Source organism: Talpa occidentalis, unplaced genomic scaffold (genome assembly GCF_014898055.3).
Source record: "Talpa occidentalis isolate TD23 unplaced genomic scaffold, MPIMG_talOcc4v2.1 talOcc4.2, whole genome shotgun sequence".
NCBI lineage: Eukaryota > Metazoa > Chordata > Mammalia > Eulipotyphla > Talpidae > Talpa > Talpa occidentalis.
The window spans coordinates 120,659,826-121,236,541 of NW_023602073.1; the positions used below are offsets into that span (position 1 = coordinate 120,659,826).

The 576,716-nt window shown below is 35.3% G+C and overlaps 2 protein-coding genes, 1 long non-coding RNA gene and 1 pseudogene across 13 annotated transcripts; 2 read left to right on the forward strand and 2 right to left on the reverse strand.

Annotated features, from left to right (window-relative positions):
• Nucleotides 1-20,730: 20,730 nt before the first annotated feature.
• Nucleotides 20,731-89,534, forward strand: CLVS2 (clavesin 2). 8 transcript variants are annotated; one of them, XR_008552768.1, is made up of 7 exons: nucleotides 20,804-21,647; nucleotides 33,187-33,361; nucleotides 70,511-70,621; nucleotides 75,183-75,403; nucleotides 84,209-84,376; nucleotides 87,158-87,352; nucleotides 87,778-88,176. XR_008552768.1 is itself a non-coding variant. In XM_037520344.1 (6 exons), the coding sequence occupies exons 1-5, from the start codon at nucleotides 21,259-21,261 to the stop codon at nucleotides 84,294-84,296; spliced, it is 984 nt and encodes a 327-aa protein (XP_037376241.1). In that variant the 5' UTR covers nucleotides 20,804-21,258; the 3' UTR covers nucleotides 84,297-84,326; nucleotides 89,516-89,534. The 8 variants fall into 8 exon arrangements, 5 of the variants coding, with proteins under 5 accessions (XP_037376238.1, XP_037376241.1, XP_037376239.1 ...); XR_008552769.1 differs by having other exon boundaries at nucleotides 84,209-84,326; XR_005126930.2 differs by lacking the exon at nucleotides 87,158-87,352 and having other exon boundaries at nucleotides 87,767-88,176.
• LOC129146235 (uncharacterized) lies at nucleotides 54,606-83,938 on the reverse strand. Its single transcript, XR_008552770.1, has 3 exons — nucleotides 83,714-83,938; nucleotides 73,793-73,936; nucleotides 54,606-55,008 (listed from the first exon to the last, which is right to left on the reverse strand). It is a non-coding gene; the product is annotated as an uncharacterized LOC129146235 (long non-coding RNA).
• Nucleotides 85,233-85,330, forward strand: LOC119253665 (U2 spliceosomal RNA; annotated as a pseudogene).
• An 86,552-nt stretch (nucleotides 89,535-176,086) lies between the features above and the next one.
• On the reverse strand, nucleotides 176,087-482,946 carry TRDN (triadin). Of its 4 annotated transcripts, XM_054697794.1 has the most exons (37): nucleotides 482,474-482,946; nucleotides 434,888-435,097; nucleotides 414,533-414,694; nucleotides 413,444-413,476; nucleotides 396,598-396,657; nucleotides 386,491-386,550; nucleotides 384,170-384,229; nucleotides 381,968-382,147; nucleotides 376,838-376,897; nucleotides 354,059-354,136; nucleotides 332,099-332,158; nucleotides 331,231-331,290; nucleotides 288,327-288,380; nucleotides 285,220-285,249; nucleotides 279,746-279,778; nucleotides 278,995-279,015; nucleotides 275,636-275,668; nucleotides 275,487-275,513; nucleotides 272,557-272,583; nucleotides 266,198-266,245; nucleotides 263,633-263,677; nucleotides 247,620-247,670; nucleotides 241,238-241,288; nucleotides 229,395-229,433; nucleotides 210,920-210,946; nucleotides 210,493-210,522; nucleotides 207,408-207,437; nucleotides 205,649-205,675; nucleotides 202,830-202,877; nucleotides 199,453-199,497; nucleotides 197,613-197,633; nucleotides 195,871-195,897; nucleotides 195,125-195,163; nucleotides 194,721-194,756; nucleotides 186,180-186,221; nucleotides 184,421-184,459; nucleotides 176,087-181,635 (listed from the first exon to the last, which is right to left on the reverse strand). In XM_054697794.1, the coding sequence occupies exons 1-37, from the start codon at nucleotides 482,493-482,495 to the stop codon at nucleotides 181,496-181,498; spliced, it is 2,055 nt and encodes a 684-aa protein (XP_054553769.1). In that variant the 5' UTR covers nucleotides 482,496-482,946; the 3' UTR covers nucleotides 176,087-181,495. The 4 variants fall into 4 exon arrangements, with proteins under 4 accessions (XP_054553769.1, XP_054553770.1, XP_054553771.1 ...); XM_054697795.1 differs by lacking the exon at nucleotides 272,557-272,583; XM_054697796.1 differs by lacking the exons at nucleotides 176,087-181,635; nucleotides 184,421-184,459; nucleotides 186,180-186,221; ... (12 more) ...; nucleotides 247,620-247,670; nucleotides 263,633-263,677 and adding an exon at nucleotides 268,761-268,812 and having other exon boundaries at nucleotides 266,206-266,245; nucleotides 482,474-482,943.
• Nucleotides 482,947-576,716: the final 93,770 nt, after the last annotated feature.

Below are 576,716 nucleotides of genomic sequence, written 5' to 3' on the forward strand. Positions count from 1 at the left end.
TATTTCCCTCGATGAGTTAAAAGAAAATGATTTTTTTGGACTGGTTAAATTTAATTCAGTTCACTTAGACACAGAAATATTGATTCTTGTCTCTCTGAAGAGTACAATATTTTTGTGACTGTGAGGAATGCCAGAATGACAAAGCCGTGGGCACTGCCCTTTAAGAGCTTGCAATGCTGTCAAAGAAAAAAAACATACAAAAAAGGTCTCCAACTAGACAGAATAAAGCAAGTGCTTTAATAGAACTAGAAATAAACAAGAACAGAGATGGGGACAATTAAATTTAAAGAAAGGGAGAGTGGGAAAGAAACAAATGCTGATCTAGTAGCTTGCAATTTGTCTCCAAAACCAAAAAAATCAAACGTGTTCTTGCCCTGAGAGACATAAAAAAAAAGTTGTATGAAACAAAGCATGAAGACTAAATAAATCAACATAGGACTTTCCTTTCTCCTATTCATCCACAAACACAAACTCAAAGGGAGGTTGATCATATGTGTAATATTTATATTTGATAATAGAAAAAAAATAAAAATAAGAGAAAGGGTTATGATCAGCAATTTTTCTAAATATATTCTTTAATAGGGTAGGATTAAATAGTTTCTGTTTTAAAAAGTGGCCTACAATTGTGGTAAATTTTTCCTTCAAAGCAGTTACTCTCATGGTTTGTCTAAGGCTTGCTGAAATCACAGTACCCAACCAGCCTTCCCAGGCACCATGGCGTTGCTCTTGTTTCATTACATTGCAAAAACTCAATTGTCTGTATAAGCCATAAAAGGTTTACAACAGCTAATAAATGGAACTGATGAGATTTAAGGCATTTGCTCTCACCATGCTAGTGTTTTGTAACAAACTGTGGAGAACCAGAGAATTATTATTTTTTTTTTTTCAAACTGCTGTTGGGGACTCTTTGAGTGTATGCTAGCAGCAATGGGAGGACCTGTTGTGAAACTCACATTGCTGTGAAGGGAGCATGAGGCATACAGAGATGCCAAACGCTTTATGGGCATGTACTTTATGCGTTTGCCCCTGAGGAACATAAGGCTCTAGCAACAGTGGAAGAAGAGGTTTCTTCCACCCATCACTTAACTTTCCCCTTGCTACAGTTTTCCTTCTCTATGGAGAACCCCTGGATCTCCCTTGGGCCAGCATTGCCCAGTGTTACCTCTGCAGTTACCACTTCAGTTCAGCTGGTAGCTAAGTGGAATGGGGCATATGTGAAGGTTTTCCTGGTGTTTCCTTGACTACACAAATTTTGGGATTTCTCCTGAGCTTTCGTAAACTCTAATACAGCACTGTGTAGCATATGGAGTGTCTCTCTCCCCAACCATCTTTTATAGCTCTGCTCTCCTAGTCAGTGAGGGGAGATCATGCTTATTATACAGATAGAGTCAATTGATTTCCATTCAGTGCGAGTCATGTTTGCTTTAATTGGTACATAATCAATGTCCATTCTACTAATACAGTCAGCATGCTGTTTTGATGAATTGCTTTTAATTTTGCTCTGACAGCTTGTACATAGATTGTCAAAGGTGACATTACCTTGTTCATCTAAAACTGGAAATTCTGGAGTTATATAGACATGGCAGTGCACTGACATTAAATCATATTTATTTGAAGCAGTATAATACTAATGCTTTAAATCCCCCTTGCTGCCTTCTGTATTGCTCTAATCAAAGAATGTAATGTATGAAATGGTGCTAAAAACCACCAAGTCCGAGAAACAGGCTATTCAATTGTTTAGTGAATTTCTATCTAAGGGTGAAGCATAATGATTAGAATTGAATTACTAAGAGCAGATTTAAAAGTGGGTTTCAAGCACCATTTATAGTTGAAACAGACTGTTTTCCACTTAAATTATATTTGAGAATTAAGTTTGTATTCAGAACAAAACCACAAAAACAAATTGATTTATCAGGAGAGTATGAATGAAAGATATGTGGGTCAAAACTTGATAGCTTATCAACATAGATAGATAGTTAAAGGTCTATCTATCTATCTATGTTGATAAGCCACCAAGGTAGATTCCTTTACTCTATTTTATGCAACTGAAGAGAAATAAATCATATTGCTAGTTAAGTAGTCTGGGAAACATTTGTACTTTATAAAAATTCCACCTACATTTAATGTTATATTTTGAGTAGAGGACTTTAAATTTGAAGAATTGTTATAATCATCTAACTACATATTTTATAAATGGAGAAAAAGTAGTCAATAAATCTTAAATATCCTAACCCAATTACAGAGCAAATAAGAAATATAGACTAATATATAGTCCCTTTGCTCCTAAAAATGCAATTTTACCAAATAATTAATAGTTATTTATTATCTGTTTTAAAATACTGCTATTATAACATTTTATTTGAGCTTTTTGAATTCCCTGAGAAATCTAGTATAGTCTCTAAACCAAAAAACCAAATGGTGTTGTTCTTTAATTCAACATATATTTATCACATCCCTCTAGGACAAAAATAACTTTACAAAGTTACACACACACAGGGAATAAGATAATAGAGGAGAAAGTAGGCAGTTACACTGAAGCATGAAATATAATACAATAAGGTCACCATACAGTGTTATGAGTACAGAGTAGAGGTGTGCATCAATCTTGGGCAAAGAGGGGTGGATCACACAATATGGTTTAATTCAAGTTGAAGCATGAGTGATTGGCAGTTGTAACTGCCACAATGAAGGAGGATGGAAGAATTATGCCCCCGGATTAGGGAGCAGAGTGTGAAAAGGCTCAGAAGCAAGACTGTGGTACCTTTGTTTTCAAGCATGTACTAGGAGATTGATTTTGCTGAAGCTGAGTCAATGGCAAGAAAAATGAGCAGAGAAGTAAGCAAGGGTTGGATAATTCTTGGACTTTAAACTGAGGCAGAGGTATGTTGAAAGGTCTTAAGCAGGAGATACAGAGTTCACTCCAATTGAAGAGCAGGTACTGGCACCACAATAGCCAGGGGGACTGTCTTTCTATGTGGCTTTCCTGCTCTTAATCATACAATGGCAGTGGCTAATATTCCCCTTAGGACAATGTCTCTCTCTTTTTTTTTTATAAAGGTTTTTTTTTTGTTTTTTTGTTTTTTTGTTTTTGGATTTATTTATACACACACTGGGAACAGTCAGAAGCACGGGAGGGTGAGAGAATTCACCAGAGCCAGAGCAGGGAGCAGAGCAGGCAGAAGGACCGAGGTATACTGCTGAGTGGAGCAGTGGGCGGCAGGAGAGGTCTGTGCGCCATGTGGGACCCTCCTCCTGTGGCCGGGGAGCAGCCAGGGATCGAACCAGCGCTGCAGAGGCTGCGGGCAGCTTCGCAACCCAGCGCTCAACCATTGCGCGACCCGGGAAGATGACACATTTTTCAACTCTGTTTTTTTTTAACCCTGATGACACATTTCAGCCACAGTGGAACTGAAAGTTTCATGCTAAGAATATTGACTGCTAAGATTACTTCTTGCCTGGTATACTATTTTCTTTTTCTTTTTTTACTTTTTTTTTTTAAATAAATGCATCGTCTTTCTTTTCTTTTTTTTTCCCAAATATTTATTTATTTATGCATATAAGAACAGGTGAGAGGATTCACCAGAGACAGACTTGGGAACAGAACAGGCTGATTGAATAAAACACACTGCTGAAGGGAGCAGTGAGTGAGTCAGGAGAGGTCTGCTGCGCCATGTGGGTTGCTGCCTGGCTGGGGATGGGAACTGAACTCTTGCTGCAGTGGCTGACGATTGCTTGATAGCGCTGTCTTTAACCCCTGTGCCACCAACGACATCCACTCTTTTCTTTTTCTTTGAACAGCCAACAACTATTCATACTTTAGGTTTCAGCTCAAGTGTCACCTCCTCCGTGAAGACTCCCTTAAATCACAGTCCCACTCTACATTGGTTTTCATCTACTCTGTGTCTTTAAGACCCCTGTATTATCATTGACATCCTGTAGTATGATTGCATTTTTCAAACGCTTGTGTTTTTGAAAAGATTGTAAATAATATGTGTGATATCATATAAACTAAAAATAGTAAACTTATTCCAAGGAAAACAGAAGTTGTGATCATAAAATCACTCACTTTTCTCCCCATTCATTATAAACTCTGCTCAGTAAGTGCTTATTGAACAAACAAATTTATATAAAGATGGACAATGAGAGGCATAGGAGGTCATTACAGATGTGATGTAGGGTCTGACCAAAAGAAGGACAATGGAATTGGATGGAAGTGGGTGGATTTTAAAGCTATGAAGAAGGGAAAGGGAAGAATGGCTTGACCAGAGATCAGTTGTGTAGCATGATATAGCAGAATATTGGCTGAATATTGGTTTCTGGTTGTGAAATAACTTGATGATATTATCTGTCACTGAAATAGAGAGGATAGAGTCAGAGTACTTTTGGGAGGTCAAGATGAAGACTTCAGTTTTATGCACATTGCATTTTTAGGTCTGAAGGATCTATAAGTGGAAATATGCTGCAGACTGTGGTATGGGTCTGGAGCTCTTCAGGATTATTTGACTAGAGAAATGTGGCCTTGGGGTTTAAAAAACAGACTCATTGGCATGGGAGTGTCAGAGAGATATACATAATAAATAGGAAAGAGCTGAAAATGCAACCCTAAGGTGCACAAATATTTTAGAAATATGAGATAAATAATGACACTACAAGGATGCAATGAGTTAATAATAATAGTTAACATCTGCTGTGAGTTTACCAAGTATCATAGATACTGCCAAATGCTGAATCATTTAATCAGTCTGACAACACAATGAAGTCTATTATATTCCTATTTCTCACTTTCTCTTTCATATTTTATAGCTATCAAAGTAATGTATGCTTATACAAAATGCACAATGATATAAATACATAATTTAAAAGGCAACTGTACTATGTAATCTGTTCGACATTAAACTTTAGTGTATATTCCCTTGTGTTTCCCTACCCTCTACATATATGCATGTGTGGCTATTGTGTGTGTGGCTATTGATAATCCTTTTATTTTATAGGATTATGCTACTTTTGTGCAACTTGATCTTTGCAGATGGTCATAACTAACTTATGCTATATTTTAAAATAGCTGTCTGATATTCTATTGTATTGATACAAAAAGTAGTTTAAGTAATGCTACAATGAGCAGCCTTTACAGTAAAGAAAATTAGACTTCTACATAAAATTAGGCTTAGAGTAAAATTGTCAAGGGAAAAATAGCTAATAAGTGATGGAAATAGGATGCAGAAAAAAGCCAACTAACTTTAAGTTCACATTACATAGAAGATGAAAATGGGAATAGTAACACTTGTAAATGTTACAGCCACTAACTTATGAAGAATATAATTTAAATAGAGTAAGTTAGAGGGCATAGTCAAAGATGAGTGGAAAATAACTAATAGAATAGTATGACTTTTTAAACAGTTTTTTTCAAAAAGTTTTGAAGGAGAGGTAAGAGATAAAATGAAGTCATGGGTATTATGAGGTTGAAGAAACCTATAAGCAATAATATTTTCTAAATCCAAAGCCCTTTGATAGCTTATCAAAGTATTTTCCTTTGATTTGTTAGTGGATGAATATAGGATCAACAAATAAGATAATTATGTACCGAAAGACTAAAGTCAGACTTTATCAATCTGAATCACATACCTTGACCTAATACATAACATTCCGTAAAGTATATATATGATTGAAGCAATTCTGATTTCTTCTCCTCTCTAAAAATCCTATCATGAAGCATTTAAGACACAAAAATAAGTAGAATATCATAAGGAAACCTTTATACCCATTTTACATCCTAAAAATTAAAATCATGCCAAATACTTAATGCCCAGGTCAGTCCTTTTTGAGTTTATCCTCTTTGCCTTCTCCTGAAGAATCACTAATATTAAGAATTTGGCTGCTCCCCTAAGCAGTGTGTTCCAGTAGATCTGCCTGTTCTGCTCCCCACTCTCTGTGGTGAATCCTCTCACCCCTCTCTACCCTCCACAACTTTGGCTTACAGCCCAGTTCTTGTATGCATAAATAAATCTTTTTAAAAAAGAATTTGATAAATCCTCTGTTGCAGGTAATTTTTTTCTAAGGATACCTTCTCTTTTTGTCATTTTAATGGAAGTAATATGACAACTGATAAGGATTAGTATAATATCAATCTACTTCTTGATACTATAAGAATGCTGTTTAAGATATATATTGAAAGTGAAAATCAAAATCAACAAAAAACTATGAACCAGAGACACTTTTTGGGGGTGGGGGGCGGGAGGGGAAGGATTGGGGTCAGAATGGGGCGTTTGCAATTGTATGGGGGAATATAAAAATAAAATTTAATATTAAAAAAAAATGTGTAAAAAAAAAAATCCTAAAATAAGACATATGAAAAAAAAAAAAAAAGAAAAGTTTAAGATATATATTTATACAAGCAGTAAAATGAATCTAGATGGTGATTTAAGCTATACCAGCTAAATTAATTTTTCTATAAACCAGTCTGGGCATTATTGTAAAAGATGAAGTTTACCAGACTATCTAAAGCTTTTGCTTTGAATGATGCTCCTAATTTCATGCCATTTCCTTGTTCTCATGTTGTCTAATCTAATATTTTATACTCAAAATGGTTTTTTTCTGGGTTAAGTCTCTGAAGCACCAGTATTTCAGTGAATTATGCAGCTTATTTAGTGGAAAAGACATGCTGTTTATAAAAGTGAGTCTAACACAGCACAAGTCAAGGCACTGGGCTCGTGGTGAGAATGGGAGGAGGGGAAAGTGGGACATTACTCTGCAAGCACATCACCAGCTATTAAACAAGTTCATTGCTTCTCTACATGGCACTCCTCATCCATTCAGCAATTTAAATCCTGGTCACACTAAAATCACTGTGCCACGGGAGTACAGCTAACTGTTTCCTATCAGACATGAGTGTTTGGTCTGCTTAGAGATAGCTTTAATGGTTTTTAGTGTTTAAACAAAGTGAAATATTTCAATTTTTTAGTAATAGAGATGTTCTGAAGGGTCTATTTCTTTTCTTTTTCTTCTTTTTTAAAAGATTTATTTATTTATACAAGAACTGGGGTACAGGTCAGAGGCGTGGGAGGGTGAGAGAATTCACCAGAGAGAGAGAGGGGAGCAGAACAGGCAGACAGACCAGAGACAATGCTGAGGGGAGCAGCGGGAGAGAAAGGAGAGGTCTGCTGCGCCATGTGGGTATCTCCCTGGCTGGCCCGGGAATCTAACCCAAACTGCAGAGGCTGCAGACAGCTTCACAGTGCAGCGCTCAATCTGCTGCGCCACCAGGGAGGCCCTATTTCTTTTCTTTTTTTTTTAATATGCATACAAGAACTGGGGTACAGGCTAGAGGTACAGAGGGTGAGAAGATTCACCAGAGACACAATGGGGAACAGAACAGGTGGATTGTCTGAAATACACTGCTAAGGGGAGCAGCAGAAGAGATAAGAGAGGTCTGCTGTGCCATGTGGGTAGCTCCCTGGCCAGGGATAGAACTCTTGCTGCACTGGCTGTAAATAGCTTCATAGTGCTGAGACTTAACCCCTTGTGCCACCAGGGAGGCCCCTATTTCTTTTCTTTGGAAAAAATAATCTTCAGTTCCGTAATAACAAAATATCAGTCAGATCAACATTTGCATTCATAGCTGCTCCTCTGAGAGGTTTGTGTTAGGTGCTGGGAGACCATTAAACAAGATTTTGTCCTTTTCTTCAAGAAGCGCAAAGATCTTGTGGATATAGGCAGACACAGTTCTGTCTGCTGCTTCCATGTCCTTTAAACTGCAGCATATTTGAAAGGCTGGCATTACATTTTAAGGTACATTTAACTCAAACATCTATGAGTTTGTGTGAAGTTCTAGCTCTTTGATTCCTGGTTTCCCTTGCATGAGAAAGAGAAATATCTGAGAGTCTGCCCTACTGTCATTACCAAGGCAATCACAAAAGATAGACCACACATACCAAGTGACCACCTTTCCAGGCTGCAGACACCCTTAGTGAGTTCCTGTGGAGAGTCTCTTCCAATCCATTTCTCATGCTCCCCATCACGGCCACCCCATGTCCTGCGGACTTGATCACCTGACCTGATGGGTGACTGGTTTTGCTCACCAGCTATGTCCCTCATTTCTTTCCTCCATCCATTTCTGGAATTAATAAATCAGATTTTCATTGTCACATTTCTGCTACTTACCGCACTCTGTAGATAATAGACTTTTCAATTAGAGCTGCCTGATAGAATATCTCTTGCTAGATTTGAATTTAATTAAAAAATTTACTGTAAGTATGTCTCAAGTATTTCATATGGTTTATTTATGCTAACAAAATTTTATTTGTTTTATGTGAAATCAATTTATTTGAGCATTTTTCCCTCAAATCACCTGATCTTACTTTCAGTGGGCATTTGTTGGCCCAGCCCCTCTTGACCACTGCACTTTTGGCCCCTGGATAGTAGTCAGGCTCATCTGTCCACACAGCCCCTTGCAGCTCCCCCTGCTAGGAAGCAGGGCCCCATCTTTGATTTGAGCTTCACCCTGAGGCTGTGAGTAGGTAGTAATGGTGGCACTAGAAGAAGAGAGGTGATGACAATAGGGGATTAGTGAATAAATTCCTTCACATGCAGCAGGTGTTATTTTGAAGATTGGACTAAAATTATTTTTTCTTTAGTTGTTTTTATATTTTAGGAATTCTTAGAGTCTTATAAAGTCACTTATTCATTGATTAATTTTGAAATCATGACACTGGTACTTCAGTTCTGCTCCACAATGAATATATTCAAAACTCTCTAGATATTTCCTTGTAACTTACATTCAAGGAAACTTGTGACTATTTTTAGATTCATTTTTTTGTAGCTTCTAGAAGATTACAGGATTAGAAGATAGAAGTAGGATATTATTTTCAGCGATTAGTTCTAAGGCAGTAGACAATTTGAAAACTCTACGTGGGGAAAATTGTTACTAACAATGTTTTCCTATTATAATATTATTATGTTTTGTCTCATTGTGGGAGTCATTCAAATATTTTTCATAGTAACTTGATAGCCTATGCTGTAAATTTGCTAGGGGATTGGGAAGTCTTTCTAGTAATATATCTGTCATCTTTGCAAACAATATGAGAGAAGACAGTAGGTGCCTTAGTGGTGGGTGTGGTATGGTAACATACATCTGAAGAGTGTGATCCTATAGCTCTGAATCATATACACTGATGTAATCCAATGTTACCTCAATTTAAAAAAGAAAGACAAAGACAAGTGATAGTTTGAGCCAACTGCCACTTTTACAGGACAGATTATTCTAACCTGCTCATTATGGATGCGTTTACAGTTGGTGGTCAACACTAAGATCGCCAGCATTACTTGAAATGTGACAAGAAACTTGCACAATCTAGTGAGTGGAAAACCAAAGACCTGGCCTTTTGGGGGTATATTCTCCTTTGAATTATAATTTTGGTGGATTTAGGAACATGATGGTTAAATAAAGGAGGAAAGATCTGGCCAAAAAAATCTTCTCTCTGAAAGGCTGCTGGGCTCCAGGTGTTGTCTCCAGATGGGGCAATACATTTCCTCCACCCTTTGTCAGAAAAGACACACTCTTGATGCACTCTGGAAGCAGTAAGTTCTGGGGTGTGGCTGCATGTTCAGGTAATCCAGATCCATCCTTCAGTCCTTCGACATCAGAAAATTCATCGTGAGCTTCTGGAAAATTTGTCAGTTAGTGACTGCTGGTGTCCACTTTCAGATATAATGCAATGTTCTAGCCACAGGAGATAAAACAACAAGTAAAGCAGAATTACAAACTAATAATCAGTACATAAGGATCTGGGACATGTGTCAGAGCTCATCTGCTTTCAAGTGTTCTGCTTGGGTCACATATAAACTAAAAGGTGAAAGATTTATATGATGTGATGAGAAAACAGTGTACTGGGCCACATATAAAGAAACTCTGAAGTGTTGAGACTTAAGAAGTGTACATATACCAGAGCTAAGGCCAGCTTCTAGTGCACCATCTTCTAGGGAATTTGGTAGCTAATATGACTGAGGTAGGCACAGGGAGCAGCACACTTAGAGTTCCAGAAGTTGGAGGTAGATCACAGAATCTTAGATTGGAAGGATGAGAGAAAATATAAATGTCAATTACTAGAGTATTAACTAGTAGCCAAGCAGGTATTTTGGTGGACTTTATAGTGTATAAAGAATCTAGAACATGTGAGAGTTGAGTATGCTCTCAACTCCCCTTGTAGCCTTACACAGTCTGCTTCATATTTTAAGATACCTTGCTTGGGTCCTAATCACATTTGAATTTGGAACTTCTCGTTTATACCTTACTTTTGTTTTGATTAATTGGGGAAGCTGGGAAGGATTATAATCATCAGAAGTAGTCAACATTGGATTTAGCTGTGAGGAGCTGGGTCAATTAGAGGCAGAGAAAGTGAGAGAGCTGCTGACATTGCTAAAGAGAAAATTGCATCAAAAGCACTGTTATCAAAGATGTCTAATTATTCAAACACAGAAACTAGCTAAGCTTCACTTCAGTTGAAGTTCTTAATTACAGGGAGCCAACAGACATGCTTTGTAATGATCAGGTGTGAGGTGTGTCACATAGCATTGTTATCACTAAGTCTTAAAGTACTAACTTTTGGAAATTATTTACCTTCACACATGTAACTGAGAGTAGGATTCCAGGCTGTATTCTTATAACTCACTCTTTTTTCTCATTTTTTTTTTTGAATGGAGAACACTTGATAAGCAAGCTTTCCAGAGACTTCCCAAAATCCAGACTTATCTATGAGTTCATGGGGTGATATCTAAAATAGGTTGAGAAATCCTGTTTGTGGTGGTTGAGAAAAACTGAGCCACTCTAAGATGCTAAAAGGATACCTTACAGGATCAAGTTGAAAAGTCATAGTATCTCCAGTAATAGTTATTTCCCTGAAAAATTGTTCGAATTTATAAATATGTGGCTATCTTAAATTAGAAAACTTGACTTGAGCAAATTAGCCCTAAAAATGAGACGTTTGCAATATTAGTCTCTAGTAGTTCAGATAATACACTGCAGAGTTAAAAACACTGTTGAGTTAAAAATGAAACAAAGTTCTAGCACAGGGCCTAAATCATAATTGGTTCTCAATAAATACTTGCTGAAAGAGCTAATAAATTAATAAGGCGCTGAAACGCCATTTGTATCTTTGAACAACATTTTCTTCAAATATCATGTCAGGATCAATCCATAAATTACAAGAATGATTTTCAAAACACTCTTTGTATCACTAAGAATGTCATATTAATAACCCATTAACATATATCCGGTTGACTGTTTCAAGGCTTTCTTCTACTATATAATCCTCTTTAGCAAATTAGAAGACAAATAATTTGGGAAAGGTTTGTGGATGCCTGTAACTGTGAACTTGGAGTGAACCACTGGAAATTGAAGGGAAACACTTTCAAAGGATGATTTATTTGAACTGTGAAAGAAATCCTAGGAAACCAACATAGAGCATATAGATGCAGATCTTAAAGACAACTGCTTTCATTAGTTCAAAATATTCCATATGTATATTATGTGAACTATTTCTACTTAGAAGAAATTGACCTATAGAAGGAACACCGGAGATGTCTTTTTTCCTATAGAAAGACATGAGTTGTCTTTATTTTTTTTTTTTAATTTCAGAAATTACACTTCTCTCAATTTGTTTTCATTGGCCTATTTGAGCAATGAATGTATGCTGAGATCATGACTACAAGACCGGACAAACATGCATGTGGTTTCCATGTACTTGTGGAGAAAATTTACTCCTAACATCTATGAAGTTTAGCTAATTATTTTCCATTAAAGCAATCACAGGTCCTTTTAGAGGGCCATGAACAGATATGATGCATGATGGTATTGTCAATATTTTTAGAAGAAAATCTTTCCTGAAAAAAGAAAAGAAATACCAGTTTGAGCAGTTGGTATGAAAATATGTTACAACTGAAATTATATGCCTCAAAACAAGAGCAATGAGGGAGAACTGAATTTATTCTTTTCTACTGATGAGACATCTCCACCAGGGAGACATTTAGTCACAGGCATGTTCCCGGCCAATGATAAGCTGGGATACAACTGCACTTATCTGAGAAATGGCACTCAGGGAAATTCCGAAGAGTAGTTTTCCACATGTTTATCTACTAAAGTATCTTCACCCTCATAGACTCTACTATTGTGTATCAGAGGACTCATCTTATGCGGTAGCTAATGTTATTTATACCAAATTGTTGCCCGGGGAGTGAGCACATGGCTAATGATTGTATTAAAGTAGCTAAGACTCAAGTACATCCATGCAGGACTTCATCACTCTTTTTACACACACACATGCACACACACCCCACAACCCTTTTATCCCTTTTATAGCTTTTTCCCTTGGGATGGTTTTTTTGTGATTAGTTTCATCTATTTATATTGGGAACAATTTACAATGGAATTAAGTAATCCAGGTAAATTATATCTTTTAGGAAACTGAAGTGTAACTTTTATTAAAAGTGGAGTGTAACTTTGAAAATGAAATAAAAAAATTAATAGAGATCTGTGATATGGAATGACATTAAAGTAGTTATGTATGGTATGTATAATAATGTTATATCAAATTTGTTGACTACTAAATCTTAATATAATTACCACCTTGATTACATTTACTCCTCAGAAAGATAGAAGAACAATGAAATCACCTCCCCGAACTCTCATAGGGTTTCTAGGAAGTGTTTGTATCATCAGGAAAATTACTTTCAATTTCTTATTGGTTTCTGTGAAGGTGTGATATTGCAGGTAACACAATAATACTAAAATGAAATGAGAATTTGTCAGTTACATTTGCAACACCCAATCTGTGCAGTGCTTTTAAAGGCATTATCCTCGTTTTAATTTTTTACTTAGCTGATTACAACATAGGTAAAAAAATGAAAAAAGAAAATAAATCTACATAAACATCTGGAACAAAGCATTTTGCCTAATAAATACCATGATGGAGATTATGGAACTATTACTGTGACAATGGAGATTGTCATTCTATTATTTTAATGTTCACGTAATGATCCCTTTTGTTGGGGAGACTTGTGGTTATGAATTATATAATTGTGGAAGGCAGAAAACTAAAGTCTTCTTTGGTGCATTTAGCTAGACTAGGTACACCAGTCTTTGGGGTCAGAAGGTTATATAAAACTTATTGACGTGGGTGTGGCTATAAAAGAGCATCATGAATGATCCTTGTGGGATTGAGATGTTCTGTTTCTTGAATTTATTCCTGTCAGTATCCTGATTGTGACATGCTACTCTTTGGAGAAGCTGGGCTAACGGTGCATATGATCACTCTGTATTGTTTCATAATTCTGCATGTGAATCTGAAATTATCTCAAGTTATTTATTAAAAACAATTTTAATTTAATTTTGAACTTATAAGCCTTTTCCTATAATTTAGGGATCAGCTGTCATTTTTCTGAAAGTTATTTACATATGATAAAATAAATAAGACTTTAGAGAGAAATACTAAGGGAAAACTTAGAAATAAGCTTTAATGCTTAAGTAACTTTTTTTCAATGAATGTGATATCTACTAGTAGTAAATTAATAATGCAGAAATAGTTCTTGCTGGCAAAATAATTCCATATGTCTTTTAATTATAAATTATAGATATAAATTATGACCTCTTAAAAATTGTCTATCGTTAATAAGAAAATTTTGAAACTGGTTTAAATTATTTTGAGTCTCTTAAGGAAAAAAAAAAAACAGTTTAGGTATTTTAGAGATCAGTATCCCTGCTTGAGATGTTTAGAAGTGATAATCAACAAAATTGAAACTTCCTTTAAGATAACAGAGGGCCAATAATGTAGGATCAGAGGGAAGTAAGAGGAAGGAATTATAATATTTGAGGGCACTTTTTCCTAGGGAAATTTTATGGTCGAAGAGAGAACTTTGTGTCTGAAAGACACACCAGTACTTTTGATACCTCTGAAAGTCTATAGAGTATTAGTGTTCAGAACCCAACAAAGGGAAGCATATTTGCCCATATAGAGATCCCCACCAAATTCCAAATAATAGCATTCCTTGAAATAAGATTAAGTTGATCTGCATATTTAGTGTCCAGTTATTTATAAATGGTAAGTTTCCAGGTGAATAATGGAAATCAATATAAACATTCTCCGGAGGGAGTTAATATCATACAGACTTAATTTATTCCTATAAATAATTTTTAAGTGCAATGGCCAAGATAAAATTGAAAAAAAAATAGAAAGTCAAAACATTACTACAATAAAGTGAAAATCAACAGAGACAACAGATAAAATAATAGATAAAAGGGTAGATCCACTGGGTTTTCAAAGACTTTAAAATCACTATGTTTATCATGTATAAGGAGATAAAACCGAGATTTATAATAACAAATTAACTGACATATGTATGTGTGCATATTAAGTAGAAGTTGCAGAAATAGAAGATACAAAATTAACATTTCAAAGAGTTAGCTAGAGACAGAACAGCAGATTAAAATATATTGAAGAGTAATTTAATAAACTAAAAACAGTTTGGACAGAATATCCAGAGGGAAATGATGAAAAAAAATGATAAAAACGTAGATGACAAAATAAGATAGAAAAAGGAAACAGAGTAATTGGAATTCCAGAAGCAAAAACAAAATGGAGCAGAAGCAATATATATTTTTTTCAAAGATTTATTTATCTATGCATACAAGAATGGGGTTACAGGCCAGAGGTGTGGGGGGTGGGGGGATGAGAGGACTCACCAGAGACAGAGTTGGGAACAGAACAGGCAGATTGACTGAAATACACTGCTGAGGGGAGCAATGGGTGAGTCAGGAGAGGTCTGCTGTGCCATGTGGGTTGCTCCCTGGCCCAGGATCGAACTTGTGCTACAGTGGCTGAGGTTAGCTTCATAGTCTCTGTCTCAACCCCTTGCACCACCAGGGAGGCCCAGCAATATTTGAAGACACTGTGACTTAGATAACACACACGAGCCATCAATTTGAGTCAAGAAGTTCTAAAAACTTCAAGTAGGTTTAAAAAATATATAACAAATAATAAAAGAATGATAAAAGAGAACAGTGATAAAAAGATCAAAATGAAATTTCTAAATGAAAGACAGGGAAAATAAAGTTGGTTAGAGAAAAATAGAAATTACTTTCAAAGAAATAATGAAAAAAATTCAAGGTGAACTTTATAACAGAAATAATCCAAGGCAGAAAGAAAATGAAATAAAATATTTAAAGTACTGAAAGAAAATACCTTTGTATTGCTAATCTATAATCTTACACCTAGGAAAACATTGCTTTGAAAGTGGAAGTTAAATTATTTGATTTTCAGACCAATTACACAAGTAATGTTAAATCCTCAAGTCTATACTTAAGGATATATTAAAGGGTAAAAGAAAACAATTCTGTCTTCAGGTAAAAAAACATTCCTCCATGGAAGTTCAGAACTATAAAAAGGAATACAGAACAATGAAAAATGACAAATATGTGCATAAATCCAGAGCACCAATTTTCAAACATTAGTGTAAATTGTAATTACCTAAAATGCTGATTAGAAAACACTCTGAGGCCCCATATAAGGATTTTTGTTTCAGTATGTCAGAGGTGGGAATTCCTAGCAAGATCTTAGGTGATGCTAATGCAGCTGGCCTGAGGCCTATACTTAGAGAACCACTGAGGAATATTGGTTATATAAAATAATGATGCATTGTGGAGTTTAATGCTTATATGGAATTAAATCCATGCATATATAGATAATTATTTTGTGACAATGGTAATCTTTTTGTTCAATAGAAAAAAGTCTTTTCAATAGTCTCAATAAATGGTGCTGAGTCAACTGGATATTAAAATAGGAAAGAATAATGAATGATTATATCCATTTAAGTTAAAATATAGGAAAAACTAAGTAATAGTGCACAGTTACTTAGATTGTAAAATTGTAAAGCGACTGCTTTCAATATGAAGACTGTGTGACTTCCTTTTTTGGGAAGGTGAGGCTGTTAGGGGGAAAAGGATGTCCTAAAGCTAATTCCATACAGGCTTTGTGGACTCCACCCCCACTCCAGACCAAAGGCATCAGGACATTGGGAGAGACAAATCCCATCACCACCAAAGGGAAGGTTGCTGGAACCTGAGGGTGGGGTTAAGCAGCCAGGTTTGGAATAAAACTAGACACGTGGGGGGAATTCCCTTATTTGGCTGTCCGCCAGCTTGCAGTGCTCAGCCGGCTCTGGAGTGGGTGAGGACCCACAGCCAGGCAACCCGTTTTTATATCGGGGCTGCTCTGTAACAAGGCTACTGGTTGTGGTGGGGAGAGGAGAACTTTCTGGGTACAGAAAAGGTTCTAGTCCTTCACCTGGGTGGATGTTTACACAGGTGTTTTCTTTGTAATGTATTGGCATTGTTTTGTATCCCTTTCTGTAGGCATATTTTAACAATCAATAGGAAAAATTCTTAAAAATTATTATCTTCATTTAAAATACTGTATTAAATTTAACTGTCCTTTTAGATTGCTTGAAAACACCCCAAATCCTTGACCTAATTATTTTCCAATATTTCACAATTAATCATTTTGTTTCATTAATTTACTTCCATATTTTAGTTCCTACATTACTTTGCATTAATTTGGCAGAGAAAATAAATATTGAATGAGAAGTAAATGCTCTGATGTCATCTAAATAATCACCTTGTTTCATCTTAGATGACTCTGCATATTTATTTTGGTTTCAGAACTGACTCCAAATGTAAAAGTAGAGTAAAATCACTGAAGGGAGGACTTTTAAATAAGCTGAGAAAAATTCTTTTATGTTTCTAACTGACCCACTTTATCAACCATATTGCATGATAAAGGTTATTTATATCATATATTTATATAGTAAAATGAACCTTATTTCAAGCAAAATTCTATTGCCTATTTTTTTAGCCTTACTTTTGAGATAACTGGTTGATAGCACTGTATAATATTTAGAGGAATAGGTTTATGCTTCCTAATAATGTACATCACCACACCCCACCTACCCTAAAGACCTGTATCCCTTTATGATATCCCACTCGCCCCCCCTTTGTTCCCACACTCTCCCCCACTAGTAGCCTCATTTCTGCAGTTATATTTTTAGACTTTGTTTTGGTTTAGTTTTGTCAGTTTCCTTGTTTTGTTTACATTCTACATATGCATGAGATCATATTATAGATAATTAAAATATCACCACTAAATATAGGTCAAACCACTTTATGGACAACTTTTATATTTATAAATTTATTTCTAAAAAATATAGTCTAATATTTCTGTCTCAGAGAAAGAAATTAAGCAGTTGGTTTTTAAATACATTGAATGATCTGAGATTTAACCTTACTTGCAAGCTAGCAAGTTAGTTGGCCACAGTTTCATGAAGGCTGGTAGAAAACCCAAAATTCCTGGGTTAGAGATAAAGTACTTTATCATTCAGGCACAGGAAGCAGTTTTATTATACACATCAGCGCAATTTGCTCTGGTTTCCTGAGTCCCAATTCCCACAGATCTAAGAGAAGAGGGTCAGGTGATATTTGCACACATAGTTGGTAACTGTATAGGAAAGTGACTCTGAGTTCACAGAACTCAAATAAGCCTGCCTGCCCTTTGCTCAGGAGAGAGACATTCTCTTTCCCCAAAGCTTAAAGTAAATCTACCTTTCTTTCAGATGGAGTTACTTCCATCTCTAGTTTCCAGGACCCTTCTGTTACAGGACAGGGAGAGGGGCACTCCAAAACCCCTAAACCTGCTGATTTTTGCCATCAGCTGCCACTAGGTATACTCTAGTGCTTAATACCTTTAACAGAAAAAAACATCAATACAATCAGTGTGCAATATAGAAAAGGGGAAGAATGGAGAAGAATATAGTTTCCAAATCAAGCACCCAAAGTTACCCATCCATTCCCTCATGGGTAAATACCCAGCCAAACAGAGTTGGCCCAAAGCCAGGCTCTCTGAGGCCTGAAAGCCCATCACAGGTCTAAGGCACCTCCTGGTGGGAACCCATAGGAAAGAGGCAGAAACAGCCAGACAAGTCTGGAAGGAAAAGAGCAAAATCAAAATCAAGATCAACACTGCCATTGTTAACCTCCCCATGGGCCAGACCAAGACCAAAACCTAAGTGCAGCTTCTTCATATGTCTCTCAGCTCCATGTGCCTCCTCCAGGTCTCCTTCTGGCTCTCCATCCTGCTTCCTTCCTTCCTCAGTCTCCTCTCCAGTTTTTTCTCCTCCCTTCTCAGTTTCACCCTCCCTTGGATGGGGCAGGGAACCTGGAACCTCCCCTTTTCCTGGGGGCCACCCAGTTACAAGGTTGTTCCAAAAGGGGAGCTTATACTGAAACATAAGAAATTCATGGAAAATTGTGTGTCAATATTGGTGATGGTTGATACTCCTTTGTACAATTGATAGGAGACAACTTTTTCTCCATTTCTCCATTATCATATTGCATCTCAGAACGCTCTCAGTAATCACATGAAGTGTTAGAAGACCTTAAATATATATATATATATATATATTTACATAGATTTGTACACACACTTATCTGTGTGGTTTCTTTTCTTTTCTCTCCCATTTAAATGTAAATTCCTTGAGAATTACTGTGAGAGATTTATTCTCTCATTCTGAGTCCTACATCACTTTGCATTAGTTAAATTAATAAAATAGCTTAGGTTGGCCAGTCTCTTTCTTTTGTCAACACCATTACTAGAAGAACAACAAAAAACATGTGCCTGTAATTGGAGGAATCTAATATTCAGTAGTCCCCATGGATGACTTTTTTTTTTTTAATCTTTAAGACCATCTATCCATAGAATCTGGGACAATGCCCCACAGTTAAATAAACGTAGAGCTGAGTTGTCTTGAACACAGGACCCCATCTTCAGTTTGTACCCAAGAACTGCCCTTAGTGACATGCTCAATAATACATGCAGCACTGTGCGAATAGAAAAATTTCTTTCCCTCAAACCCATAAACAAGTCATTTTCAGCTTAAAGACGCATCTTCATTTGTGATGGATAACTCTAGTATACAGTTGTGTAAAAACGCGTAAAGGTGGGATGTGTCTTCTGGAATAATGGCCTTATTGTCAGATGAGAAGTGAGTCAAGCAGTGCCTATTTTTTCCCTTTTCTGAAAACTGTTTTGTTTGTTTATTTGGCTGTTTACTTCTTTTATTTTTTTTTTTTTTGGCTGCCTTGCTCATTTTATCCCCTTCAATAAGTATTTAGCAGCCACAGTGTATACTTGAAATACTATTTATATAAGTTCCTCCGGAGGCTTAATCATGAACGCAAGGCTTTGAAACCACCCTGGTCTTTTTTTTTTTTTTTTTCTTCCTAAATTAAACATTTCTGCCAACAAATGCGCAAAGTACAAAATGTTTCCGTCCTCCTTCCACATCAAATTACCTCCTACAGGAACCAGAAAATTGTGTCAATGTGAATTACCATCTCCAACAGCTCCTTGCCAGGCGCTCAGGGGTCAACCTACAAAGGGCGAGAGAGGGGCGTGGAGGGGGGGGGGCTGCGAGGGGACCTGCCCCACCTGGCTGGGCGATGCCCTCCCGCGTCGCCCGCCGGGGCGTGCGGACCAGAAGCTGGAGGAGCTCGGCTCGGGGGGGATGCTTGAATGCCAGGATTTTGCATCCTACTCAAACGAGTCGGGGAGCAAGCAGCGGAGTGCGTGCGCGAGCTGAGTGAGTGCTTACGTCGCAGCGAGATCGGTGCTGGGATAATTAGAGAGGAGTTGGGCTGAGCGGAGTCTTTGAGCAGCGACAGCTGAGCAGCAGCCGCAGCCGCCCCGAGGGGCGCGCGCCACACCGATCCCCCCGGCGCGCACCGGGAGGGGCCCGCGCCCCGCACCCGCCACCCCGCCGCGCGCAGGCCGCAGCCGCTCGGGACCAACAAAAGCGGCAGCCGCCCGCGGGGCCTTCTGTATCCTGGAGGTGGAGTTCTGCGCCCCCACTCCTCGGCTCCCCAGGCGGGACTGGCCGGGCCGGGCGAAGACCGGTGACCGCGGTGGCCGCGGGGCGCGCCCCCCGCCCGTGCAGCTGGGAGAGGCGGCGGGCTGCGGGCGGACGATGTGGCCGCGGCCGCTCCTCGGCGCCTCTTCTGCCCGGGCTCCCGCTGTCACCCCGCTTCTCTGCCCGCTCCATCCCGCCGAGAGGAGTTGATGCAGCTGTAGCTGCCTTCGCCGCTGAAGCCGCGGCTGATGGATGCCAGGGAGTGCCGCATTGCTTAGCGTCCCCGCCTCCGGGTCTGCTGGTAAGAGCCGGCTGCTCTTTCTTCTCTCTTGCTTTGGGGTTTTATAGAAAAGGTAGAGAATATTTAATTTTATCTTCCACTCCTTTTCTCTCCCCCCCACCCCAACCCCTCCATCCCTCTGCCCCCCCAGCCTCAGCTTTTGAAAGGTACCTACCGGGAGCGATGGCCCCCACCCCCACCCCTCCCCGAGGCAAGTCCGCTGAAATGAAGGGCTTCAGGGAGGCAGAAGTTGGGGGTGGGGTTGGGGGGAGCCCACGCCGGTACCAACGCCACCAGAAACCCTGCTGGTGCCTTATGAGATCACGGTGTATCTAAGAGGGGTGGTGGGAAGCTGCACTATCTGCAGCATCTCCACCTAATTGGATCATGATCATTTAAAATCAAATCTCACAAATGTCTTTTTAAAATGGCATTTTTGAATAAGCAGAAGGAAACATAGCTCCTTTCTTCCCTCTTTTTCTCTTTTTCTTTCTGGCAAAGACTTGTCTCCCCGCCCTGGAGCTCAGCGCTGAAGAGCCTCCTCATTATTAATCAGAATTCTCATCGTTATCCTTGGCAGGCGCAGCCTCCAGCGGGGACCGCAGAAGCATCACAGTGCAGGGGTGAGATGTGCGTGGGGCTTGTTTTTGTTACATCTTGGAAGAGAAGAGGACTGTACCAGGATCAGCATCTTCCGTGCTGGGTGGGATTCGGAGTGGTTTGTTAGAAGGGAGAAGGACTAAGAAGTGGAGTGCTGGGCCCGCCAGAGGTCCACATCCCTTTAAAGCAAAAGGAAGAGGGAGCCACATCTGGATGTTGTTTTTTAGGGAACAGGGAAGAAGTTTCTATCCTTCATAGAAAACCTGTGGGGAAGCAGGAGCAACAGGGTAATTGATTGGACACCCAGAGAAATAATTTCCTGTGAAGAAGAGGAAGCAGGCGGCAGCTGGAGTGTGGTGGTGGCCAGGGCTAGGTTTGTTGTGGGACAGTCAGCAAGGTCAGCAAGAGGAAGGGAAGCCTGAGGAACAGGCAGAACAATGACTCATTTACAAGCTGGTCTCTCTCCTGAGACCCTGGAAAAAGCTCGCTTGGAGCTCAATGAGAACCCAGACACCCTCCACCAGGACATCCAGGAGGTGAGGGATATGGTCATCACCAGGCCGGACATTGGCTTTCTGCGCACGGACGATGCCTTCATCTTGCGCTTCTTGAGGGCCAGGAAGTTTCATCACTTTGAGGCCTTCCGTCTCTTGGCCCAATACTTTGAGTATAGGCAGCAGAACCTGGACATGTTCAAAAGCTTCAAGGCCACTGACCCTGGCATCAAACAGGCCCTGAAGGATGGCTTTCCCGGGGGCCTGGCCAATCTGGACCACTATGGCAGGAAGATTTTAGTGCTTTTCGCTGCCAACTGGGATCAGAGCAGGTAAATCCTACATCCAAACTTGTGCTAGGGAGTCTTTTACTCTCCCATTTCCCAGAATTGACCCCAAGTACCTGTCAGACTTTTACAGCTTTGATGTTGTTTAATTGGGCTAGTAAAAAAAGAGAAAATGGAAACAATAAATGAGTTTGGGGTAGGCTGGGGGTGGGGGAAGGTGGGCAAAAGGCTTTTATTTTGTCCTTTGAAACTATTTCTTCATTAGCACCCAGTTTCTACTGCAGCTTTAAGTGCTTCCAGAACCATATTATCATGGTGCAATCTAAATCATCCAACTTCTAAATAAGGTGTTTTTGCTTCACCTCCTGGATAAGTTTCCTGTGTATGGAGAAATGAGTGTGAGAATGAAGATTCTTTCTCCTCTCTCCTAAAGGAATTCTTGAATTAATTTCATCATTATAGCATCATCATCATCATTATCATCATCATCTCTCATTAGCATTAAGGTTTTGTTCTTTCTTTAAAAAAAAAAAAATAGGCTGCCCTTCAACCAAGATCAAGTATTTGTATTGCTTGGAAGCTTTTCTGCTGGGTGATGTGTAGATGAAGGAATAATCCGATATGTGTCACTTCAGTGGAAAGGAAGAGTTGTAGCCTCTCTTGCTGAGTGTGCCTACTGACACTGAAAATCAAGGCTGACTGGTGTGCTTGTTCTACACCTGTCACTAATCTAAAGACTATGTTTCTTGTCTGATGTGTTTCTTGTCATCTTTTGGAATAAAATGGAAAATGTTCAGATGTATCAGTTGGTACACCTTTTGAACTCTTTCTTTTTAATGGAGGGTAAATAATACTCTTATTTCATCTACACTATAATATAAAAATACAGACAGTGATTCTTCTGCCATCTCCATCAGCATTATTTTCTTTGACTGAAAGGTAGAGGAAATTGAATAGACTCTTTGGTAAGGTAGTTTCAATTAAGTACAAAGTTAAATTTATTTTATGGAACTTAAAAATGCTGCCAGAACTGTGAATCATAAGAAGCTGGTTCTTAAAGCTTTGGTGTGTGTGTGTGTGTGTATCTATATATATTTTAAAGATTTATCTATGCATACAAGAACTGGGGTACAGACCAGACGGGTGGGGGTGAGGGGATTCACCAGAGACAGAGTGGGGAACAGAACAGACAGATTGACTAAAATACACTGCTGAGGGGAACAGCAGGCGAGTCAAGAGAAGTCCTGCTGCGCCATGTTGGTAGCTCCCTGGCCGGGGATCGAACTCTTGCTGCAGTGGCTGAGGATAGCATCATAGGTTGCGTCTTAACCCCTTGCGCCACCAGGGAGGCCCAGCTTTGGTATTATTTTTTGTTCTGTGAATGGTGACTTTCAATACATATGGTGAAAACCATCGCTGGAGCAATTATAAAAGACTTTTGCAGTTACTGAGCACTCATAGATTTCCAAATAGGTTTCTCAGAGACAGGATCTTAGAATATAAATTAATATTTAACAGCTTTCTCATTTCAATTTGTTACCTTTTCTCTATAATTCTAGATAGAATTGAGAGTACTCTGGTTAATTTTAGGTAAAATAAAGGCAAACTGTTACTGAAGAAACATGAAGCTAAGAAACTCAATGAAAGAGTTAGCTGCTAAGGGGAATGGAGTTCTGTTACTTTAGTTCATTGTAGAGGTTACTCTTTGTTAGACAGAAAAGTTTAAAGGACTATGAAAATGCCATCTTTTTAAGCAATTTTTCTTTAAAAAGTTTTGTACCTGAGAAATACATTGTAGCATCATGCAAACCAATGATTGTGTATTAACAAAATTGAAAAAAGATATTCAAGAAAGAACTTAATATTAAATATGTCAGATTGGAACTTTATTATTGACCTACAGTGAAATAGGGACTGTGGAAATTTGATATTTTAATATGGCTATAAATCTGTTAAAGATACCATTAGCAAGGCAGGTTGTATTCAGAGAAAAATGCATATACATTAGACATACTATTATTTATTTATGTAAATATCTATTATTTACACTGTACATTTTATATAGGAATCATGAACCTAATTAAGATGAACATCACTTATAGTTCTCATGTAGATGGGAAGGTTATTATTTTGGATTTAGTAAAGAAACTTTTTATTGACTATTAAATGCTTTCATATAAAAATAGTATAAAGAATGCTAATAATCAAAATGTATCTCTGAAGATCACAGTGAGAGGATTTATTAACTAGTATGTAGAACTCATTTTATTACACCTCCACAATATCTTAAATATTGGAACTTTTGTGAATGTAAAATTAAAAATGAGAAGCTATGTCTTGTGAAAATACCCATCAAGACCCATAGACAATTGAGAATTCTATTTCAATGTTTGGAAATGAATAGGTATAATCAAGGCTTTAGAGTACTTCCAAGGTCAAAAGTTATAAAAGCTATTTAGAGATTACTTAGCTGAATTTCCTCCTTGTATAATTGAAAAAAGTTTTTTCCCTTCTCCTTGCCTGCTTTCTATCTCACATCTGTGTGTACGCAATGGCAAGGATGAGTGGATAAACAAATCTATCCTCTTGGCATCCTCTGTAAACTTTATATCATTGGGATATGTGCATAAGGACGGTCTGCTTGCCCTGAAACATGCAGGACAGCTGCTTTTCTGGCTGTACTTACTAGATGTCCCTAACCCTTCTGCAGTTGTCCTGAATCCCTTTCTTCCACTCTGCAACCTCAAGGTTTGTGTGAATTCACTCCTACAGAAGTTTGCAACCTTCTTTAGATGGTTACTTCACTATTGCTCTGTTAGGTGGATGTATGCCATGTGCTAATCCTTCCCCCACTTCTAGCCCCTCCTCTGTTCTGAGCCGGTGTTTTTGCACCTTCGGCTAGTCCAAGACAACCTGCATCTCTTGGAATGACTGCACAATCTGAATATAATTCTGACCACACTCCTTGAATTGTTTAGTGAATTAAGTAAATTTCAATAACTTTTTAAAAATAATTTTTTAATAGTTGCATCACTTTAAAGGAATGAATGGCATTGTTTTAAAGAAACACTAGGTAGGGATTATCCAGGGAAATTCCAGAAATGAAGTACAAGAAAATTCCTCTCTTTAATTGGAAAATTAAACTTCCCAGAGAGCAAAGCAAAAGTTTTTAATGCATATTTAAAAACATTACAAAGATTCTTGAAATAATTGATCTGTATTGCAAAATAGACTTGTCTTTGCTATTATATTATCATATTTATAACAGCACCTCAGTTAGAGTTAATGCTTTTTAAATATTTGAGTTGAATTGCATTATACAGTACAAAAAATTTGAAGTAGGAGATTATCAAAAGTATACTTTCTCCTGTAGTAAATTTGTAGGACAGTTCTCTTTCTTCCCTAGGAGACTGGAAACAATAAATGAGTGTGAGAGATGGTGACTATAAATAAAGTCGTATCTCTACAGCAGTGTAGTGCAGGTCAGTTTTAGGTTATTTTTAAAGAATTGGACCATTTCCAGTGTCTTTACAGGAAACATGGAATCTTCAGAAAGATCTAAGTAAAATCATATTTTACAATGTACACATCTTCTAATAATTAAAGAAAACTAATCAAAATACTGGAATGTCAAAATGACTTTCACTGTGATTTCTGGATCTTTAAAAATAATGAAACAGACTCATGATTTAGTACATCGATTGTACTTGGAAAACTGTCATGCGACTTTATCTCTTTTGGATTAACTAACAACATTTCTGAAAATAAAAGAAAATTTCACAAATTTAAAAAGATTTGGATTGTTACATTGCAATTACGCACACAGTAGCCCTCCATGCATTCATTACAAGTTGTATTCCTTTCCTGATTGTTAATGTCCTGCTTCGGACTCAGAAGATAACCTTTAAATTTCCATGTGATTTCACCAGCAGAATGTGAGGATAATGTACCATAAAGAATGTGATGACACTGTCATAAAAAAAGGAAGTTTGGAATGAGAGTAGATCTTAGGCTAGACCCTAGGGCATGGAAACAGGTGTCTGAGAAGATGAAATCCACTGGCCCATAATTTTGGGTAATATTCATTAGTAAATGGTGTCACCTGAAACATAATGAAGACATTCGCTCTAATAGTTGGCCTATAAATTTTCAGCTACCTTGCAAGTAGTATTGTACTTCTTAGACTTATAAAGTAGTTCTCTACAGCAAACAATCATTTATCTGGAATCTGATTAATAACTTAGAAGATAATTAGATCCACTAAACTAAAATGATTCATAAAATAATGGCAATTCAAGAAGTATTGAACATCACTCTATGTTTGACTTGTCACGATAGATAATGTTTATTGTTTACAGTATTGAAGTTTTGGAAGTAGAAAAAATGACTGACTGTACATTGTTATGATCCTCTAATTATTTGTGAATTTGCCTAAAAACTAAAAACTATTCTCTTTAGGTTGTTTTTATTCTGTGATTTTTTTCATAAAAAAGAAAATATATAAATAACCAGTTATTAGCAGTTATTAGCAGCTTCAGTTTGAATTATGGTATGCGCCCACTGATTAAACTTCAAAAGGAAAGAACGTTATGATAGTGGTAATTTAAAATTTAAGAAACAGCCACAGACTATACAGGTTTGCTTTAACCCCAACCACATTGTTTTATTCTTCTCTGGAAGTGAACTTAAATGAAGTAAAATAAAATGAAATAAAATGACTAGGGATAGATTAGAACAGTTAAGGGCAATTAAGAAGGTAATTAGGGAGAAAGTCACATGTGATAATCTTAGAAACTAAAAGACAAGAGAAATAGAATATTTTTGCAAGACTTGTCTTTATTTATTGAAATACTAATTTTTTTTTTCCCAAAAGTTTGCTTTATGGTGATGTCATATATAGTGGTAGGGTCAGAACTTACTGTCTTCAAAATACAGAGGCATTGCAATGCTGTGTTTTAGGCAAATTCTGAGGCAAATTAAATCAAAACTAGAAAATGGCAGATGTGGATTTGATGGCATTCTGTCCTAGCAGAGCTTCTGTACTGCTGCTTGAGAGGGAGGTTCTCTTAACAACTACTCTGGAAACTGCATCTTATTCAAAATTATGCCCTTGGTTCATACAATGGAAAATGGAAGAGAAATGTTAGTGGAATATTGAAACAAATCTATGAAAAAATAGGACAGTCTTTAAAAACTGGGGCAATTATGCAATAATTAGTGAAATAATCCTGAAATAATAGCAAAGGCCAAGAGTGCCAGCCTTTAGTAGATGTTCATTGGTCTGGCCTGAGCCAGGCTATTTTCATATTTCAAATATGGAACTTTAAACAAAGTTGAAGAGAAGCAAAGGATTTGAGGTTACTATAGTGCACTGAAAGTATGCCTCAGAAGTAATATTTATGGATATTTTAAACATGAGCCAACAATTAGCAAATGAGCAAATTGTTCTTGGTAAATTAATACATCTTCATTCTGGGAAAAATATTGAACTCTTCTATGTCACTGAGGTTAGGAACATATATTTCATTAAAATCATAGTGAGATATTGACATGAGGAAATTATTGACATGTGCTGTGTTGGGTTCTTATAACTTCAAAAAATATACTGAGCAAATAGTATTTAATTTAAATCAGTTTTTTCAAAGTGTGTTTTAGTCAACCATTTGCAACATATTTTAATACATACATATATGCATAGAAATTTAGTAGATGCTAAGGGCAAATGAAAGACACATTCTTTTTTTTTTTAAGATTTATTTATTTATTTATACAAGCACTGGATATAGTCAGAAGCGCAGGAGGGTGAGAGAATTCACCAGAGCCAGAGCGGGGAACAGAACAGGCAGACTGATGAAATACACTGCTGAGGGGAGCAGCGGGCGTGGCAGGAGAGGTCTGTGCACCATGCCATGTGGGACCCTCGCGGGCAGCTGGGGATCGAACCGGCGCTGCAGAGGCTGCAGGCAGCTTCACAGCCCAGCGCTCAATCACTGCGCCACCAGGGGAGGCCCAAAAGACACATTCTTGTACCATCAAGGGACATACAAACTATCTGGGAAGAAAAAACATGTAAAGCTAAATAATAACTAGAAAGATGGTAAGCAATTGATGCGAGCATTATTTGTCAGTACCTAAAATTCTGGACAGGAGTGCTACTCAAAGTATGTAGAGAGAACATCTCCTACTTGGTTAACTGAGTTCAACCTTTTGTTGAACTTTTGTTTTGTTAAAACAAAACATGTCTTCTGACATGTATCTTAAAAACCTTTTGTTTTCCATTTCAGTTAATTAGTTGATTCATTCATTTAAAATATTTTTATACCATGTGTTATGGGTCAGGCACTCTTCTGAGCACTTACAAACAATAATTTAATCTTTTTCACAATCATGAGGTAGTTCTTATTAATCTCATTTTGCAGATGAAGAAACTGAGGTGCAAAGCAGTTATATATTTCAACTAGTATTCAACTAGTATTAGTCAAATCTTTTTTCTGTGTATAGCTGCCAACATAAACCTAGGAAAATAATTAGATATAATTATATCAAAAAAGCAAAACTCTGCTAATTAAAAAAATTAATGTGTGGTTTAGAAATTCTTTTTTCAAAGCTTTGTTTTTTAAGATTTATTTATTTATGCATACAAGAGCTGGGGTACAGGCCAGAGCTGTGGGGGGTGAGAGGATTCACCAGAGACAGAGTGGGGAACAGAACAGGCAGATTGACCAAAGTACACTGCTGAGGGGAGAAGCAGGTGAATCAGGAGAGGTCTGCTGAGCCACGTGGGTTACTCCCTGACTGGCTGGGGAATTGGACTCATGCTGTAATGGCTGGGGACAGCTTCATAGGTTGTGTCTTAACCCCTTGTGCCACCAGGGAGACCCTAGAAATTCTTTATTAAACAACAAAATTTAGACAATTAAGAACAGAAAGTTAAGTTCATTGAATATCCTTCTGAAGGAAGCAGATGCATGTTTATATAGAGTATTATACCCAGAAAGGAGTTGCCTTTCTAATATGTTTATATTTTTCCAGCATAATTTTATTTGATTTTATTTTAATGGTATTAGGAGTATATTTTTAACCTTTTTTTCAAAGAAAGATATTTTTTGGTCTAGATGTTTCATTTCCAGTGATTCTTTTGTTTTCACATACTTATATTCTCAAAGAACTAAAATAAAAGCAAGATTTAGATGCTTCATTTTCTATACTCAGTGATACATGCCAGACAGATAAATATATTGCAGTTCATATTTTCTCCAGGGCTTGTAGATGTCGCTTCTTCCCATCCCAAATCTTAAGTGTGTCTTGTTGCTTTTCCTGCCTCTGTCCCCCTCATGGCACCAGGCTGGAGCTTGCTCTGGAAACTGGCATGCTTCCAGGTTAGTGTTGCCTTACTGATGTGTCTTCTGACATGTATTATGCCACTAAGCCATGGAAAAGCAGATAAACTCTGTTCAAGGTGTAGGCACTGTAAGGAGTGAACTGATTTACGTGGAGTCAGAAAGACTGACTGCTCCCCTCTTTATTCCCATAGTGATTCTGGGCAAACTGAATTCTCTGAGACCCTGTGTTTACAACTCTAAAATTCTCTGAGACCTCACTTTGCCCTCATTTCCAAAAATTAAAGCACAAAAGCCAGCACAGAGACTTTGGGCTTATTTTGAGAGTGCAATAATGCATTTGGTATTGCTTTGGAAATCTTAAACTATTACCCAGATACTATTATTATTAGCAGTCACTCATATAAAACACCAAGTTGTCAACTTTAGTACTAACAATACACCGAAGCATTAACAAAGGTACTTCTTTGCCTTTGTCTCTCCCCCTGGCACTTTTCTAACTGAAAGTACTTCAGACATTAGAATACGTGGCTTAATGAAAACAGAGAGTTGGGGGCAACCTTAATGAAGAATTTAATAATGGCTGACTGATTTAGTGACGGAGGGAAATTGCTTGCTGTTGTACTGCTCAATGTGATGACAAGATGCTAGGTTTTTTTTTTTATGTTTAATTATTAAAATTATATTGATCAAATTATACTTATAGATTTACATTTGAATATCATCTTGCTGAATTCCAGTAAGTACAGATTCATGAAGCATATGCTATGTTATTATTTTTTTGAATTTAAATTTTATTTTTATATTTCCCATACAATTACAACCCCCTTATTTTGACCCCAAGATGCTAGTTTTTTCCTGTCAAGCTGAAAGAAAAGGTTGGAGAGTAGGTAGGAAATAACCTGTTTGAGATTTAGCTTGGTCTTCATCCTATTTGCAAACTGTGGTTGAGGATGAGCTCTGTGAACCCTAGGAAAGCAGCACAGGCTAGGCAGTCCCCCAAAACCTTGCATGGCCAGACAGGAGATGGAGCTTTCCTGCTCTTGTTCACACAGATAGGAAACAGAAGACGAACATGGGTCCAAGTCTTCTTCATACTGTTCTTGCATAGTATGGCAGCTTTGATCGCACTCAGGAACAATGGTCTACACAGCCTGGTGTCCCAGTTGTAAAATTCCTTATGAGTGTCATTATTTCTTCTTACTACATGCTATATTCATCCTCTCCAAGTTGACTTCAGAATCAGGCTTTACTTAATGCTATTCTGGGAAGCACAATCAGGAGTCAAGAGCTGCATTAATGTGCTAGTTTGTTATTTATGGCTTTCTTCCAATATACGAGAGTAGAATTGCAATGAAGGGGCTCCAGAGATTGGGGTATAAACTGTAAATGTGAACATGTTGAATATTTATTGTGGTGACTTTTGATTTGTCAATTTTAACAGTTAAAAATGATTTCAAAGAAAAGAATGATAGTAGGATTCCTGGAGAGGTAAAATTCACAAAATGCTCCATTTCTTTGGAAGATATTATACAGACTTTGGCAAGTCTCATGTAGTAATGTTCTGTTTAGGAAAGGCCTGCTGAGCTGCTAATGGTAAGAATGTGACATGTTTGACAACAGAGGACTGAGTGTCAAGAGTGCTTTTGCCTTGCCCTTTGAACGCAGTTAGCTAGGAAGCTTTGTTCTTTCCATTAACTTACAAATTAATATGATTTATATAAAGATCATTGAATTCTCTTTTTTTTTAGGAATATATTAAATAAAAACCTTGATTAGATTTGCTTTGAACACTTTGCAAACCTGCTCTTTTTCCTTGCTGATCCTGGGATTTGCCTTATTTTATCTCCTTTGGAGTAATATGTATATGAATTTCTCTCTTCAATTGGGCAGTTTAAGAAAATTATACTTATAGTGTGTTGTTTAAAACAAATTGCCTCTTGTTTTCAGCCCCTGCTGGTGTGTCATGATTTATTCTTACTACATACAATGTATCATCCATCCTTCCTAAGCTGATTTCAGATGCAAGCTTTGCTAAATGTTACTTTGGTGACAATGCTACTTAGCATCATTATGGTGACATAAGAAAGATCATAGTGAGGGAAATTTGATGCTGGACTTTTAAAATTTTCTTTACCATAATATTATGAATTTTGAAATCAAAAAGTATTTTTATGAAGGGGATCTAGGTTTTATCCAGAAACCTAGCCTTTCTCATCTAGCTTTCCATTCTGTAGGTTTATAGGTTTTGGTCATAACACTGTTAAGTCATTATATTTAAAAAGACATAGTCCAGTCACATAATGACAGATAAAGAAAGATATTCAGCCATACAAATCTCATAGTTTTAAAAACAAATAATAGAGCTCTATAAAAGTTTTAATATCTGTATATTCAGGAGGTATTATAGGTCTAGATCTATAAAATAACCTTTGTACAAAAGTTTGAAAATAATGTCTTCATCCTTGTCTTTTACAATAAGTGATAGGCTGTCCTTCATGTCATCATTGACATTTTAAGTAAAGTGTACAATTATTCTTTGGTTTTGATCATGCCCTGCTAGTGTGCTGGCTATGGTTGCTATTAAAATAAAGTATACTGTGTCTTTCCTAAGCAACATAAACTAGAGACCTGCTGTATACCTGCCATTGTGCAGATACTTTCTCTTTAAATTGTGTCTTGACTTCCTTCCCTGCCTTCCCCCTCCCCCACCTGCCTTGCCATTGCAGAGAGATGGAATGTGATATTCATAGGTCCTTTTTTATTCATCTATGAGTACTTGACCTCAGAATCATAAACCAATGATATGTCCAGGCCACACAGCTAATGAGGGGTGGAGAAGTGATTCCACCTTGAGATTTTCTGACAACATGCCCTCTGCTTGGTTAATGCTGGGATCCTGAAGAGATTCTATTTCATACTACTGATTTTACAGATGAAGAAAAGGGGCCCGGAGAAAGTGAGAAATCACCCTGTTTCACTATTAATTGTTCCTTTCTTTCTGAACTACTACACTTAATCTAGTTACCTCCAAATATTTTTATATATGAAAGTAAAACTCTCCTTTACATGTTCTCACCATCTCACCTGTCTTCCTGGTGAGTCCATCACGTCCATTAAATGCTGAAGATTTCTACTCCTAACCCACCACCCTCCACATCCCTCCTTTTCCCTAAAGTTGGTTTTTTTTCCTAGCTTTTCCTGAAAGTCTCCACTTGAATATCTGAGAATAAAACGTGAAATTCAGGCTACTCAGAAATTAATATCGTTGAAACATTTCATAACTTTGCTAATTCCTCTTAAATATTCCAAACTCTACATTACAGCCATCCCTACAGTATCCTCTTTTTGCATTACTGACTTTAATTAAAGATTTTATCATTTACTCAGGCTCTGAAACTAGAAACTGTCATCTTTTACTCTTCCTTCAGTTTTAGTCTCCATATCTAATTATCACATTTTAACACTTGTACCTCTGAAATAATTCTCAAATTTCTCTTCTTTGTTCTAACTTCCATGGCCTTTGTCAAGGCAGTGTCTTTTTCTACAATCCATGTTTATATATCCTAGTCTAATTCCATATTATAGGACCCTAAAGTGCATGTATAGGTTTCTGTAGTGTGTCAGGCACTGCGCTAAGCTGCAAGGCAGAAAAGGAAATTTGGATAAACTGCATTTGAATAAGCAGGTAGGTTTTCCCTTTCATTTCCATTGCCTTCCTTTTCTTCTGTCTGTTGTACTTTTCCTTTTCTCTTTTATCTTTATGATACAAACTCAATACAAGTCATTAAAATCTATTGACACTGTAACCACCACTGTTTACATACAATGGTTTTGTTTATTCATGAGACAACATTAAATTTCAGTTTTGAACTATGAAGAAAGGAAATTCAGTATTATTGAGAACATTCATCAGCTATTTGAAAGTCCTATGTCTAGTTTTTAGAATAGATGAAATGAAATTTTAGAAAATCATTGGTTTAGAGGTAAAGGAAATGTTTGTAAAATATGAAACAAACTGTACCTACATGAACATTGTGGTTAAATTCTGTTGTTTCCTTAGAGTGCATGTAAGTATACCTCTGCTGCGCATACCTTCTCTCCATAGGTATTTTGATAAAATCATCTCAATATACTGGTGGTATTTCAAAGGGAATTTTTAGTGTGCTTAAAAACTTGCTATAGTTTTTTTTTGCAAAAGTGGTTGTCCCAGATTTAATGCAATACTTTCCTGTTGCTGATAGGTACACACTGGTGGATATTTTGCGTGCCATCTTACTTTCTTTGGAAGCCATGATTGAAGATCCTGAGCTTCAAGTGAATGGATTTGTTTTGATCATAGACTGGAGTAACTTCACCTTCAAACAAGCCTCTAAACTTACACCAAGCATGCTTCGATTGGCTATCGAAGGCCTTCAGGTAATGATTTTTAAGTTTCCAATTCCTTGGCCTCCCTTGTTTATGTCTCCTATCTAATGTGTTCCAAAACAAAATGTCTTACTTAAAGAATAAAAATGAAATTATTTTGATAGTTTGATGCAAGAAACAAACCACTAACTGATCAAAGGATTATACAGAAAAGCTGAAGGAGACAGACCTTTTCAAACTCCCACCTTTAAAAGGTCTATCTCCTTAAGCTTTAGATAGATAGATAGATAGATAGATAGATAGATAGATAGATAGATATAGATATATATAGATATATGTGAGTCCTTGAGATTTTTGTTACAGTTTTTATTTATTTATGCATACAAAAACTGAGGTACAGGCCAGAGGTGTTGGGGGGGAGGGAGAGGATTCACCAGAGACAGTGGGGAGCAGAACAGGCAGATCTACTGAAATACACTGCTGAGGGGAGCAGCAGGTGAGAAAGGAGAGGTCTGCTGCTCCATGTGGGTAGCTCCCTGCCTGGCTGGGGATTGAACTCATGGTGCAGAGGCTGCTGATTGCTTTACAGTGCTGTGTTCAATCCCTTGTGCCACCAGGGAGGCCCAATTACTTGAGATTTTTATCTGGATAATAAGGACTTTTGGATTTTTATTATTAGTTATTTAGGCACTTTTTGGTTTGTTTTCCCTTCCTGTGTATTCTGTTTAATTACCTAAATACTTGCTTTATTATTCCATTTAACTTGGTGAATTTGGAATCTGATCAGCAATTTCTTCATGTTCTCTAAAAAACTGGTGGGAAGTCAATCAATCATTAGTTTTTTTTGGTCTCTAAAATATGGAATCACTCCAAATTAAAGTGTGTGTGTGTGTGTGTGTGTGTGTGTGTGTAAAATAGCAGTCATGTGGAATTTTTATGGGAATTCTACATCTTTTGGTGAATGACATTTAACTGGTTGGAATTTATATAATGAAAAATCAGTTATCATTTAGTGACATGTCATAAAAATACTACTTCCTTAACTTTTAGAATGTCCTACTGCTTTCTTTCTTTGCTTAGTGCTACTTTGCATATAATAATTATGGAATAAATCTTAAGTTTTTAAAATATTTGCAAGTTAAGTCTTGAGTGATATCAGTTAGCATTTATTCTCATATATTTTAAAAGTTTTCAAGTCAATAGTTAATTCATGTAACTTTTTATCACTGAAAATATCACTTGTTTTAAAATTGCTAATTATATCTTCGTCATTCATTTGGCCAGGGTATTAAACTTTTTTTAAGTTGAATAGTTCATGTTATCTAGATCTGTGCATCATAGTGATTTCTGACTGTATCTAGAGGTACCTAAATTGATGGTGGCTAACCACCTGAAAATTGGTCACTTTCCAAACAGTAAAGCATTTAACCAAATTGATGTCATAGTTTGAATTTTGCCTTTGGAGTGATAAAACACTATGATCCCTTTTCTCTCTCAGCCTCTCCCATCACAGGTTTTCTGCTCTTGGTGAGTCAGCCTTGTCCTTGTTTTATCTTGAACAACGCCATTTTTTTTTTTTTTTAACTCCACAGAGACAGTTACTAAGGGTTAGGAGAGGGCATTGGATGACACATTTAGAAATGTGTGTATCAGATACAACCAGTTCCAATTCTGCCCCATTGCCAGCAGTGTATAAAGGGTTCTGCACTTAGTAAATAAAATTTGTTACCGCCAATCATGTTACTTAACACACAATGGTAACCTGGCCTTTTAGAATTGTTGTCCCTGTTTAACCTTCATCTTTCTCTTTGCTCTAGGCATAGGTTAAGCTTTCAGTGGCATGCAGGACTGGAGAATGCACTTTATTCCTTTTTTTAAAAAAAAGATTTGTTTATTTATGCACACAAGAACTGGGTAACAGGCCAGAGATGCGGTGTAGGGGGTGCGGGGAGGGGGGAGATGAGAGGATTCACCAGAGACAAAGTGGGGAGCAGAACAGGCAGACTGACTGAAATATATTGCTGAAGGGAGAAGCGGGCGAGACAGGAGAGGTCTGCTGCACCATGTGGGTTGCTCCCTGGCTGGCCTGGGATCGAACTCATGCTGCAGAGACTCTGGACAGTTTCACAGTGCTATGCTTAACCCCCTGCACCACTAGGGAAGCCCTGTACTTTATTCCTAAGAAATTTAAACACCACCTCAAGGATAGACTCTGTGTTTTGTCATTTGCCAGCTCATACACACTATGAAAACTTCTGGCAGTAATGTGAAAAGTCACTGCAGGAGAAAAAATGGACAACTCAGACATTTGCCAAGGCGAATATCAGAAGTTCTTAAGTACTAAATGCCAGCACAACAAACACTAGTTAGATTATACCTCTGTGCTTGTGTCCAGAGTGGGAGATGACCTCCGATCAGCTGGAACCTGTGCTGACTTCACACAGAGCTGCCTTGTCTTTATGCCCCACATATGTCTCAGTCCCCTCCCTTTCTCCCAGGATCCACATTGAGTAAACGGGCTAATTCCTTTTGGTTGCCAACTGGGAAGCCACTTAAAAGAATGAAACTTTTCTTGGTTATTAGTTAATAAATTTGACGTTACTTACTTTTGAAATCACATTTTTTTCCAGCTCATGATGACCTTTTAAATGCTTTAGATCTATGTTTATATCTGTATCCTTGTGTGTCTACATCTGTACGTAAAACCAATGACAATTGCGGATATTTAAGAGGTGCTAAAATGTTCCGTTATGACATGCTTGGTTTCATACTTAGTCTTACATGGAACTAACATTTTCTGACTTTTCTAGTCAAGTCTCTGTTGTGCTTTGCCTTTACTATGTGAGAAATATTTCTGTTTCATTCACAGCATGAATAAACATTTTTTGAGGTGAACATAAAACTATAGAATGTGTGAAGTAAAGATATATGCATAATTTTAAGTTGCTAAAAACACCTCCATCCATTACCATGCCACCACTACTACCACAGTAATAAGCCCCTTTTAGTGAGCTCAGTCAGGGAAATTATGAGGGGAGAATATTTTTAATAACACAGATATGAGATAATTTTATGTAAATGCCACAATTCTGTTAAAATGCGTTGCTTTTATTTAGGTAAACAGAAATATTCTAGGAAGTGGAATCAAAAATAAAAATGGCTATGAGTAGGTCTGTTTTAGAGAGAAAACCTTCTTTAATGATTTGTATAATTATTAAGATATAATTATGTAGTGAAGAGGTCCCATTTCTCTTCCTCCTGAGGTGACATATTTTTGTCCATGCACTCACATCTACTCCCTTTTTCCTCAAGCAAAGAAGTGTTTGAGTGACATGGCTAAAGAGAGCACCTGCTACCTTGGATAAAAGCACACAGAACATTACTACAAGATCCCATGACTTTATTATGGGATAAAGTCAATAGAGACATAATGTGGAAGGGTTGAAATACGACCTCCAGACAGACAGACATGGGTTTGGATGGCAACCCTGCTTCATTTCAAATACTTGACCAAATCACTTGAATTGTTTGAAACTCACTGTATTCCTTTATATCAATTTTAAAGTATTATTTTAGAAATGATGCATCTTGCACTTACCTGGTGATGTGAATGATTAAAGTAATTGACATGGACATGCCCTTGACTTCTCTGGGCTCTTCAGACATAGGAAATTTGGGGCAGGAAAATGATGGAGTGCTCCTCTGCTTTGGGAATCTCTCTCAGGTAGAAGAATGAACTTGGATGGATGGAGGGAGGGGTTAGATCTAGAAAAGCCCCAAACTGTCATACAGGCAAGTATATAGATCCCATTTGCTTGGGCAGGAAATGGAACGTCAGGGAGTTTCAGACATTTCCTCAAATTTTTCTTGACATCAAAGCTTGAGTCAAGGTGGTCTGTATCCAAGGATCATTGTCTTGCCTGAGTCCGTTCCTAAGCTTCGAGGGCTGTGACTAAGAAAAAGTGGGTAGACACAGCTTAGAATTTCCCTCCCTCATGCTGAAATTCTCACAGTTTTTATAGAGGAGAAATTTGTTTATTGGGATAGCATAATTCTAGCCAAAGGAGTCAAGAACATTGGGGCTGTGATATTGCACTTTTTTTGAAACCAAGTGGCAGAATGATTTTCTCAGTGAGTGACCTCTTTGAGTGACTGACAACTTTCCAGTAGCCTGGATGGAGGCCAAAGAGAATTTTTATCAACACAATCACAGATTGATGAACGATTATGATATTGGTCCAAAGCAATTCTGTATGTTTTCTCTGTGAAGAATCTTCAAATGTTTCTTAAAAAATGAAATGCATTAGGTATCTCTCCCAACATAATGCAGTTCCATAATGGATAAGAGGCAGCACCATATATTTTTGTAAAAATAAAGTTTTCACACTTTAGCAGGAAAAAGAGAAAGATAAAATTGTCTTGCTGCTTACAAGAAGTTAATTGATTAGGGTCGTCATAGTAATGGGAAACATGTTAGACAATCAATACAAGATTAAGAGGATGTGACTTGCAGACTCTAAGATACCTGCCTGGGAAGCCAATTAAAACATGAAATCTTTGCAAACACATGGAACAGCCTAGATTGTTTGAATTTACAGTGAAATATCCCTTTGAATATTTTCTGATCATTGTTGCTGTATTTTGTAAATACTTAGAAAATATTGCCATTCTTAAAACTTAGTATTAATGAAAAAACTCAAACTTTTAAAAATCCAGACTCCCTTATTTATGAATTAAAAAAAATATATATCCTAAACATATCTCTGTTATTTGCTGCCCTTTGGATATCTGTTATCTGTTATCTCTGTGCTGCTATGTCTTTGTGCTTTGCTTTTATGGTTTCACAGGAATCTCAAAACTACAGCTGCTAAACAGTACATAATGTAGTCAAGACATGGCTTGTTGGCAAAGGGGTTCACTGTAACAAGGAACTGAATAGCCCTTTGAATTGCTACGTAAGACTCAGATGTAGGACCATCACAAAATGCCTACATCAGTGCCAGAGAGTGTTAGAGCCCTTAATAAATAGGGCTTGTGTAAGAATAAATAATATGTAATCAATTCAAAGTACTTAATGCTGCCCTTTCTTTTGACTCAAGTGTCCAGTGTTACCAGCAGTCACCAATCTGCTAGCTCTGAGAAGGCTGGTCATTCATGTGGAAGACAGAAAGTGCTGCTGCTACAAATTCTGGCACTGATTCTTTGGAAGCACAGTCCTACCGAGGGGATCTTGCCAAAAACATGCTAATGACTTTGAACATCTCTGTCCAAAGCTAGTGGGTAAGGAGCTCCATGAACTCCAGAGTAGCAATAATTTATTCAAGCCTCCAAATCCTACCTGCAATTTCTGCCATCTTTGAAATTTTGTGTGTGTGTGTGTGTGTGTGTGTGTGTGTGTGTAGGATGGTTAAGGCAGTATTAAAAAGGGACTCAGTGAGAAACTGAGTAAATTAGGGGTTCATAATTAAACAAAGTCTGTTCTTTGCAACAGTATTCTTTACAATGGTTGTTCACCTGTCAATAGTGTTCAGGTATATAATGCTTTGGACTATAGCAGAAACATCTTGCATACAAGCTACCTTGTAAACTTAACACAGCATTTTGGTACATTGATGGGAGGAGGTTAAAACAATGCCATCTTCTAAAAAAATGAACATAAGCTCATGAACTGTATTCATTCAGACAGTCTGAAGGTGGAAGCTTTTACTTCCACATTTTGTATGCACAGGCAGAACCATATTGAGAAACAGTGACAAGGCCAGTATGTAAAAAAAAGTGACATTTTATTCATCACATGCAAAGCTGTCTGAGCTAAGTGTGCTTCCGTTCAGTTGTTACTTAACCTAAAACCAAATGAGTAAAAACTCTAAACTTGCTTTTAATTCATGTGAGAGTGTGGTGGTTTGGCTGAGAGGTTTAGTCCCCAGAAGGAATCTTTTAGTCCCCAGGTTGGGAATCTATTTAAAAGCTAACAATAGGCATGTAAAAGCTATATATAATATTCAGTTCAGCAAGGAGACTAAAAATTATATAATCTTTGATAATGGGCTAGATTAATTCTGTACCTATATATACATATATGTATGTATATGTATATGTATATATCAGTGTATATATATCACTATATTTATTATATTAAAATTGCTATTTACATCCTTTAATTGGCAGCTAAATATTGAAAATGTCCAGTTGTAAAAAGTGGGTGTAGGGCCTCCCCTGGTGGCGCAGGGGTTGAGCGCTGGGTTGCCAAGCTGCCTGCAGCCTCTGCAGCACCAGTTCGATCCCCAGCGGCCGGAGAGGGTCCCACATGATGCACAGCATTCTCCTGCCATGTCCGCTGCTCCCCTCAGCAGTGTATTTTGTCAGTCTATCTGTTCTGTTCCCCACTCTGGCTCTGGTGAATTCTCTCACTCTCCTGAACTTCTGACTGTACCCAGTGCTTGTATAAATAAATAAATAAATACATAAATCTTTAAAAAAAAAAAGTGGGTGTAAACCATGACAAAAAATGAAGACATGAGTACTGCAGATTTACCTGCATACTTATTGAATTAGAGATCATCAATAATTATCAATAAAATTTAATACTTCTACATTTTCAACCACTGGAAAATAGAGTAGTTATCATACTGTCTCAATAAACTAAAGCAACAAAAAGGAAAGGAGCAAATAACAGTCTTTTGATTTGAGTCTTTGAGAATGATAAATGAGTAGAAAAAGTATTTACCTATAATGAGAAACTGAACAAACCTTTTGAGCTGTTCTGCTGGCTGTATTTAGACATGTCCTTAAGTAGAGAACAGAAAGATAAGTCACTGCAAGTTCTCTTTTTCTTTTTTAGTAGCAATGTAAGTGCATCTTGATATATCCTTTTCTCCCAGTGGAAATTCATTTTCTTTCACTCTTCATACCGAAACTGCACAATGTGAACATCTATTTAAACATTTGAACATCCATTTTTAAACATTAATTTAAATGCAGTGGAATATTTAAGAAAACTTTTAAAAACCTTGGAAAAAAACCAAGGATTTTCTGCCATTTGTGACTATATGGATGAATTTGGGAGACATGTTTTCTTCCTAATTGCTACTGGTAAGTTAAATAAGCCAGGCACAGAAAGACTAATACTGCATGATATTACATGTGGAATCTGAAGAAGTCACGTTTATAGTAATAGGAAGTATATATAATAGTGGTTATCAGGGACTGAGATGTGGGGGAAAGGCAAAGAGGCTATTTAAAGATAGAAACCTTTACTTATTATATCAATAAGTTTCAGAGAACCAAATATACAGAGTACTTTTGATTAGTGGATCATGCCTCTCTTTAGTGAGTCAGTGAGTTAATTTCTTTTACTTCGTTGCCATGGCATTTTATTCACATGACTGTAAATTTTATACATGTGACTTCCAAGGTCACTTTGCTCAGTTGCAGTCCATTTCGTCCATGAAGTGCAAAAGTATATAAGAATCACGTATGATATATAGTTTCTTATGTACAAAATCCAAATGGAATGTACTTTGTTTCCTTTGACATTCCTTTGGCAAGAACTCAGTCAAATGGGCTTTCATGAGTACAAAGGAGTAGAAGGGATGTAGTGTAAATGTGATTCTAGGAAGAAGAGAAATGGTGGTGATCTTACACTCACATTCACAGTGCTGAGTCCTTAAAATAAATGTGATGACTCTTCAGTCAGCTCTTTATAGCATGTTTTGCTTATGTTCTCTGAAAGGAAGAGGTGATAATTAGATAGTGTTTAAGGAAGTTTAATTCCTACATTAAAATACAATGGAATAAATACATCTTTACTACAATGGATACTGTGTATGGACTACAATCTCCATACCTGATTAGTTTTGCCTAGAAACGGGGCTAGGCAATTTCTGTTGCTGGGTCATTGTAACTATATCCCTATAACAAATATAACACAGTTGTGATCCAGTCAATTCAACTCTCATGAATTGTTCTGATTCTCCCAAGAAGATAAAATTTCCCAATGTCTTCAATTTAAAAAGAGAAATGGGTCAACTGTTCCTCTGCAGTTTTATTATTATTTTTATTTTTCTCTGTAGTTTTTACTGTATCCAAGACAACTTTAGTAATGTTGCTGCTTGACCTTTAAGTTAGAAATTCTTTGAATTGGGGATTTAAATTTCACAAAATAAGAATACAACTATTCCTTTTTCTTTTGGCAAGGCATGGCCTAACGTAAGAAACTTCCAGAAAATAATATTAGTTGCTAAAAAAAAAAAAAAAAACAAAAGAACTTCACTATGACGTCTTATTGCATGACTATGGAGAATAGAGTTACTGTCTTATGTTGGGGTGTGGAATCCATAAGTACTCACCATATTAATCAAGTGCTTTAAAAACCTTTTGAAGTTTTACCTATTGTTTAGTCATATAGTGGAGAAAACTGTTAAGGTCAACTTAATTTTAATCAGTACAGAAATGCATAAATAAAAGTAAAAGTTATATTACAGCATCTACTTTTAAAATCATATTGTTTACTGTGCAGAATCCACATCATTCTTGAAGCTATTCCAGAAGCTCTTTTCTTCATATTGTATTATTTTCTTCTGTCTACAATAGAACTGTTAATCTACAAATTTAAATTTTTTCACTCATGTTATATTAGCTGTGTCTTGGATTTTTTTTAAGTCTTTGAATTCTTTTTTTGTTTACTCCTTTTTTCTTTGTTAGACTCAATCTATTTTTTTAACTTGAATAGTAATGGGAAGGTAAAATTGTAGAATATATTCTCTAAAATGTGTTTCTTCTGTTGTCACATTGGTTGATAATTTTGATGGATATAGAAATATAAATTCAAAATAATTTTTGTTAGGTATCCACTATTTTAGATTAAAAAAACTGGCTTCAAATGAGTATTTCTTACTTTGTAGGTACATGTACATTGTCTATAAAATAATTTAGAATCTTTTTTGTTAGCTGAGTAATATCCCATTGTGTATATATACCACATCTTTTTGATCCAATCATCTGTTTTGAGGCATTTAGGTTGTTTCCATATCTTGGTTATTGTTTATTGCAATAAATATAGGAGTGCAGGTTTCCTTTAGAATTAGTGTTTTTGTATTTTTAAAAAAGATTTATTTATTTATACAAGAACTGGGGTACAGGCCAGATGTGTGGGAGGGTGAGAGGATTCATCTGAGACAGAGTGGGGAACAGAACAGGCAAATTGACCAAAAAACACTGCTGAGGGGAGCAGTGGGTGAGACTGGGGAGGTCTGCCATGCCATGTGGGTTGCTCCACGGTCAGTGGGGATCGAACCAGCACTGCAGAGGCTGCGGACAGCTTCACAGCGCTGTGCTCAACCACCTGCACCATCAAGGAGGCCCTGTTTTTGTATTCTTTGGGTAGTTCCTAGGAGTGGACTAGATGGGTCATATGGTAGATCTATTTTTAGTGTTCTGAGGAACCTCCACACAGCTTTGCATAGTGGCTGGACCAGTTCACATTTCCACCAGCAGTGTTAGAGGCTTCTTTTTTTCTTAGCATACTGTGATATAAATCAACATTACCTCAATAAATATAACTTAAGAAAGTATTTTAGAATCTGTCTTTATCTTATGCATTTACAGACATGTGTCTGGGAACAAATATTTTTATGTGTTCACCGGACTAACTAATATTTAATAAGAAAGTAAAATTATTATTTTCTTTCCAAAAGGAATTTTTGCCTTCAATTAAATTAATTATTAATGCTTTATTTCACCTTCAGGTAGACAAAATGTGTCTCATCCCTCAAAAAGACTAATTCACAAAAGGACTTATTTTAGTGTACAAAAATCTGTATTATGTCTTTCTCAAAAGATGTACCTAAATATTTCAGGGGATAATAGTAGTTCCTGGGAGATCAGTATAAATAGATCTGAGCTTAGACTCTGAAGTTTAATAAGCCAGGCTTATTTGCAATTGGGTAGTGATTCAGGCAGATATGTGACTTTATCACCTGGTTTCAAAGACGCACAGCAATACCTTCAGTCATCCCATTATCTATCTAAAATTGCTAAGAGAAGCACATTTTACCCACATACAACAATTATGGTTTGCTGCAGGGTTGGTAAATAAACTACTTTCAGTAGTTACTGAGGTGTCCTTTCTCTACATAGGGTAGATGATCACCATCATAATGGTTTACTACTATATACTAAACTTAGAGAGGTAATATAGATAGTGAAAAAAAAAGGTAAAATCACTCTGTTGTAAATTATAAGGCTGTTTTCTGGTTTCATAAATATGTAAATCTGAAAAGGGCCTCAACTCAAAGAACTTTAGTGTTATGTAGAAATCATCCAAATAGATTGAGTAAATTTGGCAGTACCACGGAGAGCTCCTAGAAAGTCCATCCCTGTGATTTGTCTTTGCTTTGAAATTTTCTGTTTTTCTCTATTCATTAAGGTTACTGAGGTGAACCCCTCTCTACTCCCAATCTCCTAGAATAGGGGCATTCCCCACAGAAATAGAGATTCCCTCCATTACCCTTGAGTCTCATAGTGTATGTGTTTGAGTCAAGGTATAATTTCCTGTGGCTCAAGATTCTCCTTTTAAGAACTTTTCTTTCACTAGCTTCTGCTTTTGGAATTGTTTACTGGAAGTTCATGTGTCAGCATTAGTATTAGAATTATCATATCCCTTTCCTTTGTCTTGCAGTCCTCTCGTAATGCTATTTATAACCTAGTTTTACAAGCTCAAGAATTCTTAAGCTGGACAGACAGTGAAAGAAGTAACATTGATTTTTATTTCATCATGAAGTCATGTAAGGGTAGAAAGAGATTGTCTGTTTTAATCCAAGTGAGCTTCTAGGAAATCATGTTTTTATTATCTGTTTTCTTCATAAAGAATTGTTTGGAGAATAATTATAAAGAATTCAGTCTCCTCCTGACAATTGCTAGAGTAGATCAAAATTTAGAATCAAACATTCCTGGGCTTAAATCTTGCCTCTGTCACATCCAGATTTCAATTTTAGATAGACTATATAACTGTCCTTAGTCTTTGTTATCACTTCTAAAAAAACGGGATTAATACTTTTCACCTTGTATTATTTTGAGGATTAAACAAGATGACACATCTAAAAGAGATTGTATGATATCTAGTCAGTGAAAGCACTTGGTTAATATCATCCTTGCTTATGTACTTCTTTCTTATTCTATGCACAAGAGAATATAAGTAAACTTATGTAATAAGATTACTTCTCTATAAAAAATACAATTGTTATATAATTCCTCAGTCTAACTTGGCACATCATACCAAACTTATCAACTGAAGTTTTGTGTTATGTGTGTAGAAAGTCACTCCTCCCCATTATCTGCAAATGATGCACCTTTTTAAAACTCTAGGAAATTTTCTCTTAGAAGTTTATAACCTTCCATTTGTTCTTCCAGATAGTAAGATATTGGTCAACTATGATTATAATAAATGTAATAAATATTGGTGCTTGATAACACATGGCATTTACTGATTTATTCCCAGGATACATAACTCTCTGGATTTTCACTCTTGGGCATGTCACAAATATTTTCTGTTAAAGCCAAGTGAAGATATAGTCATGGTTAATATACATACTTTTATTATCATGGCCACTATATATACACCTCTCCTTAATGTTCTGAATAAAATGGTGAACTCTTCAAAGGCAAACCAGCACTCAATACAGCTAGATAACTCACCAGGTGTCTGGTAAGAGGATCATGCCAGGTTCTAAGTGGACTAAAAACATATTGTAAAATTTCAACTTCTAAATCTTTCACTTGTTGTAAAATAGGATAAGATGCTATTGGCATAGCATATACAAAAGAGGGTGCAGTATCTCAGTTATTTGAGAAATTCAGAGGACGATGGGAAAAGAAGCTAATGTAACAGAAAAAGTCAATGAACAGAGTTACTGAGCAATAAAGATGATAAGATTCAGAAATAGTATTTGCCAAATAGTGGCATTTAAACAACAAATGTTAGTTGGGTGCTATTATTTTGAAAGGCAGAGTTGGAGTGGCAGTCATAAGGACCTGTAAGCTATGGATGTGGTTTTTATTTCATCATGAAGTCATGATTTATTCATCATGAAGTCATGAAATTGTGTTCTTATGAGAAGCATAAATGAGAAGGCAATGAGTATTGCTTAAAGTATTCAAACCAAAGAAATCAAAATAAATGAGCACAGCAATCCCAGTATGAAGTTAGAAAGCCATGCCTTATTTCTCGATTGAGTCAGTTCTAAGACTCAGAATCCACATACTAAAGGAACATATAATTCCCATGAAGAAGGACCCTAAAGCACTGAATTGCTTGTGTGACAGATTATATTTCAATGATGAGGAGTAATGTTTGCAAAGTGTGTATAGTAATATGGGCAATGGTTATGTAGAAAGTTAAATGAAATTTGTGGTGTAAACTGATTTACAATTTGATCATATGTATTTTAATAATATATTTTTAAAAAGGAGAATAAAATACATTAGGAAGTAAGCAATGATTATCCGAGAGTTGTAAGATTATGATGAAATTTTCTTTTTTTCCACTTCTGCATTTTACACATTTTATCATTGGGAACATAGTATAATTTTATCAAAGAAAATTTTATTCAAAAACCTATATATACAGTAAGAAATAAAGCAAATTATTTAACTGGTAAATGTACCATGTGCCATGTCAAAAAGGTAAGCTTCTATTTTAAAATAATATTGTAGTTTTATGAGTAATTTAACAGATTCAGCCATCTGCAGCTGTTCATCTTAAAAATATCTATAGCTGTGATGGATTAGTTTTGGGGAGCTCATGGAAATTTATAGCAAGATCCAGGATAGCAGGGTCAGTGGAAATATAAATATGCTTTGTAGTAAGAGATCAGACATGCTTTAAAAAGCATGTTTTATGAGGACACTAGGCTGAATATGATTCATAATATTATGCTGATATACCCAGCATATAGTTACCAATTTTTGGTAGACAGGAAAAAAGGAAATTAAATTCAAACAGCTATCAATAATCTTATTTTTAAATAGTTTGATGCAAATCCTAATAAGATTACAGATAAATTAAGAGACAAAAAGTGGATAAAATTGCACTTTACAAAGAAAAGTGTGCTTTTGAAAATACATGTTATTTCTATCCATCATTTATATAGCTTATATTGCTAAACATTCAGTAAATGAAAAAAATTATAGATAAAAATTGTTTGATAATTCAAAGTAGGGAGTTATGGTACACAGACTAAAATGCTAGAAAGGTTTATGAAACAGTTGAAAATTGAGCTAAATCTTCAAGAATGACATTATTTGGGTATGCATTGAGATGTAGTAGGGAGGGAAACAGCAGAGCTGAGATGTATAGAGGTGAAAATTCATATATTTGCATTTTGAATATATAATGAGTCTAGGCAGTCTGATATGAAGGGTTGATATATGGTAGGCAAGAAAGATGAACTGAAGAGATGTGATAGGCTACAATCAAAATGGAATGGACTTTGCAGCTAATTTTTTAGTGAAAAATGGAGAATCAGTGAGTACCTTGGGTGGAAGAACAAATCATATACATGGTCAATAGAAAAATTAATGCGATATCATTTATCTGTTCATGATTTCCTCCTCCATGTATTGAATAGAGTAATTTTATTTTTTTTAAAGATTTATTTATTTATTTATACAAGCACTGGGTATAGTCAGAAGCGCAGGAGGGTGAGAGAATTCGCCAGAGCCAGAGAGGGGAACAGAACAGGCAGACTGACGAAATACACTGCTGAGGGGAGCAGCAGGCACAGCAAGAGAGGTCTGTCACGCCATGTGGGACCCTTGCCTGTGGCCGGGGATCAAACCAGCTTTGCAGCCCATTGTTCAACCACTGTGCCACCAGGGGAGGCCCTGAATAGGGTAATTTTAAATAAAGTTGGAAAAATGGAAATTTAGGAGAGTTTTATATAGCAGTCCAAGCTAGAGATGCTGAAAGTACAGACAGATAAGTGAAGTAATGAATGAGGGGGTAATTTTTGTCTGTTACCTTTCCATTTACATTTTATTCTGTCCTCATTTAAATCTTTGTTACTGCATAACTTGGTCTTCTCAAAGAAAAAATCAGTGGTCCTGCCTCCAGTCTGACCCTGTCTAACCCTGAGCAACTTGTAGATGAGTTGTTTTTCTAAAATATGATCTTACCACCAAACATTCTCCCCCACCCCATGTCTTTGCTCATATAGTTCCCTTTTATAGGGCTATGATTGCCATGTATGCCTGGTGCTCATCAGGCTTATCTAAAATGAAACAAGTCAGGGGTTTTGGTGAGGCAACATCTTGAGACCTAAATTATAATGCTTTTAAAAGATATTCTTGAGAGGGCCTCCCTGGTGGCACAAGGGGTTAAGATGTAACCTATGCTAACCTATGCTAAGCTATCCGCAGTCTCTGCAGCATGAGTTCAATCCCTGGCCAGGGAGCTACCCACATGACACAGCAGATCACTCCTGATTCACCCGCTGCTCCCCTTAGCAGTGTATTTCAGTGGATCTGCCTGTTCTGTTCCCCAATCAGTCTCCGGTGAATCCTCTCATCCCCCCACTCCTCTGGCCTGTACTACAGTTCTTGTATGCATAAATAAATATTTAAAAAAATACATTTAAAGATATTCTTGAGAAAAAAATTGAATAATTTGTTATTTGTGGTAAAATATTTTAGGAAAATAGTTTTTGAAAGTTTATATTTACATTTATTCAAGATCTAATGATATATTGCATTTAATACTATTATTGTAGCATGCATTTATGGAGAAGTATATTATTTTATGACTTCTTAATAAAATTAATTTTTATAAAATTTGATTTAATGTTGGTAAATTATAAATATTTCACACTTAAATTTTTAAGGGGTACAGATTCACAATTGAATACTTCATTATTTTATAGACTTTATAGACTAATAATTATGCATAAGTGAAAAGTGATTATTAAAGTATCAAAGAACATCTTAGTGTAATCTTTCTCATTTAATAGGAATGTTATTTCTTTGCATTTTATGTGATACTTCATTGGGCTTTTTTTCATTCTATACACATATAATTTGGTTTTAACAGGTACACAACACAGGAGCACATGTTATGTTAGATGCTTTACTTAAAAGCTTAGCATAGGCAGGTCTAGAGTTTTAGAATCTTGGTACTTGAAAAAAACTTAGAAATCACACAGGTCATTTTACATAAACATTACTTCTGTGGTAGTCCTAGGAGGCAATTATGCAATTTCTACTTAAACATGTTCAGTGCATTTCCTTACAAATACCCCAAAGCGCTTATTAAATTCAGCTAAAATCTGACCCTGAACCTTGAACTCATTGATACTTATGAAAACTTTTAAATACAGGATTGTTGACACTCTATGTAATACACTGTCTTGTACATAACAATATCAGGAAAACATAGATTGTGCCTTTAAATATTTGAGGCTATCTGATATTTTTCATTTTCTAATGTTTGTCTGCAAATACATATGGCCTGTTCCTTCATCCCTTTCTCTCATGACTTAGTTTCTCAATAGTGTATCAGTATGTTTGCCTTCTTTTAAATTAAAAAAAAAATTGTCAGTTTATCCCTAAGTAGAAAAATAATTACTCCACATGTGTTTTGATCAGTGTGATAAGTATTCCCCACTATTAGAAAAGTTTAATACTTAATAGCTAAAGGTGAAGTTAACCTAAAATCACAAGTGCTGTCTGTAAATGTACAAATAACTTACCAAAGGAAAAGAAAGGAAAGGAAAATTATATCTTACTTAGGGAAAGAATTAAGAAAAAAGATATGCATTAAAAAGGAAAGGCCTATGAGGATTTTGAAAGAAAAGAAATGAATGGATAAAAGCATTTTAAGCTGAGGACTACTTGAGGGGAAGAAACAGTGAATATATATACATGATACATTTGGGTATTAGCAACTGAGTTAATTTATTATATTTTACCATTCATGTAGAAATAAGGTTGCATAAGTTAGTTGACACTTAATAGCAGAAGGGCATGAACACCACTCTACTGTTTGAATTTTTTCTGTGACCATGTTAAGTTTTTGCCTTGACAGAATAAATATATTTTAATGGATAAATCTAGTGGGCCTGTGATAAAGGATGGAAACAGAAGGAAGCATTGTTATCTTACAATGCGCTGTTGGTTCACTTTAAGCTAGTCTACCATGTGTCTAACAAACACTGCCTGATGATGGAATTCATAGATAGCAAGGAACCTGTGCATTAAAACACAGATTGATGAGGCAGTTTTTGTCAAAAGTACAGTGAGAATAGTTGTCATGAATCATCTCCATGGAGAATGACTGTTAAGCTTGAAGATGCATCATTCTCTCTTAATAAAATGCTCATAACTTCTGAACACTGGATATTTAGCAAATCATACAGACAGAGCAGAGTTCCAGCTCTGTCAGAGATCTGCAAATGACGGCTGTCAAAACAGGCAGGACATTATAATTTGTCAGCATCACATCATGTTTCTTTGAAATAGACTTTTAAATAGACTGTTAATAAAAGTGTGTAAATTTAGTTCTTTTCTTCATCAGTTCTGTCTGTGCCTGATCTTTGATCCCATTTCTGGTCCTGTGGAGCTATTATAGAAACATGTAAGAGATTAGATTCTTGAATTCCTTGGGTAATGTTTTATCTTCAATGGAGTCCCAGTTATCCACAAGCTTTATCTTTTATTCTGCTTTAATGTTCTCAGTCTTCTAGCAGTGAGAAGCAGGAATGAGTCATTTTGAAGTCAAGCTTTATGTCACCTAAAGGTATATAAGTTCAGACTCATGACTGAATGCTTGAAGATTTGCTCACTCCCTGCTGACTAAGCATAAAGGTCACCTTATCTTCAGCAACATCTTCCTCTCATCTGCTTACCTTTATCCTTCTCCATAGCTTTAAACTGGACTTTGGCACACAGGTAATATCCGAGTGGAACCAAACTGTGCAGATGCAAATGTCAGCTCATAGTTTCTTCTTTTTGTTAATACCTGAAACTAAAATTAGCTCCACTGAGCTATGTGGAGTAAATATTAGGAACTTAAAATTAAATATTACTTTATTTGCTATGCATTGGATGGGGCCAAAATAAGAAGAATCTTATTTCTGCCTGAAGTGTTATTCAGCTCATCACAGAGCAGAGGAAGGAAGAATTTCTGTCATGTTTAGGCTTGCTGTTGGGTCATCTCTGTTTTCACAAGCAAATGTCAGTTCTACCTCTAGCTCACATAGCTGCTAAAGAATCTGAACTTTTTTTTTTTAAATTTATTTATTTATGCATACAAGAGCTAGGGTACAGGCCAGAGATGGGGGTGTTGAGAGGATTCACCAGAGACACAGTGGGGAACAGAACAGGCAGACTGACTGAAATGCACTGCTAAGGGGAGCAGAGGGCGAGACAGGAGAGGTCTGCTTCACCATGTGGTTTCTCCCTGGCCGGCCAGGGATTGAACTCGTGCTGCAGAGGCTCTGGATTGCTTCATAGTGCTGTGGATTGCTTCATAGTGCTCCCTTGTGCCACCAGGGAGGCCTGATGAACTTTTAAATGACATTTTCAAGAAGATTGTCAGAGAGTACCACTCCAAACTCTGTTGCTAAATTACACTGGATATATATACAGTCTACAAGTAGCACACTTTTTATTGCACTAGCTTCATTACTGGGTCTCTTGATCTTATTCTTCATTCTTTGATACTTGTGTCCTGAAAAAAAATATTATATCAAGTATGATATTTACTTCATCATTAAAAAAATAGGATTTAAGAGTTTATAATTAAAAGCAAAATTACTCTTCCCATGATTAATGCCAACTTCTTGTGGCCATACCTTCATGACATTCTTTCTGCCCTTTAGATATGTACCTTTTGCTCATTGTGGTGTATCCTTTTAGTGTTGGCATAATTTTTGCTGTTTTAAAGGAAATATTTCAAAATAATAGTATTTGTCTCACAAAGGTAGAAGTTTTAAAATGACAAACTGATTTTTTTAATGTAGAGACTATATGTTTATTAGTAAGATTATAAGAGAAGTATAAATTCAAACTTTTCTCAGTTCTGTATAGATTAAAATAAAAATTCTGAGGGAGATGTAAATGGTTAGTGCAATAATAAAAATGTTCATAAAGATTTTAGATAAAGATTAAATTTAGAGGGCCTATAAAAATAAGACTATGCTATAATTTATTTGAATAACATTTAAAAGACATTACAAGTTTAGTGTAAATTATGTGAAATGACAAACTGATTTTTTAAGCTTTTTCTATTTCCTTAAAAATCTTTTATTGATCTTTCAGAGAGCAACAGATTATATAAAATGTATTTAATTGATATTCTGAAAAAAGTTAATTTTGTTCTTATTTCCTTAAATTATATAGCAGTAATAATATTAGATAAATGTTAGAATGGAGTACTGTTAGAAGAATAGACGAAGGTCAATGGAGCAGAATAGAAAATTCAGAGAGACTAACACAAACATACCCAACTGCTTTTTGACATAAGTACCAGTACAATTACTCCCAGAAGTATAAGTTTTCAACAACTAACACTGGGAGTAATTGGACATCTGTAGGCAAAAAAAAAAAAAAAAAAAAAAAAAAACAATTTAAACCTCAAACCTTATGAAAATATTAACGCAAAATGGGTTTGGATTGCAAAATTAAATCTAAACACAAAGGTAGAAAAGTTTTGGAAAAATAGAAGAAAATCTTTGAGATCTATGGCTAGGTAGATATGTCTTTTACTTGATGTCAAAAGTACTATCTATAAATAAAAATTTAATAAACTTCATCACATATAAGAAGATCTGCTTTGGGGAATCACCTATTGAAAGAATGAAAAGCTCGAACTGGGAGAAAATATTTACAAACCACATATGTGAAAAAACCCACACTTTAATCTAGTACATACAATTAACCTTCAAAAAGTTAACAATAAATTTTCATTCCAATAATAAAATGAGCTATACACAAGAGCATGTATTTCACCAAGGAGGGTATATAGATGACACATAAGTACATGAAAAGATCTTTGCTATTAGGGCAATGCAAATAAAGGCCAACAAAATCTCACTGCATACTTATTAGAAAGGTTAAAGTAACAGATAATCTACTAAAGTGGCCAAAACATGGAGAAACTAGATCTCATGTCCAATGCTGGTAGGAAGGTAAAATGGTCTAGCCACTCTGCAAAACAGTTGGCAGTTTTCTATAAATAAAACATGTGGCTGTATGACCTAGCAATTGCACTCTGAAGCATTTCATTATGGAGAAATGAAAACTTTCAGCTATACAAACTTATATTAATACAAAAAATACATGAATATTCATAACAGCTCTGTTGACCAAAAACTGGAAACATCCCTAATATTGTAAAAAGAGTGAATGGTTAAAACTGTGATACACTGATACCGTGGTATACTAAATAGCAAATGAAGAGGAAAATTTTTGATATATATCAAGGTCATTTTGCTAAATAAGAAAGAGCAGTCTCAAATGTTATGTACTGTATGATTCTACTTATAAGCAATTCTCAAAATATCAAAATTGTAGAAATGGGCAGCAGATTAATGGTTACTAGAGATTAGGGTTTGGTGTCAGATGAGTAAGGTGTGACTTTGATGAGGTAGCATGAGAAAACCCTTTTGTATCTTGAATGTGGTGCTGGTTACATACAGCTGCATAGATGACCAAATTGCATGGAAGGGCATATAATCACACAACTGAGTGTTTGCAAAACTGGTCCCATCAACATACGCTATGTAGATTATACCAAGGTCAATTTCCTGGTTTTGATGCTTTATTTTGGTAAAGTATCCCCTATGGGAGGCAGTGTGGAACATAGGTTTGATTGTGTGTGTGTGTGTGTGATCATATATATATATATTATATATACATATATCTGTATATATGAGATATATAGGGCAAAAATAACATTAGAGTGATAAATGTAAAAGTCTTCAAATCTACCTCTTTGTTAACATTTGCATGTAAAGGAACTTGAATGATTTTACTTAAATGTGGGACTACTTTTTAAGTTAGTATATAAACCTGAAAGTGAAACTTTCTATCAGATATAAGCATACATGAACATGAACATAGATATGACCCACATTGAAAGAATAAAGTGTGTGGTAACAAAGGGGAATATCATAAAAATCTGATCTAATGACAGACTATGTGGATGGGTTCAGGAAAGCATTTGAAATCAAGATTTTGTAGAGAGGTGTAATTCTCTGTGTTTTGACTTCAAAGTTTCTCTAATCCAACTAAACTGCAGGTCACAATTGAACCACTGTCAGTTCTAAAGAATAAAGTGTGAGATTTAAAAAATTATGCAGGCCAAAATAACAACCTACATGTCACCTACTTCATTGTTTAAAATGACATATGTTGTCCTAGTCAGTTTCATGTTATGTCAAATAGATCATTTCTACCATTGTGTTCACTTAGATTTCAAGGATGGGTGAAGAGCAAGGGGTTTCATCAGATTTTACTTTTATTCAGTAATTGGAAGGAAGCTGGTTAACTAGGGAACCCTCTTAACCGCACAAGCAAACACACCTATACACAGCAGTAGTTGGAAGCAACATTTATTTATTCAGAAAAGCTGTGCTCGCTCCCTTGAGGATTTTTTGCAACTAGTGATGTGACTGCACTGGATTTATAAATATATATACATATATATATATATGTCACGACCAAGATTATGAAAAGAAAGGCTGCATATGTGTGTGGTTACCCTGATGTGAATGTTTGGACATATAGACATGATTTTATATCTTGTTCATGCAAATTGGCAGACCAAAGACCAGTATGAAATCTCCAGTTTTCTGGCAAGTTTCAAGTGTGAGTGTAGACACTGAGTGCATAATAGTGCTATGGAGAGATAGTAGTGCTTCTCAATTGACGTTTCTACTACAGTGAAGTGCGTGGTGGTTCAACAACTAGTTGAAACTTACTTCTTACTAAGGAGCTGTGTTTGTAGGAGGACTATGAAGGGAAACGTGGGGAATAGCTTCGGATGGTTATAACTTGTCAACATAGTCGCAGAGGATAAAAGCAGAAGGAAGAAGAATTCTTTTACAGAAGCTGCATTCATTACCTGGCAGTTTAATTAGAATCTTCTCAAATTGACCAAAATTATTAGTAGCTATAAAATGTTATAATAAACACAAGGAAATCACAGCAAACTCTTTGAAGCATTGACTTAAAAGTTCTTTTGTTTTGTATTAAGAGGTATACATTTCTAGTTTTGGACTTCAGAAAATGGGTGATCACCCCAAACTGAACCATTACTGAACCGTTACTTCTTTCCACTTGGAAAACTAAAAGGTAAAAGAAAGTTAATATTCCCATATTTGATTGGTGGAGGCATCATCCTTTTTGCCATCAGCCTCGTAGGAGACTTTTGAGTGGACTTCCTCAGGTAGAGGGGCTGCTTTTGCCCTAAGCTTTATTTCACTCTTGTTCATGTGTGTTTCTTTGAAGGACACGTGCCTGAACATCTTTAGATTCTCTCAAGTTATCTTTATAATCCACTGACTTACAATCCATATGGATACCACACAGTCTTGGAAGGAAGTGGTGGAGCTAAAATTATTCTGGCAAACATTTGGAAAAATCACTCTTGCTTCAGTGACCACTTGTCTCCAACTCCTGAGGCAAACCAGCTTTATGATAGTGGTCTAGAAATTAAATTAAGGAGAAAAATGTATATTGTCATTGCCTTATACATATTGCTGCATCATTTAAAAATACCTTTCAATATATTCATGAATCTTAATTGTTTGCTTTGTTTCTGTTTTTTACCTTTTTACTTCAGTGTGAGTTATCCAAGCTTGGAGACAACTCTGCACGGATGGCCTGCTTGAAATTAAACATATCACGCTTCTCAAATACCATATTTTTCTTATTTCAGTTTCTGGTACAATTAGTGGTCTCTCAAATACCAAGATTAAAATATAGCAACCTGCTTTCCACATTCTCTCATCATCCCTCTATCTATATCCCATCTGTTGGCAAGTCGAGTTGCCACTGTTCCTCATCTCTCCATTATCTGTACCTGGTTGTCCTTTTATCGTTAATACCTTGCCTAATAGGACTCCTTTCAGGCTTCAGTTACCTGCACAGTGCTAATAGCTTTCATCATGTCTTCATCTTCACTTTTCCCCTATTTGAAATCACATACAGTAAGACATCTTAGAGGCTTTATCAAATAAACAGAGCAGATAAAACCATAAAAATCACTTTTAACAAAAATTCTCAGTAACATGAACCATGACTCCATGGTGGATGCACGTTCATGACTATTCTTCTTGCCTTATCTCCATCAGTTTCCAAGTTTTAATCCAGCCCTGCCCTCACCCCTAACCCTTCGCACCTTATCCCTGCTTCCCAGTAAGTGGGGCTACCACAAGGGGACTTGGTGGGTGTCTGTGTCACTCCTTCCTTGGTCTTTGAAAAACAAATAAACAAGTGAACTAAATTAAAACTTCAGTTGCTTTTGACTTTTAACCTGAGATAAATTGTGAGTATTAAAGTGATTGTCAAATTTCTATAACAAACTATGTACCCCCAGAAGATGGGACTCTCCTCTCAAGAAGAATACCTAGTTCTAAGATGCTTGCAACCTTTCCTGCAACACAACTTGGATGGTTCAGGTATATTCCAAAACTGTCTCTTCAACTGTGGTGCTAGGACTTACTCACTTTCATCTCCAAACAGTCCTTGCACCTGTATCCTACAGGTGACCCCATCTTCCCATGTCTGGACCCGCTGCTCTTCCCTGGGACACCCCTTCTACTTGTGCCATTGCCTCTTATGTAACTACCAGATTTTCATTGAGACCCTAAGATCTATTCCCAACCCTAACTCTTTTGGGAATTATTTCCTCATCATTCCAACTTTTTTCTGCAATCTGATACTTTCTCTCCGCTAAACTTTATAACAAATTCTGGAAATTGTCTTTCCTTGTTTCATGTTAAGTATTTCTTTATTAGACTATAAACTCCTTCAAGGTAAAAACTATGCTTCATTTACTTTTCCTTTACATTTTCTAAACTTTGATAGTTTCAGTAAATATTGTTCACTTAAATTCTTGCTTAGAGTACTATACTATTGTTTTTTTGTGATTTTTATATTCATGGAGTTTTTGCTTTATACAAATTTATAAGAATATCCATGTATGTGCACATATTTCTGTCCATGCTTATTTCAGAACATTTGGATACACACACACACACACACACAGAGAACAAAATAAAAATCTATTATTTTATTACATAATTAAGCTAACATCTTGATGTATTTTTCTAAGTTTTATCTTTATCTTTTTCAAATACATTATTTTTTCCTTACTTTATTAGTATTATGTTTTGATTATTTTCCATCATTAAGAATTCTTTGAAAAAGCCATTTTAATGGTGCATTAATATTCCATGTTGTAAATGATCTTTCATTCACTTTTGTTGAAGTAAATTTAAATTGATTCTAGTTTTTCCTCATTACAAAATGTAAATGCAGCAAACATTGTACGCAAAAATTTGCTCTACTTCATGATAATTTGCCTATAATTTATTTCTAGATCCAACATTAGGAGATAAACAGAATATGTTTTGAAATTCTTTCAGGGATTTTTTACTACTCAGTATGTCACTACAGAATCTGGTGGTTCTTGTCTGCCAGACCCTTGCAGCATTGGATTTCAAATTAAAAAAGAATCATGGGGGCCTCCTTGGTGGCACAAGGGTTAAGCACACCACTGTGAAGCTATCTGCAGCCTGTGAATCACGAGTTCCCTGAGTTCGATTCCTGGCCAGCCAGGGAGCAATCCACATGGCACAGCAGACCTCTCCTGTCTTGCCCACTGCTCCCCTCAGCAGTGTATTTCAGTCAATCTGCCTGTTCTGTTTCCCTCTCTGTCTCTAGTGAATCCTCTCATGCCCTTCTCCCCCACCTCTGGCCTGTACCCTAGTTCTTGTACGCATGAATAAATAAATCTTTAAAAAAATAAATTAAAAAAATAAGAAAGATTCATGGCTGGTTTCACATTCCTGGTGTAGGCAGGATTGTCCCAAAACATTCTCTTAAAGTCTTCTAATTCTTCTTTCAATTTGCTTTTTTCAGTTCATCTAGCTGGAGTTCTGCCGCTTAACTTCCCTTTGGCAATTCTGAATATAAGAACGTCAGCACTTCTGAATGTGTCTTACTAAAGTAGTTTCAAGTCAAGTGGGAGACTGAATCTATAATTGATACACTGACTGGGCTGATAGTGAGGACTTTCTGCTGCAGCTGACAGAGATTAGAGTTATGAGATATAGGTTATTTTCATAGAAAAGTATGACTCATTTTATTTTGATTAGAAATGGCACAATTATTTTTTACTCGTTATGCATTCAGTTTTAATAAAAGAGCCTGATTTAAGAATATTATTAGAGGGCCTCCCCTGGTGGTGCAGCGGTTGAGCGCTGGGCTGCAAAGCTGCCCGCAGCCTCTGCAGCACCGGTTCGATCCCTGGCCACCGGGTGAGGGTCCCACATGGCGGGCAGACCTCTCCTGCCACCCGCTGCTCCCCTCAGCAGTGTATTTCGTCACTCTGCCTGTTCTGTTCCCTGCTCTGGCTCTGTGAATTCTCTCACCCTCCCGCGTTTCTGACTGTACTCAGTGCTTGTATAAAAATAAATAAATAAATCTTAAAAAAAAAAAATTATGAGATACCATTTTTATAAAGTGGTAGTTTTTGCTTTGGGCTCTGTCCTGCTGTTATTCTTGATTGAAATTGGTACTTACGGATGGGGGAGAAGTGTGAGAATGGTTTTGTGTCATGATCTCCAAGCTGTCTCACCCACTGTGAGTACAGGACACACACCAGTGGTGGTTATTAAATAAGCCTGCGTCTTCATGTTAAGACTCTGTAGCTGTGATTTTCTTCAATCTGTTGCCAACTTTTCTCTGACAGAAACAGTAAGATGGGGAAAATACCACACTTTCTCATGAAAGGGGGATCTTCTTGCCTATTCAATTATCTGATGACTAAACATGTTAGTAATTAACTTCCAGTGTTATTTTACCTTAGGAAATATGTTCAGCTAGAATTCTTTCAAGGAGAAATAATGTATGTAATATCCCACTTTAAGTTGTTTATATTTTAATGTACTCAAGTCTAAGACATCCCCCTTCATATGAAAAGTTGATGCCACTGAATCAAATATGCAATTTGAGAGTTTTATGCAGGTATAGGGATTTATCCATTGTAATGCATCAGCATTGTGTTTGCAAGGTGTGGAGAGTTGTGTTTGAAGCTCAGTCAGTGAGTACCAAGTGATCAGCCAAGGACACAGGAAAACAATAGCAAAATAATGACTTGTCTGGAAATAGAGGCTGAGATTTTGATAGATTAGTCAGTTCTACCCCACAAGTTTCAGAGACCCTGATCACATAGTCATAGAGTATTTTAGTATGCTTTCTTTTCATAATTAGCCCTTTGATCTATTTGGCAATTCTTTATGTGGCTGGGATGGAGAGAAAGGGATAGATGCTGACAGAGAGGACATTTATTTATCAATGAAACCCAAAGTAAGGATGCTAATAAAATACTTCAATACATATGTTCAAGACCTGGAGTTGGGAGAATGAAATAACATTGTGTTTTTTTTCTGTGGAATCATATATAACTGCTATTTACAAATGATAATTTTGTGGTGAAAGAAAACACGCTTTTCTTTTTGGATTTAAATCAGCCAACTCTACTGTTACTTAAGATTTCAAAAACAATTAAAAATTTGCAAAGGATGCTTTATATTAAGATTACAACACTGATAAGAATATAACAGAAGTTTAATTTTTACACAACCTGAAGATAATCATGCTCCATCTTGGATAATAAAAATGTAACTCCTTGCATTTACCTGGATTTATAGTTTCATACTGGAGGGTGCATTCCTGCCCAACACAGTGTTGTCTTCTGAGTTACCTGAGAAGATTCCTCCCCATCCTCTTGAATGGAAATTGAGAGACTCTCTCAGTCCAAACAATAAATGCTAATGTATAATCAGCAAAGTATTGCAGTAAATCCCCTGTGTTTTATCAGATTTGGGATCTCTAGAGTGCTAACTTCCATGAAGCAGGAAGATTTCACATACAACTTAAGCAAAATGTATATTTCCACAATATGAATTTATTGGAGGGAGTCCACATTGTAATAATATAAGCATACCATTCCGTGGCAGCAAAAGGGGAAAGGTAAAGAATATCCTGGCGACTTTCCTGAAGTCTGGCACACTGAGTGGTCAGGACTAGTCCTGAGAGCAGCTGGTATTCATTCATCTATAGGGAGGGAAGTTGCTACTTCCTGGTTGTTCTAATACATGGTAAAGGCTTCAGGACCAAAGATGTGGTGTTCATAAGTATGTCCAGTTCCTCAAATTTGGAGCCTGTGTTTATGCTACTTTCAGAGCCATCTTACCAGGACTATCTGTTAATTTTTATTTAGGCCTGTTCTCTCCACCCAATTTTTTAAAACATCTGTTGTAACTCTTTAGCATGCTGTTTATCAATGTCTGCATAAATAAGTGCTTTTTAGTTTTTTTTTTAAGGATATGTCTATGCATACAAGAACTGGGGTGTAGGCCAGAGTGAGAGGATTCACCAGAGAGAATGGGGAGCAGAACAGGCAGATCTACTGAAATGCATTGTTGAGGGGAGCAGTGGGCAAGACTGGAGAAGTCTGCTGCACCATGTGGGTTGCTCCCTGGCCAGCTGGGGATAGAACTCATGCTGCAGTGCCTGGTGATAGCTTGAGAGCTCTGTGTCTTTAATCCCTGCACCACCAGGGAGGCCCAACAAGTGCTTTTTAATTGAAAACTTAAGTTACTTTATTTTAGTTGCCTCTGCTTTCCATCAATCAGTCATGACAAATGTCAATACATATAACATCCTGATCAGTCAAAATCATTACACTATCAATAGATCTGAAAACATGATGTGAGACCCGCTCTCCCCACAGCACATGCCCACCCATAATTTAAAGGAAATGATTTTTTAATACTGCAGAAGCCTATGCAAGTTTCTGTCATTTGCATTGGGAAGGCTTTCTTTCATGCAGCCTTTAAAGGAGAGTACTAGGCAACCCCCACTACACTTGGACATCCCAGAGGACACCCTCAGACAAAACTGAGAAAGGGCAAAGCTAGCACATTTCCATAATGGGTACTGAATTTCACAAAAGGAGAGTGACAGGGCAGGTTTATTTGGATTCACAGTGTCACAAGGTCTTGTTGAGTCAAATATTAATGTACATAGGATGGGGGAAATGGATTTTTTTAATAGAAATATCAAAAATGAGATGTATTTGCCTTTGGGTAGAACACATTGACAGCCCTTAAGAGAAATACATGTTGACATATTTGTATTCATGACAGACACTTTAAACAAAAGCTATCATTTAGCCAAAGATCTTAAAACAGACATGTATAGTATGCAATGCAAGTTTAAGACCATTTATTTTCAAATTGAACTTAAAACTATATTTGAGCACATATTGAATTCAGGATTTTACCATTTGGAAAGGCAAAATCATTTATAAGTATACCCATATCTCAAAAATTTTGCATTCTAGAAAAATTTTACAATTCTGCAATTCTACCTTTAATGGGAGTTAATGTATTATTTTAATCACTTTTTAAATGAGCCATCATGGTAAATCCATGTTTCTTTAAACACTTACTAAAATTAGCACATTATTTTCTGAGGAATCATCAGAACATTTAACTGAGAAAATTTAAATCTATGATTTATATGTATTTTGTTTAGAGATTGCTCATCAAATAGAAAGTTTTGCTAAGTGCTTATTTTGACATACAGTGTGATATGTCTTTGAAGACTGACTTGTTTCCTGAAACAAGAATTGACTGTTCATTTTTTAGCCATTATTTTTTTTCTATTTTCTCTGACACTAATCTCCTAAGTGTTATTTACACTGCTTGTAGAAAATGTGAATCATTATTGTTTCCTGCATATCAGAACAATTTCTTTTGGTGAACTTTTGCTTCTACACAGTTCTTTGCTTCTAACTAAGTGCCTTTATGGTATGTTTACCTGGAGAGCATGCGATTATAATGCAATGTTTGAAGTTAAGAGGATGGAGGTGGACTGTTCTCCTGTGGGTATACAATCCCAGTTTAATCTATTGTCTGTGTACCAGGGTCAAGATCCTTTGTTTTCACTCTATTTGGATTCATTTACATATGGCCCATTACTATGAGACAGGCACAGAAAAGAACATTCCAATTAACTGGTAATTAAATACTTTCCTGGCTGTCTCCTTTCAGTTTGGCAGAAAACACTAGTTAGAATGTTTTGGTAAAAAGACTTTGTTTCCCTTATGAAAGTAATTGGATGACTTGCCTGGATCTGTCTGTCCACTACAGATGAGACTAAGTACATGAGATCACAACTAGAGTTCCATTCTTTTCAGTTCCAGAAAATGCAAAGGATGCTGCTGGTGGGAATTGGAGCAGACCTTTAGAACTAGGACTAAAACAGGGATCTTAAACGAGAAGATGGGTAGGGTATGTATACAAACAAATAGCTAATATGATATTCTGAAAGATAAATATGAACTCTACAAATACTATTATATCACCTAGAAAGTATATCCTCAAAGTACATCCTCCTCAAAGACATATTTAGGAAAACACAGTGTGGTTAGCATGGCAAAACAAATCAATCTTAAAACATTTAAGCACATCTGAAGGAAACTAATATTGATGCTACCCAAGGAACCAGCAGTATCTACTGCCATAGTAACCTCTACTTGTTATACCTAAGCACACTTTCAGAGGGTGATATTACATTAGTTGTATACCTATGAGGCATGATAAAAAAACCCTATTATCATAATTCTAGACTGTTAGAATTTCATGTCATCTAAATAAAATATAACTGAAATAAACTGAAAGCGCACTCCAAGATCCTTAGAGCCTTGCTTTGTCTCTTTTTGGTAAAGTCATGACTGACTTTTTTATTATTATTGTTTTAGTTCAGAATTTCTACAATAATTATATTTTGTATTTACACTCAAAGCATCATAAAAGAGAATACAATATTTTTGATTCTAGTATGGCTTTAGGGACAGTTATGTTGTGAAGTGCTTCGGTTTAGCACTGTACATACTTTGCCATGTAGTGCTTTAGTAATTGAAACGGAGTGCTTCAAGGAGAAAGGTAAATACTGGATGGTGTTAATTATATGTGGACTATAGAGAAACCAAAACAAAGGGTCAGACAATGACAAACTTTAAAACCAACCCTTGAAAGCTGACAGATCTGAGGCATACAGAGGGAGAGGGGGGTGAGTGAAAACAGGGTAGGGAGAAAGCAGGAGGGACTGTGGAGGAGGAACAAGGGTGCCTCTGTGGTGAGTGCCATAGTGACTACACCTAAGGGGGAAATCTTATACTTCCAAAACACTAAGCCAATGACTTCAATAGGAAAAGAAAGAAAGTGCAAGAAAGGGAGAAAGGAAAACAAAATCTAAAAGATTTAATTATGAATGGGTGAGCTACACATGCAATTTTGGCCTAAATTCACACCGAGGACTCTTCTAATACATTTGCTATGTTTAGGAACTCTACACAGTCTTGTTCGTGACACATGACCAAAGTTGCGGATTTAAAACTCGCAGAAAAGTTCTTTTCTCACATTTTTAACTTTAAATTGTACTGAATGCACCAGAAATTGTGCTAATTTATGTTGTTTTCAAATCTGACATCTATGTTATAATAGCATTATCTTAACACACAATTTTTATATTTCATCAAAATCAATGAAAGGATTTGAATAATATGTGGTTATCATTCAAATTCTCCAATTTTTCTGTCTTGAATAGCTGGAATAACATTTAGGGAAGTGTATATTTGCTAGAAATACATGAACAACTCACTGACATATACTTGATACATATAAATACATTTACTCATCTGCAGAGTTCCTATAGTGCTAATGTGTGTACTATCTATTGTGCTTATTGCCAATGAGGGGCAGGTAGAGACTTTGCTTTGACCTCATTTTGCAGTTGTTTTCACTTAGAGTCAAATTTAAGGAAACCCACCTGTTCCATCCCAGAGGTATGTCCAAATCCAACCTCTACCAAAGAAAAAATATTTGAGTATATGGTTGGCAGAGGTTTGGAGAGATGCTGAATTCCACTAAAGCCTTAAAAGGCTGTTTCCATTAGCTGAAGCATGCAGGCAAATTAATTCTTTGCATCAAACATAAAGTGATCCACTCAAGGAAAGAAACGAATGGATGCAGGTAACTTAGCAAAAGCCTTTAGGTGGTTGAAATTCGATTAATTTTCTTTAGGACATCTTGGCTGTACTCTCACTAATTGCAAGGCACTTCTTATTTCATTGTCTTCAGTAAATAGCCTTGTGACCAGCATTATTATTTTGTATTCTATAGTGTTACTGCAGCCAAATAACTGCCCATTAAACCACATAATAAAATCTCCTCCATGTTCATTTCCATGTGTGTAAGATAGGGGTTGATGTTTAATAGGGTAGCCCTGTGTCAAAGAGTCGTGCTTAACCATTAGCCTTAGCTGGGATAACATAGTAGTGATTAACCATTAGCCTTCTTATTAAATGTTTTTCTATATATTCAGATAAAGACATTATGCTCAAAGAAGATATAGTTTAAATAGTAGATGTCAGAATCTATGCTGTTCAACAAACATTTTTTTAGCTGTGTTCTGGAATGCGTATGTGTATACACACACAGAGAGACATGTTCAGACTGCTAGGAGTAAAAGATGAATCATGTATAGTCTCCCTCAGAATTCAATACATGACACAGGAATCTCTGGATATCTCAAGTAAAAGTTTATTTAACAAGGAAGTCACTGTTTAAAATCTGATTGGAATAGCTGGAGGAATGCAAGTTAGGGGAGCATTGTGTCTGGTTTCTTTGTTACACTATTGTATAATCCATTTAGAAGTCAAGAAACTACTGTCTCCATCCTCTTGCTACTGCTGTCTCACTAGCCAAGAGGCACCTAGAAAGTGGAAGGTAGGGTCCAGACACAGCTGTAAATAATCTCTTCTCTAGAGTTTGCTTAGCAGCTGTCACTGCATTAGGAAGGTAACTGCTATCTCCATTTAGTCCTTTAAATCTTACTCAAGGGCCTCTCACCGACACACCTCTCTTATTCAGAATTCTAATGGTAACATTCACATGTTTTACCCTTCCATTTCTTGCCATATTTGATGGGACATGAAGTGGGACGGAAATAGATGCTGGGCCCCAGCATCAGTAGGTCATATAGAACATATAACCTCTGCACTCAAAGAACTCACAGCTTAGTAGTAGAGACAGATGAAGAGACACTTTCAAGGTCATATGTACTGACAGGCTGTAAGGACAGGAATGGGCACAGTGCAGGTTTTCTGATCCCATGAAGACCGGGTAGAGGAGGAGTCAGAGTCCTCAGTGGGTTTTTTGCAGGTCTTTTATTGGGATTCACCAGGCATATGGCAGGCGGGTACTGGGGGGCCGGGAGGCTGGCAGTCCTCCTAGCCCCCAGCAAATCCTCACTCTATCTGGGCTCTCCGGCGTTCTCTGCTTCTGCTGCTACTTCTCTGCTTCTCTCTCGGCTTCTTTTTCGGCTTCTGCTGCTTCTTGGCTTCTCTTCGGCTGCTGCTGGCGTCCCCGTGACGCCGCCCTTAAAAGCCCAGTCTCAGCCTAGGTGAAGCCCATCTACCAATGCCCACACCCTACTCCAGGTGCCCGCCATCAGGCATGCATTCAGGACCGCAAGGATCCATCATCTCTCTGATGGCGGGAGGGCAGAAAAGCCTGACATTTTCTTTACCCTACACGGGCTTAAGGTACTATGTTAGTGATGGCAAAAGGTGAGACTTCATGGGAAAACAGGGGTAAAGAGTGAAAGAATGTTCAAAAAGCACCTCCTTAACATGAATAGTAAGGAGCTAGGAAGAAGAGTTCTTAGGAAAAGGGAGGAGTGGCCATGCTAGCAATAGGGGAGAGAACAAATTCAACAAGCTCTAAAATAGCACATGAACGTGAACAGACACGAAGGGGATGGAGAGAAGTGACCTAGTGCTAAGCAGAGGAGAGAGGTAATGGGTGTTGGCTTTTACTGTGATCAAATTGGCATCATGTGGAGGGTGAATATGAAAATATGAGACTATACAGTGGTGAGGAATAAGTATTACAGAATTTAGTGTGTAATTGGACAGGAGAGGATCAGACTTCTGGTTTCCAATTTCGTATGTAAGAAGCTTGAAAGTCACCTTGCCACTCTGTCCTCACAATATGTAAAACCTGAGCAGATGGAATAATTAACCACCCTTCTATTCGTAGGAGAGGCGAAGACATAGGATAAACTTTTATCACCAGAATTGGAAAGATAGATAAATACTGAGAGTGTTAGCTTTCTGAAACAGATATTTAGGAATGCAAATTGCCTCAACTGTAATTGATGAATTGATGGAGGTTCATTGAAGACAAAACATGAGTGTTAAAAAGTCTGGTGGTTGTCCAGTCATCTTTCACATATTTGTGAGCTTTACCTCCAGGAGTTTGGCTAGGTTCTTACAGTAAGTATTCGATATCCTTTTGCATTTTCATTAGAAAGGGAAAAAGAATCATTCTGTAGCATGTTAGAGCACCTTGTTCTTAATAAGATATCCATCCCCTCAGGAAACAATTATTGATGTGGAAATCTAGGGAATACCCAGCTCTAGCCCTCTATATGGGAGAAGGCAAATACTGAACACCAGGCTACTTTGAACCGTCCTGCCTCATGTAAGGGGAGAAAAACAAACTCAGAAAACATATGGGTTAATAGACCAGAGGCATGAGCTCAGTAAAAGACTGAGACCTAATCATAGGATGTTTTTTATCCCCCAAACCGCCACATCACTTAAGGCCAATTTATAGCAGTTCCTTTTATTTGGTCCATCATGTCCAGCTATCAGGACAAATTATAAGGCATGATTAAAAAAAGGGGCAGCTTCTCTCAGAACACACACACACACACACACACACACACACACAATTTGAGAGACAAGAGTAAGCATCAGAACCAGACATGGCTGGATTGTTGGCATTATCAAACTAGGAGATTTTAAACAACTGTGATTAATATGCTAGGGGGTATAATGGATAAAGTAGACAGCATGCAAAAACAGATGCACAATAAACAGACAGAAATCCTTAAAAAAGAATCTAAAAGAAATGCTGGCGATCAAAAACACTGTAAAAGAAACGAACATTGGACCCGATGGGCTTATTAGTAAACTGCCTATAGAAAGATTCTCTAAATTTGAGAAACCTCCAAAACCGAAAGGTAAAGAAAACAAAAGACACGATCAAAACACAAACAGAGCATGGTGTCCAAGGACTGTGGGACGACGCCAAAAGGTAAACCATACACAAAATGTAATACCACAAGAAGAAAGCATGGATGGAAATGAGTGTTTTCTCTCGCAGGGGAAGGGGTAATCAAGGATTAGTCCTTGTTTCGGACTTGGAGATCTGAGAGGATAGAGGTGCCATTAAATCAGAATTTCAATCTAGATCTATTTTATATTTGTTTCTCTTTCACCCTGTCTCAACTATGATTTGGTATTCGTCAAGTCATTCTGTAACCAAAGATGTGTCTCAAAAATGCCCTGACATCGTGGGTAAGTTATGTTTGTGTGAACACATTCATCCTTGTAGGGGGCAGGACAGACCACAGAGCAGGTTTTCTATGATCCAGCAGACTGGTAAAGGAGGAGTCAGAGTCCTCAGTGGTTTTTGCAGGTCTTTCATTGGGATTACCCGGTACACAGCAGGCAGGGGTACTGCGGGGCCGGGAGGCTGGCAGGCCTCCCAGCCTCCAGCAAGTCTTCACTCTATCTGGGCTCTCCGGCATTTTCTGCTTCTCTCTCGGCTTCTGCTGCTGCTTTCTCGGCTTCTCTTTCGGCTTCTGCTGGCGTCCTCGTGACGCCGCCCTTAAAAGCCCAGTGTCAGCCCAGGTGAATCCCATCTACCTATGCCGACACCCAATTCCAGGTGCCCGCCATTAGGCATGCATTCAGGACTGCAGGGTTCCGTCATTTATCCTGATGGAGTGAAGGCAGAAAAGCCTGACATTTTTCCTTATGCTACAATCCTTCAGGATAGAAGCATGGGTTCCATGTCATTCTCAAAGTTTAAAAGCTTGGAGTTAAGACTTTTGGCACAACAATCTGAGAGCTGGTGTTCATTCAATTTTGTTTGAGAGATCAAATGCTCAGTCAAGAGCATATTTTAAAAGCATAGTGAGTGGTTCTGCTTTAGTTAGTGCAGTTAAAAATTCTTAAAGATCGTCCATGAAACATTAAGCTGTTGTATAAATCATAACAGAATTATTTCCAAATGTTTTGTCGAACTCAGGAGAATATGAGACATGTCCCTGGAGTCAATCACACAGACTATTGAAAAGAGACAGGAGAATAAATAAAGCTTGGGTGGTTCTGGAGACAAGCATTGACTGCAGGACCTAGAGCTTTAGAGTAGGCAGGACGGGAGACTTGGCCCGCCCATGCTGAGGGGAGTGGGACACTGAACGTGAAATCCTGCATTCCTCCAGGGGCCAAACCCTTAGTAAAGGCTGCGCTAGGGAAACCCTGTGTGCTAAGAAAGCTTTAAGGAAACCTCTGTGCCATTGCCGTATTCAAGTAGAAAAATGGTGATTAATACCGATTAATATTGGTATTAAAAATGATAACAATAATAGCTTTCCTGGGTAATTTGAGGCCTTAATTGTTTTTTATGTATCTGAGATTTGACTATGCACTGAACAGTCAGGAAAGAAAATACCTAACATAGGAAATTATATTAAAGCTAAACCAGTTTGATAACATCTAATTGGAACTGACACAGATCTTACCTGGATAAGGACATTCTCAAGCCAGGACCTCCAGGAATCACAGTGATTAACATTAGTCATATGTTGAGATTATCATAAACAAGACCATGAACAAAATCAGTTGGCAGAAATTCAGGCCCTCAAAGACTCAGAAACACAAAACCTACCAATAAAATGCTTATATTATGAAACAATGTTATTCATGATGAAATTAAGCAAAGCGAACAAAGACAAAAAAACTAGCAAGTTAAAGCCACTTGATAATTTTATAACCACCTGATGAGCAAAAATTAGAGATTAGTAATACCAAGTGTGGTCTGTGGAACAGCTGAAGTTTTTTTCATCAATGGGGGAAGGAGGGAAAAATTGGTTCTATCACTGTTACCAATTTTGTAAAATTGAAGTATAGAAACTATGAATTAAAGGTAACACTTTTCAATAAATATCCTGCAAATAGACTTGAAAATGCACAAGTGAAGTCTGCAAGAAGCAATGCTGATAATAGCAAAATAAACAAAAATGTAAAAAACAATGTACATGAACATGAGAAAAATTTAATTGTGGTGTACTATATAATAAACATGAGAAAAATTATGATGTTCTGTATATAAATCACATACTATATAGCAGTGACAGTGAGCTATAATTGCATACATTGTGTATAAACCTCACATAAAATGAACCTCAAAAACAATGGTATGTAACAACAGAAGAATTCATACATTGTGATGATATTTTTTTAAGTGCTTAAAAAACTGAACAGTATATTTTAGGCTTATACACACACATAGAAAAATAAAAATAACTATAAAATATAAATGATATGTTTAGAAAGATAAATAAAATATTTATATACTTGGTATTTTTATAATATAAAAAATAAACAAGGGAATTATAATAAAAAATTAAAATATGAGGGAGGGTGAGGGATTCTAAATACAGTGAATTTCAAAGTTACCAACCACATTCTATTTCTTAAGCAGAGTGGAGGATGTGTTCTCTTTATTTTATATATGCTGTTTCTTTATGGATAAAATATAACTTAAAAACATACAATATCTGCATTTCTACCTGATTTATTTCTATTTTTGAAATCACTTATTGATTAATGAAAACAATATATAAAAGAAGACACAGCGTAAAGAAGACACATTATACCTTTAACTATTCTACCTTTAACTATTCTACCTTTTAAAGTTCTCTTTTTTTTTTTTATAATGTCTTGTCTCAGAGAGAGAATATTTTTTCAAAAAAAAGTTCTCTCTTCTGAAAACAAGTATACAAAACCCTAATTAATTACTAATGCTCATTATTGTCTTCAAAAAACCAAGATGACTTAATAGGCTATGCCATATTTGTTTTTTTACCAGAGATTCTCATTCAAGATAAATTAAAATATATAACCAGTGATTTTAGTTCTTTTTCTTTTCTGTTCCAGTTCATGCTGTAAGTAGAATTAAGCAGAATGATGGTAGTATGATGGCACTTAAGAGATACTTCTAGTTTTTTGAAAGAAGAGTTTGTAGCTCCGTGTAGAATTTTGAACTAGTGGGAAGACTCAAGTTCATTTATGTGGAATCATGTCAGACTCACATATTGGTGAATATATAAAAACACTTCTTTATATCACTTCATATAAAATTTGTGTAAGGTTTTAAACCTTCTTTAACAGGTATATAGAACAGCCTTGTTTTATAATAGTCTCATTTTTTTTTCCAGTGGAGTGAACACTAGAATTTCATTTTGCTTATGCACATTTCCTTTTTAATTGTTGAAATAAGAAAAAATATCTATAGTAATGTTGACAAAATAAGGTAACGTGAATAAAATGAGTTGTGATACCTGATAGTACTCACATTGTACATAAATACTGTGAAATTTAGTGAAACATTTTAAATACCCTTTAATATAAACATAATTTAAATGAAACCCTTATATAACAGAGATTCATTACTTGACAACTCTGATGTCTTCTGTTTCTTGCCTTATAATGACTGCTATCAGTTTGAGACTTAAAATATGCTGCTCTTGAAAATGCTGGAAATGTTACTAACAACATATGCTTGAGGAGAATTTGCTTTATTACATATTGCTTCAGTTTCCATATGAAAGTTACAATTTTTAATGCAGTAAAATTCTTCTATCTCCTTAAGGATACAGATAATCTCATTTAAGTTTAGAATAACAAATTTGATACCGTATGAGCTCCCCTAAGCATTCTCAATATATTAAAAAGTGTGCTTTGATTTCTTTCCCTCTGTGTTACTCTAGGATAGCTTCCCAGCACGATTTGGAGGAATTCATTTTGTCAATCAACCATGGTATATCCATGCCCTATATACTGTTATTCGACCTTTCCTAAAGGAGAAGACTAGGAAAAGGGTAAGTTTCTTTTTCTCTGTTTTATGTCCTTTCTTTTTCTCCATTCACTAAATTATGATACATAATATGTGTATAATATTGGTGATGGTAAAATGTGCTTATATGTTGCACATAAATATGAAAATAATTCTTAATTTATAAAGACACTGTGATTAACTCTGAGCAGTGCATTTGTGAAAGAAGTATTTAAAAGCCAATTCTTTGCTGCCTACAGATGGGGAGAACATTATAGTATATTCTATGTGTATTAAAGTCTCAATTAAAAAAGTTTTTGTATATTATTTTGGTAAACTTTTACTTCAGCTGAGAATTGGAAAAAGACCTTGACTTGACAAAAGTTATAATTTAAAATTGCATTTGTGATATCTGATATAATTTTGTAGTAATTGATACAATCAATCCTACATTTCAGAAAGAATGCTGTGTGGAAAATGTAGTATTTCTTTATGTTGCAAATCACTTTGTAAGATTCAGCTTTATGTGACAATGAGGATATTCAGAATGCTACAAAATAGGAATTTTTCTGAGAATAAGATAATTTATAAGAAGTATTTATCACAGTGCAAGCATGGCAAATACTGAACACATTTATAATTATTATCAATAATATACATTAAAATACATTTAATGCACATAATTTTATTTTATACTCCCAGTGCTCTGAAAAATAGACTTAGTATTTCAAAGCTGAGGAAATTAAGTCCTAGGATAAAAAAGTAACTTGCTTACTCATTTACACAGCTGTAATGCTGTAGAGCTAATATATGAATCCAAATATTCTAACTCCATATTTAGAGCTATTTTTACCACTTTGCTGTGACCGATTTTCAAATGATTAGTTTCACATTAAAATATACTTACTTCTATATTTATATAGAAGATGATTGTCAATGTTTCTCGACAAATGAAAAGGCATGTCAGGTATTTCAGTGCCATAGAAGCCTGGTTGTGTGAAAGTCATTGTTAAGTGTGTGTTTGTATGAGCCATTAGTGAAGAGAGGGTTTTCTATATATGAATTTGTTGCAAATGTTCCAGTAGTTTAGGAAGAAGAATTAAGTTAAAAAGTATAATTTCTATATTAGGAGTTTTTTCTACTACCCAGAATCAAATTAATTTACATTTAAGCTTACAGAAAAGTGTCTTAAAGGGCCTGTGTTATTGTCATATATAAAAAGAAATACCCATTCGTTCTTTATCCCTGTAAAATCCTTGAAAGTTGCTAAGTCATGAGAGCAACATCATGTTATGTCAATCAGGTGAACTTTGCAAATCATGTAAGGATGGGACTGGTTGCCAGTGGAACCAACAGTATGGTGGCAAGGTTGAAATTCCTACTCCCATCCCATCTACAGGGAGGAGAGAGGGTTGGAGATTGAGTTCAGTCTCTGCTGCTAATTATCTAATCAATCATTTCTATATAATAAAACCTACATAAAACCCCAGAAGAGATGGTTAGGAGAGCTTCTGGGTTTGTGAACATGGGAAATTAGGGAGAATGCCTCACCTCAAAAAGTCATGGAAGTTCCATGCTGCCCTTTTCCTACACCTTGCCCTTTGCATCTTTTCTATCGGGCTATCGCTGAATTATATCTTGTTCAAATGCTGTAAATCAGTTGTCTGAACACTGGTAAAAGTTAAGGAGTAGCTATGAATCTCCTTTGCAAACAAGAAATACCTGGTAATTCATTTTCTTAAATTAAATCTCATTTTGAGTCTTTAGTGGCAACTGGAATGTCAACTTTAGTTGTTTTGGGAAGCCCTTCTTATAATTTCCCCACTATCTGCAACCTTTCTTGTAGAACCAAACTTCCACTTCTCCATGGCCCCTCTTGACATCCTTATTTTCCAGCTTGAAAATAGGGATGACCTGATTTTGTGAATCCGGTTTTGGTCTTGTTAAATTTGAAGTGTCCATTGACCAATTGGTGGGGGTGTGAAGTAGAAAGTAGAAATACCAGTAGGGAGTTCAAAGGTGAGATCAGAATTCAAGGCATACATTTTCTGTGAATGGGCAATATTTGAAGACACAAAACTGTACAAGATCACCAAGGACTGGGTATAGAGAAGAAAGTAAATGTCAGTACTGAAGCATGTAGCACTCTGACATCGAGACGTTGGAGAGATGAGGAATAGTCAGAAAAATAGATTTTTTTAAAAATCTATCAATATAGAAAAAACTAAAGAGATCCTGGGAGAAAATATTTCAATGAGGAGAGTCATATACTATATCCAATGTGTTTAGAGTTCAAGAAAAATAAAGATGATAAATTGGACATGCACTCAGTGGTGAAAAGAATCTTGCTAAGAGCTAATTCCATGCTATGGTGCAAGGCAAAACCTATTTGGATTGGATTATGGAAAAATAGGATGAGTGTATTTGGACATAGAATATAAATAATTTGTTTGATGAGTTTCACAGTAAAGGAAGGAGAGCAATAAGATATTAATTGGAGGTAGCAGTGGGACCAAGAGGTTTTATGTTTCTGTATAGAGGTGGGGAAAGAGTAAAGTTGACATGATTGTTCTCTGAAGGGAAAGACCCAGCACACAGAGAGGAAATTTGATGTGAGAGGTAAGAAAGAATTGCTTGGATAATATAACTGAGTAGGAATGAGAAGAGAAAGACTAGTGCATTGCAAGAGAGGTTAGCCTTTGTAGAACTAATCTTTCCATTGTACTAGCAATAGAAAAGCAGATGGACACAGATGCTGGTGGGTGGATCTCATCTGGTTACCTTATTTTTTCAGTAAAATAGGAAGCAAGCCCAAACCTGAGAGTGATGTTGAGGGAGGAGGTAACAAAATGTTAGTGAAGAGAAGTAGTATGTTAAAATTACATTTACTTCTTTAAGGATTTATTACTATAACTCTTTCATAACAAAAGAAGTTTTTTATATGAAAAAAGTACCCAATATGTGAAGATTGTTTGTAAAATAAAGGTCACAGGAGCTAGAGCTTAAACTTTCCCATGAAAAATCTTAGAGCATATGTGTGTGTGTGTTTGTGTATGTGTGTATGTGTACACACATGTGCATGTACACTTGCCTTCCTGGGCTATTGTACTCTGCAAATAGGAGAGGGAAATTGCAAATCCCAGTGTATATGAGGGAAGGTGACATCCATCTCTTCTCTAGACTCTGTGTCTTACGTTCTAGGAAGCCTGTGCTTTACCTGTTTTGGCCAGTGACCTCATCTTCTCTGCTTTTACTCTTCCTTAATTTGTTGAAATTATTTGTTCATTGGTGATTCCCATTTCTCTCATTTTGCTTGATGTTGTATACTTTCTTTATTTTCCCATATTCACCTCAGTATTTTCTGAAAATACACAAAGCAAAGATGAGTGTGATAACCTGTTCATTCTTGACCTAATTATGAAATTATTTTAGGTCACTTATAAACTGTAATCCCTAAATAAATATTAGGTAAGTTTATATGAGATAACTAAGCTTCATCAGAAAAGTGTGACCTTGAGTTTTGAGATTGAAATGAAAGAAGAAAGAGATGGTAATTTATGGAAAAACAAATCAAATATATACCATTAATAATTCCTTTATTTAATTTTTTTAATTTTGAAAAATATTTATTTTTATGTAAGAACTGGGGTACAGGTCAGAGGCATGGGAGGGTGAAAGGATTCACCAGAGACAGAGTGGGGAGCAGAACAGGCAGACGGACTGAAAGCACTGCTAAGGGGAGCAGTGGACGAGACAGGAGAGGTCTACTGCGCCATGTGGCAATCTCCCTGGCTAGCCGGAATTGAATCCACGCTGCAGAGGCTGCAGACAGCATCACAGTGCTGCACTCAACCCACTGTGCCACTGGGGAGGCCCAATAATTCCCTAGTTTTTAAAAAAACTATATAGATAATATTAATATTTATATATATACAACTTTTTATTTTCAACGCATTATTCCATTTTATATTGAATGATAATCATAGGCAACCATGTAAATTTCTAGTACAGAAAGAAGATGCTGGCAACATTATAAAACATAAGTTATTTAGGACATGATCCTTCATCTAACCTGTCATTATGATGATGCTAATCTACTTTTATTGTTATCACACACTCTGCATTGTGAAATAGGAACTTAGTGATATGGTATTCTTATTTTTGTTGATGATAAAGAAAAGCTATATTGGTGACATATTTTGGCCTTAATAACTTGGATGGTTCTGTAGATGATGAATCCCTTATGAGAAGGATCTGCTTTGACAGCATTCACCATACACATCATCAGCTTAAAAACTAACACCAGGATTATGTTTACATCATCATTCACATCATGACCCCAATTATAAAATAGGAAACCAATAATTCTCTCCAGCCTAGTAGCTTTGCAACCTTCTAGAAAATACTCAAAATCCTTGAGCCTCAAGATTTCATACAAAATACTAGGATAGACATACTTACCTGTTTCACAGAGTGGATGAAGGACTTAAATGTTTTAACAGACCTGAAAATCTCTTGCTTTTGCTCTTCCTATTCTCTTCCCTCCCCTAAGGATGGTATTTATACTTTTCCCAGTGTTTTCTCTGCCTGTTTTCTTGCATCTGTAGATATTTTTGCATGGAAATAATCTGAACAGCCTACACCAACTAATTCATCCTGAGATCCTGCCCTCTGAATTTGGGGGAATGCTACCCCCTTATGACATGGGAACATGGGCCAGAACACTGCTAGACCACGAATATGATGATGACAGTGAATACAACGTGGACTCCTACAGCATGCCTGTGAAGGAAGTAGAAAAGGAACTGTCCCCCAAGTCCATGAAGAGGTATGTTGGAGCTGCTTGGGAAGTGGATTGAAGTCAGAATGGGGGCACCCTAAGACTTCACACATATTTTTTCTGAAATAGATATTTGGAGGAATTTTTTTTTCTTCAATAATAAATTTTATTTTTATATTCCCCATACAATTGCAACCCCCCCTTTCTGATCCCAATCCCTCCCCTCCCGCCCCCCACCCCCAAAAGTGTCTCTGTTTCATAGTTTTTTGTTGATTCTGATTTTCACTTTCTTATAGTTATTCATTTTCCTGGTCCCTTATTTAAGTTTTCTAGATTCCTGCTATGAGTGAGACCATCCGGTATTTTTCTTTTTCTTTTTGGCTTATTTCGCTGAGCGTGATCCCTTCCAGCGCCATCCATGTTGCTGCAAATTGCATGTGCTTATCTTTTTTGAATGCTGAGTAATATTCATTGGTGTATATTTACCACATCTTCTTGATCCAGTCATCTATTTTTGGGCATTTGGTTTGTTTCCAAAGCTTAGCTATTGTAAACAGTGCTGCTATAAACATAGGGGTGCAGGTGTTCTTTGGAATTGATGTTTCTGTGTCCTTTGGGTAGATACCTAGGAGTGGAATGGCTGGATCATATGGAAGCTCTATGTTTAGTAGGTCCAGAAATCTCCACACAGCTCTCCATAGTGGTTGGACCAGTTTGCACTCCTACCAACAGTGCAGAAGAGTTCCTTTTTTCCACACCCTCGCCAACATTTGTTGTTGCTAGTTTTTTTAATATGTGCCATTCTCACTGGTGTAAGATGGTATCTCATGGTAGTTTTGATTTGCATTTCCCTGATGACAAGTGATGTTGAACATTTTTTCATATGCCTGTTGGCCATTTGCATTTCCTCTTCAGAGAAGTTTCTTTTTAGCTCTTCTGCCCATTTTTTTAATGGATTATTTTCTTTGTTGTTGTTGAGTCTCATCAGCTCTTTGCAGATTTTTGTGATCAGTGCTTTATCATTAGTGTTGTGTGCAAAAATGTTCTCCCAGTTGGTGGGGTTTCTCTTTGTTTTTGTTATTGTCTCTTTCGCTGTGCAGAAGCTCTTTAATTTGATGTAGTCCCAGCTGTTTATCTTTGCCTTCACTATCACTGCTTTGGGTGATGTGTCTGTAAAGATGTCTTTGATGTGCAAATCACATAGTGTTTCGCCTATATTTCCTTCTATATATTTTATGGTTTCAGGTCTTATGTCTAGTTCTTTAATCCATTTTGAGTTGATTTTCGTGTATGGTGTGAGGTAGTGGTCAAGCTTCATTCTTTTGCATGTAGTGACCCAGTTTTCCCAGCACCATTTATTGAACAAACTTTCTTTGCTCCAATGCATAGTCTTTGCTCCTTTGTCAAAGATTAGTTGACCATAAATCTGTGGGTTTATTTCTGGATTTTCTATTTGATTCCATTGGTCTGTATGTCTGTTCTTGTTCCAATACCATGCAGTTTTGATGATTATGGCTTTGTAGTAGAGTTTGAAGTCTGTGAGTGTGATGCCTCCATTCCCTTCTTTTTTTTTCAGGAGAGCTTTGGCTATTCGGGGTTTTTTGTGATTCCATATGAATTTCATCAATAATTGTTCTATTTCTTTGAAGAATGACATTGAAATTTTGATTGGAATAGCATTGAATCTGTATATTGCTTTTGGTAGGATGGCCATTTTAATAATGTTTATTCTTCCAATCCATGAGCACGGGATGTCTTTCCATTTCTTTGTGTCCTCTTCTATCTCTTTTAACAGTGTTTTATAGTTTTCTTTGTATAGGTCCTTTACCTCTTTTGTTAGATTTATTCCCAAATATTTGATTTTTTTTTTTGTTTCAATAATAAAAGGGATTTTTTTTTTATTTCTTCTTCTTCAGATTTATTGTTTGTGTATAGGAAGGCTACTGACTTTTGCGTGTTGATTTTGTATCCTGCCACTTTACTGAACTGATTGATTAGTTGAATTAGTTTTTCTGTGGAGTTTTTGGGGTTCTCTATGTATATTATCATATCATCTGCAAATAGTGATAGTTTGACTTCTTCTTTTCCTATTTGGATTTCTTGGATGTCTTTCTCTTGTCTTATTGCTCTGGCTAGGACTTCCAGTATTATATTGAAAAGCAGTGGTGAGAGTGGACATCCTTGTCTTGTTCCAGATCTTAATGGAATTGCTTTCAGCTTTTCACCATTGAGAATGATACTGGCTGCTGGCTTGTCATAGATGGCCTTTATGATGTTGAGGTATGTTCCTTGTATCCCAAGAATTTCAAGGGCTTTTATCATGAATGGGTGTTGCACTTTGTCGAAAGCTTTCTCAGCATCTATTGATATTATCATATGGTTTTTATATTTCTTTTTGTTGATGTGTTGGATAACGTTGATTGATTTTCGGATGTTAAACCATCCTTGTGTCCCTGGAATGAATCCTACTTGGTCATGGTGAATTATCTTATGGATACATTGTTGGATTCTGATAGCTAAAATTTTATTGAGGATTTTTGCATCAGTGTTCATTAGGGAGATTGGCCTGTAGTTTTCCTTTTTTGTGTTGTCCTTGTTCGGTTTTGGTATTAGTGTAATGTTGGCTTCATAGAACGTGTTTGGTATTGTCCCTTCCTTCTCAATTTTTTGGAAGAGTTTGTGAAGGATAGGCACTAATTCGTCTCTGAATGTTTGGTAGAATTCATTTGTAAATCCATCAGGTCCTGGGCTTTTGTTTTTGGGGAGGTTTTTGATTACCATTTCAATTTCGCTAATTGTAATTGGTCTGTTTAGGTGTTCTATTTCTTCTTGATATTTGGAGGAATTTTAAAGCTTTACTTGTCCCCTGATTTCAATGTCTAGGAATTGTGAATCAAAGAGAATCATTTTAAGAAACCCCAACTCAGATTTTATTTCTACTTCACAAATAGACTAACAGGACCCCTAGAAGCCACCAAATCCAGTGATTTTGTAAACTGTATATTAAAGGCTCTGGTAGCATGTCTGAACTCAAGAAGGTAGGGTGAGAACAGCACCATGTCCATTGTGACAAAAACAACTCTATCCAAACAGCAATTTATTGGATTTTTATATAAGTTTTCTTTCAAAGAAAGATCCATGGCAAGTATATACACGAACACATGTTCATATTCTTCAAACACTATATTAAAAGCTTCAGTTCACTTTTGAGTATCTCTGCCAAATTTCAGTTTAAACGTCTTGCCAGTCCAAAGACAAGACGTTCTTATTTCCCTATAGCTTTGATTTTTAAAATCCTCATTGTACAGTTAGAAACTGATTCCCTGCTTTGACTCTCATGGTATTTTATGACTGTTTTCTTTCAATCAATGTATATCTATTGAATGCATGCTCTGTAATAGACACTTTTCTAGGTGTTTCAGATTCAATGTGGATAAACATGCTTTTAACCCTAGTCTGGTGGTGATGGAGGGCAGTGGGAGTTGCTAGACATGCACAGTTGGATAAATGGTTGAGTCTGAATTCTGTAGCAAATCAAAAAATACTCTCCAGCCCAGTGCTCATTTGGAGAAACAGATGAGCCACAGCTCCTGCAAGTGTTTCCTAATCTATGACTAGCACAAGGAAGACTCAAAGCATCTTAGATGAAATCCCAAACACTCTCTTGCATCCTTCTCTGAAAGGACTTTATTGTCTTCTGTCATTGATCTGACTCCTATAGTGACACTTCTGTGCTTTGAGCCTGGCCTCTTTATTCTGCTGTTGCTGTTGCTATTTTTCTTTGTGTGTGTGATGTCTTCCTCTGCCCTAGCTGCTCCTTGTCTTAGAACAGGGCATCTTACCTTGAGTTCTAGGCATTCCTAATCAAAGGGGCTCATGGATGGATTTTTAAAGCATCCTGCTAGTGCTAGAAGCTGCTTCTAAAATTGGGTGTATGAATGTATATACATTTTTTAATTTTCTAAGACAAAAATGGTTAAAAGTTATTTGCCTAAGAAGAATAACTCCCATTTAGCAAAAATCATAATCCTGATTGCAATAGTTGTTACCATCTATCCTTTACTACGTCCTATCATGAGTTAAACCTTACTGCCTATTTCAATGCTGAATTCCCAAAGTCACATAATCTATGTGTTGTGAAATAGGGTACCAGTCTGTGAGGTAAAGAGTCTTTGATGCATTTGACATAAACCTTATCTGTGACAGCAGAACACAGATTGCCCTCACTCTGGTGCTGAGCTATATAAGGATTGGAGACGGCTGTCATAGATGCTCGCTAGTCTTCTCTTTTGCCAGTTAAAAGAGCTTCAGTCACTGAAGCTGTCACATGTCCTTCAGCGACTCCTAGACATGCTCATTAGTGTGTTAGTGTGGTCCTCTCCTCTGAGCACATTTGTCTGCATGCCTTTTACAACCTTAGCCACACCCAGCACCTGCACTCCCCAACATCCTAACTGCTGTCTTTGACTCTAGTCTTATCCCACTCTTGTACCCCCCTTATTATCTACATGGCAATACAAAATATCTCTTCAAAAAGATAAATCAGATTATTTCACTTCTCTGCCTTACCTTGGTTTAATTCTGTTGATTAAACAAAGAGTAAAATCAATTTTGTATCATGACTGATACTATAGAAGCCGAGCCTGCCTACCTCTTTCCCTTAAATGTATTTAACTTTATTTCCTCCTTAAATTTTAGACACATCACTCTTAATTCTCCTTCAGCCTCTTCAGCTTGTTTCTATCTAAGAAACTTTATGCATGTCACTGCTTCCTGAAATGTTCTTTTCCTGCACCTTCAAATGACCCCAATCAAAAGTCACCACCACAAGAGGCTTTTCAGGTTTTTCTCAATCACCAGGTCTAAATCAGCCTTACATCCTCCTCATTCTAGTCAGGCCTCATCAATCACTTCCTTTACTTTCTTTGTAGCACTTCTCTGTCTGTCAAATGTCTGATTTTATTTAATTTTATATCTCTCTTCCCTAATGCAAGCTTCGGGGGACTTGAGTGGTTTTGTCTTCCCTGCTCACCTCCGAATCCCCTCTGCCTGGAGTAGGGTCTGGTACACAGAGGGTATCAGTTGGATGAGTGAAGGAGTGTCCCGGGAGTGTCCATTTTTGAACAGGTGATATCTGAGACCTTCATTTAGCTTCCAGAAATTTGTCCACAAGAAACCTTGCTGGCTCCCTTTGGTTGCTATTGCCATGATCACTATTACTGTCGTTTGGCAGACAAGGCACATTGTGGAATAACTGAACTCCCTAAAACTAGCAAGTCTCTTTATTTATAGATCCATCTACCCTCGTAATGCTCTACTACTGAGTTTAGATTTTTCCTGCAAGCACAATATTTTAATCAGCACCATCTTGTTAGATTTGGCCTAGTCTATCCACCTTTTGAAGTCTTTTTGGATCCTGAGTTTCTTCTCCAATTAATTAGGCCATTTTGTTTCCTGCAGAGCTGACTCGCAGCAAATTGACCTGTCAACCCCAAGTTTGTTGCTTCAGACATGAACTGATTATAATTTCAGACATCTCCTCTTTGGTGTGCGTTTGTATCATATGAACCTTTTGTGGTTCTATTTGAAAACCTCTGAAGAATGAGACTAAGAAATCTGTTTCACTTGACTCATCTCTGTGCCAGGGAATGGCAGTTTCGCATCAGGGATAGTAGAAAATTTTTCCTCACTTGCAGCTTGACCCCCTTCTCTATTTTGTTTCCTTTTTTAGTTTAATATCAATCATATATTGATAGGGAAAAAATTGTTCATCAAAGAGCTCTGGATAATTCTTTGGTTGAATTTAACTCAATGTTCAGGATGAAGACTGTCTCCCTGTATAAATTTGTGGAAGGATAACAGAGTCATGTACAGAGATCCAAAGTTCACTAGTTTGTATCTTCCACCTTCTACCCTCCCCCCCAAATTCAGGGTAGTGTCTGACACCTAATAGTTGTAGTGAGTAACAATATTAAATTTATTATGGTAATGCGAGTTTCTGATTTTATTAAATAATATTAAACATCTGTTGTTGCTACGTGACAAACCCTATCTAATGCTTTGTATATAATGACTCCTTTGCTTCTCTAAACAACTAATAAGGTAGTACTATCTCCATCTTACTGATGAGGAGACCAGATACAGAGAAGGTAAGACCCTTTCACATGTCACACAGCTACGAAGTAGCAATGCTAATATGGGAGCATAGACAACAGTATTCCATAAGTCATCTCCTTACTGTCACCATTTACTATCTGCCAGATTTTGTGCTGGAATTTATTGTATTCGATCCTCACACATCTGTGTGATGTAGGTGTTATTTTCCTCATTTTACAGACAAGGAACAAATCGTAAGAAGTTTAAATAGCCTTCTCACGATCACAGTACTTATAAATAGCAAAACTAGAATTGAAATATATATATTTTTGTCCAAAATCTAGATTCTTAAAAGAACACTATGGTGTAGCTTAATATTGTGGATATTTAATAAATTAATTAATACTTGATAACTAAATTGAAATTATTTGTTTTCATGAACTATAAAACCTACGCATTATAAAGACAGTGTGGAGACTGCTGAGATGTAGTTTGAGTTAATTCCCCCAATGGCAGCTGAAACAGACTGATTCATGTACAGCTATGATCCTGCACAAATAACTCAATTACTTTGTGTAAGGGGGAAAAATCTTTACCTAAATAGCAGTACTCTTGAAGGAAGTAAATACCAAAAGAAAAAGAAAATCTTAACCAGAACTTGTTTCTGCTTGGTTTGTTTGATTAAATAATTGTGCTACATATTGAGCCAGCATTCATCATCCAACAATTCTGATATCTATAGTACATGATAAAAGCCAGCTAGAAACTTAATTTCAGATTGAATAGTACCCTGAAATTTAACATATCTCATTAAAGTTGCCATATCTTTTGCTATATCTTTTAATAATTTTTAGAATTAAATAACATGAGATTTTAAAAGATTTTTGTGTGATTATTTTAATAAAATATTGTGATATATTTATATTGTGTACCTTGTGATGTCTGAAGAGTTTTGCTTTGTACTTAGTAAATACTATTAGGATATACCTCAACATTTATGTAATAGATTTATGGATATTTTTTCATACATTCTCTGTGAAGGATTGTTTTCTCCATTATCTTCATTTTAAATGTTTAATACCAAACGTCTTTCAATATTGGAAGTATAATAGGATAGAAGCTAAGACATTGAGATCCTACTGTGTTCTGTGATACATATCGTGTGATACATATCGTGATACATATGCAAAGAGACAAACTGACAAAGTCCCTGCTTAAGGAATTTATATTCCAGTTGTCAAGTTCACACTTTAGTGTAAGACTTTAGATGAATCTGTCTGTCTTAGCAAGAATTCATTTTGAAAAACTAATTTTCTTAGTTGAGTCTTACCTAAAACCAATGATAATGTTTTAATTACTAAGTAATTTGTGCAATTTTCAACTTTGTTAAATGTGTTTTCTTCATGTACTTTTTCCTAAGATAATTATTTACTATTGCATTTAAAGTAATGTAAAATCTTTCTTCTCTTTCTCTGTCCCCTTTCTTTCCCTCCCCTCCCTCGTTTTCTCTTCTGTCTCTTCCTTATCCTCTTTCTCCTTTTCTTTATTCTCTCTCTCTCTCTCTCTCTCTCTCTCACACACACACACACACTCACACTCAACTTAGTCTCCTTCCAGATGTAGGTGTCTAATACCTATTGTGATAAAATCGTGAAAATGACATAGGAATTGAAACCTTCCTATTCTAATGCCCCTTTTTATTACCTTTTCAGAAAAAAATTACATTTATTTCAATAAAGGAGTCAATCTATCAGTTAATCCTGTAATTATTTTTGCTTGGTAATTAGTTGCTGTTCTTTTTCATTGCATATGCAGTTGTATTTTAGCTTATAGTCTCTTTTTGAAAGTTAATGAGGTCTGCTAAGAGGCATATTGCCACAGCATTAGCCAATTGGCTGGAATACAGCAGCAGGGGAAAAATTCATTACTGAGGAGAATTTTAAAAGGGCAGCTGCTTCTTTAATGCCATAGCTATTAAGATGGCAGCTTCCTTCTATAACAGTAGCATGTTTCATTGACTTTCTTTCTTCCCAGTTTTATGTTGTTTCCTAATGATGAATTGAGATATAATTCCCACCTGATATCAAAGGCATATGTAAGCAGTTTTCAAATTATTTGCTTTCCTAATCATAAACAGAACTAGGGTGCTGCTTAAAGAAGATGGATTTTTCCTTATTTAAAGTTATAAATCATTTTACAAAACTTTGAAGACTAAGATTGATTGTATTCATATGTTCTAGTGGGAAATATAACAAAACTCACATTCAAATGTTGACTTCTTCCTGTGATCATTAAAAATAAAAATAGTGGTTAAAATTCACATTCATATTGAATCTGTTTCCTAGAGTCCTTCGGGACAGTTATCAAGGCTCCTGTCATTTCTATTTCATTTCTTGTAACAATATTTCACTATATTATTTTACATTTGGAGGTGTTCTGTTGGAATACATAGGTCCTATACTAAAAATTCTCAATCTCAAAGAAAAGAATTTTGTTTGATGGTGAAGAGAACTTGAGCTTATTATCGCCTATTTAGAATCCTTTGCTGCTCATTATTCTATTTAAAGGCCAGAGGGGATTGTCTCCTCACTCTGATGCAAAACACCACATAAATGTTTTCTCTAATGTGCAGCATTTTCAGTTCATAAATTCCTTGATGAAGATAATCCACATCCATGAGAGAAGTAATAGTGGAGAAAAGATAGAGAATGTGATTATTTGGTCATAACTCACTGACATTGGCTTTATCATTTCCAGATCTCAATCAGTAGTGGATCCTACAGTACTAAAACGCATGGATAAAAATGAGGAAGAAAACATGCAACCTTTGCTCTCTCTGGACTGATCACTTCTCCCCATGGATTAGAAATGGAAGGTACTTGTGTTCAGCAACAGGGACAGCACTGTGGAGGAATTACCAGCTGGGTATTTACTTAATCATGTTAATGTAGCATAGTATATAATAAGGCATCAGGCTTTCCGATTAGCCTGAACCATGGGTGCCCTGCTCTGGGTTAACAAAAAAAGTCAATAATTTATTCTGTAAGTGCCAAGTTCTTTGTAAATACAGTGTAATCTTCATGTCAACTTTGTAAATTTTGGTAGTAACTTAAACTGCAAAAGATTGGCTCATAAGTTCACGCCAGTGTTATGAACTATAAGAAAACACAGAAAAGACACATGAAGAGTCCACGCTCATTAAATGCAGCCGTTTCCTATGAAGCCATATTTCAGCTATCATAGTGATTGTTTCCTTGTTTTCCTCTGAGACTCTGTCATGTTCAAATGTACTTTTAATGGGCACAGGGAACTAGATGATTCTAGGAAATTATCATGATAAATGTATTTTCTGTCTAGTGACTTTCATTTCACAGAAAATGTGTCCTAGCAACTATCAGACTATCACCGGCCTTGCATTTTTGAAACAAAGAATGACAGATAAGTTAGCAAACTGAACACTTGAACTCTTTCATGGTGTTTGAATCCTAGAGTTTTCTGTAAAGATGTGTTCCCTCTATTAAGATGTGTAATTCTGAAAGAGAGCAGATTCTTTTTAAACTGCTGTCTTCACAGTGGGAATTCAAGTCCCTATTATATCTCTATTAGAGGTACTTGAAGAGCATTAAAAACAAAAATAAACTCCTTGATCAAAAGAAAAAGAACTAACATGTGAATAGTATTTGACAGCTAAATTTGAGCATAAAATTTGCCATTTACAGATTAGGGGCTAATTTCTAATTCTTGTGTACTGGTTAAAAAAAAAATATATATATATATATATATCGCTTCTCGGCCTTTTGGCTAAGATCAAGTGTAAATATATATATATATATATATATATATATATGTTCACACACATATATTTTTACTGAACTCAACTAAATCCTTGATGTAACAGGCTTATAAAATAAATTATACATATTCATTGGTCTTAGAATATTACTTGAGCTACTAACTCTGGAAAACCATTTCCACTAAAGTTAATGAAAATGAGCTGCAGTGAAACAGAACTTCAGTGAACCTATTTAAGGGAATTCCATTTAAATTTGTAATATAATCTTGACCGTACTATTTTAGAGAAATGTATTTTTCCTTCAAAAAAGCAACAAGACTCAGCATAACATAGGTAGTATCAGGTGACCAAGAGTAATAGCAGTTTTTCTCAAATTCAAGTTAACTATTCTAATGATTCTGTATATTCACATTTTCTTTTCAGAAACAATTGAAAAAACATATTGACTCCAGGAGATATACTGAAAACAGCTGAGGCATCTGAGATAGCATATTATAATTTAATTCTAGATTTGGAATCTTTCTATTATTTAGAGGTTTTATTTCATAAAAATTCTATAGTTAGAACAAACTTTTAAAGTAGTACTTTAAATTTCAAATTCCAATGTGTAAAAGCAAGATTTTTATCACCTTTTTCAGAGTGATAAATTTTGAGATTGAGAATTTTAAATTAAAATACCCTTTTGAAAGATAAGTATCTTAAGGATCTCTTGGAAACCAACAGAAATAAAGGTGTGCAGCAACCTTTACACACATTTTAGCTAAAGTGTCAATTATTTCAGTCATAATTCTGTACCTAAAAACCTTAAAATCAAGACCACTATACCACTCTGGAGTATACCTCCATGCTGCCTGGTGTTAGTAAAAATGTGAATTAACTAATGTGAATTAAAGATCCCTTCAGAATGCCAACCTCCAGTCAATGATTGTCATGAAAATTTAAAGATTGAATGAATTAAGGACAAAAAGCTGTAGCAACTCTTATACTAGTTGCTTAACCATTAGTGTTTTTGATTTTTTGGTTTTGTTTTTTTGCCTGCCTGACATCCATTTGAGAGTCATGGGCTTCATAATATAATATGTAAGTGAGTGTTAGGCAAAATGCACTGGAAAATATAGAAACAGGCTAGTTATTGAAGAGCAGTCAAATGTTCTCAGTAATTTTTCTTGGTATGCTTAATTTATTGACAATTCTCAAAATTCTATCTGCAGATGTCAGCCAGAAGAGTCTATTTCTTTCCCACATCAAAGTTTGGTTTCATATATAAAAATAACTAGAAGGCATATTTTATATATACACACCTATCTAATTATAAGTGTCACTCACACTATCTTTGCATTGGCATTGCTGTTCTTCAAATAAACAATTATAAGTTGGCTGGATTGTGTAAAATATTGTTAAATGAATGAACAAATTACAACAATGATGGCTTTTCAAATCGCTCTCTCTAGTTCCATCTGTGAGTAAACTCATTTTCTAGTAGTGTTTTTGTAGCTGCTTAGTCAAGGAATATTTGATCTTTGTAAAATTTTTTTCTAATTAGCATCAGCTGACTAGCACCATTTAGGAATTCTTTTTCTTCTGATTTTTTTTTTTTTGTATCATGAAGCTATGTTTTTGTCACATAACTTACTAAATTAGTAATCCTTTGTTCTTTCAAACTAATTCTTTGTGATAGTACACCCCCCCCTCTTTCTCTCACACACACACATGCACACACACTAAAATATTTGCCGTGTTTACTACTCTAGTTTGAGATTCATGCTTTGCTTTTTCATTTCTCTTGTAACTTTAAATTTGTAGATATCAAAGGAATAACATTTGATTTGGAATAGGCCAGTGGTCCATTTATTTCTCTCATCCTTCCTGCTCTATCTACTATTTCTTATCTTTTCTTTCTTTCATTGTTTCAGGGGCAGCTGCTTCCAAAGCTGGTTTAAAAATAAATAACTTCTTATATGTTGTCAGTAATATTTGCACACATTTTTGACTGATATTTTAAAAGGAAGATATTATCATGAAAATATACTCAAAGAAATACGAAGAAGTGCCTCTTTAAAAATGGAATAAAAGAGTGAATATGGATTCTATTTGTACTCTTTCAAAAAGTAAATACATGCACCTATTTTATAAGGGTATAATGTAGATACCATTTGAAGAAGGATATTTGAGACTTTGCGCTGAGCATTTCCATACAGTAATAAGTCTTTATTGTATCAGTTCAATTCAATAACTTAAACACATGTTATTGATTACCTGGCACTATGCTAAAACTATATACACATATTAAATACAGTTTTGCAAGCAAGTTTTTGAAGTGGGTATGCATGATTTCTTTTATTTCAATAGTAGTTTGTGTAAGTATAGACAGAGGCATTGCTTCAGTTGTTTCACATAAAACGCTTGGTTACTTTGCAGTACCAAAAATTCATCCATTCATAAGCAGGAAAGCTAAGCAGCTAAGTTCTTTAATATTGTTAACTAGGTCATATTGTTAAATTAAACATTTGAAGTTTCTGCAGTGTCCCTGCAGGAACAGACATCATTCTAATGCATCAAGAAAATGGAGTTGTTTTGGACTTCCAGCAACATGTTTATTATGCTTCAAAAAAAGAAAACAAGAGTCCTAGCACTGCGTCTTCAGGAACAGATTTTTCTACTAGCAACCTAAAGGTTTATGGACTTACTTGTGGTCCTTTAAAGAAGTTACGTTAAAAATACCTGCTGAGAGGCCATACACACTTTTGTTGTTTATTTAAAGGTCTAATTGATCTAGTTGGTTAATAAGATCTCTTTGCTTCATATTGTGTATATATTTATAAATGATTACTTGAAAATTTGACATCAGTCATGAGAAATGATTTTCAACACACAAAATAAAATGAGCTGTACTCTGGGATAGTATTTGAGCTTTCAGATGTGGTATCTACTTTTTTTTTTATGTCAATGAGCTGATAGGTATATCTTCCATTTTATATGTGCTATTTAGGTACATAACCTAAAAAGACAGTGGTACAGTTTAAATATATGAGACCATTAGATCATGTTAGATGGGTTAGTGGGTTAGCTCCCTGGCTGGGGATCAAACTCATGTTGCAGTGGCTAGAGATAGCTTGATGGCACTGAGACTTAACTCCTTGCGCCATCAGGGAGGCCAAAACTGTGTTTTTTTTTTTCCCCCAAAGAAAGGAGTACAAATGATATTTAGAAATATAAAACTACTTAAAAACTAAGTAAGAATAAGACTTAAATATAATAAATGTATTTTCATAGTAAATAGTGGGAATGTTATAATTTAAGAGCTGTTTGGTGTTTGGTCAACATTTGCAATAGGTTAAAGTTTCAATACAAATATTTTTGTCCTTGATAACAATGCATTTATTCTGTCAAAATTATTTTTTGTAGTGAAAGATTTAAGATAAAAGCTGAAATAAATTTTACAGAACTTTTAAAATTAATTGAACCAATCTTCAACTATTTTGAAAAATGGAATGGATTATAATTGGTTTTATTTACAACAGAGATTTAAAACATTGTCTTGTATCTAATCCAGTTTTTTAATTTTCATATTTGTTTAAAATGGAAATAAAACTCAAGAAACTAGGTGCTTTTATTTTCAAAAGTGTACAGAGGGAAAAATAAGATGCTTAAAAGGAAATTGTAAGTGGCAGAGCATAACTTTTAGAGAGTGTACATTTCTGCTGAAAGAACATTTATTTTGCATATGGTCAATGTTAAACTTGGTAGTGCTGAATCTGTTGCATCTGTGAAGTGAACATTTCTGAAAAGCCATCTAAAATAGGACAACAATAATTTCATTTGAGAGAAATAATTAGCTATTTAGGTTGGAATACTAAAATTTTCTGATATATGTTTTATGTAGCTTAATGGGGAATAAACAGTCATTTTATTAAAGTGACATTTTCAGTATTCTATAATTTCTAGACAAAGTTTCAAAGGGTGGTGTGAATAAAGAAGTAAACTAATTTTTAAATTGCATATAGTAATGGAAATGATTGGTAAATAGAATAACTAATATTTTCATTTTTTACTGTAAAGTTATTCGATTAGACAAGTGACTAAATTCAGAATTTAATCACAAAAAGCATTGCTTTAAGTATATCCTATTAAAAATAGTCCCAGTTTAAAATATTATGTAAAATAAAAATATTCATTCTAACTTGAGAAATAATGCTTACTTAATAAAATATGTTTCCCTCTTTTACCCAAACTATGGAAAAAACATCATCTAATGGGGGTGTGGGGGGAAGGAGCAAGAGCCCCTGTACTCCTGAACATCACCTTCTAGTGGAGAAAACATACCAAAAAAACCTGGTGAGCAAAGTTTTATATACTGTTGGGTGATGGTGTCCACACAATAAAGACATATTTGTGTCATTTATGTGACCTCTGACACTCTGTTATCTTATCTGTGAAACAGGGTGATAATTGTACTAACAATATGAGTTATATTTTGATTGTATGCTCTTGATAATCTGGCACCTTCCTATTTATGAAAAAATGCAATACAATCTCCCTATATCCATGCTGTTTGGGATGTCTTATTAGGGTCCTCTGGTCTTCCTCCTTTCTGTTGAATGCTGTCAGTGGTTGCCAGGAGTTCTCCTGCAGACGCTCTTACCTGCCTTTTTGGGATATCCAGAGGTACCAGCTCCTGCTCAGTTTCTTTCAATAAGATAAATTTCACACTGCTTCGTTTCTAAAATATAAACAGAAATATAACTGAAAATAAACATTGATTTCCATCGGAAAAGAAGACAAAAAACAGCTACAGATAATTTCTGATATGTTACATGACTTAATCTTTCCATTTGATGCATTATTTTCCCTTTACCCACAGGCAGGACCACAAGCCATGGTTTTCATGGGCGGGGATGGATGTGTTCTATGTCCCACACTTGAGGGGAGCTCTTACCACTTTGGTTCCACATGTTCTAATTTACATAGTATTAAAAAGGGTCATTTCTCTTTATGTGAAAGATAATGACAAGATTGCTTTTTATACAGTGGTCATATTTTAAAGTAACTTGAGAAACTCAGCACTGGAAAGTCTCAAAGCATAAGCAGAGGTGAAGACACCACAAATATTGATTACAACTCATGCAGGAGGAACCATGAATAAAAATTTCTCTCCGGATTTAAAGGGAAAAACCAACAAATGACTTCTGCCTTAAGGAAACATGGAATTTTTCTACTTTTATTTATGCAGCAAATCACTAAAGAAGGCTGGATGCCATGCTAATTAATGAAGAGAAAAACCAAGTGTCCTTTCATATACTGATTTTTACAAAGGAACATTTCAGGTTATCAACAGTTGATTTATTAAATTTATGAAGGAAAAAGCTTAATCTATTATGATCATAATAAAGTGTCCTGCTTCTAAAGTTAGAGTATACACATCTGTCAGGTTGCTAATTTTTGTGCATGGTTTATGAAATCTTTAAAAATTTCTTTCCCTCAATGATTATATACAGATGGTCTTAACTTAGGATGGGTTGTCTTACAATTTTTCAACTTCACAATGGTGAGAAAGTGATGCACGTTCAGCACACACAGTACTTTGAATTTTGAAATGTGATCTTTCCTGGTCTGCCTACATGCAATGCAGTACTTCCTGGTGTGCTGGGCAGTGTGCTGAGCTGCTGCTCCTCCTAGTCAGTGCTCTGATTTTCTCATCACATCTAAGGTAAGTCTGGCTAAGCCAGGATATTCATAGTTTAGGGGTATTCTATGTGTTTTTTGGCACAAGATCTTTTCAATTTGCAATGAATTTCTATCAGCATAATGCCATATTAAGTCAAAGACAATCTGTATTGAAGATTTCAGCCAGTCTCATAAAAAAGGATTTTCTCACAATTTGTTGAATGGTGTTTGAAAGCATTTTTCTACCACAAATAATTTTACTTATTTTGCCATAGTTATTCTTTAGTCATTTAATGGACATTATGAACCTGTTTTAAACAAATTATTCTCATAACAGTACAAAACACTTTATAATTTAAGGCTTTTATAAGAAACTAGAAATAAGTAAGCATGCATTTTTTAACTTGGAATAGTTATGAAGCTATTTGGCAATTATTCAATATATTTGATTAAGAGTGGCAAACATAATTATTAACACCTAAATAAATCAGCAACTAACTTTTCTAATTATCCCCTACCCTTTATTATCACATACTCCAACCAAAAATTATCTCTTTTCTTACTTTCTTGGAGAATAATGTTACCATTGAAAGATTCTTTAGAAATTAAATAATCCAACTTGCTCCTTTTATTAGTATATGTATGAAGACTTACATAGTCTGTCTTGCTAAAAGTCACAAAACTAATTAAGGGAAATGCTGGTACTAGAACCAAGTTTTAATCAGTCTGGTGATATTGTTGCTTTTAATAACTTCTCCCTTGCTCTCCTAATTCTTTTTCTATTAAACTATGATATCTGCATGATTCCATTTTATTTCTCCATTCCACACTGTGTGTGGAATTCTCCACCAGTATTCTATTAAGTAAACACCTACTAACACAGAGGAACAATACTCAGGGATCCTCAGATTAGAAACATTATACATATTCACTTTTCCCACCCTTAGGATCCTAGCAATCAACAGATCTGTGATGAGGCCAGACCTACCAGAAAACAAAACTTTATCAGGCCTATGTCTAAATCAAAAGTGGCCACTCAATGAAGTCAACAATTTTGTGTTTAGAAGCATTTGTTCTCTGATTTCAGGAAAAATGTTTTCTCACCGCTCATATCACATTGCCTTGTAAATATTTTTGATTTGGGCAATGGGAGGGGGAGTTGCTCAACTTAATTTAGCTTATGACTTTCTTTCCATGTTTGTTTGTTGATGACTTAAAGCAAATAAAAGGTCAGGATGTTGGAGACTTTTGTGCTCATTATGGCTGCCAATCAACTCTGGTCTTTAGTGGAACCCTGGGAGAGAGCTTCCGGCAGGTTTATTCCATCATTTCCCCTATTATATTAAACTTATGATGTGCTTCTCTCATAGGACTTACTGTAAGAATTTTATGGGCTGCAATGTTTAACAGATTGGATCTTTGCAAATCTTGAAAAAGTGGAGAGATGTGTGGATCTTACTAAATTGGTTAATCTAAGTCTACAATGATATTTAATTCACTTCACAAGAGTGGAGTAAAAAGCTGTGCATCAGATTTTATCTGCGTTTATCTCAGCATTCTAAAGTTGGAAATAAAAGGTGGCTTGGAAAGTGGTGGGAAAGGGTAGCTTTGAAATTATGTGCTACTATTACTTTACTGCTGTTTTATGACTTTCAAAATAATACATTGCATCAGATCCATAGTGAAAATTTGTTACACAGTCATATTTTCTTAATGCATTAAAAAAGCCATATTTATGATGCTATTGTATTATAAGTTGAGAGTAATCTATTTTACTTTATCTTTTTATTTCACTTTGCCCTGAGGTGTTTCTATCTCAGGGCTGGGGAGGCCTCGACCTACTTTGAAATGGGAAGAAGACATGAAATGAGATGAAAAGATGACTGTGTGGAGGACAAGGGAGAGGAGGCAAATTATCTACTTTAAATATAATTTTTTGGGAAAGATTTATGATTAAAATAAGTATACCTCTATAAATGTTATCATTATTTATAATAAATACCAAACATATTAAAATTTCAGAATAAAAAAGGACAATATAAAAGGATAACTAGAAAGCATGAAAGAATGTGTTTATAATTTTGTAGTAATGGCCTTTATGACTCAACTTAGAAAATATTTTTTAAAAGGAATACATCTGAATTAATGAAATTTAAAAATTTCTCCATGGGAAAAAATCATGAGTGATATCAAATGACAAATGGGGAAAATTTCAATTCATATCACATAGAGCCAAGTGTTCTAATACATTAGAGGATCTTTAGAAATTAAGGAAAAGAAAACCTAATAAAAAATGGGTAACTGATAAGAACAGATGGCTAACAATATATATAAGTATATAGAAACTGAAAATATGGAAAGATGCTATAGCATATTTGAAATGAGAAAAATAGTATCCAAACTTTCAAAGTAGGCAATAGTTTGATAGTACACTCTCTGGAGGAGGCTGTAGGGAAATAAATTTACATTGATTTTTCGGAGGAATGACAATTTGGTAATATCTATCAAAACTACAAAAGGAAGTTTACTTTAACCCAGTCACTGCATGTCAAACATTTTTTTTTTTAAGATTTACTTATTTATGCAGACAAGGACTGGGGTACAGTCCAGAGGTGTGGGGGCTGAGAGAATTCACCAGAGACAGAGTGGGGAACAGGACAGGCAGATCTACTGAAATGCAATGCTGAGGGGAGCAGCGGGGAGATAGGAGAGGTTTGCTGCACCATGTGGGTCACCTCCCTGGCAGGGATCGAATTCATGCTGTAGTGGCTGTGGATAGCTTCATAGTGCTGTGTCTTAACCCTTTGCGCCAAAAGGGAGGCCCTGCATGGTCAAACATGTGGTACACATGAGCAGTATTTTATAGGATAGATATAATTATACACCCAAAGATACAGATTTCCAAGTATATGCATAGAATATTGTTTGCAAGAACAACAACAACAACAAAAAAAAAAAACTGAAGAAAACTTAAAAATGTTGAAAAATATATGACATGTCCATAGAAAAGATACTGCACAGATGTGATATATCCTGCTATGAAAATCTATGTACTAAAATAGAAAAATCTGTAAGATATATTGGTCAGAAAAGATACAGAATATTGTATGGGATATGTATAACCTAAAAGGTCAGGAGGGGAATAAAAATAACTGTATTTGTTTGTATATTAAGGAATGAAGAACAATATAAAGGGATTAATAATGTTGGTTGTTCATTGGGGAAATTAGAAATTATGTGGATTGGGAAAGGGTGGGAAAGAATTTTTTGCTTATCACCTTTCTACATTTTTTATTGTTGAATTTTATAAATGTATTAGTGAAATACCAAATAAAAAACTTAAGAATTTAATTATCTTATACCATTTTGACAGTGCAAGCAGTTAAATTGTTTGTAGTATATATTTAGAGAATAAGAGAAGTACCCGGATATCTCCCTACCACTCAGCCTAAGATATAAATCATTACCAATCATTTTAAACCCTCATGTCTCTATATGTCCTCTGGTTTCCTCCTTGATGATAACTATCTCAAATTATATTGATTATTTACTTTCTCTATTTTTGTGTATATCTCTGAAAAGTATTGCTTTGCAGAGAGTTAATGTAATATTTGATTATCTTTTCTTTAAATAGTTGGCAGAACTCAGTTAAAAATTTCTGGGACTGGTATTTTCCTTATGGAAATATTTAATTAGTATCATATCCTCAATGATTTGGAGATTATTGTGATTTTTCAGTTTCTAGTTGGGCAGTTGATTATTATATTTCTGTTCCTAAGAATTTGATTATTTTCAATGAAGTTTTCTATTTTATTTGCATATATTTAATAATAAGCTCTACTTTCTAAAAAAATGTACTACTTTGTGTTCATCTCCTTTTCTACTAAATATATATTTAATATGTCTTAATATTGCCACTGATCTTTATATAGATAAGTTGAAACTATTATACTTTTGCTTCCTAGTTTACCTTATTATTTTTTATTTGCCTCTCTGTGATAAATTTTTTGGATTTTGTTTTAAATTTAAATTCTTAATTTGGGTTATAAAATTAATTTTAACTCATTTTCTAATTTAAAAAAATTTGAAAACTATGGATTTTCCTTATAGGAAAGTTTTTTTTTCCAAAATATTTACAGTTTTGCCTTCCACATTTAATCCATGACCATGATGTTGTATATAGGAAATTGTGAGATCAAATATTACCCCTCTTGCCCCATCAAGCCTTAGTCATACTGGTCATACTGACTTCACTCATTGTTGTGTGTTGCAAATACTCTGTTCTTGTATAGGATCCCTGCTTTATCTTCTGTACCTTCAGTAACTATTCAAACGAAAGCTTAGGTGAAACAATCAACAAAAGATTCCAGGTCAATGACTGATTAAATAAACTGTCATATACCTACGTAATGGGATTCTATGCAGATATTTTATGTATTAATAGATTTATTTTATTTATTGGTGTAACATTGGCTTATGACACTCTATGATTTAGGGGAATAGGTGCATTCCTCCTCAGATGGATGTTACCACCCCACCCCCACAGTTCTAGGCCATATTAGGCATCCTTCACCTCCTGTCCCCATCCCCACTCTCCCTCCCCCTCTAGTAGCCTCAATTCTGCAGTCATATTTCTAGGGTTTATTTTTGTTCAGTTTTGTCAGTGCCTTTGTGCATGGGCATAATAAAGTACTATGAGAGAAGAAATTGTGAGAAAGCTAGTCTCTGATGACTTACTGTTCATGCACAAGTGAATTTACTTAATATACATACGGTCTGCATTGAGTGGAGAGTGGGCACCCTGAAGAGGTCTTGCTTTCTTCTTTCACAACACAGATCTGTTGAAGGAAAAGAAAGACATAACATGAAAAGTATTTACATGTTTACTTATATTCTCCATTAATTTTAGAAAATCTCTTACGTTGACTCTGCTTATCTGATCTGATCATATTACTCATTTTTTGGAGATGAAATAGTAAACAAAAATATTGAAGGGCCTCCTTGGTGGCGCAAGGGTTGGGACACAACCTATTAAGTTGTCCGCAGCCACTGCAGCAAGAGTTCGATCCCTGGCTAGGGAGCAACACACATGGTGCTGCAGACATCTCCTGACTCGCCCTCTGCTCCCCTCAGCAGTGTATTTCAGTCCATCTGCCTGTTCTGCTCCCCACTCTTTGGTGAATCTTCTCACTTCCTGTACCTCTGACTTACACCCCAGTTTTTGTATGCATAAATAAATAAATCTTTTTAAAAAATGCTGAGCAGGGTTTTAGGAACACTAATAATTGAAGCAAACATTTACCTGGTTGATTATTAACTATATGGCATCTATCATTTCCCAAGGGCAAATGGGAACAGGTTTAAAAAGCAAGCGAAATATAAATGGAGAGATAAAGAACTAAGTAAAATGAATTTGGATTGATTTTTAAAATTTTTCCTGGATGAATTTATTGGAATGAGAAGTGATAAATTACATAGATTGAGTTGTTTGATTTTCTCAAAGGCTAGATAAGTGATATTAAGGGTAGATTAGCTGAGAAAGAACCTAGAGAGAGGGTCTATATGGGACACCAAAACATTAACAGAAATTGGAAAAATTTAAATTGTCCTTGTTCCTATGCTGCCTAAGTGTTGAGTATGAGGAACCTTTCTTGTTAAGACAGTATTGCAGTTGAATACTATGTTTTTTTGCAGTTTGTATGACAGTAGCTATTTGGCAGCCATTCACAATTGAAATACTGAAAATAAATAATTCATGATGCAATGCTGTTTATAGGAAATTAATCTGAATTGTAAACCGTTTGCTGTATGTCCCAAATGATTTCTGAATAGAAAGAAATGCATATATAAAAATGTTGCAAAGAACACAGAAACTATGGAACAGAGGATTTTTTATTTTTTTAGACGATAAATTTCGACTTTCCCAATTCAAGTGTTTTTATATACAATATTTGATATATTTGATATACAACATTTATAAATAGAAAACCTGGATAATTTATAGCAACAAAATAACTAGAATGATCACAACATTTTAGAATCATTTAAAATGCATAACTGAACAAGCAAGAAAACAAAAAGCAATCAAGATAAGAAAGTAAAATTATTGAAGTACTTGCATGATACTGGGTAGTATGTTTGTGGGATGGAGGAATGGGATATGAATGATGGAGATTTTTATTCTACTACTTCAGTTTTAAAATTTTAATATGGAGTGGGATCCAGGAAACTGATGATGAATAGAAAATAAGATCTTGGGCCTCCCTGGTGGTGCAGCGGCTGAGCGCTGGGCTATGAAGCTGCCCTCAGCCTCTACAGCACTGGTTTGATCCCCGGCAACTGGCGAAGGTCCCACATGGCATGCAGACCTCTCCTGCCGTGCCCGCTGCTCCCCTCAGCAGTGTATTTCATCAGTCTGCCTGTTCTGCTCCCCGCTCTGGCTCTGGTGAATTCTCTCACCCTTCCGCACTTCTGACTTTACCCAGTGCTTGTATAAATAAATAAATCTTAAAAAAAAAAAAAAGGAAACAAGATCTTGCACTAATCCCTCCTCCCCACAACACCACCAACCCCAGAGCTATATTCTCATTAAAAGCATAGAACATCTAATATTCTAGGGAACCACATTATATTCTACTTTAGAAACCTTCTAGGTATCAGTCGAGGGCCTGATAAAATAAATTGTCGCCCATGAGAATTCATAACTATGTAGATTTAGGGTTCCAATTTATACTTACATGAGTGGTCTAGAAAGGCATAATCATAAATAACATTTAGATTAAATATTAAATAGCTATACTGGAGTGCTTGGCAGAAGCAAAAGCACAACTGTTAAGGAAGGACATGCCAAACTTGTAATTGTTAGAACTTCCACATAAGAAGAAAACTCAAGAATGAACTCATAATACAAAATTTAAAATCCATGAGGAATGTATTTATCATGAGCAAGAATTATTAGATAAACAGTAGAAAGGATATAAAAACTTTTTACATACATGGAGCCTTGCTCCAATAGGACTAGTGTCCTACAAAGAGGAAATGGTGTCAGAGAAGGGCCATTTGGGGACACTGAAAGGAGTTCGTAGAACAATGAGAGCAGCACTAGGAGAAAACAGACCTACCAATATCTTGACATTGGATTTCCAATATCCAGAGCTGTGAGAGAATAAATTACTGTTCTTTAATTCACCCCGTCTGTGGTATTTTGTCATGACAGCCTGAATAAACTAGTAATTATTATAGAATGTGAGGTTGGTAGCCTAGAAATCAAAGTAGGAAAGTCAATTCACCTGTGAAATGGAAGGGGTCAAAAGAATAGCAAATAGTAATGCCAGTGTTGGCAGTATTGGATTGGTTATGATAAAGATTTCTAAGATTTATCAAAATAGATCTTGGCTTATTCAATCATCAGCTAATTGCCAATATGACTAAAAACACCTCCATGTGCAAGTAAAAACAGATAATGTTTCAGTTATTGTACGAATGGGAACTATCTTTATATTGTGTTTTACACTGGACTTGTACTATTACTAATACAATATCCTGTGAATTCTGACGTATTAGTAAATACTCAATATTTTAGTGCCTAACTACCTAATTTTATATCTGTTAATACTTATATAAATCACAAACAATAGCAAAAGACAAGAAACACAAACAAAAATTTATACCAGGTTTTAGGTAAGCTTTGGGTCAATTAAATTCAATAAGTTATTGTTTGTATTTTTAAAATATTTTTGTTTTCCACTACTGCCTCTTCTAGGATACGATGTGATTTTTAAAAAATTCCTTTTGATAAATGGATTGTTTTGAACTAAAAGGGAAGACATGACTTAAGGGTTATGCTGAGGACATTTAAGCTAAAGTGGTAGCTAAAAAAAAGATGGTAGTAACAAATAAACGAACACTGAATGATTATGAAACAGGCAATAACTGTAATACATTAATAATATCTATCAGTTTTTCAACACTTGTCCTGCACCTGTTTCTATGTTATGTCTTTTATATACTGGATTCCATTTAATCCTCAAATCCATTTCCTAAGAGACGAACTAAAATTAGCGGCTGAGGAGTTTCTCAGATGAGAAAACTCTAATTTAGTGGCATCCAATAATCTGCCCAAAGATAGATAGTTCATGTCAGGATCTGAATCCAGTTCTGTCTGATTCATAAACCTAAGTCAGAACTGGATTCAGATCCTAAGTCTTTTACCACCGCAACATAGGGCAGACATCTTTAAAGAATTCAACATGCCAATGTGAAGTTTTATATTTTTAATCTCCATGTGCCAATAGGAGTCAAAAGAAGACAAAGCTGAATACTGACTCTGTTTTGCCCCTTATTGTTTGAGGACACTTTGTGCTCCACTCAAGTTAGCTGATGACTCAGCTGACATCTCCATCACTCACCAATTAGAGCAGAGCAGCAGAACTCCTAGTAGCTCAAGTTGGCACTCCAGGTAGCCGTCACCATTCAGATTTATTCTCTGGGACTGCATAATCAGATTTGGGAAGTCTGGAAGGAGGTCAGCCTTTCTATTCAGCAGGAGTGGGCTGAAATTTAGATGTAAATAGAAGAGAAAGTCAGCTGTGGCAGTGGAAAATAACTATGTAGCCCTGGACTGCCGATTTAGCATAAATGCTGCAATGATTCATCTCTGAGTTGATAAACATGTTTTCTAAAGTGAAAGGCAGACAGGATGCAGTTCCCAGTAGAAAGGCCTCATTACTGAAAGGATTATAGAGAAAAGTTCCTCAGCCCACGCCTCCACCACGCTGGAATGGATTGGTGCTAGGGGCACAGTTTTTCTTTCAATGAGTTATAGGAAAGGAGGAACTCTAGCAGTTTATTTACCACAGAATAATTTCAGGTGGGAATCTAGTTTTACTTCTCTTATGGTTCCTATAGTGACACAGCTCCAGTGTCATATTCAGGGCTTATGCGGTATCAGTAGACAAGGAAATGCTTTGTGACTTACTGACATGGCCACCAACATATTCTCCGTTCTCAGAGGATCACAAAAAGAACTAGTGACTCATTGTTCAGGACCTACATGCAGAGAGAAATTAGGCACATGGGGCTTCCCTGGTGGTGCAAGGGGTTAAGACGCAGCACTATGAAGCTATCCACAGCCACTGCAGCGTGAGTTCAATCCCTGACCAGGGAGCTACCCACATGGCGCAGCAGACCTCTCCTGTTTCGGCTGCTGCTCCCCTCATCAGTCTACTTCGGTCAATCTGCCTGTTCTGTTCCCCACTCTGTCTCTGGTGAATCCTTTCACCCCCGCCACCTCTGGCCTGCACTCCAGCTCTTGTATGCATAAATAATTGCATCTTAAAAAAAAAAAATTAGGCACTTAACCAAGTAATCACAGGGAAACTATCACACTTAATTACTTACACAAGTTTACTTTATAGGTTATTGATGCTAGGATAACCCAAGTTCACTACCACTAGTGCCCCTAGGCTTTAATGGATTGTATTATAATTCAGAAAGAATCTTGTGTTCATAGGTCAACAAACTTACAAAGCCTATTTGAAAGGGAAAACTGGTAATAGGTATATGAAAGGAGATCAATTACACTTGAAAATAAAGAGCAGAATATTTTCCAGAAGATCAAAGTATAGTGTGCATTGAGGGACTCCACAGGGGATGACAAGGATTCAGGAAAATTAAACATGTTAAAAACATTTTAAAAATGTTTTGTTCTTGGATGTTTTAGCTTTTAGATTTTGAGACATGAAGTTCTATTGCTTATGTGTCAGCTAAATGCCTTTTCATTACCCAGCAGTGTCAGACAGATTGAAAGTGAATAATTAAATAAATAAATGCACACTTTAATTTTGGACTCTCCAAATAGTGTAATACATTTAGGTATTTGGCTATAGACCTAGGACTTAGAAGAATGGTCCGGATCAAATATAAATCTCATTTATATGCATGATTTAAAAGGAATAGAAGATATCAACATTTAATCTATGTTGAGAAATTCAAATACGCAGATTACCTTAATAGGAGCCCTACAAAATTCTAAAAATTAAAGGTCTGATAGTAGAGAAGGAGTTGGCAATTGTCACTAAAAGGGACAGCCTGAAAAGGGGAAGGGAAACTAGTAAAATGTACTGTTAAAGAAGAAAAGAAAAGGAGTCATTTCAAGATCAGGAAGTTGTTGATCATTAACTGAATTATGCTGAAAAGTCAAACAAACTTTCTGGTGAGTAAACCAATTAGGTGGTATTGGACTCATGTGTTAAAGCAATGTCTTAAAGTGGTAGGGCCATAAACCAGAATGGTTTTGGTTTAAATTAAACCAAAAATTAAAGAGTGAAATGAAAGTAAAGAAAAAAAAAAAAGTGGAAAAGCCTTTAAGAGGTTTGTAGTCAGAATCATCTAGGGCTGTGATTTTCTCATTTGGGTGTGATGATAAAGGAAAGAACAAGACAATTAGTAGTATCGATACAAAAATCACTGTCTAACTAAAGTGTGGGGAAAGACACTGTAAGGGTCAGGAATGACCTCTGAGCAGGTTTTCTAGGATCCTATGCAGACCGGGTAAAGGAGGAGTCAGAGTCCTTAATGGCTTTTTGCAGGTCTTTTTATTGGGATTTACCCGGTACACGGCAGGCAGAGGTGCTGGGGAGCCGGAAGGCTGGTAGGCCTCCCAGGCCCCAGCAAGTCTTCACTCTATCTGGGTTCTCCAGCCTTCTCTCAGCTTCTGCTTCTCTTGCTTCTCTCTTGGCTTCTCTTAGGCTTCTGTTCGTTCTTGGCTTCCACTGGCATCCCCGTGACGCCATGCTTAAAAGCCCAGTCTCAGCCTAGGTGAATCCCATCTACCTATGCCCACACCCTATTCCAGATGTCCGCCATCAGGCATGCATTCAGGACTTCAAGGATCCATCATCTATCCTGATGGCAGGAGGGCAGAAAAGCCTGACATTTTTCCTTACCCTACAGACACTAAAAGAAAAAATGTCTGATAGATTTAGTAATAATAGTAGGGTTAATGTGTGAGTGATCCATCTTCTAGTCTAATATGTATTTTTTATTTTTCTGGAGTCCAGGATTTCACTCTAAGTTTTGACTGAAGGGTCTCCCTGGTGACACAGGGGTTAAGTTTCAGTGCTGTCATACTATTGCCGCTATGGCCTGAGTTCCACCCTGGGCCAGGGCACTGAACCTCATGGTGCAGCAGACCTCTCCTGTCTTGCCTGCTGCTCCCCTCAGCAGTATATTTCAGTAGATCTGCCTGTTCTGCTCCCCACTCTGTCTCTGGTGAATCCTCTCACCTCCCACACCTGTGGCCTAGACACCAGTTCTTTATGCATAAATAAATAAAAATAAATCTTTAATAATAAATAGGTTTTGACTAAAAATCATTTTTATTTAAGTCCAACAGATTTTTGCATGTTGCATTATAATAAATCTGAATATTTGCTCATATTGTAACTAGTGGCTGAAGCCAAAGACTCTTATAGGTGGTGGTCCCTGGAGGGGGTGCTGGTGAGAATGAATAGCCCCAGAGAAAATGCAAACAAAATATCAGTGGGAGTTGGGGTGGAGACTCTGATAAGAAATATAAGGGACCGCAGAGGCAGCCTGTAGGGCATATTGAAGTGATCAGTTTTTTCCACCCTCTTGCCATTAGCATCTATTTTTGACACCTGTGGTCTTACACGCATGCCTGCTGGCGGGCATAAGTGGGTGCACCTGGAGTAGGTGTGGGCGTGCATAAATGGGCACACCTGAGCGGAGAAACTGAGCCTCTAAGTGTGGACACAGAGGGTGGGAGGCGGCAGAGAGTAGCGGGAACCAGTGGAGAGACAAGAAAGAGTCAAGATTCGGAGGGGGCTGGGACACCTGCCGGGCTCCTGGCCCCCCTGCCTGCCCTGAACCTGGTAGGCTCACTACAAGTGGTGTAGAAAGATCCTTAAAAGCCTGAAAAAAAACACTGAGGGCTCCAGGACTCCTCCTTTACCCATCTGTCAGGATCCGCGGAGAACCTGCCTTGTGCCTTGCTGGTGCTACAGAGCCCCTAGGATTGATTGAGTGTTGGGGATTCAGCATTCAGGATTTCAGCATTTTCAGATTTCAGGGATTCTGGGGTTAGTGATTTCTGCCCCGGCCATGCCAATCTTTCAGAAGGCTGGTGTGGGCTCTGAGGAACGTGGAGAGGCTTCCAGCAGCCAACCTCAGAGAGGAAAAGTTCCGAGGCTTTGCAGTAGCTGAGCAACTGAAACTGTTCGGGGTTTTGCTGTTGTTAGAGCCTGGCAGGAAAGGGGAAGACCTGGAGCCAGGTGCCTCGCTGAGCTGCGTGAGTGTGGCCGTTTGTCCGTTCGTTTAGCTGCTACAGCTGCTGTTTTGAGTGTTGCTTTTCTGGTGCTGAGCTGGGCATCTCGGCAGCTCCGTGAACATGTCCTGTTGTGAAATCTGCAGTCTTCATAAATTGGATCCTGGCCTATTGTCTGGCTGTTACGTGCGCCAGGTCCTCAGTGGCGAGAAGACACCATCTCAGGAGCGATTTTGTGTTTAGGACTTGAAAATGCTGGCCGCTGCTTCCGGTGAGGTGAATGGCCATTTTGGCCTCAGTAACTCTTTGTTTTCCCTCGGTTTGTTAAATAATTCCCGTTATTGTTGTTCTCTGAGCCTGAGTGGTCTTGCAGTTGTACATGTGGGTGAAAAAACTCATATGATGACCAGTAAACTATTAGTTTTAGTGCCCCTTGCTGCCCTGTATCAATCAATTTCTTATGGGTATTTATAGCCATGAATGAAATGATTTGGCCTATGAGAAATGAAAGAGATAAAGACCATGCTTCTGTTATTCAAGTTGGTACTCAATAATCATTAAGTGAAAAAATAGCTTTTAGTAATAACATTATTATTTAAAAAATTATAACTGTAAATGCCCTTTTAAATTTTTTATTTTATCCAAATTACGGGGAAATCAGAATACTAATATGTACAAACAAAACAATCTAGGTAACTTGTGTGTTTATTTTTGACCTGTTACTCTAAAACAAGATTATTGTAGGGCTAGATGCCTTTGGCCTGCTTTGTGAATCACTAATTGCTGTGTGTTTGGTTGCTTTGTAGTTTATATAGATACATAAAAGCAAAGGGCCTGCGGAACCCACATTACTACTTCCTTTGGACATAGTTTCACTTCAATCCACAAATACATATCAGGCATTCATCTAATATATTATGGGCCTAATCTATTTGCTAGTGTTGTAGAAATTCTGGCCTTTACCCAGGCAGAGGAAGAACAAGCAGTACTTCAGGAGTGGTGAGGTCAGGAAAAGCTTTATTACTCCTGCATGAGGTCCCAGAACTGGGTAGCCCGGTAAGGTCTGAGCACAGGTTGAAAGACAAAGGGTTCCTTTTATACATAACTGTCTTCATATCTGTTACATTTATAGCATCGTTTTTTCAGCAGGAACAACCATTTGCTGCAAAGTCCCCAGATAAGGGGTGGAGGGGAGAACCAGCAAAGGGGAAAAGAGGCAGAGGCAAACCAGCTTCCACTGGCTACCCACCCTTCTGAAATGCAACTTTGTTTACATAGGAGAGCTGAGGCCTTGGCCTTGAATCTTTAAAGGGAAAGAGCTGTAAGTAAGTAAACTTATTGATTATGCCTGCTTTGGTGTGTTCATTGCACCTGGGCTGGAAGGTCTGTTGGAATCTTTGTTATATTCATTTGCTGAATAATCTATTTTCTCATCACTAGGAGGATAGGGATATGAATAAGGAGCAGATTTTATCCTGGTCTTTACAACTCAGTAAGGTAGAACAAGCACAAGGGAGTATAATGCAACATGAAAAGTATAAGAGTTAGAAAGTAAAAGGAGAGGACTAATGAGCAAGCAAGAAGCAATTTTGTTTTCTGAATAAGACTAGAATTGTGACTGAAATCAGATTAAAGAGACCTGAGGAAATAAGATAATGTTTGCGCTGGTTTTTGAAGACAGAAAATAATTTTCTAGGTAGAGCAGTAAAGAAACACTTTGTAGTTCTGGAGTAAATCATGGGCAAAGTCACAGCAACAGGCCTGTGGTGATACATTTTAGGACTAGTTGCCCAGCAGGAATGACTGGAGTGAAGTTTGGGTGGGGCAGGGGTCGGGGTGGCTGTGGAGGCTTCCTGGAAAGGTGACATGTGATTAGATTGTGGGGTAAATGGCAGGTAGCAGTGGTCCAGGGGAGGGAGGGGAGGCACTGTGGCCCATGTTGCAATGGAAAATGAAAAGCAAGCAGAGACTTTTAAACCAAGATTTGAGTTTTAAATGCAGTAAATCATTTCAATTCAATTTTCATCCTTTCATTAAATTCTTTTACATTTTTTCTCCTAAAAAAAACACCTGCTTCTCATAAGACTACATTTTAATCAGAAGAACACTTATTTGGCAGTACTCTCAAAGTAGAAGACTAAACATGGGAAATTTGGAAAGTAATTTATAAAACCAGGAATTAAACAATGAAAGATCATAGTCCTGTCTTTTGCCTCTTGGCTGGCATATCTATGCACAAAGAATCATAGTTGACACTTAATTTTATTGTTAATAACATCAAGATTCTTTTACAGACAATTCCTCTCATAATTTTATCCTGCTCACCAGACAAATCTCATTGTTTTTTCGCTTCTTTATATTGTTCCTTCACTTAGGTCAGTTATGATTAGATACAGGACCTTGGATTCACAATACTTTCTTCCATCCATACTTTTTCATGGTCCAATTGTTACTTAAATTAGTCTTTGTTTTAACTTAAGATTTCCTAGTTAGCCAAGATTCAGCTCAGATAAATTCTGCCCTGGTAAGCCTTTTTTTTTTTTTTTTGGTAAATTTTGAATTGGTTTAGATTTACCTTTTGTGCCCCATTGTCCTCTGGTATATATCTTGATAATACCCCATTTTCCATTGTATTGAACTTGCTTAACTTTTTTCCACATGAAACAGCAAGCTTTTGCTGTTTCTACTATCTCCTACTTCTATATTCCTGATGTCACATAATTAGAAAATCCTCATATGTTTGCTAAAGCAAATGAAACAGAGTGGACTATGTGAAATGTGTTAATTGAACTTGAAACTGAGATTTATAAAAAATAAGATAAAGGACTTTACAATCTGTATGATTCTAAGCTAGTAAATAAGAGTTCATTCTTTGAGGCTTTTTGAATATTTGATTCTAAGGTCCAAATCAAATCTCCATGTAGACCATTCGTTGCTTCATTATATTCTATTATCGTTAAAGTAATCACGGTTTCTTCATCTTGGCAGAGAAATTAAATAGTAGAAGGGTGGGCCAGTGGACAATAGTACAAGAACAGGCCAGTATATAATGGAGTAAATATCAATAACTAAATATCAGTGAATACCATTAAGTCAGCAACACCTAACAAAGTTTACATGTTAGGCTCAGTTGTAAGGAGGTCGTTAGCCTACAAATGACCGATTTTTTTTATTTCCAAAACCCCACCAGACTCTTAAAAGTTGGGTGTAGGTAAATGCCTGTAGGAGCCTAAGATAAATGTCATTGTTACTCCATGTCATTTTTTTCCCTCTCCAACTTAGCTAAGCAGTGGTTATTTTATATAGGAAATGGTGAAAATTAACAACAAATAGTTTTTTTCAATTGATTCACATTGGAAAGGGATAAATTCTAGTTCCTCCAGCAGAAACAGAGTTTTCTCAACAGAAATACTGTGATTGACTTGGATTTAAGTTAGAGACTGAAGTAACCTGGATTTTGGCGCTTGCCTGTCCCTCTGTATGAACCTTGCCTCCCATCACCAACTCATATGAATTCTGCCTCCTTAATGTTTCTCAGGTCTATTCAATTTACTATATAAATCCTTCCTCAACCTGAGGAAGATTGTGGATTATTTTAATAACCTTTTAATTGGTTTCTGTATTTAAACTGTTCTTTTAAATCACAAAAAAATGGAGTGTACCAATTCCCAAATTAAAATCCTTCCAAGGAAGTCTTCTGAAAGTTTTTGTATTAGATGTAAATAGTGGACCACAAAATCTTGCATGTTCTGGAGCCAGTAGCTCCTGGCAACTTTCCTCACATATACACATGCCTTTACCACTGTCATCCAGTATCTAGGCCACAGGGCCTTTGTGTAAATTGTTTCTTTCCATCTTTAATGCTCTCTTCATCTGTGAGATTAGAACATATGGATTTTCTATTGCTGTGTACAAACTATCACAAATTTAACAACTCAAAATAACACAGTTTCCAAGGTTTAGGAGACTAGGTGAAGTTTAGCTGACTTGACTTTGTACCTGACAAGGTTGCAATGAAGGTGTCCTATAAGGTTAGGACATGGTTTCATCTAAGGCTCAGAGTGCACTTCCAAACTCATTAGTTATTGCCTATATTCAGTTCCTTGCAGCCATAGAACTGAGACTCTTAGCTTCTAGAAGTTACCCACCTTTTCTTACTACATGGTCCTCATCATAGCATGCTGTGTGCTTTTTAAGACCAGTATGGTGTTAAGTCCCTCAACTAGGGACCTTCTCAGAAAGTGCTCATTAGTGTAAGTGCAGTCAGGAAAAACTCCTTTTGACTATTTATTTATACAAGCACTGGGTACAGTCAGAAGTGCGGGAGGGTGAGAGAATTCACCAGAGCCAGAGTGGGGAGCAGAACAGGCAGAAGGACCGAAATACACTGCTGAGGGGAGCAGCGGGTGAGTCAGGAGAGGTCTGCTGTGCCATGTGGGTAGCTCCCTGGCCGGGGATCAAACTTGTGCTGCAGTGGCTGCAGATAGCTTCATAGGTTGCTTCTTAACCCCTGTACCACCAGGGAGGCTGTCAAGGTCTTTAATTGTAAGTCAAACATCCCCTTAATTTTGACATATGACCAAACTTAAGAGTCTAATATTGTATCCTATTGAGAGACTTCACCTACGTCCAAGAGAGGGAGTGTCAGGATGTAACTATTTAGAGACTATTTTAGAATTTGGCCTACCACACTCTGATGTGTGATTTCATTTAGGCCAAATTTCCATGATCCTAAAACTTAACCAAAGCTGTAATCAAATCAGGAATCATATGCTTAAATGTATACAGAGCTTGGCAGGCTTTGTTAATGAACAAAGTGATAATAGCAAGTGGTAAAGAATGTAGTGAATTAGACAGACTCTTGCCATCTAAAGAACTAAACTCTTCGGGCCTCCCTGGTGGCGCAGCGGTTGAGTGCTGGGCTGCGAAGCTGCCCACAGCCTTTGCAGTTTCGGTTCTAACCCCGGCCACCAGAGGAGGGTCCCAGATGGCGCGCAGACCTCTCCTGCCACCCGCTGCTCCCCTCAGCAGTGTGCTTTGGTTCTTCTGCCTGCTCTGCTCTCCCCTCTGGCTCTGGTGAATCCTCTCACCCTCCCACGCTTCTGACTGTACCCAGTGCTTGTATAAATAAATAAATAAATAAATCTTAAAAAAAAAAAACTCAACTCTTCTCAGCTCTAGCCAAACATTTCTTTGTACTAAGTCATAGCTGATTTGCTCAGAGCAGCCTGGAATACAGATTTGTGTATGTATATGTCTGAGTAGGAAATCTAATTTATAAATGTCACTAACTAATTCAATAATCAAAACACTCTCCAGGCCAATATGCTGCAGAAAAAATAAATGTATTTACAGTTAGGATTTGTCCTCATGCTATTACTTTGCAAATTTTATCTTAAATGATTATTTCTGCTATTATTAAAAAATGCATTTGACTTCTCTAAACCATAAATGCATGAGGATCTGGATCATGTCTCAGTCATATATTTGAGCACCTGCTATAGTGCATGACACATAATAGATGACCGATACATATTTGTGAATTCTCTAAACAAGGTAAACATGGGTTAAAATTTTGACTCACCAATCTTTGACAAACTGCCTAGTATTTCTGAATATCTTGACTTATTTATAAAATGGGGTTACTCAGCGTGAGGATTAAGTAGCATAAGAAATAAAAAGTGCTTAAAACAGGGGCTGGACATTGTAGGACAGTTTCCCTTGCTTATGGTTTATGGATATCAGTACCATCTATTACCGTCTTATATAGTTTCCATGTTTAGAGTGGTGGGTCAATTTGATCAAATTCAAATATAATGTAGAAAGCATGTTTTTAGCACAAATACATAGAAGACATATATATATATATACATATTTATCTGAATATATGTATATTCAGATATGTCTGCATCAACATCTGTATCTACATTGATCTATATTTATCTATATCTAGAAATTCATTAATCAAAGGTTGATGTGTTTGGGTTAAGGGATGAAAAAATTGATAAGTGTAAATCATGAGTCCTCCCAAGTCAGGGAGAGTAGGGAGCAGGGGAAGATATTTTGTCACACAGATTGAGGGCAAAATGAATTTTATGTAGTACCTTCTTTTCTGTCTCCCACAAAGAAGTATGGAAAAGGAGTTTCTCCCTATTACCAGTAAATATTTTAAAAGGAAATAAAATTCAGTTTGTTCCTGAATGTCTTACCCCATGAATGCTAATAGGAAGGGAATTTCTATTGAGCATGAGTTAAATTTTGGATTTTAATACTATGCTTTCTCCAGGAATGTTTATTATAAATAATAAACATTATTTATAAGCAGACAATTATAGATAGCTTATAATTAATTATTAAAGGGTCAATTAAATGAAGAATAATATTCTTTAAAACAATAAGTACTTTTAGTTAATCAGATAAACCCACATAAGCAAAGAAAAGTAAGTCATAGGAAACAACCCTGCAGAAGAACATTCCGGCATTTTAGAACCAACCAATGTTATTGTCCTTATTTCATTTTTAATGCTTCTATAACACATTAAAAATAATGTGTTATACCTCAGAAGGAGATGAGACTGTGCTTAAGGGAATTTAATCCAATTAGTATTACATTGCTGACCTTTAGTAAAGAAGACACCAAATGAATTCAAGATTAGGATGGAAATAGAAAGGTTATACATTGCATATATTCTAAAGTTTCAAATTGTCAAAAATTTTATCATGATTATAAACAAGCACTTTATAAGATTTTATAATCTGAATTGTTTCTGTTTGTAGGGCATCATTTCAATCAGTTAAATACAGTCAAATGAATCTGAACCATGTAACAAAATTAACAAATGCATTTGGTAAACTACATTATTTTAAATGTATTAATGAAATCTATGTTGATCTCTCCTACTGTCTGAAAAAGCAGTTAAAACCTAAAAAAAAAGTATTAACTTCAACAGTCATCCAATTGGCATTATTATAAAACTTGTGAAATTATTTTATTAATCACCTGATAAGACATTATCTTCATATTCATTAAAGTTATTATGCTGCTGTTGAACATATTTTTAAATCAAATTTTACATGTAGGTGTAATAAAACAAATCTGAGTACAAAATAGAACCAAATAAATTTCTTATTTTTCTTTTTCTCAAGGTCATGACAATTCAATTTTTACTTTGTGAGAGTACTGCACTATAACTAGATCATGAAGAATAATTTTTAGTACACAAGAGAGAGACTTGTAATGAAGAGATACGGAGATTAACACTGGACCTTATTTTCCATAGTAATATGTTTCCAAAATTATGTGCACACAGAACTAAGTAGAAAATGATTTATGCACTTAATTGGCACCTAAATTTTTGCAATTGAATGATATTGCCCAGGGATTGTTTATATCTGCCCTGTTCCAACTGAGATGCCCAAATTTGCCCTATATAAGAGGATGTATCTATGATGGCCATTGCATGACTCACAATGAGGTTTGGAATATATCTTTGGCTGCTCTAAACTATGTGTTATTTTACAATCAAACTTAAGAGGTAAGCCTCTGAAGTTATATCTGTGGGGTAAGCTATCTGGCCCTCATTTTCAGTTTGAAAATCTGGCACCGTCCATTCCAGTGCCTTTGGATGGGACTCCACTTTTAACATCTTTTCCATGCATGCTTTAGATCCTGGCATCTATTGTCTACTCAAGGGCTTTACTCCAGCAGTATATTCTTGCATCATTGTCTCCTCTTTACTGCATCATTCACATTAACAAACATTTATGTTATCCTTTTCCCCACCTTTAAAACAAGCAAAAATACTCTTCGACCTCAATTTCTTTCCAGCTACTACCCAATTGTTTTCCCTTCTTTATCGATACATGAATATGAAACGGTTCTCTTTAGAATTTCAATAATAATTACAAATATTTATTTTTAGGATATCCCATCAGGTATTACCACCATAGTGCACCCACCACTAGCCCTTAGGCTACCAGCATAGGCCATTGGGCTTCCTTACCTCCCACCCTAGGCTTCAGTTCTGTAGTTAGCTATCAAAGGTTACTTTTTTCAGTTTGTCTTTATTTGACTGTTAAGTTAGTTACTTTATATTCCACATATTAGGACACCATCGGGTTTTTATCTTTCTCCATCAGAGTTATTTCTCATAGTATTATCCTTTCACGCTCCGTCCATGTTGCCACAAATGACATCAGTTTAGCATTTTTGATTTCTGAGTAGTATTACATTTTATATATGTACCACATATTCTTGATACACTCATGTGTTCTGGGGAACTTAGGTTGTTTCCATAGTTTAGTTGTAGTAAATAGTGCTTCAATAAACATGAGAGCCAAGTTTCTTTTCAAATTAGTGCTTCTGAGTTTTTTTTTGACATGCCTAGGAATAGAGTTATTGGGTTGAATGGCAGTAGAAAGAAGCTCAGAGTCTTTGATGTTTTGAGCGGAAGGGACACAGAGAAGCTCAGAGGGAAAATTTAAGTCAAGTCAGAAGTGAATATGATAACTTTTTAATCTAAAATTGGACTGTCTGTATGTCTCCACAAGACCCCAAGTAAAGAAAACCTCCTGTGAGTTTCTCTTTCTTTGACTGTCTCAGAAAAATGAATACCCCACAATGCATTATTTCAGAAGCAGAGCAGAGATACCTATGGCCTGTGTAGAGAGGATGGTTTACAGGTTACCTCTTCTCTAGACATGAACATGTTATTTTGTTTTACTTCAACCTGTTACTTTGTTTAATATTTTGAGATCCCTCCATACTACTTTTCATAAGGGCTGGTCTGGTTTGCATTCCCACCAGCAGTGGACCGTTCATAAAACCATACTAGATTTCTTTCCTCAAACATATCTTTTTACATGACTTGTCATCCAAAACTGCTCTTCATCTTTCACCTCTTCTTGAACTTTCCACTTTGTAATTTTCTCACTCTCCACTCCAAAACTGAAGAGCAAAAACTGCTAAGGCCCCTATAGCTCTTCAGCAATTTCTATCACCAGATACCACATTGACTCAGTCTTATTGTGTGTGTATTAGTAAAATTCTAGATTTGTTTTTTTCTCTCAACCTAATAAAGACATCATTCCATTATTTCCTAGTTTCCATTATTTCTGTTGAAAGACCCATTATAATTCTTATTGTTTCTCTTTAAAATAATCCACATGCTACTCTGAAGGATTTTTTTTCCCCCTTGACTTTGGTCTTAAGCAGCTTTACTCTGATTCTTTGAAGTATAGGTTCTTTTGTTTTTTTTCAATATGCTGTCAGTTTTGAAAAACGTTAGCTAATTTCTTTTTTAAAGATGATTCACCTGCCCTGTATTCTTTAATTTTATGACTCATTGGCATGTGTCTTATATTTTCACGAAATCTCACTATCTCTTAGGAATTTCTCGCTCTCTCTCAAATATGTTTCATTGCTTCCTCTTCATGCTTCAGTTTGAATATTTTCTGTTGAATTATTTTCCTATTTAGTAATTTATAACTAATGAGCTAAACCCCTCTCTTAATTTAATTTCTTATTTGTAATTTTTTCTTTTGAGAATTCCACTGCATATTTTTTATAGATACTGTTTCTTATGAAATTTTCTATTCTTCAGTTACTTGAATATATTGATCACATCTATTAAAGTTTATTTTAAAGTGTCTGATATCTCTGAATATTTATCACTTGTGGTCCTTCTTCTATTGTCTAGCCTTACTACTCATTTCTTGGTTTCATTAATTGCCAGTGATCAGTGATCATATATTGAGTGATTAGCATTTTTAGATAATTCCCAAATGATTTATTTTACTTTTTTTACATGTTCAAAGTGTATTTCTTTTTTTTAATTTAAATACTTTTTTTTTTTTGAAATGTCTTTTAAGTCAGAAAATTAGGGCAAATTACCCTAATCCAATTTTGAAGTGATTACATTCGGAACTATTTGTTTTGGCAAATATTTGATCTATTTCCAGTCTCTCTTATTCCTATTGTTCATTCTTTCAGGCAATGATACTGGTAGTTCAAGTTTTGTATTTTCCTCTCGAGAAAACATTATATTAAAAATGTTTCAAACAACTTAGAAGAATGGTGATAGAAGAATGTTTCATATTGATCAATTGGGGTTGGTTGTAATGACTATGAATACCTTCTTTGAAGTGATAGTGAAAGCAAAGAGTAGTGTTAGCTAAAGAGCCAAGAGGTGTACTAAATCAAATAGTGTTTGTTTATGGTCTTCTGAGGATGACTAAGAGTCTGATGTTTTGAGCAGAAGGGGAAAGACACAGAGAAGCTCAGAGGAAATTTTAAGTACAGGTCAGAAGTGAATATATCTTTTTTATCTAAAATTGGACTATCTCGGGGGCTCCCCTGGTGGCGCAGGCGGTTGAGCGCAGTGTTGTGAAGCTGTCCACAGCCTCTGCGGCGTGGGTTTGAGAATCCCACATGACGGGACAGACCTCTCCTGTCTCGCCTGCTGCTCCTCTCAGCAGTGTGTTTCGTCAGTCTGCTTGTTCTGTTCTTTACTCTCTCTCTGGTGAGTCCTCTCACCCTCCCGTGCATCTGGCCTGTACCCTGGTTCTTGTATAAATAAATAAATAAATCTTTAAAAAAATAAATAAAATTGAACTATCTCTATGTCTCCCCAGACACCAAGTAAAGAAAACCTCCTGTGAGTTTCTCTTTCTTTGACTGTCTCAGAAAAATGAATATCCCACAATGCATTATTTCAGAAGCAGAGCAGAGATACCTATGGCCTGTGTAGAGAGGCTCATTTACAGGTTACCACTTCTCTAGAGGTGAACCTGTTATTGTTTTACTTCCTAGAAGCACACAAGTGTGTGTGTGTGTGCATGTATGTGTTTTGTCTACTCAGGGTAGAAAGTAAGCTGAATATATGGAAAATGATAGTACTAATCTTGGTTTTATTATTGTAAGGTATCTTTGCTGTAGGATTTCAGTGATATTATAAACATTCCCAAAGAAATACATATATAAGAACTCATGATGTTAACATACACTTCAGGAAAGGTCTTTTTTGTTTTGTTTTGTTTTGAATTGCAGATTCTTTTGGTCAACAAGAGTCTTTGTAATAATCCTGGGAGATGTTACTATTGAACAGTTGACATTTTAAATTGATATTATCTTGCTTTCTCAATTAGTGACAGTTAAGAAAGCCTGTCCTACTGGGACTAGAAAGAAGTATGGGGCCCTGGAGGGGTGCGGGTCCCGCACAATTATTAGAAAGGAGGGGGGAAGTGGCAAAGATAACTTGATCTATTTCACAATGTTGCTTTGGGCTGGCTCTGATAAATGTCTGTTACTGACACACTGTAATTCTTCAAACTTAAACACTACAGTTTTATAGAAAGACCATCATGCAGCTAAAAAGACACGACACCTGTGTTTCCATGGTAGAGATGGAGAACATATCCTGTCCTTTCTTCTGTAAAGGATTAGAACCCACCTTCCCCAACCCCTTGATTTTCATATTCCTGGGGCTTCTGACAAGGACATGATTCCCTGGAAAACACTATGCTGCCAAGAACTTGTCATATTTTCTCTACATTTCGGGTAAGAAAATAGGATAAATATTGAAGTGCTTAAGATTGACAACACTTGTCTTGAATCAGTAAATACAACCTGTCCTGTAATTGACTAAATATTTCCCTCTTATTTGATCTCAATATTTTTCTCTAATTTGACTCAATTTCTTTGCATAATCTTACCCTAAGAATTAAAACCTGCATGACTTCTATAAATTCTTAATATGATAAATCATACATAATAATATATAGACAATGAGATATCTAAATAAGTAAAATAAATATAAAACAGAATATGCCACATTGCCCTTTAACAAAAATTATGCTATATTATGGCACATCTAAAATTCTTTGAACTTTTTCATAATTTAAACTTCTGGAAGATTAACTTTAAAAAAATTATGTTGCCTTTCACTGCTGTTTGGTTATCGAGCTAAAAGTCAATTAGTAATTGAAACTGTATATCTAAACAATTGGCATTCCTGGATGTAACCGTTAACTGATTTCCACCACCACTCTTCTCATCATTTTACTTAGCTCTGTGAGCACCAACACTTTAAATACTTATGTGACATATTACTTGACTGTGGTAGAGACCTATGGTATAGGTCATATATCATATACTTTAAAGATTAATAATATGAGGGCCAGAGAATTTGCATAAATTGTCTAAAGTCACATAATAAAGAGAGCTAAATGTCTAATTTAGATTTCTCTAATGCCAAATCTCATGCTTTTTAACTATACTGTCCTTTATACTGCATTATTTAAATGAGTTTCAAATAACTCCTTTGCTTTTGTACTTACAAGGGATTGCACAGAAAAAAAAAATCAAAATAATGTGAATTAATATGAAAACTTTGTATCATAACCATAAAGAGGTGAAAGGATATGATTAAAATGTATTATCTTGGGCCTCCCTGGTGGTGCAGTGGTTGAGTGCTGGGCTGCGAAGCTGCCTGCAGCCTCTGCAGTGCAGGTTCGATCCCCAGCTGCCAGCAAGGGTCCCATGTGGCACGCAGACCTCTCCTGCTGTGCCCACTGTTCCCCTCAGCAGTGTATTTCATCAGTCTGCCTGCTCTGTTACCTGCTCTGTCTCTGGTGAATTCTCTTACCCTCCTGCGCTCTGACTGTACACAGTGCTTGTATAAATAATCTTAAATAAAAAAAAAGTAAGAAAAAGAAAATGTATTATCTTAACTAGAATTTTTTTTCTTTTTGATAGAATGAGCTAATTGTCACATTTATTTTCTTAGGAAAATAAAAGTAGGTGTTACTTTGTAAAGTGATATATTTTCACCTGTGAGGTTGTCTCTTTCTTCTCTTCAGCACACTAATTATTTCTATTTAATTTTACCAGGGAAAGCAATTTCATCCTCTATAATTAAAGTTGAATATTTTTCTCAAGGTGCAAATTTCTTATTAATGAGCAATTATTCTGCTTGATTTGCTTAATAAACTGAAATCTATACTTTTAAATTAGTTAAAATAACCTGATTGCAATCCTAGCAGAAGGTCAGGGTTTTAAAATCCACTTTAACAACCTCTTTTAAGCAATGTATTTATATCATTTACATGTCAATGTAATTATTGATACCTTCATGGCTTGGGTCTACTGAGTTCTTTCTACCTTTCTGCTATTCCAATTATCCTTTTTCAATTATTTATTTTTCTTTTTGGATAACTTCATTTAGCCATGCTTTAAGATGAGTCTGAAGGCAACACACTCTTAAGTTTCGCTTCAACTCAAAACATCATGATTCCTCTATCATTTGTGAAAGATGCTAGCCAGACAGGATTCTCAACTGACAGTACTTTATTGCAACACTTGTAGTATATTGTAACACATCCTTCTGACTCCATGCTGAGAAATTCACTGTCATTCAAGGTTGGTATTTTCCAATAGGTGATTTCTTGTTTCTCTGTTTTCAAAACTTCTTTGACTCTAAGATTTTAGAAGTTTAATTTGGAAGTGTCTTAACAAGAATTTCTTTGGTTTTATCCCTTTTTTCCAGATTATCTCAGATTCTTAAATTTGCAGGTTTATATGTCTTCTAGAACTTGGAAAGTTTTCAGTCATTATTTTCTTCCAAGTGTCTTGCAATCCTACTTTCTTCTTCTGACTTTGACATAAATGTTAGATTATCTTTTATGGTCTCAAAGGAGTCTGAGGATGTATTTTTTCCCCAGTCTATTTTCTTTCTACTGTTGGGTACTTCTCTTTTTCTATCTTCTAATTCACTGATTCTTTTGTCTTTTCCATTGTGCTGTTGTTAGTTACTCAAATTTATATTTGGTTAAACCAATTTTCAGTTATATAAATTCTATTTAGTTCTTTATATCATATTTCTTGGCTGAAGTTTTCTATTTATTTATTTCAAGTGTTTGTAATTGCTTATGATATATTTTATCACTATTTTAAATTATTTGTCACAAAATTCCAACATGTTGGAAAACCTGGAGTGGATGTGTTGTTAGAATATGCAGATATGACCAGATGAATGAAGATGCACAGGATACTAAACAGAGGTCACAAAGCAAGCACCCTTGTGTCCAAGCTCCCACTTTAGAGAAGTGAAAACCCCAGAACCAATTGGATGAAGGTGAAATTTCAATACACACACAGAGAGAAGGGATGGAAGAAGTGCTGTGAACTGCGGACACTGCTGTCCTTCCTCCCAGAACATGAGTTAGGAGACAGAGAGCAGAGTAGCAAGCCCCTATTACAAGTAAGGTCAGCGGCTCTTTCTGGGATCAACTTATAGTGGCTGTTTTAGAAGGTGCCCCAGGAAAAGCAAAGTAAGTACATGCTATTATGGAAGTCCTAACCTAACCTCCCAGGTCCTTATCTAAATGCCCAGATTTGTGATGTGAGCAGGGTTGTCTTAATGTAAAATGCCAAGGCAGCAACTGAAAATAGCTATTTGCTCATCCCACTCTGTCATCTCTGTTAGCATTTATGAATTGTCTTTTGTAATTCAGTTTGAGATCTTCCTGCCTCTTGGTCTGAGGAGTAACTTTTTATTATTGAAATCTGGACATATTTTCTATGATTTCGTGAACTCTCAATCTTATTTAAATTTTATATTTTAGTGTTCTTACTGACACCACTCTGGCAGGGAAGGGATACATTGTTTATAATGTACTGTGTCTTTTACATATCTTGTCATAGAAGTTTGAAATTTTCATGTAATCATATTTGCTAACCTTTTTTCTTTATATTTTATGGTTGTATTTGCATACATTTTTATTTACTAGGAAAGTATTTGTTTTTTCATCTTCAGGTTTTCAATTTCTTTTGTGTGACTTGGTACAGTTGAAGGTAGTATGAGGTTGGGATGTAATACAGTCATACTGCAGAAGTCAGTTTTCCCAGCATCATTTATTAAATGATGAATAGATATTTTTCTCCAAAGTTGTCTGTTTTGAATGAACTTTTACTTCTATGTTGTTATGTTTCCTGATGCCCTATCCAGTTTTTTTTAGCTTTTTTTTTTACCCTATTTTGATATTACACTGTTTTATTGAAAACAACTTTATAATAAATCTTAGCAATCATAATATTGGGTAATCTTTCTTATTCTACTCCCTTGAAATTGCCTTGGATATTCTTAGCAATTTATTCTTTCATAAGACTTTTAGAATTATTTGTAAAATTCCAGGAAAATAAAAAATGCTTGAGTGATGAATTTGAGGATAACTGACATATGCTATTTATCTCTATTATTAGATTGGTATTATTTCTGTCAGTAAAATTGATGACATTTTCCAAAGGCTGCCATTCTTGATTTTTGTTAAGATTAACTCATAAGGGGCCTGCCCGGTGGCGCAGAGGGTTGAGCACAGCGCTGTGAAGCTGTCCATAGCCTCTGTAGCACAGGTTCGGTTCCCGGCTGGCCAGGGAGATTCCCACATAGTGCGGCAGACCTCTTCTGTCTCGCCCACTGCTCCCCTCAGCAGTGCCTTCGGTGTGTCTGCCTGTTCTGCTCCCTGCTCTGTCTCAGGTGAATCCTCTCACCCTCCTGAACATCTGGCCTGTATCCCAGCTATTGTATAAATAAAAAAATAAATGAAAAAAAAAATATTTAAAAAAGATTAACTCATAGGTACCTTTGAGTTTCAGTTGTGAACTGAACATAGAATTTTAAAATAACTTTACCTAATTGTTACTATTATATAAGAATGTTTTATATGTCAAGTTTTTAACTAAGAATATAAAACTATGATAGTTCTTACAGTTTTGTATATAGTTCTTAGATTTTCTGAGATCATGTATTTATGAAAATTTGTTTTAAAATTTCACATCCATATGTCCTTATTTCCCTTACTTTATTACTTTAGAAAATTCCTCTAGTTTTATGTGATTAAGAAAGGATAAATTCAGGGCCTCCCCTAGTGGCGCAGCTGTTGAGCGCTGGGCTTTGAAGCAGCCCGTCAGCCTCTGCAGCACCAGTTCGATCCCTGGCCACTGGCAAGGGTCCCACATGGCACACAGACCTCTCCTGCCACCCACTGCTCCCCTCAGCAGTGTACTTTGGTCCTTCTGCCTGTTCTGTTCCCCGCACTGGCTCTGGTGAATTCTCTCACCCTCTTACACTTCTAACTGTACCCAGTGCTTGTATAGATAAATAAATCTTTAAAAAAAAAAAAAAAAAGGATGAATTCAGTCATCCCTTTTCCTGTTATCCCTCTTTAAGGGTGTTCTGACTTTCCAAGAAGGGTCATGGTTATCCTTTGTGTTTGTTCTTTTTATAGGTACTTTTTATTTCTTATTTTCAATGATTCATTTTAAGAAAGTAATGGTATTGAGTTTTATTTCACAGTGTACTGCATTTTTCCCTACTATTGAAATGAGCATTGGATCTTTTTTATATGTGCTGATATATTGTATTTGATTACATAATATATCTTAAAATACAAACATAGCAAGCTAAATTATTCTGTTGTTGATAGTGGTAATGTGTGTGTGTGTGTGTTTTAATTCGGTTCTTTAATTGCTCTGTAAGGTTTTCTGTTATTTTGCTTGTTCCCTAATATGCAACCTTATTTCCTTGTCTGATTATATCATATACTAAACCCTTTTTTGAGCATTTGTATAAATTATTAGCCCTACTATATTATTTTTCTCCATAGACGGCTTTTTTTTTTTTTCCATTTACTACTTCTTGTGGACATTAGCAATCTGGGACCATCATAATCCGATTTCAAGACGAGCTTATCTGGGCGGTATAGCTGACTCAAAGCTGAACTGTCATCCCTGAGAAGTTTGCTTAGCTTCCAGTTAATTTTTAACTCAGGGTGCAGTCTTACAATTTTAAAATAATATCTAAGTTCTTTAAGAAATGTTGATTTATTAAAAAAAAATTCCTTTAGAGGCAATGAAGCTCATGATTTACACTATTGTTTCTTTTCCTTTTTGTAATTTTGTACATTTAATACTTGCCTTTCCTTTACAAAACATAACTTTTGATTTCAGGAAACAAAATGTTTTTAAAATGACATAAATAGTTTAGAAATGTCAGTATGCAATTAATTGGAAAGATCATCTGCATCCTTTCGAGTATAAAATTAATACAGATAGGAAAAGCATTACTTCAATTAGAAAGATAAACTTTAATAGCTTAAACAGTCATAGTAATACATGCTGCAAAATTTGCTTTTTGATACACTGTTGAGAAAATCATTGAACTATTCATATCTAGTGAAAGTTACTTATGAACAATGTTATCAAACTTTAATATCCACACACAGAGCCCCTTGCATCTTACATGTTTTATGGAGAAGTTTTGCATACTTTCATTTAACAGAATTTTGTGGTAATTATTAAATGTTGATATTAATGATCCAATTACATTTACTAACCTTTGTACTAACTTCTTTGCTCACTATTACTGCTACACAAAATACCTTTTTCTAGATTAATGTCCCTTACTGGCATTAATCTCTTCAGTCAGAACTTTTAGACAGTAAATCCAAAACTTATTTATATGCAATTTTCTTGACATTTCTTTAAATTGACAGAATATCGAAGTAATGGTTTACTTTGCTTCAACGCTTTGAGCTAATATTTCAAAGTCTGCTGTCTTTGTTTGCTGATTAGAACTCTGTCAGTACCTGTTGTCCTTTTATAATTTATCAGTGTCTTATGTAATTATTTCTGGTAGCACTTAAGATATTTTTCTTATTATATTTGTAGCTCATGCTATGTATCTTGATTTGAAACCAGTAATTTGCTTTGATGTGATAGTGTGTGAATTTTAATTAATGCTGGAAAGTTCTCATCTTTTTTTTGAAAGATACTGCACTGACACTGCATTCTTTCTGTTCTGACAAGAACAGTTCAATTAAACGTCCATGTTTATTAATTGCTTTTTCCATAATTTTACCTCTTTTCTTTCCTGATCTGTTTTCATCTCTTTCAGTCTACCTTTTAAGGCATCTCTTACTCTCTACTTTAAAAAAAGTATATATCTATATTTAGAATTTCAGATTGATTTTAATTTGAAAAATGCATATTTTTGTTTTAAATATTTTTCCATAGTCTAATATATCTGAAGTGAATTTTGCCGTAGTTTTTAGATCCTCAAATTTGTTTTATTATATGCTGCAAAATTTTTGTTCATGAATTGGTGTAACAGGAGTTTTCTTCAGTTGTGTGCTACATTGTGGAAATCTCACATGAGGACCCTAGGGAACTTATGAGTTCACAAATAGTTTTATACTAGTTTGTTTAGAATTTGCATATTTTGTGTTAAATTCATATTTGGATTCACTTTAATGATTTTTTTAAGCCCGCGTGGAAGATATTTTGTCCATGTTTTTTTATCTATGGCAGTACTTTGCAATCATTTTGAATAATTTATCACTTCCTACCTCATAATGGACCTGAAACTTTTAATTATTACCTATGTACTAGTATTAAAGCCTATAACATTTATCACATCTGATGACCACTTGTTGCTCTACTGTTGGTCTCCTCTCTACTTCAGCATCTGTTGATGTTTCTTTTTGCCCTAGACCTAGATTACTTACAGATCAATAATGCTTGATGTCTATATATGTACTTATAGTGGGAATTGGTCAGTTGGATGGAAGTGGTCACTTTTTAATGAACAAAATTATTTTGCTCATTTATTCATTCATCATTTTTTAAAAATCATGTTTTATGATAGATCCTGAAACTAAAGAAAATTTCCTAGTCTGGAAATGTAGGTGCTATAAAAGAAGATGTAAGAGGTTTGTATACAGCAGGGTTGAGTGAGGCACACTGAAAATTATGACAGGACATATTTTCTAAAATAAGTAAAGAAAAGATTTGACATAGACACTGATAGGTTGTTTTCTGGGTATGTTGCATTTGAGACTTTTGGCATATTTTAATGTTATTTTATTGTATTGTTTTTTATTGAGTTGATACTGGATTATAACACTGTCAGATTCAGAGGCAATGGTTCTCCTTTCTTCAGTGTCCTTAGTCCTTCACCATAGTTCATTGTAGCCTCTTCCAACTGTGCTCCCCACCAACAGCCTCCCTCTCCAGTACTCAATTCTACAGTCAGATTTGTTGGGACTATTTGATTTAGGTTAGTCTATTTCGAAACTCACTGTTAAATTTATTTTTTATTAATAATAATAATATACATGTATACATTATAAATATTTATTTGAAAGCAAAGAATATGAACAGAAGAAAATTAGTAACCCATGATCAGAACCACAAATAGTCATTCTGAATATTACATTAATTTTCTTGCTCTTTATGACCATATCTCTAGTTTCTGAATGCTGAGACTCATAAGAATGGATCATCAGATAATATTTCCTCTTACATTTTATAGCAAATTAGCCCTGGAATTTACCCATCAAGATTTTGATCTGACAGATGTAGCTGTGGGCCTTGAGAGGCTGTTTATACATCTCTATCAGTGAATCTGATGTATAACTAGTTGGGTCATGACTTCCCTAAAGAGTGTGTGATTCAAGTTGTAGTTTTTAAAATTCATTACAGGAGTTTATAGCAGCAATTTTATCTTAATGGGTTTCTTGGATCAATGGGATATAGGTATTCAATCAATATTCACATGTTACAGATGTATGGCAAAGCACTGAGGATTCAGGGGTAGAAAATGCAAATAAGGCTCACTGTTTTCAAGTAGCTAATGCACACCCATATATTACATATGTTGAAAAGACTATGATGAAAATGCGTAGTATTGTGCATAGGATGACAGACAGGACTTTGGTGGATGGGTCAAAAAGCATTTATTGGTAAATCTACTTGTAGGAATTATGCCTCTTGCCCTTTTAGTTTCTCCTCCCTTGAGGTTTTGACTTCATAATCTGGTTCTTAGTATTTCCATGGACATTGTATTCCATTATATATGGTGATAATATGAGACAAGTAAATAAAAAGGAGTGAACAACTTAGAAGCTAAATTGATCAACATAGTGGAGTGTGGAAAAGGTAGTAAAAGCTAAGGAGTGATCCATGTGCATAGTAGTAATAAAAATGTAAAGGCCTGAAGAGTATCTACAGTATATATAAAATACAAAAGGAAATTTGTGTTATGTAATTGAATGAGCTTTAATAATTTTTAGTCATATGCATAATAAATCAGCCCCTTTAAATTAGATTTCCTTATTTGAATATGCATCTAAAAATATATCATTCTTAGATACAAAGATACATAGTAATGTTTTGTGGGGTTATATATTTGAAGGGACTTCTCTGGAATGTTACAACTAACATAGTAAGTTACCTCATATTAAAATATTGGGAGCAATGTACAGTGGAGCAGAGATTAATCAGGCTTGACCCACAGCGGCCACTGAAATGTATATGACTATAAAAATGACTAAAGCCAGAAAATTGTTAGTTCTAGGAAAATGCACTGTTCATGGCTAGATATCAGGAGGGTCAAATCTATGCAGCCCTGTAAAAGTTTGCTAAATTAAGAACCAAAATACTTGCTTCTACATAAGCTAAAAAATAATTTTGCTCTTCCTGCATTCAGCCTGCTTCCCAATATTGACATTCCTTCTGATACTGTAGTCTTTTATGCAGAGAAGAAGCTTACCTCTTATTTGTTTACATGATTTTAGATTTTTACTCAGATTTACAGGCCAAATTTAGGGATTTGGCTCTGCCAGAACTAGCTATTTGTTAGCAATATCATAGTGTAATAAGTATCATGTATGTCAGGATTTTGAATTGGGCTGAGGGATATTGATGGTGTGGGATGGATAGCCTTAGACTCAGAGAGGTACCTATATGTGAATTTGCAAGTGAGTACCTGCCTTCAAGGTTATTATATGAATTAGAGGCAACAAGGTAGACATCAATAACTGCCTGTTTTGGAATAAATACTAAGCTAGTCAATAACTACGATTTGGGTGTTAAATCCCTAATCATAGTCAGTGTCTAAGGGACCATAGTCAGTGTCTAAGGGAATCATAGTCAGTGTCTGAGGGACAGAAGACGCACAGATTCATAAGCAGTTCAGCAGAGGCACAGATTCATAAGCATGGTCTAAGGGACCATGCTCTCTTTCAATAGGCTAACTTCCAAGGGACAGAAGAGGCACAGATTCATAAGCAGTTCAGTTAATGTTGTCTCTTTACATGTTTCAGTCAGCAAATAATAAGCTCAGCTACATCGGTAGCACTCAGAGGCCCTTCAACTGTTCTTGTTTCTGAAAGCCATCAGGGCTTAAGAATAAGAGAAGGTAATATAATCAGTCACTGAGTAATAAGATTCCCTCTTTGAAATTTAGCCGTCAGATATGCTTAGGCGAGCCAGCATTTACTGATGGTTGCCCTCAAATAAAGATCATGGTTAATTGGCAAGTGAGGTCTGATGTAGGACTGAGGGGCACCCAGGAGTCGTTCAGGGATCCCCTTTAAAGCTTAAAAGGGTCCAACCACAAAGGCAAAGGAAGCATAAGCTTAGTGTGAGAGATCTTTAACAGAATTAGTGTACATAGCAAGAGGGAAGAATATTCTGAGTTCTCCAATTAATCACCCAAAATTACACATCCCCTTGTGGGCAAAGCCTCAGCCATACAGAGCCCAAAGAGTGGTGCTGAGGCCTGAAATCTTGCCACAAGTCTAAGGCACTTTTCTAGTACCAAAACATAGGAGAGGATTTCTGAAGCAGGTCCCAGAAAACTGGGACAAAAGGAGATACCACATCAAAATAACTGCCATTGTCAGCCTCCCCACCACTCATGTATCTCTTCCCAGTATCTCTACTTGTCTCTCCTCCGCTTGTCTCCTTCCCAGCAAAACCAGGGTGCAAGTCAGGCAGCAAAAGCATGAGCTTTCTCCTCCCAATCCCACCTGTTTTCCATCTCATAGCATCACCTGGCTGCTCAGCTCTGTCCCCAGTGAAGTTGGGCTGGGAATAGGAAACTTCCTCTAACCGGAGAGGAGGTTGGAAAATTGGCTGGAGACTGTTGGTAGAGATTTGTTCCTAGTGTAGCACAAAATAACTACCACAAAGACTAATGGGGTAAGGGGAAGGAGATGACTTAGAGATTCAGGAGTGCTAAACCAAGGTGTTGCTGACTGATAGAAATCATTGAAAATGGGGAGAGCCAACACTGACATCTTTGTCCCCAAGAAAATGTACCCTTTTCCTGTATGACAAAGATTTGATCACTGATTATTCAGCTTCTTCCCTTTCGACCATTTCCAAACTGAATATGATTATATTTGTTACTTTGGCGACATTGTGGAGTTTTCAATGCTGCAAATTGAAAGAAATGGGAAAAAAAGATTATAATATGTAAAGAAAACAGAATGCTTTGGCTTTAGCAATTAAAATAATATGTAGAATATAGTGCTTAAAAAGAGCAAAGAGAAAAGGAGAAATTAATGCCCATTAAGGTGAGTCCAAGAGATTTTCCATGAGAAATACAGTGGCAAAGCAAGGTGTTTGTGAGAACTGCTGGAAGAAGAGAATGTGTAATTGTGGCAGATTACGCTTTCCAAAGATGGTTGCAATTCTTGCATCTCACATGCCTTTCTGAAAGGTGAACTTGATATTTTTTCTTCTTTTCTTTTATTTTTTTACATTTTTTATTTTTTTATTCCCCATGCATTTGCACCCCCCTTATTTTAACCCCAATCCCTTCATTTCCCCGCCCACCCCCATAGTTGTTTGTTGGTTTTGATTTTTTCTGTCTTATATTCTTTTTCCTGGTCCCTTATTAGGTTTCAAACAGAGGTGGAGACAGGTTCACTCCCTGGAAATGTGGACCAGCTTGTGATTGCTGTCTGACCAGTAGAGTTCCAAAGAAGGGGTGCTGTGAGCCTTCTGAGACTAGTTCAGAAAGGACAGGGCAGCTTCCTTTGCTTTCTTTTGAAATGTTTGATCAGGACCCAACAGCTGTCTTTCAGAAACTGGCTAACATGTAATGAGAAACTTAAGTACATGGAACTTGGTGCCCCAGTCGAAAGCCTAAGCTAGACCCAGTCACTCTAGTCCAGGTATCAGATACAAGAATGAACAAGTTTCTAATCCAAAGCCCACCAAGTATCAAGCCAGTATGGAGCAGAAAGAAGCCATTCTTACTTCACTCATTCTGAGTTCCTGTCTCGCAAACATTTTTATAAAACGGATGCTTTCATGCAACTAATCTTGAGGTGATTTATTTTATAACAATAGATAACAGGAACAATGATGCTATACATTTGTTTTCTTTTAATGATCTTGAAGAGATTTAGCAAACACCTTAAATTACATTTGCCTGTTGAACAGTGCTTTTTGAAAGTTCTGTAGCTTGAAATAAGGAGAGGGTTTCCTAACAAGCACAGTGGAGATTAGCAATTAGTGGATGGTCTCCTTAAACTGGAACCAGAAGGGCAGATTAGCAAACAAGGAGGTACCCCTCCTGGTGGGAGGTGGGGAATTAAAGTTTTATTGCTTGGAGACTGCACCATCCAAACTGGATGAAATGAACTTCATTTTAGTTCAATTCAACTAGCATTTATTTAATGAGCATGTAAAAAGCATTCTTCAAATACGCTAATCTTGATATTAGCCATTTTTCAAAGTATGGTCCTTAAAGGGGCACCATTAAGTTTTTAAAACATTAATTTCTATAAAGATAATTTGATAACCATGCAGATATCCTTTTGATGCAAAAAACTCATTATCAAAGCCTGTAACACAATACTGTTAGAAGAATTATGGTAATGTCTCAGAAAACTAAAAATGTGAACCTTCCCTTTTACGCATTAAAGTGTAATTTCTGAAAGTTTGAGAAAGCATTTTGTATTTTTCTGTGAGTGCTAGAATTATTGAACTATATAGAATATTAGCAATTATTTTTTTAGGTATTTCATTGATTTTATAGGCTCGTGTCATTTTTTCTAAGTTGTTATTTATACTCTCTAGTAGTCGGTCTATTGTTAACATAGCTTACGTCTGCAAGACACAGAGCAGGTTCTCCATGGATCCTGGTAGAACAGTAAAGAGCTAAAATGTTTTGAGCTAAAATGCAGTTGTTCTCAAGAATGATCCCTGATATCACTTTAATTCCCCACCTCCTGCCACACCCCTCCTTATTTGCTAATGTGCCCTTCTGCTTCCAGTTTAGGGAGACCATCCACTAATTGTTTGCTAATCTCCCCTGTGCTTGTTAGGAAACCCTCCCTCTCCTTATTTCAAGCTACAGAACTTTCAATAAGCACTGTTCAACAGGCAAATGTAATTTAAGGTGTTTGCTAAATCTCTTCAAGATCACTAAAAGATAACAAATGTATGGAATCATTGTTCCTGTTATCTATTGTTACAAATCACCTCAAGATTAGTTGCATAAAAAGCACCCTTTTTATAAAAATGTTTGCAGGTTTGTGGGATAGGAACTCAGAATGAGTGAAGGATGGCTTCTTTCTGCTCCATACTGGCTTGATTCTTGGTGGGCTTTGGATTAGAAACTTGTTCATTCTTGTATCTGATACCTGGACTAGAGTGACTGGGTCTAGCTGAGGCTGTCGACTGGGGCACCAAGTTGCAGCCTTTCCATGTACTTAGGTTTCTCAATAGAATCAGCATCCCGTGAGAACTTGTTAGACATGCAAATTCTATCTTGCCTCACTCCATCCCTACAATTTAGACACTCCGGGAAGGGAACCACAATCTACCTTTTAACATGCCCACCAGATGCTAGTATTTTCTGCTAGTATGTGTAAGGTTGAGGCCTCGGCAGCGATGAGGCAGAGGGAGGAACTTGAAACTGGGGCCACCTGCATCCCAGGAGCCGGCTCCACCCAGCTTGCACAGCGCCTCATAAGCAGCCATGACAACAATAAGCTCCAAGAGAGAACAACTTCTTTGAAAAGCAACTTCACTCCACCTCCTACCAAGGCCAGGCCCCCCGTCCTATAAAAGATTACCCTCATCCTCTGAGGGGTGCGACTTCTCTGAGCTCTGTGGGAGTCAGTGAACTTCACCAGGGCACAATAAACGTTTTGCCTCTGAGAAATTTAGCCTGGCTTTCCTTTTCTTTACCACGCCAGCCCTTTCAGTATGGGAATCAGGGCTCTAGTGCTTCTCAAATTTAAGCTGCATAAAATCACTTAAAATCTTGTTAAATACAAACTTGCACAAGTGGGACTAGGATGGAGTCTGATTCTGCATTTCTAACAAGTTCCCTCATAATGTGGATGATCTGAAATATTCTGAGGAGCCAGACTACAAGCAAAACTGTTTATTAAGAGCCTACCTATCACACACTATCCACTCTTCATGTTCCCGAGTGTCCAACACAACAGAATTTAATCCAGAGAATTTAATCCAGAGCCGAGTGATTCTTTCAAACCACACATAATTTTACATGAATCTCCGTCTTTGGGAAAACAATTGGAGAATTTTTAGTATCTATTAAGAATTATAGTAAGAGTGAAGGCCCGGCTCTCCCACACACACTGGACTCTCAGGGCACTGGCTTAGGAGATGGGGGGCTGGGAGACTGGCTGGATTACCAGCCCCCCACTGAATCTTTTTTAGATTTATTTATTCATTCATTCATTCAAGCACTGGGTACAGTCGGAAGCGCGGGAGGGTAAGTGAATTCACCAGAGCTAGAGTGGGGAGAACAGGCAGACTGAGGAAATACACTGCTGAGAGGAGCAGCGGGTGGGCAGGAGAGGTCTGTGTGCCATGTTGGACCCTCCTCCAGTGGCCGGGGAGCAGCCGGGGATCAAACTGGGGCCACAGAGGCTGTGGGCAGCTTCGCAACCCAGCGCTCAACCGCTAAGCCACTGGGGAGGCCCTGAATCTTTTTTAAAGATCTATAGAAAAACTGAGGTACAGAGGTGCGGATGGGTGAGAGGATGAGACAGAGCAGGGAGAAGAACAAGCAGACAGACAGAAAACACTGCTGAGGGGAGCAGCGGGGGAGACAGGAGAAGTCTGCCGAGCCATGTGGATATCTCCCTGGCCGGCCAGGAATGAAACCAGCGCTGCAGATGCTGCGGACAGCTTCATAGCACTGTGCTCAATCTCTTGCACCACCAGATAGGATTCCCCCCCAACACACAATGAATCTTTACTCTTCTTTGGTCTCTCTTCCTGTCTCAGCCATTGCTTATCCTCCGTAGTATCCGCTGTGTGGTCCTCTGCTGCACCCAGACCTCTGTGATGCCCCGTATAAATCCTCCTGTTAGCTCAGGTGAGGCCACTCATGCATCCACAGCCACACTTCAGGTGGCCACCCTCACCTATGCCTGACCCAGCCCATGCCCAATTACCTCCTGATTTCAAGGCCACAGGTATTGCCATAGACCAACTGTGGGAAAAAAACCTGTGGGCCTCCCCTGGTGGCACAGCGGTTGAGCGGTGGGCTACGAGACTGCCCACAGCCTCTGCAGCGCCGATTTGTTCCCCGGCCAACGGCAAGGGTCCCACAAAAAAAAAAAAAAAAAAAAAGCCTGAGCATTTGCCTGTTCTGTTCCCCACTGTCTCTGGTGAACCCTCTCACCCCTCACAACTCTGTCCTGTACCCCAGTTCTTGTATAAATAAATCTAAGAAAAAAACCCTGAGCAATCTTCATTTACCCTGCAATCCACCCCTCAGGGTTTTTTGCTGTGCACTACACATAAGTTTCCCTTGGCAAATATCAACACTGCAAACTTTACCTGCAAAATTAAACAGAGTGCAACTGAATATAGCAGTACAATAGAATGCAAGTAAGCCCAGGCAGAACAGAACTTGGGGGCAAAAAGACAAGATGGTTATTGGGGCCAGCAGATGATCCACAAGCCTGTTGTTCAAGGCACAGCTCCTTTGATGGGGGAACCACAGTTCACTCACGGCACCTGTGATCACACGCCAGGGACCATCAGGCTTCCTGGCCTCTCCCACTCTTGTCTCAGCCACGTGCCATACACTGCGTCCACCCCCAGGATTGGCAACACTCTATATACTCTTTGGGGGTAATCACCCAATCCCCAGGGGTTCTCACTGCTTCACTCCAATACTTGGCTTTCATAGCCACAAGATCCCTGCACTAAGGCCAACCCCTTGCACATGCACATGGGTCCAGGCCTGTGGATACAAGCTCCACATGCAGCCTCTCTCTACTCCCCTTCTGCTGTGGGCTCCACAAGCCACGTTCCTCACCTGTCCCCCGAGGACAGCTTCCTCAGTTCCTCACCATTGTTTGAAAGTGAACAGGGCATCACTCACACGTGATTTTAAGAGGCTCACCTGCCATCATTAACATCCTCGACTGCTTAGCAGCTCAGGGCTGCCTGACCGTGGCACCAGGTTTTTTGCTTTATCTAAATTGACTTGTTTGATATATCTCCTCCACCTGGCTGCAGAGAACCTCATACAAGGCTGCTTTAGGCCACTGAGGCCCATTGGCCACCCCTTGATTCTCATTTCCTGGTGTGTGCAAGTGACCCCTGTCCATCCCCAGGGTCCCATAAACAATATCAACCACCAAAGTTCTCCTACCTTCTGGCTGAATTGTTAATCCATCAGCCTTTTCCTTTGCATCAGCACTGGGCAGAATGTGAATGACCAATCATGGTCCTCTTCCATCTCCAGGGACTCTGCTGCCTCAGGGGTCATGGGCTGCTCCTTGCAGTCCACTTCCTCCTCCACAGGTCTTGTCCTGCAGCTCCTGGACCTTGTCCATGTCCTGTGCTCCTGTAGCATCCTTAGGTCTTCTCGAAACTCCTGGACTTTGGCCTCTACCTGCGTTGGTGCCTCCAGCGTTGTCCTAGAATCCACTTGCAGGGCTATGGGGGAACACTCAACCCCCAGCCCTGTCTTTGAGCAGGCATCATGTCTATTCAATGGCTCCCCACTGAGTGCAGAATCCTCTCCCTTCACTGGAACTCATCCACCTCATGCCGCTTCTCGGAAGGTGTCCACACAAAGGAGGTTTCCACCAAGCACTACATGCTCACAGCCTGCCACCCCTCCATTCCTCCCGGGATTTTCAGAGGGCTCCATATCCATCTGCGTTGAACCATGCTGCCAACCTACACCACTTGTGCGCAGGCGGCAGGGCAGGGCAGGCCTTAGTGGCTCTTGTTGCCCTTAGTGGCTTTTCCAGTCTTTTAATGACCTCTCTACACCATTTGTAGTGAGGCAGCAAGGTTCAGGGTAGGCAGCGGTGCTGGGGTGCCATGGGGCGGAGAGGCTGGCAGCCTTCAGGACAGTGGTGAATCTTTACTCTCAGGGCTCTCTGGGGCATTCTTGGGAAGGCTCTACCACACCCCGCCGGAAAGTCTTCTGCTGGTCCCAGTCTTCTGTGACGCCACCCTTATATGTTCAGTTCCTTGGCTCAGATACGCCCACTCACGCAAGCCCACACCATATTCCAGGTGTCCACCATTGAGCATGCGCACCCTGAGCCTGCGTGCCCAAGCACCGCCTGCATTCAAGGCCACAGGTGATAGCCATAGAGGCTAATGGTGCAAAAGCTTGAGCAATCTTCATTACCCTACACCATAAAACCTGCAGAAGCTAGCTTTCATTGTCTCAGGAAGGAGGTTGTCATCTATGTCTAATGGAGCCTTGATTGAGGAAGATTTTTCTGATCATAATCCTAAATTGAACTTTATTCTTCCAGAAACTCAAAGGGCATTTGGCATGTCAAGGTGAATTCTGAAAGTCTATAAAAATCAGGGCTTCATAAATAAAATTTCCCCATAGCATGCTCAAAGAGTAAATGGTATATTACCACATTTTAATATATCCCAATGGGTACATTATAAACTAAATATGAAATCATCCCATTCTGCCTGACAACATCAAGATAAATTGAGAGTCAATCTTATTTGACTTTGGAGGCTGTTAAATAAAGTTCTTTCTTCAAATGAAAGCATACTTCTTATCTGTATGACAAAGTCAAGTCTATGGAATATAAGCTCCTTTGGAATCAAAGTTAGAGAAATTAAAAAAAAAAAAACTCCTTTGTCAAGTAAATCTAGTTCTTTTCTCCAAAGTTTGTATAAAGCAAGGTATAGCAACTCTTTGAAAGCAAGCTTAAAGCCATGACTTCGGGGCAGCTCAAAATCTTGTTCTTCATTTGGCACACAGTAGTAGTCATTTTTTTTTTTTTTACCTAGAAATGAATTGAATTTCCTATAGAATTAAATTTTGAGGTCCATACAATATCTCAATCCAACAAGAGTATCAACTAATACAGGTGCCAAGATATTTTCCCTCAATAAAAAATAAATAAATTCCTCTTTTACAGCAGTCAGCAAACTACAAGCACCTGATTGACTATCAGTCCATAAATAAAGATCTACTTACAATGCAGTAGGAACCCAGAAGGCCCCTAAAATCTCACTGTTAATGCATGCAATTTGGAAGAAAAGAGAATGAGGATCTTGGGCTCATAGAGACCAGTGTTGAGCAATTTGATGTAAGAATGTTCCAGCCCTTGAGGTCAGAGAGTGGCACTAAAATCTCCCAAGATTGGGACTAGCAAAATGAAGATCCAAGGTCACTTGTGCATTCACAAATATTTCATGCATTTATTCACAGATATTTTTGAGCACCTACTAGGTATCTATGCTGTGCTGAGTTGGAGAAACAGACACCTTGTAAACAAAGAAGCAAATAAAATGGTTGAAGTAATAAAAATGCATTTAAAAAAAAAAACTGGTCTTTACCTATTGACCCCTGGTTTTTATTTATTTACTTTTTAAAGATTTATTTATTTATTTATACAAGCACTGGGTACAGTAAGAAGCACGGGAGGGTGAGAGAATTCACCAGAGCAGCTGGGGATCGAACCGGCGCCGTAGAGTCTGCGGGCAGCTTCACAACCTAGTGTTCAACTGCTGCACCACCGGGGAGGCCCTAAAAATGCATTTTTATGTGGTGGATAAAGGACAAGAAGCAGCTGAATATAAAATGTCATGGAAAATGCACTCTTAAATACATGGAAAATGCATTATATATTTTATTTTTATTTTTTTAATAATTTTTAAAAAGATTTATTTATTTATACAAGAAATAGGGTACAGGTCAGAGACATAGGAGGGTGAGAGAATTCACCAGAGAGAGCAGGGAGCAGAAAAGGCAGACGGACCGAAGACATTGCTGAGGGGAGCAGAGGGTGAGGCAGGAGAGGTCTGCCAAGCCATGTATTATACATTTTAAATTATAATAAAAGCTATAATTTTCAAAAGTATAACATTAAGTGCATAAATACTCAAGAGAATATGCAAAGCACTTAAACATTTTGAAAATTTTATTTATTTTCAAAAGATTTATTTTTATTTATTTATGCATAAAAGAACTGGGTGTAGGCCAGAGGTGTGGGAGAGTGGGGAGCAGAATAGGCAGATCTACTGAAATACATTGCTGAGGGGAGCAGTGTGCAAGACAGGAGAGATCTGCTGGGCCATGTGGGTCAGCTCCCTGGTCAGGGATCAAACTCATGCCACAGTGGCTAGTGATAGATTGATAGTGCTGAGACTTTAACCCCGTGCCACCAGGGAGGCCCACATTTTGAAAAATATAAATGATGAAAACCATTTGTTAATGCAGTAAGTTTTAAAAAATGGTTGAAAACTATAATAACTTATGATAGGTTATATAAGAATACAGTCCCTTGATTATTTTCTTCTTGTGAGGGATGTCACACATGATTTCAACTTTTTTTCCACCTAAGTTTTGATTACTATGCTGGAGGCAAAGAGTCCTCCCCATGTTTTCCCACTATATTATTACCAAATACCACCAAGCTGGGTGCTGGAAAACACTAGTAAGGAAGATGAGCCTGTTTCAGTAACCTCTCTATGGTGATCTCCCACTTCATTTACCTCTCAGAATTTGTTAATTATTATAGTTGATAGCAGCTATGTGTAAAGAGACACAGTAACAATGAGTGACTAGTGCAGTTTGGAGGCTAAACTTGAGTTATCAACTTATTCCACTGATTTTTTCATTGTCTAATGCTCAGCTCATAACAAACTTTAAGTTAAACAATAGCACATATTGAGCAAAAATAAACATTTAAGTTGTTTTATGGCATGAGTTTCAAGGAGAAAATTAGAAAATTTTAGTATTAGGTACTTTCTCTAGTTTTAATTATGAATCATACATGTAACTCAATATTGTATAACACTTTCTACTTTTCCCCCCATTTTAAAGAAAATTCCTAGTTTTTGTTTATTGAGCCAGCATAATTATTAAAATTCCTGTTACTCTTGAAAAGGTTCCAAATTAAATCATAAAAAATATGGTCATCCTAAGCCTAGGGCAAATGTATGCTCTCTCAACACATATTTTTTAAAAATTTCAGTTAGAGTCATGTCATACAGAAGAAGAAGCATTAATATGACCTTATGATGAGACATCAAATTTTATCTGTTATGGTAGCCCACTTTACAGACCCAGTCTCCTTAGAACAAATTTTAAGAAAGAAAATGTATCATCACTTTGATAATCAATGGAAATTAATGATGACAGAATACTGAACCATTATAACCTAAGTGATAACATCCTTATATAAAAAGAAATTTCTAAATCAGATGGTTCATTTGTACATGAGCTCAAATATCATCTAAACGAAGATTTTATTTTCTTTTACAACAAGAGCTTACTAGTTACGTATTAATATCCGATGAAGCTTAAGAACTTCCTTAATTATATCTTACACATAAACTTTTACATGAGATGCTGCCAAACCAAGTCAGACTACTTGTGATTATCAAGTTGACTTTCTTAAATGTTTTTAACAACTTTATAATCAGGAAGTTATAGCCATTTTACTGAGTGATTATAGACCTCTCTCTTACTGCCAATTGAATTATCAGCTAAGGAATTCTTCATGCAATTATGTACAAGTTTCAGTATTCTGTCTGTGGAATAGTGAATACACATTTGTGGCATTGCTTTGGAGGGATTTTTTTTTTTTCCTGTTAGATGTCAAAAATGTTTAAATCATCTTAAGGAAAGCTTTCACTATTATACTTCAAACATCTCTTTTCCACAGCAGCTTCATCCTGTTAGGTCTTTCCTTCATGGTTATAAAATTCACACTCTAGTATGTGGTGTAATGAATAACAATAGACTCAAAATCAAAAGAAAAATGAGGCATAGTTTTAAATATTCCACAAATTAGATCCCTCTGAAATAAGGTGGTATACAGTTTACCCCAAGAAAAATAATCTAGAGAAAATGTCTGGAAAATAGAAAGGTGATCTTGTTCCTTCCTTTTTGTTCCACAAAGAAAAGAAAGCAATTTTAGTGTTATGAAGTTAATAGCAACAGTTCAAATAATGGTGAAATAACAGACGAGTTACTGTGACAACATGGCAGGATTGCAGGGGTCTTTACAGTCAGTAAGTAATTTTTTACAAATTCTTAAGCAGAAGGTCAGCATTCACAATTTAATTTTTGAGCAAAAGCTGAAGCTCACAGGCACAGAGCAATGTTATAGTGGGATTTCAACCCATTGCAACCAATGTTATAATTCTTATTCCTGTACTGGGCTCACTGGATATCCACAGTGAGGCTTTATGCTCATTCTCTCTCCAGCACCAAGTAGAATAAACCTACTTTTTGCACATCAGAATTTTGCAACTAAATGTCTAAATTCTTTGCAAAATATCAAAGCTTTCTATTTAAGTTTCAAAGTCCCCTTTGTTTATTTAGGTTTCTATGTCTCCCAGGAGTGCTGTCCAAAAAGTTAGTTTTTAAAAGATTACACAGTTGTGGTAAAGCTAGGAGTCAGAAAAATCAAGTCATCGTAATTTTTTATTCAGCCTCACAAGGGAGTGATACAGTTAAGGATCTTAGACCATATTGATTAGAAAAAGAGACAAAAGGATGAGATTCTGCTATTTATTTGTAAAAGGAGGCATTTTTCCTTCTTCTAATTAAGGGAATAATTTACATAAATTTTATAACTAAAGCTTTTCTTCCATTGACCGATTTTTTAATGGAAGTATGTAATTAAATGTTGTATATTGTAAAAGTGATGTCTGAAATAAATAATGCATTCATGGTTTGAGAATTTGCTTAATAAATCCTATGTGATATGTGCAAACTTTTATCCTTATAGTTGCCTATTTTTCTTTTGTATTGCTCTCTTCCTTACTTCTCACTCCCATCTTTGGCATCTGTTCTTTTACACAAGTCATCTTATTTCTTTATGGCTGGAGTCATTCCTTAGTCATAGGAGGGGTTAGCAAGTTCCATCTAATGTTTGAGACATCCTTGAAGTGTGAACTTTCCTAATCAAAGTAGGTTGATGAGAGCCAAGTTCCCCAAGGAGTAAAGACCACATGGCATCTCTTCTTTTTGAAGTTTTCCCTGATTTCACCAGTTTCTTTTAGGTGCTCATTCTCAAAGCATCTCAAGACATATTCTTATTATGTTTTATATAATATTGGAATAGTTCGCTTGCTCATTCCTCTTCCCGTTATACCTATGATCCATAAAAGTAAAGATGTATATATTTTCTTTTTTGTATATTTTATTTATTAGAATATTTGAAATCCCACTATCTTTGCCAACACATAGTAGATCCCTATAAATAGTTTCTAAGTAAATGAAAATATTGATTAATTAATTAGCTAATTAATAAGCTACTAGAGATGGAATCTCCTTTCTCTTTTGATATATATAATTAGGTACCAGTTGCAACGATTATTGACAATTTTATTTGTTCATTCACATCTTAAGGTATAACATTTATTAGTACATTTCTAATAAAATATATTTATTGAGTGTCTGAACTATTTTAGGTACAGAGGAAGAAAGAAGAGTCAACAAAACAGGTCAAAATCTATATATTCTTGGGCCCAAGAAGTGATATGTAAAAAAGAAAATCAGAATAATAATGTAGAGAATGACACAATATATGTTTTGGATTATGAGTTAAGAGGAAGTGTTACTGAGAAGATAATCACTTGAGCAGCATCTGAAATAAAGGGGCAAACTGTGTGAACATTTGGGGAAAGAGAGGTCTTAACTTTTATTCAAAGAAAGGTAAGGAATCATTATAGAAGTATGGTCCAAATGCCACTGTGATGTAACTTCCACTTAAAAGGACTCTTCTGAAATCTGTGAACCATAGACGATAGATTAATATAGATTAATAGATAGAACAATAGATTCAGGAAAAACCTGTAGATGTCTACTGAAGTCCTTCAGAAGAGATTTGATTTGATGGTGGCTTGGAGTAAGGTATCAGTGATGGGGGTAGCAAAGTGCCAAATTTAAAGTATACTTTGAGAATAGAGTCAGCATAAGGGACTGGATATACATAATGAAATTAAGTGAAGAGTAATTGATGCCTCTTAATCCCCCCTCCCCCAAGCAATTACAAAAATGGAAGATGCACTCACTGTGATAGTAAGTGCCGAATAAATATGATTTTGGCTACTTTCTGGTTAGGTTTGAGATGCCTGTTAGATAGCATGATAAAGATGTTGTAGGAAATTGACTATGATGCTGGAGTTAAAGTCTAAAAATCTTGCCTGAAGATATAATTCCCAGTATCATCAGTATACTGATGTTATTATAACAGATCATCACATAAGAAATGAGTATGCACAGAGGAAAAAGTCAAAGCACTGACGACTGACTGAAGTCATATATATGACATTGTTTCTCCCTTAGGCATTTATCACCATTAAATGCACTGTTTTGTCTTTGGATCATTTTGTTTCATTTCTTGGCATTACTCCCTTCTAATTATTTTTAACCTCAGTTTAAATCTAATTTCCTCATGGAAACCTTTCTTGACCTTTTAGAGCTCAAGCATCACTTCTATAAATTCCAGTACCAGTCTCGTTATTACTTAGCTTTGTATAATACATATCACATTTATATAATTTGATAAATGGTATGGCGCATGAATCCCAAGGTCAATCAAGTGTTGTATTTGTCTTATTTTTAGTGTACTCAGTTCAGTCTATTGTAAACATTAATAGTTTCTCAATATCTTATGTGTTAAGCTCTTCTGAGTTGTTAGCCAGAAGCCAATCTTTTCTGACTTTTGAGTAAATGGTGCATTGTGACACGAGATTACCATCAAATAGCAGTAATGTAGAACTAATGTTTTAATCTTTAACAGTAACTGCAGTCTTTGCATTCACATTTCCACACTATTGCCATTTAATTCCATTGCTATCCACTGATTGAACAGTGCAATTACATGGAGTGTTAATTATCTGCTAATAGGAGGAATAATGATAAAATTGCACAGTACATTCATGTAATAACACTCAAATTACTGTTTTATCTTCCTTCCCAATTTACAACCAAGTTTAGTGATGCTGATCCAATTTTTCACAACACATTAGCAAATAATGTTGGTAACAAATTGTATTCAAATTCTGAATTAAACAATATGTTGGAATTCTGCAAAATCAATACACAAAAGTCAGTTACATTTACTTACAATAAGAATCTGAAAAGAAAATTAATACAATATCACTTTTATTATTTTCAAAAAGAATGAAATTCTTCAAAGTTAATAAGGAAAAAAAAAGACTTTGTTAATGAAAACTGCCAAACACTTCTGAAAGAAATTAGAGTAGACAAATGAATGAAGACATCCTATGTTCATGGACTGGAAGACTTAATATTGTTAACGTACCAATATTATTCTATGTCAACTACATACTTCATGTAATCATTATCGAATTTCAGTAACTGTTTTTTGTAAAATAGATAAACTCATAAATTTCACATGTAATTTAAGGGATCCTGAATAGCTAAAATATTTTTTTTAAAAGAAGATTAATAACTCATATTTCTTGATTTCAAAATGTACTACAAAGTTATAGAAGTGAAAAATATGGTATAGGCATAAAAACAAATGAATAGACCAGTGTACAGAAATAAAAATTGACATATATGGAGAAAAGTTTTTGACAAATGTGCCAAGACCAAGCAAGTAGCAGAAAAGGACAGTCTTATGGCACCAGAGAAACTACATGCAAAAACAAAAAGCAGAAAAAAAACCAAAATTAAATACCCACCCTTATCAAGTACCATATAAAAACAAAGTCAAAATAGATCCATGACCTAAATACAAAGCTTAAAACTATAAAATTCTTAGAAGATATTGTAGAACAAAAATTTCATAATATTGAACTGGCAATAATTTCTTGAATATACACATAAGGCACAGGAAACAACAAAAAATGTAGACAAATCGAAATTTGTAATTTTTTTTTAAATTGTAAATCAATACACAATATCAGAATAAAAATACAACCCATAGAATGGGAGAAAATATTTCTATATTTTATTATTCACAATGCATGGAGAACTGCAAAGACTCTACAAAAATAATCAAATTCATAAATGGGCAGAGGACCACTGAATAGACAGTCTCTAAAGAAGATAACAAATGGCCAATAAGCACATAAAAAAATGCTGAGTGTTACCAGTAATTAGGGAACTGCAAATCAAAACTACAATGAAATTCAATCTCATATAAAGTGGCTACTATAAAACACAATAACAACAAACAGAAAATAAATGTTGATAAGGTTGTGGGTTGTTCATTGTCGGTAGAAATGTAGCACAAGGGCTATGGAAGAGAGTATAATCATTCCTCTAAAAATTTAAAATAGAATTATCACTTTATAACAGCAATCTGACTTCTTGCTATGTATTCAAAATAACTAAAGTCAAGGACTCAAAGGGATATTTGTATATTCATATTCATAGCAGCATTGTTTACAATAGCTAAAATGTGGGAGCAACTCAGTGTCCATAGATGTATGGATGAATGGATAAACAAAGTGAGTTATACATTCATTAGGTTATTATTCAGTCTAAAAAAAAAAAACTGCAGAAATTCTGACATGTGCTATAACTTAGACAAATCTTGAGGACATTATACTAAGTGAAATAAGTCAGTTACAAAAAAAGTGTATAATCCCATTTATATGAGGTACATACAACAGTCAAATCATGGAGACAGAAAAAAGATCGGTGGTTTCCATAGGTGGGGGGTGGCATTGGGGAGGTCCTATTTAGTGGTTATAGAGTTTTACTTTACAAAATGAAGAGTTCAGGAGACAGATGGTATTAATGATTTCACAGCAAATAGAATGCATTCAATACCATTGACCTATACACTTTAAAATGGTTAAGATAGTAAAGTTCATGTTATGTGTGTTTACCACAGTAAAAACCTAGAAAAAATTCATAATGGACTTGCATTTGGGCATTATTTGGAAGCAAGGATATTTTAGTTTTACATTTCAAAAAGGTTTTAAAAACATTAAACTGGAAAGCTTTCCTAAGGGCTTGGCGTTGGATAGGATGTGGTATGTGCAGGGAGAAAAAAAGTAAAACAAAACACAAATCCAAAATTACTGAGCTGTTAGTTAATGCTGTGTAGATGGAGTTTTCAGCTTGGAAAGTAATGAAATTAAATTAGTTGCTGGGCATTCATCTATACTGACTCTTCTAATGTTTCTCTGGTCCATCTTATTTTAACAATACATATTATTTATATTTCTTCTCCTACATTTTGAAATTCTAGAAAATGAACTTCCTTATAGTCAGTAGTATGTAAAAATACAATATACCTCATGCTATTAAACGCTAAGCAATCCAAGTATGGTCCTTATAAGTTCCTATAACAGGATAGCTTTATGTTTTTCTTTCTTTCTTTCTTTTTTAATAGCATATTGGCTTTCTTTAGATATATCTCTTACCGGGCCTCCCGTGGTGGCACAGGCAGTTGAGCGCCACACTGTGAAGCTGTATGCAGCCTCTGCAGTGCCGGTTCGATCCCGGTGGGCTGGCCAGTGAGGGTCCCACATGGCACACCAGACCTCTCCTGTTGTGCCCACTGCTCCCCTTAGCAGTGTATTTCATCAGTCTGCCTGTTCTGTTCCCCACTCTGTCTCTGGTGAATCCTCTCACCCTCCTGCACATTTGGTCTGTTCCCCAGTTCTTCCATAAAATAAATAAATAAATCTTTAAAAAATGAAAAAGAAATGTCTTTTATCACCCACTACTTAAGGATAAACATTCAGCATGTCAGATTGGATTCGGGGTCCATCATAATGTGAATTTTGCTCTAATCTTTTGTAGAGTAAGGTAAAAGTATCAGGCTTTTCTGCCCTCCCACCATTAGGATAGATGGCGGAATCCTGTGGTCCTGAATGCATGCCTGATGGGGGACACCTGGAGTAGGGTGTGGGCATATGTACATGGGATTCACCTGGGCTAAGACTGGGCTTTTTAAGGGCGGCGTCACAAGGATGCCAGCAGAAGCAGAATAAAGCAAAAAAGCAGAACAAACAGAAGAGGAGCAGAAGCAGAGACCACCAGAAAACGCTGGAGAGCCCAGAGTGAAGACTTTCACTCTGTGAAGTCTGGCAGTCCTCCCAGACCCCTGGCACCCCTTGCCAGCTGTGTACCTGGTAAATCCGAATAAAAGCATGCAAAAGCCGCTGAGGGCTCCAGGACTCTCTCCTCCTTTACCTGGTCTGCTGGATTAGAGATCCTACACTGTGCCCATTCCTGCCACTGCATCTTTACTTTCACTTTTCTCTCTATGCTACTTACTTCACCACACAAGGTTAGGTGCATCCAGTTTTCACATACACTGTTCTTAAACCTTTCTCTGTGCTTTTCAATTGCTAATTTACGTACCTAGAATTCCTTTAAGTTCAAATTTCCAAGTCCTCCAGGATGAACATTATGAAGTTAATTCCATACATTTCCTTTTGTGTCTGTATCTTTAGTCAGTACATTACTGCTTGTTATTTTGAGGACTATTTTTCCATCCATGCACATTTATTCACCTCTCCAATTCAATAAAAAAAAAATTCTAATTATCTTTCATGAGCAAGATGTTTATAGGCACTTTGAAAATGCGATGACATCTTTGCCCACATCTGCCCTTGACCGATGAGTATAACCTCAACTGGATAAACTGGAGATTAAGCACTCTTCCACCAAGCTGATAATTGCTGGACAAGGTGATATGAATTCCCAAAAAAAAATTCTCCCTAAATTGGGACAATGTGTAAACAATTTGCATTCTAGAGTTTTCCCACTTAGCTGCCCATCAACAGGTCAAAGCTGCCCTGTTCTTGGGATCCCTTTTTGCTTGGTTCTTCTCCCTTATTACTTACAGGTTCTCACTAAAGCAAACTTCCTCGATAAATCAAGTACCCTCAAGTCCCTCTTTCAGGCTCTCCTTTAAGATAAAAGAATACTGATTCTGGATAATCCTGGGAAAGTATTACTTTGCAACCCCTTTTATTGTGTTTCTGAGCCCTAAGTGGGGAGTGGTGCTAAAAACTAAACTGAAACTATATGGTCTTGAGAATGCTGAAGACTTTTAGTATGTTTTTGCTTTTATTTAATTACCTTTTTCTTTTTTTTTTTAAAGATTTATTGATTTATGATTACAAGAACTGGGGTACAGGTTAGAGGTGCGGGAGGGTGAGAGGATTCACCAGAGACAGAGCAGGGAGCAGAACAGGCAGATGGACCAAATACACTGCTGAGGGGAGCAGCTGGCGAGGCAGGAGAGGTCTGCCGTGCCATGTGGGGGTCTCCCTGGCTGGCGGGGAATCAAACTGGGGCTCCAGAGGCTGCGGACAGCTTCGCAGTGTGGCACTCAACTGCTGTGCCACCAGGGAGGCCCTGAAAATGTTTCTGAGACTGAGTTTCTTCACCTTTAAAGGATCATAATAATGTTTGCTCCACTTACGTGATCAGGTTGATTGGAGACTAAATGAGATAATGTGAAAACACCTTATAAACTCTAAAGTACTGTCAAATGTTATGTAGTTATCATATGTGAAAAGAGAAATGAAGCGAGCAGGACCTGAATCTCTACTGAAACTACAGCTATGCCTAAACATCATGAAAATAGCTCAGAGTTGAAGATAACCTATTTCCAAGACCTGGAACTTCAAAAATGGTACTTTATTTCAAAGGCTAAGGATACCAGCCTTTCAAACACCACTTACATTGGGTTCATCCTGATGTCTCTGAGTCTTGTATTTCCTGTTTTGGAAAACCCACTAGTAAAGTCAACATAGAAATGAATATAAAGGGAATTGTAATATAAGAAAAAATGATAAAATATTAAAGTATGTAATGTGTTTGCCCAAAGGCAGGAGAGATTAAATATGTAAAATCTAAGCCTGCCGTAAATTTCAACTTTACTTTGCAGCATCACAAATCAATAGCTCTGGTATGTATTATGCATTTTCTTCTGTACCCTTTCAAAAATATTAGAGTGATTTATCACCTAATGGTCAATATTACCTAAGAAGCAAAAGAAATTCATCACTGATTTACAGTAAAATATCAGAACTAATACTAAGTGACTTTGTGGAGTTGTCTAGTCTTTCCACTACTTTCCGGCAGAAAATGCCTGAGTGTATTCAAAGTACAAGTACTTGTTTACTTACTAGTACTTATTACGAAGTATTTATTTACTTACTAGTATTTCCATACCTAGTTTGAAATACTTCCTCAGATGTGTACTCCATGGGCTTCCCATGTCATTTATCTCATATTCTAACTTCATTAAAAATGTAAGGATTGGGCCTCCCTGGTGGCGCAGCGGGTTGAGTGCCATGCTGTGAAGCTGTCTGCAGCCTCTGCAGTGCTATTTCAATTCCGGCCAGCCAGGTAGAAACCCACATGGCACAGCAGACCTTTCCTGTCTTGCCTGCTGCTCCTCTCAGCAGTGTATTTCGGTCAGTCCACCTATTCTGTTCCCCACTCTGTTTCTGGTGAATCCTCTCTCCCTCCTGCGCATCTTGCCTGTACCCCGGTTCTTGTACACATGAATAAATTAATGTTTAAAAAAAGTAAGGATTTTCCTTGATTATGTCAGTCTTCTTTGCTTGAATTTAAAATTTTTGACTATTAATAAATTGGTAAGTTGGTGTAATAGCGACTGAAGTTGCTTAATATGTTCACATAATTACCAATAATTTTGTTACATATGTCATATAGTCAACCTTTATATGGTATAGTTTTTTATGCTTAGTGTTTAATGTTCACATAATATATAGTTGAAAATCAAAATATAGTCATGAAGAGAGAAATAATGGGCAATAAATCAATCACAAAATATCGGAAATCAGTTTGATAAAAAAATCTTTAAATGAATTTAAGGCTTAATAATATCTAATATATTTTTGTGTTATTTAACACACACACATCACACGTTAGCAGATTGTGAGCCCCTTCAAGTTGAGGACTTAAGTTATTAATTTTTGTATTTTTTCTGCCCAACTACGCTTGGCACAGAGCAGTTGTCATATGGATATAAAAGAAGGAATTTTGGAATTTGTAGAAAATCTTGTTACATAATAGGCTTGCAATCAGCACTTAATTTCGTTTGAATGTTGATATTCCTTCCACCTGATCTCAACTGAATATGACAATAGATTTTCCTTTTGACAGTGACTGTTCTAGAAACCAGTAAGTTATGAAGGAGACGCCACTGGGATTTTTCTTTTGGGAAAGATTTTTCATTCCTAATGAAAGAAATAGCCAAGAGTATAGAATGCTGGCTTTTTCCTTCATGCTTGGGAAAATGACGTGTGAAAATGTGAAACTTAACAATGATGCAGTCCGAAGACAAGACTGCCCTGATATCTGTGGGTGACGGGATAGCAAGCAGAAAACATCTGGGTATTGGGAGACTGGGTTATAATTGAATGGCAAAGAAAGTAGAGATTGTAAATTGTTACAGAGAGATATAGAGACTCATTCCCTTGGACTCATTTGCTCACATTTTGTGGATAATACAATGCAGGTATGCTCTCCTCTCCTTTGCAGATAGGGTTTGTTTCTCCTCCAGGGTAAAAGATGAGGCTACTCTCTCTCTCTCCAGAGGGAAGGCAGAGAATGCACCTGCCGTGCTATGTAATTCTGAGAGTCATAACTTCAAGGCTTCTTTCCTGAGATGCAAACCCTCGTTGAGCTTGTGTGACAGCAGGTATCATTGCATCACCTAGTGAGGAAGGGGCCAGGGGACCCAAGCAAGATGCTCTGTGAGTGAGTACAGTATTCTCCGCCCCAAGTCCTCTTATTTCCTCTCAGAACAAGCAAATACATACTGACATAGGTCTGTTAGATGATTGCTCACACCAGGCCTTTTAGATGATTGCTGTGTTTGGTCTATCAATCTCAGAGCCTCTTCTGTTGTGAAAAAAAGTTTGATGTCATTATTTTTTTAAAGATTTATTTATGCATGCAGGAACTGGGGTGCAGACCAGAGGTGCTGGGGTGAGAGGATTCATCAGAGACAGAGCGGGGAACAGAACTGGCAGATCAACTGAAATATACTGCTGAGGGGAGCAGTGGGCGAGACAGGAAAGGTCTGCTGCACCATGTGGGAAGCTCCCTGCCAGGGATCGAACCCAAGCTACAGAGGCTGAGGACAGCTTCATAGTGCTGCGCGTAACCCTCTGCGCCACCAGGGAGGCTCAGATGTCATTATTTGTAAACACATTTTAAGGCAGTTGTTCTGGAGCTTTCAGTGAAGGTATCCTAACTGAAACAGAATTAATCAATTTCTCTCTCAGAGTCATATGGAATAGCCGTTTTTTACTTGAACTCTTCCTGTGATTACTTTAAAAGGACTATCTAATGTATGCATGGTTTCATAGTTAGAAATTCATAAAAATTCAGCCAGATTGTAGCCTTTGTTCATCCTATCCATAGCACAATGTTTAAAAGTATAAGATTTGTCTTCAAACAGATGCAGGATTTTATTCTAATTCTAGAATTTGGTGGTTGTATGATATTTAATCTCTGTTTTAAGTTTCAATGTCACTTTTTGTGAGGTTAGCAAAACAATACTTACATCATAGGGTTTTGTAAGGATTAAATAAAAAAAATCATCTAAAGTGCTTAGCAGATGCTTGGCATAGAAAAAGCACTTAAAAGAGGTAATCTCAATGAGTGAAGTAGCAGTTCCAGCACCACTGCAGTCCCTGAGAACAGTGTACCTATTTATCAGCTCGATGTATTTTTCAAACTAGCAATGCTTAACCCCCACCCCAGTCATTCCCACAAGTGGAGATTTTAAGTTAATCCTTCAGGTGATAATATTTGCCAGCAGAAGTCTTAATACTGATGGAAGTATGTTATATAGCTCAGATATTACAGGCAGAAGAAAAGGCAGATCATCAGGCATTTGTTACCTATTTATATCTAGATCTTCAGCATGGTGCCAAAAACCATGCTCCTATCAGGTCATTCTTGTCATGTCTATTCTTCTCCCCATATCTTTCCCATTTGATTTGATTTCTTGACAGTTTAGTCTTCCTGTAACCTGTGTATGCATTCTTGTTTGTTAACATCCTTTCAATATATAGTGGACAGAACCAAAACTAGTAAGTTCTCTCTACATAGCATAAACAGTAAAGATCACAAATCCTAGTCAAACTGGCTCATGTTATGACTGTATCCAAGTTTTTTTCTTTAAGTCCAAGATCCCATAATGCACATTAGGAATAAATGCAGGAAGTTACTTTTATTTTCATTATGATTAACTTATTATTTTTAATTCATTATTCCATCTTATTGATATATCTTGCTGTGTCTGTTAATTCTTCAAAATACATTCCTGATTATATAAATAATTTGTGTGTGGTAGTAAATTCGTGGGATGTAAAATGTTCATTTTTTCCCCTTTAGGACACAGTAATAAATCTCACCTTACCTGACTACATCTTTCCATATATTGTATGCTCATAGATTTATGCAATTGACTTAATAGGTTTTGTAAGTTTATTAATGTCTCTTTTTAAAATACAGTTTTAAATATTTTCTGCCATTAAATATAGCAATATTCCTGCTTTGTGTTATAATCATTTCTTACTTTAAAGGCAAACCATCTTTATTAGTTTCAAAATTAATTTAAAAGAGTAAGGCAAGTATAGTGACTTGTAATACCCATTAGAACCCTCTCTTTTAGGTTGACTTCATTCTATTAATCAGTGTTGTTTGAACTCAGGTGTGCTTTTACATAATTAAGTTATTTTTCAATATGTACAATTCCATCATATCCACAAGAAAGATCTCATTTAATCAATGATTCATTGATTTACTTAATTTATCAAAATAGATCTTGAGGAAAACCTAAGTATTTATAAAGTCAAGCATTATACTCAGGTCCACAGATACAAGTTGAATAAAAAGCATTTTATATATTGAAAATAATCTTGACTATACAACCTCCTAGAAGGAAAGATAAATAAACATGTCCTTGCTGTACTAAATGCTGAAAGTACAAAACACTATGGGGATCAAAAAGGAAGAATATTATTATTCCTGAGGGAGTTAGGAAAGGCTCCGTGTTAGAGATACTTTGATCATCTTTCAGACTAAATTTGGGATATAGTAAATGATTCTGCACTACTATTATGTTTGATGCCAATGAAAATCAAAATTATAATGAAACTTAAAGATTAAATGTTCTCTTATTTTTATTATAATTCTTACCCTAAGAATAATTGCCCCCAAATCAAATTTGATTCATATGTATATATTTGAATGTATCTCTGCAAGCCTTGGTCAACTGGCAAGCATCTCTAATATCAAATAGCAAGCACTAGGTGGCCAGATCAACTATGATTGGCTGAAATGTCGGGGTCTGTGGTTTTGGGGAGGCTTGAAAAGAATGCCTGAGTCCTTGTAGTTGGTGCAGAAGGGCTAAATGATAGTAACATGGAGATATCATTTTACAAAGCCTGGACTTTTATTTTGACAGAGTGAAGGATATGGGGGGTGTCTGATTACTTGTGTAGATATTGATCACCCTCTATAGGGGAGAAAATTATGCTAATTCATGCAGAACTCTATTATTAACATCATAGATTTTCTGATTCCCTAGAGATGAGATACAGCAACAAGCAAGAATTTTGTTAAGGAGTTTCTGAGACAATATGACCACTGCCAAGCTGACATGTTTCTCCCTTACCCCACCATTGTAGTGATAGATAGCATAAAAATTATTTTCATTCAAAGATGATCACCAGAATTTACATAGTAAAAGGATTTTGAAAAAGTATTTTTTAAAAAGTTGGAAATTAACCTTACCACTTGAGCAAATTGAGGAACTCTCTGTACACCATACAAATGTTCTGAATCTTCTTTGCAGTAGTGATGGTTTTAGGTGGCTACATATCTCCTTATTGCATGGTTTTTCTAGGTTAGACAGGGGTGCCAGCTTAGAGGCCAATCATTTTCTGAATATGCTCATAAATTCGAATGAGTGCACAGTCCTACACATATATGTGGTTAACTGGTGGTTGTAAAAGTTAACCAAAGAAATAAAATTAGTGTATTATAGATAGACAGACAGATAGATGATAGTTAGATTCATACACATATAAGATGGAGATGAGAGATATGTGAAGGTATTAATTATAAAACATGACTCGTATAACTGTAGGGGCTAGCTAAACAAGCTTGAAATCTATACTTGATCAGGGAAAGGAGTGTGGACCTCTTGGTCATATATTGACGTTTCCTTCCTAGATAGAATTTCTTTTCCAGAGCAGCCTTATCTCTGCTCTTAAGTCCTTTGAGTGAATTGAATCAATCAGGTCTATCAAGATTACCTATGATGAGGGCCTCCCCAGTGGCTCAGCGGTTGAGCGCTGGGTTGTGAAGCTGCCCGCAGTCTCTGCAGCGCCGGTTCAATTCCCGGCCCCTGGGAGAGGGTCCCACATGGCACGCAGACCTCTCCTGACGCCTGCTGTGCCCCTCAGCAGTATACATTGTCACTTCGCCTATTCTTCTCTCTGCTCTGGCTCTGGTGAATTCTCTCACCCTCCCATGCTTCTGACTGTACCCAGTGCTTGTATAAATAAATAAATAAATCTTTAAAAAAAAAAAAGATCACCTATGATGATATCCTTTTTTTAAGTGAACAGATTGTGGAAATTAATTTTATATATGAAACAAATTGACAGTATCACTTAGATCAGCATTTGTTGAGTAACTGTGGACTATAAGTAATTTGACACACAGCAAAGAAATTCACAGAACCTTTAGCTTCTCAAGAATATGTCCAAACTTTGCAAACACCATCTGAACATCTAATTCCCCAGATTTTCCTTTCAAATTCCTTTTCAGTTCATTCCTGGCCTCCACTATCTTAGATAGCCACTACCATGGTGCTAAACAATTATCTCTTATTTCTTTCTAAAAACATTCTGCTAAAAGGCTTTCACAATGACAAACTCCAATTTGGATCAAATAAATAGCTAAATGGGTCATCCAGAAATCAGTACCCAGGCAAAATAAAGACGATTTTTTGGGAATGTGACTTTGAAGAAATTGCAACTCAATTCTGTCCCTTTTGGCAACTGTCAGGCTGCTGGTTTTCACCATGATTGTTAACTGCTGACTTTTAAGGTGACTGGATTTGATGAGTAGGGATTGGAACAGGTCACATCAAACTCTGCAAAGTAGTTGGCTTTACTGCAGCTGTTTGTTCTAAATAACTCCCTGGGTCCATGACAGCCTTTGGTTCCTTTCTAGATTCCTGAAAAACATGATTCTCATCATTTTTACTAGTTTTTGGAAAGTATTTTCATAAAATCTAAAATATTTTCTGTTCAAATGGTTGCAATCATTTTGCCTCTATTTAACATCCTTTACAATGAGTTACCCCCTCACTAGAATTCTCAAATTCTTTTGTTTATGCTCCAAGTAGGAAATTAATACTAAATTATAAATTAGCACCAATACCCATAACATAAATATACATATAAAATAGAAACAATATTCCCATGAAAATATTTTTATATTTTTATGATACTATATTGGATTTTATTCAATTAAGAGACACTAAAGGAGACACTTTGAATTAAGTTTAGACCTATGAACTCTGAAAATACTGGTTAATTTAATAAGTTGGTTTAAGTACTTCAGTGATATGTAATATGAAAAACTCCAATAGTTGATTAATGAAAATTCAACTCATTTCTGAAATCCGATGTACAAAATATAAAATGTTTTATGGTTTAAACACATTTTCAGGGACATTCAAAATAGCACCAGAAACCTGTAACTTTATGTTATATGAAAATAGATTAAAAATTCTTTGAAACATTGCCATAAAGGTTATATATAAACTCTATGATGTTTTGTTCATCAGCAAATATTTTCTGATTTATTTTTCTGATACATGCATAGAATAGATGTATTCTATGCTAGGATATATAGAGAATAGATGCATTCTATATCTATAGAATATATATATGAATAGAAAATGTACTGTCCCATATGATGAGTGATTCATTTACATTATTTTACACGATTCTTATAGCACAATGTGGTAGATAATAGTGAAAACTTTCTCTTCAGGAAAGTTACATTTAGATTGATTAAGTTACTTGTCCAGTGCCACACAGCTAATATGAGACAGAATTAGGGTCTAAAGCTACACTGTCTGATGCACTGCACCATATCGCCTTGGCGTTCAATGGTTGCATTATAATTAAAAAAAGGGAAAACTCCCTGAGGAAAGATTCTAAAATCATAAAATCTAAAATACTTTTTGCTCAAATGGTTGCAATCTTTTTCCCTCTAGTTAACATTCCTTTACAATGAGTTACCCCATCACTAGAATTCACAAATTATTTTATTTGTGCTCCAAATAAAAATTTAATACTAAGTTATCAATTAGCACAAACTCTTCTAGAGTTTTTCTGTGTGGTTGTTTTTTGTTAAAATATTTGCAGCTCAGGGCCTCCCTGGTGGTGCAAGGGGTTAAGCACCGCACTATGGAGCAATCCACAGCCTTTGCAGCACGAGTTTGATCCCCGGCTGGCAAGGGAGCAACCTACATGGCACAGCAGACCTCTTCTGACTCGCCCGCTGCTCCCCTCAGCAATGTTCTTTGGTCAATCTGCCTGTTCTGTTCCTCACTCTGTCTCTGGTGAATCCTCTCACCCCCCACATCTCTGGCTTACACCCCAGTTTTGTATGCACAAATAAATAAATCTTAAAAAAAATATTTGCAGCTCAGATGCAATTCCAAATGCACATTTAGGCAAACAGAACCTGCTCAATGTCACTATAATATATCTCACTGCTTAGCACTGTCATGGGAACCGAAGCACATGCCAATGCTGTTAAATACATTTATTTGAAGAGCACACCTGGTCTCTTATCATTTGTAGGAATAGGAGAGAAAACAACAGTGTTTTGAAAAGGAAAGAGTTGTAACCTTCCCCTTTGGGAAAGGCGACTAAGCTTGTTGTGAGGAGAAGGTGTCAGATTGGGGATTCCAGGGGGCAAGAAGTTCTTTTGATATTCATGTTTTCTGGGAGAGGTGACAACAGATCAGCTGCAGACAAAATAATTGAATTTAGACTGGCTTTCCTGTGAAAGGATTAAATATCATCACAGATAGACAATACTACTCTGTCATTAGGGAGAGACCATTTAGGTGTTTCAACAAGTAGGGGACCCAGGGAGACAAGAGTTGGGTTTAGACCTAGTTCTCATGATTAACAACTTGGAAAAGTAGCACATGTGTGCTAATCTCCATTGTGGTTAAATGTACAATGATAATAACTATGCTATCTCCCATAGCTAATGAAATGAGATAAATAAAAACACAAGGCAGCAGATACTGCACAAAAGATAAATGTTAATATATTTCAGATGAATATTTGCAAATAAGTGTTAATATATTTCTACTTCTTCCATTGCTATACATATTGATTTGAATGCTAGATTTTAGAGTAGTAAATAATTTACAAGCTGGAAGTAAGCTTTTATTCTATAATATACTTTTTTCATTCCATTTAAAATTTTATAAGATTGCATCAAATGCATGCTTGCTTTATAGTTTGGGAAGGTAAAGTAAATGATAAAACTAGAGAGTTTTTAATTCTACTTATTTTTACAACAAATAAATTAAAATTGGTTAAAAGTCGTTGGACTCTGTATGGCAAAGGACACTTGTGAGCAGTTAATGATCAATTTTGTTGTGTGATTAAAACCTAATTTTTTTTAAAATTATTTATTTTTACATCATTGTTCATTTTTAAACAATATTTGTTTCCCCCCTACCCCCCAGGTGTAGTCCCCATAGAGTTTCCTTCACCAATATACCCGTGCACCATCACCTCAGTCCCCTGTGCTCCTCCCTCCCTCCCTCTGATTCCTCTCCCTCCCCCTCCCCTGCAGGATGTCTCTGGTTTATAATTGTTTTTGTTTTGTTGTGTTTTGTATTGTTATTATTTTTTTTGCACTGATGTCTTACTTGGTTCCCCTATATTCCTCCTGCAAGTGAAACCATCCATTATTTTTCTTCTTCCTTCTGGCTTATTTCACTGGGCATAATTCCTTCTTGCTGCATTCATGTTGCTGTGAATGGCATGAGTTTATCTTTTTTGATTGCTGAGTAACATTCCATTGTGTATATATACCACATCTTGATTCAGCCATCTATTTTTGGACATTTGGGCTGTTTCCAGGTTTTACTTATTATAAATAGTGCTGCAATAATCCTAATTCTTATTATAGTTCTAACAAACACTTTCATTGGGAGTTTTAAAATATATTAGGGTATTTCTAAAGCTTGTTTCTACATCTATACATTGAAGATGATGACGGTTATTTTTCCTGTCTCAAAGAAATTCATATGTAGCCTATAAAGTAAGTCAAAAAGTGCCTTGACTGAATCTTGGAGCTGTTCTCTCATTAATCAAAGAACATTTTTCTTGATTATTTAAAAATATTGCTTTTTTTAACTTGTCTGCCATTTTTTGATTGGATTATTTGGTGCTGTTTTCTTCTATTTTATTTTGCTGAGTTGTATGAGTTCTTTATAGATCTTGGATTTTAGCCCCTTGCCGGATATATGATGTGCAAAATTTTTCTCCTATTTGGTCTCACTTCATTTTATTTTTTTTTTCATTTAAAAAATAACCTTTGTTGTTTAGTGTCATTTAGTGTCAGTTGGAAATCACAGAAATAAGGCAGAATAGTTTCTTTCACTGTGCAGAAACTTTTATGTTTGATGTAGTACAACTGTTTATTTTTGCTTTTTTTTCCCTTTGTTATTATGTCCCAATTCCCAAAGATGTCACTGAAGTTAATGTCTAGTAGTGTTTTTCCTTAGTTTTCTTCCATATATTTTATGGTTTAAGGGATTTAATCCATTCTGCGTCAATTTTTGTTTATGGTGTGAAATAGTGGTCTAGTTTTTTTTTTTTTTTTTCATGTGGATATCCAATTTTCCCAACACCATTTGTTGAAGAGACTTTCTCTTCATTGATGAACATTCATATATCTTACAACACATTTTCTTTTCCCTACAGATTTGAAAAATTTGTAATATTTATGTAGAATTTCAACTATCTAATTTTTCTAGGGTTAGTCTGTAAGCATAGTATTAAAATCAAAGTTCTGCACCTTTAAATCATGTCTTTATCTGTTATTTTTAGTAATAATAATCATAATCATAATAAAACTAATAAATAATACCTTATCCTCATGAGAACTTACTGTTGGAAGTTCTATATCTCTGTTTTGTAAACCAGATGCAAACATGTTATTTTACTCATAGTCACACAATTAGTATATCTGGTGGACCCATGATTCAATCCCAGATCCCAAAATTTATAACCTTAACCATTATCTAAACTGCCTTTATGTTCAAAGTTTTGAAGCAATTTCTTTTGGATTATCTCTATGGCATCTAAAAATTGGAATTACTATTTACAGATTCTGTTATCTGAGTTGGATAGTACAGAAGGAAGAAATGACTCTAGGAATTAGTGATAAAATAATATGAGTTGCCTATATACAATAGCTTTATATGTGTCCCCTACCCCCTTTCACCCTGATGTGTATTAACACGAGAGTTATCCCCTACCTTCCTTGCTTTTACACACATTTATCTGATTCTTTACCATTTATTTTTCTCTCCCTTTGTAATTTATGTGTCAGATTTATTATTTAAATGTGAGCATGGCATGGGTAGGTAGGATTGAGAAAAAACACTGTGTAGTTTATTCTGGAACCTCTTCCTCTAGCAAGGGTGGCTTTATACCAGCTCTGCTGCCTCATTACAGGATTACTTTGGTCTTCTCTGGCCTCAAGATATTCCCAGTGAATTCCTAAAATCAATCAAGTCGTGGGCTAGCTAGCTGTGCAAAAGATTATGTTACTGAAGTCAACATTTTAGATTATCTTCTTCAAAGATTTAAGAATGTCTAGAATCACAACTAAAGAACAGTTCTTTTAATGTTGCAATGACTTTTCCTGGAGCATAGATTTATCTCCTTATAGAAACCATATTTGTATGGGGCCTCCTTGGTGGCACAAGGGGTTAAGCATCAGCACTATGAAGCAATTCACAGCTACTGCAGCAGGACTTTGATCCCTAACCAGGGAGTTTACCCACATGGAGCAGCAGATGTCTTGTTGTTGTGCCTGCTGCTCCCCTCAGCAGCGTATTTCTATCAGTCCACCTGTTCGGCTCCCCACTCTGTCTCTGGTGTATCCTCTCACTTCCCACACCTCTGGTCTGTACCCCAGTTCTTGTATGCGTAAAAAAAAAACCTTTAAAAACACCCAGAGACCATATTTGTATGATTTGTGTCAGATGACAACCAGTAGTTCTTAGAGAAACAGTTATAAGCAAAGTAGTTTTTTCCCTGAAGAAAAATTTTGGATGGAGAAACTGGTAGATGCTTGAAATTGTGTCTTGGGGGGAAAAAACAATCCAGTGAAAAAGTTATAAGGACAAGTGTTATAAAAAAGCAATATTTTCCTGAAAAAATAATTTCAGTGTTATTTAATTTGTGTGAAAATATTGTCACAAATGGACACTTGGAAACTGAGAAATAAAAATATATCAGAGACAATATGTAGAAGAAACTACTTTGAAAAGATTAACATTTTAAATGTTACAATTAAGCATCCTTGTATTCAAGGAAATAGATCTTTGCTCCTTTAGGGTTTGCAGTGTGAGCGTGTGTGTGTGTGTGTGTGTGTGTGTGTGTGTGTGTGTGTGTTGGCTGAGAAAAAATATATATGTGTCTCTCTCACAATATTAAACTTAATACTTGTTTATTATGAATATTCCTACATGATCACAGAACTTAAAACCCACTGTGGTTTCTGAAAACATCTTGGTATAATGAATCATGTTAGAAGCATTGTGGGTGAGGGAAGTACAGGCAATTAATTATACTATCACAAATTATAGCGGTAACATGAGAAAGTTTTACACACATCCCAGAAATTGCTTGTCTTTAGTTGAGTATCTATTTATCTCCCAGTGAGGCAATTAAATATTTGTCTAAGGTCGCACATGGTTCAAAATCTTTGGGTCAGTGGTGTTTATGTGAGCCTTCTTTAATTGATAAAACTAACTGCATGTGATGTTTTCCTGAGAGGACAATAACACTACTGAATAGAGTGTAAAAAAAGCACCAAAATATTAACTCTCATTTATGCTAGATAAATCTTGTCTCCTTATGAATCTAAGGTTTGTCTTTAAAAATATATTTAAATGAACTACACAACCATGTGTAAAATAGGATGAGTTTTTTGTTTCATTAATATTCTTATATCAAATAGATAACAGGTTTGAAAATTAAGTGTCTGACCCACATCAGTGCTCATGAAGTTCACCACCTCTCCATTTTAAAGGAATTTGAGGTCTTACTCGTTTTTCTTCTAATCATATTATGGGCACAGCAGAGAAACCAGTTTAGCTTTATAATAAACACCTTAGTGTTTCCTAAATTGCAACTTAAGCACAGAACTTGGGTTTTATAATTTAAATATTTGTGGGATTTCATTGACTGGGAGAAAAATTTTGTGCACAACACTAACGATAAAGGACTGATCACAAAAATCTACAAAGAACTGAAGAGACTCAACAAAAACAAAGTAAATAATCCAGTCAAAAATGGGCAGAAGAGCTAAGAAGGAACTTCTCCAAAGAGGAAATACAAATGGCCAACAGACATATGAAAAACTGTTCAGCGTTACTTGTAATCAGGGAAATGCAAATCAAAACTACAATGAGATACCATCTTACACCAGTGAGAATGGCACATATTAAAAACACTAGCTACAACAAATGTTGGTGAGGTTGTGGAGAAAAAGGAACTCTCCTGCACTGCTGGTGGGAGTGCAAACTGGTTCAACCACTATGGAGAGCGGTGTGGAGATTCCTCAACCTGCTAAGATGGAGCTTCCATATGATCCAGCAATTCCACTCCTAGTTATTTACCCAAAGGACACAGAATCATTAATTCAAAAGGGTACCTGCACCCCTATGTATATAGCAGCACTATTTACAATAGCTAAGCTATAGAAACAACCTAAATGTCCAAAAATAGATGACTGGATCAAGAAGATGTGATACATACACACCATGGAATATTACTCAGCATTCAAAAAAGATAAACTCATGTAATTTGCAGCAACATGGATGGAGCTGGAAGGGATCATGCTCAGTGAAATAAGCCAGAAAGAAAAATAAAAATACCAGATGGTCTCACTCATAGCAGGAATTTAGAAAACCTAAATAAGGGACCAGGAAAAAGACTAATTGTAATAAAGTAAAAATCAAAATCAACAAGTAACTATAAACCAGAGACACACTATGTGGGGGTGGGGGAGAGGAGGAGGGAGTAGATAAGGGGGTCAAATAAGGGGGGTGGGAATTGTATGGGGAATATAACCAAGATGAAAATGCATACATTGTGCAAAAATGAAAAAGATGTAAAAAATATATAAAATAAAATATTTGTGGGATTTCAATTATAGTTATATAAAACAATTGTGATCAATGAAATGTTGGGTAGAACAAACCTAACTAGGTTTTGTCATGTGATTTATTAGAGATTTAACAATAATTATAATGACAGTAATTTTAACTTATTGCGTGTATTATATTTGCTGGCACTGTTCTAATCCTTTACATGCTCATCCCAAATAACTGCAAGAAATGAGTGCTTTACTATCCTTATTGTTATACATGAGTTTCTGAAGTATAGAAAGACAAGTGACTTGCTCAAAGTGTCATAGCTAGTAAGAGCCCAAACCTGGATTCTAGCAGGAAATAAGACATAAGAGCCTAGACCCCTAAGTGAATATCAGGTGATACTCTGGAAATTTCCTTGGAAATTTTGGAAATTTGGACATTTGAACAAAAAAAGGAAATAGCTTTATTGTGCTAGTGTGAATTGTGACTCTCAGAAAGGGTACTTTGTCTTTAACTGCAGGATTCATTCCTCGTTGAATATCTGGAAGGCAGTGGCAGGGAAGTCAAAAGGGAAAAGTATAGCTTTTAGAAATATATGTGTTCTTTTTTTTTTTTTTTTAAAGATTTATTTATTTATTTATACAAGCACTGGGTACAGTCAGAAGCGCGGGAGGGTGAGAGAATTCACCAGAGCCAGAGCGGGGAGCAGAGCAGGCAGAAGGACCGAGGTACACTGCTGAGGGGAGCAGCGGGTGGCAGGAGAGGTCTGCGCGCCATGTGGGACCCTCCTCCTGTGTCCGGGGAGCAGCCAGGGATCGAACCGGCGCCGCAGAGGCCGCGGGCAGCTTCGCAACCCAGTGCTCAACCGCTGCGCCACCGGGGAGGCCCAATACATGTGTTCTTCAAAAATATATGGAATCATTCCATATAAATCATGAAATTAAATATGTAATTCTATTTATACTAGGATCATAGTATATATGTCTATGAAGGTAGAGAGGAAATAGTATGGGAGCACTGGTAAATTTAGTTGATAGCAACATTCCTATCTGGACCTCTCCTCTGCCTGCTATTCTGCAGGGCCAAGGGCCTTTAGTCAACTGACTCACTGGCATCTGAGGAGATAACTTCCTGCCATGAACTCTTCAGAGTTCTAAGAAAGCAGCAAGGAACGTGGCTGAAAATGTCTCTACCTTCATGGAGATCACATTCTAGCAGAATTAGACATAACAAACTAATAGCAGCAATTCGTTCATGTTTCAATAGAAAGTGTTAATTATATGGGCACTGATGATATGTAAACAACACCAAAACAAGTTTCTTATTTTCCAGTATGGAAATTTCTTGGTGGCAATATAATTTTGAAAGGCCTTCTATTTTTTATATCTTGCTCCTTCATTGTTTGCTTTTTTTTTTTTGTCTTCCCACAATTTCTTCTTGCATTTTTTTCAGAATACTTAGATGTTAGCTACTTCTGAAGTACAAAAAGGACAAAGAACTTGCTCAAAGCAGCACAAACTCAGCTGAGTTCTCATATCTACACCTATATGTGAATTGTTTCTCTAACATAAAATGGCTACACACCTGACAGGATGACTAAAGAGATTTGTGTGGTGTGGCATAGGAAAGAAAATGCCTAGATAAGCTGGTGGTAATAAACAAGGTGGCAGAGAACAAACAGACTTCCAATAAGATAAAAATAATAAAATAAAAATTAACTCAATTGTTGGATTATAGGAAGACTGGGATGAGGGATAAACATTTTATATTGTAAAATGTATTCTAAGATACTCTGCAAAACTGGCGAGTTAGAAAATCAGATGGCTCCTTGGCTGCAGTGGTGACAACCTAGGAAGAATCAATGTTTCTTTTTGTGTGACCCTGGTAACCATTAGGGAGGCAGACTGACAAAACAGTCAACACCACATGGCTCCTAGCAGCGATGTTCCTAATCACTGAATTGTCTCAAGGAGAAACACTTATAAAGGAGATTGCTCCCAAGATCCCATCAACCCATCTGTTCTCTGAGTGTGGATGACAGGTCCCATGAATTCAGTTATACTGATTGGCATCTCTAAATCTGTGGTCGAGTTCAGTGAGTTAGTTCTACTATAATGAAACTTAAGGCTGTGCTTTAAATATTTGTATACATGTACATTATACATGTAGGATGTATATTATATATATGTATGTATACACTCATAGTAGACTGATATGTGTGTACCCTGTGTGTGTATTCAAAATTACATTATTATAATTAAGCAACTTGTATATATGAAAGTAGGAAATATTGGGTTATGGACAATAGTTGTAGTTTTAGTTTCCTGCCAAAAAAAAATATTGTTTCTCTGAAAATCCTGAGTCACACAGATATGTAGTAGCATATGATAATATTTTTTAGCAGTTTACTCTGCTACCTTATAATCTTCTCTTTAAAATGAATTTGGAAGCTTTAAAAATGAGTAATAGGAAATATTTGTTTCAACATTTAACATTATTAATGCTTGCTTATAGTCATTCACAAGGTGGGTAAATTGAATATAATGGCTCAATTGCCTGGTAAAACGTAGAATTGGGCTATTAGTCTCCAACGTAATATAGCATATACACTGTTGATTTATAATAATGCACACCTGAAACAGGCAATGATGCAGTGCTACTTCTATGAAAATAATAAAAACATCAAAATATCTTTCAAGAAGCATCCAAAACATGCAATAATAACTAAAGCTATTAATATCATCCTGTGGGATATTTTTGCACATGACTGTAGCTGATCCAGCAGGCCATGATAAAAAAATGTGCTATGTAGATGGTTCTGATTCTTCTTAGTATTTAGGTGACAGAGGCTTAAATGTACTATCATAAGTGTCTTCAGTAACAAGAGGAACTACAAACCTTTAAATAAATAAACCTCAACTGCAAAAACAAAAAGAAACTTTAATGATTATTTAATATTTGTCAGTACTACGATGAATGTTTAGGTGCATTTTAATCTTAAGCACAGTCAAAGTGACTTTTATCATTATCCACATGTTCAGAAATTAAGAATGAAGTTGAGCATTTTGCTTAGTAACACAGCTAGTAGGTGGTATAAACCAGTTCCTGGTATAAACCAGTTCCTGAACTTGAGCCCTGACTGCTGACAAATTGCTGTATCCGTTAGCATATTGATTTTATCAAATATATTCAATTCAATTATATACATGCATTTAATCCTATTATATTTTAAATTTTGAGATATTACTTTTAAATTAAATTTGAATTTGATATATGTTCTATCTCTAAAGTATATCTCCTTTCCTATAACTAATGTGGTTAAATAGCAGCATCTAGCATAGTTGTGTGTGTGTGTGTGTGTGTGTGTGTGTGTGTAATTTTCACCCTTACATTTAGAATGAATGGCTCAGTGATATTTTCATTCAAGACACTTTGTGTTTGTATAACATTCCTGGAAATATAAATTAAAAGATGAACTAGACATATATAAGTCCTGCAAAATCTTTCAGTTCAGTAATAGAGATGGATGAGCATAAAACAAATATGAAGAAAGGTTTAAGAGAAAGCATGAATAAAATGCTGTAGCATTTTAGAAAATAAAGAGTTTTTTTAAAGATTTATTTATTTATGCATACATGAATTGGGGTACAGGCCAGAGGTACGGGGAGCGGGCAGTGAGAGGATTCACCAGAGACAGAGTGGGGAACAGAATAGACAGAATGACTGAAATACACTGCTGAGGGGAGCAGTGGACAAGACAGGAGAGGTCTGCTGTGCTATGTGGGTAGCTCCCTGCCTGGCCCGGGATCAATCTAGTGCTGCAGAGGCTGAGGATAGCTTCACAGTGCTGTGCTTATCCCTTGTGCCTGCCACCAGGGAGGCGAAAGAGATTATTTTTGTTGGAGAGAGTTAGAGAAGATTTGATAGGGAAAGGGGATATCTGAGTTCAAGTTTAATAGAGTATATTTACAGAGGCAAAGGTAGTAGTCCCTTTATATGCAGTGGTAGCAGAAAGAATAATGTGGAGGCTGAAAATTATGACTCTTTTATGGGTATACGTAAGTTAACAACAGCCATCATTCACTGAGTACTTATGTGACATAGACTGTGCTGTGCACTATATATTTTCTATTTCTAAACTTCACAATAATCTTGTAAGATAAATATTAAAAAATATGAAAAGTAGAGCTCAGGGTGCTTAAGAAATATCCCCGTGGTAATAGCTTCTCTGTAACAGTCTGAATTCAAATTGCCTTGCAGTACTACAATGTTTCCCCAAAATCACAAAAAGTAATTTCACTTATTGAGAATAAGATTGTTGAAGGGTAATAATGAAACAAAATTTTGAAAAGTTAAATATTGGGTCCAAGAAATAGGAGCAAATATTTATATGCCAGGAATTGTTATGAGCTCTCTTCATTTAATAGTTACAATATTATGAAGTAGATATTATGATTAATTCCATTTCCAGATGAGAAATATGAAGCATAATGAAACAAGTAAATGTCCCAAGGCATTGGAGTCAGTATGCAAACCCATGAGTAAAACATTAGAGTTTTGCCCCTTACCACTAGAATTTGTTACCTCCCTGATGACGGAGGATAGAGAATGTTGAAAAGGTTGGGTAAGGGATTTTAACTTCCTTTTGAAATAACAAGAAGCCAATGAAAACATTTGGTAAGAAAAGTGACAAAATCAGAGCTTTTATGCTTTTTATGCTTCAGATAAATTACCTTGATGGAAATATTTGCTTTAGATCAGAGAGGGAAGAGATCAGTCAAGAGTTTTTTTCTTTTTTTTTTTTTCATATCTAGGTGCTATTGAATCAGGGTATGAAACATATTATTATATGGAGGGGGCAAATACTCAGGTAGAGATAATTCCAAAGTCAAACAAAGCAAAGCAAATGTTTCAATTTATTAGATGTGAGGACCAAAGCACTAGGAGACATGTCTAATCAAGATGACATTAGAGAGATGGCAGTAATATTAAATAGCTTGTCAAGATTGATTTTTGCTTCTAAAATGGAGTGGCATATGAAGGTTCTAGAAAATGGTGTTTCCTTGGCTAAGAACTTCTATATCAGGATATCTTTAATGGCCTGTACTATTGCTTAAGGGTGAAGAGGAGAAATGTTTAATGTTACTGTAAGATTTCCATGCACAAGTTCTAGTAGTAAATGTAGACTCTGTCAGCTACTCTAGTTCCTGTCAATTAATAACCTGTAAATGATCCACAGCAATGTTTGTTCATCATAAAAACATTTTGAGATATAACTAGGAGCATTATCATAGTCATTCCCTAGGAACTTAAAAATGACTTTGTCCTTTATGTATAAGAGCCTCCAAATTAACTAATTACCTAGAATGATACTCCAAATTTAGCAGTATCACTGGGTCAAGAATCAACATACCATGAACTGGTAGATATCTGGAATGTGCTACAAGCTTTGTTGTAGTTTTCACCAAAGTCAACATTCAATACAATCTACCAGACCAAATTTTGAAAATAAACATTTTTATGTAAGTAATTCATATGTGCACTGTATGAAACATAAGCAAGATAAAGACAACAAACATTTGGATTAATAACATACTTTTCATGTAATATAGTCTTTCTTGAAATATAACTCATATTAACGTCTATTGACCTTAAATTCTCCAAATAGTTTCTCTTCTGGATTCCTCCTACAGTTTCAGTTGAAAACACTAAAAATTGGAGGTCCCATGATTTTATCAGTCTGTGAAAATTCTCACTATATATGAAATAAGAAAATGTGTAGGATCTGCAGAAATAAAAGGCTCGGAATCTAAATTAGATAGTTCCTCTTCAAACAGGTGGATAAATGATTAGAGATGTGTATGCACAGGTATTGCACACTTAATGGTAGTCAGCTCTTAATAACCTTGGGTAGGATTGAGATTTGTGAAGATTTTCACTTAGCAGGAAATAAAAGAGCAATTTCAATAAAAAACCAATTTTTTTTTGAATGCCATTTATGTGTCTTGTTAGGAACCAATTTTTGACTTCGCCAATTCTGACTTTTCAGTTGGCTTTATAACACCACAATGTCATGACAAAGATTTTAAATGGTAGAGGACAGTTAAATCAATTATTTAAGGATGACAGTGCCTCTGCCACACTACAAACTTCCAATATCGCACAAATAAAATAAATCTTAAAAATGAGACTGTAATTAGAGTTATTACCTACCTTTTCCTAAGAATCAATCAAAAATAATACAGCCTCACCCTGTATAGTTTTTGGCCACAAGTTCTATTTATATGAATTTTTTGTCTTCAGAAACTCCTCTAGATTTTTCTGATCTCCTTTTCCCTGATTTTCTATGATTTTTAGAACTGTCATCTGTCCACCAAGAATTCTTCCAGGTATTCACTTCCTTTTTTTTTTTTTTTTTCAGTTTTTCCCTGAGAACTGTTTCTTCCCTGCTTAGTAACTATACCAGTATTCTGGAATCTTCTCAAGGGTGTCAATTTTTTCTCCTACATGCTCTGTACCACAGATCTTAAGTGCAGACTAAGTATAATGATGATTTGTTTTTTACTTTTTCAAGGCTCTCATATATTTTGATGCATAGGCCACCAGGAGACATTTTCTGCTACCATTCCACCAACCTTTCTGACAATCTTTCTTATTAATTATAAATTTGGGCCTCTGGGTGACTTTTTTATCCTGTAATTCTGGATTAATTTTTAAAATGGAGGCTATTACACATATAAAGCTATTATCTTGTATATGATGTATAGAATATTATATTTGAATCACTATGTATATCTATACACATCTACTCTCTCATTCCATTTAGGCATCTTTCTTTAAGGTCATTACTCATAACTACCATATTACATTCTAACTTGTGATTTTAAGGATCCTGTGATAAGAATTCCACTGAGATTTTCAGTTACCTTACTTTAGTACCTACTTTGACAAACCATTTTTCCCCCCCATCAAGACCTCCCATTTATTGCTAGTACTAATTCTAGCTCTCCCTCACTACACTTTTATCATTACTTTTTTCCATTTCTTTGCATTAGGTTCTATTTATTCAGCCATTCAAAAAACATGTCTGGAGTGTGTGATATGTGTCTGAAACTACTTAGCATTGATCAACCTGGGTAAAATTCATAACTTCCTGAAGCCCATGCCTTAGTAATAATAGTCCATTACTAGAATAATTTTCCTGTCTCTGTTTATTCCTTTCTCCATTTTTATTTATCTATTGACAGAGAAGGTGAGAGGGAGGAGAGAAAGAGAGACAAGAGGGTGAGGAGTGAGAGAGAGAAAGACAAAGACAGATACAGAGAGACAAGCAAAGAGAAAGAGAGGCAGAGAGAGAAAGTGAGAAAGAGAAAGCCCTTAATCTAAAAGGATCTGAGGAAAAGAGAAATATTACATTGACCGTTTTTCTTCATTTAATTTCTACATTTATATTGCTGCCTAGTGAAAATTAGATGTCACAGATAAGTCAGAACAATATCAAAATTATAATTCATTGAGGCAAAATCATGTTCAGTGACAACATAACAATAAAAAATAAATATTAATTTAATAAGACAGCATGAAACATATTAGATATAAGAGCAGAATTTTTAGTGACTTAGGCAGACTTTTTAACAGATGACTGTAACCACAGAAACCACAGAGATGATGCTATGTGGACCAAAGTGGAAAAGCCTTTCCACTTCCAGGAGCCCAGAAACCACGACAGAATGAATGTACTCAAGATATCAAGACCACAAGGTTAAAATTGATATAACTTAGTAGGATGTCTGTTTACTTAACTATTTCACACAAACACAAAACGGTGTTTTAAATTTCCAGCACTATAATTTTACAATTGTAAACCTGAGGAATAAATACTATATAAAAAATAAAATAGGCAAGATGTCTTAGAAGAAAGTGCTATGGAAAAATATATTCATGGGGCTTCCCCCATGGCGCAGTGGTTGAGCACTGGGCTGTGAAGCTGCCCGGCCTCTGCAGCACCAGTTTGACTCCCGGCCAGCCTGCAAGGGTCCCACATGGTGCTCAGACCTCTCCTGTCTTGCCCGCTGCTCCCCTCAGCAGTGTATTTCGTCACTCTGCCTGTTCTGTTCCCCGTTCTGTCTCTGGTGAATTCTCTCACCCTCCCGCACTTCTGACTGTACCCAGTGCTTGTATAAATAAATAAATAAATGAATCTTTAAAAAAAAAAAACTACATGAAAAATATTAAGAAAAGAAAAATATATTCATGAATTATTTCTGCTCCACATATGACATTAATGAGAATGAAAAAATTAGCCACCAAGAACTCTTGAAAATTCAGATTCATTTATCTTGGGTTTATGAATATGATGCAGAAATCAACTAAAAAAGAGAAAGTCAAGTATACAATATAACTATAAAATATGCTGGGCTGATAAATTTTTAGTACTTGAGCCTTTTAAATTATTTTCATTATATAAACAACTATATTTTAAGTCACTTATTTAACATGTAGAACAAGAGTGATTGAGAAAATGAACTCTGCATGCCACGTTTCCTGCTGACCCAGCTGGTAAGAACTTTTTATCTGAATTTCTGAGCAGACAAAAATAAATGAATTTAAAAGTGCTAAGAACAAGTAAAAGCAGGATTGAGATACTCAAAACAGGACTATAGTTATGTACAAAACACAAGCCACACATCTATATTCTTGGTAAGGATGATTCATAAATTTAATCATAAGTTTTCTAGCAGTGAAAGTGAGGTAAAACATACTAGCTTGGTGACCAAAAGATAAAAGCTGTATCTTGTTTCAGAGAAATTTAACTATCACTACATGAGGTCTAAAGAAGTGTCACATGGGAATTATCATAAAGATATTATATAAGCTAACATAAAAACCTTAGCATCATCTTTATGTTAGAAAATCTCTCCATATTTCATGTCAAGGAAAGTAGAAATCATATTAAATAAGTTTTTTCCTTGACCTGCTTCAAAAATCTTAATATACTGGAAGCCACTTAAATCATCCAGCAAGTGAGCAAATATAAGGTGATTGTGAAACATGTGTCCTTAAAATCATCATATTTCACAGCTGAGACAGATGTCACAGCTCTGTGATGACTGCAGCAATGTGAGCACAGGCTCTGGATTTTATTATGAAAATAAAATCTCATAACAACGACAATTGCTGCTGGTGAGAACGCCTTTTGTTTTAGTCCTATTTCAAGAGTGACACAACCTAGTGTGTCAAATTTAGAGACTCAACAAAAATCATTGAACACAGCAGGGTTCACTATTTTGTTGCTTTATAGTAGAATGAAATGAAAGAACCCACTGTTGAGCTCTCCCTAGCAGGATCCAGGTGCTCTTTCTGCTTATGGGTCCAGTCACTACGCCCCTGCCATTTTCCCTGCCTTCCTCCCTGTGTCTCACTCCACCTCTGCCTCCCTCCCTCCTTTCCCCTCTTTCCTCCTTCCATTGCACATCACTCTATAGCATGTTTTGAATACTTAGCTTGTGCCAAATCTTTGGAAAAGCAAGCAATTAGACTAACATGTGTTGCAAGCTAAAAACACAATTACATTTTGTGAAAGGATGGGAAGTGGGATTTTCAGCTTTTTCTGGGGCCATCAAGGAAGACATAACAGATGCAACTTCAAGGATAAATAATGGCTCAGCAAAGGAATCAGATGGAAGAAGAAACAGCATATGATAGCTCTAGAGGTTTGAAAGAGCACATGATGTTCTGGGGACTGCAAATATTTTTGGTGCCTAGAGAACAGAGGCATATGCATGATTGCAAATGATGAAGCATCATTTACATATTACTGACCTTCAGAATTGGTTTGTTCATAATGGAGGGTGATTAAAATGCTTAACAGGGTATTGACATAATTTGTGTTTTCATGAAGGGAGCAAGGTGTAAGGGAATTAGAAAGATCAAGTTTGGAGGAAAAGAATTTAGATACAATTACAAACAAATATAGAAATGGTCTATGGACAGAGACAGATTTCTGGCTTTAAAATCAACACTGGGGCCTCCCCGGTGGCGCAGTGGTTGAGCGCTGGGTTGTGAAGCCACCCGCAGCCTCTGCAGCGCCGGTTCGATCCCCGGCTGCTCCCCGGCCACCTGAGGAGGGTCCCACATGGCGCGCAGACCTCTCCTGCCACCCGCTGCTCCCCTCAGCAGTGTACTTCGGTCCTTCTGCCTGCTCTGCTCCCAGCTCTGGCTCCGGTGAATTCTCTCACCCTCCTGTGCTTCTGACTGTACCCAGTGCTTATAAATAAATAAATAATTCTTTAAAAAAAAAAAATCAACACTGCACAGTTTTTCTTCTGTAGACTCAATTGAGTCTATTAAATCAAATAATGTAAAACTCAAGTCTTCGAGCTATTCAGTTAAAACATAATAAATAGGGAGGGTCTCCCTGGTGGCATAGGGGTTAAATCTCATGAGTTCAAACCCTGGCCAGGGAGCTAACCCACATGGCACAGGAGATCTCTCCTCTCTCACTGCCCTTAGTGGTGTATTTTAGTAGTTTTGCCTGTTCTGCTCCCCACTCTGTCTCTGGTGAATCCTCTTTCCCCCACCTCCATATCTCTAGCCTAATGCCCAGTTCTTCTATGCACAAATTTTTTTTTAAAAAAATTACACTTAAAAAATAATAAATAGCGTAGTACTATAAGACAACAGAGTTATCTAATTAGTATAGTTCATAAGTATGTTTGGGAAGCTAACATTTACATAAATGACACCTTAGTGGGTTTGCTTTTATTCATTTTAAGTTAATTCAGCTCTGCTTGAGGGAATACAGAATATTGTATTCCCAGGAACAATTTCATTGATATTAGTTAAAGAAATAAACAAAGACATAGTTATCGACAACAATCAAGAATTATAAAAGGAACATCTTCTAGAATCAAAAGCAATTATTTTTTGTCTGTTTCAGTTAAGTCTATATGGAATATTATTTTTTTAAAGATTTATTTATTTATGCATACAAGAGCTGGGGTAAATTAAAGGCCAGAGATGTGGGGCAGGGTGGGGGGCGTGGGCACGGTGCAGGTGAGAGGATTCACCAGAGACTGAGCGGGGAACAGAACAGGCTGACTGACTGAAATACACTGCCAAAGGGAGCAGTGGGAGAGACAGGAGAGGTCTGTCTCGCCATGTGTATTGCTCCCTGGCTGGCTGGGGATCAAACATGCTGCAGAGGCTATGGATTGCTTCATAGTGTGGTGCTTAACCCCTTGGGCCAACAGGGAGGCCCCTATGTTGAATGTTATTAATAGATGTCATTTCATGAGCACAAGTTCTCATTCTGAGGAATCATTTGCTTTGTATTTCTCAGTTTGTTTGTTTTTTTTTTGTTTTTTCTTTAAAATGTCATCAAATTATATGTTCTCACAATCCTGGATCTTTCTGATATTTTTTCCTTTCTCTAGAATTTCCTTCTCTTGCTTTGGCTTCTACCTTTCCACAACCACACCTTCTTTTATTACATATCCTCAATCCTTCCTCTTACTTCAGTCAGAATTTAGAACATAATCCTCTAGATTCCCACAACAGAGTATATTTGACCATTTCATAGGATTTATATTATTAAGTTTGCTTACAGATCTGTGTCTCCTCTTTGAATTCAGATACTAAAGAGAAGGAACTATAGCTTACTCATTAGGTCATCCTTAGCTCCTACCACCATGCTTTGGATCTGTCATGTAATTTTGTTCATTAAATCTTTGTAGAACAGATGTAAAGCTGTTGCCTAGAATTGTTATTGGCAGATCAAAACTGTAACATATAATCTCTGAATTTTATTCCCTGGGGTGACTTAAAAATAATATAGGAAATGTATAATGGTATCTTTAAAAGAAGGTGTTTTATAGATAAATCCATTAGAATAGCTATTTTGGGATATAATTGTCATAATAAAGTCACCAGCTAAGGTTATAATGGTGTAGTCGTATAGTTCTTTAATTGGCAGATAGGCTGAATCACAATTCTCTAATTAAGCCAGCTTTCATTTAGGAAAGTTGACTTTAACCAGTCAACCATTAATTCTTTTGATGGGAACTTTCTGGCACAGATGAAGTTTTCTCCAAAGAAGGGTGAAAAACCAGACCTTATCTCTTGTATGCTGATAATGATTTTTCTTAAGTTCAGAATGGTTGCAGAATAATTGGATGTGTTTGCTAATTTAATTTAAGTAAACCACTTATCTGCCTCATCATTAGCATAATAGAGTTTCCCCACAGCTCTGTAGAAATTGAACTAAATGGGGGGAAAAGGTGTTTTTAGGAGATGGCATCAGAAGCAATTAATTGCAAGGGAGCAGAAAATTACACATGCTGATTAAATTACCCTTTCTTTAAAAAACATCAATAGGAAAATGCTTCCTTTTGGCACCTGCTTGTTAGAAAGGGCAACCCAGACCAAAGAATGTAGCATCTTTTGAAGTTAAAAGAAAAGGAAAGCTAAGGCACAATACAGAGACTTATGATTGAAAACAAAGATGGATGGGGAGTCATTGAAATCAAGGAATTCTTAAATAGATTGGAAATATTGCCTATAACCTAACTCTAAAGATGATCACTGTACATTACTAGAAAAGTCAAAGTCCTAGTAAGAATCTGTTACACGAAGACATTTTCAAGTCCTTAATTCTTTGGTCAATAATCTATGAGGCCCTGTTAAGATGTGTTTTGCTGATTTCTCTCCACTTTCCTCTAGCTTTTACATCAAAAGACTATCTACTGTCAAAGCTTAAACTCTCTCCTGCAATATATTGGGAAGGTTTGCTAGAATCTGTCATCTGGTTCCATGTGACAAGTTTATATCAGAAGAAGCTGAATATGGACAGTTTTTGCATGATTAGTTCTAGAATACAGGTAATTTGCCTTCATAAAATAACTCATTCTTGGACTTCATTTTGGCAGAGTTTTTAATTCTTTAGCTACGTTGGAAAAAACACACATAATCTCCAAAAGGAAACGTTCTTACCATTTTCTTCTTTCAAGTCCCTAAAAGTCACGATTAAAATTGTTGATGGGAGAGCCAGAAAAGGAAGGTAGGTTTGGAAAATAGAAGAGGAAGCTATGAGGACAGAGGAGTGGGCAACATAAGGAAAGTCTTGAAAACAAGGGGCCTGAAACTACATCTGTGATATGGTTATCCCAGTGTTACAGTTAATTCATACATCACATTGCATCAGACCAGGTAACACAAAGAGGTTTTGCTAGAGTATCTAAAAATGTTGAAAAAGTCTGTAATGTAGGGGCATTATCTATGATAGTTGAAGTCTTGATTCTTTCTAAAGATAGTTTGAATTATGGCGCTGAGATGTGGACCCCATCTCTAACAGCATCTCTAACATGAAAACTTTGGGTTCTTTACCTTCTAAGGTGAATGGAGAAACAATGCCATTATTTCCTTTCACAATTTTGGTAGGACTCATCTTTGCTGTATAATTTTAGCAAGGGACATAAAAGTGATCTGAAATGCATACAAGTATAATGTTTATAATGTTCCTTAAAAGTAGGGCATTTGCTATTTACTAAATAATGATTGTCTATTTTAAGTAACCTTCAAATGTAAGGTTATTGAAACTTTCAAAAAATATGCAGACAAATATATAAGTCCAGGCTTAGGATTATAATTTATTTGAAAGGAAAAACAATATAGGGCAGATAATCAATGTCGAAGCATAGACTAAAAAGGTATATAAAAGACTGTTTTAGGGTCTCAATGGGTTGGAGAAAACAAAGGTTTTCATAGATTAGAAGTTGTGCCAATTAAAGACAAGTGAGAAAATATAACTATTTGGAAATAGACGGAAAAAAGGGGTGGAGGGACTGAAACTCCAGCAGGCAATGAAAAATAGAGGTCAAACACAGAGTTGAACTTGAGTGTAGAGGATTATACAAAAAAGAAGTCCAAATCTATTTCTTGAGTATTTGTATATGGAGTCACATAAATAATTACACAGATTACAGAAATGATTGCACTGATTTAGGAAAAGTTATAATGAGAATGAACTTCTTATGAAATGTGGTAATTAGTATTTAGACTCTCCCCACCTGCTTAACTTGTTAACATGCCTTCTCCCTACCCCCGCCAAAAAAGTGAAGTGCTCAAATATTAAAACTATGTAATTGTGAATTTTAAAATATTCAGGAATATCTTTATAAATATATGTATCTGATTTGAAAATAAGAACTTCTTGACCATTTAACTGCTAATTCTCTTGACAGTATGCAATAATAGCTAAATGATTTCAACTGGTCCTCTATTATTAAGTTAAGGACTTCAGAATCTACTTCCAGAGAAATCTGCTTATATCCTTTTTAGGAAAAAAAATATTTATTTATTTATTTTTGTGTAGAAGAACTGTGGTGTAGGCCAGAGGTAGTTGGGGGGGGAGTGAGAGGAATCACCATAGACAGACTGGGGAGCAGAATAGGCAGATCTACTGAAATGCACTGCTGAGGGGAGCAGTAGGCAAGACAGAAGAGGTCTGCTGCACCATGTGGGTAGCTCCCTGGCTGGGGATGGAACTCAGGCCCAAGAGGTGGGTTATGGCAGTAATAGCACTGAGATTTAACCCCTAGGTCATCAGGGAGGCCCTGGACTTATTTTCTTCTAAGACAACAAATTCTGAGCTAGCAAGCATGTAAAGGAAACTTGCACACAACCTGGGAAAACATGACTTCATTCTAACATGAAAAAGCAAAAAAAAAAAAATTTTATGGAATCAAACTTTTCTTGAGTCTATCAGACAACTGTGGTCAACCTGCAAAAACCAGCATGAAATACACTAAAGTACCACCAAGCACAGAGTGGATACATTAGTTGGCTTATAGAGGCAGAGGAGGAAGCCAGATACTTACACCAGAAGAAAAGCAAATATCAGCTAAAATTTTAAAAAATTGCTGCCACTGATGAGTGAATGCATATGCACTACCCTGACAGTACATGAAACATGGAAGCCACAAACAAGGGAAATTCACTTTCCTCACAGGCTCTTACTGACGACCTTACCTGGCACTCTTGAGAAAATTCAGGGCAAGCAGAGACTGAACAAGGCCCCTCTCAGCAGTGCAGGGCTGGAGCAGAGAAAGCAGGAAAGTTATAGGGTCCCACTGTTCTTTCTGTCACAAAATATGGGTTCTGATGTGCTGCTCACTCATGGGCACCTGTGACCTATTTGCTATCTGCAAATCACAGCAGAGCGTTCCTTGACTACTGATGGAGAATAGCCCATACCACCTGGCAGGCCTGGGAGTGCTGAGGCCGCTGTTGACCGGATTACATAACTATCTCCATGGCGGGCTCAGGATAACTCTGCCTGTGATAACATGAGCACATATATTTTGCTAATGCAAATGTCTCGATCTATGTTCAAGATGTCTCTTTCTCTGTTCCCCGTAACATTTTGTCCCCTTTGCCTCCCGTACCTTATTCTTCATACCACTGTCACATGATCAGTTCTTACTAGCCTATATGCTTTCAGTAAAAGACACAAGATCTTCTGCTCAAGTTGCACAGTCTTGCCTTACAAATCTCCTCCATGACTGTTGTGTCCCTTATCGCATCCCCAGCGCAAAGCAGCCACAATGTTTCTGCAGCAACAACTAAAGAATAAAAAATGTAAGATACAGAACGAAGAGGTGAAAACTCCATGATGGTCTCAGGTGTCTTCCAGGACAAAGATGAAGACAGTGTAGCTTGGGAATTTATAAAAATTTAAAATATTTTACCCCGGAGGAGGGGGATATTGCAGAGAAAGCCTCACCAAGAGGCCTAGGAAAATAATGAGAAATCAGCATCCCCTTTGACTCCTTGCAGGCTAGCAAGCTCCAAGTAATGATCATCATGTGTCTCCGTGGGGGAAGTGTAAGGGCATAAAAAAAGTACAAGCACGGGGCAAAGATTAACTATAAAGGTGTAGCATGAAGATCAGGATAAACCTTCTGGAAATCAATCACTTCATTAAGCAAAATGCAACAGAAGAATTTAAGATTGATGGTAAACTGAAAGTAAGCAAGGAAGCAACAAAACCCAAGTGTTGTTCTACTGTTGACTAGGTTGGCTCAACTAAGCCCGGAAGCCAACAACTTGTTGGAATAAGAGTAATGCCCATTTCCAGGTGAAACTATTGTTATCTCCATATTTAACACACTATGCTGAATATCAATCAAAATTGGAGGACACACAATAAAGAAAAGCACTGTTAAGAATCAAAACAATGAACAGAATCAGACTCCAAGATGAACAAAATACTGGGAAAAACAGGGATTTTATATTAAATCTGATTAATAGGATAAAGACTGGTGAAAAGGTGGACAATGTGAATAACCAATAAACAGAAGAGAGATGAAAATAGCAACAGAGACAAGGAAACTATAAGAAACAGCCAAATCATAATACTTGAAATTAAAAAAATGTGTAACAGACAGAAATAGTAATTGAAATATAAGTATGCCTTGGAAGTCTCATCAGCAGATTCACAAAGCTGGAAAAAGAACTAATATACCTGTGGATATGACAACAGAAATTATGCAAACTAACATACAGAAAGAAAAAGTAGGGGAAAAAGGAAACTCAGGACAGAACATCTAAGGACTGTTAACAATATCAAAGGTCTAACACACATGCAATTCTCCAGAACAAGAAGAGAGAGAAAATAAGAGGAATAATTATCTTTTAAGAGAGATAATGGTGTTATGGAAAGCTATCTGCCTGGGTAGAAAGGACAAATTGCACTCTAAGGTCAAGCAGGTACAGGTTTATTGCCTATCACACCAGCGGGCACCAGACTGGAGGGGTCTCCAGAATCTGAGGCGCTGAGTATACACAAAAACTTCTTTTTATACAGTTACTTTCACATAGGTTACATGGGTAGTTTACAAAGGAAAACAGACTTGCTTACCGTATTTACTGGCTATTTTGTTTTTTTTCCCCTTTCAGTGGCTAAAACCATATTATTACAAATAATGAAAGACTACAAAATAATCAAACCACAACTCAGAAAGTTCAGAGAATGGCAAGGCAGATGAATACCTAAAAACATGCCTGGGACACACATTATTCAAATGTTGAAACGAGCAGTAAAGAGGAAATCTTAAAGGCACCCAGAGAAAAAAGTCACATTTCATTGAGGAAAAAAAAGAATTACGGCAGTTTTCTTTTCATTAATTTTAAAAGACAGAAGAATAAGTATGCAAAAGCTTTCAGTCCAGAATTGTGTATCCAATAAAAATAAATTGAACAATTAAAAAACTTTTAAAGAAAGCCAAGGTAAATGAATATACGGTATACTTTTTCTTTTTAATTTCTTTGGAAAATGACTGTTTCAAGTAAGAAAGCTGTCAAATATTTTTGTGTATAGTGGATGTAAGTAAAGGAAAACAAGTAAAAATAATATAATATGTGGGATGGAAAATAATATGTGGAATTCTAAGTATACCATTTTAAGTATGTCCCTAGGCATACAGTGGAAAATACTCTTTGAAGGAAAACTATGATCAATCAAAGATATTTAGTGTAAATCCATTGAAAACTACTAAAATAATAAATAAAAAGAAAATAAATAATAAACAAATAGCTACTTAGCTATTTAAAAAAAAGATGATTTCTTGCCATTCGTTACAACTTAGATGCAACTGGAGGAGATAATGCTAAGCAAAATAAAGCAGAAAGAGAAAGACCATACCAGTCGTTTCTCTAGAAACAAAATAGTCAGACATCAAACCAAAACCAAACCTTAAAAAAACTGTAAATGTGTTTAAGTGATAAGCTTTAAATAACCTATAAATATAAGAAAAACCTCAAAGGAAATAAATTATTTTGAGACCCATAAAAACAAAATATGCCTTATGAAATTCACTGGATTTTAAAGCAATCCTTGGAGTGAAATTAAAATTACATATACAGGTATACCTCAGAGGTATAGAAAGTTCATTTCTAGACCCACACAATGAGCAAATATCACAATAAAGCAAGTCACATAAATTTTCTTATTTTCCATATCCAAAATATAACACTTATGTTTTGGCTAAAATTATGTATTAGCTTGGTTTAAGTTATGCTCTGCATATAAAAATTCTGTTTACACTGTAGTCTATGAAATATGCAGTAACATTATTTCATAAAAAAAGACTTTATTGCTAAAATATGTTAACCATCATCTGAGTAATTGAAAAAATGGCAAATATTGAAAAAAGGTTGAAAATCAATAATCTAATCATCTAGATCATGACTAAGAAAAACACAAATTAAGAGTAGACTATATTTTTACAGTTTAAATACAAAAATTCCTGAAATAGAGGATTCCTAGACCAAGATGCTAGTATAGAAGGTTCTTGAAACTCTTTCTTCCTAAGGACACAGGAAGATAGTGTTTCCCATGGAGCAACTCTCTCCAAGAGAAATCCAAAATCCAAAACCTAGTTCATAACTCCTACATTTCAGATGAGAGAGAGAGAAAACAGAGACACACTCTTGCAATAAACCCTATTGTAGCACAGTGTCCAGAGAGAACCCCAATTCACAGATTCCCCCAGAGAAGAGACCTGTTTCTAATAGATAGCTTAGTAAAAATTGAGATGTAAAAATTAACACCTAAATCATAGTGTTGTTAATCAATGTTACCTCAATAAAAAATAACATAATTTTTAAAAAAGAAAGAAAAAAAATCTGAGAGGTAAAATAGCAATGAAAATAAAATTTATATTTTAAGAATAAAAGATTTATAATGCTAATATGTAGATAATTCCCTTTTTTTAAAAAAAAGTAAAAATCCAATTAGCAAAAGTTAACAAAGCTTAAGCAGACTTTACATAAAAAATGACATCCAAATGACTAATAAATATAAGTCTCAACATCATTAGTCATCAGAGAAATCCAATTTATAAAGATAATGATGTATGACTACATACCCACTAGAAGTTAAAATTAACAAAACTGACAATAGCAAGTCTTGACAAGGATTTGAAGCAGCTAAAACTTTTGTACAATTTCTGCAGTGTAAATTATTACCAGTTAGGAAATTGTCTGGAATTATGCACATACTCTATAAGTCAGCAATTAATCTCTGAGATATAAAGCCCATCACCCATCCATTCACACATATATGCCGTAAAATAAACTATCAAAAACGTTTTAACAGTGCTTCTTTTAATAGACAAAATCGGAGATAGTCCAAATTTCCACCCACAGTGGAATATGTAAGGAAATTCTTTGTTGTATACATGTACATGAATATTATAAGACCATGAAAACAAACTACTTCTATATGCAACAAAATAACACTCACATGTGTAGTGTTAATTACACAGAATGGAAACTGGGTACAAAAATAAACCATTCATGAATTCATTTATATGAATATCAGAGCAGTCAAAACAATTCTTTGGTGATAAACATTGAATAATAGTTATCCAGTGGGTACTGTTGGGGTGAAACATGAATGAGGCTTCTGGGAAAGTTGTTAATACTCTTTATCAATGCTCTTTATCTTGATTTAAGTGTTAGTTTCATAGATGCATTTAATTCTACACTTGAGATGTGTGCAGAGATCTATCTATCTACTGTATCTGCTAATTCAATAGGCAAATTCCCCTGACCTGGTATAACAAATAATGAGGGATACCTTGAAAAGTGAAGAAAGACAGGTACAGGAAGATGTTTGTAGTACATAATATTTGTGTCAAAAAAAAATTAAGAAAACGAGACTATACATTTGTTTCTTTTTACATTTACATATGATAAATACATATAATTCTTGTAATTAATGTCAGGAAGTAGGGAACTGAGCAACAATGATAGGGTGAAATGACACAATCCACATATACCTTTAATACCATTCTGACTTTGAACAAGGTTAATAAATTCCCAATTTTAAAAATATCTTTTATACATAAAGGTTCCATAGATGAAAATAGCTCTTTGTTACATTGACTGCACCTCCCATTCAGACCATCCCAATTTTGTTTGTGATGGCATAGGGTATTCAGAAATGTAGAAATGATTTGTTATTGAGTTCTGCATGAGAGAAGGTGGCAGGGAGGTGTGCAACTTCCATAAGCAAAGATTTACACTAAATGTTTTGGGTTGTTAGTATTTGTTTTGACACTGCTTTCACTAATTTACATTGCTGAAATGCCTCCCTACATTTTAATGAATGTTCAACTCTTCAGCAGCATCTTGGGGTATGTCACTTCATGTTCCTTCCATCTCTGCCATCCATTCAGAGTAGCACTTTTCCACAGACATCTTACAGCCCTGTATGTTCTGATTCAGTGGTTTGATGGATATTCTGCTGTCATTGATTTATAGCAACTGCATGAAAATGACAAAAAGCAGCGACTTTTTTTTAAAAGCAAAATTGTTTTTGCTAGAGGCAATGTTCCCATTTTTGTGCTTGGCTCATGCAGGTCTGACTTCCATTTGCTGCTTTGGCTCATGCCGTTTAGTAACACTAGGTCTTGAGTGCAGAGCATATCTTGACCATGAAATAACAGAAGCAGAAGGGAACTTGAAAGGTCTTAACAATAATTTCACTTTACAAATTGTTTTCCCAAAGAAAGGCAAGCTCTCTGTGCTGCAGGAAGTTTTATTTTCATTTAGAGAGGAAGAAATGTGGGACAGAAGAGATAAAAGATCAGGGTTACTCCTAGAAAGAGAGCATGATTTGGGATTTGAGGACCCCTAGATCATTGGGCTCTTCACCACATACTTGTTCTGAAAACATATCTGGCTGGGCAACTCTGCTTAGTGCCATCGAGGTATACTCTTGACCTCCTATTAAGCCTTTTAAGAGAGCTTTGAATGTGGTGAGGAAAAAAATAAAATAGCACTCACTACTGACTCAATGTAAGCTGTTAGTTTTTGTGAACAGTTTAATATGGGGCATTGACTTGGAAATTGACTATCTTGTGAAGAGATGTGGTCCGGATAGAACACTACTTTGCAGGAAACAGAATTTCCTTCTTTGCTATTACTACTTTTCAATGATATGTTTCTCACTGAATTTGTTGATTCAAATGGTAACAAATTAATCAGTTTCATCGTTGACTCTGATCTTTCCTTTAAAGTCTGCAAGTGTTTTAGAATTTACTTCGTTAACCCTTGTCTTTGAATGAGTTGTGATTAATTTAAAGAAAATTGTTTTGCTTTTTTCTTATTTGGGACAAATGTTTAGGATATTTCAATTAAATAAAAAGGAAAATAAAGCCATTTAGTTTTATAACAAAGGAAAGCATATATACAAGAATATTAAGTGTTGCATGGATATATATGAGTAATGGGGGATAGTTACAAGACACCAGTATTGCAGTCCTCAAAGGAGCAGAGCAGTAAGTGTCATTAGGAAGCTAGCTCCTGAAGGACTGTGCTGAATTTCCAAGTCTTAATGAATTACAGCTTACAAAGGGAAGCTGATGATGGTGAAAACATCAGATGGAGTCACATCAGGTAGGTGCTGGGCACTGCATTAGAAAGAGAAGATTTGAATTCCCAGTCTAGTACTGTTACAAACTAGCCTGTGACCTAAACTCTTAAAATTTATTTCCTTTATTTCTAAAGCAAATGATTATGACTTACTTTTAAGGTCATAATCACACCTCCTGTAGGAAAAAACAACAACAACAAAGCTTTCCATATAGAGTTAATTAAAAAAAATGAATTTTGAGATGCAGGCTAAATTAATCAAGGTTTGTAATGACACCCTGAGGAGGTAGTCAAGGGCATTTGCTATATTGCCATGATTCTAGGCCTGGTTTTGATACACTTAGTGACTTTAGGCAAATTTATGCATTTCTGTAGAAAATAAATTCATTTTCTGTGCATGCTAGTTGGGATAGCTGGTCTCTGAGTTTTCCATCTATAATAATATCTGTTATCTCTTCACTTTTTTTCCCAGCAAAAAACCTCAAGTAAATAACCCGAATCCCCAAACACATAGATGTAGTTTCCAAAGTATTTCTTGGAAGAGATTGATAGGAATATACCAGAATGAATCAATAAACAGGTATTATTCATGGAAATTGCCTGAAAAAGACCTATCCCATTCGAACAGTGATTTATCTGACTTTATAAAAACTAAACATAAGTCTAAACCTCAGGTAAAATCATTTATTTTCTATGGACCATTATCTAGTAAGAAAAAAATGAAGGATAGGGGAGAGTAGAGGGTTAGGATGGGTAGTTCTACCAATTGGACTAAATGGAGAGTTAATTATTAAATGTTTGCATATTCATGATGAATATGACTTGAGTTATGAGTGAACTATTAAAAACAAAGATTTTACCCAACCAATTATCTTTTCTTTCTACAATGTAAAGCACAAACTTGAAAGGACGAGGAATACTTTATTTGATGAAACATACAGACAGATGAGTTTAGCTAATATTTTTAAAGTACTATCATTATTGTAACTCTAAGCAGATAAATCGTCATAATTCTTATTAATGTTGTTTACACTATAATTGGTTTGTCTAAATTCTAATTACAATAAATTATCATGTTTTACTTTTTATTAGTTTTCATAATGAGAGTGAAAGAAAGAACATTATAATATAGAAAAGCACTCAGAGGGAAAATTAGTGCCATGTCCAAAAGTATTATTTCAGAAATTTATTTCAATGTGATATTCACATTAAGGTATCTTGTCAGTCCCCATAGTACCTCCGTGAATTATTAAGTTGTTTGTCTTGAAATCCCTAGTGATACGTGGGGAAAGAGCATAGTGTTTTTAGAAATTTTCCACAGCCACACATTATGTTGAAATGAGACTGGGAATAGAGTTTACCTTTGATATTTTCCTTCTACAGTCCAGTGCCAAACACCAGGCCCTAGAAAGAGTAAGTTCTTAATAAGTAATCATTCAATGAAGGAATTAATGGATAAACCATTCTGTTCTATGAAATGTAAAAACAATCATATTTTCTCTTTATTCCTTCATTGATTAAATTGTACATGCTGGAGGGGCAGTCGTGAAATAAATTTTATTCACTTTGCTGCCCACAAGTTTCCATTGTCACTTGGAGGGGCTTCAGAAGATAACATCATCTGGTCAGCTACACCCTTCTCAGCCCCCACCCCCCACAAGGAGTATCATTAATTTTGGTTCATTGTATTGTCGGCTTTTGTATGTCAGTTAGGTCTGTCAGCATTTGGCCAAGGCCAACTTCTTTAACAAGTCACTGAAAATTCATGATTAAAAATGAACATTACTATTGTTCTAGTCTTGTGATTTTTTATTTTTAGTAAAACAATCTTCTATATTTTGGACCTAATGAACTTAGTTGCAGTCCTTGGAAATAAATAACTTGGTTAATATGGACTCTGGCTGTCAGACAGTGCTGAAGATAATTATAATGCCAGAAAGGATAATTCAATTTATTTCCTGAGTTAATCTGTCATAAGTTGAGTTGCAACTGTAAACATGATAAAAGTCACAGTGGCATGACTTTGAGACTTGATAAAAATGCAGTAAAGAACACAAATGTTTACATCACTCAGAGACTCAAGGAGGAAAAAACCATAACAGTCATTCCCAGTGATGCATCATTAAGTAAGTTAAAAAATATTCTTTTCATTGGTACTGATAACCAATTACCAAAAACACAAGTAAGACATCTCATGAAGCACGTATGGTCAAAATGTCTTTAACTTTGATAGCATTCATATTTTACCCTTATAAGACAAAAATATATTTAACTTCAAGGAACAATTCTCTTAATAAGATAGGAAAATATTTTTGCATCTGCCACCCAAATTTAGTGACTGATCTAAAATTTCACCCAGGTGACATTTTCATTATGTCAGAGTCTGGAGAAATCTGAATATTCTACATCTCATTTGCTTATAATCAAACAAATGATTCACCAAACATGTCTAATTGGATGGTGTGTTTCCACTAGAGTGAATGTCCTCATTGTAATTCAAGACAGATCTTAGAGATAAGATCAATCAAACATTTCTATTCCATGTTGTACTGTCTAAAGTCCAGAGATATTTTGGACTCTAGGAGGATTACAAGGAACATAAAGCATTCTTTGGTGTGGTTGTTGCCCATTCTTAGAGCATAGTCATAATTCAGATAGAAATAGACATAAGTAGAATTAAACTATTAAGCATTGACTCAGTGGTTAGATGGAATTTAGATAGCCACACGATGCAGAAGAGTAGCTTTTACATAAACTCCTCTATCCTTTAAGCTGAAAGCATCATCTGTGTTTTTATTTAAAAATAAATATGCAACTGAAGCCAGGAATTCATTTTGGAATTTCTGTCAATTACATTTAAAAGACCATTATGGAGCAAACTTCAATTTGTTCACGACCCTATAGTGAGTGGAAATAGGGAAATGTAAGCAGCCATGCCCAACAAACATGAGGAACAGGTCCTTGAGCACCAGACCCTTCCACATGTCTGTTTATCATTCCATCCCTCTGCCCACCTTTTCTTGCTATACCAGGCAGGAGAGAAAATAATTTCAAAGAAATTTCCTGAAATACATGATTTTCATGGCCTATTTTCATAGTCTTAAAGGATTCATCAGGGCCATGTGTGCGTCTATTGTCCTTGTTGCTTTTCAGTGGGAGAACCATGTTGGCCAGAGGTCTCTCCAGGGCGCTGGGCAGGACTGACAGGGAACTGAAATCCATAGCCGTTGTAGCCATCCAAGTAGACACATTGGAAGAAGCTGATGGGGTCTAGGGAATAGAACATGATGGTTAGTTGAAACATACAGAATATGAGTGGGGACAGAAGTAAAGGGCAGTGAGGAGGCCTGTAGAGCAGATATAGACATGGGCTCTGCGGCAAGATTCCTCATGTGAAAAATCAGGACAATACCCTCATAGAAATGTTGTGGAAAATAAACAAATTAAGGGCCTCTCTGGTGGTGTAAGGGGTTTAGCACAGTACTATGAAGCTGTGTGCAACCTCTGTAGCAAGAATCCAAACCTGGCTGGCCTGGGAACTAGCCACAGGGCGCAGCAGACCTCTCCTGTCTTGCCTGCTGCTCCCCTCAGCAGTGTATTTCAGTCAGTCTGCCTGTTCTGTCCACCGCTCTGTCTCTGGTGAATCCTCTCACCCACTGCACCTCTGGCCTGCACCCCAGTTCTTGTATGCATAAATAAATAAATCTTAAAAAAAACAAATTGAAATATGTGAAGCATTTAAAATCCTTCCTAGTACATAATAAGATTTGTAATAAATGATATTTTAAAATAGCCTTGCATAGAAATTTAAAGTGCTTAACTCATGGAACTGTATTGATATACACAGCTTTAGAAAATCTGTTATATAGTATCAGGTCTCAAAACATAGATTTATCAATATGCAAAGTAACTTTTTTATTAATACCACAGGGAGTCTGTGTTTCCTGAAGTTTGAAGTGGTCCATTTGCCCTTACTCTAGAAGCAAGCACGCCCTTGATGCCACAGTTACTCTCTGAGGCAGGGCTTCCAGGTCACCACTTTGTGGTTGGAACAGAAAGCAACAGAGAAAGGAGTTACAGCCTTGGGGGAGGCAGTGTAGACAGTGGACACAATATGAGCTCTGGACCCAGTACACCTATGTTCCCAGGTAGCGGCTTTGCTAAGAGATGGTGAATTTTAAGTTTTTTCATAATCAAGCACTCCTATTGACTGTTCATTTTTCTATCCTATCCATTTGCATTCTATCAATTAACCAGTATTTGCTGTATGAGGAAAGAGAGTTGGAATTGAAGCTAGTGGTATGCACCAGATGGGGAGAATGACCAAATCTCTATGTGCCTAAGGGCTTGTGAAGGGGAATAAAGCAGTGCATGGGTAAAAAGGAGTAGAGGCCAGCAACAGGGTTATACTGATTTCATAAACCTGGATATCAGCTGTCTTCAATTACTGGGTTTTCAGTGATGAAAATAGTTTGGAGAAATCTTGAATTTAGCTTTGCTCCTTTCCACTTCATCTCATCCAGAATCATTTCATATATTGTTATAAACTCAAAGAGAGGCAATAACACAACCATTTCAACCCCCAAAATTCTGGGCACATGGGGATTATACAGGCTACAGAGAGGGGTGGTAATAAACATGGGCCTGCATTAAGGGGAATTGGCAACAACAGTACTGAAAGCAGAAGAACCCATCAATGACGAGCTAACATCCTGCAGAAACTTCCCAGATGTGGACATCTCTCTGCCATTTATTTGCTCAATGTCTAATAAGCTATTTAAAAAAAACACATTATATTCATGGATTTTAAAATGTATATAAGAGGTTTGAGAATATCAGACTATAAAACTATAATGCAAACATTCAGACCCCAAAATTCTGGAAGCATGGAGATTGGACATCTTATATTAAGGTGAGCAAAGAAAATAATGGTTTGCTATAGTGACTCCCCCAAATTTCAAGTGTTTATGTGACAGTCAGAAATTTTTACTAGTAGGTTCATGACTAGAAAAGTCTTGTGTAAATCAAAAAACATGCTCCTATTGACTTTATCGATTTTGCAACAATATCTAGAAGTATTATTAAGACTGATTATTTCCCTATATTTATGAAAGCCTACAATGGGTATAAAAAGTTTTATAAAGGGCTACAATGAGTATTTTTCTCATCTGTGGCAGTAATCCCATCATCTAAAGCAGGACTTGAAACACAGTAGGCACTTAATCATTGTTGAATCAAGCACTAGTGCAGAGTAGGAGACATTTGCTATTGGAGAAGGCACTGGAGCAATTTCCTTGCAGAAATACATTTATGAAGTATTGCAGAACCCAGAAAACATTGACATTATTTCTGATAAATATCTATTTTTGCTTTAAAAGCATTATGGGAAACAAACTTCAGTTACGCCTATTTCAAACTGTTCCCTTTAGTCTGTCCAGCAATGATTTTTATGCACATGTGAATCCAAACTTCATTGCTTTACTATCTAAAGAAAAATGTCTAATTTTAAAGTACTGGAATAATGAGAATCTTGAATATTGAATTTTGTAACTGCATATGAATATTGATCACATTCTAAAATCAACGATACCAAAGATTGAATATTAAGAGCCTGTCACATATTCAGAAAAATCAAAAAGAACTGACAATTTTAGAAGACAGCTTCTTAGCAATTGAATTGCTTAGACCTATCTCTACATTTTTTTTTGAAAAAGTTCGACATTTCACTTCAACTGTCCTATTATAAAAGAGACAGTAACACACATTTAAACATAGATTCAGTTAGAGAGCTCAGGATTAGAGCTGCGTAGAATGATTTGCAATAAATGCCATTTCAGTCATTACTTTGTAATTCCTCCAAATACATGCCACTTGGTATACACAAAAAGTGATGAACTTCTCTTTGAAATATAAATGACTTACTTTAATGTTATTCTTCATGTCTATACTAAAAGTGTTTTTCTTCTAATACTGGTTTTAAGAATGCCTAAAGTTTCAGTTTTTATGTGTAATCTTTGGTAGAGAATTACTAACCAGTTTTTCTCTAATTACTTACTTTTTTGCTTCTTTGTGGAAGATACATCTTCAGCAACTTCTAGTGGATACAAAATATGAAAGTGAATATCTTGTACATTCAGAGCTATTATGCAAATATGGATGAGTCTAAAAAGGCCCAAACAGATGTACAATATGAAATAAACTTTATCTAATTATAATACACTCTAGGTTTCTATTCAGATTCTGGTGATTCTTTGACAATAATATTTAACAGGTAGGGTCCAGTAATAGAGAATCCAATGTCAGAAAATAATGTGGCATGCTGCTAGCCGATGTTCAGATAGCAACATTGGTCCTGGTATATTGTGTGTTGATGGCTGAGGGTTGTCTAACACACATTCCTTTATTAGAAGATGTTTTTTAATGTTCAGAGTCATAATATGTAGAGGGTGGAGACTGGATAGAAGATGAACATTTTAATAAAGGTAAATTTAATCAAATTTGTGAGACACAGGTTTTAGTGAACATTCTTGCCATTAAAGAACAGCATCAAACTGGCAGTCTGCTGTCCTTTCTTTTTTTATTTGACTCAAGGACCTTTTGCTATAGTGATGAACACCATGAGTCTATCTGGTGATAGATAATTTGAAGCTATTCATCTGAACCTTTTCCTCCAGGTTAGAAGTTCCTAACTGGTGGCATAGATGGAATTTCAGGGAGTTTCCTATAAAACAGTGAAATGCTAAAAGGTGCGAGTTTATGTGTGTATGTATCTGTGTGTGTGCATGTGTTTCATTGACAGCTATGTGTTGATTTCATCAAATTCTAATTGAATCCAAGGACCATCTTACTCAAACTGTAGTCAAGTAACAGCAGTTGCTGCATCATTTGAGAGATTGTTATAAATGCAGATTCTTAGGTCCCACCCAGTATTATTTCATTTTAACAACATTTTCATGTGATTAATTTTTAAAATAAATTTGAGAAGTCAGAAACATATTAAGAAAATCATTCTTCTTAAGAGTTCAATTATTATAAAAATTCTAAAGCCAGTATTCAGAAACATATCTTAACACCAGAGTGAATCATTTCACAAGACTCAGGTACTTATTCTTATGTCTTTTCTCAAAACACTATTCTCCTCACTGTCAATTAGTTTTGTGGGCACTGCCACAAAACTTCTATTTTGATGGCACAAACAAACAATTCTGAGGCACAGTCTTAGTGTTGACAGAGATGTTTGGAGCCTAAAAACCTGGGAACACAATTGGGAAAAAAATTCATCAATTTATTTGAAACTCTTAAAATACAAATGAAGAAATTTAGTCCTGGAAAGAATAGCTCAAGATCATGCAACTGTTTGCAGCAGATTTTCCTGAGGTTTGATGCTCCCTCCCTTTCTCTCTCCCTTGCTTTCTATATGCTGTTGCTGCTAGTGTAGCTAAGCTACCTCATTTTTCTTAATAAAAATGTCATTTTCATTTTTGAACATCCATGTTTTCTTCCTCCTGTCAAATAATGTCCCCTTTAATCCTCAGTGAAATGATAACTTTGAAATACTACTCTTGTAAGCAGATTGGCCAATAAATGCATCTAATAATTACTTGTAAATAAATCAATATCAAACTACTGCCTTCAGTATATGAAGATAAATATTTTTCCAAATAATGTAAAAAAGTTGTTTGTTTAAAAAATTGTCTACCATGTAGACATTGCTTAGGAAAAATAGGGCTAGATCAAGAATAGCTAAATAAAACAGTCAAAACATTACAAAATTGATAGAAAACAATTAAATGAACCAAAGATAATAAGCTCACCTTTAGCTTTCATTGATGCTGGTACACCTTCAAAATCTTCTCCTAGAGCATAAAGAAAGGATGTATCAATCCACGGTCCATTTTCTATATTTCCCAAAGATTAATTATTGTATTTAATGTCCTTGTGATGTATTGCATTGTACTGCACTGCATTGCATTATGTTAAGAGTCACAGGATCTCTTAATCTATAAACTCAACATCTGGTGTCTTAGGAACAAGAACTTTCTGACAAATCAGACAACTTCTCTGACTTGGAGAGAAGGCAGAGAGAAACAGATGCCAAGTCAGGTCTGTGCTCAGCAGTCCAGCAAAGGCTGATTAAGGAAAGGAGGACTTGAGTGAATCTCCCCAAAATGCGCCTCCTCCTCTGATGCCAAAAACTCCTTTCAAAACCACTATCACCTTTGGAAAAAAGAAATTCAAGGAAAATAAATTCAAAAATCACAGTGAGACTCAGAGAAAAATATCTACTCATATATTTTTACAAAGACAATTAAAAGTTTTACCAAAGCACAAATATGTAAAATATGACTCTCAAGTAAACTATGAAAATTGTTTGGTGTTTTGTACATTCAACTTAATGAATATGCATAGAGGGAAATGTGAAAGAACTACTAAGTCAGGCATAATTTTAACAATATAATCCAATAATCTTCAAATATTCAAGTCAACATTTTAGCACTTGTAATGACCTGAGAGAGGGTGGATTTTATTTCTTCAAATTTTGTATACCATTTGTTCACTGATAAATAGTAAAGAAGAAAAATATGTTAGTATGCAAATTTTCTCTATTGGAAAGAAAAGTGACCTTAAGACATGTTATTACGTAAAAGAATAACATGGAGAAAAGAAAGAAAATTACCAGTACTTTTTATTGTAAAATGATAAAGTTGCTGATTAGTTCTTTAAAAAACATCATATACAAATTTAACTCAATTAAATTTTGGTTTTCAAATGTCCATGGTCTTAAACTGCCTGATTAATAACTATAAAATGGTATAAATGGTTACCTGATATTTTGAAATAACTTACTATCTGTACTTTAAAAATTATGTCAGAGGGGAGCCTCTCTGGTGGCGCAAGGGGTTAAGCATCAGAACTCTGAAGCAATCTGCAGCCACTGCAGCATAAGTTCGATACCCACCCAGGGAGGTGACCCACATGGTGCAGCAGACCTCTTCTGTCTTGCTCACTGCTCCCCTCAGCGGTGTAGTTCAGCCAATCTGCCTGTTCTGTTCCCCCCTCTCTCTCTGGTGAATACTCATCCCCACACACCTCTGGCCTGTACCCCAGCTTTCATATGCATAAATAAATAAATCTTTTTTAAAAATTATGTCAGAGTTTTTAAAGGAGCAAATGATAAGTATAGTTTAGCTATGTGGTAATAATCTGCTAGCTTCATGAAGAATATTCACAAAATGATGCAAGTTCCTCATACATAAGGACTACACATTTTACTTTTATAGATTATAACAGGCTCAAATCTAATACAGCTATTCTCTGTAGCTATTTGTTACCCATGGAGAAATAAGTATGAGTAGAATAAAAACATTATCTTCTGTTTCTCAAATTCTGTATTCTAACCCACCATGAATAAGTTATAAGTGATATACATTGGCAAAAACTGAGTCACATGTCAATAGCTCTGGCTAACCAGAAAGAGAACAAAGCTCAAGAAGGTAGACCTCAAGTCTAAGGCAGTTGCTCTAGAGATACAATTTCTATGTAAGAAACTTACCAACAACAGAAATTTACTGTACTGGGGATAATTTACTATGATTGTCTCTACTTAGAAGACAGAAAGGAATAACACATTATCTGTTTACTCATAACTTATACATTGAGTGGGAAGTAGTTTGGATGCTACAAATTCTTGACTCTGGAAAGTTACAATGATTTCCACAAAAGAAGAATCATTACATGTTAATGGAATTTTAAGGAGTGACTGGTCCATTTGGCAGGGACATCCAAGAAAACATTTTATGAAGGAAGTTATACTTTGAAATACACTATGTATACAACATATACACTATGTATATGTTGACCAAAGAACATGACAAGTTTAAAGTGAAGGCAAATACATGAAGAAAAAATAGATACAGCAGAGAGTCCTTTGTTATCTGCCCTTGATAGAAAAGGGTGGAAGGTGTTCAAGGAACACCAGGAATGTTGAGCAGGCAGGAGGTCAACTTCTGGAAAGTTTGGATAGAGTCATTATATGGATGGTCTTATACATCAGACTGAGCAGTCTTCGGTTAATGGCATAGTCAGTGTTTCCCAAGAGAGAAATGATATTTTATTTTAGTTATTTATTTTTATTTACTTATTTTTTTAAGAGTTATTTATTTATTTATACAAGCACTGGGTACAGTCAGAAGCACGGGAGGGTGAGAGAATTTCGTCAGAACCAGAGCGGGAGCAGTACAGGCAGAGTGACGAAGTACACTGCTGAGGGGAGCAGTGGGCAGCAGGAGAGGTCTGAGCGCCATGTGAGACCCTTGCCTGGCAGCCAGGGATTGAACCAGCGCTGCAGAGGCTGCGGGCAGCTTCGCAACCCAGCGCTCAACTCCTGCGCCACCGGGGAGACCCGAGAGAAATAATATTTTAGATTTACTTTGAAAAATATGATTAAAACATGAGCAAAAGGATTCAGATTCTCAATTCAGAGAAACTGAGCCTTAATTGAGTCTTTGAACATAGTATCAGGGAATGTTTAGGTTACATAGAGTTAAAACCTGAAAATGTGTTGGGGAATTGGTAGGAGACATGGCAGAAGTGTGATTGTAAAAGAAAGTGGAGTAAAAGTGCAGCAACTCAGACTGCATAAGTGACAAGGAAATCTTATACAAGAGAATAGCTTGCAGGCAGAGGGAGAGGAGTATTTCTTAGAGAGCTGGAGATGCATCATTGAGGAAGCAAGCCATAGGGGAGAAGAGATGGAATCAAGGAAAACATAAATTGGCAAGAAAAATGCTTCTTCATCTGAAACTGGGGAGGGAGTGTTGGGTAAAAGAATGAAAAGAATTAAAACAGATGTGCCTTGGAAAGAAGGAAAATTTTAAAGAATCCACATTGATAGCACAAATTGTTAATTTTATTTTTCTTATTTTTAAACATAAAATTTCCTGTGTAGTGCCTGATCTGTTCTGTGTACTCTTAGCAACCATGATAAATAAATAAGAACTGCTTAAATAATACATGTGTGTGTGCCAACAGTTACTGCATGTTTATTTCAACAAGCAATCTATTCTGATTTGTGCACTTTCAAGAAATACTCCTAAGTAAACATCTGAATCCTTAGGCACAGACACAAAAGTAACTTAGCATGGTTTTGTGTATTCTGCCTCCTTCCTCCTTATGTAATTCACTGTATCTCTTTGTGTCTGAAGACATCCAAAAAGTTCAAATTATATTCTCAATTGATTTGCTGAATTATGTGTAGACAGTTGATAGAATGTGACATTCTAAAGTTTACATTTTTTAAAAGACATCTTAAGAATCAATGGTGGGGCCTCTGTGGTGGTGCAGGAGGTTGAGCATCAGCACTGTGAAGCTGTCCGCAGCCTCTGCAGCGCTGGTTCAATCCCCTCCACACAGTGAGGCACTTTTACTCCACTTTCTTTTACAATCACACTTCTGCCATGTCTCCTACCAATCCCCTCCCACATGGGTTCAATCCTACATGGCGCAGCAGATCTCTCCTGTCTCACCTGCTGTTCCCCTCAGCAGTGTATTTCATCAGTCTGCCTGTTCTCTTCCCTATTCTGTCTCTGGTGAATCCTCTCACCTTCCCACACATCTGGCCTGTACCCCGATTCTTGTATGGATAAATAAATCTTAAAAAAAGTCAATGTATTTTATTTTTTTAAAGATTTATTTATTTATGCATACAAGAGCTGGGGTACAGGCCAGAGATATGGGGGGGTGTTTGTGTGTGAGAGGATTCACCAGAGACAGAGTGGGGAAGAGAACAGGCAGACTGACTGAAATACACTGTTGAGGGGAGGAGCCAGTGAGACAGGAAAGGTCTGCTGCGCCATGTGGGTTGTTCCCTGACCAGCTGTGGATCAAACTCATGCTGCAGAGGCTGCGGATTGCTTCATAGTGTGATTCTTAACCCCTTGCACCACCAGGGAGGCCCCTCAATGTATTTTAGATCTCAGGTGTGAGAGGCTCCTTCTATACATGAATTTATTCAAAATGATCGTGCTTTCTAAAGAAAATTAACTGCTACATGAAGCAACAGCCACCAGATTCTTGAAATTGGCCCCAGGGAGTAATAAAGTATGCAGGGACAGTTCACATTTGGAACTGTGCAGAGAGTGAAGCTGAGGATGATCAATAAATGCACGCAGTCCTTTCTGGAGCATCTGTCCTGTCACTCTGAAGATAAGACATGATTGTCTGGAGGGCAAAGTCAGAACAACTTAACATCATGGGTAAATGAATGACGCCACATTGCCGGCTCTACAGACAAATAATGAACAGTGATAAACATTTCAACATATGTACCTTGTACACACTTTCTGTGTTCTAGAAACACAACTGATCAGAGGGCCTGTGCACAGCAGTTGGTACCAGAGTTTAAAGACTTAAGTTAAAGGTAACTGTACCAAATACTCTTATTTTTCTAAGAACAAAATTCCCATGAATTTAATCCACCTTGTTCTAAAAGTGGGATTGTTTTAAATCCACCCCCAAATAAATGGTAACCCAGGTCATCTAAACTAATTTCCCTATTATCAGCCACTACCCTGTGATTTCTTCTGTATTTCTACTATGGATTTTGTGTTAATTTTTTTTTTTTAACAAAAACTTCACTAATGTTAGTATTTATCAACATTCACTATAATTCGGGACTTCCAACAATATTCCAGCCCAGCAAAGGACTGTCAGTGAAACAAAGAGGCCAGTCATTAGTAAAGGACTCTTTGCAGATGCTTTCATGGTGTGTGTGGTGAGGTGACATACACCTGAGGAGGTGCAGGTCTGTTCCCCTACATGATATACAGAGTTGTAAACCAATGTTACTACAATAAAGAAGAAAAGAAAAACTAAGATTGTTGGACTGAAGTCAGCCATTTTATATAAAAGCTTTAATCAATATACTACAAGAAGGAAGACGTTTTCCCCTTTCAAACTTGTGAGCATTTATGTATTAACTGAGGATGGTTTTGTTTTAAAGAACATTAAACTTAGAATTCTATGATAAGGGACTAGTTTAGTCTCAATAATACTTAGATTTATATAATTACCTGGAAGTAAGAGATTCAATATTTTACTTTTTAATTTAGAAAAGTAAGGCATGAATCTTGATTTAAAAAAAAAGGTTTTGTAGATGGCTTTAAAAAATGGACACTGATATTTCTAACAATGTGATAGACAACAGTGACAATTATAAAAATTATACCTTTTGTTGCAGTGTGAGACTCAGAAGAGAAAAGTAATCTCTAAAAGGATCCCTCCTGCCCCAAAAGGAGAAAACTTACCCTGTTGATAAATTAGGGGGTGAAATCATCCTGCGATCAAGTGCTTATATTGAAACTAAAACTCATACACTAGGTGTACAAGGAGAAAAGTGGGGGTGTGGAGGCTGAGATTCTTTGCCTCGTCAGGGATGATGGGATGAAAATATAATTATCCAGGGGATTCTGAGAGGAGAATTGTGATATAGCATTTAAATCTTTTCCAATTCTCCTATGAAAAATCACTAGAGAGTAAAACCCATGGGTATATTTATGATAAAAATGAGACGTATGTTAAAATACATGTGGATTGAAACACGCTAACAATAAAAACCCTACCAGACATCAGTGTCTGCAGAGAAGGAAGCAGAGGGAATTATGCGGTATTGAATTGTAAACAAATGTTACCTTCAATAAAGGAAAAAAAAAGGTGCTACTGGAAGAAGCACAATGGCAAAATAAAGTCAGGAATGAAAAAGAACTGGTAAGTAATAACACTAAAAAAAAAATGTAAGTAAGTACAAGCATATGATAGAAATAATAATGCTAATAAAATCTGACATTTATTTTTGTAAAGGTTAGAACTAAAAATATTTAACAAAATTAGCATACAAATCAAAACAAGATGTCATGAAATTAAAATATTTTAACATTCTTCTCTTATTTAGAAAAGACTGTTTTACAGTAATTTTATTAAGTGTGCATACTGAAAGTTGAAGAGTAATCATTGAAGAAGTAGAAATAGAGTATACTGTTTCCAGTTGATTAGAGGGTGGGAAACAGATTAATAAAAACACATTAAAAAAAACCCTCAATTTATGAAAGACAAGAATCAAAGAAGTATTAAGAAAGAATGAGAAATATGAAGAAAAAGTGAGCTAATAAAAACTAGACATAAAATATTATTAGTCACAAAAAATATAAATCCAAACTCAATAGATTAAAAATAAAGTCATAGTACAGAAAATTTTGACCTTCTGATAATTTTGAAAATTTTCAGTGCAGGGACATGTAATCAGTGAAAAATAGGTTATGCTTTTATTTATAACAAAGAGTATCCTTTAGCTATGTATAGTTACCTTCTTTTAATCAGTAAAAAAATAGGTTACGCTTTACTTTATGACAAAGAGTATTCTTTAGCTATATAAAGTTATCTTCTTTTAAAAGGAGTTTTTAACTTAAGCTATACCCAACATCTACTTTAGGAGAAAAAAAAAAAACTATTAACATCTATGTGCATAAATGTCTTATTTAATTTCACCTTATGCATATTTAAATTTTCAGATACAATTAAGGTGGCTTAATTCTGATATCAAAAATACTTCCTAAACTTTAATATTGATCCAAATTGCACATTAAATTTGCTATATTTGTTCAAGAGGAAAAAGTCCAGAATCAAACAATGAATGTGTATATTTTAAAAATTAAAAGATTTTAAAAAACATATCAGAAGTAAAAGCGATAAAGGTAGTAAAAGTTATAAAGGAAGTTATCTTAAAAATGGAGATCCTGGCTAGTCCTCTGCTGGGTTTGTTTGACATTTCATTAAAAAGTAATTAACTATTATAAAAGATTAAATTTTATCAGTACAACCTTAAACATTAAATTCATTACCTTTGATATCAAAATTAGATTTCAGAGACTTTATAATGATCCCAAACCTATGACTATGCATATAATTTTGCTGAGATGCTAATGGCAAAATGTTCACTATTCACAACCTGAGAAAAATACTATAGAAAGATGCCAAGTTAAATTTCCACATAGAATGACCTCAACAAATGTTCTTCTGACATCACTCCTTTTAAAATACTTATTTTTGAGGGCCAAACTAACCTAGTTTTATTTAGATGTTAATTATCAGACAATAAGAAAAAAATACAGGATCCTATAATATCATTTTCCTAATTACTTCAGCACCAATTGTTACAATGTTATGTCTCAGCTTTGTCAAGGGCCTTGCAATTTCTCTAGGTCCAAGTCTTCCTTTGCCACAATTGTATTTCTCAAGTTTCAAAAAAGTCAAATATTAGTATTTGAAAGAAATTACTGCATTATTTAAAATTCAAGAATGTGCTTATTTTTTCTTAATTATTAAGTTAATATATACCAACATAGCAACTGAATATTCACAAAGCTATTACTTTTCATCACATTGTACCATTGAAGATTTTCTTCACTTATTAGGATTGTTTATAAGAAAAATATAAAGTAAAATAAGAATTTTTATGCAAAAAAATTAAATAAAAAAGGCAAAAATTTGGGCTCAGTTTAATTCTAAGCCTTAAGAACATGGGACTAATTTAGATGCTATAAATATTTCTTGTGATTTAAAAAAAATTTCCCCTCTACTAAAACCTAACAAAACTAAATATTAACAGTAAAGACTTCTGTTTGTATGAATAGAAAATGACATAATTTCAGTGATTACAAGATGTTTAAATTAAACAGAAACCATGAATGGTCAATCATTCTGATTAACTGAATTTGGGGATACACCAGGGGAGAAAAAGGTGGTTTTGAGTTTTGAAAATCTTATTGTGTCTCTAAAGATGTTTTCTTCCTGATCTAATTGACCTTTGTAAGTTTTTCAGATAAATGCATTGAAAATGCTGATTGTATAGTTTATTATATTGTATAGTTTATATTGTATTGTATAGTTTACTAAATAAATGAACTGATGTTAAGGAAAAAAACAACATTGCAATGTAGCTTCAGACTTTATGGTGACCTAGAGCCTGTCATGTGTTGCTCCTTTGACACTGCCGTTACTACATATCCATTTACCATACATCTTCTTCTAATCAGACCAACATTCATCATGTACATTAATTAAAGTTTTATTTACAATTAATATAGGGCTTCCCTGGTGGCATGGGATAAAGTCTCAGCCTGTCTGCTCCCTACTCTGTCTCTAGTGAATCCTCTCATCCCCCACACCTCTGGCCTAGACACCAGTTCATGTATGCAAAAATAAAAAAAAAATTAAAAAGAAACAATTAATATAAAGAAATGTTGACTCAAAATATTTTGGTTTCAGGACTTTGCATTGTTTCACTTTTTTTTTTAAATTACCTTTTACTTCTTTAGGATGCTTCGTTTCGGTTTTTTCTGCAGAAAAATAAAGGTAACTTTGAGTCACATACATTTTTTCTGGGGTCTTTCTAAGGTTTCAAATTCAATTTTGTGTAGTCAATATTCATATTTGAGGACTTAAATAGAAATAACTCTGTGGGTTAATTTAGGAACAACAGAATTTGCTTTAGGTTCTAAATTTCTACATCTTCAGATATCTAATGAAAATAATGTGATACCTAACCTCTTGCATGGATTATTCTTCAACTACATGTAATTCTGATATATGCTTTAAAATAATTGTCCTCATATTCATCAATGACTTTAAATGATAAAATTCATAGACATATGCAATTTTTGTTTTTAATCATAATTTGATGCATGTCTTAAAATTTCATCTTTACCTTTGCTTTCCTTTTCAGATTTATCAATTTTCTTTTTCCCTGGGGAGAAAAATAACAAAAAAGATTAGCTTAAAAAACATTATATCCTTATTCAGTCTGGGAATAAATAGTTGGAAATAATACTTAACCGTATAAGGGAGAGCCCTACTTTATCAAGATGTGAAGGTACAGTCTCTTTCCCAGTAAGTTAGACTTGAATATTCTGCTTATATTCAGCCACCAAGTAGGCAGTGTTCCCTCCCTTTTTTGTCTTGTTTTTGTGTTTGAAGTAATGCTCAAGTGAGAAAAGCATTGATTAATGAGTTTAAACTAGTAACAGCAGGGAAGCATATCAATTTTCGATTGCCATCTTTAGGAAATGAGAATTTGATGATCAATAAATAAAGTATTTAAAAAACAATGAAATAATCAAATACTATTGCCCAGAAAGTGTGAACACATGGTTTTCAAAATAGAGTTTTGATAGACTGGTAATTTTCCTCAATTATGTTTTTCAAAGGGTGAGAAGAAAACGTGTTTAATGAGTGACAAACAAGTATGTAGCAGAAATGTTTTATATGTAATTTCATTCTAATATTTATAACTAGCGTTTTAAGAAGTCATCATGCCTAGTCTAGAAATGAGGAAACTGGGAATCTGAATGATTATGGGAATTTCCCAAATTTTACACAGATATTCAAATTTATATACTTATATACTGTATCTACAGGTCTATTTTACCCTTTTTGTGAAAGGTAAGTATTTACCTGATTCTGTGACTTCTGATGTTTCCTCTGTATTAAAAAATAGTAGAAAAAAGGAAATAATAGTTTAGTGTTCAAGTGTTTAAAAGGCAGACAACTGACTTTCCTTAGCAGCTATCTCTTAGAATAAAAATAAGCACATTAATCAAAATAATAAACACATGATAACTATTATTTCTGAAAACTATAACTAGAAATCTTTTTTGAAAATAGAACCAATTTGTTGACTAATTTAAAACAACAGAAGTCTATTCAAATATATCCATTCCAGTATGGTATAACAGATAAATTCTAAGACTTTTGGTTGGCCTTCTTAATTAACATTTTTAAATTAAAAATCTCTATTGCATAAACTTTGAACTTGATCTTCATAAATGTGTGCATCCATTCATTCATTGAATCTTTATAAGGCAACTTCATTTATAGAATGTTGTATTAAGCGCAATTGGTGAGGCTGAAAAGAATCATAGAAATGAGCTCGACTCATTGTGACAGAATCTGATAAACAAGAGAAGACATAAAATGATATTTGTCTTTGCAGGATAATGTAGAAACAGCCTTTCTTTTTTTTTTCAGTAACTTATAAAAAAATAATATTTTAAACTATAATATGGCAGGTCTTAAAAATAAATCTCTAATTCACAAATCATTCAGATAGCACCAAATTCTGTACATAAATACATTTAATTATTAATCTTATATAACTTTTGGGAGCCTATTTTTGAAATTCAAGAATAATTGGTTATATTATTTTATGGTAATAAAGATGGAAAATGAATGTTTTATAAAACAGTATTTGCAAACAATTATAGAGATATTTAATATTACCATCCTAGTTTTGACTTTCAACCCTTAATTATTGCAATACTTTTCACATTGATAGAAATAATACAAAATAAATACACTAGAGATTTTATACAACCAGGGGGCAACATTAAATACTTTGACACAGAAATTAAAATGAGTTTTAGGAAAATTAATGTTGTATACCTAAGAAATCTGTTATAACACTCTTAAGGAACCAGAACAGTCCTTAGTATTTAAAACACTCTAGGTAGAATTTCTAGATATACTCTTGGTTGAAATTCATATATAATTTAGCTCAGAGTAAAGTCTTGCTCTTGTATTTTAATAATGGAGACCAAAAATTTTCATTTTAATAAAATTATATAAACATTTCATACATTTTCAAATTGTTCATAAACTGCAACTTTTTAAATATTGTTGGAAATGTCAGATAAAATAAAAGAGTGGTTCTGAACTTCTAAGGACAATTTACATTCTGGATTTGAAAAATAAGAAAATAAAATGCTAATGTTCAAATTAAGTAATTGAAGACAGTTTCTATGCATTCCAAACTTAGCTCAATCATGATGATTAAAGGAATTTCAATGAATATTTATTCAATATCTTAACAATTAAAAGTATGAAAAAGAGATGCAATCCCTTTTTCTCACACATATGTTAGTTTTCATGGCAAATACATTAAATACACAGGAATGACAATAGAAACCAGTTTCCTCACAAATCCTGACAGTGTGTATTATACCTAATAGGTGTTCAATAAATACACATACAAGGATTAATGAATACATTATACACAATATTTATTTTTAATCAGATCATTTACATAGGTAATGGCATAAGAACTATTTCATAAATATTTACTTTTTAATGCATATATGTCAACGAAATAACAAAATTTAATGATTAACAATTCTTGAAATTTTTAATGGTAAACTTACTTGAAGTTGGTTTTGGTTTGTCTAAAAAGGAAAAAGAAAACAAGAGATAATTTTTTATCTGTAAAGTGAAATAATCAGTCCTTTACATTTTCTTTCTTCTTTTAAAATTTATTTTTGCATAGAACGGGAGTGTAGGCACTAGGTGTAGGGGTGAGAGGATTCGTCAGATAAAGAGTGGGGAGCAGAACAGGCAAATTTACTGAAATACACTGCTAAGGGAAGCAGCGGGAAAGACAGCAGAGGTCTGCTCTACCACATGTGCTTAGTGCTCTGGCTGGAGATTGAACTCAGGCAATAGAGGTGATAGCTCTGAGACTTAACCCCTAGGCCACCAGGGAGGCCCCAGTCCTTTACATTTGCTATTTCGATTTGCTAGAGTTAAAGTAGAAAAGGGCTAAAGTTATATTAAAATGAGCAATAAGCAAAGCATTTTGAGTAACTTCTAGGTCACATTCCCATTGAATTCCCCATAGAAGTTGTAAAGCCTGCAAGTATAGTCTTTTTGGTCTATCCCTATAAGACCTCATCTTTAATTTGATGCTATAAATGCTCACAGTAATCTGAATCCATTATGAAATAAAATGCATATTTTCCTCTGTCATTTCAGGATATTAATTTTAATTAATATTAACCATTTAAACTCTCCTAATTTTCATTTTGAATAGTGAAGCCTACTTTATAAAATCTCAAGACTAAATCTTACACATAAAGATCTATTTATTCATAAAAAGTAGACACATTTGGCCAAGATTGAAGTATTTGAATTGCCCAGAATTATTTCAATTAATTCATTAACATTGGGAAAAGAAATTTATACAACTATTTTTAGAGAGCAATTGGGAATATTTATAAGAGCTACATGAATATATACTGTTTCACTAAAAAATTAACTTTAAAGGATTTTAGCCCAAGATAAATTTCACAAATCTAGAGAGGTAAATATATTTATTATGTATACTATTCAAGAAAACCTGATAGACAACTCAAACATGTGTCAGAGACTAGTTAAGTAATCTTTGCCAAAGTATAAAACACAATACTATTAATGAGGAAATTCTTTGTGTACTAATAAAAAATTTTCAAAATACATTTTTAAGTGGAAATATCTAGGTAAAGGGCTATTTATGATATGCTATGATTTGTGTAAAAAATAAAAGTGAAAATTTATGTATATTTATATGTATATATTGATATGTATGAGCATGTGAATATTCTTTTATTACATACATACATATATAGGGCAGTACTAGAAGTATAATAAGAAATAATAACTAAATATTAGATATTATAGGATATTTTTTGGAATGGAATTTTGTAGAACAGAGGAATTGAAAGGAGAGGTTTTCACAGGTAGCCTTTTCTATGCCTTAGTATTTAAACCATGTTCCATATTCATAATATTTTTTAAATTATTAAACAATTAGAGAAAGGGATAGCTTCTAAACTTTACATCACGGTCAAACTCATGATTAGATTTCACAAAATGTAAAACATGCAATTTAATAGAATAATCTGAAAAATATCAACTGTAAATTAACATCAGTATGATATTAATTTGATAACAGTGGAATATTGATTATTTTAGAAGAATCTTGCAAATCATGAAAGCAAATATAATTTCGTTAGTACTACATTATTGTAAAAGCATTTTTGGCTATGTGCTGTACCATTTAGCAAAATGTTTCATCATCAATAATACCACAGCCCTTATGTTAGATAAGCTAGATTTTACAATAAAACCACAAGACTGAACATAAAATAAGAAGCAAATGTTTTGCTTTAGTTTTCAGCTTAAAAAAATAGTGACTTAAGACAATGTAAACAGAAGGGGCAAAAGCACCTGTTTTTATAGATGGAGATTCTTTTTCTTGATGTTCAGCTTTTTCTAGAGAGAAAAATCAAAATTAACTGACAGTCTGAGGGTTGTTGATGTAGCAAACATTTCTTATTTATATATTTGCAGGCAGTCTTCAGTTTACATATATTTTATATATATATTATATTATATTATATTATATTATATTATATTATATTATATTATATTATATTATATTATATTATATTATATTATATTATATTATATATATATTACAATATACAGAATGCATATTTCCATAGAAACATTATAAACAAGGACCAATTTATTCTTAAGGCATCCTGTAAGACAATAGGAAGGTACTAGCCCTTTTGGGGCCATGTGGTATAAAAAAGAGGTTAAAACCTAACAAAGAGGAGGATATTAGGAGAATTTTCATTCTTCACTGAAGGTTGAGTGATTCCTTAGAGATATTTTAAAACAAATGACATTTGCCTTTAGCATTTTATAACTTCTCTTTTTACTTCCCTGATGCCCTCTAGTTCCCTTGTTGTTTCACAACTCACATGAAATTTAGTGCTGGCCACTAGTTTCCTCTTGGAAATTTAACCCATACCTACCCTATTCCCCAAAATGTCACATTTGATATTATCACTGTCCTTGATCACCTTCTTTTTACATGTTCATATTTATATCACAGATAAATCTCAACGAAGTTTAGAATATGACCAATGGGATAAAAATATGTAATTGATATCTCTCTAAGCTTTCAGAATAAGCATTTGAACTAAAACAGTTTTAGGTGGTCTCTTTCTGCTATCAAATGTGGAATTTCCAATGAAACCATATAGGGTAGGGTATTTCAAATGGAGTTGAGAGTGCTTGAAAAAACTGCCAAGTTTTAGTTCTTTGTAATAACTTGCAAGGTTAATCCTCCTAAACTGTTCCTGATATCTACCTATACTTTCCTTCCTTCACTCCTGAATTTGAAGATTCTCTAGAAATATTACTATTTTCCCTGGATATCATGCAGCGACAGTGAATTAGTGAGAAGATGCAGAACCTTTGTTGTCACAAGACAAATTAGATATTTGTAGTATAAGGGTTGACAACATTCAAAAATAAATATTCATAAACTAATATTAAATAAGCATGCAAAATAAAATCAATGAAGAAGCTAACAGTCAAGGTATTAAATTGTCACTATAGCTGCACTGCAAACACATGATAAATTATATTTATATTTATAGTAATATTTATAGTAAATTATATTTATAGTAACATTCAAAATACCAATTGTATATTCAAAATACATGTATCCTATTCTAAGATAAGAATATGCTCTATTTAGACTGCACACATTTGTGTTATATCTCCTGAACCACTTATATGAACTCCAAACTGGTCTCACCAAATCATCTTTTGATCTTGTCAATACATTTTTTTATACAGATGCCAGAGACTACAGGACTGATAGCCACTCATGTCTTCACCTAAATTTCTGTTTCACAAATATACATCATTCAAGGCCCACTATCACAATTTTCACATATTCACTACCTGTATGACAATGGGAAAATATTCAAACTTTCCCAAGCCTCACAGTCATCTTTTAAACTCTATAATAGTAATACAACAGTAAATACTTTTAACATCCAGGCTCATGAGAAAACTTTATGATTTTAATGAATAAATGACAAAATGTTTGTAATTTTATGAATTTCCAAATATCAAAAAATACTATATTATAATTAATTTTGCTTAAAGCAAACAAATGAAAAACAATATGTGGTTCATAACAAGAACAGTTATATATTATTTCATTTTCCTTTGTTATTTATTTTGTATTTATGTATTTAAAAGATGGCCTTTCTACACTAATTTCTTAATATTATTTTACAGCCTAAATGGAAGTGGATTCACCCCTTTAATATTAATGATAATGATACAGTGTCCAGAGAGTTTTTTTGTGTATATAATTGCAATTATTAGTTAGTAGTTAAAGGCAAGGATGCTAAATCAAAGTCTAGCAATATCATCAGCTACCCATGTATTTTAGTCTCAGGCAACACTGAAACTAACAATTAAAAAGCTCAAATTGTTAAAGTTGGAATAGCCAAACAATAGTTTTCTGATTTTATCTTTTTCATCTCTTACTTGCTTGCTTTGGCTTGACTGTGAGGACAAGAAGGAAGTCAATGGCATATGGATGAGTACAAATGATGGAAAAAATAACTTCACTAAAACTTATTCTTTCTTAACTTTAATTTCTCTTCTTATAGTAAGCTTTATCTATTCTCTTTAAATACTATTATTTCACTCTGAGTGAATATATATTAACAACACTTCTTACTAAAAACTTATAACACATAAAATATGTGTAAAATTTAAAACCATCTATATATTTGAAACATAAGCACATTGGGATAGTTTCTTCATAATTTCCAAATATCCATATAACTAAATGAGATACTGAGGGGGGCATATCAATACCTTAGAGTACAAATTAGAGCAACATTAACTAAAATTATGAGCTTAAGCAATGTTTGAAATAGAGTACAGTGGTCAGATGAAGTAATGTGAAAATGGACCATGAGGTTTCTTCTTTCTCATGTAATAATCATCTGTGATTTATATAATTAGTTCTCTTCTGAATTCTATTATATTTTCCTCCAAGAAACTGTACTTAAATTCTGATCATCATGATTATTCAGTTAAAACAAAGAAATTATTTCAACAATTTGATTCCTTTGGAATGATTTATAGTAAGAGATGGGGCTCCACTAATGCCCCAAGTGGTGAGCTTTCTGTCCTGGAATCAAATGGAGAAGATCGAGTAGTTCAAGATGTCAATTGAGAGAAAAATCAGTTTTGTTCATCCTTACAGAAAAGGACTCCAACATTGCAAGAGTGTGTGAATTCCTTTTTGTTTTTCCTCACATGAAATGATGAGGAGTGGACTGTTTTTACTTTAATATTATATGTTCTGCTGATCATTCATTAAGACAGATTTAAAAAGTTAATACAACATTTAACTATCTGTGGACTCTCATGAAAGGAAATTGTTCCTTCTAACACATAAGCAGCAGATCGTTTCAGATTTCTGGGATTTCAAAATTTGAGGAAATTTGGTGTGAAAATGAGATTAAACACCCAGTCTGCACAAGGCAAGCAATGCATTACATGGATTTCCTCATAAATTATATGTAAGCTTAGGTCAATCACACTTAAAAAAATAAACTTACGCCACTCTAGTCTTGTACTAATTATTTACTTTCTATTTTTTAATCTAAAGTCTTAAAATCTATGACACTAAAAGTGTATAAACTTTAATGAAGATATATGTACACAGATTATATACAATTGATACATAGAGGAAAAATATTAAATGTCTTATTTACCTGTTTTTTCTGTTGTGGTAGCTTTTACCTGCTTGACCACATTTTCTTCTGTGATAGGAAAAATGTTATCACAATTAGAAAACAATGACATATTTCAAACTTGAAATTTGGTATTCTCTTTGCTATAAATAAATTTAATGAATCCCCCACGCAATTCTGAGAAATGCCTAGGTGTTTCCTCAATAAAGCAGCAACACTCCCATGTTCACAGCAGTAGTTTAGAGCAATCCAAGTGTCCATAAATGGTTGAATGGTTACACGTACACATATATGCTTTATAAGTAATGAATATATCATATGTTCACATGCGCACGCGCACACACACACACACTGGACTTTTTATTCAACCATAAAAAATGTAATCTTGTCATTTTTGACAACATGGATGAACCTCAAGTACATTATGCTTAGTGAACTAAGTGAGACAAAGGTAAATATGATATCATTTTTTTTTTCAGATGTGGAATCCAAGAAGAAGGAAAAAACCCAATCTCAGATATAGAAAACAGATTAGTAGCTGGGAATGGGAGATATGGGGTAAAGAGGTAAAAAAGTAGAAAGAAAAAAAAAAAAAAACAGCAAGTACTATCTTTACTCAAAAGGATGGGAACACAAGAAAATATATCCATCTATATACTTTCTTTGTAACTATCTTGCCATAAAGTTTTTTGTAATTTGAGTCTTTCCCCTAACTGGCCAATATACATAACTTGTCCCTTGCCTTCACTGTAATTCACTATATTTATCTACACATAAATAGTTTTATAAAACATAGACTCCTATTTGCATTATTGAAGTAAGGAAGCCATGATTTTGATCTATTTTTTGTATACATACCTCCTTAGGCACTCAGGATTGACAGGGACCCCTAATTTTTATGGTGCATATCTAGGCAGTGGAAAATGGTACATTTATGGGATTTCTTCTGCCACCTATGTTTTTGTAGTCATAGTCAAATTTGGTCAGAGTAGACAAATTATTATAATGACTTTATATAAAAATAAACTTATCAAGTATCTTGCAATGGGAGTGATCAGCTGGTCAAATATGCTAACAAGAAAATTTTATTGGAAATAGGATTTAAAGAGTAGGAAAGAATATTCTATGGAAAAAGACGATGGGTGCTTTGAATGTGGATGCAATGTGTTGACAAGCATCTGAAGAGGTGTGACCCTATCCCCAAATCACATACAGTGTTGTAAACCAGTTATCTAAATAAAAAATAAAGAAATTTTAAAACTGAAATTAAGTAAAGATGTGGCTAGAGACAAAGCATTTGTCATACAATTAGAGACTAACTTCTCTCACTCTCTTTACTTCACCCAAAAATGACTAACATTGGAGACAATGAAGAAAATAGCAGGTTTTATATTCATTAAATTAGTAGGTTCTAAAAGCCATTTCTATGATTTTTGAGTATGTCAATAGAAACAGCTATTCTTGCCTTTCCACAATCCAACTCTGCTTTCTTTATTCCTGTAGTTTCTGTTGTTAGTGTTTCACATATTTAAATCATAGGCAAATTAAATCAAACTGACTCAATTCCATTACAAGCAGATTTTCTAAAGTGAGATTTTAAAAAATGTATGTATTATGTTTCCTAAAATATGTTTAGAGAAAATATGTTCTTTTTAAAGATACTGGTCTAACTATATTCAGAATATCAGGATAATAATCCAGCCTGGAATGAAGGACAATATTCTAAAGAATAACCGAGACTTGGAGCTGTCTCAAAATTAAATCTCATTTAATTAGTTTAAGTTATAGCTTAAAGTTTCTCTTTTCAAATAAAAGTTAATTAATATACTTGTCTTGGCGAATTATGTATCTCTCTTTATGAACAGTGGAAATGAAATGAATCAACTGGTGTAATATCTTATTTTTGATGGTGAACGTGGTAACTACTATATTGGCTTTGATGACTTTCTCCAAAATGTAAAACAACGGATAGAAAGAAAGGTGGGTAAAGATGCAGGATAGAAGGAAATAAGATGGAAAATGGGGAAGGTAGTTTCTTTTCTTTGAAATTTTGGAGTCTTAAATGATAATGCTTGAATGTGCCAACCTGAATTACAAGTTTTCTAAAGTTGTCTTGCCTCAAACAGAACTAAACAAAACAAAATAGAGAGCCATCCAACTGAGTATAGGCTATGTTGATTTTGTGTTCAACTCGGATGGGAAGGAATATCTAGCTGTCTAGTTATACCTGATAGGTTAAGTCTTCAATACAGGAAACACTATGAATGACTAAAACTGGAGATATTCTGTAAGTAAGATGACTTAAGACAACGAATCATCCATAGTAAATTTAGATTTGCCTCTAGGGTCTTATTTGCTAAAACTAGAACAGTGAGAGACAATTCAATACTGCAAATACCACCTGCAAAATCCCTGGTTTACCAGGAGAAACTGTCTTTTCTGGTTTCTCAATGTCTCGTTCTGAAAACAATTAAAAAAATCTTTTCAGGTGCCTAGATGTTTTATAAATTAACATGGAGTGAGTTTTCTCTATGAAAAAGGCTGATGATTTCTTGGTAGAAAATAATTTACAGAATTCAATAAAAATTATATGAAACTATACCAAATTTTTCATGTGACCCTGATTTATATGAAAAAAATTGAAAGGTTTTGTTTGTATGAAAACAATATACCAAGAATTTTCATTTATGTTTAAGTACCCATAATTTCCAAAGCATAGGCTATAATAAAACAGAAATACCAAAACAAAGATAACAAACATAAGTTATTAAAAATATTTCTAAATTTTTATAAAAATCTACGCATTATATAAGCATTGTAGATGAAATTAATATACATACTGTGTATTAGAGCTTTATCCGAAGAAACTGAAAATGAAACATTTAGTGAAATGAATAACATTGAAACATTTAGTGAAATGAATAATTCAGTTAAATCATGTGCAAAATTGTGGTATTTAACTATAATAAATGAAAGCTTTAGATGGTACTAGGCCTAACTAGAAGTTTTAAATGGTATTAGACTTCTAGTTAAAAGGGGCAGGGTGATGGAAATTATTCATTTGGTAAAACATGCTCATATAAAACAAAAATTTATATTTAGGAAAATAAGTCATTATTATCACATTAAAATTTTGTTAACAAGAATAACTAAACTCAGCTTATGATCAATTTCTAGGTAAGTCCTAGGGAGAATTAAAGGAAGAAGGTGACAATGTATACAGATCTTGACTTGCATTCTTGAATTTGCTGAGACTGAAGAATCCTACCATATAATTTTATATAATGAAGAAATAGCTTCCATATATCCTGAGGGTTTTTTAACTTGCCTCAGGTCAATAGCTAGATGGTAGCAGAGCTAACACTTACACACTAAATAGCAATGTAAACTTAGAAAAATCAGCCTGATTTTAGGTCCATGTTACTTCATAATAATATGATTTTAGGCTGGTATAATCTCTTAGTGGAACACACAAGGATTTGAGTAAATCAGACATTGGCAAAATCCTAGCTGTGATTTATTTACTTGAAAACATTAGAAAAATGCCTTATTCTTTGAATTTTGTATATTGGACTATTTCCACATATTAAGTATAAACATTTATTATGTTCACGTCTCTCATAATGCCATAGTGAACAATTTAAAAAAATTAATGCCATTATTTAGTTCATAGTAGATGCTTAGTTAGTTCTTGTTTGCTCTTCAGATCTTAGTAGGTTATGATTTGTCATTTGATGATACTAGTGTATTAGGAGAAAAATCCCCAAATTAAACACGATCATACTTATTTTTGAAGGACTCCAAGAAGTGTCTCCCCAAACCTATTCTTTGCTGAGGCCCACTTGAAGGTATTATTGCATATGTCTTTCTTTCCCAATGGAATAGACCCATTTTTACGTAATAAATACTATAAAACCACATCAAGCAATGAAATGGAGAAAATAATCAGGATCTGGGATACACTGTATAAGTCTCCATTGGTGGGTGATAAGCCACTTTGTTTTAAAATTATGACACATTCAACTCTATTTAAAAAAAAAAAGTGTTGGGACCTCCCTGGTGGTGTAAAGCATTAAGTCTCAGCACTATGAACTTATTTTTTTTTAAAGATTTATTTTTTTTATTTATACAAGCACTGGGTATAGTCAGAAGCACGGGAGGGTGAGAGAATTCACCAGAGCCAGAGCAAGGAACAGAACAGGCAGACTGACGAAATACATTGCTGAGGGGAGCAGCGGGTGAGACAGGAGAGGTCTGTCGCGCCATGTGCGACCTTCGCCTGCGGCCGGGGATCTAACCGGCGCTACGGAGCCTGTGGGCAGCTTCGCCACCAGGGGAGGCCCACTATGAACCTATTAACAGCCACTGCAGTACAAGTTTGATCTCTGGCCAGGGAGCTGACCCACATGGCACAGCAGACCTCTCCTGCCTCACCGCTGCTCCCTCCAACAGTGTATTTCAGTAAATCCACTTGTCACGCTCTCCACTCTGTCTCTGGTGAATCATCTCACCCCCGCCCCCACACACCTCTAGCCTACACCCCAGCTTTCATATGCATATATAAAATAAATCTTAAAAAAATAAAAATAAAAGTGTTACCTGGTTTTGCTTCCTTTTTACCTTGTGGCTCTGAAAGGAAGAAACAAAGCAGAAATTTTAAAACTTAAAAACATAAACGAGAGCGCAAATTCATATCTGGAAATTACGTATTTTGTTTACCATAAGTAGAATGGCAGAATTTTACTAAAAATATGTCAAATTTCATGGTGGTTTGTCAGTGCAAAACTACTAAACACACACATAGACTCATGCCATGTACTTCTTTTATTAAGTTGCTGTTACTTGTAATTGATATCAACCTAAGTTTTTCTTTTTGTTTTCTCAAGGTGGTTGTTGTCAAGCAGAGTTCCAAGGTCAACATAAAATAAATGATATGACAAGAATTGGAAAAATCTCTGAAATAGATTGAATTGGGTACATGTCATTTAGAAATTTAGACAAATAATGTTATGGTTTTAATTGTTCCACAAAAAGCTATGTTGAAGTCCTAACCCCCCAGTAAAACAAAATGTAAACTTATTTAGAAATTAGATGGCTGCAGATGTGATTAGTTAATGCAGTAAGTACTGGAGTAAGGTGTGCCATTAATTCATTCTGACTGGTGTCCTTACAAGAAGAAGAAAAGACACAGAGACAGAGTCACACAGGGGAAAAATGACTATGTGATGATGGAAGCAGACATTGAAGCGACTACAAATCGAGTATGCTAGCTAGCAATACCAGAAGCTGGAAAAGAGAATGATTTTTCTCTATGGGCTTAGAAAGGAGCTTGGCTCTGCTGACATCTTGATTTTGAAGTTTCAGTTTTTAGAACAGTGAGGGAATGAATTTTTGTTGTTTTAAGCTAGTAGTGCATGGCAATTTATTCCAGTCATCAAAGAAAATTAATAAAACTCAGTTCCCAGAAAGGGGCTATAACACTTATAAAGGCAGCAGTAGCTTTGAAATTAGGTGATGATTAAAAGATGGAAGATTTTCAGTTCTTGATATAAAAAAGCCTAGATTTCATTGAAAATACTATTGGCAGAAGTATCAACAATAAAGGCTGTTCTTTTGAAAGGCTGATCCAGAGAGAATCGATGATAGCCAAAGTTTCTGTCATTTTAGAGAATACACATATTCTCTTAAACAGAATTTTGTTGAAAATAATAAGGTTAATGTGCTTCTGATGCCACCTTAAAAAGAAATGAGCAACAAATGATTGGCTACTGGAGGAAGGTGTTCTTTGTTAAAAAAAAAAAAATGGCAGACAACTTATTGAATTGTGTTCTATTGGATGAAAGGAAGAATTTTAAAGTGAAAAACATAAATATTTATCTGAGGAAATTTATAGGCAAAGTGTGGGAGTGACTTCCAGTTTCTCCTTCCTACTTATAATAAAATGTGAAAGGCAAGACAAATTGAAGAATGAACTGTTAAACAAATGGAATGTGATAATTTAGAAAATAAAATATTCACCCTATTTAGCTAGTGTGGCCTGGAGACAGGGTCAAGGGACTGGCAGGACGAAATTTTTGTTAAAGAGATAAGATGTATGACTCAATAATTCAGTCTACTATCGAGTAAAAAAAAAAAATACAGGAATAGAGATGTTATTCAGGAGAGGTCTGTGGAGGTCCTCTTTTCCGATGACTTCCACCTCTGTGAACTGAATGCAAGAATGGCTATGTTTTGGGGAATTTTATACAAATAAAAACAATGGCAGCCTATAGAGGATGGGAGGAAATGAAGGCTAGAGCTTCAGATTCAAAGAACTGGGCTGATAAGACCTTCTTGAGTAGAGATGGAAAGCCCCACTTGGGTCAAGACCATACTCCCAGACCCAGAGAACAGGACATTGAGTCAAAGAGGACTTCTTCAAATTTTGACATGTAATAACATTTCTTGCTGTGCTTTGGATTTATTTGGGACCTGTAACCCCCTTTATTCCTTTCAATCTCCCTTTTTTGGATGGGAAGGTCTGTCCTATACTTGTCCCACTATATTTTTTTGGAAACTCATAACTTATTTTCTGGTTTCAAAGGTTCACAGATGAAGAATTTTCTGTAGGAGGAAGTATACTCCTAATTTTATCCAACAACTAATTTAGATGAGATTTGGGACTTTGAATTGATTTATTCTGACTTGATAGACAACATAAAATTGTTAATATGAAAGAGAACTTTAAGGATGTTGGAATGGAGTAAATGTACTTCCACCTACATAGGACAAGAATTAGGGATGGGGCAGAGGGAGGTCTTTTTGAGTTGAATTGTATACCCCCAAAAGAGATATTGAAATTGTAATCTCCAGTACATGTGACATTATTTGAAATAAGGTCTTTGTAGATACAATTCATTAATATTCAGTAATATGAGATTACAGTAGATCCTTAATCCAGTATGACAAGTCCATATAACAGAGCAGAAAAGACACAGAGATTACAACACATGTGAAGACAGAATCTGAGACTGGAATGAAGCATATATAATGCAAGAAACATCAAGGATTGCTAGCGATCACCAGGAGTCAGAAGAGGCAGGAAGGATTCTTCCTTGTAGATTTCAAGGGAAACATGGTTCTGCAGATATCTTGATTGTGGCCTTTTAGCTTCCAGAATTATGAGAGAATAAACTTGTCTTGTTTAAAGTCACCCAATTTGCGATATTTTATGACAGTGACCTTATAACACAGTTAGGAAACAGAAACCAAAATTTTAATCATTTTGAACATCAAATTGTTGTGTGCTGTGTGTTCTTTTTAAAAGTTCTGGCTGACTACTGCAGTCCTTAGAAATGTTCATCTGACTCAGGAGTCCAAAAAAAGAGAAGTATAGAGCAGCTGTTTTTCTGAAAGAATGTTCATGTCCCATAGTAGTCAGCAAAAATTGTGGTTTTGTTGGATTCAAATAGTCAATTGTTTCTTCTGAGCCACATAAATTTCTCAGAAGTTTAACATACAAATACTATTTTTTTTTCTTTCTGCTAGGAGCAGGTATTACAGATAAAGCTATCTTCTTTTAGGTTAGTCAAGGATAAACTTTTGATATGATACTGTACCGGCATATAACATTTACAAGTAAATAATAATGTATTTATTATAAATATGAAAAGCAAGCATGAATCTATACATAAAATATACATACCTGGTTTCTCTTCTTTTTTTACTTGTGACTCTAAAAATATTGGTAAATATCAGTAACTATGGTTTTAATCTACTATATTAATTTTCTTCTTATGATTGCATGAAATTAATACAAAGATAAGTAAATATTACTTATAATCATAATAACAATTATTTTGAGATAAAATGGAAATGTGAACTAAGAAACAATGAGAATTTAATGAAAAGTATTGTTTTTTACCTCCAGTGAATAGAAGCCAAAGGAAAAATTTAAGATAGTATATTCTCAGAAACACATTTAGAATCATAAGCAAGTTGGCCATCCAAAATAGTTAAGTGTTTGCCTTTAAGCAAAATACTCAACAATTAAAGCAGAGAATAAATAAACATGCATTTTAAGTTTTGTTTTATAAACTTGTTTATGTTTATTTGGCATGCATGTAACATACGTGGAGTTTTAGTCTTGACTTCTTTGCCTACAAGATTTGAAAAATTATCAAAGACTGAGTTCATTGCACGGATATAGAAAATGATAGAACATTATGTATTTGCAAATTAGAATCCAGCAACATAGAAATAGATATCTTTCACAGTACTTTAATGTCCATGCCACCTCACTACTTAAAAAAGGCATTTTAAATAGTTACACTCTTAATTTTTATTTCATTAAAAAATAATTTGCTTACAAACCCTTCTGTGCAAAGTTAACTTCTAAATCTAACATCAAGAAAGAACACATATTTTAATCAAAGTAATCCTTTTGAACTCATTATCCATAATGAAAAATTCAAGACTATTGTTTTTATTGCCATTAATTTTATCAACATGTTATCTGTCCAAGGATATTATATTAAAAATGATTACTGCTGAATTTGGGACTCTTGATGACTGAAATATATATTTTTTTGTGTATATAAAATATGCAAACAGATCCTTAGTGCAGGTGCTTGACAACAAACTTTCCACGAAAGGTCATATAGTGTGTGTGTATATATATATTTTTTTTTCAGTTTTTAAGACATATTTCTGTTGCAAATGTTAAGCTTTACTGTTACAGTACAGAAGCAGCCTCAAGCAAAATGAAATGAATGTAAAAACTGTGTTCCACTAAATATTATTTACAGAAAGTTGTGACCTGTCTGTCAGCTATTGCTTGTCAACCCATGCCCTCTCCATTCTCAGTTTTAATTTTTTTTTAAAGATTTATTTATTTATTTATTTATGCAAGCACTGGGTACAGTCAGAAGTGCGGGAGGGTGAGAGAATCCACCAGAGCCAGAGAGGGGAGCAGAGCAGGCAGAAGGACTGAAGTACACTGCTGAGGGGAGCAGCGGGCGGCAGGAGAGATCTGCGCGCCATGTGGGACCCTCCTCCAGTGGCCGGGGAGCAGCCGGGGATCGAACCCGCACTGCAGAGGCTGTGGGCAGCTTCGCAACCCAGCGCTCAGCCACTGCGCCACCGGGGAGGCCCTCTCAGTTTTAATTTTTATCTTAACAAAGATTTAACCAGTCAACAAAAATACCATCTTTTAATTCTGTATTCCCTTACAATTGCCAATGACTTTCTTCCCGTTATGCCTCAACTTAGCTTCTGAATGTCAACTTTGCTTTCTATACCTCCCCTTTTTTTAAGATTTATTTATTTATGCATACAAGAACTGGGGTACAGGTCAGAGTTGTGGGGGTGGGTGTGAGAGGATTCACCAGAGATAGAGTGGGGAACAGAACAGGTGAATCTACTGAAATACACTGCTGAGGGGAGCAGTGGGCGAGACAGGAAAGGTCTGCTGCTCCATGTGGCTCACCTCCCTAGACGGGAATCAGATCATGCTGCAGTAGCTGTGGATACTTCATAGTGCTGAGACTTAACCCCTTGCACCATAGGGAGGCTCCACTATACCCCTCCTTGACTGCTATTTAAATATTAATTCCCTATAAACTAGATTTTACTTCCACCATTCTATTAGTCTTTTTGGTCACCAATCACCCACGCACACACTACTTGCCAAAACAAGTGAACATATCCCACTATATTGATCACGTTCTCCTTTTTAAATCCCTGCTCACTTGGTTTCTCAGAAGAGTGAACATAACATATTCTATCATAAGGGGATAGTGTAAGTATTTCCCTATTTTATTCTCATATGTGTCCCAGTGACTTTCACTTCTAAGATAAAATAGAAAAAACCCAACTAGTACTCATACCTAAAATTGTAGAAAATAGAAAAAAAATATATAGAAAAGTAGTTTAAAATATATTGAGAGAGAAGTCTTCAGATGAGCACTGACTGGCATTATATATATATAACTGAAGCCTGCGAAACAATGGAAAGAACTTACATCTTAACAATATTGAATCTTCTCCTCACACATGGAATATTTTTCCATCTCTTTAGGTCTTCTTTGACTTTTTTCATCAGACTTTAATTTCCTTCACTTTCAATTTAGCTAACTTCTAATTAGGGTTCAGCTTAGCTCTCCCTTCCTCAAAAGCCTTTTCTGATATTCATTGGGTTGTTTTCTTCTTTATGTGTAAACATTACTTTTAGATTTTCTGATCATTATATTAATCACTACTGTAAATGTCAACTTAAGTGAATGTCTCTCCTTTTAGATCAAGATATTTAAGGACAGAGATCATGTATATCTATATCTGTTGCTGAAACCAGAGAACTGAGGTGATGCCTAATTCAAGGTTACATGGTAGACCCTCAATTATTATTTGTTCATTAGATAAGTAATGAAATAACTGATGGAAACTAGAGAAGGTAAATAAATGAAGAAATTAAGCAAAGGAAAAGTGAATGTAGAAAACACATGAATTTAGGAATTGCTTTAAAACACAAAATGTCTGTTAAGTCACTGCAGCTTTTTATAGCCTTGCATGACAATTTACCTTAGTTTTCTGGTGCTCAGGCAAAGATTAAAAAAATCAAATCAATCACTCACCAACTCAGAATATTATTAAGATATAAACCAAGAAACTATGCGAGGAGTTAAGAATTTCCTGGCACTGATATCTCTACTTGTGACTGTAATGCATCCCAGATATGCTATGAAATTTCCAGGACTTATTAGTGACATACCTATATTTTTCTAAGTTTCCTGGTGGTTATTGCTGAAGGGCATCTTGCAATCATAATAGAAGTCCTAAGGATTTTTACAGTCTTAATATTGATTTAAAGGGGAAAGTATCTATGGGAAACCTACCTGGGACTATGAATGGCCCCAGGCATTTCTAGCCCCTGGCATTGTCATCAGTGTCCTAAGACCAACACAAAACAGTATGTTTCTGTACATATGGTATAAGCCTACATAGTCCCTAAGGTCCACATTTAGGCAGTTATAGGTGTGAGGACAAATGTGGTTTTGGTGTTGGAGGAGAATTTTATAAAGCAGTGGTTCTTAAACAGCAGTATTCCTGTGAATTTATTAGATATGCAAATCTCAACAACCACCACAACAAAAAACTTCCCAGACTTTGTGAAAAAAATGGTGGTTACCAGGGGAGAGGGAAAGAAAGAGGGGAGGAAATAGAGGGGGTAATATCACAGCCTGTTGGCACTAAATCTTGGGCAGAGTGTGAGTGAAGGATATGCACACGTTGAGGTGTGAAGCTCTACTCCCCAAATGACATAATATTGTAAAAATGGCAAACTAATACAACTTGATCATAAAAAAATTGAAAAAAAGCAAAACTGCGAGAGAGAGAGAGAGAGAGAGAGAGAGAGAGAGAGAGAAAGTTCTCAGCCATACCAAAGACCTCCAGAATTAGAAATCCAGGTGGGGCCCAGCCTTCTATCTCTGATGTATCTCAAAGTTGGAGAAACACTGTTCGATAGTCATGGCTACATTTGTTAATACATTCATTTGCAAAAAGCTGTGGATATTTTCTTACAACTCTAAGTTCCAATGAAGTGTGTATGTCATATTGCAGCAAGTAAGACTTAATTAGAATCACAGAGAAAGCTTTTAATCTACTGAGACATAAATGGATAAAGCTAAAAACAGAACATGTTTGTGTTGATTATAGTGTGTCAACTTTTCAATATAGATGACAGTAATAGTCTATTCAGACATTTGTGACTGAGGTCTGTAAAGGATGTGATGTGAAATCAAATTCATATAACAAAAGAACTTCTAATTTTACAAAGAAAACAGAATCATTGCAACTTTGATGCTCTCATAGAAGTAGTAATTGATTCTATATCACGGAATATACTTCAAATAGTAAGTACCAAGATAATAACTATTTACATAGGTATATATAGTTTTAGTTTCTGGAAATTTGGTTTTTTAGATTTTAATTATAACTTTGATATTTCTTACATTTTCAAAGTTTCTTGAATTGTTATAAAAACAAAATATCTATGACATTATCCACTTCTACCCCTAATATGCATAGATTTAGAAAAAAAAACAAGTCATTCAATAAGTACAAATAGAAAGAAGAGTTAAAGATTCTATTACAATGCATGAATGGTAAAAATAGTTTAAAATTATGTGACTAGCATGTTTATAGCTACATAATACAAAAGAAAATTTGACAGTGACATATGACCAAAAATTCATGAAAATTTTGACCTAGTATAATTGTAAATATCATGTTATAGGATAACAATAGATAAGAGGTCTTAAGTGTTGGAAGTGATTTCAGGTGAATACTCATTTGCTATGAAATCTTGACATGGCCATTTAATGTACTTGGTTCTTCATTTCAAAAGAGAAAAGAAATGGAGGCAATTAGATTAGATGATTTCTGAGATCTCATCCAGGTCTAAATTGATATATTTATGTAAAATGCTAATTTAAACCTAAATAGTAAATTATTTAATAGTAAATTATAACTAGTAATTTTTTTAATATTTCACCATTTAGGTAAAACTCAACCTGAAATGTTGCAGCACTAATTCCTCTTGGGTTTATTGCATTTTAGTAGGTCTGTTTATTCAATACCAAATAGATTTTCAGCTCTGGAAGCTTGTTTTAAGTCTAAGGGCACATTAACAGACTTCATTTTTAAGACCTTTGTCTTTTCCTGATATAATATATCTAAGCATACTGCTATTTAGTAAAGAGTAGAAGTGGGCTCTGCTGTAGATACACATCTTAGAAAGAGCTATCTAACAGGCACTTTACCTTTGCAATTGACTTGAAGATTAATATCTAAACTTTATACATATAAAGTGAGCCATATGGAGGAGGCAAGAAAATATCATAAAGAATTTTATGGGATGCTTGAATCAGTTCAGAAATCTTATTACATTTTAGTAGAAGTCATTATTACTCAGCTACATGTTTTATGAGGCTTGTTATCATTTAATTATCAAAATAAAAATGGAAGAAGCATAAGCATTAAGTATATAAAATACATTATAAAACTCTAAAGGAAATGCTTTCTTTCTGTATATGCATTTGGGTAAATAAATGTTCTTATTTCTTCTTTAGCCTACAGAAACATTCTCATGGAGTCAGGCTCATTTATCAAAGGTACTGTATAAAATTATTTGGATGAAATGATAATATATTATTATTTTTCTGATGTTCTGAAATGTATTTTTAGAAATTTAGTGGAAAATAATGTGAGAATTAGCATTATTTATGTAGCACTGGAAATCAGAAAAAGAAATGATAATTAATACTTTGAAAATTGCCTGTTAGTATTTTAAAACCATTTGGCAAGTAAGAATTGCCTCTGACAATTGGAACTAAATTTCTGGAGAATTTTTGTTTCATGCTGGTGTAGATAAAAATGCAGTCTGGTCAGTAAGAAGTAAAAATATTGTTCAAGGTATCCATTATTTTTTATTTTTTTTAATATCCAAAAGGGAATATATATATATATATATATATATATTTTTTTTTTTTTTTTAAAGGGAGGAGAGGGGAAAGAAAGTAGCTTGCACAGACACAAGCGGGAAGAAAGAAGTGCCTCTGAAAGGGACAGGTTTGTTAAAAGAGACACTTGCATAGGCACAGTTGGGCAGGAGGCTCCCTATCCTTTATTTGTAAAAGCAGAGATACTTGGCAGTTTGATAAGATCACATTTACCAAATCTTTAAGGTCTACTGGAATAGTGGCTGTGGCTTTGTGACTTCCTAGATACTCATACCCAGAGAAATTAGCATACCAGTATGGCTTTTTCATTCTCAATGACGTATTGTGCTAAGTTATCTGGGCACCAAATATTTTGTTAAATTTATAGAAGCTGTAATACAATAAATTCCTATGGAATCTTTTTAGTTCTTATTCAAGCAACCTCCATCAGACAATTCTGTTCTCACAATCCCTCTAAGACAGTTATTTTAAAATTTGCTTCAAATGGGTGGAAAGAGATCTATTGTGACCTGCCTCTTGATGTGGAAAGGAGTTTAAAATGATGTTGATGAAACTGTTTAGCAATAAAAATTTCATTTGCACCATAATCTGGTATAAGAGAATAGAGAATATTAATAAGAGAGGACCAGTAAAAAGATAAAGGAAGTTATCAGAATGCCGACTTTGAAGTTTCTTTTCTTTTTTTTGGATATGAACTTAATATATCATTAACATCATATTATGATTATTCATATTTTAGAACACATTGTTCAATTATTCATTCAGCAAGTACTAATTCATTATTTAATATTCACTAAACATTTTAGTCTCTCAAGTATATTCAGCCCATAAGTATTACCTAGTAATTGAAACTAAATTCCTATGAAAGAGTTTAATTCTGTTTCCAATCATAATCATACATATTAGATTTGGTTGAAATACTGCACTAGGTATATTTACATTAAAACAATTAAAAATAATATCAATTCCATATATCAAAAATATCCTTTGAACATTTGGAAAGAAATGCATATAGATATATTTATTTCAATATTAACCCAAGATATTTCACATTCTAGAGAAAACATTTATACCACAAGAAATTCAAACTTAGTAAGTCCAAAATTCAACATGTGAGCTATCATTCTCTCCTTAAAATACATTCCTAATATTGATAAATGATTCCACCTTATAATGCCAATCAGGAAACTGGAAGTCACAAACTATCTCCCATTCCTCATGCTCTACCATCCTTACTCAGTTGCCTACAAAATCCTGTTGAATATTTTTCCTAAACATATCTTGAATATGCTTTCCTTATTTTCTCCTGAGTTTTGACCTTCATTATAGCCTCAAATGTATCATCTTCATTCCTCTGGTTCATTTCTCATTTTATATCCTTTACCCCTTCATGCTTTCCCTCACCATACTACACTGATTTATTAAAATTAAGCTCAGATGTTATTTCCCTTTAGAAATCTTTTCTGACCTCCTCCCAGGATAGGTTAGATGCTTATAAAGTATTCTTTCACATACTATATAAGCCATCATTTTTGTACATTGTAATTACTTATAACACTTTGTAATTATATACTCCTTTGTATTCTTCAAATAAATTGTGACGTTCACTAAGCAGGCACTACAACAATCATCTTGTATTCTTAGCACTTTTGCATTGTCTTATACACTGTCAACAATTATTTTCTGCAATGAGCAAGTGACTTCTCTATAAATAAAGGATTTCCCTGTTGAATAATGAACTCAAAGATAGTACTAAAATTTGTGTTACAGGGTTGCAAGAGGAAGAGAGTTCATTTATGTCTTTGGTCCTTCACTGAAATACATCACCAGAAATCTTCCATTTTTTCCTACACATAGGAGATATTTCAAAATTGTGGATCACTTTACTTTGTGATGTGTGAAAATATGTAAATGACTGTGTATGGGATTTACCTCACTAATGTTTTTTTGTTTTTTTTTTTTATTGTTACTTCACCTAAAATAAGGAGAAAATTATACCATACTTAGTTTTGACCACGAGTAATTTTGGTCTGGAGTATAAGATGTATTGGAGATCATTTTCTATTGATTAGAACAAGCATTAACATTATGCTATAACTATTTAGATTTGCTAAACTATATACTCTTTAACACCTCTTCATCATATCCTGAGTCTTTAAGTGGCTTTTAGGATACATATTGAAACAATAAGAACTGAGTCTCCACTGTGATATAAGATTAGAATCAGGGAGAGTCAATCTTAAAATTCAGGACATGGGCTAGGACATGGGGTGGGAATGGAAGGTTTGTGAAGAAAAGAACACAGTAAAATATCTGATTCTTGAATAGATTGTTTAAAGTGGCCAGGCATGATCCCAAAGAAACCATTAGTTCTGCCATATTTGTTATGTTCACATCAATCTCAGCTTATGAGTTTGGGAATATTTTGTTCTGAAACCAGGGATGTGAGAATAGAAAAGATGGTAGTTAATATTTCTTTTCCTTTCTATTACACCTAGAGAAATAGTCCATTATTCTTTCTCAAGATGTTTTATGTTACTGAAAGCTAAATTTGAATAGCATATGAAAGAGAAGGGGAGAATCCTTGTGTTTGTCTGCAAGAGGCATCTAAGACATTTTCTGCAGAATATGATTCAATTATTAAATATAAACTCTCCACTAGGCATCTCACAAGTGTGAAATACTTCATCACAGGTTGAGAAATAATCTCATAGAGGAATATAATTGCATTGATCTACTAAATAGAAAAAATATCTGAATTGAGAGCATTGTTTTAAAAAGTAGAAGACATCTTGGAAGATTAAAAATATCAGCATGCTTAGTCACAGCAAAAAAATAAGGAAATTGAGAATAGGCTCAAATGTTTGATGAAACTAGCATCTCTTATAGTAGGAAAGAAATACAAAATAAGTACTATGTTGGCACGAGGAAAACCTAATTCTTGTATATTTTGTGATATTCTATCAAAATAACTCACAAGTTAACTTGGACACAGAAACTTCTAATAGAGTTGACATCTTAATGAGTGTCTAAAAACTGGTTTTTCTTCTAATTTGGAAGTCAGACAATCAACTTTCTCTATAGTAATAGTGTTCTCTAGTGAATTGTTTTTGCTACCCCAGAAGATATCAATTTGAATATCATTACAACCCCTTGCTCAGTTTTTCAATTATGTTGAAATTGGAAAGTAGGCATTACAGTGAAAATGTTACAGAAATGGCAGAAACCATATTTTTTGATGCCCATAAACTACAGAAAGGGGAAAATCATTCTGAAGAAAGCCTGAAAACATACAAAAAAGAAATTATGACTTTAACAGGAGTTTAAAATACACACTGTTAAAGAAATAGCTAAAGGTGATAACACATCTAATAATGGCTGGTAACACTGTTTACACTAATGAATAAACCAAATTTGGTCATTTAAAATGAAATCATCTTTATTCTTCCTTTTTCTCTCCATAGAGAGGACTTCCCTAGTATTGGCAGAGCATATGTTTCTCCTTCAAATAGGTTAGAAGAACTGTTCTTGTCAAAGATGTTCAGTAGCTACTAATGTGACTGTGCTTAATTGATTGAGTTGACTAAGAAATCTTTTTTTCCAATTTTTAGATGATAAATCAATTCAGAAAAATTTCAAGACTACACAATGCAAGTCACCATTAAAAATAAAGATTTTTGTACAAAGATGGTTAATATTCAAAGAGTAAGCATGTAAAATATTATCTCTTTTCCATGAAATAAAAATTTGCTTTTATTTCTACAACCAATGATCAGTGACTTTTCCCCTTTGAGATACTGACTCTTCCAAAAACTTAAATTCTTGGAAGTTTTTGTTTCATATACTTATTAGTGTGATTTATGACTAACAGATAATAAATGTTTCTATTGTGTCAGAACCATGGTAAACATTTTAAATGAAATGTTTTAATATTTATAATAACCTTCGTGAATTCAATTTCTCCATTTAACAGATTAGGGAATGGGCTTCCAGATCTTTTTTGACTATATAACTAAATTCTTATTATAAATTCATCTATTCAAAAAATTGTACAATGTATAAGGAACTGATTCAGTCACAGGAAAAATAGGGGAAAAAAAACAAAATTTCCTACTATAAAGGCATATATTCTACCGTCCTGCTCTGTTATTAATATCATCTAGATTTGTTAGGTAAGCATTTGTTTTGAATTTCCAAATCAAAATACCCGAGTTACGGGGCTTATACTTCCAAAACACTGGCAATAATGTAAGCTACTATTACCTAAAAAAAAAAAAAAAAGTTTAAAAAATACTTCTAGGGCTTCCCTGGTGGTACAGGCAGTTGAGTGCAGCACTGTGAAGCTATCTGCAGTCTCTGCAGTGCCGGTTCAATCCCTGCGGCCGCGGAGATACCCACATGGCGGGGCAGACCTCTCCTGTCTGGCGTGCTGCTCTCCTCACCAGTGTATTTGGGTCACTCTTCCTGTTCTGTTCCCCGCTCTGTCTCAGGTGAATTCTCTCACCCTCCCGCCATCTGGCCCGTACCCCTGTTCTTGTATAAAAATAAATAAATCTTTTAAAAAAAATATCCTAAAAAAATTTCTAAACAATAGTGAAAAAAATCAATTTTTAAAATTCTATCCCACTACCTGCAATCACCTCTATCTATATTATTCTGTGAATAGACAATACAGTAACAGTATATTTAATGTTTCATCTTTGGCTGTAATATCCAAGAAACAATAACAAGAGGAAGGTATACTACATTTAATGATTACCTTGAAGTCAAAGAGGATAACATGACATTATAAGTTTTTGCTCACTGCCTTAGAAATCAGGTTATGTATGTGAGTAAAGTCACTGATATGTTGGAAGCAAACAGGTCATGCTACCTATGAAATTTGTAATTTGGAAATGCATTTCATCTTTATAAGTCAGTCTCCTTGCCTGTAACTCAGATAAAATAATGGAATCTAAATCATGAGGTTATAATGAAATAAAATTGCATTATCTTTATACGTGGACAAATCCTCTTGATTAATTAATTGTTCTATCAATATTAGTTATTTGTCCATTTTGGGGGATTTGGACTAGTAACACTCAATAAATGTTCTTGAACTGACATAAAAGAAATCATTAAAATGAAAATTTTCTCAATTTATTATGTTCCTCATAGTGATAAACCCTCTCAACATATAATATATTGAGCATGCCTGGTGACTACTTAATAAATATTAGTCTATATTAGAAATAGTGCTTGACCTGCTGCCTCATAGCTCTACATGGCTGTCTGTAGGGAGACTTGAATTTATCACCACTGCAACTTGCTAGCAATTACTCAATTTTCCTTGTCAGCATAATTGTAATACTATTTTTTTATCCTGAAAGAGAATGATCATCCTCTCTCCCAAGTATTTACAGCAGAATTTTCTGTCTTCTTGTTTATGGGGAAAAGTAAAATTACTTTGTGAGATAATAATTATACATGTCAGTGTATCTTTATTGTTCTAAATGCATTGCAACTGTACATTGTTTCCAGCCTTTCTTTTTTTTTTTTTTTAAAGAAATATATGGTGTCACTAAGTTTTTTAAAAAAATCTATTATCTTGGCTCATCTGTTTCCCTAAATCTTCTAACTATAAGACATCATTTCTCAAATTGTTTACAACTAAATACCACTTTTATATTACAGAACATGCCACAGATCAATAAATATGAGAAACATTGGATGAAAATGGGTTTCTTTCCCATTAGATTTTGCTAATTTGTTCATATATTTGAAGAACTGAAAATGCCCCCCCCCAAAGGGATTTAACCTCAAAATTCTTTCATGTACCAATAATTATAACTAGTATTCTTTGAAAAACACTTTTTGCAAAAGAAAGTACACAAAATAGTTAGTTTAGTAACTGCTGGGTATTCCTCTGCTTTACAGCTAAAAAGAAAAACTCCATATCAATGTCATTAGTTATTCTTTTAGCCAGACTGTACAAAATTATGTAATTTTTAAAGGAAGAAGTGCTTAAAGTTCTAAGCTTAGAACTGGTATCATATGAAGCATTGGAGAAATATTATACAAGGTAAATTTAAGTAAAAATAAGGAGCTATGTATTGGAAAAGATATGGCTTGATCTTTGTTGTAATTAAATATAAGCAAATATTTTAAGTGTTATAAATCCCTTATCTCATGGGTCTTTAAATGGAATTAGTATATGCCTTAGTTATTAGCATTTTCAATATTTTATGGGTGTTTGTAGATACTATATCTTTGTAAAGTTATATAGATTGTTGTATCTGTTTGGGAGAATTTGTTTAAACTAGAGTTTCTCTGATAATACAATTCCCTTCTATTTCTATTCTGTCATGCTGTTTTTCTGACTTAATATATTCTATTTTCCCTTTTCACTTAAGATTTTGAAAAAAATAGCCTACAATGTATACAATATATACTTTCTGGTCCTACTGACTTCCAACAAAAATCCTCAATTTATAGTAGTTTGGTTTTCCTACCATTTAGCTTCACTGAATCCATTCATAAAATCAACAATGTCTCCATATCATTCATTTCAATGAATATTTTTCAGTCGTTAACTAACTGCAAACTTTTCTGGTCGATCTGACACTTTGACAGCTTCCTCATCCTTGAAATTCCTTCCTTCCAGATTTCTGAGAAAATCTATCCTCTAAAAGAATTCTTTATGTTTTAAAAATTCCTTTATGTCTGTCCACTCTCTCCACTTAATGGAATTTTTCTTGATTTGCTCCCTTAGTCCTTGATCATTCTTCCTCAGCATACTCCTCTTGATATTTGCAAATTATTCTCATTGTCTAGCCAACACATCTTTGCTAGGAGCTTCCAAATCTACAGGCAGTCAAGTTACTCCCTAGGTGCCTGATAAACTTACTAAATTCGTATACCACAGGTATTGCTAATTCATCATGTCCCTCTCCCATATCTACACCAATTAGCTTATAAGATTTAGGAGGAGAGAATCTTGACTGTAACCACTAATGTAGGTTTGTACCTACCATATTGTCTAGCATATAACTGTTTAACAACAATTTATAGAGTAAATGTCAAACATTTACATAATAGCTACAGCTTCATTTTTCTAAATCTGCCATTTCTTTTAGAAATTCCAATCCTTAGGATATGCTATTATTGCCTATACAGTATTCCAAAGTAGAAACCTGGGTGTTAGCTTAGATTTTTCTCAACTACCATCCCCAAATTAGGGCAATTTTACCTCCTGAATACTTCTGCAATTTCTTTTTTCTTTTCTACTAAATGCCATATAAAATCTTCTACTATCTCTAGAGATATCAATGTAATAGTCTCAAGACCCTAGAAAACTGATTTCCTGAAATTACTGGCACTCATGTTTATCTTCAATCCATGTGATTAGCTAGAATGAGAGATTTGAAATTTTAACTGAAGCTGTACCTCATTTTACTTAAGGACTTTTAACTGCTCACAGTGTTCTTTAGGAAAAAGGACTTTATCCTCAGTAAAGAACCCATAGGTTTCTATTGCTGTTATTCTTAACATTCATCTACTCCTTCTGCCCACATTTTTTAAAATCAGTGTGACTAGTGATAACTTCTGCCTGAGTCCTCTTCCCAGACTTTCTTCACTTGGCTGACTAATATTTACCCAAACTCGGAGATAACTCCAGTATCTTCTCCCGTGGAATTTTCCTCTGAACTGATAGGCTGGAGAAACAGACTTTCCTCTATGTTTAAAAATCACACTCCAGACAACTTTTCATTTTTGTTTCATTTGAATTGTGTATTTTTTGTTTTGTTGTATGGCAAAGGGAAGTTAACAGGGTTTTTCTGCTCTCCCGCCATTAACATCTGTGATTTGTCACTTGTGATCTTACATGCATGCCTGATGGTGGACACCTGGAATATGGTGTGCACCTGCATAAGTGGGTACACCTGAGCTGAGAGAGTGAGTATATAAGGGCAGTCTCACAGAGGATGGAGTAGGCAGTAGAGAACAGGGCAGCAGAGGAGTGCAGAGAAGTGTGTAGAGAGTGCCAGAGAGCCCATGAGAATATCAGAGAGAGCCTAAAGAGTAAAGATTCACTGGGGGCTAAGAGGCCTGCCAGCCTCCTGGCCCCCTGACCAACCCTGCCTGCCCTGCACCTGGTTACCTCACTACAAATGGTGTAAAAAGATCATTAAAAACCTGAAAAAGCCACGTAGGGCTCCAGGACTCGCCTTCACCCATCTGCCCGGATCCATAGAGAACCTTCTCTGTGCCTATCTGCCATTTCACAATTTATTTAATAATTTCTGACTTTATACAACATATTTCTTGAGAGTTTCAGTTATTTGTCTTTATATTCTTAAAAGCTTACATTGAGGATGACTGCAGACTACCCCAAAATATGCTAAAGTGATATGCTGATTATTTTGAATTAAAGCTGCTTGAGACATAATTGATACAAGAAGGATCCTTACATCCTCCTCTCTAAATCTCCCATGTGAAAAACACTATGCTACTTATAACAGGAATAATATAGGAGCTTAGATATAAAGTTAGAGAAACCCATGCAACAAGAATGGGTACCACATGACATGCTAGAGGAATGCTCTTGCAAACAGATCAAGGTTTAGAGAATAGCTGGTGTGTGTTCAGAGCTATTGAACAAAGGGTAGATGAAAAAGCAAGTGCTTTCAATATCAACCCAAAGTCAAAGAAAGTATTCAAAAGTTCTAAATAGACAAAAATCCATGGAACTGGTTGTGTTTTTTAAATGTCTATGTGTGTGGCAGGGGGGAGGCCATGGTAGATAAGACAAGTGGAAACCACATAAAGAAATAAGTAGGGGGTAGTATTATATAGTGACAATGAACCTCAAAATGTACCTACAACAAAGAATATTAGCATAGGCTTCTGGTGGATATTTGACGAGGAGATAGAAACAAGATGACTAGTTCATGGGTTTGTATATTTGTTTGGACAAGAGATGATGAGAATAAGAACTAGGATTCTGGAGAACAAAAAGAAGATAATAGATTTAGTTACTTGGATGTTGGTGTCTGAAAGAGAAGTTGTAAGTGACTCAAAATTTAAGTTACTGCAACTGACTGTTAAGTCAGGAATTATTTCTAAATATCAGAAACAAAAGAAAAAGGCAATGGAGGAGATATTGAGTTCACTTTCAAGCAAAGCAGGTGAGGCAAAGTAACCATGTAAAGATGTTGATGAAGCAGTTCAAAATTCAGATAGTGGACTCTGAACCATTTATAAATTTTAATTTTCTTGATAAGAAAAATAAATTATTGCTTCTAATTTATACAAGCCTTTAAAATTATATTATCATTTATAATTAAGGTCCATTGCTTCCAGAAAATAACACCTAACTCTTCTTCAATTAGCTAATGAAATGCATGTCCTGTTTGCCATCATTTTCATAGGGGGTGGGGAAAAAAAGAAATTTAGTAGCTAATGATATGCTATGTCAAAAATAAATATTATTGCACTAGTATTTAAAAACATAGTCATCTTGTATTTCTTTATTTTTAACAGTGTTGCTTAAGTAGTTTATTTTTTTGTAAGAGTGATTTTTTTTTTGAGAAATAAGAGGTTATCAGATATGGTCTAGGTATCAGCATAATATGAAGCAAGAAAACCATCCCCTGGAGGTGGCAACGTTTGAGATCACCTTCCGAGAAGAAGATAGAGCAGGAGTGTCTGTGTGCACACTTGACTTTAATTTAATCTATACTTTCATTATTCCCTCAAAGCTCAGGGGAAATTTTTCCCTCTTTATAATTAAGCTAATTTCCTACACCTGAAGTGTGTATTCCAACACTTCTCAGATCTGGGCCAGTTCTCTCCAAAGTAATATCCTCTGGATTTCTTGCTCCTTTTCTCCTTGGAATACTCTAGCCTATCACAAACACCAAAAAACCCCAAAAAAACAAAAATCATGTTTCATTGATTCCACTGCTGAAAGATAATATTGCTTCCCTTTAACATAAAACTGAAAAAAGCAGTTTTCAACTGCCTTCACTTATTATTTTTAAATCCTCTTATTAATTCCCATAAACTGGCTTCTCCGTCCCTAACTCTATTGAAAAAACTTCCTTAAAGGTCATAAAAATACAGGTTTTGGTCAAATATGAGTGTCCCTTTACCTCTCTGAAACCCCAAGACTGTTGTCCCACCTCTAACCCACTTTGCGAATTATGTAATGTTTTTCCTGATTTCCCATGAAATCTAGCACATTGCCCACTCTCTTCTCTCTCCAGTCCATGTTCGTTTTTCTTAAAAATTTCTCCTTTGGCTGCTGCACTAACCCTTTAGATGCCTGGAGAGAAAGCCTGTTCTGAGGACTCAAAGTGAATGTTTCCAATCTGAATGTCTTCCTGCATCCACTCCCCAGCATTCCCTTAGCAACTTCTCCATCTAATTGCCTTTGCATCCTCTCATGCTAGGGAATTGGAGGTAAATACACTTAATATTCTTTTCCTCTGAAGCACTTGACAATAACAAAAGCAGTAACAGCATAGTACAGAAAGTCTGGCTGTTTTGAAAGCATATGCATTCATATAAATGAAATATTACATAACAAGATATCAGTATTTTTCTTTTTAAAAAAAGATTGTGCTTACAAGAACTGGGGTACAGGCCAGAGGAATGGGGGGTGAGAGGATTCACCAGAAACAGAGAGGGGAACAGAACAGGCGGATTGACTGAAATACACTGCTGAGGGGAGCTGTGGGCGAGTCAGGAGAGGTCTGCTGCACCATGTGGGCAGCTCCCTGGCTGGGGATCGAACTTGTGCTGCAGAGGCTATGGACTGCTTCATAGATTGGGTCTAATCCTTTGCACCACCAGGAAGACCCTATATCAGTATTTTTCAATGAATTACTTGGTCTTATGGTTTTTAAAAACTTAATTCCTAATAATGCCACAATGAATATTACTCATCTCAATAAAACATCTTGAAAATAAAAACAAAAACAGCTTCATCATTGTTTCCTCTGTACCAATTTCTCTCACTTTTATTTTCTGATACTTACATTATAATAAGTATCAATCTCTGGCTCAAAATTCTTTAAGATTTCATCCACATATTAATAAAAACTTTTACTATCACTTCTTATTATTTACAGAGGATAATCCAAATTTTTCACTTTGACCTCATAAGTCAATCTCTGACTCAAAATTCTTTCTTTAAGATTTCATCCACACATTAATAAAAACATTTACTATCACTTCTTATTATTAACAGAGGATAATCCAAATTTTTCACTTTGACCTCATAAGCCCCCTTTCCTGGATTTTCAGAATCACTCTTACTTGGCCACATAACACGGCTCTGCCTTGCCATCTTCTGTTATTCATGGGCCTCTGGAAACTCAGCTTGTCCTTGATTCTCTCCTGTTGCCTGCTAACATGTGCTCATCCCTACCTCTGGGTTAACTTCTAAATAGGGCTCTCATTTACTAAATCTGAGCCAAATGATAGGCACAATCTCTGTTTCTTAAAACAACCCTGCTGGTCTGATGATCTTCATTCAACAGAAAACAAAACTGATGTTCAGAAATATAAAGTGATTTAAGTAAATTCAAAATTCTAGCAAGTGACAAAGGGTCAAATTCCTGTCTTTCTAGTGTGATGATAACACAGCTTCCACCATACTTTTGAATCCTTCCTCTGCCTGGACTGCTCTCCTATTCCTGAAATCCTACAGAGTCCGTTCTGGACTCTGAGGACAGTCTTTGCTAATATTATTGCAGCATTTTTCAGTAGTTCAAGTTGTTGTCTTTGATTATATTCACTTAAGTTAGAAACAATATCACTCATTGGTAAATTTTGTACCACTAAGCATGATTCTGAACACATGGTTGTGAAATTACCATAATATATGTTTCAGTAAGTTGCTGATTAGGGTCTTCTGGTGGCACAGGGATTAAATCTCAGTGCTATGAAGTTATCGTCAGCCACTACAGCATGAGTTTGATCCCTGGCCAGGGAGCTAAGCCACATGGCTCAGCAGACCACTCTGTCACACTGCTGCTCCCCTCAGCAGTGTATTTCAATGTAGATCTTCCTGTTCTGTTACCCAATCTGTCTCTGATGTATCCTCTCACTCCCTGCACTTCTGGCCAATACTTTAGTTCTTGTATGCATAAATAAAATTAAATTTTTTGTTTAAAGATTTATGTATTTATACATATAAGAACTGGGGTACAGGCCAGATGTGCAGGAGGGTGAGAGGATTCACCAGAAACAGAATGGGGTGCAGAACAGGCAGAATGACTGAAATACACTGCTGAGAAGAGCATCGGGCGAGACAGGAGAGGTCTGCCACGCCATGTGGGTATTTCTGCTGTTGGCCGGGATCAAACCCACACTGCAGGGGCTGCGGACAGCTTCACAGTGCTGCGCTCAAAATAAGTTACTGATTGAATATATTTATAACAAAATATATCATTAACGCTGATTTGTTCTTCTTTTTAGGAAATTAAAAATAAATATAACACAAAGATAGACATAGTTATTTAATACTAAGCTAATAGTAGGAAATTTATTACATATTATATACAATACTGCTCATTCCATTGTATACAAACAGTAAAATAAAGCATAAAGTACCATGTTATATTTATAGAAACAGGTGACATAAGCATCTTTTATGCAATCAATAAATTTTCACTGACATCAGTAAAAGTGCTAAGAGCTATAAAGCAATTTTGTATGTAGATTTTCCTTTTCTGCAGATAAACTGAAAAATTAGTTATAATTTTTGATATAAAGATTCAATATATCATCTTATTTGTCATGATCTGCTGGAGCCTCCAATATTGTTCCTTTAGCATGTTATTAACAGTGTTCAACTGTCTAGTAGATGAATAAGGCGCAGCATATACTAACATTCCAATTCTTTGATGAGCTTATCCAAATCTCTTATCAGGAAACACAGACTCTATTTCAACTTTAACAGACATTTATGTTTACTGCTTATTTCATATATTTTAACATACGGTGTTGATCTACCATAAATTTTCAATTTTTGGCTTCTCGAGCCCTGATTGTAAAACCAGTCTTGTTCACAACTTTGTAAACCTTATAACATCCTTACCTGCTTTGGAAGTCTTTTCGTCTTTTTTAGTCTCAAGTTCTGGAGTTAGACACAGAGAGAAACAGGAGGGAAAAAAAATCATTTAGAAAAAAATTCAGTATTGATAGGTTAATAGGCAGATTTACAGATTATTCTCCTCTTTCTCAATTTGAATTATAATTAGATACTTTTATTAATACATAATGGAACATGTATTCTTACTATATTATAATTTAAGCAAAAGGAGTTTGATTTTAAAATTCAGTTTGCTAAACTATTTCATATTAATCAAGTAACTTGGTATCTTGTCTTCAATAAGAGCCATTGTCTTGTGATTCATAAGTTCTCTAAGTATTAGTAAGAAAATTAATAAAACCCTGCTGAAGACAAAGTGTTGTAATTTTTCCTAATTTGGCCAATTTAAGCAATTTTCTATTTTTGACTACAAACACTCAATTCATGGAGCTCCACCTGGTGGTTAATTTAATAATTTCAAATTGGTATAATTGTTTTTGTTTGTATTTATTATTATTAATTTTGTAAAATACAATTTACTTAAGTTGTGTATAATAATGATTAACAGAATATCATTTTTGTCTTAGGACAATAGCTGTTGTCTCAAAATTCTGCATTCTAATTTAACATCAGTACAGAACACATTTTTAAAATAAGCTAATTAAGCAAAATTCATGGTTCCATCCTAACCAATGTGATAGTTGACTATCAGTATCAGTTGACTATCAGTATCACTATTTCTAACTTTCCCAGTTCTTCTATTTAAACACCTTGTCCTAAGACTAATAGCTTTTTTCTCTTGGCTTTTTTTTTTTTTTAATTAAGGGGAGGGTTCTAGTACATTATAGTACTTCCTTCAAACAGCAGAAAAGCTGACCTTATAATTGTCATATTTATTTAGTACAGACTGTGTTAGGGATAGTGCTCAGCCAGTTTTACTTGAGTCTCATTTTCTGGAATTATAATAGAAAAAAAGAAACATTTGTTTAACTGCAGAATTTTGTATAAGTAGAGAATTACATAGAACTCACACCCTACTTCCAATAGTACATGAATGCACATGATGTAAAAAGTGATATTAGTGGTTTAGCGTACTTTGATTCTCCCTGGCATATACCCTCTCATTTCAGTTAACACATTTACTTAGATGGTAGGGTATATGCAATTTTAATGTTTTCTATGAGTTTTAATTCTATATAATTTTGTTATATAATTTTTAATTTTTATTTAGTTTTAGTTGTATTATCTATATCCCTTTTAAGTGCTACAAAGACAAGGTTTTGTTTATCACTCTATCATTCTTTGGTCAAATATCTGACACATGGAATATGCTCAGTAAGTATTTTTGATGCATTGAGTGAACAAAAGGGTGAATGTAGAATTACCAAATGCTCCTTTTTTGTGGATCTATATATCTAGAAGAAATTGATTTATCTCTGGCTTCTAGTGAGAGAGATACAAATTCAGTGCCCTACAATGGGGATCATGGCCTCTTTGCTTATCAAGTGGAACTGACTGTTAGCAGGACTCTTGCTTCTCCATCTACACATGGCTCTCTCCCCTGTCAATCACACTGTCACTGCAATCTTGACATGGCACAGTATCAGCCTTGATGTTTAAAAACTAAAAGTTATGGAGAATATTTTTATCAGGTATGACAACAAAACAATGCGAATCAACGATTTTTTTTTAAAGATTTATTTATTTATTTATACAAGGACTGGGTACAGTCAGTGCGCAGGAGGGTGAGAGAATTCACCAGAGCCAGAGCGGGGAACAGAACAGGCAGACTGACGAGATACACTGCTGAGGGGAGCAGTGGGTGCGGCAGAAGTCTGCGTGCCATGTGGGACCCTCGCTGGAGGCCGGGGATCAACAGGCACTGCAGAGGCTGAGGGCAGCTTCGCAGCCCAGCGCTCAACTGCTGAGCCACCAGGGGAGGCCCGAACCACGATTTTATACATAGAATTGTATAAGCACTTTTATGAACAAACATTATTCAACATGCATGAAGCTGCAGACTTTCTCAGCACGACAGACTATTGACTTTTAATAGTAAGCAAACATTTACAAGTAACCTCACAAATAATGAGTTCTTATGAAGTATGAAAAGGAGACTTTTGGATCATGTAATCAGACTTTAATAGCAAGCTCCCATTTGCATTATTTAAAACTTTAATTCTCAATTTTACCTCTGCTAAAATGAAAAAAACAATGTAAAATTGATATGAGAATTATAAGTGATGTATGTAAAATGCTTAGCTGTTTTGAAATTATGCTCATAAACTTAAATTGTAAGATATTTCTAGGTAATCATCGTTTTATCTCCTACAGAACTGGGACCTTACCCTTCAATAAGCAATGAAGGAATTGATATGTGAGGTATTTTTAAAATTAATTTATTTATTTTATACAAGAACCAGAGTACAGGCCAGATGTACTGGAGGGTTAGAGGATTCACCAAAGACAAAGCGGGGAACAGAACATGCAGACTGATGAAATACACTGCTGAAGGGAGCAGCAGGTGAGACAGGAGAGGTCTGCTCGCCATGTGGGACCCTCGCCGGCCAGCTGCGATTGAACTGATGTTGCAGAGGCTGCAGACAGTCTCACAGGGCTGTGCTCAACCGCCTGCACCACCAGGGGAGGCCCAATATGTGAGGAATTATTAAGAGATTTCTGACATGAGCATCTCTTTAATTAGTTTCTTAAGAACACAGCAAACTCAATTTGTAGATGACATTTACATGACAGTTACATATTTAATTTTTGAATCATATAAAGATGCCTCTTCATGGTCACTTTCAAAATGACAACTATATAGATTTTTTAATTTAGTGAAATGGTTTCTTTGAGAAACCTCAGGAATCTAAGGATAGTGTTTAAAACGGGAGACTGGAGATTAGGACTTGGAGGCCAAGAGAGGAAATGGGAACTTTTATTTTCACCCCATCTTTACTGCAGGAATGTCTTTTTGTCACTAATAATTATTTATAATGAAAAACTATCTGGTTTCTATAAACATTTGTCACTGAAATCATAAGCACTGCAGAATTTAAAAATCAAGAACTCCCCTAGCTGAGTTGCTGGGGCAGACAACCTGCCGTTTCATTTGTAGCACTGACTTCTCCAGGCTATTGATTTCATTTAGGAAATGTGAATTGCTAAAAGACCTGGGAGGGGAGCTTCATTAATGGTTTTTCAATGTCATTAACACTATATTTTCATCAAAAGCAAAATGATCAGAACTTCAGGATTTATATGTTTAAGTTCAAAAAGAGTAGCAGTGGAAATCAACTGTTTAGAAGTCTCTGGCATTTCTTCATAAAATGAAAACAAAGAAATCTATAAAACCAAAAATCTGGGGCCTCCCTGGTGATACAAGGGGTTAAGATGCAACCTATGAAGCTATCCACAACCTCTGTAGCATGAGTTTGATTCCCAGCTACCCAGGGAGCAACCCACATGGCACAGTAGACCTTTCCTGACTTGCCCGCTGCTCCCCTCAGCAGTGTACTTTGGTCAATCTGTCTGTTTTGCCCCCCACTTTGTCTCTGGTGAATGTTCTCACCCCCACACCTCTGGCCTGTACCCCAGCTCTTGTATGCATAAATAAATAAATCTTAAAAAAAACCCACCAAGAATCTGTATTCTTTTAAGAATTTGTTTTTTAAATACATTGCAAGGTAGAAACTAAATGCCATTGATTTTGTGTATCCACTTTACTTTGTTACAATATTTGCTTCTTCAGCACATAGAAACTTTGTATGTATAATAAAATATAACAATAATGATTCTGCTTTTGCAATCAATGATATTTTTCATTTGCTATGATACTCAGTAAGTATATTATATGCATTATCTATATTTTATTTATATAATATTAAATATTCATAAGTATATTAGCTCTCTAACCCCAGTAGAATACAATCTTCATGAGTCCTGGGATGAATTTTTATTTTCTCTGTTGTTTGATAGTACCTAGAGCAATGCTTTGTACAGATAGGGCTCAGTGAATATGTATTACACAAGTGAACAAATTTTCTAAGTAATCCTCATACCCCACCCCCATGAGGTGAATGCTATTTTCCACCCATTTCACAAATAACAAAACTGAAGCTTACTAATTTTTTTAAGTACATAATCCCAAGTAACTTTAAAGCTAGTTATTGAACACTGATTTACCCCCCAATTCCAATGCCACAAGCACTCCTAAGCATACTACTATAACTACAGCTGCTATATTTTGTACAAAAAGATCTTTAAGGATAGGAATCTTATTTTGTTCATCTTTAAAACATCACAGTCCAAAATATCCCCAGAATATTGAAAGTAACTAAACAATTATACATAGAAACCAGTTTAGAATGTGTTTTTAAAATGCCAAGAAAACAAATCAAATTCAAAAAGTTTCCTGTTAGGTGGTTTAGACCAAAATATAAGCTTTTTTTAAAAAAAGATTTATTTATTTATGAACACAAGAACTGGGGTACAGGCCAGAGGTTGCGGGGGTGAGAGGATTCACCAGAGACAGAGTGGGGAACAGAACAGGCAGATTGACTGAAATACACTGCTGAGGGAAGCAGCAGACGAGTCAGGAGAGGTCTGCTATGCCATGTGGGTAGCTTCCTGGCAGGGGATCGAACTCATGCTGCAGTAGATGTGGATAGCTTCGTAGGTTGCGTCTTATCCCCTTGAGCCACCAGGGAGGCCCCAAAATATAACTTTTTTTTAAAGATTTATTTATTTAATTTATACAAGCACTGGGTACAGTCACAAGCGTGGGAGGGTGAGAGAATTCACCAGAGCCAGAGCGGGGAGTAAAACAGGCATAAGGACCAAAGTACACTGCTGAGGGGAGCAGCGGGCGTGGCAGGAGAGGCCTGCGCGCCATGTGGAACCCTCGCCAGCGGCCGGGGATCGAACCTGCACTGCAGAGGCTGAGGAGGGCAGCTTTGCAATCCAGCATTCAACCGCTGCGCCACGAGGGGAGGCCCCCAAAATATAAGTTTTGATCCCATTAATGAAAACCTTCCGGAGGGGGGGAAACTCCACCTACCATTCAATATTACCATAGATTATCTTCAGATTGTTGAAAATTTATTTTGTTTCAGTTACTTACAACTATCCTGAATAGCTAAGTGAAGTGAATTAACTAGTGTAAAATTAGTTATTCAAAGCTGAAGCCAGAGTCTCAAACTACTCAGCACAATGTTTTTGCCAAAACACCTTCTTATTCTCCATTCTAATTCTCTCTCTCGTTGACAATTGTTCAATAAGAAAAACTAACTACGTAAGTTTCTATAGGTATTAATCTAAAATGGTTCTAGTTGGTATGCAAGTGCTTAATGCATGATTCAATGTTTATGCCTAAGTCCTGACTCTGAAATCCTTCCTTGGCAAGATTCCCATAGGCGTTTGATGCTCACAAAGAAAGTTTGCTGAGTGGACATGAAAAACGCAAAGTGCGCCAGAGGGCATCCTCTCTTTGCAGCATAGAATAAATGCATATATTTTTCCTGCCTCATTCTGTCATTATTTCATTTGCATGATCCTCTATCTTTTGTATATTCTAGATGCAAAGTATCATGTTTTAATAGCAACATTCTACCTTTATCTACTCTTTTTTTATGCCTCCCTATATTTGCCTCATTATTCTTTCCTTCTTTGAAGCTTCCATGCATGTACATCAGATATTGAAATAAGTAAGAAATAATTGGATGCTGCTGCACATATTTTAGGTCACACAAAGAATAGTCAGAACAAAGCCCTTTGATATTATTTAGAGATGGCAGGAGAGCTGGCTGGATATATTTTGGGTAACAAGCCTGCTGACTTTAAACATTCCAATGGGTTTGGAAATTATGCAAAAAGTAAGCAGATATTACTTGCTTTTTCCTTGTCAAGGAAAAAGTCACCTTATTTTAAGATTTATTTTATTTATTTATGCCTACAAGAACTGGGGTGTAGGCCAGAGGTGTGGGGTTGTGGGTGAGAGGGTTCATCAGAGACAGAGTAGGGAGCAGAACAGGCAGATTTACTAAAATACACGGCTGAGGGGAGTAGGGGGTGAGACAGGAAAGGTCTGCTGTGCCATGTGGGTTAGCTCCCGGGCCAGGGATCAAACTCAAGCTGCAGGGGCTAGAGGTAGCTTGATAGCACTCCACTAGGCTTGGAGGCCCCCAAGGAGAATTATTTTTTAAGTAGACTCCTGCTTGTTTCCCTGGACATCAGTACTGATTTTCTTTAATTTGAAGTGAGAATGATCAATTGTTTTTAAATGGTCACAGGTTTTAAAATGGATCATCTTCTATTTGGTTCAAATGCGTAAAAATAATATATGGTTTTATATGGAAAATAATATTTAAAATATTAAGTGAAAAGAAGAAATGAAAAGGTCATTATGACTTTTTATTTAAAAAATTCGTCAGTGAGAAAACCATATTAAAACGTGCATAAGACAGCTAAGGAGGGCAAGTAGACATTTTTAAGACCATCTTTGATTCTTTCTAATAAAAATAGACTTTACTCTCCTCACCCTTGACTCCATTGAGAACCTCATCTACGATGCTCATACCTACAATTGCATACACTGGCCTACATAACACTCAAGGGTATCTCAACCTAAAACTCTCCTGAATTTCACCCTTTGATTATCAACTGTCAACTCTACATGTCTACTTAGATGCCCTAGAAATACCCCACATTCAGCATATGGTTTACTGGTCTCAAATTCCAGCCTTTTTTCTAGTGTCTAATTTCAGTAGTGTCACCAAACAGTTATATAAGGCAGATAATTTATTAAACATCACATTTTCATATATGACTAGTTCATTACACCTGCAACCATACTTAGTCATTTTACTGTATCACTTGCCTAAAAATAATTAGTGGTATCCTACTGGTTCCTAGCACCTCATTCTACACTTCTCTTCCCCATTGCCATTGTAGCCAATAAAATGTAACCTGTTCTCTCTATATGCAAACATGTAAAGATGTTTTTGTGGATGTTCATTGCCTTTAGATTAAGTACCAAAATCCTTACTGTGACTTAGAATAGTGTTGAAAAACTTTTCCTTATAAAGTGACAGTAAATGTTTTAGTTGCAATGACTCAGCTCTACCATTGTGGCACAAAAACCCCTAGAGACAATACTTAATCTATATGTCTATGTTCCAATGAAATTTTAATTTCATATGAGTTTCAAGTTTCTTAAAATATCATTCTTAAAAAAATGAAATCCTGCTAGTTGCAATAACATGATCGGCTGAAAGGGTATTATTTAAGTAAAATAAGTTAAGACAGAGAGAGAGAAAAAATACTTTATGATTTCACAAATATGTGGTAAAGAAACAAAACAAATGAACAAACAAAATACATCTCTTGGAATATAAAAACAAAACAGTAGTTACCAGAAGGAAAGAATGAAGTGGAGAGGATAGATTGGGTTAAAGTTGTCAATTGTATGGTGATAGTTGGAAACTGGACTTTTGATGGTGAGTATAATGTAACATATACAATATTGATGTAAGGCTGTGCTCTTGCAATGTATATAATGTTATAAAACAAAGTTATTTTACTTATCAAATTATTAAAAATTAAATATCACAGATGCTGACTTGGAAAATTCATCAAAATTTTCTTGTTTCTGTAATGATATCTATGATTCAATAAAAGTTGTGGCAGAATAAATTTATTTACAGATCTACTGCAAAGGTCTTTATTAACTTTTTGCTCTCCACTATTTGTTGAAGAAATCTTACTTTCATTAATGTAAACAATAAATACATATTTCCTTATCATTAAGCTTTCTAAATGCTATAACTGTAACCTTATTTATTGTATGTAATCTGCATATTTTATTTTGTCTAATATGAATTATAACTTTCTTCAAGAAAATAATTATTTACTATGTAGAAAAAGTATGAGATTAGTTCATTTTTTAGTCAATAATTTATTTATTTATTTTTGGAGAACAACATTGCATTACATTATAGAAGTTTCAGGAGTCCATCTTTGAGAACAAGCAGGTGTATATGCTGCATTAAGTTTACCACTAAAAGTCTAAATCCATCCTTTACTATAACATTGTCCCCTTTTCCCTGACTTATCTACCCTCCTTCCCCATATCCCAAATTAATTTGATGTACAAACACTAAAAATTTACTTATGTTTATAATTTAATATTTAAACTATTTTAATTACTAGAAAAATTACAGTTTTACATCAAATTAAATGAACAATACTTATCTTTTAATATCACAGGATATTACCCTTCAAATTTTATAAGGTAGAAATTATGGAAAACTGTATCTTCCTTTGAAATACAAAATTGAAAATTATGAACTCCTAATCTAAAATAAGTATAAAAATAAAAAATGGTATTCTCAACTTTTTTATAATGTTATGTTAAATGAAGTTGTTAAATGTCAGTTGAAGTGAAAGAAAGAGATGGATAGGCAACCTAAAACTTTCTGACTTTACCTGATAAAAACCAGCATTGTGCATGTTATTTATTTTGTTTTGTTTAGATTGAAAATATGCAATAAATCTTAGCTGGACACAAAATCAGAATCTTTACAGAAAGATTAATGGGAAGTGGGAAACCTTAACCACAGTTGTCATCTTGCTACGTATTTGAAACAGTAGCCCTTATGAAGACTAATCTAGATTTAACACAAATGTTATATGCTGTATTTACAAAATAGATTCAGATAGGAGCTCTTATTTCCTGGTGGCTGTTCTTTGTAACTTCAAAGTTTCTGTAAGGAAAGCTTCAATGTTCCTTCGAAGTGTCTTCATTATTACAAAAAAAAAAAAAGTGAAGTGTAAAAAGGAGTGTTTGGAATCAATCATGGCATTCTTAAATAAGAACCATCATTTTGGCCTTAGTGAACAAAACATAGCAGTAGACATTGAAATATTTGCGAAAAATCTCAGAAAATTGAAAATGCAGAAGGGTTAATTTGTGCATAGAAAAAAATGCTTTGAACATTTACTTACTCCGGAACACTTCATTATGTATTTGTTTCAAAATTAAGTCAAGTCTTTAAATTGAGATAACATTGGTTTACAACACAGGATATTGTTCAGAGGTATATGTTCACACCTGTTCAGATGTATGTTACCACACCACGACCACCAGCAAGGCATCCTGTAGACATTTTCTACTATAACAACCAACACAAAAATCATTTTGCTCATGCATCACCTTATGATTGTGAAGTTACACTTTTAAAATGGGTACAATATTACATGGACTATGCACATCATACAAGAGCATGAGCAAAATGATTTGAAATAGATACTAAATAGCAAAACTAATGTGAATTATTGTCACTGTTAGCAGTAAAATTCATCTTTCTAAGTTCTAACACTAAATTCTTTATTCATACTCACTTTGAAGGTTTCTTTAATAATAATAAAAAAGTATGCTTCTTTTTTACACAGTATTTCTATTTAAACCTTTGTCATATGATTTTTTCCCCCCAGATTGGATTCTATACATTCACTTTTATTGAAACTGGCTTCCAATATGTGAAGTAATTTTGAATTGTATCACTACTTTCTAAAGTGTTATCAAGTCCATGATATTGGATTTTGATTATAATAATCTTCTTTCCAAGCTCATACTGATTTTTTTCTATATACACATCCTAATAATAATAAAGGGTTTTTGAAAAATCCCATTGAAGAAAAAGATGCTTGTAGTTTAGATACATTCCAGTTATTGTTTCTTCTTATTAAATTGACTTGCACTATATCTTAGAAATATGTTACTCAGTTCTGGTTGAAAATTATAAAGATCACCCACATTTTTCAGTGATTTTAAATATATTGTTTGATAGTTCCCTATTATCAAAATAAATTTGACATTTAAGGTGCCCTTGCGTTATTTTCATTAATCAGTAGATTTAAAAAATATAACTTGGCTGTTTGTCTTTTATTCATTATGTACACCATAATACTTTTTTCCTAGTATGTCACTTAATTTTTTTTTCTTTTGGGATTTGTTTTCTTTGTGTTTTAAATCCTATCCCCAAAATGTAGAGGTGTACAAAATTTTTCTCTATTTTTTCTTAATGGGTAAAATTAATTTTCACCATAAAATCTTAAAGATATCTTAAATTCATTTCTGTTAAAATGAGAATAGACTCTAACTTTTTTCCCTAGATGGGAAGCAGGCAAGATTTCCAACTACTTTGCTAATGATTATAATGATATATTGGTTTTATCTCTGAAACTAGTGTCACAGGCAATAACAAAAATAAAGTTTTATGTATAATAAATTTCTAAAGTGAAACATAATTTAATAGGATTAATGCCCATGTTGTTTTAAATAGTTAAAATAAATCAAGTGGGTTAAAACAATCATTTTGTGTTCTTGTTTAATTGGATAGCAATTTTATTTAATTTACAATTAATTATAGGGCTTCCTTGGTGGCGCAAGGGGTTAAGCACAGCACTATAAAGCTATCCGTCTGCAGCCTCTGCAGTACCAGTTCAATGCCCGGTCAGCCAAGGAGATAAACCACATGGAGCAGCAGATCTCTCCTGACTCGCCTGCTGCTCCCCTCAGCAGTGTATTTCAGTAGATCTGCCTGTTCTGTTCCCTGCTCTGTCTCTGGTGAATCCTCTCTCTCTCACACACACACACACACCCCTATGGTCTACACCCCAGTTCTTGTATGCGTAAATAAGTAAATCTTTAAAAAAATAAAATTAATTACAAAATTAAAAAATATATATGAGTTAAGATATGGGTTTTAGACATTGCTACACAGGGTGATGGGAGCCCTCCATGCATTTTTCATTTCTCTGATTCTTTTTTCAGCTTTCCCCACCTACTGCTATCCTATATCTCTCCAAACTCCAACATATGCCTTTACAAGTTCACCAACAAAATTGTCAATAATTTAGAATTTTTGTCAGTAAGTCCCTGTGCATTGGTCAATAGTTCAGAAAGATCTCGTGTTGAGCGTGAATGTAGAAAGAGGCTCCATTTATAACATTCAATATAGTAGGCATATTTCATGGTTTTAATGGTTTGCCATTTTGGGTACAATGGAAAATTTATAATATTTATTTTGACAAGAAATACTAGATAATTTTCATGAATAATACCATGCCCATAGAAGTATTGGGAAGATTAATGAGAAATGAAATGTATTACATTTGGAACTAGCATGTTTACTTATGTTTCAGAAGACATAAGTTGATGTATGACATCAAATTTTGCTTTCTCTAAGCCCAGTGTAATGAGATATATTAACAAGTACATATTTCTTGATTTAGGAGATCAAAGTTTTGATGTTGAGAAACTACAATTCATTTCAATTTAATTATTACAAATTAAATTCCACTAATTGCAACAACTTTGAAATGTTTTTTGACTATTTCAGTTTTATTTATCAGAGAATATATTTTAATTCTAAGTTCCTCCTTACTATAAATTTCTTTAGGATGTTTCTGTATGTGAACTCAGAACAGCAAGCTATTATTGAGAAATTTTAAATATTTATTTTTATCTTAAATATTTGATTTCTATAGTTATACCTAGGGATATTTATGACATGTAGATGTCCTTCCTTTACCACAAACAGGTTGAATCAGAATAGCATATGACTTTTAAAAGGTTTTTTTTGGTATTTCTGTCATAGTGATCTTCTCCTTTGTTGTTTCAGAGAACAATTTAGAATTTTATGATAGGAAATAAGCCATTCTTTGTTACAAAAAACATACAAGGGCATATGAATGTTATAGTTTTGAGAGTCTGGAAAGGAAATATGTTATTGCAAATAACTGAATATGCAAAGCAGATCAACATGTTCCACATTTTGTTATATTACCTTTTTCCTTTAAGGAAACTGGAACCTTTACTTCTTTCCCCTTGATAGACTCTGGAAAGAAACACTAGCATTAATTTGAGGCAAAGATAAAAAGATTTGAAAACACATATATAATGGAGTCAGAGAGCTATAAGTGAGGTGAATTTGGATGGAGAAAATACGGTATTTTATTCAAAAATGGTATCAATCATACATAGACAAAGAAACAATATAGGATACAAGAAGCCAACCTCTGATCATTTTAATTAAAATAAGTTATTGAATGAGTTACAATCTTTCTGTTTATTTAAGAAAATGAGATTTGGATAAGTAAAAATAATTATATCTGTAATTTAAAAAAAAACATGACTTCAGCACCTACAAGTCTCCCAAAACTGATGGAACTAGCATTAACTTCAATTTTTTTTTCTTTCAGACTATGTTCTTTCAAAAAATTATCAATTTGAAAACCCTGAATATACCATGTTAATATGCTATCATCAGAGATGCATTAAACAAAATTTGAGCAAAGACAAAATTTGAGAGACAATTTTATCTATGGACTCCCAATTTCATCAAAATTCAGTTCTTAAAGTAAGTTTTATAAAATTTCATTTATTTTACCAGCTTCAAATACAAAAGGATTCTGATCTCATCATGAGTCTTAGACACAGGCGGATACTGCTTTGAATAACATTATACTTTCCTATTAGCCATTTAAAAATGAAAGATAAACCATTTTTCTGTCTTCTCTGCAACACTAAATCTTAGTACTCATTTTACTAACAAAAATTACTTTTATTTATTTTTTTTAAAAGATTTATTTATTATTTATTTATACAAGCACTGGGTACAGTCAGAAGCGCGGGAGAGTGAGAGAATTCACCAGAGCCAGAGCAGAGAGCAGAACAGGCAGAGTGACGAAGTACACTGCTGAGGGGAGCAGTGGGCGGCAGGAGAGGTCTGTGTGCCATGTGGGACCCTTGCCAGCCACCGGGGATGAAACCGGCGGGAGGCTGCGGGCAGCTTCGCAACCCAGCACTTAACCGCTGCGCCACCAGGGAGGCCCAACAAAAATGACTTTTAATGCAGTGAGAAAGAAAAAAAAGAAAGAAATCTAACCTTTTTTTTACCCCATCCCCAGAATGAGATAGTAGCACTTATTTAAAAAAAAAAACGCTCAAGTAATTGCTTAGAATTCATTGAATCCAGGTGATTTGGGGTAATTTGAAGCATGCATACAAGGGTTCTATTGAAAAGGCTGTGTCCCTTAAAGGAAGACTTTCTCGGTTTATAAGTTATGGCCTTAAATATCCATGTATTTGTAGAATATTTTAAAACTGGTTTTTATAGCAAAGAAATGTTAGTGTTGTCATTTATTGTGCTAAATATAAATAGGTTTTTTTTTCTATATTTTAGCATGTGAAGATGAAATCAAGAGCCATGCATTGAATAAACAGTAAGCTTCATTAACTTTCTTCAAGCTGATGGGAGCAATTTACTGTTTTTTCATTTCCTGGCTAGGCCAAAAGAATTAATGTATTGTGAAGTGAGAAGTGGTGGTAGAGAGAGTCCCCATGGGGTGGGAGACTGTAATGCAATGAAATGTTAGAATTCAAGATGCAGCATGTTAGCATAAATGGGTAAGTGTATATGTTCCCATGAGATTAGCTATAAAACTAAAAATCTAAGAGGGCCCAGAAGACTACTTTGATTTTGGTGGAGAAATAAAAATTACAGAATAACAGATATAGTTATTTTTTTTTTAAGATTTATTTATTTATTTATTTATACAAGAATTGGGGTACAGGCCAGATGCATGGGAGGGTAAGAGGATTCACCAGAGACAGAGCGGGGAACAGAACAGGCAGACTGACGAAATACACTGCTGAGGGGAGCAGCGGGTGACACAGGAGAGGTCTGCTACGCCATGTAGGACCCTCGTCGGCCGGCCAGGATTGAACCCACACTGCAGAGGCTGCGGACAGTCTCACAGCGCTGCGCTCAACCCCCTGTGCCACCAGAGAAGCCCCAAATATACTTTTTAGGGAACTTGTAGGTCATTAAACCCATCACTTTAAATTTGGAGAAAACTCTTAGAAAATGCAAATGATTTATAAATGATAACTTCCTGAACCTACAGTTTAATTAACTAAATGCATAGCTTAGTTTAAAGTCACCAAAACCAATGATCTGTAAATGAAAGATGTCATCTGCTCCTGGACCATGTCATCTCCTGCACGGACTTTCTAGCAGATCATTTCCTCTCATTAAGCTTTCTGACTTTAGTGAGTTTGACCTAATTTAGGAAGTCCACATGCTGATCAGTCTCTAATAATGCTAGGAAGTGAGAGGAATATCAAATATTACAAAAATGCAGAGAGTGCTGTATGGAAATGCTGTACTTCCATATTAGGAAGGATAGACAGATACATCATCAGGTTAGTTCAGCTTTTAAATCAATTTACAACTCATCTATCTTGTTTGTCAAGAGCAAAGCATTGGAGAACACTTGTTCAAAAAACAAATATAATAGATTTTTGTGTGTAACTCTGAAAGTATACAGGAAGGCTGATGAATTTCAATTATCAACACTTAGAAAATATTTAATGGTTTTGCTTAAACTGGAACTCTGCCAATAGTGTGGACAAGGAAGTTGTGATGGAAAAAATATATTCACAAAAGAATAGGAAGATGGTTTTAGGTTTACGATTTCTCCACCCTGACCCTACAGACAACTGAGTGAGGGTGAGTGTCCATGATGAATTATAAATTATTTGATCTCAGTTTCAAAGTTCACAGACAACTTACCCCATACTTTAGCTTTTGTTTGATGAGTGAATATGATCAAGGAAAAACAAGTTAAAGACAAAGAGAAATGTAGAGATCATCATGTGGATGGCCATTTTTTTAGGATATAAAGGAAGATAAACTCTGTTGAGAATCCTCTGGCAATAGATCTAAACATATACAGGACTGCATCAAAAATTTAGTCAATAATTTTGATGCTCTGTCAAACTGTTCCATAACAAAGGAAACTAAATGTACTACTACTATTTTCTCAGTAAAAGAGAAATTAATCTCTTTGTTGTTGCCTTGTTTGGGTTTGGTCTTCAGTCCAGAGGTCCATGAGTGAATCTTGCATCTTCATTTAAGCTGCTAAAAGTAAGTGGCCATAGAATAGGGGTGGAAGCCAGAAGGAATATAGCCAATTACAGGGGTCATTAACAGGGTTGTCTGTTTTCTGGGCGATGGACGGCACATAAGCAGATTTCTGCCTTCATGAGTTACATGAATGAATTACATGAATGAATCCACTAGCCTATGAATGTCAATAGCGTAACCAATAGCAAAAGATGCAAGATGTGTCTTGATTCTGCTATTTTTCTTTGGAAGAATCATCTATGGAGTTCTCTATAACTCAGTAAGTAATGACATAACCTAATGATGTTTCTTTAAATCCCTAATTTACCCATGGTAATCATAGACCCAGTTCTTAGGTCCCCAAATATTTTCTGTATAATAATACTAGTGTTAGAATTTTAACATTGCTTCAATATGGGTTATAAGTGTATATACAAGGAATCTATGAGAGATTGGCAAACACAGGCAACCTGTTAGCTTCATAATAGAAATAACTCAAAAAATATGACTCCAATTTTAAAAGTGACTTTTTGGCAAAAGGAATTACTGTATTCTTTGAATGAGCATAGCTCAGCAGCAGACCTCAAAGAGCCTGTCCAGACACAACACTGTAGGAATTTTGAAAGTACTTGGAATCTTATAGGTAATATCATTATTTTTTCTTTGATTTTTTTTGATAATGATAAATTATATTTATAAAGTAAAGAAATATACCTATGAAATCTTCTATAATATTATCCAATATACAATAATATTATACCTTAATATAATAAAACTATTCATTCAAGGATGTTAATGCAATATGAATAAAAATGAGGTATATTTTAAATTAATAGTCACAATGAAACTTTATATGCTTAGTTTTCTAGTGACTGTGGAAATATATTGCAAATAGTAGAGAATTCTGCATTGAGGAAATAGTGTTCACTTGAACTTACCTGTAATTGCATATTAATAACAATAACAAAAATAATGGAAATTACAGGTGGCTACTTAGTAATTAGTGTGGATTTAAATCCCCCAGATACCACTTTCCAGGACAGATTTTTACCACTATCATTTTCAACTAATTCAGGCTTTAGTACAAATGAAATCTTTAATTAATTTAAATATTTGCTAATTATCATTACTTGAAAGGTATTTTAGAAGTAAACCCCAACATTTCTATTGAGATGCTTTTCTAGCAAAGCATAACATATGATTCACATATTCCTAAGATATAAGTACAGATTAAAATAAATGTATGGCATATTATTTAGAAGGAGAGACAACATGGAATTTGCAAATTGTGTTTTGCAAATCATTTATAAAGATACACATATATATTCATTCATATGGATTTTCCTGATAGTATGTGTCAATGCCACCTTTAGTTTTCACAGAATCAAGAACAATGTTTTGGTTAATTGTGAAATAAATGAAAATGGTGGATGACAAGGAGTCTCTCCCAAAGTACAGGTCATCACTGGAAAAAAAATAGACTGTACTCCTTTGTAGGAATTAAAACATCATCCCAATAATAAAAAAGTGGGACTATTTTTCCATACTGAATATACAATATGTATATGTGAAATAGATTTTTTAAAGTTATGCAATGAGTGCTACATTCAAAGCAAAGTTTATTTTAAGAATATAAATACAAGAATACAAGAACCCTACTTTAAGGAGCAAGTAGTATCTGTGTTAAAATGAAAAAAAGTCTAATTTAAGGTTGGACAGACATGACTTTGATTTTTGCTTCTGCCTCTTTACCACAATGCAACACCAAATAATTTACATGATCTATATATTTCAGCTTCCTTGTTTATAAAATTGAGGTAGCTGGGCCTCCCTGGTGATGCAAGGGGTTAACACACAACCTATGAAGCTCCCCTCAGCCACTGCAGCACAAGTTTGATTCCTGGCCAGGGAGTTACCTACATGGCACAGCAGACCTCTCCTGACTTACCCGCTGCTCCCCTCAGCAGTGTACTTCAGTCAGTCTGCCTGTTCTGTTCCCTACTCTGTCTCTGGTGAATCCTCTCCCGCCTCACACCTCTGGCCTGTACCCCAGTTCTTATATGTATAAATAAATAAATATTTAAAAATAATTGAGGTAGCATGCACAATTTACTTAAATAAAATACATATAAATGAAAGTACATATCAAAGTTCCTGACAAATAGCAAGTGCCCCATTTCTATAATTCTCCCAAACAATCCACAAACTTCTGCCTGACTAATGCTCTTCTTTGCCACTTGAATTTAATGTAATTTCTTCAGAGAAGACTCTCTGATACCCAGACTTGATTAGGATCTCCGATTACACTCTCTATAGCAACCTATTTATCTCCTCTAGGATACTTATTATGATTTTAATTATGTAATTAACATTGTAAGTTCCATGAGGGCATAGACTATTCCTTTCTTGTATTCATAGTGTATGAGTACCTGTTCTGAGTTCTGCATATTAAAGCACAGTCAAGAATTATTGAAAATGGTAGTGATTAATCCACACAAAAAAATTAATGTGGCTATGCCAGGTTTGATGTTTAAATAGCATTTCAATACATTGGTTAAAAGAAAACTATATATGTATTGGATTACAAATATTTTGAGTGTATAGACTCAGGAGATTGTTTTAGAAAAAGCTGAAATAACAAGGACTTGATATTTCCTCCGGGTATTGTTCTTAGAGAGTAGTCTGGGATTTGGATGGGCAGAGAGGAAAATCAGTCTATTCAGAAGATCAAAGTAGTACAACTTAAATATCATGCTTTTTCATATCAACAATGAGCTAAAGAAGACTAAGACAGATAGACCATGCTACAGAGCATTTGAAAATAACAGAATTCAGAACTTCAACTCGTAAGGTTTCCTTACTATTCCTAGATTTGCCATCTTTGCTTACCCAATGATTAGCAAGTTCCTGAAAGTATTATGCACTAAAATATATTTTATGGATGGATTAAGAGTACCAGAGATTATGAAGTATTGCAATATCCTTTATTGTCCTTCAATCATTTTTTTACCTTTTTCATTCTTTAAAGAAAATATTTTTATTTCTTTTTAGTAACTGCATTTGGAGCACTTGTTTAGATCACAGTGAAGAGGAAAAAGTATTTGAGGGAAAGGCAGTAAATGCAAGTACTCAAGTGAATCAATATGAACTATGCAACTTTTTCCAGACTTCCCTAAAGGAAGTGACTTTAATGTACTATCAACTAATTCAGATATTATCTTGCTAACAAATTCGTATCTTAATAAATTGACTCAATTACCTTTATCCTTCAGTCCTGAAGAAGTCTTCTCAGATTTCTCTTTTCTAATTTCTGCAAAAACAATCAAGAAATGAAATGGTTATAGGAAGTAATAGAGAAATAGCTACAAGCTTCTTTACGTTTTGTTTACTGAGGCTTAAAGAACTATAGAAAAACTAAATTGATATTCAAGATACATATGTCTACTGGAATAAGTTGCCTGTAAGTATTAAATTAATGTGCAGGAGATAGAAAATAACCACCAAAAGGATTATCGTGAGGGTCAGACTATGATAAACACACAAAAAAATGTATAAGCAAATGCTATGGCTTTGGAGAAAAGATATAACAAGATAGCTAGCAGAGTCTATGTATTATGCAGCACAGGGAACATTCTCTACTGTTTTGGCATTCAACTTTTATGATAGCCTATTTATTAAGTTGTCTTGTTATTCTTGCTTTTAACACAGAGGGATTAAATAACTTTCCCAAATTCATGTATTTCTCAAGTAGGATTTGATCTGATGTCTCTGAACTCAGCCACAAAGGTACTGGCTCTGGTAACTGAATGATGGAATCAGAAAAGATTTTACTAGACATTGGTTCCAAAAATGTTTTGCCAGACCTTAGAGCAGACCTTAAAAGGTAGAAATTGGACCAACAGAGAAAAAGTATAAAGAGAGACACTGTTTAGAAGGACAGAATTGAAAATAGGGAGGCCTGGGGTAGTTATTCTGTCAGTTTGGCTAATGATTCACTGGTAACCAACAGAATGCAGTGGAAGTGATGCTGAATCAGGACAGGACATGCTGATTCAATCTGTTTTTGCAAGGACACTACTCCTGAGGAAGTCAAAGCCACGTGAGGACTCCAAATGACACTGCCAGACTGGCAAAATTACACACAGGTAGTCCATTCGGTAGCTGAGCTCCCAGCCAAGAGCGAGCATCAACTGCCAGCCATCAGGATGCCATCTTGGACATCCAGGACTAGGCTATGTTAGGTAACAGCAAAACCCCCAAGCTATGTCTGATGGCAATCACATGAGACATCCAGGTGAAAAGTTCCCATTCATCCCTCTGGAATCTCTGTCTCTCTAAATCATAAGCAAAGTAAAAACAGCTGTCATTTTAAGTTTTGGATTATCTGTGCCCTAATTCAATTTCCACCATGAATATCAGTGACTTTCACTTGGAATCTGAGAGTTGTAGTGAAAACTTATTTTTTGTCTTACATATGGCAAGAATAGCCTAACTCAGTACTGTCACTTTGGGTTTTCAGTTTAGTGTGGCAAAATTTGATGAACTCGGAATCAGTGCTAACTTCAGTTGTCTTTTTAAGTAAAATATGGAACATTGAAATCCTGGTGGATGGTTGTCATTCAGCTAAAAGGAGAGGACTAACAAAAAAAAAAAAAGGAAAATAAAATAAAATACTCAAATAGAATCAGAACTTCTGACTGTGCAAAGAATCAAATCTTTCTTACCCGGTTAGGAATACAGAAGTGCTCAGAAATATTTCAAAAACTATCTTTCTTCCCTCTTTTGTAGATAAAGGATGCCTGCTGATTTCAAATATTTTTTTCATGAACATAACTAACATCAATGTATAATCCTGTTTGGAATTTTCCTTTGATGTGAAAAATAGTTTTAAAGGACCACATGGAGAGCTCTATTCATTAGTTCAATGAACCTGATTATTTCCCAGAGTCTTGACTATGAAAGTAGATCTCACAGTTTCACAAAAATTAAATTTACTTCTTTATTGCATCCTGTTGATACTGCATTGTCCTAAAAGTGATTTTCTTATAGTTAACTGCATGAGTTTACAAATTTTAATATGACAATGTATCTGTTCTTGTTTTATGTTCATGTGCACATAAATGTTGATATTCAGAGATATTTTTACAAAGGTATTTTATAGCATTTTTCCAAATGTTACCAAACTCCAAAATATAAATTTTACAAATTAATGCAGAGAAAAGTATTCTCAAGGGGACTGCCTGGTGGCACAAGGGGTTAAGACACAAACTATGAAGCTGTCCCCAGCCTCTACAGCATGATTTCAATCACCCAGCTGGCCAGGGAGCAACCCACATGGCGCAGCAGACTTCTCCTGACTCGTCCACTGCTCCCCTCAGCAGTGTACTTTGGTCAATCTGCCTGTTCTGTTCCCTACTCTGTCTCTGGTGAATCCTCTCACTGTCCACACCTCTGGCCTTTACCCCAGTTCTTGTATGCATAAATAAATAAATCTTTAAAAAAGGAAAAAAGTATTCTCAAATTATTTAAATGGTTTGAAATGCCATGCTTGTAAATTCTCTATAGGAAAAATAATACACTAATGTTTTATGTAATATTAATTATGAATGTTTTGTAAAGATATGTCAAATTTTACACTGGACACTGTCCTTTAGCTTTTTAATTAAGTGTGATTTGGTCAGGAAACCATCTGTAACTTTCTCTTAGTCCTAATGATACATTTCATCATTCCCTGATCTATCTACTAAAGAACTTGTCATACGTTCTTAAAATTTTAACAAATTGTTCTCTAAATATCTGTTTTAAATGTTTAAAAGTTTAAAACATTTCTAAGTAAATTATATTTATATGTTGGCATCATTTTTCTTTTTAACCTTGGAAACTTCATTGTGTTTGTTTAATTTCTCTGAAGTCATCAAATCCCCACTGCTGTGACTAACCTCTAGGGAACTTTGTAATTACCATGCTTTTACTCTCTAGCTTGGCTACAAGAAGTGGATTCTTCCCATATACTTTTATATTCTGATCCTCATATACACTAAAACTCACACTACTAATTAGATTCTGGAGTGTACCTCAATGGGGTTCATTTCAATTTTTTTTCTATTCAATTCATCCAAAAAATCAGCAATAAGCAAGAATTTCAAAAATAAAATGAGCACTCACTTATATAGTTGGAGGCTGAGATGAACTGGGACATTCTAGGCACACTCAGCTACTGAGCTCTAAATCAACTACAAAAAATATGCTTCAAATAAAACTTTATTAGCCATAAAATGATATACCTAAGGTCTCTATTACGCCTCACTTTTTGAGTGAGGCAGATGTTACCTTGGTTTTTAGATGTGAACATGGATGCTAAGAGAGATAAATAAGTAACTGAGGGAGTAGCTACTTAATAGTACCAGGAAATTTGTACCCTGACCATCATGCTATAAAAGTAGATCTAAGCTTCTATAGTATAAGCTGGCAGCACAGTGGACTGTATAGTAGATAGCACTCCAGACGCCTCCCAAATGTGATGTGTGAATACATTTACATTACCACATCAAATTAATGTTTTTCATAGCTGTCACTATGTCATAGCTCTCCAAATACTTCAGAAGCAGAAAATTTATCATCTGGTACACACTTAGAATTTAAAAACTTTATTGAATAAATTAATAAATTTGGCAAATTTTGTGTTGACCACACTTTATCAGCAAATTTACTTTAATTATTACACAAAAGCCTAATCATCACTATAATCACCTTACATAGTTAACTATTTTCACCTTTGTACCAACTTGGCTAACATGTTAAAGCAAACTGAAACTGGTAATACTTGAGAGTTTTCATGGACATATAAATAAAATTATATATATTTCAACCTAATATTTATACAGCATTGTACTTTTTCAAATATAAGACTTTGTGTGGTTAATGCCCAATGTTGGATAATTTCATACATCTATATTTATATACTTACTTAATTTCTGTAATAACTTCTAATCATCTATTCATTTTTAACATAATACATTCTTTTACCTTTTATAGTAACATTCACTATACATATTATAGAATGCCTTTTGAACATAGTTTTTTTCTTAATTAAAAATCTACATAAACAATTTTGTGGGTTCCTGGGAATTAGTCTCATTATAGTCTAAGTGTTCAAATAAACACCTGAACTATAGTTTATTTTATGAGATGATATGAAGAAAATTTTAAGGGATATAATTAAACATAAGAAAAATTTTAACTATTAAAAAAAAATTTTAATACCTCTTTCTGTTATTCAAAATACGGTACTTTGAAATTCACTTAGTGGACTAATTATTTGAGATATACATATATTTCTTTAATTAATTGAATTTGATAATATTTTAGAGTATATTAAGGCTTATAGCAAAATGAATATAAAATAAAAGGGTTTCCCATATATCCCCTTTCCTAACACACAGCTTCCCTCATCATAAACATCTCTCATTACTGTAATATATTTGCTATAATTGGTGAATCGATACTGATGAATAATTATCAACTAAAGTCCAGAGTTCACATTAATTCACATCTTTATTTTGTTTAGTCTATGAATTTGACAAATATTATGACATCTACCACTGTAGTAAAGTTCCTTGTACTCTACATATTCATCCCTCCATACCACCAAGTCCCTTGAAACCACTTAAATTTTTACTATTTCCATAGTTTTTCCATTCCTTTCTCAAAATGTCAAGCATGAGTTATATAGTACATTAGTTTTTCAGATTGGTTTCTTCACTTAGAAATAGAATTTAAATTTCTCCTATGTCTTTTTATGGCTTGACAGCTCATACATTTTTAGCCCCAAATAAAAATTCCACTGTACAGATGTATCAGATTTGTTCACTCACTAAATAATGTATTTGTTGATCCCAGTTTTTACCAACTATGCATAAAGATGATGTAAATATTTGCATGCAGATCTTTGTGTGGACAATAATTTTCAACTCATTTGGGAAAATATCAAGAAGCATGATTGCTGGCTCATATAGTAAAAGTACATTAAATTTGGTAAGAAACCACCAAACCATTCTCCAACGTAGCTGCACCATTTTGAATCTCTCCAGGAGTTTCCTGTTGGTTCACATGGTCCCCAATATTTTATGTTGTCAGTGGTTTAGCACTTAGTCATCCTAGTAGGTTTGTAGTAATATCTTACTGTTTTAATTTGCTATTTCCCAATGATATATTATGTTGTACACATTTTTGCATGCTTATTTGCCTTTTGTGTATCTTCCTTGATAAAGTATCTGTTCAAATCTCTTGCCAGTCATAAAAGTGTTGTTCATTTTCCATTTTTGTTTTAAAAGTCCTTCATGAGTTTTGCGTAACAATCCTTTATCATATATATATTTTGCAAATATTTTATCCCATTCAGTGACTTGTCAAATTTTCTTGGTGTGATCTTGTGCAAAGCAGAACTTTACAATAAAAAATACCAAATTTATCAACATTTCTTCATAGATTTGTGCCCTACTTGTATTAAAAATTTCATCACCAAGCCAGAAGCCACCTAGGTTATTTTTTTTATGCTATCTTCCAGAAGTTTTATATCTTCATGTTTTACATTTAGGCATATGGTCTATTTTGAGTTAAATTTTTGAGAAGGATGCAGGCCTGTATAAGGATTATTTACTTTTTTACTGTGGATTGTCACCTGTTCAGTATGGCATGTAGAGAAGACTATTTTTTTTTCCATTGAACAGTTCTAGCTCCTTTGTGAAAGATCAGTTGACTATATTTTGTGGGCTTATTTCTGGAATCTGTATTCTGTTTTAATGAACCATTTTCTTTCTTTCACAATATTAGACTGTGTTAATTATTGTAACTTTATAGCAGGTTTTTAAGTCCAGTGTTCTATTCCTCCAATACTATTATTCTATCTCAATGCTGTCTTGGCTATTCTGGGTCTTTTATTTTTCCATATAAACTTTAAAATCAGTTTGTCAGTATCTATGATGTCACTGTCAATATCCATTGGGATTTTTAGTATTATTATATTAATTATTAGATTAATTTGGGATAATTGACATCAGATAATTGACATCTGAATAATTTTGAGTCAGATTATCCATGAATATGAAATATTTCGCATTTATTTCTTTTATTTCTCCATTTAGTTTTATAGTTTTCCTAATATATATCATACATATTTTGTTAGATTTATATCTAAGTATTTCTTTTTTGTGTCAATATAAAGGTATTACATTTTAAATTTTGTTCATTCTAATATTTCTTTGCTTGTATAGAAAAGGACAGTTGACTTTTGTATATTAACTTTGTATGCTGCAACGTAACTACAATCACCGATTAGTTCATGGAATTTTTTCTTGATTCTTCGAGATTTTCTATATGAACAATTATATCAGATGAAAACAAAATCAGTGTTATTTCTTCCTTCTCAGTTGGTATACCATTTATTTCCTTATCTTATCCATTAACAGCACTTCCAGTATAAGAATATAATAAGTGTGATGAGAGGGGACACCCTTGTTTGTTCTTTACTTTGGGAAAGTTTGTATTTTCTCATCATTAAGTATGTTATTAGCTATTGATTTATTTTTTGTAAATGTTCTTTATCAAGTTGTAGGAGTTTCTCAGTATTCTTATGTTGCTGAGAGTTTTCATTGTGCATGGATGTTCAATTCTGTCAAATGACTTTATGTATCTATTTATATTATGTATTTCTTCTTTACCTTGCTAGAGTACATTAATTTATTCTCAAATGTTGAACCAATGTTGCATATCTGAAATAAATTCCACTTGGTCATGGTGTGTAATTCTTTTTGTGCATTGTTTCATTTGATTTGCTAATATTTTAGATTTCCATGGAATGTTTTTGAAATATCCACTCTAGCAGTACTTTAACCCCTGTCGTGTATATATGAATATAAAACCAAGTTGAGTTCTGAGACTCTCAAAAGGTATAGTTGAAATAAAAAAAAAGTTAATGCCATTTCAACAAACTAGAGACTGTCCCTTCTACAGTGCTTGCCAGTGTGACAAAGTGATCCTCATAAAGAAAAAGGACCCTAGATCTGTTTAAATCCCTTCACTTGGGAAACAATATTTTAAAAGACTGTAAGGTTTTATATCATAAAAAATATATATTTGATCTATTAAATGAATATTTTCTATTGTCTCCTTTATGCTGGGAATTGTAAAAATAAAACTTGTCACATGGAATCTATTCTATAATACATTGACACATTCAGAATAAGTACAAAGATAAAGACATAACACAAGGCTCTGGACCCCTAGCAGAAGGATTGACAAACTTTACCTGATGGCATGAGAAGATAACTCACAAAAGCATTGACATTTGAGGTAAATTTCTAGAGGGAATATAGCTTGCCATCAAAACAGAAATGGAAAGTCATCTCCAAAATAAAGAGCAACATAAGCAAATCGCATGTGAAAGTTTATGTGACTGAATCTTTGGCTATATAATGTGGGGATCCAACTATAAACTAGAGCTCCAAGCCAGGAAAGTTACATTGAGGCTTAGTGGTGAAGCAAATTTTAGTATACACCAAGGAATTTAAATTTATAATCTTCCAGGGAATATTCTTTCCAAATTCTAAATCCAATTTCTTTCTGCTATTGTTTGAATGTAGTTAACAAAGTTTTGTTTTAAAAAATATGATACATACCAAATTGACAATACATTGTCAATTTTTTCCCTACACTGTAGGATTTTTCCCCTCAGGTGTGATTTTGTTTGGGAATATTACAGAACCAAAGCTACCAGTCACCCACAGTTTTGCTGTCCATTATCCTGTTCCTAGTGACAATGTATCCTCCATTTTTTATAGTTTTTTATGTCTAAGTCATAAGCATAATTTCTATGTCCTGTGTCCCATTATTAGTGATTCTTAAGTTAAAACTCATATTTAGAGAATTTTTATGTCATTTAGATGGGATAATTAATGGAATGCTTTGCTCCAGTGTTGTACTTTTTGTCATGTAAGTTTAAGTGTATGTTTTGAAATTTATATGGGGTAAATATTTCAAATATTCTAAATATATTTTATTAGATTTATATAATAATTTCAAGTACTTTTATTTGATATTCTGAATCTGACTTCTAATGTTTAGGCTTTCATTCTTGCAGTCAGAAAAATAAATTTATTCTTTAGTAGTTGAGGCAAAAAAGAAATATTTCAGACATAGGAAGCATTTCTTACAAATGCTTACCAATGGATAGTTTTAGGATTAGAAATCCTCTAGAGATTGTTTAGTAAAAAAATCTTGTTTTAAAAAAGAGGCTTTGTAAAGCAAGTTTCTAGCCAACTGTCAAAGAATAAATTGCTGGGCTAAACCAACCTCTAAATTTTATTTTGAGATAGCTCTGTATTCTATTATTCAAAGAAATTAATATTTCTAATCATCACTGACTTTCATCAGTTACTTCTTTTTCAAAACTAATCATATATGTGCAAATTTCAACTTAAAAAATGATAATCATGGATTTTATTGACAAGCCTTTAAAGAAGATTATAGATGTTTTCATATGAAAGTGTGAAGTCATACTCCCAGTATTACAGTTACATAAATAATTAGCAAATCAATAAAATTTCAGAGAAAAAAATACAGATTATTTGTATGAGTTAACAGATCTCTTACCTTTTGTTAAGGGAAATAAAACCCAAACTTTGCAAGTCATAAGGATCAAGAACAGTTATTTCTTTTGTCATTTCTAATTCCAAAGAAAGATATGAATTGAATTTTCACTTTTTTAGTGAATTGTTTCTCAGTTAACTTATCACTATTCTATGCAATTTTTCATGTAGACTTTTGATAAAATCTTCATGTTCATTCAGGAAGTTATTTGACCTAAAATGTTTAATTCCATTTACCATGAGAACAAAGTTGTAATGCATTTTTATATAGGACTGATAAATTCAGGTGACTTCTGCACCTTTTTCTCTAGATAATTGAGCTTTATTTCCATTAATTTGCTCTAGGATGTGGCATACAATTTGACTTTAAGCAATTTTGTTCAAGATAGTATATATCAATTTTCTGTTTCCTAAACAGGCCTTTAGAAGACTATTGATTTATAAATGAGAGGAACAAATCAATAAAAAGAAACAAAATTCTCAGAAAATAGTCATTGTTAAGTTAGTTTTATAATAGAAATTTATAATATGCTTTCTAGTAAAGATTCCTATGGGAATAAAGAGAATAAAACTAAATATGTCCTCAGGATAACAGGAGTAAATATTAATAGAAAAAAAAAAAGATATATAAAGCCCAACGTTCTTAAGCTTGTAAGTAGGTATTTTATTAGTGTGTTATATGATAAATACTAAAACACATTTCCAGAGTCTTTTGTAAAATGTAGCCTAGTGTCAAAGGAACAAATTTGATTTTTCTCTCAGAGAACAAAATTTTAATCTTCATATATCTATACTTAATAATGAAGAATTTGTTTTTAATACCAAATCCTGAGATAGGGATCAAAATTCTATATAAAGAAATAGGATTTCCAAGAAAAATTTCATTGAAATAATGAAAATGACCTATTACAAACTTAAGGGCATCTTAAAGAATCATCAACCTAATATTAAGATTTAGATGATAATTAAGAATACATCTATTTTACATTATGTTAAATACTATGTCATATAAAATATTGCCCAAAGAATTCTAAAATGTATCATCATTATAATCAGACAGTATATGACAAACTTCTCAATATTTACAATGAAAGTTGAATGTGCTTTACAGAATGACTTATAATTGCATTGCATTAGTTTGACATGAGTATAGAAAGTTAAGTCAACACAAAGCTCAGAGATCATAAAACCGAGGAGGCAAGAGCAAACAGTTTATGTCAAATCTTTGCTACTTTTAAGAAGCTAAACAAATTGATATTATTTGTATTAAGAAACTACTTTGAAGAATCATAAAAGGAGTAGAAGTGACACATTGCTTCTAGGTATGTTGTTGGTTAAATATCAGGTAAATTAATATTATTTATCTACCCCAATTCTAATGGACCTGAGAGTTAATAAGTTTACTTGGTGGTAAGAGTGGCCTGGAAAGCTGTGTGGATCTATGACACAACCCAGCTCTTCCACTCCTAGGAATCTACCCAAGAACACAAAAACACTAATTTGAAAGGAAACATACAGTCCTATGTTTATTGTTGCACTATTTATAATAGCCAAGATATGGAAATAACCTAAATGTCTCCAGATGAATGAATTAAGACAATCTGATATATATATAAATATATATATATATATATATATATATATATATATATATACACAATAGAATACTATTCAGCAATCAAAAAGGATAAACTCATGGAATTTGGATGGAACTGGAAAGGATTATGCTAAGCAAAATAAGTCAGAAGGAAAAAGATATCAGATGATTTCAGTTATATGTAGACTACAAAGTAAATAGAGGCAGAATAAAAACAGTTGCAAGCTGAGGATAGAGATGAGGCATCCAGGAAGAGAGGGCGAGGGTGATGGGTCAAAGCAGGGGCAGGAAGTGCACAAAAAACGGTGGAAAGGGATCAAGGGTGCTAAGGTGGTGGGAGAAGTACATAGACTACACCTAAGGGGAGAAATTAAATAGTGTCCCAAAATTCAAAACAAAGTAAGAAAATAAGTAATTCATCTAAAAATAATCTTTTTAAAAATCTAGCTTTCTGTACATTCAAATTATACCAAATATTTGTTTTGGTATAATATATAACAGTATATAAGTATTTTGATATGATGCATACTAAAATATTTGTTTTGATATAGTAAATATCAGTAATAAAAATATTTTGAAATGATCTAAATATTTGGAAAAAAAAGGGAGTGAAGATCCCAGTTTGTAGTGCAGGGGAGGTTTCAGAGGTGACCTTATAATTTTAGTGTGTTTCTTCATAAAATGGCTAGAGTTTCTAGAGAAGGGAAGGAAAAAGACAGGCATAGTGGCCACACTAGGAACAGGAGTAATTCATTTTTATGATAATTGAAAAGCAGAATATTTGCATGGATACAGGCATTTGGGTATCACTACTATCTCTCTTTGTGACCTGAGTGATCACCTTATACCTTATTAGAGAAAAAGTACTGTTAATAGCAAGGAATCTTTAGCTTTTGACAATAAGGTGCAGCATGAATGGATAGCATTGCCTCCAAATCTCATCATCTTTGGCACATGTTGCCCAATTACTGGGCTCCATTTCCTTTTAGCACCGAATGGCATGTTTACAAATAAATTTTAGTGACATCAACCAAATATTGAAAGGAAGAAGGTGATACCTTGCGGGAGCTCAACATAGCAAAACAAACTTCTTGTGAATAAGTTTTCTGCTGTGATAGGTAGAATTTAGTCTAGTCCATATGAAAGAATGAGGGAAGTTGGGAGGAGCATGGTAAGAAAGGAGGGACTAGAAAGAAATTTCCAACACAGAAGATAAAACAGTGGTGAGATCATTTCAAAGTATTAAGTAAAATAAGAAGTGAAATGCTTTATGTGAATAAGTGAGACAGTGAACAACTACTAAAATTCTTTCGAAAATATAAAAACAAGCAGAACACATTCATTGTTGCATATGTTGTATGGACTCTGTATGTAGACCATCTTCTCTCCAAAAGCCACTCCGTTCTCCTTCTATGCATTCCCCAGCGCCAAGCCTGTTGTGGGCGCTCAATAAATATTAAACAACCAAAGCACAAGCTATTGTCAAAAAGTTTGGAATTCACAAGAATCAATAGTGTTGTTAATACCATTTAACATTTATTGAGGGTCAACAGCATGACTTAGTCCAGATGTGCAAACAGGCAATTTTATAATCACAAATTAAGCAAAAGGTTAAATACAATTTTCATTAACTAAATCTTTACTTTTGTTTCATTTAAGTGTAAAATTGTTTTATAAATTTGACACACCACAAAATATAAACATTCATTATTTAAGTAAATAAGCTTCTCTCAGGGAAATCATTACTCTTAGATATTATTAACATTCACTTGAAAGTATGAGATAAATCAATAATAAATATACACCACAGATTCTAAATAGGCTAGTGCATGTTCAAAGACTAGAAAAATATAAAAGGTGGATGAGGACAGTGACAAACATACAAATCATATAATAGTATTTGGGTTTCACCTGTTACTGTGACAATTTAAAATGCTAATGCAATTATGTAGAATACCATTGTTTATAGTATAATATCAGAGGAAAAGAAAGAAACTCTTCAGATGGACACATAGCTAATTTAAGTTAATTTAAGGCAAATTGATTTTTTATTACAGGAAATGGACTGCATTTGATACAGTTAAGACACACATGCTCCAAATTTTCCCTTAGTAAAATGATTACCAATTCGCTCAAATTTATTTTAGGTAGTTAAGAGGCACACAAATTCTATGTAATCTTTTTTCATGAATATTTCTGTCATGTTTCTACATAACAGAATTTTGAAGTGATTTTTAATTGCTAAGATGGAAAACTATACTTAATATTTCTGTAATGAAAATTTTAGTACTTGAATTTTAGAATCTTTGAGATGGAAATCTTAACACTAGCCTTCCCCTAAAGACGAATAGACTATATTCTGATGTAAGGAACATATTGCTTAAAAACTTTGTTGAACAGAAATTGTTTACATTTCAAAGGAGTTAAATATGATCAAGTTCAGCTCTATACTGTAAAAATAGGAAAAGCAATGGCGAAGCCTACCAAAAGTGCAGATAGACATATATTAGCTTAGTTAGGCAATTTCTCTTCCATCTGAATTTATTTCACAAAATATGGTTGTAATTACTAAAATTTGAAATTTCAGTATCTTTATCCAGATGATGATTGCACATGCAGTTTTGTTTATGAAAGAGTACCATCTACAAAGAACATAGAAATAAAGATGCAATAAATGAAGAATGTATATTTAATTATTAATTTCCTGTATACGAAGGTAGTTGAAGCATTTAATCAATTCTGGCTTCTAAAATATTTGACAGCCTTCACTATTGGAAATCACATTTTGATTGACTATTCTTTTTGAGCAGTGTTTAGAGACATGTTCATGAAATTTGAACTGCTTATTATTCTTTTCTTCAAGAATTCTTCTGTTTCTATTCACTACACAATCACTTATTAAACATTTATTGTATCATACTTAAGCTGGTCTCTTTCTTAAAAAGTAGTTTAATTAATTTTTAAAGTTGTACTATTTCTTTGTTGAGATAGTTGGTTTAAAACAGTGTTAAAGAAGACTACACACAGAAAAGAAAAGGAAAAATGATTTGCAATGATTTATTACTATTTTCTTTACCTTTTTGCTGTTGAACTTAGTCCCTTTGAAGGGAGGAAATTAAAAACAGGGAGATGCTGGGACAGCCTACAGCTCAGATCTTTAAAGTTAATTGCCTTGCTGTGTCTTTCCCTGCCCTAATAAGTATCAAGTCATGGATGCTTCCTTAGAGTGACCATTTAAGGCTAAAACAAGTGAATATTGCCAAAGGCTTAGAGAAAGAGAGATAGTGAGAGAGGGAAATGAAGGCAGGTATATTTTGAAAAGGAATGTAGGATGAAAATTACAACAAATATGTGAAATTCAATAATAACAAATTAATAAATTAAATCAGATGAAATACAGTCACTCTTTGTAGATATACAAATGTGTAGGGATAAACACTCACTTATGGCACTTGTATTACCATGTTTAGTTTAATGTTCTTTCATTCTCACAATAACATTTATTGTGGAAAACATTTATTAAGGAAATAGTTGTACCTCCTGATGCCTCTAGGTAATTGCCTTCTAAGCAAAGGGAATAGTTAATGGTGCATATGCCTGTACAGTGGAGGAATTTATAAAGTATTTCTTAAAATCCAAAGACCTAGTCTAGTCAATTTAAGATCTTCATGAGATAAATAAATGGAAGATATGATTCATCCTGAATCAGAGACAAAGTATTATATTTTGGGACTTTTGTAGAAGTTAGATTAACAAAATTTCTATTTCTCACATAATATGTGGCTAAGTTTATTAAATTGTGTTAACATAAAATTAATTTCACCCTTCATGATGTGAATTTCCCATATAGTAAGTTTAGTATAATCAATGTTTCACAGGTACAGTGATAATGTTGACAAAGTCCAGAAGTTCAATATACACAATTTTACCTAGATCACAAATTGAATCTGAAAACTAAAACTATTCTGAGCTAATGAAAATCATAAAGCTTTTTCCCTAATGAAAGTCTCCAAGTTCAAACAAATAAATGAAAATAAACATTTAAAATCTATTTAATTATATTTCCCTATGAACTAGTGCCATGTTATTTATACTTTTGGAGGTACTAAAATTTGTATAAGGGTGAGTGCACAAGTCTGAAAACATCATTAAAGAATGTATAAATTTTAGACTACCGTGATAAAATCCGTCAGGTGTCCTGGCTTAATTTATTTTCCATAACCTCTCTGCTTTATTAAAATCACAAAAATACTATTATTAATATTAGATATGCCACCACAAAATAATACAAGTTATCTAATACCCTATTTCTCACAATTTTTATAACTGAAAAATGAGGCAATTGCTTTACATATTTAAAATAAAATACTGCTAAGTCAATATAAGAATTGAAAGAACCTCTTCTTATGTAAGCCAAGAAAATAAAATTTCCTAAGATAAAAGGCATTTTTAATAAAAATATTAATTATAAAGTATTTTAAGGCATATGTTCATATCTCTATGAACTATATCCAGTCTCCTGTTCAGCTGGAGAAACATTATAGCATTAAAAAAAAAAAAAAAAAAAAACCTGACATCAACATGCAGATAAGAAGAAATAATTAATTTATATTTCAAAGAGTTATATATTAGATAACTATTGTTAGGTAACTGTTATTAGTATGGGAATTTTGCATTATTGTAATCTCAATATTTTGTGGCTCTAAAGGCAATCTATGGTGCCACAGATGGGTTATCAACACTTTTACATTAGTGGGAAAAGTAACTGTGAAATCAAAGTGGTTTATTACTTTATCTCACCTGAATTAAAACTGATTTTAAAAGAAAAAATGCCTCCATAAAGACTGTAGGAATTTATAACCTTTCATATCCTTTCACATATACTTTCTTGCTTAAATATCCATACTTTGTCAGATAAATATGTTAGATCTAACTAACTACATTTAAAGAAATTTAGACTCAGAGTCTTGCCTAGGTGAACAAGTCGAAACAGAACCAATATTCCTATTCCTCTACTTATTTTTCAGAAATGAAAACATCCACCTTAAAAAGAAGTCGAAAAAAATATTCTATTAGCTTTTACATCTTTAGGTAGTCTCCAGAAACCAAAATGAATTTGAAAACATTTAAGTGTGATTTTAATTTGAAAAATGAAAAAAAAACAAACACAAAAAACCACTAAACCCTTAACCTCCAAGCATAACTGAATTTTTAACATTGGTATATTTATCTAAAGTGTAACAATTAAATTTTTTCTAGATATATTTATATAAAATATTCTTAATTTATTAATTTAGGAATTTAATTGCATCTTAAATTAAGAGGGGAAATTATTTTGACTTCACTATTGCAAAATTATTCCTTATTCTGATTTTATTATAATAAATACCAAACATTATATTTTATAAAAAACCAATTAAAATCCTCTGAGCTTTAACAGAAACTCCTAACAAAACATTAAATGTTTTAACTATCGTGTGCTGTCACATTTTTCTCAAATATATCATAGATGATATATTTATTATATAGCTACACAATAAAAATGTAATCATAATACTTACAGTATTATGATTTATAACATTGAAATTTCAGACCTCTTGGGAAAATCAGTAGCTGAAGTTACAAAGTTGCAAAGAACTTTTTTTAAGTTTTAGATATCATTTTGCAAGCAACAGAAATTCTTTTACGGTAAGTCAGATGGTATTGAAACCACAAATCAAACAGAAAATTTCCACTAGTTGCCCTGATCATTTTTTTTTTCATTCCATAATATCCACCATTCATCCAGACATAATTAAATGGTCTGTAACACTTTCCTGTTCTGAACTTATACTCAAAGTTTAGTTACACAAAAGAACAGAAACGCAGATTGCCACCTCACATTCTCCCTGGCATAGAAAAACATGCAAGGACAGTGATAGTAATAGATTTAAAGGCTTTTGTCTTCCGCCTGTCTGAATCCAATGCTTTCCTCCTCATGTTGTTGTCTTTTTAAAGAAGATAATGTCAAACTCCTTCATTTTTTTTTACCTTGCTCCACTGTCTTGGTTTTCTCTTCTTTCTTCCCAGGTACAGCTGCAAAGCAGAGATAAGGTTTAAATAAAAGTTCCAGATGGAAATGCTACTTCTGCTTCAAAAAGCATTTGTAACTCATTCAATGCCAAATATTTCTTCCAAAGAAGCTATTCTAAAGCTTTTTCAACATTTCTCATTTCTCTATAATCCAATTGAAACCTATTATCAATCTAATCTCCACAAATGAAATGCTTTTTTCTGACTGGTTTTTGCACACACTTTTCTACTTTATTCTTTTGCCCTCACCTTTGGTAAACAAGCTGTACAAATAATTCCACTTGGTAGGACTATGAATAATTGACTTACATTCCAGGATATTGCTGAGTTATTTAGTGTCTTGAAAAATGTCAACTAAATGCTCCTTTACATTCAAGCTTCACATAGCTTAATCAACTGAAAGGACAGTGTAGTCATACTTGAGATTCATTTAAATATTGAATAAAGCCATCCCAGATCACAAGTAAACAAAAGAGAAGTAAGATTATCATGTAGGTCCAGTTGTCGCTGAATTATGCTTTAAGATTTATTGCTTTCATGGAGTATTCACTGTTCACCTATTTACACATCACAACAGTAGAGATAATTTATACAAAATCAGTGTACTTCTCTGAAATAATTGATTCAAGGATCGTCAAAGGACATTAGATGATGAGTAGATGTGGAACTAAATATTATCACATCCAAGTGTTACCCCACATAGATGCAAGGGGAAAAAAATATAAAGTTGAAATGAAGGAATGTGGTTGTTAACAACTTAATCCATTGATGAAACTTAGAAAGGTTAGTGATTATAGGATAGCCACACATTTCTGTGTTTCCAAATGTTGTGTAATGTGATGTGTACAGTATTGGCTCTGGAATATTATTGCCAATGCATCCCGCTGGAATCAAATTAAATGAAAGACTTAGTTTTCAGTTTAATCAAATTTGGAATATAGAGAACATTTAAAATAATATGCTAAAGAAACAACCAGAGCAATAAAAATTGTATACAATATGACTGGTCTTGACCTTCCTAAAAAAGTCAAGGTCACTAACCAAAGAGACAGAGTGAGGGAAAGAAGGAAGATGGGACAGAGAGAAATTTTTTTTTAATAGAACTTTACTAAATTCTTTTATTAGTTATAATAGTCCACCTATAGATTATTTTGTATTTTTCAAATAAATATTATCTGTGAATACTGTTTGATTTCCTACTTTTCTTTTCTTGTGTTATTATTTCCTTCTCTCATCTTATTGCAGTGGTTAAAATATTCAGCGCAATGTGTAATACAAGCGGTGATAGCAACCATCATTGTCCTGTTCCAACTCACAGGAGAGCATCTTTCACTTTTCTGCATGGAGCTGATATCTACTAATATTTTTTGCATATGTCTTATCAGACGAAGGAACTTTCTACTTTTGTGATGATTTATTTCAAATGCATCTTCTATGATGAAGGTAATTTATTTTCATTCTATTTTCCAGTTAATCACAGTGATTTTTTTGAAATTATATTCCTTAAAATAATGTTCCATTTTATTCTTCACATACATTAGCAGACTTGATCAAGTAATATTTTGTTTAGTTCTATACCTCTTTGTTCATAATAATAGCTGGCATGTTTCTTTTCCACTACTTGTCAAACAATTTTGCTATCAAGATTATGCTAGTTCTATAAAATTAATGAATGTTTTCTCTTTTTCTCTTCCTGGAAGGTGGGTATAAGATTGATATTAATTTTCTTTAAGTATTTAAAAAAATCACCAGTGAAGCCACCTGGCTTAATTTTTCTTTAGGAATTATAAATAGGGATTCAAAATATCAATTTTGTTAAAATTTCCATATTGGAAAATATTTTATTTTAAAATTATCTATAATATCTACAGTGATACCACCTTTCATTTTCTCATATTAATGTTTGTTCTTTCTCTTGTTTAATAAGTTTTCATAAAGGTTTATCCATTTTATAAGCTTTTTTATAGAGATTCTGATTTTGACTTATTACATTTCCTATTGTACACTTTAATTTCTATGTCATTAATTTCTGCTCTTATACCCATGGCTTTATATGTGCCTCTCTTTTCCTTTCTCCTTTTCCTAATAAACCTTTCCTTTTAAAATTAAAAAAAAAAAGTAAATTTTCTCATATATTTTTCTTGCACAAACATCATTTCTTTAAGTTCTCATCAAAGTTTTGTTTGAGACAGTATATTTAAGGCGGTATATTAATTTTGAATGCTCTGTAGGTAACTTCGAAAGATGCATTTCTTCAATTTTTCAAAAACAACTTGCAACTGGACTATAATTACCAATTTTGGTTTATGACCCTAAAGTAAAAAGCTATTGGCATTAGAATACTGCAGACAAAACCTTGTTAACATAGATGCTAATAAACTTGTGCAAAGTGGGTTTGTTCCTCTATCAAAAAATAGTAAAATCAATCAATTGAGCTGTTTTAAGAGCATCCAACAATACAATCAGTTAGAAACCTTAGTAGAAGTTATAATCATGACATCTTTTTCTTTCAGCTACATTTACCTTTTTTAGTTGAGGCAGCACCAATTTCTTCTTTGGCTCTTTCAGTTTCTGCAATTTCAGATATGAAAGAATGAGAAATGGGCATCAGACATGCCAGGTAGATATCTTACTGTAAGTCAGACAAGAATAAAACTGCCTACCGGATAAAACACAAGGAGCAGCCAAGAACAAAGCAAGCAGCAAAAAGTCATGCTATAAAGGGCTTATATAGTTGTTTAAACTGATGAACTTCCTTAAGTAGCAATGCAGAAACTCTTTCCAGATACAACTCTGTGATATTAAAATTGTATGCTTACATATGAAGTGACCATAAAAAGTGGCTTATTCCATAAAATACATTGGAATGCTAATTGATGAATTTATATTCAAATCTTTAATAGCCTAAGAGTTGTGGGAAAGAACATTTGAATAGCTGTCTTTGTCTATTTAATTTGGGGGATGGCAAACATAATTTGACCTCAATTGGTTCTACATTATAAAAGATTAACCATAATATTATAGAAATCGCCATTTGAATATTGCAGAGAGAGAGAATTAAAAAGCCAAAAAGGCTTTTTTTTAGTTTCTCTCAATGTCTATAGTGAGATAAGAGAGCTTCCCTGAACACATCATCTAAAATGCTAGTCTGGGGCCTCCCCGGTGGCGCAGCAGTTGAGCCTCTGCGGTGCCGGTTCGATCCCCGGCTGCTCCCGGCCACCCGAGGAGGGTCCCACATGGCGCGCAGACCTCTCCTGCCGCCCGCTGCTCCCCTCAGCAGTGTACTTCGGTCCTTCTGCCTGCTCTGCTTCCCGCTCTGGCTCTGGTGAATTCTCTCACTCTCCCGTGCTTCTGACTGTACCCAGTGCTCGTATAAATAAATAAATAAATCTTAAAAAAAATAAATAAATAAATAAAATGATGGTCTGACTACAAAATGTTGGTCAAATCAAGGCTAATTAAAGTTGAACTGTCTTCTAGCCCATTAGAAAATAAGAATAATAATAATGATCTATGAAGTTTTATGAACTTAATTTACTCATTTTATTAAGTTTTTATTATTTAAGGCTATTCTACTCAGTCATTTTTATTTTTATTTTTATTCTTATTAGTATGTATATCTCCCTCACACATCTACAATGGAGACTCCAGGAACCACCAAAATAGGAATCTCCATGTCCCCTTTCCTTCCCTGTACTACAGTGAGAGAAATATAATGGAAAGGAGGCTTTCACATCACTCTCAGGTTTTAATTCTAAAAGTGTCACCATTTGAACCTGGTAAGAAATTAAGTAAATATAATCTCCTGCTGACAGTATTAAGATCCTGAACTCAAAGACTAAACAGACTCCTGGCTATTACATGCCTTTCAGATAAAGGCTTTATAGTTTTGAAACTCTGCATACCTCCGTCACCTAGCAGCACTGTTAAAACTTAGACACTATACCCAGAGGTCTGACTCAGCAGATCTGAGACACACTTGAGAATGTACACTTCTAAACATATTTCCAGGTAATGCTGATTCTGCTACTCAGGACCCTATTTTGGAAATTGATTCCCCGAGGTCCCTAAGAGGTATTTGCAACTAATTCCTCCTATGACTTCCATTTACTACCAGAAGTTGAGCTTCTAGCACAAAACAGAATTTACAAAACTTCTTACTGCTTTGCCAACATCCCTCCACTGTGCCATCTCTTCATCATACACAGTGACCTAAATCTTAGCCTCCTATGAGAATATGCACTTTGCTTTCATTTGTTAACCAAATCCCAGTTTCTGAAGGACACTGCACCCCCTAAAAGCTGTCTTCTAAATTGATCTTTTCTTTTTTTTTAATGTCCAATAGACCAAAGTGTCTAAAGGTAAGGTGTATATCCTCTTTTTTTTCTTATGACTTCTTATAGATTGCTATTTCCTTCCTCCAAATCCCAGTTCTTTTCAAGACACCTATCAGGCTGCACCAAACTCTATCCCTCTTTTCTTTTTGTCTTTTTGTCTTGTGCCTAGGCTCATTTCATGGAATGTTTGTGCCCATAGTTATCATCTTTTCCACTACTACAGTAAGATTTCATTAAGAAGCACTCTGGCTGCACATTAGAAGAGGCTGGGTATTTCTTATGAGTCCTTGGAATTCAGATGTTATAGATCTGTGGGGTATGCTATAGAGTCTTGCAACTTTAAGATTTTGAGCTAATGAGTTTGGAATGAGGTCCAGGTATTCTTATATTTGTAAATGTCCTGACAGATTATAATATATAACTAGGATTGGGAGTCACCAATACTGTCCATATAACCACATGATCTCTCATTTGCTTAACCTCCTCACTGTGAAAATGTAGAGACACCACTTCTTTAATCATTACCACCAACATACTCTTGGACTTTCCTTTGCTACCAAAAATTAGATTCAAAAATTCTATTCCATTTCAAAATAAATTACTCAAGAACCTCCTCTTCTAAATAGCACTGACCCAGTGATTTCATTCCTTTGCTCTTACCATCTCTTCAGATATCAAGATCTTCCTCACATGCTCAATTTTCTTCTCACCAAGTTTATATTGAAATGAACTATGGTTAGATAACTCACATATTGTCTCTTTTCATAGTCATCTGCTCTCTTAGTTTCTTCTATCTTTAAGCTGTTGAGTGACGAAACAGAATTTGATTCTTATATTAGATTTTTGCTCAAGTAGAGTTTGTTTTAGATGTTTTTTTTTCCCCTCTCTCTAAATGGAAAACTTGTTTAAATGTGCACCAATACTGTTCTATCCTTTAAAACACAATATCAGGAGGTTATTTTAGTAGTATAACCCAGGACACATTGTCCTGGTGTAAATAATCACACTTCATAGTGCTATTTTGCTATACCCATTGTAACATGAAAATTTGTACTTGCTAGCCCATTCGAAATCCTTTCTGCCTCCTTCTTGCTTCCTCACTCTAAAATTCAGTACTGATTCTATTTCTGCTAGTACTCATCTGTGCAGCTTGGATACCTTTGAATCAACATCGATGAGCATCTCTGAAATCTGAACCATGACATTTTCCAATTTGGTGCTGACCTTGTCTTCATATATGGGATTAAAAAGAAGCACATCTTGCTCTACTACCTAAATTAGTCCCAATTCTCTCACACTCTAGTTTTCCTATTACTTAAACATCCTAAACCCATCATCTTAATGCTGTTATGAGTACTTTTTTGAGTTCATTCGGACAACATCATCTGTGTCTTAGGTAGTGATCATATAATTTATTATCCAAACTGAGCATGTAAAAGGTGCTAGTTATAATTATTCTAGAATAAGATGAGTAAACCCAGATTCTACTAAAAGGATTAAGATAAAGTCGTATATGACAGGTGATCCAAACACAGTCCATCTGATATCTGGTCCAGTTAGTTTAGGCCCACAGAACTGTCTCCCAGTAATTTCTATCCCAGAATATTTAAAGCCTTGAAAGTCATGCCACTTCTCATACTAAAAATATATTATGCCCAAATATTCTGAAAAAATTAAAAGGGACTTAATGTTTTAAAAGTTTTGTGTTTTCAGAGATCAGGTCATAGTTATGATTCAGCTTTAGATATTGAAACATAGTTACAAAAATAAGCATAGTTTGATTTGATAGCTAAGCATTTCACAAATTACATGGGTTAACTCAAGAAATAAAAAATGGTGATTGCTGCAATTTCATACCAGCTTGGACCCATGATTAAAAATAACTGGGCTTTGGCCCTGATTGGTGTTTGGTGACTTTTTTACTCAGAGTTTAAACTGATCACTCACTGGTCAAACAAGCACATGGAATACATGAGGAGAGTCCCAAGGTCCATCCCAAGGTCCTTGGCATGGAGTACAGTGATCCGTGGCAGTGCTTCTTTAGGGCTTAAATAACACTGGTTATTTAAGTGTTCTTTAAACAAAAGGTGACGATGAAGTCACCTATATTTGCTAAGTATTGTCTACTCCATTCTTTCTTAAAGATTTGCCATAGACAATGTTAAAGATCTCAAAAGCCCTGGAGGATAAAGAAATACTTCTTTGGTCCTCTTCTTGCCTGGGAGTGACTAATCATATTGTCTGTCCCTATGTCATAATCTAATCTGGGTAGGGATAGGGAACTGCAGGGAGGGGAACTAGATCTGTGGCGGCGTCTCTGCATACCTCTGAGCCATATTTTCACTTTGCATGTACCATTATAAAGAAATATGTGTTGATTTGTAAAAATTATCAACCTAGGTTTGGCATCCTTATTTGGTCTAAAGCACTCTTCCTTTATACATAACATTGGTGACTCATAATTTTATATGTGGAGGCATTAAGTGCTCCTCTTTAGCACTACATCAATGAACCTGAAATGTTTCCATTTACTTCAAGTTCTTGGTACCATGATAACCTCTACTCTGAATTAATACAGCTCCTGAGCTTGTGTGTGAAATTCAGTATTTTTCCTACAATGAATTTGGTTTCCTTAAAACCTAACACAAGCGATTCTAAACCAATAAGTCAATCCACATTCTAGATATTTTCTTTAAGTAAGGGCTAGTGACAAATTGCTCTTTATTTTTCCATGGATTTGTTCTTAACCTTGTGCAACTCATCTATTCTTTTTACCTCAGTACCATGGCATTGTATCACATACAAAGTTGATGTTAATTAATCTATACATCTCACTCTCATTTGCTTTTATAAATTTGAGAAAGTATAAAATCTTATTGTGAATGTTCAAGTTCTGTACATAATACTATGTGAATAATACTCTAAGGGTGATTTAAGGATTTTTCAAGAGCATTTGTAAATATATGCATTCTCACATTAGCCATTAAATTTTATAAATAGCCCAATGTACATAGCAGTTACATAATAATTCTTCCGTCATATGGTTTAAAGTACAAAAATAAGTTCTAAGTTGGAGAATTGACCAGTCACTACACAATTTAAACAATTTGTGAATTATATGAAATTAATTTTGTAATGAATAAGTTCTATGTCTATGTCAAATCAAAAATCTCTCACCCATATAGGGAGTTGAACATTGCTTTGAAACTTCTATATTGGGTGTAAAATGATTTGGCAACCTCATTTGCTATTTTCCTGCAAAACATGCTGATCTTTTCAAAACCTGATTGAACAGTGCATTTCACAGATAGCATAACTTACAGGAATATTTTATTGCAAATGAATATTTTTATCTATACATATAATTTTTCTAGGAGCAATCTTCAATCTAACGTTCTCTAACAGTGCTGCAAAATTGTCAGTTGTGTTTTATATATTTTCTTGATTATGCATTTTTACAGACTAAGTATTACCATACTAAAGACTACATAATGTACAGTTCCAATCAGCTTTACATTCAACTAAAAAATTTTATGGAAATAAAAATGGAATTTAGATTCATGTCAAACCTCTCTTAAATTCTCAGTTTCTATATGATTATTTCCAACTGTAATTTTAAAAAGAACATTCTCACCAAGTTGCCAATATTATAATTTTCTGATAAATTCACCAATGATATACTCTGTCAAAAAGCAGCACTAAGTGAAGCATGTATTTGTTTTATGTATTACTATATTCATTAATATTTATGCAGCTCTAAGCCAAAAGCAGAAACATTTACAACAGAGATAGAACTGAGATTTTACTATAAATCAATATACAAATAGATATTAATGGTAAATCTTTTCTAAAATTGAATATAAGCTATTTTGCCTAAAATAAATTTTATTAATGACAATTTGTTAGGTATTGACTGAACTGAGGAATATCAACAAAGAAATTAGTATTTCTCCCTAAATTTATGGCTAAAGTGACTATTGATGCAGATGCCATAGTATATTATAGTTATCAGTCCATGTTTTATAATGTGTGGATAGAAATTTTAAAGGGAAATTATGACATTTTAAGGGAAGTGTTCATAAAGTCACAGGAACTTCATTTAATAAAGTTGCAGGAACTTGAAGTCACAGTGACTTTCATTGGTAGATAAACTATATTTCCTACTGCTTTAATCTAGTGATTAAACATTTGGAACTTAAATCTGTTGTGTTTAAAAAAAAAAAAAACAAATAGAGCACTATCACTCTCCAAATTGGGGGGAAAATCCAAACAACTCAAAAAAAGAGTATGACCAGAGGAAATGACCATTTAAAATGAAAACACTATATACTACTACTACTACTACTACTACTAATAATAATAATAATGAATTCACAGAAAAGGATGAATATTATACATATTATTTCAATGCAACAAATAATCATAACAAGAAACATGTGTTAAACCAGCCTCAAAAATCAGCATTAACATTATCTTTATCAGAAAACCTGAATCAGTAAATTGCTAACATGCTTTATTTTAGTATTTTAGTCTTACTCAACATACTTGCTTTTACTTGTTTGTCACTTGGAGCTGTTAAGGAGAAGAAGTGATAGGGTCTAAATTACCTACAATTCTATTTCTCTCTCTTTAAATAGTTTTAGGCTTATTTAAAAATTTTAAAAGGCTACTATAACCTTTGAAGCCATAGAAAATAATAAGTCTGATTAAGAAAATGCAACATTTTGATATGCTTTAAATATATTTCATAAACCATATATTTTTTCTCTGCTATGTATACATCTTGTCCCAACACAAAATGCCCATTCATGATATATTCACTCTGTTTCCCATTTGAAATTATCTTAAGAATCTTCTAGCCTCTATATACAAACCAATTTACTCCCTTAAAGAGTATACACTGGTATGAAATAATTCAATAAATTGAAAAAATATACGATGAAATCAATTTTTTCAAAACACCTAATTACTGCTAAGTTGCTACACTGTAATCACACTCCATAACAGAGGATGATTTCGAGCACTTCAAATTATATTTTGTCAGGTTTGCTATTATAAAATACCATTCAACTATTAAAACTCTTAGAATTGGTTACATCAAGTCATTCTGCATTTCTCTCATTTGCATGTTTTTATAATAATGTGTTCTATTTCTGCTTCCTGACATGCACATAAAGTGAGAACATGTATGATGTCCACTTGTGGGAATGTTTCCACTGAACAATTAGGCTGCTCTCTGTAAGGGGAAAAAAATCTGTTGCCCAAGGATAAATAATATCAATGTCAATGTGAAGTGGTAAAATGTGTGATTATTTCAGCTTATCAATTATTTGAAAGCCATTAATATTTTAAGTGTTTAAATACGATATTATCTATTTGATAGTTCTTTTATTGCACAAATCATTATCAAGTGCCCACTATGTGCCTGACACTATTATAGGCACTCCGTGGTTAAAGAGATATACAACAATATTTATCCTCTGATTTTTGACCATTTAAAGTTGAAAATCATTAAAAGAAAAGGTAATTTGATTATAACAGTGTGGTAAGTGCTATCATAAAAGAAAGAAAATGATGCCATATTAACTAGTAGGAGAAACACCTAAATGGATTTGAGTTGTCTGAGGAAGTTTCATACACTTGAAAGAAGAATAAGATGTGACTTTGAACTTGTGCTTTTCTGTGGTCTATGGCAAGAGAAGGAATAGAGTTGAACTATATTTGCATAATTATTTAGCCAATATTGAATTAATGATATTTCCATGTAAATACAATAAAATTGAGGGGTAATTAATGCACATTGTATGAGACCATGACCATCTACACACACACACACACACACACACACACACGAAAACACGAAAACTCAGTGACAGTCCCTGGGTAAAAGTTTGCCAGGTAAGATCTGCAAGTGGTGTTTTTTTAACAAGATGGGTAAATAAATTTCAGAAAATTTTATTTTCATTTGAGACAACAATGAAAAACTATATGCTAGAAAACTTCAAGAAAATGGGGCCCTCCCTGGTGACACAGTGGGTTGAGCGCAGCTCTGTGAAGCTGTCCACACCCTTTGCAGCGCCGGTTCCATTGCCGGCCAGCCAGGGAGATTCCCACATGACACAGACCTCTCCTGTCTAGTGGGCTGCTCTCAGCAGTGTATTTCGGTCCTTCTGCCTGTTCTGCTCCCTGCTCTGTCTCTGGTGAATCCTCTCACCCTCCCACACCTCTGGCCCGTAACCCAGTGCTTATATAAATACATAAATCTTAAAAAAAAAATAGAAAACCTCAAGAAAATGATTCGATATTTATAATAATTACTTGCTAGTGTTTGTGTATTTGCTTTATTGGTTGCTTCTTGATTTGTTACAAGACAACCCCAACGTGAAATGTGTTGGAATGAGTGTGGGTGAGGACCTGCGTGCCTAAAGGGACTTATAATGAGACTCAACTGTGGGCACACACACAAAAGTTTTAAAAAAGGGCTTATTTATAAAAAGGGGAAATGAGAGGAATAACCCAGGGAGAAAAATATTCACATATATATATGTGAATATATATATAGATGAATGCTTCCTACCAGTTCCGCTGAGCTGGGACTCCAATTGCATGCTGGAAGGCTGGGGAAAAACCAACAACTTCCCAGGCTCACGTGTCTCTGGTTATATACCAAGCCTGGCTGCTTAAGTCTACGCTCAGTTCCCAGCAACCCTCCCTTCGGTGGTGGTGATAAAATTATGGGATTTGTTGTCCTTGGTGTCCCAGATCTCTTTGCCCTGAGGTGGGGGTGGAGTCCATAAAACCCAAGTTTGTGGAGTTCCTTCAGGACATCCTCTCCCCAACAGATTTTGTTTCATTCCTTTAAATATAAATATATAGAGGACAAAATCTGCCTCAACTTTCATTGCAACTCCCCTGAGTACTCAAGAAATATCTGTAATTAACATTATGAATAGGAAGTGAATATTTGCTAGAACTGAGTACTCCACTTTTTAAAAGGAAGACATCATCAGATTCAATTATAGAAAGTGTTTTGATTTTTTAAATTATATTTTTGTTTTTACTTTACTTTTGTTTTGGTTGTTCTTTACACTAAACTGTAAAACACTGCACAAATATATACAGCAGGGATCTTAGGAAACTGCAGATTCTGAGTCAGTATTTCTGGGGTGGGGTCAGCGATTCTACATTTCTAAGAATAAACTTCCAGGTGAGTTTATTTGTGTCACAAAAAATCAACACACTTGATGCTGTTGATTCACAAAATATATATTTGAGTAGCAAGAAGGTAACGTATTGTGTGGCTTTTATTATCTAAAACTGCATTGGTGTTAACTATGTCGAGAATTTGGACAAAAAGACTGGGAGATGGATGGATTTCTGTCCTTTCCTATAATGACCCTTCCTACCTGTCTGAGACTTCAATGTCAATAAGGTCTGAGTGTTAGAAAGTGCCCAGCAAGACCAGTCTGACTCACCTGAATGCTCCCTCTTTGGTGATTTTGCTGTACAGAACAAGAAAATTTTAAAAAATCAACATTTCATGTCACTAGATTCAAATTCAGCATTCAGTTGCAAATGAGTCAGTATATTTAAAATGAGAATAGAGAAATTTAAAATCAATTACCTGTTTCCACCTGTTTTTCTTTCTTTTCTGGTTCTGAAATATTATTATTATTATCATTATTATTATAATTATCATTACTATTATTCCAAATGTATGTGCCACATTTAAATTGTTTCAAAACAAATAGACATGATATATTAATGCTGTAGAACAGCAACTAATAATAACACAAAAAACTAACATTGTATATTGAATGTCTTTCTTTTCCCCCTTCAGATTTCTCACAGAATATCATGAAAATATTCTGAAATTAGATGAATTAAAATCTTTCATGGATGATAAAGCAGAAAAATTTAAAAAAGGTCTACAAAGGATCAAGAAAATTTTAATTTGCCATCATATTAGATCAAGATGAAATTAGTTTGGGATTAAATAATTAGTACAGAGTATAATTTTTACAGCTGTTTTAAATTAATTCTCAGAAGACACAGATGGAGATATTTCACATGGACTTCCTCTTTAAGGTAAAATCTTCTTATATTAAAGATAATTGTTTACCTAAGATAAGGCTTTGCTGAAGCAATTTTAGGACACTAAAAAAAATAAGAATTTTCAGAGGGAAGCAAAATACACTTCGCTTGTTTTTTTAGGACAAATACTGTTTATAAAAGAACACCTTTGAGATAGTGCTTTTTAAAGAAAGTTTTGTCAGTACTGTATAAGACAAAGCATTATTCTGAGCTCAAATTAAGCTGAATTTACATTATAATGAGCACAAATTTTATATGAAGTGCTTTTATATATATTTGTATTTCTATTTATTTTGCCTTGACAATTTTATGGAATTAATTTAAAAGACAACTTTCAAGAAATGTTTTATCATACACACCTTATCTGATTTTTATAGAAAAGGTATTGAAAGAGTTCTTAAAGTTTCAATTAATGATTACATTATGAAAAATAGAAGATGTTTATGCTAAAAAAAATTCTAAGAACTACATGTTACAAAAATAAGTGTGTCGGGCCTCCCCGGTGGCGCAGCGGTTGAGCGCTGGGTTGCGAAGCTGCCCGCAGCCTCTGCGGCGCTGGTTCGATCCCCGGCTGCTCCCCGGCGCTGCTCCCCTCAGCAGTGTACTTCGGTCCTTCTGCCTGCTCTGCTCCCCGCTCTGGCTCTGGTGAATTCTCTCACCCTCCCGCGCTTCTGACTGTACCCAATGCTTGTATAAATAAATAAATAAATCTTTAAAAAAAATTTAATTAAAAAAAACAAAAATAAGTGTGTCATTGAATCTTCTATGATCAACTCACCCATCTCTCAACTGTATCATTTTGTTTATAAGTTTGTATCTATGATGTATAAGGTATAATGTATCCACTCCCAAGATAGACTACAGGCAGTAAAGTAAATAAAATAAATGACCAAATACTACAAGTCAAAAGGATTTAGTGGAGGTGACATAGCTAAACAGTAAATATATTACTAAATGATGTCTGAAAAACATGGGGTCTTTACATATATTGTTTAATTTATTGCTGAACTGAATCACCAATTATAAAATATTTCTAAACAAACATAAAGCAAACAGTGCAAAAAATCAAAGCAAATTTGGGTACTCAAGAAAATTGAATAAGAGTTACATGTGTGATTTCAAAGTTAAAATAGTTGAGCTGCAATCATATCAGAAAGTCATCATATTGGTAGAAAAATATCTGTGTTAATTTGGAGCAATATGTAAGAAGACTTTTGAAAGCATTTATAATATGGGGTAATTCCAGATGTAATTAATAAATTAACTTTAATAAATATAATTTAAAATTTAATTCTATAACAATTGCTAAATCATGCCTATGGTTGAGTTTTGTTTACTTTTAATATTTGATGATAACTCACATAAATTTGCAAAAATATCATCAGTAATGTCCCTTATACTCTTCTTACCCTTTCTTTAAATTTATTTTTAGATTAAAAATGAGAACCTCATATGTGTAGTAACTAGAAAATAAAATGCAAAATAAGAACATAGGCTTGGAGGTCGATAATTAAATGATCGATAATCAAAAATTCTAAGGTATAACAATAATGAAACTATATCTAGATGATAAACCAGAACAAATAATTTCATTTGAAAAGAACTGATAGTTGTTTTAAGAAAATTTCCCTTCTCCCTAATAGTGCTCAGGTCACAGTTCACAGACCATTCTGAAAAGGGAAGCCATGGGGAAGTAAATAAGTGTCTGAGAAGGCATGTTTATTTATTACATATATTGGTGCTCTGAAGATTGCAAAGGAGCCACAGTGTGTCTGCAGGAAATTTTAAATCACAGAGGCAATAAAGTGAGGACCTTAAGGTTATGTACATATTATTTAATACTGTTTTTCTAGTCTCCAGCCATCTTCCACTTTCCTTCTGGTGCAATAGTTTATAGAGTGGTTTCTGTACCTGTGTGCCAGTGTTCTTCAGCAGCTGTGCACACACATAAATCTGGACCTGAAGGAACACAGCCTTCTCTATATATAGATTGCTCCCCCTGGCTGAGTTGTAGTATAATTTCATCATTTTCTCCACAAGATATTTTAGAAAATTTTTATGATGGAGAATGCCTGATTGTCCTAATCTTTTACAGAATCACATATACATATCTTTTTAAATTCCTGAATGTCTTGACAGAGACGTTAAACTATCTGTTAATATTAAAACTCTATGTAACTAGAAGTGAGAGATTGTTAATGGTTATACAAAATTAAATTGTTTATTTTTGTTTATTCAATATTACCTATATTCTTCAGAGGCTAACACATGTGCCAAAGACTAAGCTCAAGGCATCAGACTGTATTGTATTTTTAGGAATAAGCATTGATATTGAGTATTAAAGCAACAGTGGATGCTGCCTAAGGTAGGGATCCCAAGCAATATTATTCTACCAGCTCATCATGCTGTTGGAGGAAAATCACATTATGAACAAAATATATCATGTGCACATGCTAAAATATTTATGGATTACAAGAATAAAGAAAATAGGAAAAAGGATGTAAAACTAGCATGAAGTTTTTCCCTTCAGTCTCTCCTATTATCTAATCAGATTGTATCTATCCAGATTATAGGGACTGCATTTACACTAATATAAGACAGCTTTGGTTCATGGAATGCAGTTGTATTTTTGGTTAGGAGGTTGTGGGTAAAATTATTAGATGTTTGCATGGATTTGAAAAAGATTCTAAGAATGATTGCCATGCTTTTCCATTCACTCTGACACCAAATCCTTCTGCAGCAAATCCTTTTATATTATTTCATTCTGACAAAAAGCAACAAATGAGAGTTACATGCACTTAGAAAACATGTCTAGGTAAACCAGCAGTCCAATAATAGTAGTAAAGAAAAAAATAGATACACAAATATATTTTGCATGCATTTCCTTACTTTTTCCCTTGGGTTGTTCTGCTGAATGAAATAAACAGAAAACCACTGTTCTTATAACCTTTAAAGATCAAATTTACTATACAAGGAAATTGGTTAGACTGTAATTTTTGCCAGTATCCACCCCTTATTTTGTCTCCTTAAATTTCATAGCGAGTGAACTCTGAAGAATTTTCAGTTCTCATAAGTGTATTCATACTTTAATTAAAAATATTATTTGACAATTAATACAACAATACTATTTAACCACTTCAATGATTCATACCTTGCAATCTTTTTAAACATGTGTGAACACACAGACATGTACATATGTGAACAAGTATAGGAGAAACACCTAACTGCGCTTGGCAGATGAGTTATAATTCAAGACTTAAATGATTCAGTTTCTAATTGATGTTGGTGTGTTCATTAATTGAATTTATACTTTCTAATAAAGCAATTCTTGTTCAGAACATTTCTTGTTTGATTACTTGTCAAGCAAGCTTTTTTAAAAACACATATGCAATATTTGTGCTTTATTACTGCTAAATATTTCTTGTGTGCTGTCAGATTGATAATATTGCTGTGATATCATCGGCAATTACAAAATATCAATCACATTGTCAGGAAAGATTTAATTCTTCCCATTCTCTATCTAACTCAATAGTTTTTTCTTTCTCCTCTATCCCACAAATAATTATTTCTTCTATGTTAATTCCTGAAGAATTAATGAATTCATCAACTATAAGAAGAAAAAAAGAAATATTTCTAATACCTTCTGCAGCAGGGGTTTTTGCTTTCTTTGAATCTGAAAATAAAAAGATAAATTATTGATAAAGTATATATGATAAATCAACATCTGATTAGTCACAACAAATTATTCATACAATGAAATAATTTTCAACAAAATGGTTTGATTATTTATAGAATGTGAGGTCTTAAGAGAAATTATACTGTTTATGAGTGGATGGCCTCAAAGTGATGAAAGAAGTAAGAAACTTGAAATATAAATATAGGAACATATCCTGAATCTACGTATTTACATGATGTTACATTACACCTATAAAAGTTAATGACCTTTAAGAGACAAGCAAACTGAACAATCATTTAAGCTAGAATAGAAACAGGTTGATGTTGGCTCATTGGTTTCGATGACATATAATTATATTTAGGAAGTACTCTGCAGAAATGTGTATTTTTAGTTTTAGGGATGTTAGTGTAGATCTGACAAATTTATTATTTTCTAATGGAGGCTTAGAGTAGAAAATTTGGGATGGGGTCTTCACAAGGCCAGAAAATAGATGTGGGGATAGAAGTAATTAATATAGTCATTAAAGCTGCTGTAGAAATGAAAAATCCTTAGGTGGGGACTACTACAGAAATATCCCTAGGCATGGACCAGAGGTGGGAATATGGATATTGTGGGCCCTTAAAGAATCATCAGCCCTTACAAATTAACCAATCACACCCTAGAAATGATTGATTTAACAATAGATATCAATTTCACAAAGAACCTTTCCTCTGAAAGAAAAACTACATTAGAACAATTCCTGCCCTAGAAAAATGCAGTTTTCCTCCTCAGATTGCCCACCTGTGTCTAATGCAGGATTCTCTTTTAACAAAGTTTTCATTTTGAAAAGCAGCAGTAGCAGCAGCAGTAAGTAGCATTAACAGCTCTGTCCAGATGGACAATAATGGAAGACAAAGTAAATAAGAAAGGAAAACCAATAGAGTGGCCATGGGACCATGGCCACAGTCCCCATGACCAAGGAGAGGCTAGTAAGAATTCTGGAAATGCAAAAATGGGGCAAACAGAATCAGGTAGGCCACGTCCTGTTCAGAAGATCCACTGAAACCTGATGTCCCAGCAGATAGTAACTGGCAGAGAACAACTCATGAAAAAACCCTGGAAAAGAGGTTAAACAAAGAACCCCAAACCCTTCTTCCTGAGAGATATCTCCCATCTCATGCTCTGCTCTCTTGCATTTCAATAAATCTGCCTCTTCTGTTCTCCACTCAGCTGAATTTTTTCACCCCACACTTCTGATTGGCACCCAGATATTAGACTGCCACACTTTGGCCTAAATTTTTGTTCAGAATATTTTATTTATCTTCTGTGATCCTCATTTTACCTCGTCTGTAATTAATTTGAAATTATCTGAATATTTTTAAAATTATAATCATAATAATGAACTATGAGATGATAATTACAAATGGTAAGCTACTTTCTGACAATTCTATGGATTAAAACCTAGAAAACTAGACATTAAGTAATGATGCACGATAATAGGTGTAGGTATCCGACAGTGAGGTTGTGGTATCAGGTCTTTACAATGAAATAATGGACTTAAAATGTCCAAAGATTACAATGAGTAGGAGTCTATTCACAGAAGACCATTATATAGTCAACTGAGTTGTTTTATGAAAAAATAATAATCAATGATAACAGTGTGATAAAAATAATAACCAACTTCCATAACAGTAAGTATGAAATGGAAACACATGATGAGAAAATCAACTAGGGAAGTAACCTACAAAGTCATAAAATGAGGATGATTTGTGATGTAATAATTCCCCTTCCAGATATCTAAAGAGAAATATGTGCAATCACCAAAAAAGAATATATATATATATATATATATATATATATAGAAAGATACTTTTTATGATATTCTGGAGTACTCTCTGAAAAGGACTGTTAAAGAATCCATAGTATATCTTCATAGAAAAATACAGTCATTAAAATGTTTTACAACTTTTTTCTGAATTTCTGCTTTTCTGTACTAAGGATATAGTTTCATATATCCAAGAGAAATAAGTAAACCTTTTTAAAAATAATAAATACTTGTAACAAAACATTTATTTGTTCAGCAAACATTTATTAAAACACTATTGTGTCCAGCATGACCTAGTAATAAAATTTTTGAATTAGAATTTTCTTAATACTCCCTACCCCTAAGAATATAACTATAACTGAGAAAGGTAAATTATAATCTGAAACATAAATGCTTTGCAAGTCATTTGGGTAACTGTCCTAATCAGATAAGCAAATAAGGCAAATGTACAGAAAAATACTAAACAATTTCATATAAGAACATGATAAATGTCATCTCATTCATATGCCTAACTACATATTAATAATAGGCAGTGGCTACTTCCAGTTGAAGACACAGATTCTTAAAGAAGGATAGCAGCTGAAAATATGAAGTGGATGGTTCAGTGGCTCATGTGAGTTATCAGTCAGTTTGGCTCCATATACTGGATTTCTGGAGTAGGATTTTTGCTTGCCTGAGAGATTATATGAGCTCCACTGAGCAATGTCTTGAGTGCTAAGGACAGCCAGTATGCAAAACACAGATCATGATTACATGGTCATTCATAAATACAATTGAAGACAAAAGTTGGGGAAAATGGTGGAACAGAGAGGATAAAGTGTAGCAGATTATTTACATCCATCCTATTATCCAAAGAACTGTATTGGGTTGCTGTGGAAAGGAAAGTATAATATATGCATCTGTGGAATGTCTGCTTTTGTAATCTGCTTTCCTTCTCTTTAATAAGAACTGATAATATAATGTATGCAATATCAACTGTACTGACATGAATGAATAAAAAATAATATGAAATCAAGGGTCAGATAAAGTATAGCACTTACTGGGATAAAGTAATACATTTCATGAAGTAGAAAGTAAAAATTATCAAGCCATGATGTAGCCAATTAGGTTTTTAAAAGTCTAATATATTTGTTGTAAGAACTAGAGCTAAAGTGAAACTTACTTAAAATGTATCATAAAACCATGTGTTTTAGTTAGGAGTCAACAGAGCAGGAGATTATACAAGTATCTGAGCGATCAAAAAAAATATAATGCTTGGAACTGAAAGATCACATACTGGCCCTGAAGAGCTATTATCACTGGCTGTTAATACTCATGCTATTAAACTTCATTATGCCCTCTCAGCACTCTGCTGAAACAGCTTAAAAATATAAGGGCTTATTTGGTGAATATACTTCCCTAAAGGCCATCTGCCCGATAATCTTTAACAACAGTTTTTTATCAAAAATATAGAGGCCCAAAACAGCTGTGATTTGAAAGTTGTGATGTGTATGCAATCTACTCATCACTCACTCATTTAAGCAATGTATTAGGTAGGATCTGTTATGTTCCTAAGTGATGCTAAAGGATATTTAAATGCCAATTGATAGTGAAGGTAAAAATTAACTCTCAATAGTCTACTGATGCAGATAATGAAATATTCTATTTCCTTTGTGGAAGTTGTCCAATGGACATCTTTATTTAATTACACAATTTTTTGCATTGCCCTTCAGCATCATTCCACTTTATTTATTTATTTTTTTAAGATTTGTTTGTTTGTTTGTTTGTTTGTTTATACATACAAGCACTGGGTACAGTCAGAAGCACGGGAGGGTGAGAGAATTCACCAGAGCCAGAGCAGGGAACAGAGCAGGCAGAAGGACGGAAGTACACTGCTGAGGGGAGCAGCAGGCGTCAGGAGAGGTCTGCGCGCCATGTGGGACCCTCCTCTGGTGGCCGGGGAGCAGCCGGGGATCGAACCAGCACCGCAGAAGCTGCGGGCAGCTTCGCAACCCAGTGCTCAACCACTGTGCCACTGGGGAGGCCCAGCATCATTCCACTTTAAATCTCAATTCTGAAGCTGCTTGATCTTAGGACAAATTTTCACTTGTATTTAATTCTACTAAAGTTGTATTGAGCAGTATATCTCAGCAGGCTAGTTCTTAGTGGAGCTGTATTCTTGAGAAGATAATGTGTTGGAAAAGCCCCAAGCATTCCAACACCTAGGAATTCATCAATGAAGCCAAGGTTAAAAGAATGAGATCCATCTGGATCTGATAGAGTAACTCAAGGAGCTGTTAGTGATCAAATATATGTAAGAGAAATTTCCAATAATTGGTTCTCATTCCCAAACCTAAAAAGCTCACTGGAAAATAAAATAACTCACAATATTTAAAAAAAATACTTTCTTCCTCAGAATCCATTGCCTAGGATGTAGAAAATTATGTGGTTTTGTGCTTGTTGAACAATGACCAACAAAAATATTTTTTCCCTCTCATGTCTATTGACCAGTAGATTCCTGTTTAACAGAAATAGAATGTGAGCCCCAAATTATTATGATTATGCAAATTTCTGATGATACAAAATAAAAATATGAAAACTAACTCTGATTTTTTCTCAGATCATCTGAACACTAATTAAATATAATTGTCATTTTGAAAGTTAGATGTGATTGCTTATAGCTACAGGCTATTTTTACTGAGAAAATAGGCCTATATTAATAAACAGTAGAGCTACAGATCCTATGTACATGTTGTCAATGTGCATTAGAAGCATCTCTCTAAATAGAATCGCAGTGACAAAGAAGATCTTAGCTTTCCCCACAGTTTGTCAAAACTTCAGAAATTTCTTGACTACAGGAACCTGACTGCTTTTATTGGAGTAATTATTTTAGAAAACCTACAATTATAAATTCTTTTTCTGTCCCTTTGAAATATAAATCTTCTACAAACAGAAATATCTTTCTTAAAACCTGTGAGACATCCCTTTAAAATGTGATCTTGAAAGCAGATATGCACCCTCATACCCCAGCCTCTGTGGGAGCTTAACTTCCAGTAGTAACAACTAACAAACACAGATCTCTCCTCCCACTGTCCCCCAACCCCACCCACAACCTCCAGTAGTTTTCCACTAGCTCATCTGAGAGCTGAAACACTCTCTCAGGATTTTGTTTCAGTAAAAAGTTTAGTTTCTCCTATTGCAACAGCTTTGACCCTTATTGCTATAGTCCTGAATAATACCTTCCTTGCCTATTTAAGTCTATCAGGTATAATTTAATTTGACAGACAAGATGTCCCATATTGGCACATCCTGACAAAGGGAGATTGATTATAACTTATTTATAACTTTATAGAACAAAGTATTATAGTTGCATGTCAGTATTCATATATAAGTTAATATAGGAGAATGTGTCTATATTTTCCATTTTTTGAATTGAACAAAACTGACTGGAGGCCTGGGATTTTGAAAGACTACATGATATCCCCTATATTTTGAGTAAGATTAGATTAAAATCACTTAAAGAAGTAGTTCATACTGTTGTCATGAAAAATGCATGGATAATAAACCCAAAGGGAATATAGGCAAGATGGCAGTCAAAGCCTTATTGGTAAACTGTTCACACGAAAGGCATAATATAATTTTGTATAAGACATACCTTCCTTCTTTTCATCTTTTTTAGCTGTTGCTGAAAAGAGAAATAAAACAGTAGTAAAATAAATTACTTTTTCAGAATGAGAATATATTCTACATAGTAATATATTCAGTATTTATCTATGCATTAATTAATCCAACCAAATTTATAATAAGAGAATAACCTGAAAATATTATTTAAGGTTTAATTAATTCAGATACAGCAGAAAAATTAAAACAATACTGATATGTATAGAGAAGTAAAATACTATAAACATTTTAGGTTTTAAATTTTTACATCTACCAAAAAAACACAATCACCTCAAGAGAAATATGACTATACACACACACACACACACTCACACACAAATACTAGTGCTATTTCATAAATAATCTGTACAGGGCCTCCCTGGTGGCACAAGGGGTTAAGTCTCAGCACTATAAAGCTATGAAGCTATGAAGCTATCTGCAGCCTCTGCAGCACAAGTTCAATCCCCAGTCAGCCAGGGAGCCACTCACCTGGTGCACCAGACCTCTCCTATCTTGCCCGCTGCTACCCTCAGCAGTATATTTCAGCCAATCTGCCTGTTCTGTTTCCCATTTTGTCTCTGGTGAATCGGTGAATCCTCTCAGCCCCGGAACCTCTGGCCTGTGCCCCAGTTCTTGCATAAATAAATAAATAAATAAATAAATAAATAAATAAATAATCAATCTGTGCCTAATGTGCAACCCTCCTAGGCCAAGTAAGTTCACTGTTGATTCACACAAATGGAAGACAAATCATGGAGCCTCAGGTGTGCCTGACATCCTTTCATGCTGAAACAGGGACCATATACACAGTCAGGGAGAGAAAAAGGGAAAGACTCCTCACCCCCTTTATCATGTTAAGTGTTTATAGCCACACAATTGATACGTTGTTGTACACGCAAGATCCATTTGCTATTTGGTGGATTTCCAAAAAGTGGAAAACATAATCCCTACATTTTAAGGATAGTGGCTGTCTGTTGTCTGGAAGGTGAAAATAGCCTGATTTAACTCATTTTCCTTACACTAGCGACTGATGTATTTTATAGCAGTGGGCAATATACATTTATATTTACAGTAGCAGTTTATATCATGTCCTTTTTCAGGAAGAAATAACGGAACTCCCACCTTTCTTTTAGCAAATTTGTGCCATTTATTTCCCCATAGAGAATAAGCAAAAAAACCCTTTAATCACCATTGAATTCTGACTGGCAGCATTCATCTAATCCTGGATCATGAATCTAAATCCGCATTCACGCTGGTTGTAACTTGTGTGTCACTGGAAACATTTGGGGAAATTACTCGTGGGCTTGGGAATGTTCCAAGCAAAATGACACTGGCTTCTGTGTAAGTTGATTCAGGAACTAAACCTACTCAGAGTAGTCTTAGTCCACATTAGTTGACTGGAGATTGTGCTTATCTCTTTATCTGGGGACCACTTAGAACCAGCATGTAAGAATATTTGGATGTTTTCTGTGTGTTACAGTGGCCAAAGTGTTAAACGATGTGTCTTTGCAAAACAGGGAGGAGCAGTGCCAAGGCTGGGCTGCAGGAATGGATACCACTTCTCCTGCCCCTATTTTTCCAGGCTACCAACCTCTCAGTCACCTGGGAAAACTCTCAGCATGCCATGAAGCAGACTTCCTGAGGGGGGCTGCTGAGGAGGAAGGAGGCAGAGAGATATAGATTGGTGTGGAATGAGGAGGAAGGGGAGACACCGGGGGAGCTTTGGCAGGAGGACTGCTCATCTTTGGCAGCATCATCTTCAACTTCTGGTGGATTGTATGGCATACTGAGAATTTTGGATCTTCTCCTCTACCCCAGCTCTTTGGAAACTGCCAACCATGTATATATGGTTCCCCATCTACTATCTCTCTCTCTCTCTCTCTGTCTCTCTCTCTCTCTGTCATCTATCTATTATCTATCTATCTCTCTCTATCTACCTATCTATATCTATGTCTATCTATCTATCTATCTATCTATCTATCTATCTATCTATCTATCTATCTACCTATCTATTATCTATCTATCTATCTGTCATCTATCTATTATCTATCTGTCATCTATCTCTCTATCTATCTCTCTATCTCTCTATCTCTCTATCTCTCTATCTCTATCTATCTATCTATCTATCTATCTATCTATCTATCTATCATCTATCTCTCTCTCTATCTGTCCTTTATCTAGTATCTATCTATCTGTCATCTCTCTCTCTCTCTCTCTCTCTCTCTCTCTCTCTCTCTCTCTATCTATCTATCTATCTATCTGGAAGTGCCTTGAACTCCTGGCATTTTCAGGTCTCAGTTATTCCACACTGGGTTCAGACCATTTGGTCAGGTATTTGTTGATGAGGAGTTGAGTGATTTCAGAGTTGGATAAAGAGTCTGTTATTGGCATCCTTTCTTTTTTCTCTTCCAGCTCCCTCTTTCTCATCCCTCTGAACCTCTCATTGATAAAAGATCCTAAAGCACACTAGAGTGATTACTTAGCATTCATGAATGTCTGGACTCTTAGAATGGCTTAAATGGGTTATTTCTCCTTAACAGTTCAAAATATTTGGGGTGATTATTTTAAAGTTATATCTGGAAACTGATTTTGTGGACTTGGCATATAGATGAAGCATTATTAATTTAATAATAATCTGATTTTTCAGATTATAGATATAATGATCTAAGTTACAAGATGTAACTGAAAACACAGGAAACTTTGTATGCCATTGCATATATCTATCACATATCTACCATAGATCTATCACATATCTATCATATATCTATCCATCCATCCATCCATTCATCCATCTATCATCTATCTATCTATGAATCTATGTTTTATTTATTTTTGAAAATATAAGCAAAAAAATCAATGACTGAGACTTGGAGTCAAGTTACTAATACTTAGTTTCTAATTCTGCAAATTTGGCATTACTTTCTCTCAAGTCATGCTTTCTCTAATGAATAAAATAATAAATACTCGAAATGTGCATTTTCATGCAACATAATATTTTCCATAATAACCCAGCAGATGGTGCTATTCTGCAATAAACAGCCTTTGCCTTTGTTAATAAGTGCTATGTATGTTTTGTAAAAACATATAAGTGTTTTTGCTTACCTTTTGTTGTAACTTTCATCGCCCCTTCTTTGGTTTCAGGAGCTTTCCCTGGATCTTATTTTAAAAAAAATAAATAAATTACCATAAGTACCATTTCAGAAAGATACATAACAAAACAGAAAAAGTACAAAAAACAATGCATAAAAAATAGCCTCTGTATTTAAGAACTTTTATGATACAGTAATTAGAGGAATCACTGAGAATTAGGCTTATTGAGACAAAAATAAATGACTAAACCAGATAAAGATATGTAATAAAGATTTCCCAAGATGTTTTCTTTACTGTTTACTAAAAGTGGAATAGCACTTAGCTTTTGTTTAGCACCTGAATTTGAAGATCAGTATTGTTTGCAAATTGTTTCTGTATTGACAGCCCTTTCTCACTAAGGGATGAACCATTGAGACCTAAATAAGGCGAATTACTGAAAATCATTGAAGGACTAAAATGAAAATGAAGACCAGAGCAACCAATTTCTAGTCCATTCTTTACCATAAGACTGTCTCCCGAGGGTGCCCATTACTTTAGCATGGCCCAGACAACATTGTGTGGTGAGAGAATGAGCAAGCTTCATTTTGAATCTTCCTTTTTTGCTTCAGGGTTTTTTGTTGGGGAACAGGGGATTTCTTGTTTCTTTCTTTCCTTGCTTAGAATTTTCTCTTTTGCTCTGGATTATTGCTCTTTTGTTCAGAATCTTTCTCTTCAAAAATAAAAAAAGATAAATACCTGAATATATTATTTGATTAACCAGCATGAAAAATAAAGGGGAAAAGGATTCAAAAAGTCACAGTTCACTTTTTCACATTTCACTAATGGTCCTGATGGTCATTATTAAGTTTCAAATAATTCAATTATTATGTAAGGAACATGGAAATGAAGTTTTGCTCATTTCTTTTAGACTCTGACCTTCATCCATTCATTTACCACATATTCATGGACCTACAAAGTATATATACTCTTCTAGGTGTAAATACAGTACTTGATATATATATTCAATTTTCATGTAATTATCATCAAACATTGATTACAGTTTATTTAATATGACAATTCTATTATGGAATACAAAACTGCATTTGAGTAAGTTGGTAAGAACCATAAGCAAAGATTCCATATTTTTCTTTAAGCCAGAGAAAAGATGTCAATTTCTAATTCACTTTTTATTAATCACTCATTTATACCATAGCCATCACTATGAAAACGCTACCTTTTCATTGTTTTCATATAAAATAAATAATGTTAAGTCCCATACATGGTTTTCTTTATTCCTCTATTTCTTCAGACAGAATATATTTTATCAAAATTCAGAATCCATTCTATGTATGATATTTTTATTATTAATTTTCTTTTTGTTCCCAGGAGGAAAACTCCATGCAACTATTATGCAAATACTATCAAAAATTAATTTATGCAGAGAAAAGTCTTAAGTACAGAAACATATCTCTAAGTGTTGTTCTAACCTTACACCTATATAGCCAGTATTTAGTAAGCACTTAATAAATAACTGGTAAATGAAAAGGTGGATGAAAGGATGAAAGAATACATCCAAAAGATCACCAAAAGTATCCTAGACTACTTAGGTATCTTACTCCTTAAACATCTCATCATATCACAGAATTATAGAGTAGTTCCTAATTCAAAAAAGAAAAAAAAATACTTCATGATATTCAATAAATCATCTTAAAATTTTCTACAGTTGTCTTTCCTACTATCTCCTCTTGTATTCTTTGTGTTCTTTTAGATCACTGATCCTAAGTGATCCTTCCACACTTAAGATTCCATTGGATCACCAACGCACACAATAGCAAATTATGGTATTTTTCTTAGAGCCCTTTTACGATTCCTATTGATAGTTTAGTGTCTTTGTAAACTGCTTTTCTCCCTCAGTGGGGAAGGTTCAGATCATGACCCTGACTTAAATGTTCCATTATTATCCTGACAGGTGGCAGAGGTTGGTCATCTTTCAACTTCACTATTCACATCTTCACTGACAACTGCCTTGTATCTGTTTAAATGTTGGTATATTGAGTAGGCATGTTTTAAGGGATTATAACCTATGGACTCTTTCTGCTATGACTGAGTTCTCCCTTCTTCCTTCCCAAATACCACTAATTACTTAGTGAACACCAAGTTAATAAAGATATTGTTCCCCAATAAAAGGTGTTTTATAAGGAGTATCTACAATGTCTAACCACAAAGGGAAGCTTTCAATGGATCTCATTCTCAGGATCTCAGCAGAAAGGTATTTGTCCCTCATGATTTCATTTGTTCTTTCTTTGATCTCAAGCCTTTAAGTTGATTTATATTAATCCACAGGCTTACTGTGTAAACAACACAGTAGAAATGAATAGCTTCAAAACAAACACTTTTCAGCAAGTATGTCAGCTTATATCTACCCAATAATTGTATTAGCCTCAAATTTATTGAGTACACAGGCAGAGGGGAGAAGATGACCTGATTGTGCACAACATTTCAGTTTTCAAAATTACATGTCCTGAAGAATGGAGTCAACCCTGAGACCATAGTGTACAACATTAAGACCACACCAAAAAAAAAAAAATCACATAAAAGAGAGAATACATACAATACATAGAGGTAATTTTCATTAAAAATATTTTTTCTGTTTCCTTCTGAAAAAGTGACTGCTAACTGGAAAAGAAACTAACATTGCTAAGGAAAATCTAAAATACATAGAAAATAAGAGGAAAGTATGATGTCCATGCTCTCAATGTTCATTTAACAATTATCAAGTGATAGTCTGTCTAATTTCCTCTGTAATACTCACTGTCTCCACTATTTATACCCCAAACAAAAACTTTATCGTATCAAATGAGTTTCATCTTTTTTCCAAGTTTTTATTTTATGTATTTTATAGCTATAGTTTTGAAATAAAATATAGTAACTTCAATACAACTGTTAGGGGGAAAAGGATGTCCCAAAGCTAATTCCATATAGGCTTTGTAGACTCCACCCCCACCCTAGGTCAAAGTCAAAGACACTGGTAACTCCAAATCCCATCATCACCAAAGGAAGGTGGCTGGGACCTGAGGGTGGGGTTAAGCAGCCAGGTGGATATAAAAGGCAGACACGTGGGCTTTGGGGGTCCCCCATTTTGGCTCTCCGCCAGCTCGCAGCATCCGGCCAGCTCTGAGAGTGACTTTGGGTTTCCAGGTCGTCGGATCGGGTAGGACGCATTAAAGACTTTATTTCCCTATTTTTTCTCTGAGTTGTACATTTTCCTTATTTCCTTTTCTCTTGTAAATAAACCTTTCATTAACCTTTTGTGTGTGTGTGTAGTAGAGTATTCATAAGTCCCTTTAAAGCGCGCGGGTGAGGACCCACAGCCAGGAACCCGTTTTAATATCGGGGTTGCTCTATAACACAACCACACGTTGTTAAAATACAAATAAAGATTATAATTCCAAACTTGATAAATAATAATTGGAATGAATACCAGAGACAAATTGGATCTACATTAAAATGTCAGATAATTTACTTGGGTATGTTTTATCAGGAAATTATCATAGAAGTTAGTATTCCTTGGTTCATGAAACATGCTGTATTTATATAAACAAATAAGCCAAATGTTTCAATCTCTTCTGATTCCATAGGCATGGAACAGTCTGATTTACAATATGGAAAAAATGTTGTGAGTCTGCAGACAATTTGTTAAGGAATCAATTTATGCATACAAGTCAATATTAGATTAATTCAGTGAGGTTTTCATCTATAGGGTTCTGTTTATACTCTGACTTCCCTTAATGCAGAGTATAAATCTACTGCATTTTCTCATAAAGGTTTCACATTAACTTTTACAGTAAATAGAAGGCTGTGCTATGAGTCCAGTATTGGACTTCGGCTAAAAGACAACAGCTGAAGAATAATGCTATTACAGAGAATCATATCTACATTTTAAATATTTTCTTAGAAATCCCCCACTGTCCCTCCAAAAACAAATCCTTGACTTTATGCTTTCATTTTTTATTTTTCAATTGTATTATTTTTATTGATGTAATGTTGGTTTACAATGCTTCTAAGTAAATTGAGAGAGAGCATATCTTTCTTCAAAGGTAACAATCCCTGAATAACATATAAGTCCCTTCATTTCAGCAAATAACAGCAAAAAAAAAATATATATATATATATATAGATAGATAGATAGATAGATAGATAGATAGATAGATAGGAAAGATGTCCCCTTGTTTGAGGAAAACGTCCATGAAAAAGAAGATCTACCTTTTTTTTTTTAAGAATCATTTTTATTTATGCATACAAGAACTGGGGTATAGGCCAGAGGTGTGGGAGTGGGGGGTGGGGTGAGAAGATTCACCAGAGACAGAGTGGGGAGCAGAACAGGAGGATCTACTGAAATACACTGCTGAGGGGAGCAGCGGGCAAGTCAGGAGAGGGTTGACTCACCATGTGGGTTATCTCCCTGGCTGAGGGTAGAGCTCATGCTGCAGATAGTTTGATAGCGCTGACTTTAACCCCTGCGCCACCAGTGAGTGGTGAGCTTATCGAAGGACCGGTAAGCTCAATCTTACAGGAGCAAGAGAATGAATAATAGCCTAGGATTCACAGTACAGATTTCTATTTCATGGTGTTATTGCATTTTAATTATTTATTTACACAACTCCACCTTCCTACCAATCCATTATTTGCTTTATTTTTTCAACTTTATATCCTTAATACCTAGCAAAATGCTAGAGGAATTATCTCTAATTAAAAAAGTAAGGGATTGATTGCATAGAAATTCTAAAAGTCACAAATAAATCCAATTGACCAGTCTGAAAAAAGGAATCAGTTTCATTTTTAAGAAGACACAAAGCTAACTCAAACACTTTTTCTCTTTGATCACTGATGATGTATTATGCAGAGTGTTTAATTTTAATTTTCAGAACTTGATTTGCACTAGAATATATCGTTATCCTGATTGCATTTGGGAATTTTGCAAAATTTCAGAATTTCAAACAAATTTCCAACTAATTTACATGGATTAGAAAATGTTGAAATTCAGTTTAATGGCATGACATGAACTAAAGATTTCTTTCAGACAACATATGAAACAATTTTTAATTAATTTCCATAAAATAAACAGAAATGTTTTTGAAATTTTGTCTCTTACTAATTCTGTAACAGTACAAGGCATTTAAACTGTTCTTACCTGAGAAAACTAAATATAGAAAAGTTAAATGACTTTTCCACAAGCCAGGAGAGAAATTAATACTTATTGGTTTAGCAACTAAACTTTAAACCAGCATTATAAAAGCTCATTGTTGCCTTTTTTGAATAAAACAGTAGCCACTAATGACAAATTATCCTTTAGTCCAATGATTACCTAAAGATAGCTCTAAGTTATTATTTTTTATTTTTATAAATTCCTAGATCATTTTTGGATGTAGAAGTTCCCAAAATAGAGAACAATTAACATTTAAGCTAAAGTTACGATATGCTTAAAAGCTCTTAAGCTAAGTCTCTTGTGCTTATAGCTCCAGGAAAGCATATTTCAGGGGCATTGCTTCATTTCAGTATGATAATTATCCCATTGAGATGAAATTAATCATGAAGCAGCCTTTGGCCATCCTGTCTGACCAAGGGGACTGAAGCCTGAAAGGAGGGCCTACTTGCTGCCAGATATGCAAATTGTAAAGGTGCACAATGCAAAAATATGAATAATTTATCAAAATAATCTGTTATTGCTAGAGGTTAAAAGTCTAAATAAGCTAGCAGCATCATTTACAATAGGTACCATAATTTAAATAGATTTTCCCCCTAGAAAAATCTTCATCTCATCAAGCCATTTATTTGGTTTTAGATTCTAAGTAATCTTTAATATCCTAACATTATAGAATTTAATTCAGAAAAAGGTGATTATTCAATGCTGCCAAAATAGCTCCTTGAATTTTTTAATCATTAAGAAAACAAAGTTTTCCATTAAAATCAATTGTAAGGATTTCTTCTTTAGAAAAAAAAAAATGCATTTTAACTAAATGAGTGTGGAGGAGGCCAGTGGGCTAGGGTGGAAGACTATGGATGCCTTGGTGGCATGTGTGGTGTGGTAACAAACACCTATACCTGTGAAGTACATACAGTGTTGTAAACCAATGTTACCTCAATAAAACAAAAAATTTACCTATAGTCTCTACACAGGGAATCAGTCATCTCCTACATTGTTTGGAGAAAACTGAGAATTAGGAAAAAGTACATCAGAAAGCATCGGTCAGAATATTCACAGATAGAATGTGCTTTTCCTGTTGGCATCATCTGGTTGTCTAGATAGAATGTGTAAGCATGACATGTTTCTTACGCATTTCACAATTTACATTTCGTAGTTGAAGACTAAGGGATAACATTATTTAAATGATTAATAAAATAAAACTTTTTAATAAAAATGAAGTTCATGAATAAGAAAAATTTGGCCTTTTACTATAAAAATATTGGATATGTTAAGGAGAGAGTGGGTTCCAGTTAGATTTTAAAAATGTCTGGGACCTCCCTGGTGGCTCAGGAGTTAGGCTCAGCGCTGTTACCGCCATGGCCCAGGGAAGTGACCCACATAGTGCAGCAAACCTCTCCTGTTTCCCCCGTTGCTCCCCTCAGCAGTATATTTCAGTAAATCAGCCTGATCTGTTCCTCATTCTGTCTCTGGTGAATCCTCTCACCCCTTGCTCCTCTGGTCTACACCCCAGTACTTGTATGCATAAATAAAAATAAATATTTTTAAAAAAGACTTAAAAAAAAGTCTTCTGCCATACAGTTCATAAGCAGCAATGTGGGAGACACATGGTCCCACTCCTGGGGTTCCTGTTAGAGAGGCATTACCTTAAAGGGTGCAAGATGCATCTGCCTAAAGCACAGAAGCAGCACAGGCTCAACAAGCACTTCAGGTACCTTCTACCTTCCTCCACAACTTTTTAAAGACAATGACTGTTGTCATTGTCATTATACTGTTGTATCAATTCTTTTTTTTTTAAAAAAAGATTTTTTTTTTCCTCCATACAAGAACTGGGGTACAGGCCAGAGGTATGAGTGGTGAGAAGATTCACCGGAGATAGAGTGGGGAGTAGAACAGGCAGACTGACTGAAATACACTGCCGAGGGGAGCAGCAGGCGAGTCAGGAGAGGTCTGCTGCATCATGTGGATAGCTCCCTGGCCAGGGATAGAACTCATGCTGCAGAGGCTGTGGATAGCTTCATAGTGCTGTGCTCAACCCCTTGTGCCACCAGGGAGGCCTGCTGTTGTCTAGATTCTGAGGATTAACTTTGCAGTCCCTTACCACAAAATAATGATTCCTTTTTCTTTGATAATATTTTATAAGCAAGCATGCTTATCACCATACTGGTCTGGTCTGACTATCTTCAATGAAACATAGGTTTTTGTTGTTTTTTTTTTTAAATAAAAATTAGGTCTCAAGTAGAAATTCAATGCTTTAAGGGTAACTGTTATGAGTTTTTTAAATTATTGAATTTTTACATGTGATTTATCTCCTTAATCAGCATTGATTTAGTCTCAAGGAAAATTAAACAAGATAAACAAAAAAAGTCAAGACTTACACTGATTTTACACTGATTTAAAAATTAAGTATTGTTGGTAGATCCCGTAACTTACAAGTTACACAAAGAATGGGGAGTGCTTTCCTCATTAAATGAACAGCATGCTCTAAATTCAACCCTGGGAAAAAACATTCCCTTTGTTCTAACATTAGTAAGCAGTCTGAGAATATTACCATTCTGTTTTCCACTTTTCTAGAAAATAAGGAACGCACACCTTTTATCTTATTTCCCAATTTGGAAATGTGATAAACAAGCAGAATTGTAAGTATAGATGTAGCCCTATGAAAATGTAAAATAATAATAGTGGAAGGAAAACTGAGAACAAAGACTGGTTTATTCTTCCTTGTAACTTCAGTCACAAACACAGTTCCTGGCATTGAGAAGGCACCAAGAAAAATGTTTTAAGCAAGAATAAATGAATCATGATCAGGAGACAAGGTGTTTGAAAAAACATTGCTGTACGCCTGGAAATGTAAACCAAATGAGTAACAACTATCCTCATAATTCAGACTCTGTGTCTTTTTTCCTCTACAGTACTACTTAGGTCAACATCTGAAGATGTTATAATCAGCTTCAAAAAGAACCTAAGTTTCTTGTAAGAATGGCAAGATTGATAAAATGCAGATTTACTGCACTGAAAAATTAAAATGATTTCTAAAAAGAAGGAATCCTTAACAGAAAATCCTTAAGCAATCAGAGGAAGAATTCAGAACAAATACTTTCTGCTAAATTTTGTCCCCAAGTTAACAGTTTAGGGAATGAACAACACCCAATTTGATATTAAATGAGAACATGCTTCTCAAATAATTACTGAATTCCGTTGCGCATGCTTTGGTCCCAGACATTTTTAAACCTTCAGATTTTGTTGCACATGTGTTTATTAGGAGCAAGAGACCCTATCACCTAAATATAAGAACCAGTTCCAATCACAGTCTGGTTAGGGGCACATGAAAAATGCTGAATAAAGGGCATGGTAATTTGACTTTTAGATATTGACATATTTTAAGGAGGAAGGATATACGTAAGACTTGAAGGAGAGATGGAGTATACAGTCACAAGAAGATGAGGGAAGGAAGACAGCAAAGAGTTAGTATTCATGCAGAATTATGGTTCAATCTTACTGAGGCAGAAGAGCCTTATTTGATATTAATGAGAAATAAAAATAAAAAATTTCAAAACTTATTTAAAAGTAAATTATGATCAAAATAATTAACCTGGAAATCTTAGTAAATGAGAGTTTGTTGTTATTGTTTATTTGGTTTTTGTTTTGTTTTGTTTTGTTTTTTGCCCTTAGAACATTGATAGAGACTGCATTTTCAAGATGGGGAGATACACAGCAATATTTTGAAGAAGTAATACTCTTCACGATTGTTTGGAGAAAGAGTTTATCCTGATAACACAGAAGTCAGGAAAACTATTGCTAAAATATTCTAAATGTAATATGATAATATATTAGATTTTGGAAAGTATCCATGGAAATCAGAAGTCAGAGACTGTCTGCATAAGTCAGTATCCATCGAAGTCAGGAGCCAGGATTTAGGTTTATAACTGAGTTACATTTGCCTTGTGGTTTCTTTTGTTCACTTAGCAAGTACTGGCTTAGCAAGTGCTGGGTACTTTAAAAATGTTCCACCCAGTCAAAGAGAGTATTATATTTAAAGAGCACTTACAATATATACCATATTGTATATATGAACTTAAGAAATTCCCGAGCATTGTATTCACAGTTCTGAAAAACCTTATTTTCCACTATACAAGCAGTGAAAAAAAGCTCATTATTATGATGAATCCTCCCACTAGGAAGACAAAAATATTAGTTTGGTATTGTCACTGGGCTATATTTTCTGGAGAGAGAGTGAAGTTGCTGGGGGTAGAGAGTGGAGGTCTTTCTCCTTTACTTTAAATTAACTTGGAGAATTTCAGAAAACCTGACATATGTACCTTAAAATGGAGAGAAAGGGCAGCGGGTGGAGATAGAAAGGTTCATGGCTTGGTATCCATCTCACTTGAAAAGGTGTTAGGTGGTAAGTTGTCCCTTGAATGATCCTTAGCAGCAAGTAAAGATGGAAGTAGTAAGAGTGACTGAAGAGATTATACTCTCTTAGGAGTTACTTCCTAAGCAATTAGCTAATAAGAGGCCACTCACCACCAGGAATAAGTAGCAGGTGGCTCTAGTGGAAGGTTTATTTTTTAATTTATTAATCTTCAGGTATTTTAATTTTTAAAATTGAGATAACATTACAACAGTATAGAAGTTTCAGGTGTATATCCTTGAAAAGCAACGTGTGAATTAAATAATCTTTAATAGTGCCACAGGAGAAATCTTTAATTAGTTTCAGACATCCGAAAGGGACAGATGGCACCAAACTAAGGTTACACTGAGTCAGCCAAAACAACGTGAGTCGGTTGAATAAAAATGTTTGCTAATGTAACCAATGAAAGAACCTGGGAGAAGCATGGTAAAAAAAAACAACTTTTTGGTAAAAGTGAATCTTATGTAAGGTAAAAACTAGGCTGCTGTTTTTTGGAATTATTTTAAATTTTGTAAACTTAGAAAATTACAACAATACAATAGACATTTTTCAAATAAGAAATAATTTTTATCCCATAAATACTCACCTTCAGAAATCAGCTAAGAAGCGGCAATATCATATAGGGATCAGAACATAAACCCTAGAGGGGTAACACCTGGATTCAAGTGCCATCCCAGTCAATTTCTAGCTGAGTGACATTGGCAAATAATTCAACAGCTCTCTTCCTTGGTTTCCACATCTTTAAAATGTATTCACAGTGGTAATTTGTTGGTTTTACACTATTAGTAGCTGAGTTCATACACTGAAAATGCTTGGAAGAGGGCCTGGTTGAGGTGTGTGCTTAATATCTGTGTGTTAGGTGCTATTCATCTTGTTCATCACAGCACTGTGTGCACAATATTCAATTATCAAAGTCTCTGAATTTAATTGAAATATCCCAGTATGCATAACACTAATTAAGCACTTGGATGAGAAGTTATATTTTATATCCTCTAACATAAGAAAACTCTCACTTATGTCTGATAAACAACTTTAGAGTTATTTCGTAACCTGCATATATAAATTCATTTCTACACTTTAGAATCTCTGAAGTAGCCAACCACACTCTGTTTGAATTTATATGGTAGAGCACATTTTTCACAGTAATATTCTGTGATGAGTCAAGTCATTCAGCAAGTGATTTATGGCACTTTAAATTGGATCCACTGATATATTGAGACAACAACTATTAAAATGCCCAGGCATTTTAGGGCCTCCCCTCGTGGCGCAGCGGTTGAGCGCTAGGCTGTGAGGCTGTGAGGCTGTGAGGCTGCTCGCAGCCTCTGCAGCGCCTGTTTGTTTCCCAGCCACCGGCGAGGGTCCCACAAAAAAAAAAAAAAAAATGCCCAGGCATTTTAGAGCATAACAACTCTTCTCACACCCAGTCTAGACCTTTATTTTTTTTAAAAGATTTATTTATTTTTGCATACAAGAGCTGGGGTACAGGCCAGAGCTGCGGGGCTTGGGGGGTGAGAGGATTCACCAGAGACAGAGTGGGGAACAGAACAGGCAAACTGACTGAAATACACTGCTGAGGGGAGCAGCGTTGAGACAAGAGAGGTCTGCTGCGCCATGTGGGTTGCTCCCTGCCTGGCCGGGGATTGAACTCGTGCTGCAGAGGCTGCAGATTGCTTCATAGTGCGGTGCTTAACCTCTTGCGCCACCAGGGAGCGCCCCCCCCCCCAGTCTAGATCTTTAAATAATCATCTGAGCGTATGATTTGTACTACAGTATGTACCCTCTTTGCTTTCCCTGGGAAAGTTAAAAATCACCACTTGGAGATGAACACAGGAAACTCAGGGGCCTCCATTGAAACAATCTTAGGAGTAATAGGTGTTTGCCACCCTGCTCTCTCTCTGGAGACCTGGAAGAGGAATGCCTTTCCCCCAGCTCACTGAACAGCCCTCCTTCTGGGATCTGTGAATAATAAATCTTTTGACTTTACTTCCTTTGTTTCTTCAATCTCAAGGTTTTTACTTTCCTAAAGAGAGCTCAGAGGGAATTGAGGGAGCTACTTACCAATCACAGGTGGATGGGTGGTTGGCTATAACATACATATTCTTAATTTATTACACCAGCTACAGGTCCCCCAACACACAGGCTACCAATCCTGAGAAATGTTCTTCTCCACAAAAAGAGTTCATGTTTTGATGAACTCCGGGAAGCATTATATACCAGATGTTGACTGTCTAGGATTTTACATTGACAGCATATTTCAGATTGCACTTTACAGTAAAGAAAATGATTTAAGTTAACTTATCATTTCTTAAACACATTTGATGGAAGAAATCTTTAAGATAACACCCATCATTGAGAAACACTGGGTGTTATTCTGAAGAATTAAAAAAAAATCCTCTCTAACACTAATTACAGTAAGATACTTTATAGTCACTTAGTTATTCGTTCAATAGATGTGTATCGAGGACCTATACCTCACTTTGTCTGTGTCGCATATTTACAGTTTACTAAGGTGCTCTAATATGTATTCGTCAGTTCAGCCAACAAGATAGATAGTAATCAGCAACACAACTTCCATAGGCCCTCAAAAGTGATGTGAATTGTTGAGGTTCAGTCCTCTACCTGCCACTAGATTATCTTGACTAGGTTCAAAGTGTGCCTGAATTAAGTGCTACTAATTGCTCCTTGTATTCAGCTCATTCTCTTCCTTCTAATCACATATCACAAGGCATCTTTTCAATAGCTTTGCTACCCATGCATCAAGTGTACAGAATTTCTCTAATCTTCCAGTTCACCACTGGATAAAGAATTAAGGATATATTTACATGCCTCATTTGATTTTGGTGAACCCATACTGGGCTTTGTGATTAGCACTTCCTCTAAGTCCTAATAAATAATCCTTTAATAATACTTTCTAAAATATTGATCAATGTTGACATCAAAGTTATAAAATCCTTTGTATTCAGAGCTCTAAAAAATTCTAGAGACCACTAAACATGATTAAAACACAAAATACATATATAAGGAATCACTATATAACATCTATAGGAATATTAGAAAAAAAATGTGTTAGACAGTAAGAATTTTCATATTGCCTTGATAATCTGAGGGGCTTATTTGTTAAGGGAGAACGTCTATGGACATACATTAAATATCAGCAAGCATGGGTCTCCCCAGTGGCACAGCGGGTTGAGCGCAGCTCAGTGAAGCTGTCCACAGCCTCTGCAGCGAGGGTTCAATTCCCGGCCGGCCAGGAAGATTTCCACATAGCACAGCAGACCTCTCCTGTCACGCCCACTGCTCCCCTCAGCATTGTATTTCGGTCAGTCTGCCTGTTCTGCTCCCTGCTCTGTCTCTGATGAATCCTCTCACCCTCCCGCACCTCTGGCCTGTGTCCCAGCTCTTGTACAAAAATAAATAAATAAATCTTTTAAAAAATTTTCAGCAAGCAATTAACACTGTCCTTGAGACTATTTAATAGAAGGTAAATATATATAATATATATATGCAACTATCAGCTTTTGTTTAAGTCACAATTAAATCCTTGAATCTGCATGCTATAGGAAAGTTTTCTGACTGATTAGGAGTTATGACTATATGTGAATTAAATTTTAAAATGTGTACATATTAAAATCAACCTATAAACTTAAAAATTTAAACAATAATTGTGCCAAAATTCCTCTTTAGGAATACTGTTCACATTAGTATTGCAAATAATCTTTTCATTATTGTTGAAAAATGGATATACTAGGACAGTATTAGTAATGACATCCCTCTTTTATGTAAAATATGACAATAATATAATTTAAACATAATTTCAGTATTACATGCAGCTACATATAAAACTTTATATCAATTTCTCTTTCTTAAATAATAACATGACTAAATGATGAAGCAAAATAATTTTTGTACTTAAGTAGTCCCTTTTCATTCATTTATCATCAAGTATTAGATAAGCATCTAGTATGTGCCAGCTGCCACTAATAGGCTCTGGAAGCACCTATAGTGATTGAACACTCAGAAGATTAACCTTATAGGCTTTTCAAAATATCACAATGTAAATGTTTTTTGTGTAAGCTATTAATAGTGCTTATTACAAAGAAGGTATTCAATCAATGCTTACTGAATGATCAAATTGTTCTTATGAACTTTTTTTTTACATTCAATTTTCCCATGAGATATTCCTTGACCTTCAGCATATGAAGCAGTGTATATATAAAAAAAGATAAAAATATTAATTATATATTGATGGCTCAAAAAATGAAAGATGCTGGGCATCTTATCTACATTTTCTCATTCTTCCTAACAATCTTGAGGTAAGAATTGCTAGTGTAATCCATATGGGGAAACTAAGGTTGACTCATAAGCTTTTAGGAAACTGAGCCAAGACTTAAATCTGGGCAGTCTGAGTCTCCAGCACTTCAGACAAATTTCCATGTCACATTTAAACATAGCCATTTCTTTCATATAATTCTGTGCATTGTTTAAATAATCACACTACAACAATAATTACCACAATAAATAGTACGTGATGTGGTCTCCTTAATTCAAAGGGATTATAGTCATATACTGAAGAAAAGTAAATGTACCTCAGTGATGAATATACATTACATTATTTCAATTGAATAAGAATTTATCTTTAAATATACGAATGCAATTACATTATAGACAAAACTATGTTGAACTAACTAAAAGATTGCTCAAAGGACAGAATTGCATGAGGCAGTATTTTTCCAGCGATTCAAATTCATGGAGTATATAGCTGAGCTTTGAAATTCATTCTAGCTGTTTGTGTACTCAATGGTTACATCTACCTACAGTGATTATTGAAAGCTTCATTACCATTCAGTCTAAATACTTTTTTTTTGCAAATTCTCTAAAAAGTAGAGGATGATGTTGATAAGTGTGGCCGCCAGGTGGCACTAACTTTTTCCTTTCTGAAGAGAAGAATTTTATATGCAATATTCTCTACAGTGTCACTAAAATGGAACAGAGCAAGAGGCAAATTAAACAACTTTTCTAGCTAACCAAGAACATGAGGAACATGACGATACCTTTATAATTCTCTCTAATTTTCACTTTTTTAAGAGCTTAAACTGATCTGTACTCAGACCCTTTGGAAGTTCCCCATCTGACTTTGGATAAAACCTTTCAAGATCTAGAGCTCCCCAACTCTGTGACCTCACTTGCCACCCCTCCTTCCTTGCTCATGACATTCCAGCCATGGTGCTTCACTGAGGTCCTTTTGGGGCATTTGTTTTTCTTATTTCCTTTGCATAAGGAGTTATTTTTTTTTTAAATATTTATCTATTTATGCATACAAGAACTGGGGTACAGGCCAGAGGTGTCGGGGGGAGAGGATTCACTAGAGACAGAGTGGGGAACAGAACAGGCAGATTGACCAAAGTATACTGCTGAGGGGAGAAGCGGGTGAGTCAGGAGAGATCTGCTGTGCCATGTGGGTAGCTCCCTGGCAGGAGATTGAACTCCTGCTGCAGTGACTGTGGACAGTTTCATAGGTTGCGTCTTAACCCCTTGTGCCACCAGGGAGGCCCATAAGGAGTTATTTTAGATCTCTCCCCTGCTTAATTATCTCTCAGACAGTACCCAAGGCCCTGGCCTTCCAAGACCACTTGTAGATAATGGCACCTTTCTCACTCTCCCTCTCTTACTCTTGCGGTTCTCTATCACATTGATGACACTTTATTGTCTGTCTCCTTCACTGGACTAAATTCTGTAAGGGCAGGGACTTGGTCTTTTCGTCATTATTCATTGGCATCTAGAAAAGGCTTTTACTGTGGGACTCAATAAGTGAACAAACAAACAAAGGTGCATCTAGGAAGAATTAGCGAGTAATTAAATCAACACAAATCATTTGTTAATAAGGCAGACTACCAACATTATCCTCTGCTTTGCAATTTATTTTATACCTATTTCATAACATCATTGTGTTATGATTATGATCCATTAAATTTTGGAATTTTCTAAATTAACTTGAGCGAGGCATGTCAAATACAACTTTAGGTGCAAATATTATTGATCTAAAATTTGTATATGGAATTATTTTATTTTTACCTATTTCTTTAAATATTGCTTTTTTTTTCTGACTTCTATCATCTAAAACTACAGAATGCAATTTAATTTTACTTTCACCTAACTGAGATAGGAAAGGTTTTGATATTCAGACCCAGAATGCAAATTATTCTCTATATTCTAATGCATGAAGGCTAGGAACAGTGTATATATATAACATTATATGAGGAGTAATTTTTGTGATTGTTGTGAAGATCAGAAACATGGTCATAGGGCTCTTTTAATGTCTATATAAAGCAGAACCTAAAAGGTCAACCAATGAAAAGAGAGAAGAATTTTTCCATCATTCCCCCATGTATCTTTGCCCTTTTGTACTGTAAATTGCACAGGCTGGCATTTAAATGCACAATGTCAAAGGCAAAGCACTTGCATTCAACCTATGCTAAAAGACAGCTGGCAAGGGGCAGAAAGAAAAATACTGCCCTCACACTTTGAACGCCAAACTGCCTATCACACATACCCTGTCTCGAGTTTCTCATATTACATTATTTGCCCTGTGGACAAAGAAGTAATCAAATGAGCACTTTTCTTCCAACGGAGCAACAGTTATATTCTACCTCTGAGACCAATAACCTCTCCTCACTGTCTCTGTTAAGCAAAGACACCAGGGATGATGATCTGAACCAGTTTAGCCCTTAAATTATATTTGTAACAGAAGCTATTTTTGTTCAAGGCTAATTCTACATTTTGCTTATTTGGCTTTCACAAGTAACATTACTCATCCAGGACTGGGAAGGTGTATGCAGAAATGGAAGTGGGATTCAGACACTAATAAGGACATGTTGTAATAATTTCCACCAGAGGCAGCTTGTCATAATGGATAGGGTAAGTGTGACAGTTATTTCCCTGGTTTAGGAATACAAGCCAGCTGGCAAGAAAGGGTGGATGTTCACACTATTGTCCTCCACAACACAGCAGGAAAAAGAATTAAAAAATCAGTTTGTGCCCACATCATCAAATATGTATTCAGCTGTTGTTTCACATAGTGCGTGTGTGTGCATGTGTGTTGTGTGTGGGTAGTTAAACCAAGCAGCTGACAGGCAAGTTATTTAAACAAGAAGTTGCTAAATTCAGCCATAAAGTTTTTTAAAACTGCTTAGATTTAGAGATAAAAATTAAAGATCAACTACCTAAATTTTCAACCTTTCTTTTTCCTTCCTCCATGGTAAGCAATAATAATCACACTTATATTCTGAAAGCAATGATCTTCAAAGAGAATGCCTCTTCATGCATTCAATCCCATGGAGAGGACAACTGGAGTCCCATATAATTTTACAGTGTCTCCCATCCCAAGGTACTCCAAACACAACCCCCAACTTGACAGACAACCACTGTGATTTTATTTGAATTCCTCCGATTATAAAGGAAAACAGAATTCTAGAGTGATGGGGGGTATTGGTTAAGGCCAAACAACAAATGACAGGATCTAAACTTTCAACCAGGCTTCTGATTCCCCTTAGAGTACCCTGCTTTGCTGCATATGGTTATTTCCTTTATGAGTCTTTTTTTTTTTTAAAGATTTATTTTTATTTATTTATTTATTTATTTATTTATTTATTTATTTATTTATTTATACAAGCACTGGGTACAGTCAGAAGCGCAGAAGCGCAGGAGGGTGAGAGAATTCACCAGAGCCAGAGCGGGGAGCAGAACAGGCAGAAGGACCGAAGTACACTGCTGAGGGGAGCAGCGGGCGGCAGGAGAGGTCTGCGCGCCATGTGGGACCCTCCTCCAGTGGCCGGGGAGCAGCCTGGGATCGAACTGGCGCCACAGAGTCTGCGGGAAGCTTCGCAACCCAGCGCTCAACCGCTGTGCCACCGGGGAGGCCCTCCTTTATGAGTCTTAACAAGTGTTTCCTTTAAATGGTCTCATAGACTTTAAATGGTCTCATATGTTGAAGCCTAACCACTCAGAGTGTGGGTGTTTAGAGATTGGGTTTTTGGGTCTTTGAGACAAGGTTGTGAAAGAGGGGCCTTGGTTTCATGGGATTAGTGCCTATATGAGAAGAAATACCAGAGAACTTTCTTTCTCCAGGAACATGTTGTAAGGAAAGCCCATGTGAGCTTATGGCAAGATGGTGGCCATCTACAAGCCAGGGGAAGAAACCTCAGAATAAAACCTACGTTGCTGGCACTTTGATCTTGCCTCATAGTTTCTAGAACTGTAATAATAGATTTCATTGAAGCAATGACACCCCAAAACAACTAATACCTGGCAGCACAGAATCACCCAAGGGTCAATTTTCAAATGCAAATTTTATGATTCCCATACCAAGCCAACTGAATCATAATTTCCAAAGGGGAGATAGAGCCAGGCACTTAATATTTCTATATTTGTGGGAAAGTATGATTTCTAAAGCTGCCTCGATGTGGCACTATTGCCTATCCTGGACACCTCTGGGAATGAAAGAGAGTGTGATTAACAATGATATTCACATGATAGATGCAAAAAGATATGTGTATCCTTGAGCTTTAGTGATCCTGAAGCTGCCCCAGAAAGTATATAGTTCAAGTGTTGATTCCCTCTTTAATAAAGTTTAATAAAAAGGAATATTTTGCTCTTGAAAAGAAATGAGTATGTGATCATATTTGCTCCTTTCTGAAATGTGGGTGTTAATTTCCATCAGTTTATCTTTAGTACCTTACTGAGTGGGAAACATTTTAAGTAACAATAAATATTGGTATAAATGGGTCAAATCTCATATAAAAAGGAATCCTGAAGTTTTAAGGAGATAATGCAAACAAAGTCTGGGGTAATAAAAAGGTAGATGATATATATTATTTCCTTTTTTCTATGACTTTAACATATAAAGTTACAATGATCTACAGCACTCTAATTTCTATCTTTGGTGTTTTGGATAGAGATAATTTTTAAAAACTAATGTTATAGTTGTAAAAGAAAAACAGATGGTTCCCACTAAGTTTAGAAGTGACCCTCCTTTGATTATATAATAATGACAAGGGGTGGTAGCTCAAATATAAACATCCTTTCACGTCTTCTTGCTGGTTTGACTGTTTTCCTGGAAGTGATGCTATGACTTTTCTAACAGCAAAACTGTCTATTATTCTCTCAAAACAATTAACACAAAAAATTTTGAATTCAGTGAAGGTCAGAGGATTAATAGGTTTTATCTCAATGTGTTTGAAAAGCTAATTAAGACTCCACATACAGCGAGAAGACTGGGAACACGATATTTCATTTTTCTCTGCATGACCGCAGTGAGCAGAAATGAACAGAGAGAGACAAAGTGAATGTGGAAACTTTACTGACAGGAGACATAGCCTTTTGAAAGGAAACAAAACTGAAAATACTTCTCCTTCGACAGAAGATGGTTCCTTTATTTATTCCATGAGCACATTCAGCATCTGCTTTATCCTGGCATCATTCTAGGTGCAAGATATTCAGTGTTGAACAAAACAGATAGGGTCCCTCATGTTTTTGTTTTTGTTTTTTTAAATTTTGTTTTTTTTTTTAAATCCAGAGACAAACTGACTAACAAAAAGACCACATTAAAAATGAACAAAAATTAAACATTACTAATAAATGGGGAAAAGGAAATAATCCTTGGGTTTCCCATAACATTATTTAACAATGTTGACTTAACCAGACAAATTAAATGCTGACATGAAAACAAATGTGCTTTCAAGAGTCATTATGACAGGAAAAAGCTATTTCACTCTGATTCTTTTATCTTCATTTACTAACATCATTCTAATTAAAAGTGTGAAAACACTAGAGATCTAAAATTGTCTGGGAACTTTGTTGAAATCCACTTAAGTAAATACCAATATATATTTTCTTTCCCTTGTTCTGAATGTCAGTCGTACACTGTTAGTTTCCTCTATGTTTTATAGACTATCTTCTCCATATACTCCATGTTGCAACAGGTCTCCTTAATTCTACCAGCACTAGCTTAATAGGTTTGAACCTATTAATATAATACCTATAATATTATAGGTATTATAATTATATTAATATAATACCTATAATACCTATTATTATTTCTCTTTGTTTCTCCTCACTGACAAAATTTGGCAAGTTAACATTTGCAAGCATATATACGATCATATTAACCCCTTGCTTTTGCACCATCAGAGACTCTCCATTATCTGCCAAATGAAATGTCAGGTACCTAGGTTTTCCCTCAAAACTGATCATGATCAGCTACCTTTCTAATTAGGACCTAGCTTCCCACTTTCATTTTCACTCTTACCATAATTTACTCACTTCTCTCCATCCTGTTTGCATTCAACCTATTTTGCTTCTCTAAGGGGAAACCTATCACAGGATAAAATACATTTACTCAGTTCTGTTCATAACACTTATTATATGATCCAAATTTAGTCTCAGAATAGTCCTTGGGAATATTGAGTTGTATGTTTCCCATGGGATTCAGCATGTAAGGACTATGCATATCTGAGGTTTACAGAAGTAATCTTGTTATAAGTTAAAGAGAGATTACAGGACACTGTAGGTGGGCAGCAAACTGATTAGAACTGGAAAAAGAGAGAGTAATGGGTGAAGTCATCTTTCTCAATAATGACAATTATAGCTATGAAAACCTCCTAGAGGGCCTCCTCTGGTGGCGCAGTGGTTGAGCATTGGGTTGCAAGGCTGCCCGTTTCAAGGCAAGCCTCTGCAGTGCCAGTTCGATCCCCGGCCACCGGCGAGGGTCCCACAAAAAAAAAAAAAAAGAAAGAAAAAAAAGAAAACCTCCTGGAAATGCAGTAGATACTGCAGATTATAAGAGAAAAAGTATATGTACTATCAAGGGACTGTTAGAAGAAAAATAACAAAAACATAATAGTAAAATCATGGATTACCATGTAACAGAAAGGAGAGTGGGCTCTTTCTATCTATACTTACTAGAGGAGATTATAAACATACTGTTAATATTATAATCCTGCTATAAAATGCTAACTTTTCAAATTGAAAGGCCAAAAGAAAGGTAAGTTTAAACTCAAATACATTATTTAAATAATCATTTGGGTTTTGGTTTCCTTTTTATTTACAAAATAAAAAGATAGTCACCATTTATTTTAGTCAAAATTTGTTAATTACATTAACACATAAGTGCTGAAGTGACAAATATATTTTCCTTTCTAAGTGGAATCTTGTGTGTGTGTGTATGTGTGTGTGTGTGTTTATTACTCTAAAACACATTACTATGTATTACATCTATGAACAAATATTACAGAAAAAATTATTTTCCTCTACAAGAATGCATGCAGCAAGCTGGGATCCATCAACCACAAAATCCATGCTATATAATTTACCTACCTATATGATTAAAACGTTTTTAAATCTTAATAATTATTCTAAATGTGTATGAACGCTTCATTTAGTAATGGACATTTAGACTACAAATGGCAGCATCCCAACACAAACTAATTTGGACAGAGGGATTAATTAAATAATGCAAACTGGGCCCCCCTAGTGGCGCAGGGGATTAAGCACTGCACTGTGAAGCAATCCACAGCCTCTGCAGCACGAGTTCAATCCCCAGCCGACCAGGAAGTAACCTACATGGCATAGCAGACCACTCCAGTCTCACTGCTGCTCCCCTCAGCAGTGTATTTCAGTCAGTCAGTTTGCCTGCTCTGTTCTGGTGAGTCCTCTCACCCCAAGCATCTCCAGCCTGTATTCCAGCTCTTGTATGCATAAATAAATAAATCTTAAAAAAAATAATGCAACCCAATGGCAGGTGATCAGTGGGATTGTGGCTTCCAGGGATAGTTGGATCCTAGATTTGTTCTGTTGAAATTCCACCTTTCACCTTTTTTCTGTTTCTATATGTCAACGTTATTATAGGTATTGGCTGTCAGAGTATATAAACATAACCACGTAGTATTTCTGGGACTCATGTTACTTAAGAGGCCATCTTCCTTTTGCCCTTGTTAAAAAGCCTATGGACAAGACACTGACTCACATGCTTAGTTGAGTAGCATATGGATCAGTAATGAGAATTTAAATCCACCTTGAGTCATGTTGGAATTAAAGGGATGAGCCATTCACCAAATATGCAGCATGAGGAGGAACAGGAATTCCAGAGGGAGCAATTTTCATTGTCTAGTGTCAGCTTTTGTCAATACAGTTTTTCATCAGGCAAGAATATAAGCCTTTTGAATCCGTCATATTTATAAACTCTACCTAACGGAGGCAGTGGTACACAAAGATAGTTTATTCCTAGTATCAACAATGCCTCAAACTGAATGAAGACTTGCTTCCAACCTGCAGTTTTTAACTCTCACCTTACCTCCCTTTCCCATTCCTAATTGGTTATTCTGGCCTACTTCTTTTGTGCTGACTTTCACACATTCATTCCTTCTTATCAAGACTAAATGCTTTCATAGCGAGCATTTTATAACAAAACTGAAATTGTACCATTTTAAATATGTATTACATTTTATAAACTTTCTATAAACAAGGAAGAATAACTAATACATTGATTAGCTTTCTGTCTATGGTTTTATTAAAACCACTTGCTAACTAAAGACTTCATACATTGATTATAGCTGTCATTTGAGTGAGGCTAAAATTCAGTTGAAATGGAAAATCAAAACTTGCATATACTGGGTCGCCCTGGTGGTGCAAGGGGATAAGATGCAACCTATGATAAGATGCAACCTTAGCCACTGCAGCACAAGATCGATCCCTGGCCAGGGAGCTACCCACATGGTGCAGCAGACCTCTCCTGACTCACCCGCTGCTCCCCTCAGCAGTATATTTCAGTCAATCCTCTGTTCTGTTCCCCATTCTGTCTCTGGTGAACCCTCTTACCCCCCACACCTCTGGCCTGTACCCCAGCTCTTGTATGCATAAATAAATAAATCTTAAAAAAAAAAACTTGCATATACTTGCAAAACCTAAATGCTGAAATTATGTATTCCCTGGGAATGAGAACTTTTTTTCTAAAAGCAAATGATATGAAATGGCAAGGATGTTTGTGGCTAGACTTTAGTTAATGACCTTGGTGCAGAAGTGCTGCCCTGGAGTCTTCATCAGCCACTAGCTCATGAGGAGTCTTACAGCTAGTAGAGAGCTTAGATTTTACTCTGAAAGAGATGGAAGACTCTATAAAAGTAGAAGCAGATGGAGGTGGTGCTTCCATCAGCCTGGGTGCCTGCGAGACTACAATGAGTAGTTTCTTTCCCAACATATTGCATGAACAGGAAGTCAACATTGTCAAAGTTGCTGAGAATTTTAGTGTTTTTATTACTGTTGCTATTGTTTTATTTAGTGTTTATTAAGTGTTTTTTTAATTTAGTGTTTTTATTAGTTTTTTATTAGTGTTTTATTTAGTTTATTTATGTTTTTATTACTGTTGCTATTGTTTTATTACTGTTGCTAATTCTGATCTTTTTCTGGACTAACCATATGCCCTGTGCTATCCTCTCATGATTGCAGTGTGCCCTGCTGTTAGAAGCCCAAGATGGTACACAAAGTGGGATGGTTCTTAAAGAATGAGAGGTGGTCAGCTACAAAAAATATTTTAAAGATGAAGGTAACAGAATTTAAAGAGAGATTAAAGAGGTGAAACCAAGGAGCTATGAGTGACTATGGTGATTTGAGTCTAGCAAAAGAAGAATGATGTAATAATTTACTGAAATGAGTACAGGAAACATTCTATGACCTCAGTGTGTATGCAATTTTGAGCTTGTATTTTTGCAAGCCATATTAATTTGAGGATGTCTACTAGATATTTAAATGGAGATGTGCAATAGACAAGTGGCTAGATAAATGGGGAGTTTTAGGAGATAACAGAGCTGAAGATATACATTTGGGACTCATTATTATAATGGTGGTATTAAAATTCCAGGCCTTAGGAGGTTACTTAGGAAGTGAGTACAGATAAAGAGAAGAGACATAGAATTGAGTGCTGGGGTACTTCTTTTATTTTTTAGATACCAGGAAGAAAAGTAGGAAACCAGCACCTGAGAGGTTAAAAGGAAAAGTATTGTTCAAGAGACTGCATGAAGAAAGAAGGCTTAGTTGTCAAATGCTCTTGAGAACTGAGAAATCACATTTGGATTTGGCAATGTGACAATCAATAGTAATGCTGACAAGAATTGATGAAAGCTGTTGGATTGGATACATGAGAAACTGGAAGGAGAGCGTAGACAACACATAAAGTGTTTAGCTGTAAGTGGGATCTGCAAAATGGACCAATAATATGAGAGAAAAGTGGCATCAAGAGTCGGACTATTTTTTAATAAATTTTATCTATCTATCTATCTATCTATCTATCTATCTATCTATCTATCTCACAATGTACAGGAAATTGTATGCTACTGGGAATAATCAGTAGAAATCAAAATAAATTTTCAGAGAAAAGTATGGCTGGAGAGACATTCCTGAGTTAGCAGACGGAATAACAATCTGCGCATAAGCACAAAAGTTGCTCCTGTAAGTATGGACATTTTAAGTCTGGAGGGGCCCCAATTCATTTGCAATTTTTCAGCTTTACAACAATGCAAAATGTTGCATTATACTATATGCATTCAGTGTAAACCTATTTTGAATTTTGATCTTTTTCTGGACTAACCATATGCCCTGTGCTACCCTCTCATGATTGCAGGCAGCAGCAGTTAGCCACAGATCCCCATCAGCCACTCAAGCATGAAAGAAAAAAACCCATACTATGCAGTTTTCTGTTGTTGCCAGCATTTTTGGGATATTGTGTTTTCTGCTATCAAAATCCATCAAGCCTGTCTTTCACTTGCAATACAATATTTGGTAAATTGCAAGAAGTATTCAATACTTAATCATATAATAGGTTATGTGTTTAGATGATATTTGCCAAGCTATACGTTAATATAAGTGTTCTGAGCACATGAACATAGGCTGGGCTCGGATATAATGATTAGTAGTAGGTTCATTAAAAGCATTTTCAACTTAAGATGTTTTCAAGTTACCTTGAGTGGATCACAGTGTAACACAATCACAAGTGAAGAAGTTCTGTGTTGCATTGTATTGTTTGTATTATATTGCATTGTATTGAATTGTATGCAATCAAGAAGGCAAAGGACATAAGGAGATGGATGAAGTTTTTCATGGAGTCAATGGTCAGAGCTAATAAGACCTCTTTTCTAACTATTTTCTTAGGCAATTACAAAGGAATGCATAGCAAAGAAATGTGAAAAAGTGGAGGATTAAAAAGGGGAACAGTTTGGAAAGAGTAGTCTCAGAAAGAAAAGAATGGTTATTAAAAATCTATTTCTAAAAGTTAATAGAAATGCTGGGCAGCACCATTTCAAAAGACTCTGCACTTACTTGACAAATGTCCACTGAACCCATACTGCATAGAGGCCTACTGGAGCAATAAATAGTAGAATCAATTCCTAGAAACTTTGGTGAATACACATACTTTTAGGGAGGAGAAGGCCCAAGTATTTCATAACCATCTACTGACCAACTTGTTTCACATGTTCTGTGTCATGTGTTTTGTCCTTTTCTTTGTTCAATAACTTGAGAATGTTCTCACTTCTACATCAGCAAGTATCTTTTGGTATAATTATTTTTATCTATTCTGTTTCTAATGTGTTTTACTATTGACCTTTTCATTTGCTCATCTGTTTGACCTTTTAAGAGTAATGTAACTAGCAGGATAGGGGCAGTGCTACATTTTTTCCCCTGAAAATTGAAATTATATTTTGGAAATATATATATATATATATACATATATATATATATATATACACACATACATACACATATATATTTAGAATACACACACACACATATATCAATATATACAATTACGTTCCAGTCCTTCTTCAATTACTTATTATATATGTATTATTTTCCTAAAAAATAATCATAATTCTTATCTTCCAGCCTGAAAACTTATGTTGTTTGAAAACTTTTTCACATCTTTTGTATCATAACTAATTATTATACAATCCCTCCTAGCTGAAGCTCATTGCCATTGGAGTTTTCCCTCTGAGATAGCTCAAGATATATTTTTTTTAACCTTAGGGAAAACTAGTAATTATTCCATATATGGTATATATTTTACTTTTCTTTCATAGTATTCTGTTTTTATACAGACATTAATAAAAAATGCTCTGATTAGATGCAGACTAATGTTTTATGCTATACTAAGCAGACAGGAGAGTTTATAAATTCAAGTTATATACAGGGAACATTCACTATGACCTTACTTTGTAGAATCAATTCTTGATGAAACATATTCTTTTTTTATTTTTTAATACCAGTTAGGAGAGGTTGACAAATGGTCAAATTTAAAATCATCACAATAAAAAAAACTTTATTTCAGAGGTTAAATAATCCAGATATCGTTTATCTAGCCTTATGTTTAATTTTGGAAAACCTCAGTCCACATCCTTAAATTTAATCTAATCATATTGTTTATCTTGAACAGTTCACATTGTATTCTAACTTCACTCATTGAGTCCTAATTCTCAGGAGTAAAGAGTAAATCTACATTTAACCAAGGGAGTATATCAAAGTTATGGATGTGACTTTGATAGTCACTTTGGTTTCTTGTTTTATTAATAAATATCCACATTCCCAAAGTACTCTCTTCTGAATGTAATCTGATTTGTTACAAAAGATCTTTGCTAAAATTAAATGCACTTATCCATGTGAGATTCTAATACTACAAAGTACAGTGGAAGGATTTCAGTCTTCTTCTTTTCTTTTTTTTTTTTTAAAGATTTATTTATTTATTCAAACACTGGGTACAGTCAGAAGCGCGGGAGGGTGAGAGAATTCACCAGAGCCAGAACAGGGAGCAGAACACAGGCAGAAGGAACGAAGTACACTGCTGAGGGGAGCAGCGGGCAGCAGGAGAGGTCTGAACGCCATGCGGGACCCTCGCCCAGCAGCCGGGGATGGAACTGGTGCTGCAGAAGCTGCGGGCAGCTTCGCAGACCAAGCTCAACCGCTGTGCCACAGGGGAGGCCCAGGATTTCAGTCTTTAGAGATAATATTTTACTTAGTGGAATCTGAAATTTCTCTTGTTTTTATTTGCCACACTGTATTATCCTAATTTGAGTTACATTTCTATAATACTCTCCATATTTTCTCTATAGATGGCAGCTTAAATTCTCCCTTATTCTAGTCTGTAAACCAATTAAAAAACAAAACAAAGGGGCCTCCCCAGTGGCGCAGCGGTTGAGCGCTGGGTTGCGAAGCTGACTGCAGCCTCTGCAGCCGGTTCGATCCCCGGCTGCTCCCCGGCCACCGGAGGAGGGTCCCACATGGCGCGCAGACCTCTCCTGCCGCCCGCTGCTCCCCTCAGCAGTGTACTTCGGTCCTTCTGCCTGCTCTGCTCCCCGCTCTGGCTCTGGTGAATTCTCTCACCCTCCCATGCTTCTGACTGTACCCAGTGCATGTATAAACCAAACAAACAAACAAATAATAAATAAATAAATAAATAAATAAGACATGCCTCTAGAAAATTAAAAAAAAAAAAAAAAAAAAAAAACAAAACGTATTTCTGGGCCTCCCTGGTGGCGCAAGGGGTTAAGATGCAACCTATGAAGCAATCTGCAGCTACTGCAGCACGAGTTCGATCCCCACCCAGGGAGCCACCCTCATGGCACAGCAGACCTCTCCTGACTCACCCGCTGCTCCCCTCAGCAGTGTATTTCAGTCTGCCTGCTCTGTTCCCCACTCTGTCTTTGGTGAATCCTCTCACCACCCTCCACACCTCTGGCCTGTACCCCAGTTCATGTATGCATAAATAAATAAATCTTTAAGAAAACAAACAAACATATTTCTACTACCTGGAAATAACCTCTGATTGTTATAAATTTGTATGTTTTACTTTTAATTTTCCCTCATGGAATAACAACTTCATTTTACTATGGTTTTATTACTCTAACTTTGTTTGTTTGTTTTTTTTTAAAGATTTATTTATGTATACAAGCACTGGATACAGTCAGAAGCACAGGAGGGTGAGAGAATTCACCAGAGCCAGAGCAGGGAACAGAATAGGCAGACTGATGAAATACACTGCTGAGGGGAGCAGCAGGCGCGACAGGAGAGGTCTGTGCGCCATGTGGGACCCTTGCCGGCAGCCGGGGATCGAACCGGTGCTGCAGAGGCTGTGGGCAGCTTCGCAGCCCAGCGCTGAACTGCTGCACCACCAGGGGAGGCCCTCTAACTTAGTTTTAAAGAATCACCCTCACTTTTACATTTCACATTTCAGTCCAAATATCCTACACACAGATTTTAATCATTTGCTCAAGTGATAGAATCTATGGTATAAGCAAAAACAAACAGTATTTCTCCAGTCTAATCACAAATGTTATTTCAGGCGTGAACCCATAAGAACCACCAATATGACTCAATTCAGGTTTTCCATTCAAGCTGTCAAAAAACTGACTTTCTCCCTGAGTTTTAAAATTCATTTCAAAATTCTTTCCATTGTTTTTACATTGGAGCCAAATATCTTTTTTTATGATTCTAACCAAAAGCTGGAACAGAGGTGCCACAGCATGACATGATATTAATTCCCTCTCATCTTCTCTGAAGCAGGTTAGCTTCTATCTGGATAATGTGATATAAGAGGTAATCAAAGATATCATATTAAGTAACAAGGCAGTAGACTTAGGTAAATTATTCCATTCCAAGTTCCCTTGCCTTCAAAAGAATAAGCAATTATTGTCTTACTGGACTTCTATCATTACAAAACACTTGAAAATACATTCTCTTGCCTTCAAAGCAACTCAAGCATTGTAAATGTTTTTAATATAGTCAAGTAACCATCATCTGAACTCAGACTGGGAACCTAATTTATCTGGGAACAAAATGCTAACTTGAAAGTAATCTGCTGTTGCCCTGTAATTATGGAACACCCCCCAAGAAGAACTGGGAATTACTGATTAAATCACATCTTATTTGTGCCAGATTTTCAATTATTCATGTAGAACATATATTAATATATCTGTTCCAAATTCACTGAAAAGGGTGACTTATCTGTATTTTACAACTTGATATTAACTGGTAGGTTACTACAAAATAGGTAAAATTCTGAAATAAATTAATCTTGATTGCAAAGTGTCTAATAAATAATGCTAAGCTGGTGCATTTTTCAAATCTTGTCCTAATACATGTGTGCAAAATACAAAATCAAATATAACTTTCTAAAACCAAGTTTTTTCAAATAGAAAGAGATAGAACATTAAAAGGTATAATGTTCTCAAAATACAAGTCTGGGAAATAAAGCTTTGCTCTTTTATATTGAAATTTAACAATGGACACATATGAAAGATACTACATATTATCTTGCTGAATTACATTTGCACATACAAATATGTCAAGGAAGTTTAATTTTTATTACATATAAGTATATTTTAGTGGTAGACAATCTACTATGTAAATTATTTTGAGCTCTAATAACTAGAACAGTTTATTACAAAAGATTCATAAGTTAAAACACATGATATCCTATCTAGCAGGCAAAAATTAAATGATATATTAAATAATAAACTATTATGGATTCTTTGTAATTTCTCAGCCACAAAAGCAGATCTTAATATAATACAGAGAAATCAAATAACTAAAGGTTTTAGTTTGTTGAGAATTCAATATTTGCCCCCATACATTAATTGAAAATCTTCTATACAAATAGATATGGTATATCCTTTAGAAATAACTCAAGACTGGGCCTCCCTGGGGGTGCAAGGGGTTAAGACGCAACCTATGAAGCTGTCCACAGTCACTGAGCACGAGTTCGATCCCCAGCTGGGGAGATACCCACATGGCACAGCAGACCTCTCCTGACTTGCCCACTGCCCCCCTCAGCAGTGTATTTCAGTCAATCTACCTGTTCTGTTCCCAGCTCTGTCTCTGGTGAATCCTCTCACCCCCTCCCCCCACACCTCTGGCCTGCATCCCAGTTCTTATATGCATAATAAATAAAGAAAGAAAGAAAAAATAAATAATGCAAGACCAATGAGATTTATACTGAATTAGTTTTATCAAGTCAATTTATCGTCACCGGATATTTTGATGTAAAATTGTAGTGAGATATTTTAGCTGAAAGTGTGTTTCTTAGAAAATACAAGCTTACCCTTTGACATTTAGTAAACATCAAGGGCAGTTTGAATATATCTCTTTTTCAAATGGAGACTTTTTTGTATGTGTAGAAGAACTGAGGTGTAGGTCATAGGTGCAGGTAGTGAGAGGATTCACCAGAGACAGACTGGGGAGCAGAACAGCTGGGTTTACTGAAATATATGCTAAGGGGAGCAGCGGGCAAGATAGGAGAGGTCTGTTACATCATATTTGGTTTTGCACCCTGGATGGGGATTGAGCTCAAGCCATATTGGTAATAGTCTTAGATTTTACCCCTAGACCATCAAGGAGGCCCTAAAATGGAGGCTTTCAACACAAAATGTAGTTAACTATTGGAATTTTAGTTTTATCATCTGAGATGCTTAATCTTATATTATAATGTCTTATAAATGCATGCTTCTTTTTATAAGACAGTCTAGATAGATTCCTCTATATAACTTGAAAAACAACTTTTTACTATCAGAGCAACTATGGCATTACCTCCAAAACAAGCAGATTATTTTTTCCATCCATATGTTCATCAAACAATGAATTCTAAATTTATCTTTTAGCTTTTTACTAATTACTGTGTTCATCAAACTGTAAATTCAACTCCCAAAAGCAAAATGAAATAAGTGAAAAAGACTCTATTTATTATGTCCTCATGAGTTTAAACAAATTGTATACTTTCTTCTCTGCTTTTGTATCTCTGTTCCAATTAGACTTTATTCCTTCCCTGCACCAAAGTTGCTTTTGCTTTTGACCTCATATCATAACTTCTGAGTAACATTCACAGTTAATAACTTGTTGTTTCTTGAAACACCCACTTTTGAAATGTTTCTAATAGCAACTATTTTGCTTTTCCTAACCAATTTGACAATTCCTTTCATTCACTATTGCATTATTTCCCATCTAATATCTAAATGTTGGAATTTCTCATGTTTTAGTTCTATATTATTTCCTCTTTTTCTTTTGACACTCTTCTCTGGGTAATCTCATCTATTCTGAGAGCATTGTCTACCCTCTATATGAATTGCTGTATTTCTAGGTTCACTTTAGAATCTCCTCTAACCTCCAGCCCAAATATCTAATTGATTATTCAGAGTGAGCATATGGGCTTTGGAGCCACATTGTCTGGGTTAAAATCTTGGCCCTGACATTTGCTAACTGTGTGACCTTGCGCAACTCACTTTGCTGCTCTGTGTCTTAGGTGCCTTATTTTATAATGAGGATTATAACAGCATAGTTCTTCGTTTATTATAAAGATTTAATGAGTTAACCTTTGCAAAGCACTTAAAATGGTTCCTGATAGAAAATTTGGATGATGCATTACATGCATCTGAAACTTAACATACACATGATTGTTCCCATGTCATTACGCTACTCAAAGTTTTGTTCCCCACAAAAGCTTCTCTATCTCAAAAAATACCACCTTTTTAAATTGGTTTACCTCTTCTCTTCTCTCCTAGCACCTTATCCAAATGAAAATGTTTCTGAATTAAAAATCAAAATATTTTCCCCACTGATAACATATTCATGGATTTCCTATTACACTTTTAATAAGTCCTAACACGTACACAGGTCCCCGCAAATTCTGACCCGTGGCATTTCCTCCCATACAAAACACACATAGACATCTCTTACACACACAACATCATCATTGTATCACACAAAGATGCAAACATCAATGGTTGGATCCTTCCAATATATCATAGCAATTGACACACTGTTTTGTTTCCTGTCTGAAATCTGAGAAGCCTGAACTGATAAACTTATCTAACTAAATATATGCCTTCCCCACCCATTGTTTCCATCATTGCGCCAATTTTGTTTTCTCCATGACCCTTACCTTAAGCTGTATTTGCGGACATTTAATCCAACTATACACTGTATGCCTCTATTATTTCTAACTGTGAGCTTCCTTCAGGCAGGGCTTGTCTCTGTTTATGTACCTCTGTGTAATTAGTAGTAGTAAGATGCTTGGTATCTATTTGACATTTGGTGGCTGTTTCCTACACACAAAAAAATGTATGTAAGAATAAATGACTAAGTGAATTTGATCCTCTTCTAACAGCTTTTTCCAGAAAAGCTAGTCTGGATTTTTAAGATCCTTCTTGCATTTATATTTTTATTCAGAAAATTCTTTTTAAAACATCATTTTGAAGAGTGTAAGAATGGAACATCATTTTACACCATTATTTTTCAGTTACTAAGCCAGCATATCTTCATAATTAATAGGCACATAAGCATATAGGTTAAATAAATTTAAATAAATATTTAAAATAATTTATAACTCCAAAGGACCACCCAGAGAAACTAAACTTCTGTCTATGTATTTTTCCCAAGTTTTAATTGTTCATTGTGAGTCAAAGCAACTTGGTAATTTTTAAAATCATTGTAATCTCATCAGGCACTAAGAAAATTATTTCATCAAAGCATCACTTTATGGAATGAAGAGAAGAAGAATATTCAGTTTCAGTGATGAACAAAATAGACTGCACCTAAGTATGTCTTGTGAGCAGTGCAAATTGACAAATTTTATAGTGTTGTTTGATGGAGACATCCTTTTCAAATTTGGGGAAATTCAAAGATAGTTTGTCCATTATGCTACTCAAAGTCTTAAAAACCATCTCACATGTATTTGTTCTGCAACAGTTTTGAAAGTGTCTTCATGTTAGATATCTAGGATAGCATCTTTCAACTTCCATTCTGCCTCCTTTCAGTTGGAAAAAATTAAAATGCCAAATACCTGCCATCTTTCAAAATCATTTACAGACTATCTCATTCTACAGATTAGATGCACTTACAGGAGACTGAAAAGCAGAAATGCGTTAGTAAGCAAGAACACTTTGGTATGAATAAATTGCTGGAGGTTGCTCAACATTTCTGATGTCTGGTCTGAGGGTGTGAAGAGGAAACTTTGATGAACTAAGCAGCTTCCTGGCCAGTGATGTGCCTTGGTGCACTGTGGTCCAATAGCATCCCCTTGGTTTTAGCTCCTTCAATCCTTGGATCATGCTCGTGTTTACCAATTAGATAGAATCCCTTCTGTATATACTAACTAGAGTGGTTTGTATCTCTAGCACTGAAGTCTGATGCAAACCTAAGAAGTTCCTAAGAGGTTTTTCGTTCCTCTTTTGATTGCTTTTTTTCCCCATGGTATTTCTTCAGGCCAAAACAGACTTCAAGAAATTACAAATATATCCTGGTGATTTTTTTTCTTTTTCATTTGGCATGATGTTTTTCCAATTTTTTTTTTCCTCACCATCGACAACTTGAAATACATACGAAAAAGATACAATGAAACTTGATGCATCAGTTATCCTGTTTAAGGTATTACTAATTCATGAGCTGATAGTTTTATAACTATAAAAGTTATATAAGACCCTACATATATTTTCCCTAACTTGAATCATTAGCAATGTAAGATTGACCAGATTTAAGCAGTAGAAGCTCATTTATCTTAGATTTATTTGCATCTGCACATGAATAAATAGAAATCTAATAAATAAAAATAGCAATATAACATAAAATGTATATGTTAGATGAACAAAAATAATATTAAAGTTGATATATATATAGGGCCTCCCCGGTGGCGCAGCGGTTGAGCGCTGGGCTGTGAAGCTGCCCGCAGCCTCTGCTGCCCGCAGCCTCTGCAGCGCCGGTTTAATCCCCGGCCACCGGGTGAGGGTCCCACATGGCACGCAGACCTCTCCTGCCGCCCCTTGCTCCCCTCAGCAGTGTACTTCGTCACTCTGCCTGCTCTGCTCCCCGCTCTGGCTCCGGTGAATTCTCTCACCCTCCCGTGCTTCTGACTGTACCCAGTGCTTGTATAAATAAAATAAATAAATCTTAAAAATAAATAAATAAATAAACAAACAAACAAATAAATAAATAAAAACTTAAAAAAAAATACCAAAGTAAAACCCATATATTAGATAAATACCTAGACCTATCTCATGCCTGGTAAATTTGCTCCTGTCCCTATTTGGGGCTAGAGTAGTGACATTATATGCTCTGCCATATTCCTCTGACTATTTTAGGAGAAATGACATGCACCCCAGCTTATCAAGTTTTCAGGTTATTCTCAATTTTTTTCATTATATCTAGAAATTTTTACATCTTTTATAATAAAATTTTCAAACTGGTTATTTGTTTGTAAATGATATTGTTTTCCCATGAAAATATAATTGTAGAATTTTTTAAAATCTAAAAAGCATGAGTTAAAAACCAGCAATATTGAATCTTCTCTTTCGCGCGCTCTCTCTCTCTCTCTCTCTCTCTCTCTCTTTCTCTCACTCACACACACACACACACACATGCACACAACAGAGAGAGAGACATGCACACACACAATTTTGAGTATTCTGGGGTTAAACACTTGTGCATATTTCCATCAAAAAGTTGAACTGATATGTAAGAGCCAATAGTATTTTATGTAATTAAAATTAAAAAAATGATAAACAGAAAACTGGTTCCAAGGAGAAACCTGTTCTTACACAGTAGCTGAGCAGCCCTCCCCAGATATGCTCTGTAATCACCCAGGTGGTCTGTCCCTCAAAGGATGAACATTGGCCTTTTCCAAAGTGATATTGGCATAATCAGTTCTTTAGCCAGTGGTGCACAACCTCAGTTTGACATGACTGCTGAGCTATTAATACCAGTCTCCCAATAGTATAAAATGCCAGATTATCCACTACTCAGTGGACATAAATATGTTTTGTCTTTGCACCAAAAAACTAAAACCAAAACAAAACAACCACACATGCCACTGAGTTTTGCTAAAAGGATAGTTTTCTGATTTTTCATTTTCCTGCATATGACAATTACTTTGAGGATTACAATTAAAATCTTTTTTCAACAAATGTTTTAGTAAAAATGATGGTGCAAAGGAGAACCTTGCTCCTCTTTAGTGTTCAATCATGTAACCATCACTGACATGGTTTCTTGAGAAACTAATTTTACATTATCATCAGGTAGTAAGAATTGCATTGTCCCTTTCTTACCATTAGATATATATTCTTCAGGCAATTAAAGAAATTTTAAATCAAACAAAAAGAATGTATGTTCAATAATATAATAGAATCTAACAATAATATGTACAAAATAATTAAAATTTGGGGGAAAGAAAGTAACTGGCAATCTACTACCAGGCCCATAGGCATATAGATGTCTTTTTCTAGACATTTCATGGCCATAAAATTATGAAAATCTTCATTTTTAATATTTTACACCACCTATAGCATGACATTAGGTATTTCCTATAATTCCTATCTGCTATTTACTCAGAAGAGTAGATATCTGGTTGTCATCCTCTGGTCTCCTTTTTCTTTTCTTTTTTTTTTTAAAGATTTATTTATTTATGCATACAAGAGCTGGGGTACAGGCCAGAGATGCACGGGGTGAGAGGATCCACCAGAGACAGAGTGGGGATCAGAACAGGCAGACTGACTGAAATACACTGCTGAGGGGAGCTGCAGGTGAGACAGGAGAGGTCTGCCTCACCATGTGGGTTTCTCCCTGCCCGGCCGGGGATCGAACTCTGTGCTGCTGAGGCTGTGGATTGCTTCATAGTGTGGTGCTTAAACCCTTGTGCCACCAGGGAGGCCCTGGTCTCATTTTTCAAGTTCTCACACCTTGAAAAAGTCTCTCACCTTTTCTTCTCACATTTGCTGTTCTTCCCTATGAAGGGGATGGATGTAATAATACCAACCGGCTGGACCTGCTTTCCTCAGACAATGCTCTACCTGGAAACTCTTTTTTTCAATCTCCTTTCCTTATCTTTAACTCATTTTCCAGGACATTGTTTTCAGTTTATCATTATACAGGGAAGATCTGGAAATCTCATTTACTTTAAGTGTTTTTTTTTTTTTTTTAAATATTAAATTTTATTTTTATATTCCCCCATACAATTGCAAACGCCCCATTCTGACCCCAATCCTTCCCCTCCCGCCCCCCACCCCCCAAAAAGTGTCTCTGGTTCATAGTTTTTTGTTGATTTTGATTTTCACTTTCTTATATTCATTTTCCTGGTCCCTTATTTAAGTTTTCTAGATTCCTGCTATGAGTGAGACCATCCTGTATTTTTCTTTTTCTTTTTGGCTTATTTCGCTGAGCATGATCCCTTCCAGTGCCATCCATGTTGCTGCAAATTGCATGTGTTTATCTTTTTTGAATGCTGAGTAATATTCCATGGTATATATGTACCACATCTTCTTGATCCAGTCATCTATTTTTGGGCATTTGGGTTGTTTCCAAAGCTTAGCTATTGTAAACAGTGCTGCTATAAACATAGGAGTGCAGGTGCTCTTTGGAATTGATGTTTCTGTGTCCTTTGGGTAAATACCTAGGAGTGGAATTGCTGGATCATATGGAAGCCCTATGTTTAGTAGGTCCAGAAATCTCCACACAGCTCTCCATAGTGGTTGGACCAGTTTGCACTCCCACCAACAGTGCAGAAGAGTTCCTTTTTCTCCACATCCTCGCCAACATTTGTTGTTGCTAGTTTTTTTAATATGTGCCATTCTCACTGGTGTGAGATGGTATCTCATGGTAGTTTTGATTTGCATTTCCCTGATGACAAGTGATGTTGAACATTTTTTCATATGTCTGTTGGCCATTTGCATTTCCTCTTCAGAGAAGTTTCTTTTTAGCTCTTCTGCCCATTTTTTGACTGGATTATTTTCTTTGTTGTTGCTGAGTCTCATCAGCTCTTTGCAGATTTTTGTGATCAGTCCTTTATCATTAGTGTTGGGTGCAAAAATGTTCTCCCAGTTGGTGGGGTTTCTCTTTGTTTTTGTTATTGTCTCTTTTGCTGTGCAGAAGCTCTTTAATTTGATGTAGTCCCAGCTGTTTATCTTTCTCTTCACTATCACTGCTTTGGGTGATGTGTCTGTAAAGATGTCTTTGATGTGCAAATCCCGTAGTGTTTCGCCTATATTTCCTTCTATGTATTTTATGGTTTCAGGTCTTATGTCTAGTTCTTTAATCCATTTGAGTTGATTTTCGTGTATGGTGTGAGGTAGTGGTCAAGCTTCATTCTTTTGCATGTAGCGACCCAGTTTTCCCAGCACCATTTATTGAACAAACTTTCTTTGCTCCAATGCATAGTCTTTGCTCCTTTGTCAAAGATTAGTTGACCATAAATCTGTGGGTTTATTTCTGGATTTTCTATTCGATTCCATTGGTCTGTATGTCTGTTCTTGTTCCAATACCATGCAGTTTTGATGATTATGGCTTTGTAGTAGAGTTTGAAGTCTGGGAGTGTGATGCCTCCATTTCCTTCTTTTTTTTTCAGTAGAGCTTTGGCTATTCGGGGTTTTTGGTGATTCCATATGAATTTCATCAATAATTGTTCTATTTCTTTGAAGAATGCCATTGAGATTTTGATTGGAATAGCATTGAATCTGTATATTGCTTTTGGTAGGATGGCCATTTTAATAATGTTTATTCTTCCAATCCATGAGCAGGGGATGTCTTTCCATTTCTTTGTGTCTTCTTCTATTTCTTTTAACAGTGTTTTATAGTTTTCTTTGTATAGGTCCTTTACCTCTTTTGTTAGATTTATTCCCAAATATTTGATTTTTTTTGTTTCGATAATAAAAGGGGTGGTTTTTTTGATTTCTTCTTCTTCAGATTTATTGTTTGTGTATAGGAAGGCTACTGACTTTTGCGTGTTGATTTTGTATCCTGCCACTTTACTGAATTGATTGATGAGTTGAATTAGTTTTTCTGTGGAGATTTTGGGGTTCTCTACATATATTATCATATCATCTGCAAATAGTGATAGTTTGACTTCTTCTTTTCCTATTTGGATTCCTTGGATGTCTTTCTCTTGTCTTATTGCTCTGGCTAGGACTTCCAGTATTATATTGAAAAGCAGTGGTGAGAGTGGACATCCTTGTCTTGTTCCAGATCTTAATGGAATTGCTTTCAGCTTTTCACCATTGAGAATGATACTGGCTGTTGGCTTGTCATAGATGGCCTTTATGATGTTGAGGTATGTTCCTTGTATCCCAAGAATTTCAAGGGCTTTTATCATGAATGGGTGTTGCACTTTGTCGAAAGCTTTCTCAGCATCTATTGATATTATCATATGGTTTTTATATTTCTTTTTGTTGATGTGTTGGATAACGTTGATTGATTTTCGGATGTTAAACCATCCTTGTGCCCCTGGAATGAATCCAACTTGGTCGTGGTGAATTATCTTATGGATACATTGTTGGATTCTGATAGCTAAAATTTTATTGAGGATTTTTGCATCAGTGTTCATTAGGGAGATTGGCCTATAGTTTTCCTTTTTTGTGTTGTCCTTATTCGGTTTTGGTATTAGTGTAATATTGGCTTCATAGAACGTGTTTGGTATTGTCCCTTCCTTCTCAATTTTTTGGAAGAGTTTGTGAAGGATAGGCACTAATTCGTCTCTGAATGTTTGGTAGAATTCATTTGTAAATCCATCAGGTCCTGGGCTTTTGTTTTTGGGGAGGTTTTTAATTACCATTTCAATTTCGCTGCTTGTAATTGGTCTGTTTAGCTGTTCTATTTCTTCTTTATCTAGCTTTGGGTGATTGTAGAGTTGTAGGAATTTGTCCATCTCCTCTAGATTGTTGAACTTGTTTCCATATAACTGTTCATAGTAGTTACTGATTATTCTTTTGATTTCTGCTGTGTCCGTTGTGATTTCTCCTCTTTCATTTATGATTCTGTGTATTTGTGCTTTCTCCCTTTTTTCCTTTGTGAGCCTGGCTAGGGGTTTGTCTATTTTATTTATTTTTTCAAAGAACCAGCTCTTGGTTTCATTGATCTTTTGGATTGTTTTTTTAGTTTCAATTTCATTTATTTCTGCTTTGGTTTTTATTATTTCTTTTCTTCTACTGGTTCTGGGGTTTTTTTGTTGTTCTTTTTCTAGATCTTTGAGCTTCGAGATTAGGTTGTTTCTTTGAGTTCTTTCTTGTTTTTTGATGTGAGCTTCTATTGCTATATATTTTCCTCTTATTACTGCTTTTGCTGCATCCCATACATTTAGGATATTGGTGTCCTCCTTGTCATTCAATTCAAAGAATTTTTTAATTTCTTCTTTGATCTCCTCGTTAGTCCAGTGGTCTTCCAGTAGTGTGGCTTTTAATCTCCATGAGGTAGGATAGTTCCTTGCCTTCTTTTTATGATTTATTTCTAGTTTGATGCCTTCGTGGTCAGAAAAGATGGTTGGTATGATTTCAATCTTGGTGTATCTGTTGATGTTTGTCTTGTGCCCCAGTATGTGATCGATCCTGGAGAATGATCCGTGTGCGCTTGAGAAAAATGTGTACTCCGTTTTTTTTGGGTTTAGTGTTCTATAGATGTCTGTTAAGCCCAAATGCTCTAGGTCCTTATTTAGAGCTTTAGTTTCTTTACTTATTTTTTGTCTTGTTGATCTATCCATTGTTGATAGTGGTGTGTTGAAGTCTCCCACTACATATGTGTTTTCTCTGATGTCTGTTTTCAGAGAGGACAACAGTTGTCTGATATATTTTGGTGCTCTTTCGTTTGGTGAGTATATGTTAATGAGTGTTATTTCTTCTTGAAGTATTGTCCCCTTAATCATAATGTAGTGACCATTGGGGTCTCTTTTTATTTTTTTGAGTTTGAAGTCTGTTTTATCTGATATAAGTATAGCTGTTCCTGCTTTCTTTTTTGGCCCATTTGCTTGTAGGATTGTTTTCCATCCTTTGACTTTGAGCCTATTTTTATCTTTTGTAGCTAAATGTGTTTCCTGGAGACAGCAAAAGGTTGGGTTTTGTTTCTTAATCCAGGCTGCAACTCTGTGTCTTTTTATTGAAGAGTTTAGTCCATTTACATTTAGAGTTAATATTGATATGTTAGCATCTGTATTTGCCATTATGTTTGTCTTTCCTTTGATTTTATTTATTTATTCTTTTAATAACTTTTTTTTTTTTTTTTGGTTTTCTTTCGTTGTTATTCGTCCCTCTGAGGTTCTGGCTTTAGGATTCCTTGTAGTATTTTTTGGAGTGGGGGTTTAGTCGCAATGAAATTCCGGAGTTTCTCTTTGTCTGGGAAGGTCCATATTCTTTCTTCATGGAGGAAAGAGAGCTTTGCGGGATAGAGTATTCTTGGTTGGCATCTGTTTTCTTGGAGTCTGTTGACTATGTCCCTCCACTCTCTCCTTGCCCGTAGTGTTTCTTCAGAGAAGTCTGATGTCAGCCTGATTGGTTTTCCTTTGAATGTTATCTGTTTCTTCCCTCTTGTCAGCTTCATTATTTTTTCCTTGTCCTGGATTCTTGGGAGCTTTACTATTATGTGTCTTGCTGTGTTTTTCCTTTCGTCGTGGAAGTTTGGTGTTCTTCTTGCTTCTTGTATATCAATTTTCAGCTCCTTCTTCTCATTTGGGAAGTTCTCTTCAATTATATCCATGAATATTTTCTCTGTTCCTACATCTCTCTCCTCTCCTTCTGGAATTCCTATAACTCTTATATTTCCTTTCCTCATGGAGTCAGATAGTTCCCGAAGTCTTTCTTCATTCTTTTTCCTTCGTACTTCTCTTTCCTTTTCTGTTTTGGTTCTTTTTATTTCTGTGTCTTCAAGATTACTTATTCGTTCTTCCATTTCATCTATTCTGCTTTCCTTGCTTTTCCCGGAGTTCTTTAGTTCCTCCATTAATTCTTTGATCTCCTGCATTTCTCTTACTTCCCTCTTTAGGGACTCAATTTCCTTCTTCTGATCTATCACTTTTTTAATCATGGCAATTTTAAATTCTCTTTCTGGAAGGCTCAGAAGTTCTTCCAAGTTGCTGTCGTTGCAATCTGGGGAGTGGTTTTCTTTTTGTGGTGTGCTTCTTTCCTGAGGAGTTTTTAGGTTGCGTGTGGTTCTTCTACTCCCTACTGTCTGTTTTCTAATTTGTCGTATGCGTTGGGACACTGTGTTGCTCGGACTGACTGACATCTTGGGTGAACTTCTCCGCTCCCCTCTGGCTCTTCCAGGAGCCATCTCTGTCTTCTGGGGGAGCTTTCTGCTGGTTTTAGGCAGTTTTTACTGAAGAAATGTCCCTGTTCTCAAATGGCGAAGCGGGATGCAGTCCCTGCGCCTCCGGTTTCAGGCACACTCTTCTGCGCACCCGGTCTGCCCCAGACATGGGTGCCTGCTCCCTCTGTGGGCTCAGACTGCTGGTCGGAAGGGGCCTGGCGTGGAATAACTTCCTGGCTGGCCACTGGGTCCTCCAGAAACCTTCTGCCCTTTTCAAGCAGTCTTAAGAATTGTCCTGTTTTATAGGGTGTTAGTGACTTTTTTTTTTCCTGGTCGCTAGGTGGCGCCAGAGATCTCTCCTATTGTCCTTGGGGGGCTGTTTTTCGCCTCCCCCCACCCCGTGGGACAGAGAACAGAGCGGGAATGGTAGGGTACACCTCAACAGCTTTGGGGTGCTGTGTCTGCCTTGTGCCCCACCGTCGTGGAGAACCCACGCCCCGAATTTTCGTGCCCCGGGTCTCAGTTCAAAGCCCTCAGTTCCAGGACGCGGGCTGTAGCCCAGTTCAGTGGCGCGGGAATGGCGCCTTTTGCACCGCTCCCGTGCCTGGGCGCCTGGTTCCTGCTCACTCAGGGAGGGACCTTCACCTCAGTGAGGACCTCCGTGCGTCTCCCCGCAAGCCTAGGTCGCAGGCGCGGGGACCTGGGCAGCCGCGATCCAGGTCTGCACTTGCTTTTCAAGCTCCCCGAGCGCGCCGCGTTTCCGCGCCAGCTTACCGGCAGCCCGGGCTGTGTGCGGGTCTCCCGGGGTCTTTGTTCTTCTCTAATGGCGCCAGGAGCCGTTCGCTCACCGCCGCGGCGGATCCTGCAGGGTTCGCCTCAGCTCCCGTTCACGGGGTGTGGTGGCTGCAATAGTTCCTTTCCACTCACAGTCCCGCTTGCTGCGTCGTTTGTTCTTGTTGGCCGTTTTGGTTTGTTGTTTCCTCCTCTCTGCCGGTCGGAGAGTGCCGCCTCTGTGGGCGGGGGAGGGGAGCAGGGTTCTGCGCTTCCCTCCCTTCTAGTCCTCTTTTATGGCCACTTTCTTCTTCGGGCAGTTCGCTGGCGTCACCCGTTTATCTTCCGTGTCCCACTTCTCACTGGGACCTGCCGCTTTTCCTCCCTATTAACTTTTTTTAATGGGAGATGTTACTCGCAGCGTCTCCTCGCCGCCATGTTGCTCCGCCCCCCTTTATCTACTTTAAGTGTTAATGGCTGAGAGGAATTAGCTGCTTACCTTACACCCACAGGCCTTAAGAGCTTTGCATTTTAATAGAGGGCAATTCCTTCATAACTCAAAGGAATACAATGTCTGTAATGGTGGAATTCTAAGAATCACTGACACTAGTGGAGGAAATATTTAGGGTGATAGCACATATCACAAAACCATAATATTTGAAATTACTTTTTTTCACCTACATTTAAACTTAACCAGAATCGAAGCCAATACTCATGTTTGAACAACAATAAAAATTTAAAGCAAAAGTCTAAACTATTGAACAATCTTATGTCTTAATGGGATGCATTATTTTCTCTCTGCTTATCTTCGTAAAGTGGTGTTATTATACTATGATGCTCCCCTCAATTTCATTATGTTCATTAAGTGTTATGGCCTTGAAGTTCTTCTCAACTTCATTAAACGTTATGCAGGCTTCCTTCTGACCTTATGTTTCTAACCTCCCCTAGAGTATTTACTTTAGAAACTTGTAATTATGAATTCTTTCCCTACTCCCTTGAAACATAAATCTTTTGAAACCCAGGGATACCTTTCTCAAGGACCTGCAAAACATCCCTTTGAAATGTATCAGAAAGACAGCAAGTTTATTCCCAGTTTCTGTGGGAGGAAAGGAATCATACCTTTGGTTGCCTTGTCCCAAGTTGTAAAACTTCACTCATGACATGGAGATAAGAGAAAGCTTACATTCTCTTGACTAAGGCCAATTAACAAATAGATGGTCTACAACTGCCCTCCTGCCCCATTTCTGTTCTTAAAATCTGCTCAATGTCTCAATGGAATTGAGTTCAGGCCATTGCTGTAGCCTTGAATAAAGTCTCCTGTGCTTTGTTTTACTTTGTCAAGGGCAATTTTTGCTTTGACAGCCTGCATATGGATAAATTGAAGTACCTGTACCCTATTTGTTAACTTTGCCCCAAGATTCTTTCATGTAGCAAACAAGCGTAATCTTATTAAGGAAACACAGAAAGTACAATACCTTTTTTTTTCACATCAGTAGCAGTTTCCTTCTCAGTTTTCTTTTTGACATCTTCTTTTTCTGTTAGTAAAATGAGAAAAGTATAATCCTCCACCTGTTTAGTTTTTATATATTTCAGGGCACACGTATTTGCCACTGAGATATCCAATTTATCTTGTAAAAATAATTCTAAATCAGAGCCCTAAATCATGTCAAAGAGGAATGAACTACTACCTTCATAACAGAATGGGAAGGGAAGAAATTTTTGCTAAAGTTAAAAAAAAAATCTTCACAACAGTGGAAGCATTAAATTGCATTATTTAATCATCCTATAGCTAAGTAGTTTTTCAATAGTAAAAGAAATACATCAAATATTCCTTGGCTAAGTCAAGTCACTGGCAATATATAACAAATTCATATATCTCTAAGACTCATTGGGTACTTTAAAAGCACTCTGAAAACAACCAAGAACAAAATATAGCAAACCAATCAACTGTACATTAAATGTTAGTTAATTAGTTTCCTGTGCATTAAATGACTTACTCTCTTGATAGATTATTGTTTATTAATTGAATAAATTGAATAGCAATCATCAAATCCATCACACAGTCAAGTAAAGTACTAGATTAGAGAGACTAGAGCACCATTTCCAAGAAAGGAAAAAGTAATTGGTAACAACTTTTAAAAAGTGTTCAGGCTTGAATTTTCTTTCAATTATTTATCACTTTCAACTTTATTTGGAATATTTATAAACCTCAGGAACACTTGGCAATAGCGATAACTAGAAATACATTGAGAGAATTGTTTTCTAGAAAACAATAGATTTACCAGTAGCATTAAAAATGGATACCACCCCATTTATATATTAAATTGTTCTTGAATTCCATACCTTTCTTTTTTGTTTCAGAAGTCACTTTCTTCTCAGCTTTCTTCTTTTCCCCTTCTTTTTCTAGAGAATAAATTTTAAATATTTCCTTTAATTTAGTACAAACAAAAGCCAAGATTGGAAAGAAAGATACTATTAAATCAATCTTGCCTCCAGACATCTTTGTGACTTTGAGCAACTGATTTAATCTCACTAAGCCTTATTTTCCTCATTTGTAAAATAATAATACTTCCCTCAAAGTTAGATAACATTTGCAAAGCACTTTGCACAGTGCCTGGCTCACAGAAAATGCATAAACTTATAGGTTGATAATATTGTTTACAAAGAATAAACAAGACAGTTTGAACTTTTTGAACCAAATAATCGTTTGTCTAGTGCCTAAAGTAAAATATTAATATAGGACTTTAAATTACAATTTCTGAGGAAAGATACTACAGGTAAGCCAAAAGAATTATTTTTTGCTTTCTTTTTATATATTCAGTTTTATTAGAAACAAAACACAAAGGAACTAATGATATCTATTTTATTATTTTAAGTAATTATTTTTTAATATTTATTTTTTATTTATATAAGAGCTGGGGTACAGGCCAGAAGCATGGGAGGGTGAGAGGATTCACCAGAGACAGAGCAGGGAGCAGAACAGGCAGACTGATGAAATACACTGCTGAGGGGAGCAGTGGGAGGACAGGAGAGGTCTGCTCCACCATATGGGAATCTCCCTGGCTGGCTAAGAATCGAACCCGTGCTGCAGAGGCTGCCAACAGCTTCCCAGTGCTGCGTTCAACCCTCTGTGCCACTGGGGAGCCCATGATATCTATTATAATTTAACTGTTTTTTGGGGCCTCCCTGGTGGCCTAGGGGTTGGCACTATAAAGCAATCAGCAACTACTGCAGCACAAGTTGAAACGCTAGCCAGGTAGCTTACCCACATGGCTCAGCAGACTTCTCCTGTTTCATCTGCTGCTCCCCTCAGTAGTATATTTCAGTAGATCTGCCTGTTCTGCTCCCCACTCTGTCTCTGGTGAATCCTCTCACCACACAGCCCCTCCACCCCCGAACCTCTGGCCTACACCCCGGCTCTTGTACGCATAAATAAATAACTCTTTAGAAAAATTAACTGTTTTTCAAATCTGCCTCATGTCAATAGGCATTGGAGCCTGGTGACATTTGTCTGGCAGTGTGTTAGGGACATAACTTCCACTGCCCTTTCTGAATGGCTGTATCAGCAAGGGTGCTCAGGGGTTGCAATAAGTCCGAATGTCTGAATGTTACATAGAACATTTGATAGTGCCCCTAGAATTCTTCATGAAGATTTCTGCTTCAGAGACTTGGAAAAGCATTGTTCTAAAAGGCAAAGACAGCCTCAAAGCCCACTTATCACCATGAAATAACTGGACAGTACTGACTGGTTTTCTGGTAAGTGTACTTACTTCAAATAATAGTCATACAGAAGCATAGAGCTGTTGAAATGGAATAGTAAGTGCTTTTAAGTTTGAGGTAGCTTTAAGTGCAGTTAATGTTGAAAATGGGCTAATTTTTATGTTCAATTAGTAGTGTTATTTACTTATATTTGAAATATCTTGTTTTTTGTCATTTGTCCCTCATCTCAAATATAAATGCCAAGCATTCAAAGATTTTCATTTTCCAGAATTATTATGAGATTTTTACAATGCTGTAGAAATTCAATGTGCTGTGCTAGTATGAATACTTAAGTTGTCTACTAATGACTGCATCTTATTAAATATTGGAATTAATTCACTCCCTTAGGTACAGAAATTTTTTCCTATCAGATCAAAGACAACACTTTATTTCAGTGTTAGAAATATAATTTATAAAGACCCCTTTTCATGACTCCTAGAGATAAGTTAGTGTCATAGAGAGAAATATATTCACACTCTTGTCTAAATGTGTCTACAGTGTACCATTATAGCTCATCCAATCAGAAGTAGAAAGCCAAGAAGTCAAATTTTGATAGTTCCAGAGTTAGAAATAAACCAATTGAATTCTACTTTTTATTTTCTGAAGGCTAATACATATTAAATATGCAACTAATGCTTAAAATTCTGAATTAAAATTCCTTTTGATTTAAGTATCATTACTTTCAGATTCTCTGGAAAAATTTTATGAGGTAGGGCATTTTCCATTTTATCTAAATAAATGCAAATGCAAGATTTATTTAATGGCATTTGCTAAATGTCATTTTCTGATTTCATGTATGAGAAAAAGGGTTAATTAAAATATAGAATACTTGTAAATATTTCTTAATCCCTATGAAGGCATCAATGCCATAATCACAGTAGTATTACAATTCAGTTTCCAGTGTTACATAAATGTAGATGGATAAATATTTCATTTAAAAGTTCATGCTAATTAGTCAATCTCATATTGAACTTCTGAATGAAATTACATATTTAAGGCCATAAGATGGAAAACATTCTTTTTATATTTTTAAAAGAGAATGTTCTGTTGCAATAAATTCTACCCTTTGAATTAATATAGCTAGGATTTTATTGTGGTGATACAGTATTCTTCCCTTAGTTCTGATTGAATTAATGCTTCCATTATGTACTCTGCCTGTGATTACAGCCATACACTAAGAGAGTCATGAATAAGACCAGAAGTCCACAAAAAGCAGTTATAAATAATGTACTTTAATAACATTTTTATGAATTAGACCTTTAAGCTGTCATTATGGGCTTACTTTATTCATGGTGAATTCGTTTAAAACATCAACTTCTGAAGATTCTGAATTTCTTCAAGCACTATTGTCTCTATTCTAGAGGTGATTTGGCAGCTGTGGAATTAGGTTTTTCATTTATGAAGGACATAACAATTTAATTATGTCCTACTTGGATATAAAGGTAACCCGTGTTTCTTTTGTAAAACTTCCCTTCCACTAATTTTTATCTCCCTGAATAGTCAACAATGTTCCTTACTTTCTACCCACCTATGCACGCCCATATCCAATTTTCTCTTCAACTTGTTTGTTACTTCTCTTCCATTGGGTTTGCTGTTTTGTACCAGCTAAAGAAGAGTTAGAATGGTTAATACCACTGGGTCTTGAAGTGTTCCCAATTAAGTGTGTTTATGAAAAGCAAACTTGTCAGCATCTATTGCCTTTCTCTGGCAAAAGTACCAAAAGCCCTGAAATGATGGCTCTCTCTGGCAGGAATTGCAAGAAAGGTTGGTTGAGAAAGAAATCTCCACAATGAACAGTTCTGAGCCACAAATATATTATTAGTTTCTGCATAAATTAACATCAGATAAAAGAATAATTAAATTACTTACCTTTTAGTTTCTAAGCCCTTACAATGGACTTTTCTCTAGCTTTTATATATTTTTATGTCATCTCAAAGTTAGAGAAGGAATAATAGCTAATTATCAGCGTAAAGCTAAGATGATTGTTATGGCAAAATGAAAAAACATGCGAATTTTTCATTTTCATCTTATGTTCTCTACCTCCCCTTTTTCCTTTCTAGTATAGAGGTTACCCGAATTTTACAACTCAGATGGGACACTTGCTTTTCTGAATGCTCAATGGTCAAGACTTGTATTTTTGGGAGCCAAGTTAACAAAGGCATGTTGCTTTCATAATAATGGCATCAACATAACTTGTCCATCACTGTCACCTTGTTTCTCTAGAGTGCCAGAAGTTGGCCTGGAACCTCACTCACACTATGGTCATGGAAAAATTTCTTATAAGCTGATAAGTTCATCACATTAATGACTATTAGAGTTCTGTTATTCCCAGAAGGGCATTAAGCAAGAGAGCAAGCACGAGTGTTAACATCTGTGACCTTGGTCAGAGTTCTGTGTCAGACCTTTTCTGGCTATGCAATGCGCTATGACACAAAAAGCTTCATTTTCTTCACAGGAAAAATGGAGCCAATGAAATATGCCTTGTTGGCTTGTTATGAGGAATGGAGAAACCGAGATAAATGACTAGTCTTGTGTGGACAATCAAAAGAATAAACAATAAATATTAATTAGTATATTTTAAAAGTAATAAAAATCTGATCACATAATTTTCAATAATTTTTCTAGGTGTGATATTTATTGACCTATTTGAGTAAATTCATATTAATTCTTATTTTTCTATATTAAGGGAGGCTATATCTAGACTACTTTACATTGAGAAACTTTGGTGAAAAAAGCATCCAAATTAGGAATTAGTATGTTATGCAGGGATACCCTTCTAGAATGAAAGGAAATGTATTCCAATCTCTGTTTTGCTATAATTTTTAGTTGCTGATTTATGCAACTGTGAGTCAATCTTTTGTCTTTAACTATAAAAGGCAAAGGAATGAGTAGAATATACTTAAGTCCCCCTTTGCCCATTTATTCCTTCATTCTTCAAAGGAAGTATGTATCATCTTGCATCTATTTCCTAATTTTGCTGGGAACAGGTAACTTTAAAAGATTTAGAGTTATAAATAGCTATTGTATGTTTCCTGGTTTTGCTATGGCTTAGAAAATTTTAAAGTGATATAGATACATGCAATGGGATGTTATTCAGCTATTTAAAAAGATGAAAATTTGCCATTTGCAGCAACATGGTTGGATCTAGAGGGTTTTAGGCTTAGGAGAAAAAGTAAATAACATGTTATTTCACACATATGTCATACATAAAGAAAAAATAAACACATAAACTAAAAACAAGAATAAACATTTGGACTACAAGGAAAGGAGAAGGGAGTGGGTAAATTGGAACAAAGGAGACAACTGTATGGTGAAAGACAAAATTTGACCTTGAAGGGGAACTCACTCTACTATATATACAAGTTGACTTTCTGTGATGCACCCTTAAAACTTAGAATTTATAATGCAATGGAACTTAAGAAACATACAGCAAACTCATTTTTAAGGTTTAAAAATGAATGTGCTTATCTGTGTATATATATTCAAGTGCAAGTGACGTGTGTGTGTGTGTGTGTGTGTGTGTGTAATTTGAGATGGTAATAAAGGTCAGAAAAAATAAAGCTATATTTTAGAGGATTAGATCATGAGCAGATGGGTGGTGGCATTGCTTTTTTAAAAGATGGAATGGGGTAAACTGTTCTGAAGGGGTAACATTAGAAATGATGCTTGAAAAAAATAGGATTGCTTTGGGCTATTGGGGAGAAGAATTTTCTCATAGATGAAAAGTATCTGGCAAGACCTTGAAATGAAGCATGTCCAGCATATCAAAGAAAAGCATGGGAGCCAGTGTGATTGCAGGTGAAGGAAGAGGGAGATGACCCAGAGATACACAAGGGGTGAACAACATAGAATCTTATTCAAGGTATGAAGTTTTCATTTTACTGTAAGATAGGAGGCCCCTTAGAGAGTTCAAGTCAAGAAAATACATGATGATGAATTGTATCTTAAGGAGTAATTAGGTTGTTTCTGGTTGTTGTCAAGTGCTCCACTGGACTTGGTGATCATACTATTAGAAAGACTACAAAGTAAAATGATTGTATACAAATATTGCTTCCCTTTTATATTACTCTTTATTTTCCCAAAAATCTCTGAATTTTATTTGGGTCTCTCAAAGCAACACTATAGAAACACTGTAGGAGTACCTCACTTTACATTATAATTAGGTTGCTATGACAGCAAAGCTCGTAATTAAAGACTTTACTTGAGTTATCTGGCATAACTAAGCTGGCCTTTCAGAAAATGAACCCACAGTCTTTGCCTTGACTTTTTCTTTAGTGATAGCTGAATTATTCTTGAAAGCCAGTTCTTCTCATTATCAACTATTGACAACAAACAATTCACAACAAGTAATTCTACAGCACCTTTCAGGGATTACATGGAAATTTTAAACATACCCTTTATTCAATTCACCTGTGTATGTTTATTTAGCCAGCCTCGTGTCAAAAGCTTTGCCAGGGTCTAGAATTTTCAAGGATTTGTTTCATGAACTCCAGGTATGAGAAAAAAAGTGAGAAAATTTACAATTGCAATATGAACTTTGAGGGACATTAAAAATAGAAGCTAAAGAAACCTGCAGAGAGGCCCAAATCCAGGAGGAACCAAGCAAAAGTGCAAAAGCTACTATCAGTGGGCAGAAACCTAGACTGAGTTCTGAAAGGATCCATGGTGACTGATTCTGATCTGAATACGCAAGTTTTAGACTCACTGCCAGCCTAAGGAGCCGAGGTGCAGGGTGACCTCTCATGCCTGCAATCATAGGCTGAGACACTCATGATTCAATGCCATTCATGAAGCAGATGTCCCAAAGGACCTCAGAGCTTATCAGTGCACAATCCAAACTTTTGCAAGATACCATACTAGTGCTTTCTTTAAACTTTGAAAAGACTGTGGAGAAAGTATCTCAATAATTATTCTGTATGCTCAAAGCTAGCCCTCAGTTTGGGTCAGAGGCACACTAATTTCAAGACGATAAGAAGTTATACTAACAGACTAAAACATGTGGCATCACATACATCAGCATATACCGGGTCTTCAGGTTAGGACTACATACATATAACTCTTACAGGGCAGGGAGAGGGGTGCCCCAAAAACCCCAAACCTGCCCATTCTAAATACGTTCTACCATCTGCTGCATCAAGACAAAATATACTCTTGTGTGCAAGACCATTAACGGAAAAGAACTTTAATAAAATTAGTGTGTGACAAAGAAAAGAGGAAGAATAAAGTTTCCAAATCAAGGACCCAAAGTTACCCAAAGTTATCCCCTTGGGTAAATGTCCAGCCAAACAGGGTTGGCCCAGAGCAGGGCCTCTGAGGCCCGAAAGCCTGCCACAAGTCCCCACCTTCTGGCGGGGAGCCATAGAAAATGGCCATAAACAGCCAGACAAGTCTGGGAGGAAAAGAGCAAAAATCAAACTCAAGATAAACACTGCCATTGTTAACCTCCTCACAGTTCTCTCACCCACATCTGTTCCAACCAGTCCAAGAACAAGAAGCAAGTGCAGCTTCTTCACAGGTCTCTCTGCTCCACATGCCTCCTCCAGGTCTCCTTGTTCTCCAGACTAAAACATGCGGCATCACATACATCAGTATATTCCAGGTCTTCAGGTTGGGACTACACATCATATAACTATTACAGGGCAGGGAGAGGGGCACCCCAGAAACCCCAAACCTGCCCATTCTAAATACGTTCTACCATCTGCTGCATCAAGACAAAATATACTCTAGTGTCCAAGACCATTAATGGAAAAGAACTTTAATATGATTAGTGTGTAACAAAGAAAAGAAGAAGAAGAAAGTTTCCAAATCAAGGACCCAAAGTTAGCCATCCCCTTTCTTCCCCTGTCTCCTCTCTAGCTTCCTCTCCTCCCTGCTCAGTTCCACCACCCCTTGGGTGAGGCAGTAAACCTGGAACCTCTCCTTTTCCTGGACTCCACCCTGTTATATTACTAGTAAGAAAAAGAGCTGAGGAAAGATGATTAATTTACTCAACTTCACAAATCATGTAAGTGACGGAACAAGGATTCAAAACTGAGATTGACCGCAAAAGTCTGTTTTGTCCCCTGCAATATGGAATATGCAGCTTGAAATTGCCTTATTCTATCAAAAATTTGCAAACTAACTGAAGCATGGACAGAAAAGAAGTGCCAACTACTACCCCATTGTTGTTAAACTTATTTTCAGCTTTCTCACAAAGTTCTCTGACATAATGACAATTTTTGTTCCTGAATTTAGTATGCAAAATGGAATAGTAGCAAAGAAAACGATTAGTTAATATATTTTAAATTGCAAAGAAATGTTTTATATAAACTAAACTCAAAAGTTCAAATGGTTATGGTAGATTTGTCCTAAAAGTTCAAAAATGATAAAAGCCTTATGAAAAGGGAACCTCAGTGTGTGTGTGTGTATGTGGGGGGGGGGTGTGGGTGTGTGAAAGAGACAGAGAGAGACAGAGACTGAAACAGAGAGAGATTCTGGATTTATTTTATTTTCCTTCTCAATGCTCTTTTTTTGTATTTCAGAAAACAAATGCTCAGTTAAAATGTTCCAACTTTTAAGTGAGAAGCTCCACCCACATGTAATTGCCAGTGGCTAATTTCATAAAGTACTATTGCATTTTCCTTTTTTTCCCTGTAGGGTTGTTTGGGTCCTGCTGCCATTGGAGATTTTTTGAAAAACTCTTTATATATTTTTTTCTTTTTTCATTTTTATTATTGCACAGAAGAATTGGGGTATAAGCCAGGGGTACAGGGGTGAGAGGATTCACTAGAGACAAAATGGGGAGCATAACAGGCGGATTTACTAAAATACACTGCTAAGGGGAGCAGCAGGCAAGACCAGAGAGGTCTGCTGTGCATATGTGAGTTAGCTCCCTAGCCAGGGGATCAAACTCAGGCCATGGGGATGGTAGTGCTGAACTTAACTCCTAGGCAACCAGGGAGGTCCTGAAAAACTCTTTTAGCTTTTTAATATGTATTAGTATGTGGAATCATTGCTTGTTCTGGATATTTTATTGTAAACTTTTCTATGAGGTTAAGATAAAAATAAATAAAATTTTCTTTTTTAATAATCTTTTGTTTATAACATCGTATTATTTGTGTAGGATTTTTTCCCATACTTTTATCAATATCCTTTTGTATATTTGTATGTAGTTGTAAATATATCTCAAAAGTATTTAATTGAATTTAAAATGACAAAAATGCCTAGAAACATCATAATATTGAGCCTTTCCTGCTCGTGACTAAATTATTGACATTTAGAGAAAAAGTTAGCTATTATTCAAAATCAAAACTTACATTAATTTAAAGTACCATTTAAAAATATTGCTACTTTTATAACAGATCCTTGAGAATTTAGGGTTTGACATACTAATTAAATAAGAATGATTCAATAATTATTTCAAATATAATTTGACTTTAAAATCACCAAAATAATTGCCATATTGGGCATATTTTGTAAGTCTGATTTTCAATGAAAGCTTTTCAATTTTAAAAATATGTTTAATGGATATCAATATTTAAAAAGGAAATAAGTGCTCATTTGAGGTGTACAACTTCTCAGTGGTAATAGTTTTTTTAACATACTAAATTCAGGTTTGTTTTAACCAACAACATAAATAATTGCCATATTCCTTTGTAGATTTTATCAATTTAGAAAGAAAACTTTTGTCTTCTTCCTATATAAGATCCAATCAAATAGATTAAAGCGTTTTTATACAAAATCGTCACTGAATAAAACATTCCTCATTTTCATTTTGTGACTGCTGATATGCTATTCCACTTGTTGAAAACAGACATGGCTTTAAAGATACAGACACATTTCTCAGCCGTTCTGTAGAAGAGGACAAATATATTTTGGAACTATAACAATAGTTCTAGGAAGAAATATTGAGGTCAAGCTGACACAAATAGCAAACATATAAAGAAAAACTGGTATTTGTAAATTTTAGTTTTGGAAGGACCTGTTTTTTTCTCTTAAAAATGCTTTTTTAAAAAAGATTTATTTATGCATACAAGAACTGGGGTAGAGGCCACAGGTGGCGGGTGAGAAGATTCACCAGAGACAGATTGGGGAGCAGAACAGGCAGAGTGACTGAAATACTCTGCTGAAGGGAGCAGCGGGCGAGACAGGAGAGGTCTGCTGCACCATGTGGGTAGCTCACTGGCTGGGGATCAAACTCATGCTGCAGTAGCTGCAGATACCTTCACAGTGCTGATGTTTAACCCCTTGCATCAGCAGGGAGGCCCCTTAAAAATGCTTTTTGAGAAAAAATGAGGGAAGTATTTATTATGCAATAGAAAGAAATTAAACACAGTTGTGGTGGCGGGGAGGAAATGGGCAGATAAGTTCTCAAGCATGGCAAAATTCTGAGGCTGGAGTAGATTTTTGAGATAATCTGTTTTCAAAAATGTCACTTTACAGGTAAAGAAATTGAATCTCTGAGACTTTAAGAAATTAATATGAATCTCACAATCAGATCTTTATTTTAGGGTCCTGACTACTATATCCATTATTATCTCTGAAAGAGAAAAAAAGTAGAGGCAATAATACTGCAATATGATCTTCTGTTTGACAAATATAATGTGCCTGGATGGTCTTTCTGATCTGTCTCCCTTGAGCGCTTGGTTTTGTTGTTTGGCTTTTTTTTCATTCTTTCCTTCTTCATATCCTGTCATTCTTGGCTTTATTTTTCTTCTCTGATGATGTTTGTGATGGTTTGTTTTATGTGACAATATTTTTGATGGTCAATTTTGGTTAGGCTATGGTAACTGTTGCTTGTTCAAAAGCCCATGTGGATTTTGCTGTAAAGGTATTTTTAGATATGATTAAAATTTAAATCAGCAGACTTTTAAGAGTAAAGCAGATTACCCTACATTCTGTGAGTGAACCTCGTCAAATCAACAGAAGGCTTTAAGAAAAAGATAGAAGTTCCCCAAAAAAGGAAGTCAGTTCTTGCAGCCTGCATTTGTATTACTGAATGCAACACCAACTCTTTCTTGGGTCTTCAACTTGCTAGCAGCATGTAATTTTTTTTTTTTATTTTAATATAAGAAAAGAAAATATAACACCATGCTGACCAAAAATATTTTGTTAGGATAATTTTTTCCAATAAGAATATCACAGAACTAGAATTTCCCATATATATAGAAAGTGCTGTTCACAATTAAGCTTGTGACTCCAGTATCTTTCTCATCTGTAAACTCCAAACTCTTACATTCAGTTGACCCCTGGAAAGGATCACTTTTATGAATAAAGCTCAATATGCTGCCCAACATGTGGCAGAGTCTTCCTTTTCTTTCCAAGTCCAATCTCCACCCTGACTTTTATGGGTTGACATCTGGATTTGAGTTATTTTGCATTATGTAAGCAATATAAGAGATAATAAAAGAGGAAAAAAACAAAGACATTTATTCTCCAACTCTATCCCTGGCTCCATGAAAATGCTACATACATCATTTTAAGAGTTGGTAGTGCGTTCCCAACTGTGAATGGGCATGATTCTCTAGAGTTTTACAAGGCTGCCACGTTGTAAACCACTTTATTCCCCTGCCTTGTCAAGTCCAGGGCTGATAAAGCCTTCTTGATTTAACTCTGACTTTAGTAATAACTCTGCTCAAAACTTTATAAATATTATGTTTATTAAGCACTCTTAATCATCCATTTTGAGTGTGCTAGGGACCATGATACACACAGAAGCCCAAAACTGAACTCATTATCATTTCCCAAAACCTGTTCTTTTTCTTAATGCCATTCATTACCCAGGTCAGATAAGACTGTAGTAATTATGCTCAGCCCCAACTCTTAATTGCTAGTCTAAGATAAAGGAAATAGACTGAGCCTGGGTATAAGACACCTGGCTTCCAATTTTAATTATACACTGTTAGAGCAGTGTTATCTTAGGCAATTTATGTGATTTCTCTGATCTTTTCTGTACAATGATGAAAATTGTATTCACTGTTTGGAGTTGTTTTGAGTTTAAATGTGATTGTTTAAAAGAAAAGTAGCATAATTTTTCCCCATAAGCAGTTGCCACTTTAATTTGTCTTAGCTCCAAATCCCACTCCTCACCCATCCATGCTTTCTGTAGCTGAAAAAGTGATCTAAAATGCAAATATAATCATACACAGCCTCTGCTCAATTGCTATATAAGGCTTTCGCTGTCTCTAAGGAGTGATAGAAGTTTTAGTTGTATGTACAAACCCTTCAGGATATAAACACAGACTTCTGCTAATAAATTACATACAGCTTCATGGACAATAACTAATGCCATAATGCAATTTTCTTTTATCTTATAAAGATACTAGTTAAAAAACATAAGAATTAATTGTTAACTATATATATGAGAACTTTCTTCATAGAAAAAGTGGTAATTATTATAACAATGAATAGTTGAGTACATAACCATGCTAAAAACTATGCTAAGTTGCTATATACATTATGTAATTCAATCCTCTTAGCAACTTTCTAAGTTAAATCGGTACTAAAAGTAGTTTAGTATATATACTTTATCAAAATTTATAGCTAAAGGTGAATTAAAAATCTCCAAAAGATATGTTTATTTCCCCACAAAACAAAGAAAAATATTATATTGGCTAAAAGTTCAGTAAAATTTATTGTTTCATAGAGTTAATGGAATAAGAACTGGGGCCAAATTTCTATTTTATTATTTTATGCTTTTTGCTTCTCGGGATATATCTCACTGAAGAGCCAAGGTGATAAAGTTCTCGGTTTAATAGAATTGTAAATAAAACATTACTAGCTCCTGCAGAACACTGTCCTTGGATGCATCCTATGGTAAGAAATTATCTTCTAATAAGTTTCCTATAATGTTCCTTTCTTTTATATAAAAATCTTACCAGCTAGCTCTTTATAACCAGATACAAGTTTTGTAATTTCATTGCATAGCTTTACCTCACTCATATCTCATCTTTCTCCTAACTTCCATTACCCTTTATGATCTGTACAACTCACTTTTACACTTTAGTAAAAATGCCACAAAATATTACCCACTGCATCAGGGCATGCCTTGTTGCTCTAAGTCTGACTTCTCTATATAGGCCACAAGTGAACCTTATGCCTGTATGGGACCTACATATCCATGACAGAGACATGAAGTCTTCATTCTGCTCTTAGGCAGCTTATGACCAACCCATCAGTATGAAAAAATAAATAAGTTCTAAATCTTTAGGTGTGAAAGGAGCAAGAAATTTAAGACACCATATAAGTTCAGTCCCCACTATTTACAGAAATGGAGAAGTCAATTGATTTGCAAATATCTTACAAGTGATTAGTGTCAGAGCTCATTGAAAACTGATTTCTTTATAGGAAGTTCTCTTGACCACATGTAGGTGGTGGCATTAATAATATCATTTCCATTTGCAATAGTAAGTACTAATTACGTATTTATTCATGTAGATGATGACATGTATTCATGTTACTATATTTGACCTCATCCATGCAAATTCCATGCTTGTAATGGAATAATAAAAGTAGTTTAACTATAGGGTATATACTTATAAATGTTTTCTTAAACTCATCCTCCTACTTCTTTGCTATAATAAATGATTTGTGGCAATTTTATATTTAATGTCCAGCAATTGCATGTGGATAGACGTCTTCTTTTCCTCAGAAATTATTGACAACCAAAAATATGGTGTGTGAGGATAAGGGGGCTATGTGTTGTATAGGAGGAAAGAAATAACTCTTCAGGCACTATTGATCAAAATTAAGGAGATAGGATCTGTTAAATATGTTTATGCAAAGATTTTTTAATGCAGTTTTATTTTTTGGTGAATGGTGAGGGAAAAAATTTTGCTTATTATGCTATTATGTTTAATCACTGAGAATTTTATCTGAGAATAGTAAGGTGTTAAACACTTCTGATAAGTATATTCAGGAATGTACTTATAGATATTTGTGGATAACAGGTCTCCCATGCAAAGTGTGAATAATCACCTATAATGTTAATATGTTAAGTTACCATTTGCATTCAATCGAATAGGGTAAACTATCAATTATAGGCATGTACAAAGATGATGTAAGTTGTGAAATAAATGGGAAACCAGTGTCTCTTGAACATGCAATTCCTTTCAGGCCCAGTGGTAGCTTCTAATAGATGTGAGAAGAAATTCTTTCAAAAAATTTAATACTTATTTGAAAGATGGGGAAATATTATTTTTAAGTTAGATTCATATTCATAAGTTCCATTTAAGTTATGACCATAATTAAATACAAATTGGAAACAATGACCAAAATCGTGGCATGAAGTAGTTATTATATAAGATAGTTTAGTGCTATGATAGCCAATTTTCCCTAGCCAAACATATTCTAAAAAATATGGTAGGAATCAAAGGAAATAACAGATTTTTTATATAATTAGTTTTTATATTCAAATATTTAAAGCAATGATATTTCATTATAGTATACAAAGCATGTGATATGGTGAGAGGAGTAAAATTCAAGGAAGCAAAGACACAGTGAAGGCATGAGATAAGTGACCTCAGATACCAATTTCATCCATATTTCATAAAACAAAGTGAGTGTTGTGAGAAAATTATTTTTTAAACTGTTATGAAGATGCAAATAACTAGAATTTAGACCAAGACATTTGCAATTCTGAGTACAGATTGTTAACCATTATACTCTGTTTCAAGACAGAGTTCCCAACATCTCTCTAAGTAATATTAAGATTTTAAAGACTTTATAAATGTACAGAGATTTTTTATCCATAATCAGGTCAATGAATTTTCTTTGCACTTCTTTCTGATAAAATCCTAATTAGTTTCCAATACCTTGTGAACAAATAATCAAGTATGTGTGTGCATGTGTGTACATGTATATATGTATATATACATATATACGCTATGCTTTTTAAAAAGGCATTAGAATATAAAATATGTCTAAGTGCCTACATCTTGACTGTTATAACAATATTCTTCAAATCAAATGGCATACTTTAGTGCCACATGTGGTTTCCTTTTCACATAATGCTTTTTTCTTGCAACTTCATCCTAAGGAAGTTCCAGACCAAAATAGTGCATCAAGAGGACTGTGCATAATCAGCCTCACTAAAAACAGCTTGATTAATACTAAATATGTCCTGGTTCCTAATCAATTATGTTAATGAAGTCACAGGCAGCACATCTGCAAGCCCTGACAAAGCCCATGATCTCAGCATTGCCTAATAACTTGGACTTCTTGGGAAGTTGCTCAGTGTCAGCAGCCAACCTGCCTCTCTAAGAATGAAAAGTGAATACTAATAACAAAAATCCTGTAACCCTGCAAAAATGTTAACATAATACTGGATTCCAGGATGAAATGTCATATTAAATCACTCTTTAAATCTAACAACAGAACCTATATTTACCACAAAACAAATGACATATCCTTTTCCAAGTGACAGAACGATAAGCAAAGCATTTGCTTTTGGTGTTTTATGAATCGGTCCTAGGAGACAAACAGAAGTCACACACTTGAGCAATCTGACTATCAAAGTCTGACTCATATTGGGCAATTATAGTACTTTGACTTATGCCATCTTGTAACAATAGAGTTAGAATTTGATGAAACTTAAGGTGACATCATTTTTTATTACCTATTTCTTGTCCTGTGAACATTTGGGAAGTGAAATAGTAACATGTCAATTTTGGATCAGGTTATCTCAAGTCATATGAGCTATTATAGTCCAGATGCCAAAAGAATTGTACCTCTGATTCTTTCTCTCTCTCTCCAGTTTCTGTAATAGCTTTTTTCCCCCTAAATCATTTGTTTATAAACTATGTAGCCAGTGATGAGATTACTCAAAGTTTTTGTTGAAATTACCTCAGGATAAACTCAGTTATATTGAAGCACAGTTTTTTCTTTTATATTTAACTTCTATCAATTATAGGCATGTACAGAAGATGATGTATGTTGGGAATCTGTAGTGTTAGAAAACCACATACAATAGAAATGAAATAGGCAAAAATCACTGTACTCAAAAAGAAATTTAAATAATTCTTAATTATATGAGATAAATGTTTCCTTAATACAATAATTAAGCTTAGAGGTTGCCAGTGGTACGGCAAATTCATATATACATGTCCTAACTCCCATGTGACAAGACTTTTAGAAAATGACTAAACTTAAATAAGACCATTAAGAATGGAATCCTTATCCCATAAAAATGGTGCCTTTCTAAGAGGAGAAAGAAGCATCAGAGCTCTCTGTACCCACTCTGAGGGTAAAAGGTGGCCAGCTTCAACCCAGGAAGTGATCTCTCACCAGAATCCAGCTATTTGCACCCGAATCTTGGATTCATATCCTCCACACTGTGAGAAAATAAATTTCTGTGTTTAAACACCCAATCTAGGGCCTCCCTGGTGGTGCAGCAGTAGAGCGCTGGGTTGCGAAGCTGCTGGCAGCCTCTGCAGCACCGGTTCGATCCCCGGCCTCCGGGTGAGGGTCCCACATAGCGCGCAGGCCTCTCCTGCCGCCAGCTGCTCCCCTCAGCAGTGTACTTCGTCCGTCTGCCTGTTCTGCTCCCTGCTCTAGCTCTGGTGAATTCTCTCACCCTCCCGTGCTTCTGACTGCGCACAGTGCTTGTATAAATAAATAAATAAATAAATCTTAAAAAAAAAAAAACAAACACCCAATCTATAGTAATTTATCATGGTAACCCAAGATGATTAAGATACCAAGTTGTACCAAGTTGATCAAGAACTTAAGAAATTATTGTATCAGGCTTCCCCTGGTGGCGCAGGCAGTTGAGTGCAGCGCTGTGAAGCTGTCCGCAGCCTCTACAGCGCGGATTTGGTCCCAGCTGGGCCACGAGAAACCCACATGGCGCGGCAGACCTCTCCTGTCTCACCAACTGCTCCCCTCAGCAGTGTACTTCGGTCAATCTGCCTGTTCTGCTCCCCACTCTGTCTCTGGTGAATCCTCTCACCCTCTTGCACGTCTAACCTGTATCCCAGTTCTTGTATGTATGAATAGATAAATCTTTAAAAAAAAAAAGAAAAGAAATTGTTGTATTAAGAGAAACTTTCCTTCACATAATTGTCACAAATATACAGATGCCATTTGGTGCCAAGTAAGTGAAGGGATGAAGAGAAAGCATGGAAGTGAATGGAGACCATAGGAAGCTCATCCCATACAAATAGAATACATTGAAAAAATACATAAATCATATAAATAAATAGAAGACCCCTGTAGACCAAATAAACCATAGCGAATTAGATGGGAGACACGAATTTCAAATCCTGGACTATTCTCTTAATATTTAAGAGGCACTATAGATTTGGATTTTTGGAGCTAGACTTCACATGAACTGTGCATGAAATCAGGGTCTCTAATGATGAAATTATTTTTTTTCAGATTTTTTTAAAATTTGCAACTGTTAATTTATTCAATTTGTGCAGTTGAGCAAATCAAACTAGTTTACATACTATATAATAGGTTGCTATAATTTACAAGTATAATGTAACCTTCTTACCTCATTCCCAGTGGTATTTCTCTTGCTCTCTTGTGAGCCTTTATAGAATGTTTTTTGTACTTGGCCTGAAGCCTTTTGTGTTCCCAGAAAACTAGCAGTTGAATTTATCCACAAGTGACATTCCAGTCATTCTGAAGGACATTTGGCCAATGAAATGTCACTCAGGTGACTAATATTAAATTAAAAGCATTTTTAGAAATATGCAGTTGCTCTCCAGTTCCTTCTTAAATCATCAAGGGATTTGCTACGCAGATGTGGCCCTGACCCACTGGCATTGGCAGTAAATGGCAGCCTAGAAAAAGTGCAGAATCTCATGTCCTACCCTAGAAATACCAGAATCTGCATTTCACAAGATCTCTAGGTGTTTGCACACACAATGAATTTTAAAACACTGTAAGTGGCACTCTGAACAGATTTCAGAACACGGTGTTTCCAATATGGAACTCTACTAAATTTAAAACTTTGTCTTTTTCCTAAAAATTGCTGACATCTCAAAAGGTAGGAGCATAGGATCCTCAAACTTCATTGTCTGAGTAATAATATAATAAAAAGATTCCTGGGAATAGAACTAAAAATTTAGGGTCAGTGTCTAGTTTTCCTATTTAATACCTAGCATAAATAAATAAAATCCAAGCCTGCATTTGTTAATCATTAATAATAAGGTCTACTTTAAAGGGGTTTTGAATATCAAATATTAAATATATATAGGTATAGCCAACATAATGTTCTAAATAAATGTGAGTGGAAAGAGCATATCCATAAATATGCCTGGGTTGGGATCAGGCCAAAAAATGCACAGAACATGCTGGTGTCCGAACACAACCTTACCATAACTTCACCTGCCCAGTTACTCAAATTCTTCTCTGGTTATTGAATGTGTGAAACCTAAATATGTAGCCAAAAGGCTTGGTGGAGTCTATGGTCATATGGCCTATGAATTTCTCAACAAGACATCAAGATAAGGTTTAATTTAAAAAAGAAAACTAAATTTTAAAAATGACTATTTGAATAGTCTGATTTCAGCTATTTGGTGTAAAACAGTTGGTGGTAGCTGTAAGATTTGTTATACATGGATATAAACCAATAGGTCTTGAATTTTAATGTGCATAAAACTTAATTAAGAGCTTCTAAAAATATATAGGTATTTCCTCTGAATTGCCAGAAATCTGATCCACTGTATCTAAGATGTTATTATTCATTTTTTACCAACTTCACAGTTGATTTTGATAATGGTGATCTTTGTAAAAGGTTTGTTAAGTCAACGAACTACAAGGTCAAAAGATAAGTCCCTAAGCTCATCAATATTAAATACAATAATAAGAAACATGCAAATTATTATAGTTTCATTCTATCTTCTTTTTTTAAAGCTCTTTTTAAAAATGTATTTATTTATGCATAGAAGAATTGGGGTAAGGCCAGAGGTGGAATGGTGACAGGATTCACCAAAGACAGAGTGGGGAGCAGAATAGGCGGATCAATTGAAATACACTGTAAGGGGTGCAGCAGGTGAGACAGGAGAGGTCTGCTGTGCCATATATATGGCTTAGCTACTTGCCATGGATCCAACCCAGGCCAGGGCAGTCATAGTGTAATAGCACTGAGACTTAACCACTAGGCCACCAGGGAGGCCCAGTTTCATTCTATCTTTACAACACCTTTCTGTTAGTTAATATGAGTATCATGATTTTACTAATAAAAACTTGATGGTGGGGAGGGAACACAATGAACTATGGTGGAAGCCTATGGGTGCCTTGGTGCTGGGGTACTGTCAACATCAGAAGGGTGTGGTCCTATACATCTAAATGAAATACAGTGTTGTAAACCAATGTTACTAATACAACAACAACAAAACTCTGAAAGTTTAGGTATCAGATTTAAGGTCATCCATGCAGAAAATGGCAGAACCAGAATTTAGACCAAGACCTTTGTGATTCTAGAGCACAGGTTGTTAACCACTATACGATGTTCCAAGACATAGAGTTCCCATCATCTCTCTAAGTGATAGTAAATGGTCAACAGGGCTTGGGTCACCTTTGTGGGGGGATTTGAGGGATTCATGAAATAAACTGAAATTTACAGACATTTGCTTCTCATTATTAGCTACTCATTATGCAATGTGGTTTTGGGAAAGAAAAGTTAAGCATGATATAGAGATAAAAAGACTACCTGAGTGCATTATTCCTGACAACAGCCATGTAATATTTTCTAGACTTCTGTGTACAGTTTAGACAGGTCTGCTAGGTAATGTTCCCTGGATGTTCCATGGAAAGCTCTCTCTCTGGACCCATACATAACTTTCCATCTCTTCCTCACTGTGCTTATTTTATTTCAATGAATTCCCATCTTAGTTAATAGCAACAATGTTCACCTGGATACTTAATTTAGAAAGTCTGGAGTCATTCTAATTCTCTTTTTTAATGCATCATTATTTAAAAAACATGTTCTTTAATAGTATTTATTGTTACATTCTGTACATTTTACTTAGATATTAAATGTCAGAGAATACTGCCATTCAACGTCATAAGAAATACTTCCTAAATTTGTCTCTAACCTTCAAAAATGAAACTCATCCACATTATCTTTATTTTTTTGTTTTCTTTTGGGAACATCAATTACTTTTGGGAACATATCTCTGATGTATTTGTTTTTTTAATTAATTTATTTTTTTTAATTTTATATATATTTTTACATCATTTTTTTTCATTTTTGCACAACGTATGCATTAAGGAACTCTCCTGCACTGCTGGTGGGAGTGCAAACTGATCCAACCACTATGGAAAGCTGTATGGAGATTCCTCAACTTGCTAAAGATGGAGCTTCCATATGATCCCGGAATTCCACTCCTTGGTATTACCCAAAGGACACAGAAACATTAATTCAAAAGGGCACCTGCACCCCTATGTTTATAGCAGCACTATTTACAATAGCTAGCTATGGAAACAACCCAAATGCCCAAAAATAGATGACTGGATCAAGATGATGTGGCTCATTCTAATTCTTAATCTCCCTCAGCACCTATATCCAATAAGCTACTTACACCAATTGATTCTCTTTTCAATTATCTGTCTGATTCACCCACTTTTCTCCATCCACTACATACCACTTAATGCAGGCTTTACAACTTTTTGGACTATTCTTTCCCCAAGAACCTGCAAGCATAGCTTGATACCATTCTAGCCCTAATGACAGCAAAGTTGATCTTTCTACATGAACATGTCTATTCCATCCGTGGTAAGTCATCCATCTTCTATAGGAAAAAAAATCTCTTAACTGAGCAGGAAATATCTGTAGCTCTGGAAGAAGATATTATACAAGGAACTACATATGTTGCCTGTAAGGAAGAAAACTGGGTGATTGGTAGGTAGGATTAGGAGGAAGACATTTTAGCCTGTATCTTTTTTTGTAATATGTTTTCCATGTAAAATATTGAAATATTAAAGGAAAATAAAAATTATTCAGCTGGGTAAAATAGCATGATTACAAAGATTTGTAAAAATAAGCAAAACTACAATCAGAAAAAAATAAAAGAAAGAAGAGAGTAGGCAAGTGTAAGTAGAAAATGTTGACAAATATATCAGCAGTTTAGTATATCAGGGTTTTTTTTTTTTAACTGTTCAATACTTATGACAAGAGTTAAAAGATAAGAATAAATCCCAAACTTTGCCAGAATAATAATTCTCGATCTGTTCTAGCCTGCCTTTCAATCAATCCCCCCAAGTCTTCTCAGTGCCTTCTTCCTTTTCTCCCTGCTCAACTACTTATGCTACTCTGAAAAAAAAAAAAATTTTTTTTTTGTTCTCACCTCCACTCTATTGTATATTCCAGTTCTTATATTGGCAATGTTCTTTTCTTCCTTTCCTGTCTGATGAACACTTATTCTTGAGATTTAAGATTAAATTTAAGATTTAATGGTCACCTCTGCAGAGAAATATTTCCAAGGTCTACCTTATTTCTCCAAAATAGATCCATGTGTTATGTCCTCCTTTCTTTACATGTTCACAGTAATTTGTACTAAAATTTTTATTTATCACATTGTGGGAATTAACCCACTTTTTTAAATCCAGCCACAACGATTCCTTTCAGAGGTTCTGTGATTTACAGAACTTTTCTGATTCTTGACTCTGGCTACACCTTGACGTGGGACCATGAGGATGACAAGGTGTGGCCATCTACAATCTCTTCTCTCTTACACTCCAGATCATGATCCATGATTTTCTTTCCTCAAACAGTCCTTATTCTGGGGTGGTGGTTGTGTGGTCCTCTTTCTGGGTGAGTCCTTATAAGATTTCTTACCCTTTATCTCAAGGGATGGTCAAAGCCAACAGGTAGTGTTGAATGGTTAGAAATTTAACAAGCAAGTTTGTGTCCACATGTATACACAGAAGTTTCTTTTCATTGTGAGACTGAATGGAGGTGGGAAGGAGTTGTGATAGTCTGTGGGAGACCACCATTAGCAAAAAATTTGTGGTGCAGTTCACTTGGATTAAAAATGTGTTTTGTACCTGCTCCTTTTTAATAACTTTTGATTTTATATGAACGTTGGTAAGGAAGGAACCATTATCTATTAATTTTTGAATCTCCAGTACTTTGGACAATAACTGATATGATCTTATGGTCAGGATTTAATAAATAGTTGGGGGCCTCCCCTGGTGGCGCAGCAGTTGAGTGCTGGGCTGCGAAGCTGCCCGCAGCCTCTGTAGCGCCGGTTGGATCCCCAGCCACCGGCGAGGGTCCCACATGGCACACAGACCTCTCCTGCTGCCCGCTGCTCCCCTCAGCAGTGTATTTTGTCAGTCTGCCTGTTCTGTTCCTTGCTCTGGATCTGGTGAATTCTCTCACTCTGGTGAATTCTCTCCCGCACTACTGACTGTACCCAGTGCTTGTATAAATAAAGAAATAAAATTTTTTAAAAAATTGTAATTTAGGAAGAGTAAGCTATAACATGTACATACTAAATCTATTTGTCAAAATACCAATCATATTGCTGTCATTATTTTCATTTGTTTCTCTGCATTGTATTTTATTTATACTATAGAAGATCTCTGGGGGAAAAAATAAAAGAAAATACTTGCCTTCAAGCTTATGTGACGCTGGAGTGGTTCTGAAAGCTTTTTCTGTTGATACTGGAGGTGGTATGGCTGGACTTTGTCCTGTGCACACAATGCAAGAGTAAGTATTGAAAAATAGTATTAGCCAATTTAATATTCACACCTAAAATAGCTTGATCTGTCCCCAACATGCATAATTCATGATCAGAAGTATAAATTCATATTATTATGCAATAAGAAAATAGTTATTAGGCAAGATCTTTAACTGGATACACACACAGATTCATTTATCTTCAGATCCATTACTGAATATATTATTTTTCATAGATGTACATACAATGTTAAATATATCTACTGGACTTCATTAATAGAAAGCCTACATGCAATCAAATAAAGCAATTTATTTTCAATATGCACTTCAAATTATGGAAACTAAAATCACAGAAGCTGAGAGGAATCATAATATATAGAAAAATCACCATTTTTTTCATTTAGCTAAAAATTTTCAAATGATATAATAGGGCAATAAAAGAAGGTTAAAATTCATAGGCCTTTTGATATTAAACAGGTACATTTTCTCCTGCCAAAATAAATGACCTGCGGTTAAGTAAATAATGGGCCAAAGGGAAAATATATTCAGTTTTATAGAAACTTGAAAGGATCCCTCAAATCTCTAGGCTTATTATGAACTGTATCAAAACCCACAATCGTTTCTGAGTGCTTCCTTATCCCCAATGATTTCTTTAATTAACCAAACCATCCAGGCCATGAACAGTAAACATTAACTAACATGAGATCCCCTATGAAATGCTTGCAAAATATTTTAGCATTAATTTTTATTCCGTAAACTTCTGTTGTCTGCTTCTTTTTAATCCAGGAATCAAGGTGGGGATAGGCACCTTCTAAAATCTCACTGACAAGTAGATATTATCAAATGTCAGCAGAACTGCCTGCTTACTGAAAGTTTTCCTTTTATAGAATGCATCAAAATTAGTTCACTCTGGTGAGTTGTGGATTTACCAGCAGAGTGATCAGAGTTGCACATTCTGTGGTGGTAAGGAGAGCAGAATCCCAGACTCTCAAACCAAAGAGAGGTTTGTCTCCGTTCATTAGAGGATTTTCTTCTAGTTGTTAGACCCATTCAGGTTGATTCATGGACACGTTCAAATGTGCATAAAAGCCAAACATATTGTTTCAAAATAGGCAGGCTATACACCTCAAAAAATATCTATCTATATTGATTTTAATTATTTTTCCTCATGAAAACAAAATTGAATATAAATATAATTGAGCACAGAAGTTCCATTTCTAGTGAGCTGAGATAAGGTAAGACTGGCACACTAAAAAGAAGTTTGATATATGATTCTCACCTAGTTAAACTTTATACAGTACTTGCTTTATGCCTGGAACATTCCCAGTTTTGATCTATTAAGTCATTTAAACACCATAACATCCTTAGGATGTAGGTATAATTTTCACTGTGCAGTTTGAAAACTAAAATAAATTGGGGTTCAAGTTAGTCAGTGCCTAAGGAATGGGGCTAGATATCCGGGAAACTCCAGAATTGAAGTGTTGAAACACCTCTCAGGATGCCTAAGGTGAGCTATGTCCATCTTCCCTGACAGACCATGACTTTGCTGGGGAGGAAGAAAGGAGTGAAACTTCCATCCAGAGTTTTCATCTCCTTAGTCTATCTGTGGGATATATGCTTGGGAAGATTTGTTCACAAATCTTACTTGAGAAGTGTTCTTGGAAAAAAAAAATTCTAAAGAAGGACAGCATTGTATAGCTTTTAAGATGCAAGCAGAGTCTAGATTGGTGGGGGGGTCAATTAATCAAGTAAAGCTTAAACTATAAGTGGTCATGAATATAAATAAATAGTCTCTAAATACTGAGGTTTTTAAAAAATATCTGCATAGAAGAATGTTGGTTCAATCTAAGCTGCTTTCTTTCCTGTCATAAGCTTCTGTGAACAGTGTGAATATATAATCATAATCTCTACCAGTCTTGATAAGCTTTTTAGGAATTTACTTAAAATGTATGATATTTTTTCCCAGGGGAATGATACATATTTTAAATTGTAAAATATTCATATATTTACTTTTAAAAATATTAAAATGATAATTTTACTAAAAAAAATTATTGAATAGTTATGTTCTAACACTAATCCTATCCTACCTTTGATAAGTTCCGAATATACTGGCTAAAACAGACTTAGAAACAGATCATTATAACACAGTGTGATGATGGGGTGTAACATATCCAGAAGGAATATTGCAAAAATATTCCTGGAGGAAATTAATTGTAACCTGAATTCAAAAACCTAACAGGAATTTTGTGAGTAAAGAAAGGTGGGAGAGATTAAAGGATTCCGAGCAAATTATCTGGTGGAAAAAAAGATGCCAAAATATGTACAGCTCTTAAAGCAAAATAAACAGGGGTCTCTGTGCATTATTCAGTTTGCATCAGAAAATTTCTATGACTATAGTTGTAGAGAGTATATGCAGGTGTCCCCATTATCTGAAAGGGCACTATAAATTCTTTGCTTAGCCAAAGTGGTATAAAATGAAGATGCAATTACCATTGATTGATATGAAAAAATTTTTAGGGCCCCCAGGCCTAAAACACAACCTACAAGATCACACCATAGCACTACCCTATATTAAAGCAGGGAAGAGATGATAAATGCACAGAATTTATGAAGTGGTTCCAGGGAAGGAGCTTGGCTGTGCTCAGGGCACATGTGTGCTGCCTCTAGGTCATGTGTTGTAAAATACTAATGCTACATTTCACTTTTTGACTTTTGTTGTAAAATTAAAAATTCTCCTTGAATTTCTTTTGATTAGCGAAAACAGATACTAAAAATAGGTCTTTTATAAAATTTAAGTGGTGTAATGCACACTTTTGAAAAGAAAGGGTTACCTGTATTATGCTTTCAAAGTGGCTGACTATATGGTTGCAAAGTGATGGATGCAGTAAGAAAAAAGGAGCACAAGAAAAAGAAAAAGAAAATAAAGATGGCTGCCTGTTTCCATGGTGACAATGATAGGTAACATCAGCAGGGAAATTATTAGCTCAGGGTAAGTTTTTATTGTGCTCAGGAGTCCCGAAACAAATCAGTCACAATATATTTGAGAGTGACATATGACTTTAGTACTAAGTTTTCTATTATGTTCAATAATGTTTTAGAATTCTATTGAAATCAGAGACCATTTTTCTATGTAAATGAACGTCATATATATTATATAATAATAACATTAAATATGCCATGGTAAAATATTTTATAGTGAAAGCAATGTTATTTAGTATAAAGCTGCATGCTGAAGAATCAGTGATATATGAGAATTTCATTGTCATTACTTATAATCTGTATGAACTTGAATATCTCATGAAGTCTCAATTCCTCAGTAAGGGTCTTTATAAAATAAGAAACATGTTTCATACTCTTAGGAGGATGAAGTGATAAAGCATCTAAAACTTAGAAAATATGCAAAATATCAATTATTTTTCAATAGTGTATTTACAATTTATATTCCATCTAATTTTGCAAGAAGACTTAAAACAGATTATGCAAGAAAACAAAGACATAACAACAGATAAAATTAAACATGACAGAAATAACAGAACTCATTTACAGGAAAAAGGCCTATAATTGTATTAAGAATATATTCTTTTGGAATTCCTGAGAATTGTAACTCTCTAAAAGAAAGATTTAGGTTGTTGAAATTCACATTGGAAATCTAAAGGTGCCCTTCATATTACAAGCTATTACCTGAAAATCCCTCTGACATTCAAACATAGGTGAGTTGGCTTTATTTTTGTTTCTTGAGTGATTTTGATGGGCTTATTTCCATAATACCTGAGTGGCGTGTTTGTAAGTTGCCAATGTTTTATTGTTCTGACTTTTTTTTTCACACTAGTCAATATGATTGTTTTTGATTTAGTCAGGTTCCACTGGGGATAGTATACAGTGTGCATTTCTTCTAATGATCTAAGTTACTGATGTTTTCTTTACTTTGTTAGAATGATAAATGGAATAACTCAGAATCTCCAGTCAAATAGGAGGCTATGAGCTGAATTCAGATAATATAAAGTTAAAAACAACTCACTATACTAAAGTTTAATTTATCTAGTTTCCTTATTAAAGGAAATACATGGTTCTAAACCATTTCTAGACAACTGAATTTCCTTTAATAAGGGCAGCAAATTTTCCATTTACTGATCTACTTGCTATTTATGGAATTATTTAGTCATTATTGTCACTGGCATTATATGGTTTTTAATTTTAACAGACGACCTATATAGAGGTCGCTGAAAAAAACAATTACTTTATTGAGTTATTCCAATAATATATCTTACTGGTAATTAAGTCTCGTGATTTTTTTTCATGATTTCAGATAGTTTCAAGTACATGGATTATTTAGTATAAAGTAGCTACATATCCCTAATATGAGGGTGTTTAAAATACCAAAAGCTTCAGCTTCTTTGATCAAAGAGCATCTTCCAGGTCAAAATGTTTCTACTAGAAAAGTTTCTTTGCATCCTGAAAAAGAGCTTCCCTAATATTCCATGTGTTACTATATATTTGCATATTCACTTTGATGGGAAGCAAGGAATAGAAGTTCAATATATATTTCATACCTTCTTTTGATTAAAAATGATAAAGGTAACATTAGTGGGTTTTTTTTCCCTTTTCATGTGAATTTTATGAAGTAGAAATATTTCCCATGGAACAGCCTACTAAAGAAAGGAAATAAAATTAGGTAAAGATCATATCTTTGCTCCATTTATCTTAGTATCTCACTATGACAGAGTGTCTGGTGTTTAGGAGAACAACAACAACAAGAAAAGATGCATAGAATCATACCCATAGCATTTTGGGATGTGAAAAGAATTTTTGAAAGCAGTTATTCCAACACCTTAATTTTTCATATGTAAAGAAAAGATCTCTGGGACAAAAAGTGCCTAAGTAAGCTCAGACATTGAGAGCAGGCCCAATTTAAGATTAAGGTTTTTTGATTCTATTTTATTTTTCTATTATTTAACATCTACTCAAAAGGGCATGATAAATGCCAAGCATCCAACCTGTTCTCAAAATTTGCTCAGAACCCTTGAAAGATATGTGAATATTCAATTCCCAAGATAATAAGTTGTATAGTTCTGTTCAGTTGTCATGTTCAATTTAATTATTAGATGTTGAATTGACCTCAAGTAGAGGTTGAATACTCAAAGTTCAATCTCCTTGCTACCAGACCTCATTTCCACAATACTAGCTGGACTACTGACTGAGTTGTTTATAAAACATTCAGACTTACTATTTCTTCACTTTTCTTCAATAATTTCTTTTAATTTTCTGAACAGTATCTCAACTATTCACCAAATCATATTTACCCATAGGGTAAGACCAGGATAAATAACAGAGGAAGGAGAAATGGACAAATCAGTAATATGAAGGGTAGGTTTTTCTTTTTGTACAAAGACCAAATCCCGTAAAGAAAGAGACAAATGCTGCAAATTAGATGGACTTAAACCTCAACTTAAAAAAATCAAAATTAAAAACTACCACATGTTCTTAGAGTGCAAATATCTTACTTGTACTGGAATTTTCCAATGCAATGTGAATTCTCTGGTATTTCCAATTTTTAGTGGTAAATTGGCCTATTCCACTTATCCCTCAAATCTTAGTTCTTTTATCTTTCTTTATTTCCTTTTATCCACTCCCCTCACAACTCTTTATTGGTTGTAACCAATATATAACTTATCATTTGATTCTCAATACATTTGTGTATTTATAAGTCTAAACTTTTAAAAAAAAAAATCCTCATTAGACTATAAGCAATCTGAGGACAGAATCTAGAACATCAATAAACATTTGGTAAAGGAAGAAGAATAATTAAAAGAGAAAATGTTTGATTAAATGAATGAAGGAATAAATGAAAGTTGTCAAATGTCACTCTTACTGTTTTTGGAGTGTTTGAATCTGAACAGACTGAACTAGAGAGTTATTAGTTCTAGGTTCTTTAACCCTTGGTTGAGTGTAAAATGCTTCCAAAACAATACATTTAAAAATGTATTTTTTTGTCTTTCTTTTTTGCAATCATTTATAGTTCCAAACCAAAGCATTTGTTTTCTTTCTGTGAGAAACTTTAACACTTTGTTTATAAGTGAAACAATAATTTGCCTGTGAAAATGAAGTATAAATACATTTACCCAAAGGTGGTGGTAAAAACTGAGCTAAAGAGGGCCTCCCCGGTGGCTCAGCGGTTGAGCGCTGGGTTGCGAAGCTGCCCGCGGCCTCTGCAGCGCCGGTTCGATCCCCGGCTGCTCCCCGGCCACCGGAGGAGGGTCCCACATGGCGCGCAGACCTCTCCTGCCGCCCGCTGCTCCCCTCAGCAGTGTACTTCGGTCCTTCTGCCTGCTCTGCTCCCCGCTCTGGCTTTGGTGAATTCTCTCACCCTCCCGCTTCTGACTGTACCCAGTGCATGTATAAACAAAACAAACAAACAAATAAATAAAGCATGCCTCTATTAAAAAAAAAAAAAAAAAAAAAAACTGAGCTAAAGAACAGAGATGAAGAAAGGTAACTATTGGTTGAACAGCTCAATAAACAGATAATGTTCACACTATGATCTGGCTATCTACTGATTCTCTCAAATTGAAAGACTATATAAATTGTGTGTCTAAGCCTAAAGAATTTTGCACTGGAGAGGTAACTTAAACTGTGTTTTAGTGCCAAAAGATGACTTAGAGTTATCAATAAACTGAAACACAAAGCTGAACAACTAAGCAGATTCACCCATCTCACAAATAGGACACGTGTACACATTTCTAACGCACAGCATAATGCTTTCTTTAGGTTTGCCATTACTTTAAAAATAGCATAACTGGACCAGTTATCATAGTGTTAAAACAGCTTTGAACAATTATAAATATTATGCATTATATTATGTTGTAAAATTCTGTAGTCAGTGACATCATTTTATAGTAAAAAGCAGATCTTAAATACTGAATTCTACATTGTAGTAAAATGATCATTTTAATGGATATTTTAACCCTGTTCTCTTTAAAGATGATTTAAAACACAAATAACACATCTTTTTAACCATTAGTCATGCTGATTCAATTTTTAAAGTTATAATTAATAAACACTAGGTCGCTAAGATGCTGTTTACCAATATTAACAATGTCTAACATTCCCTACCCAGAATGGGTGGTTAGGAGTAGGTATAAGGTGAAAATGACTCATTCTGTTAGAAATTAATTTTTCTGTCATGAAAGATACTTAAAATATTATATTTATGATTAATTTTATGTACGCAACTGAACTGAATTTAAAATGCATTGTTTTTCTGCTGTTACAGAAGTACCAGTTCTAATAAAATTGTTTATCAGTCAGGTAATTATAACATGGCATATATGAGCACATTTAGTGTGTCTTAGTTCTCCTGTCAAAATGTATTATTTCAGACTTTATATTCATTATCACTTTTCAGAGTCAACACACTTTAATGATTTACTCAAAGACTGAAAATCAAGTCACGCCAAATGAGCATGGGAAAGTGGTGAGTGGCCTGCAGAAAGTTGAGGAAAGAAGATGATTCCCAAGAAAAAAATCATCACATTTACAAAATGTATTAAAGGAATTTACACACAGAATAACAAATTTACTTCTCAAGAGGTAGGAGGCTTGACATTTTTGTAAACTATCTAAACATGAAGAATAAATAATGCCTCCTTCTGTCTCATCTTATCTGGTTGTTTGACTTTAGGATTCTACCAAAGAGGTTATTGACAAAGAGCAGCTGGCACCGTTGATTACTAAATCAATTCCCAAAACACTAGAATCTTTTGTTTTCATTCTCAATAATGTCAGGAATTACCCAACACCTTAGAGATAAATGTCTTTAATGTTCTCTTCCATCTCAACTTGTCTCACACTAACCATTTAGAACATGATACACTTAAAAATCTATTAATGGGACAGGGTAATATTTTATCAGACTTTCTGTCCAGCTTAACAGATACTCAAGAAATTTAGAATTAAGTTATATCTGATTTCTTCAGTGATTTTGATAATAAGCCAAATATGCCCTTGAGTATAGAGTTATAGTCCATCCCACTTAGGGATTTAATACTCCTTTCACTGGCCAATAGAAAAGGTATTAGCAAATTGCCTGCTTTTTTGACCTATGTATTGACAAAATTTAGTAGCACATGTCTGATTTACATTATAAAAGCTTAGATTGTGAATTTATCTAAATAGACCACTTCGAAAATGGAAGAAAAAGGACAAAAGAAAACTTATACAGTAATGACCTTTTTAAGTGTATATATCATTCTTTTTAAAGAGTTGAAAACAATATTCAGCCATCTAAGAAAATCCCACTACTTCCTCTGGGTTGAATTTCCTAATCTATGAGGTCTCTGGAGAGATTATGACCCACCACCAAGGGTCTGGTGCAAATACTGAGACGATCCATGTCTGGAGTTGAGCACAGTGCGTGGCACAATCTTCACACTCAGTAAGTGAGAAATCTTTTCTCAACATCATCATCATCACCATCATCATCATCACCATCATCATCATCATCATCAGTGTTATCACCACTACAACTAAAGTCTTCAAAAATCCTTAAATGGTATGTGCAGAATAACATGCAGATGACAATTTGAGCTTTTCCCCAGCTCCAGGAAAGTCATGTTAGACAAGCTCTTAGTGAATTTCCTTCCTCCCTATCCTCAAATGCAGGAAGATATGTTCTTAAAGAATAATATGGCATTTGAAAAATAGGAGTTCATTCATATAAAATAAAATCAACTCTCAATTTCAAGCCATCCCATTCAGCTCCTCCACATTCAGAGGACATGGCAAAGAGAAAGGACATTGCACTGTCCTACCTCTCTTCTTTTTTTCCTTCATCTGTGGGAAAATTCCTTTTCATTTTTAAATTTTTTTTTCTCTGACACATGCAAACATTACATGTTCACAAATAATTCAAAAAGACAGAATAATGATAGAGCCAATTAAAAAGAAAAAAAAAAGAACCTTCTGGTTTTGAAGTTTACCTGGGGGAAGAGAAACAAATCTTTGACGTTTTGCTTTAATGTAGGATTTTCTAGTGAGTTCTTTAATAAAGGTGATAAAATGCTACACATTTCCAACTACAGGCAGATAAAAATAAACATTCCAAAGCTTTCACTTAATATATAAAGGACAAAATGCGACCATGTTAATAATTATTTCATAAGCTTAACACGGCAATTAAATTCACAAATATATGCTCACTTGAATGACACATTTGGAAGTCATCCAACTTCTCTTCCTATTTTAAGTCATGTGTAATTGAAACTATTTTGCCATTTAAAACAATGCACACTCCTGATCCAGTCTCTACCGGGAGGCTATTTATAATTATACAAAAAAAATAATATTCCCCTGGGAGAAAATCATTGTTAATGTGTAATCATTGCCATGAATAATAGAAAATGGAAAAAGTACACATCTTGTGCCACCTCCATAAAAGACAATATTAAATCATCAGCTTGTTTTTCTGACACATATTGTGTTTCAATGTGACAATATTGGTACTTTTTCTGTTTATTTTCCCTCACTTTCTATATGTGATTCCAATTGTTACAAACAAGTTTTATCTACTAAACAAGTGCTCATTAAGTAAAGGCTGTGGATGGTTGCAGTAGAAAGGTGTTTGTAGGTGACAGTTTTTCCTTCAGCAAAGCAGTAATATAAACTACAAACCAGAAATATTGAATTAAATAGAGTAGTGGAGATTTGAACGATATAAATAATTAAGAGTGAATGACAAAGTGTAATACAGGACTCTAATTTGAAACACAGTGATACAGATAACAAAAAACTTTGTTCAGTTTTTACCTTGTATTTATTTCTCAGGTCACATTGTTAATAAAAAAAAGTCCATCTAATTATTTCACTATTTTCCTCCCTTAGGAGGAAACATTGATCATTTATGTAAGAATAAATACTAAATTCATTGTAAGCAATTAACCATAACAATGACATTAAAGCTAATGATAAGCAATGAAAAATTACTAGGGCTACACCTTTATGAAGTCAATCCTGACCTCTGTGGCCTCCTGCTTTCTAGATGTTTATAGTGAGTACATTCAACATCACGTGATTTAGTACTTAATTAGTTCCTTCTTCAATTTTCTCTCCCACCTGTTTTTTTTTTTTCCCCTTTGTTTCATTTGTGATAATCTCCAACAGACTATTATCTGCTTCTGCTCTGAAACTCCCATCAATACCACAGATATCAAGTACATACTAGGATTTCACTAATGATCTGGAGGTAAAAAGAAAGACATTTAGCAGCATATCAACTTTGATGCTGACCAGGACATAAATAGGCAAAATATGTTGTCTTTGAATGTAGAATTATTTTTACTACTATGTGGAAATAACTGTACCATTATATCTAACACAGAATTTTTTGAGAAAAAAATCAAAATAGACACTATATTGGGCTAGTGTCACCATTATAGAACTGATCAAAAATTACTGAACAACTGGTTTTGCAGTCTATCAGTAATGTTATGTTAATGTTGTAAAAATCATAACAGGTTCATCCTGAACAAACATCCTCCCCAGGATAAAAAGAGCTAAGGATAAAGATTATTCATTTACCAAAAAGGTCTCTATGAAAATAGATACATGAGACTATTCACTTCATATTTAGTTATATTGAAATAGGTGTGGAACTTAATAATTATTTCCATATTGAAAAATAAGGTCTACTTAAGAAAAGGGGTAAGAACTATACATTTATTTGAATAGTTAAAACATCATAGATTCTCTATCCTTTATTAGGCCAAAAAAAATGAGCCTTAGAATAGCACCAAGAGAATATATTCATATAATTACTAGAATACTTTTTTAAATCTGCACTCTTGCATATAAACTGACAGATAAGATTATTACAAGACATGACACATTAATAAATAACACCTAATTAGTTTGATAATTCTTTGATTAAGCCTTAATTTTCCTTGCTTCTCATGCAGTAATTCAAATTACTCTGCATTATTTGTTCCTTTTTAGACTATTTTAGAACATGCTTTGAATAGTCTCAGTAGGATATCTGAGAAGGAATTTATTCTTGTCTGACAGCAGGTCCATGCCATTAATGGTGTCAAAGTTAGACCAAAATGACACTTTAATGCAACTGCCTCACAGCAAAGACATTCCTCTACAACTGACACCACTTTTAAAAGGATAAGAGACAAAATTCTGAGTGTATGAGAAAATGAAACTTAAACTTCCATTTTGTGCTCTTTAAATGGACACAGAGTAAGTGAAGTTACATGAGCATTTCATTGTGGAGTGAGAAGTCTGCTTATTGACTAGCCTTCTTCCCCCAAATGAAATCCCTTTTTTTTTGCAATGAAGTTGACTGAGAAAGTGGTAGCAGCAACAGAGGAATCAGAGCCACTCAGAAGTGCTTGGATCTATTTCTGTGTACATTCTACCTATTTATAGTGACTAGAATGTTTAATGGATTGATTTAGGCAAATATTTAAATCTGGTTCATTTATCTTGAACAGCTTCCACAGACTTCAAATAATCAGAAGGCAACTCCCACAGGCATATGCCAAGTCCAGAACTATGCATGCCTGTAATTAAATATAGGCTCATTCTCCTTTACTTTTTGTATTTTTGCTTAATTCTGTATGCAGCCTGTAGTTTACTGATGCAGACAGTAAACCTTCCTTTGTTAATTCTGATCCTCTGTCTCTGGAGATACTACCAATAACTCCTTTAAAAATCTTTACACAGGACCTGTTTGCAATGCTTAGAAAGCTGTCATCTTTTTAAATAACAAGATTATTTCGAGGAACAAATAAAGAGGTCTGCTCTGGGATAATCATGAACAATTTTTTTTTTTGTCAAGATAAATACTATAGATTTTTAAATTAATCAAGAAACATCATGTATCCAAGAAGGTATAAAGCAAATATTTTCTGATAGAATACTGTATGTAAGACAATAAATAAAGACTTGCTAAGGAGGAAATGATAACAATATATAATAATGCAATCAAATATCTAAAAAGTGATGGATGGTAAAGGAGATGAAGGCACCAGGCCTGTGTTCACTGCTAAATCCACAGAGTCTAGCTATTCTCTAGAACTCATCTAGAAGACACTTAAACCACAATCATTAATGTATGCTACGCAGAATTTTTGCATTTTTCCTTATTATCATCCTACTAATCATGTTATTATTGTATAGGTAGCTGAACTAAGGCCAGAAGACATCAGATGGCTAGAGTGTGGTATGTTATTTGCTGTTTCTTTCTCCCTGAGAAAATGCTACTTGTAACAACCCTCAGATATGTGTTCAATTAGTAAAGAAAGAAGAGCCAACCCTCAGAGAGCCATGGACTCTAAGTGCTTTTTGACCATCTGCTCAAGTATCCTGCAACAAATCCCATTATCAGCCTCATTTGACAGAGGAGGAGATGGAGGCCTAAAGAGATTGATGAACTTGCTGAAGTCATATTTCAAGCAAGTGGCTGGGCCTAGATTTGAAGTCATGCAGTTTGGCTCTGGAGTCTTTGTGCCTAGCCACCTGTTCTCACAAACTGTGATATTAGTGCTTCGTATGGTTGCCTCTGAAGCATAAAAATAAAATCACACAAAACAACAGAAATCAGCCAAAGATGGAAAGGAATCTATTGTTCCACTTTAGGTTATAAGCAAGTTCAGTTCTAATACTTTCCCTGCTGTTGCACAGTTTTTGGCAAGTCGTCATGCATATTTTATTGTTCACATTTATGCGTAGACTTCATTTAAGTTTATACCACTTGCATGAACTGAAATTGTTAAGATAGTTTGAGAATTTTGTGTTGTAACATTAATTTCATTTTAAAATCATGTTTATTGAGGTAACTTTGATTTCTAACACTATATGAGCTTTAAGGTATGGGCTCATACCTCTTTAAGTAGAGTTAATTTAAGTCTCTTACATATAGTTTCCATCATCACTTACATGAACAATGGTTTAGTAGAATTTGCCCTTCTTTCTTTCAAATTCATATTTGAAACTCACATTTCAGCAATATTCAACAAATTTTTCCCATTTCCAATCCCTTAAGCAGAATGCTGCCAGAGCATGCTCTCTGAAATGCTGATTTTGTGTCCAAAATTCTTCAAATCCTCCAAAGGTTCTTCCACACCAGTTTCTACTTGATTGTCACTGCAAATTTACCACATCTAAATTCTGCAATATTTCCTACTCTTCATTTATCCTCTTGCCAGTCTGATATCCTCATTTTAATATGAGCACATCAGTTTCACATGTGCTTCCATGGTCCCTTTCATTTTTTTTTTTCATTCTTTCTTTTTTTTTTTAAAAAAAAAAAAGATTTATTTATTTATGCATAAAAGGGTTGGGGCACAGGCCAGAGATGCAGGGTGGTGAAAGGATTCACCAGAGACAGAGCGGGGAACAGAACAGGCAGACTGACAGAAATACACTGCTGAGGGGAGCAGCGGATGAGACAGGAGAGGTCTGCTGCACCATGTGGGTTTCTCCCTGGCCGGCCAGGGACTAAACTCATGCTGCAGAGGCTGCAGACTGCCCCACAGAGTGGTGCAAAACAGGGAGGCCCTATTCTTTCTTTCATCTTTGTTTTTGTGTATGAATATAAAACAATCCCTATGTGCTCCACAACACTTAGCAAATATTATCCAATTTTTACATTCCAATGTGCATTACCTTCCCTGACACTAGGAATCACAGATACCTCTCCTCTAAAACTTGAAAACATTTAATGAGTGCATCATATAATCCAAATTTCAGGTCTCCTTTCTTTTTTCAATCAACTACCCACTCCACTTGCTGAAGTTAGGGGTCTTCTTTTTGTATTCTTCTATCTTCCTCTCTGCTCAACCTGGGGCTGATGAATACACAAAAGACACCCCGTGTTTGTATGATGACGTATTTCATTTACTCTCCTGCCCACGCCATTTCCATCACTGACCTCTTCCTGAAAATCCACAAATTAAATATCCAACTGCAGATCTCAGCATTGGTTGTGAGAAAAGTCTGTGAAAGTACCTGGAATGAACCTTGGTATTTAGCAGGTGCTTAACAAATGAGGTTTGGATTGGAATCTTCACATTGTTCTATTTTGCAGATGAATACCATCTGTGACTTTCAGAATAAGCGATGGATGAGTTCAGTGTCCAACTTCCTCAGCCTCGCCCACTCGAGTGAGTTTTGACCCACTCTCTTCCTTTATTACCTATTTATGGCACTTTTTATTTTGTTGTTTTTCAGGTAAACAATTTCTGAATACTTCCCTTTTTCTTTTCTCTCCTTCAGTTTCCATATTAAAAAATCCATGATTAAACGGAATACTTTCTATCCCTTCCAAGATCAAGTTTTTCTTTCTTTCCCTGTATTTACCCTAACTGATATTTCCAAGTTCTTCCTCTCTGAACCATCTTGCACAGGATTTCCAATTTTGTTTTACTTTCTAGTTTCCCTAAGTGTCAACCAAACTGAACCACTGGCAATCACCTGTCTATGACTGAGAAGTTGGGAGATTTGGTCCCAATCCCGATGGCTTTATAGTTCGTAGGCCTAGAAAACTTTGTGATATGAACAAAACACTTGAACTCTCTGTACCATAATTAACTCATCTATAAAAAAGAGATGACAGGGCCTCCCCGGTGGCGCAGCGGTTGAGCACTGGGTTGCGAAGCAGCCCGCAGCCTCCACAGCGCCGGTTTGATCCCCGGCTGCTCCCCGGTCACCGGAGGAGGGTCCCGCATGGCGCACAGATCTCTCCTGCTGCCCGCTGCTCCCCTCTGCAGTGTACTTCGGTCCTTCTGCCTGCTCTGCTCCCGCTCTGGCTCTGGTGAATTCTCTCACCCTCCTGTGCTTCTGACTACCCAGTGCTTGTATAAATAAATAAATAAATCTTAAAAAAAAAAAAAAAACAGGGATGATTATATATACCTCCCTAGATTCTCTAGGGCTCAAATAAAGAGCCCAGCAGAGAGTAAATGTTCAACAACCACTAGTCACAAAAGAACTTTTCAGGATATTATGATTCTATGTCTTATTATCCTTTCATATCTTTAACTCCAATTTTATAAAGACATATACTACCAATGTCTCAAGGTGCATTCCAATTTTACTTTTTTCTTAAATTCTTTGATCATTCACACTAAAAGCACTATATCTAGCAAATCCCATAGGAAAAGAGAGAGCAAACATATAAAGGATGATATCTGCATATGTTATTTAACAACCTTAAGAAATAAATCTTAGGGGCCTCCCTGGTGGCGCAAGGGGTTGAGACACAACCTATGAAGCTGTCTCAAGCCTCTGCGGCACGAGTTCCATCCCTGACTGGCCAGTGAGCAACTCATATGGTGCAGCAGACCTCTCCTGACTCGCCCACTGCTCCCCTCAGCAGTGTACTTCAGTCAGTCTGCCTGTTCTGCTCCCCATTCTGTCTCTGTTGAATCCTCTCACCCCCCCAAAACCTCTGGCCTGTACCCCAGCTCTTGTATGCATACATAAATAAATCTTTTTTAAAAAAGGAAATAAATCTTATAAGCTAAAATTCAAAAAATCAAAAACACAAGCAAAGTATTTAAATCCTGACTTATGTGATTGCCCATATTTATGTTCTTGCCATTGGTTCTCAGTGTCACACTTAGTTTCTGGGTTTCATTTTTAAGCAATTCTAACTATTCATAAAGACTGATATTTCTTGTCTGATTTTTTTCTTACAGATTTTTTGAGGAACCAAGAAAAATTTTACTCATTTTTTTTTAAAGAGGAAAAAATTCATTCTATTTTGTAATTTCATGTGGTAGCATTGGACAGTTTCAAAAATCCAGCACACATTATGAGATTATTGTCTTATTTTTTCTAGACCTTAAAGATCTTCCATTTCAATAAGCTTAGGATTTATTTTGTCATTACTCACCAGTTATTCCCAGCAATGCAAAAAAAAAAAAAAAAGGAGCTAAATAATAAGAAAATAGACTAATGATAAAATTATCTAAAAGGGTGATGTAATTATAAAATACATCATCATCATCCCATCACCATTCAGTTTTCATATTGTTTTAACTAAAATGTGTCATCATTCAAGAAAATATAGAAGTGAATAACACATTTCAAAGGACAGAATGCAAATACTGCATTTTTATCCAGTCTGTCTTTCAATAGTAAAGACTTTACCATGCAACATTTTGTGGAAAAACCTGGACCAACCCATTTTTTAAAATTTTGTTTCATCTTTTATAAAATTTATGTGCCAAAATTTATGGTTTTTAAGTGCACACATGCTGAAGAAAAGTGAAACCAGGTGTCAGAAGTAAGTTGACAATGTAAAAATGAAAAAAAATGTTTGAATTCATAGTTTCAATTAATTCTCATGAATTTAAAAAATAAAAATATTTTACAATTATGGAAGATGACATCCTCTTCTCAACAAAATTATGAGTCATGTAACTTTTCAATAATTCAAGTGTAATTTTGGTAATTCAAGTTCTGGAAGAATCAGAAGTAATAATATGATAGAATCTATTAAATGTGTTTGAAATATGATAGATACAATGTAGGTTTTGCATGGCAACTGATGATGTTAGTACCTTGTTTCCAATTTGGAATATATACAATCTCAAAATCTGAGAATTTATGGAATGAACATTTTACCTGCTTTGTCTAAGCCCCAGCATAATATTTACCATCTCTTTATTCTTACTTCTCTAAAAAAAATATTTAATAGTTTAAAATATAAAAATAATTACTAAGAGGTCTAGGTGGTAGGTAGAGATAACTATTTATTCCTTGTATACTGAACTTACTATATACATCTTCTGATCCTCTCTTGAATACTTACAAATCATCCTTAGTTTATCAATTATTTTTGCCATACCTTATTTCTCTTCTGGACTATCAATTTGCTGAGGGAATCCAACAAATAGTTAGTGAAAACAACAAAACTTCCCAACTTTTTGTTTTGTGAAAGTAGACAAAGATATTTTGGAGACGAGTTAAATAAAGTTGCTTTTTACCTAATCCTCACCAATATAGCCTACTGAGTTCTAAAGTACATTATATTAAACCATTAAATAACAGTGCCTATATTGCGATTACATTTCATCTCTTCTCAGCAAGATCAAACCAAAAATGTAGTTAAGTACTACTGAAGTTCAAGAAAAAGATCTTAATAAAATGAGAGTATTAACTTATTCCTTATTCCTTGAGGATCTTTCTAGTTGTGGAGTTAAAACCCACAGAATTGGAATACAGGTTGCCAAAGAATATCTTATTATAGTCAGAGAAGATTTTGATAGGTGAATATCTTCAATTTTAAGAAGATAAATGACACCGAAAATAGATTAAATTATCTTGACATGAATTCTTGGCTCAAATAAAAGTCAGACAGTAGCTAGAATTTCAATGGTGAAATAATGTCTAAGGGGTAAACTTTAATTTAACTTTAACTTTAATCATAATGACTACAGAGATAAGAAACCCAAAAAAGTACTAAAATTACTAATTAAAAGCTCACTAGTCCTTGTACTGAACATTTAAACTTATTTCTTTATTTACAGTGAATATATAGAAGCCTGTGAGCACATGATTCCTTACTTATAAAATTTGTCTCTTGTTTAACTTGGTTGACTTTGCCCAGAAATGCATGTAATTCATTAGGCACAGGTGGAAGCTGATGAAGAGGAATATGAAAATGTCAAGCAAGATGATGATATTTCTTTTAAAGATTCTAACTAAATGAATTAAATCATTTGCATGACTGTTGCTTAAGAAAAATATGTCTAGCTATAAAGTATTAAAAAGGAAATTGAACTTACTAGAAAGTTGATAAAGATAAATGAATCTAAAGGATTTATCTTGATAATATATACTCTCAATTATTAAACACACACACACACACACATACACATACTCCCGGCATATATTGATTCAGTGTAGCAAATAATATATGCCTTGACCAGTTACAGTAGTTCTGATATTAGAAAATGACTAACATTTAGCCCTAGTCGCTTTATCCCTAGCAAAAATGTGGGGGTCATCAGCTTCAAAAGAGTCAAATGTGACGAACTATCTTCTTTACTTTCTGTCCTAAGGCAGCTTAGATGCTATTCAGAATATGTCTTATGATATTGACCATCTACAAATCAAGAGACCTAATGGTAAATGTGCTTAGTTACTGAAGTGGAACAGAAAAAGTCTGTCTGGAGAGAGGCGCTCTTTAGGGTCCATAATTCTTCCATAATTAAGTGTGTGTGTGTGTGTGTGTGTGTGTGTGTATGGAGTTACTCCAGGTCAGGTCCCCATAGTGCCAGACTTAGTAGCATGCACTCACTTTCTAGATTTAAATAGAATTTTGTTCTACAGTCAGATATTTAGACTTTGTTTTCATTTATTTTATATTCCACCTACAACTAAAATCATCCAGTCTTTATCTCTCTGACTTATTTTGATTAGCATAATCCACTTCAGTTCCATCTATATTCTCTCATATAGCAAGAGTGCAAATGCATAATTTTTTATAGCTTAGTAGTATTTTACTATGTGTAAATACCATATCATTCTAACCCACTCATCTGTTTTTGGATATTTAGGCTGTTTCCATAACTTGACTATTGTAAGTGCATGCTGCAATAAACATAGGAATGCATATATATCCCTTATAGTTTATGATTTCAGGTTTTACATCCCAGTTCTTATTTTATTTATTTATTTTAATTGAGATAACATTGGGATACCCCTATCCAATATTACTGTGGTAGCGGACCTCCCACCAATTCACCCATATTCCACCACTATAGACCATTGTGCTTCCTTCCCTCTTTGTTCTTGCCACCCTCCCTCATTCCCTGGCCACCTTGGTGCTTCAGTTCTGTAATCAGCTATCAAGGGATGGATTTTTTAGGCTTGTTTTTGTCTGACCATTAGTTTAGTTACTTTATATCCCACATTTGGGTGACATCATCCAGCATTTATCTTTTTTCCTTCTGACTTATTTCACTAAGCATCATTCCTTCAAGCAGCATTCATGTCATCACAAATATCATGAGTTTATCTTTTTTGATTGCTGTGTAATATATACCACAATTTCTTGATCCACTCATCTGTTCTGGGGCACTTGGGTTGTTTCCATAAGGTTGCTATAGTAAATAGCGCTACAATAAATGTGGAAGTGCAAGTTTCCTTTTGATTTAGTATTTTTTTAATGGGGGGGGGTAGATGCCTAAGAGTGAAATTACTGTCTCAAGTGGCAGATCTATTTTTCAATGTTTTGAGACACCCCCATACTGGTTTTCATAAGGACTAGACCAGTTTGCATTCCCACCAGCAGTGTGGTTTCCATTTTCTCAACACCTTCACTAACACTTGTTGTTTCTGGCCTGTTAGATACAGGCCATTCTCACAGGTGTCAGGTGGATATCTCATCGTGATCTTGATTTATACTTCTCTAAAACTATATGATTGTGAACATTTTTCATGTGCCTGTTGACCATTTGAATGTCTTCTTTAGAGAAGTGTCTGTTCAGTTCTTTGGCCCACTTGTGAGCTGAATTGTTTTGTTTTTGTGGAGTTTTATGAGTTCTTTGTAGATCTTTGATATCAGTCCTTTGTCATATGTATGGCGTGCAAATATTTTCTCTCATTCAGTTGGGTGTCTTTTCATTTTAGTTTTGGTTACTTTTGCTGTACAGAAGCTCTTTAGATTGCTGCAATTCCAGCTGTTTATGTTCTCTTTTGTTTTCCTTGCTGTTGGGGACAAATCCCTAAAGGCATCACTAAAGCTTATGTCATGAAATGTTTTGCGCGTGTTTTCTTCTATGTATTTTTATGGTTTTAGGTTTTATAAACAAGTATTTGATCCATTTTTGAGTTGATGTTTTTGTGTATGGTGTGAGATCATAGTTTAATTTCTTCTTCTCATGTAGTTGTTCAGTTTTCCAAACACCATTTATTGATGAGGCTATCCTTGTTTCAGTGTTTGCTCTTGGCTCCTTTGTCATAGATCAACTGTCCATACACATGTGGGTCTATTTCTGACCTTTCAATTCTATTCCATTGGCCTGCATGTTTGTTTTTGTTCTTGTACCAGGCTGTTTTAATTATTATGGCTTTATAATAAAACTTGAAGTCTGGAAGTGTAATACCTCCATTCTCTTTCTTCTTTGTCAAGATTACTTCTGCTATTTGGCATCTTTTGTGATAGCATATGATTTCAGTAGTATTTGTTCCAGTCCTTTGAAAAACACCATTGATATTTTTATTGGGATTGTGTTGAATCTGTATATTGCTTTGGTAGGAATGGTCATTTTGGCAATGTTGATTCTTCCAGTTCAAGAGCAGGGAATATTATGTCATTGGCAAATAATGATAGCTTTACTTTTTCTTTCCCAATTTGGATTCATTTTATAACTTTCTCTTGTCCAATATTAAGTGATTTTGAACATTTTTTCATGTGACTATTGACCATTTGAATATCTTCTTTGGAGAAGAACCTGTTTAGTTTTTTTGCCCATTTTTAAATTTCAGTGACAATGAAATACTTTTGATTAACTTATGAATGCAAAGTCTGACAGTTTTCTTCTATATTTGGCAGCCTATGACTATGACATAGTCATCAGAAAAATGGGGCTTCCAAAGATACTCCAAAAGCTAATGGTGGAGAATTATGGGTGCTTTGGTGGCAGGGGTGGTATGGTAACACACATTTGAAGTGATGTGAATTTATGCCCCTAAATTAGGTACACTATTATAAATCAACATTACCTCAATAAAAGTAATATAATTTAAAAATTAAAAATTAAAAAAATTGAATTTTAATTTCTCAACTTAATGTAGAATGAGTCAATACAGGAGAATTTTAATTAGATACAATATAATGAACTGAATCTCATAGCTTATGCTGGCTTAAGATAGTCTCTGTACTTGTGGTAGGATTGTTGCTGACCATAAGATATATGTGTGTGTGTGTGTGTGTGTGTGTGTGTGTGTATTCACTTCAGAAAATTAGATTTAGTTCATTTTCAGGTATTTGGACAAAATCTTAATTGAAAGTTTTTAAGTCATCTTTAGTTAGAAGTTTTATTTGATGTGATAAAGAGACAAAACTTAAGAGTATGTCACAGTGTCAATATACATCAACAGGTTTTTGAAATTTGATATGTAATTTGGGTTATTTTTTGAGGTTGTCACATTATTCTACAAAGAAAATACTTTATCCAGAGGGAAAAATCAAATTATAGCTTTAAAAACTCATTACCAATAATTAATAATGAACTCTAGCTAAACAATAACAGGTGTTCCACTAATCCCAAACAGAAACAGATGGAAGCACAAATGTTTTATAAATACTGGATACATGCAGAGCAATAAATTTGGCAGGAATTGTTTTATTCTCTAATTGTCAGTCAGAGTCAAAGTCTTATCACTTACATTTTCTCTAAATTAATATGCCAAAATGGGATCTTTCTTTCATTCCTTGTTTCTCAAAGTGCAAGTCACATTTAGTACTCTCTCACTCTATTTTATATATTGCCTCAACAATGAAGCAAAGAATGCTGATTATTTTCTTTTGTATATTTATGAAGCTATATATGGTTTGTGACATGAAAAGACAGGCACACTATACATACTTTTCTTTTTCAGCTTCTTTCCCTCATATCCAAGATTAAAAATGCTGATCTAAATAGTCTTTAATTTTTTATACATCATAAAAATAAACCATCAAGATCATGAATGTAGGTAGATAATATAAGATAGCAATAAGAAAGTCAAAAAATGACATGCAAAACTGTACTCCTACAGCATTTGGGAATTATTTTCAGGTGTTAGGATATTACACAGAGCTTTAGAGCTAAACACATGGCTCTTTAGAATGTGTTCACATGTTTTTAGAAGGGCTCTCTCTCCCTGTATAGTTATTAGCAAAATTTTCTTTAACTCATGCAGAGGTGGTTTTGCTGTTCCTTCTAGCCTTACTCTGTTGGTATATTTCTTGCAAAAATATGATTGGCATCATGACTATTAATCTGTTAGCATCCATCACTAAATTTGACAATACACTACTCTTGTGTCATGTGATTTTCCTAGAAATTATATTTTATGATCAATTACTATTATGAATAATTTAGGCTGCACAAAGAAAACATTATTTTCCTCAGACAATGACATTTAAAAATTCATGGTCTCTCCATGTATACAGGTGGCATATATGCTATTATTAAATTTTATTAAATTTCTCTATGGCCTTTTATTTTATCAAAAAAAGCCCCTCATACTTATCAAGAATATTGAATCAACTCATGTACAATTAAACAGTTAGTTGGTCTGAAAGCAAAAGTATGGGTAATGTACAACATTCTTAAGCCATCACAACTAAACAAAACAGACGATAAAGATTATATATAAAACTAAATGAGTAGTATATATACACTGGGATTTGTCAATGTTGAGATGTTCCTCTTCACTCCAAGATATTATTAAAGATATTAGCCCTTTATTGTATATAAAGATATTAGCACTTTTTTTTAGCATTCAGCTGACTAAATTTGCAGAAGGCCATGCAGTAAAACAAAGTAAAATTAAAGGCCCCTCAATGTCAATGTTTTACTTCAGCTTTTTATTTTAAATCTACACATGCATTATGCTAGTTTTAATGAAAATACAACTTAATATATAAAATATCAACAATCTTAGAAACAAAGACTATTAAAACAGACAAGTACAAGAATTATTTGGAATACCTGGTTTTAAATCCCCATGGACAAACATGTCAATCATATATCGACAGAACGCATACTGATCTGATAGAGTAGAAAGAAAAAACAATGAAAAAATGTCATCAACACATTCCTTTTTTTCTTTTTAACAAAACAAACAAAATAGTACATTTCTATTTTAGGGACCACAATACTGTCTGTGAAGGAATAAATTACACTCATGAACACACGGGGGAAAAGACATAAACATAAGTTTCCATTCACTTCAGACAAAAAGAATTCAATTAAAGAAATTAAAACAGACTATTTCAGAGTAACACTGTAGTGGCTTTTTAAAAAAAATTCAGAACCTTTATTCATCAGCTTTATTATGAAAGTCATTTAAAGCAATACTCATCATTTGTATATATGCTTCCAATAATGAAACACATGTTTGAAAAGAGGAAATTATTTCTCATTTGAAACATTTTACCAAACTTTCACTCCCCCATTTAAATGGCGCTGCAGAATGCTTTCTTACAAAGACAAATAGGAGGGCTAACCCCTATTCAGTGCACTAGAGTTCCTCCACATGGATATGCTTTTTAATTACAAGGGTAAATCATGGAGAATAGATCGACACCAGTAAATGGTGTTATTGTTAGACTAATAAATTGACTAGCCTTTATTAGATGATCATTCTAATGTCTTGACTAGTCTATGGTCAATGGAAAAAGTAAAAAGGAAATAAGCACAGGATTGGAGCATTTTGGATAGATTTGATCAAAAATTATTTCAAGAGTTGTTTTCAATCTTTCTCTAATATAAAGATAGTGAGTTGAACTTCCAGTTCTCACATAACTTTAAATTCTGCAGAGATCATTCCTACCCAAATTTCAGTTGATGGATTATATTTATAAATTTTATCATACTTTCTTTACAACTTGCATTTGATAAAATTAACCTGTTCAAGATCATTTACATTTAATATTTCTAAATAGGGATTTTATCATTCCAACAATTCCAAAAGCAGCTGTAAGAGCAAGAGAGTTTATTGAATATATACAACATAACACATCTTTAAGTTCTCCAAATTATGTATGTCAAACATTTGAAATTAAACTTGTCAGCATAAATTCACATACAAATATATTTGTAAAATTCATTCTTTCAAAGTATAGCCAATGTTTTTAGAGTAATCCATATTATTATGAAACTCTACCAGGTCTAAGAATAAAATAAAGATCTTTATTGTAATGTCAGAATATAATCTTTTTCATTAGTACATAAATATGAGTAAGTGAAACTATTAAAGATTCAAATTTTTGTATGTATTTTGATTGCTGAATCAAAGTATATTTCCAGCAAATGTAGTGGGCAGTGGAAAGGAGACTAATTCTCAGATCAATCTCAGAATCAATGAGTTCCTCAATACTCTAGCACATTGACTCTCTCCCATACTATATGGTTCTCAGGTCCTGGGATCAGAAACAAAACATATAAAAATTGTAGGCAGAGCCTCCCTGGTGGCACAGGGGTTAAAGTCTCAGCACTATCAAGTATCACCAACCACTGCATCATGAGTTCTGTTCCAGCCAAGGAGCCACCCACATGGCGCAGCAGACTTCTCCTATTTCACCCTTTACTCCCCTCAGCAGTGTATTCCAGTAGATCTGCCTGTTCTGCCCCCCACTCTGTGTCTGGTGAATCCTCTCACCCCTTGCACCTCTAACCTACACCCTAGTTCTTGTATTCATAAATAAATAAAAAATATTTTAAAAATTGTAGGCAGGTATAATATGTGGAACAATTTCTAATGTGAATACAGATAAAGCAAAATAAAGCTGTCCTGACTTTAAGATATTAATTTTATAGAAATGTTTCCTTTTTTTTTAAAGATTTATTTATTTATTTATACAAGAACCAGGGTATAGGCCGGATGCAAGGGAGGGTGAGAGGATTCACCAGAGACAGAGCAGGGAACAGAACAGGCAGACTGACGAAATACACTGCTAAGGGGAGCAGCGGGTGAGACAGGAGAGGTCTGCTTCACCTTGTGGGACCCTCGCCGGCAGGCCGGGATCAAACCAGCACTGCAAAGGCTGCTGACAGCTTCACAGCGCTGCGCTCAATCACCTGCGCCACCAGGGGAGACCCTAGAAATGTTTCTTTAAATGTAATTCAAATATTATGACAGGGATTTTTTCCTAGATAAAATTTGAACTGTCCCATCTTTTTAACTCATAGTTAGGTGATGCCGTTCATATAACATAATTTCATATTTGATCACCACTTCTTAGTATCTTTTCCCCAAATGAACATCCTCCTAGGAATAATATTTGCTGTCTACATCTCCCCTTTGTGATTCTCAGGAGCTACAATTGATGTAATTCAGCTACTGTCTTGTTGGTGTTCCCTGGGAGAGGCAGTAGAAAGAAAATGCATTCTAGGTTCAGAATATCAACAGAAAGGAAATTTTTAAAAAATATTTAATGAAATTGCAGCATGTATCTATATAGCAAATCCACTCTAGCTATACTTGCTCTACTTGACACAAATATATAGATAATGATTTTCCAAAATAAAATGAAAAAAGAAAATTTAAAAATGTATAAGTATAGCAATTGGGAGATCAGCTTTTTTCTTTCCCACAGATTGTGACAAACCATCAGAAAAATCAAGGAGCAATGTCTGATCATGCCAATCCTTCTTATTTTACTTTAAACAGATTTAGATTGGTCCATTAAAATGAGATTATGTGGTACATATATATGTTTATAAGTTTTTGATAGGTGTGTACATACAATTGCATCTTATCTGCAATGCTTTAGGTAGAAATATATTGTTTTATGTACAATATTAAGAGTAACCATACATAAATATATATGCATGGATACTCTATAAATAAACAATGCCAATAAGTATATGTGTTTCATGTGAAAATTTGTTTCCAAATGAGTAAAATACCCATGGCCCCTATTAATTAAAAAAAAAAAATAGAAATCTATATGTAACTTACTGCTTCAAGTAAATAAATGCTTTTAAATCTTTGGTTATTTTTTTTAAAAAATTGTATGTCTGAGCTGCTATTAGAGTTAGTATTTTGCTTACTTACTTAATGACACATTGATTTAATTGATAGTGGCTGTACTTAACAGGGAAGCTTGTTTTAGCAAATGCATTCATTTAGCTGATAAAAATCACATTTGTACTTTTGTTTCTAATTCTGATTAGAATCTCCTTTTGATGGATAAATAGCTCTTTATGTGGAAATGAAAACAATAGAGTCAAGATGAAAATGGCAATCTAATGTTATCTTTAATAATTCTGATTGCTGATAAGAATAAACTACAATTTTTGTGAAGTTGACAGAGAAAAAAAATATTTGAAAATGTTCTAGTGGTGGTGGTGTGACTTTATCAATAAAATGTTGTCTAAAACAAAAGAAAAAATTCTGAAAATGAACATCAAATATTAAACTCATGTTTCAACTTGGTAGGTATTTTAATACTCCCTTATAAATTTTTGTATGCTGTATTTTGAATGAAAAATAAAAATATACTTAATATGGTTTCAGCTGGTTTCTTGTGATTATTTTTATTATTAAAGGGCAGTCTAAAACAAAGTACTTTAGAACCTCCAAAAACATTTTAAATAAATATATCAATGAATCAAAATACCAAATTTCCTATTTTTTAACATGAAAATAGCCCTTTCCTTTATTTACTATATCCTTTTCCCTACCCAAAGTAGGGAAAGTTCATGAGTGACATAGTTTTAAGATATGCAATAATTAATATTTTTTATTTTTTAAGGCAATATAATCATATTCAACATTGAAGAAAGATGTTAGGGTTCCAAAAATTAAATTCCACTCATCTTTTTAAAAATTACCTTGAAATAGATAATAACCAATTAAATTAAAATTTTGTGGATCACTAAAATATCGAACAAAGTATTTACTTTCTTCTTCCTTTCCTTACATTCCTTTTAAAAAATACATTTTGCCATGTAAAGGGATCGAATCTCTGTACAGGGAGCCTCAGGTTTGTGTAGCAGCTATTCCTGGAGCTAGGAATGGATTTAGGGAAGGAGGATTCAACACGGGGCAGAAGGTGAGACAATGAGACCCTCAGCCACTTTCTAAAAATTCTACCACTCATATTTACATAGCACCTTTCCATAAATAATTTCAGATTTATACTCTACTTCCATTTATTTTATTTTTTTAAAAGATTTATTTATGTATGCACACAGAACTGGAATACAAGTCAGAGGTGTGGAGGGCAAGAGGATTCACCAGAGACAGAGCAGGGAACAGAACAGGCAGACTGATGAAATACACTGCTGAGTGGAGCAGCGGGCAAGTCAGGAGAGGTCTGCTGTGCTCTGAGGGTCTCCTCCCTGGCTGGGGATCGAACGCGTGATGCAGTGGCTGCTGATAGCATCATAGGTTGTGTCTTAACCCCTTGTGCCACCAGGGAGGCCCCTCCACCTCCATTTAAATGGTTTATTTCTGTGAAGTCAGGATGTAAGTTTGATATAGTCTTGTTGAAGAACTCTACAATATGTCAGGTACAGAGTTTCTAAAGTCATAAATTCAGACAGTGACAGCTAGAATGAAATTTGAGAATTCTTTCTCTTGTCACTTTGTTCTTATTGAGTTAATTGAGTTTAATTATTTAATCTATAGACTAAATGATGTGCTCTCACAGAGGCCAACAGGAATGTATGTACAGTTTTTATGATATTTTTATTTTGTAAGAATCGAACATATACCCCTTTAAAATATTGAGAATTTCATCATTTCTTTGGAATACAGTTCTCCAAAGAGCAAGATGCCTACAATTTTTGTTCCACCTCTTTATATAGATCCCATAGCACAAGAATTCAGCATTTATCCTCAACCTTTAAATAACTCCAGATACTGATATCCCCCTTTAAAAATATTTCCAAATGCATCATTAGATTTGTGGAAACATTTCAATATTTCTACAAATAAGTTTTAATAGCCAATTCATTATTTTTTGTTTCAGGTATATTTTCTTATGCAAGTCTTTTATTCCCATTTGAAGTCTCATCTTAGTCTTTCCAGTTTTTAATTTCACTGCATCTACCATCTACTCTTGCCCAGTTTTGTCTTAGAAATTCCAACCTCCTCCTCTCAATGTTTACCTTTCTGGTCAAGCTTAGATACACCTGCAGTGTCTTTCTCTTCCTTTTCTTTGGATTTAGGTGATTTCTGTACTTCTTTTGCTTTTGCAGCTGTTTGCTTCACTTTCTCTTGTTTTCCACCTTTCACTTCCTTTTTAGTCTTCTCTTCAGTCTTTTCCTTAGTCTTCACTTTCTTCTCTTCTGTACAGAATTATAGAAAAGTTAAGGTTATTTTTGTTTTTTTTCCAATATATCATTCTGTCATTGGTTGCTAAAAAGAAAGAGAAAAGAAAAACAATAAAATATAGTATTGTTGACATAAATACTTGTGACTATTATCTGAGTGTAGGGAGTGCCATATTACACAACTAAAAAATAATGTAACTCATTTATAATTTGGATTCTTTTTTTTTTATAATTTGGATTCTTAATTTTTACATGAAACTATTATTTTGTATATAGTAGGAATTTTGCATGTCAAAAGGAAGCATTTGAAATATGCCCAGGATTTATATAGAAACAAGTTCAGTGAGAGACAATGCCCACACCAACAGTCAACAAAGGAGAACTTTTAAAAGAATGTAATCATTTTGTTACAATTGAAAAATCTTAAGAGTCATTCAAGAAACCTAACCTGGTTTTTCTCAAAAAGAATTTATGTGACTTTACACTTAAGTTTACAAGTAATGAATAAACAAAACAAAAAGTCAAAAAGTATTGTCACGCTTTCAAATCACCCAGCTCTATATATGAATTTAATTCATAACTTTGTCAAATGGAAATAAAAATGGACTAATAGAAAGAATGACATCAGCATTACCCATTGCACATTAGTGACTGGGTAAGAATCAAAAACCTTATGCCAAAGTGGAAAAGCAGCATTACCCAGTAAATTAAAGATACTATATTAGTATATACTAAACTTTTTAGAGTAGGATATTACAAATTTCATCTCTAATTCATTCAAGAATTGACAGCTGTTTAATCTCTCTACACTTCAATTTATTTGCATTCAACAAAAAAATTCACCCTGTATCTGTCTCTTCATTTAAGGAAGTTGTGCAGCTGAGTAAACCAATTTGAGGAAAAGAATTTGGAACCTGAAAATTAAGTACATAGAAATTTCTAATATTATATTCATATAGCCATACACCCTGTATATACCCTGTACACTTCAAGTTTCCCTATAACTTACCAAGCTTAATGTATAGCAGAATTGACTACTATATAATTCTCATTTTACATATTAGAAATCAAAGAATGAAAAAGTCATTTGCCAAATGATTGAGAAGGCAAAGAAATTAAGGAAATAATTCCATTCATATTTGTTTAAATAAATTTAAATATCCCAGAATTGACCTAACCAAGGAGGTGAAGGGCTTATACAACAAGAAATATGGGATGTTTTTAAAGGATTTATATGGCAACATAAGGACACCGAAAGATATTCCAGGTAATGGATGGGCAGACTCAGTATAATCAAAGTTACTAATCTAATAAAAGCAATATATAAATTTAATGCAAGTCTTACCAAAATACCAACAATATTTTTCAAAAAAATTAAACAAAAATATTGATGTTTATATGGAAGCATAAAGCAAGCTGGGAGAAAAAAGGAGATGAATGGATACATCTCATTATCTGACAAAATGACAGTAGCAAGCCCTCATACATTAACAATCACCCTAACGTAAAGGGACAGGACTCACCCACCAATCAAAAGACAACTTTGATTGTCTTTGGATCAGCAAACAAAATCCAACTTTCTACTGTTTCCAGGAGATCCACCTAAGCTCCAAAAATAAACACAGGCTCAAAAGGTCGGAAAACAATCCTATAAGCAAATGGCACCCAAAGAAAAGGGGCAGCCATATTCGTATCAGATAAAATAGACTTTCAGCTAAAAAATGTAACGAGACTTTATTTATTGAATTCTAAAGCAATAATAAAATGGAATACTTAGAGAATATTTAAAAAAAAGAAAATGAAGTGCTTCCCCATATGTGGGAGCAGAATTTTGCCCTTTATGATCTTTAACCCTTCATGTAATCCCTGTGAATGTTTTATTACATAGCAAAAAGGAGTTTTAAATATACAATTTCAAATAGTAGAGTCAAATTAAGTTTTCTGTAAATGGAATCCTTGTAATCATCCAGCTATCTGTTACTCAAAATGTAATCTTGTAAAGTAGAAAGAATTTTGTTAAGGATATAATAAAAGTACCTTTTGCTATTGTCTTTGTGTCTGATTTTTCTTTTTTCTCGGTTTTTTCCTTTTGAGCTGCTTAAATAGAAAATTTTATATTAGTATACATTTTTAATAGTGTACTTCAAGACAAAGCTTTCTCTTGACTGCAGTTTTATAGCCACCAAAATCATGAAACACCCTGAAGAAATTAATGAGTCTAAATCAAGAATACAGAGATATCCAATTAATAACTATAGAAACTAAGTTTAGAAACTTGGCATTAAGACTAGAGAGAATTTTGAAACTAGTCTTGCCATCTTTTTAAAATAACTACAAATAAAATTTTCAGGAAAGGTAAGCTGAATGAAAGCAATTTTATAAAAATTTGTCAAAAGAGTTATGATTTTACCAGGAAGAAGCACTCTCTTTAGGATTAATAAAAATAATTTAAATCAGAGCTAGAATTTTGATTAAACAGTGAGAAACAGTGTTTCTTAACAAGGGCACAATTAAGTATAAATCTAGCTGGTAGACTGCCCTATTCATTGAGTACATGCTTAGCTGCTCTAGCTTCTGCTTACCACATGCCTTCCAGTCCACAGAGTTTTTGACAGCCAAAAGCTTTTCAAATACAGGAGACATTTTTGATAGGGAGCCATGAACAAAATTATCTTAAAGGATTATTGATTAAGTACAGCTTCTTAACTAAACACTCCATACACATGATACTTAAAATTTTATTATATCTTCTCATTGTTCATGCAAAAAACTTATAAACCAATATTAATTTATTTTACTAACTTCTATTTTTACTTACATAGACCAGAGAAATCTTTTGCAGAGAAATCTCTTGTTACTAAATAGTTTAAGAAGTTCTGAGAAGAACAGCATGCATATCTTATTCTTATATTTCAATTATACAAAACTGTGGCTTGGGAATTTCCCAAATGACCACACATTTCTACCACATACATACCACTTACTAGAGAATAATAATGAGAATTATTGGGTTGGGTTAGAGAAAAAGCCAAATTATTAGAAGAAAAAATTGGAGGCCCAATTATTTCCATTTCTCCAACTATATAAGAATATTAATGTGTATCAGCTTGATTGTATAAAAGGAAAATGTAATTAAAATATGCATTTAAAATACTTTTTCTTTAAAATACAGTCTATGAATTGTTTCACCAGAATTCTGAAGTTGATGCAAGATTCATACAAAGTTTGAGGTACAATGCCCAGTTGACAACCCCATGACCCTGGCAGCTACAGAGTTACCTAGTGAACTCTGCAAACCCCCTTCCAGGGTTTCATCCTCTTCACCTCTCAGCCTACACCACAGTCATCTCCACTAGATTTGGGATTATCAGATATAGGTTGTTAGAAAAGTACTACATAAAGCTAAGCAGTATTCTATTCACACATGCTCATGGGTTAGAATATAATAATTTATCACAGAAGAAGCAAACTTCTTTAGTGCATAGGAAATAAAAGGACCCTTTAATACAGCATTTTTTTTCTGCTTTTCAATTTGGACAAATTTCCTGCAACATTTATAGTTTGGGGTAAAAAATTCTCAGTTTATTTTAATAAAAATATTTAGACAATGCAAGTTTTGAATGAAACATAAAAATAACAAAATATTTCATTTAGTCAGAGTTCCCAGAACCTGATGCCAATAATTCTATGTAACTCAATCACAGATGAGGAATGGACACCTATTTCAGTATCAAAGATAGTTGTATTGAAATTCATGTATATTATCACTATGTTAATTAAATAATAACTATTTAATTCAAATTTTCAAGTGTGAGTACAGAATAAAAAAGATTCAAGCATGTTTCAACTGATCTGATTCCTAAATATCACCAAAAAAATCTAGCCAAGTGAAATATTTCACAAATAAAGTAATTCATCGGGGTGTGAATATTGTGAAAACACAAATCAACTGAAATATTTCCCAGATATATCCTAGACATTATCCATTTTAAAATAAGAGAAAAAAATTAAATTAAAATTTACTTCACATCATATATTGAATGGAATTTTTATGAGTTAAAGTTAAATGCAAAATATGATAGAATTTTTTTAAGCTTGAGTAAATTATTAGTAATGTCTGGACTGCCAAAGGAAATATAAAATATTTCTAGAACATCAATAGGTAACACAATTCAAGAGTCTCAAATATTTTATTTTCTTCAATCTGGAAATTATACTATTCATATTGAATTAGAAAGAAAGTTTCATAAAATATATCTATTTCAAATTTATGATCCTCTAAGCTCTGATGTAAACAGGAAGAAGTCTACTAAGGTAAAAGAACCAAGTTGAAAAAAAAACTAAGAATAACTGCATACCTTTCTTTTCAGGTTTTTCTTTTACTTTTTCTTTTTCTTTTTCTTTTTCTCTGTGTGTAACTGCAAAAAACCACACAATACTTTTAATTTAAATAAACAAAATAAATCAAATGATTACATGGCAGATTTAATTTCAATTCCTTATCTGCTGCCTTTGGAAATTTTTGAGCTGGCAAGAGGTTTTATATAGTAAGAGACTTTAAATGTTAAGATAATGGCAGAGTTTTAATTTTCTTTCTAAGGAAAAACCTGTACCCAAACCAAGTCTCATTGCAAAGATAAGAATATCCCTCAGCTTTTCCAAATTTCTAACTTCAATTTAATGGTTTGGGAAAAAATACATATATATATATATATATGATATTTATGATATATATATGACATATATATCATGCTATAAGCCAAAGGAGCCCAATTGAATGCTAGAGGAAAAATAAAAATTCAGAGATAATCTTCTGAAACTGAAGCACAGAATAATCAGTCTAAGCAATATGTGTTAATATTGTACAAATACATTCCACACTAAAAGTTTTTAAAAAATACACTTGGGATGACACCAAATCCTTTCAAGGAAGACTAGATTTAATTGACCATAAGCTGTGATCCAATTATTAATTTAGCAGAGCTCAAATTTAAAACATAATCCTACCCCACAATTTAGTTATAACTTTTGCTAATGGCACCTCCAATTATCCAAGCTAGGAACATGGGACTCATCCAGGATTCATCTTTATTTCCCACTTTTGTTCAGGCTAGCTCTTCTAACCTATCCTATTAATATTCCTCCTACCCATCTCCTTTATTCCAGTATAGCATCCCTTAACTATCATTTATTTACACAATGACATAGAAAGAGCACCTGCCATGTGCTTAAAATGTTGTTAAGCAAGATAGACACCATCCCTGTCAGTATGATGTCAACAAACTAATGGATGATGGATGCTAAACAAATAATTACAAAGACAGTTTATCAACATTAGTATAATTGCTATGAAGAAAATATTCAGGGTGGTATGTCAATGTATAAAATAAGACCTAATCTAGTTTGTGTGTTTGCAGAAGGCCCCTTGGTAGAAGAGATGTTTAAAATTGTGAGAGAAGCAAAGAAATTACGCATGGGAAGGAGAAAGACAAAAGAAACCATTTCCAAGTTGAAATAGGATGTCTGTCTTGAAAATGTATTATTATACTTATGAATACAATAATATTACTAGGCTCTTCAAAATTCAGATTTAGACTTTTGTCTCTCAGAGTAAAGTTTCCAACATGAAAATGTGATTATACCATTGACCAGTGACAAGTCAATTGTATAACCTCTCTCTTAACATGGTATCTATTACATAGTGTGCTATATGAAATGTTACTGCTTTAGTGATCCGATATTTGCTTATCAACCCAATGTTAGCTACAGGAATTTCTCCTTGAAATTTATTCTCACTATAGGAAAATTCTTAAAGGCCCACAAGCACACTGGGTACCCTATAATTACCCTTGCATCTCTTACTGCTTGTCCTTCAACTTAGAAATCCCATACCCACATTTTCTCATTTCCATGCAACTTACAATTCTAACTCAGATGGCTCTTCTTCTGTAAAATGTTCTTTGATTTCTACTTATCTCATGCACCAAATGCAGAATATGCATAATTCTATTTTAGCAATCAAACAATAATGCTGCAGTTGGTCATATGTCTGTCTTCCCTGTAGACGAAATCTCTGTTAAGTACTATGCCCTCTTATTTTATTTTTTTCATTGTGGTTCTTCACATGGTCTGTCATATAATGGGAATCTGAATATTTTTGAATAAGTGGAATTCTAAAATATTAACAGAACTATTTTCATCTTCTAGGGCAATGCTACTTATTGATAATGTGGAATAGGCATAATAAGCACACCTTGGTTTTAAGCATTTAAAAACTTCACAATTTGTTAAAATGTCCTAAATAATTAAAAATCCGTGGAAAGCAGGAGGCAACAAAACCTTACAATGTGCAGACATTATTTTTCCTTCCCATAGTCAGTTTTTTTTTTTTAAGTGTTTCTGAGTTACTAAGTTCCTAGCCCAATATAAATACCTCACAAAATAAGGGAAGGACATCAGCATTCACACATGACCACAAATAGCTTCTGTTGCTTCATTTGGATCACTATTAATTAAGCTAAAGACCAAAAGAATATCTTGGCAAAAATAAAACCTCTTTAAAAGTTTCTCTAGGGGGAACCAAGTTTGTGTGAGATAAGCTGTGCTTTTGGAACTCTGATTGGCTAGATCCCCAGGAGAACGCCTAATCTGGCTCTGCCTCTGTGAGGGACCAGACCTCGCCCACCTCAGACAGCTGGTTGTCCATTCCACTAAAGGATTTCCAATTGATGTGTGCATGGGCATGAATGAGAGCATTAATACAAAATCAAAAGAGCAAGGACACTGAATTCAGATTCAAATTAGCATATTAATGCCTCCTTCCTTTTACCCTGGTGAGAAATCTGGTTCCTCCCAGTCTAAGTTTTGATTTACAGGCACAGTCTTGTCTGCTGCAATTTCATTATCCCCTTCAGAAATGGCACCATAATACTGCTTAGTGAAGCAGCTGAATCCATGTGCTCTAGAGAACTGTTCAAATGGCAGAGAGCCATTGAAGTTTCTTGGATGGAAACTTCAAACTTTGGCAACACTGAGCTCAAATACCAAGGTTCAAGATTTCTTTTATCAAAACAATGCAAGTGTCAGTGTCTGCCTTAGAAATCACTCTAAATTTAAAATAAAGTGTTACCATAATCACACTTGTGCATCTCTGTGCTTAGAACCTACAACCAGAAGTTTTAATATGGAAGAAGAAAAAAGTTCCTCCCTGTCAACAGCTCTGTTTTGGCAAGTTTCATCTTAGCTAGGACTGTTTTAGCTTGGGACAAAATAAGCTTGTTGCACCTGCTAAAGCTTAATTTGTTTGTCATTCTTATTCACAAGAAACAAAAGTCCCCTTGGTATGCCAATAATTAAAAGCAAATGGAATCCACCATTTGGAGGGGCCCTGTTGTCTGGCATATAGTTGGCATGACCCTGTTGTTCCTGCACTTGCCCAGACTCTGACCTTTCTCTGGCCAGGACATTAGGCTCAACTAACTCTAAGCACGTCTCTCCCTCTCCCATATGGTAGCTCTCCAGCACTCTGCAAGCTGTGCTCTGTGCTTGTTACGGTGCATTGGCCTGCAATCCAGCAGTAAGGGGCCTTTTCTACAGTGTCCTTTTCTGCAGTGTCAGAGCTCACAGTGTGCCTGACCCATGTGGTTCTTATCTTACAGGTCAAAACCCTCCCTCAGGGCCAACCATGGGCATTCAGGCCAAGTTGACCGAACTTTTGGCTGATCTCTCTGCTCTTTCTTCAAAAATCAAGATATGTTGTCAAACATTTTAAAGTATTGATTTGTATAGGTTACTGTATTCTTCAATAGATGGTTTGCAAATGAATGTGATTAACAAAACTATAGAACTCATACATGGCGTCAGAACTAACAGATGGGACTAAACCTGCTTGAATGTGCAAACCAAAAGAAATCAGATGGATAAATAAGCAAGCTTATACCTTTGTATTATAAAAATGTTATGGAATACAGTTATTTCTAATAGATTTTGCTGGTTTCTCCGTTAATAAATTCATCAACTTTTCATGTTTATGGCACTTTTTGGTTATGGGAGGTATTGGCAATAAAGTTATACACAAAATTTTAAATAGGTCAGCACTGAAAGAGCTATATAAAATTCATATATTAATTCATCATTTGTTATAAAACAGCAAGATACACATTCATTTTAAATCATTTTAAAAAATTCTGCTTTAGCCACCACACAACAATATATGACAGTTGTAATCTTGGTTGGTATTATACCTTTGTATGTGTTTCACTGATCATCACTAATTTGAAGAATTTCTATTCCAGACCAAGGAAATGAGCTATACACTTTAAACTGAATAGAAAAGCATCTTGAGTAGAGAATCTTCTCAAAAATTTTATTTTTCATTTCTCCTAAAGTTTTTACCATTTTTAATTTAATATAAGCACACAATTTTAGGACTAATAGAAACTTAACAAGTCAATAACCTGAATTTCTCTGTCCATGGATAAGATAATTCAGTTTCATAAGTCCATGGCAGTGTAGAATAAGAAGACAGTTATTAGATTGCTAAAGTTACTCTTCATTCCAAAACTATCCAGCCCTGTCCATGACTGTTAGCTATTATCTAATAATGTATATACTTCTTTTTCATAAATTATACATATTTTGTATTAAAGTGAAGATAAAACAAGTTACCTATTTGCAAAGTTCATCATATATATATATATATATATAATGCTTTAATCACAAAAGAGATCTTTCTTTAATTCTAAAATAAATAATTTTACTCTCAAATCTCATTTAATCAATGGGTAATTTCCTGTTCACTTGGAGCTACAGAGTTCCAGTCAGAACCTCAATTGCAATCACTTCCTCATAAGTGAGCAGTCACTCCGGAGGAGGTGATGCACAGCTTCATGTAGAGCCTTCTGCTCTCATTTCCACGATTAGCTTTCACAGCTGTCAGAGAGGAAAAGAGAATATATTGTGTACTTTCAAGAGTCAATGAAGTACAAAGAAGAGAAGGCAAACAAAAAAGTCTACACAATACAGGCTGCTGACTAAATTAATTTGTGGGTTTTGAGAGCATTTTTATGAAGGGTTCCAAAATATTTAGATAGATTTTATTTAGTACCTCATCCTCTTCAACTTTTAAAGCTCATTTTCAGCAAAATCCCTTACCAGCCTATGATTCTAGTCTTGATAATTGTTTCCCCAGAAAAAATCTTAAACCATCAATCAGGATTATTGTTCAAAATGACCCTTTTAAAATAATGTTCCTCTGACTTTGTGTATGTGATACTGTTGTGGATTGAAATGTGGCATCTTAAAAAGACTTGTTGAAGTTCTAAATCCTAGTACCTCAAATCGAGTCTTTTTAGAGAAGTCAAGATGAGGTCCCTATGGTGGACCCTAGTCCAATATTACTGGTGGCCTTATGAAAAGGGGAAATTTGGACAAAGACACAGACAATCATTTCAGGAAGAGACAGAGGCACAGACACAGGGAGAGAATCATTGGAAGATGCAGGCAGAGATTGGGGTAAAGAGATAAGCAAACCACCAGAAACTGGGAAAAGCATGATACATAGTCTCCCTCACAACACTCTGAGAGAATCCATACTGCTGAGAAATTGATTTTTGACTTTGAGCCTCTAATTGTGTTTTTGGTAAGTAGTTATGCCAGCCGCAGGAAGCTGATACTCATATTAGTGATTGAGCTTTTCTTTTACACCCTTAGCCAATTTCTCACCTGGTTCTTTAAAGATTGACCACTAACTTAGCTTTTATGTCTTCCAAGTTAATTCCCAGAGTTCATGCCCAAATTTAAAAAAAAAAAAAAAAATCCTAGAAGAAAATTGCAGAGAGACCTACTCAACAACAGAGGCAGCTGGTTATTTCCTCAAACAGCACCTGTTAGTGGAGTCCAGGACACCTCTTAGTGGAGTACTCACTATCTGATGGTATAAATGTATAGTATATTTGGGTTTTGAGATCTCTTATTGGACTGGGGCTCATTCTTCACGAAATTTTCAGTACCCAGCATGGTTTGGCACAAACATGTGCTGTGATTAATGTGTAATAGTAGCTAATGACTATGACCAGTTTTTCCATTTATGCTCTCTGTCTGCCAGGATACCTCTGTTCCCAGCAGCTGTTCCACTCTGATGTTGACCACATGCCAAATACAAGCACACACTTCTGCCATATGAACTTTCTCCCCATTCCTGAGGCTAGTTCTTTACCCAAACACCAAACACCCCAGATGGAGGAAGCAGGCACCTATTTTTCTGAAATGTTAAAGATCTTTCTTTTTTCTACGAGTTTTCTTAAAATTTTGTTTTGTTTTGTTTTCATCTAATTATATGTTTACCACTGTGTTGTAGTCTTTTCTGGCTTGTTCTACTCAATATGAGTAGAGATTGAGATGTTTGATAGTTAAGTTGAAATATACAATAAATGTTATCTGAAGCTACAATAAAATCTGATTTGTAAAATAAAGCTATATTTAATAAAACACAACAATGTGGAAGAAAGTCCTGGAGAAACTGTTAAAGCAAATTACTACTTTTCTCGGAATGGTTGGATAGCTGTTGTTTTTATTCTTTATAAAATTTTTGTTGTAGTAAGATTGGTTAAACCTATGTATACTTCAGGTGTACAGTATTGTAGTTTGTGGAACTCTCTACATCATGATCTTCACCAAACATCAAGCTTCTATTCACTACCATGTAATTGGCCCTCTTAACCCACCTCCCATTCCTTTTTGTACCATTACTATTGAAAGTCTAGTTGTTTTCATTCTTTTTGTGCATTTTCCAAATTGTTGAAATTAATCTGAATTACTTTAATCTATACTGTTATATTATACCTTTTATTGTGGGTGTGTTTAATGTGGGCATTGCATAGTTTTGCTTTATATGAAGTTTACTAACAAATTCACCAATTGCTGTTGACCAAATGAATTTGACATTACAAAGACCCCTTAAGTATGAAATAATTACATATAGATTACACAGGAATAAATTCCAAAATTGTTGACTTTAAAAACAAATATATTCTGTATGACCATTTTGGCCTATACAATTTTTCTTTTTTTTTTTTTTTTTTTTTTTATAGAGGCATGTTTTTATTTTATTTATTTATTCGTTTGTTTTGTTTATACATGCACTGGGTACAGTCAGAAGCGCGGGAGGGTGAGAGAATTCACCAGAGCCAGAGCGGGGAGCAGAGCAGGCAGAAGGACCAAAGCACACTGCTGAGGGGAGCAGCGGGCGGCAGGAGAGGTCTGCGCACCATGTGGGACCCTCCTCCGGTGGCTGGGGAGCAGCCGGGGATCGAACCGGCGCCGCAGAGGCCGCGGGCAGCTTCACAACCCAGTGCTCAACCACTGCGCCACCGGGGAGGCCCTACAATTTTTCATTAGAAACCATCTAGAATGGAATCAACATCCTTCAGGCTGCTACCACCAGAGCAAATTACTTATTGCTCATACCTCCTATAGTCTGGAGAACTCATTCCACCTGCTTACCAGGGGACATTTAGGTGAACAGCAATTAGGTAAACATATTGGTTATCCAGGAAAAGTTCTATTATGTTTGTAAGTTTCTTTTAAATAAATGAAATATTCCACTGTATTAATATATTAATTCAACACAAAGTCACAAGTAATACAACAATCTGATCATATTTAAAAAATAAATTACTGCTTATTTTATGTGGAAGAAATAAGGTTAATTCAAAATTAAATATTCACTAACATGTCAGGAACTATAATGCCTTAAGACTAAAATAAGCATTCATTGCCAAACTAAAAATTAAAGGGCTTGCTCTTCAGCTCCACAAAACTGTTGCTTGCCACTTTTCCTAATGAAAAATATCAAACAAAATAAACAGAGAGGCAAAATAGAAATAACAGTGGCCTTGGCATCACGAGTTAAAAATCCCATAGGTAATATGGATGAATATAAAAAGTACTTGATTTTCTTTGAAAAGGAGTCAGAACGAAAATTATTTTTAACACATCAAAAATGAATTCACTAGCATATTTATATGCATTATTTTGACAAAGTATGTTTTCTGAAGTTATATATTCTTTGGCTTTTCCATATTGCCTGGGATGAGTAAATTATGCAGACTTCCAGGAAATTCCTAATACTTAACACCCTGAGCTTTAGGAATATGTTATGAATCCTTGAAGGAAAAAAAACGAGGATAAAAGGATGTTATCACTTAAACTTTTATCTCTACCCAAAAGACAACAGCATCAACACAGATTGTTTTTAGACTCAGAAATTTGTTGGCAACAGGTAACCATCACAAACTACCCTCATCTTAGATATATTGTATCTTTTCTTAGAAGAGTTCAAAATGCTTTGATAAGAATGTTAATTCCTAACTATCCATTGTGTATAACTATAACTGATATGAAACATAGCATACAGAAAATACATCTATCTGCATATAGCAACAGGTATAAAACCTCATCCATTTTCACTAAATGACCTAACAAATTATTTTTCTTTGGGAAAAAGCAGACATTCTATGTGGATGAGAAAACTAAGAAGTAACATGAAATCTCTATTATTCACACAGAATAATTGTGGGAAAAAGGAAACTATCTTTGAAGTTCAAATTAAAGTTGAACAGCTAAAGCTCCATTTTCCCTTAGCTCAGAAATATTCACTCTCCCAAAATATATGTGGTCTGTTTAGGAAATATATTCAGTCTTTAACCCAGTCTTTGAGAAATTTATTTTAAACTTCAGCCAAATTTCACTGTTTTAATTATGCAAGACTTACTAATTTAATAAACTCACTCTACAGCCCACTGCTCAGAGTCTTTACAGCAGGATTCTAATAGAGCCAGGTCCAAAATGCAAAAATGGTGCCATCTGCATCACCACATCCACTCAAGCAGCACTGCCATTAAATTAATAGTACAGTCTGCAAGATAAAACAGCAGAAACCCCAAACGTGTGAAACCAGTTGGGTTTCTGTTTAACCTCTAGCAGATAGAAACAAGTAATCAGTTCAATCATGGCTTACTTAGTCAATCTGTACCCAAGAGCTGTATCCAATTTCTCTGACCAAAGGAATTAAGAACCAAAAAAGGAAAGTGAGCAGTTAGGAGACATTAGTACTCTGAGTACAAATATAAATAAATATGCGTCAGTTGAGTGTCAATATTCCTCACTGTGTTAGTTAGACTGACCATTCTGGAACAAACTCAAACATCAGGATTAAATACAATATCTGCAAAATGACTTTAACATGACATAAAAAAGAAAGTATGGGGGGAAAATATATTTACATATATTTATATTGTAATATAGATTCATTTATTTAAGATTAAAACTTCTATTATTTGAAACTTTACCATTTGCAACTGTGAGAAAGTAATTTTATTGCAATAGTAAACTCACTGCAGATAATTTTGTATTAGCCAGTTTTTTTATAAAAGATTTATTTATGTATGTATACAAAAGCTGGGGTACAGGCCAGAGGTGGGGAGAGAGGATTCACCAGAGACACAGCAGGAAGCAGAACAGGCAGAGTGACTGAAATACACTGCTGAGGGGAGCAGCAGGCAAGTCAGGAGACTTCTGCTGCACCATGTGGGTAGCTCCCTGGCCGGGGATAGAACTCGTGCTGCAGCGGCTGGGGACAGCTTCATAGGTTGTGTCTTAACCCCTTGAGCCACCAGGAAGGCCCTGTATTAGCCAGTTTTTGATATAACATCTAATTTTCAACCCAGGAAAATTCTTTAATTTTCAGTCTGTATTAAACAAATATCTTAATTACAAGATTTTTTTTTACCCTGGATTACCCAAAATCATGGAGGCTGATATTTAGAAATGTCCTTTGAATGTCTTTGCGCTCCATAAGTTTCTTTAAAGTCCTATGAGTACACGGCCCACCCCATGAAAATTGATGATTTTAAGATGAACAAGACAATGCTGACCATTATTAATATGCCTTTACTGCAAAATTGCAGTTACTGGATTCAGTTTAGTTGAAAGGGCTATTAATCTTTATGTTGTCACTCTCAATCTACCCCTGGAGGCTGTGGGGCCAGGACAATTTGCAGTGAGACAATGTAATGACTGAACTCTGCATTTCTCTGCCTAATCTTTCAAAGGTACTACAAGACATAAAAAAAATTCAAGGCTAACAAAAATTAAACTAGTTCTTATTATAGTAACATAAGCATATTGACAGTAAGTCAAATCTTAATAAATAGAAAAAAATTGTAAACAAGATCAATGCAAACATATGAAGGTACATTGATTCCAGTTTTTAAATATCCATGTATTTATGCATGAAGTTAACTAAACTGCAAAGAAACTTATTTAAATACTATAAAATGTTAAAATAAAAGAATGTTAAATTAAGGATTTGTGAAATGAACATGAACATTCTTTTCTTCCATATAAATACTCCAAAGTATATGTCCTAAACAAAAATACAAATAAACTCAAAATTTAATATTTACCTTTAGTTTGTATTTTCCGTTCAGGTTTCTCCTGTTTTTCTGTCTTTCCTTTATGTATATCTAGTGAAAAATAAAATGTATAATTGAGAAATTCTCTTTTGCAAATGTAAAAAGTTTAAAACATACCTATGATATAAACTTTATTATTTTAATGTGAAATCTAAATTATCATATTTAATAAAGTTACAGGAATTTAAGAAAAAAGCCTTTCTAATATTTTGCAATACTAGTCATTTATTGAAGTAGGAGAAAACTGGAGTTACTCAAAGTCATTTGAAAACATTTAAAAACTTACATCAATGGAGATGTGTAAACGTTTTCAGTGCTTAAATTTGATCACATACTATAATTATGTTTTATTTCAATTACTTGCAATAGAAATTACGATTCCTTAGTAAGACTGTTATTTAGATTTAGGAAGATTCATTTTTTTGCATGTTAAATTCAGAATTCATGAAATGAACTCTAACATCTAATAGGAAATAAATCTCAGAGATAGTATCTTTAACTTATGTCTATAATCAGAATTTGGCATTTCATTTAGCCAATGATTATGCAGATATAACACATTTCATAGAATAAGTATTTGCTACATTTTTCCCTAAATATCAGGTTTTAACAAATATATCTCTTTTGATGCTGGTTTCAGTATACATATATTGCCATGGCTTAGAAAATGAAGTTAATTTTGAATTTGCAGCTAATTTGAAAAGAAGTAAATTTGAGATTAGAGCTTACCAATATGATTACTACCTCTGAGATGTGACTTAATCTTAAGTATCATGGCTTTTCTTAGAAAAATGCTAATGAGGTTTACTTATTTATTTATCGCAACTTTATTCCACAGATGGTCTGAGATGACGTTAATTACTATATGCATTTAAATTTTCCATTTGTAAATTTTAATTTGCATTTTTGTAATTTTTCCAGATGTCTAAGATGAAGACCAAACATTAAAAAATCCTAGATCTCTTCAAGGAAAAAGTAAAAAAACAGTTACACACTTTCATTCCCGTGCTAAGAAAGTAACCAGTTCTTCCCCCTACCCCCCACCCCCCACCCCCTGCACAACCCCTATAGGTCATACTATTTACAGGGCCACCCCTCCATCTTTATCCCATTCCTGACTTTGAATATAGCAGTGGAGATGGAGATGAGGTGAGATGCTGAAAACATTCTGGGGAAAAAAAAAATCTCCAAGGTGCAAGGAAAGAGCTCCAAAGGCATAGGAAATAGTCATCTTCTTAGGTCTTTTACCATGTTTTTAAATCTCTTCCCTATATGTCTCTAAATCTTACTCCAAAGCAGAGTCTCTCATCTTAGCAACAATAATTTTGGGGGTAGGGCAAATCATCATTTGGGGATGGAGCAAGGCTAGACCACGTGTACTCTCGGGAATTTTGCAACTTCCCTGATGTCTGCCTGTTAGATGACTGTAGCCTCCATACTCTTCCTTAATCATGACTACAAAAACTGTCTTCAGATATTACCAAGTGCCTCCCTGTAGGACAAAATGACCCCCAATTTGGGAACTTGTACTTTAGGACTACTTTGAAGAGGCAAGAAAATTAGCCTAATCACTCGTTGTCACTAAGTATATTGATAGTCTTCAATGCATGAGCCACTAGACAAGAGAGCATATTAAGGATGCGATATATGGTCAGTCTAAAGAGAGATGCTATCAGTGTAAGTTCACACTGGATTTTGAAGAAAGTACAAAAAGGAAAACAAAATATCTCATGAATACATTTTACATTAGCTGCCTATTGCAATGATATTATTTTTTAGCTATTGAGGGTGATAGTCTCAATTATGTGTAAAGTTGTTTAGGCTACTATCCCAACTCATTCAAATGGACAGTAACCAAGGAGTTGCTGTGAAGGTATTTTGTAGATGTAACTAAAATTCCAATCCATTCACTCTAAATAAGAAAATAATTCAAGATGATCTAAGGGGACTAGTATGAGCCTATTGAAAGGCCCTGCAGAGATCTGAGGTTTCCCAGGCAGAGCAAAGCAGTTCTGTCTGTGGATAATAGCTTTAGGTTAAGCCCACTGGCTCAAACCTGCCTGGGATCTTCCCTTCTGACTGCATTTTCTCCAGGTTCTGCCTTGCTTAGCCAGTGCCCACAATTAAAGGGTCAATTCTATGTAATAAATTTCTTAATCTATTAAAAATATATCTGCATAATCTCCTACTCCTGCTTCTCTGGTGAAGCCCTGTTTGAAACATTGAATTAAGTAAAATATGATGTTAAAAATAATTTCATATTTTCTCCTTTTTTAAATATGAGTCCTCACAGATATTAAGTTATATATGTGACACATTATATTACTATTGAACAATGCTGATCTATTTCTAGTGGTGGGTAAATTAATTTTTACAATCTTAGATCATTCACAGGATTAAATCTACTACAAGTGAATTGAAAAAAAAAAGCAAATTTGAAATATTCTTCTGTCACTACCACCCTACTTTTTCTTATTTATGTTCAAACCAATAGAATTTTTGGAGAAGATTGTGTAACTCAGGTCAGCAAAGCAAGTAAATAGCCTAAGACTCAGAGTGATCTTTGGATAGGCTCTAAGGGAGTTACTTTAAAGAAGTAAATTCTTATTCCTAGCAGAAATTAATTTCAGTGCAGAATTTAGACAAAATTTTCTAAATTAAAAAAATTGCATAAAATAATACACTGAGAATGAGATATAATGGGCTTAAAATTGTTATTTAGAATACATTGTTTCATTGAGAAGGTGTGTATATCTTAGTGTGTGTGTGCTCCTCAGATATCTATCTGCTGGACACTCAGAGATTCTGGAACTCACACTGGAGGATAGAGGTGAGCTAGATTCTTCTGCAACATTATGTACTGAAGGCCTTCCTGCCTGAACAATTCTATCAGAGTCTCCTACCCTAAACCAATTTTGGGAAATATACTGTTTGAACAGAGTGCTGGTTTGTGGGACAAGACAGTCTTTATCAGTTCATGACCAGGGCACTGACGTTATATAGGTTGAGTTACATAGGTTGAAGGAACCTAGTCAATGAGGCAAAATTTCACCTACAGTGAGCATCAAGCATTCAGGCTTTTGGCAGTGCTACAGGTTTCCAAGTTGTGTGGTGAGGGTCCACGGTGATGCCATCCACTAGGTCAACTCCTTGGTCAAACTACCTTGAAAAATCTCATGTCAACCTCAAACTCTAGGATTGATTAAGCAGTAGAAATAGAATCATGTAGGGATTATAATTAATTTTGGGCCCAAAGCCCAGAATTGTTCTCTTTGTTTTTCAAGTATGGAGCCTTATCCTGGGACACTTGCTCCTGTTTCTAAGATCCAAGTGTTTCAAACTCTGGCTAGTGTGAGAGCACGAAGTTGCAGCCTCAGTTTTGGCCCTGGGTGGGGATAAGGCTGGTTTTTTGCATATCGTAGCCACAGTGGCAAATAAAAACCTAGTCTATGCAGAGACATGGGTAATCTTCTCTGAATCTTCACACCAGTTTCAATTTCAATGTTCTAGTTTCGTAGCCACAGTGTGGCTCTGTTAAACTTAAGCAGCCTGTTCGGCTGCCATTATAGTTACCTGCAGTTCTGCATTCCTGTACAAGGTCAAAGCTTCAGAACTGGTCTATCAGCCATAGGAGCCAAACCTTACAAAGTTCCTTTCCAGTCAATCAAGAGCAGAACGCTTGATCACCCTGGTAAGGGATCTTGCTCTCAAGCAGCATCCTGCATTATGTAGCCTGCTCCACGACTTCCGTTTCTTTATCATTGTAGTGTTGACCGACGCAACACCACAGGCTCACAACACTCTGCTCTCTTACTCTTAAAGTTTTCCAGTATTACCCCTCTGTCCTACACACCAGTTCTTTGCACCCTTTACTCCCATGTTGTGCCTAGTTTGAAAGATCTCCAAAATGGACAAATGCCCTTGAGATAACAACAGCAGAGGGGCTCTGCACTGGACTCAACAGTTCCTCTAATGGGTTGTACTGCCCTTGTGTCACTGTAAACACAGTTTAATAAGTTTTTCCTACACTTTCTACTGTGATATTACTGTTAATGTATGTGATCACCAGCCATTTATCTTTCAAGGGTTTTGTTCATGTTTAATTGTAATTTGGTTGTGAATGTATGGTGGAGATAAGTCTGGTGTCTTCAATCTTGTCAAACTCACTCTTTCATAGATTCTTATAGCTACTCATCTCCCACTCTAAAACTAAAAAAAAATTATGTCACTGAAAAACATTAAAAGTTTTGATTTAAATACATTTACAAATACTTTTCATAAAATAACTTAAAAAGGACCTACAAAGGATTTAGAGTAACATATATCAAGCAAGCATATTATAAACATTGGCTAATATGAATATTATTTTATTTTCACTATATTTGATGTAAGTATTGTCTATTTTGATCCACATTAAATTTCCACACTCAACACAATGATTGACATATACTAGTACTTGATAAATACGAGAGAAAACAAATGTTTATGCATGATCATAAAAAAGGTGACTGGTGGATCACATCTCACCTATTCTTTATGATACAACTCTATGTAAGTACTAAAATGAGTATAGCTGAAAATTTTAAAGCTATATGTTCTCATAAACATTTTTATTTTCTATTACATATGCTTGGGAATGGTGCAAATTTTACTTTTTATTGAAATAAAATATGTGAAATGTATTTGCAAGCTGAAACATACAAAAATTACATCTGTTTCTTATTGTTGTGGAACACTGAATAATATTAAATTAAGGTCATTGAGCATTTTTAACACTATGCCTCAATCAAAACATATTCATAGAAGTTTATATGAAAAACAAGGTTCCTATCAATTGAAAATATCACACCTTTAATAAGATATTGACAATAAAATATTATGTCTATTTCAACAACAACAATAACAGGAAAACTGAGGACAAGATTTAAAAATATTATATAATCTAGCTTAAAATTTCTAATCCTTTTCTTCTACATGTTAGGTACTATTAATATTGCAATTCTCTCGCATTCCCTATTGATGGTTATGACATATCAGTAATGATCCACATTCCTTTTTATCTATTAATACATGATTATATATTTGTGGTAGAAATTATGAAATTTTGGCATTTGTTGCATGTATTTATGCTGGATATCTGAGAAGACAAATATAGGTTTTCTTTATCTTTGTGATCCAAATTGGAACTTTTGGTATAATGGAGGAATTTTGCTTTCCTCATAGTTTAAGCTACATGTCTCACAGGAACATACAATTACTCAATAGACAAACTCTTTAAAACTCCAAATTAGTAGTGAAGATTTGCTTATTGACTTGGTTATTTTAAATTTTTTTCACCTAATATTAAAATCTTTAGGCTGCATAATACTATAAATGTGTATTCATCTATGACCCTTGTTTGCCACAGTAATGATGGTAACCATGGACCAAGAGATTTTCTTAAGATTCTGAGCTTGACTTTTACATGTAACTTGGGAATAAAAGTCATCGATCCTAGAAATGGGGAGATCATTTGCAGCAGCTATTAAAGGAATCAAAATTAGTGAAGTGTATTAAGTGATTCCTAATAATGAACTTATTTTGCAGTGAAGTCTCTCTGAGTTATTTTGTTATGTTACCTTCATTTTGCATATGATAGTCTATTTACTTAGAATCATAGCAAAGCTTATTGTTTGATTATAAAATTCCATGTTGATTAAATATTTTATAATTTTATTTAGGGCTTACAGCCAGTTTACAGCACATAATTCTTCTCAAAAAAAATGACACATTGTAAATAAATTTAAAATATAACCAATTAAAGATTTAAACATGACAGATGCAAGAAGTTAAAAGGATAATCTCTATCACCAAGGCAACCAGCCAGATTCATTGAGATGACAACCCAGTTTATTAAATTATTATGAAGGTTGTGAATTTCAAAGAATGCCTTTTATCATTGTTTTCTTTAATACCTCACAAGCACTGGACAATATAAATTTCCTTTTTACAATTTTTCTCACTTTAATTTTAAAAATTCAAATTATTTATGTGAACATAAAATCTCTATTTGTAAGATTTTTCCAATTGTTATTAGAACACAAAATTACAATTATGCTAAATGAATAAAGCAAAATCTAATTATTTCCTTGGAGGCTAATGAATGCAAAGGGAAAATATTTTTATTGAATTCTCATTATTTTAGATAAATTTACCAAATGACATATATGTATTTTCCATGATTTTCTGATTACTTTCTTGTTATAAAATTTTTGAGGCAACTATTACTGATTAACCATTAATAAATAGTATAGAAAGGAATATTTTCTCCCCCTAGTATTAGGTATTGAAGCACCTAGTGTTAGTGATTGAGTGGGCTTACAGTTCAGATATAGTGATAGGCAAATCATGAGGACAATTTCCTTTATAGATTGTATATGTGTGTATATATAATACATATTTAATATAGGATTAAATGATTTAAAATATATGTATTAAAAATCTGAATGAAATTGCCCTATCTATATTTGTATATTATATATAAAACATTATATAATATACATCAAATATATTAATGAATATTAAAATATAAATGTTGAGATATTTATTTTGTTAGGTTTGATTCATAAAATGTAAAATAAGCTAAACTTTTTCAAGAAAATAATGGTCTCAAAATGTGTACGCTACAAAAACTTTCAAAATAAATATAACATGATGTTGTCCAATTTCCTTTTTGCCATTAACTCATTAGTCCCAGGTTTATCCATTTTTCCTTTTTGAATTTTATTCACTCCTTCTATAAAATTAGATGTTTCCCCACGTGTTTATAATCTAGACAATGGGGGAAATGTTTACAAATAATACCTTCTATGGATTATACAGATTTGTATGCAGTTTTGACTGTGTTAGTATATGCTTCATATTTGATGATATACTAGACACGATCAATGTAGTGGTCCATCAGAATTATCTGGGGAGATTTTAAAATACATTCCTAACTGTAGCTCAAATTGATCAATTAGTCTCTCATGGTGAAGGATCTTTTAGTGATCTCCAATTTAAATAACTTCTTGGGTGGTTTAAAAACCAGAGTCAGAAGTAGGAACTACTGTCTAGACCTATCTTTGTCTAATTTTAATGGGGATATGAATAAAGTGCATATGAGGATGTTCTTAAAATGCAGATTCTGACTCATTTGGTCTAGATTGGGCCTGGCTAAAAATTTCTAAATAACTCCTAGAAGATATCTTAGAAGATATTAATGCATGCATTGACTTGCAAAAACTAGTCAAGATGAAACTTCTGGTCCAATTTTTAATATATTACATTACAATTATAGAATCATAAAATATGATATCTGGAAAAGACTTGGACATTAGTAAATCCAGCATCTTTGTTTCACAGATGTGAAAACTGAGTGTCACTGAAGTTAAATGACTTAGCCATAGCAACAGGGAAACCAACCTGAATGTCTCCTCATCGTATTCATTTGAGTTTGTTTCAATCATGTTCAAAGTTTTGAGAAAGGCAGGCAGAAGACAAAGCACTGAGTTCCTTCTGCAGCCTAATGGCAACATGCAGCAGTGCAGTTATGGAACTGAGTCTTCTCTAGTCTTGTTTAGGGAAGAGAGCCAAAGATAAATGTACCTACTGAACAATGCTACTAGGACCTACCTAGTAACCAATATTCTGAGTATATGAATTTTATTTAACAAGTTTAGTCACCTTTCCATTCTCCCTCCTTTTTCACTCACCATATTTTCATATACTTAATGTTCAGCCTGGTATAAGCCCCTGGAGCTGCCAGTAAAGATGGATGCAATGAAATTGCTGGCAAGGAAACGTGTCCATCTATCTTACTCCCTGTGATGCGATACAACCTCTGAATGGTCTAATCCTAAAGTTCTGAATATTTATGATGCTCAGATTTCCTGGCTCTTCTTTATTCACCCTGACCGCAAAGAGTTATTGTGGTTTTCAATAAAGTGAGAAAAATACACAATGAAAGAACTGAGTTTAAATTTATTGGACTCTTTTCAACCTGAGAAGCTTGAGGGCAATTTAAAAACAGGACTATATAAGGAGAATGTAATTTGTTTTGCTCTAACTAGAGAGAGTTTCTCCCTCTCCCATTGACATGTTATCAGGTATAATCTCACAGCCTTCATATTTGGGTCCTGTTTAAACTAAAGGACAGTTCCTTATTTCAAAGAGGAAGTCATTAGGAAGCAAGGAAATTAAGTATAATGCAGAGGGGCTTCAGGTTCCTCTAAGGCAAGTGGTGATTTCATATATAAGTTTGCCACGCCCCTAAAATTGAAGACCAGTATTTCCTGCTCAAATACTGAGTGCACATAGCTCTGAATAATAAAAACTATTTTTTTCTTAACTTTATAGCTAGATGCCAGGAAATGGCATTCAAAAATACAATTTCTTGTTAAGAGACTTTTATTGTTTTCTAAATATATGCATTCCAAAGGACATACATGCTATAATGATTATTCTCATCTGTAGATTTATTATAGACTGAAGTTTAAGTAAATTTTTAAAAGTATACACATTATGCTGTACTTAGGAATGTAGCATAAAAAAATTAAAAAGCAAGGGGTTAAGCACAGCGCTGTGAAGCTAACCGTAGCTTCTGTAGCACAAGTTCGATCCCCAGCCTGCCAGGGAGCTACCCCCACTATGCAGTACCTTCACCGCTGCTCCCCTTAGCAGTGTATTTCAGTAGATCTGTCTGTTTTGCTCCCCACTCTGTCTGTCTCTGGTGACTCTTCTCACCCTCCAAACCTATGGCCTATACCCCAGTTCTTGTATGCATAAATAAATACATCTTTAAAAAAATAAAATGTGCTATACATACACAATGGAATACTACTTAGCTATTAAAAGACGTGAACTCTTGTGATTTTCTAACATGGATGAATCTGGAGGATATAATGGGAAGGAAATAAATCAGGAGAAAGACAAAATACCAGGCGGTTTCACTCATATGCGGAATATAAATAAACAAAACAAAGGGTCAGACCAAACCAAAAAGAAACCCTAGAAATATGACTATAAAGTTGAAAATACCAGAAGAGAAGTGGAAAGGTGGAGAAGAAAGTGAAGAGGAGGAGGCCCAATGGCTTATGGATTAGGGCTATGGATGAGTGGGTAGTGACTGTGGTGTGGAAATATACATCTGAGTGTGAACCTATATCTCTGCATCAGGTAGTGTTGTAAACCAATGTTACCTCAATTAAAAAAAAAAGGCAGGCATACAGTGGGCATTTAACAAATATTCACTGAATTCACAATATCAAGCTACTTACAATTTAAAAAGTATAAGATCAATTGCTTATTTACTCACCAAACTGTTCAATACAATCTTTTTCCTGACTTTATACTAAATAATTAACCTTTTATTCATTTGCAATTATTTTAGCTATAAACCACCATGTTACATAGGCCCTCATATTATATTAGTAAGAGATATTTAACTTCATCTGTTAGGAACACCATATAAAAACTACATTACAGTCATTTATTTACTATGTTATAAACTTTCATCATCAGGGGGCCTCCCCAGCTTCTGCGGTGCCGGTTCGATCCCCGGCTGCTCCCCGGCCACCAGAGGAGGGTCCCACATGGCGCGCAGACCTCTCCTGCCTCCCGCTGCTCCCCTCAGCAGTATGCTACGGTCCTTCTGCCTACTCTGCTCCCACTCTGGCTCTGGTGAATTCTCTCACCCTCCCGCGCTTCTGACTGTACCCAGTGCTTGTATAAATAAAATATAAATAAATAAATGAATCTTTAAAAAAAAAAAACTTTCATCATCAAATTTGCGATGTTATCATGAAAACTTACTTGCTCTCCTCCACCTAGCATATTGCATGATACATTTTAAAAAAAGTGAAAAATAAATTTGTTGAAGGATAAAACATGTCAGTGTTCCAACTTAAATATTATCTAAGGACATGCATTGTTGACCATGGTGGAATCAGAGACCTCCCTGTTTTGCTCTTTATCAGAATCCAAGGGTTATCGAGGTACCAAGATGCTCATTTTTATTATAGTGACTTCAATATTTTCCTTTGACATTCCTTCAGAAAATATTGGAAATCTCTACATCTCCTTTCACATTTTGAAAATAATATCTGAACTTTTTCATTATATTTTCAAGCTGATAGACTCTAAGTGCTTTATTGACACTGTTCATTTTCAATTTAAAATATATAAAAGCAAGCTGCTATCTGACACTTGGAAATTCTACAATTTTGCCTTTTCACTTTGAATTCATATTTTCATTCCACTTCTCTCGTAAAATATTTTTCCAAGAGCAATATATTTTTACCCTTGGAAATATTTCTTCTTGATTATGCAATCATGCTTCTCAAGGAAAAACATGTATGTTAAAATTTCAAAATTTATTTTATATTCCATAATTACATGAATCAAAAGATTAGTACATAATAAAATTTCAAAAACATGTTATGTTTTTTTCACTGAAAAGTGAAATTCCATTAGAAAAGCATCTCTTTATGACATGAATAAAGCTTTAAAAATCATTCCTGTGTCTCTGGATAAATGTCATCTATAGTTATAAATAGATAGGGTTCAATAAAAAGTCAAATCTTGTTTACTTTTAAAGATATGAGTGGACAAACCTTATGCACATATATGCATACATGAATATATGCTTTATGAATATGTATTTATATATATAAAGACACATGGATGACAATTTTATTATGGTAATGTTATTCAATTAAAAAAACTTCTAAGTAATGTTAAAATGACATAGGAAACCAATAAGAAATATATTGTTGATGATCTCTCAGATGAATAATTGATTAATGTGTCCTTCGAATTTATTGGAAACAAAGATTTGGGAAAAAAACAAAACACAATTTGCCAAAAATGTGTTGCTCTATCCTGGCTGGGAGTTGATCATTATCTGAATTTCCTGGAAGTAGTATACCTTTATCAGACTTCCTAAATAATCCATAGGTATTTTTAATACCCCACTTAGCAGTACTTTTGTAAGCAACATATTTGATAGGGTTGAGAAAAATAAAAATGCTGTCATTTGTAGTAATTTTGACTGCAATGATAACATTTTATGTGATTAAAATGCATTTCTTGCATTAAGTATATTTCATCTAAACCTTTCTATTCATGCTCAATAATTTATGGAAATGTTTGCCTTTTAGTAATGGGCAAACCATTCTTTGATTCAAAACCTCTAACTCAATTCACTTTCTGTCAAAAAGTGTTTTACAGTTTAATTTTTTTGGCAATTTTAGAATATTAAGAAAATGTTAATTTTTTATATACCTCAAAGATATACTATTAAAGTAGATGAGATGAAAAAAGTAAAATGATGTGCAATTAGTAAAGTTTATTCTTTTTTTAAAATTTATGCATACAAGAGTGTAGGCCAGAGGTGTGGGGGGGGGTGTTGATGCAAGTCAGGAGAGGTCTGCTGTGCCATGAGTGTAGCTCCCTGGCAGGGATTGAACTCTCACTGCAGTGGCTGCTAACAGCATCATAGTGCTGAGACTTTACCCCTTGCTCCACCAGGGAGGCCCAAATAAGTTTATTCTTATGTTATATAAAAGTAGTTTGATTCCAATAAAACCATTCAGAACTTTAAGATTAGAATCTATTTAGCTCTTAGCAAGTGAGATGTTAACAAATCCCTGAGGTATAAGGTCCTGTGAAAAAATGTTGCTCAACGGGATGGTCCCATATAAAATACTCACTATATAGATCACATAATTGTTTTAAGAAACATAATTTATAGTAGTGTTTGATTTTCATAGCTATTTTTTCAATAGTTATGTAATAAAAACATAACATTTTATAATTCAATGTAGAATCTTAATCATGAATTGTTTCATAATACAATATTTTAAAATGTTTGCCCACCTGAAAAAAAGTACATAAAAAATATAAAGACATTAGATACTACATTTAATACCCTAAAGCTATGTTCATATATAACAACATAAGCCATGGAATAGCATATTCAATAATTCATCCATATTAATAATTTAATAATCAATCCTGCATCCCTGACTTTAGTTGACTGGACCATTATTCCACATCAAATTAAAACTGCAGACTCTACTCATAAACAGCAAGGTGGTTGAATTTTTATTTTGGTAAAAATACAATAAATGGACAAATGAAACTAGCACTTTAAGAGTACATTTAAATGTTTCAAATAGATCAGGACAGTTGAATAAACAATGCCATAACCCAGTATTTTAGGTAATATAAAATGCCTAATTATTATTGACTATATCAGAATAAGAAAGGATATTAATAAAAGGTTGTTTAGATGGATCCTATAAATCAAATATTTTAAGAGATTATCCATTTTTCTCAATTACCCACCAATACTTTTTAAATTATGATTTTTTTTTTAATTAATAAATTTTATTTTTATATTCCCCATACAATTGCAATCCCCCATTCTGATCCCAATCCCTCCCCTCCCGCCCCCCACCCCCCAAAAAGTGTCTCTGGTTCATAGTTTTTGTTGATTTTGATTTTCACTTTCTTATAGTTATTCATTTTCCTGGTCCCTTATTTAAGTTTTCTAGATTCCTGCTATGAGTGAGACCATCCGGTATTTTTCTTTTTCTTTTTGGCTTATTTCACTGAGCATGATCCCTTCCAGCGTCATCCATGTTGCTGCAAATTGCATGTGTTTATCTTTTTTGAATGCTGAGTAATATTCCATGGTATATATGTACCACATGATTTTTAAATGTGAAAGTACATAAAATATCGTAAGATGGGGATAAACTCACAGTACCTTTTCTCCAATAGTAATATACACATAAGCAAAGTATGCCTTTACCTACAGGACACATTAAATGTTTTGTAAAATATTACATATTGCCTCATGTTCTCATTACTTCTACAGCCCTACCAAAAAACCTATAAAAAACAATTATAATGAAGTGTGTTTCTTCAGTACATTTCAACTAATACTTGTTTTTATCTAGCTTCAGTACCCAAGGTAGGGTACACAAGATTTTTCCTTAAATAATGATTTTATGCAACTTTTAACAGTTATTAAAGAAGATATTTGGGTGATTTAAAGTCAATTTTCCAAGTAATCACTCATGAAAATTACTGTACTTTGGTTTTAAACCCATATGTCCCTTAGACTGCTTTGACTTATGAGCATTACCATTTGTTTCAGAGAATCTTAAAGAACTATTTAGTAGTTTTTTTCTGTTTATTTGTTGAATCAAGGCAATAATTTGAAAAACAATAATCAGATAGGTTTGGTTGGATTTGCAATTTATGCTAATTGTTACATTAAATTTAATTTTAAATAATTTGATGGGAAAATTTAAACCAATAAGAACTGATTGTTAAATACTAGATATTAAATTCCAGACAACATGATCTTATGATATTCTTATAGAATTCAATTTGTAAGAAGACATTTTTCCCACTTCCATATCCAATTGGAATTAACATATACTAAAGTTCTTCTTTTCAGATAACTACCAACATGTTAACTTAAACTTGACTATGGATAGGCGCTATCCATTGGAGATTACTAATAAAAAGACTTTCTGACCCCACAGTGTTTATTAATTAATCCAGAACCTCTAAACCAGAGCTCAGCAACTGAAATATGCCTTGAGTTCTTGGCTTGTCATTCCGAATTTAGGAGTCAGGAAATCCTTCCTTTCTTGAACAATTATTGTTTTAGGATGGTTTTGCCACAGCTGAGTTTTACTAGTTTAACTCTCTTTGATCGACAAGTAACAAATTCAAATTTCCTAAATTAATATACACAAAGTGTATTTCACCCAGTAAGTAAGTTAATCATCATCTGTTCAAGTGAGACTGAAACTCCTCAGTAGACTGGGGAGATAACTACAGAAGCCAACAATTTCTTCTCTAGGGTAAACACATCCTACATGCTGCCAAACATATGCAGCAATAACTAACAATCACAATTATATCAACTTTGGCTTAAGTGTCAACTGTTTATTTGTCCCTCACATCACATGCACCTCAGTATGATATCCTTTGCTCTGCATTGTCATTTTTATTTTATTTTTCCCCATCACCACCCCTTTATATGCCTTTTACCGTTTTCCGCATCTTCCTCCCTCTTAAACTCAGAAGCCTCACCTCATTTTTAAAGAAACTTTAATTTTTATAAATATTTTACTTTGTTAAATCATATATGGAAGTACCCAATAGCGTCTTTGTCATTCTGATTTGCTTTCCTACACTTAATTCCCCAGAACTCATTCCATTTTCCTCTAAATGGAAACATTTCATTTCTCTCATGACTAAATAATATTCCATTGTGTATATAAACGTCTTCATCCATCCTCTGTCGGTGACACTTATTTTTCTGCCTTAGCTATTATAAATAATGCTACAATAATCATTGCAGAGCATATAATTTTTTGAGTTGATGGCTTCATGTTCTTCAGATAGTTAACTGTCCAAGGGCAGGATTGCTGAGTCATAGAGTATTTCCATTCCTAGTTTTTTTTTTTTTTTTTAAGATTTATTTATTTATGCATACAAGACCTGGGGTACAGGCCGGAGTTTTGGAGGGTTAGATAATTCACCAGAGACAGAGTGGGGAACAGAACAGGAGATTAATAATAAAAAGAACAGGCAGATCGACTGAAATACACTGCTGAGGGGAGCAGCGGGCGAGACAGGAGAGGTCTGCTGTGCCATGTGGGTAGCTCCCTGGCCAGGGATTGAACTTGTGCTGTAGTGGCTGTGGTGCTTCATAGGTTGCATCTTAACCCCTTGCACCACCAGGGAGGCTTCGTCTGTTCCTAGTTTTTAAGGTAGCTTTTCAAAATGGCTTGTGCTAGTTTTCATTCCCATCAACAGTGTAATAGGGTTCCCCTTTTCCCACATCCTCTCTTTAATATGTGCCATTCTCATGGGTGTGGTAGCTCATTGCGGTTTTGTGCTTTTGCCTGCATCTCTCTTATTAGAAGTGATAATGAACATCTTTTCATATGTCCATTGGTGAATTGTCTGTTCAGTTCTGCTATCCATTTATAAATTGGGTTGTCTGTTTTTTATTATTAAATTATAGAGGTTTTTATATACCTTGGATATTAATCCATTGTCAGTAGTGTAACAGGTATGTATTTTGTCCTATTCAGTAGGAAGCATTTTAATCTACTATATTTTCTTTCACTGTGTAAAGTTTTTAATTTGAGATAATCTCAATTTTTTATTTTTGCTTTTATTTCCCTTGCTATGGGGCTTGAGTCTCTGAAAACATCTTTATCTCTGATGTCAAGAAATATATTGCCAATGCTTTCTTCTAGATATTTTATTACTGCAGTTCTCATATCTAAGTATTTAATCCATTTGGAATATATTTGTGCATATAGATAGACAGTGAGTCAACCTCATTCTTTTTCTATGCGGCAGTCCAATTTACCCAGCACCATTTAACGGAATTCTCCTTTCCACACTATATGGTTGTAACTCCTTAATCGTGAATTAAGTATTGATATGTATGTGCATTTAATTCTGGGCTTTCAATTTGGTTCCACCAATCCATGAGTCCATTTCTATTCTAATACTATTTATTGTTACTTTATAGTACAATTTAAAGGCATGTAATGTGATGACTGTTTCCTCCTTTTTTCTTAAGGATTATTTTGTTATTCAAGGCCTTTTACAGTTCTATATACATTTTAAAATTTGTGTAATTTCTTTGAGGAATATCATTTGGTATTTTGATGAGGATTACATTAAATTATTATATAGCTTTTGGTACAATATTCACTTTGACTATTTATATTTATTCACCCCATTATTTTCCCTTTCAGACATAATTCTATTCTTTCTTATAAAAATCTCTGTCCCAGGGCTCCCCAGTGGCACAGCAGTTGAGCGCTGGGCTGCGAAGCTGCCCGCAGCCTCTGCAGTGCCGATTCGATCCCCGGCCACCGGTGAGGGTCCCACATGCGCACAGACCTCTCCTGCCATGCCTTCTCCTCCCTTCAGCAGTGTATTTCGTCAGTCTGTCTGTTCTGCTCCCTGCTCTGGCTCTGGTGAATTCTCTCACCCTCACATGTTTCTGACTATACCCAGTGCTTGTATAAATAAATAAATAAAACAAAAAAAAATAAAGCAAAAACAAAATAAACAAACAAAAAAACTCTGTCCCTCTCAGGTTCTTGACCCATAGTATAGGACCATTTTTAAGTCTTAGTTTTCCCATCTTTTTTATTTTTGACTATTCTGTTTGGTCACTGAATATCTTCGATAGTCCTACAAGTAATCCTCTACACCATGGTCAAACACATCCACGCAACTCTATCCTTTTAGGATAATACATGCTACATGTTGACTGGAAGTGCCTGTGTCTGTAAGACTATTTACATCCAACTATCTCAGTCATATATCCCATAATTATCACCTAAAATGCAAAATAAAACTGACAATAAAATAAGAAGGTTTAAAATAAAAAAAAACTAAGTCAATATACTTGGTTACAGTGACACAAAAGATGAGCAGCATTAGCTTCTAGGCCATTTACAAGGCTACAGAAATTACCATTCATCTGTGTAATTCCAACTCATATTCATCTGTAAATAGATGAATTGGCACATCTACTATTGAGAGCATCAATTAAATAATCAACTGAAAAAACTGTGGGATCAGTTTTATTGGAGAGAATCCAGTATTTCTTTTCCCAACTATAAATCTTGATCTAATCATTAAGCTAAAACTCTATATTAAAAATAAACTAAGGCTACAATTCAAGCGAACTATGTATGAGTAGTGATAAAAATCAACATTACCATGAGAAAAATAATTTTTTAAAATGAAAATAACGAACCTTTTTTTTTCAAGGGAGGCTCCTCTATTTCACCTAAACCAAACAAAAACAGCAAATTAGAAAAACATAATATAGTATAACACTCTTTCTCTATTTTCCCAATTTCCTGTGTTTATTATAAAAAAATTTGTTTTGACAATAGTAGTTCTTAAATTGTTTCTCTAATTCCATTTTTTAAATATAAACTTAGTTTATGTACCTATACTTGAACTAATTTTACTTTTATGAGTTCAATAAAATTGTGGCAGTGATCCAAATTATACATTTGAGTTTATGTGTCATGTTCATTCAATTCTCTATTGTTCATCTTGACCTCTTCCTGGGGCCCAAAAATACAAATTCAGACAAAGTAATAGAAAGGGCTAAAATAATAAAAGATTTCCTGGTAGTCAAGGTAAATACATGATTTCCCATAATTAAGGCTGATACTAAAAATACCATAAAAAGGCAGAATCACAGTGCTTATTTTTTCACATCCATTTGATAATGATTTATATTGGTTTGAGTTTGCTATTTCCTTTTATTCATTAACATATATGAAAAAGTGCATAGGTAAGTTAGATAATTGTTGTGACAATTACAATGTGTGCTCCAATCTACATCTTCATTTGCTTCAATAAATTTACTTTTGATGATGATTTTAGTAGACTTGCTTTCCGCCATTTGACTATGAATATGACTTATTTGTACAAAACATATATATGTATATTTAGTCTTACCATTGTTGTTCCCTCCCTCCCCAGTTTTTCTAAGGATAAACTTGAGACATAGCTACTAATATATTCCCCAAAGAAGCATTTAAATGTGAGTTTATACAATGGATTTGTAGTAGTGCACAATAAGATCCTCTCTACCAAAAGGCTACTCTAATGATATACATTAGAGTATCTTTTATATCTCTGCCATAGTAGCAGAATATAGGATGAAAGGCAAATATAGAGATTAATTTACTGAGTTTGGCTGCCTGTTGATATAATATTAGAAAAGTATTATTTGGAGTTAGCCTAACCAAGTGCTCATTTATAGTTCAACTTAAACAAACCTTTTAATACATAACTAATATTAGATGTGTCTCTATGCAGCTCATACCTTTATCAGCGTCCTCGTCACCATCATCATCTTCTTCATCACCCTCAGATGAGATAATGTCAGATAACAAAGAAAAGAAACCATAAATCCAGTCTGTAGTTTCCTCCACAGCATCATGTACAAATTTTAGAGGATCTGAGCCAATCTTGGAAATAGAACTTGCTAAAATAATTTAAAACAAAAGAAAAAAATTACCATCAGTCCCAAAGAAACTGACAAAAGTTATCCTGATTTGTTCTTATGACACAAATACTGTGTCAATTTCATAAATTTAAATATTTCTTGATGATATTTTCTTTATTTTGCTCATAAATAGAAACTACATCTTGTCATGGTATACATGTTTACTTAATTAAAAAGAAAAGTTATTGAACACCTCTGATACCAAATCCTATAGGTTATCTTATGCTGAGAATTTTATAATCTAGATAAATGTCCAAGTCCAAACTTGATTCCATTGATCCAAGTTCACACTAGATTCCATTGGTTTAGTCACTGGATTTTTTTTTTTTTAAACATTGAAAAAATTAGAAGACTAGCCCTTTTTTTTAACCCATTGATTCCAAACACGAGATAGTACCTGAAAACAAATATTTGAATTTCTAATAAATTTAATGAATAGAATTAGGAAAATTGGAATTCTATAGGTCTTCCTTTAAATATACTAGGGTATAAAAGCTATTTGTGAAATTAGAGATTAAATGAAAAATCAAACAGATAGTTTAAGGATTTCCAAAATGTTGTTTTCCAATTCTAATTATATAAAAATTGTTCTGAAGGGGCAAGAATAACCTTTAAGGTCTGATTGAAGAGGTGACCTATCTTGAAATATGGACTAAGATGCTCCTAACTTTTCATCAATCTGTAATTAAGTTTTAGCATTGTTTTCCTTCATTTCAAAAACAATTTTAGTATTTTAGAGATTCTTCTCCCTATGATACATTTAAGAGACTAGAATCATACTAACATATTACAATATCTAAAGGTTAAGTACTGCAAAATTAAGCTTTTACTCTGATTGATAAAGGAAGTCATTGAAAGATTTGAGCAGAGAAAAAATGAGTTGACTTATATAACTTCTTTTGCTATGTTGAAGATTGCAAGAATGCCAAGTTGGAAATAGGGAGAATAGTAAGAAGGCAAATGAACTAATCCAGAAGAAATACAACAGTAATTTTGATCATGATGAAACAGTACATATTCTATATGTATTTAAAAAATATAATTAAGAGTATATAGGCAAGGATGTAGTGCAATTATATATATATAATATATATATATATATATATATATATATATACACACACACACACACACACACATAAATATCTCGTGTTAGCAAACGCTGATCAGTCAAGTAGGAAAATTGAGACTAACCTTTGGATTCAACAATGAAAGTTTCAGGAGAGTGATTTCAAGACCAAATGAGAAAAATATAGAGGGGTATATTTGCTATGAATTAAATAATTGAGATTGAGAAATGGTTGAAGGAAGACTAATATCATAGATGATTTTTTTTAACATTTATAAAATGAAAAGAATATGTTTCTCTTTTTTTCCCCACTGATTCCATAGAAAAGGGAACATGAGAAGTAGACTATTTAGGGGAATTTTTAATTTTAATTCAGAGGACTCCATGGGGCACAGAGCCTATTCCCAAGGATACCAAATTATAAATTATTGGTCTCAGGGAAACATCTCAATGATTCAGTGCTAACACAACTGCTCTTTAAACCTTATTTTACTGAATTCTGAAGAGTTTCATCTGAGCAAGAAATGGTAACCTAATTGGTGAGTTTAAACTTTACAAGAAGAAATTGAAATTGAATTTTAAATTGCAATGGAGAATTTCAAAATATTTTATGTAGGGAACTAGACTTTTCTGGCACCATTAAAAGCATTTTTAGCACTAGTACATTTTATATCCAATGGAAGACTACTCCAAATTGGATTTTTATGGTCTGAATAGATTAAAACTATTTCCCCATTTTTCTTCTTTTAAGTGTTCAGTGTGGATCACAGAAATAAAATCCAACAAAATAGATATTAGTTTAATTATCCTGATGCCTATATATACAATATATACTCTGCAGACATGTATATTGCCTGGTTCTAAAGTAGTCAAATTAGACTACTTTCATAAGGACCATGTAGTTGGCTTGAGACCAAGTTCTAATTTTTAGTCATGTAAACAACTTTAATTATCTTTGTTTACATATACTTAAATAATTAAATAGTAGTCAACAAGATGATTCTTACTCTCTCTTGCAGATATCATATTCAAATCATATCAATAGAAATAATATTATCCAATGTAATATCCTTTTATAAATTTTTTAGTGATGTCCTTTTTATAAAGGGATAATCAAGAAATTGTACTTTCTTACCTCTCATGTTAAATTATACATATTGCAGTTAAGATCATCATAAATTGATAGAAGTTAACACTTAAAGAGTATATACTACCTGCAGGATTGTACTCTAAGAACTTTATGAATATTGATTCTTGTTTTCATTCCAATAACCCTATAAGTATAATAAAACTGAGGCACAGAGAATTTAAACAAACTGCAAAAGAGAAATTAAATGAGTCACTTTCTTTGCTTCTTCCTAATTACACAAGTCCATGCCTTCACCATTATGCTTGACCATCAATCTTCAATTCTTTAAATAATATTTGACTCTTCTTTATCTTTTATATCCTAAGAAACATCAGCAGACAACAGGTACAAGCATACAATCAAGATCAGACTAAGTATTCAAGTTCAGACCTCCTACCTTGTACATGAAAAACCATATTGGAGCCACAGACAAAAGGAAAAATCAGTATAATGATCCTGTTTTTTGTGTTTATTTTTTTCTGTGCTATCTTAATTTAGAAATTAGGATATTTTATTGTGATCAGGCATGTGTGCATTGATTGTTTTATTTGTCTATATCTTTTATAAGTGGGATAAAAAGTTGAATACATTCCAAACAGGCACATACAAGAATAATGCTTACTTATAACAAAACCACCTGGAAGAATTTTATGAGGATTTATTTCTAAGTGTATTCTCCCCCACACCTGGGTCCTGAGTCCTGTGTCTCTGTTCAATTTAGACTCACCATAACAATGGAAAAGCATTTTAATATCTATTTTGGAAAACATTTTATTCTTGTTATGAGAATTTTAACATCTAATAAATATGCTGTCTTTATTTAAAAAATTAATATTTTATTCATCACAGATTTTTACTTTAATATTGAAATTTTAAATGTTGCATTAAAATATTACTTTAATCACCAAGATTTTTAGAGTCCTCTTAAATTTTATACCAAAGGAGAGTACTTACTCACCTTGCTCTAGTTCTGGTGTTTCCTCCACCTACCAGCTGTGTGATGTTGAGAATAATTTTTGTCATATTTATAAAACTTAGACTTCTCTGCTTTTCCAAAGTGATTATTCTAAATCAAGACCTCAACTCCTTATGCCTATTATCCCTAAAATCAACCATCTCATAAACCAATTTATAATGTATCCAGTTCTGGAACAATTTATAATATGTAAAAAAGGAAAACCAAAGAACTCTGTATTTCAGTTTGCTCAACTGTAAAATGGCAATAAGAGCAACAATACTTCATAAGGTCATTGTGAGTATTACTTGAGATAATGCATTCAAATATCACACAGTAGAGTGCTTAGCAATTAATAATCTCAATGCAGAGACAAGTGAGATTATGATAGAAGTTATCAAAAAAGAGAACAACTGAGTGATAGGTCTCTAGATTTGTCTATCAAATCTCTGAGTCACCCCACAGGAAAGCAGGAGTCCCTTGCATCTCTGATCCTTCACCCAAAAGTCTTTTTCTACACCAGATGGCATTTATTGGTGCCCACTCAAACTCATTACATATACAGTATTTGGAGTAAAGTGCTTAAGGTATAGTAAAGGTTAGATAATTATTAATTCAATTTTCAGAATCATTTAGCACAATCATTTAGTAGTGCCCCAAAAGTGGAGTCACTATAAATATCACTTTGCCATCACTTAGTTACTACATCCTCACATACAGGGTCTGTGAAATGCAATCCTTATGAATAATGGCCAACTTGTTTTCCTAAGTACTTCCCAGAAAATATTCACACCTAAGTATTTGGATTTCAATTAAGGTAACTTTTTAAGTTTTTCCTAGATTAGGAAAAATTCAATTTGTCTGTATATTGATGTGTATTCCTTGTACATAGTATCTGAGGTTGACTAAAAAAGAGAATATTTAGCATTTACAATGTGTAATATTCTAACTTTATTTTTCACTTCTTGTTTGGTTTTAGATTCCACATAGAAGTGAAATCATTTGTCTTTCTCTGTCCCACTTATTTCACTAAGCATGATGTTCTTGAAGTTCATGCTGTAGCAATCAAGATTCCATTCTTTTTATGACTGAATAATAAATATTATATATAAAACATATTTGTTCATTCATTAATCAATGGACATTTCAGTTGTTTCAATATCTTAGCTATTGTAAATAATGCTGCAATGTACATGGAGGTGCAGACATATTTTCAAGTTAGTGATTTTGTTGTCTTTGGAAATTTCCATTCCCAACAATAGAGTAAAACCATTCCCTTTTCACTACATTCTTACCAACATTTGCTATTTCTTGTCTTTTTTATAATAATAGCCATCCTAACAGGTATAAAGTGATATCTCATTGTGATTTTGGTTTATCCTTGTTCACTACATCAAGAATTGATAAACCCTGTTTCATGTACCTATTAGTCATTCCCTTTCTTATTGATTTTTATATACTTTTTATATATTTTGAGTTTTTTTAAATTATTTTTTAAAGATTGATTGATTTATACAAGCACTGGGTACAGTCAGAAGTGTGGGGGGTGACAGAATTCACCAGAGCCAGAGTGGGGAGCAGAACAGGCAGAATGATGAAGTACACTGTGGATGGGAGCAGCGGGCGCAGCAGGAGAGGTCTGCGAGCCATGTGGGAGCCTCACTGGCGGCCAGAGATCAAACTGGCGCTGCAGAGGCCGTGGGCAGCTTCGCATCCCAGCACTCAACTGCTGAACCACGGGGGCGGCCCTATTTTGAGTTTTTAAATTATATATACACTAGATATATTTTTCCTCCGATTTCATGGGTAGTCTTTCATTTTGTTTAGATTTCCTTTGCTGTGTAGATTTACAGTTGATGGCAATAATCTTACAATATGTTTTATTCTAGAAGTTTTATGGTTTTATTTCTTACTTCAAGTGTTTAATCCATTTGAATTAGTTTTGTATATGGTATAAAATAATGGTCCAATTTCATTCTTTCGCATGTCACTGTTCAGCTTCCCCAGCAACATTTATAGAAGTTTATATCTGTTCCCTATTATATTTCCTTGGCTTCTTGTTATAAATTAATATACAGATGAGTTCATTTCTGGCTCATAATCCTGTTCCATTAATCTGTATGTTTTGATAATTATAGATTTGTGATATAGTTTGAATTCAGGGAACATGATGCTTCCAGCTATGTTCTTCTTTCCCAAGATTGCTATGAGTATTTACAGTCCTTTGTTTTTCCTTATAAATTTTCAGTATAATATCTTATTTTAAGCATATTATGATTAATGTAGTGCTGCCATTTATGGACTCACTATCCAGGGTTTCCAATTTCAATATATGAGAATGCTGTTTATATGTATACCAATAGTATTCTAGAACTCAAGAAATTATAAATTTTGATGACTAGTTTATCTCTCCTGTTGCAGATAAGTGTTTAAATACTTTAGCCTCTACCGGTGAAATTTTATCAAGTGAAGAAAAAATATTAATAAATTATGCCTCATTTAATATGTTCTAAGCTACATGACAGTTCATGCTTGAAGTACTGTAAAATTACTTAATTTTTGTCTTTATGGTAAACAAAATTTCCTAGAATGTTACCAGTGACAAACAGAGATTCAGATTTGTTTTCCCATGCCCACATAAACATCCAGGATGAAAAGAAGGGAAACACAGGAGAAAAAACAAAACAAAAAAATTAAAATATTGAATGCTATGTGAGTATATTCAAAAAGCAGTGTTTTTCTCTAATGAAGTTTTCTTACACCTCGAAATTTATCTGAGAGAATGTAAACTCTTATTAAATAGTTTAGACTTTTGAGGTTTAGTTTCATTTATAATAGCCAACTATTTTGTAAGGGTAAGGTCTGAAATGCTCATAATTTATTTTTAAGCAGAACACAATATGAAATGAAAAACATTCACTGTGTACATAATAGGCCTGAGTCTTCAGGTCAAGGATTCCTTAGCATTGACATAACTAGTCTAGATATTTCAGAAATAACAAACAAAAACATGCCTTTGCATTCACTATAAAGATCATTATCTTCATTAAAGTTATGTTTGCTTTAAACATTGTATGTTTAGTCGGAAGTAACTTCCAACTTTTCATATGGAATCATTTGGCTTTAACATACTTGGTTTAGGGCCTCCCCAGTGGTGCAGCGGTTGAGCGCTGGGTTACGAAGCTGCCCGCAGCCTCTGCGGCACTGGTTCAATTCCCGGCTGCTCCTCAGCCACTGGAGGAGGGTCCCACATGGCACGCAGACCTCTCCTGCCGCCCGCTGCTCCCCTCAGCAGTGTACTTCAGTCTGCCTGTTCTGTTCCCTGCTCTGGCTCTGGTGAATCCTCTCACCCTCCCGCACTTCTGACTGTACCCAGTGCTTGTATAAATAAATAAATAAATAAATAAATAAATCTTTAAAAAAAAAAAAACCAAAAAAAAAATACTTGGTTTAATTTAGTGATGTCAGAAACCTCTACTTTAATTTTTTATCATCACTATGGTGTAGCTTTCAATTTCTTATATTCAAATACCTTTTTCTTCTCTTGATTTTACTGTATTCCTGTCTGCTATTTCATTTCAAATTGAATGTAAAGCCTTTGTCAGAGAAATAGGAAGTATCACCTGCAGGCAAATCAAGAATTTAAGCAATGTTTGCTACATTGCATTATTTCTCTATAATTAACCCTTAAGCAGTACTTACATGCTAACAATATAACTTTATAAAAGGCACACTAACTAAAATTTCATATCTTCCCATTATTTATCTTGAAAAAAGCAGGCATTATGCTATATTTTTGAAAGATTCCTTTAGTTCCAGTAACAACACTTGATATTTTGGTATCTAATAACTATTTTTGCTGTGAACAAAATAGTCATAATTTGTGACCCTAATACATCTTTCTTAAACATAGCTTTTCCAATCAAGAAACTATTTAAAAGAGGTTTATTTTTTAAAAACAATCTTTGAAATTATAGTAATCCTTTAAAATGACGACAGTAAAGGGTTAATTGGAATGGATTTGGCCAACTGACAGGGGCTTGGGTGAGGAAAAGTGAAAAATAATGAAATAGAGAGGTAGTAGTGAATTAAAATGAAATACAATTGGTGTACTATATGTACTGGATGATTGTTTACAGTACTTAATATTATTTCAAGAATGGATATAACTCCGATACATACCTCTCAAATTCAAGCTGTGTTCTAAACTTTCCTTGACATTTAATATGTAATTTAAGAAAATTTTTGTATTTATTTAATCGACAATTTGTGATTTAGCAAAAACTATGAATATTAAATCAGTTCATTTCAAATCGAGTATTGAAATAATTAACTTATGAAATAATTTGTGAGATGCTTCTACAGAAGGCCTTTCTGGACTTCTATTTAAAAAAGAATATGAAGAAGCCTCATTTTAATATATTTAAACGCCTTCTCTGCCCAATGAATGAAAACCATGACATTGTAATACTCAAAAACAGACATTATACTTTAAAAGAAAGACATTTAAAAAGTTGTATATAATCCCTTGTCCTAAATAACACAAGTGACTTCAAAACCAAATATCTCTGAAAAGATTTTCCTTCAATTAGATTTTTATTTTTTATTGTTTTTCAAAAGACTTATTTATTTATACAAGAATGGAGGTACAGGCCAGAGGTCTGGGAGGGTGAGAGGATTCACCAGAGACGGAGTGGGTAGCAGAACAGGCAAATGGACCGAAAACGCTACTGAGGGGAGCAGCAGGAGAGACAAAAGAGATCTGCTGTGCCATGTGGGTCACCTCCCTGTCCCGCCAGGAATCAAACCAGTGCTGCAGAGGCTGCAGACAGCTTTACAGAGCTGCGATCAACCTCCTGCGCCACCAGGGAGGCCCTTCATTTAGATTTTTAACACAGAATATTTACAGAGGTTGAAACTTTGGAAACGGCTATCCTAACCTAGGTGACCTTTCCAACACATGTTGAAATGAAAAGTTTGATTCAGTGAAAATACAGTGGCACTTGCAATATTAATCAAATGGTGAGAATTTTTACTCATGCTTATGGTGCTGGGGCCTGAAGATAGATGAAAAGCACTTGGAATGAGAGTGATGATAAGTAGAGGAAAGAAGGAAATCTGGGATACGAAGGATGAACTCAAATTAAGAACAGGCACCTGAGTCTGTCCTGTGACCAGCAAACCTCACTCTTCACACCTTCACATTTCATCATGGATCTAAATATGCACTTTGGCCAGAATGGAAGCAGCCAAAGAAGGATCTGGCAGGAGCTGTGAAACAGCTGCGGTACCACACCAACAGGTAAACCAAGGGGTCTTTGACAACTGTGCCTGGTCCCCTACAATGACCTTCGTGCCCGACTTGCCTCTGTCTTCCAAATCTCCTACTCAGTGATTTCTGTAGCTCACACATACCTGGGACTATGCAGGGGAGGGAATTCTGGAAAATGCACTGCCACCTTTAGCTAAGGGACACAACTAATCTACTTCAATAATTACCAATATTTGGTCAATCTTAATGATCTTTTTTTCTTCCCTGACATTTAGTTCTCTTTTTTTCTAGTTTGTTAAATATTTTAAAGCAGATCCTAAATACTTAAATTTTTAATCCCAGATCCATAATAATCCATACTGATTAGTCATAAGATTAGTGTGCATGTCTGTGGCATACTGATTTGTGTGATAGTTTCTTGCTTGAGGCAAAAAAATGTTAAAAGTAAAATTTGTATCTTTCTGTGCAAAGCCTGGAATCAGCCACATCTTGAACATCAGTTCCTTTTATCAGGAAATGGTATTTTGAGACTAAAATTTAGTCAGCAGGGATGTTCAATGCATTAGACTGTCATTGTTTTTAAACCTTTTGAATAAGCAAAAAAAAAAAGGAAATTTTCAAAAGTCAAAGAATACAGGATTTCTCACAACTTTGTAGCTTTTATACTTACATTCTTTTGCTTTTGAAAAATCTTAATTTTTAATGATGTCAATTTAATTATATTTGCCCTTTTCCTATGTTACAACAATACAATTTCAAGTAAAAATGATACTAGCATTATATTAACAATAAAATAATGACATAGTGTGGTAAAACAATGTTACCCCAATTAAAAAATGAAGAAAAAATACAAAGAGTAAAAATAATAAAAGCAATAAATAGAAATTTGGATCTCTTCACTTCTTTTCATCCTTGAGCTACTAAGAACTTGAACCACACTAAGAACAGAGAGCTAGAATTGTGCTTTTCAAAGTCATTAAAAGTAATTGTTTTCTCTGTGAGAATGAGGTTCATTTATTTTAGTACATGTCAATTTTAGTGAATATGTTTATTTTCCTTTAAATATTTTTATTATAACTTAATTATAATTATTTACAAGAACACTTAATCAAAACTATATGAATACATATTATGAAAAATTATGTGTCATCCTTATTCATTGAAATACACTTCTCTTCTTCCCTTTACAATTACTTACTTTTTGTTTATCCTTACATTACCTCTTATATTTATTTCATATATCTTTGTTTAAGGGAAGCCATCTAAAATTTTAAACAAGATAATGATACAATAATAATTTCCAATTTCCAATAATTTGTTCTCAGAATGAGAAAGGAAACAATGGCAAGATGGAAGCAAAAGAAACAATGTGGCCACTATGACAATTTAGGGAAAATAAGGTAGGAGTTCAGGAGATGAAATAAAGAATACAGAACAGAATGAAGGGATATAAAAAGTGGAATGGGGGGCCTCCCTGGTGACACAAGGGGTTAAGACACAATCTATGAAGCTGTCCACAGCCTCTGCAGCACAAGTTTGATCCCCTGCCAGGGAGAAACCCATATGGTGCAGCAGACCTCTCCTGTGTGTCTGCTGCTCCCCTCAGCAGTGAATTTCAGTCAGTCTGCCTGTTCTGTTCCCCACTCTGTCTCTGGTGAATTCTCTCACCCCCCACATCTCTGGCCTATACCTCGGCTCTTGTACACATAAATAAATAAATCTTAAAAAAAAAAAGTGGAATGGGGCCTCCCTGGTGGCACAAGGAGTTAAGCTATGAAGCTATCCGCAGCCTCTGCAGCACGAGTTAGATCCCTAGCTAGCCAGGGAGCAACCCACATGGCACAGCAGATCTCTCCTGACTCAACTGCTGCTCTCCTCAGCAGTGTATTTCAAACAGTCTGCCTGTTCTGCTCTCCACTCTGTCTCTGGTGAATCAATTTACCCCCACACACACATCTCTGACCTGTACCCCAGTTTCTGTATGCACAAATAAATAAATCTTTATTAAAAATTAAAATATACCACATTTTAACTTTTAAGATCCCAAATAAACATGTTTTCTCAAACCATTGTCATTTTCTTTTTCTATTTCTCTCTTCCTGCTCTGATCTCAGGATACTACCCATATTAGGTTAAGCTATCAGTCTTTCTCCCTCTTTTAGTAAGAATCATTCAAAAATGAAAATAAAGGACAGACACAAAGCTCTTAAGTACATAAGATTCCAAAAGATAAAAGCCATTGATTTATAACTTTGAAAAAATAAAATACTTGCAGATGTTAGATGTCTATATGCTTTTGAAACCAAAGGAAAACTGGGATCCTAATTTCAAAGAACTTTTGGTGTGCTAATTGTTTTACTGACTGCACAAGGAAATGACTGTCACTTTCCTAATCTACATTTGAATAGTCAAGTGTAGCTCCAATCCTTGCCATTCAACATCTGAGGCTTTGGCATTTTCTTCTTGCTTTCTTTCATATTTTTTCAATTGAAAGTTTTCCATATTTATCTTTATTATTCACTAACTTCAGAGTTTTAGAAATATACACTTGGGTGGAACTTTAACACAATTAAACACACACACAAGCATCATTAGTCTAAACTGTGTAGTGATTTCAGGGCCTCCCTGGTGGTGCAAGGAGTTAAGACACAACCTATGAAGCTATCCGCAGCCACCGCAGCACAAGTTCGATCCCCTGCCAGGGAGCTACCCACATGGTGCAGCAGACCTCTTCTGTTTCACCCACTGCTCCCCTCAGCAGTCTATTTCAGTCGATCTGCCTGTTCTGTTCCCCATTCTGTCTCTGGTGAATCCTCTCACCCCCCACACCTCTAGCCTGCATCCCAGTTCTTGTATGCATAAATACATCTTTTTTTTAAAAAAATTGTGTACTGGGCCTCCCCTGGTGGCGCAGCGGTTGAGCGCTGGGTTGCGAAGCTGCCCGCAGCCTCTGCAGCACCTATTCGATCCCCGGCCACCAGTGTGGGTCCCACATGGCGCGACAGACCTCTCCCGCCGCACCCGCTGCTCCCCTCAGCAGTTTATTTCTTGGTCAGTCTGCCTGCTCTGCTCCCTGCTCTGGCTCTGGTGAATTCTCTCACCCTCCCACGCTTCTGACTGTACCCAGTGCTTGTATAAATAAACAAACAAACAAATAAATAAATAAATAAATAAATAAATAAATAAATCTTTAAAAAAATATTGTGTAGTGATTTCATTATTGAATGGTTTCATGACAATGCTTCTAAGCCATTATTTGCTGTTCCTCAATTGTTGATTTTAGAGGCAATAAGAATATTACTGAATGCAAATAGATGTACTTTACCTCTTTCTCAATATGACCCCAATCAGCCAATTTTTCACTGGCAAACCTGTGTTACAGATGTATAAGCTGGGACTATATCCAGCTAACTGGAGCTATGTCAAATAAAGGACATTTTATATTCTAAAACAAATTTACAAACAACTTTTGGCTTCTTTTATCTATGTCAAATATATGTATAAAAATTGTAGAATCATATACTTTGATGCATAAACATGGTGTGGAAGTTATAATAATTGAAATTTTAATTTTTTTCCTCATTAACAATATCTTAAATGTAAACAAAATTCCAAAACTATACATGAAATAGGGAATGTGAAATCAATTTTTCTTTAGATTCATAGATTCCTACAGATTTGTTTCCAAGATATATTGAATTAATTTTGTGGTAACATAAGAATATTCCTAAAAAGTACTCCAGTTAAGTGACTTACTTAGACCATTATATTATAAGCTTAATATACAAATGAAGAGGAACTCAGATTTGGGATTATTACAGTAATTAAAAACTGAAGTTGGGTAACAAAATATATTCTTTTTAGGTTTAGTTATCAAGAGGACCAAACAGTGCTGGGACATTGAACAGAAAATGTGAGGTTTGTGATGACTTGAATCAGAGTAAGAAGCACATGAAATATTAATAGAACACATGATAACTGATAAAGTCTGAAATGTTGCATTTAGTGTCTCAATCTTCTACATTTCCTAAAATAACATATTCACATATGCAGTCATGAGTATCTCTATATACACACAGAGGGACATATATATATATATATATACATACATACATAACTATTAAATATTAAATTTATACATTCTGATTGACTCTGGGTCTTCTCTGAATTATTTTACTCCTCTAAACTCATACCCTGACAAACAGTGCACCTGCTTAACTGGGCTTAGTGCCAGAGGAAAAAAGAAATCAGGGAAATTAATTTCCAAGAGCAGTAGATAAATGGCACACCTCATTAGAAAATCTATCTAAAAGGCACATCAGGAGATGTATGCAAGACTTTCATAAGAAATTGATGCTTGCTACTATCATGTCCTTGATAGATCTCTTCTCAAATTACTAATCTTACTTCCTGGTAATAAGATTCAAGTTCAAGTTACATTTAATGAGTGTCTTCTATATGCCAGGCACCTATGTTTTATATAGATTATCTTCTCTATTTTATACAAAATTATTTTGAAATAGGTATTTTTTTTGAAATAGGTATTTTTGTGGAATACATGCAAAAATCACCAAATGTGCTTTCGTACCCTCTGGTCCAACCCTAAAATTATTTTTCCTTTTTATGAATAAGGTTGCTAATAATCACCCTTACTCTTCGGCAAGAAAGGAGATTAGATACAACTTATTCCTGTACATTCTGACTTAGAAGAAAATCACTAATGTCTAAGTTTGTAATCAACATTTTTTTAGAAATCCTATTTGTTGATAGATAAAGTTGACTCCTACATATAAGGCAAAGAAGTCTGTAAGGATTATCAACCAACACCTGCAAATTCAGGTCCTGAAATCATTACTGAATGAAGGCATCCCTTCATTTTCTGAAAAGTCTTCCTGGCTGAGTCAGAAGTTTGGGGGCCAGGCATTCAGAGGTTTATGCGGCCCCCTATCCTTAATTACTAAGAAGGCAACATTGCTTTGACCACCCCACAGACAACTTGATATTTCTGAAGACATTTATCTTCAACAAAGGGACTAAAGTCAAAAAAGATAATGTCTGTTGGTTTGTACCAGTAAATATTAATTGCTTTTCATTTTACTCTTGAAAGTATGATGTTTTGAGATGATAAATTAAATAATCATCTTATGTGGTGGCTTTAATCACTAAGCTGGGACATTTCCCAGAATTCTTTTACATGTGAGGTTCAGGTCATAGTTGAGCACAAGAGAAATTTGTGCAAGCTTTTGATGGCAAGAAATAAGTAATTGCCATTATTTATTTTCTATTACCACCTTTGCACATTATTGGATAGATATTCTGGTTGATCTTGTTGAGTTGTGGTAGAAGCCCACAGAGTTTCTTCCTGTTACCACTAGTATGTATCTTTCAGCATTTCCAAATCCTGGCCAGTCCTTGTGTGCTCCCTGGGTAGAAGACTCATGTTATCATAATTTGAGGTGATCAGAGACAAAGGAGGTTGCTACTTTGTTCTTAGTCTTTACTATGTTCTTTGTTTCCTTCTGCCCTTTGCAATTCCAAAAAATCCAAAAATATGGCTCCTTGGCATATTAGATGCTTTCAGCTCAAGGAATTTGGGAAATGGTATGTACAATAAGGGCATTCTGATCTTCCCCTTTCTCAGGTCTTAAAATCCTCATGTTAGAGGTATATTACTTATACCTCCCTATTCCAGGAAGAAGGGAATAATCTTTTTTTTTTAAATAAGTGAATTCTTTTTTTTTTTAAGATTTATTTTACGCATACAAGAACTGGGGTGCAGGCTAGAGATGCTGGTGGGTGAGAAGGTTCACCAGAGACAGAGTGGGAAACAGAACAGGCAGACTGACTGAAACACACTGCTGAGGGGAGCAGCAGGTGAGACAGGAGAGGTCTGCTATGCCATGTGGGTAACTCCCTGGCTGGTGGGATCAAACTCAAGGCTGCAGATAGCTTCACAGTGCCATGCTTAACCCCTTGCACCACCAGGGAAGCCCAAAAAGGGAATAATCTTATTTCCAACACCCAAAGGAATCTGAATGAGCAAGCTTTGTTGTTTCCTCCACTTTATTATACTTAGTTCATACCCCTTTTTATCTATATACAATTTCCCTCCACTTTGTACTCTTCATCAAAGATAGTAGTAAAACACTCAGATTTAACTGCTGGTGATCATCTTCACTTCCTATGAAGAATCCTGTTACCACATAAAGCTTATATTAAATACATTTGAATGCTTTTCTCTTGTTAAATTGTTTTTTGTTAAAAGGACCTTAGTTAAGAATGTAGAAGAATAAAGGACAAAATTTCCCCCTTAGGGGCCTCCCTGGAGACACAAGGGGTTAAGACAACCTATGAAGTTGTCCACAGCCTCTGTAGCAGGAGTTAGATCCCCGGCCTGCCAGGGAGCAACCCACATGACGCAGCAGACCTCTCCTGACTCACCTGCTGCTCCCCTCAGCAGTGTACGTCAGTCAATGTGCCTGTTCTGTTCCTCACTCTGTCTCTGGTGAATCCTCTCATGCCCCACACCTCTGGCCTGTACCCCAGTTCTTGTATGCATAAATAAATAAATCTTTAAAAAATTAAAAAAATTATTTACCCCCCTTTTTATGCCAACTTCCATTCTGCTGACTTACAACCCACCCCAACACATTGCAACAGCCTTATATAGATGAATTAATCAGCTAATAGGAATGCATCTGCCATATGATAAATCCGTTATTCTACATTGCTCATAGTTATTCTACTTTGCTCAAACTGACAAATCCACCATGGCATTGTTTGAATATTGACATTATATTTTGTAAGAAATGAGAGTAGGTAAAATATATTTTTTGGTTGGGATTTTTTGTTTGGTGTCCTAAAATTTGTCTTATTTGATGTAAGTATAAAAGTCACAGATTTTGTAGACCGGAAAGCAAAGTGCTATCACCATTTCACACACATGCAAATATAAATTCTTAGCAATGTCAGCTTGTAGGTTATAGAGTAATAGCATGAACCCAAGTCTTGTGAAAGGCCATAAAAGCTAATTCCACAATTGCTCACAAATATATTATATCTGGGTCAATATTATTGAATTAAAAAAATAAGGAATTGTGAAGGTTGCCCAGAGAAGAATCATTCTAACACAGTAGAGTACTTGCTTATGAAAATAGATTTTTCACTTCTCTATATACAATACTTAATGCATTTGAAGTGTTTATCTCCTTCTCTAAAGCATTAGAGAGTAATTTAGAGCCCAAGGACAGTTGCCCTGTCTGACCTTCAAGTTATTCCAGTATGCTTTCCTCTACCAACAGTCTTTGTAAAATGTTAACAGTGTATATTTCAAAGACAATTGTATAGTACAAAAGACTCATCATATCATAATAATAAAACAATAAATATATACAAAATAAATGTTCAAAATGTATCAACTAATAATAATATTAAAAACATGAGTACCATGTTTTGAAAATATTTGAAGCAATTTTTCTCCCTTGGAGAATTAACATAACAAAGGCAAGTTACAACCTACTAAACAGAAAAAAAAATAGAAATTTACTAGGTGGATATATCCCATCCAGCCAGTTAATATGAGTCAAAAGTCTTATGTTATAATTGTAACAAGTACTTGAACTTATATTCTTTTAGTTCCAGAAATTGATCATTTAAATGTTATTAATTAAAATTATTAAGCTCCATATATGAAGAATTTATATACTTGTCTTTTAAAATTTTAGGTTTGTGAATTTTTTTGACTTAGAATCTTTTGGTGAACATTTGTCTTCCTAGATAAGGTATCATAGTGCTAGTCATCTCAACACATGTTTCTCCTTGCATCTGCTATAATTATAATACCTCTTAGTCAACTGAAGTATAACATGGCAATCCCTTATATATAAACATGTCTTTAAATATGTGTAACTGAGAAACATAATTTTTGAGAGTGAAATATGTCATAGTCAGTCTCCAAAATGGACACCAATGGTCCTTGCCTGCTGGTATTCATACCCTCCTGTAGTTTTCCCAACAATAAACAGGTCTGGCCATTGTAACCACATGGACTTTGCAGAAATGACTGTGTCTTTTAAGTCTAGGTCAAAACAGGCATTGTGGGTCAAGCCTTGCTCTTTCTTGGATCACTTGCTCTGAGGGAAGAAGTGTCTTCCTGAATGTTGGGAGGACACACCAGCACTAATCTGGCATCATCTGAGTGAGCATCTTGCCATGATTCCACCACAATAGAAAATCTTTCAAAAGTCTGCAGCCCCAGCCAATGTCTTTACTGCAACGTCAAGATATATCTCAAGAACCACCCAGCTAAGCCATTCCAAATTCCTATCTCAGAAATTGTATGAAATTATAGTTATTGATGTTTTAAGAAACTTAGTTTTAAGGTTATTAAACTTCAATAGATAATCTTTACAAAATATTCTTCTAAGTGAGATGGACAAGTAAACAGATATTAGAATATAATATTTTAACTGTTTTTACTACAAGGACCCATAAGATAATAATGGATTGAAAGTAAGGTAGCAAATTCTTTTTAGGAAGTTGAAAAATGTTTCAAAATGAACGGTAGGATTTACAGGATGAATAACAGTTCTATAGATAGAAAATGAGTCTCTCCTAGTGATCTTAATACTTATACAGTACTCACGATAAACCAGATTTTGTTCTAAGTCCTTAAAATATATTCCTCTTATAATTTTCTCAATAGTCTTATTTCACAGGTACTACTATCCACATCTTATAGATAATGAAACTGAGACAAAGAGAGGTTAAGTGATTTTTCTAACATCAGCTAGCAGCAGTTAGGTCTCGATTTAATATCAGAGAAATCAGCGCCAGAGAAATCACATTCTCAACTATTTTACTATACTTCCTGCTATCCTAGGGGGCATATGGGGTAACAGTTTAAACAAAGGCAGCAGGAAATGAGAATATATTTTCACAGGGAAGAGAAGCAGGCAAGAACTGTCGGAACTATCACTGGAAAACAGGATACATGAGCTGACTAATAAATTGAAAATAAAGCGCTAAGTCAAGAACTTGAATTTCATGCCAAGAAAATTGTCCTTAGGCAATAGGAAATACTTGATGATATTGTGTTTAATGAAGACACCTTGCAGCACTGTTAAAGGGGAGAGATTGGATGAGAGGAACAAAAAGAAATTGTATTCATCCCCTCAAAAGACTCAGGGTCTGGGGTGAGGTAATGGAGACCATAGTAATAAGAGAAGGCAAATTTAAGAGATATCTGTGGTTTAGCCAGCGGAGAATATGGTGACTGATCAGGTGCCAAGCAGATTTAAAAGATGACTTGCAGGTTTTTGTTTGTAGGCATGAATATTTAGGTAGTTCATTAATAAATATAAAAAACTAGAGGTGATCTCTCTCATGGAAGGTGTTTTTAATAATTACTACTTGAAAGAAATGAAGTAGTAGTAATATGGAGGGGTTTATTTTCCCCCTAACAGTGAAAGAACAATAACAAAACATTATCGTTAGGGCCTCCCCTGGTGGCGCAGGCGGTTGAGCGCAGCACTGTGAAGCTGTCTGCAGCCTCTGCAGTGCAGGTTCAATCCCTGCCGGTCGGCGAGGGTCCCACATGGTGCGGCAGACCTCTCCTGTCTGGCCCACTGCTCCCCTCAGCAGTGTATTTCAGTCAGTCTGCCTGTTCTGTTCCTCACTCTGTCTCTGGTGAATCCTCTCACCCTCCCGCGAATCTGGCCTATACCCCGGTTCTTGTGTAAATAAGTAAATAAAAATCTTAAAAAAAAAATCCTTAACTCTTAATTACAGTGGCCCAGGGAAGCTCCAAAGCACAATGTGTTTCTTACATCTAAGTATCTAATCTGAAAGTCTATAGGAAGTTGCTCATTTTATAAATTAAGAACATACTCAAAATAACCTGTAGTATACTTATTAAAGTTTTAACTTTACAAATATTAGATTTACATCTTCTGAAATATACCCCTTGTAAAAATACAAGTCTATATTTTGCGATTATTTGGTTGTAAAATTTAAATAAATGATATTTAAAAAAAGGAATAAATGAAATGCCACCGTAAATATAGGCTCAAGGGAAATGAAATTAATTAGGGTAATGTAACCAAATATTTTTCAGTTGAAATTCTGGGTCATACTTTTATACAGTCATTCCCATTGTATATTCTTTAAGAGGTCACATTTTACAATATAGAAAATACTTAAGAGTATATACTATTTAGCACAATATGTAAAGGCTCAATGTCTAGCCTATTTATTTTAAGATTTATTTATTTATGCATACAAGAACTGGCATATAGGCCAGAGGTGTGGTGGGTGGGAGGGCTCACCAGAGAAAGAATGGGGAGCAGAACAGAGAGACTAACTGAAATACACTGCTAAGGGGAGCAGCGGTCATGACAAGAGGTCTGCTGTACCATGTGGATAGTTCCTTGGCAGGCCAGGGATCGAGATGTGCTGCAGAGGCTGCAGATAGCTTCATAGTGCTGTGCTTAATCCCTTGCACCACTAGGCAGGCCCTGTCTACCCTATTTAGACTATAGATTTATGACTCTGGATAAATAGCCCTTTATACCTTGGTTGATTAGCCTACCTGTTAGGTGATGCTCATTGTAGCCCAGCTGCCACTGTACAGCAGACCATACCAACCACACCTGTATCAATGAACCCAAGTGCCTCAGCCTTATGACTTTGTGATATTAGACTTCTATTTCTTTCAACATAGCTATTTACTGGCATATATAATGGTTTGTGAATAATTGTTGAATGTATAAAGTATTACAATGAAAAATAGAAAATCCCTGTATACGTAGAATGCAGCTCACAATTTATGTATTTCCTGGGTCCTACTGATTCTACACCTACCAGAGAAAGAAAATGGGAGGGGGTACAAATATGAAAAAGCACAGTGAAAGGTTAATGAAATGTTTTTGCTTGTGGTAAAAAGCGATAAGCATAAATACATTCTATTCATTTAATATTTATTGAGCACCTGACTAATTTCTTCCCTGAAGGAACTCACAGTCAATAGAGCATGTCAGATGTGGAAATAGACAAATATAATTTTAAAAAATAAACAAAGACCTTGAACAAGGAGATAGATGAAATATATACTCAGAGAATGAATACACCATAATGAAAAATGTATCTTTCCTCACTTGTTTATTCCTATTTTACCCCACATCCATAAGAACACATGGACACTCAAGATGTAGTATCTCATTACAAGTAATTCTAGGAAAATTCTCTTAACACTCTATTTTCAGGAACTCAAAATAGGATGCTTTTGTGGGAGGAGCAAAGTACTCTGGAAAGGAAGCTTGAAGCAGATGGTAAAAGGCTATAAAATTATGTGATTTTCCATGTGTCCAAAAGATTTATTTTGGTTTGGTTGTTTTATATTGCCAAGTGTAAAACCTACAAATTATCCTTTATTATGTTTGGTATAAAGTCCTAGTTTTCAAACTAAATTTCCATTCAAGCTTTTTAATCATTATCTTTATGAAATTGGAACAGTCAACCTTTGTTCACATCTACAAATAAGCAACTCAATCTCATTTTGGAATCAACGAGTTTAACAAAGAAGGAGCATGAATAGGAAATGTGAAGTAGCAAACAACTTCAATATCTTTCAAGCATGTTCAAATGAGGTACATTATTTCTCAAACTAAGATGAGGTGAAGAGGTATAGAGACAGAAGTAAAGAAAGCACTGTTTCTTTCCATTTAAAAATCAAATTTCATGGATCTTACCTGAAAAGTTTTTGTAATCAACTAAATCAAACATCACAACAGCAACAGCTGACCACGTGATTATCAGAGCGATGACTAGAAGCCAGGCTGCTGGGGAGCTGAAGGTTGTCACTATGTCTTCTGTGACTGTCCTCTTCAGCATTTTTCCAGGGGACTTGGGCACAGATCCATTCTTGTTGTCTATCACAGTTGTGGTAGTAGATGCATTGCCTGACAAAATAATGACAAATTCAGAAAGAAGAATTACCATTTAGAAATTCACATCAAATATTGATGGCTAAAAACACAGACTACATACATAAATTGTTACCCATTTTCTGTATACAATACACCTTAGAGAGAGACCATATATCTCCCCTTGCTGCTATATTATATCTTCCTCAGAACTTATCCTCCATCCTAAATCCAAGTTTTTTCATAATCAACCTTCCTAATCTCCCAAGCTCCATATCATCCAGGCCACAGATATTGTTAACATCTCCATTCACTTTTGCTTCTTCCTTACCACCACCACCACCTTCCTTACCACCACCCCCAGAGAACTGGGAGTTATGGGTGAAGTTTCTTGCTTCTTCCTTACCACCACCACCACCTTCCTTACCACCACACCCAGAGCACTGGGGTTTTTTTTTTTGCCACCTTTTGCCTTTGTTTAAGCTGATATGTCAGTTCTGAATGTAAGCAAAAATATCTACCCCAAAGGGAGAATCAAAATCCTTGATCAAATAGCTTGAATGTATGAAATTCCTCTGGATATCATAGTTTAACTACATAATTGACCCTTCAAGTACAGTTATTCATTGCTTTATTGGTGCATGGGTATAGAAGTTCGAAAGAATAATGTTGAAAAATCTTATTATATTCAGTAAATTTTTATTCCTAAAAGAGTACATATTTATGAAATAAAATTCAAAAATATAAAAAATAGCAAAATAAATGAATAGGTGATCATTTGTAATTTCACCACCCAGAAACTACTGTTGATATGTTTTTCTATTTATACATAATTTTTGTGCATACATAATATATATAAATGCTTTATTTGTTTTTGATAAATCATCATCACATTGTCCTTTATGTTTTTTATTAGGCAACATATAATAATTGCCATTATGCATTCCTTAAAAAAAGTTAAGTGGCTATATGACCTGTTATTTTGTGGTTTGAATAATGCAGTCAAAAGCAGAAATTTTCTCAGCACCCATTAACAATTATTTAATTAGAAAAAAATATAGAATTTGTGGGACAAATAATTGCTTTTATAACTTTTGAGAAAATGTATATTTTTGAATTTACCATTATTTTTGAAAATTTTATAAGTCAATAGTCTGTTTCCTTTACCATACCAAGTATTATCAGTGCACAGAATATTTGCAGGAATATAGAAGAAAAAATTAGCTTCATTTGCATTTATAATTACTAGATATGAGCTTTATATGTTTATTTTTGCCTTGTAATTTCTATCTTGTAAACTTTACTGTACATTTTTCTCCTATAAAATCACTGACGTAAGAAATATGTCCCCTCACCAGCCCAGTGGAAATGAAGCATTATCTCATTATATTGAGAACCCTTGATTCACAGAAACTTTAACCTAGAAGAAAATAGATTATGAAATAAATATTTCATTTTATATTTAAGATTTCAAGACCTATCAGAAAATGTAAGAGATTTGTATTTCCGATCATAAATTAATATGTAACAAATAATTCAATACTAAAAAGAAATTTACATTCTTAATAATAAATATTTTTGCCCAAATCACAACTTAATAATATTTCATATATTTAAGATATGGACCACATTGTCTATAATAATTTAATAAACATCACAAAAATAAAATTTTGATTACTCATATTCTGATTATCACACATTTTCAATTTCACTATTTATCATTAAACTTACATTTCCAAATAAACAAGCAAACTCAAATTTTCAAACCTCTTTAACGTTTTTCACAAAATAAATTTCACCTAACTCATATTTATTCTTAGAATGTGTTAAATAAATAATTTCTGAAAGGTTTTTCATCTTTTAAAAGCTGAGAGGAATTCTTTGTACTGTTCGAAAACTTCAGAGTATAGTGAAAGGACTCCTTTCAACCTTTCAGACTCTTGTCTTACCTTCTTTAATTGGGTCTTTGTTATGGACAAAGTAATGTAAAAATGTTATACCATCATTTTTATGGACAAGAAAAATCAGTATTAGCTCCTAGCTCCCTCTGCCTTAGCTGAATGGCTAGAAGGTCACAACTACACCTCACGACTATACCACTGTGAGTGGGAAGCATCTGGATCTCAGGAATGAGGTTGATAAGACTCAATTTCGCTTTATGATGGAGGAGAAATAACTCATGTCAACAGATGGGAATATTTTCTGCTACACAGATTTATTCAACAAATGCCTACACAATAACAGCTAAACTACATCATTATAATTTTTATAACCATTAGCATATCATTGTTACTATCACCACCACTCCAGCGCTACTACATGATGATGACTGTGGCCACTACCCTCATTATAAGGGAAAGTAGAAGGGTAGGATTAACCTTAGAAATAAAGGTCAAGGGAATTTCCTTCAAATGTGGAAATTCATTTCCATTTAGTAAGCATGCATATTTGGCTAAGATAATTTCAGGGAAACAAAAAAGGACTCCATCATGCCCTCCAAAATTTCCTTGTCAATTATTATTTCTTATGCTACAGGGAAAGAGGGACATATATTCTAATTTATTCATAGTAATGGAGGCTATCTTGCCCCATTAAGAAAATTAAGAGGGATGATCTATAATGTTATTTCATTATAATATAAATTTTTCAAACTAGAAAGAGTTTGAATCTTCAAACAGACATGAAGAACCCTTCAAATGGAACTTAGAATACAAACCCTTAATCCAGTTCAGAAAACAATTTTTAGATGCTGGGGAAAGATATGAAAACTTTTTTAATTTTGTATGTAAAATTAAGTACTCTAGCTAATTAAACCTTATTTTTTTCTTTATTCATAAAATGGTACTATCCTTTTGAGAAAAATAAGATAAATAACAAATTATCTGACTAACATAGGGGAAGAAAATAAAATATTTAAGTGTACATATTACCAAGTGTTAATAATAACCAAACATAACTCACAATTATTTTTAGATGAAAATGGTACATCTAGGCCCGTATTTTTAAGATCTAGAAGCTGATGAGGTGCATCAGTGCTAAAATAATTTCTTATAGGTAGAAATTAACAATGACAATGAATGTCTTTTCTTTCCTGAAAAGCTATGTGAATACATACCCCAAGTTCATGAACTCAATTTACTTGAAATGATAGCAAGATGGAAAAATACCTTTAAAAAACAGATTTCACAGACCATACTTGAGATGGTGCTCAAAGAAGGAAAAATTAGAAAGGACTCATATCATATCCTCTCATCGATTTTCATGCCAAATTCCCATCATTTCTAATGGCAGTTCTGAAAATGGATGAATGATAGGAGTGCTTTGAAATGCAATTTAAGACCCAAGTGAGGCTACAAGTGAATCCAACCTTCAGAATAATGATTTGCAGGAGAGTAAGTGAATTATAAGTGTTTAGGAGAAGCCTACCTGAAAGTTGATATGTTGCTAATCTCCAGTTTTTTAACCTCTGGAAGCCTTCTTACCATCACTATATAGAACACAGAAGAACTGCTTTTACACTTCAGATTTACTTCAATGAACTATGCATTAGAGAATATTTCTGAGACAATACCAAGCACACTGTTTGGTATTTTGAAACTGAAAAAAGTAAATTTACTGACACGGGATACAAATTAGTTGACTCCTGATTTATTTTATTTATTTACACATACAAGAACTGTGGTATAGGCCAGAGGTGGGGAGGGTGAAAGGATTCACCAGAGACAGAGTGAGGAGCAGAATAGGAAGATCTACCAAGATACACTGCTGAGGGGAGCAGCAGGGGAAGCAGGAGAGGTCTGCTTCGCCATGTAGGTTCGCTCCCTGGCCAGCAATCGAATTCATGTGCAGTAGCTGGAAATAGCTTGATAGCACTGAGACTTTAACACCTGCACCATCAGGGAGGCCCCTGATCACATTTTTAAAGGCAGGAAAAGTGAAAAAGGAACATGAATGTCTAGCTTTCCTTTTTATCAGAAATCAGAATCTATGTAAGTTCAGGAATATAAGTTTAAATATGAATTTCACATGTTTAGATAATTGATATTAATGTGATTTTTATATATTATTTTATGTTGCAATCCTACCAACATTTATGATATAATTTATGATATAATATTTATGATATAATATTTTAATATAATATTTTGATTTATAATTTATGATATAATTTATGATATAATATTTATGATATAATATTTTGAATGAAATGATGCTTAATACAAAAGGATTTTAATTTTTTTCCCTATTTTCTTTGTCTTCACACTCAAAATTTTCAGTTAATCAAGATTTAAAGATGATCAAAATATATTCTGAGTATTCAGCTGCAACAATTGAAAGTAATCTGAAGGTTATCCTCCTTTAAGCAAATGATGTGTTGCCTTTGTTATGGAAACACACTAAGTTGTACCTTTCATATTCCATTCAAATTTACTGCAGAACCTACACAGAGCCAAGAGGAATAAAACAGTGGTGGGGAAATAAATTGCCTTCTCTGACAGCTGGTCAAAATAAACGCAAAGAACAGAGTGTGTAATCTGAGATTACTTAATGTTTGTGAAGTGCTTTGAAGGTGACAAGAGCTAGTTATTGATATGGCGGAAAAAATGAGAAGTAAATATTACTGAGCAATTTGACATGGGCTATGCTTCTTGAAAGTTGGAATTGCAGAATTAGGACTAGAAGCTAGGATATGTGTCAGTACCTTGCATGCTTACTGTTTAATTCCATTCCTTTTCATTGCATTCAAATTACTTTGATTACCAGACAGCCAGAATCAGGCTCATAGGAAGTACAAATCTGGCTGAGAGGCCAAGTGACCCTGGCCCACAAAGTGAAATGAGGGACGGCTTATTTAGTGGCTCCAAAGTGGTTCCAAAGGTTATGCATTGAAGCATAAATCATAAGTCTCCTGAAAGAAGTCACTTAACCTCATCATGTCTTATTAATTAGATGAGAAAACTGCCAAATGCACTTTTCCATTATTATTCCTCTGGGACATTGGTAATACTATCTCTTCCAGGATGCTAAAAGAAGACACCTATATTCTAGAATAGTATAAATAAAATATTGCATCCACCGCTTCTTGGCCTTTTGGCTAAGATCAAGTATAAAATATTGCATCCTTATTATATGAAAGCATTAATTATGAATTTTGCAATTCACCATGTTGTGTGGTTTGTGGAGGGCTCTAACACTATATTTTTTCTTCAAGAATTAAAGCAATAGAAAAAGAGAGGGAGTATATACATCAATGTTATTATAAAAATGTTATTCAAAAATTATATTAAGAACATAATTTCCAGGCCTCCCTGATGGCGCAGGGGATTAAGACGCAACCTATGAAGCTGTCCACAGCCTCTGCAGCACAAGTTTGATGCCCTGGCCAGCCAGGGAGCAAGCCACATGGAGCAGCAGACCTCTCCTGACTCACCCACTGCTCCCCTCAGCCATGTACTTAGGTCGACCTGCCTGTTCTGTTCCCCACTCTGTCTCTGGTGAGTCCGTTCACCCCCCAACAAGTCTGCCTGTACCCCAGCTCTTATGTGCATAAATAATAAATCTTTAAAAAAAGAATATAATTTCCCATTAAAAGTTAAAATTACCTTTGCTATTATTTTTTAAATATTCCAGAAAATGTGCATGTGAACAGGATTTTTGAGAAACTCTACTGAAAAGAGTATTTGGCAAATAATATCGAAAAGTGAAAAATCCATCTTTTAACTTACATGTTTTATCAATCCAATGTTTCATAATGTTTTCTACAAGTATATATTAACTGAATGAAAATACATTTTGAGAGGCAAGACAAATGATGATAATTCATGAAAACAATCTCATCATAATAATCCCAGATAAATTGATATACCTAATATGGATAAACCACAAGAAATAACCTACAGTAATCTTCAGAAGATTCCACACCTTAGGCGCTTTTAAAAAGAAACAGAAATCATCCGCTTGCTTTCAAGATAAAAATTGCTTTTGTCTCAAACCAGAAATTGGCCCCCTGCCAATTTGAATGAAAGCCTTAAATTGTCATTTCCCCCCAAGATTTTTGGGATATGATCATTGAGATGATATTTCAGAGGTTAATGTGGCCACCTAATCTTCATGCTAAGGTGGATCTATATACTCATTTTGCATTATCTAGCATTCTTTCCCCTTCACCCACTCTTTTACCCTTCTAGCAAGTGAATTTGTTTTTCTAGTGGTGGGAATAAACACTGAAGCCCAGGCTGAGCCCAGGCACAGAAGTGGCCCGTTAACATAAGCCTAAGCATTCAGCACACCTCGCCTCACCCATAACTATGAAAGAATGGGATGATCAGAGTCCATCATATTTTTTATGGAATTATTGGAGAATATTCTTTTTCTCTATTGTTGCCAAACTGGAAAGACAATGAATTACGTCTACCAGTGGCATCCTGATCCATCAGTAGGAGAGTCTGCTGCAAGATGGAAAGAGGCAATCCAGACATCCCGTATGTAGATATTATGTGCGTTTCTGGGACCAGCTGTGTCTTGTGTCAGATTTGTCTCTAGGCCTTCAGTTACATGACTTGGTTGTTTTTGCCTAAGTGCAGACTAGTGCTTCTGCAAGGAATGTAAATAATTCTTTTCCTTTATTTATGTCATGAGAAGTGATCAGTAAGAGCAATCTAAATATGCATATTCTCCTCAATTATTTTCATTTTTGATAGTAAACCTCAAATAACATTAATTTTTTAATTAAGGTATCATTGGCATATAACATTATATTAGTTTCAGGTTTACAACATGATGATTTAATATATGTCTGTTACAAAATGATCACCACAATAAATCCAGGTAACACCCATCATTATATAATTACAATTTATATTTCCTTGTGTCAAATCCCTCTCCTATTTCTCTAATGGCTGCATTGTCATTGTCCTAAAAAAGAAAGGGGGGGGGCTTTTGGTGTTTGTAAGTTTGATATCTAATATCTTTCTCAGGAGAAATTACTTCTGTTCTGGGTGATTGAGAGGCAGAATATCCCTTCGTAAATAGTTGTCCTTCACTGTGAGTAGCTAGCCCACTTTCCACAAGTCTTTACTGTCCCATGTCTTTACTGTCCCATGATTCTCAGGAATGGTCTCAAAACACCCCAGTCTGACATGCAGAGCATTTTGAGCAGCAAAATCCCTGGAATCTGAGGAGAAGCTTTTTGCCCTTGCAAGAGTCCTTTTTCTCTAATCAAAGAGGAGAGTGTCACTCCCTAAGCCTTTGCCCTTTCCTAATCAAAGCAGCAATCACTGCATCCCTTTTATTTACCTAGAAGAATTTAGTTTAGAGGGGTATCACCCAGGTGAAGGTTTATCCTTAAACATGTCCTCTCAATCTGAGAATCATACCTTTACTCTCCTTGTAAAAAATGAAGTTGTCCCCTTCTTGTCATGTGAAGTCACTCCACTACCCTCTCCTAGTTCCCTAGGCCCCTCCACATTAAATTCAATAATACCCTTTGTCCTTAACCACTGATGGGACTTGCAAAATCATTATATGCCCCCCTGTACATTATTAAATTGTTTTCCTTTGCTAACCTGCCTGATGCTGCTTTGATTACTCATCCAGTTCCTGAAGAACCCCAAAGGGTGAGGGATTATCTTTTGTGCCCCAACAAAAGTAATGGATGTGTCATCTTGTAATAGTTCTTGTAAGCCCATTTTCCCCTTATCTTTTGGGCTTTTCAATTAGCAGTTATTATCCATTCAGGATACTAGTTTTTCTACAAACAACACACAAAATTTAAATCTGGAAAGCAACGATAAGTGCATGCCTGGACTTCATTTTTAAAACGAAAAATACTGAACACATTACAAGTAAAATGCATTATGGCTTACCAATCAAAAATGGACAAGGTTTTCTGATGGATTTCCTTTTTTCTATAAGAATTGTCCTATTAAAATTCCACTGTTAAAATCCAACTAGATGTCTACACAACAAAAATTCATTTTCTCAAAGTTTCTCCAGGCTGTAAATCCCAGGCCAGAGTGCCAGGTTGGATTCTGATGAGACTCTCTGCTGTCTCCTGTCATAAGGGAACAAATCTTATCATGGAGACTCCACTCTCATGACCTCATCTAAGTCTAATTACTTCTCAAAGACCTCTTTTCTCCAAATATTATCAAATTGGGTGTTAGAGCTTCAACATATGAATTTGGAGGGACACAATTCTGTCAATTGCATGCGTGTTTTTATTTCATTATTTAAAATTTGCTCAAAACAACAATGTATTTTAAGCTTAACAAGCATAACTATTTTGACAGAATTGTATCTTTCATGTTAAAATAATGCAAACCATGGCCAAAGTTCCCTACTACCCCTATATGTCCAAATAGCTCACATCAAAATGTCGGTAGATATTACACATAGTGGGGTAGTTTAGGGATTGAAATTAATCATGAAAACCCATTAGATGACTGTTTTGTGACAATGATTTTGCAGACTTAGTCAGATTCACAATCAGAAAATAATCCATCCTTAACTCATCAAGCCAGAAAATCTCATGCAAGGAGATAAAACATTTTAGAATATGTCTGACTTTATAAACTTGAAATTTTAAATGAAATCTACAGAAAATTTCCCAAATTCCATGGATTCAGTGTCAAACAAATAGAAGTTAGAGTGGTTCCTCACTGAGATGACTTCAAAAAGACTGATATAATGTGCATGAACTTTATTCAGCTCTTTTGAGATACTCATTTTCTATTATTTTATGTTAGGGTTGACACATTATTTTTCCTGAGCCAAATGTGCATAAATGAAATCCTTTACCTAGCCCCAGTAGTCTTCAGACTAAATTGCCCCATTGTCATTGAATCACAAACCCACTGAAATGCAAAAGATGTAATGACATATTATTTCAGTTTAGAAAAAAAATACTAAACTGAATGCTTCAAAATCATTAGCTTTCCATGAGTTGTTGACTCTGATGTGTGTTATTTTACTTTCTTTTTCTTAAAGACATTTTCATGGAAATCAACTCTTCCTTAAGAATTAATCATCTCCTGCTGCTTTTACCCCAGGAGGAATCATAATCCTACCACTGTGGTGTCACAATAGCTATAACTTTATATTCATTAAGGGAGTATGACATATTCCCCACCTCCCCAAAAATGAACACAACTTATTAATACTTTTTAAATGTAAATATATTCAGTAATAATGATAAGGACTTCCATGTAAAGCTTCTGTGTAAAACAATGCTCATATAAAATGATGGATTTCTCACATCGCCATCAGCTACTTTCAGAAAATTTATGAAAACGTAAGAACTAAGACCTAAATTTCTTTCTCTGAGTATTTATGCAGTATTTCCTCAACTTGGCATATATATATATATATATATATATATATATATATATATATTTATGAGAAAGGGGGAGAGAGAGAGAGAAGGAGGAGAGAGAGATAAAACTAGACCTGTATTTTCTGTTTAGAAAAAAAATTTCATCCATTTGTTTGATAAGCTGTGACTGTTCAATAATGTTTTCTGCGCTTGGGCTCCCCAAAAGGTAAGAAAGGTTTTTCTCGATATGCCAAGAAATAACCTTTCCCAGTAAGTGTTACCTTGCTGTAGGGAATTAAGGTTAATTGCTGGGCCTCCCCAGTGGCATGGGGGGTTGAACACAATGCTGTGAAGCTGTCTGCAGCCTCGGCAGCATGGGTTCAATTCCTGGTCGGTCAGGGAGAAACCCACATGGCATGGCAGACCTCTCCTGTTGCACCTGCTGCTCCCCTCAGCAGTGCTTTCGGTCTGTCTGCCTGTTCTGCTCCCCGCTCTGTCTCTGGTGAATGCTTTCACCCTCCCGCATATCTGGCCTGTACCCCAGTTCTTGTATAAAAATAAATAAATCTTTAAAAAAAATTAAAGACTTCAGATTATTTTAAGTGCATTGAAGGCCCTAGAGGCTAACAGAAGCTTTGTTCTTTTATCAGTCTTTGCCTTATTCTTAATGGAAGAAGCATTCACTGTTCCCCCATTTTGTGATCTGAAAGAATATAATTTGGGGGTATATCATCCAGGTGCAAGTTTATAGGAAAACATGTCCTCTCTACCTGAGAAATTCTTATTTTACTCTCACAGTAAAAAGATGAGATTATATTCTCCTTATAATGTGAAATCTCCCCTTCCTTCTTTCTCTCCATGCCCCAAGTCCTTAAATATGATATAGATCCCTGGTCTGTCCCAACTTTCTTCAGAATTTACACTCAGTAAATTCTCCATATATGTGTTATTAAATTTATTTTTCCTTTGCTAACACATCCGATGTTGCTTTGATTACTCATTGCCCAAGAAAAACACAGAGGGGAAGATATTTTCCTCTTCACCCTGATCATATCATAAGAGTGTGTATATGAGGAAGGGTATTTTAGAGTATATAATCATTAATCAGAGACATGACTACTTTTATTGAATATCCAAGCAGGTTTTGAAATAAAAATTACAATTTAGTATTCCATATTCTTGCATCTTTAATTATCGGGAATATAGGCTGACACTTTCTATAGTGTTTTTTTTTTTTTTAAGATTTATTTGTTTGTTTGTTTATTTATTTATACAAGCACTGGGTACAGGCAGAAGCACAGGAGGGTGAGAGAATTCACCAGAGCCAGAGCGGGGAGCAGAGCAGGCAGAAGGACTGAAGCACACTGCTGAGGGGAGCAGCAGGCATCAGGAGAGGTCTGCGCACCATGTGGGACCCTCCTCCGTTGGCCGGGAATCAGCCGGGGATCGAACCGGCGCTGCAGAGGCTGCGGGCATCTTCGCAACCCAGCGCTCAACCGCTGAGGCCCACTTTCTATAGAGTCTTTCAAAGGACTTCTGAATGAGCTCAAAACTCCTTTATGCATTTCTGAAAAGAACATTAAGGTATCCATGCCAATATTTCAAAAATGCAAGCAATTAGATAAACACAACTAATACTTTATAAAATATGTTTCTTCTAAGAAACTCACAAGGTTTTAGAAACAGCTGATGAAGCTGGTATAGCTATAGCAGGGGACAAGTATTCTACTCTTCTATGATAGGAAAGGAAACTGAAATTGAGTTCAACAGAAACAGATTTCTGAAGTTTATTCATTATTGAAGTTTTCAAAGTATTGCTTTGTGCAAAACATTACCATCCTCTGAATTATTTGTCCAGGTAGGATTAAAATTGTAGAAGACCTTAAGCTTTATGTGAGAAACATGGCAGTCATCAGCAACTACTAAACTTTTTCTCTGGGCATTTACAGTTCTGACACAATGAAAGGTTGAATTTCTTCCGTTCTAGACCCTTCATATTGCTCAACATTTCACCTTTTACTAGCCAGAAGAGCAGTCATCTTATTGAGCATTCCAGAGATAAAAATTATATCCTTAGCAGCTCATGAGGTAAGAAAAGAGGAAAATTAGTTCTCTAAGCACTTACTTGATAAGATCTCTAAGAACTTACTTGATATTTATTATCAGGTGGAATCAGCTTTGGTATATGTGCTAGAAGCTGGGAGAAAGAAGCCATGTTGCTAAATGAGTCCTGAGTCTACTCTAGGCTTTGAGGATATCAGGATTACATGGAACAGTGAAATCCCCTATCCTATCATCTCGAATAGCTTGTATGAATAGGATTTGACTATTGACAGACCCGTATTTCTGACATTTAGATTTCTCAGAGCAGTTATTTCTATGGAGTGAGCATTTTTATAACCTTTATTTGACTAAGGTTATTCAAGCATTTCAACTGCATTGGTTTCATCACCATTCCATAGCAGATTCAGTAAAATAAGCTTTATGAAAGTGTGGCCCTATAGCATGTGTTTTTAGAAACTACTAAGCAGCCTTCCTTTGAGTAATATTTATATTCTACTAGATGTTTCCTATCCAATGTCTCCTTCTTAGAAAAGGAGAGAGAACAGGGAAACAGTTTAGGGATCATTTTCCTTACATAAAAAAGTCACTTTCCTTTTTAATTTTATAACAAAATATTAAATATTCAAATTTGAACATTAAACCCATTGCTTCAGGATTAGAAGGGGTTCTTCAATGATAAAATTAACTGTTTTCCACATTTTATCTCTGATTAAAACATGCCTCTTAGAAGAGATTCCACATATCATAAAAATAATCAGATCATTAAAAAGTTTTTCTGAGACAGTTTTCAGAAAAAACCATAATCGTTAATATCCTAGTTCTAAAATTGATCATAATTATATTGCCTTAGGCTTTTATAGCATCTTTGCTCCAGAGAAACTGAAAATCATCTTACAAGCCAAATTATGTGTCTGTGTGGTAGTTCTGATTTCCTGGGGAAAAACTCAGTTATATCACAAGTCACAGTGACTCAGAAAGAGCACTTTAGTGAGAAATGAAGGACATAAATTGATTAAATAAGGCTTGTCAACACTTAATCTCAGAAATGATTACCTTCTCATTTGGCAAGTAGTTAAACACTGTATCTTGCTAGGGCTTCAATAACAACAACAAAAAAAAAAAAAAAAAACAAAAAAAAAAACAAAAAACTACAAACTGGATGATCTGATACTTAATCCTCACAGTTCCAGAATCTAAAAATTTAAAATCAAGCTATTGGCAGGGTTGGTCCCTTCTGAGACCTGCAGGAGATGTTCTCTTCCAAGCTTCTTTCCTAGGCTTATAGGTAGATTGTCTTCATGTTTATATGGCATTCTCTATGGCATTCTCCTTGGAAGCATGTTTTAGGAGTGGAAAGCAAATCTTCCCTTATTCTTCCAGGTTCTTTTCAACTGGTTGGGGAATCAAATTAACATCAGGCAGATTAGCAGGAGAAAAGAACAAATTAAATTACATGGACTTGAATTTTCAAACCAATGGGGCAAAATAAGGGTATATAGCCTAGGCTAAGGAAGGAGATATGGACCTAGAGCTTCAGAAAAGGAGGAAAGCTCACAAAATGAGGAGATGGAGACTCCTATGAGGAAGACCAGATACTCGATACTCTTTAATTAGATGTTTGCCCTTCCATGGAGGTAGGTTTCTCTGATAGAAAGATATTTCCTAAATCTCAGAAGCATTTCAAATTTTAAGGGAGCAGCAAAAGTTTCTCTTAGGTATGCAGAGCCTGAGTGATTGCAGTTCAATATAATCCATATGGCACACAGCACATCTTGGGAAGGTCTAAATGAACATCTTGGGGAGGCCTATTGAACAACTTGGGGAGGCCTATTGAACAACATTTGTCTATCTGCAAATGTCCCCTTTTTGTATGGACAGCAGTCATGGATTAGGGCCCAAGGTATTGAGCTAGTTGTAACTAGACTGGGTCTGAAATATCTTGTTTCCAAAAACGGTCACATTCTCAGGTACTGGAAGTTAGGATTTCAGCATTTGAATGGGGTGACTTGTGGGGGCACCATTCAATCCATGACAAATGCTACATGGTCTCTTCACCAAACCAAAAAATTATAAGAGATTGAGTTAAATATATTCTAAGGTATTACCATTTATAACTTGTATAAAATAAAGCCTTTGTTTAATCAAATTGCCCCCCAAACATGTGATTTCTTCTCAATTCCAAAGGTAACTTAAAAGAGCAGTTATTTAAATGATGGCTTCTGGTAGTAATGTTCTTGATTTTCCTTCTGTTGTAGAAATATTAACTTAGGTATACATGTATGTATTAATGTGCATGTTTTAAATTATGGATATATGCACATACAATAGTGTTAGTCAGGGACATGCCATCAACATATTTTAATGAATACCAAATAGAATACCAAAATACAATACCAATAGAATACCAAAATACAATACCAATAGAATACCAAAATACAAAATAGTAGCTTAGATCTTAGATGTTTAAAACAAACATGTCCAAATTATTTTCTTTCACTAATTAGATATAGTAGATCATTTTCACCAATATTTAACTTTATGTAATCCTACATTTTATGCCTTATTAATCTATAAGCCCTAAATTTTTTATCAAAAAATCAGAATTTATTGATGTTATGCTCTCAGAGTAAATTTTATTATAGGTTGCAGCCTTTATATGATTTATTTACATGCCATAAAAATAATTGCTAAATGAAAATATGTGCAGTAGAAATATTTCTCTAAAAGATACTTCCTCCACTTCTCTCAGTAAAAGAAAAATTCTCTCCAATAATTAAGAACTGCCAAAAGTATGACTGTTCATAATCAGAATGAAGTTAGGATTGTAAAATGAGTTAATTATTCTTACAAACATTTATTCAATACAATCTACTTTTCTCAGACTTCTAACTTAGAGATTTTTTTAGGGTTAATAGAACACTGAAAAGTCATCATGAGAAATGTCAAAAAATAAATTTGAAAAAATTTTCTGTATTATTTAGATATATAGTTAGTATTAAAAAATATTCAAGAAAACTTTTCAATTTATAAGTCAATCCTAAGTAATTTTCAGTTGTAAAGTGTTCAGGCCCCTAGAAAAAAATGCCTAAATTGAAACAAAAAGCAAAAACCAAGAAGCAAGAGTCAGGTACATTCTGGGTGGGAACCATATTTACATTCAGTAATATGGAAACATGTTGTTACACTGTCTGTGAGAACTGCAATTCTTTGTTTATAAAATAATGGCAATTTTGTTTCCTTAAACTACATGTTACCATTGAAATGTGAGCTATAGCAAAACAGCAATATTTTTTGATGTACTGCAAATTGCTTCTCTTGAAACTGAAACAGAATAATGTATAATGTTGAAGTCTTAATTATGTAAAGCAGAACATTTTAATGAAATCACTTATTAATTTATTCCATTGTTCATTTGTAATTTTAAAAGATCTTATGAATAAAATTCTTTTTAAAAATTCATTATTTTAGGAGTGCCCCTTTATTAAACATTTTATTATTTTTCATATGGCACTTGTCACGGTTGCATCCTCCCCAGGCTTTATAATCTACAGCAGCTTCTAGTGAATGGGACAAAATCAATTTGCCCTGCAATGGATCCTGATGAAAGACTGAAGAGCTGCTAAGTGGACTTTCCATAAATAAATTTAACCTCAATGAGAAATTAAAAAGCATTCAAGTATTTTTATCTTCGTTCAAAAAATGGCTTTGATCCTTCTGAAAGAGGAATTAGAAAAGAACTTACCAGATTATTTCAAAATCATTAAGAATATGTAAATCAGGTGTTGCCACTCCCTTCCTTCCTATGGTGATGAAGGGCAATTGAAAGTAAAAGCATGTAATATAATTTAAGGAAAAGCACAATGTTTAGTCATTGCTATTAAGGGGAGCTATCCAATAGCAAAGTCCCAGTGGGCTAGATGGTGGTGGTGTGAAACCAGCGGAGAATAGAACTACCTTTGAGGCACTGTTACCTACCAAACTCTAACCATAACAATGACAAAATCACAGAAGAATTGCCCACACCAACGAAATCTTAGGCAACCCTGGATCCCATGACTCACCCATTCTAATTATAGACTCCAAAAATCCCTAAATTGATGTGATTCCTGTGACACACTTTGTTCTTTCACTTGTGTATGAACATGAGTCACATGGCACCTAAATTGGAAAAGACTTCACCTGACTGCACCTTGCTCCTTACTCCCTCTTCAAGACCAGTTTTATTGAAATGCAGCCACAGCCACTTGTTGATACTTTGTTTTGGACCTAAATCTATGGTTGCCCATCAACACTAGTAGCAGTGTTGAGCAATCACAACCGAGGCCATATGGTTGCCCAAACCTATAATATTTACTATTTGCCTTTAGAGAGAATTTGTCAGCCTCTACTCTCTGTGTCTAAGAGAGTAACTGGCAATGTAAGAACTTTTAAATATATTTTAAATGGGTTTTAAATTGGGAAATAACAATTGAAGCTAGTACTTTATGAATATTAATCAGGCATAAGAGGGACATATGGCACAGTGAAATTAAAGTAGGATTTAGCTGGGACAATGCTAGGTTTAAATCCTGGTTTTGCTCCTTATTATCAACTGTACCTCAGTGTTCATCTGTAAAACCTAGATCAATTAAAGTATTTAGCCCAGTGTCAGACACAATACCTGTGTTAAATCCTTTCTTTCCATATATTGCCAACCTTTCCTATTTCAATTTATTAACTGATAATAGCAATAAATATTCAGCTACATAAATATATTTTAAATTGTCTCTTTTGGAAGGGGAAATTACTTCAGCTCCATCCATTCATTCTTTTTACTCTGTACATGGAGTTCTGAGTACTGAGATTAAACTGTGTTTTCATGTGTATGATAATTGGGTTATATAACTGAGAATGTAAGCCCTAGAGGCTTAGAGGTTCATTTCTTTGAAGAGACTTTACATTGCAAAGTACATAACTGATGTTCAACTCATTCATAACCACTATTATAATAAAGCCAAGGAATGTAAACAATTCAGGAAAGTATTTTTCCAACCAATATTTAGAATGCATAATGGATGAAATCATGTATTTTTATTCATATGAAAAACTCATAGTGTTTTTAATGTATTCACCATCAATTACAAAAAGCACAGTACTGGCATTTTTGCTAATCTTTTCCACAATTTGGTACAATTCTTTATTCTAAACCAGCATTAGGTCCCAAAGGATTTTTTTCACAAGGGGTTTACTTGAAACGCAAATATATTTTCCCCATTATAATTAAAGAATGTTATGAAGTTTGGTCATGGTCTCAGTATGCCCATCAAAACCTTTTTAATATTTTGAAGCTGAAATGTTACACAAATAAAACTGTAGACATCTTCATGCTTCTTATGTGTTTATATGTTATCTACATAAGGGTCAGTAGCAAGACTGTTAGCTCAAGTGTTGGCTCTTTTAGAAAGTTTTAGATATAAACCACCGGCATGACTTAGAGTTCTCTCCTGGGGTCTTTCAGACCACTCTCTTTTTACATTTATCTTAGACCTACCATATTATATATGTTATTGCAATTGTCGGTATGTTTCTGGGTTTCTCACTAAAATGCAGTCTCTTTGAAGCAATTCATCTTTGTTTTTATTCTTCTGGTTCCCAACGTAATGACTGGCTCTAGGTAAATGCTATTGAAATGCTATTGAATATCAAATGCCTCCTGGTGCATTTTATGTAGTAGATGCTCCAAGTATATACGCATTAAAGAATGAAACCTTTTTGCTTTTTCAGTTATCAGCCTCAGGCATTTTTTCTCCCAAGGACATATTTTGCAACTGCTCCTTTATCACCAGACCTTCACAATATTTGAAGCCTTGTTAACATGTAAAGAAATAGAGCACTCCCATTTCCTAAGCCCAAGACAATCTTCATGGGGAACAGCACTGAATCTCAGCCACTGCCTTCAGCTCTCCAGGGAGAGGGGGTCAAGAAAAGTGTCGTGCTCTTCTGGGAATGGGACTTAAGTTGGGAATGTGAAAAGGAGGGATTTAAGGTCAGACAAGAACAAAGGACTAAGTGCATCAACAATGAAGCCAATGGGTGAAGAGTCCTGGCACTGGGTAAGAAGAGGGCAGGTTGCTTTGTTATAGGGAAGTAGGGGAGGGGAGGCAAAATTTGAGGGACAGGAGTGGTGTTAGTTGTTTCTGGCTTTTCTGGATCCTGTTTTCTCCAGGTAAAGATATTCAGGGATAAGAAGAAAATCCATTGTTTCATATTAAAAAATATTAATAGGGGCCTGCCTGTGGCGCAGGTGGTTGAACGCCACACTGTGAAGCTGTCCGCAGCCTCTGCAGCGCAGGTTCGATCTCAGCTGTCGAGAATCCCACATGGTGAAGCAGACCTCTCATGTCTCGCCTGCTGCTCCCCTCAGCAGTGTACTTCGGCAGTCTGCCTGTTCTGTTCCCCACTCTGTCTCTGGTGAATCCCCTCACCCTCCCGCACATCTGGCCTGTACCCCAGTTCTTGTATGCATAAATAAATAAATCTTTAAAAATATATATTAATAGCCCAGTTACAAGTGACAGAGGAAAAGGACTGAGGAAGGAAAGCAACTACTATCATATTCACAGATAATTGTTAGGAGATGTTCACAAATATACAATCAATTCTCTTGGCTCTGTTTTGCTTCCTAAATTTAAACTCTGGAGAGCAGATTTAGTCTTAGTTCAGCACATTTTATCTAACAGTATTGTATGCATTTATGGCTCTTTATAAATTTTTTAAAACTAAAATAATTTATTATTTATATCAAACTTATAAGTTGAATAACTGAACACAACTGAAAAGTTCCAACTATGATTTTTTTTTAATGTGCTGCATCCACTTAATTCTGTATCCTTACCTTACTCCTTCCATCAGCTCTGCTTGACAATTTATTTGCATTACCATACAAGGCTGCCCAGGATCGACTATTTGAAATATAGGATAATCAAATTTAAGATGTGGAATATTAAATAGTTTTATGGTGATTTTTAATAATTGACTAAGTATTAAAGTTTTATGTTCTAGCTATACAACTACAACTATCACTTGGTAGGTAACAGACTTTTTTTTTAAGGATTTATTTATTTATGCATACAAGAACTGGGATATAGGCCAGAGGTGTGGGGGGAGAGGATTCACCAGAGAGAGTAAGGAACAGAATAGGTGGATTGACTGAAATACACTGCTGAGCCGAGCAGCAGGAGAGACAGGTGAGGTTGGCTGTTCCATGTGGGTTAGCTCCCTGCCCAGGGATCAAACTGATGCTGCAGTGGCTATGGATAGCTTCATAGTGCTGAGACTTAACCCCTTGCGCCACCAGGGAGGTCCACAAAATGTGTTATTATTCGCATTTTGACTTCGAAAAGCCAGAACTAACCCATACTTTGTGAACAACATAATGCTTTACCTTGAAAGGGATAAAAAAAGGAGTGATATGACATCATCAACACCTTGAGCTCAGACTAGACTAGACTAGACTCCCTATTTAGTCACAGGGATGTAAGAATAGCATTGTAGTACCCCTTTCTGTACCTTGAAAAGTAGTGTTCTTCATGGTATGGACTTCCTCTCTTAAATAGTAAATCAAGTATAACAGAGGACCAAAGAACAGTGATCCTGACCAGGACTCCAGCTACTCCAAGTAACTCATTTGTGCTAACTAGTAGAAGGTGCCCCTTCTTCTAAGCAGTCATAACTGCTACACCAGAGCTTCAAAGGCACTTCCTTGCCTCTTCAGACAGGCACCCTTCTGCAGGGCATAATATATGGCAGTTCCAGATTATCCTGATACATATAGACTGAGGCACTATAACTCAGCTGGTAACAACAATTAGTTCCAAAGTTTTGATTTGTCTGTTTGTTGGACTAGCACATTATACATTTGTGCAATACCTAAGAATTCATCATGTTAAATTCACAGATGTTATGTCAACTTCTCTTGCTAAGTAGGCTGGGCGTTTATTCTCTTTAGAGATGACTAATTCTTAGAGATTACATGATATGTCCTGGAAAATGGTGGTAACAAGACCAGAACCCCAACAGTTAGACTTTGTTAATTTAATAAGCTGGAAGTAGAGTATCAAAAATAATGGTGTGGGCCTCCCCCGGTGGTGCCGCCGGTTGAGTGCCACGCTGTAAAGCTGTCCACAGCCTCTGCAGCACCAGTTTGATACCAGCTGACCAGCGAGGGTCCCACATGGCGAAGCAGACCTCTCCTGTCATGGCCGCTGCTCCCCTCAGGAGTGTATTTCATCAGTCTGCCTGTTCTGTTCCCTGCTCTGTCTCTGGTGAATCCTCTCACTCTCCCACTCATCTGGACTGTACCCTGGTTCCTGTATAAATAATATATCTTTAAAAAAAAATGGTGAATACTTACTGAGGTAACTATATTCGAGACACAATTCTAAGGGCTGGAAATATAATTCCTACTTTTATGTTGTCTACATTCTAGTGAAGAGAAATTATATGTGACTCATTTTAGAAGGTGAGTTGGAATAAGAACTAGAGTTTCAAATTTAACTAAGCCTATTACCTTCTGCAATACAACTGATGACTGCAGTTGCCCTATCTCAATCTAGTGCCAAAAGAAGGAAAAAAAAAAATGAAGACAATGCTGACAACATAGAAAAATTGTGCTCTAATAAAATCATAACAGTATAAATTTCCTGCTCACTGGACTTGTAAAGTAGACTTTGGAAAAGGAAGCTTTCAAAACAAGACTCTCATTACTTCCATATATGGAAATTATTTCCATATCTCCATATATAACAGCAACCACAGCATAGGATAAAAATCTCAAAACAGAACAAAGAGGGGCCTCCCTGGTGGCGCAAGGGGTAAAGTATCAGCACTATGAAGCTATTGGCAGCCACTGCAGCATCAGTTTGATCCCTGGCCAGGTAGCTACCCACATGGCCAGCAGACCTCTCCTGTCTTGCCCGCTCCCTCCCTCAGCAGTGTATTTCACTCAGTCTGCCTGTTCTGCTCCCCATTCTGTCTCTGGTAAATCCTCTCACCCCCCCTGCACTTCTGGCCTACACCCCAGCTCTTGTATGCATAAATAAATAAATCTTAAAAAAAAAAAACAGAGCAAAGGCAAAACTTATTCATTATATTATTCACCCACAATAATGACGTCATGCTATTACTAAAGCCAAAGGATGGCTGATTATATTTAAAATAAGTATGCACTTTAAATTGATAAGATAATGCAGCAATCTGGAATTAAATGCTGACTGTAAGTTATATACTTCAACCTAGCATCCATTCTTATTGAAATTTCAGAGATTTAGAACTCAGGTCTTTGTTATTTCAAAAGCACTGGGCTATCAGAATCTGATCACAATCATGATACTCCTTTTGACTTTTTTTTTCTGTATGGTGGTTTTTAAATACAATCAGCAAAAAAGAAATTAGTTATATAAAAAGGCATGCTTGTGTTTCTGTCCAAGTTTGATTTTTCATAAATTGTATATATAATCTAAATTAAGCTCACAGATACACAAAGGGATCTAGAAATGAACAGCCTGATTTAGATTTATCCAAGATGCTATTAGGGAAAATGTAAACACTTGATTTTGTCTTTTCTGCCACTCTCAATCCAGATCTTATTTTTTATTGAAACTTTAATACTATATGTTATATTTAGAATTACTCCCCTTCCTTTCAATGTTTCTTTATACCTGTTTTCTTTCCATATTGAAGGCTATCATGATTTATTAAGCCATATTACTTTAGTATTATGCTTGTTTATTTTATCCCATAGTTTAAAATGAGCCTAATTCACTCATTCATTCAATTATTTCTCCATATTCATGCACTTATTCATTAAAACTTCCATTCATCGTGTTTACTGAGCACTCATCCTCCTCTGGCCATTGTTCTATGTCATGAAAATGAAAAAGATGTAAGCTCTTATTTTTCATATTTAAGACTTATTCATCTGAAATTTGCTCATGATTGTGATATTAGCAGAGGGCCCATTGATATTCTGCTGGATGTATAAGCATGTCTATGTACTATTTATTAAGAAAGACTATCATAATTAAATTATCTTTGTTAAACATTAAGCTATATTACTTTTAAATTTGTAGTCAATTAGATAATATTCATCAAATTATAGCTTAATGTAGGCAAAAAAAGTCTATCAATACAAATTATTAGCTAGATATGCTAGTTAAATGGCTTCTAATAAACATTATAAGAAATACATGACTATTATAATAGAAAAGTTAATGTAATGATCATATGATCATCTTTTGTACCATTCATGGTATAGATGTCACACACTGGGAACACCCGACTAAATGCTAAGATGCCCTGGGACCGTAGGGTCTCTGGGGAAACCCATACTACCTTGGCTAAGCCTGTATTCTCCACTGAATGTGTCTGGATGGCTCTGTCCCCAATAAAAAAATTCAAAATATTGTAAACTTTCAGAGCCAATCCTCTGTGGTTTCCTAAAAACAAACTGCATTCAATTATAGTATCATGTATTAATTAGGGATTACCTTATTGATTTATTTTCATAAATTAGTTCTTAATGAATTTCTGTTTCTATTGTAGAGTATGGGGTTTCAATGTTCTTCTAATGTGGAAATATAAAAGTAAATATGGTTTAAAGACTAGACTCAACTGGCCTTATAAAAGGAGCATCTATGCTAAAAACAGCTACTGTTGGGAAGCTAAATTAAGTTGTAAAGGTTGATATATGCCCATGGAGAAAATCAGAAAAAATCCTCAAAAAAGATTCAAAAACTGGTATCATATACTGACTATTTAAACATAAATTATATTAATATAAGAATGTTGTGCCTTAACATATAGAATGTAGATTATTTCAAATCTCTGCTATGTGAAGCAAGCATTTGGTCGTCTCCCATTGAGCCCATAATCTTACTTACTATAAATGGATTGTGTTTGAATTCAGAAATGTCATTTGTTTTAATTTAGCAAGATTTTCATCAAAATCATTCACATGCTTCCCATATAGAAATAAAGCAGTTCATGAATGATATTTCTTTGCTGGTGTCATAAGTTCTGAGGTATAGTATGAAAATAATTGAACTTTAAAAAAAATATATTGAACTGTCTCCCCTGTTTACTAATAAGTTGTTCCATGACTTCACAGTCTATTAAGTCCTACACATCTAACTTCATTAGTGAGATATGCAGGTCTATGCTTTCATGTAGCATTTACTCTAAAAAGATAAGTGCCAATAAGGTGTGAAAACATACACCAAATTTACAAGCTGCAATTGAAAATAATGATTTTGAAGTTAGAAGCCTAAGATAAATATAATACTTAAGAGTACAAGCTTCTACCATTTTCATCTCTCAATTTTCATGTTAGTGGCAAGTGAAATGAAGATAATAATAGTAGCTATTTTATAGATTTGTTACAAAGAGTCAGTGACATGACACTTCACAAGTTGTTAGCACAGCATTATGTGTACTACATATGCTCAAATATCATTTTCATCAACATCATTATTATTATTACTATTATCTTCATGATTTATTAAGGGAGACATTTAATCTTAGTTTTCCTGTCTGTGAAAATATCTAGACAAAAACACTTATTCTATCTCACTAGTTTCTTATATCAAAAAGGTTCTTAAATGAGAATGTAAGGGAAAGCTCTGAATTGCCATCTAAACCTGCCCACCATTAAGTTATCTTCACTAAGTATTGATGAGTCTGTGGAAGAGCATAGCCCAGTGGTGGTATACGGGATTCAGCTCAAGACCTCACTGCTATTTGTGTCTTAAGCACTTAGATATGCAGATTCCCTTTTCTGTTTTTCCAATTCCAATTACGTACAGACATGACCTATGGACTGATGTTCAGGGATACATGAACAGTTATTTCTAAATCTTCATATTCCTTAACTTATATTTAGTTACTGGATTGCCACAGAGAAAGGATGCAAATTTGAACAGCTTTAGAGAACTTCTCCAGGGTAACAAGCTCTTGGGAAAATAAAATAATCATTCCTTTTGCAGGAGATATGAAAAAATTTTCCATTGTTCCATCCAAGTCAAAGACAAAGAATATGTGTTTAGTTGTTCAGGGTCTCACTTCTCGTTCTGTGAAAGAACAGAAGAATCATACCCCAGACTTAGGGTCCTCTCAGTGACACCCACTGAGCCAAATAGAGATTCCAGGTCCCAAATGTGACCACAGTTCAGGTATTAAGTCCTTTATTTATAAAATAGAGTGTGGGGCTATATTCTCTCCAAGATTCCACCAAATTGCAAACTAAATCACTATTCAGAGCTGAAAATGAAGACAGCAAAGAGTATTACAGGAAGTCACAGTCATGTGCCATTCTCATTATGAATTCTGGTTCCCCTTTAACACAGGTTCAACTTGCAAACCAACACCCATGTCTTGCTGCCTGTCTTTTAATAACATCACTTATATGGATTAGGGAGAACTTTGAGCTAGTGAAAAACTATCATTCCATAGAGTGCAGTGTTTTTTGAGTGCCTACTATGTGCAAAGCACTTTTGAACATAAAGTACATGGTACAAAACTCTAGGTTTTAGAGATCCAAAGGTGAGAAAATTTCTTTATGGTCTCTGCCTGTATTAGGCCAAGACTAGTAAGTGACAGAGATATTTATTGAATAATCACACAGATGGACATTTGCAACTGTAATAAATGCTATACAGGAGAAAGATCCATGCTGTAAGTGCCCACAATGGGGTCTTAATCACAGACAGTGACCTTTAAGCTGAAATGTGAGACACAAGTAGAAGTTAATTCTGGACAAGGATTCTAAGTTAACCTTTTCCTTTTTTAGCCAAGTATGAGGACTTTCTGGTAACAAGGTTAAATTAGTTTGATCCCTAAGGCTTTATACAGCATATAACAAAACGAAAATGTATTAAGTACCCCTGAGCACTTAAGTGGGACTGGTGGATTCCAAATGCAGATAGAGAATCAGATCTGATCTTGAATATATGTTGAAATAAAAAAGTGATAAAATGATGCATGAAAGAGTCAATGTGGTATACAAAAAAAAAAAAAAAAAAGAGCAAGAGAAAATGTTTCTGACTAATTTAGCCCTAATCAAAGGTACAGTACCAGCCAATCCATGGAACAGTGTCACTACAGAAGCTGATTTTTAGTAGTAAAGTCTTAATCCACAAGGATCTCCAATTTTCAGAGTGAACCATGAAAATTCCTTTGTCCTTTTTCTAGAAATAGTTTCTTTCAATTAAGCTATTCATATACCTAAATGCTGAGACTAAAATGAACCAAATCCAAATTTTCTATACACAAAAACTACATTTCATGTTTTAACTCATTTTCATAGGACTTTAGTCTTCAAAATAAACCTGATTAATTGATAAATAAGTTTCTGAAAAATTCTCCTGAATATCAGATCCTGAACAGAGACCTGTGACAGATTCTAAGATGGCCTCTGTAATATCTACCTCTTGATATCCATGCTCTTGCTTAATCTCCTCCTCTTGTGTGTGTCCCTAGGACAAGCTTCTAAGCACTGGGATTCTGTAGGGACCTGTCTGTGATTATCTTAGGTAAGATTGTGACATCTGCCTTCCCTAGGGGACTCTCTCTCCTCCTGGTGATTATATTGGGAGTCCATGGGACCAGGAATTAAAAACACCCTTTTGGAATTAATAATAACATTTATCCAATAGGGTTTTCCAGGGACCAGCAAAAAAACTGAGGCAATCCCATGCAACTGACTTCTGCTGATAACCATGTGAACATGGAAGCAGATCCTTCTACCATTTAGCTCCCAATAAGAACTCCACCGTGGCTGACACCTCATTGCCTGTTTGAGAGACCCTGAGTTAGAATATCCAACTAAGTCAAGCCCAGACTCCTGAGCCACAAAAACTGTGAGATAAAAATAAGTGTTTCAGCCACTTAGTTTGTGGCAATGTTGATCCACAGCAATGATAATGTAATATAAACGCCTGCTAAGCCCCATTAACCCCAGAAAGACCCTATTTACCTTAGCCATTGCTACAAGTTATTAGAGCTGGAGGAAAGAATTAAATTATTTAGGAACTTCATAATTCTTGTAAAATACTAAAATGAGATTAGTATATGAGAGAAAATTGAAGAATAAAAACTAGGTGTATAATAAGATTTTACTATAAATTATATATATGAAAAATGCAAATGCTGATAATTTTAGGATAATCAAGAGAACTGGACAAGGTAGAGCAAAAGTTACACTGTATTCACAAGATATGAGAGGAAAAAAATTAAGAACAATGAAACAATTGCCCCACCATACTTTGTTAGAGAAGCATTATAATCTTTATTATTTAAGTAAATAAAAACAAAGTAATTTTATGTATTATTGATCATATGTATGTTTGTAGGTATCATACACATACCCACACAGAGGCATTATGTTTCAGACCTGCCATACTGTTGTTTAGTCCACTTAAGAGAAAAGAAATAAGTTAATATATATGTTGTCCTAGTATATATCTTGTATACCTAGTATATATACCAGGCAGCATTAGTATTTTCCCATACATATCCTATGGATTTTCATTATAATGTTGCTAGTGTAGATAAGAAAATTGCATTTCATGAAGATAATGTGAGTAAGTTACATTGTGAGTACTGGCAAAGGCAGGCTTTAAAATCTATCCATCTGGCTTCACATATAGTTTTTCACAAATATTCCCAATACACAGAGTAGATACTTAGTAAACACAAACACAGAAGCAAGGTAGACATTTGTACCAATTGATTTAGTGGGTCTTTTTTTTAATGAGTATTTTAGTCCCACTTTTAATAAATGTTTGAAATATCACATTTATACTTTTTCCGAATATTATTTGAAATTTGTGTCAATAGATTAGAAATTCATATGATTAAAAGAAAAAAAATAATGCATATTTTTATATGGAGAAATAATTTAATTTTCTTCTTGGGTCATTCAATTTGTTAAGTAACAAAGCTGAGAAGAAGGTAAGATCAATGTTCTAGAACAGAAAGGGTCACTATAAAGAGAATGGTGACATGCTATTTTCAAGTTCAAAAATAAAAGAAATTGTGTTAAATTTTAACAGGAGAGATTTAGGTGAGGACATCTTGACATAAGTATTGTTGGACACAAATAGCTTTCTAAGGAAAATGTTGAGTGCCCTTGCATGGAAATATTTAACCATAAGATAGATACTCATTTTCTTTGACATTTCTTCCAGTATACATATATTTCTGCTTAGGGACAGGAGAAAGACTAAAAGTAGTTTCCAGGCATAAAATTTTATAACACGAATAACTCTTGTATTTTAACATTAAATTGCTGGAAGTGACCTTGAAACCTGTTCTAACTCTACTTTCTTACAATTCTACTTGATTTATGATAGCAGTATTTCTTTTTCATTATAGAAATATAATCAATAACTGAATATAGTGTAAGTTAAAATTTGACACACTGAATAACAAGGAATAAATAATAACCTAAAATAAGTATGAAACTCACTTGCATCAAGATATATAAAGATATTGGGAAATTTCATGCATTGAAAAAAAATCAAAGGCTCATAAGATACCAGCTCATGAGATACAAATAAAGAGACTCTTATCTGGGCTTCCCTGGTGGTGCAGGGGTTAAATTATCAAAGCTATTAAGCTATAGCTAGCCACTAAGGCATGAGTTCCATCCTGGCCAGAGAGCTAGCCCACATGGCACAGCAGACCTCTCCTATCTCACCTGCTACTCCCCTCAGCAGTGTGTTTCGGTCTCTGGCCTACACCTCAGTACTTATATGCAAAAATAAATAAAATAAACATTAAAAAAAGAAAAAGAAAAAGAAAACAGACTCACAGCTACCAATGTCACAGTTTAAATGACCAAAATTCCAACCTATGTCATACCAGGAAACATTTCTGTTTTTTTTTTTTTTTTATTATTTACTTATGCATACAAGAACTGGGGTACAGGCCAGAGGTGTGGGAGGTGAGAGGATTCATCAGAGACAGAGTGGGGAACATAACAGGCAGACTGAAATACACTACTGCTAAAGGAAGCAGCAGGCGAGGCAGGAGAGGTCTGCTGTGCCATGTGGGTTGTTCCCTGGCAGGCTAGGGATCGAACTCATGCTGCAGATGCTGTGGACAGTTTCACAGTTCTGTGCTTAACCCCTTGCGCAACCAGGGAGGCCCACCAGGAAACATTTCTAATTCCAACTGAAATAAACAGAGATTGGCTAGCACTTTAATAAAAAAAAAGTGTTTAAATAGATTTGCAAGTGTCTATGTTTCCTAATTATTATAAGGAATTCAAAATTTGTCATCCTAAGTGAAAAGAACATAATCTCTTTCAAGATTAATCAATTAATGTCCTCAACATTACTAATTAATCAGCTATGTTATTCTGCATAATAATTTCATTTATTCAGCTATGTTGAAACTTTTTTTTAAGTTAAGCATAGAAATATCTTACAGTACACTACAGGAGGTAGGAGTTCAGTTATATTGAAAGGGTCAAACCTAACATCAGCTACGCAGTGACATTAAAAACTAGGAACTGATGATATCTGATAATTTGAAATGTCAAAAATCATCAAAATGAAGTCATACAATTTGCAACCCTTTTTAAAAATTTAAGTTATTGTTCACTTCTCCAAAGGCATACAGATGGCCAATAGGCACTTGAAAACATGCTCAACATCACTTGTTATTAGGGAAATGCAAATTAAATCCACAATGATATAGCATGTCATACCTATATCAAAAAAGACTGAAAACAAAAAATGATGGCAAAGAAACGGAAAAAAAAGAAACAGTCGTTCACTATCGATGGGAATATAAATTGATGCAGCCGCTATGAAAAACAGTATGGAGATTACTTTAAAATAAATAGATAACACCATATAATCCAGCAACCTTACTTCTAGGTATTTATCTGAAGAACACAAAAACATGAATTTAAAGATATATGCACCCATATGTTTATTGTATCAGTATTCACATAGCCAAGACAAGAAACAACCATAATTCCCATGAACACATAAGTCCATGAAGAAGGCACAAAGAAGTTGTGGTTTTATGCTCAATGGAATACTACTTAACTATTAAAATAGGTAAAGTTTTTTGTGACAGACTGAATGACAATTGAGAAGATTGTGCAAAGTGAAATAAGTTAGAAAATGAAAAACAAACACCACACTTTTGCAAAGGAACTAACAAAACACAACAAAAAGTAACCTCTTAGACAGAAAAACATGGAGTTTACCAGAGATAAGGGGATTGGGTGTGGGAGAAATGGTGAGGAGGAGTCAATTTGCTAATGGCGAATAGACTCAGAACTACAGTGGTGGGTGTGATGTGGTCTATACACACATTGAGCTGTTAAGTTGTACTTAGAAACTTATAGAATATTATGAACCAAAGGTAAATTAATAAAAATCTAAACTAATGATTAAAAATGAAATCTAAGTTTTCATAAGCAATCAGAAATTGCTTATGATTTAAAGGGTAAAAAGATATTTTGTTTTATTCGACAGCTATACAACTATTTGACAATGTATATCTATAATGAATATGAGTTAAGTGGCATACAAGTAACTCTGTATTATGAATATTTTTCTTACATACTGTTCATCTTGGGCAGTATCTGATTTCTCCCCTCACTGTAGTCCCATGACCACAGCACCCAGGAACCATCACCATAATTCCTTATTGTCTTCCCTCCCCTGTTTTGACCCCTCTCCCACTGCCTCCCCTGCTGTATGCCTCAGAGCTATGGTTAGCTTGCACGTATTGTCTTTCTCCTGACCCTTTGTTTGGTTTCTCTATACTCCACATATAATATAAACCATCTGATATTGATCTTTTTCCTTCTGAAATATTTTGCTTAGCATAATCCTTCCAGCTCCATCCGTGTTGCCACAAATGGCATGGGCTCTTACTAAAAATGTTGCTCATAAACTAGCCGCATCATCACCTGGGAAGCTTGTTAGAAATGCAGATTCTCAGGTACCACACCAAACCTACAAATCTGCCTTTCAAAGAGTTCCCAAGTGATTCATATATGCTTCAAAGTTTGAGAGGCACTGGGCTTAATACCTATAAATAACTTTCTGTTTCAAGCTCTCCATCATTCTCAGAATATAAGAATGTTAATGTGGGAAAACGCTTAGATCTTTTTAAAGTAACCTCAGGTTGACCCTTTCAATATTATTTCAAGGATACATGAAGTGTAAATTAGAAAAATAAGGCATATTTACTAAGTTATCCCAGAATAAAAATAGTTACTAGCTGCTGTCCTTGAGTTATTATATTTTTAATAGTTACATTTTTTTCTAATTATATTTATCAAAGTATATATTGCTATAAAATTATTATGATTTTGTGATATGGTGGCCAAATATTTTCTCTCGGTCTCCCCTGGTGGCACAGTGGTTGAGCACTGGGCTGTGAAACTGCCCGCAGTCTCTGCAGCACTGATTCGATCCCCGGCTGCCGGCGAGAGTCCCACATGGCTTGACAGACCTCTCCTGCCGCCCACTGCTCCCCTCAGCAGTGTGTTTCGTCGGTCTGCCTGTTCTGTTCCCCGCTCTGGCTCTGGTGAATTCTCTCACCCTCCTGTGCTTCTGACTGTAGCCCGTGCTTGTATAAATAAATAAATAAATCTTTTAAAAAATATATTTTCTCTTAGTACTTCATGCATAGGTTCTCAAAAATGTTGAAAATCAATATTAAATTTAAATATCTAATGTTACATTATATTCTAGGTATCACAAGTCAGTCACATTTATTCAGATGCATTTGTACTATATACATTTTGCATAATATGTTTATATTTTCTCACTACTTATAATTAGCTCTGTGGTTGTTGTCTTTTTCAAATAGCTTCCTTCTACATTTCTTTTTTAAAAAAGATTTATTTATGCATACAAGAACTGGGGTACAGGCCAGAGATACAGGGGGTGAGGAACAGAACAGAACAGGCAGACTGACTGAAATACACTGCTGAGGGGAGCAACATGTGAGACGGGAGAGGGCTGCTGTGCCATGAAGGTAGCTCCCTGGCTGGGAATTGAACTTGTGTGCTGCAGAGGCTGAAGATAGCTTCACAGTGCTGTGCTTAACCCCATGCACCACCAGGGAGGAGGCCCTTCTTCCTTCTACATTTATTAACAAAGATGAGTCTACTGGCATTCAGCCCTTCAGTGAATAACCAATATTTCCAGGTCAAACTAAGGCATCTTCACTTTCCTACAAATCTAACTTTGTTTAGCTAACTAACTCCCAGTTCTTTTTTTCCCCTAATTTTTATTACCTCAGTAATTTTAATTAACCTCATTTGCATTATCTTCTTGCATCCCTTCTTCTAGTTTGTTTTTTTTTTCCTCTAATTGGTTTAATTTGGAACATATTTAAGCACAAAAATCAAATTTAAAATCTGGAGAAACTTTATGCAAATATACTTTAAAATTCCTAAGTGAAAGCTATCTTCAGAATCTGAATATAAAAGGGAGACATATTTATTTTATTCTGAACAGCAAGCAAGGTGATCACACATCTTTCACCCTCCTCAAACAGATCATGTTTAGCTGACATGACTGTGAGTGCTGTGAAATTAATCTCTGACCTGATTTTTTTTTAACTGTGGCAGTGTCAGCTTTCTATTAATAGGCTCCGATCTAGTGAAAAATGTGCATAGTTTCCTGGGGGGGGGTGCAAACCTAGGAATTTGAAGGATACCCATTACAAAGAAGGCCAAGGTGTTCTTTAAAAACTGAGGGAGTTGGGAGGGGACTGTGGTGATGGTGCATGGGTGCCTTGGGGAAGGAAATTCTATGGGGACTCAATCTGAGGGGGTGGGGGAAAGCAAATATTGTCTAAAAAAATTTAAAAATGATAAATGTTAAAATGAAAAAATAAAATGAAAACTGAGGGAGTCTTTTAAAAAAGTTCATTTATAATCTTCTAGACTGGACAATATATATTATATAGTGTATAGGCAAATAATAAAGACATAAATTCTATTAATTATAGAATAATAATTTGTTTTAGAAATGTTCATACAATTGGATGGAAGTAGATTCATTGTAAAGATAAAAAGTGTAATAAATACTGCATAAACTACAACACTTTCTGAAGATTTTCAATTAGCCACTTGTATTAAAGGCAAACCAAAATGAAGCTTCTCTCTAAATTTGTTTTAATGAAGGGAGAAATGTTATTTACTAGAAGTTTAATTTAATAGAAGGGAAGTTGGCATAAGTTTCTACAGAAAGAATAACCTATTTATTCACTATTCTATTATTACTTGTCCCAATAATGAAATCCTATGACATTGAAAAAGGGGCTCCTTTTTAGTTCTGAGGTTTCTTATATAAGAAACCTGAAAAGGAAGACCTATTTATTTGAGTTAAAAAGTGATTTATGTAAAAATATTTCATGGAAAATAAATTTGCAATTCTTCTATGTCAATTTCATGTGAGTTTTCTGAAAATTTGTCTCAGAGCAAAAGAGAGACTTACGGTAATCAGATAAATACTAGTATACTAGCTGATATTGCCACCATAACAAATTCTAAAAATTCTATGGCTTAAAATAATGCAAATTTAGTATTTTATATTTGCCTCCTCAGAAGTACAGTGTCTCAAGCAGCTAAAATCAAGATGTCTGTAGAACTGTATTCCTTCTGGAGGCCTAGTGGAACATTGTGTTCTAGCCCTTTCCAGCTTCTACAAGCTACCATATTTCACAGCCTCATCCTCCATCTTTAAAGCCAGTAGTGACTGGACAAGTGCTAATATCATATCTTCCTCTGACCATACTGATGAATGGTTTTAAATTTTTTAAGTGTTCATATTATTAGATTGGATCCACCCAGATAATCTGGGGTAATTTGATAATTTCTTCACCCAGGCCGTTAATCACACCAGCACATTACCTTTTAGCATGTATGGTAACATATTCATGGGTTCTGGGGACTAAGGCTATCCTGAGGGTTTTTTTTTTTTTTTAAATATTTTATTTATTTATTTATACAAGCACTGGGTACAGTCAGAAGCGCGGGAGGGTGAGAGAATTCACCAGAGCCAGAGCGGGGAGCAGAGCAGGCAGAAGGACCGAAGTACACTGCTGAGGGGAGCAGCGGGCGGCAGGAGAGGTCTGCGCGCCATGTGGGACCCTCGCCTGGTGGCCAGGGATCGAACCGGCACTGCAGAAGCTGCGGGCAGTTTCGCAACCCAGTGTTCAACCGCTGCGCCACCTGATGCCCTATCCCGAGGGTTTTACTATGCATCCCATAATCAATATTCTTGCTAGTGTTCATCAATAGTGCTAATGTATATGCCATTGTATAGCACTTCTGTATACAAAGTTCTGCTTTGGCCTGCTGAATACAGCAGAGTATTTTGTGGGGATCTTAGCATTGCTGAAGTTCCCTGTCCCACAACTGGGACATCTTTTATGTACCTAATCAAAAAATGCCCACTCACATTTGCAAAACCTCCAAATAGGGTATAATTGGAATCAGCTTCAGGGAGTCTATTGATAGCAAGAATTTCTTCTCTCTCTTCCTCTACCTTCTACCCCTCCTCCTCTTTTTTTTTTTCCCATGAACCTATATTCAGAAACTAGCACACTTTATTATAATAGTTAACATTCCATAAGTATTTTAATAGATAAAGGAATAAATACATACATAAATGGATAATGAAACTGGAGAGGTACAGCATTTGTACAGCTACCCGATATCATGCCAAATCTGGTAAAGGCAACTGTATAAGGTAAGTTCCATTATACAATGCGGAGCACAGTTTATAGATTTAATTTGCTAATAAAATGAAGGATGGGTTAGAGGCCTGGAGAATAAATACATAGATGTTTACACAGTAGGTCAGGTTTCTGTTGCCATATTACAAAACATCGCAAATCTTAGTGACCTAAAACAACTATAATAATTTATTTTGCTCAGAAATCTAATTCAGTTACAGCTCAGCAGGGATGGCTAATCTCTATTCCATGTGTATTCCACAGGGTGGCTCACCTGTGATTTATTTACAAGATGATTCACTCACATGACTGGAAAGTTGGTGTTGGCTATTGATTGATAGCTCAGCAGGGTTTATTGGCCAAGAGTCCTGTTCCTCTCATTATGGGTTTACCCCTAGATTGCTTGAATTTTTTATAGCATGGTTTCAAAAACAAGTATCCCAAGAAAGCAAGATGAAAATGACTGGCACTTTTAGGATCTACTGTTAGAAGACAACATAGCATCACTTTCATTATATTTTATTTATTGGGGTTGTCATGTGGGTCTGTCTGGATTCAAGAAGGAAAACAGGCCTCATCTCTCAGTAGAAGAACAGTCTAGGAAACATTACAAGAAGAATAAAGTAGGAAATACTACTGCTGCCACTTGTGACAAACAGTATGTCACAGAGGGGTCCAAATATGAAATGATAGAAACTTAAATTAAAACAAAAATAAAGAGAAAAAATGAAATCAAGAAATGTGCAAATGAGAGAGAATATTTTCAGTAGAATTGCTGAATGGGAAAAATTCATAAATTTCTTCTCATTCAAGAAGAAATTCTTGCAAAATTCTAAATGCATAGGTTGAGCTCTTAGCCTCCATATACCTTTACTTTCAGACAAATAATTCTTCCAACTTTCTTTGACTTTTTTTTCTCCATCACCATTTTTCAGTTTTCCATTGCCCATGAAAAAAGGCCTTTTATCACAGCAAATTGATTATGAAAAGAACTCTATATTATTGTGTATGAATTTTAAGTCACAATATTATATGCATGACTTGGATATTTATTCATCATATAATTGGATGCAGTGAGGAATGTGTTTAAAAGCCTAGCTGTAATTAACTAGAGGGTGGTGTCTGAATCACCTGAAAGGAATGCTGGAGCACAGATTGCTAGGTCTCACTCTCACAGTTTATGATTCAGAAAGTCTGGGGTGTTTCCTAATTAGAGATCTCACTAGAAAGGTAAACCTTCCCACTACCCAGCTAATGTTGATACTGCTGGTCTCGTGTCCTCTCTTTCAGAGCACTGTTACAGAGATGCTAACTTATTTGGAATTTTCTAAAAATTGCTATGTCCACCAAGCTTACATGCATTGCCTTATTTTGACTCAAAATTATTGAAATTAAAATCTGAAAAACATAAATTGGAAACCAAGTAAGAATTGTTTCTTGTATCAAGAACCTTCACAGTTTTTCACAAATCAATTTCTTCTCACTTTTGTTTTCAGAGGTAATAAAATATTAAAAAATGAGTATGAATTCTCTCTTAATCTTTCTTTTCTTACCCACTGAGAGCTAAGCTTTCTATATGAATGAAACTGCTTCTATTAAATTGGAAATTAGATCATTTTTGAGAGCTTCAGGTAGCAAAATGAACATGAAATAGATAAAATTTAATTTCTGTAACTGTCACCTTTTAAAGATAGGAGGTCCTCACCTAGAAATAGGAACAGTGGGACTGGAAACCTAAGTAAGTCTAGCCAGAATTCAAATAGTAGCAATATTTCAATGAATGTCATTAAAGTCAAAATCCTAGAGAAAGGGAGCCCAGCAAACAAGATTTGCCCTTACGCACCAGTGGTCGCCAAGAGAACAAGATGCCAAATCTGATGGGGATGAGCGCTCCAGTAATCAGACAGAAGCTCTGAAAATAAAGTCTGTTTCCAATTACAATGATTGGCAATGAGAAGGCATGGCATTCAATAAATATTTGTTGAAACATCTCATTTTTATGTTGGGTACTGCAAGTCATTTTTCCATGTGTTTCCCATACAGTCAGGGAGGAGTCACTATATATTAGAGATAACTTCTTTAGCTCTGAGAAGTCCTTGCTACCCTAGTTGTTCTCCCCTTGGTCTTCTAAATACAAATGTTATGTCTCACAAATCTTGGTCAATTTCTTTTGAAAAAACTAGCTGGGATATTTCTGGTACATAGTCCCCAAGGTCACCCTTTACTCATGCTTTTCGATTAGACTTATATCTACTACTACCCAATTTGAGTGAACAAGATGTCTTCTTTAGACTGAATGTAACTTTTGATCAAAGATCACAGTACCATGAAATAAATATACATTGATAGATAATCCATTGATGGAAGAACCATAATATATTAAAAATATACACACAAAAAAGGAATGCTCACAGCAATATTGTTTGTAATAGGGCCCTCTCCTATTGAAAAAATATCCAATGGATACATAAATTATGACAGTCATATAATGGAATACTGTACAGTAAGACAAATGACAAAAATAAGCTATATGCAACAAAATAGATGACTTACAGACTTGAATTAATTCAGCAAAAGACGGAATAATACATGCTACATGGTTTCATTTATATAAAGAGCAAATTTGGCAGAACTAAACTGTTGTTTATAGGTGTCGTAGTTATAAAACAAAGTAAGAAAATTATACAAAAGCAAAGCAAGAAAATTATACAAAAAATCAGGATAGCTGTTTCCTGTAAGGGAAGGGATGAAAAAGAGGCTTCTTGATTAGGAAGCAAAGCCGAGTGAGAGTAAGCCATGGGTGGGAGGATGGGCATATGCAGCAGAAATGACAGAAATATTGTTTCCTGTTCTGGATGTTGGGTATCAGTTCCACTATTATTTAGTAAAGGATGTGTATGTGTGTGTGTGTGTGTGTGTGTGTGTATAAACATATATATATATACTGCAATGCAGCTTTCAGTGTCTACATTTTACAAAAAAAAAATTCAAGAAAAATTGTAAAACATTAAAAAAATGATATTTCCTTAAACACTGAGCTGCTGAGATGACTGGACTCCTGATAACTTAATGGGACAATATAATTCAAAACTTGTCACAGTTACCTACTTCTTTTTTCACTTGCAGAAAGAGATCTTCAATATTTTGGCTTCTAGGTCAGTGCTATGTAATGACTTAATTTTAAGTGAGTTCCTACATGATTAGAAAACATACCTGTCATTTTGGTAATGTTGCAAAAGATTCAAGAAACATGGGAGGTACTCTGAACAGACATGTAGAGTTCAACATGTCACAATATAGGGTGACTCAAGTCAGCAAATATAATCCACCCTCGTTTGTTATTTAGCTTCTGTAAAACTATATGTGGCAATTTTGCAAAGTACTGCCTTTCAGTTTACCCATCAAAGCTGCTTCCACCTGTGTCTCTCCTCAAATTATGCTGTCACTTCTCAACTCATTAGCTCAAGGACACAGAAAATAAGCCATCACCTTTCACTGATTTTTCCCAAGGGGGAATTGTATCATTCCGTTTGGCTTTTGAACATGTTGCCCCACACCTGCTTAAAGTGATCATCTTTTTCTTTCTGCTATAAAATTATAAGAGAAATTCAAGGCAGACAAATATATTTCAGTAAGGCTTTCATTTTATTCCAAATAACTTGCCATTTTTTAAAACTAGATGGGAATACTGTATTTAGAATACTAATACTTAATTGGTAACTGACTGGAAAATATTTAAAAGACCCTCCTAACAATTAGAATCCCCTTCTTTTGACCTACAAAGAATCTTTTAAAACTGGAAGATCATGAAGTTTAGGGTCTCTCATATTTGAATGCCCTCATCCTCAGTCTTAATATGGTATCTGGTAAAGGCAAATATATATATATATAGCAAACATATATGTGTGTATATATATATATATATATACCCATAAAATAAAACAAAATATAGACAAGTACTTATCAAAGTCAGCAATTTTGTCTCTCTCCATCCACAGGTTAATGACAGCATGAAAGAAAGAATATGCCAACTTTCAAAACACCTGGTTATTGAAAGCCTGTGTCACTGAAAAGCAGGGGATTAAGGCTAGATGATGATTATAATGATTTACTTATCCAGGACCTAAAAGTATCTCAAATCCAGAAAGATTAGGCAGAAACTGAAGTGTTAAACCTGGTCTAGTTAATTTGAGGGAGAATAAAATTTTCTGTCTACTTTCACAATTACCATTTCTAATAAAACTATTTCACTCACTAAGAACAAAATTTCTAGAGCGTTCTCTGACATATTTTTTTATGTCAGCTATTTCTACTATTGTAGGTTCCTTCTAGACGTCGATGCCTTGGACTAAGAACAAACATCCTTGATAAATTTGTATTCCTAGCATGTTGAAAATCCTCGTCTTGCTTTAGAGCTTAATATAATGCTTTACAGATGTCTTAACAAGACCGACTGGCATATACCCCTAGTTCTGATAGTACTTAGAATAACACTGACCACATAATTTGCTTTCATTTCATAGCAGATTTCTCAATATTATCCTGAAGAAACTTACCTAGTGAGTACATCTAGCGGTCAGTATGATTCCTTCATGAAGTGGAAATAGTGCTCCACATATGCAAACTGAGCTCAAAGTAACAAATTTGGAGACCAAAAACAGTAATAGAAACATAAATATTGGGAGAACCCCTCACTTAGGAGGGGAACTAGGGATCACCACAATAAATAACGCAAGAAAAATCAGAATTGAGACATCCAAGTTTTCAACATTATAGCAATAGAGTGCCTTAACAAAAACAGAGTTTTTTAAAACAAGATTTTACCAAATTTCTTAGATAACACTGATCCTTGGTCATCCAAAGACTTTATCCCACAAGATAGCTAGGTCTCATCCACCACCTATCTCTTTCCTTCATCTCTGCAGTGGCTAAAATTGGTTTTGATACTTTTATTCCTTGACCAACTATTTTACCTTTCCAACAATGGAATGTGCACTGCAAATTATCAATATCAATATTGATAATTGAAATTGAAAAAAAACCTTTTGAATAAAAAGATTTACTTATTTATGCATACAAGAGCTGGGGTACAGACCAGAGGTGCGGGGGGTGAGAGGATTCACCAGAGATAGAGTGGGGAACAGAACAGGCAGACTGACTGAAATACACTGCTGAGGGGAGCAGCAGACAGACAGGAGAGGTCTGCTGTGCCAGATGAGTTGTTCGTTGGCTGGCCAGGGATCGAACTCAGGCAGCATTGGCTGCGGATAGCTTCACAGTGCTGTGCCTAACCACTTGTGCCACCAGGGAGGCCCCCAAAGTTATTTGTATTGTGGATGGAAGTTACTTAAAGATTGGATCACAACACAAAAGTTTCAAATTTCTACATAGAATATTTCTTTTTATTTTTTGGTTTTCACATTTTTACTAAGACATAATTAAGATACAAGTATATAGATATTAAGAGTTTCATATAATGGATTTTGATAATTATATACATTTAGATACTATTATCCCAAATCAGATACAGCCATCATTCTCAGAAAGTTCCTTTTGTCCCTTTGCAATCAACACCAAAGTCCTACCCCATCATTATAGATTAGTTTCACCAGTTCCTGGGCTTCACAGAAATAGAACTATTCATTATGTACTTTTATGTGACTAACTCATTTTGATTCATATGATTATTCTGAGATTTATCTAAATTATTGTGTCTCTAGCCTGTTATTTATAATTGTTGAATATTATTCAACTGAATTAGTGTACATAATGTGTTTATCAATTTTCTTATTGATGGAAAATTGGAGTGTGTCTTGTTTGGAGCTATTAAGAAAAAAATGCTGTGAAAAATCTTGTAGAGGTTTTTAGTAGATATAAACTCATTTTTTTTAGTTAATACCTAGTTGCTGAATCCTAGAACACACATATATTTAATTCATTAGAAATTGCCAAACAAGTCTCCAAAATTGTTTAACATTTTGCATAGTATTTTTTTGATATTTCTTTTACGTTTTAGATTATTTTTTCTAAAGTAACTTGCATTATAAAGTTATATTAGTTTCAGGAGTATATAGTTAAAAATCATGAAGAAATAGAAAACTTGAACATATCAATTACAAGCAAGGAAATAAAGGATTAATCAAATATCTCCTGCAAAACAAAAGATGACTTAACTAAGTTTTCCCAAACCTTCAAAGATAAACTAATACCTTTCCTTCTCAACTCTTACAACAAAGTGAAGAAGAGGGAATGCTTCAAAACATATTTTTATGAAGCCAACATTAATCTGATACTAAAAGAGACAAGGAAATCTCAAAGAAACAAAACTACAGGCCAATATCCCTAATGAACATAGACGTAAAAATCCTCAGAAATACCTTAGTAAACTGAATTCGCCAATACATTAAAAATATCATACATCATGACCAAGTGTGATTTATTCCAATGATGTAAGAATGGTTCAACATTCACAAATCAAAGTAACTTATCACACTAACAAAAGGAAAAGATATAAATCATATGAAAATATTAATAAATGCAGAGAAAATAAATGCAGATAGTATTTTACACCCTTTTGATAAAAACCTCTCCAAAGGATGGATAGAAGGAACCTATCTCAATATAAGAAAGGCCATATCTGAAAAACCCACAACAAACAAGATGACAAAGATGTTCGCTTTCACCACTATAACTCAACATTGTATTGGAAGTCCTACCTAAAGCAATTAGGCAGAGAAAGCTAAATGTAATCTAAATTTAGAAAGAAGAAACAAAGCTATTACTATTTGCAGATGGCAGAAAATATACACAGCAAACCCTAAAGGCTCAACATGTATATATATATTACATTAAGTTCACTACTAAATTCCAACTGTATCCTTCACCATAAAACTGACACCTAATACCTAGTGTACCAACCTCCCATTCTCCTTCTCTTCTGGTAAATATTAGCTGGTCTTAAAGTCTGAAGGTGTATTTTTGATTTATTTGGTTTACCTGTTTTCTCTACATAACACATGAGTGAAATCTTATGTACAAAGTGGAGTACTACTCAACTACACTAAAAAAGGTAAAATTTTAGAATTTACAAAAACATGGATTTACATAGAGGGCATCATGCTTAGTGAAATAAGTCAGAGAAAGACAAATACCATATGATTTCAGAATAGGACACTTGTCATCATTTTAAAGTTATAAGCAAGTTTCAATGTTGCTTACTAAGATTATAAACAATAACACTGCTTTGTTCAACTAAATTAAGCAACCTTTAACTCATAAGTCCAAGCTCTAGTCATGTGTTTTAAATTTTGTCCTGTCTTCATTTTCAAGATTATTTTTTGTTCTTTCCTGTTTGTTTTTAAATTTACTATATTAGATTCAAGGACCTTGTATTTATTCATCTTCCTGCCCCACTGTCTGACATTTAGGTGTTATAGGTGTTACACCTGGTACAATAGGTGTTAAAATACTGAATATGACACATTCTGACATGACAAACTTCGTTATAAATGTCCTTACATATTGTAAGTTGGTAATTATAGGTTAGTTATTAGTACCATTGAATCTAAAATTGTATTGCATTTCAATACCAAGGAACCAGTCTATCTAAATGAATTCTTGCCTCAGGATGTCTGAAATAAAACAAAATTTCCTGTGTAAAAAGAAGGCTGTTGACAGTAAACAGTGTATGTTCTTATAGGTTAAAAGAGTGTAACTTTAACTTATTTAAGTAAAGACCACATGTCTTAGACTCTGCCACAGACAGAAAATACCTAAACCATATATATTTAAATGTATATTTAAGTACACTATAAGTAAGATGGACTCTGGTTTATGAGAAAACAGCTCATTTACATACCAAAGGATCTTTCAAAATTGTAAATTCCACGTGCCTTTGACAGCTTGACTTCAGGCACAGAGATGTGGAGATGTTTGATGTTCAGAGAGCATAACTTGTACAGAGAGGAGCAGGACTTTATTCATTACACTTTTGTGAAGGATATTCCTTTTAACTTTCTTTGAAGAAATTACTATCTTTTTGGACCAGAAAGTTCATCTATCTCTGTATAACTCTCACTTGGGGCAAAACATGTTTATATGACTCTCAAATAAACACTTCCTATCAGAAACCATGCATGACATTCATATTATCCACAGAAAATTGGAATCAGGGGCAGCAAGCACTTAACCTTGACATATCTTTCTAGAATTTATAAGATAAACATAATCTAAATTCTATAAACTTGGAATTATTAGTGCATAGCTATTGATGAAAATTTATGCCTAACTTGCTGTTTGTAAATGCATTATTTAAGAGAATATACATTTTTAAATCATATTAAGCACATCACCTAAAAGTTTCTTTTTTTATTTTAAGGAATAAAAGAAAATGTTTTAAACTCCAAGTAACTACAAGTATAAAACAAAAAGCTTAACTAGAAAATTTTAACCAATCTATGCAATCTCTTTTTAAGTTGATATTTTCAACATTAATATAAATGATTTTACAATTGCTTACTTATACCATTTTATGTGTCTTTCATATTAAATATTGTTCACTTATTAAAAATTAATGCACACAGCTTTGGAAGCTTTACATCTCTGAAGATTCGTAAGTATAATAGCTGAATATCCTCAATTCATTTTCATACAGTTAAAGTAGAATGGTTATTAAATTATAGTCACAACGATGACAAAAATACACAGGAAAAAAAATAAGAAGCATTTAAACTGTGTTTAAGGAGTGGGGGAAGAGTTAACTATTATAAATAACCGAACTGTCTTAATGGAACCCAGCTAGGGTTGACTCTACAAAGATAGAGTTGCTGTTCACATTCCAGTACAGATTTTCATCATGAGTGCTCTACACAATTAAAATGACCTACACTTGATTTGCCAACTAATATGATCATGTTAAAGTTGAAAAATTTGGACCTCCCTGTTGGCATAGCGGTTAAGTCTCAGTGCTATCAAGCTATCACCAGCCACTGCCACCTGAGCTGGATCAGCTTGAGTTCAATCCCTGGCCAGGGAGCTGACCCACATGGCTCAGTAGACCTCTCCTGTCTTGCCTGCTGCTCCCCGCAGCTGTGTATTTCAGTCAGTCTACCTGTTCTGCTCCCCACCATGTCTCTGGTGAATCCTCTCACCCCCTGCACCATGGCCTACACCCCAGTTCTTCTATGCATAAATAAATACAAATAAATTTTTTTTTAAAAAGTTGAAAAAGTTCCTCTGCCTATATTTATCACAATGAATCAAGACTCACCTCCTATATGGTATGTGGTTCCTCCTGTAAGGCCCACCATTTTTCCCAGACCATGTCTGGTTATATAGTAGGCCTGGTGCATGGTCCATATTTCTGACTGGAAACCACATATTTGCTACTGCTTGTAATTGTTTTACCACTTCATTGTCAGCCCTGTACTACTTTCTCTTTCTGATTTTCTCTTTTTTTTTTTTTCAAAGATTTATAATAGGTAAAACCTGGAAACAACCCAAATGCCCAAAAATAGATGACTAGATCAAGAAGATGTGGTATATATATACACATGGAATATTATTCAGCAATAAAAAAAAGATAAACTCATGCCATTTGCAGCAATGTGGATGGAGCTAGAAGGAATTATGCTCAGTGAAATAAGCCAAAAGGAAAAAAGAAAAATATCAGATGGTTTCACTTATAACAGGACTATAGGGGAACCAAATAAGACATCAGCGTAAAAAAAAAAAATAATAACAGTACAAAACACAATAAAGCAAAACCAGACAATTACAAATCAGAGACATCCTGCAGGGAAGGAGGAGGAAGAGGGGTCAGAGGGAGGGAGGGAGGAGCACAGGGGCCTGTGGTGATGGTGTACGGGTGCTTTGGGGAAGGAAATTCTATGGGGACTCAACCTGAGGGGGTGGGGGGAAGCAAATACTGTTTGAAAAAAATAAAAAATTAAAAAAAATTAAAAATTAAAGAAGATTTATTTATTTATGCATACAAAAACTGGGGTACAGGCCAGAGATGCAGGGGGTGAAAGTAGGAAGGAAAACAGGCAGATTGACAGAAATACAGAGCTGAGAGGAGCAGCGGGCAAGACTGGAGAGGTCTGCTGTGCCATGTGGGTCACCTTCCCCACCATGTGGGTCACCTTCCCCAGCCTGGGATTCAACTTGTGTTGCAGTAACTGCAGATTGCTTCATAGTGCTGGCGATTAACTCCTTGTGCCACCAGGTAGGCCCCTCTCTCTGATTTTCAATTGAACTATATATCCCACTGGTTTCCACAATAATGTTTGATATAAAAGTATAACTTCATAGTGTATAAAAAAATGACCAGTTTTGCCCTAAAACAACCTTCAAGAAAAGAATTCTGTACATAGTACAACAAGTTTTCTGTTGAATGCATAAATGCATTTTAATAGTTTAGAATCTGAGGATATAACCTCTTATAATTAAAAAAAATTCTATTAAGTGTTCTAGTAAATGCTAAATTAATCATATATAAGCTTCACACAAACTAGAAACCCCTACATAACAAATTGTATTTTCCTATATTTTGGAGGTATTGGGGCCCAGAGAAAACAATTATATAAATATTATTATTAATCATAACTTGACTGCGTTAGTTAACTGGCAGTTTAAAACCATTACATATTTTACTTATTTTTTAATTTTTAATTTTTTTAATTATTTATTTATTCATACAAGAGCTGGGGTATGGGCCAGAAATGTGGGCGGCGGGTGGTGAAAGGATTCACCAGAGACAGCATGGGGAGCAGAACAGGCAGGCTGACTGAAATGCTCCCAGACCCACTGCTGAGGGGAGCAGTGGGTGAGACAGGAGGGGCCTGTTGCACCATGTGGGTAGCTCCTTGACTGGCCAGGGATCGAACTCGTGCTGCAGAGTCTGTGGATTGCTTCAGAGTGTGGTGCTTAACTCCTTGCACCACCAGGGAGGCCCTTTACTTATTATTTTTTTAAAGTTCAAAATTTTCAAAAAGTTATTAAAAATTAAATAAACTTTACTTGACAATCAAAATTACTCAACATATGTATTTGTATGATATATGCTGGCAAACTGAACCTGAAATAGTTGTTTCAAACAAGCCTCAGAAGGGGAAGCTAACCTTGGCACTTATCTAGGAGTAACGACCGTTGGAAAGAAGGCAGAAGGCTATTTATAGTCCTAACCCTTAGCACTGGTTGAGTTCGATCTAATCTGAGACCTGATCTAACCTTTCTGATGTAGCATGGACCAAACCAGAGCAGGGCCTAATGAGACTCCCATGAATCTCTGATTTAACATTAAGAGTCAATGGTGTCATTTCACCAAAATTCTTTGTGGTTCAGCTTTGTCCTGGTTCTAATTCATTCTAATTTATTGTTCCATATCTGAAACACAGTTCCATATCTGGCATTACTTCCATTCTCCATCAGATGATGTAATCCAACTTGGAACACGCAGTGGAAATCTCTGTGAGAAATTCAGTAGGTTTGTAGACATGACCTGCACTATAGTTAAATAAATGCTGGGATAAGCCACAGGAAACATTAACTGTGTCATCAGATTTTACCCACTCATCAATAACCGTTACAGTCTCAGTTTTCCAAAAATTGAGGTGAGGACAGTGGAACTGCTCTCTAAAAGGCTCCCCTGGCTCCTAACTTCCTGAGTAATAAAAGGTGATGGCTTGCTTTGTGACAATTCAGTGGAAAGAGAAACCCCTGCACATCCAAAGGCTGCTGATACTGATACTGTTTACGTTTCAGTAATGTGTCCAAAAGTAGTGGCAAAAGAAATATAGCAGATGTGGGCCTCTCTGGTGGTGCAGGCGGTTGAGCACCGCACCATGAAGCTGTCTGCAGCCTCTGCAGCGCAGGTTCGATCCCAGCCAGCCGGCGAGAAGCCCACATGGCACAGCAGACCTCTCCTGTCTCGCCCGCTGCTCACCTCAGCAATATATTTCATCAGTCTGCCTGTTCTGGTCCCTGCTCTGTCTCTGGTGAATCCTCTCACCCTCCCGCGTATCTGGCCTGTACCCTGGTTCTTGTATAAAAATAAACAAATCTTAAAAAAAAAAAAAATTAGGCAGATGAGAAGAAAAAATATCCCAGGCAGAGAGAATAACCTGTACCAAGACGCTGTACAAAAGTACTCTCTTAGTAAAGACTGAAGGAAAGTTATTGTAACTGGGCCACAAAAACAAACAAATAATAATCATAAAGACAAAATGAAAAGCGTGTAGTAAAGCAGTATGCAAGGAATGTTGGATTTCTCTGTAGTGACAGAGAAAGACTATGGTACTAACCAGAGAACTAAAGTTCATTTGAGTTGGCAGTCTAATTTTCATTTGAGAAACATGATTAATAAATCATTCCAGAAAAAGGAAGAGTATATAGCTGGTGTTCAGATGACTTAAATTCTATGAATTGTGATGGCCAAGGAGTAGGAAATGACGATTACCCAGGAACAAGATGGTGTTTTTACATTATTAATTTATTACCAATTCAATACTTTTATAAGGATAACTCCAAGAGGTTTTCCAAAAAATTTTTAAATTCTCCATGGGGAAAGAAACCGATAAAAAATTTACCTATAAAAATGCTGCATAAATCAAGGTCTAGTAAACCCACAGGCATATCAAAGTTGTTTTGGCCAATTGACCTGCATCAGCTGGCCATCCACATCCTGTGCAGAGGTAAGGAAATATATCCATAGGTATGTTAATGATGTGGGTAGAGTTAAGCCAATTTTTGTAGATGGCTTTCTTTAAGACAAACTAAATGTCATGTGATAGAGAATATCTAAGGAAAAGGGAAAAAATGCTATTTATATTTAGTTACCAAATACTGAACTAAAATTGGTAAAGTGTTAAACCTGATATCCTCTTTCAGAAAAGGAAAAACACAAACTAGATTATGGGAACTGGCTTCTAATCTTGGCCTCGTTGTGGTCTTGAGCAAGTCACAGAACCTCTAAGTTACAGTTTCTTTTTCTGCAAAATGGAGATACTAATGCTCACTTAATTGAATTGTATGAAGTTTAAATAAGAAAATACGTATCAAATCCTGAGCAAAAGGCCTGATATACAGAAATCTCTCAGAAACTGTTTTTATTAATTTGGGTGACAGACTAAATTTCTCAGTAGAAGGTATAAGTAAAACATTTCTCCTTATAAAATATTGACTGAATACTTCCAACTCTGAAGTCACTGTATGTCCATATTAATGTCTGCCCAAAGAGCCAAAACTACAAGTTCTATTTTTTTAAGCTGTCTGATTAAAAGCAAACCAGTGCCTCATTCAACATGGAAGTTGTGGATAATACCACCTGTCTAATTTTCTTACAGCTGTCAGAAACAAAGTTTAGATCCACCTCCCAAATTTTTACCCCAACTAGAATGGGATTATGTATGTATTCAAAATGTTTTAGCTGTTATAAAGGGTACTTTTAGTCAAAGAAAAAGTATATTTACATAAATGCATATATTTTACATATATGTAAAGTTACAAATAATAAAGATTATAATAAGTTTTACTGAGGAGATGTATCTTACCAGAATTAACATTAAATCAAAATTATTTTTAATATAAAATAAAATTCAACATTTGGAAGGAAAAAGAAGTGAAAATGAACTTCATGTGTGTGAAAGATCGATTTTCCATACTCAACTGTTTAATTTTTAAATTTCATTGATCTGTAATAATCTTGGGCAATTTCAAACCTTATCTCTGAATATCCATAAATATTTGTTAAATACACAGCCTATAGAGCACTTATATCTTAAATTGTATATAAAATATATGTTTGTGTTTATATACTCTAGTTAGACAAAAAAACAAATTTAAGATATCTAATTAAAATATCAAAAACTTAAAAATCCTCAAAATTATTTTTCTAAGTTTGAATATTGAAGGTATTATTATAAGTTCTTGATGACCTCCTTTCTCGCAAGCCTTGTATTTTTGCTAGGTAAGATATCAACCCTAATGCTACATGACCAGAGCTATTTATAGAGGTGTGGGAGACAACTGTTAACTAGTGGGGCTTTTGGCATAGCAAAGAACAGTTTCCACATGCAAAAATTCAGAGAAACCTCTTCTCACTCCCCCAACACACAGATCTGCCAGCCTCTCATCTTCCAAATTCATTCTCTGATTCAGTATCATTGATCAAGAAAATTGTTTAAAAACCCCATTTTAAGTCAACACATTAACTGTCAATGGCCTGCTAATTTCCACCTTTCAATTTTCTAGATGATACTATTGGAAAATGATAGCAATACCTTCAGCAGTGATCTCAGTCATGGTGGATGGAGGAAGGAAAAGGCAGGTGAAAAGTTCCAGTTAAGTGGCACTTCGCAGAATAAGTTAGGATTGGAGAACTGTTGGTTCTGTGAGAAAACGTGAGGGCTCTTCGTCTTCGTTTTCCTGGCTGTTTCTGCTGCTCCTTTGTTGTCCTGTTGAACTTTGTCTCTCCTCTGCAGAGTTCTCCCCCTGGAAACAACCTGAGCCCTTTCCAAACAGCACTTGTGGCTCAGCAGAAGTATCAGCTTCAAACAAAAATAGCCTCATCTCCCTAAGACTCCTCTTCAGCACTTTTTTTTTTGGCACTCTAGGGGAACACACACACACACACACACACACTCCAACTCTCCAGCCCCAAAGAGAGATAGGGAAAAAAAAGGCAAAGGAATTAAAGAGAACTGTCTAAACCCCCGCTGTTTCCCTAAGATAATTACAGATCTTGGGGGTCTATGTCAGAAAACATGAAATAAACAGTTGAAAGTAACCTTATCTGTGATAGCTCAGATTTATTCTTAGTGCTCTTGATTTTCAGAACATTCTTCTTCCCCTTATTTAGTGTGGGGAGGGTCGTTTAATGTCTACTCGAGGCAAAGGGGAGGGTAATCTTTAGTCATTTTCTTCAAGTTTACTCCCTATTGGTCTAAACCCACTTAGCAAGTTCAGTTACTTACATAAGACTACACTTAAAATTGCAACTATTAATTTTGATGATTTCTTTTAGAAAATTAAGATTTTCAAAACATTAGCCAATAAGAACTATGCAATGTGAAGTTATATCGACACTTGCAAACTAATGAATAGATTTTTTCATTCTCTGAAATATTTTACTAAAAACAAAATATCTGAATTTATCTATGCAGTAAAAGGAAGAGAATGTGACAAAGTTTAGAATTCCAGCCCACGTTTTAGTAAAAGATTTCACCATTTCCCTCCCTCAACTTCAGAAAAAAATAAAATGAAAAGGCTCATAGCAGCTAACAATTAGCCAAATTGGCTGATTAGCATTTCACCTTCCCACTCCTAGACAGGTGTTAATGAGCAGAGAAATATTCAATAGTTGGTGGTTGGAAGGAGAAGGAGAATCAAAGGGCACTGATAATCACAAACTCTAGCCAATCCGTGAATAATCAAGAGTTGACTATTTTATTCTCATATTCAACTCGATAAATGTTTGTGTAAACTTTTATTCTTATTTGCTGTTTTTGGTTGTCAAAACCTCTGGAACTTGAATAGTGCTTTAAAAATCACAAAGCAACTCCATGTACATGGTTCTAACATGCGAGACTCAGTAGAGAACCAAGACAGCTATTTCCAATGATGTCCTTCATGTGAGCAGTTTTGCCTTTATTTGTAGCTATAGTTCGTTGCACAATAGCAAGTGCTCATATATCAGGTGAACGAACAGATGAATAAGTGAGCAATCTTAATTCACAAAACAAGAAATAATTTCAGGTGACACAATTTTGAACAAGTTCTTAAACCTAAGACTGGACTTAGAGGCTTTTGACTACAACAATATCTTTTCCAAGAGCTAAGACTTTGTTGCCAGTAAAGGGGATGACTATAAACTAAGTTCACCAGCAAATGGAAAGATGCAAACTCACAGCACCCTATTAAAACACAAGTTGTTTTTGCTTTCCAATCACAGAAGGAAGTAAACCGAAAGTATAACTCTCATTTTACCCCCAAAAGGCTTCTCCAGTCAATATCACTGCAGATGCTTTGCATCTTCCGTTTTCAATCACTTTCATGGTCTTTCACTGTAGTTAATTGAAGAAATAATACTACCTTATGTAACTCATTAAGAATTTACACCAGACAGAGCCAAAATAAAATGTGCTAACTTAGAGGGGGTGAATGCAATTTCAAACTCTTATTTAATACAGGGACTCCCGGGTGGTGCAGAGGTCAAGTCTCAGTGCTTTCAAGCTATCTCCAGCCATTGAAGCATGAGTTCAATCCTGGCCAGGGAGCTGACCCACATGGCACAGCAGACCTCTCCTGTTTTGTCTGCTGCTTCCCTCAGCAGTGGATTTCAGATCTGCCTGTTCTGTTCCCCACTCTCTCTGGTGAATCCTCTCACCTCCTCAACCCCGCACTCCTGGCCTATAGGACAAAACTGATTGGCAGTGCATGAGATAATGAAGTATTGTTTTTAAATGACTTTTTAACATTTTTTACTTTGTATTATTTTATGATTTGTACATATAAATAAATCTTTAAAAAAAAAAACACAGCAAACTCTTCTTTAATACAAACTTAAAGTGAGACTATACAGCAAAAACACTAAATTGTCAATGACTGACATTACTCAAATTCCCAATCACTAATTTTATGTTATAGATTCTGGGGGGAAAAAGAATAAAAAATATTCTAGCCAATAAATATGCTTGTATGATAAGTTTTTTAAACCTATTTGTTAGAAGTATAGATAGAATCAGAAATCAGAATATTTCTCATTCTGAAAAGTTAATACAACTATTTCAGGTTATTTAAAATCAATTTTTGAACTATACCTTTGAGTTTCAAATTGAACCATGAAGTTTGCCAAAGCAAGTAACTCACATTCTTCTAAAAGTATATACCCCCTTCTTCAGGACACTCAAAGAACAAAACTTGACAAACAATACATCTGTCTTATGTCAATTTTTTGCCTTTTTTCATTTTTAAAGATATTCACATTAAAGGACTTTACCAGATTGCTGGACTATTCACCATGATGGGAAGTCGTAGTTCTCACTTCTGAGAAATAGCTTCAGATGTACTCTCACAATTTCCATTTCTGGAATATTAGCACAGGTACACTTACCCTAGTTTTTTGCATACAGAGACAATGACAAACTGGGACATTAGCAACTGACTTAGTCTATAATATTCAGTGGTAAACCATGAAAATTTGAAACATTATGAAATATTGCAGGTAGTCCAAACTGCCTCTCCAATCTGATTATATTGATCATTATTCCTTTTCACTACATGTTTTAAATATTCAAGCTAGTAGACAGAAATATTTTTCCTTAGAGCAATTTTTTTTAACCTGCCTACTCTGCCAGGTATTATCATAAACTAACAGTCAGTAAGACTTATACTGCATTTGGCTCTGAACAAGATAATTTCATCCACATTGAATTTCAGAACAAAATACTATTCAGGAAGCAGTCAGATTTCTACCAGAAAATCATAAAATAATACAAAGTAAAAAAATGTTAAAAAGTCATTTAAAAACCATACTTCACTATCTCATTCACTGCCAATCTGTTTTGTCCTATAGTGTGAGAGAATACATGTATATATGTATGTATATGAAGAGATATATTTGGGAGTAAATATTTACTTACCACTAGTCACCTATTTCTCAAGAATGGATATATTTGAGAGACATTAGAGTTTTAGGGATACTTCTCAAGGTTTTCTATTTCTTAATTTACAGACACAAATGCTCTTACTGGAAAACATAAGAATTAGTGTAAATAGAAATAAAATAATAAAGTAACCCTTGTACAATATTATACACTGAAGCAGAATACAAGCAAATTTGTAGGATATATAATTGGGATAAAAGTGCCCTTGACTTGAATCTTAAAATAATAATAAGCACACCTTTTTTATGACCCCAATTTTTCATGTTAATTTTAGTAGGAAACAAAGATAAATGGACAACTGGAATGATTTTGGAAAGAGGTGGGAAATAGCATGGCATAATATAAGATATTATATTTGAGTTTATGGAATAGAAGCTACTGTTTCAATGTCTCTCTGAAGTAACTTACCAAGAGAAATATATGTAAGAGAAAAATGCTTTACTTCCAGCTTTTTGAAGAAGGAAAACTTGGCAAAAACAAACTAGATATAGGAAGGATAAATATTGACTTTTAAAACCTTAGAATGAAGAGAGAAAATACGAAACTAGAAACGTTGAAAGTGAACTTCAAGGCCATTTGATTTTATTTGCTTTCATCTGACCTTGAAATTCCACATAACCCAGAAATTCCTCTGAATCTCATTTGATAAACTCCGTCTTTACAATCACCAGAAAAACCTCAATTGAACTATTAGTTCATTAATGTTACTTCATCTCCTTGCTGCTGCTCACTTCATTTTAAATTGTTTTGTGTTTTATTTGTGTCACGGAAAATCATTCTGTCCCTACTACTTTCTCTAAATGGCCTGTGCGTATTTCTTTAACCAAAGGTTGAAAGTCATTCCATAGGTTTGGCTTATGATCTGATTATTTAGAAACTGTGTAATCCAGCTGGTTTCAAATGACAGAAAGCATTCCAGTGCAATTAAAAACTTTCCTCTCTTTAACTCTGACTCATGAATAGCTGAGTCTCCAATATCAGGCTTCTTTCCTCACACACATTTGACATTGTCAAACTTTCTTTCAAATATTTGCTTAGGTCAATCCAGTCTTCAATTAACAAAGGCAATGGATGGCCCTTCCTTCTCAGTGATTCCATTCTCTGAAGAGCTGGCTTCTGTCTGCTTCCACTGTCTACTTTATAAGAATCTGCAATATCCTGCAGTAGATGGTCCCTATGAAGTCTAAATTCAGAGGACTGCTTTCCCCTCTGCAGCCTCTCATACATGACCTTCAGTCTGTAGTTTCAGATGCTGATCTAAAACGATTTATGATTTATGCTTCTTTATTTTTTTCTTATCAGAGCATAAATACCTCTCATAAAGATAAAATATATACTAGCTGGTTCTTCCGTGCAAATTTCTTTTCTCTAAAAATATTTTAAATGGATATATCTATTCGCTAATTTTGAAAAAACTCACCTCAATATCATATTCTTCTCATTCTGATGTTTTACATTATCAATAATACAATCTGTTGTAGCTGGTTTATCACTCTGAAATACCAACTGAAGTCATTGTGTCTGTGAGCTTACTTTTAAATAACGAACACCTTATGTTTATTAATTCCACTGCTCAACAAATATAATTATTAGTGCTTTACTCTACCCTTGGTGCTACACGAGTTTCTAACGATACCAAGATGAGTAAGACAAGGATTTTATCTTCAAGAATCTCAGAGTATAGAAAGAAATTTAAAAACAAGATAGACCAAACATTTTAATGCAGTATTCTACACCAAACACAGTGCCCTGAGTGAAAGAAAAGTTTTAGTGCAATAGGAAAGACTTTAAGAGGACATAAATACTGGAGTTAGGTTTTGAGGTGTAAGCAATTATTAAAATAAATGGTTGACTGAGGACATACTTCCCAAGTAGAGGAAACAACTCAGAAAAATATTGAGAGGTTAACCAAATAAACTTTAAATAATTCAGTAACATTTAGTCACAGGCTGCTTGGGAAGAAGCTATAGAAGAAGAAACAAAAGATTAAAGAAGTGTCAAATACTTAGGTGTCTAATATGCCACAGTAAGAGGTTTGGACCTGCTTTAATTTAGGATGACATAGAGGTGTCTTAAGCGTGAACATGAAATGATCAAATTTATCTCTTAGAAATACTTATTCGACAACAAAATGATTTCAAAGAAGTCTTAGAAATAGAAACCAGATAATAGAATGTGGGGCAAATGAGATGATAAAATGAAGAAAAGACCAAAAGTATACCTTAAAGAAACAAAAATAAATTGTGAAATGGATGAGAAGGGGAAACAGGGCTAAGCAGAAGTCCTTTTTAAAGATCAGTGAGTCTTGGGGCCTCCCTGGTGGCACAAAGGGTTAAGACGCTGCACTATGAAGCTACCTGCAGCCACTGTAGCATGAGTTCCATCCCCCTTCAGGGAGCTACTCACATGGCACAGCAGACCTCTCTTGACTCGCCTGTTGCTCTCCTCAGCAGTGTATTTCAGTCTGCCTGTTCTGTTTCTCACTCTGTCTCTGGTGAATCCACTCACCCCTCACACACACACATCTCTGAACTGTACCCCAGTTCTTGTATGCATAAATAAATAAATCTTAAAAAAAAATTCCATTTAAAGATCAGTGAGTCTTAAGTTGATTCTTCAAGGGAATGAAATGAGGGGCAAGAGACTAATGATAAATGAGAGAAAAGATGAGGAATATAGGCAAAGCTTTAAACAGAAGGAAGGGTAAAATTAGAACTCATGTGGAAAGTATTTTTAAAGAGAAATAAGATTCTTAGCAAAGTTAACTGAATTAAAATTGGGGCAAATATAAATATTTTTGAGCTATGAAAGGGAAAAATTAAATGAATTTATGTCTGATATTTTTTCTATAAGCCTATGTCATCTACTGAGAAACAAAGTTTAGAGGTAAAAATGATACCCTGAAGAAATTTCTAAAGGTTGCAAAAAGTTCTAAAGTTTAAGCGAGAAGCAACTTTTTAAGAATTTCAGAACTCTGTTGAAAAATCAAATGAACTCAGAGCCAACTGAACTACTCACCAAATGTCAGTAATAACAAATCCAGATTTTTATCAGTTTTAATAAAAAGAACTCCAAATATACCTTTCCAACAAAATTTATATCCCTCTGAAGTTAATAGTCTGAAGTTAATGGACAGCTGTTCTCCATATGTTCCCATATAATGGCATCTCTGCCATGGTTATGTGGCTTCCAAACAGTTCTGGTTATTACTCCTCCAGGTGGCAAAAATGGGAAATGCTTCTAAGGACTTCTGGGGGAAGACTGGATGTGTCATGGGAGCTGCTTCTTTCCATGGTGAGAACTGGAATCTTGGCCATCCGTTACTGCAGGGTGCAGAGATAGGGATTGGCAGTGATAGCCTACTAAAACCTTACCAGGAATGAAGTCTCCACCACTTTGTTGGGTTCCTCATCACCATGTTAATTGAGCACAGGAGCAGAAAGTAGATTGCTGGGCTGAAATCTTTGAGCAGGTGTGGACATTAAGAAAAATGCTTAGTTATCATTCGACCAAGGTAAGAAATGGAAGGTCAGTACAGAGATGACAATTCAGGAGAAAATACATGATAAAAGGCTTTTATTAAAGTGAGGTCTAAAGAATATAGTGTCTATTTGTAAAACTTCCTGTTTTCTCTTTTCAGAAAGTAAATTGCCCTTAACTTCTAAGAAGAACTCTTCTATGAAGAGTTGTGACATACTATGAATATTCATGTGAAAGAAGAACAATGACATACCTATCAAGAATTGAATCATTTCAAATGATGGGAAATCAGGGTATTTGATTTACATTTTTACAAGTGGTATTTAAACTTTTGTTTATCCAAGTGGTATTTAAACTTTTGTTTATCTGCACTTTGCATTCATTTCCCCCTACCTCCCTCCCTCTATTTATTTGGGGAAGGAAATATGCTACCACCTGAATGTACCCCTGCAGTCTATTTCATCAATTCAAATTGAAGATGTATTTCACAATTGTCACTGATATATGACTTTGAGAATATGAACTGCTGTATAAATGTTAAATGTTCCCATCCTCATGAAAATCACATTTCACCTCAGAGTCTTGTCTGCTTGTGCTATTCATTATTCATTTGAAGTCAAGTTTTCCATTTTCAATATTATAATTAATTTGAATATTATTAAGTGTTGTCACAACTGGCAGATTGTCAGCTTTCCTTGACCTCCTAACATGTATTCACTCTCATTTTAAAGACTTTAATTCTTAATCCCAATCAAAACAAAACAGAACCATTTTCTCTATGTCTCTAAAAATTCCATTTAACAAAATAGATAGGTTTCTCTTTCCTCACTCCTTACCCTTTTATTTAACAGGAGTTATTTTCTGTCTTACACACCCCCAACAGTGTCAGCCTGACTACCTGAAAGCCAATGCAAGGAGGATTTGCATTAGGAAAAAATACGTGTTTTGTCAACTTTACATCCCACACAGAAATCGTAGGCTCTAAGTTTAGAATAGAATTTCCAACCAAAATAAGAATATAAGTGGTATTTCATGCTGGGAACAAATTAGAGTTGTTAAAAACACTGGGGCTATAAATCCACGCTGTCTTGGCATGGTCAATAAGTAAAATAGAAGGTAGGGTATGAGGAATAACGTAGAAGGTACCCTTGTCCTCAAACATATCACCTAGTAGGGACATCTGTTATATACAAACCAAAGGTTTAGTCCATTCATTTACAAGTTGAATCTGAAACTGTTCTATTAAAAAGCAAATAGTGTTTGGAATAAAAATTAAGTTAGCAACTGAATGCCAGGCACATCATCACAATCACAAAAGTCATGTTTTCAAGAATTGTGCCCTTGGCAAGCACTGCTGATTTAATTGTAATATTCTCTGCTACCAGCCTGCTTATAATGTTAAGATCCTCTCCAACACAGCCATCCATGCAGCCTCTATAGTTTATACTAGTTGGTCCTGATGATGAACTAAATTTTCATGAGCTTTAGAAAGAAATCAGAAGGACAGAGTGAGAAGAGATGAGGTCTCAGTGAAGGACAAATTGGGGTGTTTTCAATGTCAAACTTCAAGAACCTCTAAATTCAGTTTAGAGTTATCGTGTCTCAGTGTACATAAGTGCTCAGCATTATAATCTGCAGAGACAATCAATTCTGACAATTCACTATTTCATTGGAAGTATAAAAATCAGCAGTTACTTCAGCTGGTTCAAATTAGAAGGATATATAATTTTGTTTTTGCTTTGGAAATGTTGTGGACTACAGACACGTTTGATTTAGTCACTGATTGCATTTACATTCCACTGGATTAATCTAGCAGCATCATATTTTTTTTAAAAACACAAAGTTTGAAACCAAAGGAAAGGAAATGAAAAACTATAAAATGTTATAAGAAAAAACTTATTGAGCAACTATTCACAGGTAGGGCACTTATTTCAAAGTGTAATTAGTGTTAGGTGTTTAGGAGATATGCATTTACAGCTTTAATGATTTTAGATATAGTTGAAGCTAATGTTGTCATTTTCCAAAGGAGACAATGAAGAGTTGGAAAGGCTAGGTCACTTGCCCTCATTTACTTCAGTTATTTTTGTACGGCATGAACTAGAAACCAGTGGCCCTTACTCAGAGCACTCAGTCTTACGCTCTTTATATGACTCATTGCTTGGTTTGTTTTCTTATACAATCTTCTGGGATTTGGATAAGAACTTCAATTATAGTAAATCCAAAATCCCTTCTGTCTATTCTGAATCCTAAAAAGAAGTGGATAGTTTTACATATATTAGAATCCATGATCTATGGATAAAATCACCTGTACTGTCTCCATTTTTTAACTGTTATTATTTGTACATTAACTTCATTCTCTCCCACTTTATAAAGTTATTTTCCATATGGAAAGTCTAATTATGGACAAGGCTCTAGATAGACCCGGAATTCAGACTGATCAAAATTATGGCACTCAAAGAAAGAGAGAGTAGTCTTTTCCCAATGCTGACTGAAAATTATAATGCTGGATTCATATAGCTCTGACTTAAATCATATGCATATCCCTCAATCAATCTCTGTGACCAGAATAATGGAGCACTTTGATTAGTCTGAACCAATATCTTGTGTACTGGGTGGCTCAGAACATTCAATGATTGGCATTCGCAACAGAAGCCTCCAGCACAAGGGTTGGGGCAAGGGAGACCAGTTGTCCAGTGAGAAGAATGTTTATCAGTAGATGGTGAAATGTACTACTAAACTGATCAAAATAATAGATGTTTCATCTTGATTGTATATACATGTGCAAATACACACACACAAACACACACACTCACACATCTATCTCCTGTCCTATGAATCCAACTATCTGGCCATACAATACAAGTAAAAACATATTCACCACCTCCCCAAAGGACATAAATAACAACAAAAACCATCAGTTGATGAATTTTGGGTTGATATTCTTGATCTAATCTATATATGCTTTATATAATCTTGAATTTAAAGTTAAATCTATACTTACTTAACATATAAAGGTAAGGAGATAATATCTCTAAAATGAAGGGTGAAAAGTATTGTATAGTTATCCCTGGTCCACAATAGCCTACACAGAGGGAAGGAAATTAGCACCATCTTGAAATTTTAACCTCCCCTTGGCAAAATCCTCAATCTCTTTCCTCATCTTCTGTTCACCTTTGTGCTTACCCAAGAATTGGTAATCCTTTGAGGACAACTTTTCTCAACAGTCTGTCAAGCAGAGGCAGTATTTTCTCTTGTACCTCGATTCTGCAGAAATTTTTGTTGTCCTTATTACTCATTATCTTTTTTATTTTTTTTATTTTTTTTTCTCCCAAAGATTTATTTATTTATATAAGGACTGGGTACAGGCAGAAGCGCAGGAGGGTGAGAGAATTCACCAGAGCCAGAGCGGGGAGCAGAGCAGGCAGAAGGACCTAAGTACACTGCTGAGGGGAGCAGTGGGCGGCAGGAGAGGTCTGCGCGCCATGCGGGACCCTCCTCCGGTGGCCGGGGAGCAGCTGGGGATCTAACTGGCGCTGCAGAGGCTGCGGGCAGCTTTGCAGTCCAGGGCTCAACAGCTGCGCCATCGGGGAGGCCCTCATTATCTTTTTTAAAAGTTTTCTCCTCCTTTCTCCAAAATGCATGCATTTAATATACCCCTGCTTATCATTATAATTTATGTCCCTGCAAGCCCTCTTCTTCACTGAAAATTTTAATACCTAAATCTGTTTTCTGCATTTCTGTTGCAGTCATATCTTCATGTAAGTGCTTCTCTGAGTCCCACTAGTGATTACAGCAAAGAAAAATGTGTGTCCTTGACACACATCAAAATACCCTCCCATATTTTGAACAAAGTAGAAAAAGTTAATAAAAATTCTACAATCAAAAACCATACCTAGGGCCTCCCTGGTGGTGCAGGCAGTTGAGCGCAGCGCTGTGAAGCTGTCCGCAGCCCCTGCAATGCTGGTTCGATCCCCGCTGGCCAGCGAGCAACCCACATGGCGCGGCAGACCTCTCCTGTCTCGCCTGCTGCTCCCCTCAGCAGTGCATTTCCGTCAATCTGCTTGTTCTGTTCCCCACTCTGTCTCTGGTGAATTCTTTCACCATCCCGCACATCTGGCCTGTACCCTGGGGTTCTTGTATATATAAATTAAATGTTTAAAAAAAAAATAAGCATACCTACATTTAAAGCCTTTTACCGCCTAATCTGTTTGCACACCAAGGCCTGCTCCTTTGAACCCACCCCATAGGAGAAACAGAACTACAGAAGTACAGGAACTACATGCCATTTGGAAATGATTATGTGTGTTATAGAAATAGTGTTTAAGCATGTATATGTGCCAAGAATCATGTTAAGGACTTTTTACAGATTACCTCATTTAATCCTGGGTATGTCCATACTTCTCTCTTAGCTCATTAAAGCAAGAACCCTATCTTGTTCACATCATCAATTGTATCTCTAAAATTTAGTAGAGTGCCAGACCCTGGATATAAATTATAATGATAACAATATAAATATTAAAGTATAAATGGATTTGAATAAAAAATTATCAATGACTCTTTCCCAATGTTTTATTTTGGATAATTTTTAATATTTGTATTTTTAAATAGGCCTGCCTACTTGAACTAGAATATTTCTGTTAAACGAACATGTCTCAAAAAACTGGATTCCATTTCAGTGATTTCAAACTCTATAGATATTTTTCCATGTGTTATAGTACCTTATATATGAAAAATAAATACCATTTCTAATAATTTCAGATGAGGTATTTATATCAATTCTCCTACCAAAGACAACTAGAAAAACTGTATAAAATATTTTTAAAAACCTGTATTTTAGAACTAAAAAATAAAATGAAGGGCCTCCCCTGGTGGAGTAGCGGTTGAGCGCTGGGCTGTGAGGCTGCTCGCAGCCTCTGCAGCAACAGTGCAGTAACCACAGCCGCCGGCGAGGGTCCCACCAAACAAAATAAATAAAAAATAAAATAAAATGAAGACAGGCCAAGATTCATTACAGATGGAAGCTCAACTTATAAACTACTTTATCTTTAAGGTTATTATTTCATAAGATTAGGCTGAGTTGCACCTTTGACAGTCTTCACCCAATAACTCTCCATTAACTATTCAAATTAATTAGTACATTAATTAGAATTAATTAATTCATTAATTAATCTCCAGATTAACTATTAGAATTAAGAACTGGTATATCTGACAAAATAATTTAGAAAACCAACATTAATACTAATTCTACTCTCAAGTGCATATTCAATACAAATGTTAGAACATGTATCTTATGTGCCACATCTGAGTAAGTTTGGTCCTAGCAGCACCGTGTATAGCCCCAAACTGAAAACAATCTAATACTCATGAACAGTAAAATTGTGATATAGTTATACAATGGATTACTGTTCAGAAAGGAACTTGAGCAAACCACAACTATATGCAACAACATAGATAAGTCTTATACATCTAGATAAGTCTAATAGTAAGAGAAATCAGATATAAAAGAATATATAATGTATGGAATCATTCTATTTGTATAAATTTTAAAAATAGTCAAGTTTAATTTATACATTTGAGCATGCATGCTTGGATGGACAGCAATCAAATGAATCAAGGAAGCAATTACCATTAATGCCAGGAGGAGAGTCAACCTTTTGAAAGGAGAAAAGGATCATTATTGTGGTGGCTGTGAAGAAATGCTGAAATGTTTCATTTTTTTTAATCTGGGTGGTCCCTGTATGAGCATTTATTTGCTTTTGTTTCATCATTGATACATAACTGTTGAACATTTATTTCCCAAATGTACTACGTATTTCCCTTTACAATGGTTAAAACAAAAGAAATAAGAAAATTTCAAATTTGACTAGGGACATCAAGAAAACTTGTAGTGGTGATAATTTATGGAAAAAGTCAGGATTAGGATGGGATGAGCAAGTCACTTATCTTGGGGGCACAATTTAAGGGAAGACCAAAAATCACAGTAATCAAGTAAGCAATGTTTTAAGAAACCAATATGAATGCAAAAAAATATATTGAACAAAGCATGAAAAAAATCGATAGCAAATAGTAATTATAAAAATAGGGTCAATATGGAACAGATACTGTTCTGAGTGATTTTATATATATTAAAAAAGGCTAATAGACATAAAACTCTATAGGGTAGGTTATATGATTACCCCTTATTGCAGTAATAAGGAACCTATGGCACAGAGGAAAGTAGTAATGTTCCTAAAGTCACCCAGTATGTCCAGAACAAAGCCTGAATTCAAACCTAGTTCAAACCCCAGAAGCCAAGCTCTGGACAAAACAAAGAAGCTCCACCCTATTATTCGAAATAGTAACAAGTGCAGTCAGTCTGCTCCAATCAGGAGTCTCTCATAATAGCACTCTGATTCCTTCAATGATCATAAGCCCTCAAAACATATTTCTAAGTGATTATGGTGTTTATAGGGAGATAAAATAGAAGGAAGAAGATTACAGATATCTGTAATTTGGAACTTTGTAAAATCGTCATAATGACTGTTTCCTTGTGTGATTCTCACGGGGTGGGATATGCCAAATAGCCAAGGAAAACTTGGTTTCTCCCAAATTATTCTCTTACTACTGTGTCTCATGCTATTCTCTATCCAGTAAACTTAACATTTTATAAATATGGTTGAGTAAAATAATATAGATTTATATTGGTTACTTAGGAATTCATATTACAGTGTATTGCTACATTTTTAATTTGTTATTTTTATTACTGTATATCTTTCATTGAGGTAATATTAAAAGCAGCATAGAAAACTATAAAAGAAAAAAATCAATGCTTTTACTGTAAGGATGAGGGCCTGGGTAGTGAGAATAAAGCATCAGATTTTATTTAACTCATGAAATACTAACCATTAGACAAACATTATCATTTCAATGGTTTTCTTCCTGTTTTCTGTTAAATTAAGCTCAGCTTGAGCCAGAAAAAAACAAGTCAGAGAATCAGTTTGGTAAAAAGGCACAAAGCAACTTAAATTTCAAAGGTAGCTCAAAAATGAATGACTCCTAATTCTCACAAGGTGCAATAGGATGCTTGGAGAATAGAGAAAGAAACAGGAAAAAATAGAGAACTAAATAATTCCAATGAATATTAATAAGAGCTGGGCACTTTTCAGGCAAAGCTTTGTAGGTAGAAAGGAAATAGAATTTGTGAGAGAGTAAATTTCAATAAACAGTTATTTATAGATATGGGAAAATGAGTTTTTCTGAATTTCAATCCTTAAACTGTGACGATGTTCATTTTTTTTCAAACAAGTCAAACTTTTTAAGAAATCGGGCTTGTTAGAGGCTGCCAATATATCTGACTAGCATATGAAAACTCCATTAGACAACCACTTTTTAAAATATCTCCTAAATAACTACTTTGATGGTTTCACTGAACAATAACTCTGAATTTATTTCCTTATCTTCAAAATTGCCTTTAAGTATTTAGCCATCTTTCTGGTTTATTCCCCCCACCCACCCAAATTATGGCATAAAGTATTACTGACAAAAAAAAAAAAAAAAGAAAAAAAACTTCTATTGTAGGAATTCCTTGTATATGATAACAATGGAAGTAGAGTTGGGAAAGTGGAGTTGAGCTCCTAAGATGGAATTCTCAGTGCTGCATTTAAGAAGGTGATGATAGAGTTAAGGTAAGACTCAAGGAATCAATCACAGTAGTAAAAATTAGAATTCAATGTTTTAAAGTGCCATTGTGAGAAATTCAGTTTTTTCACTAAACTTAAATTAGCTACCTGTGAGGCAAACTTCTCTGAGGCTCATTTTAGAAATCTTAGAATTAAAATTAATAGACAAAATGTCAGGTCCAAAACTTTAGAATAATCTTTATGATACTCAGTTGGGTCCCAAAGCCTTTCAATTCATCTCATTATTTTTTGGAACAAAAGGAGTTATTTTTGACTGTTAGTGTTTCCAGGCAACCATCTTTGACTCTTAAAACTAGAGATGGATCTGTCAGAGCTGTCAATATCTTCCTGTGTTTGGGATTTCAGCCTTTCATCTGAACATATAAATGTAGAGATTTTGTGCTCGGCAGTTTTGTTTTTTTCATGAGAATGAATTCAAAAGAAACTGAGCTAAGAATGGCATCTACAACTCCTCTGACAAAAAAAGATAATGCAAAAAAACCCAGTTTTTAAAGAGGAAAAATGTTTGGGGCATTAGAGGTTTTGTGACTCTAGCAATATGTTTCTCTTTTCCGAATTGTTACTCATTACTGTCAATCACTATCCTATCCTAGAACTCTAGATCCTGTTATTTGCATTTCCTAGTGCAAATGAAAAACCTTATGTCTTTTCAATCGAATCTTCATGCTCACTTTAATTAGATTTTGGGTTTCTTTTTGCCTGCATTGGGATCTAAGTCAATGCATGCAGTAAGGAGTATCCAGCTAATTGTGGATCAAGGAATGAGAGCTCAGTCTTCCAGGGAGACATGTTTATTTGACCTAATGTCAGGAGACTGCAGTGAGCAGTCGACCATCCTTTGAGGGAAATGGAAAATGGGTTATGGCCACTGGGACATAAAATATAAACCAAACATGAAGACTCAACGATTGCATGCACAGAATATTAAATTCTTAGTTCGAATTTAATAGATTTTCCTTCCTTCAAAACACAGTAATTGAGTTCTGTTCAGGTGCTATGCTAAGCCTGGGGATGCAATGGTGAGCAGTCACAGTCCCAGTTTCAAAGAGAAGAGGGTCTGTGAAGGAACACTCCACTAATGCTACCGAAACAGAGTGAGGGTCTCTACACCACTATCCCTTGTTCACTCCTAAAAGGCAGAGGTCTATTAACATTACAAGACAGCAAAGCTAGTTTTTGAGAAGCCATCAGAAATTGCAAGAAACTTTGTCTTTTAACTATTTCACTTTAGAGGCTCTGGAAGACCTAGGTTAACTATAATGGGAAATGTTAGGTGTGAGAACATGTGAGTCACCTCACTTCACATAAACCTGCTGAACTAATGATAAAAATAGATCACTGTCCAATTTCCAACTGCAACTGGAATAAAATCCAAATTCCATCTGTGTCAATACAGTCCTGCATGGCATGGACCTGAAAACCTGGCTGAACTTTTCATCCCTCTGACTCATGCTGCTATCATGAAAGTCTCATCTATCTCAGCTTTCAAATACACCAAGATTGTTCTCACGTCAAAATATTAGTGTGTTATTTGGCTTGGAGTTCTCTTTCTCCAGCTGATTGCATCACTGCATGGTTACCTTCTCTTCAGTATTCAGGACCCAATTCACAATTCTCGAAATTAAATGACTCCCCAGACTCCAGTCAATCTGCCTGTTTTCTCTCCTGTGACTACTTTTTGCATTCATCTGCACCTGGAATTGTGTGTGTGTATGTGTGTGTCTGTGTGTGTTTATTGAATGTCTCAAAGTTCTGTGTGCATTCTATCTTTTCACTTCTCTATTCCTATCCTAGAGGCTCTAGTATTACCTAGCCTCATAGCTGGCCCTCAAAATAATATTTTCTGACTGATGCAAGAACACATTTCAAGAAATATTCATAAGTATTAACAGGAGGATGGAGAGGTATGTTTTGATGGGCAAAAGTATTGATCAAAAACTAGAAATGTGTGTTGATATAAACCTAACTTTATTTGTATACATAAATGAAAGAAGCTAATCATGTATAGCTATGCAATTCAATATGACAAGTGCCACAAAGGAATAAATCAGAATCTTAGGTGAGAAATACTCAGGAAATAATGGCATTTGGGATGAATCCTCAAGGAGAAATAGAATCTAGATAGATTCTGGAAGTATAAGAGATAAATGGGGAAGGATGTACCAATAAAATGTCAAACAGTATGCATTAAGTTCAAAGAGCTTTGAAATCCACCAACAATAACTTCACAGACATGGACAGGTTAAAACAGAGAGTAATTACATTATATATGCATCATAGGTAAAAAAGAAAGTTTAAGATTAAAAGCCAGAAATTGAGTAGAGAGCTATTGAAGAAATCCAGGAGAGATGTGATGGCCATTCTTGAACCTGAATAGCTCCACAGGAGATGGCTAGAACTGAATGAATCAAGAGATTTCAAATGTGTTATAAAACCAATGGGACTTGTTTGGATTAGGTGTGGGAGTGAATTTAGGGAGTCATTTTTTTTTATTCTTTTTTTAAAGATTTATTTATTTTTATAACAAGAGCTGGGGTACAGGCCAGAGGCGAGAGAGGGTGAGAGAATTCACCAGAGACATAGCAGGGAGCAGAACAGGCAGACAGACTGAAAGACACTGCGGAGAGGAGCAATGGGCGAGACAGGAGAGGTCTGCCACACCATATGGGAATCTTACTGACCAGCCGGGAATCAAGCCTGTGCTGCAGAGGCTGTAGACAGCTTCATAGTGCTGCGCTCAACCCACTGTACCACTGGAAAGGCCCCTAGGGAGTCATTTTTTATGCTGTTTTTCTTATTAGGCATTTGGAATCATGGTGGTTCTAATCACTGACATAGAGGAAGGAGAGTCAGGCTTAGGTGGACAAGACAATGTTTTGTTAAACTTAAGTTGCCAGAAGAACAGCCATTTGGAGATCATACAAGGCATTGTAGGATATATATGTCTTGGTAAGATGTATTTGTGAATTATCAGACTATAGATGACAAAGTTTGGGGAGCAAATGGGGCACAATAATAATACACAAGGGCTAAAAGAATAAAACCTCAGGTGGAATACAATGAAGCATCAATATGTAATACGTGGTAAAGAATAGCTATTATGTTTACTCAGAGCAGATCGATAAAACAAAGTGTGATATCACAAAAACCAATGGAGAGATTTCTTCTGTTTAAGAGTAGACAGTAGTGTCAAAGCTGATGGGAAAAAATCAAATTAGACCAGGTTTCCAAAGTGTGTAAGTTACAGTAAAGTGGCTGGTTATAATACAAAAAAGATTTGTGGAGCAATTAAGGTGAACATGGGTTCCAGAATGCAGATACCTGAATAGGAAATGGGAAGCAAGATATACCCATAATAAATAAAGACCACAGTGGCCTCCCTGGTGGCACAAGGGGTTGGGACGCAACCTATGAGGCTATCTGATGCCACTGCAAAATGAGTTCGATCCCTGGCCAGGGAGCCACCCACATGGCACAGCAGACCTCTCCTGCCTCGCCCACTGCTCCCCTTAGCAATGTATTTCAATCAGTCTGCCTGTTCTGTTCCCTACTCTGTCTCTGGTGGATCTTCTCATCCCCTGCATCTCTGGCCTGTGCCCCAGTTCTTGCATGCATAAATAAATAAATCTTTCAAGAAATAAATAAATAAAGGGCACACTCTAAAGAGAGCTGGCCATTGTTTTGAGGGGAGTAAAACAAAATAGAGGCAGAAAGAAAGATGTAAAACCATTGTGCTTAAAGATGGGAAATAACAGACTATTCATGTGCTGGTGGAAAAGAGCAATTGAGGAGGATGGTCTTGAAGATATAAGAAAGAGATAATGGATACAGCAAGATTACTGAGGAGGTGGAAGAAAAGGTTATCTGAGTGAGACAGATAACTCATAAGTAGGGGCAATTCTTTGTCATTAGAGGATTATAAAAGAAAATAATATGTGTACATCAAGTAAATTATAGATGTGTGGAACAGTAGAATCAAGTAACTAGAGCACAGGAAGAGTGACAGATGGTATTGATTATAAGAATTTGTCAAGGCATTAGTCTATGGAAGTCTGTGATTTCCTTCAGTGGGGAGCAACTGCCTGAATATAGAAATAATATGTTGGTAGTCATATTGGTCAAGATTTGGGTGTTTGTTTGATTAGTACCTCAAACGAAAAATAAAAACAGTAAGGCAATTAAACCTGATTAGAAACTGTGGCCATATGATCCATAATGGACAGGATATAAAATAAAGAATAAAGTGTTGAAGCAAAGTAGAAGAAAATTAAGCTAACAAAATTCCAAAGAACTGAATATCACAACTTATCTTACTTCTAATTCTTTGTATATCATTCCAGTAAGGCTTATCCCAATCAATTTATAATTTTTTTTCCTGTGAAAAACACTCACGATTTCCCACTTGTCAAGTATCAATATCTTCCTTGATCCCTCAACAGAATCTGACATATGATCATGCTCTTGAAATTCCTTTTACTTGGGCTCCAAAACATCATACATCTTATAATTTGCTTTTGCCATATACTTTTCAGTATTTCTTCCCTGCTCTCTCACCTCATTTTGAATAATTGTTTTGAAACCAACCAGAACTGAATCATTTAACTTCTTTCTTATTTTCCCTAAGTGATACTAAACATTAAAACTTTGAATATTTTTTGATAGTTCCCAAATTTATATCTTTAACACCCATTTCTTGTGTTCTCTTTCCCAACAATTATATCTATTTTGATGTCCAAAAGCATCTCAAACTTAAACTATATGTAACAAATTCTTGATCCTTACCACAACCCTCGTTACTCCTTCACATTTAATGCATGGCTCACCAATTGCCAACTTGCTCACACCGAAAACTTTAGAGGTCATCTTTGCATCTACTCATTTACATCTTATATCCAACATCCATATATAACATTGATCTTTCTGTATTATATGTCAAGAATTCTATTTATTATCACCTATACCATTAGTACCTTAACATGAGTCATATCTCTCCCTAATATTTCTGCAAAAACCTCTTCACTAATTTCTTTCTTTTCATTTTTGCCCCCCTGTGGGTCTGCTAATCCTAAGCGGCCTGTTCGGCCAGGATTTCATTACCTATAGTTCTAAATCCTAAGCAAGGTCAGAAAGGCCCGGCCAGTCAGGTACAGGAGCCCAAGCCTACAAGGTGCCTCTCAAATAGGCAAGAGCACAAAGCTGGATCACACTGGGAAGGCAATGAATCACAAGGTATGACCAGGAATGCTGAGGAGGGGACTGGTCAAGGACTCATGTTTAACAAGGGACCCCCAGAAGCTGATCAGTGGAAAGCTTTGTTGACAAAATTGAAACCATGGCTGGAGAACTAGAGCTTGATCTTAATTATAATACCAAGTCATTAAGCAGATGAGAAGTGCCTAGAGGGCAGCCTTACGACCTCTGATACTATAGATGACAGAGCACCTTTTCTAGGTGCTCCCTTTTTGCTTTGTCCTCATTCCTCTCACAACTGATGCTGTATAATTCTTCTATTGATAAAAAGGCCAGGATCTTGAGGCCTTTCTGGTGGCCCAAGGGGTTAAGACGCAACCCACAAAGCTATCTGCAGCCACTGCAGCACGAGCTCAATGCCCAGCCAGGGAGCTACCCACATGGTACAGCAGACCTTCCCTGACTCACCTGATGCTCCCCTCAGCAATGTATTTCAGTAGATTGGCCTGTTCTGTTCCCCACTCTGTCTCAGGTAAATCCTCTCACCACCCACACCTCTGGCCTGTACCCCAGCTCTTATATGCATCAATAAATAAATCTTTTTTTTTTTTTAAAGTACATATGTGGGCAGCCACTGGTTTGAGGACATTGAAAACCATGGAAAAGAACATGGAGCAAAGTCTAGCAGCTATCAGCAACCCACTTGTGTTAGACTAGACCAGCTATCAGCAACCCACTTGTGTTAGAAGACACTGAAAATTTTAAGTTATTTTGTTTTGCAATAATAATGGGGTAAAAGCTAATTAGTATATTCTAGGTAAAAGAATCACATGTACATCTATCACTTTCTATACTATTAATCTGCTAGGTTTTTTGTATTACTCATTTCTAGCAAAAATCATAATACGTGCTTAGATTTTGTTTCCCTCTCTAAAATGTAATTTTCTTGAGGAAATGGCCAGTATGTCTGGTTTAGAATCTTCTTCCTGGTGCTTAGAACCCGGTGTAGTGCAAAGCAGACTTTTAACAGATCCATATGATTGAATCAATGGTGCTGAAGAGGAATACAGATATGGCCATTTATGATGCAGTTGAAAGACCTACTGCTGGAATTAATTAAAGGAACAATTTGGGATTATTTTACAAGGCTGACATCAGCACACTCCATTGTGAATTTGATATTCCAGGAGTGGACCTAGATCTCACAAAAGAAAGATAATGTGAGTAAAGTTTGTGCAGCTGAGAAATGGGAATCCCCCTCTCCCCACACTGAGATATACCAAATCCTTAAACAATAATAATTGAAGTATTATTTTATGTAACCTTTTATAGAGAATTTAATGTAACAATTTCCAAAGGTGATTAGGAGGAAAAAGATATTCCAAACATTAAAGGCACTCTAAATAGAGAGCTATCAGAATAGATAAGTGAGGAAATTTTTTATGAGAGACACTTGAAACTATAAGAAAAGTACTAAAATAATTTGAGGTTGTACAAGAATGTTAACAAGTAATTCCAGTCTAAGAAAAACTTCCTCTTCTTACCTAATACCTTTTTATAAAGTTACTACCTCAGAACATCTGTTTGTATAATGGTTCTTCCAGTGTTCTTGAAATAAAATGTCAATTGGCAGGTAACATTTAACAAATTAAAATGCCCTGAAACTTGGGATCTGTTAATTATTTCTCCATTTTTCTGGGTTGGTACTATTTCCTTCTTTGAACAGTTCGTTTTCCTGAAGGCCATCTAATTAATGGTCAAGTATTGAGTATATTCATAGCATTAGGATGATACAACATCTATTAATTTTGACAGTAACTCCCTAACATATTTATGCAGTGCTATTGAAAGATGTTCCTGAATTCTGTGGTGAAAATGAAGGTGCTTCAATCCTTTTATTAAAATTCTTGTGTCTCTCTAATCAGAGATGGAATTCAGAATGGCAGTGCTAAGTGTCCAGCTTTCCGCCATGCTGAAAGAGAATAAGGCCTGGCTTGCACAAAAGGAAATAGAGGAATGTCCCAAAAATGAAGTGTGGTTGTTGCTACTGAAAGATGGGAGATGCTTACTGTATGACCAAAAACTGTGGCTGTGCACCGTTGTCAATGAACTCACAGTTCTCCATAAGTCAGCCCCATAACACAGCACACTTCAACTTTGAACAACCTGTCCATCAGAATCTTGAAATTTACTCACTAAGATGTATTTCAAGCAGCTCATTTCTCAGATACAAGGCCTATAATATCGCCTGAACTTGATTTTTTTAAAAGGCTTATTTATTTATGCATACAAGAACTGGAGCACAAGCCAGAGGTATGGGAGGGGGGTAAGGATTCACCAGAGACAGAGTGGGGAACAGAACAGGCAGACTGACTGAAATACACTGCTGAGGGGATCAGGGGGTGAGTCAGGAGAGGTCTGTTGCGCCAAGTGGGGAGCTCCCTGGCTGGGGATTGAACTCACGCTGCAGTGGCTGCAGATAGCTTCATAGGTTGTTTCTTAACCCCTTGTGCCACCAGGGAGGTCCTGAACTTGATTTTTTTAATGAAAATAACAAAGCAATGTCTTGAGAATAAGTGAAAAAAATCTCGCTTTGTACAGTTTACCTTGACCTTTATTTAAGCCAAGGAATTTATGGAGTTGTAAACACACATACAAATCTGTGTATAACTATTTTATGAATATATGCATCTGTAAATAAGTATAAATTGTCTTTAATGCAATTCTGATATAAACTTCTATTTTTCACTGATAAATACATGATAGTTCTTAATAAGAATGCATTAGGGTTCTCTACTCTGGTTGAATCCGGACTACAATTCCTTTCTTTCCCCCTGGGTTTGGAGGTCATTATCAGTGTACTGTCAACATTGGGACCCCTTCTGTTTTGCAAATGGATAGATACCATTCTTTTCTGGGCCCACTTATAAATTCAGTCTTTTGGCCACAATATATTTTAAATACTGGATCTTTATAGTGTGAGCTGTGTGGAAAGCTTTACTCCTTCCCAATCCCTTACAAATTGTTGATTATTTGCATCATTTCTTTCCAGGAATGGATATGTGATGCCACCACTGTCTTTCTCTATAGCCTAAGGAACCTGTTATCAATAATTTAGTGTGCCCAGTATATCATTTAAAATATATTTAAGGGGTCTTCCTGGTGGTACAAGGGGTTGAGACGCAGCCTATGAAGCTGTCCGCAGCCACTGCAGCATGAGTTCAATCCCCCAGCCAGCCAGGGAGCAACCCACATGGTGCAGCAGACCTCTCCTGCCTCTCCCGCTGTTCCCCTTAGCAGTGTATTTCAGTCAGTCTGCCTGTTCTGTTCCCCACTCTGTCTCTAGTGAGTCCTCTCAACCCCTATACCTCTGGCCTGTACCCCAGCTCTTATATGCATAAATAAATAAAATTTTAAAAACAAAATAAAAAAATTTTAATTGAATAGTCACTTGCACTTGAGTTCCAGCTTACAAAGTGAATACAGCACTCAGGATATGGCATTTTGAAAAAATAATGCCATCGTATACTTTTTTGATCATAGAATGTACTAAGCAGTGGTATTGGTTAATTAATTCATTCCCGATATTGAATATCCTATCTATTGCCTATTATCATCAAATTCTACTTAAATTATTTAAAATCAAGTTAGATTAGGCACTTCTCAGATGTTTTTTTCCAATTTTGCTCATGCAACTGTCCTTTTGACAGTTAATAAGTCTGTCAAAGCTAACCTATAAAGCATTTAAGGTAGTTGGTCTACAATTTCACAATAAAATTTATTTGACTGAACAACTTTTCCAAAAACACAAAGGAAAAAATACATTTAAAAACTAGAAATCCAAGATCAATTTAATTTTCCAGATGTAATAGTTCATTTTATCACTTATAGTCTAAATGTTTCTAGTACAAAATGTAACTAACTGGATTGAATGTGGTCAGATTTGAGACATGTTTTAACCTAATTTTAAAATAATCTGATATTTACAAAAGACGCATTTTAATTGTAGCATATGATTAATCTTATCTTTTTACTTTGGTAACTTCAGATATGCACACAGTAGTATATTAAAAGCTACAATAAACTGTAGCATATGACAACATTTGACACTTACTGGTAAGGGAATAAACACATTTTAAAACACAAAATTAAGTAGAAATCCATGCCAAATTCTACAATTATTCCATATGGCATGATTTTCAAGAACATATTAAATATAGCAGTTGTCTAAAATAGATACAAATTATTCCTATGATTAGATGATATAAAGCAAAGAATTCTGTTCTGCACATTCACAACTTTTATAAAACAAGACTTATCCCCCAAAAGTACAGTGAAACATAAGTTGTCTAATGTTGATGTTTTTTCATGTACAATGTCTAATGCAGTAGTAATACTAGTTTTGGATGGATCCCATAAATATCCAAAACTGAAAGCATCAAATATCTAAGAACTTTCAATAATACTTGCAGGATAGGAAAAATAATCAGAAAATATTCATAAGCATATTAAGAGAAAAAAATGATAAAAATTATTTCTATACTAAAAATATTTATTAAATATATTACACATTCCCACAGAACCAAGGGTTGATGCAAAATAATTAAATAATTTAAATTATTTGTCTCTCTGAAATGGATGTATATAATTTTCATTTCATTTCTAATACTTCCCTAATTTTCTATAGGGATAAAATTTACTGTGGAAAGAAAACTACAGAGGACATAGTAAAGTAGAAATAGCTTTTCAATTTTAATTCCTAACTGTAATACCTGTATAATGAAGTTGACACAGAATTAAAAAAAAAAATTGTTAGACTCACTGTTAAAATGAACCTAGTCCTAAAATGTTTTATCTTATTAGATTGGATTTCCCTTATGATGCAAAACCATCCATTATACTCAAAGATAATATCAATGTTAGCGCTTCCAAATCCATCCCTTCAAAAAATACCAAATGAGAATACGCTTCATTACCTGCTTTATACAAGTTACAACGTACTAAAAATGAAACCCACCTGTGACTCCTTAGTGAGAATGAATAGACAAGGCCCCAATACAGCTTTAGGTAGACTATTTAATTTTTTTGTTAAAACCGAATGCAGAATTTTTTTTTTTAATTACTGGTAGCATTGTTTTAAAATAACTATAGTGCTTTAGAATGCACATTATTCTCCAAAATAAATGGTTTTGTTACAGGGCAACCCTAATGTGAAATGGGTTGGCCTGAGTGTGGGTCCTCACCCACATGCTTAAAAAGGGACTTAAAATGAGACTCAACTGCAGGCACACACAAAAAAAGATAAAGGGGAAATGAAGGGAGAAATAACCCAGAGAGAGAGATAAACTGGTCACTGCATCCTACCTGTTCTGCTGAGCTGGGACCTGGAGAGCACGTTGGAAGACCAGCGAAATTCCAAACATTCCCAGGGCCCATGTGTCTGGTTATATACAAAACCTGGCCGCTAAACTCCACCTTTAGCTCCCAGCAACCCTCCCTTCGGTGGTGATGGCATTGTGGGACTTGCAGTCCTTGGTGCCTGGATCTCTCTGTCCTGGGGTGGGGGGTGGAGCCCATAAAACCTGAATTTGTGGAGTTTGTTCAGAACATTCTCTCCCCCAACAGTTTCAATATGGGACTGTTTATATGGGAGCAGCAAGATCCCAACATAACTTGGGGAGAGTGGTATTTATCCAGTTTCCAAACCATCTTCTAAGTATCTGGAACAGAGAGCAGATAGAAAGGAGGAGGAGAGGGCTCAGGGTTTGGAAGCACAAAAACTGTCTCTCATTTGCTTCCCCAAAGCCTTTCATCCTGGGTCTTTTTGCACATTGACCTCTTGGCTCTTTCTCTGTCAGTTGATGGGATATGTTTTTCTAAATAGGATAGCATCTAAGGGCCTGACATATTCTTCGATTTTGAATCCTCATATACTGCGTTCTAATCGCAAAATTGTGGGTTGACTAGCACAGCATGAGTAAGGTGGCTCCAAGAGCACAGTCTGTGGAAAAGGAGTTCAACAAAATGGGCGGAGGGGCCTCCTTGGTGGCTCTAGGGTTTAAGATGCAACTTCAGGGCCCTCCCCTGGTGGCGCAGTGGTTGAGCGCTGGGCTGCGAAGCTTCCTGCAGCTTCTACAGCGCCAGTTTGATCGATCCCTGGCTGCCGGCGAGGGTCCCACATGGCGTGCAGACCTCTCCTGCTGCCCGCTGCTCCCCTCAGCAGTGTACTTTGGTCATTCTGCCTGCTCTGCTCCCCGCTCTGGGACTGGTGAATTCTCTCACCCTCCCGCGCTTCTGACTGTACCCAGTGCTTGTATAAATAAATAATTAAATAGATCTTAAAAGAAACAAAAGTTGCCAGGGTATTCCCCTCTGGAGGCTCTCAGGGAAAATAAACTAGTTGCCTCTTCTAGCTCTTGGTGAACGTCCATATTGCTTGGTTTTCAGTTGCATCAATGTTCTTTGCCATCTGGTATCTATAGGGATCATCTTTCAACTCATGACAACATTGGTCTTTAAGTAGATGGAAATCTCAAATTAGCATTTAATCTCAAGGAAGACAGAATCCAACAACAATTGACTAAAGTTCTAATGTTTTGAGTGTAGGTCTGGTATAATTACCTGGGGTTTTCTATAGGAAAACAAGACAGAGTAACAGAAATGAGGGGAGAGGTGTGGTGTTTGTCTAATATTGAAATATTGGCAGCTAGTAAAATTTGCTAATTTCTACTGTTACTCAGGGTTGGAATGAAGGAAGAAATGTTAGTAGTAAAGAATGCTATGTTTCCTATCTATAAAAGTTTGTTTCTGAAAAGGGAATATTATTTACTATGTAAAATACTACCCTCAATAGCCAGTTCTGGGAATTATAATTTTCTAACAATAGATTTAATTGAATATTGGGAAAATCTGGCATTTTTTTTTAGTATGTGAGTATGTGTGTGTGTCTATTATCTATTTATCAAATATTCCTTTTATAATAAAAACAAATTTGACCTTCTAGAAAATGCATTTCTATGCCTGAAAATAATGGAAAACTATTTTCAAATAAGTAGCCAACTATTCATATCATAGAATATTAAAACTTGTAAAACTATTAATAGCTAGTTTATACAATTACATACTTCCCTCATTTTGTAAAAATGTATAAATTAATATTTATCCTTTTTTGTATATAGGCGCAAAACTGTCTAAATCTTTCACTCATAATTATTTTACTATACGAAATTCAAGAGGCCTTACTGGTGGCGCAAGGGGTTAAGACGCAAACTATGAAGCAATCCGCAGCCACTGCAGCACGAGTTCAGTCCCCAACCGGCCAAGGAGCAACCCACATGGCGCAGCAGACCTCTCCTGACTCACCCGCTTCTCCCCTCAGCAATGTACTTCGGTTGATCTGCCTGTTCTGTTCTCCACTCTGTCTCTGGTGAATACTCTGGAATACTCTCACCCAACGCATCTCTGGCCTATACCCCAGCTTTTGTAAGCATAAATAAATAAATCTTAAAAAAAAAACAAACAAGCAAGCAAAAAACCTCAAGCAGCCTTTAAAGAAAAAAAAAAAAGAAATTCAAGTACTTGTGTCTAAAAAGCCTATCTTTTTGATATTCCTATAGCCTAAAATACCTACAAAAGGGCTTGTTAAGATCTCATCAACACAATTGTCAATATGCATCCGTTTTTTTCTACAAAACCTGTGCCAAAAAAGAAAAAAAGTGACATTTTAAAACACGTAATAGCCTTTGTCTGAAAAAATAAGACTGTCACTTACTGACAACACACCAATTGAAAAAGAGGGTAAAATTTTATATCTTCACTCCTCTTTTAGATATATTAAGTATCTCTAAGAGTGTGTTGGAAAAAATTTTGGTGCATGTGTATTGCAATATTTAGGCAAGGGAACATACTTTCAGAGTAGGACACACAAAATATTCTTAGGGATGGCTTGGATTTGAGTCTTTATTTCTGTCAAATTCTCCCATGTCTGTTAAAATTTTTAATCCTAATAAAAGAGTAAGCCAATCATAAGTGTTTTTTGATATAGCTCTGGTAATTAATATTTATATTCACCTTACAGATATTTCCTCCACCACAGGCATCCATTTGCTGACATTTCTATTCAGAGATTTGGAATTGCAGACAATTGGTATCTAAATGAGTTTTGACAGCTCGAAGAAAAACTACTGTTGAAATTTTTTCTTTCATATGTCAAATCATTTCATTACTTAATTTTCAATGACACTTTTAATGGCATTTTTCATCATGATAAAAGTAACACAATCCAGAAACTGGTCTTTTGACATGCAATATATTTTGACATAAATCAAAAAAACCTATTAAATTTTTAAATCATACCGCATTGTGGGTCTCTAGTTCATGGTTTCTTTATCATTGGAAGTCTACAATATGTGAAATCTATTCAAAATATTTGAAAACTCTCTGGCCTTTCTAAGACAGTGTTAGTCATTCATTTTGTAACAAGATTGAGAAAATGCAATAGAATTCCATACAGATGCGTAAAAAATATGGACATTTGAAAAATCCCTCTGATTTCAAATTTATCTTTAGGAAAAAAAGCCACTTCAATGTCTATGCTTGACTAGTATTAGGTATAGCAAGGAGGGTTCCTGTCCATGAATGGGGTTTCTGGTGGAATCAAGACAAGGCAGAGTTTTGCATCTTGGATGGTTGAAAACTGATGCGGTGGTCTTGTTTAGGCATAGAATTGAGTCAGGCTGTTTGGTAATGGAACCAGCTGAGAAACTAATAAACCCCAGCTTCTAAAGGTCAGAAAGTCTCCTTTAGTCCTTTCACTACAAGTTATTATTTTAAAGCTCCCTTCTGTTCCTATTTTATTGCCCAAAGAAAAATACTGTCAAATACCTAAGCAGTTAAAACCATCTTACTTGGGCCTCCCTAGTGGCACAAGGTGTTAAGCACAGCACTATGAAGCTAGCCTCAGCCACTGCACAGCACAAATTCGATCCCCAGCCAGGGAGATACCCACATGGGGCAGCAGACCTCTCCTGTTTTGCCTGCTGCTCCCCTTGTTCTAGGGCAGCCCCAATACAAAACTGGGTGCCTGACTGTGGGTCCTCACCCGCGCGCTTAAAAGGACTTATCAATGCTGTACTGCAGGCACACGCGAAAGTTTAATAAAAGGTTTATTGACAAGGGAAGGGCAAATGAGGAAATGTACAACTCAGGGAGAAAAGTGGGAGACAAAGTTTTAAATGCGTCCTACCCGATCCGCTGATCTGGAATCCCAAATGGCACTCTGAGAGCTGGCCGCAAGCCAGGAGCCGTGAAGCAGGGAGGCCAGTGAGAGAGCGAGACCCCCCCCAAGGCCCACGTGTCTGGTTTTTATAGCAAACCTGGCTGCTTAACTCCACCCTCAGGTCCCAGCCACTTTCCCTTTGGTGGTGATGGGATTTGTCTTTCCCAATGTCTTGATGGCTTTGGTCTGGAGTGGGGGTGCGGTCCACAAAACCTGCGTTGAATTAGCTCAGGACATCCTTTCCCCCTAACACCCTCAGCAGTGTATTTCAGTAGATCTGCCTGTTCTGCTCCCCACTCTGTCTCTGGTGAATCTTTTCACCCCCGTACCTCTGGCCTGTACCCCAGTTCTTGTATGCTTAAATAAATAAATCTAAAAAAAAAAAAACATCTTTTAGCAAACATAGTCTCTCAGTTTCTATATTCCATTTATTTTCATAACAATCTGTCAGCAAAGCAAGAAGTAAATCTGTGTATAATAAGAGTGAAATGATTATAATAAATGGAAAATGAAGTAAGATTCAAGCATTCCATATCTTGCTTATTTCAGGATGTGGATTCTTGTTGTTGTTTTTAGCTGTCTGATAAAGTTGAAATGATTGGTAAACCTGTAGGATTGAGGGCTTGTCCAATATTCATCATAGAAGCCAAAGACTATTACAGGAGGCACAACCTGAAGGGGGGGATGCTAGTGAGGATTGATAGCCCCAGGTGAAATAGAACAAAGTATCAGTGGGGGTGGAGACTCTGATAAGAAATATAAGGAACTATAGAAGCAGCCTCCAGGATACAGCTCTCTGGATAGCAGCGTTTTCAGATCCATGGTCAGTGATATCTGCCCCCACCATGCCAATCTTCCAGGTTGTTGCGGGCCTCTGAAGGACATGGATTGGCTTTCAGTGGCCAAATTCAGAGAAGAAAAGTTTGGAGGCTTTGCAATTAGCCAAGTGACTGAAAGTGAGTGTGGCCATTTGTCGGGTCATTCAGCTGCTGCAGCTGCTATTTTGAGTGTCATTTGCCTGGGTCTGTGGTCTCAGCACCTCCGGGGAGCACCTCCTGTTGTGTTTTCTATGGTCTTCGTGAGTTGGATCCAGCTGCCACGAACTCCATGTCCGCAGTCACAGGAAGACAACATTATGGGAGCATTTGTGTTTCGGATGTTAAAACACTGAACCCTGCTTTGGGTGAGGTAAATGGCCATTTTGGCCTCAGGAACTCTTTGTTTTCCCTGGTTTGTTAAATAAATCCCATTGTTTTTCTCTGAGCCTGAGTGAGCCCCTAGGTGAAGAACTCAGACGGAAACAGGTAAACTATTTGGACACTGTTCTTGGCCAGTTTTAGTGCCCCCTGCTGCCCTGTATCAGTTTGACAGTTAAAATAATTACATTTTTAATCACTTTGGGGAAAAAAGGATCTTATATAAGTTTATTAGGTTCTAGAGATGAAGCTGAATCTGTGCATCCATCAGCATAATTGTCTCTGACCCAGGAAGAATAATACCCTAGGTCCATCCAGCTTAGAAGTACCCAGGAAAGAAATCAAACTATATCTGATTTTAACAATTAATCCCCCTTGCAAACCATATATAGTTGCTGAACTTAAAATCATAGAATGTAAGAATTGATTGAAACAAAGATTTACATTTAAGAACGTTTTTTATTTTGTGTGTGGGAGCTGGGGTTTAGGCCAGAGGTGAGGTGCTGGGAGGTGGTGGTGTGAGAGAGTACGCCAGAGGCCGAGTGGAGAGCAGAACAGGCAGGTTCACTGAAATATACTGCTTAGGGGAGCAGCAGGCAAGACAGGAGAGGTCTGCTTTGCAATATGCAGGTAAGCTCTCTGGCCAGGGATCAAACTCAGGCTGTACAGGTGATAGCACCAAGACATAATACCTAGGCCAACAGGGAGACCCCATAAGAACATTTTTCATGAAAAGAAAAAGATTAGTACAGGATTTGGAAATGGAGATGAAGTCATAGACAAAGTAAAACACATCAGACACCGTCAATAAATTTAAAATAGTCTGTGATACTCAAATTGCTTGGGTATGTTGATATACTGTTTAGGAGGAAAATTATAATTTGTTGTTGCAAAATGCAGAATGAAAATGCATCTCTAACCATTTCTGAAAAATAAATAATAACAACTCGAGATGCCCAGAAGCTCAGTTGTCAAATCTCCCTTTCATGATGGGTTCAGAGCACTTTCCTTGTTATAGCGGTATTCCTGCAGCTCTGTTGTTTTTACAAAATTAAGAAGGTCAACAACAAGCTAGAATAAGCTTCACTCACTAGAGGACCTTCAGAAACTTTACTTAACATCACTAGATTAAGGTCTTTTGAAAATGAATGGAGAGTAGGTTTACTGTTTGCTGATAAGAAAAGAGGATTGTCATTTCATTTGCTCTATTTGCATTTTTCTTAACGTGCACTTGAAATACCCACAGCTGAGAATGCATGGCTTTCGAATTCAAATAAGCAGATGAACCATATCTCCCTCATCCAATATTCATTCTATCCCTTTATTGACTCCTCTTTCTAAATAGCAGGTCACACTAATATCATTTTCCCTTACACAAAAGGAAGGCATTCAAGTATCAGAAATTTTCTGCTAATCCATAACCCCAGTGATCAGAAAACAGAGCCCTGGTAACTTAGGGATTTTACACCTGCTTCTAATTTAATCACCTACTGTGACTGTTGTTCAACACCAAAATAACTCAAGTAGTCTTCATCTGCCAAAGGAAAAAAAAATGGAATTTTTAAAAAGGAAGCTTACTAAGAGAATTTCAACTACTCTGACACATCTCTAAGAAAAAAGAGAACTTTGCTATTTTTCAAGTGATTAACATTGATTAATTCACAACTAAAAAGATCATTTGCATAATTTTAGAATACATGATTAACTCCATGATTTTTCTGAACACTTCAGACAGAGTTTAGTTTTTCGAGGTTTTTTTCTTCCATGAATCAATTTACTATTTATACCTATACTTAATGTAGCTGAATCAAGGTGGTGGTTGGCATTTTGTTGGGGAAAAGGAGCCTATAGAGTATGGAGTTTAGATCTGAATTCCAATCTTGTTTCTAACACCTACTATGTGTCCTTGGGAAATCATTTAATTTCCTTGAGATTTTGTTTTATAAATAAAATTCTAACCTCACGAAGTTTTACAGTTATCAAAGGATGCCATGTAAAATATGTTATGTATTTGGCCTATGGCTGCATCCATCAATAATCAGCTTCTGGTATAATTATTGTCATGATAATGACTTTCAATATTTTTAATCACCATCCTTGTACAACTTTCAAGGTCACACTAAATTCATAGAATACTTGGTAATCTGCTCAGGATCACAAATTATAGACTATTGAGGCTAAGTGGTGGGTGATATGATAACTAGAAGGCCTGTCTCTCCAGAATGTCATCTCACTTCTCAAAACCATGTGTCTAATAGTAGAGATGATAAAAATTCATAAATGTTTTCCCCTTCATATTTGCCAAAGTCTTTTATATGCATATCTTGTTTAAGTTAGTATATACTTGGGTGAATCTTACGGAGATACTTGGAGAAACAGAAAGTGTAAGAAGCTGGCAAAAGGAAGCTGCAGGGTAAATGAAGACTGTTCATGCTTTTGTGCCTTGGCCTCTGTGACCCTGAATGCAGGAGGTGCTTAAGAGCAGGAGCTCAGAGTGTGCATGCCCAATGGTGGACACCTGGAGTATGGTGTGGGCATGTGTAAGTGGGCACACCTGAACTGAGAGGCTATAAGGACAGTGTACACAGAGGACCACTTCCATGGTGGAGGGGCTACTCAAGGATGGGTGACTACAGAGAGGTAGGACCATGAGACTGATGTTTAGAGTACAGGGTCCTTGGGTTCACTCTGGTTCACCAGAGCTCCCCTTTTCAGCAGCATGAGGCTAGTTTCTTAGGTAAGTTATATTTAAAGGACAAGCTTATCAGGGAAAGGGAGAGAAGAGTAAAAGACAATTGTATACACACAAGCAGGCAGGAAGAGCTGCGCTGAAAGGGGCAGCTTTGCTGAGAGTCCCGCATGGTTGTAGGCGCATGGCCTTGAGGAAAGAGGCCTCCACTAAGGGAGGTCAGTGAGGAGAAGCCCCCAGCTTGGTACAGGTCACTGGCAGGCAGGAAGCTGCTGCCCTACAGAGGGAGAGAGCTGGTGAAAGAAGCACCTGCATAGGCACAGGTGGACAGAGGGACTGCTGCCCCAGTCTGTGCAGAGACTGCACTGATACAGTCCTCTTCTGTTTGGGAGGGGCTCACACCTTGTGAGCCTTAGATTAGTTGCTGATTTGGGAAAATTATGCAGAATCTGAAAGGGACCAGATATACCACAATGGGCTCAATCTCCATATTTTTAGCCTTGGGCCTGTGCTGTAGACACTCCCTACAACAGTTGATACCGCTTGGATCTTAAGTTTTGTAATCTAGGTGTTGGCACCTGAGGATCTTGGCTTGCATAGCTGTGTCAATGGCTGTGGTAATCTCTTCTACCTCCAACTCCTCGTGTGACCCAGGTTTCTGGTCTTGTGGCACCTCCTTTTCAGTTTTTTTCTATTCCTGTCCCCCATCAAGCTGACACCAGAGACTGCCCAAAGAGAAAGCCTAAAGATTCACTGGAGACTGGGAGGCCTGTCAGCCCTCAAGCCCCCAGCCCCCTGCCCTCTCTGCACCTGGTTGCCTCACTACAGAAGCAAAACATGGCATTTTGGGAAGTAGCAAATTCAGTCCAAACTTCATAAATATTATAGCAAGTCTCAATAGTAAGTGGGAACCTACAATAAGAGTGAGTGGCTAAAGTAGATTCAGTTTACATGATTTATGAGGAATTTATAAGGTCATTTATAAGTAATACGAAAGTATAAGTACAAGCTTACATATAGAGTTTTGAAAAGTGTCTTACGTACTTGAGGGATCCTGAAGTTTAGGTTTATTAATTTCTTGGTAAATCCCCTTGTTACAGGGCAGGGAGAGGGGGCACCCAAGACCCCACAAACCTGCCTGCTCTAAATGGGTTCTGCCATCCGCCGCATTAACACAAAACATGAGACTTCCCATAAAGTGCCTATGGGAAGGAACTTTAATACAATTAGGAAACAATACAGGAAAGGCAAAGAATCTAGTTTCTAAATCAAGCACCCAAAGTTACCCGTCCCCTCGAGGGTAAAACTCCATCCAAATGGGATTGGCCCAGAGCAAGGCCCCAAAACCTGCCACAAGTCTAAAGCACCTTCCAGTGGGGACCCACAGAAAAGGGTCAGAAACAACCAGAAAAGGCCACAGGAAAAGAGCAAAATCAAAATCAAGATAAAAGCTGCCATTGTCACCTCCCCACCGGTCTCACTCACATCTGTGTCACCCAGTCCACGACCAAAAGGCAAGCGCAATTTCTTCACGTGTCTCTAGGCTCCATGTGCCTCCTCCAAGCTTCCTTCTGGCTCCATCCTGCTTCCCTCCTTCTCAGTCTCCTCTGCAAGCTTCTTCTCTCTCTGCTTAGCTCCACCCTCCATTTGGGTGGGGCCGGGAACCTGGAACTTCCCCCTTTCCTGGGGACAACCCTGTTACACCCTTATGACCCTTGTGTATGCCCAGCCATTACTAAGTCATGGAAGAAGATGCTACAGTTGTTAGAGGAGGTATTATGTTTCCCACCTCCACTTTTTAGAGGTGGAACTGAGCTGCCACGTGAAGCTACATAACACAGAAGGCAGGTGAACTCAACAGAGACATGTGGAGAAAAAGACATGCTTGCTTCTCTGCTTTGGACTTGCACTAGGGAGCTTGGGGGAGCTTGGGGGAGACAAAGGGAGGAGAAACATTTAGAGCCACTTAGAAGAAACATATGGGTGAGACAGATAATGGCAGCCATTATGTTGATGTGGTATCTCCTTTGTCCCTCCTTTCTGGAACTTGCTTCAGAACTCCTTTCCTATGGTTCCCTGCCAGAAGGTGGCTTAGACTTATGACAAACTTTCAGGCCTCAGTGGCCCCATTTGGGAAAAACCCTATTTGGCTAGGCATTTACACACAAGGGGATGGATAATTTGGGGTGTTTTTTCAGAATATCCATTCTTCTCTTTCTATGCATACTTACTCTCTTAAACTTCTTTCACACTAAGTCTCCTTTGCTTTTGTGTGCACACTGATGGCCAGATCCCTTTAGAGCATGCAGGTTTGGGGTGCACAGGGAACCCCTCAGTCTCATACTAACATGGTAAATATGAAATAGACAGCCTCTGTCTAAATTCTTGCTCTGCTCCACGAGCTTTATTAATCTAACCAAGTTTCTTCATTTTATTTTCTCTTTGAACCTAATTTACTTCTTTCATATGCTGCCCAAATAACTATGCTGTTGTTAGGTTGAAAATAATGTGTGTATACTTTATACACACACACAGTATATATATTATATACATATATATACACACACACATATATATTATAAATGATAAGTAAACTTCATCATGACTTAAGAGTTTTTATCATGTTAATTATAAGCAGAAGAAATTATGAAATTTAATCATCATCCACATAGTACATGAGTTTCCAAACCTGTTTGTCTGTGAAGTCCATGCTTCTAACCATGATCTGTACTACGTTGGTCTCTTCAGGACTCAGAAAGCAAGTGGATCTTCTGAAAATATCCAAAACTTTGATGAGTAATCAAAAATCTATCTTTATTTTTGTTAATGCATGAAGAGTTTTAAAGAATTGAACTCTAGGTAAGATATTACCAAATTGGGGCCTCCCCTTATGGCTCAGGCAGTTGAGCACCGCACTGTGAAGCTCTCTGCAGCCTCTCCAGCACCAGTTTGATTCCCTACTGGCCAGGGAGATGCACACATGGCATGGCAGACCTCTCCTGTCTCGCCCGCTGCTCCCCTAAGCAGTGTATTTCGTCAGTCTCCCTCTTCTGTTCCTGCCTCTGTCTCTGGTGAATCCTCTCACCCTCCCTTGAATCTGGCCTGTACCCCGGTTCTTGTATAAATAAATAAATAAATCTTAAAAAAAAAGATATTACCAAATTGAATTCCCAATTCACGAACCAAGGCCAATTCATTTTTTAAATCTCTACCTAGTCATAAATTCTTGAATAGGTTTTCTTGAATCTCTACTTATTCATAAATTTCAGTGAGGTCCAGGGCACATCATTTTCAGCATTTTTGCATTAAGAAAATTACCTCTGGGCTTCCCCAGTGGCGCAGTGGTTGAGCGCTGGGTTGCAAAGCTGCCCGCAGTCTCTGCAGCACAGGTTCAATTCCCGGCTGCTCCCCGGCCACCAGAGGAGGGTCCCACAAGGCGCATAGACCTCTCCTGCCGCCCGCTGCTCCCCTCAATAGTGTACTTCGGTCCTTCTGCCTGCTCTGCTCCCCTCTCTGGATCTGGTGAATTCTCTCACCCTCCCGCACTTCTGACTGTACCCAGTGCTTGTATAAATAAATGAATAAATCTTAAAAAAAAAAAAGAAAATTACTTCCATCCCATATGTACTTGCTTGTAAAATTTGTAAAATATATATTTCAAATTATAAAAATACTGAAACTATAAAATGTCTCCAGTGTAGGAGTGATGTAGAGAAAGTGTGAAAATGTTTAGGACTGTTGTATAAGGGAGGACACCTTACTCAGATCAAATCTAATATAGAATTTTGAATTCTCAAGCTTCATTATTGTCAAATGTGTCAAAGACAAATATGTACTTGTAGAGCTCATGATATCCATTAGACAGAAAGAAGTGAGATTCATGAAGTATGAAGGGTTTCACAAAGCTGGTGATTTTTTTAAGATTTATTTTATTTATTTATGCATACAAGAGCTGGGGTCTAGGCCAGAGATGGGGAGTGTGAGAGGATTCACCAGAGCAAAAAAGGCAGACTGACTGAAATACACTGCTGAGGGTGGTGGCAGGTGAGACAGGAGAGGTCTGCTGCACCATGTGGGTAAGCTCACTGGCTGGGGAACAAATGCATGCTGCAGTGACTGTGAGCAGATTTATAGTGCTGAGACTTAACCCTTTGTGCCACCAAGGAAACCCAAAGGTGGTGATTCTTATAACAGATAGCCCAAAGCTTATCTTGAAATCTATAGATTAATACTATTTTAACTACATATTTTAGGTGACTTGTTTCTCTATACCAGCTAATTTTATTTTGGGAATGAAATGGCATTTTGAATTCATGGGCTGCCAACACAAACTAACTGAATATTAGTCAATTAAAAAAAATCATTAATAAATATAAAGAAAAACCCACCACAGAACCTGATACCATCCAATTTGGAGATGTTACCCAGAAAGGCAAATAAGAACATGGGGAACCAGATTATCTAGATTCAAATATATCCCTCCCCCTCCATTCTTCAATACCCTCTCCCCTTACTAGTTTTGTGAATTGATGGGGTTATTTGATGTCTCACTCTACATTGTTTTCTAAAATAGAGTCTATAATGAATCGACCATATTGGGTTATTATGAGGATTAACTCATTTCATTCATTTATGAGTTTAGAGCAGTATCTGTCATGCATTATATACATTTAATGGAATGCTACTCAGAAATAAAAATAATTTTTGATATAGACCTTAATGTGAATAAATCCCACAATCATTCTGATGAGTGACAGAAGCTAAACAAAAAGAGGACGTGTAGCCTGACTAAATTTAGATAAGATACTAGAAAATTTAAACTACCTATTATGACAGAAATCAGATCAATGTTATCTGGGAAATAGGAGAAGAGGAATGTTTTCAGAAGGTGACAAAAGATGTTCATTTATTGGTTGTGGTAATGAATTCATGGGTGCATTTATTTGTCAAAACTCATTAATTTATAAACATTAAATTCAAGCACTTTATTATAAGACTGTCCTATCATATAGTTCATATTACATGACAATTATTTGGCAGTGCTAAAATGCCAACCTGATAAATCTATAAAAAATGAAAAATGGCTTTCAGAAAACTTGGCTCATATTTTATTATCTCTTTCTAATGATGAATTCAAAATTAATAATAAAAATGCTAATATGTACAGTTTATGTATATGAAGCAGAAAAACTGATAGTAGTTCCACTCTTTCCTTCTTGCCCAAGGCATTAAAAAATGGCTTTTGAAGAGACTGGTTAGGTGCTAGAAGGTTGGTGCAGAACTGCCAGAGTGATGTGATTTAAGGTTGCTCTTTTAGGAAGCATTAAAACTATTTCTGCCGAGAAGGCTGGGACAAACTTGTTGGAAGACCTGGAAGAGAATTGAGCACTTATCTAGAAGAAATTTGGGTAAAGAGAACAGAGAAGAATATACTTTTGATAGTTTGGTTTCATCCCTGAAAATCATCCTTATTTGGTCTGTTACTCAAAAAAGTGCCAGAGAAGAGCCCTATGAGAAGTCGGTGTGTCAAGTGTCCATGAGTTGTGAGCACCCAGAGCACCCACTTAAGTCCTAAACGCAGAAACTACTGGTCTGACCAGGCTGCTGGTCACAGGATGGAATCATCACTTCTTGAGCCCCAAAACTTCACTTAGCTACAGTATGAATAGATCATCTCATGAATGGTTCTCTGACACTACGATGTCAATTCATCGATTTGCCTCCAGACATTATCCTCCTATTATATCCCAGGATACAAAGAAATGCTGTAGGAATCACTAGGCACATATCAGTGTGAAGACAGGGTAAATGGAGATACCTATGTATAAGGAAAAAACTAGAATAAACCAGAGCATTCCTAACTTGAAACAAAAAGGTAATTTATAGAATAAACTTTTAAAACAAAATATATGTATATCAGATTTTTCAATCTATACTATTATTTGACTATTTCTAATGGTCATTGTTTCATTTTATAAAATATTGATTTTGGTAGATGTCTGGATCAGAAGGATTTAATCCAGCACGACAAGTAAAATTAAGAGTCTAGCGGTCTAAGCCGTCAGACTTCATAGGCAGCATAACTGGCAGATTCCTCTGTGGCTCTGATTCAACTTCACATTTCACCACCGATCAATTTTTTTTTTTAAGATTTATTTTATTTATACAAGAGCTGGGGTATAGTTCAGATGCGCAGGAGGGTGAAAGGATTCACCAGAGACAGAGTGAGAAACAGAACAGGCAGACTGACGAAATACACTGCTGAGGGAAGCAGAGGGAGAGACAGGAGAGGTCTGCTCATCATGTGGGTTGTTCCGAGGCCAGCAGGGATCGAACCAGCACCATAGAGGCTGTGGACGGCTTCACAGCGCTACGCTCAACTGCCTGCATCACCAGGGAGGCCCACCACTGATCAATTTTTCTGCCTCTTCAGTTATAGGGCACATATTCTTTGGGGTTAAAGTTATTTTTTAAGTCTGGAAGATTCCATTATCACTGTCTATGTTTATCAGTTTCCTATTTTTTTAATGATTTATTTATTTATGCGTACTAGAATTGGGGTACAGGCCAGATGTGTGGGGGGATGAGAGGATTCACCAGAGACAGAGTGGGGAACAGAACAGGCAGTCTGACTGAAATACACTGCTGAGGGGAGCAGCAGCGGAGGCAGGAGAGGTCTACTGCACCATATGGGTAGCTCCCTCGCCCGGGATCGAACTCGTGCTGCAGTGGCTGCAGACAGCTTCATAGGTTACGTCTTAACCCCTTGCACCACAGGGGAGGCCCCTGATAGTGCTTTTGATTTTTGTAATTCACTAATAATTTAGGATTATTTTTGGCAAGTGCATGGGAATTTAGATGTACATAAAAGTGGTCATCTTAACTGTTGGGCAAATTCATACTTTTTTAAAATTCCATTTACGACTCAGGATAGTAATACTAATATTATGAGATTTCTTGTAAAATTTCAGGAGGAACATACAAAAAGTACACCAGGGTCACCTTCTCCTATACTCAGAATTCAGATATGTGTTTTTAAAAAAATTGTTGAGGAATTTTCTTGCCCAAGAATTAGAAAAAAAAATCACCTTTAGAGACATTAGCAAGGCCGGCATGTGTGGTTAATTCTATTACCCTTCAGCAGAGTTCTATGAGCATTGGATTATTTTTTCTTGTCTCAGAGGTTGAGGCAGTGTCCCTTCTATTCTCATCATTAGGAAGGGTGCTATAAATAGCAGCCATCCTTCTGCTATTTCTAAAACTATACCATGATAAGAAATATCAGCACATAGTGGTGAAGTGCACAGCCTCTCAAGTTTGCTGCTTGGAGCCAAATAGGAGCTCTGTTCTGTGTGAACTATGACCTTGAGCAAGTTTCTCCACCTCAGTGTCTCAGTTTCTCAAGTCTAGAACATATCATTGGATAGTTAATATACATAAAGCATGAAAAGTCATGACAGGCACAAAGCATGCACTGAAAATATAATTGCCTTTATTATTTCTCTTGTAGGTTTCTTACCCTCAGGCCAACAATTAGCTTTCACTTGAAAAAGGGATGTAATAGCCTATTTCCATTCTTGATATTAGTAATGTTGATACAGTCTGGGGATGCTAAGTGTGCAACTCTCCAGTCCTCAAGCTTCATTATTCATTCACTGTGGAAGAGAAGCAAAATGGGCTTACAATGTGAAAACACTGATAAACAAATGGCTTTCTTTGCTGTTTAGTCTGAAAAGTCTAATTTTTATGTGCTTGTTTCAGTTTGAATTGCATAATGTGATGTCCAAAACCAAAGTTCAGAAAAAAGACCACGGAATCAGTTGGAGAGGAATGGAAAGTTGAGGAGGAGAGTGGCAACTTTGTTTCTCACTATCTTTGTCAGTGTTTCTCAGGTTCAAACCTTCCCCTGATTTCAGTAATATCACACAACTGATCTTCCTGACTATTCTTACCACCAGCATACATCCATCACAGTAGTCTGAGAGATTTTACTAAAGCATAAATTATATCTTTCATTACACTTCTCATTTTTTTGGATAAAATGACTACTGAATTTCTTTAATAAACTCTTGCTTTAAAAAACTGGGTAATGTGGGCCTCCCTGGTGGCACAAGGGTTAAGATGCAACCTTTGTAGCTGTCCTCAGCCACTACAGCTTGAGTTCAATCCCCAGCCAGGGAGCTGCCCTCATGGTGCAGCAGACCTCTCCTGCCTTGCCTGCTGCTCCCCTCAGCAGTGTATTTCAGTCAGTCTGCCTGTTCTGTTCCCCACTCTGTCTCTGGTGAATCCTCTCACCACCCCCACACACACCTCTGGCCTGTACCCCAGTTTCTCCTGTCTCCCCCACTGGTCCCCTCAGCACTGCATTTCAGTAGATCCACCTGTTCGGCTCCCCACTCTGTCTCTTGTGAATCCTCTCACCCCCAGCACCTCTGGCCTACACCCCAGTTCTTGCATGTGTAAATAAAAATCTTTAAAAAAAAAAAAAAGGGCCTCCCCTAGTGGTGCAGCGCTTGAGCGCTGGGCTGCGAAGCTGCCCGCAGCCTCTGCAGCGCCGGTTCAATACCCGGCCACTAGCGAGGGTCCCACATGGCACGATAGACCCCTCCTGCCGTGCCCGCTGCTCCCCTCAGCAGTGTATTTCATCGGTCTGCCTGTTCTGCTCCCCACTCTGTCTCTGGTGAATTCTCTCACCCTCCCGCGCTTCTGACTATACCCAATGCTTATATAAATAAATAAATAAATAAATCTTAAAAAAAAAAAGTTCGGAAAAAAAATATTTTAAAAAAACCTTGGGTAATGAAGTAGTTGAAGTCATTAGTTAATTAAATGTCCACTCTTACAGTAAACACAAATGACATGTCACTACACTTTTCAAAACTCTAGTGGCTACCAGATTCTCTTATAGAAAAATATGCAGTCTGCCAAGTACTACAGATCTTCTGTGATCTTCCCATTACCATTTTTCTGCATCTTGCACTCCTGCCTTTTCCCATATCCCCTCCCATCAGCCACTGGCATTTTCCCATGTCTGGGGCATATCATGCTGTTTCCCAGATCAGGGCTTGTGCACTTGCTGCTTTTCTACTGGGAACTCTTGCCCCCAGATCTTCACACAATTGCCTCTTTCTCCTTATTCAGGTCGAAGTTGAAATGTTCTGCCGCAGAGAGACCTTCCTCAACCCTCCTGGCTAGGCATCATTAGCCACTGCCCTAGCTAGGGCATCATTAGCCACTACTGTTATTTATCATCTTCATACCACTTTTCAAAGCATGAGATCATCTGATTTATTTTAAGTTTCACTCTTTGTTCCCTTCAACAAGTTAGGCAGCTTGGAAAGAGGGCTCCGCTTGTTTTATTTCTGTATTCCCTTATCCTGGAAACCATACATACTGTAGCCTAATGGTTCCATCCTGTTACATCATTGAAGTGTAGGTTCCATCTGGCCTTTACTTCTTCTGCACTTATATGTAATTCTTTAACCAAATAATTACTTTTAAAGTGTACACTGTGTAAGCTTAAAATGAAAATATTATATGTTCTCTTAAAAGTTATGCAAAAGTTTATAACCGAACCAGATGGATCTCACAAATCCCTTGTCCCTGACCTAACTAGTTGCCTTTATTCTTGGCTAAAGATTTATGTTCAAGTCATGAAACACTCCATAGAAAAAGGAATGTATGTTAAACTAATTTCATATACTTTGAACACAAATTCCTTGTATAGTATAACATTTCCCCCAAAGTACCTTTATTGCTTCCTTATCATAAACACCATATCTGCTATGTCTACCAAAGCAAAATTAAGCAGAAAATGGAAATATTTGTCTAGTTAAGATAAAGAGAGACAGAGAGAGAAAGAAACTTTCCTTTAAATCTTACAAAATTGCCAGGTTTTGTGTGTGAGTTAGTGTGTGTGTGTGTATGTGTAGTATATATACTATAGATATATGGCAAATTTAAGAGAAAGATACTCAATATGTTTATATTAATTTTCTACGTAAATGTGCAGCACACATTAATACATTACTAGTGAATATATTACTCTATTAAGCAAACACTATTCAAAGACAAAATGGTGTCAATCCTGTTTGATTAAAATGTTTGTAATTACTTCACTTTCAAAATAGTCTTTCTAAGTCATTAAGATGCACTAGTTATTAGTATCCTCTGCTTAGAATTTAAGGATCTGCAGCTCTGAAACACAGGCTTATTAATTGTATAAATTATACTTCAAACTCTCGTTACTGCAAAATCACTATATTACAGCCAGGAAATCCCAGACCTGCTACTTTGAGGTTAAAAATATAGTTACTTCATCATTTCAGGTGAAAGATAAGTTTGGATGTCATCTGAGTGTTAAAATTAAAACTCAAGAACTCAATGTATAAAAATAATTTAGATTGTGTGGGAAAATACACTGTTAGAAAACAAGAAATTTCTCTGGGGAAAGGGATAACAGAGAACCAATGGGAAGAAATTGATTTGGAGAAAAACAGCTGCATCTTCCATATGCCCTCTCACAAGAGAAAACTCTAAACACTACATTGCAGCAGATTTTTTTACCTCTCAATTGTGAACACAAGAAAAGCAAATCCTGCTTCCTTAGCTGGTTTGTAAGAATTATTCTTCCTGATTTTAATGAGAGTATTTTAGGAAGGAAAATCAGACATTTTATACAATTAACACACTGAAGCAAAGATCCTAAGGGGGACCTCTGTAAATGCATGTTGTCAGCACTGGTCAGCAGAGGGGCAGTCAATGATAATGCTCTTAGAACTTGAGATACAATTATTGGAATTAAGGATAGATATTCCAATTAACTTCAGGAATAAAGCACAAATAAACTGGTATATGATCTACTTTGAGATATAACTTCTAGCATTTACATTTATGTAGTGTAATTATGCAAATATAAGTGGATGGGTTTGTGTATTGAATTATAGAATTTATAGAAATTGGCTTAAAATAAAAAATTAAATAGGTAACCTGGGTTACTTAGACTTTTCTTCCTATCCCAGAATTTTATCATGTCTTGGCTTGTGAATTAATAGATGGTTCCAGGTTCCCAGCTTCTCATTAGTGACACCAAAATGATAGGATAAAATATTCTGCCCTTGGTCAAAATGAGTAAAAGACAAAATGTTAGAAATATATTGATACAAATACAATGGGAGTGAAACACAAATGTAATGTAATATTGAGGCCTACCTACTCTTCACTACCTAGAATTGCCTTAGGTCAGAAAGAAGAAAGGTTTTGGTAGAAAATGAGGTAGCTTGTTATGAATATTTTTAGTTTGAGATGTCTGTGGATACTTCAATTAGTCCAGAAAGAAGTGAAAATTTCTAACAACCATAGAAAAAAATCAAAAGTGAATATTTCTGATAAAGATTTTTGTATATTTTGTGTATAAAGTATAATACAGCTACCAGACATGGGCACAATAGAGATCAGAAACTAATGATCACAGCATCCTATAATTTTTTTCAATTTAATTTGAAATTTTTTAAGATTTATTTATTTATTTATACAAGAACTGGGGTACGGGCCAGAGGCGCGGGAGGGTAAGAGAATTCAGCAGAGACAGAGCGCGAAGCAGAACAGGCAGATCAAATAAAATACACTGCTGAGGGGAGCAGTGGGTGAGAAGGTAGAGGTCTGCTGTGCCATGTGGGTAGCTCCCTGGCCGGCTGGAAATCGAACCTGCACTGCAGAGGCTGAGGATAGCTTCACAGCACTGCACTCAACCCGCTGGGCTACCGGGTTGAGTATTACCCCATATCACAGATAAAATTGGGACAGAATGAAATGAAGAGTGCTTCCCTGAGTCACACAAGTAAAAAGTAAAACAACCTAAAGTTAAAATCAGATCTTCTCTTTCCAGGTTTTCTGTCCTTCATTTATGTTTTGAGCTAGGGCAAAGGATGAAGATACGAAGAAAGAAAGGTCAAGGTAAATACATTGACAAATTCATGACTCAGAATTAAGTTAGCATGAATTTTCAGTCAGCATAATTTTGAGAGTTTATTCAGCAAAGTCCAGCAATCTGGGAATAAAATCTGAAAAACAGATGGTGAAGTGATTCACTGCTCAAGATTGGCAAGTTGACACAATACAAGGTTAAATATACAAGGATTTTTTAAGGTAGTAATGAATGTATCATTGCAAATTTGGGCCATGTTCACAAAGGAAAGTAAATTCAGACTAAGAGTTTGATAAAGACTTGACTGTATCTCTTCTACTATCAAAGCTTAAAATATCATATTTTCATTTTCTCAGCCCCTTTTGATTATAGAGCACAGGTGCACTGGAGATTTATAAAACTGGTTCTGCAGATTTTAGGATAATTAAGAAAGCTTCCTCATATCCTCAATAAATTCCACTTCAGCTATAATTAATCAGAGGGTTGTAGTTTTCTTTTTTCTTATTGACTAATACAATATTTGATCAATTTTGCTTTCATTTTGTTCTGACCTCCTTCTCATCCAAATCCCTTGCAATCACATAAAGTATTTAAAACCAATAAGGAATGTGACCACATCAAAAAATTGGGAGAAACTTTTAGAAGATAGAAAATAAACAGCATTGGGTTGAAAAAAGTAGAACTCATAAGTTGAAAACATGCTCAGAAGAAACCACTAAAATTATTCCTAATAAGAACAGATCTAAAGATGTTCATAGTTAAGTGTACACATGGAAAGAGAGCTAGTTTCCAAGTAATATCATCTGTGCAATTAATAAATTTCATTACCCACAGAAAAACTGGTATGTTAAGCATGATTCTCTATTCTTCATACATGGAACACTATATATAAGGAGTTGCCTACATCCTCAGGTTGAACAATCAAATACACACCCAAATCTAAAGAAGTGAACTGGCCAAGTCAGTTCTTCACTTTATTCAGTACATCAATGTGGCTATTTAAATTAATCCACTTAGCTAAAGTCCAAATCCAGAGAAAGTAAACATGTCTTTGTATTGTTTGCATGTTTGACTTCCTCATTTGCCCAAAATCAAATGATTCAGAAAATAATCTGATACCATTTATTTATACTTTATAGCTACTGAATGAATAATCTTTTATAAAAGATTTTCTGGCGCTAGAAAACAGTTTTAAAGCAATTCAATATTCAAAAGGATTTTCTTCATTTCTCTGAAATTTCCCAAAATCAATATTTTCTAAATTTCCTTTAGAATAGCAATCACCTATGCAATTTGTGGGGGGAACAAGGGAGTCAGGTAATTCTGTAATTTTAAAAATATTCAATATGCAACTATACAATTACAAGCACATGCATCCACCTGCCCCCTACAAACCTACAAAAATAGAATTTCTGCTTTATTAGAGACCACCTTTCAATGAATTTTTTTCATGTTTATAGTTTATTAGTGGCATAAGGTTTTTAGAAAGAAAGCATGAAACCTTCTGGTAGGATTTGTCCATTCTTTCATTGACCAACATTTTGGACAACTCTTCTTGAATAATTTTCCAGTATACATCTCCTAACGTTTGGGAACATCTGGAAAATTATTCAAGTTGTCCAAAATCCCCACTTATCCAGTTTAGGAAAGGGTGGGACTCTGCATATGTAACTAGCAGCTCTAGATGATTTTATCATATTGAGGAACTCTTTCATCCTTCTCCTTAATTTTTACTCCTCTCACTTCCTTCCACTTCCTTTCCTTCCTTCCTTCCACCACTTCCTTCCACCACTTATTTATCTTTTTTTTTGTTTCATTCTTTCCTTTGTTATTCCTGCCTTACCTTACCTTCAACAAGTAATGGGAAATATTATTTGACTCGTCATGGCAAAGATTGTTAGTACTGTTAGTCCATGCTACATGGTTTCACCACCATTACATAAAAAGTACTACAAGTATACCCTCAATGAGTTCCCATACAAAGCAAGTAAGTGAAAATAAACTAGTCAAGAATAAGTAGATCAATGTTTCTCAGTCCTGGATGTACATTGAAATCACTTGAAAAGCTATTAATAAACACCCAGTGATTTTTATTAAGATGGATATGGTACCAGAAATCGGTATGTTCTTTTAAGTTCAGGAAACTTCAATATGTAGGAAGAACTAAGAAAATCCAAGACAGATTCAAGATGTCTAAGCATGATAATGACAAGGAAAGATCTATGTGATCTAAAATCTATGAAGAGAGAAAATGACTTTACAAAAAGAAGTAAGGAGATAGTTATGCATGTGTGCATGTGTATATATATACATATATATATATATATATATATATATGAGAAGAAATAAGCACTATCAGGCAAAGAGAAAGAAACCAATTAAAATAAACTGTCCTTCCATAATACCTGCTAAAAAAAATGAACATTTAACTGGAGTTGAGTATAAAATATTTTAAATGGACAACTAACCAATGAGGTAAAAGGAACATTTGATGCTTTTTACTCCAAAGATACCAGAGAGATAGTCCATTTCTCTTTTCAGACTGAAATACAGAGAGAGAGAGAGCAAAAGTAATAGTTTAACAGGTATTGTTGTGAAAGCCTATACAAAGCATAAGGGAAGAAGGACAGGCAGATAGATGAATACTTTGAAATAATAAACCTTGAAACTTAGTACAGATAGGGACAAACTAAACCAAAGTCAAGAACATAAAACACCAACAACAATATTATGCCTGAGGGGCCTTTAGACAGGTCATAGAAAGTTTACATTAAACATAATCAGATACAAAACAAAGGAGAAAATGAAGAGACAGGTTTGCACTGTCAGATGATAGAGATTAGAGACTACAGTTTTACAAGGACATGCAGAAAGGACATTTCAAAATTATCTTTTAAGACTATAGATATGTCTAAATTAGTTAAAGTTATTAAATACAAAATAATGAGAAAGGACAAATATTTAAAGTCTGTGGGGAAAAAACTGAAAGAACACCTCACTCTTGGAAAAAATAGAAGGAAATAGATCTTGATAAATCAAATTATTTTCCTTTATGTAGAAAGGCAAGGGAACTAATTTTATATTCACTCATAACAGAGGATACTGAAGACAAATATAGACTCTTTAATACTAAAAAATTAACTCCTCTGAATAAGTCAATATGAGATGACTCTCCCAGAATGAAATTTTCCAGTCTAAACTAATCACACTTTTCAAGACAATGAAGCAGTTGTGCATGTACATGTGCACACACACATAGTCTCACACACTGTCACACATACACAATACGTCCCTTTGGTGCAAGATTAAAACTTTACTTCCTGGTCTTCACTATCCCTTTCCCCTGTATTGTATATGTTGACGTTCTGAAGAAAGAGTATTTGTAGCAGTATGAAACATAATTAAAACATACAATTTGATAGTACATCAAATAAGCTGATGTATAGTTTATAGTTCTATTTCTAAGTCTTTTTTATTAAACTAAAAATGTAAGAAATAAGAAATTAGTAAAAATTAGTATCATATTTTGAAGAAACATATCATCTTATCATTACTACATACAACTTTACAACTTTGTTCTGCCAGAGATTTTTTTGTTTCTGTTTTTGTGTTTTCAAACAGAAACAGTATAAAATGGGATGAAAAGGGGAGTTGTATCTGGAAGAGTGCTTATATTAAATTTCCCAATATGTGTAACACACCATCTGGAGCTTTCTTCTCCAACTCCCTGGTTGTCTGGGTTTGGACAATCCATTGGTTAACTTTAAGTACACTTTTTATTTCATTCAGTGTCTATTTGATATTATTGACTCTTCCATACTCAGACTCGTTATTTTGTAGTCTTTCTTTGCAATCTTCTACCTTGATACCCATTTTTCTCCGTTGGCCATTCTCTATCATGCTCCTCCCTGGTTCTTCTAATTTGGCATTCTGTGTTCAATCTTATTCAAATCAATAAATTCCCTATATCACTAATAATCATCAAATCTATTTGTCTAGAGTCTCCCTGGTGGCAAAGCACTATCAAACTATCACTAGCCACTGCAGCACGAGTTTGATTCCCACCTGGCCAGGAAGTTACGGCACATGGCACAGCAGACCTCTCCTGTCTCGCCCGCTGCTCCCCTCAGCAGTGTATTTCAGTCAGTCTGCCTGTTCTATTCCCCACTCTGTCTCTGGTGAATACTCTCACCCCCCACACCTCTGACTTACACCCAAGTTCTTGTATGCATGAATAAATAAATCTTTTTTAAAAAATGTATTTCTCCACACTAGGCCTTTCTTCTGATCTCCAGCTCTCTGCTGAATATCGTGTGAAATTCAGTAATACTTCTTTAAGCATATTGTTTCTCTCAATATTGACCCCATTTACAGTATATCTCAACCACATTAATTACTGTAACCCAGTTTATCATGGTGGAAACCTTGGAGTCACCCAATGTTGAAGTTGATGATCTAATTTAATTTTTTATTCAAACTAGGATATGATTGATACTGATTTGGAACTCAGCGTTATTTGCATTATTCTCCCTTTATTCTAATTAATTGGTTACTGAGTCTGAAAAACTTCTTGACATTTTTCAGGACCGTTTCTTCTTATTCATCTTATCTTTCTAATATTTTAGATCTAACTAGTCTCCCTGCCTCTTCCTGCTTCTAATGCATGCCTTTAACACTGCTGTTAAAGTTATTTTTCTAAATTTCTAATCTGACTACATTATTCTCTTGTTTTAAGATCTTTGCTATCTCCTATTTGTTTTGTTAGTATAATTTATACATTTAAACCCTAAGTTATCTAGGGCCTCCCCTGGTGGCACAGCAGTTGAGCGCTGGGCTGCGAAGCTGCCTGTCAGCCTCTGTAGCACCGGTTCGATCCCTGGCCACTGGCGAGGGTCCCACATGGTGCTCAGACCTCTCCTGCGGTGCCCACTGCTCCCCTCAGCAGTGTATTTCATCAGTCTGCCTGTTCTGTTCCCCTCTCTGGCTCTGGTGAATTCTCTAACCCTCCTGCACTTCTGACTGTACCCAGTGCTTGTATAAACAAATAAATAAATCTTTTTAAAAAAATAAACCCTAAGTTACCTAATTCTCAGATACTTTGGATGGTTAGGTTAGTGTAAAAGAATCAATCTCAAAAAATAAAAGAACCAGTCTCAAAGATTACCCAGATGTTGAATCTATCAGACAGATACTATATGTTTTTATTCATAATTATTAAAAAGTAAAACAACAACAAAATTGTCAAATGAAAAATAGATAAATAGCTGATAAAACTCATGTAACGGAAGCTATTCAATAATAAGATGGAAAGAACTTCTGATATATGCCACCATATGGGTGAATATCAAATACATTTGTCAAAATTCTTAGACTGTCACATAAAAAGTGTGAATTTCGTAATTTCCACACTTCACCTCAAAATAACCTGAATTTGAAAATAAAACCAGGGAGGGGAAAAGCCGACAAACCTAATTTTGAATCCAGGCTCTACAATTTATTAATGATATACCTTCAACAACTTAATTAGCCTTTCTCTATCTGCATTCCTACAGTTATAGGGGTGATGATAAAGACCTACCTATCTAAACCTACCTCACAGAGTTCTTGTCAAGAGGTAAAACATGGGATATTCATAGAACAAGTTGTCACATAACTTTTTGTTATTAATTTTCCAACCTATCTCCCATCAATGACACACTATAGCATTGATCCAGCCATTTAAGATACCAAATATCTTTTGCCTTATCTGCCGGGAATGGCCTTTTGCACCCTACCTATAATTCCCAGCAGGAGCAAATTTCTCCCATTCAAGTACTAACTAGGCCCGACCCTGCTTAGCTTCCGAGATCAGACGAGATTGGGAGTGTTCAGGGTGGTATGGCCATAAACAGGAGTAAATTTCTATCCTTAAATATAGAGTTTATGTGTCTCCTCTGTAGATTTTCTCTAATACTATTCTCTCCTATCCAAGTATATTGTGGTTTTGAACAGAACAGAGGTTGTATTTGATATTAATGTTAGGGTATGTCGTATGATAGATATGTAGTAAACAGTTGAATGAAAAAATAGATAAAGCCATATGTTATAGTTCACTTAAATCCTGACTACCTGATAGCACTGAAAAATGGTCTTGGCTGGTAATATTAAAATTCTAAGACTAAAGAAGCTCTACAGAAAGAAGTTATCTGTAATATCAGGATATGAAAAGTCAATTAATGCAATAGAATGTATATTCTTAGAAGTCAAAATCTGCAGGAGAGCAAGGGTCTGATCACCTGAGTGTCAGGTATCATAACAGGTAAAGGAAGAGAGCAGTAACAGATAACTATAATAGATAAATAGAAACTAGTACATAAGTATCAGGCTGCAGAAAGATTTGTGGAAATCTATTTCCATTGGCTTGCTGAGTAATACAGTGCTCAAACCTTACTAGCTTTCTTAACTTGGTCTGAGTTAGAGCAACTGAACAGAACATTTTTGACAACATGCTTTGTATCATTTGTGGAAAATTTTGTTTCGGTCTTACTTGCTATCAGTGTCCAGGTCCAAATTGTTGTTTCATTCCTTGGCATGACCTTGTTTATGTTTCTTAAGACTTGTGGGTGGTTAGTACCAGTTGAGAAGTCAGTAGTTGGTCATCTAAGGACATGGCACAGTGCTATGATACAGGCGCAGAGCTGGCAACAGTGAAAGGTGATAGGTTGAAGAGGCAGAGCGCTTCAGGAGTTTAGTAACTGAAACATTAAGTAATCCTGACAACATGAAATCATCTTTGTTAGTTTCCATATTCTCAGCAATCAAGAAAATCCAGGAGTGACTCTCAGGGGTATTACCCCCTTTAATACCTCTCCTGAAACACACCAAGAAAAGTCTTTACTGGAATGAATGAAGCAGTTTTCATGAGAACTCCCAGACATGCTGATATTCTGATTCTTTCCACCACCATTTGATGACTTTCTATCAAATAAGCTGTGGAACACAGAAATTTGGAATTGCACTTTTATCTTTGTTTGCTTGTTTTTAAAGATTTATTTATTTATTTATTTATTTATTTATTTATTTATTTATTTATTTATTTATTTATACAAGCACTGGGTACAGTCAGAAGCGCGGGAGGGTGAGAGAATTCACCAGAGCCAGAGCAGGGAGCAGAACAGGCAGACAGACGAAGTACACTGCTGAGGGGAGCAGTGGGCGGCAGGAGAGGTCTGCACGCCATGTGGGACCCTCACCTGGCGGCCAGAGATTGAACCGGCGTGGCAGAGGCTGCGGGCAGCTTCGCAACCCAGTGCTCAACTGCTGCGCCACCGGGGAGGCCCTGAACTTTTATCTTACAGCAGCCCTGCTGTCCTTTGGTGGGAGAATATAGAGTCATTCCCTGATAGTAAGATTTTCTCACTGATAGTTCTTACATTAGAAATCACTTTATGCCAGTATTTTGCAATTTCCCTCATCTGGATGTGACTTTGATTGTCTGATCTATATTATATTTCAAAATAGCCCACATTAAAGTAGAATGTGCACTCAGAAATTAAGGACCACAAAGATATTTGAGTATATGTATATGTATGTTTATATGTGCGTTTGTGTGTGTGGGTGTGGGTGTATAGACAAATGTGTATATACAAGTGTAAATACACATTTTGACCAAGCTTTTGCTTTCTGATCTCAGGAAGTAAATTTATTTTTTTAATTTAAATGGCAAAATATTTATCTCTTCTTATGTGTTAAGAATTAAAAATGAGATGTTTTTCTATCAGTGTTTATCTCATAGTCTAGCTAAGAGGGGTTGAGTGCCATGTTAAATGGTAAATTATTACATACTAATATAGTTGCCCAGCCATCATAATGTTATCAACCTGATTTTATTTTTTTCTGTCACTTTATTTTTATTGACACACATTGCATTGTAACATTATACAACTATGTAACTTTATACTAAGTTTCAGGTATGCATCATTATATATCAATGTCTATATATATTATATTAATTTCACCACTAAAATCCAACTCTATCTTTCACCATACAATTGACCCAAATTTCATGATTTGCAAACACTCTCCTCCCTGTCCCTTCTGGTAACCACTCATTTAGTCTTATAGTCTAACAGCTTATTTTTTTTAATTTAGTTCATTTGTTTGTATTAGGGTTTTGTAGGTACTAAATATGAATGAAATTATCCCATTATTTGCCTTTCTCCATCTGACTTATTTCTCGAAACATATTACACTCTGGGTCCATCCATTTTTGTTGTTATGGTATAACTGAGTAATAATATTCATTATGTATGTATATCACATCTTCTTTATCCAATCATCCACCAGTGGGTATTTAGATTGTTTCCAATTCTTTGTTATTATAAATAGTACTGTAGTAAATAGTACTGAAGATGAATATATCTCTTTGAATTAATGTTTTTGTATTCTTCAAGTAAATACCCAGAAAAGAGATTATTATATTACATAGAATTTCTATTTTGATTTATAAGGAATCTCCTATTGCTTTCCATAATGACTAAGCAATTTATATTCCCAACAACAGCATGTAAGGGTTTACTTATCACCAACATTTCTTGTTTTTCATTTTTTGGATAATAGCTAATCTAACAGGTGTGAGGTGATACCTCACTACTGTTTAGATTTTCATTCTCCTAATAAAAATAGATTATAAAGAACTTTTGTGTACCCATGCGCATCTGTATGCCTTCTTTATAAAAGTGTCTATTCAGATCCTCTGCGTATTTGTTAATCGAATTTCTTGTTGTTTTAATTATTGAGTTTTATGAGTTTTTGGATATTAAGCCAAATGTATGACTTGCAAACCTCCAAATAAAAAATTCAGTCATTTGTCAATTATCTATAAATCATGAACTATTAGCTAATATACATTTATCAAAGAATAAAACATGTCCACAGGGGTTTGGTTTACACAGTCAAGGTATTTGTCAGATTTTCTTGGAATAGAATATCTGAGCATTTCCTTCTGTGTACATTGTACCTCTAAATAGAAGAATGAAGAATTGTTGAAATATAGTTAGTGATTTGTGAAGTGTCATGTCTGCAAGTAACTTTGAAATATCTCCAAAAATAAGATGCATGGTTAGATGGATAGAATAAACTCAGTATAATAAAATATTAATTGTAAAATATCAGTAGCAGAATGTTACTGTGTATTTGAAATTTTTCATAATAAAATTCTGAGAAAAAAAAGGAACCAGTCAGGTTCAAGGTTGGGAGTTAAGGAGAACTATAATAAGATGTAGCTAGACTAGCGTCAGATGCCAGATTGGCAAGGAAGAATTATCATATCTACAAGATGAATGTGAAAATCAGGTTCCAAGATAAAATCTGGGTCTGAAGCCAGTAAAAAAGTCAACCAGAAGGCAAAGACAGGAGAAGTTCCCAGGAACATTCATGGACAGCTGTTACTGTGTTGGTCTTCTTTTTTTTTTTTTTGCTTAGACCTTGTACCTGAGAGCATGTCTTCATCAGTTTTAAATGCAAAGTCTTCCACATCTTATATCTCATAAACATACTTGAATTGGACTTACCTAACTCACATGTAATTTCTTACTGCCTGCATCATAAGGAATCATGTTACATGATAAGTTTTCAATTAAATAAAACTCAATATCTTTAAAAGAAATCAATTCAATGGGTAATAATTGTACACAATAAGCAGTTTTTCATGATTAGCAAAAATAAGTACTGATTGGGAAAATATGCTTATTATAGGAACTGCTGCGCAATAGTTACACAAATTGTCCTTTGGTTTTCACCCAGTATTGTACAAAATTGTTAATTTTTTATATTTTTTTATGTGGTTCCATGTTCCTCTCTGAAGGGTCACATGGCCTGAGCATAGCTTAATAAAAGCAGAAATAGGAACAATGCTAAAAAATATGTATGGAATTACTCTCCTTAAGTATCTCCTATCTATTAAGAAGTTCTGAAATGTTTCAAATTTAGTATAATGTTAGTTTCCTGAGACAAATCTATGTTATATCCATTTCTTCATCCCCATTCCTTGTGTGATATGGAGTTGATTTTCAATATGTAGTTAAATCAGTGATTTATGTAAGTATTATTAATAAGCAGAAAGTGAAAGCACTTGAAAGGGGAAGAAGAATCCAAGTTGAGGGAGGAACAGTGCTGAAATTAATAAACATATATTTGACAATAATGGCAAAAAAAAATAAGAGCTTTATGGGTTAGAAAATAGGGATGGTATAAGACAGGAAGAGAAACAAAATTGAACAAAGTTTAACTTATTGCTAATGAACTAAAATGTGTTCAAGTTCAACTTACTTTTTCCTCCTGAAATGCTGTTACCTACTTCTTTTTCCAACATCACATTGAACTGAACAAAGAAATGAGCAAAAATTTAAGAAAATTATTTGCAGGAGCAGCAAAAACTAGAACAGTCTTTTCAACAGGTATGAAAATTTCATTATTAATTTTTGGGAGATATGAGTCTCGTCAGCCTAATAATCTTATTGTGCAGTCAGCTCATTATGATACTGGAGGGAAAGTTGCTCAGTGCAAAAGTGAGCAGATATCACATAGCAAATATATGTCTGCTGGTCTAGCCCTGTGAGAAACAAACCATGAGAGAAAATGGAGAAGGATTTGAGAGAAGCTGGAAGAGTTAACAAACTGTGACTCTAGTTGGACCCTGAGTCTGTTATCCAAAAGAAAAAAATAACATGTTAGAGAGGTGTAGAGAAAGAAGTGAACCCTTGTACACTGTTGGTGGGAGTGTAAATTGGCACAACCATATGGAAAACAATATGGAGAATCCTCAACAAATTAAAAATGGAAATTCCATATGATCTAATTTCATTCTGAGTTTTTACCTGAAGAATGCAAAAACACTAATTCAAGGAACTGTATGCATTCCTATGTTCATTGCAGCATTATGTAAAATAACTAAGAGTTGGAAACAGCTTTAGCACCAAACAACAGATAATTGGATAAAGAAGATCTGATATAGAAAGAAAGAAAGAAAGAAAGATAGATAGATAGATAGATAGATAGATAGATAGATAGATAGATAGATACACACACACACACACACACACACACTGTTCTGCTCTTTTACAATAACATGGATGGACCTGGAGGGTATGGAGTTAAGTGAAATATATCAGATGGAGAAAGACAAACACCATATGATTTCATTCAAAAGTGGCACATCAAGAAAAACTACAAATGAATGAATGTAATAAAATAAAAACAAATGTTCAGATTAAAAGGTGAAATGAGTGGTTATCAGAAGGGATAACCAGGTGAAAAGGAAACATTGTAGGGTGAGGATAGAACTGGACATTTACTGGTGAGCTTCTATATACACAGACATTGATGTATAACGACATATACCTGAAACTTATATAATGTGATGTTAATGTTACTTCATAAAAAAATTAAACAAAAAAAGCAAAAGGCAAATTGACCCTGAGTGAAGAAAGAAAAAGATGGAACTAAGTTGGGTGGAAACATCTCAGACTAAAATGCAAAGGAAAGTTGGACAAGGTTGCTGGGAAACCAAAGCTGTCATCAGAGGAGTCATGCTTGTGTCAAAAGTGTGATTCCCTGGGCCTCCCTAGTGGTGCAGGGGTTAAAGACAATGCTATCAAGCTATTGCCAGCAGGAGTTCCATCCGGGCTGGCCAGCCAGCGAGCAACCCACATGGCAAGGCAGTCTCCTCCTGTCTCACCCACTGCTCCCCTCAGCAGTGTATTTCAGTAGATCTGACTGTTCTGCTCCCCACTCTCTTTGGTGAATCCTCTCACCCCCTGCACCTCTGGCCTATACCCGAGTTCTTGTATGCTTAAAATAAATAAATCTTTAAAAAAAAAATGAGTGTGACTCCCTCCCACACTCACTCATTGGCAAAAGCAGCCTGTGGGAAGTGCGACTTCCATTAAAATGTGGCAAAGAGGGCCTCCCCTGATGGCGCAGTGGTTGAGCGCTGGGCCGCGAAGCTGCCCACAGCCTCTGCAGTGCAGGTTCGATCCCCAGCCGCCAGGTGAGGGTCCCACATGGCACGCAGACCTCTCCTGCCGCCCGCTGCTCCCCTCAGCAGTGTACTTCTGGTCCCTCTGCCTGCTCTGTTCCCGCTCTGGCTGTGGTGCATTCTCTTGCCCTCCCGCGCTTCTGACTGTACCCAGTGCTTGTATAAATAAATAAATAAATCTTTTAAAAAAATGTGGCAAAGAATGTCAGAACCAACCAGCTGGTAGTGGGTCTCTAGTCCACTCTGTTCCCCACAGTCCTAGCCTCAGAGGACCATTCTCATGCGGTTGGGTTGAAGTCTCCCTTTTCTTCACTCCCCACAGGTAGAAGGAAGCTCTCCTCCATAGTTTCCAGGTGCCCCTCTTCCTGAGGAGAATTTTAGCGGTTTGAATTTTGTACAGAGAGGTTTGTATATAGAGCTAAAGATGTCCCCCAACCTCTGCATTTGATCAGGGCTTTCACATTGTTCTTTATCCTCTACCTCCCTCACTATTTGTTTCAAATTCCTCTCCTCTTCCACTCTCTGCTTGGCAAGTCATGGTGTTACATAGGTATGACCCAAACCTTTATTACTGAGGGGAGTGAGTGCTTGGCCAATTTTACCCTTCTTAGTCTGAGGTTGTAACAAGTCCAAGTGGATCATCTGTGTTCCACATTTGATCTCCCCTTGTCTTTTGTAAGAGTATCCCTATCTCCTCTGGGGTCACCCTCAATTTTCATGCATGTGAGGTAAACTCTCTTCTTGCCTACTGGTCCCTGGCAACACAACCAAAGAACTATGGTATCACTCACAGCTAGTACTTCAATGATACCCAGAGCATATACTTGCTGCAATGATGCCTGATAAAAGCAGGGCATCTCCCCAATCAAAATCTACTACCTCCTGCTAGACAAGACAATAGTTTCTACCATGAGCCAGCCGCAGCAGCTTGGGTGTCAGGGGTTCCTGAAGCATGGGAAGGCGTCAGCGCAACTGTATAGAACGATAAGGGAGGGGAAATGAGGAGACGCAAACACTTGATCAGGGTGCTGACATCATCCTGCTGAGGGTCTCAGCAGTTCTTTATTTATACTAAGCAAATCATGAGTGCATAAGCATATGCATTAAGGTGGGAAGATAATAATCATCACGTTTTTCAAGAGCAGCCAAAGGTCTGTTTGCCATCCTGCAGAGGTTATGACATTTATTATTCTTTGTCTTAAAGAAGGCACAGTTGCTAAACAAATGTTTCTAAAATAGTTACTTTAAACAACCCAACAGTTATGATATTACTAGCAAAAAGCCTATGTGACTGCAAGTAACATTTCTAAGTTTGCCATGGTGAACGATTAACTAAGAGCTAGGGGAAACAAAGGGCAGGAGGTTACCTGGGGGAAGGGAGACAAAGGGATATTTTCTAACTAACCTATAAAGTTTAGACTAACATATAACCAAATGATTAAAGCAAAAAACAGAAGGCTTTTATATAGAAATCATCATCTATAGTATATTGTTTTAATATTGATTCAATATTAAGGAACCAAGGGCCTGGAGGGCGTTAATGCCAGGCAAGCCGCACTGACTCTTCCCTAGCCACCAGCTCTCAATTAAGGGAGGCATTCTCCTAATCTAACAAGAGTTTTCTACCTATTACTTCTCTACTTATCTAGTCAGCCTAGTTTCCGTATCTAACTTTAAGATCAAGGGACAATTTCTTTTTCTGTAAGATTGCTGGTTGTCATTTTAAGGAACTACAGATATTTCATCTGGGCAGGGTTGGAGATGGTTACAGCTTTTGGTTTTTGAAATGTTTAATATGTGACATATCAGTAGTTGTAACATTTGACTATTTCCAAGTGCATTGTTTGTGCTGCCATGTTTATTAGCTTAACCAGTAACAAAATTGTTGTTGACTTATTCTCAAATGCATATTCTAACAGTTACCATATCAATTGTTACATCCAGGGGAATTAGCCCTAAACAAACAGGAAAAATTTAGCAGGAGCTGACTATGGGTCTCCTGGCTTAACAGGAATTTTCTTAAAGACTTTGGCCATGAGATGTTTACAGCCTTTTGTTCCCAGAAGTTTTTTCACTTGGTTAATGTAAGGCCAAATGTTGAATTACTGCCTTTTGGCAGAGAACTACTGATTTTATAAAAAATGTAATATTTGTATCACGCAGTGCCAATTGCCATCAAATTGGCTATTCAGTAATTAATTAAACAGTATTCAATTCACAGTTTTACTTTTCGATGCGTAACTAACAATGGTAGAAACTAACCATAAACAAATGAGGAGAATCTAGGAGTCAGCTAACGAGATTACTGACTCTTCAGGAATCTGCCCCACGCCCAGACCTTTGTCAGACGACAGAGTAGTATGGCTCCCAGTAAGTTTCTGTCAAAATAAGTCTTATTTTTGTGTTATGTTTCCAACTATTTTTTAATTTGAATCGTAATACCATAAAATCACTTCAGAATGATCTAAGTCTCTTCCCTCCTCCCAATGCTCTCAGATTATTGAAAGGAGTAAATGAAATAATGCATGTAAAAGAGATGAATGCAGTACTTGGCACAGAAGAGAATTAAATAAATATTGAATCTTTATCCAAATATTTCCCAATTATAAGCTATAACATATTTATAATGAACATTTTATTGAATATTGCTACTGTAGCATCAGTTATTCATTTAGCACACAACAATGGAGGGTCTGTGTCATGCATGGCACTAGGCATTGGCATCAATAAGATATTCTGGATTGCCTTTACAGTCCAACTCCAATTTGGAGTTGAAATTGATGCCCTCAAGCCCTGTTTTTAAGCTCTGTCTACAACAAGGTCACAGTGGCTCATGTCTTACACATATAACTAGACCGTCCCATCTAACAAAATATTGACATATCTTTGAACATTTAAATGAATTGTTGATTATGGCATTTGGGTTATTTTAGAAGAAAGTAAAGGAAAAAATAGACAATCTAATGCCATTTACAGCAACATGGATGGAGCTAGAAGGGTTTATGCTCAGTGAAATAAATCAGAAGGAAAAAGAAAAGTATTTGGATGATTTCACTTATAGGAGGAATATAGGGGAACCTAATAAGGGAATCAGGAAAAAAATAATAACGATTAAAAACCACAAAAACAAAGCTGAAATAATCAGACAACTATAAATCAGAGACATTCTGCAGGGGAGGGTCAGGGAGAAGGATCAAAGCAAGAAAGCCCAAGGGACTAAGGTGATGGTGCATAGGTGAATTGGTGGTGGAAATTCTATGGAGATTATACCTAAAATATATACAAATAAAGAAATTAATTTAAAAAATAAAAAGCAAATAAAATGCAATGTCCCTATCATTTTATTTTTTGTGTTCTTTAAGTAGCACGCTTTCAACTAATTATTAATATATTATGTAGTTTAAATTTGTAGGAGATATTACTCAGATTTTGGAGATTTAGCAAAGCCAACAGTTAATCATGTTTCAGTAACTGATTATAACTTCTGATTTTATATCTTGTTTGGTTTACAGAATCTGATATTAATTAGTATGAAGAATTGGTTTAAAAATAAAACAATAGTAAATCTCTGTGAAAAATCTGTACTGCCAGTAACAGGAAATGTTCATTCCCCAAAGGCAAAAAACAAAAACCCACATTATATTCTTTCTTTGGTCTCTTCTTTTGTCCTGTCACAATACCTTGAATATTTTGCTTTGAATAATGTTCCTATCATATTGTTCTGTACAATTATAGTAAAAACTCCACACTTATCAAAAATATCAGCTTGGTAGCAGCATTTAATTTACTGAAAAAATAGACAATTTGAACAATGAGAAAAGTTCCTTTAAACAATAGCAGACCAGTTGAAGAAAAAATAATGAATATCTTAAATCTTTACATTGAAAAATTGAAACAAGAGAATCAGAGAAAAAAGATAAAAGAAAGGAGCAAGGGATTATACAGTAAAAAAAAAATAAAAACTACAATTATCATGAGATGTACTATGTTGGGGACATTTTAAAAGAATTTCTTTTCATATTGTAGTTCAATCTTAACATCTAAATAGAAGTTCCAAAAATGGAACTTTAAACCATTTCTCAATTATCAGTTTGGGATTTTGAAGGGATGTAATTTTGAGATTGTTCCTACTGCCTAAAATACAAAAGGGGCCATGGCAAAGAATTTTGTAGATGACCCCAAGGTATTTTTAAACTTTCTTGTCACTTTTGAAATAGATTGCTTTATAATCCTTATTATAAACAATAATGCATTCTGGTCTTCCAGAAATTTTGGCAGAATAACTGAATTACTAAAAAGACTTGACAGGGAAATACTGAAGAGGCAGGACACCAATGTTTTCAGATGAGTTTCTGAGACTGGGAAAGTGTAACAAATACATTTGTGAGGTTTTGCCATCTGGCACATAATGTAATGTTCTACCCCCTTCCTATTTTAGCTCCCTCCCCCTGTATACAGAGGCTGTATGGCTAAAAACTATATTTCCCAGACATCCTTGCAGCTAATTTTCTGGAAGAGATTATCTTCTGCCGTTGAGATGTACTCATTCAAGTTTGGAAAATTGAAGTGGTGGGGACCATTGTTTGTTATTTAGTGCAATGGATAAACAAGAATTCAGCAGATGCTCCATGTGCTAGTTCACTCTATCCACTCTAATGAAAGCTCTGGCTGTGCGATAGAGAAGGCTCCACATTTCTTACCACTGAGTGGCTATAGCACTCCTTGACCTTCAACTTGATCATGATTTTGTAAGCCCCATAATTCTGGTATTGAATTCCTTTCAGCATAAAAAATATCTATGATTTCTATTCCCTGCATGAATACTGACGAATGCTAAGGGTATAGAATTAGGAATTCTAAGAACTAGCAAAGGAAGAAAAATCGAATCAAGTGTGTGTCTCAATGCTACCAAATGAAGGAATTGTCTCAGCCAGGGAATTGACTTGTGATACTGAAAGTAGCCAATACTCCTGAAATACAATTAGAATCCTCTGAAAACAGTGGGAAGGGTAAGAGGCAGCTGCAAGTAGAAAGCATTTGGGAAAAGGAAACTTTGTCAAAGGCCTGGAGCTAAAGTGCTGTCAAAGGGCAGTAGATTGCGGTAAGACAGAACAACTAACATGTAGAAAGAAAGAACAATGAGCAGGTAACTCACTCTCTTCATATGAAACTTGTGGTTTGTTTGCATAATTTTCCAAATATTAGAAAGTCTTGGTGTTGGATAAGATTTTTTTAAAGATTTATTTATTTATGCATACAAGAACTGGGGTACAGGCCAGAGGTGTGGAGGGTGAGAGGATTCACCAGAGACAGAGTGGGGAACAACAGGCAGATTGACTGAAATACACTGCTGAGGGAAGGAGGGGGTGAGCCAGGAGAGGTCTGCTGTGCCATGTGGATAGTTCCCTGGCAAGGGATTGAACTTGTGCTGCTGTGGCTGCGGATAGCTACATAGGTTGTGTCTTAATCCCTGTGCTACCAGGAAGACCCTGGATAAGATTTTTGATTCATATAAGACTGTCTTGACAAGATAGCAGTGTCAAGATTAGCCTTCAAACTCATCAACGATAAGGAGGTTTTTTGTTGTGTTTTTTTTAAAGACTTATTTATTTATTCAAACACTGGGTACAGTCAGAAGCACGGAAGGGTGAGGTAATTCACCAGAACAAGAGCAGGGAGCAGAACAGGAAGACAGATGAAGTACACTGCTGAGGGGAGCAGCGGGCAGCAGGAGAGGTCTGCGCACCATGTGGGACCCTCGCCCGGCGGCCAGGGATCGAACCTGTGCTGCAGAGGCTGTGGGCAGCTTTGCAACTCAGCGCTCAACCGCAGTGCCACCGGGGAGGCCCCGATAAGGGGGTGTTTCTTAAGAAAGTTAGAGGGAAGAAAAAGTTGATGAGAAATTGAGGCCAAGATGACTCCCTACAGAGTCTTTTTTTTTAAGATTTATTTATTTAGGCATACAAAACGGATACAGGCCAGAGGTGTGGGGGGTGAGAGGATTCACCAGAGATAGAGCAGGGAACAGAACAAGAGGATTGACTGAAAATCACTGCTGAGGGGAACAGTGGGTGAGTCAGGAGGGATCTGCTGTGCCATGTGAGCAGCTCCCTGGCCAGTGATTGAACTCGTGCTGCAGTGGCTGTGGATAGCTTCATAGGTTGCGTCTTAAGCCACCAGGGAGGCCCCCTACATATTCTTATGTAAGAAGTAGTGCAAGCCTCTAGTCGTTTCTGGGGACAAGTCTTTCCAAATGATTTTGGAGGAGAGAGACATAGCCCTGGGGAAATTAGTTAAGTGGCTAAACAAAGAACTACAAGCTGCTATTGGCATTGCTGATGAAAACTTCATCTCTAAAAGGCCATCTAGAATATTGGAATAGAGGAAAATCAAACCTTTTTATATTTTTCAATTACTGAGAAACCTGTACATGTTCCTGTGCCACCTGGGCAGATAATATATTCATTCAAACAGTAATTGGCTCAAGACCATTGGTCTCCACAAAGTTTGTGGAAGCAGTTAAGAGCCATGATCAGATATCCAGAATTGTGAAGAGTAGTCTGTTAAAAATCTAGGCCACTTTATGGAGTAATTCTACAGAAATTTGATGAATCCCTGACACACAGATCCTCAGAGTATACGTTCAGAGAATTCCATAGCTAATTATAAATATTGCTGAATGAAAAGGATCACTTGGGTTGAACACTGATGTCTACAAACATTTGTGATCAGTCACACCAAGATGGCAAGACAACTTGATGTGGTGAGGAAAGTGAGAGCTCTTTAAACTAACCTTGAGAGCACAACTCCATACAGCCCTGCTTTCCCCCTACCTGAGAAATGGAACAGCCCCATATGAAGCAGAGTAGGGTGTTCTCAGGTTGACTATATGGTGATCACAAAGACATACTGTTAAGTGACAGTGATACAAAGTGTGAACAGCTGTAGGGGCAGGTATGGGCACAGAACAGGTTTTCTATGACCCGAGCAGACGGGGTAAAGGAGGAGAGAGTCCTGGAGTCCTCAGTGGCTTTTCAGGCTTTTATTGGGATTTTACTGGGTACACAGCAGGCAAGGGTATTGCGGGGCCGGGAGGCTGGCAGACCTCCCAGCCCCCAGCAAGCCTTCACTCTTTCTGGGCTCTCTGGCGTTCCGGGTGGTCTCTGCTTCTTTGCTCTCTGCTCCTCGTGGTTCCTCTCCTGTTGGCGTCCCCTTGATGCCACCCTGTAGGGTAAGGAAAAATGTCAGGCTTTTCTGCCCTCCCGCCATCAGGATAGATGATGCGTCCTTGCGGTCCTGAATGCATGCCTGATGGCGGGCACCTGGAGTAGGGCGTGGGCATAGGTAGATGGGATTCACCTGGGCTGAGGCTGTGCTTTTTAAGGGCGGCGTCACGGGGACGCCAGCAGAAGCTAAAAGAGAAGGCGAGAAAGAAGCAGGAGAAGCCAAAAGAGAAGCCGAGAGAGAAGCAAGAGAAGCAGAAGCTGAGAGAAGGCCGGAGAGCCCAGAGTGAAGACCTGCTGGGGGCTGGGAGCCCTGCCAGCCTCCCAGGCCCCCAGCACCCTTGCCTGTGGTGTACCTGGTAATCCCAATAAAAACCTGCAAAACCACTGAGGACTCTGACTCCTCCTTTACCCAATCTGCTGGATCAGAAAACCTGCTCTGTGTCCATTCCTGCCTCTTACACACCCTTATAAGCCCAGTGTAGGGTAAGGAAAAATGTCAGGCTTTTCTGCCCTCCTGCCATCAGGATAGATGATGGATCCTTGCGGTCCTGAATGCATGCCTGATGGGGGGCACCTGGAGTAGGGTGTGGGCATAGGTAGATGGGATTCACCTGGGCTAAGACTGTGCTTTTTAAGGGCGGCATCACGTGGACGCCAGAAGAAGCTGAAAGAGAAGCCAAGAGAGAAGCAGAGAAAGCCAGAGAGCCCAGATAGAGTGAAGATTTGCTGGGGGCTGGGAGGACCGCCAGCCTCCGGGCCCCCCAGCACCCTTGCCTGCTGTGTACTGGGTAAATCCCAATAAAAACCTACAAAACCATTGAGGACTCTGACTCCTCCTTTACCCGATCTGCTGGATCAGAAAAACCTTCACTGGTCCATTCCTGCCCTTACAACTGGCGTAAGTCGGCAAGATGATCCATGCAGATGGGTATGGAGCCCTCTGAAGACCTGGAGGGACTAAGGAGTAACAGACTGTTTCCCTGTGATGACGCCGGAGGCATTATGGTGGCACAGGAGATGGACGAGGTCCAGGAGCTGCAGGATGAGACCTCATGTGGAGGAATTGCCCGGGAGGACCAGCCAATGACCCCTGAGGCAGCAAGAATCATTGGCGAAGAGAAGACCACGATTCGGAGCTTGCCAGTGCTGATGCAGGGAGAGGTCAATGAACTTGGCCTAATGGACTTGGACTGATGGACTCAGACTGATGAACCTGGACTGACAATCCCGCCAGAAGGCGGAGGACCTTGGCAGGTTATGGTTTTTTTTTGAGAATCTGGGGGTGGCCAGTGGGCCTTGATGGCCAAAAGCAGCCTGTGAATGCCCAGCAGCTAGGCAGAGGAGAAAAGCCAACTGAGAAGGCAAAAGCTGGTGCTGATGCTAAGTTGAGAAGCCCTGAGTGGCTGTTAAGCAGCCTAAGTACGCTGAAGACCAGTGAGTCTCTTAATATCACCTGTGGGTGATGCCCTGCTCATTCTTGAGTGAGGGTGAGGAGCTGAGGAACCCGTCCTTGGGGGACGGGTGGGGAACGTGGCTTGGGGTGGAGCCCAAGCCGCATATAGAGTTTGGATCCCCGACCCATGTGCTTGTGCAGTGGGTTGGCCTGAGTGCAGGGGTCTGCGAGTCGCATTGGTGGCTATGAAGGCCGAATGTTGGAGCGACTGCAGACAAAAACCCTGAGGGTTGGCGATTACCCCCAACAGAATAGAATCGCCAATCCCAGAGCAAGTGCATCCTGGGGGTGGATGCTGTGTGTGCCTTGTAGCCGAGACTACAGCCAGAGAAGGCCAGGAAGCCCAACGGCTCCTGGTGTGATATAGTAGATGCCGTGAGTGGTTCCCCTCCCTCATATGAGCAGTGCCTTCGGCAGCAGATTTGGTGGCTCATCTGCTGGTACCAATAATTGTCTTTTGCCACTAGGTTGGGGCCCTGCCTGGACTTATTTGTGTTCTGTTGTATTTTGTTATATTGTGATGTATTTGCTTTTGTGGACCATGACTGCATTGTTTATGTTTGCTAAGAAAATTGTATATATGAAGACCACATGGCAGAAAATCCTGAGGGGGTGGACTGTAGGGTAAGGAAAAATGTCAGGCTTTTCTGCCCTCCCGCCATCAGGATAGATGATGGATCCTTGCGGTCCTGAATGCATGCCTGATGGCGGGCACCTGGAATAGGGTGTGGGCAGATGTAGATAGGGTTCACCTGGGCTGAAACTGTGCTTTAAGGGCGGAGTCATGGGGATGCCAGAAGAAGCCAAAAGAGAAGCCGAGAAAGAAGCAGCAGAAGCCGAGAGAGAAGCAGAGAAGGCCGGAGAGCCCAGATAGAGTGAAGACTTGCTGGGGGCTGGGAGGATTGCCAGCCTCCGGGCCCCCCAGCATCCCTGCCTGCTGTGTACCGGGTAAATCCCAATAAAAACCTGCAAAACCATTGAGGACTCTGACTCCTCCTTTACCCAGTCTGCTGGATCAGAAAACCTGCACTGGTCCATTCCTGCCCTTACACCCAATTTCTCAGCACAGGTGAATCCCATCTACATATGCCCACACCCTACTCCAGGTGCCCGCCATCAGGCATGCATTCGGGACCGTAAGGATCCATCATCAACCCTAATGGCGGGAGAGCAGAAAAGCCTGATACTTTTTCACTTATCCTACAACAACAAATCTCCAAATGCAGGTAATTTTTGTAACTATGTTCTTGGATATAAAGAAATTAATCAGGTGACTGCTCTGATATACTAGACCAATTATCATGCATGGAACTAATTTATGAGACTATCTTTGGCAGTCTAAAGAAAAGTAGTACCTGTTAAGTGGTGGTGAGAGATTAAAAGAAAAAAGATACCCATAAACAGAATTTGGTGGTGAAATTTTTACAAGGTTGTTGAAGAGAGGAAAGTAATAAGGGATAGGGGGTAGAATTGACTGGATCCCTACTGGAGAATTCATAACACATGATAAATTTTTGAGAGCTTAGAGCATATTCAAAAACACCCTGTCAGTTCACCTGATATATAAATGCGGTTCTTTCGATTTCTTCAGCAAATAATATATAACAAAATCTGCCCTTTATGAGATTTTTAACTGAACATGCAAAACAGAAAATCTTGGTACTTTTGGGTAATTAATACATGGTATTAACATTAATTAATACATGGTATTAACATACCATGTATGTTCGAATATTAACAGGGCAGCAAGAGGTCACTATTTTGAATAAGGGAAGGGTTGATGCTAGAGCAGTACTTCCGATTAACTTGTTTAAATAACTCCACCTAACCTGCAAACAAGACAGTCCGCTCATGGGACTAACATGGAAACAGAAGAGCAGGTAATAAATGAAAAAAAAAATTTGGATGAGATCCAGAGAAGAAAAAAATTAAAAGATTTATAAGTAACTGTGTTCCGGGCACTTACCCTTCAAATCTTACTGAGGAGTAAAGTGCTCAAATGCTCAGTGGGTTTTAAAAGTGTCTGCAAATAGATCACATATCATTTGGAGCACAGAACAGAAATTGAATACTGCTTTTCAATGAAAACTGCTGGAGTTTCAGATTCGAAAGCAACCCGATGCAGGTGTTTTCATGTCTTTTAAGAGGGAGCATAACTAGTTTGCTACAGTGTTCTTAGGAATCGTCCTACTGCAGAAGAGAATCAGATAATCCTGGGATCAAAACTGCCTAGCAAGTCTTGGAAAACATCAGAGAAGTAGCAAAGAGACAGAAGAACAGAGCTCATTGGCAAAACACAAATGGTATTGTGGGGTAAATGACTTAATCCGGCTTTGCATGCCACTAGCCTCTATGGCTAGCACCTGCAGCCTTGATCATGTTCATGCAGAGGACACTCAGGATTGCTGGTGTGGGCACACGTGCCTGATTGTGGACCCCCGGAGCATGAGAATGTGTGCATGTGTGAGAGTGCACACCTGAACCTAGGGACTGGGATAAAAGCCACGGCAGCAGTAGCAGTAAGAGGACGAGCGGCGTGACTACAGGAGGGGCCGGACCACTACATGATACCAGAAGAGAACACCAGAGAGAACCCAGAGAAAGAGCTTAAAGATTCATGGGGGGTTGGGAGGCTCCTTGCCTGCCAGCCTCCCATCCCCCAGCCCTTACCTGCCTCCTTGCATACCAGCCTTCCTGCCTGGTGTGCCTGTGAGCCTGGTTTCCTGAGAGCATTAAAGCCTGAAAAATCCACCGAGGGCTCTGAGTTATCATTTCTCTGTCTGCCCAGATAATGAACCTTCCCTGTGCATGTTGTCATTCCATGTATGTTCGAGAGCATGCACCAGGGCTGATATTCAAGGGGAGTTCCTTGATATATATGCTTAAGTAGATTACTTCATTGCCAATGATAGAGCCCACCAAGTATCGAGTTACCCCTAAAACTATATCATCAGAATCCTCTGTTTCTCTACAGCCAGGATAAAAGAGATTGCTTAATTTACTGACAGGGGTTCCCTGGTGTAAAGGCAGGAATGACCACAGTGCAGGTTTTCTGATCCCATGCAGACCGGGTAAAGGAGGAGTCAGAGTCCTTAGTGGGTTTTTGCAGGTCTTTTATTGGGGTTCACCAGACATATGGAGGCTGGCAGGCCTCCCAGCCCCCAGCAAGTCTTCACTCTATCTGGGCTCTCTGGCGTTTGTTCTGCTGCTTCTCGGCTTCTCTTTCGGCTTCTGCTTCGGCTGCTACTGCTGCTGCTGGCGTCCCCGTGATGCCGCCCTTAAAAGCACAGTCTTAGCTCAGCTGAATCCCATCTACCTATGCCCACACCCTATTCCAGGTGCCTGCCATCAGGCATGCATTCAGGACCACAAGGATCCATCATCCTGATGGCGGGAGGGCAGAAAAGCCTGATATTTTCTTTACCCTACACCTGGTTAAAATGTAGATAGTTTTTGTGTTAAGATAAAATACCATGGGGTTACCCAGCAAACCAAAGGTGGCCCCTTTACATCTGTTGAAATCACTAATGTACCCCAAAACTATGCTTGATAATCAAATGAAAGAAATCACTTAAAAACGGCTTTAGGAATAACTCCCTGAGGACAAAGGTCTAAATACAGCCAGCAAGTGGGCTATGTCAGGCCCTTCTTGGTAATCCCAGGTGTTTATACATTAATGTTAAACCGATTGACACTTCTGGTCAACATGCTACCCAATAGCAGGGATTTCTTTAACTATAGGAAGCTGCCTCTCTGCATGAGAAACCATACACCATGAGTGATCAGGTCATCTAAAGAATACCCAACTATCTACAAGATAACTCTGGCATTCACTTGAGGTTAGCACTCTCTGTGAGGTTGGACAAAGCTCTTCTTTACCTGTATCACAGCCACACTTCCCTCTCTGCCTAGTCCTGCTTCCTTCTTCTTCCAAAAGGAGAGGTAGGGACTCCAATAGTACTTCCTAACAAATGAATGGCAAACACCATCTCAGCATTTACTTCCTAGGGAAAGCTACCTTTGACTGTGGGTACCAGAAGTGGGGCTTTAGAGCAGATAGATCAGTCTGGATAGCAGAAATGATCTCATCACTAATTATAGGTGTAGACTAGACTAATAAGTGTTGTAGCCTAATTAATAAAATTTGCATCTATGGTGAATTGGAATTGCATACTTGAATAAGGGAATCCACTAGCTGGCATCTATCAGGTATTTAACAAGTATGTAGGAAATTGTAATTATAAGAAATTATATGAATATTGTCCCACTCAATTAACATTCTCAAAAAGACAGCAACTCTTAGAGTGATTAATATGTAATTGAAAACCAAATGTGAACATTAGAGGGTCTTCCTGGTAGCACACAAGCATGCTCTCATGTCACGTTAGAGGAAGAAAGGAAAAGCTGAGTACCAGGCCCACTAATCCCTAGATTCCTTTGGCCTGTAGAAGTGGTCATGCCCCTATTAAGACCTAAATCTTCTTTTAATCTTGCTTCCTCTCCCCCAACCCCACACAGAATCTGCTCTTAACTCCCTTCCTCTACCAGACCCTTAACAACAGATTAAATCTAGGGATTATCAGGTGGAAGATGCTAGATCTCATAAGGAAGGAATTGGTCTTTACTGCAGCAAGTACCAGCAGGAATTCAGGGAGAATTCAGTAGTCGATTCAGAAACTGACTATGATCTGTACTCTCAGTCACCCAGTATTTGCCCCACTAATGATACATATCACTATGTCTGGAGTTTTCTCATCCATACCATCCATCTTCCATGATTCTTATACTATGTCACAATTAATAATATGCTAGAATTGTCAACTAGTATATATTCCACATGGATTTGTGTTATTTATGGATCAGTTTTTCTGACAATGAGTAGGTCAATTTGAGAGTCTTTATATTACATATTCTAAGGTGATTGATTTTCCATTTATTATAAGGAAGTAAGAAATACATAATAGTAACCCTACCATTCAGTGTTTTAGTTTAATAGATTTACTTTAGATTCAGAAAACCCTCAATTTAAAGTATGTTAAAGATGCCATTGTTCATTGATTATAGGACTGTAGGTGAGTGATTCCATTTAACTGAATGTCAGGTGTCAGATAATTTGCTATGTTATTGTAACTCAATTAAAATAGTGCATCATTAGAGTCTACAACCAAGATACAGACTAGAGAATGAACAACACTCAAATCCTGGCTTCATTCCCAGCTCAGTCAATATCTATTACAAATAAATGATCTCACCTGTCTATTTTATTTTCACCATCTATAAATCAGAAATGCTTAGAGTTACCAAGTTAAACCCTTGGAGCAAGTTGTAGAGATTAAGAAGGTAATAGTGTGATGCTGTTTGTAAATCCTCAATCATAAATTATTATGCAAGGGTTATTATGTAATTATTTAAGTAAACAACAAAAAGTCATATTTAATCTTGAACCTACTAAACAGATAGAACTGCTGATATCAGACACACAAACACACACACAAAATGACTAGCTTTTTTTTGTATGTTTCCAGGATGTATTTGAAAAAAAAAAAACATTATAAAACTGCAACGATTTGCATATGCTAGAATCAAAATGAAAGTTAATTTATTATCTGAAAGTTTGAGTTCAGTACTTGATGTAAGAAAGTTATTATCTGACTTAAGTCAAAATCAACAAAAAAAATTTAGTATTTGTTTGTAGGACAAATGCTTCAAACTGTCTATCAATAGTCCCACAAAAAAATCTATCTCATTCAGAAAAATGTATCCTGAGTTCCATGAAAAATTTCAACAATCCTTCAAATCAATATCTTGTACTTTAGGTTTCCAAATATAAAGCCCTTAACTTCTTTTATTTTTTATTATTTTTTAAAGATTTATTTATTTATACAAGCACTGGGGACAGTCAGAAGCACAGGAGGGTGAGAGAATTCACAAGAGCCAGAGCAGGGAACAGAACAGACAGACTGAGGAAGTACACTGCTGAGGGGAGCAGCGGGGTGGCAGGAGAGGTCTGTGTGCCATGTGGGACCCCCGCCCCCCACCGGCGGCCAGGGATCAAACCAGCAGCTTCGCAGCCCAGCGCTCAACCGCTGCACCACCAGGGGAGGCCCTTAACTTCTTTTATATCAGGCTTTAGACCAGCATTTCTCTTTAGATTATTTTTTTTCATTCTCATAATTGATTTAAGAGGATAATTTTTAGTGATAATGGACTGAGGGACAATGTTATCAATACACAAGAAGTTTCAAAGTCTAAAGATAAAACAGAGCCTTTAAAAGTATTAGAGAGGAAGTATTTGTGAGGAGTGATGTACTAATTACACTAAAAGATTTAGAAAAAATAATTGTTCATTAGGGTATTTTTTAAAAAGGTGAAAAAACTGAAACAAACCCAAATAAGAAACAAAAGTGTAAAGGCACAACAGATTCTGCTTTGTGCAAATAAAGAATTACTATGCAGCTATTACATTGTTAACTCTGTAATTTTAGGGCTGTGCAAAAATGTTTAAAGATGATGCTACATGAACAATACAGGAACAAAAGTGCAACACAGGATGCACCATAATTAAAGAAATAAAAATACTTATGAGGGCCTCCCTGTGGCACAAATGGTTGAGACACAACCTAAGAAGCTAGCTGCAGTCACTGCAGCATGAATTCAGTCACTGCAGCTACAGCCACTGCAGCTACAGCCAGGAAGCTACCCACATAGCACAGCAGACCTCTCCTGTCTCGCCCGCTGCTCCCCCCAGCAATGTATTTCAGTCAATCTGCCTTTTCTGTTCCCTACTCTGTCTCTGGTGAATCCTCTCACCTCCCGCAACTCTGACCTGTACCCCAATTCTTGTATGTATAAATAAACAAATCTTTAGAAAAATACTTATGAAATAGAAGAACAACTATGAGGAAATAAACCAAAATGATAGGAAATTAGCAAAGATTTTTATTTTAATTTTTATATATCTTAGTTTTTCTTCAATTTCATTTTTAAACATTTTTATGTCTTTATGTCTTTAACGTCTTGAAAAAATCCATCAATTTGTAATGTATGCATGTTAATCAGCAAGTCTTTTTTGTGATGCCATTTTGACAACCTATTTTTTTTCCTTTGAAATAATGTCTAGTATTCTCTTCAATTAAAACATCTTAAATACCTCTCACTTCCATGCTTCAAAAAGTATGACTTTCCTTAAATCAAACAAATTATAAATTGAATGCAAAAATGAGATTTTCTATCCATGATATTTTTTCTCCTTTATCCTCTTACAACTTATAAACTGATTAAATGATTGTAGAAATATGTATTGTCTCCCACTACATACCAGTAACTACATCAGAACAAAATTCCCTAGGTCTTGTTTGCAATTTAGAATAACTTTGAGAATCTATTATGCTCTCCATTGTAATTTGTTCTAAAATATGTTTTAATGCAATAGTAAATACTTAGATTGGTTTTGTAGTCTTATTTCATCCATCTTGTATTTGAAGAGGTTGAAAATGTGAAATTTCCATGTTACGTCGGCTACACCACACACGGGGCTGCACAATGCAGGATGGTACAGAACTAGCAAAATCCTGGTCTTTTTATTTATAGAATAATCATACAGCATCAGTTATGTGAGGTAGGAGGACAAATAGAAAAGTATGGGTGAAATTAAAGAATGTGTTTTGTCATCTAGAGCTTTGGGTGGGGGGACATGGGCCTAATGATCAGATAATTTTTATCTGTTTGATACCAAGTGTTGTAATTGAAGCCAGACCCCAGACCCCCAGCCATGGTTCCAATCTTATCAACAAGGCATTCCACTGATCAGCTTCTGGGGTCCCTTGTCATACATTGGTCATCGACCCCACAGGCATTCCCGGTCCTACCTCACGGTGCATAGCCTTCCCAGGGTGATCAAGCTTTCTGCTCCAGGTTGATTTGACATGCACTTTGTAAGGTTTGTCTCCTATGACCAATTGACCGGGCAGCTCTGACCTTGTATAGGAATGCAAAACAGCAGGTAACGAAAAATGTTGGCAGAATAGGCCACTTAAGTCTAGCAGATCCACAGTTCCATTTCCCAGACTTCCAGTAGCTCAAATTCTACTAATTAGATGTACTCCACGAAAGCTAGAAAGCTCATAAAATCACAGGTAATCCTAATGATTTCTGACTCTCATCACCTATTAGAAGGTCAAGGTTTCCATGTAGTAGATGCTGCTGCTCATTTTCAAGAAACAGTCACAGTAGTCATGGCTTGATCTGATCCTCTAGTTTCTGGTTCCCAACTTCCAGTGTCCATTCTCTAATTCTTGTGTCTAGTAATGGTTGTGAAAATGACCATAACTTTAACCCTAGACAGAAGTAACTGATGGTGACATCAGACATGATAGCCCTCTTAGTGGGTCAGTTTTGTACTATTCTTCAAGTCTTTCCAAAAGCCCCAGGGTAGAAATTTCTGGTTTAACCCATCCAACAATTTTGCAAAACATATAAGCCCCTTTTATTAAATAACATCTTGTTTAAGTATCTAGAGTGGTTTGCGTTTTCAACATTAAACCCTGCCTTTTCTTTAGCAATTTACCTATAATATTAAAATATAGGGCCTCCCCTGGTGGCATAGGCGATTGAGCACAGCGCTGTGAAGCTGTCTGCAGCCTCTGCAGCTCCAGTTCCATCCCGGCCAGCCAGCAAGGGTCCCACATGGTGCGGCAGACCTCTCCTGTCTCGCCCACCGCTCCCCTCAGCTGGGTATTTCGTCAATCTGCCTATTCTGTTCCCCGTTCTGTCTCTGCTGAATCCTCTCACCCTCCTGCGCATCTGGCCCATACCCCAGTTCTTGTATAAATAAATAAATAAATCTTTAAAAAAATAAAATATAGAGCATAATAATTATGACAAAATACTAGTTTTTCAAAGTTCCTCTCTTTCTTCATGGGTTAATATCTTTCCTTTATTAAAATATCTAGTTGGGGCATATTTTCAGTTTCTAATATTATCTGTTAGCAATTACAAGAAATTTCTACATAAAACCTAAAATATTATACTGTGTAAATAGAATTTATCATATTCACATAATTACAGAAAATATATATGGAAAAGGAGAGCTCCATCTCCTGTGGCATAATTATAATCCTAAAGAAACCAAGCTTCAGTGCAAATAGCTTCATAATTCAAATTTCTGTCCTTTGATATGTCAGGGTTCAATCACACTGAAAAATTCTTTGGACTTTCTCTGACCTTTCTAGCTTAATAGTTGCTGAGATGTCTACTAAAATATTTTAGCATTAATAAATGTAACCATATATAAATAAATGCCAGCAAAGTACAGGAGAATATTTTAAACATTTCTTCCATGAATAAAACTTCTAGAAAGCAAAAGACCCTGATGCACAAAAGGAACAGAAAATTTATTAAAAATTTAATAACCCAAGTCAAGTACATTTATTGATCAACCAATCAAGATTTCTAGCTAACAAATATATGTACTTTGTCCTCAATTTTTATATCTATCTAAACATTTTAATTCTGAGGACTGCCATTGATTAATACTCTGTTATTTAAAAAGGAATAATACTCTACATAACGTTTCACTTATAAATATATTATGGTTTGATAGATCAGAAATTAAGAATTATTTATATACAATTTAGGTAGAAGTAAAATTAAAAAAGAAGTTAAATCTCTAAAAGACACCAACTAGTAGAATTAATGCAAGCACCAACTAGTAGAATTAATATCAACACAAAAAATAAAAAATAAAAATAAAGAATTAATATCAACACATATAATAGTAATCCTAAAGTAAAAACCACATTTTTAAATATCGGTTGTCTAAATTCAAGTGAAATTTGTAATCAACTGTTGATTTATTTTCAGTGTAAATGTTAGCTGATATTTAAGGATTCCAGCATCTATGCTACTTCTTTCTAGAGATTACCACTTAATCTCTTCAAAATTAAATTTCACTCCTATATTGATAGATTAAAAAAATACAAATTCCATTACTCATATATTTTTTAAAAGAAGGTATATTCATTTTTTAAAGATTTATTAATTTATGTATACAAGAGCTGGGGTGTAGGCCAGAGGTGTGGAGGGGTGAGAGGATTCACCAGAGACAGAGTGGGGAGCAGAACAGGAGGATCTACTGAAATCCACTGCTGAGGGGAGCAGCTATGTGGGTTGGCTAGATAGCACTCAGACTTAACCCCTGTGCTACCAGGGAGGCCCACTCATGTATTATGTTAATGCATAGAATACACAGGTTTACTGTGCATTTAAAACTAACAAGATAACAATAAAGGGTAAGGCCTCCCTGTTGACACAGGTGGTTGAGTGCCATGCTACGAAGCTGTCCGCAGCCTCTGCAGCGTGGGTTTGATCTTACCCACATGGTGCAGCAGACCTCTCCTGTCTCGCCTGCTGCTCCCCTCAGCAGTGTATTTCAGTAGATCTGCCTGTTCTGTTGCTGTGTCTCTGGTGAATCATCTCATCCTCCCACACATCTGGCCTATACGCCTGTTCTTGTATGCATGAATAAATAAATCTTTAAAAAATAAACAAACAAGAAAGGATCAGAAAAATCAAGAAACCAGTCTGCTATCTTCATTGTATGCACAGACCGCTGTAACAAACTCCCAACTTGTCTCCCTCTTTCACTCTTCCTCCACTATAGTCTGTTCTATTTCTATTGTCCACATAACAGGCAGTATTATAAATGAAACATTGCAAATAAAATTATGTCTCTATTTTCCTCAAAAGCTTCCAGAGGCTTTCCATCTCCTTCATAAAGGCCACAACCCTTCTCAGACCCTATAAGACAACATAGTCATTGCCCTGATCTCATTCCCTACTCTGTTGCAGCTAAAGCACGATCCTTGTTTACAGAACAATTGTGCCTGCTGTTGTCTCAAGACCTTGAAAAGAACTGCTCCTTCTTGCTGAAGGACTTTGTCCCCAGAAAGCTTGCTGTACTTGTCATCTGTTCCTTGTGATATATTGCTCATGATATATTCCTTGTGATATATTGCCTCTCTCGTGGCCCATTGGCCAGGACTGAATCTATCTAAAGCATTGATGGAGTTAGTTCTAATAACTATCACATGCCTGGTAAGTTGATTCCGAGGGAGGCCTCCTTGTCTTCTGACATGAGTCTCCCCCCAGGGCTCCTTAATTATATCCACTATTTAGCAGTTGTCTTCCCAGAGACAGACACCCAAGAAGGAAGTAGAATCCGCATTCTGTTTGTGGTTCAGCCTCAGAAGTTGCATACGATCGCCTCTGCCATTCTTTATGAGTCACACAGACCAGTTCTGAATCACAGTAAATCATTATATCACTGGTTTGGCCTAAATTATACGTGTGACTACAGGGGACAAAAGATTACCCAGGAACCATCTAAGAGACTGACTGTGGCACTGTTCATTTCTTTTAGGGTTCTATTCAAAAGGCTTCTGATTAGAAATATCTCAACAGTTATAGAAAATAGCACATTCCCAATCACCCTTTCTACTCAATTTTTCTTCATTATCTCTTCTCAACTGTCTATTTACTCTCTCAATCTCCTGATTAAAATGTAAGCTCCACCAGAGCAGGAACTTTCTTTTCCTATTTGTTTATTTATTTATTCATTGACTTTATTTTCTTCACAAGTCTATTTAACATTGGTACTTGGAATGATGCCTGACATAGTCAATACCCAACAAATATTTATCAAAGATAAACAGCTGGGACTACATCAAATTAAAGAGCTTCTGCACAGCAAAAGAGACAATAACAAAAACAAAGAGAAACCCCACCAACTGGGAGAACATTTTTGCACCCAACACTAATGATAAAGGACTGATCACAAAAATCTGCAAAGAGCTGATGAGACTCAGCAACAACAAAGAAAATAATCCAGTCAAAAAATGGGCAGAAGAGCTAAAAAGAAACTTCTCTGAAGAGGAAATGCAAATGGCCAACAGACATATGAAAAAATGTTCAACATCACTTGCAATCAGGGAAATGCAAATCAAAACTACCATGAGATACCATCTCACACCAGTGAGAATGGCACATATTAAAAAAACTAGCAACAACAAATGTTGGCGAGGATGTGGAGAAAAAGGAACTCTTCTGCACTGTTGGTGGGAGTGCAAACTGGTCCAACCACTATGGAGAGCTGTGTGGAGATTTCTGGACCTACTAAACATAGAGCTTCCATATGATCCAGCAATTCCACTCCTAGGTATTTACCCAAAGGACACAGAAACATCAATTCCAAAGAGCACCTGCACCCCTATGTTTATAGCAGCACTGTTTACAATAGCTAAGCTTTGGAAACAACCCAAATGCCCAAAAGTAGATGACTGGATCAAGAAGATGTGGTACATATATACCATGGAATATTACTCAGCATTCAAAAAAGATAAACACATGCAATTTGCAGCAACATGGATGGCGCTGGAAGGGATCATGCTCAGCGAAATAAGCCAAAAAGAAAAAGAAAAATACCGGATGGTCTCACTCATAGCAGGAATCTAGAAAACTTAAATAAGGGACCAGGAAAATGAATATAAGAAAGTGAAAATCAAAATCAACAAAAAACTATGAACCAGAGACACTTTTTGGAGGGTGGGGGGCGGGAGGGGAAGGATTGGGGTCAGAATGGGGCGTTTGCAATTGTATGGGGGAATATAAAAATAAAATTTAAGATTAAAAAAAAAAATAAATAAAAGGTGATATTCATGACAAAAAAAAATTATCAAAGAAATGTCATTAACTATTTGTACTTATATTAAGATTTTCCAAGAAAATATATACGTAATGGCTTCAGAATTGTTGCCTTACACACCCTTGGGAAAAGAAAATAACAAGTAAAGTTTTATGTACGGTCCCTTTGTTTCTTTTGCCTTTAGTCTTACAGACTCCATATATTTCCAAAGTTACTTTATACAATTCTTTATTCTCATTACCTTCATTAAGATTGGTTTATTCACTTGTAATACCATAAAATCATTTTTGTTATATTCTGTATCCTACTGTCAGATCCTCTATCCTCCTAATGATTTTTTTTTTCAATTTGACACATTAAGGGATATTCTTTATAAAGTTCTACATAATTTAATGCTATGGGTCACATGTCTTATATTCATCATTACACAGATTTATATGTGGACATAAAATGTTTATGTGGACATAAGTTTTCAATCATTTGGATAAATAAATACCTAGGGATGTCCCTGCTAGCTTATATATTAAGACTTTATTTTCATAAGAAATTGTCAAACTGTCCTCCAAAGTGGCATACTACACTGTCTGTGGAACACTTGTCCACCAAATAAAACTGACAAGAAAAAAATATTTGACTCTTCCCCTGTTGCCCCAAGCACACTATTATTCTACCCATTTACCCTGTCTCATCCATTACCTGAAATATTTTGCATAAAATTTTTAATAATTCCAGGGCCTCCCTTGTGGCACAAGGAGTAAAGACACAACCTATGAAACTGTCCGCAGCCACTGCAGCATAAGTTAGATCCCCAGCCAGCCAGGGAGCTACCCACATGGCACATCAGACCTCTCCTCACTCACCCTCTGCTCCCCTCAGCAGTATATTGCAGCCAATCTGCCTGTTCTGTTCCCTGCTCTGTCTCTGGTGAATCCTCTCATCCCCCACACCTTCAGCCTGTACCCCAATTATTGTATGCATACATAAATAAATCTTTAACAAAAAAAATTAATAATTCCATCCAACATTTGTGTCTAATCTGAGTCTTGTTATGATGCTTGCTTTTGTTCCTTGAGTCTGTATTTTCTTGCATTTTGTTATACCTTATAATTTTATGTTTAGAGACAGATACTTTATATAAGATAATAAGAACTGAGGTTTATAGTCTTCTAGATTTATGTTAATCTCAATAGTAGTATGCCTGTTTAATTCTTTGCTATCATTACAAGTGCAAAAAGGTTAAAATTCCTCTGGTATTCTTGTGCTTACCTCCTATGTTTGACAGAGCTATTTTAGCGAAGTATCATATACTGCTGACATATATTCTCACAATTCTGGAGGCTATACATCTAAGGTATCTGCAAGATTGATTTCTTCTAAGTCACATCAATTTGACCTGCAGATGGCCTGTATCTCCAGTGTCCTCAAAAGATCTTCCCTTTTTGCATATGTTTACACTCTAATCTCTCGTAAGGACACCAGTAATATTGGATTAGGGTCCATTTGTATGATCTAACTTTACCTAATTACACTTTTTTTTTTTCAAATGTTGATTTTTTTTTTTTTAAGATTTATTTATTTTTATACAAGAATGGGTACAGGCCAGAGGCACAGGAGGGTGAGAGGATTTACCAGAGGCAGAGCAGGGAGAAGAACAGGCAGATGGACCGAAATACATGCTGAAGGGACCAGCAGGTGAGACAGGAGACGTCTGCCATGCCATGTGGGTATCTCCCTGGCCGGCCAGGAATCAAATATGTGCACAGTTTCACAGCACTGTGCTGTGAACCCGCTGCACCCCCAGGGAGGCCCCTTAATTGTACTTTAAAGGCTCTTTCTTCAAGTTGACACATTCTAAGATACTGGGGGTTATGTCTTTAACATATGGATTTGGGAAAGGAAAAGAGATCAAAATGGGGGAGAGATAAGCACAAGGGACTATGTTGAAGGTTGATGGGTAAATTGGTTGTGGGAATTATATGGGGAATACACAATGATGTAAAAGATATCAATAGAAATTATATTTAATAAAAAATATGGGGGCCTCCCTGGTGGCACAAGGGGTTAAGATGCAACCTATAAAGCTGTCTGCAGCCACTTCAGCACAAGTTCAATTCCCGCCCAAGGAGTTATCCACATGGCGCGGCAGACCTCTCCTGAATCTCCCGCTGCTCCCCTCAGCAGTGTATTTCAGTCAGTCTGCCTGTTCTGTTCTCCATTCTGTCTCTGGTGAATCCTCTCACCCACACACACACACCTCTGGCCTGTACCCCAGCTCTTGTATGCATAAATAAATAAATCTTTTTTTTTTTTTTTTTTGGTGGGACCCTCGCCCGCAGCCGGGGAACGAACCAGCACTACAGAGGCTGTGGGCAGCCTCGCAGCCCAGCACTCAACCACTATGCCAGCAGGGGAGGACCAAATCTTACAAAATATATATTATTAAAAAAATGTGAATTTGGGAGGATACCATCAGCTCATAACTTGATCTCTGGCCATGTCTTGCAACATTTTCAGCTGCAATCCAATGCTGCTATACCAGAACCTTATTGGTATAGAAATAAAGAATAGAGGAGAAAGAGAGACTTCTAATCAAATCTCAATCTTTTAGTGAGTCTGTATCTCTGGCTAGAGACTTTCACAAGTGTTTGTTTCTATATTGCTCCCCTCCCCTTTCAGTGGAAATAAGAGGGATGGCCTTTTCCCACGGCTCCTGTGCAAAGGAAGGCTCTGGTGAAGTCAGTCTCATAGGAGAAAATTTTAAGTATATTTCATGACGGTTATTCTTCGACTACCTCTGTCAGATTTAAAAATGGGTCTTCCTGCTTCCACTGTGAATTTTTCAGAGTTAAAACCCATGAAAATATGAAGGGCTCCTCTAAGAGTTTCTTGTTCTTGCTAATCCATACTCACTTTCAAGTAATTCATCAATGTTTCCATGTAAAGGTTTCTTCCTAGGTATAGTTCCAACAGCATGTGTCCAATAAACAGATTCCAGTTGTGATTCTGAATTTGCCTCTCTTCAGATTTTGGCGTGGTTCTCTGTAATTTCAGTTCTTTCATGGGTCCAAGAAAAGTCAACTTAAACATCTCTGGCTGTTTCTTGTAAAAACAGCCTTGAGGGTTTCTAAGTTCCTTACAGGTTAAAACAGAAACCAAACTGGAATTATCTAATTTTCTATTTACAACTCCGAGATCATTTCTCAGTCTTCCTTATCCTTGCCATTTTCAAGGCATTTGCTAGATGATCAAGTCTACCTCCAGCGCCAGTCTAAAGCTATTGATGTTTCTAGTCTGTAATGAGATAAAGACATTATCCTAGAAGGTAAATCTACTGTAACAGTAAACACATGTTTAGTTCATCTGACACTTTTATTTTCCATAGCAAATCCCCTGATGTAAAAGCAGCATGTTGTGCATCTTTGCACAAGTCCTTTTCCCATCATGGGCTCGTCACAATCAGTTTGCTGACATCCTGATATCCAGATATAGATTCTAGCACTACCAACATTTTGGAAAATATGAAATATGAATTCCCAGTTCATATTTCTCTTGATATCCTTATTTGCCAATTCTGACATATACATGGGCCTGAGAATGGTGAAGTTATTCCATTGCCAACACTCACCATCTTTTTGATATGAATCGTAAGATAATATATTTCTGAAAACACTTATGTGACCAAATGGACATTTCCTATGACTGCATGAGAAATTCTTGATTTCACTTTATTAACAGGGCTGAGGTTTATGCAATATATTTAATATTTAATATTAAAAGTGCAGAATTGAATTTCTGTTTTATCATTAGTCAAAATAGATATTGAATGTAGATTGCTTGAGAAATTGTATAAAATTTTAAGTTCATGGATTCATTAACATATTTAGGAAATATTTGTACATATTATTAGTAAATTTTTCTTCTTGCCTTTATGACATTATCAAAACATTATTATTATATGTTCTTTGTTTCAAATTATCAGACACTTCAGTATTCTAGAACATTATTTTTATAATGCCATTATATATTATAAAAAACAATATAAGCCACCAAGTAAGTAAAAATATTCTAACCTTCTAAACTAAAAATGTCTGATAGAGTCTGGAATATTTCCCAGAAAGAATCCATTGAATGCAGGTTACCATGGTGATTAGCAAAAATGTGGAATGAAGTTCATTTCATGATAATTGCTACATATTTGCAGCTGAAGTGCATCTTTCAGTTTCAGTCTCAGACTTTGAGACCATAATAATAGCTCTGGAATCTGAGTTGTATATTTAAACCTATAATATTGTGCAGGGACATAGCTAATTTAGTGGAGATTCTTCTTCTTCTTCTTTTTTTTTTTTTTTTGGTGACCAACATGGTAATTTTTAAAAGCTTATCTTTATTTATTGGGATTTCTGTGTATAGTTAATTGAGATTATGTTTGATTGATTCTCAAAAAACAGAATTTATAATGTCCCCAAATCAATTTAAAGATAAAAGGAAAGCATTTTAATTTAAAATCCTCCCCTTTTTGGAAGAAAGCTGAATTTATTTTTGAGGCAGCTGAATGCTCCTGCTTTATAATTATTTCTGAAGAAGTTCATGGTCTAATGCCAACTTTTGTGAATTAATAATAAGTTTTGAAAAATAGTGCCAAAATCAGAAAGTTGGTGCTTTGAAAAGCTATCTTAACTCTTTGAAGCAAAGTCAAAATTAAATGTAAAGTGTAACAAATTACTAAGGGATTATCATATGATATTGTAATTATATAAATAAACCCAATCAAAGATTCCTAATAATAGATAAGAGTAGCTATGTCGAATTTACTTTGTTGCATAATACTACTTCAGGCTTGTATGTTTTGACTTTTGAATGTCTACACTTTCTCTTAATTCTTACAACCTTCTGAATAAAAACAATAGCATTTATTGAGGACTTAGTATTCAATAAATATGCACTACATACTCTATACTGTTCTATAGTACTAACTTATTTAATCCTCATAACACTAGAAGTAGGTTGGTTGTTATCTTCAGTTCATGGATCATGAAACCAGATCACAGAAAAGCAAACCAATTTGCTGTCACACAGTTTAGTGTGGGTAGAGCCAGGAGTAAACGTCAGAGAGGCTGCTGTAACATTCATACTCCTAAGCATACCAGGCTGTACCACCAATCTGAAGTTCCCATTTTATAAAACCAAAACTGTAGGCTGAAAAAAGCCAAGGACACAGTATAAAATGGCAGAAGTGGAAAGAAGTTTGTATTCTGATTCAAAACCTAGGGAGCACTTTTTCACAGCTCATGGGTTCCTTTGACTGAACATAAAATTACTGTCATTTTCCACCTGACTAGTTGGGAAATGACACAAGGTTAGTTCAAACTGCTTGTTACAGTTATAGACATCAGACTGAACTCCCCTGTCTTATGTATATCACATCTGCCCTGTTGTAATAAATATAGTATATGTTTAGAATTTTTATTCATGTCTCTAGAGGTTGAAGGGAATAGGTATTATTTGCTAAATAGTTATATTTCACTGATACATTTTGAATGATTATATATCAGATTATTTACATATCCCCAATATGTAAAGATTAAACTCCAAACAAGCAGTTTGCCATTATTAACAGTTCACCACATAGTATTTCTTAGGCTAATTTTCATTCAAAGAAAAATAAATGACTTTTCACTATTGTAAAACCTATGGAGTCTGTCTTTACAAGTTGAAAGGAATTTTTGGTCTCATTGTAATAGTCCTAAAGTTAAGGGGAAAACAAAGGGAAGTGTAACATAGGGTAGCTTCAAAACACTGAGAAATTTACTCATGATTAGCAGAAAAAGCAGAAAGGTAGCTTATTAAAATACTACATTTGGTAATTAATGATACCACAGAGGCAATCTTACCCATGAAGAGGGTCACAATTCTGGCGCTCTCTCTCTCTCTCTCTCTCTCTCTCTCTCCCTCTGTGTGTGTGTGCGTGTGTGTGTGTGTGTGTAAAATGGAGTGATTGAAATTGGTGTTCACATTTTAAAAATATCAAAACAAATTAAAAAAGCCTACAGCTTTCCTAATCAAGTAGAACATTCTACTATAGTTATGTACAAGGCAGTCTTGACAAGAAAGGAAAGCACTAATAGTCAAGCTGGGAAGCTGCTGCATTTGTGACACTAGCAGACATAACTAATAGAAATACTTTAAATATACATTAAGAAGAAAATTTTCATAGTTTCAAATTTTAGTTTTAAATCAATTAACAACCAGAACACCTAATATATATTGATTCTGTAATATGTTTCATGACATTAAAAGAACAGAAAACAAAATGATCTTTCTTACAAGTACCCTATTAGGGCCAACTTAACCTGTATTCATATAAAGATATTATTTACTCTCTGCTCATGATTGTATTTGTGTATATGCTAGTAGCATAATAATTTTTGACATTTAAGGATAAAATTAGTATATTAGAACAAAATATAATACATGTCCTTTTACCTATATTAAACACTTTAATAAAAATAAATTACAGCAGCATACATAATAGTAGTGAATTTAATAACTCCAATTAAATACTATCGTTCAAAATGTTTTAATCTTCATGGTGAAATAATTGCAAATGGGGGCTCTTTTTAGTGCTTACATAATAAATACTTTACCTTAGAGAATGCTGCTATTGTCTTATATGATGAAGTAACAGGCTAATCAGTTACTATGTCCATCAAATTCTATGAAACATTTTACAAATTAATTTTCACTGATCTATAAGGATTAAAATTCCCAAATGAGTGAGTCATCATTATTAACAATTAGCTCACCATTTACCTTTTTAAAACATTTTTGTTGTTTATAGCATATACTCCTTATTAGACAATTAGTAAAATTATGAAGATTCTTTTTTTTTAAAGATTTATTTATTTATTTATATAAGCACTGGGTACAGTCAGAAGTGCGGGAGGGTAAGAGAATTCACCAGAGCCAGAGTGGGGAGCAGAGCAGGCAGAAGGACCGAAGTACACTGCTGAGGGGAGCAGCGGGTGGCAGGAGAGGTCTGCGCGCCATGTGGGACCCTCCTCAGGTGGCGGGAGCAGCCAGGGATCGAACCAGCGCTGTGGAGGCTGCGGGCAGCTTCGTAACCCAGCGCTCAACCACTGCGCCACTGGGGAGGCCCAAAATTATGAAGATTCTTAAGAAAGAAGTACAGTATGGAAACGTTTCTGCTTTTATCTTGCTTATTTAGCAAGAATGTAATGATTCCTTATGGGATGGGAAGTACAATATACACTTGACTTTATCTGAATAAATAATGAGACTATGGTGACTGAAGCAAATAATAAAGTTCAATAGCTTATATCAGATTGTAGATAGTAAGAAGTTGGAGATTCACCAGTTCTCTAAGAGTCATGCCCTCATACACATCCCACAAAGTTCTGATTCATCAAAATCACAAGTGAGTACATGACACAGGTCTTCTAGTAGTAACAGGAATAGAAAATCCAAATGTTAAACTGTCAAAAGTCGAATATATACTAGTAAGTTACAAAAGAAAAATTATATCTTTTCTAAACACAAATAATTTAGTTGGCAGAGAGATTTTTCATAAAACACTCAAACAAACAATGTCTAAATTATTACAAAAATAGTTAACATTAAATGGCCCTCTTGGTCTTATGTATTTTCTTAAAAACCACCTCCTCTCTTAAGTGTTCCTGACTTCTCTAAACAAATTAATCATTTCTTCCACTCTAAATATATTAAATATCTCAATATCTGCTTCATCATTATTTTTTATTGTATCTATTCTCAACTAAAATTTGAGAACCTCAAATAGTGATATTGTCATATTTATTTTTATATTTGCTAGCACATTGCCTGAATTACATAATTGTTTTTCAATGAATATATTCACAGGAAGCTCTGCAGGGCATGGAGTTTGGAGCTCAAATAATTGTCCTACCCCTATTTGGACAAGAAGACACTTAACCAGGATTCAGCTCAGGAATAGGGAAATTAAGTATATTTATTACACACTCAAGGCACCATGCATACAGATACAGAGAGTGAATACATGGACAAAGAAAACGGATTAGGAAGTCATATGTACATGTGGCAGTATAATAGTCTCTCCTTGCAAGAAGAGCTGCTCATTGCTCATCTTTTTTTTTTTTTTTTAACTTTCTGATGGTGAAAGAGTTGCATACTTAGACTTTTACAAAAGTCATAGAACTTTGGCATATTTCACCATTCACTGCAGGTTTCCATTTTTTTTTTTCATGATTCAAAGAGGTAAATTTTTCCTCTTCCACGATTTCCAGATACTAAATTGTGATAGCGAGGCATTTTGATTCTCCCCCACTATGATCCATGCTCTGCATAGTAGCTATTAGTTGCTAGGAGAGTGTGATGGTTTGGGTCTATTGGACAGATACAGGTCATTCACACTCTTTACTGCTGGGTGACTTTTAGCTAATACTGGTCTTTTATCACTAGTAGACTCATTATCATGATTTAATAAGTTGTTCCAGTTGTTTTTGTTTTTAAATAATACTACTCATCAAAGCAAAATTCTTATTATGAATGAATGAATCAAAACACATCCTTTTTAGACAGGATGGATCTTAGAACCTTCTCAAAGGACTTGTCACCAGAAGAGAGCATGAATGACAGAATTCAGCCTTGTCTTTCCTGTTCCCTCATGCTGAAAAAAACATGTCATTTGGTTATTTTTAAGACATCATTACAAAGAAGGGTTCTATGTGATCCCTAGCAGGTAGCATAAGTGAGTTACACTAAATAAAAATAGTCAATTGTTCTTAATTAATTAAGGAAATAACTGTCCTTTCTCTTTCAAATGTGGAAGTATTTTCTCCAAAATTTTTATTGTAACAGACATGTAATTCTGAAATGATTTTTGTTAAGACAGTGCTTTAATTTTAAACTCTGGAATTTTTGATGCTTCATTTACCAACTATTCAGAAATCATGCTGAGTTGGCACTTGTTTGAAAGCCTAGATGCAGTGCCACTATTGTAGAGCCACTTAGCTCATTTAGAGAGATGTACAGTCTAATTCTACATGATATTTAAACAATATAGAGGCTTTTCAGAAAAGGAAAATATGAAGATATGTATTTGTATCACACTTAAATTATACAAAATATTGATATAATGCCACACAAACAGTAAGAATTTTGCTCTTTTTTCTTATAAACCCTCCTGAGAGTGAGAATTATCTGTCACTTTTTTCCTTTGAACTATTTTCAATATAAGTTCTTCTTGGCTATGAAATAATGAATGAGCAACTTTTGGTTCCTGAATTTTGAAATGTTTTCCATTTGTTTTTTGGTTAGGTTCAGAAATACTTCCTTAAAATCTTCGTTTTCTTAAAGATTGGTGGTAAAAAATAAAACATATGGAGTAATAACATATTTTCATGGATAATAGATATTTGGATTAGAAAAAGACATTTATACCACCGTAAGACTTAAATATATACTTTTATATTTGGTTTTATAAGTGTTTTGTCAATTATTGCTTATCTTACCATTCATAAGAACTTCAATAGGTCTAGAAGAAAGTACATATATATATTCGTATATGTTTATAAACACACATATATATATCAAAAGCAGATAATGTAGATGCATAGATTGTCTTTGAATATCCAAAGTTCAATTAGTAAAGTTTTTTAGAAGGTCAAAAAGTAGAAGGAAGAAAGATAACCAATTTTTATAGAAGTAATATATAGATGAATTTTATCTAGTTATGAAAATAAATATTAGTTATGGCTATAACATTTACAGTGCAGTAATGTCAAATTCATTCATTCAATACACAAATGGAAAAAAATGTTTTTACCCATTACCATCCCTTGCTCCCACCTCCCACTGACTTCCTTTCTGGTAACCTCTGCTCTGTTGTACATGTCCACTGGTTTATTTTTATTTTGTTTTATCTGTTCATTTGCTTTGTTTCCTTATATTTTACATATTGGTGAAATTATCCTGTCTTTCTGCTGCTGACTTATTTGGCTTATTATGATACATAAAAATATACTAAGTGCCTACTATGTATGGATACTTTTCTAGATCTTAAGGAAACTGAACTGAACAAAAAAATCTCCACCCTTGTACTTAATATTTACAGTGGAGGAAATGACATAAGATAAAAATAAATAAATAAAATGAGTTAAATGGCTACCATTTAAAGAAAAAAATAAAACATAAAATGAGACAATTATTTTTAAGACAAGTTAGAGTTTATAGACCAAACGTTAGTTGAAATGTAATCTGTTGATATTCTGTGTGACTTTTTCAGAGTTCTTAGTGACCTAACTAAAATAACACATAGCACATCATAAACTTTGTAAAATCCATAAACACCAATGATGATCCAAAAAACGTGATCTTTACTGTCTACTAAAGTTACCATATTAAATATCTTTGGAAGTAACTCAGGGCACTAGCAGTACTTTTCTGATCTTAGGGATGATGTAAGCTAAAAAGATTGTGCATTTCTTTATTCAACAAAATCAAGAAAACTTGTCAAGATTTCTTATAGGGACTGAAATGTTAAATGTTTTCTTTTTGATGTATAGAAGGTTGAATCTGATAATTCAAATAACTGTTGAATTCCACCAAAAGTAATAATTTTCCATAAACTGTTAGAGTAATAGTGGATTTTGGTTTTGTTTTGTTTTTTTATTTTGAGGACTTTTTATTATCATGAAGTAACATTAGTGGGGAATAGAACATTGTTTTGTAATAGAAAATTTTAAGCTTTAAGGTATGAGTTTAAAAAGATGAAAGAGCCAGAAAGTTTATGCCGTGATACATATTGCAACAATAACTGTGAAGGCAAATCATTTTGTAATTAAATCTTTTGCAAAAAGAAAAAAAAACATTTAGAAAACGTGTAAATGCTTATTTACTTTTTATTTGTGGTACGAAAAAAGTATGTTTTAAATTTGAGTCTTACCCCTTTCTAATTTAAAACTACCAAAAGAGAGAAAATCTAAAAACTGAATTTCGTGTAGGATTATTTATTACTCTGACATAATAAGTTATGAGGAAATCACAAATAATAATTACCGTTGACATTTATTGAAAGAATGCTATGTATGAGCTGTAATCACATTTGGTCCTTACAGAAATACTCTAGGTATTATTTTATCTGTGAAGAAATTAAGACTCACAGATTGTTAATTCATTAAGGTCAGACAGGCAGTAAATGACAGAGCTAGGAATGAAAGTAGATCTAGACTTCCCTTCCCTTAGCTATACAAGTTTGACTCTTGTAAGTAATATCTTTGAATCAACTTATAACAGAAAAAATTGAAATCAAAGGATCTAGAGAATAAATATACATATTGTCACAATGGCATATAAGTTTTGTGGGATCCATTTACAATGGAAAATATTAGAGTTTTGAGAAAAATTGGGGTCATATCATGGCTGTAACTTTTTTAATTCATTTTATTCATTTATGCATACAAGAACTGGGGTACAGGCCAGAGGTGTAGGGGATGAGAGGATTCACCAGAGACAGAGTGGGAAGCAGAACAGGTAGATTTACTGATATACAATGCCAAGGGGGTAGCAGGCAAGTCAGGGGAGGTCTGATAGACCTGGGATTGTGGGTCAGCTCCCTGGCCAGGGATTGAACTCATTCCACAGTGGCTGGCGATAGCTTGATATCAAGCGCTGATACTTTGACCCCTGTACCACCAGGAATGCCCGGCTGTAACTTTCTTAATCAATCAAAAATTTCACTTGTTGCAAAGCATTGCCAATGCTTAAGTGGAGTAGAAGTAAGTGAAAAGATGATAAAAACAAAGTATGTTAAAGTCTTGTAAATTTATAGAGAGTTCATTGATCATTCAAGATGAAATGTTCTAAAAGGTCTGGGAGGGAAGATGGGCATATGTACACGGGGGAGATGGGAAAAGGGACAAGGGCTTAGGTCAGAAATGTGCATCCCAGAAAGGTTACTGATGTTACACTGCCTCACACTGCCTCAACTGATTATTAAGAGAAGGCTAGGAAATTAAATAGAAATAGCATGTACATATATATTCATTTGTTCAGTTGTTGTCTATAAATCATCTACAATGTACCTACTATTGTTCCTGAAACTGGAAACACACCAGTGATCATAACAAAACGTTGTCTCCATAGAGTTTACATTTTAATGGTGTAGACAGATAATAAGAAATCCAATAAAATATAATTCAATTTGAGGTGGTAATAAAAAATAAAGCAGTGTGTTTGGGAATATTTTATTTTATTCTATAAGCAATGATGAAAAGAGTTATCTCTGTGGAAAAACATTTGAGCACAGAAGTTGAGGAAGCAAAAATCATTTAGAGAAGGGAAACCAAACTTTTCCTATGAAGAGTCAGATAGTAATTATTTTAGCTCTCTGAGCAGCTACTCAATTCTGCTTTTGAAATTAGAAAATAGCCATAGATCATATATAAACCAATGAGTGTAGATATATTCCAATAAAATTTCATTTACAAAAGCAGGATGCAGCCAGGATTGACTCTTTGAGTTATGGTTTACAGGCCCCTGCTTTAAAGCAATGGTTTGAAATTTGGCAGCACACTGTAACTGCCTGGGAGTCATTAAAGGATATACTTATACCTGGTTCACACATCATGTGATTCTGATGTAATTGGGTTGGGGTATAGACTTCTACATGGTGAACAACTGTCCACATTTTGCAGAACAAAGGATTTGTGTGTGTGTGTGTGTGTGTGTGATATGGGGTTTCCAGTACAAAAGCTATAAAGTTTTGGGAAACTAGAATAGTTTCAGAATGGTAATTGCTTCAGAATGATTCCTAGCCATGTAAGCAAAGTGTGAAATCTGACTTCATTCTATGTGGGATGGATTATGGAATTCCAGCCCTCCTTATTAGCAGGAATATTGTCTGAGTGCCCAGAGTTCTTGCTTGTCAGTTAGGTGTAGAGTCATGCAGGGGGCCTCTCACCAAGGGCAAAAGTCCTGGTATGAGGAACACACTGGGAAATCAGTATCTGCTGAAACAGCAGGCAGATATTAAAATAGAGATTAATATGCTTTGACCAGCAGGAACAATAGAGTCCCCCAGGCAATAGGCTCTGGTCACTCCACCCTAACTTATATCCCCAATAACTGCTTCCCCCACACATGAACACTCCCTACTTACTTGCCCCACCTTTGTGCTCGATGCTAATAAATAGGAGGCTGCCTTTGGATGGGGGCTGCACATTATTTCTAGTGCCCCTCTAGGCCTCTCCTTACTCTACATGCATTTTGAATAATCTCCCTCCCATCCCGGACCGCTTCCAATGAGGCAACAAGAGGCGATATTGGAGGGCTTCAAGAATGAAATTATATAATCTGAATTACATTTTAAAGATAAGTGGAATATTCTCTAGGAGAGCAAGAATGGAAGACAATCAGGAGATTATTTTGTAGTTAGCTGAAGAGAGATGAAATGTTTTAGATTAGGGTGGTGATCGAGAAAGCAGTGAAAACTGGTTGTGTTGAATAGATTTTTAAATAGAGCAGGTAGGATTTTCTATTTAATTGTGAGAGAAGTATAAATGGAAAAAGTAAGAGAGAAGAAATTTAAGTCTAAGACGATATTTTTGGATTGAGATTAATGATACAATTCCTTGAGATGAAAACGAATGGGAAAGAGCAAATCCGGAGGATAAGGCTGATCATCATGAAATGAAGAGGCTGGGTATCTAAGTGATCATGTCAAGAAGGCAGCTAGATCCAAAATTCCTGGATGTGGGGAAGTTTTCAGACCTTCAGTTGCACATTTGGGGAATAACTGGCATTTGAAGTAGTGGGAGACAATTTAGGGAAGAAATATGGATGAGACTGAAGCCTTAGGGACTAGCTCATTTTAGTAAATGCGCAAAATAGATATCACTGAAGGGTCTGAGCAAGAGGTATTATTAGGGATACAGAAGACTATAGGACAGTCTTGTCATGTGGACTCTCAAGCAAAAGGATAGAAAGTTAGAAGGTATGAATTGCTCGTCAGCAATACACTGCAGATCTTTTTGTGGTTTTTTTTTTTTAAGATTTTATTTATGCATAGAAGAACTGGGGTATAGCCAGAGGTGCAGAGAAGGGGGTGAGATGATTCACCAGAGACATTGTGGGGAGCAAAACAGGCAGATCTATTGAAATACACTGCTAAGAGGAGCAGCGGGCAAGACAGAAGAGGTCTGCTGCACTATGTGGGTAGCTCCCTGGGCACAGCAATGATAGCGTGATAGGGCTGAGATTTAACCTGTATACCACCAGGGAGGCCCCATTATACTGTAGAGTCTTGAACATTAAAGCAAAACATATTCAAGTATTCTCAAGAGGAAGAACTGTACCTTTTTTTCTTTTAATGTTTTCATTGAGATAATTATACAGTTATATGCAATTAGTTTTGTACTTGTTGAGTTTTAGGCACAGGTAAGAAGGAGGTCTGCCTCAAAGTGCTATAAAGCAATAATGCTAATCACTATGTTCCCCTTTACCTGAAGGCAGATTAGTTTATTTGAATTCAACAAACTGACGCCGACTAATTTCAGAAATGCTAAAATTAACTCTCAATAACACATCTTATAACTATAATGTGTTTTGAAGTGAATTAAGAGGACTCTAACAGGTGGAAATGGGAACAAGAAGGGCAGGGAGACAAGGGAAATTTTTAAAAGAAAAAAAAAAAAGAACACAAAAAACCGGGGCCTCCCTGATGGCACAAGAGGTTAAGATGCAACCTATGAAGCTGTCGGCAGCCACTGCGGCATGAGTTCAATCCCCACCCGGGGAGCTACCCACATGGCACAGCAGACCTTTCCTGACTCACCAGCTGCTCCCCTCAGCAATGTATTTCAGTAGATTCACCTGTTCTGTTCCCCACGCTGTCTCTGCTGAATCCTCTCACCCCCACACCTCTGGCCTGTACCCCAGTTCTTGTATGCATAAATAAATACACATTTAAAAAGAAAAAAACTTTAATATACTAGACACAAAATGATTCAACGAACTGAAGGGATTGATAAAGGAAGCAAGAGAATGAAAATGTTACAAAAAAGATTATGATGAGTAGTGATATTTGGAATTCCCTGTATCATGATAGGCAGTAGCCAATCTTCCTTAACTTATTTGTGAAAACAGCAACAAGCTATGAATTGGCTTTTCATCTAGGAATGTTCTAAGTTGGTTTTAATATTAACTGAATTACAACAAAGACATAACAACATATCATGAAAGTAACTTATGTAATTGTGTATTCACTGAAAATAAAATTTTCAGTGTATTCTTTATAGATTTATAAAGATACAATATAATTTGGCTATACAAGAAATCAAGAAAAGTATAAATTCATTTATTCCTCAAATTGTAGTTGATCACATTGCAATATATTGAAACACTGCACTAAAAATTTTACATACTTAATCTAATTTAATCTCACAACTAACAAGCAGTTTAATATAACTGTAGAAATATCAGAAGGCAAAGTCTACTCTATCACAAGGCTACATTCCCTCATTATATATAATATTAGTTTCTGATCTCAAGTTAATCAATTTGATGGAAAAGTCAGACTAATGAAAAATGGTGACATATTAAGAGAACTATATCCCATAGAGTGCTACACAGATATTTGGCAGGAGCAGCTAGCTCAGAGAGGGACTTGTCAAAAAGGATTCCTAAGGGAAAAAATAGAATGGGAATTGAGATTTGAACAGTAAATTAAAAGTCGCTAAAAGAAAATCAGATTGGAAGGATATTTTAACCAATGAGGGCAAAATTTGAATCTGAGGAAAAGATAAAGCTTTGAGGAATGGAAATTTCTTAAAGGGAAGATTGTAAAGGGTAAAGAGAATCACACTATAAAAGGTTTTGTTTATGCTATTATGGAATTTTTAAATGGTAGTGGCTGTGTATAAATATTAAAGATTTTTAAGTAGCAAACAATATGGACCTAATAACACATATATTTGACATAAATGTGGAAAATACAGAGAGAGAAATCATATGC

Excerpts from the sequence above, each read along its gene's own strand:
- CLVS2 (XM_037520341.2), top strand. The coding sequence starts at position 21,259 with ATGACTCATTTACAAGCTGGTCTCTCTCCTGAGACCCTGGAAAAAGCT. Across the intron at positions 70,622-75,182 it reads AGGAGAAGACTAGGAAAAGG|ATATTTTTGCATGGAAATAA; the intron begins GTAAGTTTCTTT and ends TTGCATCTGTAG. Across the intron at positions 75,404-84,208 it reads TCCCCCAAGTCCATGAAGAG|ATCTCAATCAGTAGTGGATC; the intron begins GTATGTTGGAGC and ends TATCATTTCCAG.
- TRDN (XM_054697794.1), bottom strand. The coding sequence starts at position 482,495 with ATGACTGAGATCACTGCTGAAG. Across the intron at positions 332,159-354,058 it reads AGCGTCACATAAGCTTGAAG|AAAAAGAAGGGGAAAAGAAG; the intron begins GCAAGTATTTTC and ends TTTATTCTCTAG. Across the intron at positions 241,289-247,619 it reads TTCAGGACTGAAGGATAAAG|AGTCTATCAAGGGGAAAGAA; the intron begins GTAATTGAGTCA and ends GTTTCTTTCCAG.